General features: G+C 40.5%; 31 protein-coding genes, 1 long non-coding RNA gene and 1 other non-coding gene across 62 annotated transcripts; 10 read left to right on the top strand and 23 right to left on the bottom strand.

The window, feature by feature from the left end:
* Positions 1-25,141: 25,141 nt before the first annotated feature.
* Positions 25,142-26,691, top strand: LOC134881207 (G-protein coupled receptor 151). Its single transcript, XM_063908376.1, is given in 2 exon segments — positions 25,142-25,487; positions 25,490-26,691. Coding segments are annotated over 2 exon segments (1,131 nt in total). The 5' UTR covers positions 25,142-25,285; the 3' UTR covers positions 26,419-26,691.
* A 5,866-nt stretch (positions 26,692-32,557) lies between these two features.
* mavs (mitochondrial antiviral signaling protein) lies at positions 32,558-38,908 on the top strand. The gene is made up of 5 exons (XM_063908441.1): positions 32,558-32,645; positions 34,692-34,814; positions 35,050-35,230; positions 35,585-36,339; positions 36,877-38,908. Exons 2-5 carry the CDS (start codon positions 34,692-34,694, stop codon positions 37,591-37,593), a joined length of 1,776 nt encoding a protein of 591 aa, XP_063764511.1. The 5' UTR covers positions 32,558-32,645; the 3' UTR covers positions 37,594-38,908.
* A 421-nt stretch (positions 38,909-39,329) lies between these two features.
* pank2 (pantothenate kinase 2) lies at positions 39,330-45,915 on the top strand. Its single transcript, XM_063908442.1, is given in 8 exon segments — positions 39,330-39,715; positions 40,140-40,492; positions 41,028-41,281; positions 42,334-42,510; positions 42,914-43,037; positions 43,861-43,879; positions 43,882-43,985; positions 44,081-45,915. Coding segments are annotated over 8 exon segments (1,296 nt in total). The 5' UTR covers positions 39,330-39,501; the 3' UTR covers positions 44,132-45,915.
* A 1,305-nt stretch (positions 45,916-47,220) lies between these two features.
* loxl3b (lysyl oxidase-like 3b) lies at positions 47,221-63,611 on the top strand. Of its 5 annotated transcripts, none has more exons than XM_063909515.1 (17): positions 47,233-47,460; positions 48,308-48,427; positions 49,742-50,092; positions 50,390-50,553; positions 51,584-51,801; positions 54,582-54,647; positions 55,756-55,812; positions 56,457-56,661; positions 56,942-57,122; positions 58,549-58,703; positions 59,389-59,559; positions 61,110-61,269; positions 61,542-61,785; positions 62,031-62,146; positions 62,308-62,444; positions 62,567-62,678; positions 62,880-63,611. In XM_063909515.1, the coding sequence occupies exons 3-17, from the start codon at positions 49,750-49,752 to the stop codon at positions 62,966-62,968; spliced, it is 2,418 nt and encodes an 805-aa protein (XP_063765585.1). In that variant the 5' UTR covers positions 47,233-47,460; positions 48,308-48,427; positions 49,742-49,749; the 3' UTR covers positions 62,969-63,611. The 5 variants fall into 5 exon arrangements, with proteins under 5 accessions (XP_063765586.1, XP_063765583.1, XP_063765587.1 ...); XM_063909514.1 differs by lacking the exon at positions 48,308-48,427 and having other exon boundaries at positions 47,239-47,272; positions 47,379-47,460; XM_063909516.1 differs by lacking the exons at positions 48,308-48,427; positions 59,389-59,559 and adding an exon at positions 60,478-60,633 and having other exon boundaries at positions 47,221-47,460.
* A 930-nt stretch (positions 63,612-64,541) lies between these two features.
* Positions 64,542-66,372, bottom strand: mrps26 (mitochondrial ribosomal protein S26). Its single transcript, XM_063908211.1, has 4 exons — positions 65,987-66,372; positions 65,471-65,617; positions 65,230-65,353; positions 64,542-64,959 (listed from the first exon to the last, which is right to left on the bottom strand). Exons 1-4 carry the CDS (start codon positions 66,205-66,207, stop codon positions 64,828-64,830), a joined length of 624 nt encoding a protein of 207 aa, XP_063764281.1. The 5' UTR covers positions 66,208-66,372; the 3' UTR covers positions 64,542-64,827.
* Positions 66,373-67,591: 1,219 nt separating this feature from the next.
* Positions 67,592-70,773, bottom strand: LOC134880973 (neurofilament light polypeptide-like). Its single transcript, XM_063908044.1, is given in 4 exon segments — positions 67,592-68,680; positions 68,901-69,025; positions 69,623-70,282; positions 70,284-70,773. Coding segments are annotated over 4 exon segments (1,194 nt in total). The 5' UTR covers positions 70,632-70,773; the 3' UTR covers positions 67,592-68,619.
* Positions 70,774-72,930: 2,157 nt separating this feature from the next.
* On the bottom strand, positions 72,931-74,537 carry LOC134881658 (nanos homolog 1-like). Its single transcript, XM_063909167.1, has one exon. The coding sequence runs from the start codon at positions 74,438-74,440 to the stop codon at positions 73,763-73,765; it is 678 nt and encodes a 225-aa protein (XP_063765237.1). The 5' UTR covers positions 74,441-74,537; the 3' UTR covers positions 72,931-73,762.
* An 18,603-nt stretch (positions 74,538-93,140) lies between these two features.
* On the bottom strand, positions 93,141-104,586 carry si:dkey-33c12.4 (uncharacterized protein LOC560112 homolog). Of its 2 annotated transcripts, none has more exons than XM_063909274.1 (18): positions 104,419-104,586; positions 104,142-104,197; positions 103,297-103,372; positions 101,865-102,013; positions 101,592-101,675; positions 101,444-101,500; positions 101,121-101,321; positions 100,542-100,751; positions 99,966-100,020; positions 99,788-99,878; positions 99,567-99,708; positions 99,296-99,400; positions 98,686-98,854; positions 98,322-98,508; positions 97,845-97,919; positions 97,409-97,511; positions 96,555-96,652; positions 93,141-95,795 (listed from the first exon to the last, which is right to left on the bottom strand). In XM_063909274.1, the coding sequence occupies exons 1-18, from the start codon at positions 104,444-104,446 to the stop codon at positions 95,660-95,662; spliced, it is 2,022 nt and encodes a 673-aa protein (XP_063765344.1). In that variant the 5' UTR covers positions 104,447-104,586; the 3' UTR covers positions 93,141-95,659. The 2 variants fall into 2 exon arrangements, with proteins under 2 accessions (XP_063765344.1, XP_063765345.1); XM_063909275.1 differs by having other exon boundaries at positions 98,743-98,854.
* A 975-nt stretch (positions 104,587-105,561) lies between these two features.
* LOC134881554 (cell surface glycoprotein 1-like) lies at positions 105,562-114,645 on the top strand. 2 transcript variants are annotated; one of them, XR_010168062.1, is made up of 7 exons: positions 105,562-105,652; positions 106,575-106,749; positions 106,957-107,077; positions 107,169-109,032; positions 109,226-109,385; positions 109,580-110,717; positions 111,076-111,190. XR_010168062.1 is itself a non-coding variant. In XM_063908988.1 (6 exons), the coding sequence occupies exons 2-6, from the start codon at positions 111,188-111,190 to the stop codon at positions 114,638-114,640; spliced, it is 1,656 nt and encodes a 551-aa protein (XP_063765058.1). In that variant the 5' UTR covers positions 109,978-110,717; positions 111,076-111,187; the 3' UTR covers positions 114,641-114,645. The 2 variants fall into 2 exon arrangements, 1 of the variants encoding a protein (XP_063765058.1); XM_063908988.1 differs by lacking the exons at positions 105,562-105,652; positions 106,575-106,749; positions 106,957-107,077; positions 107,169-109,032; positions 109,226-109,385 and adding exons at positions 111,507-112,548; positions 112,821-112,943; positions 113,458-113,613; positions 114,309-114,645 and having other exon boundaries at positions 109,978-110,717.
* Positions 114,646-115,015: 370 nt separating this feature from the next.
* LOC134881555 (centrosome-associated protein ALMS1-like) lies at positions 115,016-117,525 on the top strand. The gene is made up of 8 exons (XM_063908989.1): positions 115,016-115,230; positions 115,353-115,470; positions 115,638-115,817; positions 115,986-116,227; positions 116,329-116,494; positions 116,685-116,742; positions 116,990-117,089; positions 117,249-117,525. Exons 1-8 carry the CDS (start codon positions 115,033-115,035, stop codon positions 117,291-117,293), a joined length of 1,107 nt encoding a protein of 368 aa, XP_063765059.1. The 5' UTR covers positions 115,016-115,032; the 3' UTR covers positions 117,294-117,525.
* Positions 117,526-117,573: 48 nt separating this feature from the next.
* On the bottom strand, positions 117,574-145,855 carry dctn1b (dynactin 1b). 7 transcript variants are annotated; one of them, XM_063908987.1, is made up of 32 exons: positions 145,711-145,855; positions 138,378-138,629; positions 137,726-137,804; positions 136,099-136,130; positions 134,811-134,831; positions 131,556-131,573; positions 129,575-129,595; positions 128,551-128,721; positions 127,464-127,487; positions 126,423-126,620; positions 125,747-125,951; positions 125,322-125,400; positions 124,929-125,088; positions 124,688-124,792; positions 124,297-124,488; positions 124,089-124,205; positions 123,727-123,879; positions 123,379-123,539; positions 123,124-123,292; positions 122,884-122,952; positions 122,590-122,802; positions 122,204-122,365; positions 121,898-122,029; positions 121,671-121,799; positions 121,438-121,580; positions 121,190-121,356; positions 121,064-121,075; positions 120,445-120,572; positions 120,119-120,305; positions 119,950-120,023; positions 119,699-119,788; positions 117,574-119,531 (listed from the first exon to the last, which is right to left on the bottom strand). In XM_063908987.1, exons 2-32 carry the CDS (start codon positions 138,603-138,605, stop codon positions 119,394-119,396), a joined length of 3,777 nt encoding a protein of 1,258 aa, XP_063765057.1. In that variant the 5' UTR covers positions 138,606-138,629; positions 145,711-145,855; the 3' UTR covers positions 117,574-119,393. The 7 variants fall into 7 exon arrangements, with proteins under 7 accessions (XP_063765057.1, XP_063765050.1, XP_063765051.1 ...); XM_063908980.1 differs by lacking the exon at positions 145,711-145,855 and adding an exon at positions 142,511-142,812; XM_063908981.1 differs by lacking the exons at positions 121,064-121,075; positions 145,711-145,855 and adding an exon at positions 142,511-142,812.
* A 1,104-nt stretch (positions 145,856-146,959) lies between these two features.
* On the bottom strand, positions 146,960-149,377 carry LOC134881575 (probable N-acetyltransferase CML1). Of its 2 annotated transcripts, none has more exons than XM_063909020.1 (2): positions 148,951-149,377; positions 146,960-148,249 (listed from the first exon to the last, which is right to left on the bottom strand). In XM_063909020.1, exon 2 carries the CDS (start codon positions 148,238-148,240, stop codon positions 147,569-147,571), a length of 672 nt encoding a protein of 223 aa, XP_063765090.1. In that variant the 5' UTR covers positions 148,241-148,249; positions 148,951-149,377; the 3' UTR covers positions 146,960-147,568. The 2 variants fall into 2 exon arrangements, with proteins under 2 accessions (XP_063765090.1, XP_063765089.1); XM_063909019.1 differs by having other exon boundaries at positions 149,092-149,364.
* A 654-nt stretch (positions 149,378-150,031) lies between these two features.
* LOC134881574 (probable N-acetyltransferase camello) lies at positions 150,032-155,405 on the bottom strand. Of its 2 annotated transcripts, XM_063909018.1 has the most exons (3): positions 155,161-155,405; positions 152,245-152,377; positions 150,032-151,434 (listed from the first exon to the last, which is right to left on the bottom strand). In XM_063909018.1, exon 3 carries the CDS (start codon positions 151,423-151,425, stop codon positions 150,754-150,756), a length of 672 nt encoding a protein of 223 aa, XP_063765088.1. In that variant the 5' UTR covers positions 151,426-151,434; positions 152,245-152,377; positions 155,161-155,405; the 3' UTR covers positions 150,032-150,753. The 2 variants fall into 2 exon arrangements, with proteins under 2 accessions (XP_063765088.1, XP_063765086.1); XM_063909016.1 differs by lacking the exons at positions 150,032-151,434; positions 152,245-152,377 and adding an exon at positions 153,017-153,912 and having other exon boundaries at positions 155,161-155,380.
* Positions 155,406-156,404: 999 nt separating this feature from the next.
* Positions 156,405-167,778, bottom strand: slc39a8 (solute carrier family 39 member 8). Its single transcript, XM_063909362.1, has 8 exons — positions 167,238-167,778; positions 165,893-166,055; positions 163,200-163,369; positions 162,986-163,108; positions 161,932-162,102; positions 158,175-158,382; positions 157,175-157,359; positions 156,405-156,824 (listed from the first exon to the last, which is right to left on the bottom strand). The coding sequence occupies exons 1-8, from the start codon at positions 167,457-167,459 to the stop codon at positions 156,678-156,680; spliced, it is 1,389 nt and encodes a 462-aa protein (XP_063765432.1). The 5' UTR covers positions 167,460-167,778; the 3' UTR covers positions 156,405-156,677.
* A 649-nt stretch (positions 167,779-168,427) lies between these two features.
* manba (mannosidase, beta A, lysosomal) lies at positions 168,428-176,609 on the bottom strand. The gene is made up of 17 exons (XM_063909361.1): positions 176,327-176,609; positions 175,697-175,791; positions 175,511-175,616; positions 175,227-175,400; positions 174,976-175,099; positions 174,330-174,499; positions 174,106-174,216; positions 173,482-173,633; positions 173,224-173,341; positions 172,621-172,707; positions 172,372-172,539; positions 171,888-172,106; positions 171,171-171,335; positions 170,788-170,932; positions 170,042-170,184; positions 169,542-169,799; positions 168,428-168,980 (listed from the first exon to the last, which is right to left on the bottom strand). The coding sequence occupies exons 1-17, from the start codon at positions 176,522-176,524 to the stop codon at positions 168,756-168,758; spliced, it is 2,658 nt and encodes an 885-aa protein (XP_063765431.1). The 5' UTR covers positions 176,525-176,609; the 3' UTR covers positions 168,428-168,755.
* A 1,328-nt stretch (positions 176,610-177,937) lies between these two features.
* Positions 177,938-185,706, bottom strand: LOC134881804 (ubiquitin-conjugating enzyme E2 D2-like). Of its 2 annotated transcripts, XM_063909364.1 has the most exons (8): positions 185,288-185,706; positions 183,675-183,738; positions 182,964-182,995; positions 182,686-182,763; positions 182,141-182,246; positions 181,542-181,635; positions 179,818-179,867; positions 177,938-178,968 (listed from the first exon to the last, which is right to left on the bottom strand). In XM_063909364.1, exons 1-7 carry the CDS (start codon positions 185,309-185,311, stop codon positions 179,819-179,821), a joined length of 447 nt encoding a protein of 148 aa, XP_063765434.1. In that variant the 5' UTR covers positions 185,312-185,706; the 3' UTR covers positions 177,938-178,968; position 179,818. The 2 variants fall into 2 exon arrangements, with proteins under 2 accessions (XP_063765434.1, XP_063765435.1); XM_063909365.1 differs by lacking the exon at positions 179,818-179,867 and having other exon boundaries at positions 185,288-185,702.
* A 1,135-nt stretch (positions 185,707-186,841) lies between these two features.
* On the bottom strand, positions 186,842-199,131 carry zmp:0000000662 (RING finger protein 145). Of its 4 annotated transcripts, none has more exons than XM_063908681.1 (11): positions 198,929-199,131; positions 193,785-193,953; positions 193,453-193,561; positions 193,123-193,214; positions 192,626-192,867; positions 192,047-192,225; positions 191,616-191,756; positions 190,851-191,033; positions 190,586-190,733; positions 189,748-190,104; positions 186,842-188,940 (listed from the first exon to the last, which is right to left on the bottom strand). In XM_063908681.1, exons 2-11 carry the CDS (start codon positions 193,951-193,953, stop codon positions 188,164-188,166), a joined length of 2,397 nt encoding a protein of 798 aa, XP_063764751.1. In that variant the 5' UTR covers positions 198,929-199,131; the 3' UTR covers positions 186,842-188,163. The 4 variants fall into 4 exon arrangements, with proteins under 4 accessions (XP_063764751.1, XP_063764749.1, XP_063764750.1 ...); XM_063908679.1 differs by having other exon boundaries at positions 193,785-194,061; positions 198,929-199,130; XM_063908680.1 differs by lacking the exon at positions 198,929-199,131 and adding an exon at positions 194,945-198,883.
* LOC134881387 (probable carboxypeptidase X1) lies at positions 198,050-206,798 on the top strand. The gene is made up of 13 exons (XM_063908682.1): positions 198,050-198,381; positions 199,016-199,125; positions 199,648-199,787; positions 199,961-200,045; positions 201,341-201,491; positions 201,913-202,001; positions 202,255-202,378; positions 203,524-203,720; positions 204,288-204,467; positions 204,631-204,925; positions 205,012-205,151; positions 205,233-205,335; positions 205,668-206,798. The coding sequence occupies exons 1-13, from the start codon at positions 198,051-198,053 to the stop codon at positions 205,985-205,987; spliced, it is 2,265 nt and encodes a 754-aa protein (XP_063764752.1). The 5' UTR covers position 198,050; the 3' UTR covers positions 205,988-206,798.
* An 869-nt stretch (positions 206,799-207,667) lies between these two features.
* trnaa-agc (transfer RNA alanine (anticodon AGC)) lies at positions 207,668-207,740 on the bottom strand. Its single transcript has one exon. It is a non-coding gene; the product is annotated as a tRNA-Ala (tRNA).
* Positions 207,741-208,375: 635 nt separating this feature from the next.
* On the bottom strand, positions 208,376-214,518 carry mapre3a (microtubule-associated protein, RP/EB family, member 3a). Of its 2 annotated transcripts, none has more exons than XM_063908117.1 (7): positions 214,300-214,518; positions 212,486-212,613; positions 212,256-212,401; positions 211,758-211,950; positions 210,730-210,872; positions 210,242-210,394; positions 208,376-209,767 (listed from the first exon to the last, which is right to left on the bottom strand). In XM_063908117.1, exons 2-7 carry the CDS (start codon positions 212,604-212,606, stop codon positions 209,699-209,701), a joined length of 825 nt encoding a protein of 274 aa, XP_063764187.1. In that variant the 5' UTR covers positions 212,607-212,613; positions 214,300-214,518; the 3' UTR covers positions 208,376-209,698. The 2 variants fall into 2 exon arrangements, with proteins under 2 accessions (XP_063764187.1, XP_063764188.1); XM_063908118.1 differs by having other exon boundaries at positions 211,794-211,950.
* Positions 214,519-215,203: 685 nt separating this feature from the next.
* Positions 215,204-226,846, bottom strand: dpysl5a (dihydropyrimidinase like 5a). 2 transcript variants are annotated; one of them, XM_063908781.1, is made up of 13 exons: positions 226,720-226,846; positions 223,995-224,265; positions 221,612-221,770; positions 220,876-221,055; positions 220,682-220,750; positions 220,517-220,561; positions 220,245-220,320; positions 219,514-219,670; positions 219,283-219,424; positions 218,789-218,931; positions 218,452-218,659; positions 217,709-217,877; positions 215,204-217,065 (listed from the first exon to the last, which is right to left on the bottom strand). In XM_063908781.1, exons 2-13 carry the CDS (start codon positions 224,253-224,255, stop codon positions 216,980-216,982), a joined length of 1,695 nt encoding a protein of 564 aa, XP_063764851.1. In that variant the 5' UTR covers positions 224,256-224,265; positions 226,720-226,846; the 3' UTR covers positions 215,204-216,979. The 2 variants fall into 2 exon arrangements, with proteins under 2 accessions (XP_063764851.1, XP_063764850.1); XM_063908780.1 differs by lacking the exon at positions 226,720-226,846 and adding an exon at positions 224,423-224,513.
* Positions 226,847-228,462: 1,616 nt separating this feature from the next.
* On the bottom strand, positions 228,463-264,243 carry dnmt3ab (DNA (cytosine-5-)-methyltransferase 3 alpha b). Of its 5 annotated transcripts, none has more exons than XM_063908773.1 (23): positions 264,134-264,243; positions 262,823-263,003; positions 259,359-259,466; positions 255,398-255,743; positions 250,293-250,339; positions 248,800-248,940; positions 241,474-241,803; positions 240,417-240,575; positions 240,091-240,198; positions 239,329-239,485; positions 239,068-239,214; positions 238,162-238,206; positions 237,750-237,829; positions 237,483-237,595; positions 236,482-236,665; positions 236,301-236,385; positions 235,430-235,575; positions 234,736-234,826; positions 234,420-234,568; positions 233,912-234,012; positions 232,578-232,647; positions 231,741-231,859; positions 228,463-231,607 (listed from the first exon to the last, which is right to left on the bottom strand). In XM_063908773.1, exons 2-23 carry the CDS (start codon positions 262,901-262,903, stop codon positions 231,466-231,468), a joined length of 2,949 nt encoding a protein of 982 aa, XP_063764843.1. In that variant the 5' UTR covers positions 262,904-263,003; positions 264,134-264,243; the 3' UTR covers positions 228,463-231,465. The 5 variants fall into 5 exon arrangements, with proteins under 5 accessions (XP_063764843.1, XP_063764845.1, XP_063764844.1 ...); XM_063908775.1 differs by having other exon boundaries at positions 233,927-234,012; XM_063908774.1 differs by having other exon boundaries at positions 264,161-264,188.
* LOC134881442 (uncharacterized) lies at positions 232,772-298,821 on the top strand. Of its 2 annotated transcripts, none has more exons than XR_010168049.1 (4): positions 232,772-232,906; positions 233,485-233,580; positions 233,895-234,057; positions 297,983-298,821. It is a non-coding gene; the product is annotated as an uncharacterized LOC134881442 (long non-coding RNA). The 2 variants fall into 2 exon arrangements; XR_010168050.1 differs by lacking the exon at positions 297,983-298,821 and adding an exon at positions 264,178-264,259.
* On the bottom strand, positions 268,851-300,217 carry dtnbb (dystrobrevin, beta b). The gene is made up of 20 exons (XM_063908778.1): positions 300,012-300,217; positions 297,742-297,788; positions 296,058-296,125; positions 295,737-295,817; positions 295,438-295,651; positions 293,685-293,770; positions 293,184-293,338; positions 292,964-293,069; positions 291,821-291,987; positions 290,570-290,694; positions 283,840-283,914; positions 279,671-279,761; positions 279,150-279,238; positions 278,646-278,759; positions 276,801-276,897; positions 276,552-276,572; positions 275,015-275,174; positions 274,702-274,791; positions 274,563-274,616; positions 268,851-271,883 (listed from the first exon to the last, which is right to left on the bottom strand). Exons 3-20 carry the CDS (start codon positions 296,122-296,124, stop codon positions 271,858-271,860), a joined length of 1,818 nt encoding a protein of 605 aa, XP_063764848.1. The 5' UTR covers position 296,125; positions 297,742-297,788; positions 300,012-300,217; the 3' UTR covers positions 268,851-271,857.
* Positions 300,218-301,080: 863 nt separating this feature from the next.
* asxl2 (ASXL transcriptional regulator 2) lies at positions 301,081-315,450 on the bottom strand. Its single transcript, XM_063908772.1, is given in 13 exon segments — positions 301,081-304,498; positions 304,500-305,147; positions 305,538-306,258; positions 306,745-306,850; positions 306,981-307,077; positions 307,305-307,465; positions 308,545-308,604; positions 308,871-308,991; positions 310,014-310,132; positions 311,883-312,024; positions 312,291-312,399; positions 313,425-313,507; positions 315,303-315,450. Coding segments are annotated over 13 exon segments (3,489 nt in total). The 5' UTR covers positions 315,360-315,450; the 3' UTR covers positions 301,081-303,433.
* Positions 315,451-316,625: 1,175 nt separating this feature from the next.
* Positions 316,626-323,363, bottom strand: LOC134881424 (kinesin-like protein KIF3B). Its single transcript, XM_063908750.1, has 8 exons — positions 321,677-323,363; positions 321,463-321,564; positions 321,176-321,298; positions 320,824-320,942; positions 320,069-320,185; positions 319,113-319,227; positions 318,405-318,583; positions 316,626-317,837 (listed from the first exon to the last, which is right to left on the bottom strand). Exons 1-8 carry the CDS (start codon positions 323,078-323,080, stop codon positions 317,693-317,695), a joined length of 2,304 nt encoding a protein of 767 aa, XP_063764820.1. The 5' UTR covers positions 323,081-323,363; the 3' UTR covers positions 316,626-317,692.
* A 432-nt stretch (positions 323,364-323,795) lies between these two features.
* hadhab (hydroxyacyl-CoA dehydrogenase trifunctional multienzyme complex subunit alpha b) lies at positions 323,796-331,034 on the bottom strand. 2 transcript variants are annotated; one of them, XM_063908751.1, is made up of 20 exons: positions 330,874-331,034; positions 330,110-330,151; positions 329,927-329,997; positions 329,708-329,841; positions 329,315-329,453; positions 329,112-329,231; positions 328,649-328,751; positions 328,406-328,528; positions 328,184-328,302; positions 327,894-327,950; positions 327,691-327,800; positions 327,274-327,408; positions 326,739-326,910; positions 326,545-326,631; positions 326,318-326,458; positions 325,763-325,831; positions 325,423-325,618; positions 325,223-325,337; positions 324,856-325,001; positions 323,796-324,498 (listed from the first exon to the last, which is right to left on the bottom strand). In XM_063908751.1, exons 1-20 carry the CDS (start codon positions 330,938-330,940, stop codon positions 324,353-324,355), a joined length of 2,292 nt encoding a protein of 763 aa, XP_063764821.1. In that variant the 5' UTR covers positions 330,941-331,034; the 3' UTR covers positions 323,796-324,352. The 2 variants fall into 2 exon arrangements, with proteins under 2 accessions (XP_063764821.1, XP_063764822.1); XM_063908752.1 differs by lacking the exon at positions 330,110-330,151 and having other exon boundaries at positions 330,874-331,002.
* A 1,207-nt stretch (positions 331,035-332,241) lies between these two features.
* On the top strand, positions 332,242-351,391 carry rps6ka5 (ribosomal protein S6 kinase, polypeptide 5). The gene is given in 18 exon segments (XM_063908957.1): positions 332,242-332,509; positions 335,281-335,352; positions 335,535-335,753; positions 335,946-336,061; positions 336,155-336,256; positions 336,700-336,783; positions 336,918-337,021; positions 337,107-337,257; positions 337,433-337,487; positions 337,490-337,593; positions 339,004-339,129; positions 340,222-340,355; positions 341,640-341,733; positions 342,524-342,694; positions 343,204-343,395; positions 344,874-345,033; positions 345,706-345,869; positions 346,482-351,391. Coding segments are annotated over 18 exon segments (2,427 nt in total). The 5' UTR covers positions 332,242-332,439; the 3' UTR covers positions 346,791-351,391.
* Positions 351,392-391,992: 40,601 nt separating this feature from the next.
* Positions 391,993-397,997, bottom strand: mbip (MAP3K12 binding inhibitory protein 1). Its single transcript, XM_063908264.1, has 9 exons — positions 397,830-397,997; positions 396,620-396,736; positions 396,225-396,428; positions 395,571-395,667; positions 395,155-395,220; positions 394,617-394,775; positions 393,952-394,049; positions 392,366-392,404; positions 391,993-392,273 (listed from the first exon to the last, which is right to left on the bottom strand). Exons 1-9 carry the CDS (start codon positions 397,950-397,952, stop codon positions 392,166-392,168), a joined length of 1,011 nt encoding a protein of 336 aa, XP_063764334.1. The 5' UTR covers positions 397,953-397,997; the 3' UTR covers positions 391,993-392,165.
* Positions 397,998-413,944: 15,947 nt separating this feature from the next.
* On the bottom strand, positions 413,945-418,041 carry nkx2.1 (NK2 homeobox 1). Of its 2 annotated transcripts, XM_063909257.1 has the most exons (4): positions 417,913-418,041; positions 417,781-417,822; positions 415,778-416,015; positions 413,945-415,112 (listed from the first exon to the last, which is right to left on the bottom strand). In XM_063909257.1, the coding sequence occupies exons 3-4, from the start codon at positions 415,992-415,994 to the stop codon at positions 414,439-414,441; spliced, it is 891 nt and encodes a 296-aa protein (XP_063765327.1). In that variant the 5' UTR covers positions 415,995-416,015; positions 417,781-417,822; positions 417,913-418,041; the 3' UTR covers positions 413,945-414,438. The 2 variants fall into 2 exon arrangements, with proteins under 2 accessions (XP_063765327.1, XP_063765326.1); XM_063909256.1 differs by lacking the exons at positions 417,781-417,822; positions 417,913-418,041 and having other exon boundaries at positions 415,778-416,547.
* A 5,449-nt stretch (positions 418,042-423,490) lies between these two features.
* Positions 423,491-427,479, bottom strand: nkx2.9 (NK2 transcription factor related, locus 9 (Drosophila)). Its single transcript, XM_063909430.1, has 2 exons — positions 424,967-427,479; positions 423,491-424,523 (listed from the first exon to the last, which is right to left on the bottom strand). Exons 1-2 carry the CDS (start codon positions 425,124-425,126, stop codon positions 423,952-423,954), a joined length of 732 nt encoding a protein of 243 aa, XP_063765500.1. The 5' UTR covers positions 425,127-427,479; the 3' UTR covers positions 423,491-423,951.
* An 11,920-nt stretch (positions 427,480-439,399) lies between these two features.
* pax9 (paired box 9) lies at positions 439,400-447,310 on the top strand. Its single transcript, XM_063909653.1, has 4 exons — positions 439,400-439,550; positions 440,147-440,761; positions 442,695-442,834; positions 446,344-447,310. The coding sequence occupies exons 1-4, from the start codon at positions 439,547-439,549 to the stop codon at positions 446,599-446,601; spliced, it is 1,017 nt and encodes a 338-aa protein (XP_063765723.1). The 5' UTR covers positions 439,400-439,546; the 3' UTR covers positions 446,602-447,310.
* Positions 447,311-450,137: 2,827 nt separating this feature from the next.
* On the bottom strand, positions 450,138-529,193 carry slc25a21 (solute carrier family 25 member 21). Of its 3 annotated transcripts, XR_010168108.1 has the most exons (12): positions 528,976-529,193; positions 528,781-528,862; positions 475,475-475,523; positions 464,483-464,566; positions 458,042-458,108; positions 457,204-457,263; positions 455,131-455,238; positions 454,869-455,033; positions 453,096-453,277; positions 451,996-452,048; positions 451,159-451,530; positions 450,138-451,128 (listed from the first exon to the last, which is right to left on the bottom strand). XR_010168108.1 is itself a non-coding variant. In XM_063909636.1 (11 exons), exons 2-11 carry the CDS (start codon positions 528,848-528,850, stop codon positions 451,469-451,471), a joined length of 900 nt encoding a protein of 299 aa, XP_063765706.1. In that variant the 5' UTR covers positions 528,851-528,862; positions 528,976-529,193; the 3' UTR covers positions 450,138-451,468. The 3 variants fall into 3 exon arrangements, 2 of the variants coding, with proteins under 2 accessions (XP_063765706.1, XP_063765707.1); XM_063909636.1 differs by having other exon boundaries at positions 450,138-451,530; XM_063909637.1 differs by lacking the exons at positions 528,781-528,862; positions 528,976-529,193 and adding an exon at positions 525,399-525,537 and having other exon boundaries at positions 450,138-451,530.
* Positions 529,194-530,339: the final 1,146 nt, after the last annotated feature.

The raw sequence follows: 530,339 nt of genomic DNA, 5'->3' as shown, positions 1-530,339 counted from the left end.
TTGACCGACAGGAAGCCAGTGTAAAGACTTCAGAACTGGACACCAATGTCATTGCCTACCCCCTAGCACGAATGTACAACTTAAACACCCAACATGTTTAAAACATCCCATGTCCTGACCACGAGCTGACAAGTTACATTTAAGAAATTAGAGATTATACCTGCTGTATACGTTTTTAGCACTGTCACTGTTAGCAGGCCGGAAGCTGATATTAGCATTAGCTCAAAGCACTGCAGAAAGTGCTTCACAAACATAACGTATGTTATTGTAGATTGTATAATGAGTCTGGTCTTTCTATGACGCAGGGGGTCGAAGGGAAATCGGTGAATCTGCTTTTCCACTGTGTGAGCGCCACAGGTAGGATTTTCCAAACCAAAGCACCAAAGGTTGTGACGTTAAGTTAACCACACCTCAGACATGTTTTTGGCTCATCCTGTTATTGTTTCCACGCGATCGTTTCGTTATGCTACATGATGGGAACAAACAATGTGACAGCAGATTTCTGCATGCTGTAAATCCCCTTACCAGATAACTTGCATTATTGTGATTTGCTTGATTCTTTTGCTTAGTTATTTTCATTGTTTGCTTTATTATATGCTTTACTATTACTATTAACATTATTTTTCATGGACTAAAGCATCATTGTGGTTGTTAGTGTAAATTCAGTAAGCTGTATAAATGACAATCAGAATCAGTCAGTGTACAAAAAGATGAAGTTTTTGACAAGTAACTGTGATATAATATGTTCGAAATGTTTGATTTAAAAGTGAAAAAGCTGTGCAAATGTGTGTTTAACTGGTGCAAACATGTCATTGTAAAATCATAAATCAATAAATATAAACATGTCTGTAGTGAGCTTTCTTCCTTTCTGACCCCTCTGCCCCGGCTGTCATTGTGAAGAAGAATTTGTTCCCAGTTGACTTGCTTTCTTTAGTCTGTCTGAGCCAACTTGACATGCATGCTGCTGTGAAGGGGGGGGGGGGGGGGGATATGCGAGGTTTGGTCTGCCTGCAAGTGACTGATACCAGGACTTGGTAACGTTGTTGCCGTTGTTGGTGCTGTAGCGCAAGAAAATCAATAAATGGAGTGAAGAATTTGTTGCTGAAAGTGAACAACCTTCCCTCTGTGTCATATCTATTGACAAACAATTAAAGGGGTCATTAGTTCAGGTTAGAAGTACTTAATTGGTTAATTTACTCATAGTAATGTCATTCAAGTCGGCCTGTGGATGTCAATGTGCATTACCCACCTCAGCGTTGTGAGGCACTAAATATGTGTTACATTTCTACAAAGCTATTAAAGCTCATATCAAACTCAATGATACTGTTTGCACTGCTGAGTCTTTTGGAACAAATACTGTCCAGATCTTGTGAACTGCTTTTTTCTGTTTCCTGTTTTATTTTGTAAAAAACAATCTCCTTGTGTAATGTCTGGTTTCACTTCCTGTCTTTGTGTTTTTCTGCCTTTTTGTGATTGTTGGCACCATTTTGATTTTATCCACATGTGTGTATTCACAATGCTTGCCCTTATGTTTTACTCACAGTGATTAAGAAGGCTGTTGGACCCGAATGCAGAACAGACATAAACAACTAAAGAAAAGTTTGAAGAAACAGAAAGCTGGGTACATGTAAACTCCAAACTGAGAGAGCAGGCTACAATGCAAAAACTGAGGAAAAGCAACAAAAGCCTAAATAAGGAATATACCGGGATGGCCTGAGGAACAAACACAACAAATCTATGAGGAAACACAAGGAATGATCCAGGTAAGAACAGACAGACTGATGGGTATATATACACTCTACAACTAATCACACAAACAAATAGGGAGGCAAAAACACAAGGCCTGTAGGGTTATGTTGTGAGTGGGGCAGAGATGAGTCCTAAATCCCAGATATAACCTTTCTTGCCGGGAACTGAAACCGTTATCTATGCTCTTCTTTATGATCTATTGTGTGTCTGTGGTGTTTTAAATCTATGGTTCAGACTCTAAAGTCACACAATCAACAAACCAATCGAGGCTGCAGCTGAATGCTAACTTTGGTTTTCTGTGAGGTACAATCAGTCTTTCTGTCAATGGAGTCTGGTTGCTTTGAAAAAAGCATAGATGAACTGTTTGAGGTTGAAAAGGTTGTCCAAAATATAACTAAAAGGTTAAAGAAGGTCCTAAACATGAATAATTTGTAACCTAACTTTAATTGTCCACAACAGTAAAATGCTACTTGATGCAACACTGTTAAGAATCTAAATATGTCATTCTGTGTGATAATGTATCCCCCATGGAGGCCATTTTTCTTTAGATGGATGATTTTTATGCTGATGATAATGCTTCTGTACTTAATTTACGAAAAATTTGAATCGTAGAACTTTAACTTGTATTGCAGTACTTTGTCAAAAATGTACTTTTACTGAAGTAAAGGATCTGTTTATACCCCAATCTCCTTTAGACTTGCATGCTCAAAAACACGAATTCTACTGCCGCCCACATGTGAAATTACTTTATGGAGCAGTTTGTGCACACAGTACGGGGATTTTCTTTCTTTTTAAGGGTATTTTGACAGCAGCACTTGAGATTTTCCACTCAGGTTAAGACCGAGTAAACACTTCTCTGAAGTGGTGTCCAAGAAGAGGGAGGCACTTTACAAACGTTAGTTTCCATGAAGTGTTAAGTGCAGGGAGGGTTTTTTTAGACTGAAAATGAGGGTGACAAAGCAGCCATAGTTGAAAATGGCTCCTTCTCACTCCTGTCTCTATTATTACTTTTCATTGAAAAACCTCAACCAATATGTATCCTTTTGTGTCCTCTCTTTGGCTCATTTTAACTCTGAGAAGTATTTAATATAGGCTGCTCATATAGAGGACATCAGATACAAACACAAAGCATTTATCGTCAGGCATGAAAGAAGAACATATTTTTCACTTGGAAACAGCATAACATTCCTTAGGAAAGTAAGTAAAACTACTGCAGTTAAGAAAGGTACTGTGAGTATTAACAGCTATATTTATCCAGGAGAGACTTCAATATAAATTAATTTCAAGCCACACACATCCGATATATCATTTTAATTCTTCAATGCGTCCATGATGTTAATTTCAGTGGAAGCAGAGATGAGGTTTGAGAGTAAATTAGGTTTGTGGTTGTGCAGGTGTCAAAGCAAAGGTTATGATTTCCCTGAACTGTAAAGATAAAAACAAAAGGACTTCATATAAATCATAATGTTGAAAGAGCCTCTCACTGATAAACGTTCCTATCTGACTTTAAAATAACTCATGTGAGTTGGAAAATGCCACAGAAATATTTAAGCGCTGCCAAGATGAAGTTTTGGACTCGAAAACATGTAACTTTGGCAGAGCGATGACAGGTGTGGTTGGTTGAAATCCAGATATCATGGTTGTTATGTGTCCATACTTGCATCAAATAAATCGTAGTGTTGTGCTGGGTGGAGAAGACAATTAGTACATTTTAAAGAGATTTTTTCTTGGTAATTGTGTCCACTTTAAAAACTCTGACCTCCGTGTGAGCTCTGTGCTGTAGCCATGCAAATCAAAACGCAGTGATTGTGCAGGAATGGCTGACACGCCTTGCATGAATTATGGCCGATCAGGTTTTACCCGCAGCCAAGATAATTGATGGTTACTTGAAAGAAAACAAAAGTAATTCTGTTTTGTCTTCGTCATTTTTTTCCTGATGCATTCTTCTTTCTGCAAAGCAAGTTTACTTGTAGAACCCTTTGCAGCTACAAGACTTCACAAAGCGTTGTAGTGTGTAGTATTTTTATTCTATTTAAAGCTATACATTTAACGACACCGCACATGTAAAAGCCTGATTATGGATAAGAGTTGTAAGTTGCTATAAACCCCCGTGCAGGGTATCAGTTGTATGCTCTATGTTTGAAGCAGATAAAATTCTTTATCCAGTAAGAAGTTACTTTTAAATCAAGAGATGGTGCAAAAAAAAAGGCATTAAACAGAAGATATTCAAATCTTATTTACAGAAAAGAATGAAATGTCCAATGCAGTTTGATTCATAATATTTTGATAGGTGGCAAACTGAAACTTAGTCAGCTTTGATTTAACAGAAGTGGGACTAAAGATTCTTCCAGGTATTTCGAGCATACAAATGAGGAGCTATTTCTCAGTGATTTGGTCTGGGTGTCTCATAATGCAGCAATATTCATCACCATTGAGGCCTTTATGAACCACCAGCAGTTTCTTTAAACACTCCTCTCAGTTTGTGCAGAGCTATATAAGTATCTATATAGCTCTGAGTTTGTGGTCAGAAGTAATATAGAATGTGATGCCCAGACTCCAGCTGAGGCCTACAGCGCCCTCTGTTGGGCATCACTGACAACAACAGTCTCAGAACAAAAGTACTGAAGCTGAAAACATTGGTTGAGACTATTTGAATCATATATAAAGACAAATATGTTTGTGTTCAATATATTTTGGCAAACACAAGAAAAAACATTAAAACATATGTATTCCATATTATATTTCTATGTTTCAAGGTTTCAAGGTTTTATTTGTCATATGCACAGCAGATACAGCGTATATGTTGGCAATGAAAATCTTATGTCGCGTGCTCCTCCAACAACTCAACATACATGGTGCAAATAAGATAAATAAAATAGTGCAAAAAGAGAGAAGAATATTTACAATATTAACAATAAAGATTTGAGGATGTGAAATATATACATATGTGGAATACATTGAAAGTATTTAAATACTTTACACTGTTGAATGAGGAGGTATGGACAGATGCATATATTATGTATAGCAGATGTATATGGCAGATATGTACAATATATAGATATGTGTACTATAAACAGATATGTATGGCAGATGTGTATAATATATATATATATGTATGTGTGTACTATAAACAGATGTGAGTAGACATTCACACAGCTCAGGAGTTCAGTAGTCTTATAGCCTGTGGTATAAAACTGTCTCTGAGTCTGGTGGTCTTGGTCCGGATGCTGCGGTACCGTCTGCCAGACGGCAGCAGACAGAACAGATTGTTGCTGGGGTGATGGGGGTCCTTTAATATCCTACCGGCCTTCTTCCTACACCGCTGGGTGTAGAGGTCCTCCATGGATGGCAGCTCCGTCCTGGTGATGTGCTGAGCAGTTTTCACCACCCTCTGTAGAGTCTTACGGTTGAGGGCGGTGCAACTGCCATACCAGGCGGTGATGCAGCCAGTCAGGATGCTCTCGATGGTGCACCTGTAGAAGTTGCAGAGTATCCTGGAGTCCATGTTGAACTTCCGCAGCCTGCGGAACAGTGTGATTAATTAATCATATTTTCCTTGTTGTTAATTGTTATTATGAATGAAACCACAGCCACTTACTCCTTACTCTTACTCTTGTATATTTCTATCTTTATTTAATTTCTTCGTCTCTGTTTTAACATACCTCATTCCATTCCTGTGCAGCTGCAACTCTGATTTTCTCTTACATATTTAACATCTACAAATCTAATGCTAACAAATATCAAGTGACACAATTAAAGCTACTAACAGGCCTTGTGGAGAGATGGTATCTTTTTCCTGAGTGCCATATTTCCTATTATTATCTAATGAACCGCAGACCAACATGAGGTCAGCTAACATCCCTCGACGTCCTCTAATCACACGAGAGACAAAACCTATTTGAGAGCAATAAAGGCATCTAACAGGCTCTAAATGAGGGGCTGAAATGTTTTGGTTTTTACAAAGTAATCTGTCTAATTAAGAGAATATCCCCGCCAATCATGCAGACGACAGAGAGATTTCTATAGAAAGCTCAGAGCCTCATCAAGGAGAGATTCCTCATCTATTTCCAGAGCCGAGCTGCCAATCATCCCCTCATCAGGCTCTCCGATTCATATCAGAACAGCTGTTACATAACCACATAATCCTCATGTAAGATAGATATACACACACACTTATAAACACAAACTCTGGTAGACAATAAAGGGCCAGCAGCTGCCACACACACACACTTTCTGTGGAGCCAAGAGAAACAGATAGACGAGGCTCTGAGATGCACCACAGTGCAAATGGCCTACTTAGAGTTTAAACTGGGTAATTAGAAACCTAATCAGGGCTCACTTTCTCACCCCTGATGAACGTAATGAAATGCTCCCGTACTCGTATTTGTGACACTCACGCCGACTCCGGTTTACGGGGCCCAAAAAAGCAGCTGTGGCTGCCTGTAAACACACCACACATCACAATATGTCAACAGATAACTTTATTCAGGGAGAAGTGATTAAAACTCAAGACTAAATGATTTATTATCTGCGTCAGGTTGTTTCTTATCAGTATCATCATTGAATACCCATAAAATAATGATATTTTATTATAGAACGTTATGATTATTGGTAAACAATTTAAAATACAGTAAAAGTACATTTCTGTACGCCAGCATTTTTAGATGTTTCCTTCAATACCCATCAGACCTCTCAGGTGCTTATACATTGGCTGTGTGTTGGAATAAGTTCTGATAAAGGTGCTTTTAGTTACAGTGGACCTGTAAGTTTGTGTGTTGGTGTTGGGCAATGGCAGACTATGGATCTCAGAAGGGAGAGGGCGAAGAATAAATAAGGACACCAGCTGCAAACCATGCACCCAGCACGTATAATACAGAGTTTTTAGCCTGTAGGGTTGCCTTAATGGCACTTAGTCGTGTCCTTCTTAAACTTTAAGACGACTCCAAAAGGCCCTTTAAAATGTTTTCTCTCCTGGAAAGGGACCCTAAATTAAAAGCAATAAAAGATATTTGTCTCAGAAAGGTTTCAATGTTTCTCTTGTTGCCTGTTAAAAATCAGTGTTTCCCCCTGCATTCATTTGTGACAGCTTCTGGGGGACGACACACGTACTCATAGGGCACACATATCTCTGAAACATTTGGGATGATGACAGTACACAACTCAACAAAATATATAGTTTAGAGTTGTTCTTTTTACACATCTAGAAATGATACTGATAGGTTCAACTAAACATGTGTATTGTAAAAGACAGTATTTAAGGTCCCCCTTCCTAAATCTAACACAAATCCTCCCTTTATGAAGGTCATAATCACTTTCCCCCTCATGGCTGTGTGATCACAGACCCTCCTGTCTGTCACACCATTGCCCATCAGCAGCTGTTCTTGAGGGGAGTACTGGTGATACTGGTGTCACTGGGCTTTATGTAAATCCAAATATTTAGACTGTGGGGAGGAGATCCGATGTCTGCACGAGCATAATGAGTTTTTATTTGGACATATGAATGCCTCTAAATTAAACAAAACGTTTGGAAAAGCTTTATAATAACACATCTGTGAATTCTGCTCAATGCAGTGAAAGTTATTTCAGGTACATAAATTGTTTCCGTAGCACTGAAAGCGTGGTTTTGATTCATTAAAAAAACAGCACATCTAGGGAAGTAAGTTAAGGAAAGATCAGATTAGTGTTTCACAGATAAGTGCTATTCTTTTTAAACAGCACAGGAGATACATTCAGTAGCAAAAGCCATGCAGCTCCTCAGAGCAGAGCAGCAGTCTGCTCAGCATGATGCATTCAGGTGCAGTTAGACACTTTTTGAAACTTCAACTGCCAAGATGAGGTTGGATGCAATTACGGAAAGCTTGACAAATGTAGCTTTTAATTGCTTTCAAAAGCAGTTTAATCAACAGAGTAGCTACAACGAGAACAAATGTTTAATTTGGTATTCTCAAATATCGCCATATTGCAGCTCCCTGAAATACAATTATTTGATCCTGATTTTGTCCAATTAAACACATGTGGAAAATGACAAATCTTGCAGTTAAATAGAAAAGAGACCTTGTTCTGCCTTTGCAGTGTTTGTTAATGAATATGTGCATGCTGCAAGGGAACTGATTTCTGTAGTAGACTACTATTGTTAATTGAGTCCCCCATTCTATGTTATCCATATTCTATTTATCTTATTTTGGATTTTATTTTACTGAAAGTTCTGTCTTTCTTTACATTTCTCTGTGTGTAAATACATCATAAACTCGAGTCAAAGTGTTTGTAAGTATCCAGTTGACCAATGAATCTGATGAGCATTAAACGGCAGGATTCCTTGCTCCCACCGCCCCTGAACGTAGCGTGTCTCCCGCGGTCTGTACCGGGTCTAGCGGCCCCTGCACGCACCAACACTTGCGGGTAACAGCTGGCAGGAGACCACGGCGTGTTTGTCTTCTGCGGGCTCAATAACACGGTGTAGGTTTACCAGCTCTGGGGATGTGGGCTCTCCCTTTGTAACCCTTAAGCAGCGACTTAGTGGTCTTTGTCCGATTTATATTTTAATTATCTGCTAAACTGCGGCTGAGGGCCATGTGGGAAAGAGCCGCGCGCTGACCCCGGCAGCTGTCAATCATCCACCAACGAGCAGCAAACATTCATACAAACAATACATTTAATTTAGTGAACTTTCCTTTTACAGTTCTTGCAAACATTTGTTGTACACTTTTTATGCATCATCTCCTATTTTGCATTTTAATGTATTTGACTGTGTTCATATGCACACTTGCACACCAATGCAAAATGTGTAAATACCATAGATGTAGTTGTAGGTGCACTGTCAAAACTGTGGCTGGTCTGGTACAAAGACAACCAGCGCACAGTCACTCTTACCAAAACATTCTCCTACCAAAAAAACCCATCATAATTTCACCTTCCACCTGCTCTGTGTGGCACTAACACAGCAAACATCCATCACATGTTACAACAATGAAATTAACTTTAAATAAAACACTTCAGTGATTCCAAAAATGTGCATCACGTTCTCCTTGAAGTAAGTGGGAGTGCAGAGAACAGTCTGAGTTGTAAATGAAACCGGTGGCACACATGTTTATTTAAAAAGCAAACCCTCCTGTTTGGATGAATGCATTTTGAATCTACAGGTAATTTAAGTTACCTGGTTGTGTTTCTCAAACATGCACTGTTGAAACAAGGGTTTTATTTCATTTCAAAACCAGGTGATTCAGTAGATTTTCTAGATGAACACCAGAAGTGTTAAATATCAGCTTTATTAAAAGCAAAAAAGAGTTCTGCATTTAAAGCAATCTTTCTTAAACATCACTTTAACGTTTCAGCTGCTGCAGGTGGTTTGATTTAATATATGAACTGCCAGGTGCAGCTTAATCTACAATACATTATATTAATCACCTGAATATGCAAAGGGACTAAAGCAGGCATGAATGTAAAAAGTACATCATTTCCTTATGAAATAAAGTTCAATAAAGTAGCATCAATTAGTTTAAACTTGAATAAATTACTTTAGTGAATATTCTTATTTGCTTTCCTTTACTGGGAATACTGAGATTACATCAGAATCAGTGTCTAAAGTTGTGATATAATATAAAGGGAAGAAACAGTTCAATCTAAATAGGTTTGTATTTGACGCCATCTGTTGGTCAGAAAATCTGCAGAAAGGAGACTCATGATGGATGGAGACAGATCTTCATGTAATCACATTTCTTCACAAATGCATTTATTTAAATATATTTTAAGAAATTCCAACACATCTATATTATTGATTAAAGAAATGGATCCCTGACCTATCTTTTGTTTTAGAATAACATTTCTGCATTTCCATGTAAGACATCCAACACCAATTCACTGCAGCTACTTAAAATAAATCTGTGCAAATTAGTGGAAACATTAGCCGCTACGGGTCAAATCCAAACATCTGAAATGATGCCTTTTCGGGTTATTTTTGATCAGTGTGATTACAGCCTCCAGACATATTGTGAGGCATTTGGAAAATAATTAAATCTCCAGACTTAAAAGATTGGGTAAATTATGGAAGCGGCTGTTTAGATGATTTCCTTTTTACAATATTTTTGCGGACTGGTTCATTCACTTCTGTGTGCTTCCTTATTTTTAAATGTATTTATAGTATTACATATATTTGGCAGACATACTAGGCAGCTCTTTTAATAAAAAGCAGATATATTTTACACATTACTGATTCCTTATTATTTATTAACAATTTGTTGTGGCCCTCTATACCTCAAAAGTCAAATTCCTTATCCTGGACATGAAAATCTACTTGACAATAAAACTATATATATATATGTCTACTCTTCAGATTTTGCTTCAATATAAAATCCTCAAAACCTCAAATTAAAAATAAATAAACTGCTGAATATGAAATGTGACCACATCTCTATTTCCTTTCCCTCCTTTGCTGTTATTTAAAACATTCCTGCCTCCACAGACGACCAACAATCATCTCAGTAGCAGCTAATAGAGATCAAAATGTGGGGAAACAAAGAGGAGAAGAAACGCAGCTCAGAGGAAGCCCTCTCCTGCTGTCTGCTTGTCTGTGTTGAATATTAAGTGACGGCCGGATGATTTGTCCTTGTGTTTGTCCTCCTCTGATACTTCCTCTCTAGGCGTCACATCCCCCATGAAGAGGCTAATCTGCTCCCAGCGGGGCTCCTCCCGATGAAGAGCTGAGAAAAAACCCTCAGACATACGAGCCATTGTCCCCGAGTCAATACAGACCTGCAGTCTGCAGCCAGCAGCCTCAGACCTCTGTTTAACATGAAGGCTATCTTCCTTTCAATTCGGGCATTTAAAGTCAGATTTTATTTATACTATCCTGACATTTCGGCAGCCTTTTCATTTGTAATATTGTTTACCCTACAACAATATTGTAGGATTTCACTACGTACTTTTTAAAACCATATTTACTTGTAATTTACTGTATGATACATTATTTCTGAAACATGTTTTCCATTTAAAATGTTTATAGAGGAACAATAGACTTATATTTTGTATATCTTTTCAATATGTTTTTCAAATGTACTAAAGTAGGCAGGAAAAATAACTAATTTTAGCCAGATGAGTGAAGGAAGTCATGCAAAATATGGGATTTGTTGCAAAATTTGACCATTTAATGCAATCCATTTAAAGTTAATGCATATTATTATTCTTAAAAGTTACTTTTACTCAGACTGAAACTCTAGGGAGACAGTTGAGAAAGGTCAAAAGTCAACTACAGAATGCTATACGTAATATTTGTCCCAGTTTTTAAAAGAAATGTAACTATCAAACTAAATGCAGTTACAAGAAGGATTATCATCATCGAAAAGGCAGCAACATTTTCTGGACTTAAACGATCTCAGAAGTATTACAAACACTCAAAACTAAATGCAAAATGTTTACGTTGGAAATGTAGTAAATCATAAAATAGTGCAATACAGAAGAAGAGGTAGAAAAGGCACTCTTCATCACGAGATCAAATCTTATTCAGACATTAAATATAACATGCTCTAAACAGAATAGGATCTGCAGCTGTTCTGGATTGTCTGTTTTCCTAATAAATTGTTTATTTGAGCCATATTAACAACAACAACAACAACAGCAGACTTCTCTTGATAACTGAATCGGTGTAAGACTTGATCCACCAACAGGCTTAAGAAGATGTCATTTTGAACACATCTCCATGCACACAGTGAGAGAGACAGCGTGCAGAGAGTGATCAGCCTCCCTGCAGCCTGTAAGGGATTGAACTAATACAGTGGAACAAAAGAGAGGAGCAGATCTAAAGTGGAGCGAGCAGGACGAGTTTAACGGAGTCCGTCTGATTGTTTGATGTCCCCGGGGAACGCAGGAATCATGTAAGCCCCCTGTAATTTACTGTTTGGGGTTGCCTGGGTAGGGGTAATTCCCATGAGGACCTTCACCCAGTGTTTTTATAAAGTCGGGATTTGTAAAGCTGCTCTCGTTGACCCCCCGCAGGTCATAGAGGTTAGAGGAGCAGCGTGACCCTCCTCAGGACTCAGTGTGTGTGTGTGTGCATGAAATAAATGCCTAAAGAAAGAAACAGATTGGTGGAAACAATTCATATAAAGTGAATTATTCATACGTTGTTCATAAGCACTTTTGAGAAAGAATATGAGACATTTTCATGTAAGAAAATGCATTTTCATGAAGATAAAGAACACGGATCACAGCCTTGTTGCTGTTGAAAGGACCCGTGTCTATTGGTTAGATTGCAGCCAACTTCTTAATCGTCCAAGGGGGCATTTTTGTACCATAAAAAACATGAAAGTCTCCTTAAAGAGCCAGAGTTATGTTTGACCGTTGCCCCTGTAGAAGGATGGCATTGCTCACCGTGGTCTCCTAAAGGTTATCTTCTTGTGTACTAAACCGCATTGTCAGTTATGCATCATGCTGTTATGTTGTCTGCCACCTTTTGGTATTTCATCATACAGCAACCTTTGTGAATAGATGATAATAGCCTTTTCTAGTACCCCTTTTCCACTCAAATTAGTCAGTTACTACTGTTCTCCAACAACGTTCTTCTCTTCCTGAACAACTTTCTACTCTTTTGCTGCCATTGGCTCTTGTTGCCAGCCAGGCAAATAGTTGGTTTCTGGATTTAACCTATTTTCGGGGGCCAGCAGCTAGCACCTTAAGAGCAGAAACATGCTCTGAACTCCCCCCGAGAACTGCGTTGGTGGAAAAGTATTTTAGCTTTAGTCTGCACCTTCCAACCCCTATTTGTGATATCGATAACGGCTGATTACACCCATTTAATGGGGTGATATTACTTAAAGAGGATGAATATTTAGACATGATCTGTCACACTCTAGTAACGCTGAATAATTCACAGCAGCATCCACATCTACCAGTGCCTTCATCCCTTTATGCATCCAAATATCGCATAGCTAAACTGCATTGTAAATGATGTGTTAAGAGGAACGCTAACTTCATCAACGATCTAACTTGATTGTCTCCCATAGACATGACCAAGGTCGCAAGATAGCTGCCTTCTTGTATTGTAGTAGTATGTTTAGCAGGCCCCTTCTGGTCTATATCTCGAGACTGATAATCACTGATGAAAGCCACTAAATGGACTGATGCCTCTAGAGCTGCATCTTTGAACGCAGTACACCAGTTACCCATATCTGCACAAACCCTGCATGTTAGTTCCTTCCTGTTGATACCTCTCATCCTAAACCCAGTCATGCTGCCCTGCACATTTCCCATGATGCTTCAGGGCAGGCCCGTCTGTCTCTGTCCCGTCCTCTCGACTTTGAGCGGCGTCCAGACGTGCCCGAGGAGTCACGGCGGTTCTTTGCCGTCACGGTCAACTCGCTGCTGCAGAAAGAGAAGGTCAGGATTACCAGGGTGTGTTTGCTCTGTGAGGCCCTGCGTAACCTTCAACCTGCCCTCCAAACTGACACACTGACCACTGCCACTCGGGTCAAACCCCCTTTATGTCCTCCGTGAGAGTGTTATGATCCCACTCTATTTATCCCTGGAGGAGTAGAGGTGTTTATTTGGAAACATTAGCATCAGCAAACAGCAGAATTTGTTTGAATTAATCCTCATCTGTTGCACTTGTTCACCACAAAAACGTGGAGGTTTATTGTGTGTTTGCAGATTCATGACCCAGTGAAGCTACATATATTAAGTGATCCACATTGGCTTAAGTTGTTTATGATTATCAGATGTTCATACTTCTCGGTCTCCAAATTAGTTTTCTTCCAATCGTCCATTAAGTCAGTTTGATAATAGTTTTGTCCCCCCAAACATTTTGATCAAAAGAAAGATGAGTTAAAACCTTTTTTTGTTCCCTCAAAGTGAAAGAACACACAAATCCTGAAAACTGTCCAACACTTGAACTCATTTTATCCTCAACATTTGGTACCTATGACCTAAATGTATGCAGACAAACCACTCTTTCTACCATATTTATACAGATATGCCACACATAGAAACACAAGCAGTTCTATAAATGCAAAAACTAAACTTCTGAACATCGACCAAAAGAATAAAGCTTTTTGTTTTGCCCATAATAGAAAGAAGTGTTGTGAAATGGAGACAAACGGAAATTACAATTTTCAGAATACCTTTCTTTTTATTAATGTCTCGCTTCGTGTCAATGATACCACGACAAGCAGGAGAGAATGTATTATATAAAAAAGATTTCATTATCAATAGCTGCCATGTTTATTCTTAATCATTGTAGGTTTTATAGCTTCTCCCCTTAAAACTCTGCGGAATTAATATTACGGTTGGTTGGATTGAGGACATTTCTTATCACCTGATTAAACCATAAAACGTGACAGAGTAACATATATTTTGAGGCCTTTTAAAATATTTTGGAGCTCTCAGATTCCATAAAACATGTAAGAATGTGTCTTTGTACATGCAATTTAAACAAATGTAAGGCTAATTATTTATTTCTTCCACCATCTGCATTAATTACAGCAGCCGAGAATACTCCTCCATTAATTAAGTCATTCATTAAAAGCTTGTTCACCATTATTATCTGATTGTTTTTGATTGATTGCAGACAGTTTATAATTCCTGTCGCAGAGTGCACGTTCATTGTCTTTGTATAGCCGCAGCTCATTATTTCTGTGTCTCGTTCATGAAAACACACATTTTCTCAACATTTAATTCACGTTTAATTTCACGAGTGAAATTGTTTTCTTTATGCCAGTGCAATTATGACAATATTAGAAAAATGTGCAAAGTGGTTCTGTGTGGGAGTATATTTTCAAAAGCAATGTGATTTGTTGACAGTGAAAGTAACCTGTAAGCTTACAAGGACATAATTGGCGGTGCAGGAGCTTAATGCAGCGGAAATGAGTACAGAAACGATGCAGCAGACATAAACAGCACTAATCTTCCGAGGAGATGGACTCTAATCTGAATTTCAGCAGTGGCCAGTGTCAAAGCCAAAGGCGTTTGTCCGTGTGCATTCATTGACAGGATCTGTGAGGTTATTTGTAAACACGCCTCGTATAGCTGTGGTAATCTCGCCTCCTCGCCTATACACTGATTGATAATTGATCCTTGTACAAACACTCTTTTGAGACACAGTTGCCTTTGAATGCCAAACGAGTCATTCTGTCTTTTTCCTCACAGCGACTTAATCCGATAAACGAATGGGAATGAGTGTCGTCCTCTGCGGATTTCAACCTTTCACTCTGCCATTTGTCTCATATTGTTTGCTGATGAGGGCCTGAAGAATAGAGGGGGTCACTTCAACAGAGGCCTGCTGCTGCTGTCAGGGACACAAAGTATTACTTAAAAGCAAAGTCTTCTACAGACTTTTATACCATGGAGGAAGTTCTCCGATCCTTTATCCAAAAGTCTAATTCCAAAATGTTAAACACTCTGTTACACGTTAAAGCCCTGACTTCTAAATGGTACTTAGCATTAAGAGGAAACTGCTGATAAAGTGTCAAAAAGTGGTGGAAAAATAATTCCTTTTACCTGAAGTAAACGTGGAAATACTCCATTACAAGTTAAAGGCCTGAATTCCTCAACTTGACTTGGAACCTGCTGACATTTTGTTATATTATGCCAACACTGAATACCCAAAGATAAAAAGGTGGCACACACACACACAGAGACAAAACACAAAGCTGACTGATCTTACTTTTCCATTTTGTCGGAGCATGCTGTAATGAAGGCCACCAGACTGAAGCGTAACCACGTTTTTTGAACATGGCAAACATTTAATTGATATAAGTCAACTTGGTCCTCTGTGTGTCGCACTGTTGCATTTAGCATTCTGTTATCCAACTTAGAAAATTAAATGCGTAGCACTACAAATAAACTCTTGGTCCATTAAGTAGCTGCTTTTGAGCTCTCAATACTCTTGTTTTGTTTGTTGACTTTAATTGAATTGTCTTGCGTATACAGTGAAATGTAGACTCTGCATTCAGCCTTTCTTAGTATAAGTGGAGCATCTTCTATATATATCGCAACCAGAGCGTGGGGGACAAGTTAATTGCTCAAGTGCACCTCGGCAGTGCTCAAAAGGTGAACTTGCACGTCACAAAGTAGCAGTCTTTAATAAAATGTTGGTTATTTTAAGGACTTGAAACAAGGCACTTTGCTTCCTGAGCCAAGTCCCTTCAGATATGTGCCCTAAAAACAACAACTGAGGCAAAATATAGAAAGTAATTAGAGGCAAACAAAGCCTTAAACATCTCCCACACAGTGAGTGTAGCAGAAGAGGAAGAGTAAAACTTGTTATAGCTCGTATTACATGCATATTTACGTGCTGCAGAGGCCTTAATGTTCTCACCCTGCTGCCTGCTGTGATTTCTCCTCCACCTCCGCAGTGAAGAGGACGGGTCAGCTGGTGATCAGCCCTGAGCAACAAAACCCTTTTCTTTTTTCTTTTTTCTGTAATGCGCGACACAGGGAATGACATTTAACTTGTTATTATTTCCCAGAGAAGATTAATGATAAATTGTCCATTATTTTTCCTTAAAAGTGAAAGATAAGACCGCAGTCATTTGCCCTAAAGGCAGAGTGCCACCACTATGCAAAATGACAGCCAATTATCGGAGCCTAGTTTGGGATAATGACTTTACAATGAATCTTTTGATTGAAATGTAACTCGCTTGGCCTTGGGCAAAGTGCAGAAAAAAAAATGAATAGAAAAGTTACAGAAACAATGAGCACTATATAACTGTGTTGCTCTCTTTCTCTAGGTCTCCCACCCTCCCTGTCTCTCTCCACTCCTCTTTAGAAATAGCTATAGGTGAAAGCCAGAGATATGCATGGAAAAATTATTAAGTCGCACAGGGCTTGCAGCAAACATAAATTAGCATATTCAGGGTAAATATGCAGACTATTTACGATAATAAGACCGGATTATTCAATTCAATGAATGTTAAATAGATGAGAAAATGGTATGTGTCTTATCTAGTCAAAGCTTCTATTCATTTTAATCGCTTCCCAATTGAACTCTTCATTTTTATTCTCTCTCAGTTATTGTTCCCATTCCAGGCAGCTATGGCACCTATGGGTCCTGGGAGATTTCCTGCCGGTCACGTGGTTTAAGTGGCGTTCACCTTATTTTCAGCGGAAATGGAGAAAGTCGACGTCACCCGAGGCCAGCATCATGATAAGCTCCTTTTCATTATGCACGGGGGCCGATGCAGAACAAGATTAGCGGGGGCCCTGTGTGCATATAAAGGTGGGAACATACAAGTCATCTAGATTAAATAAAAGAGCAGCACAGACCCATAAACAAAGCACATCTGCTTTCTTATTGTGAGCATTAAAACTTTAACTTTAGTGTGTGTGTGTGTGTGTGTGTGTGTGTGTGTGTGTGTGTGTGTGTGTGTGTGTGTGTGTGTGTGTGTGTGTGTGTGTGTGTGTGTGTGTGTGTGTGTGTGTGTGTGTGTGTGTGTGTGTGTGTGTGTGTGTGTGTGTGTGTGTGGCCTGCGGTAGGCTTTTTGTGTTTTACAAATGTCATAAAAGCATCATTAAAGAAACATTTGAGGTAATTATGAATCCCTATGTGAACAGATTGAATATAATCCCTTTTAAGAGGTCAGAGGGGTTTTAAGGGGGTAATTTCATGCCAAAATGAATGTAATTTGGTTGTTATTTTGCAGTCACTGCACAAACAAGTGATTTAAGTAATGCATAGACAGACTAATGAACATGCATTGTCAGCAAATCACATAATATACATTTATTCAGCTGTCAACGCTTGCTCAGTCCGTCATAGGATTCTACATAAACCTCAAAGAAAACATCCAAATAAGTAACGTTAAAAAGGCTCAATCTTTCCCTAAAACAGCAGGTTTCTGTATTTAAGTGCATATATATATATATAATCTCAAAAAGATAGAAATAGTACATTTGTTTTGGACTATTGTCAGCAGCGGATTATTCCACACTTTGTATAGACACTAGCGTGCCACTGGGAAACAATTTCATTAATCCACAAAAGCAATTTGATTTTGGCCATAATTAAAACGGAGGAAAACAGACCGAAGCAAAAGAACAGTTTGGGACGTTTAGCTGAATGTACAGTTGTAGTTAATGGAAAATAAACGATATATATAATACTTAAGGAAAGACAGCAGAAGATGCAGATTAATTGAATGCAACAAAGCAATAATTCAACTTTAAAAATCATGTTAACGTTGAAACAAAGCTGTCTCCATGAAGTCTCAATGTGCGGATTTCCGTAACAGCTCCATCATCATCAACACCGTTTCACTTTCTTTTGTGACCTTTTTTTTTTTATAAGAAAGGACAGTGACTGTATTTACTTAGTTTGATTTATTACATTGTTTATTGTTATATTAAATTAAAATACAGGAAGTATCTGTTAAAACAAAAAACGGAATTAAGGACTTCAATGAACATATAAACCATTTGTATCCGGATTGTTAAGTATATTTACATTGATTGATACGGGTAAAAGTCTTTGTGCAAAAGTGCAGGTTTCATGTGCAGTCCTGGGTATTGTCAGTGAGTCACACGGTTAACCCCTTGTTGTACCTGCAGCACATATTGGCTTCCATTCAGTTCCTCACGTAATAGTTATATGTGATGTTTAATTTATCCTACTCAGACTGAGCTCCTCAAAAACTACATCTATAGACTGATTCAGATGTTCTCTATCCATCAGGAGCTCACATGTCAAAGTCTCCATCTAGTGGCTAAATATTGTGTTCACAAACTGTCATCTGCTGCCACCTGCTGTTGATGTCAGGGAGTTGTATACAAATGGTGTTTCTTTACGTGTAAATGTTTCACAAAGATAAACAAACTAAAGTGAGAAATACTTTATTTTTTAAGTGCCTTATATGCTGAATTACTATTATTAGATTAAGAATGGAAAATTGGGATTGAAATCGGTGTATTTCCCAGTATCTCTTCTCATGCACTGCTTTGGTGTGTTGGTGCATAACAAACTCAAATAAAGAGGTAAAATACCTCTTAGTTTAAAGTAGAAAAGCTTCTTTATTTTTGCATTTCTGTTCTGCTGCATGTTGTTATTTGTATTTAGATGCAGTGAGCCTGTTGAGACTGCTGTGTGTTTCCTCCCTCTGTCACAGGGTGGCACTCTATCATCAGTAATTCTGCGGCTCACACATTTCACATTATTGTTGACAGGAATCCGACCTAAAAAACATCCTGATGATAAGCAGTGTGACTGACAGTTGTTTTATCATGAGTTGAAGATGCTTTTTATTACTATTCACCCCTGTTGTGGTTTAATGTAATGACCCAAGTCTTACTTTTGGCATATTCAGATGCTGTAACCTGTCTTAATCCTTGTGTAATATGCTCCTGTTGTCTTTGCCAGGACATTTTCAAGGAGACTTTTCATTTCTGAATAAGGGATTCTCCTGGTTTATTATATTTAGAACTAAGTAAATGTGTAAATACAACACGTACATTCCTTGTTTCAAGGTTTCAAGGTTTCAAGGTTTTATTGGTCATATGCACAGCAGATACAACGTATATGTTGGCAATGAAAATCTTATGTCGCGTGCTCCTCCAACAACTCCACATACATGGTGCAAATGAGATAAATAAAATAGTGCAAAAAGAGAGAAGAATATTTACAGTAACAACAATAAAGATTTGAGGATGTGAAATATATACATATGTGGAATACATTGAGAGTATTTAAACACTTTACACTGTTGAATGAGGAGGTATGGGCAGATGCATATATTATGTATAGCAGATGTATATGGCAGATATGTATAATATATAGATATGTGTACTATAAACAGATATGTATGGCAGATTTGTCAGATCCTCAGTATTTCAATGCTGCAGATAGTTGTAAAGATTATAACTTTAGGTTGCATAAAGTATAACCGGCCTCATCGTTAATAAAGTAATTATAGGTTTCACGAGTACACATTTATACTGCAAAGTGACTCCATTAATGTAGTGAAGTACAACATTTCCTATAAACACTCACAATGTACAACTCATAAATATAGCAGAGTAGATGTAGCTACTAACCTTCCCTGGTTTTCGCTATTTTGCATTACTTTGTATTAATACCACTCAATACTGATAATTTGACAGGTCGATTTGATCGGTGTGCATGCCATGATCTGTAATGACATGAGACAGCAGGGAGTCTCAGCCGGTAGCAGCTTTCATCTGCATAAAAAAAAGACGATAATTAAATGATGAATCAATTAAAATCCTGCACTGGAAGTAGTAAACGGTATAAACAGTATCTGCTGATATATTCTTTAAAATTTGTTATGTATTTTTATGTATTCATGATTAAGGCGGGAAAATGGCAGCATCCGCTCCCCCTCCCACACGCACTATTAAAAAAAAGCCCTGACATTAATTATTTGCTGTTTTGCAGGCGGGAGTCTGCCCTTTGAGCTAAAGGGAGTCATTTATCTCGTTGCATGATGCCTGAAATAAACGCACAGTACAATAATGAAGATGTGTGCTGCAGCTCATCTCAAACACAGATTAATATCACTGGAGTCATTTTAAAGGGCAGGAAATGTATTATAAGGGCTCACGAGCAGCTCTGCAAGTCGAGTGGTTTCCATCCACAGGTTGTCTTGGTAACTGTCAGTCTTTAGGCACCTATAGGAGCAACTTGATGTTAGCAGCCATCACTCTCCATCTTGTGCTGCGTTTAAAAGCCGCAGGGGAAGTCTTGATGCCATATCGTGGTCCTATATTCATTCTTTCTTACTTTATTTCATTCAAAAATGTTGGAAAATGCTGTTTTTAGCCTCTAAATAATGGAGGGTTTCTTCCTTCCTTTGTTCTATTGAGTGAATGACCTGGGGTTTTGAACTGACAAAACAATAAAGTCTTTTTATTCATATCAACTAGGGAGACTGACAACTTTCAGTATTTTCTGACATTGTATTGGCCAAAAGATAATTAGATTAGATTAATTAGTCATTAAAACTATCATCTTTAGAGCAGTCACATTTCTACACATCAATGTAAACCCTGCGCTTACGAAAGGAAGAAGTGCTTGTAGTGACTTTCAGTGCAACGTTCTGATTGGACAACCGCCCAGAGATGTCCCGCCCCTTAGCCTGTTATGTAGAAAGTAATGGAGTGCTAGCCAATAGAAGTGTGGGTGTTACATAGTGATGTCACTATGTTACAGAAGTAAACGAAGGAGTAGAATGGAGGCCTTTCCGGCAGGGGGGAGTGTGTGTGAGAGAAACTCCCCCAGAGGGAACTCAGGGATTTTAGCCTTTTCAGACCATTTACATGCGCAATAACCTATAGTATATAACACACTACAAGAAAAGATGACAAGGCCCCTTTAAATATTTCAGAGATACACTAAATGTCCGGGGACTTCTAAACATGTTATTTTCCTCTCAATTGCATGTTGGCTCTTCCATTACTCCCCCTTTTCATATGTTTATTTTATCTCACACAGCAGGAGAAAACGGGGGCGGCAGTGGTTCAGTCCGTAGAGGCTTGGACTTTGGACCTTAGGGTTGCTGGTTCGGGATGTGGACTGGCAGTGGAGAGGAGCCAGTTCACTTCCTGGGCCACCGCCGATGTGCCCTTGAGCAGGGCACCGAATCACCAACTGCTCCCTGTTGCCGGATGGACTGGCTGCCTCTCCGCTCTGGATCCTCCCAATGCATATAACTGTAAAGCAAAAGATGCACGTGTGTGTCCAAAAAGCAGAGTGTAAAACTGAATTTCACATCTTATCTTATCTCTCTTATTTCAAACCATATTTGGATTAGTTAAAGAAACATTTTGTATTGGGACTATTGAGAAGGATTGGTATTTGGTTAGTGTAAGTTGTCTTCTAGCTTGTAAATGTTTTCCTATATATTAGATACCAGAGTGTTGGTGAGATATATTTGAAATACTTTCTGTTTAGTATCCCTATTCTCAAGCTCTTACCCGGGTTTCCCCATTTCACATATCTCCATTGTGTCCTGTGATCTTACTTGTGTTTTTCGACAGTCTGTGAATAAATTGAACAACTTGAAAGCAGTCATGTAAAACAGGGTCGCAACATCAACAACAGATTGCTAATTCCCCACGTCAATTACAATGTGGTTCATGTCTGCGGTTACCTGGGGAGACCTTTTACCTTTTGATCTCCCATCTGAATGACGCTAATGACAAAAAAAAAAGCTGCGTTTGTTTTCTTTGATATTTTGTCAAGCTTTTCTGCATCAAGGGATTTGGGACAGAAACGTATTAAGGCAAGGTTTTTCTAACCCTTTTTAGGACAGACATCCCTGTGGTCCTAAAAGTACTTCATCTTTGTGTCTACTACTGGAATATCTCCAAAGGGGACATTACTGCAGTTCATACAGACTCTTACCCAGCGCTGGGTTTTTGTTCACCTCCTCCTCCTGCTTTTTTATCATTCTCTTTTTTTTGTTTGTTGTCTTGTCTTTCTCCAGCTCTGTAAAGGCCTTTGGGGGATGTGACGGATCCAACTCTCACACAATACTGATTCAGTCTATTCTGGAGTGGTGAAGGCTAAAAAGAACTCATGGGCATTTGCTCCTGTTTTTCAGTTAGTTTGGTTTTTCTCACAAAAGAAAAGCCACACAATTAAAGTCTAAGTACCAGACAGTAAATGCAGTGGCACGTACTATTCAAAAAGACTTTCATTCAGGACGCTGATGAGAAAGTCCTTTGTTCCTTGAGTATACTGCCGCCATTTACCGACTATCTTACTTTTTTTTTTTATGGGTAAACGGTAGAAAATTGAAGCACATTATTGCACCTTATGATGGAAAGTGGAAATCATGATTGACAGAAAGATTGAATCTCCTATACTTCTTCAAGCTATTTATTCCCCTCTGAAATGGATGAGTTTTGAGTGGAAATCAATTTTTGATATTCATTCATACACATAATATAATATATTATACAAGACTGAGAGTCTACAGCCGTGCTGGTGGTTAAATAAGACTGTTTTGCACAGTGTTGCTTGTCAGGCAAACACTTACAATAAGAAGAAGATGAACCTTTATGGATCCAAGTTCTGTTTTTTTACACACACACAGAGCCTAAGAAAATTACAATTGGATTCTGATGTGCTAATTCCATGTTCACCATCTCTAATTAGCATGTTTTACATTTGATAATAAAACGTTCTCCCCTATGTTGCTGAAGTCAATAAACGAGCCCAATGGAGCTGTTAAGTCAGGGAGGAGTGTGTGGGACAGAAACTTCATTTGGAGGCAACTTTTTACATGCACAAAAACCTCTATAGTACACTACAGGAAAGGAGAAACCCAAAAAGCGTAACAGGGCCCCTTTAACTTTGCTTTAATTTTGTTTAACGATGCTGAATCTCATTAGAAGTGCTTTACAAATGTGATATTATGAATTATATATCCAGAAATATGTTGTGAGTGTTTGCATGTTGTTTCTTGTAAATTACAAGATCATTTCTACGTGACAAAAATGCTGATATAGATATCACATGTGTTTATTTCGCACTGATGTGAAATCAGTGGGTGCTGAAAGCTGCTCATATTCTTAGCCCTGCATTCTCCCCAACATATCATTTATCCCTGATTACTGCACGCTGCACAGGCAGAATCCCTGCTTGTGATATTATATCCTCTCTCTAGATATCACCAGAGCCTTTCCCCTCTGCAATCAGACCATTGTGACAATTCACTCATTACATCTGAAGCCCCAGAGTCGCTTTAAAGCCTCCCTCTGTACCCGTCCATTTCTCTCACTACTTCATGACACCTCACATCTTCCTAACCCCATACTGTGATGGTGGCTCCCGTCTCCTAGCAACCAGCCCTCTTAGAGGAGGTGACAGCATTTGAGTGGGCACCCTCACCTCTCCACATACAACCCCCCACCCCCACCCCTCCCCCCACACCTCCCTCCCCGGATGCTCTTCAAGTCAAGTAAACGCACCCTGCTCTGTGGTGCAGTCTGCTTCGTGCACTTATGCATTGGGGTCACTGTATTTAACGGGTAATGAGCCTGACATTCTTTGAACTTCATGCATAAATATTTGAATCACAGTGTGAGTAGCTTTTAGTAAAACCGGTCATAGTATGACCCCGAAATGACTTTTTCATGCAGGGTATCGGCCACGTGACGCAAGTGACGCAACTACCAGTTTTTTTCAACATCTCTGTCAATGTCATTTTTAAAATGATGTATGTCCACCATCAGTTAGTCATTGGGTCATAGGCGACCATTAACTAATTTTCTCAGTGCAGCAATGAGTCCTAATACCTGTAAGCAATTTAGCTAGCTTACTTCTGGTTTACTCATGTGCAAGTCCCTTTTTTAGGTTTAATGTTAGGTGTCTGAAATAAGGTGCTGTAGTTAGTTTATAGCTTATTGCTAGCTTTTAAGGAGATTGAATTGACATCATGGTGTGAATATGTGGAGCTTATTCTGCTGAAAAAAGCAAAGAAGTATCATCACTGAACCATGGGAGATACTAACTTCCTGCTCGTCCTACTAAGAAACATCATCCAGCATGCTAACATATCAAAAAGTAAGCTATCCAACAGTTCATTGGAGAGTAATATTCTGTATTGACAGGCAAGTTTGGTTGTGGAAAGGAACTTTTTGAGGATTTCCTTGTTTGGACTAACACATTTTATCTCAGGTGAGAAAGTAACTATTTAAATTCAGAATAAGTTACCAAAAAATCCAAATAACCTTTGTTTTAATATGTCTTGCACATTTGTCTGAGGTGTATGCAGTTGGTGGTTGCAAAGTGACGTAAATTATATGCATAACAGCTGTTGCTTTTTCTGTAACTAAAGTGGCAAAAATGGGTGTCTGTTAGCAACTGTACTCTTTTTTTGGGTAAAATTCTTAATCAAGTAATAAATAAAACAATAAGTTAAAGGGAGCTATCTAATTTAAGCTAATGGTGATTATAGTACAAGGTTGTGTTGGATTGAGTTCAACAAGTCATTTGTGAGCCATAAAAAAGTTACTTTAAAGCACCTTTAAATGTGTTATTGATGGAGTCTTTTAGAGGGCCACAAACACTTAATGGTATCGGCAGCGCTAAGATGTATGCTTATTATGATGAATGGTTGGCAAGAGACACTTTAATAATAATCTAATAATTGGATTGCCTCTTATTGCCTGGCATAAATGTGCATATTTCATATGGCTGCACATATACCAATTATTCAGCTGGGATTGCAGTAAAAGTCAGAAACTTTAATCTAGATTTTAATTATGAGAGATAACTTGGCATAACCCTCTGAGGGTTTTGAATGTAAATCCCATCAAGCTGCGCTCACATTTGTACTGGCTGCAGCCTGGAGCTGCACACTGGTGAAATATGACGTGAGTGGTTGCTAAATGGCAGCACTTGAAATAGCCTACCTGCCATCCTTCTCTCCCACTTGCTGATACCATCACGACCCCGTCAGAAGCGTTTCAGCACAGCCGTTTTGGACAGCTCCTCCGTTTTCTTTTTTCCTCCAGGACGTACAAATCTGCAGGAGAAAAGTGGAACTCCAAAGACAAAACATTTATTGAAGTTGCATTTTTTATAATTTAGGAGATGGATATTAATCGACCAGCAAATGTGTCCTTTTTTGATTTCGTAGGAGGAGTTCAACTTCTCCAGGGGGAAGAAACCAGGACAGTCATGCCTGTCATCCTCATCGGAATCTGCGTGTCCGGAGCAGTTGGAAATTTGCTCGCTTTGCTGATTTTCATACGTGACTTTAGAAACAAAAGGGGCTCCGAGGTGAAAGTCCTCCTCTCTCTCTGGCCTCTGTGGACTTGGTGATCCTGCTGCTGTGCGCTCCTGTGCGCGCGGTTACCTACTACAAGCAGACCTGGACCCTGGGCAGCTTCATGTGCACCACCACGGACTGGTTCCAGCACTCTTGTGTGGTTGCAAAAACGTTACTCCTTGCAGTCACCACAAGAACCAAACACACATTGGTCCCCAGCCCCAACACCGGGCCCCCCAACAGCCTGACGTGGATCCATGGAGCCGTGGCCGTTATCTGCGTCGTGTCCATGATGTTTCCAATTCCCCAGATGCTTTTCGCCTCTCTGGTGCCGAATGCCCGAGGCGTTATTTGCGTCTCCAAAATGCCAGCATGTGCAGCTGACTTCATGAGTTTGTTCTACAAGATTTATCCAACTGCATGCTATGTGGTGCCGGTCATCTTGACCATTGCCTACTACACCAAAGCTCTGCACACCGCGGTGAACCACGCACCCAGCCCGCAGCACCAAAGCAAAGTTACCCTGGTTTTGTTGTGTCTAAGTGGAACTTTGGGGCTCATGCTGCTGCCAGAGTGGGGCACGTTCACCTGGATCAGGCTAGGGTACAACAAACCTCCCGTGGGTTTGATAATCTTTGCGCAAGTCATGGTTTACGCTTGCAGCGCCTTCTCTCCGGTGATCCTAATGACCATGTACGACGACGTGCGACAAGGATTGATCCAGATCTGGTTCATTGCCACCTGCAGAGGTTCAAAGCAGCTTCCCATAATCAAGTATCCGAAAACGGAGGGAAACGGAGCAGAAGTGGGGGCCAACTCTGTGGAAAACGCGATCGCACAGGAGGGGGATAAGACCATCCCAGATGTGGAGCACTTTTGGACAGGGCGCAGGAATACGCACGTCGAGGAGGAGCAAGATCCGGTTCCATGGGAGAGAGAAGAGAAAATGTTATAGAGAATCAGATGAGAGAAGGAAAAAAAAAAGTTTTTTACTCAGCTTGTCTCTACTGTGTTGACCCATAGTGCATACCCTCGTGGAACAGCTGTTTGTGAGCTTTAATAGATGTCAAATAAAATATTTCAGTGTGTTTCTCTTTGGAGTATCTGTTCTTGCCTGCAGTAAACAACTTTATTAGAGGAGCTTTGTACAAACCAATGTAAATATTCAGGACATTATCTAACATTTTGTTGTGATGTGTACATGGATAATAAAACATTCTCAAATTTCGACTACTCTGTTCTTTTTTGTGTGTGTGTTTTTTAATCAAAGGCTATACAATCACTCAGCCTACCTTAATCACGGATAAAATGCAACTCGACCATCAAATCTCTCCATTTAATTCAAATTGTTATGAGATGACATCCAGAGATCATTTCTCCATATTAAAAATCACTACTAATCCTGTTTCATGTTTTAGGTCAATCATGTCAGTGAAAGCAGCATTTTGGCAGATTTGGTAAGCAGCGGTGTAAACACTGGTAAATATTTATCTTTATTTTTCCTCATTTAGCACGAGGAAGTGGACATTAAAGTGCATTGTGCAGTACTTTTTTCACCGTCACAATTTAGTACTCAGAACTCAAGTACTTAAGGACTAAAAACAACAATTACAGTGTGTCATTTTGTTTAAGTTCAAGCAAACTACTAAAAAGTGATATCTGAAAAGTATCTTTAAATACACTAATCAGTTTGTTTCTGGATTATAAGTATTAATAAGTATTGACACATACTGTACATTAAATATTTATATGGTCTTATGTTTCTTCTAACGGTAAACATTATGCAACTTTAAAATGCCCTTTTCTGCTTATAATGAGCAATTACCATTTTCTATTTGATGCATAGGTAAACACTTAAATGTTAACTTTATGTGTGAACATACATTAAGAAAGTTGCCCATATCTGCTTATCATAATCTTATGATGTGCTCTGCAACTTTTATGTGTTTACATTGTGCTTATAGGTGATAACAACGATTAGAGTCAAAGGTTCCTTTTGCCACATTGCTTATATTCAACTATAAAGGCAGATATATAAGTACAAATAAGGTGATATCAAATTCTCTTAAGAATCAATAAGCATTTATGTGACAACACAAGCTTGTAGTTTGAGTTTCTTGTTCAGAAAATTCCCATTTTACAGTTAAAGCAAGAATCCAGACCTCGTTAGACACTAACTTGTATCCTAATGTGTGTTTGTAGAGGATGGTCAGCTGCCCATCTCCACCCTACATGACCTGCGTTAACAGACTAACCTTTCAGCTTTGGTTAAAGAAAAAAAAAAAGCAAAGAGAAGAACTTGCTTTTAGTTGTCTGTGTGTTTACCAGTAAAGCAGTGGCCGCCCGTGGCTCAGGCTCCGCGGCAGATTTGACATTTTAGTCTGCTGGAGTGAAAAGAAAGGTTACAGGTCGAATAGAGTAAAAAAAAAAGCTCTTCACCATGTTTGTGCTGCGGCACATAATTTATTCATTGACAATAGACCGTGTCTCCAAAAGTCTGCCCTTGGGTCACTTGACTTTTCTTCTTTTTTTGGTATTATTCACTGTTTTTAGAGAGCTTTATATAAAACTACACTGAATACGAGACATCACAGTGCCACAGCAGCACTGAAATACAAAAAGCAGAGAGTTGTTGTGCCATACTTTGTAGGTGGGTTTGAAGAGATAACAAATAGCTAAGTCTTTCTTGTATGTTGACCTTAACATTTCTAAAATTCTGCTTACAATGTCTGTCTTATCTAAAACAGCCGTAGGTGTTCAAATGAACTTACACGTTTTACACTTAAAGATGTGGTCTGCTTTTTTTATGTGTTCCCTGTTCCTTATCCTATTATGTTCATTTCAGTTCATATTGTCGTCATACTGTGCTATAATGTTAAAAAAGTACCTTATTTTTAAACCACTATGTTACAGAAGTAAACAACTGAGGCGTTTCAGGCAGGGGGGTGAGGAGTGCTTGGGAGAGAACATCCCTCTGGAGGGAACTTGGGAATTGTAACCTTTTCAGACAATTTAAATGCACAAAAACCTATACATGTATATAAACCTATATATGAAAGTGGATGTACAAAAAAAAGCATGATTTAGCTGCACGATGACATTGGTGAAGTTTAAATATCTAGAAGGAACACAAGCCCTTTGCTATAAATAATCAATTCTAAGATGAAAGAATGAAATGAATCGTTGTTTACAGTTTTCTGCTTGCTGCCTTAACTGGGTTAGATCCCCAATGGTGGTCTGACCTTTGACTCTGATGGTGTAAGTTCATGTGTGAGCCATGCACGACTTAGATCATAGACATAGACAAGCACTTTACAGACGACCGTCATGCACTCAGAAGAGAATCAGGGTTCGAGGTCAGGGCACTTTATCATAACCCAGAGCGATATAATACAAATATCCTAGTTAAATGTTCTCAGACAGTAAGTGGTAATTTTCACCATCACAGAGGCCATAATGAATCCTGTTATGTAATGCTATGTAAGCAGCAACAATGCATGGTTCACTTGGCTAGAAAAGAAATTGTTTCTCCTGAACTACCTTCAGGAGAAAGAGTCCATAAGGTCCCATTTCTGCTTTACATGTAAGCTTCAGCATGCTCCCTTAGGTGTGCATGTAAAAAAATATATCAATGAAAGCCATCTCAGGCATCATTCATGCAGACAGTGAGCTTCTTCATATGTGGCTCAAAGGTCAGCCGTCTCTGCTGAGAGCTGAACTCATCAACTTTAACCAAGATCTGAACTCATATTTAATGAAAAGGCAGTCAGGTTTGATCAGCATAAGGACAAAAAGAACACGGACGGATTGAGTAGCAGATTTTCTTTCGTGTCACTTTATTTATACTTTAAAAGGAAATATTGTACATTCCTACATTTAAATTAAACATATGTCAAAAGCCTATTCAAAGGGGCCCTATTATGCTTTTTGGAGCTTACACTTTGTTATACATGGTTAAGATGACACTTTGGGTCATTGTGACAGCATTTCTTACTATTTTCTGACCATATCCATAATAAATCGATCCAAATGTTACATTTGACAACTTTTACATAAATACATAAACACAAATAGTGTAATGATATAAAATCTAATAGTTTAACTGTCACAGGGAACACTTTTCTGCAGTCACACTTTTATTTGTAATACTTTAAATACCACTAAAGCCTGAGAAGATCTGTGCAGTTCTGTGCTGCATTACATTCTCTCATGTTAAGAACGCATTTCTGAGCAGAGCACTGTGGTTTTAAAGCTAAAGTATTCTGACAAGAGACCAGTCCTGCTTTTTTATTGAGATGTACATGATGTTATTTCTCCCCACTCGACCGTGATGGATGGTTGATGTTGCCTTCAGGCTCTCGCCGTGGCTTTATCCGAGTCTTTCATCTTGCAAAAGAAGTATTGCCCTGCAAGATATGATGAAAGGTTTGAAGCAGACTCGAGTCAAAACAGGACTCACTTTACGCTTTCTCTGAGCTGCATGGAGAGTTACAGAGCTGAGGTAAAGATGGTTTGTTGTCTGATTTTATTAATCCCTGGATTTTTGAAGCCAGAATTGCATGTGATTCAGCTACATTTTTCTATGTTTTAAATCCCTTACACACACACACACAAAAAACAACCACAATTTGATGTATGGACTTCAGGCAGTGCCTTTTTTTCTCACACTGAGTGGAAAAAGTCCTATGGCATTTAGATGCTTTACACAGTTTAGTTGGTCATAGGCATAATGTCATATTGAAGACGAAACAGTTACTTTTGAAAAACAAAAATAAATAACAAGTGGTTAAACCGGCTGTGGTATAACAGGCATTAACGTACATAGACAGTCATCATATTCTATACATTATTATCTTGTTTAGGTATGCAGCAACCTTTTTTGTGGTTGTTTATTAAATATTTGGCTAAATTATAATTCATAATCTCTGTTTTCTTGTCCTCTATTGAAAACCACATTAACATTTTCAGAATCTGAATTCCAATATTCAAAAGCATACCAACAGTTCAGAAGTTCGATTTCTAAAATGATTTCAATCTTTTACACATGGATTTATTTTTGGGGTGTTTGAAATGGGTTATCTAAGCTCTTATACGGTATATAAGTACTCTTATATATAAATAAAATAGTGATTAAATGTATAAAATACGGGGTCATTTTGTATCTGTTGTATTGGAGTAAAAGTGTTGTCTTTCAGTCTACTTATACGACCTAGAGAAATAAAAAATGGGACTCATTTATTACTTAGTTATAGATGCATCCAAGACAGATTTTCTACATGTTTCAAATGTCTTAGTTGCAGAAAGTACACATTTTCTAATGTAACATGCAGTTGAATAGTAAAGTAGGAAAGAGCACCACCTACATGAAGTGACAAAAAAATGCATGACAGTATGTCACAGGCAAGTCCCACCCACACTGTTTGATTGACAGGTGCAGTGCAAAGCAGCCACAATAATCCAATTAATAATGGCAGTTTGTGACAGTCAGTTTGGCAAAGGTAGCTTTAGTTTAACACAAATAATGCATTAAAATGTTTACTGTTGACAGATATTAAAAGAACATTTCATCATGAAATACCTCTACATTGCAGTGCACTTACATGTATTCAATCCCTGTAATTGACCTGCTATATAATGAACGAACATCCTGCCTGATGTCATTATCCCTCCAATAATCCTCCTGTAATTCAGATTACTGGGATCCTGTTCATGTTAACTTACTCGTGGCATTACCACGATGAGAAACCTTAAGAATAAGAAGGCGATTAAAACTAATTGTGTGTTCCTTGCCGACGTACCAATGATACAATAGCTGGGATTTTTTTAAACAATATATATATTATTTAGTTTTGTGTATAGTCTGCAAATGTTTTCTTTGATACATAGATTAATAAATAGGATTATTCTCATGCAAAAGACAAATCTCCCTTAAATATCATTGAAGGTATATTTATTTCATTGAGGAGAGTAAAAGTGAATATTTTGAAGTGTGTGTGTGTGTGTGTGTGTGTGTGTGTGTGTGTGTGTGTGTGTGTGTGTGTGTGTGTGTGTGTGTGTGTGTGTGTGTGTGTGTGTGTGTGTGTGTGTGTGTGTGTGTGTGTGTGTGTGTGTGTGTGTGTGTGTGTGTGTGGCGCCACCTTCTGATTAAAAATGGATTTACTTGTGTGTTTTTATTTAAAAACATTATTTAAAGTCATGTATCTGTTGTGTTTTTGGTTTTTTTTAATTACTCAGCAGATTGTACTTGCTTCACATATTGTTTTAGTGGAAAAATATAAATAAATGATGTATTTGGAGCCTAAAAGTGTACAGACCTCCTTTGTGTAATACAAATGTGGTTCATAATAATAATAATGATGATAATAATAACAATAATGAGTTTTAAAATCTCTTTAAAGCAATGAAATATGGATGAATAGATTAATGATTAAATGTGGATTAGTTGAAATCTGTGCTGCGTACTAAAATACATTTGTATAAATCAGTATGTATTATTATCAGCTGTGGGGAAAAATAACTACGTGCATTTACTGGAGTACTGTACTAAAGTATACATTTAACCTGTACTTTACTTAAGTATTTAAATGTCACACTACAAAGTATACCCATTTATTTAATCCCTTTATTTAGCATTTGGTTTGTCCTCATCATCAAGTATGGTGCTCCGTTTCATATAGTTTCTATTGTGTATCTTGTTTTATGTCAATGTGGTTACTGTATCAGTTTAATAGCAGCCTGTTGTTGAATACCAGCTTCTTTATAATTTTGTGATACAAAAGTATTGGTCCCATGTTTTCTTTTCCATGCTTAAACAAACAGCACATCTCGCCCCCTCCCCTCTGCTTGTGTGTGTGCGTCCATGTGAAAGGATTAGGATCAAAGATTAAACACAGATGTAAACCAGAAGTCCAGATCCAATCCAATTCTGCTGTCAACCCCGGCACAGCACAGCACAGCACAGTCAAGATTAAGCACGCCCTGCCTTCTTTACCGTTTGACCTCAATCCCATTGGTCCATTGTTTGATCGACGGATCTCTTGTCCAATAGGAATAGAGACAAGGAGCTCGAGGGTAACCTCTGCGCAGATGTGTGTGTGAAGGAGACAGCGCAGCTTTTAGTGTGAGAGCAGGAATAGCTTTTGAGAGTGAGTCACGTACTGCTGAGGCACCGCAACACCAAAGGTGAGCACTTCATAACGATACATTAAACTTAATTAAGTGTTTAATTCCATATAATCTTTTTAAATTGAGTGTTTTGTCAATTAATGTAACTGAGGAAACATCAGTGACATTAGCTTGGTTGTGTCGTAATAATGAGCTGCTAACTTTGAAATGCTAAGGTTAGTTTGCTAGCTTATTCTCACGATATATTTGAATGTGTTACAGGGAGATATATGCCCCTAATCGTCCTGTTTGTTGTTGTTCAGGCTTTTTTTTTGGCATGTAATCTTTTGTCGAGTTAATTGTTTATCCATAAAAAGGTTAAAAGAGTATATCTCAAGACATATTTCAGTAATAAAAAGGCAAGAATCACTCTCTAATCGTTCGTGTCTGTGCTAAGGCTCTTTTACTTATGTATTATCTTCTTAGTCCTTTGTTTCACCACTGAATAGCCCTGATACATTTAGTTTCACGACATATTTCAATATTTTACAGGCAGATCTGTAAAATATTGTCGGTCTTTCTCTTCAATATATCGTAGTTACATACAGGCAGATATCAGTCCCTATCATACGTGTTGTTTGAGTACAGTCTCTTTTAATTATGTCTAATATCTTTGGTCTATTGTCTCAGCCATAAATAGGCTTTAAAATATAGGTCAAAATATATTTGTATACTTTACAGGCAGGTATAAGTTACTGTCTTCCTTGTTTTGTGTTAGCTGCTCTTTTAAATCACTCTCAATCTGCAGACATTTAACACTAAAAAGGCACCACATATGTTCATGGTATTTCAGTTATTAACCAGTCACTATGGCCATTGTTGCAGGTGTGCAGCCTTTAATTTCTCCCAACCTGCTTAGTCATTTGTCCTTACGCCAAAACTTGCCTGGTGGGTTATTGCCTCATGCCAATATGTAGAGCTATGTATTTCTGCTCTCACTTCTTGCCAGTCTTGTTAGCAGGTCCCTACTTGCAAGCTTTATGAGACTAAAATAAAACTCAAAGCAGTAGATTGGACATTTTATGAGATCTGCTATGCATGAAATTTGACCCACTGTCTTGGGAGGGCAAAGTTACTGCCAAGTAAAGGACTGTCATGTCCTGCCAGTATGTTTAGAGGTCATTCATGGCTCAGCTCTGCATAACTCACCCTCGTGTCAAGGTGCTTTTTTTTGTTGCCACACCACCCTCCTTTTCTTGTTAATCTGCAATCTCTCATCACTTTACACTTAGATGCATGCCTGGAAATAATATGCCTAAATATTCCCCTTAAGGCCTGAACACAACCGAAAATATACTGTGTGTGTGTGTGTGTGTGTGTGTGTGTGTTAAACCCTGGCCTCTGAGGGCTAATGATACAGTGAGGAAGACTTTGCTCTTTGGTTCCTCGCTGTGACATTTATTCCAGGCTGCTGCTGCTCTCCCACGTTTACACTAAACTTTTAACGCACTGCTCTATTTCACCTGGCCAGAGAGGACAGATAATCCTGTGAAAACGTTCCCCATGACTTGAACCTGTAAACAGATTATTTCTGCTGACTGTTTATATGCAAACAAAGTGAAGGTTTTAAGGTGTGTTAGACACAGAAAGCTTGATTTGACCCTGAAAAACCATAGGACTCTGTGACATTTAAGAAAACTACGCTGTACATTTGAAGTTCGAATATTAAGACCGAGGGTGATTAATCAGTGACTAGTCATGGCCTGTGCAACTTCATAGTATGGAGACAGCTGCAACCTTGAGAATAGGGACTGCTGTCCTCCCATTGAAAGGAAACACTAAAGGAAGCAGAGTTTTTATTTTTTTATTTTATGTTTCTCGTAAACTTTAAGGGGATTTTTCTTCACTTTCACTTTTGGTTTCATTGAGTAAAAACCCTGGTCCTATGTGTGTAATCATTGGGTACTTTCTAAACTCACATGTTGCTGCCTTGCCAACGGAAGAAGTACCACTTTGCAAAAACACAATGTAAAGAACAGGCGTGAGAATTTGGAGGGGAACAAAAGATGGAAATTCAAGTCTTTACTATCTCTTTGTCTTTTTTTCTATTTTCTAATTTCACAGATGTCGTTTGCCAGTGAAAAGCTGTACAATGGGTATCTGCGGCGGAATATGCCGGCCATTGTGACCAGGGTGAAAGTGAGAGAAATAATGATCCACCTGCCTTGCTTGACTGCTCATGACAGGGTAAGTTTTATTAGGAACACAGGCCTGAGTCTGGAGCTGGTGGGATAAAATCTCCCAAAAATGGTTGTCACTTAATTGGCATTGAAAAGGATGTTTACATTTGTTTATCGTAGGGTGGGATATTGACAGTTAAACAATACAGTTTATTATCATTTCTTTTTGAATAATAAACTTCACTGAAGATTATAAGCAAGTCACCAACAAGAAGCTTTATTTAATATAATCTACATTTTAGGAAAACATCGAGGCAAAAAGAGAGGTTTGTGGGAACTACGACGGCATGGTGCTTCTGCTGGACTGTCTGAAGAGAAGAGAAAACTGGCCCGAGCAGTTCATTGAAGCACTCGAGGCGTGTGAGCAGACTAATTTAGCTGCTGAGATTAGAGCAGAATACGACACTCTGCGAGGCACCAACAGTAAGTCTTTAAGTCAAGTACCTAGAACTGTGTATTAATGTGTAGAATTATGTAATTATCTACGAGAGGTCGAGAGTTCAAGAGATATTACAACAGCCAAGGGGCATCGTTAAGCATGAGATGTATAAGATATAGAGTAAATCTTACCCAGAGAATTTAAGAGGCTTATTTTAGATCTACACAACTTTCTCACAACACAGTAATCTCTGAAGGTCGCTGTTTTGCTTCAACTGTGAAAATGAATGTCTATGAGAGATAATAGAAGTCTGTCATTGAGTGTCCTGAGCTATGATATTGCGTATTAAAAAATGTATTAAAATGGATTTGATGACATCATAATTTGCTTTGACCTAGATTCCAACCCCAGCTCTCCTCCAACAACTGTCGTCAGGGCACACGTGCATCCAGCACCATCTGCCAGTCCTCTGTCCGTCCCACAGAGCGGTGCAAACAGTCAGGCTGCTGCTGCTGCTGCTGCTGCTGCTGTTGTTCCTCCGCCAGCTGAAGCAGCAGCTCCTGTAGAGCCGGCTGCCCAGGCCTCGCCACCTCCTAAAATCCCTGTGCAGTCACAATCCCCCCCGAGCGCAGAAGCCAGAGCTCCTGAGGTTGTTTCCCCTCCACAGCCAACTCGGGGTGAAGTGGAACCCCCTCCATCAACCCCTCCTCCTTCCCCTGAAACACCAAATACTCAGGCCACCACCACGCCTCAGACGGAGAGCAACTCCCACCAGGAGCCGGTGGAAAACTCTGAATCCGACATCCAGGAGGTCTCCGGTGATGATGCCGCATTGCCCGATCAGGTGAGCCCCGGAAACAGCGAGGTATTGATTGACACTGAGGCCCCTCCACAACCCCCCCCTCCTATTGAGGAGCTTGAAACAGCGTCTCCATCCGTCCAAGATTCTGTCGAAGCAACAACAACAACCTCCACGGAGATCAGTCCTCCCCAGAGTCCCTCTCCATCTCAGATGAATTCGGATGTGACCGATGGATCCTCTTTCCTAATGTTGACCCCAGAGAAGCCTCCAGTCCAGGACAGCACCCCCCCTGTGGACATTAAACCTACTCCTGTCCTGCTGCCTGAAATGTCTGGGCCTCCTGCGACACAGGTGAATATCAAAATATGCTAATTAAATACGTAAAGCTTTTTTCGTCAGTATTTGTCATAAATACTTTCCACAGAACGTAAATATTATGCTGGGTAGAGTATGACTTATTTGTTTCCAGAACAAGGTTGATTTCTTTGAGCTTTACTATAAAGGCATCAACCAATCAAGTTGTGTGTTACAGATGTAAAGTCAAAACATGCACTATAGTATGAGTATCTTTATGAGGATTGTAAAACCACAACATACAACATCTCCATGGTCTTTAACAAGGCGGCAAACTTAATTGTTCCTTTTAACATTGAAAAAGGCAGCGCATACTAGATCCTTCTGTCCATACCTTTCACAATAAAAGCCCAAGAAATATACACTGCATACTTGTTGACCAGAGGGGACTTAAGAGCATTTTGCTAAAGGGTATTCAGTTTAAGTTTCTGCTTCTGGTGCAGAAAAGTATTCCTTAAAATAATGTAAAACTGATTTGTGATAAGCAATTTTTTGTCAGCATACCATTTCATTTGACATTATTGTCTCCCGCAGGTTATGGAAAGCAGCCCGCAGACAGAAACTGAAGCTACCTCCTCTCCCCTGCCGGGTGCTGCAGAGATGGACCCCTCTATCTTTGATGACAGCTCTGTGTCTCTGGGAAAACCTGAACCACTCCTCAGCATCTGCCCACAAAAAGGTGTTATCCCTGCTTTCCCTGAACAAAGAGAGCAGGTGCAGCCCTATTCTGGAAACAGTCAGCGTCTGGAAATCAGCAATGCTGCACCAGAAGCTGTGACTTCTCCCAGCCTCCCTACTTGCTCCACCTCTGTGAATACCGCACTGCCATGCCAGGAGAACGGCATCGCTTCTAACCATAGCGAACCGGAGGAAAACCACTACGAGTCTCCCTGTGAGAGTTTGGATATGCAGGAAGTGCGGGAGAATGTTGTGCATATATCTGAGGAGCCTTCTATCCTTGACCTAGACGGCCAAAACTCAATACCACATGCGCAAATCATGAATAGTGACGCAGCCAAAGAGATCCCCCCTGCGCCACAACTATCCCCCAACACTCTGGATACTGGATTGAGTGTAAACACCCCTTCTGGTGAGAACTGCCACCCTTCTGAGCCCACACGTCCTGATACCTCCCCAGAGCCGAAGACGCTGCCAAATTCAGAGAAGAAGTCGAATAATACTAAGTACATTCTGACGGCTGCAGGAGTGGGCGCCTGTGCCCTGCTGATGGCGTGGAGGTTTAAGAATTAAGTGGATTGAATACCTTTTTAAAGGAGGAGAAGATTAGGCTTTAAGGCTTTTTAAAAGAGGATCTTATGGTTATGGTGCCTTATTGTAGTCAGTGAACTGGAAGGGTGCTAGGAAGCTTTGTAATAATTACCTTTAGTAATAATAGCTGACTGGCCAGACCTTTGATCACGGCATTAATAACAAGTATTTTGTTGAGTTGGGCCTTGCTTTATTATATTACTGTGAAATGAAGTCTGCCCCAGTAAACGAAACACAAATCTACCCTTTTTATTCTAGTTGGGGACTTCATGGAAATGGGTTCTCAGGTTATTTATGCATATGCAGCTGAGTTTGTAAAGAAACACTTATGCTGTGTATTAATTATATAAATATTTGTATGTCTGATAAGCACTTTTAAGATAAGACTGTTGGCTGTCATCCTGTGAAGATAAGTGTACCAAGGACCTGAAATTACTGGATCTTGACTGAGGAAGAAAGAGTGCCAGTATCACACTCCGTAAACGATGGCTAGTGCACTATGTATTTATTTGTACATATATAGAGATGATAAAGGTATCCAATTATGTACTTTAGGAAATGCGATTTCAAAAACATTCCAAAGCAATGTACTCTTCAAAACCATGGCATTGCTTCAAAGTGAGATTTCTTTCATAGCTCTGTCCTGTTTCTTTTTCGAGCCAGAGATTAAGGCGACTTGTTGTATTCCAAAACGCACATTCATTTTCAGCTTCACCCAGTCCAATCACACAACTTCCAAATTCTCAAAAGTTTTACGAGAGCCAAAATCAATTCATGGAAGGTATTAACTTTGAGCTATCATGTTGTTGGCTACAAATGTAACTTGGTTTTTAAATGTTCACTTTTGTGGTTATGCTCGTTTCTTTTGATGTTAAAACAGGAACATTTTTTAATTGTTGTTAGTGTTACACGCTATAGTTGTTATCCTTTTAGAAAGTAAAAAAAAAATAAACTGCAAGCTTCATGGCCATCATCTGGTGTAAATGTTTGAGATGGGATTTTATTTTTCTAAAGTTGTTCCTCTATTTTAAAAGAAAGTTTGGGAAGATACCTCTTATGAGGTGAGATTTTATTGTAAATAGCATTGTTAATATAAGAAATGTAAGGGGAAAATAATAAATGTCTATGGTTTTGAACATTTTATTAGGGTATTTGAGCTGCAAAGATGCTTAAATGTATTTCGAAAAACATGTCAATTGTAATCTCGGTTTATGGTTTATCAAAAAATATACATACTGTCTCTGGATACCCACTTGGCAATCATATCAATAAACCTGAAATTATATTACAACATAAATTCTTTGTTGAGTGTGCATGTTGATTTTACTGAAGAAATAGCACAGGTTTATTTTAAGGGACTAAGCTCACATAGAAAAATAATTATTATATATAAATAATACATTACCAACATTTAGAACGCTTGGAATAGCTGGCATTTACACATTTCTGATCATTATTTAGCTAAATAATCATGTCTTTTAAAATAGATCAATAGTTTTCCCTAATCTTTGAATGTATAACAATTGCTGCTGGGATATAGCTATACATAGGGTCGCTTGTTTTAAATGTGTATGCATCCTGTACATTGTGTTTTTTTATGTGAAAAGCCAAAGAAAAAATGTGACAACAGCCTCCTTTTCATGAACTGCTTTCTGACTGACTGACTCGCATTCTGATTGGTTCTGGCGTCCCTCAATCACCTTCTGACCCCGCCCCTCCCTGTCTTGACAGCGAGAATAAAAAGGACATGTACCCGGCCGTTATAACGACACAGCTACTTAGCTAGCTAATTAGCTAGCACCTGGACTTCATTGTCCACATAAATAACTGACGTGTAATCGTTTTATTTATCACAAAGGGGAGTATGTCTGTAGTGATTTAGACCTTTTGATGGCGTCCAATGGCCACCAACGCGACGATGAAAGTATCGACGAAGACGAAACGCCCACGAAGCAGCCGCGGTCCGATAGGGAGATGCCCGGGTGTTTCAGATATGAGCCCGACAATGAGGCAGCCGCGCCCGCAGGAAGAGCGACATCCCACCGGCAGACCTCCAACTCGACGGCGAGGCTTCGGAGCGACTCGGTGAAGAAAACAAGGCCGCGTAGGTGTTACCGTTAGTAGCATGGGCATAGTGTATTTACTGGGAAACGCATCGTATACATAATGGTAATAATCATAATTGAGAATTATAAAAAAAGATGTATATACATAAAACATCTGTTAAATATATCGTAAATGGCTGTTGAATTTAGTGTGATGATTCTAGATCTGAAAGCATATTTATGGTCTTTCTAGTACAATGTAATATCTGAGGTGTAGTGGCAGTGAATAGCCAGGGTCTATTTTGCAACAAGATGGCGTTTGCAGTACACACTGTACTTCTGCCTTTATGGACGAAGCAGCTTGTCTTCATGTCGGTCCAGATAGATACATTAGCTCTATTTATACCCAGTATCAATATGCATTAAAATATTAAAGGTATTATATTATGCAATGTTAAATAAAAATTAACGTGATTTATGCAGCATTTCCCTGGTTTGGGATGGACATTGGAGGCACTCTGGTGAAGCTGGTCTACTTTGAGCCCAAAGACATCACAGCAGAGGAGGAGCAGGAAGAGGTGGAGAACCTGAAGAGCATCAGGCGCTACCTCACCTCCAACATTGCCTATGGTAAAACTGGCATCAGGGACGTGCACCTGGAGTTGCAGGACCTGACGCTGTGCGGCAGGAAAGGCAACCTGCACTTCATCCGTTTCCCCACGCATGACCTGCCGGCCTTCCTGCAGATGGGCCGCAACAAGCACTTCTCCAGCCTCCACACCACCCTCTGCGCCACGGGAGGGGGGGCCTACAAGTTTGAAGCTGATTTCCACACGGTGGGTCCATGCAGGTGTTCTCCACTATTTGCTTATACATGCTGGATTGTGTAGATTGACAGGAAGGAAAGAGGGAGAAAGAATAGTGAAGGCATATTTAACGTATCTATAGCAGGTGATGGGAATGCATGTCATTGTAACAGAACAGACATTGATGAAGAGCACCAAAATACAACATTTAAAGATGTAGCAATTTTGGCATTCATTACAAGGATAAAAACAGCATGCATATTCTCATGACTTTAGCCTTAGGCTACCATTGTTTTTTCCTTATGCACTGAGATAAAACATCAATTCATTAATAAGGACAAATTAATCTGTCATTACATTAAGATAAATGATGGTTTTGCCACTAAAGGTTCCTTTGAGTATTTTTATAAAACTGGTGAGGCTCTTTCAATCGAATTGTAATAAAGGTTCCTGTTTTCTTACCCCACTGCTTTCCCTCCTCCCTCAGTTTCCCTTCCTCTGTGTTCTCCAGACCACATCCCCCTCAGTGATGTTATCTATGTTCTTTTATCCCCTCAAATAAAAGATGGCAGACCTGCAGCTTCACAAGCTGGATGAGCTGGAGTGTTTAATCCGGGGGGTTTTGTACATCGATTCGGTGGTGTCGAGCGGACCCTCGGAGTGTTACTACTTTGAAAACCCCACTGATCCAGAACGCTGCATCCAAAAGCCCTACACTCTGGAGAACCCCTATCCTTTGCTGCTGGTCAACATAGGGTCCGGGGTCAGCATCCTGGCTGTCTACTCTGAGAGCAACTACAAACGTGTTACAGGGACCAGGTAATTATCTGCCATGGAGGGGAGTAAAGAATATTCACAGAGGGAGTACAGGTGCTGCAGGGGTGTACAAATGTAAATGCATACAACAATTAAGTAAAATGCAGCCCAATACCAGATTTGTTTTGTGCAAATAATGTACAAGAGGCATGCCATTCCAACATTTTTACACAAATCTGTAACACCTGAAAGGAAGTGTAAATAATAAATACCTGAGTGCGACTCATTAAAGGTGCAATAGATTACATTCAGACACTAGATGGCGTACTCCTCCTCCCCCTGACTTTGCTTTACATCAAAATACTGTGGTTGCCAGTTCAATGCAAAACCTGAATATTACAGTGTCTGTGTAGATTCCCATTAGGCTAACAAGCAAACCATAGATTTAGCTTACCTGCCTTATGTGGCTGCATCAAGTTGCTTTTTCTTCCTCAAAATGCCTTTAGCTCACTCCAACATTCATGCCTTTTAAAGAAAACTAAACCTATATTTGTAAGTGTACTTCGCCCCGAATGTCAGCAGAAAAACAAAGCTGTGACACTAGGGAAACTTAAACAGCCTGATACCTGGTTACAGTGATGCAGGCATTTACAGATGGAAGTATTCCACTCAAGTGACGTCAGCCCTTTGTGCCCTCGTAGTGCCTTGATGTGAAAAGCAGCAGCATTTTTTTTAGACATCTGCCACCCAACAACTTCCCTTCACTTAACTGTTTGGTTGTGAGTTGAAACAAAATAGTTCTTTGTTAAGCTGGATTTGTGTTTAGTTTAAAGTTAGAATATCTTAGTTATCCCTCCTCCTACTCTCACCACTGGTTTGTTTTCACAAGTGGTTTCTCTGTCTGGTGGCTTTGTATGGTACTCATGATGAATGCTTATTTCTCCCTCAACATAATGGCCCTTTGTGCAGAAATAGTAGATAGTGCATAATATTATTTTTGGCGCCCCTTTGCTCTTAATTTTAGACTCAGATTGAGACCTTACAATCCCTACACAGTCCAGATTGGTGTAATTTCCATTTATAGAATGTAAATGTTAATCTGTGTGGTTTCACAGCCTCGGTGGTGGGACCTTCCTGGGTCTGTGTTGCCTGCTGACTGGCTGCTCATCTTTCGAGGAAGCTCTAGAAATGGCCTCTGAAGGGGAGAGCACCAAAGTGGACAAGCTGGTCCGGGACATCTATGGAGGAGACTATGAGAGGTTTGGACTGCCAGGCTGGGCTGTTGCCTCAAGGTGCGGTTTACAGCAGCTTTTTACTAAAGTCAAAAGCCTTTATTTGGTGGAACAAGCAAAAGCACACTCTCTGCTTTAATAAAACAGGAGACGAGAAAAGTGCTGAATTTAACTATGTTTTCTATCCCAATTAATTCACCCCCAAAAATGGACAGACTGCACAATAAACACAAAGATAAAGATGAATTTGACTCAAAGCATTATTATTAGTTCAAATGTGTTATAGACATCTTGATATCATTATCTTTTGGCCACAACATGATATTGTGACGGTCCTACTCCCAAATATATTTAAAATATATATTGTTTTTGGGATTAGCTGTTTGATGCATAACACTTTTAAAGTTCAAACAGACTTTAGCATTTTTATTTATCTAATATTGCTTGTGTTTTGACTTGATAGTTTTGGTAACATGATGTCCAAAGAGAAGAGGGAGTCGGTGTCCAAAGAGGACCTGGCCAGAGCAACACTGGTCACCATCACCAATAACATCGGCTCCATCACCAGGATGTGTGCTCTCAATGAGGTTAGTAACTACTTCACTGTATATGCTGCAGATTTTATTGGTCTCTATGATTCCAATAGCTGAAAGAGTTCAAGATGTATGTCAAGATACAATGGTCAGGAAAGAGTCATTTTGAAACACTTACTTTTGATGAACATGTCTGTGGAAACATCCGTTCTCCTCCAGTGTCCCTGCTGGTCTTTCCTCTTTGCGTTCAGCCTCTTTACGGTGCTGCCTTGTGACGTCTTGATCAAGCAGCATTGTACAGGGCTATGAAGGCATAGAGGACGTACGCTGCATTATCAACATAATAATAATAATACATTTGATTTGTATTGCACTTTTCATTTCAGCAATCTCGAGTGCTACAGAGCAGGGGGGAAAAAAATAGTTGAAAGGAGAACCTGTAAAAGACATTTAGCAAAAAGCTTTTTTTAAAAGATGTGTTTTTAGGTTTCGTTTAAAAACATCTGTAGTCTGTGGAGCCCTCAGGTGGTCAGGGAACGCCCTGTTCCACAGCCTCCGGGAAGCACAGGAAAGGGCACCATCACCCATGGTGCGGAGCTTAGTTCTGTGGGCTTGGAGGGTACGTGAGGAGGGCGCGTGTTCAACAATAAATAACAAACAAAGACACAAAATGCCAATAATAGATGAGATACGTCTATTTTCTTTTAGGTTTAATTGCGTAATCTGGAGTAAAATAAATCTTTACTGAAATGTAATGTTTAACTTCGTCAACAGAAGAACAAAGCCAGAGTGTGTCATGTGGATAACATTACAGTGTTCATAAAATAAGCTTGCCTATTAACCAAATATTTTATCCCCATTCTCTTCCATAATTAAGAACATAGAGAGAGTGGTGTTTGTGGGAACTTCCTGAGAGTGAACACCCTCTCTATGAAGCTGTTGGCCTATGCCATGGACTACTGGTCCAAAGGACAACTGAAGGCGCTCTTCCTGCAGCATGAGGTAAATGACTCAACCCATGTATTGAACTAAAATGTACTTTTGTGCTTTATTGGCGTAATGATTTCTAAATCAATGTTCTTTTCTGTGTATTTCAGGGTTATTTCGGAGCAGTTGGAGCCCTGTTGGAGCTTCTGCATCCGTCGTAATCAGTCCGAATTATATCCAAAGAGGCACTTGTCAATCTGCTGCAAAGACCATTAGCACTTTAGACCGTTCAGAGTTCACCCACAGTGGGATGTTATGCCAGCCAGCAGCCAGTTACTGGTACATTTTGGTTGTGACAGGCAAAAGGTCCTATTATGTTTGTAAAATGTTGATAGTTTTCTAAAATCCGATTCTGCTGTTGTGTTCAGGGGACAGTAGTTGTATGCAGCAAAGTCATTGTCTTGCTGGACTTTGCATAAACAAGACAGATTTGAGCTGTAACATCTTGGGAAAATCACCACGGTTGCCTGAAATAATTAGGTTAAACACACTCACCATCACATGGTCAAGTCATGTAGACGGCACACACCCCTCCATTGGTTTCTGACCGAGGGGCAATTTTAAATACTTTTGTTTTAAGGTTTTCGTTACCCAATTTTGTATACAATTATATAAACGGTGGTAGAACTGAAAGATAATCACAGAAAAAGCACAATTCAATGTGTATTTCCTTAATATGTTGTTGAGTTGATCGGTTTAAAAAGGTAGAAAGATAGTGACGTTTCCACAACCAAATATGATTTCATTCAAATACTTTTTTAAATGTATAACCCAAATATATTTGCTTTAATATCATACAAGACAAAAGAAGTAGTAGAAATTTTCATATTTCAGTAGCTGGAACTAGGATTATTTTTGTTACTATCACGTACCAGATTTGTCTTCCTAGTTAGCTGAAAAGAAGTGCTGAGAATAATTTACAACCACTTATTTTTAGTCCTTTTTTATGGTTACCAATAGGACTTTAAATGAAGTTGTATATGAAAAGAGGTTATTTTATTGACTGAAAAATCACAATTTCATCAGATTTATTCTCGAATGGAACTGTTACCATTAAAATGTGTCATTTGTATACATTTCCTGAGTTAGATGTCGATACAGATTACAAAGTGTATTAAACTAATTGTTTCACTTTGAGCTGTGTTTCTGCAAAGGAATCTGGACAATCATTCTGGGGTTAGAAAGACTAAACTCTATGGTATATATTTATGTCTCATTCTTACCCAAAACAACTCCCCTGCTGAATTGCCCATGAGCCACTGCATCCCTCTCTTGATAAGGAGAAATCAAAGCAAGTGAAAATATATTGATACATGTGAAAACAGAGGTACACTCAGGGCAATTGTATTCCTGTGTAATCCCTAGAGTTCATTTTAAATGCAGACACGTTAAGCATCCCTCTTTTAGGTCCTGTGTCCCTATCCAATGTTTCTCTTGGTTTAGTACATATGTGCTTAGATATTCATGTTTTGACTGTAATGTATGTTTTAGGAAAGCTTCCCAAAGCTTCTTTTTTTCAAGAGGTATTTAGAGGTTGATCTTGAAATGTTCAAGATTCTGTCTCTGATGTAAGTGTCATTGTCCTATGATTTCATTTAACTTTTCCGTCCCATTTTGATGTCATCAGTTGTTTTATTGGTCTATTCCTGAATAACAGGGACCATTTTGAATCATTATCTACCTAAAGAAGGTTTAGTTTTGTAGGTATGCACTTTGACAGTTTATACAGTAAACCAACAGTTAATTAAGTGCCTTTTAATGTTTTTGTATAGCATACAATATTTTTCGCAGCTGGATTTAACACAATGCGAACTGGTCCGTTGTTCTCTAGGTTTTTATATGTGTTTGCTTGTAGCATTACATTGCAAAGAAAGCGTACTATTTTTGTAACAAGTCATTGCAAATTACTTACTGGATTGTCTCAATTAAATACAAACTTTTCTTATCTTTGTGAGAACTTGCAGTGTTTTTCTTGAAGAATATACATTATTAGCATCAAAATATACTAAAAATTAGAAAACTTTGCTGCTGGTAAATAATATGTATTGAACATAGTGCTGGATAGCAGGCATATACTATCTTTAACCATCAACATGCATTATTGTTTGAATTACATATTGTATTAATAATCTGAATCTGTCGTGTAACTGAAGGTATAACATAAATGTAGTGGAGTAAAAAGAAGTACAGTATTTGTCTTTGAAATCTAGTTGAGTCCAAGTATATAGTAGTAGAACATGTTAATGACTTGAAAGTACCTCAAAATTGTCTTCAAGTACAGTACTTGAGTAAATGTACTAAGTTACTTTCCACCACTGTGTTTACCCGCGACATTAGAGCAGTATCTAGTGCAGACTACAGACGAATTTAAGGCGAAGTTCGCCCCCATTCATTTTAAATGGAGTTGAGCGAATCTTAACTGGGATGTCAAGGGCAGGGAAATGTTAAATGTATGCAAATGAGGGCGACATTAGTTCGCCTGGAAACCCCGTAGGTATTTCTGACTGAACTGACCAAATAAAGTCTCAGCACATTTGCAAAGACGTTAAGTGGTTACGTCCACCTGCTGTAAATATGTTTGTATTACCTTTTGTTCCTTATCTTTTTTTGTCTTTAAGCATTACGAACACAGACGTAAACGAATTGTTTGGCAAAATGTCACGTTAATTATGGGAAAAAGTGCTGTTGGCATACTTTAAATGTTTGATAAAAAGCTAGCTAATTAGCTTGCTAGCTTTCGACCGTTAACGGCTACAAGCGACAAGTGTCGGAGACGGATGTTTCGAGATGTGTTTCTTCCAGTGGGTCTTATTATTTAACTTTGTGTTCATTGGGGCAAACTGAGTTTTGTTTTTTAGGTATATTTTAAGAGATTTCCACAACTTGTTTGTATTAACATCATGTGGCCATAAATTACCATTTCAACTTGAGCACGAAGCCATAAACATGTCCTATTATATCACCATAAACTGCTGGCCAATGTAAGGATATTTAATGGATTTTGCTTTCAATATTTTTCTTTCCAAGACGCTATTTCCAGCTTTTCCCGGTTGTAAATCTGCGCTTTGTCAGGCACGTAGTCTGCGTATGAAATAAGTGAAATGCACGTCTCTTTATGCAAGAGACGACCGCCTGTTACAGAACCATTCATGAAAGAGTTTAGTGTCTTTCCAGGGAATAAATCCAGCCCACTTCGGTCTTGCATCCTCCTCTTCCTCTCCTCCTCCTCCTCCTCCTCCTCCTCCTCCTCCTCCTCAGTGAGGGCTGCACAGCTGGCAATTTACAGACAGTAACTAACGCTGGTATGAGTAATTGGCTGCTTGGTGGACCACTGCCCCGCAAATTGGACTCGTGTTTGATGGAGGAGATGAATTAGCTCAAATTCTGGCATATTTATTCACCTTTTAGGAACCTCGGGATCAGAAGGATTTCAGACCAAGCTCCCCCTCCTTTTCCACTGGAACCGTTATAACCTCCACATACTGGAAACGTAAGTAAGGCAGGTTTTGAGTTGTAGTTTGAAATGAAGAGAACGGTGATTTTCCTGCAAAACTTACATTCTTTGCAAACGCATCTTGTTGTGTTTCTATAGTAGAAAAATAACAAGGTACATTTACTGATATATTGTATTTACAGTATGTGCTAGTTATTAGTGAAAAAAGTCTTCCCTTTTAGGAAGCTGAATATTGAAGAAAAATGTGAGGAATGTTGCAACAGGAAACTAAATGTGTTCCAAAGCCAAATGTTGAAAAATAGTCTGACGTGTTTAGATAGAATTCCTGCTGCCAGATATCTTGTTTGGTGGATAGCTTTTAATGATCATCTATCATTAGGGGTAAATGTGTTTAGTTACAATAGAAAATTAACTACTCACAATGCATGGGTTTTGGCCTGGATGCTCTGTAGCAGCTGCTTCCAGAAAAAAAGTGGTGATATGGGGGCCGTGGTTGGGTTTTTCTGATTCTTTAACAATCAGAAAGGATTGCCCTATTATTATAAAGTGGTACAGTTTAATGTTTGTGTTTACATCACAGTGTTACAGTTTTGGAGGTGGACTTTAACAAAACAGTAAGGTGGGTCAGAAAAAAACCTAAGCATTGCACTTTCTCTTTCTAGGAAATGTTTTTCCTTCTTTATAGTGTCTTTTCCCTGATCTATAATTACGTTTCTTGCATCATCCATCGTATTCCTGTTGTTGTGGCTCATCCTGCCTATGTCCTTTTTCATATACAGTTCCTATGAGGTCAAATACATGCTGTGACAAGGCAGTTAAATCATTTCTTTTTCATCAAGGAAGCCTTTACTCGTAGTTTGACAAAAGTTATATGTTTGTTTAGGTGGGAATGTGTGCTTTCAGTGTCTCGTTAAAAGACTTGTGATGACCGAAGTGTAAGCCGGAGGACTGCTGCTGCTGGTTGATTTGAGCCTTTCACAAAACCTGATCCATGAGCACATTGGTATGGAGAGTCCCTGCTTCAAAGTGTGTGTGTGTGTGTGCGTGCGTGTGTGCGTGCGTGTGTGTGTTGGTTGGACTAATGCATAAGCACAATAAAATCAGATACTGGGTTGCCTAATGTCATGTAGGTCCCTGTAACAAAGGCTGCAAAAGCAATACTGAAATGTTGTAAATGAAAACATGAAATTATTGGTGTTTATGTTCATTATGATGAGTTTGGTGGTGTAGCTTGGAAGACAGGCTGTCAGCATTGCAAACTTAACAACTTTTTTCTGTCTAATTTAACTATATGAGCTTGTGCTGCTACCTTCTTTCATTGGGAAAGGGTTGGCCAAACTCAGCTGTGGTTTCAAAATCACCATACCCTTCGTATATTTTAAGGATTACCAACCCAGCTTTAAAAATACAGAATACCCCCCCCCCCAAAATGTGGCACGACAAACATGGCTTCAGTTCAGACATTGTGGCTCAGCCTTTAAAGGCCCCTGCAGACTAAAACTTAGTGTGAACGCGTGTGTCGCTCCATACTCTGTGAAATTGGTCTCAGACTGCGCAGTCAGTCTCAGACATGTTTTGGAAAGGGCACCTTAAGTTTGTGGTTTCTGTACAAACACACCACACTACTGTATGTGTGTCTCTAAAGGAACAACCCCCCCACTTGCTAAAAGTTAGGAAGAAGTGTAGCTGTCAGGGTATCAATAGCAGTCTTATGTTAGCATTCACAAACATAGCTGTACAGGAAAGTTTGAGAGAGAAGGGTGAACATTTTGTGGGAAAAAAGTGGCTTGTTGTATCAGAAAATATGAATGACTATTAACCAACAGGGAGATGTCCTAAAGGATTGTATTGTCTGCTCAAACTTACACAACGATGCAAAAGCTGCTAAAAGAGGAATGTTTCCAGTCAAAGTGCAGCTGTTTAATATCATAAATATAAACGTTCATTTAACCTTTGTGCTTACGCATTTTTTCTTCCCTGTTATTCTCCCTCATATCTGACTCACAACAACCAGATGGTTTGAATCAAACAGCCGGAGCAACTGTATCATCAATCTGACTTACCATCGACTCAGTGTATTTTTGGCTCCAAAAACACTTTCAGAGTATCATTTAGGGGGCACCAGGGCGGACCAGATTTTGGACTAAAAGGTGTATTTGGGGTTCATTTGAAGTTCAACTAGATTAGAACTTGGGCTGTTTCCAATCTGGTATGATTATAGCACAAAACTGTACTTATAAGTCTTCCAAAATGCAGATCTCTCCAGGTTGAACAGTACGTTTTAAATATGTTGACTTTCCCTTTTCTTCACATGCAGTTGTAACAATGGAGAAGACAAGGCGCAGGGAAAAGTTAGCTTTCTCCCTTCTGTTTGGGTTGTGGTTACCTTGCTGTTTTGCCCAAACCACACCATCAAACACAGCCACGCGAACCCCCACGGGGACCCCCACACCGTCTCCATCCCCGCAGACCGAACGGCTAAGGGTTAGACTGTCTGGATACCCCAGGAAACACAACGAGGGTCGGGTGGAGCTTTTTTACAAGGGAGAGTGGGGAACCATCTGTGATGACGACTTCTCGATAGCCAACGCCAATGTGCTCTGTCGCCAACTGGGCTTTGTGGAAGCCACAGGATGGACCCACAGCGCCAAATATGGCAAAGGCCAAGGTAAGAGTGACCTCAGACACTTCCTGATATCCTGATTCTAACTTGATACACTGTGTGCTCTGTCATATGGGTATTTGGTGTTCAAAATGACAGGTTTAGATATACACAGAGGACATTAAGATGATCCAGTCATAGAATTTTGTGTTAGTAATGTTTTACTGTGAAGAACTTTATGCCATGAGTTCCCAAAGAACCAGAATATCAAGCAACCAAGTGTCACTTTCAGGCCTGGAATGATTACTTTCCGCTGGCCTGGGAGTGTGCTGCAGCCACACTGACAGTCTGCTGCCTGTCCAGGGAGAATCTGGCTGGACAACGTGCTGTGCAACGGGGGTGAGAAGACTATTGACTCCTGCAAGTCTCGAGGCTGGGGCAACAGTGACTGCACTCACGATGAGGACGCTGGAGTGGTGTGCAAAGACGAGAGGATCCCCGGCTTTGTGGAATCAAATGTTATTGATGTAAGTTGTTTTAAATGTTTCGGAATTCTGTTGCAAAACTGTTTCTGTGGTATACTTGGTTGAAATGCATTATTTTGTTATGGTGTGTCTTGTTTATTGTTGTCTTTAAGACAAAAATATACATTTTGTGACCACAAGCCTTATTGATGCGTTAAAATTGATGCTCATCATACAGGCTTATAAATTACTCTCCCACCGCTCATATCCTGTCAAATCTAACAAACATAAACGATATTAAATTGCGACTTGTAGCTGCCACACACATGGTGTTGATTAACTCTGCTCTTTACAATGTGTCTGAGCCTGGTAAACGCACAAAATGTAATTTTTAGCTCTCAATGAAAACATTGATAAAGGAGGAGTTTGCTGGTGTCTTGAAGCAGCATAGTTCCATCATTAAGTTTTAAAACTCCATGAATATGACCGACTTGTCCAAGGTGAACAAGGTTAGCCCGGGGACTTGCCTTCTCAGACTCCTGGAAACAGCTTGAAGGAGTGCATAATGTGTCTCTGTTACATAGAAGGGTCTTATGAAAAAAAGTTTCATAAGAGTTAAGTGGGCGGGCTTTCAGATGCAGAACCGCTCTCACTCTGTTCTGCCAGTTGCAGGCACAGTCAAATGTGGCATCCAGACTTTAATTGGTTACCACAAGCCAGGTTTTTTTTCCAAATAGACCACAGCGGAAGTGACTCATTGCAAAGCTGAAGCTAGAGATAGTCACGTTTACCACTTATGAGCTGTTTGGACCGAGAATTGTTTTGTGCCCACTGTTTAGTCTGTTCCTCTCATTTAAGAGTCCTGTAGAGACCTGCTTCTGTCTGTGTGCATGGATGTGTCAGTATGGACTTTATGATCCAGTAAGGACAATCCTGTTCCTGCAAACTAAGCATCCTTACCTCATTTAGCTATCAAGCATCAGTTTCCTTTTTTAGAGAAACTACCTGATTGGATTTGGAAGCAAATTTGAATCTGGAATTATTTCATTATATAAAAACACCTGATTGGTCTCCACTGATTTTCTCCAAACAGGCTCAGGTGGATAATAACAAGATAGAGGAGGTGCGGCTGCGGCCTGTAGTCGCCACCGCCAGGAAGAAGATGCCCATCGCGGAGGGCGTGGTGGAGGTGAAATATAAAGACGGCTGGGCACAGATCTGTGACCTGGGATGGACGATCAAAAACACCCACGTGGTCTGCGGCATGTTGGGATTCCCGCATGAGAGGAAAGTCAACAAGGCCTTTTACAAGTAAGATAATGGCTCGACTTCAACCAATAATATCTGATTTTGGTTCATGGGGTCAAAGCTGTGACTTTTTATGCAGACAGCAAGTAGGGTTTGACGTTTAGTTGTTAAAAATTGGTTAAAAGATAGATCTATGTTTCCCCATTTAGTGGAAATAGACTGTTGCTCATCTACGTAGTAACTTAAAGGTATAATTTGATATTTTGGAAACACACTTACTTGGTTTCTTGCTAAGTTAAATAAGATTTGTACAACGCTTGTGTCTTTACAGTAAATCTGAAATTAGAGCTAGCAGCTTGTTAGTTTACCATTAAGATAAGAAACACCTATAACCCATCTATCAAGCTGGTTATCATGGTAGGTGCTTCCTACTTTACTCCGTTTCCAGTCTTTATGCAGAGCTAAGCTGGCTTGCTGCTGGTGATGACCTCATATTTAAAAAAAGGATATAAGGGGTTAATATGCATAATGGTCATGTGCATTTAGTCTTGTATGCCACTGCCCAAAACAAGTTCCCATTTTATGCAAATCTAGGAGACAATAAAGAAGTCTAAATCTTCCTCGAGGTTAGAGTCAGGTGTGCATATCCCAACATGTGTAACTACTTCATCTCAAACAAAGAGGCCATCTAATAGTTAATGTCCCTGCGTGCATTTAACTATTAGATCTTTCTTTGTAACCATCGAACCAGCAGAGAGAAATTAGGCCACTTTGCTCTGAGGATGTAACTTTCTCCTTCACTCAGGATGATTGCACCAGCCTGTTTGACATTCCCGTGGTTTTATTCTGTAAAGCAAAGTGGCAACAATTTAACCGAACCACAAGTAGGATCTCAGACGTTGTTCCCTAAAGAGTGGACATTATAGGAACTACTGTTTACTGGAACTTTCTCTACCATCTGCCAGAACTGCAGCTGAACAGCAAAGCACGTGATGATTGTTCTCTTCCTTCTGAGGATGTTTTGCCTCTGGATATACAAAACAAATAAACACTTTCGGGTCTCGGTCAGGTCACATCTTTCATGTTCTTGGTTTGTTTTATCACTTGAACAGGAAGTGAAATAGCCTGCCTGCAGAGATGGAAAGTAAAAGCCAAAGTGTGTTTCAAATCTGCAGGGCTTTGTTTGGCGGTGATAGATAAGACCATTAATAGGCAACAAACTTTATTATAAATAAGGGATTGATCATTTTTGCACCATCATTCGTTTCATTTCATTGATAAACATTATAATATACTAGTTAATATTACCATTCATATACAATTGTAGTTATTCATCTTCTGATTATATTAAAAGCAAATCAAATCTGACAACTTTTTTGATTGTTTCAAAATGTTTGCAGTTTGCAAAATAATTGTAAGTGGTTGCCCTGAATACAGGGTTATGAAGCACTATAGTCTACAATGAATATGGAAACCAATATAAAAAGTCTGAAAGTCTATTCAAATTGTACATAAATTAATAAACATGTTATGTGTAATATTGCACAATTGGGCAGAAACCAAAGATGAATGTTCAGGATACAACACGGTTCACACTGTTTTCTTTTCAAATTATAACTATATGGAATCTAGATTGAACAAACCGGTGATTTCTTGGTGCACTCGCAGACCTCCATTTTTTTTTACCCAGTTTGTTCTTCCAGTATGACTGCACACATTCCTGGCTGCGCTCCAGCTGAAGCAGTTTTATTCAGATGGTTCACAGTAGTCTGAGGGGAAATGTGTGTTTTCTCTCAATCGTGTGTGAAGGCTGAGGCTCAGGGGAATGATCCGGGGTCTGGGAGGGAGGTCACATAATGAACAGGCAACAACGACTGGAAAGAAGCCAATATACATTAACCAACAGTCAGGTTGTCCTGTGTTGTCTGTCCTTATTTAGTCCTTTTAGGTTATATTGTGTTAGTCTAACAGGGGCTGAAGTTAGAAATCCAACTTTTCACAATTGTTTTGAAGTCCAATCGAGGTTTACATTTTACGTCCTTAAGGCATGCTTAAAGTTCAGTTATTTGCTTGGTTTGATCTGGCTTGATCAATAGATATAATTGGGAGTCATCTGCATAAAAATGAAAGTTTATGAAGTAATTTCTCATATTGTTTACAAAGCGTATGTACTGTATGTATTTATAGTGAACAGAATAGGTCTAAGCACGAGACCTACTACTAATAGCTCACTAGCTTTGGCTTGTGTTGAAGATTCATCGATAACAAAAATAAAACTAAGACTGCGCAGGAAGAAAGGACTTAAACTATACCCAATTTCCGACTGCATTTAAAGAAGTATTCTGATTCTGAAACCAGTACCAACTTTAATGAAATGCATCTAATACCAGAGTTACAGTAAGGAGGATTGTCATGAGTTTGAATAGATTTTGATAAAGCGACATCTATGCTGAAAATGCTCAAAGCGGGAGAGCTGTTGATTTGTCTAATGAAATACAATGAGGTAGAGTGCCAGCCAATAACACGTAGATACTGTATTTATTAATGAGGTGTAGCGGCTTGAGACTCAAGACAGCCACCATAGTTCTGAATAGTTGAAATAGCTCTGTAATTGTGATCATACCTCGTTGACCTGACGCCTGTAACACGATATACTGGAGACTTTCGGAATGTGAAAAATGTTATTCACCGCTGACCCTCCAGTGCTTTTTACCTTCAAGAAATGTTTGTGTGCAGCTCAGAGACAGTATGTGTGTGTATATCTGCAGACTGTTGGTATAAGTGTGTGTTTGCATGTAGTCTCACTCCTCCGTGTGATGAATTTGGATGTCTCACTGTTGCAGACGTCTGAAAAAGCGAGCAGCTGAGAAGGTCTCCAGGCCAAAGGTTAATGTTTCAGCCGGTGGAAGGTACACTGTCACCGGAAAACCCACCGTCTGCAAACTGTAGTTTAGACAGTGGGTTTCCTGTAGGTCGTAGACAATAACAAGTTAGCGCCTCTTTGTAGCTCGTTGCCCTCTCTTTTGGATATCATAGCATTCTGATGTGCAGCATGTGAATGGTTTATAGATTCTTGTTATCTTGCTTAAAGTACCGTTTCTAGTTTTCTCATCATTTCTATATCACTTAATAGTCACTTAATATCTACAAACAACACTTCTATTCTAACAACTGTATTGGAAAAAGTTGAATAACACACTAACATAGTTTGTTGTTTATGATATTACCATTTAATATCATGCTTTAAGTATTACACCCCCCTCTAAAATCTAAAAGCAATGCCATGCACCAAACTAAATCAATGTGGTAACTTGAGGTTCACATTGGAACGATAGAAAAACTACAATCATGGTAGCCTATTTCTTACTAACACACGCCATGTTAATGATCACGCTTTACATGTCATACACTACATGGCCAAAGGTATATGGACACCCAAACAGCAAAACCATTTGCTCTACTTGCAGTGACATAAACAGTTGGTGTATTACAGTAGATGGGGGTTGGCACACCTCCAGGAAAAACAGCACAGAAGAAAAGCAAAACATAAAGGGATACATTATTGTGCTCCCTGCTGGTATTCCTGTAAACATCTACCTCTGCATCTACTGTACTTAATTCACTGACCTCATCTGATCTATTCCTTTGAATATTCAGGAGCATGCAGTAAAGTGTCCACATACTTTTGGCCATGCAGTGTATATGAGTCTGTCCTGATGAAAATGTCAAAATAACTGTTTTATTTAAGATTTCTGATTTGATTATTTGTCCAATTTGTATTTATTTACATATTTTAAAAAAAAGGATGTGTCACCTGTGTGACTTTCAAATATAACATTCAATTTAAAAGTATAATGTTAAAGACTGTCTTGTACAAGGAGGCACATCCTTTTGAACAGTGTCACTACAATTAACATAATTGTGCATCGTGTAACCTTCTGTTAGTATGGTTTTTTCCCTTTGTCGCCTCGTGTGTCTCTTCCTAACTGTGCAGTCTAACCCGTGTTTACCTTGCAGGCAGACACCCAAAGCTAAAGCTAACTCTAAGACTAAACAGAGCAGTCCTGGCAAAAGGTAATCTTAGGATCAGTTTGGTTGGTAAAATTAAACTGTCTGAAAAAACCTCAACACTTCCCGAAGCCTCACAAACAAATGTCATTTAAACTCGGGTGGATTTACCCCCAAAAATGTGTAGATACAACACATCCAGTGCGAGCATCTGCCCTGAACTTGTGGTTGGTTTCAGAACCAAATAATAAATGGCTGTATCCAGTGTGACTACAGACTGCATCTTCGGTCATTTTTGTGACAATGATAATAACGTACTGTAACATGAGCTGGCTGTAAAGGACTTTATCATATTTTATAATAAACAAGCATAAATGTTTCTTTTGTTCCTTTGTAGATCAGGAGGTACATTTCATTTTCAGTCATTCATTTATTTGTGGGATCTTTTTTTGTTTTATATCTGTTTTTGTTGGAAGCAGAAATGGAGATGAACCAAAATTGTAATACATTTTGATTGGTGGTAAACAGCTGAGTTAGAAAACTGAAAAAATGACTCTTTTGAGTGTGTCTTTGTAAAGTTTATTGAGATATTGATATTTGTCTTCATAGATCTTTAGTGATAAGTATATGGTACATACTTTACAAATTTGGTGTGGATTTGGGACACCCATTTTTTCAGCCTTCACAGTCCCTGTCCCTGCTTTCTCCAGGTTGTATTTGGAGCGTCAGAAGAATCACTTCCACGTTCACTCGGTGGCGTGTGTAGGAACAGAGATCCACCTGGCAGCCTGTCCTTTGGAATTCAGCAAGCCCAATGCAACATCCTTCTGCCAGGGCGGCATGCCGGCCGTCGTCAGCTGCATGCCGGGGCCGCTGTTCATTCAAAACAACTTGAAAAAGAAGCCTAAAATTTCGGTAAAGTTGTCTCTCACATAACAGAAGCTACATTTTTACAGTGAAAATGTTTGACTTGTTGTCGTAGAGAAGTGGTACCGTTACTAGTTACTTGTCCGAATAAGACATGACAGTGAGTCGGCATGCACAATTCCAGGAATATCTTTAGGCTTTGATTTCATTTAAACTGTTGACCCTTTTCCAATTTTATTTGTCTTGTCTCCACAATATGGGCCAAAATCCGAAAGAAAGTACAGCTAGGTTTTTGCCAGTCTAACTTTTATGTCTGCTTGTTTTCAAGAACAACGTGAGGCTGAAGGGAGGTGCCAAGCTGGGTGAGGGTCGGGTGGAGGTGCTTAAAGGCAACGAGTGGGGCACCGTGTGTGACGATCGCTGGAACCTGCAGTCGGCCAGCGTCGTCTGCAGGGAGCTCGGCTTCGGCAGCGCCAAGGAGGCTCTCACCGGAGCCCGCATGGGACAAGGTAAGGAAAAACACTGTTTGAGTTAAAGACTAATTCTAAACTCTTACTTAAAATGACATTAAAACGGATCTTCTGATGCAGCATTCACTCTAAATAGTATACTCAAACTTCTTGCTGGTATTGTGTCTTTTCACTGATGGTTGGAATTAAAGACTTTATAGCTTCAGACAGAATTCAAGTGAAAAGTAGAGAGGAAGTGGTCGACCTGTGTTTGAGAAGAGGCTGAAAAAACATTGGAAAATTCAACCAAAGTGTGATTTGGCACGCCTTATGAAGAGGCAGCGCTCCATCCTGTACAAAGGTCCATAGGTTTTCCCTGCACTCATAGACACGTTTCCATTTCAGCCAACCTCTCAGCTCCACTAACTGAGGTTTTACTTATCCAGTGATGTGATTTCGGCATCATTAGAAAGGAGAAGTATCATTTAAAGGGATGTGCTGTAACTGTGATGAGATGCCAATTTCCGCAAGCCAAGCCAATTCTGTACTTTGCATTAAATCCCTTGGTCGAGTGTTAAACTGTCTGCAGGTCAGTCATCAGCTGTCCATCTGAAGTCTGTCTTATCTCTCAGGTCATCTCTAACAGTCTGTCTTCAAAATGAGGGCACATTCCTGAACTGATTCCTCATTTTGAGCTTATTTTATTAAGTAAAGGAATGTTGTGCATGAGGAAAGGAAAGAAACAAAGACATGAAAGAGGCTATGGAACCTTTTATGTGGATAACATTTGAATAAAAGTGTTATGATAAGTATTAAAATATGTTTCTTGGTGTGTGTGTTCCTCTTTAGATCATGGAGTTATGTGTCGTTTTTTTTATGTAAACTTCCCGGAGATTCCACCAAAGGAGAAACAAGCGGTCTTTTGAAGGGCGTTTCTCAGGAACGCTGGGGGGGATGTCTTCTTTCGTGTGTGTACATCAGGAGTTCTACCACAGAGGAAGTTAGGGGAAGAGACTCTTTTAACCTTCTCTGTGCTCAGAGACCACCTGGTTGAATTAATCTGGGAAACTTTTCCTAAACGTCACCTCTGAAGGAATTCCTTTCACGGAAATTTAATAATATAATCAGCTCATGGTGCAGCGATGGACAGGGTTTGGAGGGTGAATAAATCAGGGTGTGTCTGACGGAGAACATGCATGCTCAGCAAACATTTCCCAGTTGTTCCCCATTAAAGCTCACTTTATTTTGAAACAGCTATTTCCTATGAATTAATATCATTGATTTTTATAAATAACCATCATCTGATAGCAGTACAATCTTGGTATCCACATATTTGATATCAGAAAGTCAGGTTTTAAAAAGCTTATTTGTATTTTTTACCAAAGGAACTTTTAATGGAGAGAGTGGGTCTAAACCATTGCTTTGCTTCAAACTTCAAACTACCTACATCTTTCACTTTAAAGCTGCTTTCTGTCTTTCTGCACAGGAATGGGTCCGATCTACATGAACGAGGTGAAGTGTGTCGGCCAGGAGAAATCCATCTGGAACTGCCCCTTTAAAAACATCACATCGGAGGACTGCCAGCACGTGGAGGACGCTGCGGTCCGCTGCAACGTGCCCTACATGGGCCTGGAGCACTCGGTCAGAGCTGAACCTCTTTACTACAACATTCGTCTTTACACTGTGCTAGAAATTTGAGGAAAAGTTAGAAAACTGATCGAATGGTTTCTACTGTTACTACACCATGTATTGCATTAGACAGCACAAGAAATGATATAGATTATTTAAACCTGTTTATTGTATTTCCTTGTCTTTGTTTTTTTCTTGCTCTAAAATTCCTTTTGGTTTTCCCTAACGTGAGATTCAGAGCAGAGAAATCTCAACTTTTTCTCACAACCAATGCTTTCTCACTGCTTTCACAAAAAGAACATGACATTTTGTTCAATATGTTCTAAACCAGTTCCATAGTCTGAAACCAGCACAGCTCAGACTTTATTTATGGTTTAGAAATGAATGAACACAAAGTACTTTTTGGGACAGCAGTGATTTCTTTTTAACACAGAGTATTTCTGGTTGTGCAGTTTGTATTAACCAGGTCATACTCTATTCCATGCTTCCTGTAGATACACATTCAGGCTGGATCTAGTGGAATCAAAACTCTTCCCTTTATCTTAATGATAGTTTTCTATTTGAGTTACATGCATTCAAACCATGCTACCTTTAAGTTTTGACAATAACAAAACTTCAAGAGGTAGACTTTTTATCCAGCCTGGCCCTTGTGTATCTATGCTCTGCTTTGTGGTCCCTAACCCTCGGGCCCGCACAGATCCGGCTCTCAGGAGGACGGACCCGTTACGAGGGCCGCGTGGAGGTGCTGAGCTTGGACTCTAATGGGACCCTGAGCTGGGGTCTGATCTGTGGAGAGACCTGGAACACCAAGGAGGCCATGGTGGCCTGCAGGCAGCTGGGCCTGGGCTACGCTAATCAGGGCGTGCAAGTAGGTTACTAACAGCACTAAAGCAAACCTCCTGCAGCAGAGCACAGCTGCCTCTTGCTATATTTGACATATGCAAATATACCAAACTGAATACAGTTAGTGCTTTGCACATGTGTTCAAATATATGAAGTATTTCTGTTCAGTCACATATTCTCTTATATGTGTAGCATACTAAAACCTGTTATTAGAACCGGTAACACATCAAACTGTCATGCTTCAATTTGGTTCACATATTTGAAATATATTTGAACATGTACACGTTTTATATTAAAGGTATAATTCACCCAGAAAATAGTCACTACTCCACAAATTAATCAATTTTCACTAAAACTTGACTATTTAATACGCTTAAAACTTGCATGGATGAATAGCAGCTATACAAAAGAGTGAGACTGCTTGAATGTAAGTGTTTTAAATAGTAAGTAATAGTAAGTACTTTAGAAAATATGTTATACTTTAGGAAGACTTCTCCATTTCTATTTGTTTATTCACTATGGAGACCTGCCATAAAAAATAACGTTTTTTTTCAAGACTTCAATGTAGCACAGGGGGAGTCCTTTATATACAGATGATCATTTTGTGGGTGAACTATCCCTTTAATGTCTGACAGTAGATTATAAGTTTCATATTGGGGTAGAAGCTGCCCTTCCTACATGGAAGAACACGATACTGTTGTGGTCTCAAACCAGACTCACATGAAGTTTCTAATCAAACCCAAAGCTACTCAACCCTCGAGCTGAAGTGGTGACCTCATCTGGAAACCACTCTCCCGCCTAGAAAATCTAACCAAAACTGCTGCTTCAATAAACATTTTCCACCGCTGGGGGAATGTATAGGATGTGAGCTTGAGCCCAGACAGATCAGAGACAGGACAGGAAGTGTGTCTCGTCACTGACTCCCAGTAGGGCCTTTCTGCAGATCCGGATAGTGGGCGGCCGGACCACGTATGAAGGTCGGGTGGAGGTTCAGGTGGGCTCCAAGTGGGGCACAGTGTGCAGCGCAGGCTGGACCACAAAGGAAGCCATGGTGGTGTGCAGGCAGCTAGGGCTCGGATACTCCATGCATGCCATCACTGTAAGTAGGACCAACAAAGAGTGAAGAGATTTGTTCTTCTGTGAGAAGTGGAACAAATGTACTCATTACAGGATGAGATGCTGTGGTGAAAGAAGTAGATCTCACGAAAGTCAATGCAGCAATCCTGCAGTTGGTTAACAATGGTTAAATACAAGCTTTGCATCCAAAATCCTAAGAAAAAGTACAAAAATATTTCCATCAAAATCACTTCAATGTTGCACTTGTTGAAGGTGGGGTTTATTCTTAATACTTCCTTTACTGCTGGGTATAAGGAAGATTTTAATATGTCAATATCTGCAGAACTTTTCCTCCTTTAGTGATCATAAACCCAGCGTTGCACTGTCATCATCCTGCAGCCATAAACCAGTCCTGAACATCTGCTGTTTTCATCATCTTACTGAACTCTCTGAATGGCTCTTTCCTGATCGATGCACTGTGTTTCCCTCTGTTTGCTCGTTTGTGTATCCCCATCTAAGGAGACCTGGTACTGGGACAGCAGCAATGTGACGGAGATGATAATGAGCGGAGTGAAGTGCACAGGAAACGAGATGTCTCTGAGTCAGTGTCAGCATCACAAAACAGTCAGTTGCCAGAAATCAGCGGCAAAGTTCGCAGCGGGAGTCATTTGCTCTGACAGTGAGTGACAAAACCTACAGGCAAAATATATCATATTTAATTATCATACTTGATTCAAGGTTTAAAGATTCAAACTAAAAATGCAACATACTATACTTAAGACACAGAACGAATAGCATTGTGCAAGATACATAATGGTGCAAATAATATGCAGGAATAAGAGAAACAAGATACAACAGAATGTAAAAGTAAATTCTGTACAGTCAGATAAATACTGCATACTGAGTAGATGTACTCTATTATAATATGAGTACTTCTCCTCCTGTGTGCAGCGGCCTCTGATCTGGTCCTGAACGCGCCGCTGGTCCAGCAGACGGTTTACATCGAGGACCGTCCTCTGCACATGCTGTACTGCGCTGCGGAGGAGGACTGCCTCTCAAAGACCGCAGCGCAGGCCGACTGGCCGTACGGACACCGCCGCCTGCTGCGCTTCTCCTCGCAGATACACAACATCGGCCGCGCTGACTTTAAGCCCAAAGCTGGGAGACACTCCTGGGTCTGGCACGCCTGTCATGGGTAAGGTTGTCTTCATTTATAAAGATGTCTTAGAATACACACCCATTATCGCTCTTAACCTTTTTTTATCCAAAAATACCTCCGATTTCATGGGATATTTGATTCTCTAGTTCAAAAGTATAAACACAGAATGGTTTTTGGACGGCATGGAGTAAAATTGTTTTGATGTTATCAAAGGAGATGCTACTTGAACTGATTTTACATTTAAGTTTTTCTAATTTTGAAATTGACTCTTTATTTTACAGCCACTACCACAGCATGGATATTTTCACCCACTATGATCTGCTGAGCGGAAACGGTACCAAAGTGGCCGAGGGACACAAAGCCAGCTTCTGTCTGGAGGACACAGACTGTCAGGAGGGTGAGTCTGAGCAAAACAAATATCATTTTATGTTAACAGCACAATATTTCAAACTATCAAATGTGCCTTAACCTATACAGCATAAGACTCCCTGTGTCCTTAGACGTCTTAGTTCAAGATGAATCTTAGTTTAAGATTAAGTTAATCATTTTGCCCCTCAGGTGTTTCTAAGCGCTACGAGTGCGCCAACTTTGGGAATCAGGGCATCACTGTGGGCTGTTGGGATTTGTACCGTCACGACATCGACTGCCAGTGGATCGACATCACAGACGTTAGACCTGGAAACTACATCCTGCAGGTGATCCTGTTCACAAAGCAAATACCACAATCATGTTTGTGTGTAACGCACTGTTGTGTTTTAATCTGTGTGATTGTCTTTCCTGTTACCAAAATGTTTTTTATGTTACTACACTTCTTCAGATTGTGATTAACCCAAATTACGAAGTGGCTGAGAGCGACTTCACCAACAACTGCATGAAATGTAACTGCAAATATGACGGACATCGAATCTGGCTCCACAACTGCCACATTGGTAAGCAGTCAAAATAAACGACCAAATTAATCAATCCTGGATGTGGCTCTCGTATGTTGATTAATGTTTGTTATTTTATTGATATTTCTGTCGTTGATACAACTTTAATGTACCCAGAACTTGTTCTTGTTTGTCTATGAGTGTGTATGTAGTTTTTATTCAAGGTAACACATATTGTTGTTGTTTTCTTCCTCCCTACAGGTGACGCATTCAGCGAGGAGGCAGAGAGGAGGTTTGAGAAATACCCCGGGCAGCTCAATAACCAAATTCCTTCAATCAATCAAAAATAACGTCACAACCTATGAGATCCAGAGCTGGGGAATAAAAACACACTTCACAGGTTTAAAAACAAAAGACAAACCTTTTATTTCCAGGGTACAAAGTGGATTTCCTCACATATAATTCGGATTCATGGAAGAAGCCAACAGTATTTTTCTGCGCTGAATGTCCTTTTATATTATACTTGAATATTCAAGTTTTTTAATGTGAGCTAATGCTATATGTTTATGATGTGAGAATTATGAATGTTGTGAATGTTCTGAGTTATGAATGAAGCATTTTTATGAAGATATATTTGACTAAATATTATATAAGTTAGCAGAACAAATAAATAAAGTACTATTTAAACTATTTTGCAACTATAATACCAGCGGCCTTGTTCCCATCACAAACACTAACACACCTGCCTCCAGTTACATTATTTTTTGAATGTATTTATTGCTTAAATTGGTGCTCAAGAACATTTAGCATTGTCGTCTGTTTTCCATCTGCTTTAGTCTTAATGTATTATATTATTATTAATAATAGTCATTTAGGGTCAGAATGTGGATGTTCCCGGGCAAAAAGAAAAGAACTACACTTACCCTCAACAATGTCTGAATGTAAGCTGATGCATCACAACTGCTGCACCGAATAAAGAGGAGAGGATAATAATTGTGCTGCATCTCAGACACTTTTTATCCTCGGGCATTCCTTGGGGTTTAGGCCTGCGGTTTGCAACACCTTTTGGCTTTTTTTTTGTACTTTGGTTTGCAATGTCCACACCTCATGACAGTTGAAACACTATCATGGTTCTAAGAACCAGGTTTTTTGAAAAGTAGGTTTTTCCCCCCACAAAATGTTTTTTTAGAAAATACGTTTAATAAATGTTTCTGAACTTGTTTTGATTACATATTTTTAAATAAATCATGGAGTACTTAAAACACCCAAAGAAAAATCTTAGATGTGTGAATAGTCTCCCTAACTGTAGATGAAGCTTTTGAAATAAGGATTATTATCTGCTGTTTCACTAAGTTTATTTGAGTCTGTGTTTGTGTTGCTGCTGCAGGTCGCTTCAGGTTCTCCTCAGATCAACACCTGTCCTGCAGAGAGGATTAGTGTGATTTAGAATTAGCAAGGGGTGTGGTAAGAGGTTAATACCCGACAGTAAACACAACAGACTAAGGTAAACACTGACAGCAGACTGCACACAGCGCCTCCCAAAGGCATGAAGCTGCAAGAGCAGTAGCAGGATGTAATTGAGATGGGAAAAACGTAATTGCATACAAAAATAAATAATCGAAATAAAGCACGATGTGTATTTGAAAAATACTGTTCCTCCATTTATAATTCAGATAAACTGCACATATTTTTTTCTCAGTTATTTTTCATTGTATTATATATATTTGAATATGTATGTTTCTTGTACACGTTTGTTTAATATTTTTAATAATATTTACTTTCAATATCTGCTCTTACTTTTCCATTTCAATTGTTTTAGTATGCACCAATACAGCAAAGCAAATTTATTTTGTAATAATTGATAAATAGAATAGTGCAAATACATAATGTTGATCCGTTTCTGTTGAAAAAAGATAGAGGCTGTTTTCGTGGAAACTCAAGAAAAAATGTATTTAATTTACAGACATTACATATCATGATAAGACAGATATGATCAAAACAACATGTAAAGGTGAAGGTACACGATCAGAAAAAGAAGAATATAACAACAAAAACAAAAGGCAGGAAATCACTTAGATGTTTCTTAGTTTCACATGTACGATGATCTTCTCACACTGAATGCTTTTCCTGTGTTTAGTTAAAGACAACCTGCTTCCAGGGTGTTAGATATTTCTCTGCAATTGTTTATTCCCTCAGATGGTCAAGTCTTTCACTGCAGCACTGTTTGTTTAACAACTTTCCCCTGTTTGTCGATGGCAAAGTTGTAATTCTTTGGATTGTCCAGAGCTTCTTCTATACGCTGATCCAAGTTTTCCATGGTGATGAAGTTCTTTGCATCCTCCTGTAAGAGATGGAAATTGTAAAAAAGGTCATAGTTTGGAAATACTGATGTTTCTTGTGCTGCTGCTTGTTGGGTAGGCACACGTTCACAGTGGCAACGCATCAAATTATCCTGGCCACTGGTCTTATTTTCGGTAGTAATTCAAAATCCAGTAGAGAAATCCCATTGGCTTGTTGGAACCGGGGAAATGCTTATGATGAATACTAATACAGGACATAAACAGCAAAATAAATAACATTTAACCAACAAAGAGGGGCACAGACAACTGACCTGCAACTTCAATATTTCTTTCTCTTTTTCTTTGACAATTTCTTGCTGCTCTTGTTCGCGCTGAAGGATAACCTCCAACTTCTTGCAATCAGCTTCCTCCTTTTCCTGCTGGACCCTCAAAACTCTGGAAAGACACAAAGGATCACAACATTAAATCACACACATGGAAACAAGAACCACAAGTTGCTGATTGCATCTTTAAAGTTGTATTTTATTCTCCATCATGTAAGTTTCTTCTCACCTGAGTTTGAGCATGCGTTGGTTCTCCTGGTGGTTGAAGTCCATGAGGATGCGATGCTCCTCCGCCTCCTGCCTCGCTCTCTCTTCTGCCAGAGAGCCTGTGTCCTCCTCGTACCTTTTCCGAAGCATCTCCTCCTTAAACTCCAGACTGACACACACACAGAGCAACACATATCAATAAAGTGTTTTTATTTCCTTGAAGTATAATACCAGCTTTGGCAGGACAATCATTTGATCAAGTCAAAGACACATTTTGGCAAACTGCAAGCAAATGTGGCCACAAAGATGTAGGTTGAAACAAATGTTATATTTTGGACTTTCTTTAGGGAACAATTTCGGGCTCGTCGGGGATACAAATTTGAGCAGTAAATACGAAATGTGCACAACACCAGTTGACCAGATAACGTCCGGAGAAAGCCATAACCGTTAGTGAGGTAACGGTCAGAAAAATGTCAGTTAATAAAGGCAACTGATTTGAAGCCAATGATATGTCAGCCAATAACCGTTACTAACGTACCGGAGTGCCCTCATGATCATCTGGTACTCTCCATATCGCTCCTTCAGGACCACCATCTCCACCGGATCAACCGGGGAAGGCACTTTGATTCGCCCCACTTTTGACTTAGCAACCGGGTCGGTGCGGGACTTTCTGCCCCGGACAGCCTCCACGAGCACGGCACTCCTCGGTGCAAAGACCCGAGCCGCCTGGACGCTTCTCCCGCCGATAACCTGGAACATGTCGGCGAGGAACGTGTGCGTTCAGGTGCGGTTTGTTAGAGGTAACGTGTAACAGTTAGTTAAAGGAAAGTTAACATTGAGATTGAAATGTTATCGACAGAAGGGGGCGGCCATGTTGGTGTCCTCTGACCGGAGGAAGTAATTAGCAACGCGGCTAACGTGTAGACGTAGCCTAGACTTTACCGCCATCTGTAGGTAGGAGACTTTTACAGAAAAATGATATGTGCTTCTGGAAACTAGTTTGTGTACTCCATAACCCTAGTACGCCGGCGTCTTAACGTAACGCCTAATTGGTAGCTACGTTTGTTATAGTGACAGGTACTTAGCAACGAAGCTTGGTAGCTAGTTAGCACAAAGGTTATGTTAGCTTAACAGCTGTTTTAGCAACCAGTTTCATTTAAAGTCTATATTGTCAAATGTTCTCAATAGCCACATCGTGTTTTTAAGGAATCAACTCTTAAATCCCAGACTCATTCAACACTGCAACATACAATAAACTTATGACATAAAAATAAATACAATAGTGCAAGTGAGACCATGGTGCAAGTAAAATGTGAAGTTTTCTTAAATACATGTGGATATGTATTCAAATGTTTAACTTAATAATAATAATTATAGCAAACTTTTTATGTAAAGCAGCTTTCATACACGAAATGTAGAAGTTGCTTAAATAGTTAAATAAATACCTCTGACGTCTATTTAAATATATAAGTATAAAGAAGCATAACATGGAAAAACTCAAGTAGCTGAAAATTGTTTTTTAAATACAGTGCTTCACTCAATGTAAAGTAAGTATCTAAAAAGAATATTGCTTTTGAGGAGACTCGTGGAAAGCATGACAAAGCTGATTTTTTTATTTGAAGATTCACAACAGCAGAGACCAACTCTTAAAATTAGACACGTACTTCTACTTACTTACTCACAATATGTAATAAAAATAAATGTGAATTTTCTATGTGTGTTTCTTTAGGGTTCAGTGTGATGCCGGGTGTCAGTCTGGTGACTGATGATCCTGCTGAGGCGAGGCCAACACATCACAGCTGCAGTCAGCGTGCCAGCAGCAGGGAATGATGGGAAATGGTGCAGTGCTGCTGTGTGCCGTACATTGTGACATTGAGAGCTGTAAGTAAGCAGAAGTTTAAGCAGGGGTAAATTATCTCTTCTTCTAATGTTATACACTATCTCTGAGGGAAAGCCGTGAAACTCAGATACCTCACCAATCAAGAATAGACCTGGATTGTGTAGATATTTGTTCATTGGTGTGAAACTAAAAACACATATATTGTTGTACAAGAGGGAGACAAAACATTCAATTAGTTCTTCTTCTCAGCTTTTTCGATCCTTGTCATCCTTTATAGTATCAATAAAAACAGGAGATGTGAACTGGTTTGCAGGTCAGTTATATGTTTATTCAGCTTGTTGCCGGCTGTCACAAGTACATAGAGCGTAATGGTGCGGAATTAGTTTTAGTTTCACAGATGTAAAGCACCATTTAGACATAACATTGTCAGACGAACAACAAGGAGCTCCTGCACTTATCTTTCAGTTTCATTGCTTAGCTTTGAATGAACTCACAGAACATAACATCTAATGCAGATAAGCTGTGAGAATATAAGAAAAAAAACGTATCAATTAGTCTTCCACAACATTTACATGTCCAGAACCTATGCAAGAAATTACAGTTTTAATTTAAATTTGAAATTTAAATAACTGGCCAAATAGAAAGACCCAAACATATTCTGGTTTTAAACCAACCAAACTAGTAGTATTAGTGTAAATGCAGAGGACGACTGTGAAAAGAACAAAATGTGTCTTTAATATAGTGAAAAGAAATGTATTTAAGGTTACAGGTTCACTGACTACAGAGAACCAGGTTTGCAGGACAATGTGCATGATGGATTGGTAGAGTTCCCGGTTAATAACGCTGCAGGTTTCTTGCATCAGTTCAAACACAAATAAAGTCCAAGCACCCAGAGATAAAAGGGACCTCCTTCACAAACAATTGGTCAAATGTTTGCACAGCGGAAGAGTGAAATAATAACTCTGCTGCTTGGACCTTAACGCGTAAGACAGAAAGAGGAACTCAGCCAAAACATTACTGCTGCCCGACTTAGCTTTATGTAGCTTATGCAGTGCAGCCACTCTGCATTATTACAGTCTGCCATCTCCGTGATGTGCGATGTCAGAACGTGTGTAGAAGAAGGGGGACTTCTGTTGGACCTCTTGTTTAGCACAAGGGCGCATCTTTCTTGAGAACGATGAGCTTTGGTTTGCGATTTTTTTTGTTTTTGGGAAGAGTAAAGGATGGAAGGAGTATTTTGGGGGGGTCAAAGGTGGTGGAGGGGATAACACAACAACAATGAGGGAGGGAAGAGGGGTGAAGTATTCAGGTGGATGCCAGGCTGGTGACATTTAGTTTAGGGCGGGAAGGGAAGGGTAAGTCAGACGAATCTCCTCCCCTTCAAGAAGTTTCCTGAAAATCAAATACAAACACTTTATTTGTTTGCATATTTACACAATAAAAATCGGGCCTCATGCAGGCAAACTATCTACGTGCAAAAGCTGCCCATTTCTTCTTTTTTGTTTGTGTTCACGATTGTCTCAACAGAAATGTAATAGAAAATATCAACAACGTATAAGAATGTTGCAGTCAAGTAATATTATGAATAAAACAAACAAGGTCTTTAACTCACCTGTATGCAGCTATTTCGATGTCAAGGGCCATCTTCACATTGAGAAGGTCCTGGTAATCTCTCAGGTAGTGAACCATCTCCTGCTTTGCATCAGTGATGTCCTGCTCCAGCTCACTTATCCTCATCTATGAATGCAAAAACACACAGTCATTAATCATCAAATATCAGTCAGTGATGCCAGACACAATGACCTTTTTGCCTGTGTGTGTGTGTGTGTGTGTGTGTGTGTGTGTGTGTGTGTGTGTGTGTGTGTGTGTGTGTGTGTGTGTGTGTGCCTGTGCCTGTGCCTGTGCCTGTACTGAATTAACATTTACAGTTTTTGAAAATCCTTGATCTCTTTTTTCCTTGTGAAGCTATGTTTCCTTTTGTTCAGACAGTAACCTTGCGGATTTTCACCTCTGCTGCAAGTCTGCCTTCAACTCCTGCTGAGCTCTAGAGTACAGGGAAGATGAGGCTGCTGCAGAGAATAATTCACACCTTTGGGCAAAAGGATAGCTCCTTTTGATGTTTCTCTACTTTCTGCACATGAAGTGTTCTCTATCTTTCTGAGTCTATTTATATATTCTATCTTATCTCTGCATATAACCTTGATGCTAAGAGATCTGAAAGCACTTCTGAAGCCTTTCTTTAGCACAAATGTGCAGAATACCTGACCAGGTACCACATATTAGTGCACCTTCCCGTTTGGTGGATATTCATGCAGATTAGGAATCCTGTTTCACCTGGTACTTTGTCACCTCCTTGGTCTGTGTGTCTTCCAGATCCTCCAGCTGTTTATGTAGGGATTCGATGAAGGTACGCAGAGATTCAATCTCAGAGGAGCGGGACTGCAGCAGCCTCCGGTACTCCATGGTCTCCTCCCGGATGGCGTGCACAGCCTCGTTGTTTTTGCTTGCCATCTCCGCCACGCTGGCGAACTTGCTCTTGTACCAGTCCTCGGCCGCCTGCATGTTCTTGTTAGCCAGCCGCTCGTACTGAACCCGGATGTCCCGCAGGGCGGTGGAGAGGTCAGGCCGGGACACCTCCAGATCCACCCTGATGTTAGCCACCTGCAGCTGGGCCTGCAGCTCCTCCTGCTCCTCTGCAAACACTTTCTTCAGGAACACTATCTCATCACACAGGGAGACCACAGTGGCCTCGGCATCACAGTTGGTAAGCACGGCCCTGCTGGCGTCCTCCTTGGCCCTCTGCAGGGCCTCCTCAGCATCCATGCGCCTCCTCGCCTCCTCCTCAAAGCGCTCCTTCATCTGCTCGTACACGTCGCGCAGGTAGTCTTTCTCCGCCTCCATCCGCATCTTCTCCCCGTTCTCTGAGTCTATCGTGGCCCTCAAGCTCCGTGCCTGCCCCTCATAGAGGGTCTGCAGACGGGACGGGTCATTCTGTCCGCCGCCTCAGCGCCTCCAGCTCAGCCAGCAGGGCTCGGTTCTGCTGTTCGAGGTGCCTCACCTTGTCGATGTAGGTGGCAAAGCGGTCATTTAGGTCCCCAAGCTGCTCCCTCTCCTGGGATCGCAGGCCCAGCAGCTCTGAGTTGAGGGAGCTAGCCTGAGCCAGGTCCATCCGTTCAGAAGCGCCTGGCAGGGAAGAAGAGGCCAGCCTCAGGATCCTCTTCCCAGGCGGAGGAGCTCCAGGAGAGGAGTAGAGGGAGGAAGACATGGAGGTTTTGGTGGTATATTGGGAGCCTCTGTAGCTGTCCCACGGGCGGCGGTAGGAGAAGAAGGTATCGTAGCTCATGATGAATTTTTGGTTGTTGGTTTTTTAAGAAAAAGGATATGGATGTTTTTAGTTTCAGAAGGTTTTTTTTATGTCCCCCTTGTTCTGCACACCATCAGTGAGGATGAGCAGGCGTTTTGCTCTGCACCAGCTCAGTGATGCTGCAGATCCTTGCCTTTTTATAGAGCGAGGCTGCCCCCCCCCCCCCCCTCCACTACAGAGAAACATCAGTGCTGTCAGCATCCACCAGGCCAATAGCAGGCTGCTGCAGTGAGGAGAGAACAGGTTGGTTTTCAGAGTCACTCCCAGCCTCAGCAGGCAGAGTTTATGTGGTAGAGCAGAGTTGCTTTCAGTTTGCCCTAAAAATGCCATCCAATTACACACTTGTACACTCTGCATTACTGGAGGCACATTTTAATCGACTTTATTCCCTCAATGCACTCTCAATCGCTTTTCTCAAACAATGAATGCATCCACATCGAAAAGTGAAAAATACTGGGGCGAACCTAATGAAAAGGACTTGAAACAAAGTCTTTTCCTCAACTCTTTTAGAAAGAATCGATTCATAGTGCGTAAAAGGGCATACTATTTAACAGATAGTCACTCAAGTCATAGAAAACAATAAATTAACTACAGGTACTTAAATAGATGGATGTGGTTGATAAGAGCCCATTGCTTCATCTGAATGATGGTTGAATAATCCTACAAACAAAGATATCAAGACCACTTACTATAAATTAAACATTAAACAGATGGTAGGTGCTCTAATTTGTTACTTAACAAATTACCTAATAATATTTTCTGCCTTTTAATCACCTCCCCTCTCCATTATCTTACATTGACTAACCAGTAGGTGGACTTATTGATGCAGCTCTAATGTACTCTAGTAAATAGTTCCTCCTTTGCAAAGCCTCTTACTGATATTGTTCTCAGACTATCTTTAGACATTTCTGTTTGATCTATTTAAAATGCAAATTGATGAGTCTCTGATGTCCTGACTCCGACAGTGAGAGTGGGAAGAATCTCTACCTGCTGATACAGAGGAACTGCTGTCTGACACCTCGAGATGAGTCAGAGGCTGCCTTTAAATCATCCTTAGTAAGAGGTACAGTAAGCTGATTTTGTTAAACACAAATTGATTCAGATTCCTGCTCAAGGACACATTCCTGCTCTCTCCATTCCATTCCATTTTGTGCCAATATTTCTGGCACAAAATGGCCTAGTTTGAAAGGTTAATTTAGACCTCTTTATCTTTTCTAACAACACAGCATTTCCACCCTGGTAAAAGGAAGATGGCTTAAAACATTTGGGCCTATGGTGCTTTCATTTGAGCCTCTGATGATTCATTTTTCAAGTTGGGAAGTTTTTACTTCTGACTTTGGTGTGTCCAAATGCTTATAGTCATCGTATGGAAACTTGAAAGCATTAAAGTAGAATTGCTCTCACCGCTTAAACACCGCCTTGATGGTTCAGATTTGTAGTTTTGAAGTCTCTGGGCAATCGGGTAAATAGTCCAAAACAGGAACTCATTTTTCAGATTATTCCTAAAGCACATGTATGCAGCTCCAACACCTGATTTAGCAATGTTAATGAAAGTGATTTAGATCCACTTCAAAATATAATGGGTTCTTTCCTGATCCCTGCTAGGCCCTTCCATTAGTTTAACAAAAATTGGACCACAGTTTTCCATTACTCCTGCTGACTGACTTACATGAGGCCAAAAACAACCTCTTTGGTTAAAATAATAATGTTGTTGAATAAAACATGATATGCTTGAGTCTTAATAAAATAGTCCTTGCATCCCCTGGAGCATACCAGCTTAAAATAAAAATATATAGGTATTCCAGTAGGTGACACCATTGAGCCAGGTAATATCCTCCATCAGTAATTGTTGCCAAACTGAAATCTTAACACCTGCCTTACTAAAACATGACATACTTATTTATGTATTTTATCTGATTGACAAACGTACTCCTTTATTTACGTATTGTTCCCCCAAAGGCTTTTGTATCGTGAGATTTTTTTAAATCTATTTATATTGTTGCAGTTCTTCAAATAAATGTAAATGTGAATTAAGGTTTCCAACACTAGGTGGAGCTTTTGCACTACATGTCTATTTCAGTGTGACTATTTCATATGTTTTCCGATAAAACACAGTGTGGGAATGCTTATTCAGTCATGTGTGACAATAATCTTGACTCTTAACAACATCCAGTCATGCTGCTGCACCTACATGATGAAAAGCATGACCTGTTGCATACTGAAATCAGCTGAAGTCCCAAATAGTCCAAGAAAATGCAAATTACATGTTTATTCAGAATCATTTACAGTGAATATATTTCCCAATGTTACATAAGGTAAAAATAAGTACATAAAAGATTTCTATGGACAGATAAAGACTTTGGAATGTCAGGCTTTTAATTGCTCAAATTGTTCACCCCCTTTAAAACATTTACAAGAATTGCTGGAATATTTTTCCGCATTAAAAAACATTTAGTTTTTGAACAGTAAACTGAAGCTACTGTCAGTGAACTGCGTAACAGATCTACCTTCCACTTGTTTTTACATTCAGCTGAAATCTGCAAAATACTATCCACATAAAAACACATAATGACATCCAACATATAAACAATGGCATGACCTTTCAATACAAAGTTGTATTCCTTTGGTAGAAAACATTTATCTCAGGAAAGAAAGTGTGCTCGATATAAAGAAGTATATCTTGCAGGTCCATATGGGACTGAACATTCATCTCACATCAGGAGTGCTGCATATTCATCATTTATGTTGGCATCATAAACCCAGAGCAGCCTGCTGACATGCACAGGACTATTTTCTCTGGCACTGTGCTTCTTTAGAAACACAGCAACTTCTGAATACAGCATGAAGGTGGTCATTCACACATCGAACTGTACAGTGCTTTGGTTCATTTTTGATCACAAAGTCCTTAAGAGTGCTGGGAGGGGAGGAAACATATTGCGCCTTAATGCGTCCAAATATAAACTATGTGCCCAGGAGAAACATAATGAAGCATCGACACATAGAAAAACACAATCATTATTGATTCTCCAGACTTGTCTTGTGCATGAAATGGGGGCAAAATAACTGCCATACACACAATTTACAGTGCAAACTCTCATGTATCTCCTCGCTTAGAAGATCTTCAGCTTTTTCCCAAGCGGTCTGCCTCCCTTTACCACTCTCTGGCTCGGCTGGTCTCTGGACAGCGGGCAGTACTTGATGGTGTGCGCATTGTCACCGTTGGCACTGCAGAGGGGGCAAGTGTACGCCCGGAGGATTGGGCACAGCACTCTCCCGTCCGCTGTCTTCAGGATATGGGTGCCGTAAACCTCCTCCGGCGCGCCGTTATTCCGACAGAAGACGCACACTTTCGGCTCCGGCTTGCACCTCTGAGTCTGTTTGCGCCTCCTTTCCATGGAGAGCAGGTCTAAGCCAGCGAAACTCCCTCTGTAGCAAGCAGAATCTCTGTCTCCAAGCGGGGAATCACAAGAAAGCTGCTCGTAGGGTCTGAGCAGCGAGATGCTCTCCTTGAGATCATAGATGGAGATCGGCGGTGAGCCTGGGGCTGCGCAGCAGCACTCCAAGTGTCCATCACCGTCCCTGCCGTGCCCATTTACGCAAGAGCACACCGGGGAATCGTCCTCCAAGCCCAGGGTTGCTTTAAGCGACTCGGTTATGGAGTTGGGTCTGAAAGAAGGGAGTTTATTTTTGGCCACGAGTGTCGACAGCCCGAGATAGTCGTTCCAGAAATTGAAGGTGTTATCATATGGAGAGCGCGCGTCCAGGTAGCCGCTGTCTAAAAAATCCATCGTGTCAGAGCTGCAGAGTTTAACGTCTGCAGAGGTGAATAGGTGTGTTTGTCAGCATGGGTAATCTGTGGAGAGGATCTTCTGTGTTCTCTCTCTGGGTCTAGTATGCAGAGCAGGCAACATGTAGGCACTGATAAAGCCCCCAGAATAAAACAGGGGGGCGGGGTTTGGTTCAAGTTGATTATCTCTCCGGCCCCATAGGAGGGTCCACAGAGCAGGGAGGTACTGAGCTGAGGAAAAACAGTTTCCCTTCCAGGATGTAACTATTACCATGGAAAGATTATCTCTTTGTGTTGCAAGAGAATTATCCCTGTTTGAGTTTCTTCTCAGAGCTTTTTATTAGGTGCTTGATTTTTGGCATTTTTACATTTAAGGAGAATGCTAGAAAGAAATTGAGCAAAATGGGTGATTTCTTATCCTGTTGTGTGTAGTTAACCCATGTGTTGGTGCTGACTTGATAGTGATTGTAAGTGCTTTGGAAAACAGCCGTTTTTTATTTATAGCCAGATGATAAAAGGTTGTTAATTTACATCAGATTTGATACCTTTATTGTTATTTAAAGAGGCCCTTCACTTGTTTTATGTAAAACTCCATACAACAATTTCTTGGATGTTCTCTTACTAAAACTAAACTACATGCCAACGCCACAAATAAATTGTAAGAGAAAATTATTGTCAGAGTTCTGGTTGTTTGGCCACATTTTGAGTATTCTTGTCCTGCTGTTAGTAGTTGTTTTTGAACCCAGTAGTAAAGAGAAATTGCTCCCCCTTATTTCTTTGGACATTACACCTTTAAACTGAATGTTTTCGTACATCCTAAAAATATATATATTTTACGTACATTTTTGTAATAAAATACCTTATGGCGGAAAGATGAAGAAACAAAGAAGAGCGCTCAAGCTCATCAACATAAACAGGAGATCTTTGGTAAACACAAAGTGCAGTGACACCAAAACAAAGACCATGAAGACAAATAAAAATCCTTTTTGTGAATTTGTCCACATTAGCAGATCCCTTCCTGCACTGATGAACCTTTAGAGAGTGTTTCCACGTGAAGCTGCCGTTTCCTCCCTGCACCTGTTCTGCTTCCCCTGAGTCCACGGCTTTGTGCACACAACCAGCCTTCTCTGCTCCATTGTCTCCTACAGCAGGCCGTTTAACTTCATTAATATGCATTAAAACAGAGTGTGCCGTGGGTGTGTGTGAGTGTGTCAGTTAAAGCTCAGTAAGACAGGCACACAAAAACAGAGCTTGACAACTGACCTGACTGCCGGAACAATGACTATGTTACTATTTTTGTCAGACATTCAAGTGAAATATTAAAGGCAGTCAATGTTGAGACAAAAGTCATTTGCATTTCTCTTATTTTAGCTAAGATCCACGTTGGCATCACTGTGGGGGTTTCTATTGACGAAAAAAATCAATATCAGTTGTTCCCAGAATAAAAGTGAGTCTCTAAAATACCCTGTGTTTAAGGGAAATGTATACAATAACTTATAGTTGTATCTTCCTACTCACTGATTCAGTGTTTTTACACCGGTTTTTTGCAACTTTAATGGCGTGTTTATTAAGCATGTTTTCCCAATGTTTGTGTACATTGACAATTCCTATATGCTTAAGAAAGATACCCGTTTTCTGTTGCAATATGGTTGAACATGACATTAAATAATGCTAAAATCTGAAGTTTGCATGACCCTATAGATAAAAAATTAATTGGCTGCTACTTTAAAAGTTTCAAACAAGAGTAGATGGCACAAAGCATGAAGAAAAATCATGTTAGTCAGACAGTTTCCTGTATATGAGAATAAATTATCATCAGAATACACCACCAGGCCTATTTCCAAGGTCACCTTCAGCTCTGCTTGCACAAAGGAAATCATGAGAGAGCATTTAAAAGATGAATGGCTGCCAAATCACAATAGATAAATTGCATTGGGGCCAATATGCGTTGTGGCTCGGCTGCTGCAGGGTGCCTATTTTACTATTAATGCAAAACATGTTTGGCATCAACAAAGAAAGTATTGATAATGAATATGAAATACATGCACTTATACCTTTAAAGAGCTTTGTTCAGACTCCCAGCATTTGATGGAGGGCAGATGGTGATCGTACAGGAAAAGCTGGCTTGAGTCAAGTTTAATTTGAAAGAAAAGATTTAAGACACAATAAATATAACAAATACACAAAAAATAATAGACAGGGAGTCCAGTTTCAGTTTAGTTACAGTGCAGTAATAAATCACCAAACATTTAATAAAGGAAACTAAAGTGCAGAGGAAGAAATCATGCAAAGACACAAAGAAAGAAGACACTTTTTAATTTAGATTTAGAGGCCAGAGTTAAGAACATGCAGGTTATTCACTCAGTTGCCAGTTTATTAGACACAACTAACTAAACAAAGGCAGTCTAATGCAACAGTCCTGCATTCAGTCAAATGTTTATGAGATGTGTTGATACAACTTTACGGTCATTTCTGAGCGTGGGATTTGGATTGCTGTAGATGTTTCTATTATTAAGGTATGGCAACATGTTGGTTACTGATTTATGTGCCTTAGTTTATTTTTCAAGCCAATCCCACATAACCGATCCTGCTGCTGTTAAGCACATCAAATGGGAAGCTGTGAAAAGTCCTTAACAAAATGCACTGTTTGCAGTTTGAGTAATGTTTGCTAGGTATAACAGTGGCCAGATATTGTTTGAAAGTGTGTATCTAATGTTTTTTTAAATGTATTAAACTAAAACATTATGGTAATTAAAGTCACACATTGCATAATGGAACTCTTCTTAAAAGAGTCTCTGAGTTACTTGCCAAACAGCAGCTTTGTTCCCAAAATGTGTGCCCAGACTCTTTGTTTACTTCCCAGTCCTATCTGGCTGCTACAGGGTGTGAGTCACTTCTATGTGTTGTTGTTGCTGTAGTTCAGCTCCAGTTAGTGCAGAGACTAAAGAGTTAAAAATCTTGATGTGTGAATACGTTTGCTGTGTGTGATGATCACACCCCGAGGCCTCCTAGGAAGCTCTGTCTGCTGAGCAGCCGAGGCTCCCCATTCATCACTGTCAAGTTGAATAGAAAATTAACAAATCCCTTAATTAAAAGACCTCTCTAGACTCTGCTGTGTGTGTGCGTGTGTGCGTGTGTGTGTGTGTGTGTGTGTGTGTGTGTGTGTGTGTGTGTGTGTGTGTGTGTGTGTGTGTGTGTGTGTGTGTGTGTGTGTGTGTGTGTGTGTGTGTGTGTGTGTGTGTGAGGCACGTGCCAGCTGTACTGCTACATTTTGCATGCAACAACAGCCTGGCACAGAGAACACACACCACACCCCCCTGCATGAAAACACACACACAAACAGCCCACCTCTCATGCAGACCCCTGCCTTTCCTGTCGCTGCATTAACTGCATAAGAAGCGCTTCATTCTGAATCTCTGTACGTCCCCAGACACAGAGCTGGGTGGGGAGTCAGTTGGGGCTTTGATCCATGACCCCTGCCTCCCCTCTTGGGAATAAGGGCCTGCATCCCTAACGGTCTGTCCATCTGCACACACACACTTACACACCTTCTGCTCCCAGAGTCAACCCAACTCCAGACACGTGTCACCGTCACCAGCAGCAATGAGGTATGCTAAACAAACCAAGGTCAACCCGAAATTAGGGGGTTGCTTCTCGGCCTGTCAAGTGCTTTGTCACGACCAGAAGCCCTTAGCTATTACTTACCCGAAAAAACTACACCCCCTCCTTCCAGCAGCTACGCAATCATGTATTCACACACACAAACACAATGTCCTCTTGACACGATGGAAGTGGTGCAACTGAAAGGGGTGTGAATTAATGTCCATAGATCTAGAGACCATTAATATTAACATGTGAATATCTTGACATTTTAACTCAAACTGATTTCCATGTTATTCTAGTGGATTGATCGATGAGTCGATACAGAGAATATCTGTGACTTTTTGAATCGTTATAATCGTCTCTTTCTTGCTCCCACAATTTAAGGATTTGTTGCTTTTACAAGTTTCATTTAATAACACATATGATACATTTCCGTTTTGGACTGTTGGTCAGAAAAAGCAAGTGATGTCAAAGATGTTCAGTTCTGAAAAATTGTGTTTTATGCATCTAAAACCAAAAAAACACACACTCCTTTGCATTCAGTATTCAAGTAGCTGGATTAGTTTTCAATGTCTAAACAAACATTCAAGAGAACAGTATTTACATATCGATGATCCCTAACTAGAAGAGCTCCCTGTCATCCTCTAAAATACTTTTATGTATTTATTAAAACACTTTCAAAAGCATATTTTCACAAACAGTAGCCCTAAGCCCGAAAATATTTAAGCTTTCTCATTGGTTAAAGAAGATGAACAATATAAACTATTAATAATAATCAATTAACAATAAAGTTGCTGATTATCAAATAACAGACTAATCTGGCTCCAGATAAAGTACTCAATAACACTGATCCCTCTGCTGTAACTGAACTTGTGCGGAGAGCCGGGGAGTAGAAGGGAAGTTGTGGGCCAACGGATCAGAAACCTGTTTAAGTCAACTCAAATCTGCAGAGATTAGAGCGGGAAGTGGTCAAAGGGTTTAGAGTGTATCGGTACAATGGGGCCGAGAGGATTAGAGGTGGATTCGCTGAGCCCCTGCGATGCCCTTCATCTCTGGGGGTCCACAGCCGGAGCACCTTTGTTGGGTTAACTAACGGCACTTCCCATGAACGCAGTGAGCAGACCAATCCCTTTTTAATGATGCAGGGAAAATTCCATCGGCCCTGATTACAACAATGCTTTCGATAGCTGCCATTGTCCCACACACCATGTCCAGCTTTAAAACTGTCCAGCCGGGCGAGTGTTCTGTGATTCGTTTGAAGTTGAGGTGATTTCACCCGGTAAAACAGTGCTGATTTTAGCATCAACTTTATGGTTGGAGCATAATGCTAACACTAGCACTGCCAGGGCTTTAATTGCCACTGTGGCCAACCGTGTCTAAAATATGGAGCTTAATGGATCGTAACATAGCGCTATAAAGTGGTGACTGAGTATAGGAAAGGTTAAAGGTTTGATAGGAGCCCTCAAATTTGTCTTACAGTGTCCTCTCGTGAGATCCCATTGTCTGCAGGCTTCAGTCCAATCGATATTGGTTAAAATGTGAAACATCGCTCAGATAATCTGCAGAGAAATAGTGTTCCCATATCTGGTTAAAATACAAGGCTAATATCAGGACGTTTCCCTGGTTATGTGCAGTATTTTCTCCCTGCCTTAGCTTAGAGTTTTGGGCAGATGCGTCTCCTGTTAGCTCCTGCTTGGCTGTTTCTTATGATCTTTAAGCTTCACATCTGTCACAGTGTCTGCATTCTCTAATCTCACACTCTTGAAACTGAATTATAAGAAACTGAACACTGATAGGCAACAGATACAGCATATTAAGGGTAAGCTGCTTACAAGAGTGGATGGCATTAATGTGTCTACACAGTTATATTGGACATTTGGACGAGCTGTTGGTGTCATGTTTTTGAGATTAAGGATCAGAACAAATTGATAGTTATGTTGATAAATGCAGTCCAGTGGAACAAGCTTTAAATAATGTTGGTTTCATGTTGAAATAATAAGCATTGACATCACTACTACAGGTGAACAGGTGAATATTCAAGTATGGTTGTCAGGGATCAGACTCTATGAACCACCTATTTACACCTTCAAAGCTTAGATATCGACACGTTGTTTTAACTCAAATAACCCTACAACTAAGAGATGAAACTGTATGTTTGATTGTGGGTTGAATTGTCCCTTTATACAGTTGACAGTATGAGTACTGGAAGAAATTCGACCAGAATATTTCCAATTTTTGCCAGTTGTGCTTTCTTGCATCAGAAATCTCACCTGACACCCGAAACATCTTGCTGCCCATCTGTACACCTCGGGCAGTTCAAAAAATCACCAAGAGTGATTTGCCGCTATTAGTTGACCCACTATCCCATCTGCAGAACACACACAGACGAGTGGACCCATGTGCAGCCCGGGACAGGTCTGGCAGTGTAATGGTCGATACCACACAGACCCACAGATGGGTCCCGCTCAGTGGAGCCGGTGGCTGGCGCCTCAGCCTGGGCGCTGGCCAGATGGGCCACCCTGAGAGAGGCTCAGCCTGTCAGACCCAAACAGGAGGATCTTATTACTGTGGGCCAAGCCTGGAGTCTGGTTCCACACACACACACACACACACACACACACACACACACACACACACACACACACACACACACACACACACACACACACACACACACACACACACACACACACACACACACACACACACACACACACACACACACACACACACACACACACACACTCACATCATCTGGGGAATCCACATTATCATGCCTGACTGTTGCAGGCTGGAATCACCATGGTGTGTGTGGGTGTGTGTGTGTGTGTGTGTGTGTGTGTGTGTGTGTGTGTGTGTGTGTGTGTGTGTGTGTGTGTGTGTGTGTGTGTGTGTGTGTGTGTGTGTGTGTGTGTGTGTGTGTGTGTGCACGTGTGTGTGTTTTGTTCACCTGTGTGGTGTTGTTATTGCTGTTTAAGCCAGATAAATCAGGTTCCATGTGGGTTCCCCGTGTACAAATAACAACCAAACTCATCCCAGGGAAATGATACCTTCTAAGGTTTCCCAGGATGTTGGAATGATGGGTGTGAGAGTAGCAACAATCTCTAAAGACCAATTGATTTTATTGTTAAATATTGGGCGTGTGCTCTGCTTACCCCCGGTATGTGTTCAGTGAAGAAACTGCATTGTGCAGCTGTAGACCACGGTTTGTTAATATTTAGTGTTTCGTAAATATGAAAATAATAGTTTATCATTCCTTCCTCCTAGTCAGCACAAAACAGAATGACTTCTTCAGAGTATTTCTCTAAAACTAAATACCTTCTTATAAGTAAGGTTATACAACAACTCAACTGTACCTCATATGTGCACTGGAGTCCCCAGAGTGACCTAAAACATTGCAAAAAGTATCTCTTGAATCTGAATCTTAACATATCATTCAACTTGAACATGATCCTGATTTTACATCCATTTGAATTAAAATCATATTTCCACAATATCAGCAACCTTTTGTTAATCAGATCTTGAAATGATACAGAACACAGGAATCTCACATTGCAGCTGCAGCCTGATCATGTGGTGAGGTTTCCGTGTATGTAGGGGTGCTGAATGTGAGGCAGGTTGTCAGTGAGAACATGGTCAGGTGACAGAGATGTGATGTAGCCCTCTGCTTTGGGTTTATTAATGGCATGCATTAATCTTTACCTTTTACGACTTGAAAAAAGTTAAATCTGCTTTTTTTTAGGAGCCCTTTTCTACTGAGTTCAACTTTTATGTCATCTTTAAAGACTTGCCATTTAATTTATTTGATGATAAAAAAACTGGCTCAACAGAAAATCATCAGGGCAAAAAATGAACAAACAATATGCACACTCACACCCAGCATGCTCTGTGAAATGGTTCCCAGGATAAATGAAGGTTTTAAAAGCAGATTTATTCTTCTCTGGATCAAAGGACTGACAGCAGTGCTGCATTCCTGTTAGAGTGGAGTATCGGTGGGTAACAGGAATGAGGACGTCCATATGGAGTCAGATCTGCTTTCACGTAATAGCTTGAACTCCATACAGGTCATGTGTAGTTATTTTCTGTTCTCTGGGTCATCTGCTGCGGTGCTTTTAAGAATGCAAACACTATCTTTATAGAAGAAGAGCAGAATGTATAATACAATAGGTAACTGGAAATGGTAAAGGGAAGCGAGTTGTGAGTTCTGAATTAAAATATCTCATCAAGTATTGGATGTATTGCTTCATACCCTCATGCCATCCTTATGGCTTTGGGGACCCCATGACTTTTTCTGTAGCTATTCCTGAAATGTCCCCACTGCTATTGGATATGACATTTTGTAAACACATTCATGTTCCTCTCAGGATACATTTTATTCACCTTGGGCTCTTATTTTTTCACAATATTCATTTTAATTAGTCCAATATGTGTTTTTGGATCAAGTACTTGCATGACATTCCCAATCAGCCCCAGTCTGGTTTTTTGTTAGTGCTACCGTTGTCATGCTGACATCTAAACTTAGACTATGAACACGGTAAACATTACAACTTATTAGCATTAGTTAGCATTTAACTGTTAATGTGTGATACAGCCTCACAGAGACCATAGTAACGCTGTTACAAAACTCAACAGTAAAAAAAGAGCCTAGGAGTCACATGATCCATAAAATGCATTTTTTAAAAACTGAACAAGACATTTATTTTTCTTTATGTCTTTTCAGTTTTCATCTTATGAACAATCTTAGGTGTGGCAATTTAATTTGAATATGTCAAATTAAATGACACAGTTGTGAATTAACTTTTAAATACAGCGCAAAAGCTTGACTAGCCAATTTCTGCTAAAATAAACAGCAGTCGTATTCAATGTCTTGTATTTGCAGATGTTAGATCATGAGTTGCATTGTCATTCCTTCCAAGCCTTCATTTTCTCATTGCAAATGACATTACTACATTTAATAATGATAGACTTGTATCTCGGAGCTACCAAAATGTCTTGAGATTTCCATTTCTTTAGTGTCAGCCACGGTAATATAACCCGTCCTTAAAGTGACAGCTCTGAATCAGGATGAATGAGATTCCTAACCCGGGGTCAAGGTCACGGTTTGGGCTCATTCCGGTTCAGACCCTCTTCTCACTGTCAGAGAGCATCTTCATTTGAAATTCACACAACATAAATTCAGGTTTGAGTGGCAGCATGAGCGAGGGGGGGTTGTAATATCCAAAAGGAGCGAAGATGGATGGAGAGGTTTCCTTACCGCACATTGATTTCCACATTAAGGTGATTAAGGTTATTATTTGGCCCGTGGCTACATTAGCATGTGATTATGTGGGTATCCTACTGAGAGAAGCATATTTAATAGGGTGTGAGTCTTCAGTACCAATTTAATTTAGATTCACAACTAGATTCTTCAGTCAAAATGAATCCCTTAATCTCCTTAAATCACATTAATTAATTGTTAACTTGAACAAATAAACACCTTTTACTTAAAATGTTTAAGTATTTCTTGAAATATAACTAATATTAATATAACTATTTATAAAAAGAAATCCTTCCTACCTAAGACTTTGACTTAGTGGGTAAAGGAGTTCAATCAATAGCAATATCTAGCTCCTTTTTAGATAGATTTTTGGGAATTTGCGTAACAAGAAGATAAGAATTGCGGATAAATATTTCGCCCTCAAGACAAAGAAGGATCGCGATGGTCACCGTGGCAGAAGCATGCACACGTTGCTTTGGCATTGGCCTTTCCCTGCAGTTCCTCTCCGTCCGCCTCCTTCCCTCTCTTGACTGTTTCCCTCTTTTCTTTCCATCCCATAGCAAACATTTCTCCCCGACTCTTTTGTTTGCCAAGATCCAGGTTACCATGGCTACCAACAGGCGCTTTATGAGCACCTCATCCCTCATCTAAATATGCCTAGTTATCTATGGTAATGAAATGCACACACCATTATCTGGCTTAATGAAATACACTCTATTGTCTATGATTAGAGTTAAAAAAAAGAAAAAGAAGAAGCTTAATTTCTCAGTAGGCGGCGATAACAACGGCACCACCATTGGAGCTGTTGGCTCTTTCAGATTGTTGTTGTTGTTGTTGTTGTGAGCCTTGCACAATAAAGAAACAATGTCCAGTTGCTGTGAGCAGCAGCTTATATGCTCCACAGTGGCTGTTTGGTGCACTAATTGGTCTGGTGATAAACTCGCTTCCACTTCTGCTTCCTAACTAATGTAGCCCATTAAAAAAAGACAGATCATTACCATAAAATCTTTACATTTTCCCCGTTTTGACAACTTAGTCCACAGAAGAGCTGCACGGAGAAGAGCAAGCACAAGCAGAAATGAAACATTATCTAAACAGTTTCTGGATTTTACATATTTTGTGTGTGTGGAAGAAAAAGCCAAATCAGCTATATAACCAATACAGCAGCTCTACTCATCTGTGGGTTTTTTTTTATCGTTTAAAAATATCAAAAGCATCATAAAACAAACACAGCATCAAAATGTGCTTTTGATCTGACTTGTTACCCCTTGATAAAATCCTGCTGCTGTGAGTTCTTCTTTCAACTGATGCACTACAACAAAGACTATAACAATAAAACCACAACTCAGCACTCCTCAAAGTACTAAGGAGCCTCATAAAGGGAATATACCTTAAAAATGTGCATCTGATATCACTTCCCACTCAGTGAAAAAACTGCTGTTGTTCTTTCAACTAAATACACACATTTACAACAAAAGACCGATCATCACAATACAATCTTTACAGTTCTACCGTTTCGACAGGACTACAACAGCAGAAAAGCTGCATTGAGAAAAGCTAGCACAAGCAGAAATAGCACACCATTAGCTCAACAGTATATCTGAATTTGAAATCTTTTGTGTGAGAGGAATAAAAAGGCGATTCAACTTCCGTACAGCACTACTCATCTGTGTCTTTTAAAATCCTTTTAGAGGATCATAAAACAGAAACGCTGTCAAAATTTGCATCTGATATCACTTGTTCGCCCTCAGTGATAAAAAAGACAATAGCAGTGAGTGTGTACTTTATGTATGAAGTGCGCATCTGTGTGAGTGTGACTTCCAATTCAGGCCGGGGTAATATCTGCAGATTGGGTGGTTAAGTCACTCTGCATTTCATGAGCCCGTCCTGTCACTAACAGTTATCTCCTCACTGCCCTCTGAGGAGTTGTCTAGGTGAAATGATTCTCCGAAGCTCTGAATAATGCATGAAATTACGTAATGCAAATGGAGGCTTTATTTCCCCTGCCTCTCGCAGACGCAGACGCAGGGGCCACTGTATTAGAGCAGCAAAGGGGAAACAGTGGGAGTCCCCGGAGTAAAGGAACTACAGCGGGGAGCGAAAAGGTCGATGATAAAACCCGAGGCTCTCCTCACATGCAGCTTTATCAAGTGTGAGTTGGGAGTTATTGCAGGGACGTTATTCACAGCGCTATCATGGGAGGCTTATTGTTTGGAGGCAGTGAAATATTCATTAAGCAACAGCCTGGCTGCTTTCCACGCTGCCTGCCTGTACAGCCAATCAAATATAAGAATACCGGGAGAGGAGAGCAATGCGGCGTTTTATCAGATCAAGGAATGACACTCGCCTTATATGCACCAAATTAGGCTACACTAAACTGTTGTTAAGTCCCTGCTTCAACAAGTAGATGAGCCTTCCCACCATCTTCCTCCCTCCCTCCCTCCCTCTTTCTCTGTGTATGGGTAGACCTGAATGGCATTAATTGCCCCCTAAGATGACGGGCAGATGAAAGTGAGGTGGTGGTTTGCTGTGGGACATGGGGGCCGCCTACAAAGAGAAACTGGCAGGTCTCACAGACTTCAAAAGCAGATAAAGGGCCTTTTTACACAAAGGATCCTCTTTTATTTTTTTCTGCTTAATCTTCAGATTCAGGGGTTTATTCTTGCCAGCCTCCTCGCCTTTGTCCACTCTGTGTCAGGTTTTAACGCCAGAGGATTAAATTGCTGTTGCGGAAATCATTGTTTGTGTTTTCTTCCAACCCGCTGCCTTCCCTTTGTCCCGTGACATAATCGACCGCTCTCTAACAATATGAGAGGTTCATCTCTGTCCTTTGGTGAGAAATGAACTGCGCATGGATCTGGTCACCTTGTTTGTCCGGGAAAACAGTGGCACAATGTGTTGTTTTGTTTAGGCAGAGTGCTCTTAACTCTTTAAGTAGCTTTTTAAAAAATGAGCACAAGGAGGTCTTACTTGGAGAGAGAAAACTCTGAGCTGCCCTTTTGAGTTTAACAAATGTGAGGTTGTTTTTCTTTACTCTGCAGACAAAGGGGGTCTGACTGGAGAAAAATCAGGGAGGGAACACATTTGTCCAGAGAAACATATCAAGCATATATGGAAACACAAAGAAAAACCTTGGAAAAACAGTTTTCTGTCTCTGTCAGGTCCTCCGTAGTCTGCCCGGTCCTTCACCTACAGCCCAGATTCCTGTCATTCTCCAGTGAAGGTATTGGTCTCCAGCCCGCCATCTGCCCATGAATAGGACCAGTCACATTTCTGATAGCATTTAATGAAAAATCCACCCGGGCTTCTGAGGGGACGGGAGGGGGATGAAGGGTGGATACGAAGGGAGGGTTGTGTGTGTGTGTGTGTGTGTGTGTGTGTGTGTGTGTGTGTGTGTGTGTGTGTGTGTGTGTGTGTGTGTGTGTGTGTGTGTGTGTGTGTGTGTTGGGGGGGGGGGTTTACAGAGGAGGGCTCAACAAAGACTGCCTTTCACTGAAGTGGAAAGCCTAGATTGCTCCCTCTCCCTCCTCACTCCTCCCTCCCTCTCTCATTTTGTCTTTTTTTTTATTCAACATCAAAAATGTGCCAATTGACCGGGCAGAAACCCCCAGAGGTTTTCAATGGGTGTGTGTGCATGCATGTGTGTGTTGTGTGTGTTGGGGGGGGGGGGGGATAGTGTCACACAAAGGGACAGGTGTCTTGTGGTTTAAGGTGGCAGCAGCCGTGAAGAAGACACAAAGGTAAAAGCAAACAATCGGTGAGGCTAAACGTGTTCCTCCTGTCGTGTGTCAGTGGAAGAATCTGGAACTTGTTTTTGCACCAGTATTCTTCAAACTAAATAATCATAATCAAAGTAACATATATATTAAACTATAATGGACAGGACTGGTTTTCAAAAAATCCTATGTACAGAACAAAGAGAACAATTTGTGAATCCTTCTTTTAGGAAAAGGTCTGAAAACACAGAAACGTTTCTCCTTGTCTCGACGTCAATTAGTTGCTGTTTTTGTGTGCTGACCACAAGTCAGAAGTTCTGATGTTAACACAAACAACACCAGTGAATTTAAGACCTTTAACATATCTTAAAAAGTGGCTAAATAACACATTTAAACATGACCGTGACGTGGTTAGTTAATAGTCTAACGTTAGATGTTTACTCCTGGCGAGGGCCTTTATGCTCCCAAAATCATAAAAGTGGTATTTGTTTGTGAAGATTATCTTGCTGAACAAAACGTTAAGTATCATATTTACTTGTTTTTAATGAGGTAACTAAGGCAATGCTTGCCTAAAAAACAAGTCATTCCCTCTACCACTGATTTCCCTAACCATTCTGCAGCACTCTTCCACAAAACAATTGGTTCTAACTCAAGATATATATCTTTACAGATCTATCACAAATTTCTTATTTCATTAAAAAAAGGTTATATCTATTTTCCTATGCCTGCAACACCGCTGACATCCTTCAGCCCGACAGGTGAAACAAACCTCAGACATCAGATAACAGATTCCTCATTTCTCAAAGACGGACCCAAATGTCTTAAGCAAACCTCGCCATCATTACGATCTCTTCCTTTCTGTTTTTATCAAGTAAAGCAAACAACAGTGTAAAGTTTGCTTTTGTTCCCCTTGGAGGAGGTCAACCCGACCACAACTATCTCATTTTCTGCGGCAGCCTTTAAGCACTGGGTTTATCCCTCATTCAAATTACAAACAACCAACCGCTAAGGGCACGTTGTGCTAATAGGACAGCACACATTGATTCTTCTCTTTGCTCATATCTTAAATGTTAATCAATACCCCGAGAGCTTTTGGATGGTCTTTAGAGGAATGTGCCACAGAGAGCTGATCAAGAGCCTTCACAGTTTCCCCAGACGGAGTGTGTGTGTGTGTGTGTGTGTGTGTGTGTGTGTGTGTGTGTGTGTGTGTGTGTGTGTGTGTGTGTGTGTGTGTGTGTGTGTGTGTGTGTGTGTGTGTGTTTTATTTGAATCTGCTGAGTGGATGACTGGCTGGATGGTCCTCTGGGAAACACAGTTTAAGGGGTTTGTCCTAAAAAACTAAATTACAGAAAAGGGTTTCTTTATATAAACATTTTTCAATCCAGAAACAAAGAGCACATTTGTATGTGTTTTTGACATTGCGTACAGTAAATAATTAACTGTTAGAGTTATGTATATGGTTTTGTCTTAAACTGGTTGACCCTTCACACACTTTCCCGCACAATTCCTCCTGTCAGTGCACACACTGGGGTTTGCCTTTTCAAGAGTTGATAAATCCCTGTTTGATTAGCTCGTTAAACAAACATTAATGTTGAATACTGCTAACACATTTACGCCAACAATGCTAACTTTAACAGGTTTAATGTGTTTCATTTAGCCTGTTAGCATGCTAACATTTGCTAATAGCATTAAAGTAGGCTACGTTGATGGGAATATAGTTTTGCAGATTTTCCACCAGAGAATACGACAAATTGAAATGAAAATGACTTCATCTGATGGCAGTAGTTAAAAATAACTAAAGTTAATAATGTCCGGACCAATTCTCATGGCAGTGCCTTCATTCGGTGTTAAGATCCTTGGATGGAAATGTTAATTTTATGAAGCATTTAGAGATAAAGTTATTCTAGATCACAAATAATCATAAATGTGTGAACATATAAGGTCCATCCAAACAAATTAAACGTCTAATCAAAAATAATAGGTGTTGTTAATGAATTATCAGCTAAAGGGGTGGTACATTCTTGTTTTAGTTCTAAGTAAAGACATTTCAACCATCAAAGCTCCTCATGTTTTCAGTAGGAATCCCCAGGTGATGAAGTTATCCATCTCTGCCCAGATACAGATGGTCTGTTTCTGCTTGTTGCGTCTGAAAATCATCCATCTTGTAATCTGTCCATTAATGGCAATCATGAACGGCAGGTGAACAGTAGGCTCCAGTACCCGTGCAGCATGGACAGCTGGATAGTGTAAATGTTTGGAGTGGTGGGGGGTTGGCGCTGGGATGTTTTACTTGTTTGTGCAGCAGAGAGGCTGCTGCACAACTGGTGCCAAATCTTCCTGGACACAATTACCAAACACGCTCGAGATTCGGTTACCAAGAAAGAAATAAGGCGTCTTTGTGGTGCAACTGGGACACTCGTACAGTAGTAGGGGGGGGTAAACAAGAGGTAGATTTGCCCCTGCATGGAAGCCTCTGAGGAGCCATGTGCACGTCTGAATGATGATTAACTGTAATTACCTAAGCAGTACCTGGCCTTCATGCCAGGAGGCAGCCCAAGATTAATGGGGCTCTGCTGAAAACGGAACAAAAGCTCACATTTCCGAGGTAATGAATCGCTCTGGTGCTAAGGCGTCTTCACATGGTGCGCCCAAGCCCCCAGGGAGCTTCATTACAACGAGAGGAATAGATGGATCCTCTGCTGCATTTTCAAACAGAGAGAGCAAGCAGGAGGGCAAAGAGGAAGTCTTAAATCGTCCCAGACATCCTGGTTTGCTACAGAGCCTCTACAACAGATAAACAGCTCTCCAAGTGCTTCTTAAATGTGTGGTAAACACCGCCTTGTCTCCCTCGAACACAAGGTGTTTAAACAATAAAACTTGCCGGTGTGAAGTGGTTCAATAACGGAGATACATTCGACTACATTGATGCTGTAGCAGCTCTGCAAAGGGCTTACTTGTGTTTGTAACACATCTGTTGATAGTCCACATATTTATTTATGTAGTATCACAATATACAATACTTTTATTTTACTCTACAGTTTCATTTTCTATTCCAGTTTTTGCCCCAATATGTCTTAGCTGCACTGTTGGAGGAGATGATGTTCATTTCCCACCCCTACACTGAAGCTTTTGAGCATATAACAGTAAAGCCTTTAAATGTTGATCTTTAGTGCCAAAAACATGGCAATGAATTATATTTCCAGACACCAGAGACTTGACTGAAGCTGACATGCATTGTAGAATGATCTGTATTTTAAAGGAAGCAGGTTTTATTTGTACAGGAAACAGAGGTTGGTTAAACACCTGGAGTGCAATGTTGTTATTACAAGTGTCTCCTGTTATAAATTACAGTCCAAAGATTAACCCGCAGATTGATGGTGACATTATTTAGTTCGATGTTGTGGAGGTTAATCTGATTTTGTTGAGAAATGAGCGACACAAAACGACACTGGACAATGTGTGAAAGAGGCCCGCGTGAGATTTAGCATTAACACCTCTGCAGGAATGAACAGCGGTGATGTATGGAAGTGGGCATCAATTATTGGAAGTCAAACTCCTTGAGGCAACAATGAAAGGATTTACGGGCCCTGACATTTTTCATGCCCTTGAACATGTTACCTCCAGATATGTAGGTCGATAACAAGATGAAATACAACCTGGCTGCAGGCAGGGGTGGAGGGTTCTTCATTTAAGTAAAAGAACCAATAAAGCAATGTAAAAAAACTCCATTACAAGTATCAGCAGCCAAACATAGCACAAGTATTAAAGTAAAATGTGTGTTCAAAGCTTTCTGACTGATATATTATATATGACATTATTAGATGAAAGTTTTCAGCTTTAATCTTTGACATTTGGTGAGGTAGTGGATTATGACTGACATGAAAGCACACGGAAAGTTTAGGTGGAAACATTTTTATATTTAGTGGAGCTTTTAACACCTCTTAGACGTCTGTAAAGAGGTCTGCTTTATGTAAGATATGAGAAGCCAAAACTGTTGAAAATCCTTGGTTTAGTCTTTAAAAATAGGTCTATGTCCTAAAAGTGACTTGTTACCAAAGCTGTCAAATACATTTAGTGTTTGAAAAGGTACAATATTTGCCATCGTAATCAAATGTGTACAGTACTTGAAAGGATGTACCTGGTTACCTTCCCCACTGACTGCATGTTGTAATGATTACACTGCACACAGGCCACAGATTTCTTGCCCCATTAAGTAAACCCTTAAAGGAAACACAGGTCGAGGCATGCCCAGCTCTACATCACCGCTGTGTGTGCAGCGTTGCCCTGCAGAAAACCCAAAGGTCTGTTTTGTTTACAAGCCTCTAATCATGTTAATGACACTTCACTCCCTTACAGGCCATTTCTCAATCGATCACAGAGACAAAGACCAAAATAAAGTGACAGTGCTCAGGATTTGTGCCTGTGCACGTCGCAGGAGATGAAAGAGATGTGCGATTCAACCTTTAAACTGCCATTTATCAGAGGAGACGACAAAGGGAGTCAATGTCATTATCCCCCCTGTCGCCCCGCAGTGTCTGTGTGTGAACATTAACATGCACGTATACGCATAAATAACCTGCACGCCTTAATCATTTATTCAGATGTATGAACAGGAATAAACATTAGGCACTTTTATTGAACATTGATAAATGAAAATGGGTCTCATACGAGTGTTTTTTTATCTTAACGCATTACTATTCTAATCATCACATTACTGCTGACCATAACTTTAACCATCGTGAAGCAGTTAAGGTCTTTCAAACGATGATGATATTTTACGTATCACTCATGAAAACTAAAACCAACGATAAAAAAAGCTCCAATGTTGCTGAAAACTATTAATGAAACATATTAAAGAGTCACACATTTGCACTGGGTGACATGTTATTTTATTAACAGGGTACTGGACTGATAGTTGTGTACCTACAAACTTACAGATCGCAACTTTACTACAGGATAGTGTCCGACTCAGGATGGATGTTTTTATAGAGCAAAATGTAATCTGTGGCTGCATACAAAAAAAAATAGGGGGCAGCATTTTCACTTAACTGTTGGGTCCAAATAATCTAAATGTACCGTCATCCTTTATATCAAAAAAGGGACAACAACTAGAATACCCTAACCCAATCTCAACTTTGAACACGGTTCAAACTGAGACAGTACCACAGTATTATTTTAACATCTGATAAATTGCACTTGCTACGAGCTTGCTTAGCTCAGTTTTAACAAGAAACACATCCACATCAATCCCATAGAGCAATGGGGAGGAATTTAAAAAGCTTTGTTATGACCTTCTGGCCTCCTACTGTAAATACTGTGGAGAAAATGTGTATTCATCCACAGCTGAAATACTCCAAATGTAAATGTAATCTTTGTAATGATAGCAATACTTTACAGGAACCTTCTGGGCTCAGTACCAAATAGAAAATAGAGAAGTCCTTTATTCATTCACACATATGATAGATTGTTGGTTCGCGTCGACAATAACAAACCCTTCCTTTAAGTCTCTACAAGTTGAATCTCATCACAGTGTAATGAATAGATATGAAAAGATTCACATCCAAATATGTAATTACCATAAAACCTTGATGTATTCGTACAGCAGAATGAAAGAGTGAGGATTCATGAATCTCCTGTAAGCCTTTCTCTCTGTGTGTGTTTAACAGCAGATTATCAGAGATGAGTTTGTGTGGAGGGGAGACAAAAGACTTCTCTCCCGCTCATTTCTTAGCAATAGATACTGAACCACCAGGAATGACAATGTGGACAAAAGAATAGACATTAATTTATCTTCCCCTATATGACCCTGATGCAAATGAGGAAAATGAAAGCAAGCAATCAATTCCCTAATTGGGTTTTCGCTATTTTAACTTGTTAAGGGGGCCTCTGTCTAGATTAAAGGGAAGGTCAATTTCTCATAGTGACAATTACTGTATTCATTTCACAGTGCAACAAAGGAATCCAGCTAGCGGGTTGTGGAGATGCTGCATGGAAGCAGAAGCCCCCCCCCCCCCCCCCCACCCACACACACACCATCCATAGTGTGAGTCCACCATCCTAACATCTTGTTGATCTCAGATATCAACACTTCAAAATAAAGAAAAACATGAGGCACTTTTCAAAAATATTGGCCATCTTGATATTTTTATTAGGACAGAATTTCCAGTGCAAACAACACAAAATCTTTAGTTTGTAAATGATTTATAACTTAGGAAAATGCAACACATCTCTGCGTTATGTATAAGGACTTTATGACCCCAACATTTTTGGGGTTTTGGCACTCCTAGTTTACCTTTACTCAACAAGTAGGTCTTGACATTTCTCTGTACTTACTCTTTAATAAATAATCAAATAGAAACACTTAAGTTAAAGTTCAGAGAAAAATAACATTTCCTTTAGATTTGAACAATGAAAACAGAACATCTTATTGTGAACACATTTGTTAACAGCTTTAGGGTTATATCTTTAAATCAGACTTTTGTTGAAATATTGCTGAATCTTGATTATTGCACACATTAAACCAGAGCACAGACAAAACATCAGGCAGGGATGTCTCTAAATAAACCAAAACCTGTTGGTACCACATCTCTCGAAACGAGCTGAATGAGTAAATATGTTTTCAGGCTGAGTAAATGTTCCTGTAAGAGTTTGTTGTAAATAAACCACAAATAAGGAGTGGAACTCGGTCGCTCTAAAATACACACTGGTTTGTTTGAAGTGCCATTCCTCCAAAAAGAGTACAAGCGAACAGCATGCAGGGAGGGTTATAAAGTGAGCTGCAGCGGGGCATTTACTTTGGCTTCCTGAGAGACAAATCAGACGCTTGCTATACAGCGTGAGTCAGCTTCTCCCTCATGTCACATTAATAGTGTATTTACTAGTGGAGATATTAGAATAAAAATGGGATTATGAATCCTTGCGCTATAAGCAATGCACTCCAACTCAAAACCTCTCTGCAGAGGGAGAGGAGGATTTCTTTTTGCTGCAGAGCCATATATCAGAAAGCAAGGAGGAGTGGGAGAGCAACATGTCATGTCTGCTGGTTCTGTTTCCTGCTGCTGGTGGGGGGGGGGGGGGGGGGAGGAATCTGTTGAAAGCTCTACAAACCAGGCAGCCTTTTAACAAGATGCACTTAATCTTCCCGATGTTTGCTTTAGTTAAGTAAGGGATCAGCGTTGTGCAGGGCCTCGGGAGTTGTGGGATGTTGATGAACGCTAACCTCTTATCAGTTTGATCTGCATTAAAACAGGTTTTCTAGTAAGGGCAAAGCTAAGCGGACCAATAACATTAAATATAGACCCATTTTTATGTCCCAGGGCTTTTCTATGGGTTCAACCAGAGTTCATGTTATTAGTATTACAGGCCTTTCATGCTTTCAATCTCACACAGATCAGAGAGGCTTTGTGAGGTATGCCACCATCAGCCAATTAATGCCCAGGAGTACAGCACTAAGGTCAGCTCTGAGCACTTCTCAACTTCTTTTTCTACAACCGTTTTTTTTAGGTTCAGCTCTTTGGGGGCACTTTGTAACTCACACCCCAAACATTGCATAGTCACAAAAATGACCTTGAACTGTTCGAGGCAAATAACAAAAACCTGCCGGGCATTACGGGAGAGAGATCCACACAAATCCCTCCCACATTATCGGAGAGGACACACAGTCAGGGGAGGCATTTTAGGCTTAGGATAACCTCGCAGCAGATAAAATATCAGGGACAATAGTTACTTTTCAAAGCGTTTAACTGGCACTTTACTCAGGCTGACTTGAGACAAGCTTCTCTGTCAAGGACACTGCAAGAGGATCCACAGCTGCTGAAGGGATTAATCTGATGTTTTAGTGGAGGGACGGAGAAAAACTTCCTCTCAACTCAGTGATATCCCACTATGAGTTACATGCCGAGGCCGGAATAATCCTCAGAAATGATCCATATGCAGTTTACATAAGGACTATATTATTCTTGGTATTAAGTAATGTTATTGTATGACAAGACATTTTGATAAGGTTGAGGCTTTAATTCCTTCTGCTTTTCCAATTAAAGACTGCAGCCAAAGTGCTACTAAAAAGGCACCCAAGTGTGTTTGTATCCAAACATCACCATACTTTTCCAACAGACATGGCATAAAAAAACATAAACATTAATGACATAATAACCAGCAAACACATTAAATAAACACACAGAGCAGCTTAAAACTCAAACATGGCGCATTAAATGTGCTGACAGCTTAACTACTCTTCACCCAAAGCCTGTAACACTACAGCAGAACAGGTAGTAGCCTCAAAGCTGAGGGATAAAAGGTAACAGTGCCACCTAGTGGCCACTGGAGAAACAACAGGGCAATCTGTTCATTTTAAAACGAAGCAAAGCAGCAATTTAAAAAGTCTCCTAACACAATGTGTAAACAGATTCATCACAAATAATCCCTGAAGAAAAATCCTATTGCAAAGGAATGCCCAAAGCTAGATGTACATTTAGTTATTACTATGATGCAGTAGTATATTTTAGCTTGGTGTCCTTTGTGTTTGTACAACAATGGTGGGCCTAAACCAAGAGGATCCAGAGGCGACTAAAGTCTACCCAAGTTCGGCACCACCATTGTGTCCAAGGTCAAAGGAATCAATGCATGCTTGTCATGTTGGGATGTCCTACATGTTAAAGTTACCCAGTCTGCTGGTGAATTTGTCCTTGTCGATGTTCTTGTTCTCGGGGAGATGTCTGAAGGTGCAGTCCTGCCTCGTGCAGCCCGAGGTCCTCCAGAAAAAACACTCCTTCTTGTACGGGCTGCAACAACAACAACAGGAAAACCTTTTTAATTCTACTAATGCATGTTAAAGTTCATGGAGGAATGGGGCGGTGCGATGTTTGAAACAAAGATCCTAAAGATCAGAAGGTCTGCTGTGACAGGGTTTCTTTTCACCAATCAAAGTATGATAGAAGAAAATAACAAATACAAATCTGATTTTGAGATTCTGAATAAACCTTTGAATGGCTGTGGTCATATTTAATAAGCTTATCAGAATTAAATCAATTTAAAAATGTAATTTATGGTGCGATTAGACGGACCCTTCTATGAGAAAACTCTGACTCTAGTAAACGGGTTGTTTCTGAAACACTAACCACCAATAAAAACGGTGCGAAGCAGAATCTTTATGACGATTTAATCACTTCAAGGATTAATGACATCATATGTTCTATCTTTATTGAATTATTGGTGACTTTTGGATTGTGCAGCGCTCTGGAATTATTGGAAATGTTTGGACCCCATGAGGTCTGAAACGATCTTATGCAGCCACTGGAATTTAACTATAGAAAGTAGAAGTAGAAATATCAGAGTAGCCATATCTTTATCTGCAGCTGATCACAAAAACAAGCTTCAAACGGAATATTTAGTATTTAAAAAAAAGTAGTAAAACAATTCACGACTAACACATCTCCTAATTTTCCCAATCCTTTTCATAACACTTCATTTAGTATAGAATCTCAAGTTGTATCCAAAGGGTGAAATGATCCACGTGAGGGGGAATAGCAGCTTGCTTTTACCCAGGACGTGCGTAGGGGTCAGCTGATCTGGGAACACCGAGTCCAGTCAATCTATTGGGATATCTCACTGAGAGTGGAGCGCCCTCTACCACCAGGCCCTGGAGAGAGACAGACATTAAACATGGTTAGCCCAACAGACACAGCTTCAGAGAGAATATGAGAAACTAACAACTGGATAGACTTATTTCAGAGTTGATTTGTGTAATGAGAAAACAATGCTGGAGTTAGAAGCACACTGACTTTAAAGCATGAATAACCTGTGCAGACTTAAAGAGCTGCAGTAAGATAACAGAAAATCTAAACTTTTAATTAGTCCCCAACTTCCTGCTCTACTTAGAAGATTGTACAACCTGCTAAGTTTGCATGACAACACCTTAATAGACATAAGAATCAAAAATAATGTACATGTCAATACAAAACACAACCATCAGATGATATGAAGAGATGATTATATCACCATCATCATCCGGATTAAAACTCCTAAATTGGCACCAAAACACACTAGAAGAACTTGAGCATACATGTTGTTCTGAAACACACTATCATGTTATTGCGTGCCATTATTTTATCATGATCGCCGATAAATCCTATATCGCTCCTCCCTGCTAATCCAAGCCCTTCATTTGTTGGCTTGAGATTCAGGTCAATGTTTGATGTGATAAAACACTTCGAAGGGCACTCTGAACTCTGCAGCAATTAGGTCATTCTACTCTCCAAATAAAGATACGCTTTACAACAAGAGATATCACAAAATGAGTCACGACGTAAGCTCATGCTACTCAACAGCAGTACGTGTTCACATGTGACACATCAGCTATACAGCTCAGCAAATGATGACTAAAAAAGATGCATACATTGATGCAGTCGATCGCTCGGTCACAGTCTTCCTTTTTGGCGTAGTTCACAAAGGCACACTGCTGCTCCAGAAGCATCTTGATGCTGTACACCGTCCCCGCTCTGAGGGAGAGACGGGCGAGAGAGTGAGATCAGGAGCTAACACCTTTAGCATAGCTGTGGGGCAGTTAGCAACAAAGCTTCCAGTTAATCAGTTAACATTAAAGACACTCCACATCGATAAATATTTAACAAGCTCAATGGAAACATAATTGAGCCCTCTGCATCAATATTTCAGTGAATGCTTATTGTGATTCATCTGTTTAGAATGTTAAAAGGAATCTAAATAAACGTTCAAATGTGAGCGAACTATTCAGAAATGCAAGCTGCACGTGTCAAATATCCCAAAACATGGCTGAATGAAATCCTAAAGCAGTATGCTGAGGGAGACCTTACCTGCTGAAGAGCTCGTGCAGGGTGGAGTAGGTGACAGCCGGAGCTAAGGATCCCACCCAGACGGACATTAGATCTCTGTATACAAAACACAAGAGAATACACATTTCAAATGTTGCACAATGGGTACAAGTCAGCACAAATATCCTGAAAATCCAATTCTAAAAAACAGCATAACAGCAACTTGTGATAACTTAATAATATAAAAGTGTATTCTAATAATGTAATATAAGAACGTATGTCATTACACAAATACTATGTAAAAAAAGGGCAGCGATTCAAAACATTAGGGCATGATGACTTCAATTGTTTTCTGACTTTTGTTTGGTTTTTCTAAATTCAGAAATTGTTGACAGCAAGGCAAAAATGAACACCATTAACCAAAAAATACTGGACAAATAGACACAGGCATGAACACTAGCAAACTGTCACTTTTCTCATTCAACAAGCATGTTTCAAATGAGTGATAAGCAGTCTTACGATTTCACAGCATTCCTTGAATGAGGCGTAGGGGACTGAGATTTTGATCTGCTGTTGCCAAAAGCATCCGACTCCTTGACCTGTTGCATTCTGGGGCGGGTTGAATGGAGGACGGTCCACTCGCCCTCATCGTCGTCTTCCTCCTGCAGCACAGGAGGCTCTAAGTCCTCCCGACTGGCCCCGAGATCTGAAGAGAGACAACAGTGAGTCAGTCAAATCATTTTGGATTAAGTGATAGTTTTAGAATAGAAATATTGATATATATAAAGAAGTTAAAGTGAAAATGTGCACGCCATATTCAAGTAAACAATAAATATGTGAACATGTCTCTATATTAAGGTACATTCTGTAGTGTATCAAGTACCAGAACAATGTAGTGACAGTTGTTCTCCAGCTGTGAGAAACATTTCCTGACGTTTACCTCCAGGACAGTGTTTACCGTCTTCCCCCCCGAACAGAGCTTCAACAGCTTCCTCTAACGTGGCGTGTGTCTTCAGGGCCTCGGAGCTATGAGCCCAGCTGAATCCCATCTCCTGAAAGATGGAGATTCAAAAGAACAAGCATGCAGACATTAAAGCAATGGATGACTGATACAGGGACCAGGTCTATCTGGCATTTAAAACTCAAACCCAAGCGAGCAGAGAAAAGCATCTCATCTCAAACTGTAGATTCATCTCGTCTTCAATTAACAGGGTTTGTACAGCTTGAGACGTTTCAGAACTTTCCTAAAGCTAATCCGAAGTAAATTGAAGACAAACAATTACCCACGTTGGGTTAGGTGGATTTCCCTTTGTATTATTTCAGGATTTTAAATTGTAACGTCACAAAAAAACAGAAAATCCTCCTTTGTTCTTTTTTAAGGACTCTTTAGATATTGATTCAGGTCATTTAATTTGTAATTAAGGCCTATTTTTTAAAGGTGTTTCCAGGATCTCAGGATACCCTGTAAATTGTAGTATAGAAATGTCTCCTACCATCAGGTGCAGTGTCTGTGCTCGTTTCAGCTCCTGCGTCGCTTCAGCGCTCGAACTTTCCAGATTCAACACCTCCTTATAGATCAGTGAGGCCTCGTAGTATCTCTGGAGGAGGAATCAGCATGAGGAAGAGTTTGGAATCTAAATTAATCCATAACTTGGGAGTTGAACATCAGGGAAGTAACAAACAGGACGAGATACCACACATGAAAAGGAAACATTGAGTAAGTGGAAGCAGGGTGTAATCAGATTTAACTGGTGCAGTATTCACCTTGAGCCCACAGAGAGCTTTCCCTTTCCTAAATAAACCTTTTATCCAGTTTGGCTCCATCGAGAGAGCTAGTTCAGCATCCTGGAGAGCCTTTTCATACTGCTGCATTCTCTCATAACACAGGGACCGATTTCCAAATAACCTGAAACACAGAGTAACCTCATTAATGATTATTAACAATGACTGCTCCTGTGTGGAGAATCAATTTAAGTTCCTCTTACTTAAATTCCTTTGGGTTGTATTTAATGGCGTCTGTAAAGCATTTCACGGCCATGTCGTACTGACCGGAGGCAGCCAAACGATTTCCCATACCTGCAGGAAGAGAACGGACAGCTTTAGTATATTCACACCTTTTTCATTTGTGCAAAAATCAATGACTTTATTTATGATGTAACTTACCAGCAAGCTCTCTGCTGCTTTTTGCTAACTCTTCTGCATAAGGATCCATTGGTTTCTGGAAAAGTTAAGAGTTTTTACACTATGTCAAGTCATGATGACAACCAGTTAAATAAAGGTTAACATATAAACTGACATTTGCATTTAAATTGAAAAGACATTAATGGATGATTTATTCATGCTATATTTTGAATGCAATTTATGGAAAATTGTTCCTGAATGTCAAATGAAAATACATTATATTTAAATACAAATTAAATAAGTGAAGATGAAGCATAAATTAAAACAGAAAGGAAAACGGAATAGAAGATAATATATTCAAATGAAATACAAAGTGAATACAAGCGTAAGAATATTTTAAAATAAGAAACAGAAGAGGAAGAGGAAGCGACATCTTAAAATAAATAAGAGTTTAAGGGAAGATGAAGCTTATTATATAGGTAATAAAGGAACAGATACTCTAAACTGAAACATTTTATAATGTTTTTATAAAACACCGACGTAACATCGCTAAACAAACAACAAAAGGACTACGATGGAGCCCTAAATAATTCATTATACAGTGTTCAGTGTTCCCACCTCTTTATGGGGTTCATATTTCTCCTCCTTCTTTTCATGAACTTCAGGTTGCTCCACAATTTTGGGTTTTTCCTCCTTGGACGGCTGGACTTGTGGTAATTTAGTGTTTGTGTTTTTTCTCTCTCTGGCCGTCCTCTCATTACACAATACCTCGGGCACCGATTTTGACGTAGAAGCGTGGGAATTATTTATATTCAAATCCTGCAAATCCTTCAAAAGATAATGAAACACAAGGTGGTGGTTTGAAGATGATCAAACAGAGAAACTACAATTGTAAAAAGGCCGCACTTTGGCAATAGGGAAGATCAAACTAAATCAGGTAGCTCTATAAACTCATCCACTGCCCAAAGATGTATAGGTCTTGACTGTGTTATGTGGGACTTATTTGCTTCCAGGAAACGTAACACTCCATAAAACATTTACAAACATTTGGATATTTTTACAAAATACAAAATTCATAGTGTTGTCCTTGAGGTTTATTTTCCCCTTCTATTTTGTCCCGTGTCGTGCTAGTGCGGACATTACATTGGCTCCACAATGTGACAGACAATAACACTAAGAAAAGAAATCTCCACAAACCATTTGCTCCTCATCTTCTTTTGTAATCATCTCCGAAAGATTGTCCTCTTGATTATTACAACTGTTCTCTTCATATCCAGCCGCCACAGATCCATTGTGTGTTGCATCAGGTTCAGGAGATACACTTGCTTCTGCATTATTTTCAAAAACAGGATTGTCTTTCGGATTTTCTGAGGAGTCAGACCCCTCTTGTTCTTCCTCCTGGAAAAAATAACATCAAAGATACAAGGAAATCAGGATCTAAAAATGGCTTCATGTCTGGATTATATTTCAAGAGCTATTATGTACCTTGATTGTATTATTAAGAGTAAAACAAGACTTACAGGTAAATTGTCTTTAACTGCACTTTCCTTTTCTAACCGTTTCTTTTGTTTTTTACGCTGAAAAACAAAACGAAAAGTGGTAATGTCAAATAAATAAACAGACAGCAACATTGGAAATATTCAATCTGAATTATTTGCAGGCACTTACCAATTTCTTACGCTTGTTCTTCTCGGTTTTGTCCTTACGCCTTTCCTCTTCTTCTATCAATTCCCTTGCGTGTCTATCTGCCTCCTGGGAAAGACAACAAGTTATGAGTTGTGCCGTTGTTCACAAAACACATTAAGAACATGAAGTCTGAAAATAAAGCCACATGAAGTAAACGTCCACGAGTCAGCCTGAAAGCTAAATCATGTCCCAGACCAGGCACACAATAAAAGGAATCTTTTTTGTATCTCTTCCAAACAAAGTAAAGGGAAATACCTCTTCAGTGAGTTGCTTAATTCGTGGATGTGGTTCTAAAGACCTGTGAGCACTGGTGGGTGTATAAAAATGATCATCATCTTCATCATCGTCACTATATATGATGTCATCGTCCAGCTCTCCCTCAAACGTCCTTAAAAAATCGAAACCTGGGAAATAAACAAATTAATAAAGAACACCACGTGTAAACAGGCAGCGTCAAAATCCAGAACACACAAAAATAACTGTTTCGTTTCCTGAGAGATTTTGAAGCAGTCTGATCTTGACAGAGCATGGCGCCAAAAGTCACGACACACAGTAGCACACGTATGTAGTTGTATGAATTTCAGAACTGGGCCATTAACTCTCCTCGGTCGGACAGAGCTTGAATAATGCCGTCAGTACACCAAACATAGTTTACTAAAAATGGTATGCTCAGCAGAGGTGGTTTTGGCGATCTATAGCTTTATGAAACTGATCATCTGACAACCAGCCGTGTAAAAGTGAAAACAGAGCCCGGGGTTGGGACTTCTCTTTCTTGCTCTTTTTTTAATCACTACACAACTTTGAGTCACTTTTCATGTGAGATATTTCGTAGTGAAAATGTGCATTGTTATCCCGATATATTGCGTTGCGTTGTCTCTATAGCCGCGTCCCCATGTGAACTTCGGACAATACCTGGACGTCTACGCACTGTCCGGTCAGTCCGGACTTACTGGAAATACTCTCGGTCTCCGTGAGATGTTGTCATGCATTTATTCCAGGCAAATTCGAGTTTGCATCAAAGGGCGTGTCTGAAAGTGTGTTTGCGGGTGCATGTACAATAGGTACTTGGTGGGGAGACTAGGCATTATTTCCTCAAAGTATACTGAATCCTCCAGTTAGGGTTTCTCTTCTCCCTCTTAGCTGAGAATGCAATGCACTTGGCATCAAAGGCTACCCATAACCCTTTGCAAACAGATGAACATGCAGTAGAGAAAAGTTAAACATTAAACAGGATACAATCCACAGTCTACTGACAAAAGGAAAGTGATAGCCATCCACACCCTCATATTTGTCTATATATAAACAGGATTTTTCGTTCTGATGGTGACTCATGACACAATTAAGTAATTCAGAGTGGTGTCTATTTGTTTAATTGAGCTGTTGTAGGATTACCTCTTGTGGGGCCTAACCCTAAAGAAGAAAAAGGTGTAAGAAGAAGTATAACCTAATTACTTTCCAGTATATGCAACTGAAGTTACCTAAACCCTTATATTATTTTAGATTATTATTTAAGATCGCTATTTAGCTATTTGTTGTAGGCCTCGCACTGCAATAGAGATCACAAAACTAGACTGATACTGTTTTTTTGCATGGTTTGTAAATCCAATATTACTGGGTTAAGTTTCATTTTCCAGTTCTCTTCTCAGTCATCAGGTGGAAATTATCTGTGGTTGAGAAATGGGCTTACCTAATAAGCCAGAGGCGAAGACATCAAAAATAGAGGTTCCGGAATGGCGTCCATTGATGAAATCTACCATAGATTCCTGAGAGGAGGGAAAAGATCAGACACTTATAATGCATCCAAACTGTAAACGTAATAATGCTTGTATACTGTTCAAAAGTATAAACTACATATTTCTGAAAGTTACATACTGTGTAACCCTCCACCTTTTTGCTTGGTGGGAAGTAGGTTTTTTGCAGTTACCACAACAGCTGGTAGATAATACTGATGTAGTAATAGAGAACTAACACCCTGGGACCTTTGGAACTTTGTTTAAGCTTTAATTACAATTGAATAAATCAAGCTTTTTAAATTAATAATCTTCTCTTGTTAAGTCTGCTCAAATGTGAAGAAAGTATGCTTTTTTCTTTTCATTACTGTAAATTGACTAGGGTTAAGTATTGAAGTGTTTAGTTAGCTTAATCTGACAACAAAACAAAATATATCCGTATTTCTTTACACTAAACAGAGCAAACACTGTTTTAATGAACTGTTAGTAACATGCCCTACTTCTGTGCATATGTGTTGACAGCTTACTGCTATACTACACTGTAATCCTCAATACATTTACCCTAAGCCTGTGTGTTTTGTAACATGTGATAAACTGTACTGTTATCCTCGGCTGCTCTACAGTTTATCTGATTGCTGTGGTAAAAGGCTCTAAACTGTAGCAGCTCAGACTCAAATGACTGCTTGTGAAAGGTAAGGTAACAATGTTGGCATGACACACTTTGGCACAAAAAATATGCCAAACCTGTTATGCCACAATAATAACAACCACAGAAGTTTCCAGGTGCCTGGATCATACTCACATGTGTTTGCATCAGTCTTGAGTTTTCTCGGATTCGAGCTACAGGAGTAGTACCACCTGAAACATAGACAAGTGTAATACTGAAATACCTATAAAACGTGTTTTTAAACATCATCAAACGAACATGAGTTGTCAGGTTGTTACAGTCAATCGCCATAACGTTAGCTAGCTAGCAAGTAAGCTAACGAAGCATTTGACGAAATAGTCAGTTCTCAGAAAATGAAACTCAGCGACGACTATTAAAACACCTCAAATGACTATCAATACTTCAATCATACCTTTAACAATGTCTTTCTTTTTTGGCATGATGAAAGAGTGTGTCTTTTAGGTATGTTCCCGCGACTGTGTTAGATGCTATTCCTTGTTGAATATAAAATGTACAGTTTCCTTTCCGCGTTTGATATGGAGACTTTCATTCCCTGCCTTTTACCTTAGAGGCTGCTACCAGGCTCCGCCGATCAAATGGTGTGCTGTGGTTCAGGCTTGTGATTGGGTGTTTGACCAGTCAATCATGGTAAAGTAGGCGTGCCTTGAATGCAGCGTGCTGATTTGCGAGTCTGCCTGAGGACAACAAATCAAGGACGTTTAAAAACTAAAACAGACTGGTGCATAATATGAAATAATTTACAAATCCTTACATTTGAGCAGAATTGACTAAAGTCAAGTTTTCTTTCTACGTATTATATCTTTTTTTTAGTTTAGTTTTTTAGTATAAGCATTGTTGGATGAGCTGGTAACTTAATGTGTACTGCCAACAACTACGGAGGAGCTGTAATTACAATGGACTTTGAATATTGGAACAATATCAACTACAGAGTCGTATGACTAGCCATTGAAGCTAGGGAAGAATTTACATCTGCGATTTAATTAGCCTACAACCCCTTTCCTATCTTTTTCAAAGCTAGAATTGGGCCATTGACCAGGCCAGCCTATCTAGCTGAAGATCTGTTTTGCATGCAATAAACTGACCCCTTCATGTCAGTGGATGGTCTTTTGTACCTAGTGATGTCTCGCAGGGCACATACAGTGTTGCTGCAATATAAACAAAGAATATAGTTATATATTTCTATCAGCTGTATTTAAATATAATTGGATAATAACATGTGTTTATGGCAATCGCTAGGGTTAAATAATGGCTCACGAAATAAAGCTTGGCTTGTCTACTTTTTTTGGAGAAACGATGTAATATAGAGAAACTAAACAAAACCACCAACAAATATCCAGTGCCATTTTATATCACATTTGCATTTCAACCAATTTTCATTCAGAATAAGTTGCGTTTTTATTTTCTTCAATGCAGGCGAGTAACACATCTGTTTGATTGACGATCTTTCCCGTTCTTCAATTCAAATCAATTCTCGCGCCCTCTGTCCTCCTCCCGCGCGAGTTTCCGGGTTTTCGAGTTGTCCGCCTCCACATTTCCTAGCAACGCTCCTTGGATACAAGCAGGAGTGAGCTCATTCACTTTGGAGGACTGATGACAGCAACAACAACAACATGGAGCCTCGAGATGTAATTTGTCTCAGTTTCAGCTTTGTTCTCCTCCAACTGTTTTATTGTGCAGCATATTGTATCGTGGTTCGGTACGCTTTAGCCTGGTTGAATCTGGCTAGCGTTAACCCAATGCTGGCGGTTGGTAAAAGCTTGCTAGCTGCTAACCGTTTTGCTAGGTTGTTAGTTAGTATATCAGCCAGCTAAGAGACGTCTGAGATACCATGACTCCATTTAAACAAACTTGTCAGACAAAACATTGTGTTTCCATCGCCAATGGTTGTAGCATGGATGCTCATTTGCAAAGGGCTAACGTTAAGAAAGTGTATGCAGATTATAGATACAGTAGTCATGTGTCTCTCCCTAAGCTAACAGCAACCTGTTGTGCTAGCTAACTTTTAGCTAAGCTTCTTAACTATCTGGTATATGAGAGAATATAGGAAAGTAATATAGTTGAAAAAGTAACACATTCCTTCAGCAGCATTTGACAGCCATTTCAGAGATCTGGTAGTGATCGCTCTCTTTAATGACAAACCTGACAGTTTAAAGAGGCCAGACAATGTGCAGCCCAGCAGGCAGTCGAGCTGTTCACAAAACCTCAGGAAGACAAGTGGAATTTCTGTTGTTAACATAGCAGCCTTGGCAAAGAATCGCTAAAACACATGAAGTCTTAACACACTTTTTAGTGGATTTCTAAAATACACCCCAAAAAAAGTGTATTTTAGAAATCCAAATAATTGATATTAAGTAAAATAATATACTTTTAAATCAGAGAAAGATGACTTGTCTTTGTCCTGAGCTTTAAAGGCTGTATTAAATTAAATTGATGTAATTTTCACCAGATAATCTTTTCAATTTACACATAGGTTTACACAGCTTTATTAAATGGCACAAGAGACCAGTAACAGTAAGTTATTTATTTTTGTGTGTCTTTGTTGTACAGAGGGGGACAGAGTCTGTTCAGTTTCCAGCAGATGAAGATACAAGTCGATCTGTTGGACAAACATCCATAAATCAACCGGGAGCTCAAAGTCATGACCGGCAGAGGGAGAGGCAGCCCAGGCTGGACACAGATAGCTGGGAGCCTCAACAGCGATGGATGCGCTCTTTTGAGCCGGGTATGTCTCAGTAATGAAATATTTACTGTCATGATAAATGTTGAATGGGATAAGGTGATGTAGAACAGAATGTGTTTTTTGGAAATCTGTCTTTTCCCCCCTACTGACTACCAGAAAATGTTCGGCACTATTTATATAATAATGAAATCACATTTGGATCTCATGATTATAGGAAAGCTGAAGGAAAAATGTATTTGTATGTATCAGAATTTCAGGACAGCAGCATGTCTCCAGCCCTCTTCCTGTTGCCTGCACACTCTGGAGTGGATCACAACTTCACAGAATGTTCTTTATTCCAACAAAGTGACAGTGAATTTGCCCCTTTACGGTAAAAAACCAACTGGTTCTGTGGTCATAACACTCAAAAACATTGTATTTGAATGTTCAGTTATCTAATTGCATTTGTTTACTCTTTAAAGGCCGTTCCCTGACCTCTCTATGGCATCAGAGAGGTTTTACGTTCCTCCCCAGGATCGCACCACTCAGGCCTCTGAGCGCGGGTCCCTGTCCCAGTTCCCTTTGGCCCAGGCAACCATTCTGTCTGAAGAGGGAGTGAGCAGCTGCTGCTCTCTGTCCCAACACAGTTTATCTCCAGGAGACGAAGGCAGACAAGAGGAAAAAGATCACTCACCAGCGACTGCAACCAATGACAGACAGGGAGTACTATCCAGTGAGGATTCGGATAGCAGAGAGAAAGACTCAGAGACTCAAACTGAACCTCCAGACACACAAGTACGAGAGGCTGCTCAAGATGACATATTCTTTCTGAGTAAGGATGTTCCTGCCCAGCATCTTCTAGAGCTCCTGCAGAAAGATATGGGTATGCAAAGCAGTAGTAGTAGTGCTGTTTCCTCCTCCTGTGAGACCTCTGTGAAGGTGGCTACATCTTTTGCAGAAGACTCTAAAAACGCTCAAGTTTGCAAACCAGGCTTTGAGCAAAGCATGGTTAAAAGAGAAGGTCCTCCAGGGGAAGCTTCTGTTCCCCAGCAGCAGTCAAAACAACCTGATAGAGATTTATTCCCTGACCAATCACAGACATTGTCTTATGAAGAATGCAACATAACCATGGGGCTCCGAAGCACCAAACCTGATGTCAGCAGTGAAGAATTACACAGAGAGTTGCTGTCTGAGGTAGAGAGGCGCAGCAGTCGTGAAAATGAATCTAAAAACCAACAGCGCAAAAGTTCTACACCACCCGTTATATCTCTCACACCATTTCCCTCAGGGACGTCTGAAGTGAAGCCAAGTGCTTTCAAAAGTCACTTTGGTGGCCTGCAGTTGACAGGGCCGTTTTCAGCCGGCTTTGAGCGCGGTCACAGAGAACAAGACCTCTGGCTCTCTGGGAACCACACAGGGATTGATGGGTCCTATCTGGGGTTCATTCCACAATCTCAATCCACTCCAGGGGTGTTTAAAGCTCCATCCAAATCCAGTGTCAAGGCTAAATTAGGGCTAGTCTCTGCCATAGAATCCAACAAAGAGAACTCTTCTCAGTCAAACACCGGTATCTCTCCACAGCCAGCTGTTCCTGCAACTGATCCCCCTGAAACAACAAATCAGAGCCAAGAGGAAGCCACCTCTGCTGAAGTCCAGTCTCTCCCAAGTCTCAACTACATGCAGAAAGTAGATGCCTGGAGGGCCAATCAGAGTTCAGGCAAGGCAGCACTGTTTCAGAGCTTGGCACTGCAAAGATTTTCCAGCCCTTCTCCGAAACAGAAAGCTTACGAAACGGTATCTGAACCCCTGAATCGCAGCCTGAGTCAGCAGGCAGGGAGTTTACAGCCAAGTGCTGCCAATCAGGAGGTCACACAGAGCTCCTCCAAGGCTCCCTCTGGATACTCTTCTCCCAGGAGAGGGGAGGCGGTGGGCAGTGCTCCCAGTGACAAAGATAACTCTGCAACAAGACCTTCTGCATCACCCTTTGGCAGGTCTCAGTCCCACTCCTCTCTTAGCACCGTTATCATGTCGGCGAAGAAAGATCAGCAGAGTAAAAGACCTGCAGATAACGGGAACATTGAGGCTCATCATCAGCCAAGCACCACAGTTCAGCCCCCGCCTCGCATGAGCCTCAGTCAGTTCAGCGACGTGTCTCTTGATCATGATTTGACGCTCTCAAGTTCCCAAGAAAGTTACAACAGTGGAGTTAAATTAGCAACGTCCATCGGAGCGTCTTCTGTTGTCAGTCTGGAGGTCGATAACTACGCTCCGTACTGGACTTCAAAGCAATCAACACCACCACCTATGGCAAGGCAACGAGAGATAGACATCGAAGAACGAATCCCGGTGATTATAAAACAAAATGCTCAGGCAACATAGCACAACATTTAAAAACAAATCTGATTTCCCTAAATGTTTTTAGGGGTCGATTTGTATTTTAGAAGATTTTGCAGTTGATTTTATTCTGAACACAGTTGTACCACAAACACGTATATTTGTATTCCTGATCCTGATGTCTTCTGCATTTTTGCCCCTGCAGTTGTATCTTCGTAACCTGGGTATTGACCAGTCCCCCTCAACTATTCTAACTCCATTTGCACCCAGAGGACCAATCAGAGAGCCAGAGTTCTCTCCCACTGATCTCTGCACTATTAAAGGATCTATTGGAACACCAACCAAGAGCACCTTACCCTCTGAAGGTAACTTACTTTAAAAGAGAGTAATTTAAACCAGAATACATCATGTTTAACACTTAGTCCACTTTAGTGGGACTGGTTAGTTTAAGGGGAGTGTGTAAAAGTGGAATGTAGAAAAACGTCTAACAGGTTTAATTTTATTTTAGTCTTCCGGAACATGTACCAGTTTTTTTCCTCGTTTTTTTTTGTATTTTCAGGTGGCAGTCACAATAAAGGAGAGTTTTCCAGGTGCAGCATTCTGTCAGTGGACTCCAGTATATCCATCCCGTTGAGCCTGGACAGTCTCGGTCCAGGTGCTTCTCTCCCAGAGCGCAGCAGGCAGACGTCCCCTCCATCAGATACAGAAGCTGTGCAGAGTGAACGCAGACTGGCTCCCTCCTCCCTGCCGGATGAAGACTCCTACCCTTCCAGCCAGCAACCCCACATGGACAGTAGCCTAACCAGCAGCCAGAACACCATCACACTCGGAGACAGGTACGACTCCGACCTCTCGTTAGCTACCAAGGCTAACGGTGCGGATTCAGACCCGGAGTCTCCCTTGCAAAACGAGCCGACGTTTGGAGCAAAGCGCAGAAGATTCTATGGTTAGCTCGAAGGCCTTGATGGAAATCCGTAAACTCCTCTCTCAGGCGGAGAACATGGTGTCTTCTGGATCTTCTGTAGATCCCTCTGCCCCCACTGCAGTGCCCCGGGTGCTCTCTGATGATAACCTCTTCCTTTCACTGAGGGAGAAATCCAGCACCCTCCAGGACTCTTCCTCCTCCGCTACCGAGGATCCCAGAGCTCGATTCTACCCCCTGTGGGCCAGATCCGCATCCGACTCCATGCTGACCTCCGACAGACTGAGAGAAAACTCTATTGGTCGAGAGACTTCATCGGGGCAGCCTACTTATCTGTCCACACAGGGCCTTACGTCCACAGGGGCATACAAGAGGCCACAGGATGTTGGTAGAGGTGCAGGGTCGGCCCTTGTCCTCTCCCAATCAGCCCGACGTGCAGAGCCTGAGGGATGCAGTGCTGCCCCCCCCGACAACACCGTCCCACCACAACCAACATCCATCCCACCTTCACCTGCTTTGAGTATACAGCTCACATCTACTGCTACCGAAACGGCGAAGGTCACAGAGGAGGAAAAGCAGGCTCCTGAGGAAGATCCTGTGCAGAGCAGCTCCCCCCCGGCCGCCCTGGAGGACAGCGATCAGGGAGTGATGAGTGACGGCAGCAGCGAGAGCTCGCTGGCGGTCAGAGTGGCCCAGTTACTGCAGAGTGAGTCTCCGGCCACCATGGTGTCCAGTACACCCAGCGTCACTGACAATGAGGAGAGCAAGGCCAGAGGTAAGAGGATTCACGTGTCTTAACATGTCCTTTCATGCTGAAACAAAGAATAAAACATAAAAATAAACTTTATACTCAAACAAACAATGTTGCATGAATAAGCAATCTTCTGCTCAGGCATAAAATACTTCTCTTTTCTTTCTACTCAAAGGCAGTCTCTTAAGTTCATATTGATAGTTTATATATTCTTTTCCCTTTTCGGGGTCCCTGTTTGAAATCATTTTGATAGTTTGTTGTCTGTCATTTAATTTTGTTAAGCCCCCTAAAACTTAGATTTAAGTGCTATATAAATAATATGCATTATGATTATTTCGATTATCATAAGTATTATTATTAATTACATGTCTCCATGTTGCAGAGTGGATAAAGCTGAAATCTCAGGGCAGCAGTGTGAGCCTCTGGTGTTGGATACAGAAGACAGAAGGCGGATTGAAGAGATCAAGAGAGAGCTGCTGTTGAAAAACCCAATAATGGTAAAGCAATGACGGTACTCCTTTCATCAGTCAGAATAATAAACCAGTTATACTGTACATTTGCATAAAGACCTTGGTTAATCACATATTGAAACATTTGTGTTGTCATTTTGATTATCTGCCTTCAATCTCTGGACGGTTCAGGTCACTTGCTGCAGGTAACTGGTGTGAAGCAGGCTTGGTGTTTCAACAGATGCGTGTTTTTGAGACCTGAATTGAACTGTTTTTTTATGTTGCAAGTTAAGAATTCACAGGACAACAGACGAGGATCCTACTTGGTCTTACACTAACACAGACTTTCTGCTTCTTCTTCCAGAGTCAGGGCAGCACAGATACAGATAGCAGTGCAGCGTCTAGTATTCAAGTCTTCAGGGAGCTGGATCCACACCAGAAAGCAGCCACTCTCCCTCCACCAGGGGTTGCTAACATACAGCCGCTGCATTTCCTCCACAAAGATCTCTCTTACTCCAGCCTGCCGCTTCAAGATCTTCTCCGCCCAGATCTAGAGGCTCAGATACGTGCGATCGCTGCAAGAGAAGGAGTAACGCTACCTAGGAAAACCCCTCAGGCCCTCACCTCCTTCACCACCTCCACACAAAGGCGCTCCACCTCTCCCTCTCCCTCTCCCTCCACATCGCCTGCACCTTCCCTCAGCCCAGCACCGGCGCTGCTCCACCTGGCTGAGCTCTCCACAGGAGCTGTCGAATTTCCCAAAGCTAACAGGCAGCTTCCTCCTATGGATGAAGAAGATAAGACAACCAGGGAGCCAGCATCAGCGTTTGAACCGAGCAGTAATCTCACATCTCTGTCTGTACCAGCGAATCAGAAGAGGGAAGACGCTGTGGGAGGCCCGTTTGAAGAACCGCCCCCATCCTCACAGGGTTTAAGTCGAGAGGATGTGAATGCTGAAGAGGAAAACACACCGTCTTTGAGGCAAGATGAAGACTTACCCGTCCAGATCAGCCCTGTTTCTGGTGTAAATCATGAGGATGAACGTGCCACAGGCTCTGCTACATCTGAGTCTCCAGACAGGACAGGTCATGTCTCACATGTCCATCTCACTCTGTCCCCCAAAGCCAGAGATGTCCCCTCCAGTCACACTGATGCTCTTGTGAAGCTGCCACAGAAAGAATTTGTCCTCCTCAGACCCTCCTCTTCTATTCCCAGCAGTCTGGACGAAGGTGTGGGATTGTGCAGTCCACCAGAGTGGTACGACACACAGCGGTTGCCAGAAAGAACCGACACCTCCACCCAGTTCAAAACCTGTGTGCCTCAGGGAAGGAAGACCCCCACATCCACACAGTCCTTCACACCAAGAAGCGTTGTATCAAACAGAACCTTACCCACTGAATCACCAGGTAGGCTTGATATAAAATATATTTATATGAAGTAATCATAAAGCTTATGCTGTGACCTAGGCTAATGCTAATGCTAATTGCTACCTGTTCTTCTTTTGCACTTGGGAAATTTGGTTCTGCATTAGGAGCCTTAACCTGACAGCAATGCTTGCCGCCCTTCCATTTGATGGAAGTTATTTGATGTTCTTTTCTGCTCCCTAGCCAAGTTATTGAATAGCGTTGAGGAACACTAACACTAAAAAGATGATTGTATTCTCCTTCTCCCTTTACAGCCGTGCCTGTGCTGTTGCCGTATAAACCCCGTGGCAGTGAGGAGCTGTTCTACATCCCTCAGACAGAAGCTGACGTCTCCTCCATCGACCCCTCGGACACCACCATGGAAAGCTCCCACACAGGTACATAAATCCCAGATATCATTTTATTTAGCAACTTGGATCCCATACAGACTGGCTGGAGGACACCATATGCTACATGGAAACGGTTAACTTCAAAGATTGCAAATCAGTTTGTATGTATACCAACGGACCAATGGGATGTAGGTATACCAAAGCAAATGCATTAGGAGCTTTTGCAACGGACTTAAACTAATAGTAAAAAACATTCTCATCTGAAGAAGGTGCTCTCGTTTCCCCTGAGCCTGTATGGGGAGCAGCTGCTCCATTGTAACCTACACCAGGCACAGCATTCATTATTCATGTTCAGGGGCTGAGTGAGACAAAGGCAGAGCTGGGGCCCCAGCAGAGAGACAGAGGGGGAGAGGGGGACTGAACACTCCTTATCCTCCGACTTCTTCTGTTCCATTCTGGCTGAAAACAAGGATTTGGGTCCCTTCTCCAGCAGTGGTATCCCTGTGATGCATCAGTGCATCTTAGTTCAACCTTTAACAAAACCTGTTTTAATTCTGACCAGGCTCCGACGACGCTGTGCCCCCCCGCTTCAGCAGTGACGTCCTCGGACACAGAGACGCTGGGGTGGACCAAGGAGTTCCCATCAGGCACTCAGAGGGAATCTACAGCAGGAGGCTGAAAGCAGGCAGCTTCAAGATGCAGGAGCGCAGACACAGAGGTGAGCGCAGACACAGAGGTGAGCGCAGACACATAGGTGAGCGAGCGCAGACACATAGGTGAGCGCAGACACAGAGGTGAGCGCAGACACAGAGGTGAGCGCAGACACATAGGTGAGCGCAGACACATAGGTGAGCGAGCGCAGACACAGAGGTGAGCGCAGACACAGAGGTGAGCGCAGACACATAGGTGAGCGAGCGCAGACACATAGGTGAGCGCAGAAACAGAGGTGAGTGCAGACACACAGGTGAGCGCAGACACAAGCACTGTGTACAGCCTGAAACAAGCGTCTGTCCAGAGTTGACTAAATAAAGCCTGTCAATAACTGTTCATTTGTACATTTGTCACTTTGGTTCGATAAATCAATATTACAGAAACATTACAAATGTTTATTTACTTTAAAAAACGTAGAAATAGAAATTTAGTGAGCAATACTTTTTTATATTTGAGCATGCATCCAGAAAACATTATGGCTCCTTTTTCTTTTTTACAGACCTAAAGATTTTAATGTTTTGAAAAAGGATTAAATTAACAATCATTATAACAATTAGTCAAATTAATGAGTATTATTTTGGTTTCACAGCCATGTTTCGATGGTTTGTGTACGTGAGACAATGATTAATGAAGGTATGGTTTAGAAAAAGTGCCTGTCCCTAATGCAGTCTTCACACCCGTTGTCTCTCTATCACTCATCAGGTGTATCAACTGATGTACCAACAAAATCCAGTGAGACCCAAACCCCGAAGCCGTCTCCTCAGGCAGCAGCTGCCTTCACCAGACTGAGAGACCAGGGGACGAGCCCGCTGCACTTCCCCAGTCCTGATCAGCCAGAGCCAAACCGTGTAAGATTTCAGCCTGATCTTATGGACGTGGTCTCTGACACGGCGAACCATCACCTCACCACCCACCGCTCTGTTCCTCAGAGAGGAGGGGAGAGAGCTCAGGAGGTAAGGGACCCTCACCCTTGTCCCCCCGCTGCCGCGCAGAGCAGCAGGCACTCTGAACCAGCTATGGGAGAGGTTCTGTGACCACTGGAACCCGGAGGAGTCCCAACCGATCAGCGACAGAGAGGCATCGCTGCTGCAGCGCCTGGAACGCCTGTCCCGTCTCATCCACAGCACGAGGGGGAATAACACGTCAGAACTGCAAGGGGAGAAGCAAGGAGGAAGCAGAGAAGATGCTACAGGGAAAGGAGGATCAAAGGATGTGGGAGCAGGTTGTGATGTCAGAGGAGGAAGAAAGGCTGAAGGTGAACCTCCAGTCCCTCGTCAGGCCTGGACCCGGAGTCTGCAGGTGGAGGAGACTTCTCTAACTGCAGAGGAGGACTCCTTCACCTCAAGCTCCTCCCAAAGCCAGCACCTGTGTCCTGCTGACAGAGACGAGTCAGAGACACTGTCTTCCATGTCCCTGCTCAGGCTCCATGTCTACCGTGGACACAGCCCGGCTGGTCAGAGCTTTCGGTGCCCGGCGAGTCCAAAACCTGAAGACGAGCTCCGGCCTCAGGAGACTGTACAGCGCCATCGACAAGCAGAAAGAAGGGAGGGAGCAGAGGAGAGGGGGGAGCAAAGAGCCGCCGCACATCACACTGTCAGAGACTACAGGCACTGATGAGTCCACAGTGAGGGGATATATTATTTCATATATTGCTAATTTAATGACCGATGTTTAAGAATGAATGTTTATACATCAAGAGCTTTTTTTGATTGACACCATTCAATTCATAACTTCCCTGATCTTCAGATTGCTGCTGATACTGCGTCTTCAACCAGCACCTACACCCTGCCGTCTCACCGCGGCCCCTCCAGGACCCTGGCAGCCAAAAAGGCCGTTAAGGTCGTGAGCAGAGGCACCCAGGCAGGTCAGTAAAGAGAGAGGGATTCCTTCACTGATTCTGTCCTTTCCTTACGTTTTGGTGTCTTTTTGTTTCCGACAACTTATGTCCGTATCGTATATCTGGGAAAGTAGGCAGAACATTGAACATTGATGAAGCTTTCAGACACTCAGTACAGAACTCTTTTTCCTCAGGTGACCTAGAGATTGTCAGTAATGGGACTCCACGACACACCAGAGATGTTGGAACCACTTTCCCTTCCCCTGGTGAAGCCCGAACCTCTTCTTCTTCCAGCTTAGATAGAGGAGGAGGAGGGAGGAGGAGTCCAAAACAGAGGAAGAGCAAGAGAAGCCCGCCAAAGAGCTACCCCGAAGGTACGTCAGAATACATGTGAGGGATGTCTGTAAACATGTGTGAAGTGAAGAAATGTGCAGCTAGATGGTCTTTATTGCAACAAAGCTGTGTAATAAATTGTTCTATGCCTGAATAAAACTGAAGCTTGTATTGATTTGGATGGTTTGAATCACCTGTGTCCTCTGCAGGTGTCTCGTGGTTCATCGCTGCTGACGACCTGAGGTCAGAGGAGAGGAAGGAAAACCGGCCAGAGGAGGAGGAGTGGAGGCCGAGCACCTCCTGGTTTGAACCGTACAGCAAAATCCGTCCATGGAGAGAACCGCTCCGACAGAGACAAATCCACGAGGAGGGAAACAGACATCGTGCTGAACCCGATTTAGAGCCCAGAACCAAAACAATATCCTCTGGTCTGGCACGCATCTCTCTCCAGGTTGGTGTATTTGTCTTCAATAAAGGCTTTAGAGTAGCAAACGATATATATCAGCCCTATTTGTGATATAAAAGCATTAACGTTCCTCTTGAACCGTGCAGGAGGCTCTGGTGATGCGGCGTCCAGAGTTCATCTCTCAGTCCAGGCGGAGGGTGAAGTGCCTGGCTCTGCAGGTGGAGGAGAGGAAGCGGCTGGAAGTCTTCATCAGTGAGAGAGACGATTACTTCAGGCGGACCGGAGCACCAGGGAGGCTGCAGAGGCCCGCAGGTACTCCACAAATAACTACTGCTGGGTTCTTTAGCGCTCTGTTCTTGTGCTAATTTTTGGTTTGAAAACTAAATATGTTTATCTATCCAGAAGACATTCAAATGATTGTTCCAAGGAAAAGTACTTACTGTAGTTTGAGTTATTTAAGTCTCTACATGATATTTTAGAAATGATCCTTTCTCTTGTTTAGGCTCCGCTCTGCTCAGGAGAGCTGTTCCCAGGAAGGAGATGATTCAGAGATCCAAACAGTAAGATGTATAATGGAAACTATTCTGTAGGATCCATTATTCTTACAACAAGTAGCATCAATACTTGTTGTCAATACTCAGGACAAGAAGTAAATGACCACAACTATCAGATATTTTTCCAAATATTTAAACATTTCACTAGTGTCATTAGGATGGCTTGTTTGTGTCTTAAATGTTCAAAAATCAAGTTATGAATAAGCGAAAAAAAGCTTCTATAACTTAAAGTCCTATCACCGTGTCTTTTCAGGATTTATGAGTCTCTTCCGGAGGTGCAGAGGAGGAGAGAGGAGGAAAGAAGACGAGTGGAGTATCGATCTTACCGGCTGAACGCTCAGCTCTACAACAAGGTGAAACACAAACACATTTACTTTGATAGCTGGTTTTAGATACAAGTGGCTGGTAGTGCTCTGACCAGCAGCAGTAAATACAGTGAGCTGTTTTAAATGTGACACAAACTTTGTATTTGTTAGTACTGGTTAAATGAATAAGTGTTTTTTGTCTTTCAGAGAATCACTAACCATGTCCTGGGCAGAAGAACGGCGTGGCAGTGATCCAAACCCTTTTTTACTGCAGATAAAATCAGTGATATGAACGTTTGTCACAGTTTGAACATTGAAAACAAAACTACCTAACTTTTATATTTATTCAAGACATCATTTTATAGTTGACATTAGGAAGATTATGTACAAAAGAGTAAGGAAACCCTTTCTCCTGCTATGTCTTTGATGAGAACATATTTTAAAGTGTCTTTTTTTGCAACAAAATAAACCAGGTTATTTGAAACTTCTGTAATTCCTTGTTTGGATTGAAGTGAAAACGGACGAAGGTAAATTGGCTTTAATGTCTTTATTGATCGGTTATCTGTTGTGCAGGAAGCCACACAAGGAAAAGGTAAGACAGGTTAGACAAGCTGCAGATTCACACATAAATAACATGATGAATAGATAAATAAAAGTCTGCATTTCCCTCTTAAACTACAGCTATGTAGAAGCACTCTGCCCAGTCGTTTAAATAGTACAATAAAACTTCAAGTTATGACAAAACAATGTAAACATAAACTCTAACAAATCATTCAAATACAAATCATTAGAATGGATTAATTACCTTTTGTTAAATAAAAATAAGCCATGGCAAACGTGATGAAACAGATTCTTTGGCAGATGTAGTTTTGCGTTGAGTAAATCAAACATCCTAAGGCAGGTGACCGCTCTTTACCACGAGGCTCTGCAGCTTTAAGGCTCGGACAAAGTTTGAAACAGCAACAGGAAGTCAGCAGAACGAAGGATTTTTGTAACTCAGTAACTTTACCAATACAACCAGCGTGTCTTTTATACCAAGCGGGTAAAAGTAGCAGTAGCAACTGACTGGAGTTTACACCACAAGTGTAATAAATACTGAATAATTCAAGCCATAGAATGCTTTTAAATAAACATTTAAATCATTTTCTCTGCATTTTACACATTTAATCCCTTGAGGTGAATGATCTTTTTTTAATTCTGTGCAGTCCACAAGGTTTAAATCCAACCACAGAGGGAAATACAAAATCAACACCTTCTGTAGTTGGCTGTAACTTTAATGCAAACGTAAAATAAAGTTACATCGAAGTTAATTAAATGTGCAGGATTTGTTTTCCTCTGTGGTTTTTCCTGTTCTGTGCAAAAAGTCTCGTTGATCAAACCACAGTAAAATATCCACCACCTCATATGTATTATTTCTTTCTGTGTCATTTCCTTCTTCCCTTTAGACGGTACAGTTATAAAAATGGAGCACATAACAGTGATTAAAAGTTAACGACATGATCCTTCTAATACTGCGCAGCTGTCACGGTGTAGCACAGAGGCATGGCGCGGCATCCGGGGTTTGGCTGAATAACCACGCTGTGCAGGATCCACACCGGGGCCCAACAGGAGTGTCATAAATATTCCACGCTACAAAGAAACTCAGTGAGTCTGGGGCAGCATGCAGCAGCGCAGTGACAATTATCTATATGTAGTCGTGACCCTGTATAAGTTAGAGTGTGCAGGGCTGCAGTCAGAGAGCAGTTTAATACAAGTCACTTTAGAAAACCAATTCAGTCAAATCTGATTCACTTGAGACCAATGACAGAAAGATCTGAACCGACTGAAAAGTACCTGTTTTCATTTTTCCTTTGACTGGTAATATCACTCTTTAAATGTGTACCTAGTATAATAAAAACAGGTTTTCTGAATTTTAAGTGGATTTTGATTGAACCTTTTTCAGGAATTCAAGATCATTTTCTTGGTTAATCGTTCTGTTGAGAAATATTCAACAAACAAAAGTCTTAAGCGCCATCTTCAGATTTCTTTTTTAGTTTGTTTTGACCATCTGTCTAAAACCCAACGACATTCAGCTCACTGTCATATAAGACAAGTCCCTTTTAAAAAGCAGAAACAGGTAAATGACTACATGTTTTGAACTTAAAGAGTGATCTTGAGATCAAACCGGTCTCAGACTACCCCTCACACTGTCACAGATCAGCGTGCAAAGAAGATGCTGCAGGGGGTAATCTCTCCTCTTAAAATACCTCCTATATTTTCCTCTGTTGGCCCTGGAGTGGACCCTGGGCTGCAGCGGAGGATGGGTGGTGTTGAGTGGGTGGGTGCAGCAGGCAGGATGGCAGCATGTGTAGCTCAGGTGCGCAGCAGACTGTGAACCCTCTGCAGCTGAGACTGGGACAGGACGAGGCGGTGCGTCTGCTCCTGTCCGCGGGAACACGGCATCATGACCCGGCCCACCAGCACCGTGTCGCCCTGCCGCTCTTCCTTCGCCTGAAGGGAGGAAACGGTTGTCAAAAACACTGTGGGTATCGATGATACAGCCTTAAAATAAGCACTGTGACAACTAAAAGCATTGGTTAACCCCTCTTTTACGAATCCAAACTCCAGAGAACAGGCAATATAAACAACTAGTGTTGCGGTGCGTCTGCAGCTCTTACTTTAACAAACATAGTTGAGGGGAACGTTGCAAAATCAGACGAGACCCGAGCTCCAGCCTGCTGGTGGACGACGTGCTCCGCTACTTCATCCTGACAGAGAGAGATACATAAGAGAACGAACGTTATGGGCCTGTTAGGTCAGTATTTGAGGTGTGGAGGCAGATACTAATATTAACAGTCATATATTCTCCTGTTGAATGAATGTTTTAAATCATTCCTGTGGATTTTTGATTCTCTATCTGTGTGTTTACCTTCAGTCTGCCCAGAGTGTCGCTCAGGGATTGTAATCTGGCCGTTTGTTCCAGCAGCTGAGCAGCAGGTGTCACTGCAGGACAGAAAAATAAATCTTGGGGAGTGGCACAAAATACCTCTGCACTGCACAGGAGCAGTGTTTTAAAGACACAAACACTCTTTCTGTACCTGGAGATTTCCCGGTGATGTCCACCACCTTCACGTTGGCGCTCATCTGCAGCAGAGTCTCCAGCAGCTGGTCCGTTTTGCGGTACAACGCGCTGGAGAGAACCTCAGGACGACCTCCGTCTCTAGAGGGGAGTTTGGTAACGTGGAGAGGAGGCAGAGCGGCGAGCTGAGCGTGCATCTTCTCAGCCTGCAGGGGGACACATGTAGACACAATAAATCCTGATGTAACAACAGCGAAATGCATCCAGTAAATGTGAATGAGGTCGTAATCAAAATATAGAAATGAAATATAATGTCATGTAAATAAGTATTGAGTGGTTTTGTACCTTCAGTCTGTTGTTCTCGTTCTTCAGGTGTTTGATGCAGAGTCTCTGAGTGGCGATCTGCTGACTCAGCAGCGGCGAGTCGACGACCTGCAGACCTGAAGCCGAGCCGACGCCCGACATCATGTTCGCTGCGGAGCGAGAGAGGGTGCACGTTATTCACACCTGACTGCACCCATAGCTTTATTTTACATTCAGTGAACAACTCCAGCTACTTTTTATATTCTTAGTTGAATGAAAAACAGTTTTGCACTTTTTACACCTCCGGCAAAAAACAGCTGCAACAGTTTTTCATTGAGACCAAAATGCAGAGGATGTACATGCTGCAGGATGCAAATGAATGGAATGAACATCATATTAATAGATATGAGTTACACTTGTATTAACTGTTTACTACCAGTGGCATACCACACATTTTAATGCTCATTCCTCCATCAAAATGTCCCGTATGAAGGAAAACCAGTAGCGACAAAACGGCCTAGATTTATATATTATAAATGTTGTTATTGCAGACGCCCTGAAAAAATCATGCATGCAGCATTTCACATCCATCAAACCATGCACAAATAAAATAAATAGCATGCAGGATGAACAACAGCTGCCAACACAAGCAGGAGGATACCTTTTTGTTCCTCTGCAGAAGGGAAGGGGAGAGATTAGGGAGAGAAAGTCGTACAAAGAGTTCATCGGTTTTTAGGGTGAAAAAGAGGACTTAAAGGACAACATGTTTTTTTTTTCCATCTCTCACCTCCGGCCCCTCCGGTGACGATGGAGGCGATTCCTGACGGCGAGGTTCCCCTTATCCCGTCGGGCCCGATCTTTGATTGGCTGCCGATTCTCTGCTTCAGCTCCGCCTTCTCGGCCTCCAGCTGATCGATGTCGGCCTGCAGAGCGTCCATCGTCTCCTCGAACTCCCTGCAGAGAGGAGGAACATCGCTCAGCTGTGGATCTGTTATAGATCTGTGAGTACTATGAGTGTGAGGTCAGAGGTCTCACTTCTCTTTCTTCTTCAGCAGCGTCTGGGCCTCGTCCAGTCGAGTCTGAATCTTTTCAACGCGCTCGTCTGCGTCTTTGGAAGAACTGTCCAGCTTCTTCTCTAGCAGACTGAGCCGCACGCTCGCCTCGCTCAGCTCCTCGCCCTGAACACACGGGCAGGTTCATGCATTGAAACACAGGATGAAAATAAGGATGTTCCGTAGTGAACGTGTTTTTAATCTCAGTCTGTTTACCTTGATCTTCAGGGACTTCTTCAGCTCTTTGATGACCGTCTCTCTGTCCTCCAGCTTCATGCCCAGACCTTCAGCGTCGGTGATTTCAGCCCGCAGAGCCGCCGCCCGCAGATCCACAGGAGGAGGATTCTGATGGAAAAACAGAGGAACATTAAATCCTGCTCCATTCATGCCGAAATGAGAAACATTTTGCTCAGCAACACACAGAGCTGGTTCCTGACACACACCTTGTTCTGAGGCCTCTCTGAGTCGTATTCTCCCTCCTGCATGGCGGTGGCCATCTTGTTCATGGTGGCTATGACCATGCCGCAGGACTGCCGCAGACAATCGTAGGGGTTGACGCTCTGAGATCCATAGATCTGAAAATAACAGTGTGATAGTCATTACTCGGGATAATACCTTACTTTGAATCAGTTGCAATCTACACTAAAGGTATTCAAGAAACATCATCAACATCATCATCATTTATGGTTTTGTTGTTCAGTTTCTTTTCTTATATTTCCAATTCAGATAAAGTGAGGTTTGGTGTCTACCTGCTCTCCGGCTTTGAAGGCCACGTCCTCCAGTTTGACGGCGACGAGTCCCTCCTGTTCCCCGAGAGGAGACATCATCTGAGCTCCGGCTGCTGCCACCTCCTGCAGCACCGCCACGACCCAGGTCAGGTGCTTCCTGCAGTCTGACAGCGTGTCGCATACCTGAGCGCCAGAGGACAACACCGACAGAGTAACCATAGTTAGTAATATTAGTTTTATAGAAAAAACCTCTGGAATTCAGTTCGGTCATCTTCATCTCTTTCACAATGAATTAAGTTCCTGAATGATACAGCAAAGTAAGCTTCAGTGTAAGCCATAGTGTGCTCCATTAAATGTCCTAGTAGAGTATGTCAAAATCAGATAAGAGGTTTAGTTTCCATGGTTACCTGTTGTCCAAAGCTGAGTGCTGACGGTATTCCCGGAGCGTCGGTCCCCGGCATCCTGCGGCGGATCTTCTTGCAGAACTGCCGGATGTCGCTGCAGGACGTCTCCAGGTCTTTCAGCAGCACGGCCAGGTCCGACTTCTCCTGACCCGTGTGCAGGAACGCCCGCAGACGCCCCACCTCCACCGACATGCAGTCCAAAGCACTCTGGGTAAACTGAAGTGGACCCAAAGGAAGCAAGTTAGACACACGGCCGTTATTTGAATATTATTATAACCTCATCTATGTGTTACTCACTCGGATGTGATCAGCCAGCTGCATGGTGCAGTCCTCGCTCTGATCCGCCAGGTGGATGCTGTACAGGTGCTGAGAGCGGACACGTTTATTAGACATAAGTAGAAATTCTCTTAGTAGTTTGTGTGTGTGTGTGTGTGTGTGTGTGTGTGTGTGTGTGTGTGTGTGTGTGTGTGTGTGTGTGTGTGTGTGTGTGTGTGTGTGTGTGTGTGTGTGTGTGTGTGTGTGTATGTCCTTGTGTACCTGATAGTATTTGATGGCCTTGGTGAGCTGCTCCACATTGACGGTCTCGTCCAGCTGGTCTTTGTGCAGCAGGTCGATCAGGAAGTCCAGAGAGCGCTCGTGGACGCTCATCTCCGGATACAGAGCGCCGATCTTCTTATAGACGTCCACACCGCAATGAGCCAGAGCCCTGACACACACACACACACACACACACAGTATTAGAATTTGGTATTTGTATTGATAGTTACATTCACATAAAGAAGGTATACGTACTGCTCGTATTTGTGCAGCGTGGCCTGCAGCAGACTGAGCGAGTACACCAGACCTCCAGCGAAGCTCAGCTGCTCTCCGGCCGCTCCCTTCAGCCCGGCCCGCTGCGCACAGCTCTCGTTCAGCTCGAACTTCTCCTGCGCCTGCCTGCTGATCAGCTCCGCCTGCACACACACACACACACACACACGTTTCAACATTATACCAAAATACAACAAATGTACATAAAAGGATAAGCATTGATTTGCAGTTTGGGGTTAGTTTGTCTTTTCTGTAAAATAAATCAGGACCCTGCTCCCTTTAACAGCAGCATCCTCATGTATGTTACTGAGCGACCTGTGGCGTGATTACCTTGCAGATGAGTCTGGGAATGAGCAGCAGCACCAGGATGCAGTCGTGATCCCCGCCGTGACGCAGGAAGGACTCGGGCATGAAGGAGGTCAGCAGAGAGACGTGTCTGTTAGCCTGACCCACCTCCATCTTCCTCAGCTCCATCTCAATCGCCTGAACACATCACAACACACATTACACTTTAAAACTCAGGTACAGACATTTGAATCATATACAGATCCTGCATAATGGATACAGAAGCACAGTTAGAGGTAAAAAGTGGAACAAAGAGAGATAAAACTGGATATTTAGGCTGATTTAAAGTTCTCACACCCCTGAAAACGTTTCATTATTCAGACAACACAGCTGTTTTGGTCTCTGACCTTGGCATAGGCCTTCGTCTCTGCAAACTTAATCTTGAAATCAAACATCTCTGCGGCCGGCTGCTGCTGCAGCTCAGCGGAGGCTTCCTGCTGGCTGGTCAGCTCCCTGTTCACCTCCTGCAGCAAACACAACCAACAAAGACGGATATTTACACTGACACACGTTTATTCAAACTTTGTGCCTTGACTTTAAACGTCTCCTCCGTACCTGCAGGTGTGCCGTGAGCTCGCGGTACTTCTTGATGGTCTGCTGGTAGTCGGCCACGGTCTCCTGCGCAGCTTCAACGTGTTTCTCCGACTCTCGGACTTTCGCCGCTCCCAGATCCAACATCTCCCTCAGCTCCAGCTCCGTCTCCCGGGCGTTTTCCTGCAGCTCGTCGTTCATCTCGTTTATAGCTTCCTGACGACAGGAGACAACAAGCCGGGTCAGACTTTAGGAATGAGTAACTACGTTCTGTTCTGTAGATGAATCTGTAGGAACTACTGTCCTGTTACGGACAGGCGCCACACAGTGATTTAGCATTTACCAAATACACCACTGTATCTTTTCTGGTTATAATATATTGGATCACCCTGGACTAAATGAACTGATCTCTCACCAGGTCAGTGACGGTCTCCCTCAACTCCCGGACCTTCTCCTCCAGGTCCAGGTTCCTCTCCGTCAGCATCTCCACCATCTCCTCCGCCCCCAGAGCTGCATCCACCTGAAACAGAGCTCATCATTATCAGAAGGGGGAGACGCTTCACACATTAATAGTAAGTTCCTGGAAAAAACACAGGATAATTATCTAGTCAGTAAAGAGGCAGGTTCTGGCGTCCTGCAGATATGAAAACACCAACCTGTTCTTTGAGCTCGTCGATGGTCTTTTCCGCTGCAGTCCTCTCCTCCTGCAGTTTCTCCTTCTGGCTCCTCAGAGCGTCCAGCTCCACGTTTTTCTTCTCCATTTGCTTCTGCAACTTCAAATGTTCCTGCTTCTCCGACGACGACAGGTCCCGCATCCTGACACACAGCGGGAAATAAAACCATTAACATCTGGATCCAATATAATACTCAAACACTGCAGAACAAAATCCTGAAAAATGTGACGTCTTACAAACACAGAGGAAACAACAAAATGTGGCTTTTAAACCTGCACTTCAACCTGGTTTGAGGTGTGTTTTTAAAAGTGAATAGTAAAGTGTCTCATAAGAGTCATTAACATCATGGTATGTAGGAGGTCTCAGCAAACCCACCTGACCAGAGCCTCCTTCAGTCTGCCGTTCTGCTCCTCCAGCTGCTTCACATGGTAACTGGAGGCAGCTCCATCCGAACCTGGGAGAGAAACCCCAGAAACACACCTGAGCTCTACAGCCTCCAGTCATATACAGTATAACACACCTCCTTTTGTTTCTGCGTGGATTAAAACACACCAAGAACAGAACACATTTACATCCACCCTTCACTTCAAGAAATCCAGAAGACGTGGACGTTCTTTGAGTTTTAAGTGGTTAATTTGTAAGAAAAAAACTTGAATTTTTCTCTGAGACTAAAGAGGGGAATTTACAAGAAAAATATCACAAATTTACAAGAAAAATATAAATATTTATCCGACCTTGAATGGGTAAATTTACAACAAAAAAACAATAATAATATTTCAAGAAATTAATCTGAGCCGTACCTTTCTCCTCGATCTCGTGCTTGAGGATCTCCAGGTCCATGGTGAGCTCGTCCACTTTCTCCTTCATGGAGTCGACCTCCAGCTGCAGAGACTCCGCCCGCTCCTCCGCCATCTCCTTATCTAGTGTCGCCATCTCGATCGCATCCGCCGTGTCAGACATCTCCTCCATGTAGTGCTCCTTCGCCTCCTGGGCCTCTTTAGCCTCCTGCACACAGAAGAGAATGTATAATCAGTATTTTCTTGGGATGTATGCCTTCATTTTCTATACTTATTACCATGGTGAATGCAAGAGATGAAGTGGCTGCTTTTTAATCAGGCTTGTGTTTGCATAATGTGTTCTTATTTGTTGTTGCTTTGTGATGTCTGGTCTTGATGCAGAAATGTCCTTTCCTCAAAGACAATTCTCTTCCATGGGAGACACAATAAAAGTAACCTCTACCTTCAATTCAGTTTCTAAATGTCTTTATCTTTATATATGTTTCATTTATAACTCCCTTGTATCTTTAAATATATTTAGTTCTTAATTTAAAACGATATTTAGTTTGTTTTCTTTCTGATGTTGCTGCTGCTGCATGGGTGTGGTTTTCATTCTGCCTTAAGGAAAAAGTATTGCCATAGCGTGGGTTGATCCCAGTTCCTTCCTCATGCACATTAACCCGCCCCCGTTGCTCCTCACCCTCTTGGCCTCCTTCAGGTGTTTCTGCAGCTCGGCCTGCTGCTCCTGCATCTTGGTCTTCCACTCCTGCAGCTGCTCCAGTTGGATCTTGTGCTTCTCCAGCTCCTTCAGCTTGGCCTTGTCCTCCGTCCGCTTCATCTTCAGCGTCTCCAGCTTCTCATCCAGGTCCTTCACCTGCAGACGCAGCGCCTCCTCCTCCTGGAGACAGACACATACAGAGGAAAAGCAGAGGGGAGGAGGGGGGGATCACAGGATGGAAAGGCAGATGTATGCAGAAAGAGGACAAGGGGAAGAAAAGAACAGATTTGATCAGTAATCACACATTTCAAAAAGTAAAAGCAAAAATATCTTGGCTTATTATAAACCAATGAATGTATCTTCTGAAGTCAGGAATAAGTATGAGATGTTTGTTGCTAATAAATCCTTTACTTCAGGGAGGAATATCTTAAATGGTGTACGTTTACAGTATGTATTGCTTTTCTGGTCTTTGCAACAAATCAAAGCTTTTATACAAGGCGTCAGGATTCACACACACATGCAGAGGCTTCCACACAAGGTGCCACATTGGGGGTTCTTGCCCAAGGTATGTTTACAGCAGGGGCCGGGGATCAAACCAACGACCTCTTGATTGGTAGAGCCCTCCACCTCCTTAACCCCTTAAACAAAATCCCTATCAAAAAAATATAGACTTTTCACCTGTTGCACAAAATGATGGCTTCTGGCAACAGAGCTTTAACTCTATGGTACAACTTTCACATTTGTACGCGTAAGGACGCTATCATTTCCCTTGCCATGCAGTGACTCCACCTGTGGAGGGGATACATTTGGCGACACGACAAACACATGCCTCATCGAACGTTGCCTATCTAAATTTAAACCTCCAATACATAAATCCAGCCTGTGAACAGAGACGGAGGAACATCACACACCAATTTAATACAGGCAGTCACACCTTTGACAGCTTGTTAAAGTGTTAGTGAGAAAAAACAACAACTTTAATATCAAGTGCAAAACAAAAAACATCACGCCACATGACTGCACCTGTGTTTCCATAGGAACGTCTTCCTGAGGGGATAGAATATGAATCACCACCTGAAATGTAACACTAGATTGCAGCAGACTAACTAAATGTGATAACCTGTGACAATTAACTTAACATTTAAACCACATCTTGCTTCTCTCTATCACCTGCGGATCAACCTGTGCGCAGTTTAGGACTAACGGAAAGAGCACAGACAGTCACGCTTAGCAGGATTCAATTAAATAACGTCTAGGTGATGCTTGTCTGACATAAGCCACTATGAACTGCTTCGTCTCATTTCTGAGAAGCAGCAGCCTCACATGTAGACACTTTATCTTCATTCTTCTTGTATATATAGCAATATTTAATCATGTAAATAAGTGAGTGGTGACGGTGGAGTCCCTCAGGGATCAGTCCTGCGCCCACATCTCATATATTTGTGTTTTTGCTTTTCTGCAGTATCTTAATCTCTGCAGATGATTCTAATCTCTCAGTGATTTTAGTCAGATAAACACAGCTGTTGAATGCACTCATAATTTCAATGTATAGTCGACTTAAATCCTAATAGGCTCTGTTCAGATCTACACAGTCTATGGTTCGGATGCAAAAAAATAATAAAATGGTGACTTCTTAAAATGTCTGCACAGCACAACCAACATGGAATCTGATGTTTTCATTTCCAATTATCAATCATACTATATTCTTTCAGTATACTTCATTTCATTGCTATAACAATCTCACTAGAGACTGCTGTGCTGTGGACAGAGTTTGTGTTCACCATCACCTTGTAAATCGTTTTTTAAACAATAAATAAACCCTGTAGTGGACTCTCAAAATGTGCAGGATTTAACCAAAGATGTATAGTGTTTTATTCACTAACTCACACTGGAATAAGTGCTATGTTTATTTGTTCTTTGTCTGCATCCCACCTGATTACAGATGTGTGAATATAAGGCTAAATGTTTCCTCAAAGCTTGCATTAGTCACCTTTTTCCTATGTGTAAAATCTCTCAGTTGCTGGTGGAAGCACCTTGTCATAATTTCATTGCACAAAGCTTTTTCTTCTTACTGTTTATAAATTGCGATGTTTTAAAGCTGATAACTAACCTTGCTGGGGACCGGGGCTGGGGGGTTTCCAGGGGAGTGGAGGGTGGGGATGACTGGAGCAGCCAAAGGGGTTTGGGCCGGTGTGCTCGGCTCGCTGCTGCTCATCTCGCCCGCAGAAGCCGAGGCCGAGCCGGACGCGGCACCCTTCCCTGGTGCAGTTCGGGTGGGCTGCTGCAGAAGTCAAGAGAAGAGCCCACTGGGTTTAAACATCTGTTCGATTATGATTTGGTGGCCATAATGGAGGTTTTATGTGGATAATATCTTGGATTAAATACTCATTTAGGAGATAATTAAACAAAAGCTCATTATTAAACTGAGAATAAATATTAGAAAGCAAACAAAGCAGTTAATATGCTTCAAACTGCTCAGAAACAAAAACAAAAAAAAGGACAAAACTGAACAAAAGCAACAGTAACTAAACCTGCTGTCTGTTTGTGGGACAGGAAACAGTGTGTGGCCTGTGAATACAAATGTGAGGGAAAGGAAATGGACCCCAAAAAAAAAGAAGGAAAGTAAACAGTAATATGAAAATACAAAAATATTGGTGCTGTTGACCGAAATAAAATGTATTGTGAATCATGGGCGGCGACGTATTGTCACTACTGCAACACTCGCACAAACATACACACTGCTGCCTGAAGTGAGACAACGAGCACACATGATATAACTAAACCAAATAAGGCTGGGAAATATGGATTAAAACAAATGAAGCAATATTTTTGACCAAATATGATGATCAATATCGTGTTAAAATTGTAGTATTGGCAGCTTTAATAAAACATTTGCACAATAACAAATCATTTATCATATAATTGTGGATATAATAACTTAATGAGTAAAGATAAGTTACAAAAAAGTGAAAATTAAATCACAGCAATTCGCTTATTAATGATAATACGATATCCAAAATTCTGAACACCATATTTAGTCTCATATTGCGACATCTATATAATAATAACATGTTGCCCAGCCTTTAATTCAAAGTGACAGATAAGCCCTGCAGACTTTGAGGAACCGGGCTCACCTTGGGCCTTCTGGTAGTGGTCTGAAGAGGAAGAGGAGGAAGAGATAAATGTCAAAGGGTCAGCAGAGGAGGATAGAAGGAGAGGAGGGAAGGGAAGGAAAACAGACACGCAGGGTTAGTATTTCAAGGCAGATATTTAACCAGAAATCACACACAGAAACACAAGATGGATGCATGAAACTGAACAAGAAGCAGCACAATGGGTTCATTACTGAGCACCATCCCTACAGATCTCTGCTCTGTTTGTTTTTGCTCTCCATCTCTCTAGTGCCCGCCGGTCTCCAGGGCCTCATCTCTTCCTCCCACGTGACAGACAAACCCTCAACATGCTCGCTCTGACTAGCACGGCCGCCGTGACCTAAATGACTGCTTTGTGTCTCGCACAGATGAGGCTCGATTCTGATGCACTTGCAGGATAATAGCTTGTTATCCTGCAGCACAGCGACGTGCTACACAGTGACATATCCACACTCGTCAGTCCTGCAGACCCGGGTTACATTGTTTTAACGAGTCTTTGGCAGAGGACACAAAAGACGATCCTCAAAAGAAAGTACAGACAATCCCAAAATGTATTCTGAGTATGCAAAGGCATAAACTTATACTGTGACACTATTTTGTTTTATATTTGAAAGAATCAAAAGATATTCATTTTATGTTATTTGCTGGATGTTTAATTTATTTATTAAAGATATCTTTGGGGGCTTTTTGCCTTTAATCGGATAGGACAGTGGAGAGTGAGAGAGAGAGTCGGGGTGGGATCCGGAAAGGACCGCGGGTCGGGAATCGAACCCGGGTCGCCGGCGTACGGTGCAGGTGCCCCAGCCAGTCGCGCCACGGCCGGGGCCTGGATGTTTAATTTTGACTATATTTAGATAGTTTCTAGATCTGTGTCTTTCGAACCAGGACATTATTGTGCAGCACTAAAAGTAGCAACGAGTGCTAATAAAAAAAAAGGGTAATGTAAAAGTTACAATTTTTATTTGCTTATTTTAAAAAAATCAAAGCTAACACTCGTTTTGAAATTTGAACACAGTTCCTGTTTTGATTAATTACAAAAACATACAAAGAAAGAAAATGAGGAGGAATTTATTGACCTATAAAATAAAGCTTTAATAACTTAATAAATTACTTAAAATTAATCATTACAAAATATTACAGAACATTATATTTCCTTCAGCAAACAAATAGCCATAACAGCTCAAAGTGGAAATATAGGTAATTTTATATCATTTTTTGCCACACAGAACTTCGCCTTATGATGATGATAGAATTGATTGTAAAGCCGGTCTGTGCTGACACTTCATTTCTAAATCTATAATCTAAATTCCTTCACTCTTCCTCTCTCCAACACTACTTCTCTGTGCTTCAGCTCGGGCATGGCGTCGGTTTGGCTAGCAGTTATCGTTCTTTATTGGATTAGAGCCGGACCATTCAGCAGAAATTAGCCCAGAGCTAACAGCTGTACCAAATAAGACCTGACAGCCTCTTCAGCCATAGCGGCGTGCTGCAGATACCAAACCGGCCTGAAATCACATCAGAGTGTTTGCTTAATCTGTAACCAACGGTGAAATCATTTCATTCTCCTCTGATGCAAGAAAAGACATTCAACTCATTAAAAAAAAAAGGACACTTTGGAAAGGCTTCTGCAACATGAGACCAAATATAAGACAGGAGCGTGTGTGCACAGAAACACAACTGAAGAAAGCTTCTGCACACAAAATATAAAGGCATGAAATAATCCTGCAAAAATAAGAGCTCACAAAAAGATTTTAAAAAAGAGCAAGCTGCAGGGACTACTTCCACATTGAGAGTATAAAATATGATTCAAGAGGGAATTTTAAAAAAGGGGTATTCCCACCCAAAAAAAAGAAAGGAATAACGGAAACTTCCAAGCAGCAGCTCTGGCCAATAAAACAAAATGCATGGATGACAATAACAACAACATCCCCACAGATGAGGACGATAAGATTGAGTTTTGTACCTTCCGGGTTGCAGGAGTCTGTCTCATCATATTTGCAAGAGAAGAAGACACACACAGTTACCAGGAAACACACACACACACACACACACAGAGGAAGGTGGTAAAACAGCTAGAGATGCTCGATCCACAGACAGATAGACAGACTCTCAGGCCGGGAAGCTGCAGTAGTGCAAATGGCCGCAGAGATTTTTTCCCAGACTCCCCCTCCCTTCCTCCGTCCTCCTGCTCTCGTCCTCCTTTATGTCCCCCGTCTCATAGTCCATGCACCGGAGCCCTCGCCTCCCTTTTGCCTCTCTGCTCTGATTAAGCCTCGGACATCTTTCTGCCGAAAGCCTCAGACCTGCTACTGCTCCAAGGAGACGCCTCGCCTCCCCTAAACTCCTCTCCTCCCTCCTCCCTTTTTTCTCTCTCTGTCTCTCTCTCTCTGCTTATTGTGATTTGTCAGCCAAGCTCCTGTTCCTGCATTACATCACTGTGCAGCCTCCTCCCTCCCTCCCCCCTCTCATCACCACAGACAGACAGGGAGAGGAAGAGGGAGGGAGGGAGGAGTGAGACGATGTATGACGGGGCGGGGGACAGACAGGAGGGGAGGAGGTGAGACGGAGGAAATAAGGGAGAAAAATGAGCAGCAATGCTGATGCAAACCTCTCTTGTCACCTAGCAACAATAGCAGTGCCCGCTTATGGGCTGATTATTCAAATGAGGCGGTAAAAACAATGAGGACATGTGATCTGTGTCACAAAGTAAAGAGGTTTTTTTAATCAGGGGTGCAAATCAGAAGTGTAATCATGCTACAGTGCTATATTGATTTTTTTAGGGAGTGATTTTCTAATACCACAACGTTTTGCCACGATACAGACTTGATTCAGGGGGCTTCACCTGATATGAGAAGATATTATAGCCCCATTTAATATGAAATGTTTTCAATCAGAACACACAAAGTAACTTAAATATGATTTGACAATTGGTATTCCTCTGAAGGACAGGGTGTGCGTGGAATGCCATAGGAATTTCAAAATAAAAGCACACCAATATTTTCTACTTGCATCGATGATGTTGGGTCTTTGTTCATTAAATTGAGATCAATACAGACATGTGTTTCCAGCTACAACATTAAGATGATGGACACATTCATGCATCAACAAATACAATACCATTATATTTATGGTTATGAAATGGAGCCAATCTGCATCATTTAACAGTAAGTATATTTCTTGCTAATAGTACTTTTATTTTGATAGGGTTTTAAATGCAGTAATGTCATAGGTAAGAGAGTAAAGTGACATTGTGATACTGCTTCTTATATTTAGGAACAATGTCTGAGTACTTCCAAGTTGTTCAATACTGGTTACGTCTTCATTAAAGGAGAACACAAGTAGCGTTAATGTTTGTTAAATGACTTAAAAGATCCAGCAGTATCATAACAATGACGATTGAGACTCAAACCTGCATTGGTATTCCGCTTTAGATGTAATACTGATTGTAGTAAAATATGTTTTTAGTGCAAGAAGTTATTTTAAAGGTGTGATTTCCCCATGGTAGTATCTTTCGTAGTATCTTCTCCAGCTCCACTAATCGCTCTGCGCTAACAGAAGGAGGAGCGAGGCGATGTAAGCAGATTACTTCAGAGGGAATACTCTGATTAACCGCGCGCTAATCGGGCTACTCTGATGTCTGAAGCTAAAAGACTTTTCATTGAGTGCATGAGGTGAGTAATTCAAGATGGCTGAGATGTAACTCAATAAAGGTAGTATAATAAAACATCTAGCTGTGATGAGTGTCTTTTGAAGATTATATTGAAGAAATGATTCCTATGAGTAGCAGTTCTTCAGGGTGCTGGAGCAGAAATGAAAGTGTTTTTGTGTATCCATTACAGAGCAGCACAGAGACGTTTGTCCTGTTGAAATATTAATCATCTTTCTCACAGGCTAAGTGCTGCTCTGAGCTGAAGGGATGCAGGGAGACAGCCGCACAGGCAGAGAGGAAGATGGGAGCGGAGGTATCGAGTTGCTGCTTTCCCAGCACACACACACACACACACACACACTGCGGGACAACAGGAGGATAACATTACTGCGCAGGAAGCATTTACACAGCATCACCATCACGCTGGGCCTGACCTGACGAAGCAAAGCGGTGACTTCCTTTGCACGGGACGCGGGGAAACTAGAGAAGGCGTGAAGTTCAGATACTTTGCTGTCAAGCTGAAAAAGTTTATTGCATCCGACCGCAGTGCAAGCACATAAATCATACGGAGTTATCACTTTATCCATCAAAGACATCTTACTTTAAGCATCAAAAAAAGGCATTCAATCCTTTAGTTTCACCTGGAAAGTAAAGAACATTGAAGCCTCCCCGTTGGGACTGATCTGAGCTCCTGAGGTTGAAAGTGAGGAGACCATAAATTGGAGCTGACAGGAAATCAATTCTCTGCAGCAGCTCTGTTCTCTGCAGGCGGGGGGGCATGGTCTGACATTTACCTGCATGTATGACTCAGCGGAGGAGGATTTTTAAAAGAGTATCGGACTGTCAACACGGATCACACGATGGGTTCATGTGTGGCTCAACAGTAAATGTTAAAGTCACATGATGTCTTGTTTCATATATGTTCAGCTGAAGCAAGATATCATAGCTGGACTTCTGAACTCAATGATTGAATACAACATTGTGTGTTGATTTTAAGTGTTGAATCCCACTGCTGCTCTGTGTAGTCACTTCTGTTTCTTCTTAATGGCTTACGTGCATAATAAGAAAGGATATTTACTTCAAAACGTGTCGTCTTTCTTCCAAAATTCATGAAAACCTACCTGGATAGAAAGATCTGAACTGGAGAACTGGGTTTGTTACATTATAAGTCCCTATGCATCAAAAAGGTTTTTGTAAAATACATTTTATATAGACAAAGACAGTTTTGACTGATACAAAAAACTATAAACTACGAATGACGACATTTTGTACATTTCCTTGTAATCATTATTAAACATGTGTCAGCATGGCACCGGCTGCCAAGACTCCAGCATGCTTTACAAATTGCACGGAGAGCAGACGAATGTATGAGCCATTCACACACTGATCTTTACGCTCACATTAACACAGAGCCGTTCGATAACATGGCCACAGACTGCGGTATGGTGAGCTGCAAGGGCTCATGGGTAAAATGAGGGGAGTACGCCCGGTCGTCATGCAGCAGCGAGGCCATTCAAGAGCTACAGTCATAAAATTACACTAAACAGAGGTTAGAGAAACATGCAACACCTTTTTGGGCTTCACTCCTCGCTGCGTGTTCGGAGGAAAGAAGGGAAGGAAGTGAGGAAGTGAGGAAGTGAGGAAGGAAGGAAGGAAGGAAAGAAGGAAGGAAGGAAGGAAGGAAGGAAGGGAGGGTGAAGGTTAGAGGTCAAGAGTGTGTCATGCTGGAAGTGACGGGGTCGTCGGTGCTCTTCGTTTGTGGATGAAAGACCTTCATCTGATACACATTTTTTCCAATCCTCATTTCACTTCCACACAAGATTTTTCATTCAGTTCATTTTCACACAAACTGCACGCTGAAAAATCCTATTCATAATGTGTCAAACACAATTGCTTTGCTATTAAAATAGTCACATATTATATAAGAGTTCAGTGAAAAACACTTAACATTGATTAATCTGCAGATTATTTAATAGGTTAATGGATTCATCTTTTGATCTGTCAAACGTCAAATCAAATACGTTCATCAGAGTTTCTCAATTTTAGGATAATGTCTTTAAATCTCCCAAGTAAATATGAAATAAAATGAGAAAAAATTGCTTTTTGAGATTTTGCGCATTAAACTAATGTGATGACAGCTTTCAATGTTTAGGAATTATCGATGTGACATTTTTTTGGCCCTGATTCATTCAGTTATAACAGAAATGAATGAAAGAAAGTCCCTGATTTATTTTGAGTTTAAAAGATTAAACTAATCTCTCAGGGGCGCTCTTCCTTCACTAAACAAATAAACCAGTATATTTGTTACAAGTAAACACCGCCATCTGCTGGTCGGACATTGAAACTAAAGAAAATGTCAGCTTTGGATTTCAAAATATCTGATTTGGTTTTGTTTGGCTGTTTATTTGGTTAACTCACAATTTCAGGATTTTTTAAAGATTGTTCAAATGTGATTTGCAACCGTGTGTTTCCAATCTCTTTATCAATTAGGAGGAGAGATTATTTGACACACTTTAAGGCTATAAAAGAAAAGCGAAATATCTATAGTATTTAAGAATTTGGTTCATTATAATTACAGTACATGTATCTGGAATATTACTCCTGCTAAGTTGCAGATTTTCAGTGTTACACAGTTACTACAAAATCCACCTGTGAGAAGAGGATGTCAGAAAGGAGTGAATTCTCATTTTTAAAAACAGCAGAGCTTGTGTGTCCAGCCGTGTGTCCAGGTGTGTGTCCAGTTGTGTGTCCAGCCGTGAGTCCAGGTGTGTGTGTCCAGTTGTGTGTGTGTGTGTGTGTGTACAGGTGTGTGCTGCCATATCACCTCCCGACTTCCTGCAGGGGAACTTTGACTCACCAGTTTGGTGGACTTGGGCGTCTCCAGGATCTCTGAGGAGGTTAAAAAAAAGGGGAAGCAAGGAAGTGAGTGACGTGCTTTCATATTATCACGGTGTTAATTATTTTTTTACAAGGTATAAAGTTCCACAAACATCCTGGTATTCACAGATTACAGTTTAAGGCCAACATTATATTTTGGCATTGCACCAGATAGTTTGACAGCGATACTGTTAGACAAGGAAGCAACAAATATTTGGCTAAAATATTGTACTGACAAAAAGTATTTTTTATAAATGACCAACTCACGCTATAAAGTAAGTTATACATTTGAAAAGCTAAGATTTAACTTCTTTTTTTAAAATGTTGAATCATGTAAATGTAATTAAACACATTTGAAAAAAGAGAAGCCTTGAAACGATTACAGGGTTGCATTTCATGGTGACAATATTTAAATGAAAAACGACTGATGTTTCCCAGAATACTGCTTTGTGTCTCCTCTGCCCTCTCTCTCTGCGGCAGGAAGTTACTAAACTAAAAACTCTGCACAATCACCCCCCCTTTAATGATGCAGCAAAGAGGCATTACCATGGAAACAGCAGCTCTGTCCTCGAGAGAGTAACAGAAATATTGGTGACCAGAAGTGGAAAATGAAAGCAATTTATTTTGTGTTGAAATCAAAGAGAGATGTCAATATAACGAGCACTGAGGTCTTTGATGAACTACATTAACCATCAACACCGATTGGATATCCACATGAACATTGGCAACCTTTCCCTTTAAGCAAGGCAGTGTAACCCCTGGTGTTCACCCACTGTAACCCACAGGGGTGTCGAGTTTCTGCTAAAGGCCTGAAATATAAATGTGCTTCAGTAAGGATCTCATTACAGGAGCTGGTTTCATGGTGAGCGTCGAGCAGAGTGTGGCACCAACTCTGCAGAGGCTTGTTCTAAAATGTTAATCTCCTAAGAAATGAAAGTGATTTGTTGCAGAGTTGAAGGCTGAGCTGTTAATGTACTTATTTGTAAAGCTAAAAAAAGTTTGTTTCAGAATGTATTCATTTCAAGGAGGCCTTGTTCAAACCAGTTATAAAGGATCAATCCTGTCAGTTAAAATAGGTGTCAGTGCCCTGCATCAGTCCATACTGCTTTCATAAAGACAAGATACAAAATACAGGATTTTTGCACTGGTTATTTGTGAGAAGTTTGGGCTATTTTACTTCCTAAACAAGTTTTCTTTCAGATTAAAGGTAAACATCTAACATGTAGGTGTTTACTTCACTAACTTTGTCTATTTGTGCCTGTTGATTTCTTCTAAATGAACTGAAAGACAGCATTAGATACTGCCTGTTTTCCATGGTCATTGTAACTAATCAAATCTGTTCCTCTTCACCTGTGTCTGCCCTTGATGTCAAAAGAGGAAATGCGTTTTCCACAGTGCTCTCACATTGCAGAACTTCCCTTGCTTGTTTAGTGTTGTGAGTGTGCCCCTATGTCCCCTAGACACCCTCCATTTCGAAAAGGTCATGAGGGACATGATTACATTTAGTCTGAGCATTTTTTGTGTGTGTTTGTGTCCTGCAGAATACTAATCACTAAAAGTGAATGAGGACAAAAAGGACAAACTTGTTATCATGTGTGTCCGGTCACCTCGTTTGGGAATCCTGCCGGTACTGGGCTCAGGCGTTTCCGGAGACGTTGTGTCGGCTCCATCGTCAAACAGCTGGATCTGAGACAGACAGATGGAGAGAAAGACAGTTTGGCAAAGACTTTTACCTGCATGCTGCGACAAAGGAAAGCAAAGAAGAACAGCTTGGACATGTTTTCGTTTTTGTCTCAAATTAGTTCCTGGCAATCAATATTTAAAACCGTACTCAGATTTTGTGGATGCATCCATATAAAAGTATGCTATTTCACAATATATACATCTTTTAAAAGCAAACACCACAAGAGACTTTGACTCTATTTAAGCAGTGACGAAAAAAAGGGCTTGATCTTCTTTGGCTGTATAACTGTCCCCAGGCCACCATAGATTACCCTATGGTAATGAAATATGCAGGGGAACTTTGCAGTGTTTTTCTGGAAGTAAAACAATCAGGAAACATCCAAACATGTAGCCTGAAGCAGCAGGAAAAGGCTGGCAGTGTGCAGACCACAGAGGAAAACATCAACCCCCACACTGCGTCAAACAAAATCTAAACAAAAATCACAATCTCGCAAAGTAAGAAACTAAACTAAACAAAGACAGAGGCTCGTCACCCTCTGCTTCAGTTTCAATCTCTGGGTTTTAAGCATTCATTACCTGCGATTGTCTCACAAATATCCCTCGATTCTCCTCGCAGGTGAAGTAGCGCTTGCCCTGCACCGTGCCGTCGTTCTTGCCCTTGGCCTCGTCCAGGATGACCCCCACCCATTTTCCAGAGGCGAAGAGGGTGTTGCCGATGTACGCCACCGTGCCGCGCTGCCCCTTCCCGATCACCTCCACCAGGGAACCCACTTTGACGGGCCGCCCGCCCCCGTCCGAGCTCATCCTGCTGCTGCCGCTGCTGGTGGTCTGCGTGAGGAAGAACACACAGATAGTGTTTAAACAGGAATTCATGTCACACCATCACTGGGTAAGGTGATTTTATTTGTACAATTAAAAGGGGGTACTCTTCTGAATATACATATAATTGTAGGTTTACTTTGTCTTCTTCTCCTCCGCCTCTGAAACCAGTTTTATAAAGTCTTTTGTGGCTCTGCAGGATGATTGCATCTTCAATAAAAACTAAAAAGGTCGGGTAGGCGGCACAAAGCACAAAGGAAAACGTTCAACCATTCAGTTTTTCTTTTGTAGTGCATCACAAGTTGTTTAACTTTATGAAAGTGCAAACACAAATGGCTTTAGCAAACTTTCAAGACGGTCTTTCTGACCCTGAACATTTTAAATGGGATAAAAGATGGCCTTCGAAGAATGAACAAGGTAGTTTTATAACTGTTATGCAGACCCACTGAGCTGTGTAGGACTCTAAATGTCAAGGCAAACACTACTTCTGTTTTCTAGCCTTTCTGATAACACCAAGGCAACAATCAGCTGAGGTTTCATACAGCAGTTCGGATACATGGAGAACAAATCACACATAAAAACGTTTGAACACAAAATGCTATATTTTGTGTTCAAATAATCCTGCATAACCCACTTTACAGTGTGATGTCCCAGAAGTGATGGTGACTCAGCAGAAGAGAGGAGCAGATATTATTACCCAGCTCTGACTCTCCTTCAGCTTACCGTACTCTGTCTCTGTACTGCAGAGTCACTGCAAAAAGATCAAACGAAAGGCAGGACAATGACTCGGACCGCAGCAACATACTGGTGTTTAAATCAACAATTATAATCTTTATATTTAGTCTTTGAATCTGTTTCATCCACTGCAGGTTTCTGTGCTCACGTTATCAAAGCTACTTTATTTCTGATCCTACTCAAAGTCTCAAGTGTTGACAAGTTTCTGTTATTTCCTTCCGTTTTTGAGGCTGTTGCCACTATGAAAAATAGTACATTTTAAAACACATTAGCCACTATTCATTTATTTTGAATAAACACGTCAATAAAACAAGCCCTTATTTTGTTTTTTAAATAATAGTGGTGAATTTACAGTTGAAAAATAAAGTTGTCATATTTGAATAATGAGCCGTTTGCTAATAATTCAGCTAATTGATTAAACATTTAAGTAATTAAATGAAAAAATTATTTCAGCCTGTCCAATATGGATATTTCCTCTGTTTAATATCAAACTAAAGTGAATATCTGACTGACAAAACAAGGTATCTCAAGACTTCACATTGGACTTAAATCTGGGCTTCTTGAGATTTTACAGAGCAAACAATAAATACAACCAGCATTGTTCACACATGTTGGGAAACCAGTGAGCGATACCCTGCAGATTCACAGTAGAGACAGAGAGGAAAAGAAACAACAAAAGAAAATTGTAAAGGAGGAAAAATATGTCCAGGTAAAATATCTGGTTAAACGTGCAGGTACTAAAGGTCAGCCGTCCATGTTGCACACAGTGTGAGCATTAGGTCCCAGATAAGTAAAGGTGGAATGTGGAATAAGAGCGCTTTGTTTCAGTGCTTTTTAAACATAAGCTCAAAGAAGTCGTCACTCCTTAAGAAGCATTCTCCCTCGATTTACATTTGTCAAACTAATTGTGAACAATGGATTTACTGACGAAAATACATTCATAAAAATAAAGAGAAATATTCTCAGTGACATGGGGAACATGTGGTCACTTGTTTTTTACATCAACTTGCACAAAATACTTGACTTCCCACTCAGAGATACAATATTAGTTTCTGCTACGGAACATTTCTGTATTCAAAGGTCTCAAAACGACTAGACTTAATATCTTTTGACTTTATTGTGAATTCAGCAATGCTCAATTCCAATCTGTAGAAATCTGTTTTATTGAACATATCGAATGTCATCCCCTCAACTCCCTCGTGTTTATCTAACATATAGGAATATAAAGAAGCACACACATCCATATTCATATCCAGAAATGTTGTCGGAAATGTATTTTTATCGAGAGATTAAATGATATAGTCTTAGCCGTTCATCTCACTCCTTTTTATTTACATATAAAAACAAATGTAATTTAACATTTAGATTATATTCGTTGCTAACATTACTGTGCAGATATGCACTACGTCTCAATGCTATAAATGTTTCCTATTAAAGCCTTTAATGAGCTCTATAAATAAACATGCCTTTCCCAACAGCGGCAGTTAAGCAAAGCCTGAATCCTGCTGAATGCTTATAATTCATGACAAATATGAGAGCTTTACAAGTGTGCAGCAAATCATTGAGTCATTGTGAAGTCCTCACCATGTCACAGTCAAGATCTTTTAATAAAGCTGTAATTTCTATTTCAGTTCTTCACAGAGGAGTCTTGCTCTACGGTACTTCAGGAAGACTTCACCTGCACCTGTGAGCGATCTTCACTCAAACGTCCGTTCAGCTTTCAGTCCATGCCTTCTTTAAAGTCATGCTCTGCTGTCAGTCTGTAATGAAGCCTGCAGGGTTGTTCTGTCATTTCTCTGACCTGTTTGCCATGTGGAGGCACGGCAGACCCGATGACGGCATGCTGAATTATTTAGTGCCACTCTACTCTTAGAACACAAGAGGATTAGAAACAGTGATACAGCCTCATTTACTGCACTGTAACTCATGGTGCTCTGATGAAGACGCTCAGGAAACGTATGGCTTTGTTATCTCAGAAACTAAGCTTCAGAAATGCAAGATAGTTTGAAATGGATTTTGTAATGCAGACTAAATAAGGGCAGGGCGATCCATTGATATGATCATTTATCCTCTTTCAATGGAATGGTAATGCGATCAAATCTTACCTCTAGGTACCGGGATACACAATAACGTCATTTAAATGATAACAAGCACATATTTACTCAAACAATGTGTAAGATTTTGAAGGAATATCCTCAGAAGATTGACTTTTGCTTTCAGTCTTTGATTCATACACTGGGCTCAAATGAAATCAATGTGTTGTCTTAGTCTGTTTACTTTCCATGTGTGTGCATGCCTGCAAACATAGTCGATTCATTCCACTGATATGTTTATTTTTGCCCCAAGTTCGTAATAAAATGAGGAAAACATTCAAATGTGTCATATTAAACAGCTGTATACAAACATTGGCTTTACCATGTGGTTATTTAACATTTGTATCAATTGAACTACTAGAAAAAATGCTAAGTCATGACATTTTCTAATCAACATCTTGGCTATATCCCGAGCCATAGGTAAACTTTGTTTTACTTTATGTAGGATCCCTATTTGGTATAACAGTTATGTCCTAGGATCCACATAAGACAAGATATTAAAACATCACAAACTTGAAGATAACGCGCCAAACGACACAAGGGGGAAGAAAATATCAAATTGTCACTCCTTGTTAACAATATTTCTACAGTTCAACATTACTTAAAATAGCAGCACAAATAAACCCTTTTTTGTCAAATAAATCTATTTGAAGGACTGTATTCTTGAGGAATAAGGAGTTTTCTGTGATATTTAGGAATAAAATACTATGAAAGACCCGCTTAAGCACTGATGTCATCCCTCCCTGTGACAGGAAAGCTGCAGGACGAACAGGAAGTCCTCTGAGGCTCATGTATTGTGTAAGCCTTGTGGTCCTGTTACCTGTCTGTCACACATCAGCTCCTGCTTTACAGACACAAGGCGTCACAGAACCTCAACCAGAGGAGCCGAACAAAGAGGCGACAATTCAGAGGGAGGAATGCAGCGGTGAAATGGATTAGAAACCCTTTCTATTCAAAGTAGAACATCGACTATGAAGCTGATGACAGAGTGAAACAAATCGAACAGATGCAACAGAAACAAGTCATTCATTCACCTTATATAAACACCTTGTACACACTCACCCGGGAGTACGTGTTCCTCCTAGTCTGTGACATGTTTCCCCCAAATAAAGCCTGTCTCGACTAAAGGAGGGTTATTGGGGAGAGCCAGACAGATAGGGGGTCTATGAGAGGGGTGTGGGGGAGCGTCTCTCTTCCTCTTCGTCTCTGCACAGAATCACATCATCCCTCTCCTGATCCTCACAACAAACTCCCCCGTCCCTCCTCTCTCCACAAAAAAAAAAAAGAAGAAGCCTGCAGGAGATTTTTTGGGGGGCTCAAAGTTTCTGGAGGGGAAGACAGGGGATGATCCACCGCTCTGATGATGAATGGACCAGAGGAAAACAGAGATGAAGGGGGGGAAATAACATCCAGGCTGGGTCTGCTGTGAGTGCATCAGCTGAGCGGCAGCACTGCGCAGCACTAGTGTCTGCGCGGGCTCCTGCAGGAGGGAGGCCGCTTCAGGCCCAGACTGAGGTACTGGGTCCTAAAGCCTGCAAATACACCTCTATGAAACTCCTCAGAATAAACCTGACATTCATTATCACCATGCTTCTCCTGGGGTTGTTCTTCAGGACTGCTTTGGGGATGATCAAAGAGCATTTCAAGATAGGGCAACTCATTATTTAGAATGAGTTATTAGGATTAATCTGTCGAAGAACATAGCCATTAGATATATACAGTAGATAGGTACTTTATTGATCCCAAATTGAGAATTTTAGGAATATAAGGATTGAGGAAGCATGTCAAAACTGCGTATTAAGTCCGGAAAAATGCTTAAATATAATAATGACAGGCTTAGATGAAGACTTTAAAGAGTTGTGTACAATTGGAGTTGTTTAGGGTCACAAAAAAAAACTCAGAAAGGCAAATACATCTGTTTAAAGCTTCTCTTTATAGTCTTTAGTCCCATGCATGTCCTCCCTATTTTACATGGCTTGGAGTTGTTAATAAAGAACAAAATCCTATAATATTCACTACAGTTTTGGGGCAAACAGTCAACAGAAAACACTCCTCACACTGCTCAATACCAGCAATGCAGCAAAGAAGTATATATAAAGAACCCAGATGTGTCCCAACCCTGCAGTCTGTCTTAACACTCACTTTCTTACTCTGCACAAATCGTTGGGGAAAAGGAAGGGGGGTTGGAGGAAAAAGTACAAAACCAAAACACAGACAGTAAGCGTTTTCCAACCCGGGGGTGGGGGGTGAACCAGTTCAATTCAATCTGATGCCGTTTCATTGTGGTTGCACACAAAAGGCCCAGGTGAAGCTCTGTTATGCAGCACACTGTAAGCATTATGGCCCCGCCTGATGGATTAACTCTCCTTTATCAGCTTTTATCAGTTAACTGCATGGCTGGGCCTCTTTTAAACTCTCTGTTTCTGTGCTGTCATCTTTCTGCAATGGAAGCAAACTCTGCAGGGGTTTCTGTTCAAAAGGCTTTCAGCTTCCACACTAATAAGAGATGTTTACAATGTAATTCAGTATCAGAAATAAAGAGACACAGTCTTCACAGGGGAAGATATTTCCAAATAAGGCACTCCTCATAAAACTAGTCTACAAAGTCATCATCTAATTATTTCTCTTTTGAGGACAGAATAAACTGATTGAGGCAGTATTTTGTGGGTTCAGAGCCTTAATACAAGTCAAATGTGCATTTAGAGTATGTAAAATGACATGCTCTTAGGCCATTAATACACAGTAGAGGATGTTCAGGGACACAAAACAAACCTCTGCAGTCTCTTTGCACCCTTTTATGTCAATGACGACAGAGGGGGTGTCAGGAATTTGTGGGAGGCAGCGAGGGCGGGAGCCCTTATCTCCCACTGAGGGAATAATACAGAGACAACCAGCAGCCAAAAACCAAAGAATTGCCTCCTCACAACGGCAGAGAAAAGCTTCTGATGCTGTGAGTTTTTCCTCAGCACAGGAAGGTTTGGGGGATTTTTAGGAGGAGCGTAGCACTGAACCTCGGGTCTGCAGGTACAGGAACAAAGGGACGTCACTGAACAAGGTAAATGGGAGCACATCTACACCCTCGAAGCTGGTGTCCAGAAGACTATCTTAAGGAAATATGACTGAAGTTTGTTGAGTTAAACTGTCATATTGATAGTTGAATCGTGGGCTGAAATGCAAACTGCTGTGTCATGAAACTAACTCTTAGAGACGTCACAAAACATAGTTTAGTTCAGTAATGTCTTCATGACTTAAATCCAGAAAATCAACTGCTTTAGTGAATTAAAATAAAATAAATGTAGTAGCAAATCCTCACATATTTGTTGTTGTACCGTTTAAACTATATATTAAATAAAACATTTACTGACAAATGTTGGGCTCCCTCTCCACCACATGCATGCTAATGATATTCATCCTCAACACTCCACAATGCAGACAGGGAAAATAGGTCATCCATTGAAAACAGGAGTAGAGCCTGTTTTTTCCTGCACTTCAATGTGTATCAAAATAGCATTAAAGTGCTGAAATGTTAATGTACTTTCAACGGAAAAAACACAAATCTATCAAGAAAAACGTCAACTGTAAGAGTGAATATGTAATTTGGTGCCATCTAGTGAGTCCAAAGCCAAGAGACCACAGCTAGACATATCCCACTGCCTCACCGACCAAAGTAATGCTATTTTAGTCATTTATTTAAGATAATGATCAAGTATTATATACATTTTAAAATCGAATAACACTAATAATGAATTATATGACTGTTGGGATATTAATAAATCACAGCATGGGTGTGGCTGCAGTCTGACATGACATGATCTCCCGACAGATTAACCAAATTGGTTGACAAATTAGGAGAAAACAATCTATGATTAGTTCATTAAAACGAGACAAAGCCTAAATCATACCAATTAGTGCTTGGATAACATGATCCACGTGTCTCAATAAACCCCAGTCAAAGCTGAATAATTCTGTGAGATAATTAAGACTCTATTATAGTCTTTTAAATGATCAAATAATGTATTTAATCATCTGTGAATGGTTCTTAAATCCTCTCGTTATGGCTGATGTTTGGTGCTGTCAGCTGTCAGTTGGGACACTCCCTGGCCAACTGCTAGCAATAGCAACCGTTAGCTTCGGATGGCATTCTCACACAAAAGCGTATTAAATAGAGTTAAATTTAGCAAGACACACACGTATATATGTATGTAAATGTGTTTTAAATGTATTTCCCATTGACCAGATGACATGTTAGAGCTAAATCTTACCTGTTTGTGTCAAAAGAAATCCGGCTAACCGCTCAGCTTCGTCCCTGAGTGGCTATATCCATCCATGGAAGTCTGACCGGACACATCCGAGCTGAGGTGTCCGAGCTGCTGCCTGGCCGGCCCGCCTCACACACACAGAGGAGCCCGGGGGTAGTTTTATTTTCTTGGACTATAAAGATGTATAAGTAAATTATTGCATTCACTGGTAGGTATATTAAAGATGGAAATGTTTTATAGACACATACTCGATGTCTAGTGGAAATAATTGAGTAAATTGTTATTTATATTGTATTATTATTTTATAATTGTTGTGAAGCACGTTTATTGTGTTGTTAATAAGGGCCTTTCCTCCTTTAAAGCACGTTTCCCTGAGGAGTTTTTCCTTTGGCTGTTATTACATTTTTACTGTATATAAACTGTGGGCATGGCAAGTAAGCCTAAGTGCAGGTTATTATATGAACAATTACAAGGTAAGAAAAAGATCATTCAGGACAGTAGTAAGCATAAAAATAAAATGAACTGTGACAACTTTGTGCAAGTGTGTCTGTGGGGCTTTTGACAAAGAACTACATTTTCCTTAAATCCTGATTGAAGGCAGAGACTTAACATGAAACTAACTAATTAATAAAAAGAAACAACCTGAGCTGGTGGGCATCCCATAAGCAAAACAAACCCCATAGAAGAACCAAAGTATTTCCTTACTCCTTAAATATCTGATTTGTCCATGGCCTGGGGTCATAACAAACTACCCTTGACTCTCACAATGAAAATGCTGTTTGGCTGAACAGGTGCTTCACTTTCTGTTATAAGGGAAAGAAAGGATATTAAGCTGCAGGGCTTTGTTTCAAAGGGAACAACTGGGAAATGGTCCCTGATCACATTCCTGGTACGAAGTTCATATTACACATCGATATAAAATACTAGGTCGGAGAGCAATGCTTTTAGACTGAAGTACATCAAGTATAAACACTGCAATGCTTCCTCAAGCTATATTTTTTGGTTGATATGAAATATGTGAAGTACGCAAACAAATTAAATCGTTAAACCAGACCCCCAATTTACAATTTGTTTCAACCCCCATTTCTCTGAAGCAATTAAGTGTACACTGATTTACAATCAATGGATTTCTATTGGATTTCTTTTTTTTAATAAATAACACAGGGATTTAAGCTAGCACATATTTGTGAGCCTGAAATGGTGTAGGATACGGCATTCTTGATAAAAACAAAAGAAAACCTAACAATACAACTTGTAGAAACATGTTTATCCATCAGTTTATTCTATAAGTATCATGTAGAAAGAAAATCATTTACAACATTAAATAATACCATTACTTTCAAGAAGCTTAAGCAACATGTGTGTATGTGGTTATAACAAGAGAAACATGACTAAGCAGATATCAAAACGAGAGTAAACAGTTCCTTATGTGGATACTGTGACCTGTGATTTACCGACCTAAAGGGGATAGTTTGGATAAGTGCCAGCCTGTTTACCAAGCAATTAAGTTTGAATAGTTTTATTGTTTTATTTATAATATTTACATTGCTTTATCATGCACTGGACAAAGAACTGGAGCAGGGATCTGGAGTCTTTCAACCAGGCTCAATTGACAAAAACTGAAGTTTAACAATAAAACTAATGGTTTTTTAATATAGTCTGTTTTTTAAATATATACAGTAGTCTTCAGTTCCCGATTCAAAAGGGCTATACTGCACTCCTTTAACCCCAACTTCAAACAATCAGGACCATCCCTTTAGGGACAATGCATGCTGGCAAAACAAAAGTATAGAAACTGGTTAAATGGATGGTTTCTTGACCCTAAGATGTTATTGTCTTTGTGTCCAAGCCAAATAACCACTCATTCACTCCCCTCTCTCTGTAAATCCAGTCTGTATTCTATCAGAGTGAAGTTCATAATTTTGGCAGGAAGCTCAGGAACAACAAACTCTCGTATCTTCTTGTAGCCCATGTCCTCATATAGCCTCTGGGCGTCTGTCTGCACCACAGAGGTGTACAATACGACGGCTGCAAAACCTCTATCACGAGTAAATTCAGTGACTGTCCGACACAGAGCCTTAGCAATGCCCATCCTGCGGTGACTGCGGCGTACAGACATGCGTTTCAACTCTAAGCACGCAGGCGCATTCACAGCAGGGAGGCAAGCCACCGTGCCGACCACCACATCATCGACTTCAACCACCCAAAAACACGAGTCCTTCTGCTTCAGGTAGGTCTCACTGATGTTTTTGAGGTCCTTACTGAGGGAGGTGTCGATGTATCTTTTGAACATGTAGACGACCAACTGTCGGGCCCCAGCCAGGACCAGAGTGAGGGCCAGGATGGGGAACAGGAAGGACTTGGAGCTGGTGATGAGGGCGCAGAACAGGCACATGAGTACCAGTTGGGTCGGTGGCTGTTTCAGCATGTGCATGAAGGAGGAAGGCACATGCTCGCTCATCCCCAGGGTGAAGGTGTCCTTCACTGCCTCTGAGTCCTCGTCCCGATACTTCCGAATCTGAAAGCTGGCCATGGCTCAGCCCTGATTTATAAAAACAGGAAATCAAAATATCAGAGGTCAGTAAGTATTTACAAACAACTAGATAAATCAGTCACAGTAATATATTTGCTTTGTTTCTTTTCAGCATCACAGTGTGCTGAAGCCTGCCATATCTATAGACAGCAATGCATAATGCAAATCCTTACAATGATTTCTTGATATAACGAATAAGGATCAATAAGTAATAAACCCCACCTTTACCAGTGCAACATTGAAGTGATGAACATATTCATCAATGACAATATTATATATTATACAATCATTTGAAATATATGGTGATAATGCGCTATGCTGCAGAAGTACTTTTACTTTTGATACTTAAAGTATAATTTGATGCTAATACTTTTACTTAAGAACAATATTGAATACAGGACTTAACTTGTAATTAAGTATTCTAACACTGTAGTATTGATACTTTACTGAAGTAGATAACACGAGTACTTTTTTTCACCCTTGCATCTACTCAAAGTGGAGTTTGTGATCTGACTCATTATCCATTTCACAAACTCAATCTATAAAAACGTGAAATGGTAAACAAAGCAGTGTCAATGACGCTCAAATGTCACGTGAGTCAGTGTATAACAGCTTTAACGAAAAGACAGCTATACTTACTAGCAACGTTAACATGTACGCATTCAGCATTAATGTAAAAACTAATAACAAAATCATAGAACCACACGTACCGTTCAACGTACACTTTAAATCCTCTGATTAGCTAACAGCAGATAGCATCAGGGCTAGCATCACAGAGCTACCACGGATTTAATTGGATTTAATTGAACTTGCTGTCGATGAAATGAAGAGGGTTATTAAACATAGTTTACCGTGTTTTATTTCAATCCTTGTTGAACTCAGGGAGAGTGGATTGTGTCAAGATAACAGAAAAGTGTCCGGAAGTCAATCCCGTCTCATTGCATGTCTCCTACTTCCCCAACTAGAATGTGATCCATTCACTGTATAGCAGCAGAATGGGGAAATCCAAATTCAGTAATCCGAGTATGGGCTTCTCGTTTACTTAAACATCCATTTTGCCATATAATTGTTGGAACTACCATCACCGTCAAACATAAATCCTTCAAATATACAAAGCGTGATTTCACCTGTGGTGATGTACTTTTCCTACCGGGCTGCTTTAAATTGTATAAAGAATGTACATAAATACGAGCTCTGGGGGTGTCACTTGAATGCAGCTTGCGACACTGCTATTGCCCGAATCTTAAATATCTCATATGGCCATGATAACAAACTTCCTCTGGCTCTCACAATAAAAACTCTGTTTGGCTAAACAAGTGCCTCACTCTTTTATGGCTCCAGCATCCCCGATGTGGTGAAAGGAAAGAAAAATGTTAAGCTGCAGGGCTTTGTTTCAAAGGGAAAAACTGGGAAACAGTTTCAAGATCACATTCCTATTCCTGGTATAAAGTACACATTGCACATGTATACAGTATACAATATCATGTCAGAGAGCATTTCTGTTGAACTAAAGTACATGGAGTATAACTACTGCAAAACAAAATGCTCCCTACAGTTATGTTTTTTGTTGAAACGAGAATAATGTGAAGTATGGATTGGTATTCAAATCCTAAAACCAGACCAACTTCTTACTATTTATTTCAACGCTCATTTATCTGAAGCACCTTATTGTTCTCAGATTTACAAACATCTGATTTATATTGCAACTATATCGGAAAACCCTAACATGGTGATTGCAGCAAGTATTTGAACCCCTAATACACAAAACCATTTTTAAAGAATGCTACAAACTGTAGAAGTATGTTTATTGATGAGTTCATTCTAAGTATAAATTAGAAAGGAAATAATTTACAAAATAAAATTACTTTCAAATAGCTTAATCAACACAAAACATCATCATCGTCATCATCATCATCATCATCATCATCATGAACATTCACTCTGCTATTAAAAAGAAAGGATTAATGATCAATCTGTCCTGGTGTGTTTGTAACAAGTCTAACCTTTTACTAAGCGTGTGTGGAGTAAACAGATCCCTGTGTGGAAACTGTTACCCGTCTTTTGTTGAGCTAAAGGGTTAGCTTGGAAAGTGCCAGCCTGGTTATTATGGTCTATTGCTGTTAACGGGGGCTTCAGAAAAAGGTATCAGAGCCACTTAAAGGATCAATATCAGTTTAAAGGAATGTCAGTTTTTTATATTTTTCATAGCCTTGTCATGCTGTCAGACATCTGTTTTTGACAGAGAACAGAAGCAGTGTTACCACAAGACTCCATTTACAGAAACCAAAATTTAACAGTTTTGTTTTTTAGTAAAGTGTGGTGGCTTTGGAGAAAGCATGCAGTGATACAACGTCTTCAGTTCCCGACCAAAAGGGCTATACTGTACTTCCTACAATCAGGACTATCCCTTTAGTGGCAATGCATACGGCAAAATGTAAGTACAGAAACTGGATAAGTGGATGGTCCCTTTCCCCAAAAACGTAACAGTCTTAGGGTTTCAGCTGAATAACTACTCATTCACTCCCCCCTCCATGTAAATCCAGTCTGTATTCTATCAGAGTGAAGTTCATAATTTTGGCAGGAAGCTCAGGAAGAACAAACTGTCGTATCTTCTTGTAGCCCATGTCCTCATACAGTTTCTGAGCGTCTGTAGCCACCACAGAGGTGAACAGACGACGGCCTGCAAAACCTCGTTCACGAGTAAATTCAGCGACTGTCCGACCCAGAGCCTTAGCAATGCCCATCCTGCGGTGACTGCGGCGTACAGACATGCGTTTCAACTCTAAGCACGCAGGCGCATTCTCAGCAGGGACACAAGCCACCGTGCCGACCACCACACCATCGACTTCAGCCACCCAAAAACACGAGTCCTTCTGCTTCAGGTAGGTCTCACTGATGTTTTTGAGGTCACTACTGAGTGAGGTGTCGATGTGTCTGTTGAACACATAGACTACCAACTGTCGGGCCCCAGCCAGGGCCAGGGTGAGGGCCAGGATGGGGAACAGGAAGGACTTGGAGCTGGTGATGAGGGCGCAGAAAATGCACATGAGTACCATTTGGGTGGGTGGCTGTTTCAGCATGTGCATGAAGGTGGAAGGCACGTGCTCGCTCATTCCCAAGGTGAAGGTGTCCTTCACTGCCTCTGAGTCCTCGTCCCGATACTTCCGGATCTTAAAGCTGGCCATGGCTCAGCCCTGGTTTATAACAGGAAATCAAAATGAGAGAGGTGACAAAATATTTTCAAACAACTACATAAATCAGTCGTAGTAATATATTTGCTTTGTTTCTTAAAGCATCACAGTGGCCTGAAGCCTGCCATTTCTATAGACAGCAATGCATAATGCAAATCCTTACAATGATTTCTCAAGTATAATATAAGGACCAATAAGTTATAAACCCCATCTTTAGTGCACCATTGAAGTTATGAACATATTCATCAATAACTATCATACAATACTTGGTGATAATGCGCTATTCTGCAGAAGGAGTACTTTTACTTTTGATACTTAAAAGTATAATTTGATGCTAATACTTTTTTACTGTTACTTAAGAACAATTGTGAATACAGGACTTTTATTTGTAACCAAGTACTTTATCAATGTAGTATAGGTACTTTTACTTAGTGGATAATTTGAGTATTTGTTCCACCTCTGCATCTACCCCAAGTGGAGTGTGGGATCTGAGTTTTTATCCATTTTACAAACTCATTCATTTATCAAAACGAATAATGATCAACACGGATGTCGATGACGCTCAAATGTCACGTGTGAGTCAGTATACAACGGTTTTAACGAAAAGACAGATATAGTTGTTAACCACTTTAACACGTAGGCGTTCCGCATTCATGTACAAAAAATAAGAAAATCAACGTACAGACTTTATATCCTCTGATTAGCTAACAGCAGCTAGCACCAGCGCTAGCATCGCAGAGCTACCACGAATGTTATTGAATTTAATAGAATTTGCGGTCAGTGAAATAAAGGAGGTTATTACACATAGCTTACCGTGTTTTATTTTAATCCTTGTTGAAGTCAGGGAGAGTGGGTTGTGTCAATAGATGACAGAAAAGTTTCTAGAAGGCAATCACGTCTTATGGCATCTGTCTCCTGCTTCGCCAACTAGGATGTGCTGCTTTCACTGTATAGCAGCAGAATGGGAAAATCCACAACCCGTCATACTAGTATGGGCTTGTCGTTTTCTAAAACATCCATTTTTATATTAGAACTACTACCACCGTCAAACTAACATCCTTCAAATATACAAAGCGTAATTACATAAATGGTGAAGTACTTTTCCTACCGAGCTGCTTTAAATTGTATAAAGAATGTAGATAAATACGAGCTCTGGAGTGTCGCGTGAAAGCAGCTTGCAACACTGTTATTGTCCGAATCCTTATATATCCGACATGCCTAATGTATGCCTGTGGAGGTAACAAACTTCCTCTGTCTCTAAACAAAAAAATTGGCTAAACAGGTGTCTCACTCTTTTATGCCTCCAGCATCACAGATGTGGTGATGGAATATAAAAATGTTAAGCTGCAGGGCTTTGTTTCAAAGGGAACAACTTGGAAATAGTTTCCTGATCACATTCCTATTCCTGGTATGAAGTAGACATTGCACATGTATATAGAATACAATATTATGTCAGAGAGCAATGCTGTTGAACTAAAGAACATGAAGTATAACTACTGCAAAACAACAAGCTCCCTACAGTTATGTTGTTTTGTTGACATAAAAAGAATGTGAAGGTAAAGTATTAAAATCCTTAAACCAGACCCACAGCTTGTTTCATTTATTTCAACAGTCATTTATGTGAAGCAGATTAACAAACACCTGATCTGTATTGACACTTAATCTGATAACAAAAACAATAAGGACTATCCCTTTTGGGGCAATCCATACGGCAAAATGTAAGTACAGAAGCTGGATAAATGGATGCTTCCTTTACCGAAAAATGTAACAGTCTCAGAGTTTCAGCTGAATAACCTCTCATTCACTTTTCCCCTCTCTCTGTAAATCCAGCCTGTATTCTATCATAGTGAAGTTCATAATTTTGGCAGGAAGCTCAGGAAGAACAAACTGTCGTATCTTCTTGTAGCCCATGTCCTCATACAGCTTCTTTGCGTCTGTAGCCACCACAGAGGTGAACAGGACGACGGCTGCAAAACCTCGTTCACGAGTAAATTCAGCGACTGTCCGACACAGAACCTTAGCGATGCCCATCCGGCGGTGACTGCGGCGTACAGACATGCGTTTCAACTCTAAGCACGCAAGCGCATTCTCAGCAGGGACGCAAGCCACCGTGCCGACCACCACACCATCGACTTCAGCCACCCAAAAACACGAGTCCTTCTGCTTCAGGTAGGTCTCACTGATGTTTTTGAGGTCACTACTGAGTGAGGTGTCGATGTGTCCGTTGAACACATAGACTACCAACTGTCGGGCCCCAGCCAGGGCCAGGGTGAGGGCCAGGATGGGGAACAGGAAGGACTTGGAGCTGGTGATGAGGGCGCAGAACAGGCATATGAGCACCATTTGGGTGGGTGGCTGTTTCAGCATGTGCATGAAGGAGGAAGGCACGTGCTCACTGATCCCTAGCGTGTAAGTGTCCCTCACTGCCTCGGAGTCCTCGTCCCGGTACTTCCGGATCTGGATAGTGGCCATGGCTCAAACCTGATTTTGAAGTCCAGGTTAAAATGTGAGAGGTTGAAAATATGACAAATGTCAACACTAATCAGTTTGCAATCATATATTCATATCACATACATTAATGTCACTCAATATTTAAATGGTATTGTATAATGTATTAAATCAAGCAATTGGAGTAAGGAGTTAAACAATTTCAATGAGTTTAACAAACTAGTTGGTTAAACTTGGTTGTCTTTTTAAAGAAAGCAAGACAAAACAAGCGAGAAAAGAAAGAAAGTTGTGGATCGAATGTTGTCTTTACTTTGATCAATTGAGATGACTGGTTTTGCAGATCTTTCCCTTTAAGCGTTGTTGTTACAATCGCAATCCTATATTAATCCATCACAAATGCGTTATGCACAAAAACAAATACTGGCACTTGAAATTTGCCCAGCCCACACCTTTTATTGACCATGTTGTTTACTGTAATCCTCACAGGGTCACTCTTGGTCAGAGATAACACTACAGCGTTTGTTGTTTGTTATGTGTTGTGTTCTTCTCCGGTGCAGTAAATACAACGTAATCTGACCCCACCACACAACTGTACCTAAAAGATGGTATTATTCTACAATAGACAAGTAAAAGGACGTTATGCAGATTGGCCCATTTCAAAATAATACACATGATTTGATTATAATTGGTGAAGCTAGTTTTAATTCCTTTGCATACTGCAGGGTAGCTTGTGAATGTTACCCCAGGTGTAACGAAAGTCTTATCTAAATGTATTTATATTTCAAATCATTAATCCAAATTTGCAAAGTAACTAAATGTAGTAAATAAATGTAGTGGAGTAAACGTATTTACATGAATTGTACTGGAGTAAAAGTAGCAAAATATGGAAATACACAAGTACAGTACAAGTCTCTCAAAATGCTACTTGAGTACAGTACTTGAGTAAATCTAAACCACTTTGTTGTGCTTATTTTGCATTTAACAAACTCAATAATCGATCATCGCGGAAGTGAAATGTAAACAAAGCAATGACGCTCACATGTCATGTGTCAGATTATGTATGTATATATATGTAACAACTTTAACATGTAAGCATTCAACATCTTCGGTAAAAAAGTAAAAATATGATCAAAACAAATTACGAAACCTTTCAAAGATTTGTATTCCACTGATTAGCTAATATCAGCTAGCATCATGTAGCTTCACAGAGCTACCAATGATGTTATTTGATTTGATTTACTCCGGATTAAAAAAAAAACTGGGTTATGATACAAGACTCACCGTGTTTTATTTCAATCCGTGTTGAAATCAGGGTCAGTGAATTGAGTGAAGAGAACAGAAAAGTTTCTAAAAATCAATCATTTCATTTGTCTCCTACTTCCCGAGCCATGATGTGCTGCATTCACAGGAAAACAGCAGGATGGGAAGATTAATATCCGTTATTCTAGTATGGGATTCTCGTTCACTAAAAGATCAATTATGCCTTGTACATGTTAAAACTAACATCAGTATTGTATGTACATCTTTAAAATATCTATAGTGGAATTATATGTAGGTTAAATATCTTTTGTGTACAAGCAGCTCATAATTTCCCAATCGATTAGAATAAATACGAGCTCTTGGGTGTCACTTGAAAGCACCACTTCCCATTCCTTTGGATTCGCTTCCTCTTGCAGACCAGCTGATTTTAAAATGTCGTTTCTATAAACAATAAATAAATATAATTATATTTAAAAAAAACATTTATGATGTAACTTACAATAATTTATTGGCACTGTTGCTATGTATGCCTTACTATATTTAAGGATAATACTGTACGTTTATTTAACTAAAGAAATTCTTGCTAAAACATATATGCTAATGATTATTTACATCAGTGTTTCTCAGCCTGTCACAATTTACAGAATGGAGTAGGATATATATTTTTTAATTGTTCTGCCAGTTATTTTACTGTTCTGATCAAATGATAAGCGTTATAATAAGTAGATCAGTAATCGTTAGTTGCAGCTCTACCTAAACCCACACAATATTTAAAAGATAAGTCAGTATTTGTTAAATAAGATGGAGTTGGTTTGATTACAAAAGTGGGTTTCATACATAAGATTGTTAAGTTTAAACATTTTAAAGAATACATTGAGCAGGGGAACATAGATCAAGAGTTTTATTAACTTTGGTATTTGTGGCATCTCATGTTAATCTCATTTTGAAGAGCCACTGGGAGAAAATGTCAAAGCAATATAACCCTGATTTTCGTTTTCATTTACAATTTATTGCATAAAAACGCAACCCTTTATGTTGGGCAACCAGGCTTTAATACTTAAAACCTACTGAATTGTACATGTGATTTAAAAAAAGTACATTTTCACATCGAAATATTAAAAACTAACAGGAAAAAGAACCAATGAAGGTCATAGAGGTCACAAAACTCGGAGGTCAAATAAGCCATGTAAGCCAAAACAACAGCTGTTTTCACAACAACGACAGAACCAACGAGAAAAAATAAACACAAGATATTGCACACCATATGAAGACTGAAAAAATAATTTATTGTCTCCCCAAAAACACACAATTTGACTAGAGTTCATACATAATGATTGTACAGATTTCCCTTTTAATGGGGCTAAACGTTCCACTTACTTGATAGTCAAAAGATATAAAAGCATTATTTTTCCCTTTTTTGGTTTTGTTCGTACAAAACATTTACATTCACTTTCCCGCCCAGCCGAGTGAGCAAAAAGTAGGAGCAGCTCATTATTTATTTCATTTTCATTTCCAACTTTTCTTCCTTTTGCCTCTCTTTAGCCCAGGTTGATGTCCCCGGCGAACATGGTGATAAGCAGGATGATGGTAAAGCCGCTCAGCAGCCCCAAATTCTGGATGATGAAGAAGAGGATCTTGTTGGAAGTCCCCTTCTGTTCCCGTAAAATGTTGTCCATCTCCGGAAACTGAATTGACGAAAAGGAAATCAGATATGAGAAAATACAACGGCCTTATTGATCATATCAATGGATAGAAAGTCCAATATTTCTGCTGATATTTCCACAAAACTACAACACGTCAAAAGTCACTAAAACACTGTACACTAAGAACATATTAACTATAGATACTGAAAATATTTAGTAAGGATGGAAGAGCATTGGGCAGCACATAGAGGGGGGAGAGATTGATCAATAGACAGTTGGTTTTGGCTTTAAATGTGACCTGTTAAATAACTTGTGAACAAAAATGTGTAAATATAAAAATGAGCTCCAGTCTGCAGGTCTGGAGTGACCTCAGGTGTGGTAATCTGACTCACCATGTCGGCCAGAGCAATGTACAGAAACATTCCTCCTGCGATGGCAAAGATTGCGTTGGGGGCAAAGTTGCTCCCGAGCAGGATGCCAAACACCATGCCGATGTAACAGGACACCGCAGACAGCATGTTGAAGAAAATAGCCTGTGGGACAGTCATACCAGCGTTCAGCAGGATAACAAAGTCACCTGCGGACGGAACAAAACAGGGTTATTAAGGACGGTTCTGCACAAAACTAACACTTTTAACTGATAACACTTTTAATTTAGATAAACTCTACATACTTCTTCACCACCATAATGCATCCAGTCTGATAATATCTTCAAGGGACCAGGAAAATGAAGAAGAAGTGTACAATGTCACTCAATGCAACAGTGTTGTTTTTCTAATCTTGCCCAGCGTATTTACATTAAAGAAGAACAGGAATTTCAGAAACCAATTGGCCAGTTTGGTAAAAGACTGGTTACAATAATGAAAGTTGTATTGGATTAGATTTATATTTTTAGTGTATTCAATGTTTGAACTTGAAACACATCATAGAAGAGTTCTGGTGCAATCCTGCATTATGTCAGTAGAGGTCAATAAAGATCAGACATTCACTAATGGGCCTTTTTTGTTTATGTTAAAAGATATAACCTTCTTTTAATCAAAGAAATCCAGTTTTCCTGTCGTTTGTTTGATAACACCCTGTTTCACAGCCTGATTTTTTGTACTCAATACTATACCAGCTTGGCATTGTGTTTAACATATTAAAACCTGGCACTTTTTTAAGGCCATAAAATGGAGATACCGTATATTCTAGACGACCTTTTAGACACATTATCACCAAAATTCAACCTTTGTATGGAAGCCCTGAGACGCATGTCAGAGAAAACCTTGAGACTTGCAAAAAAATTGATTGATGATGTCTTTGGGATCTCCACCAGAATTGGACATTTCAGTTGTCTGTGTTGGAGAAGCTTAGAGTTAGCCTGCTTTATTGTGAATGGGATGACATCCTTACCGAGCTCGTGGGGGAACTCCTCGCACACGATGGCGGTGGACGTACTGAAGCCCGCCAGTATGGACACGGTGAACGAGGCGCCGATAGCCAGACCGTCGATGAAGTTGTGCAGCGCGTCGCTCAGAGTGATCATCCACGCCACCGTTTTGATGCTGGAGATTTGAGTGCCTCGCAGCCAGTGGCACATCACGCCGGACACCTGGACCTCCTGCAAGAGGAATAAATCAGGTTAAAAACACATGACTAACATTTGAATCTAGAGAAGAAGAATGACAGGCAAACAATGTCGATTCAGAGAGACACACGATAAACATTGTTATCTCTAAGGTTAAAATACAGCTCAAATCATCAAGAAATGTAAGGATGAAATGAAGTTTCTGAAGGCTCTTTTATTTCATGTCCCAACGAAACTCACAGATCTTCCACTGTTACTTTAGAAGTGTCTCTTTAATTTGACTCTTTATTTGGTTTACAGTTAAAGTTGTTTGTGTTATTGTGATCAAACTGGTTGGTTGTTTGTTTTTCTGTCACTCTTGCTTTTGCTATTGTTGATTTCCATTAAGCACTTTGTATGAAATGTTCTATATAAATAAAGTGCTTATACACACACATTTTATTCATGTATCATTTAGTAAGATAAAACATGATGATGACATTATTACATGCAGGCTTATATTCAAGAACTTATAAGAACCTGAATATGAAAAGTCAATCGTTTTTTGGACAGTAAATAACCAAAAGATCCTTGATCATAAGTGTGAAAAGTTAATCCCGTTGGCATGCAATGATCTGCACAAAACCCCTAACAAATACAAATAACCCTTTAACGAAGTAAAACTCACATGCTGCCTATTTCACAAACCCATTTATGGCACATTAATGTTGAAATGCAACAAAGACGTATTTCCAGACAGCTGACATCCTTTCAGGGATTCACTCATTCAGCTACAGCTAGGCTGTCCGACCTTGACCTAAATTGATACGTGGGCCTGATCAAACAACACACATCAATGCAATGGCAAAGGATTTTTTCCAGTGAGTTGGCCATTAATGTCTGTACAAAGTTTAATGGGAATCCATCCAATATTTGATGAGGAAGTTCACAGAAAACCCCATGGTGGTGCTGTAGTGGTTCAGAGAGCTGGCTTTATTATACTACAGTAAACGTACTGTAATGTGAAAACCCATTTCCATTCCAAAACCTAATATTATTTATTGTGTTATTTTAATTCTTTCCCTCTGATGACCCTAAGGAATTATCTCCTGAACCCCAGGTTGAATACCAATGAGCTAATGATCGTGATTGTCTGGGGAAAGAGTCACTACAATCCCTTAAAAAGTTGGACTAAAGTGGAGACCAGAAATGTAAATGTGTCCCCTCTTGGATTCACAAAATGTACCGGGTACCGATTAATCAAATTACAGGAAACATATTTATAAAATGTGTAGCATTTGCTAAGGACGTCTTCAATTACAAATATAAAGGCCTAAGTGTTCTTAATGTGAAACCGGAGAATGAGCGGACATAAACAGAGGTTCTGGGTCTTGGTTAAAGTTACTCTGCAGCGACAAGACGGTCCTTTTATCGGCCAGGAGACAGACAAGGAGTCTTTGTGCTCCAGTCAGACAATCCCTGCATTTAGCAAGAGGAGAAGGATCTAAAACCTTCGTCCCTCTGTGCCACCAGCATTTCTGTTTGTTTAGTTTTTGGATCCTTTCAAAGCCTCCATATGACACAAGAGATTCCAGTGTTAAATATTAACAGTAGTCTAATCGCCCCATATCACTGATACCAGCTCAATAAATTACTCTGAGGCCTGGAACTAAAACATCTGAACCTGTAGGAAAAATAGTAGTTATTTGGTGTCTCTGTGTTTTCTCTGTACATCTTTGGAGTCATTTCGAGTCTCTTTGCAGTTGTTTTGTGTCCTCCAGTATTTGCTTTGTGTCTCTTTTTGCCTATTTGAATTCTCTTTGCCGTTTCCTTTGTACTTCTTGAGTAAATGTTCACTCTTTCTTTTAGCTACTTTAGTCTCATTGAATGACCTTTTGTAGCTGAAGGACAGGGACGGCCATTGATAAGATGTAATAATAGATGTAATGCATTTATAGTTCATGATTCACTCCTGTCAAGTGTATCTGTGATAGCAGACAGAAGGGGACAATATTTCTCTATCAATGAATCAAGATAACATTTCAGATACACTCACTGTTTTTACTAGCTTATCTTAAGAGTTAGCTGCTCATTAGATTTAAGATCGTTGAGTTCGGGGGTAAGAGCCGTGAGGATTAATTTGACACGTAAGCAGAAAGAGTTGATTGAAGGCCAAAGAGGCAGGAATTAGGAGTGTAAACTGCGGGGCTCTTTCAGTCAAAACCAGGGGCGGCTGGCCCATAGGGGGCGATAGTGCACCGCCCTCCTTAAGCCAAACGAAAAAAAAAAAGAAAAAAAAAAAAGAGAGAAAAGAGTTTATTTTGCCGGTCTAAGTCTTAATAGTATAGTCCAAACAGCAGCCTGAATATCGCTGCGACAATCAGCAGCCTGGATGTCACTGTCCAACCAGTAGCCCCGCCCCCTTGGGGCGATATCAGTCAGATTGAAAATCGCCCCAGGCGCTCTCATAGACTTACATGTTGAGACTCGTTTTTTCAAAAATCGAACGATACAATGCATTTCTATGGGCTCCGGGGGGGCTTGCCCTAACGTGATTTCGTCATACGCAGTTACGCACTGATGCGTGCTCGGACGTACAGCGCGCGCGTCATGCCTGTTGGGTCTGTTGGTTTTCTATACCTTTACTAAACCTGTAAACTGTATAGTGGTAAATGGAATATGTTCTGGAAAATTTTGATTAATTACAGTTTTGATTATAGTATAATTTGATTTGATTATTGCTATGGCATCCATGATGGCTATAAATTGTAGACTGTGCTAAAAGTGATTTCAAGGGCAAACTATTAGATGACAAACTATCTGTTAATGTGTGTTTTATTGTGGAACCAAATGTATTGTATATTTTATGTCTGGGGTTGCATCTAGTGGTTGAAAACCAAATTAAACAATGAGATGTGACACTGTAAAGCTGGCTATCTGACTTTTATTTATTATTATTTTACCCATTGAATGGGTCATCTTAGCCATCATCACAACTTTTGCCCCCCCTGAGAAATTTGTCAGGAGCCGCCACTGGTCAAAACAGTAACAAAGTATGGAGTTTGGTAGCCTTCATTCTCATCATTGCAGTCGGTATTAAAGCCGAGTTATCCACAGAGGTCTCCCCTTCTCCACAACAAACTGAGCCGCTGATTTAAACAGGTAGAAGACATAAATAAAGCAGTATACCGTTAAAGATCTGTATTTATGGTGGACCGTGAATGGAGCCATGAGCTACAGGCTAACGTTTGCTCAGCTGGTTTCTCTGTGATCCTTACGACTGATGACTAAAATACTTTATCCGATTAAAATATAGAGATATAAACCACCAAGTTGAGAAAGTGTCTGGTAAAATGTGGCTTTAAATTGAATAAAAAGTCAATTTATGAGGGTTTATTACAGAGGACGCTCAAATGGGACGCAACGCCATGACAGGAGACCAGATTGAATGACACATTTCTGAGTTTGAAACTGTTAGAAAATGTGGAACAGTGTAAATAAATCCATAACATAGGTCTTCAAAGGTCCCTTCTTCTTCTTCTTCTCCTACATATTATATGTTTACTTGAACTATGAGATGAGATGTGTTGAGCTATCTGGTACCTGAGAAGTGATCACGTGTGTGTCCGCAGACTCAGGGTTCAGGCTGCTCTTGTCGGTGGTGATGGTGTTGATGTTGGTCAAAACGATGGAGTCCTTTTTCTCCGGTAAATCCCCGTTCTGGAGCGAGTTTTCTTGTGGAGGATTAGCAGGAGTGAAGTGGCTGTGCCCATGCTAACAACAAAAGAGAGAAAGTAAGTCAGCTGAGGAACAGAGGAAAACATTAGGTAAAATGAGGAGATAATTCACATTGAATCCACGATGCAATAATTAAAGACACATTAGCTGCAAATATTTATAGTAAAGATTAAAAATGCCGGATGATTTTCAGGTACATTTGTTGGAATTTTGATTATTGTATGTTGTCCCATTTTTTAAATATTTGTACATTATTTTATGAAAGGAATACCGTTGTGTTAGTTAATGTGTAAACCTTACATGTGCAACAGATGCTTGCTGTATGGTTTTTCTGATAGCCCGTTATTGATTGAAGGACTGTCATAGCACTAAAAATAAAACCTTAGTAATTTTTTGTTTTAAACCCATATGATGTGAAGCAGATGGCCCCAAGCTACATTATATAACCTGGCCCCAATTTTAAAAAGTGAGTACACCTTTGGTTTAAAGGTAATAGAGACTATTTTACAAGGTCTTGCAAGGTCACAACGTTTGACCCTTGTTTTCATGACCCTGCAAAATGATGCATGACTTCCATGTGTAATTTCCTCCCCGTAGTCATTAAGAAGCATCCTAATTAGCTAATAAACAAGATGACTTAATGGTCGTTGTACAACCGGAAAACAGGAAATTACTCTGCAATAAATGACAAATGATTGGTTGACATTATTTTATGGATTATCAGCAACATGAAAATCTGTGTATCAGAAGATTGTTCCAGGACAGCACAAGCGTAAAAAAGAAAGAGATATGTGTTTGGCAATGTGCCCAAAGAGTCCGGGCTGCCCCCATTGCCCTACAAAATGTCACTCAAAGAGAAACACATACCAATCAGGTATTGACACAAAATGACCTAAAAGAGACACAGAAGTGATCTTACCTCGTGCTCTAACCTGAGAGCCATCTTCAGTACCTTCTCCACAAAGAACAGGAGATAAAACCCTCCAAATATTCCAACTGCGTTCGCCACATAGTTGTCCAATTTGGGATCAAAACCCAGCGCCTGTGGATAAACAGGAAAGTGTTAGTGTCACATACAATAGCTTCCCTTCATTTAGCACAAAAACATCATATGCATTCCACCTCTTACATACCTCTGGTATGAGCTGCAGCACAGCATTGGAGAAGAGCGTCCCAATGGCGAGGCCAATGAAGTAGGTCAGCAGTTTGGGGAAATACGGCTTCTTGGTGAAGGGGATCAGGAAGAGGCCGAGCAGAGACGCCAGGTTGATCACAGTGACGGCCAGAAACCCATAACCCCACACTGTCAGGGCACAAATCATAGATCAACAGTTATTTAACAGCTGTTTTGGAGCATTTTCATGATGTCATGTGATGGACAAATAAGAAGGGTGGCAATTTAAAGGAAAACACAATGTTTCAAATAGAAACGACATCCTTAATCATACTATATTGACAGACGTCTCTGTGTGTATATATGTGGGGGTGTGTGTATCTGAGTTCTGATTATCTTGCCAACCCTTGGACCAATGAACTTTATGTCTGGCTTGTTTGTTAAATACAGTCTATAGGTGCCCTGCATGAGATGATTTTTGATCAATGCTGTAGAAAACTGAGAGAAACCTGATCTGCCACATGCAAAAAGCATGGCATGGCTCCTAAATGGTCAGTATGGCTCACCTGTGTGTGTGTCATTGCGTTGCCGCTGATTGCATAAGTATCAGTATTTCTGTGTGTGTACGTGTTAAACATGATGCATGTTTATCCATTATGGTACAGGTGCCAGAAGCAGCCAAAAAGAAGTGCGGCCTGTAGGTCTGATCCTCCACTTTCCTCAAAAGAGTTTGACTAAACACATCCACCCAGGAAGCGGTGGCACGAGCAAGCCCTGACTGAGCATTGCACTAGGCCCATAAATCAAGGCTTTTTTATGCCTTTTATTCAAAACATAAGCAGAGAACCTTAAAAACATCACATTAAGATGCAAGTGTTTCCAAGGATTTCCAGCACACGTAGGAACTCTTTATTTATTTGCAGAGGAGAAATTCTGCTCACAGCGTGCATCAATATCAACACACTGACTGAACAACAGTCACAGATGGTTGTAACTGTCAACAGCACAGAGGAGGAGGAGGAGGAGGAGGAGGAAGAGTTTGACAATCATTGACTCTGAGTCAGTCCAGGACATTGTTTGTGGGTTATAGTTTCAAAGTGAATGACTGTGGTTTTGACTTTATTAAACGTCATGAGAGGAGAGAGAGATAAGAACAAGACGATAAAAAGTGATGACCTGAGAAAAGGCTCAAATCCGGACGTCAGGAACCAGCTCAATGCCTTTTAGTTACAGATATAATTTACTTAAATTAAAAAAAACTCTCTGATTGATGAATTGACAATAAAACAGATTACCAGTCACTAAGCCAGTTATTTCTAACCAAAACAATAAGTGCATGTTGAACATTTCATATGCAGTTATCGAAATATAAATCCATTTTGAAAAAACACACTCACATAATATTGTTAACATCTTTAGCTTGAATGGAAGGAATATTTTGTCTTCGGTGGTAGAAGAGGTATTCTTTGATAAGTAAAAGTGGTGTTTGAGTACTCTGTACCAAGACAAAGTACTGCATTACTCTCTTAATTAACTGTAGTAATTGTATAAGCATTCAAAGGGCGGTGGTGGCGAAGTCCATAGGGGGTTGGCCTGGGAACTGGAAGGTCACCAGTTCAAGTCCCCGAAAGACCTAGTGCCACCGGGGTGTCCCTGAGCAAGACACTGGTTACCTACACTGCTCCCCGGGCGCCGTACATAATGGCAGCCCACTGCTCCTAACACTAGGATGGGTCAAATGCAGAGACCGCATTTCGTTGTCCTAGTACTTGTACTCTGTGCAATGACAATACAGTTGAATCTTAATCTTAATCTTAATCTTAATATACTTTAGGTACCGAAAGTAAAATAACTTGTTACGCAGAATAATAATTATTATATTATAATTATTGATGCATTAAGTTTCAATCACTTAACGCCGCAAGGTGCCTTTTATTGCAATATTGCTGGGTCTGCAATAATAAAGGTTTATCATAATTACCTCCGCCAAGGAAGTTATATTTAACTCATTGCCGGATTTTCATAAAACTTGGTGACAGGATGTAGCATGGGCCAAGGAACAACTCTTAAAATGTAGGAGCGCATACACTGCTAATATTTTTGCTTTGGTTAACACTCTAAGATAGTGCATTTTGCCTTAGTGGAAATTAAAATGAGGCGAGTAAAACAACACCACGCAAGTCTCAAGATGGTACCAAGGCAGGTCACTCTACCCTCCAAGCCAGTGTCACCTTCAGTTTCCAGTCTTTATAAAGAGCACTTTTTTTATCCAGTTTTAGCCCACATGTTTAAACGTACATTTTGTAGATTTGGTGCTTTTTTAACTCTACATTTTAACCAGATAACAGATGTTGAGTCAAGAGACATCTGGATATGAAGTTATTAAAGATACAAGCTAAACTACTGTTAGCCCTTAGCCTACATGTGTCCACAGCTTTACTTCACAGGCCTGATTACTTTTTACAAAATGAGAGCTCTGCAGGTAATTCTGCTCCTGGTAAAAATATCCTGAACTATGATCAATAAAGTAATGGCCATTTGACGCTACACTCTCTTTTGTGATTGACTTTATTAAGAGCCCTCTTGCGGCATAAAGAGACATATCGTACGTTAAACTTCCAAGTCTCTGCATCAAACCCTGATGAACTTTGTGAATTATCTGAGCTGCTGGAGTCTCCACAAATAAACAAACATTGTAATGCAGCAGCTCACCGGAGTAGTCGTGGGGTAGCAGAGTGCTGGGGCCGGTGTAGGGGCAGGAGGGCAGCAGGACCTGGGTCAGCACCGCGGGGCAGATCCTCCCCAGATGTTCAACAGTCAGCTGGCTCACATTGCTGAAGCCAAAGTGAGACAAAATCTGGTCTGCTGAGGGACACTGAGGGACAGAGAGAAGATATCAAACATGATCTATCATCATTTTGAAGTACCTCTTAAAATGCTTCCTGCTTTTATTGTGTCTTACATCAGTCCTTTTATTTCTGATAGCGACAATGATTATTCATGTTAGATGCAAGATGGCAGCTATATTACCCACACAGTTGATGCAGTTTTTGTTTGTTTACATCACATTTACATTATTTATTCATCATTATCTTAAAACTGCACTTGAGTGATGTAATATGCTGTTTTTTCATGATCTGTAGGTGCATTACAGACTAAGCTTCAACCTAATTGTGAAACCAATTTTTCCTTTGGTCCCGGAAAATCCTTCCTGGTTTGTTTTTAATGTTTCTGTGTCGTTTAGCTCGTTTTTTTAAGATGCATTTTTCATATTTTTGTGTTAAACGTGATGATAAATACATAATGAAGATGTGGTCCTTAGCTATCCACTAATGTTTTGGTACGTAGCCTGATATACTAATCTCCTCCTGCACTGTGTTTTTATGTTTTAACTAATGACATAAACATTCATAGTTTTTCTAACAAAATTAAATAATTTGTCAGGACATTAAGATTATAAAATCCGCCTTTTTAAACAATGTGTAATCAATCAAGATATTGAGTAATTACACATCGTTAAAGATCAACAATAATGATGTAATTAATGTCCTCACAGTTTCTAATTGTGTCTAACAGTATGTTAATTGCACAACACAGTAAAGAGATTAATGTTTATCTGATTGGGAGAACTGCAATATAAATAAAGAATAGCACAACATTTATCAATTGGAATATATTATGTATAATAAACTAGAGCTCCTGTATGATGTCTATCCCTAGAAGGCAACGTAGACAGAGTATAAAATACATTTCTATTTGAGTTTGTTTTGTGTCACTACTACTACTTTTCTTATTCCATTTTGCAAACGTGATATTATTACCCGTTATAAACTTTGTATTTTTGGCCCTTTTTATTCTTATGTTGTCATTTTTTAGAAATCGCAGACATACAAACTTTCCCTGTTGTGACCCACACAACAATAACAAAAGTAGTCTACCATGAGTTAGTTGAGTTGGTTATTTACACTATAATAAAACACATTGCAAGCACGTTTAAATCCCCTGCACTCAAGAATGTTCCGTTAGTTTATAAAACTGTAATATAGGTTATGCTCACCTCTTCGCCTGCCAGTGGGTTTCCTTCAGTTATTGCCTCAACTTTGTCTGAGATTAGCAGCAGTAGATTATCCAGATTATCCATTGAAATTGAATGATTTTGTCCATAATACCGTAAAATATTCTCTATAAATACCTTCCCATCCTGCCCAACAACATTTTTACTGAGACACGATGGTATAAAAACCAAAACGCACGCAATAAAATATCTTAAATTAAACATTTCTGTGTTTGTGGTGGTTTTCTATAGTTGAAAACAGCTAATACTTCTGCAGCATTTTACTCAGAAGTAGAAATCAGGATGTCCCAGCAGATGTCTGCAGATCCATGGCACTGAGGCGGAATTTAAAGGGTTCCTCCTTTAAGTGTCCTGCACGCTGATTAAATTATTTTAGGAGAAGCAGTTTCCTCTGATGTGCGCGGAGGGATTTATCAGAGCTCTGGTTCAAAGATCAGTCTGCAGAGCCATGCAGGAAAAACATGGAGGTGACCGACCGCGTGCACTCATAATGCCTTCTTTTGTGGCTCACTTTCTCACTTGGTATGCAACGTGCTCTCACTCTCTCTCTCTCACACACACACACGCGCGCGCGCGCACGCACGCAGAGGGTAACAGCGTTAATTGGGAGGAGACATGCAGAGTATATATGGCTGTGACTCGGTGTACAGCTGTGACTCCGTTAGTTCAATTATGAAACAGCTGGAAGGAGAAAAAAAAGAAAAACATGTGAGACTGTTATTAAAGGCCAGTGTCGCCCCCTGGAGGCAGATGCTGGTTACTGCAGGAGAGAGCTGCAAAATAAAATAAAGCTGGAGTAGAAGACAGGAGGACATTTGGTTAACCATGATTTAGTGATGGATTTTACACATTTAAAATACAGCACATTTTTAGAAACAGTGAGTTGCATTGTATAAGTCAGATCTTTTTATAACCAACATTTCTATTAGTAGCGTTAATGTACTGTTATTATTTTACTTAACTGGACCTCTTTCAACTTTAGCTGTAACACTATAAATTTCCCCGCTCTGAGACTAATAAGGATTTCTGATTCTGATAAGACAACATGGCCTGTTTTGTTTTTACACAAGTACATAACCGGAAATATAATTGCGAAGTATAGTGTGACAAAAGGCAAACAAGGCTCGGCCAAGAAAAGCAATTACAAGAAATAAAATACAACTCAAATGACCTTCAAGTTCTCACCTTTTTATTTTATTGTGCATTTTGTCTCTTTTTATTCTTGCAAATTAATTACACTTAAAATACGAGAGTCTGTAACCATTACTGTATAAATATGTACACATTTATTATTATCACTTGATTTTTTACACAATAAAATCCAACGTTTATAAAATTAACAAAATATAAACATCTCATTTCATAAACCTCATGGCTATTGACAATACCAGTAATCGAATAACCTGAAACTCATTTATTGGACTTCTTGTTCTGTTGTTCTGAGAGAACATAAAACAGTCTCCTCTGTTCACGTCCTCATGTGTGTTTGCTGCTCTCGGTTCAGTAAACGTCCGCTAAAGAAGTGATGGTGAGCGCTTTTGAGAGTTCTGCAGTGCTGGTTGGGCGCCAGGCGTTAAAACTGACCGTCGTGTTTGCAGAGAGCATCAGGAAGCCGTTAGAGGAGAAGCGTCCCGGGATGTTTCCAACATCGAGCCACACGAAGGGAGCTACAGAGGAGGAGTGGAGCGTGATGGTGAAGAGGCTTTTATCCTCCTGCACTGAGGCCTGCAGACACGCACACACACAAACACACACACACGTAAAAAAAGGAGTTTATAATGAATGAACACATTCATGAGTCTGATGTTATCACTAGCATTTGCATTTAAACGACTCTCAAAACCACACATTTTGCCTTTGTGTCTGACAACTGGTCTTTTTTATGTACACAGTATAGCTCTGTTGTGGGTATATTTTTAAGTTGAACATGTTTAATCTTTTGGAAAACTTCATTTTCATTGCTACATATTAAAGAGAAGCTCAAATCACTTTGTGCGACCGGCTTGAAAGGAGTTATAATTATTACTGCAGTAAAGAAAGTGAGACACCACGTCTGTTTTCTTTTCCATAGTCAGAATGAAGATATGGACACACACTCTGTAAATTCACCAAACTATAAATGAATCATTTTTAAAACTATGAGAAAGTAAGTCATTAGAATAGGCGTTTATATATCTTTTCTGGGTCCTCCTAATGAAAAGAATCCTTTGTTATCGTTTCCATGTTTAGTTTAAAATGTTAGGATAAGTGAATAAAATAATAATACAATGCAGCAGGGAGTCTTACTGTGATGTCGGGTCTCTGGAGCCCCTGAGCGTCTTTAGGGGAGCTTAGGAAGTGGTGGTTTGTGGGGCCTTGTTGCCCACTGCTGCCCTCCAGGTGGAAGGCGAGCAGGCAGGTGAGGCGGCTGCAGCGTCCGCATCCCGCCAGCATTGCATCGACTCGCTGCTTAAAAATGGCCGCCGCGCTGCCTCCGGGGATGAGGAGCGGGTCGGACCTCAGCGTGCAGACCGGATCCAGAGACGACCAGGAGTACAGCGACATCTGAGAGAAAAGACTGATGACTGATGACACGTTTCTTCACTGACAGAGATTGAACCCAGTTTGGGAATACATCTTCCTGAATTGCATTGCATCTTTTCTTCATTTTGTCATTTCAGATTTCAAACCCTGACTATTGACCCTTTGTGAGTAGATAAAACAATAAGCTTAGAAGCTGTTTCCTCTCACTGAATACAAGCTCTTGTAAATGCAATGCAAAGACGGCGTTTAAAGAAGAAACGTACCACAGCGCTGAGCTTCAGGTCGTGACTCAGGTCAGAGACGGCGTAGATGAACAGCGTGCCTTCATCCTCGAAGCTCACCGGCAGGACGGCAGAGAAGAAGTTCTGTGCAAAATAATGCAGCATCTTCCACTTCCCACCAAACTCTGCACACAGACAAGGAAATATACGTTACCTTTTTTTAAATTGAGGTAGTGCCAATTACACAAAAATACAACATAATCGTATTAACCTCAAATCAAATGTTTTGATATAACCCCGTCTATTTCAAATTATAAGCACCGCTCATCAACAACTATTTAAATATTTTTTATAAGAAATAGATTTTCATTATAACATAATATTTTACCCAAATTATGAACAAGGTGTCAGCAAAAACGTGTCTGTTTAGTTGTCTTAATATTGTAGACTGGAGTGAAAATAGGCCGAGAATAAAAATACTGGAATAAGCTAAAATAACTTTAAGAAAATCTCGACTGAAAAGATATTGCCTGGTTTAAAAAGAAACAAGACATTAAAACAAAAACTAACAAATGACTGTGAAAAGATATGTACAGTTACATTGAATTTAACAGTGGAAGAGCTATGCCGTTTCACAATAAGTATTGCGCATAAATGTGCAAAATAGTCCAATGTGTAAACAGTATGAAATATTAGAGAGATTATAGAGCGATATAAAAGAAGCACGCTGAAAGCTTCCTGAAATTCTAAACTATTAGAAGTGTGCTGCTTAGCGCAAATGCACTCACCGATGGACGACCACGAAGGCGCCTGCCAGACGTCGTTGAGCTGCCAGTAGAGGGCGCCCATCGTGCCGCCTTTGCCCTCGATGATCTCGCTTCGACTTCGCCGATAGAACTCCGTCTGCGCCTTCACACACTGAGCCTGCATCACCTGGACATGAAACACAATCAAACCTACATGAAACACTTTTTAAATGATCTGTTTATCAGCAGTGGGAACAAAGCACATTTACACGTAAAAGTGATGTACTTACTTTGCTTTACTTAAGTATCATTTGGGATTCAGGAACTCTACTCGTACTGGACTATTTTGAGAAAATAGTATCTCTAGTAAACGATCAAAATAATACTTCTGTTTAACAAAAATGAGGGGGGTCTGTGTGATGTACCTGAGTGATGTAGAGGGTATCTGTAAAGCTTTTGAGGGGGTCGGTGGCGTTCGGCAGGTTGAAGTGTAGAGCCGCCTGCAGCAACATCTGCTGGTTCCCACTGTCATGGTGCTGACGGTGCAGGAAAAAAGAACTGTCGTAGCTCCAGTCTTCTTTTATAGAAACCTTTAAAAACATCGTAAAACAGAGGGAAACTTTAGAATGTACTTTTCCTGCATCAAAACCCGATCGACAATTATTATTATCATAAGTAACAGGTGCAGCAGTCAGAATGTGTCCTAGTATCTTAATTACATACAATATTATCCCATTAGTTCTTTGTTTTAGAGCAATGAGTCTTGGAAATTTGACCAGAGTACTATATTTGGTCTTTTAAAGTAAAGTGATATTGTTTGTCCACAAAAAACAACAATACTTCCCCCAAGTTTTTTTTACGGTACATTGAATTTAATCTCAGAGAATTTCTTTTTTTTTTCTCCCAGATTTATGACTTTATAATATCAGATTCACTTTCATTGAAGTAGATTGGTGATTTTTAACTGGAGTTTCCCCCCGTTCATTTGGTATTTAAATCCTTCAAAGTTTTTAATACAAAATATCCAAATGTCTGAAATTCTCCAGATAATAATTCTTATACCTGAGATTTTAGATTATAATTTACTGATAAAACAACCAAGAAGAAAAACTAAATAATGAGTTTAACGGTTCTCCAGTCACCGGCTGCAGCGTGGAGAAGGAGGGCCAGGACTGGTAGCCGTACTCGGAAGCGAAGCGAGTCCGAGGGAAGTTCCTCCAGTTCCAGCAGTCCTGACTGTAGCTGTAGAAGTGTGTGTCTCCGTAGTGAGTGTCGTACGGGTTCGCCGCCACCCAGCCCTCCTGCTCAGATTCAACGCCGTTTGTGGGACTGGAGACGAGGAACGGGCGACTCTGGTCCTCCTGAAGCAGAAATTGAATAATCACTTATCAGCCTTTTATTTTTACAGTGCTTTTTAAAGGGTTCAAAGGCATTTTTTTCTCATAGTTTAGTATGACGGCAATGAGTCTCAGAATCCTCCAATATGGAAACAATACAATTTACTTAACATAAGACTTGAAATAAAATAGTGCAATAGACAAAATGGTGGAAGTTAGAATATGAAAGAACTACACTTATAAGACATAACACATTTTTGGGATAAATGACATTGGATTTGCCTCTCACCTCCTGAACAATTCCCCTTATGTTATTCACGTACAGCTTCACATAATCCATCAGGTACGTCGGCTTCTCGGACATTGGGATGTCAAACCAATTTGTGGCCAGAGCCGCTTCGTTCTCGTTGTTCCCGCTCCAAAGGATTATAGATGGATGAGACTTTAGTCGCTGAACCTGACGAGTGAAAACACAAGACAAAACATTTAATAACCATTTAGGATGCTTAAGATAACTCTAAATGCTGTTCTTCCTCACCTGGTGGACGACTTCTTCTCTTACTGTCTGTAGGAAGTCTTCGTCAGTGGGATACATCGCGCAGGCGAACATGAAGTCCTGCCAAACCTTAAAATAAAAACACATCTAAATGCTATACCTAAAGAAAATATCCATCAGTTATACATCATGTTCAGGAGTAATACTGGGGCTTCAAATGACTTGTAATTGTACTATAAACAGTGTTATGGAGTTATGTTGTATCTGTTCTTATATTAAGAAAAACACAGAAAAAAGCAAGGCTACAATAAATATAAAAATACTGTTATTTATTTTAATACAACTATTTATTTTACATTAAAAATACATGAAATAAAAGTCCTTTAAAGTTTATTTGATATACTGTTTGAGTGGTAAAACTACATTTCCCATAAGCCCCAGTGATTTCCTGATTTAAAGAGGAAGATGTTCTAGGACTAAATTGGTCAACATTTTTTCTGATGTGGAAAACAAACGCGGTCATACAGTTTAGTTTATGTTGATCAGTTTAAATTGTTATTTTTCATGCAGATAACAGCCTCTTGTTTTAAAATAAATATAAAAAAGGAAAGTGAAAGTGGCTAAATTATTATTACTATTAATTACCATAATTCCCATCTCATCACAGAGGCTGTAGAAGAGGTCCTGCTCGTACACTCCTCCCCCCCACACCCTGAGGGCGTTCATGTTGGCGTCCACCGCCGACTGCAACAAGTTCCTTAAACTGCAAACAGAGAGCAGAGACAAATCTGTACAAAGAACCAGAGGACCAGAACAGTTTCTCGAATACATTATAAGAACGGGTGATCTTGGGTTGAGCATTGTGACAGTATATTCAGTTCACTGAACCCTCACTAAACTCACACATCAGGGGTGACTCGGTCCTGGAAGGAGTGCGCAGGGATCCAGTTGGAGCCTTTCAGGAAAATTGGTTTTCCATTGATGCGGATGTAAAAACTCAAGCCCGGAGACCCGACCACCGGCTCCTGAACGAGTTCAACTGTACGGAAATAAACCTGCAGGTGTTGTTTAGTCAAACAAAGAAACACTAAGCCATCCCCGTGACCCTGCTCAAAAGTGACGGCAATATCTTTGAGAGGAAGTGTGAAAATGTAAAGTTGAAGACGATTTTTAGTTTGTGTCTTGAAAACCTCAAGAAAAAAAACCAAAACAACATCTATAGCCCAAGAACTTGAATCTCAGCACACAGATTTCTTTTACAACCGTGTATGTAGTAACTTTGACGGACATACGCGTTTGTGACTAACTCTAATCCTGATTTTGCTCAGATTGCTGTTCTAGTAATCATGATTAAATCTCCCGTTGCATGTCACATTAAGGAGCTAGAAATCAAATAAGAGTTTAATCTAGCTGATATTTCATATTTGAAATGTGTGATTTTTAACAAAACAAATGATCTAAGCCAGTCGTACACTGTGTCACTTAAATGCCTGAATACTGTAGCACATGAGCTAGGTGAACTCCGACCTTAGTCTCTGTTTTCAGGATCTTGAGTCCGTCCTGAAAGCCTCCCACAGTGAGGAGGTAAGATGGCTGATCACCGTGTCCGTTGGGCCACCACAGCTTCACCTCGCTGCTCTGAGAGGAAACAAGAGGTGTTCAAAAAAAATGTTTTACTTATTAGATCTTACTCTGCATTTCGTTATATATTCATATAGGCTGGACCAGTTGGGAACTATGGTATGGATTACCGTGTTGATGTGCAAGTCAAAGCTTTTCTTGGTCCTTCCTTGGAGAAACTGCATGTGGAAGATCTGCTCTGACTCCAGCTCCGGTACGGAGAGCAAGATTGTACCGTTTGTCGCCTGAAGCGCATCGACATGAAGCTCAACACGGATTATCCACTGAGAGTTGCTCACAACTAAACAGAAAAACAGATTATATATCTCATTTAATTAAATGTGAAAAGACAGAAAACATAGTGATACTGGTAAAAACAAGAAAGAGGTTTTTATCTATTATTGATATGCTCTTGACTGACTGTTTTTAAATACAGTTTCATAATATAATCTAATACATCATTTTAGACTTTTAAAGTTCAAAATGGGCTTTCTAAAATAACTTGCCCACAACAGGGACAAATTTGTTAAAGATTATTTTCAGAGCAAAAAGTGTTTAAGCTGCAGCATAGACGTTTTAAATGTCTAAATTGTCAAATATTAGGTCAAATATAGTGTAAATAGCAGAAACTCTGAAGCAACAGATAAATAATACAATAGTTTTTAAAACAATTAAAATATGAATGCAGCAGCACATCCCTGTTTATGTTTACAGCAGTATTTATATATCTGGGTTTTACCCAACAAGAGGTTGGTGATTGGATTAAAGGAGACGTACTGTAAAGAGGAACAGAGGAGACCAGGACAAGCTGCAGGACGTCAAACGCCTCCAGACGGACTCCCCTCCACAGACCCATGGTGGGGAACGAGGGACCCCAGTCCCAACTGAAGGAGCTCTGCGCCTTCGCAGAAACAGCGGGGATATTTTTAGTATTGTGAAAGATTGAAGTGCTTTGTTATGTATGTTTAGATTCGATGTATGTAGACCACAAAAAAACTGATGTGAAACACTGCAGGACGTAAACGTACTTTTCTGATGTAGTTGACATGACATTCCCCGTGCTGCACGTCTGGAGGACAGTCGGGAGGAACTCTGTAGGCAGAGTGAGCTCTCTTCTGCTCAAGTGCATAAAGAACTGGAGACGAGAAGCTCACCTTCAGCACGTTATCCCCGTCCCTCAGGAAGTCTCTGACTTCGAAGTCCTGCACACCAGAAACACACAGCGTTCACAAAGAACTTCCAAAATGTATTTTTAAATAAAAATTAAAATAATGCATATTAGAAAATGTGCTTATTTTCCTATTGAACTTACGTATCTCTGAAACATGTTGTCTGTCCCCCCGACAGCGACCCCATTGAGCCAAATTGACGCTACCGTGTCAATGCCGTCAAATACAAGCAACACCTTCTGTTTGGATCTGTGGGTGCAGAAAACACACAGCAGTCAGGAACAGGATACAGAAAATGCTTTAAAAATACATATAAATGTTTTACTGACCTCAGCTGGGTAGAAACAGTAAATGTGGTCGTGTAATTCCAGTTGTCAAAGGCAATCCAGCGATAAGACACGTCATTAAACCTGAAATATGGATCCTGAAAGAAAAGTATAAAAACATTTAGCTAGTGGAGAGGACTTTAAATCATTCTTGTTCATGTGTTACATACTGCTGATAGTGCAGCATCTGTTGACATTTTTCATGCCAAGAAAAGAGCAGTGAGTCAGGATTTAGGAAATATAAAGATATTTGAATTCCTGTTGTATATTTAGGGTATTTCCATTTCTCTTTTGATTTGCTTGATTATGACTTTTCTTCTTCATCAGCCCAACATAGTGATACATACTCAAGTAAATGGCCTCACATTTGAATTCTTAGTTCTTTTACTTCCTTAAATGTTACCACTGCATATTTGCGCAGAATAATGGAGTTTTGTACTATAATGTAAATAAATAAACAGAAGTACTTGAATTAAGTATCACAAAATTGTATTTAAAGACAGTATTAATGCACTTAAAGCCACAATTGAAGTAGAATCATCATGAAACCAGCATCAAGTCCCTGGAGCAGGTGCTGCAAAATATAGATTGAAAAAATATTAGTTTTTATTGTAAATCACATAATGAGCCTACCTGGATGTATCCCTGTTTCTGCAGAGCTGAATGAACACATCCGGGTACTTCTGCAGGAAGCGACACAGAACCATTGGAGTTTGAAAGACTCCACTTACCGTTTAAACCTAACGTTTCCGAACAAACCCCGGGTAAAACTCCGAAAAAGAAACACAGCAACACACCAGGGACACAATTACAGTTTCCACACGGAGTCATAGCTTTTTCTTTGTTGTTTTTCTCATGATAAATCACTGAAATACTCTTCTCTATCGGGGCTGTTTTTGTTTTCCTGACAGGCGCTTCCGTGTTTGTCATGTGACCCACCTCGTGGCAGTCAGGTGATATAAGTCTTGGCGCCAAACGGTTTTTTTTCCACATTTAATTTAGAATAAAACAAAACAGGTTTAACTCATACGAAAACATACATAACAAATAGTAAATAAAATATAAATATATATAAAATATATCTATAAAAAATAAACCAGTAAACAGACATACGTGTAAATAATGAAAATGAACAATTAATACATATTAATGTTGTTTTAAAAAATTCATTAAATCATTCATTAAAATAACGGTTCATTTTACACTGATTAGCAACTATTTTGCATTATTTAAATTGTATTTAAAGGGGGGGGGGGGGGGTTTAATAAAGGTGCCTTTATGTAATTAATCAACCAAAATCGTTATTTTTTTCTAAGATGTCTCTTAGTTTCAACTGAAATCATACCAAACCTCTGAACCCATTACATATGTAGGCAAATATTAAGGGATTTATAATATTCCAATCATTTTATTTTAAAGAATAACAGATACGTGGAAATATATATATTTTTAATGACGTTTTCATCTTTTTCTTTTCTCGCTTGCGTTATAACACATCATGTGAAGACCAGACGTCCTCTTTTGCCCGGACATGTCCTCTTTTTATGTCCTGTCCGGAGCGTCCGGGGGGGGTTTTATAAATTCATGAAAACGTCCGGTTTTCACAGTTTTTCATGGGACCATTAAGCGTGTACTTAAATTGAATGGCGCTTTGCACAGAAGTCTACTGTACTGAAGACTTTCCCCCAACAATCGCAAGTGTCCTCTTTTTCGCCACCTCAAATCTGGTCACCCTACTTTATATTGACTTAATTTGATTTATTCTTTGCATAAATAATCTAAATCTGCAAAGTTTTGTTTACATTGATTTAAATGAACACTAATAAAACCAAATATGTAAGGGACATCACAGAAACCATATTTGAGACACAAGGGAAATTCCGTGGCTTTTACAAACCAATACGCAGGTGTATGTTTGTCCTATTTACTTCCACATTATTATTTACATGTGGTTACAGTAACTCAGTAGATTCTTTAATTACATTTTTATCAAAACAATTTAGTTTGTGATTTCTTCTTAAAAAGCAACAACCTCCAACACATCAAAAATAAAAGAAATCACCAGAACAAGGTTTTATTAAGTAAGACAGCTGATGGTAGTTGCCCTTCGTTAAAAAAGGCACAAAAGGTTTTCAATGGATGAGTGAGGCATAAACACTCGATACATACCAAAAACAATGTGATTTTGCTGTGAATTCAAAGACATTAGCATCAAATGAAAAACAAAAACAGGCACAACCTTGATTCGTTTTATGTTTTGAGTAACTTTATTGAAGGGAAAACTAAAAAGAAACAGAGCCACAAGTTGATTATCAACCATTAAGCTTTGCATCAATATTTTAGGGCTACAAGAAGACAGTGTTCGAGTGGGCATAAAACTAACAGCTCATCTACTGGCTTCTAAATAACAGAAAAGAGAAGGCCTTTGAGAGGAACCACAATTTTCCAACTGTTCAGCCTTACAATCCACCCAGATTTGCAGAAACATATCAGATATAATAGCCTACCTTTATTAACATGCATAAAATACAACATTGAAGTTCTTATATTTTGTTTGTCTTAACATTGATATATACTGCTGTGCTTCTCTGTACACACACTTTGAGAGTGGAATAAGATACACTTCTTTCCTCAGGTAGTAGACTCCTATACTAAAGATCAGAAAAACAGACCGACATCAAAACCAGCTTCCCAAATATTTCGTTTTAGATATTTACTACTTCCAAAATAAAATGTAGCAGATTTAATTATTTTCATATCAGTTTGTTACTTTAAAATTTACATGTATGGCAAAAGACAGGCTTCTCTATAAGTGCTCCGAGAAATTTGGCGTACGTTAAAGTAAAGAGAGTCCGCACAGGATCCAGCCAGTCGCATCAGATTCTACTAAGTGTGTGCAGAAGAGTGAATGACTAACATCACCGACTCTTACTGGTGCATGCTCAAGCTGAGTGTTCAGAACCATGATGATTAATATTATTTATTTATTTTAAACTCCGTACAAACTGGGAGTCGAAACTTCACAGAAACTGGCACGTGTCCTAGAGAGAGAAAACACTATCTTCTTATGAGCGCGCAAGTGGAAAAAAGGAGAGGGTAAAATGCTCTGATTAACAAAACAAAAAAAAAGGAGGAAAACAAAAAAGTGAAAAAAGATAAATCAGAATCCCGGATTTTTTTTTTGTTTGAACCAGCAACAACATTTTCCACCAGCTTTACAAACGATGCCTCACATTGCATATTTTTGTGTCCATTCTTTTGCCATTCTGGTGTATCTGCAAAGAGAGAGAAAAGGAATATGAATTTAAGCGAGCCAAAAAAACAAAACAATGAGAAGTAAAAGTAATCACTTCATTTAGGATTTTTTGAAAGCACATGCACTTGAGCACATTGCCTTATAAAAACAGGGGAAGCAAAGTTACCATCCTACATAATGTGTCACTGTGTAAAAATACTGGGACACTAAACAAACTTAACCAAATTAAAGCAAATATTTTTTTGCAACATCAAACTTTTACATGCTTGAGTTAGTGGCTGTGTTTACATGCACAGCAAAGTCTGCTTCTCTGCTACAGCACGGTTTCAAGTTTTAGAAGCCGATCGTAAAAATGCCAAAACACACAGAGGCCTAAAAGAAAGGTTACTTTTATCCATGCTAAACTTTAACAAATAAAACATTGAAAAAATATGTTTTTAGTATTTCTCAACTCCAAGCGTAAAAAGCGCTTCTAACCAAGTTTATCAATCGCTTGCGCTAGCTGTATTAAACATGGTGTGTATGTAGCGTTACAGCTTCATTTAAGAAAAACATAAAGTACTTGTCACTATTTTGAGGTTGTGAATCAATAAAGATTCCAAAAAAAAAAGAGAAAAAGATAGGAATCTCAATATTATCCCGATTCCTAACAACCACTATTGGATGCATTTATCTGGCATGTATTAGCAGTAACCCAAGCAAAAATATGTTGTCAACCATTTACAGCAGGAGGCTGAGTGTGCATTCAGAAAGCTAGATAAACACATAACTGGAGATTAGTGTAATCAGTTATGTCAGTGTGACTATCACAAACAACAGGCCAACCCATAAACATCAGCCAAGATGCAGCACTAGCTCGTGACCTTACCCTAAAGCATGGCATACTTCGCTGTCCACTCCTGAGCTAGTTTATTGTACCTGACGGAGTGAAACTACGTTACATACTAGACTCAGGCGAAGCTCATGACATTTAACTAGGCGTCTGAAAGATCATTAAAAAATATATATACACACACACACACATTCCCCTTTTATTAAGGTACACCTAGCTAAAGCTAATGCAGACTAAGGCAACAGTACTTCTAACGAATCCGTCATTACGTTTTAATGTTCAGTTTTTAGGTAATCTTGTATAGTCTGTTAAGTCTGTTTTACCTGACAAATGTGCAACTACTTTACTAAATATGTCTGGGTTTCATGATTTAAATATTTAAAAGAAAAACAGAAGCTACAAATGTGTCACACACTTAAACTCCATATCTATTTCTACACCCCTAGCTGACCTGGCCCCCCAGGCCTTTCGTCAACGTGATTTAAATTCATAAACTTTTACTTTCTTATTATCTGAACTGGCGTGATGATTTTGTTTCTGAAGGCTTGTTTTCTCTATTGCTGCAGTATAATCCTTGATTCTGATTTGTTTTATTGCTGTCTTGCTAATGTTAAAGACTGGTAAATATTAATATACTTCCCCCCCCCCACTCAGGTTCAGGTTTGTAAGAACTGTCAAACATATTTCTCATTGTACATGGAGGAATTGATAAGGAATACTCTCACACGGCACAAAGTTTGGGTTCTCTTTCTGCTTTTAAATGTGTGAATCAGACACACCTGTGTGCGACTTAACCCATTTAAGCCGGGAAAGCGTTGCCGCATTTCTACCATTAAAACCGGGGGCGCTGTTGCATCAGTCTACCATTGAAGCCGGAAAAGCGGATACCTCATTTTCTGGTACAAGAGCTCTGTGGTATTTTTTTCCATTAATTATCGGTCTCTTAGCCAATGAAATGCATCAGAATATACACGAGGCATTGTTTGGATTTCTTTCGAGCAATCATGGCAGACAGTCTACTGCGGAGGGAATTCTGAAATTAGTGAAGGTAGTGATATTGGCGATCTGCACAGCGCTGATGACATTATTGCTGACGACTTTGAACCCGTCGAACCAATCGACCGGGATTTATCGTTAAGACATATGTTTGAAGGCGACGATGACCATGACCTCGAAGGTTTTGAAAACGAGTGGAGGACGGAGTTTTTTCAACCGCACCCCAGGGGTGACAGTCGATTTAACAGCAGAGGCCACTCCTGAAAAACACAGCTGTAAGCTTCAAATACTTTTTGAATTTTGTTTTTATCGGCTACAGAGGCTGAGAAATCAATTACTTAGTAGGCGTTGACATAAGTGCTGAATTTCCAGAAACACTTCAGGTTTTAGGGGTTCTTCTAAAATCGCCTTTAGGTTTTCCAGGCATTTTTCCCAGGCGTTTTAGGCCTAAATGGGTTAACAGCAACGTGGTGATGATTTTCACAGCTGCAGTTTGCTGTGATGTCAAATAATTACATTTTTTTCTTATCCTCGACAGTACACTGAATGATAGAAACAAGTCTCTACAGGACGCATTACACTTCAACAGAACCACAACCTGCAGCATCCAACACCTAATGATTTACTGCAAGACTGTTGTATAACACTGCATTCCTTTTAGCTAGGGGAACCTTATGAAAGAGGAAATGGGAGTTCATATTAAAGGGGTTTCACATTTAGAGATGTACGTATATAATATATATATATATATATATTTTACTTACTTCGGACTATCTGTTTTGTAGACTCGTGCGATCTCTGGCACTAACGGGTCATCGGGGTTTGGGTCACATAGCAGTGAGCAAATGGAGAGAAGAACTAAAGGAAAAAACAAATGCATACTTTTTACAAATGAAATACCAAAGACATATTAACACCCACCGACACGTATCCTCAGACTCATTTCTGCATAACAGAAACCTGTGTGACTAATGTACTGTCCAGGTGTCTACAATTTAGGTGTTAACACAAGACTTGGCAATCTAACAGGACCATGAATAACAATCATAAAAATCTATTTCAGTTTCAACACCAAGTAAATTACTAGCATTATATGATGTATATGCATTCATTTGTCTTTCGCTTTATGTTTAAATTAAAAAAAAGACACAAGTTGAATTAATATACAAATTTAGGATTTTAGTCTTATGATTGGATCGAACTATACAGACAAACATTTGAAACTTTAAAGTAAAGCTTTGAATGTAAGCCACGTTTGTGATGTGTTGTGTAACTGTCACCAGTATGAGCTGTGGACCTTGTTTATTTTGCTTCTGTTCTCACGTTATTCACTGACATTAAGTACATAAGAGTATTTCCGTACCTTTAGAAATAGTAAGTGCAGGAGACCACTGTGATCTGAGAATATCCAGACAGATACTGCCGTTACTGTTAATATTTGGGTGGTAAATTCTTGTTGTAAATGCAACCTGAAGGGAAAGAGAAACACAAAAACAATGAGCATAAGAAACGAATTGCTCCGTCACACATTTCCCGACACTAGGAACTGCCGCTCAACAGTCATGCCTATCAGCTACTGGAAAGACAGGTATTACTTCATGGGGGTTTGCAACAGGAAGAATGTTTTCATGACAACTGGGCTTGTTTTCATTCCAGAGAAATCATTTCTCTGATGTTTCTTAGGATTTTAACTACGAAAAATACCATGAAAAGTTATTATTACACATAAAATGATAGACCCCAGGTCCTGACATTGAAACTGTTTTATATTTCAAATTGGAGAACCAGCCTTTAATCATGAGGGGTACTGCAGCAGGGTGGTTTAAAACATGACAAATATATATCTTTCAAATCTCATTGTGTAAAAGCAAGAAAAAAGGAAGCCTTGGTTCAAGTGATTCAGTTTACCTTGGGTGGTTTGAAGGGGTAGTCTGTTGGAAAATGAATTGTCAAGAAGAAAACTCCTCCCTGATACGGACTGTCACTCTGAAAGAAACACATTTACATAGCTTTCAGTAAAGAAATAACCTTCCTGTTCACTGCTTCCCATTACAAAGTCAAATTTCAACCTTTATCTCATGGGTACATTTAAAGCAGCCAGACACAAACTCTGTGACAAATTCCAACATCATGCTTCTTTGAAAAGTACAAGAGAGCAACAATTATGTCATAAAGTATGTACTTACAGGTCCCATGATTGTGGCTTGCCAGTGAAACACTGTGGAGAAACAGAAAGTAAATGTTAGGAACCAGGCAAAGGTCACAGGTATGTGATCCGATAGGAACTCTGTTGGTGTTTACAGCCTACGTGTAACACCATTTCCCTTTATAGAACATGTTCATACTCAGAGCTGTTTTGTAGCCATGGTGGCCATCCATTAGTTATAACTCACAAAGCAATGCCCCTATAAATAAAGTGTACAGAGGTCCTCTGTGTTTATTTAGTCAGCTGTTATCAAGTAACTATCATTAAAAAATAATGTTGGGAAAAAGCCAGAATATTCACTGAAAGTTGGGTGTTTAAAAAGGTGTTTAAAAATATCCCTAACATTGAAAACATCACGGTTCAAATAAAGCATGTTTTTTTTTAAACATTCACGACTTTGTACATGGCTGTAAATCATTAACTTTGTACATGGCTGTAAATTAATAGGCCAATTTGATAATCGGCTAATTGTTTAGTTACCTTTCAAAGAAAGCTTAATGAGGTCTAGTTTCACCAAAAGTGAAGATCAGATGTTTTTTCTCTGGCATATGCGGTTGTAAACTGAATCTATTTGAAACTGTTAAGTCAGGGAAAAAACCGGACAGCTGAAGATGTCGTGTTGGTCAGCGGCAAATTGCAAATGTATGTTTTTATTTTCTGGCATTTAAAAAAGACAAAATTTGACACGTACTGTCATCACCCACTGGGCCGGCCGAGCACTGTGCTGGAGGGTCCCGGGCCAGGTCGTTCAGCTCCTGTAACGGGAAGAAGTTTAGAACAAAATTCAATTAAACCACATAGTAATATTAACAGAAAACCATGAGGAGACATCACCTGAAATCAATGTAGCACTTAACACCCATGGTATAATTGTCTAAATGGAGACTGTGGAAAGTAAATTGTAAATGAAAGCTGTGTCTTTTATTATGGGGTTGGATTTAAAAACAAATATCCTCCCAAGTGATAGTCGAACCTTTTTATTTACTTGTTTTTAGTGTCTTTCACTTACAATGTCTGAGGTTGTGATGAAATACAAACATGCGTTTCTTAGTAAGTTCTGAATAATGAATCAATATTTGAATTTTGGCCAGGATAATAGTCACACAGATTGGAGCTGCAACAGCTAGTTCCGAGAACTTATGAATTGACAAAAAACACACATCACCAAACATTTTAACTATCAATTATTAGTTAAATACACATTTCATGGGAGTCAAACATTTGTATTTTCAGCCTCAAATATTGAGATTTCCTACTCTCTTTGGTGTTGAATTGAATATCTTTGTGATTTAGGTAGAATAGGACATTTAAAGACATAGCCTTTGACATGGTTCACCATCTGACAACCCAAACTAGAAATCTGTTTTACTCATTTCTAGAGCAGTTAAAAGTTTGGATCACAACATTAATGTCCATACAGTCCCATGCCTTGTTTGTTTCACAACATTGTCCTGGCTAGTGTTGTTATCTACTGAACAGATGCTCAAAGTTCATTAAGTTCTGCTCAGAGAGCAAGGGGGCCACCTTGTTATCCCAAATTAACAGCAAGACGACACCCTAGAACATTTACTACAGCCTCTAATGTTAATTTTAGGTCCACAGCTCTTTCTCAGCCCCACCCCGGCCTTCTGACACGCAACATTTCACAAGTAAGTTGATGGATTTCTTTGAAAGAAGATCCTGGTAAACAGCAGAGTGGAGAAATAAAGCAGCATTGGGAACATTTCAGTATCTGTACTCCACTCTCATGTTGCCACTTTCCTCCATGTAAATGCCAGAACACACCCTGTGATGTGCACAGACACAAACGAAAACTATTACATACCAAGGAAGTGTATCATGAAAACACCGACAGTGATCCAGTTCGAGATATGAGTCATTGGTTCTAGTGGAGTATTACAACATGTAAGAACTATTAGCTAGAAGTAATGACAACTTCTCCAGTAAAGGCCTGTTAACATAAGCCAAGGACATTCCCATTATGTGTGTAAAGGTATGAAGTGTTGGGCAATTAATGAGGCCTAATTTTTCCCCAAATTCACTTCGACAAACACACGGAACCTGTAACCGAAACTGCTAATGTTAGCTAGCTATCTTAGCTTAAACGTGTCTATCGATGAGACTTGAAGACATGTCCACCAGCAGTTAACACTATGAACTCACTCAAACGTCAACAGACAAAATGAGTGCACACAGAAACTTAAAAACACTTGTTTCACCGCCATGTTCTCAGGGGTACAAGAGCAGCAATGTGGGAGGCTAGCGCGGTGTGCTAATGTCGTTAGCTTATCGAAATGCTCTTACCTTGTGAATCCTTTTCAGAGCCATCTTCTCTCGATGTTTTCTCTTTTAGTTTGAGGGGTTTTCCTATCCAAGGCAACCGTGATGTGCCAGGACTATTCCGCTTTCTGTTAAATAACTGACTCTGGGTCAACTCGACGGCCTTTTCTTTCTTGAGCTAGCGCCTGATAGCTAGCGAGCTAAAACTACGTATGCGCGGAGTTCGTAACAAAGATAGCTGGCGGTGTTCTCCAGCTTATTTTAAACGACACTGTCCTTCGATAAACCCTCACTTTACACCGAAGTTATCTCCTATTACGTATCCTCCAGTTGAGGCTGAACGAGGTGAAGTAACCCCGGTCGACAAAGCTGCTGTGGTCGCTCCTGTTAGCCAACTAGCTGCGGTGTGCTTGTGTCTGGGGCTTTATGAGCAGAAGGCGGTGCGGCTGAGTGACGGGGCGATGTGCTGGCAGATCGCTCACGCTGCGTTCACACTTTGCGTCGACCTGCGCGAACTCGCCCTTTTCGCGTCTTTACGTTTACTTTGTATGTAATCGCACCGCGCGAAAAAGTTCGCTTCGCGTTTGGTTTGAACGCACTACTACAAACTGCTGTGAAACGACATGTACAAGGACCAGCCCTGACATGTCAGAGTTTAATTTACTGATCTATTTATGAAGCACTGGATTTTTTTGGGGAATGGTGATGTTAACATTTAAAACAGCCACTTATTAAAATGTCAAACCTATCTTGTACCATGAACTATGTTCTATTAATTATGTCAAAAAGTTTTCCCATTTAGATTTTTAAACATGTTTTTGTGAATACTGAGAGATCTGCTCTCTTGGTAATTTCTATAATTTATCCCTGCTAAATGCCTTGTAGAACTATTGTAAACTTCTATGTTTTACTGGTGTGATCTGCTATTGAAATGTAATTGTTGTATTACATTTATTCAGCAAAGAGAAGGTTTTTTTTGTTAACTGGACTCATAACTTCACACTGTACATTTTACATTTATATTTAATTTAATATTCCATTCTTTAAACAATTAATGTAAATAATATCCTGATTTATATTGTGTTGACTGAAGATTGGCCCGTCAATAGCGTTTTATTTGTCAGACCGCTTATGTTCACGGTCATCTGTATATGTTCTACTCTCTAATGCCAGTTTATTTCTATTTCTTTTTTGAGATGTTTATATTTTAGAATTGTTTCTTTCTACTCTAATTTCTCATTATGTGCAACGCCTTGTTTTTTTAATGACTTTGCAATGAAAAATGTCTTAATTTGGGATCAATAAAGTGCATCTGATGTAATACGAAAAAGAAGTGTGTACATTATGTATTACTATGTGTGTTTGCGAGGCGTACCAAATAAAGAGCCCACAACAAGAGAAATGTTTTTGTTGTTTGCATTTGATGATGGTTCTAAACGCATGTGAAATAAAACAGTGATGCACTTTATTATCTCGTTATCAACACAATAGAAAAAAAGTTGATCTTGACTCTTTTAGTTTACGGCTACAGAAGAAATATTCAGTTTGGACTTTTAAAAAATCACACAAATTCAGACGCATTGTGCACCTGTCATGAATTTATTAAATCAGTTACTACAGTTAGAAAATGAGAGCAGATGTTAACAGCAGGAATGTAATACTGGGAGACAGAGAAGCAGTACAAAAGGCTGATTTATGAATTAAAGAGACGAATGCTGAAACTTCCATTCATATTGCTTTCACAACACTGCACTACATGAGAACTACAGAAAAAAACCTAATGAATTAAGTCAAATGTAATTTATGAGTAAACGTGTTTACCTGTAACCTGCTGGAATCTGGTAACTATTGATGCAAGATAATCTCTTCATAGTTTCACATAATTTCTAGGAATTATAATTTAATTTCTTTACAGTTTTACAATAAGGATTTCAACCCAAACACAATTCAGTCTCTTTATGGCTACGTTCACACTGCAAGCCGGAGTGATCAATCCTGATTTATTGCTCAAATCGTTTTTCTAAATGTGGCCAACACAGTATCAGACCTGCATATTATTCAAAACCCAATATATGAAAGAGGCCCAAAGGGTAATTACACAATAATGAAAAGATCTGAGTCAAATCAATCACTTTTTCCCCTCTTGGGTAACACTTTATAATAACCAACATTAATATGTTTTTTTTGATAGGTCATTAAATTGAAGTTCTTTTACTCTAAACAAGCATGAATAGATCATTAAGAGTTACTAATCATACGTAATCCCATAATTCAGGTTATTTCATCATTAGTTTGTGCCATAAGAAATAATCAGATTAACGTCTTAATATTCACACTTTCTATCAACAGTTTTATGTTCATATTATAGCATGTTATATGCTATATTACATATTTGTGAATGATTTGTATAAAGATAGATGGCCCAGAGACCAAATATTAACCAAGTTAATTTATATTTTAATAAAATGTATAGATGCTTTACAAATATTAGAAAAGGTATTTATTAATCATTTAGATTAACTAATGACTATTTTAAATAATATTATATTTCATGAACACTTAATGTAGAATATTAATTGTTATAACATGTGCAACAATAACGTGTCCCAATATTAAAATGAAATAAAAGTTCCCATTTTTAATTAGCATTCCGTTGTTGGTAAACAGTAAAATTACTATCAGTATAATATTTATTAATGGTGGCTATTTATTATAATGTTTTATCATTTGGCCTGCAGTCTGAACGTAGCCCATATTAAACACAGTTATTTGCCTAACATTCATTACACTGTTCAGAAAAGACATTTTTTGATTGGTTAACAAAGAGAGAAGGCAAATGTGTTTTAATCCCTCGTTATGGAAGATGGACCCTCTAACATCCTCCCAAGGCACTGATGCAGTCAGTCATTGTCCTCTGAATGTGTGCAGGAGGAGGAACCTTTATGGTTTTCAGGATCCTCAAAGCAGTCTAAGAATTCAGAGTTTTTGTTACAAGATTCAACAGACGTTTGGCCGTTGACCCCACATGCCTCAAGTTTTTCGTTTGATTCAAGGCTGCCTGATTTTGGTGTCCGTTCGCAGCTATTGTGTTTATTAACATCCCCACTTCCAGGACAGAAAGAACTGCTGTCTTTAAGTTCTGCACCATTGGAGGCAGATTGGCGCTCTAATGTCGATGGCAGGGGTGATTCTATGCCACTCTCCTCACCTTCGTTGTGCATGTTAGAAGGAGAGGTTTCATGGGATTCTGCATTTCCCCCTGAACCGCAGGGGCTTACAAATCCAACAAAATCACCACTGGAGCTGAAACGAAGACCGTGAACAGCTTCCGTTTCAGTTTCATCTTGGTTGTCTTCTCTAGCACAATCTCCACCCTCAAAGCTTTTCATCTCCTCTTGCTGCTCTGCAGGATCCGGAGATACAGCATCGCTCTGTGTCTCTGGTAACGAGCCATTGTCCTGGTTCGGTTCTTCCTCTTGTTGTGCAGACTGATCTGGCCCTGTGTTGTTGGGAGTTGCATCCTCCGCAGCGTCTCCTGAAGCTGGGTTTTGCTCTCTGGGGCTGGGTCGTACCGTCTGGTGGCACATGGGGCAGGTCTCCTGTACGTACAGCCACTTGCGCAGGCAGTTGCCGTGGAAGAAGTGTCCGCAGTATGTGATCACAGCAGAGCTCATTTCCTGTGAGGATGAGAGACATAACAGACTTAAACAATACCTATAGACCAGTATTTGGATCATTACACAAACACACACATTATAAATGTTTCTTGAGCTGCTCGCTTGACACTGAACCTGTCACCTTCAATTAAGACACGGTTAAAACATCTTAAACCAGTTTTTAGAAAATAAAAATGGGCTGGAGGCCAAAGATTCGTGTCCGAGCAGCGAGAGGAGCGGTGTGCAGCTAAACTGGAAGAACGGGATGGAGCTGCTTTGAGGATACACACTCATAAAGCACTATATGTACACAGTGTATGCTTCACCGTCAGCCATGTGAATGAAGAGCAGCTGCTGTCAAATATCACAACATATCTCTATACTTCTGTAGAGATTTTGTAAATGCATAAATAAAGATTGTCAGATTGAATACTGGGTTATTTTGCTTTAGTCTTTGTCCTTTTTCTATCTTTTCTGATCTTTATATATTTTTAAACTCCAGTCTTGTCTTTTTGTCAACAATGTAATTGCAAGTCGATACTGATACATCTGTAATGAATGACTCCTGGGCGGATTTGTCATCGTCTCGTCTTAGTCATGGAAAAAAAAGGTTGATGACTAACAAGTCATAGTTTTTACAACAACATAAACAATGATAGGCGATGAGATAAAAAAAATGCACACATGTACCTTCTTTCCTTATGATTATGTGCAGACGCTTTAATTTATAGACACTTTTAATGTCCGAATTAGGATTAAAAATTGGCTGTGAGAGTATGTTGCTGCTGCAAGTCATATTTTCCCCCAGTGGGACAGTAAGTGACTGACCTGGAAGCAGATGGAGCAGACGTCGTTGTGTTCCTGCAGCTGCTGAGCCGTGGCTCTGGGGAGGGAGTTGATCTTCTTCGCCGCTTCCTGTCTGAGCAGGAAACTCCTCCAGCCGGACTGAGCTCGGAGCCAAACGTTGAAGTACGAGTGGATGATGATGACGGATGCGCCCATCCAGCTCCACTCCCCAAACAGCGACTCCCAGGTGCCGTACGCCACAACGCACAGCGCCACCACAAACTCCAGCACGCGGCTGACGGCGTTCACCCAGTAGATCACCTCATCAAGGCTTTCGATCGGGTCGCGGCGAAACAGCTCCACCATGAACAGGGAGTAGATCAGCATGGTGCCTGTGACCTGGAAAAACCGGGAGGATTTTAATCAAGAAAAGCTTAAATAATTAGCCTTTTTGGTGGAAATGATCTAACTTGCAGTGTTTAATAGTAAGACTTAAAAGGAAGGAGGTTATTTGTATCTATTCTAAAAGGTGTCTATTCATATTATATCTCTTAAACACGTGTGGGGGGGGGGAAGATTTGCCAGGAATGCTGTTTTAAGTAACTTTTTTCAGATGTGGTTTAAAAAAATGTGTAAGTTAGGAAAATGTATTCAACCATTTTTCTTCTTAGTCTAATACAAATTGTTTTCCCCTCTGCTTGTTATATAAGAAAAGATAAAAACATTCAAAGTTTAAGCTGGAGGATATTAAAAAGATGTGTTGTACTTTTACCTTTGAAACACGTGAGGATAAAAAAGTTGACCTACTTCCACTCTTCAACTCATGTCCCAAAAAACCATATACCACTTCCTCCTTCTAAATAACACATAGAGGTCACACCTGAAGGGAAGTCAGCATGCAGCTGGACACCAGTATAAGGAGCCAGAAGTCCATGTGGAAGAACTGAGAGATTTTATAAGCCATGTACACGGGGAAAACCAGCAGGAGCAGACACATGCTGAGGCCACGGAAATGTTTCCACACACTCCTGAAAGCACAGAAGAGAAAAACACTCAGAGAACTTTTTTCAATATCAAATATTTACCTCAAAAAACTTAACCTGCATCTGGCCATAATGAATGGTAATGACTGGAGTAGCCGTTACCTGTTGCGGGATGCACCCAGCGCCAGAATAACCGGGTCTGTTATCTCGATCATTGACTGCAGGGTGGAAGTGACCACAATGAAGAGGATGATGCTGAGGAGGAAGGTGCGCTGCAGAGCCTGCATGTCTAGCAGGCCGGTCTGCAGAGCGAGCAGCAGCAGAGTGACGCCCTCCGTCACACCTCTGAACACAACAAGGGTAAATAATGATTGTCATCAAAGAGAGGGAAAACATAGGGGCTTTGACTTATGACATCATTTCAACTGTATACATATACATAGTTTCGAATATCGTTTAAACAAAACAAAAAGTTTAAAATGTGATTTGGGATTTTGAGAATATCTTTTTATTTCTCACAAGTCTACGGCATTTTATAAATAAGACATCTAATCAATAATTCAATTAAAAAAATCAGTTGGTTGTTGCCACCTGTTGTTGACACTGTTTGGGGAGTAAACAAAGGGAGGGAGTTTTCCAGGAAATCCCTGAGCAAAGTTACAAGTCTATTCCTGGAAGTCACCTGCCACGTTTGATGCCACTATGTGAGTTTGGCGCCCCCCATTGGCCAACGACACAATCAGAAAGAGGCACAAGAAGGAAACTAACACACAAATATTGAATGAACCATACAACCATTGCAATGCATGTGAAAGGCGGTTGCTTTGGAGTGATGAATTTCCATAAAATCTGCAGCTCCCATCAGGTTTACTTAGGTTTATTGTGAGTTAATTATACTAGGATATACTATAAACCTGCAGATCTCACCTGTGCATGACGTTCTCGTTCTGAACGGCTGCGTGACCTCCCACGTAGAACTTGCATAGGTTGAGCAGACCGAGAGCGAGATAGGACACCACAAAGGTCAGACCCAGGAGAGAGTACGGTGTGGCACAACATTCAGAGACACTGAGGGGTGCAATAAACCAAAATAAACAGTTATTCAAAACATATGACCTGTCTTATGTCCGGAAAAAACATACACACAAAGGAATAATAATCCACATAAACACATCAGCATTTGGAAGAAGTTCTCATATCTTTCACAAAAGTAAGAGTCACAATATTACAGTGCAAACTACTAAAGGTAATAACTTTATATACTGGTGGGAAAGTAAAGATTTGATGTAGCAGTAGAAGAAATGATGCCCACGTTATTCAAACTGTCCTTGAGTAAATGTGTTCAGTTAAATGTGCACCTTGTGAGCAGGAAGAAGAGTATTCCCTGATTTCCTGCTGGCGTGGATTTGGTGGACATGGTGTCCGAGCACAGCTGGACGACGAAGAGGACAAACCAGAAAACACTGAAGAGCACCGGGACGGCAAACTGGTTCCACAGAGAGATCCCCACAGCCAGGAGTCGGTACAGCTCGATCACCTGAGGGGAGCATTACAAACAGAACAGGATACAGGAGAGACACTGTGTGTTACATTTGACAGCAACCAAATAAATAATATTTTGATTAAAGCAAACAAATGTTGTCATCATGAATAAATGGGTGTTTTAAAAATGTTCACACTTGCATCTTGAAATGAAGTATTACTACTATATGGTTGCATCTTTTTATTATGGTCTTTTAAACTGATTTGAGGTCAGAATTAAGGATGATAAAGAAGAAGATGTTTAAACTTAACCAGGTAATCTCAATATGGGATCTCATTTTCAAAAGATAACCAAGTAAAAAGTACTAAAATGGTTAGATGAATGAACAATGTATGTCTAAAAGTGTAAAATAATCAGAATAACTCCTCAGAGAAACAAGATGCATTAAAAGTACCTCCAGCTGCAGCAGCTCTAAATAGGCAGCTTTCGCGAGGCGGTACGGCACAAAGAGATGTGCAAGGAGGAACACGGTGATCCCCGCTGCGGTCAGGCCCATGGACAGCGTGTTGACGGTGAGCAGCGTGGCGTGATGCAGGGCACAGAGTCTGGCCAGCAGGGGGAGCAGGTGAGCCGAGAACAGCCACACCTTCCTGGTCTTCATCAGGAAGGCACATAGCGTGCTGAGAATAATCTGACCTGCACAGGAAATCACACAAGGAAAGGCATTATGCTTGGACTGTATGAAATGCAAATCGTATCAGAGTAACCTTATCTTTATCTGACATCTGTGCATAAATGCCACAAAATATAGCAAAGCAACATTAACATTTTGAACGAAGCTAAGAAGTCTTTTCATTCATATTGCTTTTCATTAAAACACTCCTTTTGAATTGGGACCTAAATGAGTGTAAATGCTTCATATAAACATGTCAGTTTAGTTTTTGGACTCACTCGTCATTGCAGAGACAAATCTGTTGAAGGCCAGAGAATCGAGGTACACCGCTCCTTCATAACCATACTGCAGCTCGTCACGGACATAATCCCTGTGAAATGGACATTAAAAAACAAGTGTTATAATTGTATTACTACTGTATGCTATTGGTTTTTGCATTAATAGATGTCTACATCTTACACTACATTTTGCTAATGTTTAACTTACATTTTTGAGAAAAAAATACAAAAATCAGGCGAGCAATTAAAGAGTATGTAGATGCACAAATATTTGCGAGGAAAGTATTAAATTAAAATAGAGCAGTTGTAGTAGCATTAGTAGAAGCTCACTTGGAAATCTGATGCCCCATGTAAAGGAGAAGCGCAGCCAAGATGTGGAGGTAAAGCGTCACAATGTGCCTCAAAGGAAGAACCAACACCACCAAGTTAAGGAGATGTCCTGGAAGACAAATGAAATGCTCATGTCATGTTTTCTGTGTTTTCATTGAAACCAAGAGTGAAGATACTAGTGGAAACTCTTTGAAAATATAAAAGATAAACACTAGAAAAGCACAGAGGATTAACGAGGGGAAGTAAAAGAAGTTCATGGTGTCAATTTACACTCTCCTGTTTACCTCCTGTTTACAGTAACATGGTCATTATCTCCTCATGTGCATACTTACCAATGTAGTACATGTTCCAGATGACGTATTTGTATTTGAAGAGCATGTCTTCATTCTTGGCCTTGAGGTGCTCCGTTAACCCTTCAATGTCACATTTATACAGCAGGTCCAGCACCAGGATGCTCGGCACCCTCAGGGCCACGTTGGCCAACTCTTCCAGTCGAGGCATCTTTGTTTAGGGGGGGGGGGGGAGGGGGAGAAGGGGGGAGGGGAGGGGATGAGCGAAAACCTGTTTGTGTCACATGCTGTCAGTGCACCGCTCTGCTCTTCTTGTCATCTGAAAAACATGAATCAAACCTCATATTTTTTAATTGATTTATGAGAAGGAATAATAGGGGTGCAACAAACAAGTATTATTGTTGTCAAATACTCTGCCGTTGATTCATTTTTTGGTCAATAAAATGTCAGGAAAAGGTAAACATGTCCTTCAAAGTTTCTCAAGGTCCAAGGTGAGGTCGTTAAATGTCACTTTTTCTCAGTTCAAAGCAAGAGGCTACTTTTTAATTATATATCAATTATCTAATTAGCTGGGGTTTTGGGATATATTGGTTAACACATTGCAGCTTTAATGTACAATCAGCCATAGCAGTTAAATGAATACAAAACATAAACTACAGCAATATCAGACATTAATAATAACAATAATTATATTGCACAATACAAATAATGAGTAATGTTGTGGACAGATTGAGTCATAAAAAGTATGTATAATCATGTACTACATAAACTGTTTTTGGATGAAAATAAGTGATAATAATATATTTGTATTTGGATCTGTTGGCTTGCACCAAATAGAGCACTCCAAGTCTAGATGTAATACAACAAGTGCTGTGCAACCATAACACCGATGCATGTTCTTGTTCAGTTTTGCAGAAATTACATTTGTATCCACATCTGAAATGATAAATATGTAGCTTCCACTCTTTTTTTCAAGCAATACATATGTAAATTAGTTTGTGAAAAATGTCATAGTTAAAACTTCAGGCATCGACTTCCCTGAGCAAACAGGCCGATCCTTGCTATACTCACTCCTTTAGCGTCACAGATAAGCCTTTAATCAACACTAGAGACGTGCAGTAGCAATGTTATGAATTGCAACTTCATATTTACAAAGCTTTTAAGTAGCTAGTGTGTGTAAAAAATGATTGTATTTCACTTACTTTGCACGGTGGTACTCATCACAGCCGAACAGCCATCTGCTAGCTAGCTCCTGTTGGTTAGCTTTCACAGCGACCAACAGCATGATTTTCTTTCATAGCACTAGCAGCACCTCACGCAAAATATTTAACTAGTTTCAATATCTCCTGCTTCTCAAAGATAGGTAGAAAAAACCGCCATGCAAACATTTAATTTAGATATCTGAATTTAAACGATAAATGGATGAGTAGAGAGCCTTCAAATGCAATGTTATGATTCCGTTCGCTTGCGTGGCCACTTCCTGGTGTGTACACGTCACAGCAAAAGTAACCAATCACGTGCGGGTATTCTTGATTTCAAAATAGAAGTCGTATCTGACTACTACTCGAACTACTACTACGACGACGACGACGACGACGACGATTACTACTACTACTACTACTACTACTACTACTACTACTACTACTACTACTACTACTACTACTACTACTACTACTACTACTACTACTACTACTACTACATTAATACTTCTCCTACTCCTACTTCAGCTACTACTACTTATTACTACTAATGATAATTGTGTTAGTAACTATTTTCTTTATGATTTGATGTATGGCATTGGCCTGCATTACTATGTTACTTAGATCTGCTCCTCTTTTGTTTTTTTATATAAGCTAGGCATCGCATCTGCTGTCAGTATTTTTCTTATTTCCCTGATTCATAGAAGATCTGCTCTTTCAGCCCCACAACCTGTTTACAATATACCAAGCTCTCTAAAATTTAAAGTCTCAAAACCAGCATTTACACTTCATGGCCACGACATCTGGCTATGAAGAACAGATGTTATCATTGTAGTTTCTTAGTAAAAGAGATGATTAATATGCATTTCCCAACTGTGTGTGAATCTTCAAACAAAAGGGATTCAACAGAAATGTATCACTTATCACATTTTAGCTCTTAAACTTTGCTATGAATTAGTGTCTATTCACACCCATTTATGATCATTCTTCACTGCCCCAACCTGTCACACTACCTAAACTGAACAGAGATTTTATTTAATTTCAAATTTTTAAAAACATGAGCATTACCCTTTGAGATCCAGAATCGCTGTAACAACAGGGCAGCATAAAACAGTTTCACATTAAAGAGGATACACAGATTTTAAGCTAAAAAGCAAGAAGTAAATGAAACAAGCAGCAATCAGACACTCAGCAACTTGCATCAAACAATGAAATAGGCAGCGTACATTAAGACAGATGCAATTTGTTGTCAGCCATAATCCTGTTTATAAAGTGATTTTCATTCAAGATGTATCTGTTAAAATTGCATTCACTGTTTTTTTTCCATGATTACAAAGTGTATAGGTGTTAGGAATTACATTTTTAACTTTAAATCCTGGGCTCATCAAACAATGCATCCTGCAGTATGCTTATGACATACAAAGAAACGAAAAAATAGAAATTGTGCAAGTAAAATGTTAGAATAAGTAAACTATATGTAAAATGTAAAGAGCTATAACATAATGTAAAATGATATACTGTAAGCAAGGAATCATAAAATACTCTTTATTGTAAACGACATTTGTAATAACTGAAATTAAACTGGTGTGAATCATTTTCATTGAATTAATGGCACTGGATTATTTCAGAGGTGTGCAGGACAGAAAGTCATCAGAGAGCCTGACAGCTGGAAATACCGCGCAGTCACAGCCTCACTGTATGGACTGCTTGTGTTTGCATGCATACACACCATCTGGAAACACGTCACATGCAGCTCACAGACTAAACTTGTTTCTTCTGATGCTGACCTGCATTCTTTTTGTGATTCACTTGAGTGAATCAAGCATGACAGTACGACTTAAATAAAACACAGATGTGAGGATTTGCTGACGGTCTGAAAATATGTCGTTTGGTGATGTGTTTTTGTCATGTTTAAAATGTACTTGTATCTGCTGCTGTTATAACCATCAGCCTGTTTTTCTCATCTGATAGATACAAAACAGAGTGTTACAGATGCACCAACAACAGCTGAGGATTTATGATGTTTTTCGGACAGATAAGAATCATGTCTCAGTCGCAGTTCTTTATTTGAAATGACACAATAATACTTATTTGGTCACATCAAGTCGGAAACATTTCTTGCATCACAGCAGCTCCATTTGCATCTTTAACAAGACAAATATTTAAGACAAGAAATAAATAGTTAACATAAAATCAACAGCACTGAAAACAATATGTTAAACACTCTTTAATGTACATTTTGTTATTCATGGCCTCATTGTATTTAGTTTAAGGCTTGGCTGCTGGACAAGAGTGCTTCAGTATCGTTGGACCCTGTATATCCTCATTTTTATCTATTTAATGATGACAAATATTGAGCTCTGTTCAGGACAGGATTGGGGTCAGAGACAAAATATTTGGCCAGCCTCAATATATCAAACTGTTCTTAAACGGTTGGGCTACAGTTTTTATTGATGGATCAGTTTTTTTTTAGACAGAGGAAAAACATCCAAATGTTGTCTGGTGTTGAGCTTTTTGGTCTCTTTTTATACAATGCTAGGGATCTTAGGGATTCAGGAAAAAGTGGGGATGTGCAGAAATATGAGGGACTATAGATGGAGGTGAATTTGTCCCTTATGTAAATTGACCTGTAGTCACTTGTTGATGCTTGTAAAGGTGGAGCTTATTTTAACTATCTTACTTACTTTAAAGAATGGATAACTTTTGAATTTATTTATTTGAATGTGCCTCTGAAAGGGTAAAGCAGCTGTAAATGGAAATACTGAAGTACAGTAGAAGTACCTCAGAATTGTACTTCAGTACAGTTCTTGATTAAATCGTATATACCTTTCAAGACAGAAAAATACAAGATGTTTATGTAGTAGTTAAATCACTGTCTCACCATTGTAAACATAACCCGCATTAATCAGTAATCACAGTAATCTTTCCCTTTCCCATTTTTAACTCCCATTTCCCAAGGAATTACTTTTAACTGGAATTTTGGGAGGGAGGAAGAGAAGGAGGATACGGGAAGGTTGGAATGAGGGGGAGGGCTGTTTGAAAGGAGGCTGGCTCTTTGTCATCTTCCACATAAACTGGCAGGGGAATTTTTCCCCACTCACTTTGCAACATGCAGCCCACAGAGAGGAAAATGGAAAAGTCATTGTGCACGTTGGCAGCAGTTATTTTTCTGGGAGGGTTTTTAGAAGCAGTGCTGACAGATTATACAACAACTGAGGTTAATTTATCGTTAAACAACACAAGTACAGCTGCGTCTGTCACTGTGCAGCTGCAGAATCATAGCACAGCCACAACGACTCCAATAGCAGCACAGAAGTTTCACACCACCACTGTCACAAAAACAACGCTGCACAGAAAAAACATCAGCCGGGAAAGTGAAGAGGAAAACAACAAAGAAAAGGAAGATGCTAGCAAGACAGAAGAGAAGAAAACACAACTGGGTATGGACAAATATATTTTTAGTATCACTTTTTGTATAGAAGCCAATTACTTAATTAATGCTGCCTTCAGGGACCCACTGTGTTTCGGACTTACATTTTCTCCACCATCACGGAAGACGAAGGAATACAGTAAATATTCACTTCAACAAAAGCTTTTGTAACAAATGACTGCCAGTCTTTCATAAAAGCCCTACACACATGAATTGATTAGTCATGATAACTTCCTAAACTAGATATCTGTATACTGCTCCTTTAACTTTAATGATGCATCATCAAATCGTCCCTTGACCTAAAAAGATCTCACAAAGCTCTTCTCTGCTGCCAAGTGATTTAGGAGGTTCCTAAAGCCATGAAATGCACTGCAGCTGTAGCTCTGCTGGACTTTCAGCTTTCCTGCCCCAACTTCTCAGATTACATTCAAACCCTCAATGGGTTTCACTTATCTGCAGTTTCCTTTGCAGCAGGGGCCTCCCTCTAAAAATTCCCCAAAACCCAGGATGACATAATTCTCATAACAATTAATTACAACTGCAGTGTGTTTGCTTACTCAGAGAAACCAGAGGAGAATTTTGACACCTCAGAAGCTTCTTAAAGATCTGCAACTCCAGAAGATTTGATCTCCTTTTTGTTGCAGACTGCCCTCCTCTTGGCCTGGAGTCACTGCGGGTCGATGACAGCCAGATCCGGGCTTCTTCCTCCCAGAGGTCGGGTCTGGGTCCTCACAGGGGGAGGCTTAACATCCAGGTGGGTCTGCATGTGGATCACCGAAAGTACAGACAATTGCTTCTTATAGCAGTTTCAAGGCATAGCATAACAGGAAACAGGATGTTGTAAAGCGAGATTAAGAGAGCAGGAGGTTAGAAGTTTCCCTTTCTTATGCTGAAGTGATGAAATAACATTTATATTTTGAATACAAAGATGCACAAATGAACTGGTCAATTATTATTATTCTTCTCTTTAACTTAATATGGTCCTGTTTAACTACTGCTGCACATTTCTTAAACTAACAGTCTATGAAATAAAGCAGATCTCCTGCTCTCTGTCACTTTATTCCTACTGGTTTTATTGCCAAATAAAATATAGATACTAAATCTCCAGTGAGTTTCTTGGGAATGAAATTAAATAATCTGTAAATCACAGAGCCAGCAGTCTGAAAGCAATTATCAGGGTCAACACAAAACTATTCTCCATTATAAAGAGGCAGAACCACAAGGAGTTTAATGCGTTGTGGAGGAAGCTGTTTAAAAACTCACTGTGTGTTTTCAGTCTGGCATCGCGGACGGAGACCAGTATGATGGAGCCTGGTGTGCAGAGTATAAGGACAAGCATCAGTGGCTGGAGGTCGACGCCATCTACCTCACGCTGTTCACCGGAGTTGTCCTGCAGGGAAGAAACTCCATATGGAGGTCAGTTAGTATCAGGATTCAAATCTACTGTCTTCCGAAATGAAATGTAAAAAATGCTGCGAAAGAAACAAAAGAACACTTGTTACAGAACACAAACCACAATGTTGTTTCACTGCATGTGGTTGTGGTTGTGTCTGTGTATATTAACAATAAACATATTGTCTTTGTTACAGTTGGGACTGGGTGCACACCTACAAAGTACAGCTGAGTAATGACTCAGTGACCTGGAAAACCTGCATGAACGGGACTGCGGAGGCGGTAAGAACATGGAGGGATAACTGAAATGGCCTACCGGGCAGGCCCGAGGGACCAAGGGGTCTACAACCACAAAGAAACACAAAAACAAGACTGAAAATAGATACAAAACTATTATAGACATGTTAAAAGACCACAAATAGAAACATGACAATTGAACAGACACAGAACAACTAAGATACATGATAAAGAGTCACAAGAAAAGGCAAAACAACAAAAAAAAAGATGCAAAACAACCAGGAAAAGTTGCAATCCCCACTAAAAAAAGATGAGAAAAGGTGCAAAAATCATCACAAAGACATGCAAGGCAACTAAAAACACGTGTACTGTCTACAAGTAATTTTAAATCAGTTTTTGGATAACAACTTTTATTCTCTGATATAAAGGAATATCTTTATTCTGACCATTGGAGCTTGTTCTGATGGGAAACAGATTTGGAGTTTGTGCCAAAGTGAAATATCTACCATGACAAACTGAACTCAGACCAAGAGTCCAGGAAGAAACTGAAACTTGTGTGTGGCATGATAGAATTTTACTATAAAATAATCATTATACATACCTGTTTTATCTATCTACAATTAATGACACAAAAGGCAATGTGCATTCCAACTACACTTTAATGAAGGCTGCATCATGGAGGTGCATGTAAGGTCGACCTCCTGCAACTTGTTCACGTTTTTTTTTAACGATTGAAACTTTTCAAGAAGCTGAACGTGACTGAAGACATTTTAATAAAACCCAGAGAAACGCGTCATTTAAGTTAAGGTAAAGGTGGTCTCCTGTCATGCGTCGTATCACATTTGCGCATGCGTCTGCTGGCCAGAAGCTGTCATAAATGTACTTTCAAATTCATATTTCAGCCACATGTTTAGCCCTACTATACGCCTTTTGATCTTCATTGTTTTAAACTATAGTTTTAAACATTTGAACATCAGATTTATTGATCTAAAAAGTTATCATTGAAGAAGAACTTGAGCTAACGTTAGCGATTAGCTCGTAGCTAGCTGCTCTGCCCGGTGTCATCAGGGAAAACACTCGAATTAAAATGCTTTATGTAGTTTTTTACCAGCTGTACTCGAAGGGTCTGTTTGTTGTAGAGAATATGAGACTTCTGTGAATAATTCGGCTCACAGTGAAATCATACTGAATGATTAATACTATAGTCATCTTAATCAGGAGAAGTTGACGGCTAGTACAAATTATGCTGTCTTTTGTTATTGTTTTGATTGAGGACCCCCTAGTGGCAGAATGTGATTTATTGTGCGTTTACATTACTGTCTTCGTATGTTTTTGTCAAGATATTTGAAGGGAATCAGAACCCAGAGACGCCGGTTCTCGGTCTGCTTCCTGTTCCCACGGTGGCCCGTTTTATCCGCATCAACCCTCAGACCTGGTACATCAACGGCACCGTCTGCCTGCGGGCGGAGATCCTCGGCTGCCGGGTGGATGGTTGGTACAACTCCGCATACAAACAGTGGAGGAATGTAACTAAGTACTTTACAGACAATTGAGCAGAGACATTGAACTTCACAATCTCATTTATTTGATATACTTTTTGTATTTTTGACAAATAATAACCAGCTTTTGAATCTATAACTTTTAGCCAACCGGCAGTGGACTTTGACAGCAGTGTGTTTAGTATTTATACTTAAGTAAAATTCCACTATTGGCTACGTTAACATTCTTTGAAGTCATCTTTCATCTCTTTGTAAAAACATGTTTCTCTCTGTTTTTTATTTAGTGTCTTTGTAGTCATTTTGTGTCTTTTTGTATTCTTTATTGTCTCTTTACAGTCATTTTCTGTATCTTCCTCTTTATTTTGTGTGTGAGTTAACAATAGGAAGTAAATCTGCTCTTTCTTTCCTCGTAGATCCAGATGACATCTACTCATCGGAGCAGGATTTAGGATCAAATGACCCTCTAGACTTCAGACATCACAACTACAAAGAGATGAGGAAGGTCAGGATGTGAATACAGTCTGCAGGGCCACACATGCACATTGAGTAACTGCGGTTCCTCTAATGATAATGCCAGATGTTTTAGAGTGGGCTGTTTTTTTTTAACTGTTTTTAATAGCAACTTTAAGTACTGATTTTAAGGAATAGTTCCCTGATTATATTTGCAAACGTTCAGTGCATTTACTTGTACCAGAGTATTTTTAAAAATTACTTTAAGTATTTATGCAGTATCTGAATTCTTCACCGTTTTTAAGCTCATGAAGTCTGTGACGGAGGAGTGCCCGAACATCACACGGGTCTACACCATCGGGAAGAGCTACTCTGGCCTCAAACTGTACGTCATGGAGATCTCAGACAACCCTGGGAAACATGAACTAGGTGAGAGCAGTACAGATCTTCTTCAGATGTGGATAAAGTACCAAAATCTTTTACTTGAATGAGTTATTTCACAAATAAGGAATACAAAAGAAACCAGGAATTTATGAAATGATATCTCAAACTACTTAGAATGATATACTCGTACAGCTGAAGCAATAAGTCTATCAACAACCAACAGCACAAAAGGATAAATGCCTGCGAGATCTCAAAAAAGAGGGAGAAAGCAGCACAATGAGTTTGAAACAGAGAAGTCTGAAGTTTCTCGACCAGAGTTCATCATGTTCCTCGGGTAACTCCGAGTTTAGCTGGTCATGACCGGTTCAACATCCTGCAGTGTTTACACAGACTTCTTTGCAGCAGCACACAGGGAGGCAGCAGGGAGGCCTCTCATATATAAACAACTGATAATGGCTTGAAATTAGAGACACATTGTCTTTTTAATGTTTGCCTGGGCCCAAAAAAAAGGTTGCAACATTTTTCAAAACTGCTTATCTTTTGGTTATTTAGAGACTTGCATAGACCCATTTATGTCTATTTAAGTGGTAAGTAGCATTTACACAGTAGATGCCATATACTAGTGGTTGCATCATCTAAAAGCTGGGAATCTTAAGATTTATTTGAGATGGAGCTCAGCAATTATGGTCAAATTAGTCTACTGCTAAATCTGCATTCAACATTGTGTTTTGGTTAGCCACCTATTCATATTTGCTAGTTTGCTTGTAGAAAGTTACAATGAAATGATATAATGACCATACTAGTTCTCTATTACGTCTCATAAATTGCATGAATTGCATTTTCTACTTTAGAAAAAGGGGTTTGAAAGTTACATTCCTGGTGCCAAACACAAGAACCAGAGGGGCAGTTTTTATTTTTGTGCGATTGTATAAAGATGTTGGGTGTTTTGGAGTTTTAGCTAAAGGAATGTTTTCCATCACACCTTTCCAATGAACATATGATTATTGGCAAAGTGCTGTTGCCCGAAACAAAACAATATGAAATGTGTTCCTGATGTGCCTCCGGGTTTGAACTTTAACCAAACTGAATAACATCCAAACTTCTCGTTTAGTGTGAACTGGCCCAGAAAAACTCCTCTACATTTTCTGCTCTGCATGTAAAACGATTCCCTTTCATTTCTCTCTTGGCAGGCGAGCCAGAGTTTCGCTACGTGGCTGGGATGCACGGGAATGAGGCTCTGGGCCGAGAGATCGTCCTCAACCTCATGCAGTATATGTGCAAAGAATACAAGAAGGGCAACCAGCGCATTGTCCGGCTGGTGACCGACACTCGGATCCACCTGCTCCCCTCTATGAACCCTGATGGATACGAGGAAGCTTATAAGAAGGTGGGGGAAGTTTATTCCCATTTAATCTTGGTCAATTTTGAGAGTTTGGGCTAGTTTGCTTCCAAAACATCTATACCTTCCAGACAAGTGAAAAGAAAACATTAACAATTCACATTTAGGTGTTTATGTCACTTGTTTTTTCGGTTATTGTCTATAGATTTCTCCTGAATGGACACAAGTTAGGTTTTTATAATGGCTGATTTGCATATTTAAACATACATTGTCAGAAAAAAAATATTGTCTTAATGTCAACTAGGGAAGGTTCATGGCGATACATATTGGTTGACTTTTTGTGTGTACAAAATGTAAGGCATTTCACAATACATGTTTCATCCCTTATACTCTGAAAGCAATTAGCTAATACAAATGATCGCGTACAGTATTTGATGAGATAATGCCCTGTTTGCACATTTAAACAAAAACGTAAGATCATTTGCAATGCGAAAAATAATTGTCTTAATTCAAATGATCAACTAGGGAAATTTCGTGTTTGGTCCTACACATATACAAAAAATATATAACATGATGTTTTAATTTCTCTGTTTCTGATCAACTGCTCTGCTGCAGGGCTCTGAGCTGGCAGGATGGGCTGAGGGACGATACAGTTTTGAAGGAATCGACTTGAATTCTAACTTTCCGGACCTGAACAACATCATGTGGGACGCCGAGGAGACGGCCACAGATAAATCTAAAGTCTCCAACCACTACATCCCAATCCCAGAGTACTACACCCAGGAAGACGCTATGGTAAGCAAATAAGCCCTTTCACCTTTATTTCTGATACTATGCATTTTTTTAACAGTAATTTACTTTTCTTTTTTTGTACATTTATGTCACATGAACACGTTGATTTTTGAATAGATTTAATTTATTATAATTTGATATAAAATTTGATATATTTAACCCCCAGGTTTCACCAGAGACACGCGCGGTCATCAGCTGGATGCAGGATATTCCCTTTGTGCTCAGTGCGAACCTTCATGGGGGGGAGCTGGTGGTCACGTATCCCTTTGACTGCACTCGGGACTGGGCCCCCCAGGAGGACACCCCCACGGCGGACAATGCCTTCTTCCGCTGGCTGGCCACCGTGTACGCCTCCACTAACCTGGTGATGTCCAACCCCAACCGCCGGCTCTGCCACTACGAGGACTTTCAGGCGCACAACAACATCATCAACGGGGGGGCCTGGCACACCGTCCCCGGGAGTGAGTCTTTCAGTGAAGACATTTTTTTGAACCTTTTTTATTTGGCTGAATTTCTCACATTGTTAACTTGCATGTCTTTCCTGCAGGTATGAATGACTTCAGTTACATGCACACTAACTGCTTCGAGGTGACAGTTGAGTTGTCCTGTGATAAGTTTCCTCACGTCAGCGAGCTTCCTATTGAGTGGGAGAACAACAAAGAGTCTCTGCTGGTGTACATGGAGCAGGTCAGTATTACCAAGAAAAGCAACAAAAAACATCATCTGCCGTAGATTGAACTCCAGCATTTTTATAACTTTCTGTCTCAGATTCACAGAGGCATCAAGGGTGTCGTAAGGGATAAAATGACCAAACAAGGAATAACAGACGCTATAATAAAGGTGGAGGACCACGACCACGACATCCGAACAGGTCACTCAGTTTTATATTTAATATGACATTTGACCTCACAACTGTAAATCACTCTACTGAACATATACACTACCGCTTATTCTAAACTCCTCTGCATATTAAAACGTTGCAACATTCTGCTTTTAATTAAGATATGTTATACATATTTTCTTACAATAATGTGTCATATTCTTCTGTATTGTGTTGTTGTTTTAAAATAAATAAATGTAAGTTACAGCCCTATTTTAAATGCAATAAAAGTGTCTTCTGAACAGACATTAACCATAAACAGCACATTTCCAGGAATATAACATCACATTTTGACAAAATCAATCTTTGTTTTATGTTCTCAGCCGCTGACGGGGACTACTGGCGTCTGCTGAACCCAGGAGAATACAAGGTGGTGGTCTGGGCTGAGGGTTACTTCCCCTCCATGCGTCGATGCCATGTTGGCATGGAGCCACGTGCCACCATCTGTGACTTCACCCTCAACAAAACGCCCCTCCAGAGACTGAAAGAGATCCGGGCCAAGGGGTTGAAGATCCCTCAGGACCTCCAGCTACGTCTCCGGGCCCTGAGGCTCCGCAAGCTGCGCGCCACCACCAAGGTCATCAACCAGCGCAGGGAGGGCCAGCGGAGGCTGCAGGAGGCCAGGAAGGCCCGGGGGGTGTGACGGGGGAAGAGTCAAGAGGCAGAAGGGGCCAAAGAAAAGCCCTGGATATGAGCTAATGAAGTTCAAAAGGAAAAAACTGACCTCTGGAAAAAGAGAGATGCTCCCACTAGAAAGAAAAAAATATTAAGAATATTCTTTCATCAGTAGGGCACTCTTCATACAAGAGAGGCAGTTTAAAGCGCTTTAAAAAATTGAGAATGCAACAATTTAAACAAGGGCAAAAGAAATAACTATATGCTAAATTAGATACATGAAATGAAAACTCAGACCATTCATTATCATAATAATTACAGAGTAAGTAAAGAACATATTGAGGATGCGAAGATGGGCAGGAGAAGATGAGCTCAAGAAATGTAAAAGTGGAAAACAGGCCTCTTAAAAACGATGCATGTTCCTAATAAAGCGGACACTATTGAAAGGTTAGCTCACCCAATAGACAACCTGATTTTCTGCATAGACCCATGTCATTTATGCCGTAAAACATTTGCCCTTGCCGCCACCTATTTGGTTGTACTGAGCCCTTATGGGCTTTAAGAAAACATGGACAAAATCTGAACTTTAATAATAAAAATGTAGACAAAGGTTTTTGTGCATCTTCACGTTCATATTCTTCACTGAATGTTAAAGTTGAATTAACCTTTTCTGTTTTGCACATTTGTTTTATTAGACATTATAGCAGTTGCTGTAGTGTTTGTTGATGACTTGAGTTGAAGATTTAAGTGTCAGCTGGTCTGACATTTATTTTTCAAAATGTGTCTTTTTTTTGTTTGACTGACCATAAAATCTGTAATAAATATTACTTTTTTGTGAATCTGTATTTTACTGTATCTAAATCTGGACCAAAAAGGAAGATAGGTGTTGACATTAGGCTAAGATTAGGGTTCACAAGATACTAAAGTATACAATCATGAGTTTCATAAAGTAAGAAAGATAATGATGGAGCCAAACTTGATCAATAACTCAATAACAAAACATTGTGAAAATATAAACGTAATGTACATAGCCTACTTTAAGACTAAACCCAGTTTGAACTGTTAAAAGACTGAGCTTTAACCCTTTAGAAACATCCATCCATATATCCATGTTGTCCCGCTTTTCAATCAGGGCCTCGGAGGTAACAGCTCCAGCAGAGAGCCCCAAACCTCTCTTTCCCTGGCCACATCAACCAGCTCACCATAGCAACACACTGAAACTGTCCAACCGTTACTGTATTTATCGTGAAGGTAAAACAGGACAGAAAGAGAAACATCAGCTAGAAACTTGTGTTCACCTCTGAATGTTGTGAAGTATGTTAATAGAGTCCGCTACGCTGTGCTGCCATCTGCTGGACTTTATTGGGACCTAGAAACTTCTGGCTGCTGCTGGTATGTTGAACTTTCCTGATAATGTGATATGCTGAATTTTCAGAGACGGTGAGGGTGACGCTCCCACTGGACCACCATAGAAGCTAAATCTCTTTAGGTTTTGATATTTTTTAGTCGCGAAAAGTTGCACTTCCCATCGACCGTACAATTTCTACCAGATAAAAAGTAGTCCATTAACGCCATAAGATGGTTCCCTCATTGCAACTTTTCCACGTTTCCACGCTGATTCAAATTACACAATTTTCTCAACGCAATGAACGTTTAAACAAAGATATCTCAAAAGCAGACACTACATAGTCAAATCAAAAAGTTGTCTTGGAGGATGCGGGCATCGATCCCGCTACCTCTCGCATGCTAAGCGAGCGCTCTACCATTTGAGCTAATCCCCCGCATGACATGAGCGGAAGTAGCTAGCATCAGATTGCTGGGCTGCAGAGGGTCTCAGTGTGTATCTATTACATGGAAAGATGGGATTCAAATCTTTAGTAAACTAATTACATAACGTAAATCATTAGACTACTTCTTCCATGTCTGTTAATAGCATGCCTAAAAAAGAGAGTTGTCAGTCTCATGATCTGTATTTTGTTGCTTTGGTTTTCTTACTTATTTATCTAATTTGTCGTAGGCTTTAGCCCATACAATCCTATACATTTTTCCTAAGTTATATTACACTGTACCATTATTTTATTTTAATATAAATACTATACCATACTTAACCTTTAGTATATCTTATACCTTTTAAAATACTATGTAATAAATCATGCTATAATTACGTTACACTGTCTTAATAAATAATATATGTTTTTATTTTACAGGCAACACTCACTATATTTACTTTATCACAGCATATATTATTATGGTGTACAATTATAAACTGTATACTCGATGAACTGACTCTGTTGGGATGAATGAGGTTTTTTTTAAGTTAAGTTAACTCACCCTTTTGTAGGGTTCATTCAGTGAACATTTAACCCATGTGAGCTTGCAATGCAAATCTATTTGACTCAAAAGCAACCACCACAATTTATTTCACAACTGTTTATTTATTCAAAACTCAAAGATGAGTGTTCTGTAGATGTTTACATGGTCAATGAATGCAAGTTTGAGATCAGACGACAGCCAGTTTGCTAGTAAAAAAAGCAGGGGAAGGATAAGACTACTTCCTTAGTTTAACTGGATGCTTAAGATGACCAGTTACCGGTCACAGATTGTATTAATACTGACTTCAAGCCAAACTACAACTCATAGCATATACCCTGGGCAACCCTTATCAGCAAATAAAAACAAAGTATGATTAGCAGGTAGACATGACATTACATGTCTTGTGAAAGTGTTTCTGTGTTAATTCATTGTCAGGCTCCTTTATATTTAAGATTCAAACATTAGTACTGCTACAATCTATACCCTTGTGGTCAGTCTGCAGGTGGCTTTCCACCTCTAAATGTTAAACTCATAGGCTTCTTCGTGATGGCCTTTAAGATACAACTGCCGTTAATCAGGATCGTGCGACATCGGACAAAATCTTGACACAAATTACAAACACAAAATATCACTCATTCACAGTCAATGTGTAACATTCTCATGCTCAGATATGTTGCTGATCAATAGTGAATAATCACAGAGCACTGATCATACGCCTTGAGTCATTACACAACAGAATTTCCTTCAGCATTTCTACATGCCATTAACGCACCATACCAGAAACTTAAAGCTTGATACTTACTCAAGCACAAACCATAACCTAAATAACACACATGGCCTCAGCTTTCACTTCGTGTACAGTAGGTTATGCACCAATTTTGCTACAGAAAGTTAATCATAATTAAATATAAGTTAAATAAATAAGAAATAGTTATTAAAAAGTCACTTTTGTTACAGTTTTAGTAGCTCTGGGAGTGACCTGACGGCACTTCAGAGCTTTGTTGTTGCTGTGCTCTATGCACACAAAAGTCAAATAAATAACTCCATAACGAGCAAAGACTTGGTTCTCTCAGAAATCACAATGTAGGCAATATTTACAGACTTAAAATTCACTGTTTGCCATAACAACCTCCATGCCAGGCTTGGCTTGATTTTCTGCGTTACTCATGCTGAAATAACTGGGATATGTGGGACATAATTGTTACTGTGGAGGCAGGGAGGAGCAGCAGATGATGATGCACAGTAGTGTGTATAGTGAGTAAACGGCCAGAGGGAGAATGGGGGGAGGTTACGCTATACATATGAAAAAGAAAGGAAAAGACAGACAGGGAGCAGGGATAACGGTGAGTATCTATTGGGAGCGTGCAGAGGAAGTAGAAAACAAATGAGGGAAATAATAACAGAAGGTGGAGGGGGGGTGAAAAGCTCAGTATTCATCCTGGTCCAGGTGACCTTGTTCTTCGAGGTCCTCATCCTCCGGAGGTGCAAAGCCATCCTTAGGAAGATAAAAAAAACAGTTGGGTTTGGTCCAATGTTCTATAGAGGTGATGGTCAATATTCAGTTTTGCAGTCCTGGTTCAGTCCAGTGCTAAAGCTTAAACAAGTCAGATTTTATCCAAACCTGCTGAACCGACTTTTTGAATTATCACACTTGATGTGCATTAAGTAAGCAATATGACAACATGATTAACATTTATGTTATAAACAGTGTCTGACAGGCAGTTTGCAACTTACTGCTGAGCAGAGGTGACTGGGAATATGAATTTGATCAATTTTGAATGAGGTGGGAGAGAGGAAAATTTGCATTGTGCACAATGTTTTCCTAACTAGAAAGTGAATGTGTTTCTGGGGTGATGAGACGAGACATGGCTGAGTTTGTCTCAAATAAGTCCTAACTCTTTGAGGAAAAGGACATGCAGATTGAAATGGTGCAGTGCAGCCTGCATGTGTTGCAGTAAAGGATGCCCACCTCTGTTGCGTAGAGAATGTTGATTATACTGGACAGGACGGAGTTGTTTTCACTCTCGTGTTCCTGGCAGATCAGCTCGATGTCCCGTAGTTTGCTGAAGTAGAAGTCTCGCTCCTTCTCTAATCCGTCCACAGTCAACTTCAACTCCATCAACTGAGAAAGGAAAAAAATATATATGTATTTACACAAGAAGGCCGTACGCAAAAATAATTATTCATCACAACAAAATACGTTTGAATAATAATACTTCACACATCAAAATCAAAATGAATGTCTTTGATTTGAGTCTTTTTATTAACAGTATATATATATATATATTTACAAAACAAACAAATCAGGAGACATTTTGACTTGTTATTAAAGTAAACCAATGATGTAGAGAACAGTTAATATGTCCTACTAAAACATGTCAAAATGTCGTGAACCAGTAGGTTTGAATATACTGTATAAGGAATCCATAGACATGAGAGAGTACTCTTGTAGTCTACCTGTTGATTTAGCTCCATGATCTCAGCATCACTTCCCCCGTTTCTAGACAAAGGTGGATTCTTCCTCATAGCTGGAACGTTGTGTTGGACCCGCTGCGGTGTAGGCATGTTTTTGGGAACTGTTGGAGATGTCCTCTGTGGTCCTTGGGGGCAAGAGAGGTGATTAGAGAGGTTTATCATCTGAATTAAAATAGATTGTATTACAGAAGTAATGTTGGCTTTATAGCAATTGTGGCGATGGATAGAGCACATTATAGAGAGCTGATGTTTTCAGCTTATAGCATAATGTTGTGTTATTGAGATGCCATTTTGTTGTGAAACGTTTTTGTTCTGTTGAAATTCTTTCTCAACAAAACTGATACTGATTGGATTGTCAGATTGAATGTCCTGCTAAGATAATTAATACAGAGAAACCCTGTGTCCTGCCAAACCTCTATAAGTGCTTCAGCAGAGGTGTTAAACTCAAAGTCAAAACATGCCAACACAGTTTAGAAATTAAATGCAGTCACTTTGCCCATTAACAACCACACTGCTCACCAGTGACAATGTCACAAAAGCAGGCTAATTACGTTTTCTGCCACGATTTCAAGCATAAATCTTTCACAGAGACACAGCGAGGCTGGCTGACATTACTCTTGTTAGTAAAATGAGACAAACTTTATAGTTTCTCTGTCCAGCCTTCAGACAGATATGGGGCTGCGACAGTGTTGCATCAGCTGCTTGATGCGGACACCGGAGAGAGTGGTTGCATTTGATATTTCTACAGATGTTCTTGCACATCTGCTGATGTTAATCAATTAGAATTGGGAAGACAAGTTGCAATTGGCAAGTCCGTGGTGATTGCTAACATCCTAGCAGTACCTGTACCATACCTACACGGTGTCATGTGGCTTGTGAATGCTGGGCAGTGAGATGGATCTAAGAAGATAGCAGTCAGTCTGTGAATCGTGCTGCTCACACCACTTGCGCTTCAGAGCCATCCAAAGCTCAGCAAGACCGTGCAGCAAAGCCGAAACTGTTTTGTTTACCTGCGTATCTCTTTGGTTTGTGGATAAAGTGATCACCTGGGTTGGGGGCAGGGGCCACGTCTTGCCCCTGTCTGGCTAGTAAAGGGTCATACTCCTTCCCATCATAGTTGGCGTCGAAGAACTTCTTGAACCACTGCACAAATTCAAAGTTGTCCTGGAACTTCCCTTTTACTAGCTTTTCTACAGGAATTATCTGGAGGATGGAAACAGGATTCAGAAAAGTCACAAACAACTAACTGATTGAATAACACAATCAAAATAAGTGTGGCAGCGGTAGACCGGCAACTCCCTTGTTATGTTGTGTAAAATGACTGTTTTTGTAAATTAATGGTGTCTGGTAGTTTGGTATAGGGCATGATACAGGGTTCTGTTCCCTGTAATGAACTGATTTTGTAAAAGTACCTTCTACAACCGAATTTCGAAGTATCACAAACATCCCTTTTAAATACTATGACAAATACGGTGAAAAACATGATTATATGACAGAAGTAAACTGACTTTGTCCACACTCATCCTTTTGAAAGCTGCCTGAAGAACTTTGAAGTTGTGTATGGATTCATGCTCCAGCTTGGCTTGAAATTTGACCTTCTTCAGAAGGATACAGCCCGGGAACAACATGTCCATGAACTGGCAATATGCCGCTCCTGGAAAACACAAAGATGCAACAATATATTTCAGTTGTCTTCTGATTCATGTTGAGCAGTATTTATTTCGAACGTTGGCCTTACCTGAACAGAGCTGTTCGATCTTCGTATAGGTAAGGTGCAAAGAATCGTTGACCCATGCCAGCATGTCATGTCGGCTGAGGTTGTCAATAGACACAGATGTGGCGTACACATTCACAGCCATCCCCTCCCTGAGACAAACGTAAACAGAGAGGAATAAGACTTTCAGTCTGATTATTTTTGGGCCTTTTATCTAAACCTTAAAGATGTTTGTCTAGTAAGTTAATCATAATATTTCAAACCGATCACTTAATCAGTCTTTGATTGATACACTGTGTGTAAATGGATATACACAGATTGCTCTTATCATGTTTAACTTCCAAGATATCCCACCCTCTACTACACCAAGTGGCTACACTATGTTTGTCACTGCCCCACACACCTTTACCCAACTTTATTGTCTTGAACAACAACTCTATGTTTTTAACTTCCGCATAGATGCCATAACAATGTTTATAATAAGCACAAACAGCAATAAAGTGACAAAGTGTTAACATCATAAACAGTACCCGACAAATAGCTCAGATGTGCAATGCAACAGATCAAAGATAAAAGCACTATTTGAATAAATAATACAATAAGTATGACACTTGCTTTTAAAGTTATTTCTCAATCATTGATTTAATTTAATGTAAGCCACATAAAAAAAGTTGAAACAATTAAATCCTTTGAGTTTTTCCTAAACCAAATTCCCTAAACGTTAGTAGACTTAGTTACTGTTGAGTGATTGACTAATTGTTCCATATCTTGAGTTTCTAAAGACCTACTTTACTGGACTCATTTAAAACCAGTTTCTTGATATAATTGTCCTGGATATCTAATGTAGGATGTTATGCTGTAGTATTAATCAGTATGAACTATTGAGTGGAGGGTTGTTTTGCCTGTAAACACAGAGCCTGACAAGCATCTTTAATTTCAGTTTTAATCTACAGATGTGTGTTGAGAGCATAATCCCCCCCTAGATTAAACAGAAATATCCTGATGTTTGCGAGCAGCTTTACACATCTGGCAGAGGCACACTTCACTCTGCTCACTTTGCTCGCCTGATAATACCTCCGGTGGTGTTGTGTCAGAATGCGCCTGTAACACCTTGACATTCCCTGCAGCAAAAAGCCACATTAACACAATAATAAACTAGCAGGTCACACTCCGCACTGTGCCTCCATATGACACGCAGATTAAATTAGAGTGGCGTATCTCACATTCTAGTGAAACGCGGGGCTGTAGTGTGAGCGGTCTTTAATGGTGATAACAGTGATATTATTGTGACTGCATCTTCAACAGCGTGCAGCAGTTTCCCATGGGGTTTTGCTAGCTTACAATTACATGATTATAAACTACAACAAACAATAAAACGTGTTCGTGGCACAACACAGACGCATAGCTTGCAGTTGGAGTTTTTTTTTTAATGAATATGTATTATTATATCAGAAGAAAGGGAAGTCTATTTTTCTAAAACCGTCCGGGCCTTTTCTAGAAAGCTCCGATGGTGACTGCAGCAAAACGCTTGGTGCAAAACCCGAAAACTAACACTAGCAGCAATGGGGCGGGGGTCTGGCATTTAAAGCCCGAGCTGAGAACAATAAATGCCCCGTTTGCTAGGTGGCTTTCTCTGTTTTTAAATAAAACCCGCAACCCTGGTGCTGGTGTTTTCCAAGCGGCCCCCTCTACAGGCCTCCCGGAATAGCTCAGGACTGTCAGTGCACGGGAAATATCCTCCCTGCATGGGAATAAAAAACACGCTCCCCCAGACAGAAAGAGAAACACACAAAGCGAGAGCCTGCGTAATGTTTGGAATTTTGCTGGTTGATACTCACTGTTTTCTCGGGTGTTTGTGTTGTTATCTCGCTGGCTGTATTCCTTAAGTCAATGCTCGCTGCTGTCGTCGTTGTCAGAGCCTGTGCGCGGTGCAGTGCTTGGTAACGGGCCGCCCTGTCTGGGGCTGCAACAATCCTGTAGCTACTGCGCATGCGCGTGGCTCCATGCTGTTAAAGGTTCATTATAAATAGGACTTTGGCCTGCTACAGCTAAGAGACACATTATGTGTCTGTTGGATTTTAGGCCTGCCGGTGACTGAGGTTTTATTACAGTCAATGGGTTTTAGTGAAGTCACGGTACACAAAAACACCTTATGTTATTGTGTTTATTCATGGTGCTGGATTTAAAACGTGTCAGCAATAAAGGTGATATTCAGATAGTTAGAAGTGCTATTACAGCAATTAATAGTGATTTTCTAAAGTGATTAATCCCGCAATTATTTAGTCAATTCATTATTTGGTCAGAACAAACTAGATCCATCCCTTCAATCATTTATTAAGGCTATTCATATTGAGAATTCTGCAACAAGGCTATTTAAAATGGGTTTAAAAAAATAATAAAGCACTGACACAAAGTGCAAAATAAACACCAAAAAAGGAATCCAAAAACAGCTCAAAACAGGATTTAAAGTAATTTTTGAAGTAAGAATATAAGCTTGGGTAGACTAAAAATGATTTAAGCTGTTGAAAACTGGTTCCCAAACTAGATGTTACTTTTTGTGAAGGGTCAAATAAAGCTGTGAAATTATTGAAGTGACTTAAAAAGAACAATACTTTTACTAAAATGTAATGAAGTATAAGTATAATGTAGCACGAACATACATTTCACGGTACAAGTGCAGTAAGGGAGTAAATGTTACGTTTCAATCAGACACTGGATTCAGTTGGAGATTTCATTGTGGTTTATTTGCACTCAAATCATGTGATATAGAGCTGCAAGGGAAAAACAAGAGATAAAAGGAATTAAATGTGGCGACACATTGTTCAGCACCGGTGTACATTTGGGACAGGGGAAAACAAGACTCACTAGAGATTGTAAAAGTAAAATCTGTACAAAAACAAACAATGATGTAGGACTGTAACTGTAGAGTGAAGATCTTCTTAAAAAAACTGAGGTTAAAAAAGATCAAGATATTGTGTGCATCCCTGCTTTACACTGCAGGTTTGACAAAAAACAACAAAATCACGTACAAAGACAATTATTCACAATGTCTGTAACTAAAAGAAACAACAATAATAGACAACACAAATTCAGTAGTAGTATCAGTGCTTTTCCTTAGTTGCTCAGTGGCCTACAGTGTGATGGCATTTGATACCCTGAAGAAATGGCATTAATTAACTAACATATCTGCTGAAAAAACCCTCTCTGTGAATGCTGAAGAGGATCGCATCATCTTCTTTTAATGCTTCACAGCAGGGCTGGGCAATAGGTAAAATAAAAAATCATGTATCACAATATTTTTGGCCAAATACTTCGATACTGTGACATATTGTTGGGTAAACCATTGATGCTTTCAAATTATGAGAATTTGGATATTTATCATCAGTAATGCCAGTATAAAGTCATATAATATAAAAGAACAGTCTGGTTAATTGAGAAAATTAAACTTTAAATCAGGAAAAGACAGCTTACAATCCAAAATCTAACACCATGTGGAGTCTGATATCACGGTGCAATAAAGAAATGGTGCCCAGCCCTACTTTACAGTGGTGTTATTGTCAGAGGAATATTTTGAACCCTGCCTTTCAGACCAGTAAAAGCGCTCATCATGATCTGTGCATGGCGATGTGTTGTGGGTGGGAGTGTTCTCGGGTGAGAAGAAGGCAGTTTGGGTGAGACTTTTTGCTCTCTGTGGTAAAATGGATACGATCAAAAAAATGCAGCGCAACATTAGTGCTCATTACAGTAGTTCTAACTATGGTACCATGCACACAGTATAGGTTCATTCACATTTGGTGGGGGTGGAACAGAAGTTCTGCTATAAGGCTGTAAACATGATCGGAAATACTTATCGGACAATAATGAACTACTGACCCAAGACCTCGTTCTTATTTAGGAAATCATTCTAACGCGGTAGCATCGACGGAAAATAGCACAACACAATATAAATAATCAATAAACAAACGCATAGAAAAGGTTAGCTTGCATTATGATACTTCAATTGGTCAAATATATTTTTCATAACTGACATACTAATGTCATGCCCTTGTAATAATTTATTACATCTCATTCACCCTGGATCGCAGTAAGAAAGACATTTGTGATATTTGTGACATTAAATCATGTAAAAAGGCATCTAAATAGTACATGATACAAGTGCAAAATCGTATTTTACAGTGAGGTAACACAATCGCATCATAAAAACCATGACTCACCTTGATACTCGTAAAACTATTAGTTAGATATTTCCCCTAATGTAATCCAACAGCCAAAGTTATTCTTTAGGAACTCATTTTTTGTTATTTGCTCTTACATTTGGTTATCAATTGACTCAATTTTTTGGTAACCACTCATAGTTTGATCGATTTTCAAATATTGTTACGGCAAATGTATTACAGTTTAACGTGTCCTATGTAACTGTGCTGAGTTCAACATAAAAACTTCAGAAAGAAAAACAAGTCGTCTTGCTTGGCCTTATGTTTCCCTCAGGTGTCGATCTTCTGCCTCACGTCTGATTGGTTACCAGATGCCGCTGGATCTCCCTCCAGGAGGAGCGAGGATCCTGGCCGAGGACCTCTTAGGAATTTTGTCATCAATCTGGGCACCTGGAGCAGCAGAGAATATGATCATGAGCAGGGTTCAGCACAAAGTATTTCCTGGTATAATTTATTTGCGTCCAAATCATATTTTCTTGTGGTATTGTAAGGGGTTGTCTCCAAACAGCTAATGTATTCTAATTCCGTTTAATTGGATGTTAAGTTCACAGTTTTGGCATGGAATAAGGCCATATGTCGCTTGAATAATGGTCATACTCATACGAAAATAATGTAAATAAATCCCCAGGCACCGACTCTTTGTACATTTCGTGCAAAAAGCTCTTTGATATCATATCTGTCTATTTAAGACATAACTATTATTTTAAAAACAAACTAGGCCACTCTTTAATGTGTGTACATGTGAGGAACATATCAGGAAGTGTACGCTTTCTGTATACCTTTTACGGTGTATTAAAAGTACAATAATTACTCAACCTCTACATTTCTTAAATATGGCGCCCTCTTCAGACCAAGTCATGTATGTTTTAACATTTGGAAAAAGCCACAAGATGCCTCAATCACAAGACACAGTATCTCAACAGGTGGACAAAGGAATAGACAAAAAAGGCATCTGGATCACATTCCTAGTGTCATCATATGGAAGTGAAACGGAGATGTTCGCTGATCTCTGAATATGTCTGCTGGTTCTTACCGGACAGGCTGAAGCTAGACTCTTGGAGGTCCCTCACACCGCCGTGCCGGGTGGAGGGGCGAGTCGGAGTGTCCAAATCTGGAACCCCAAATTCCCTCTTTCCTGAGTTGAGCACCGGGACTACTTCACCAGTGTAGGGCTCTCGTTCCACAGCTTTCACAGCCTGGCTCTGGAAAATCAACATGGTAAGACAGATAAAAGAACACAATCAAGTTAATGCACATTTGTAAGCCAACGAACTCTTGATCCAATATTTTTAAACCAAGTTATAAACATGAGTATAAACAATTTCTTAGAAGAAACTAGTAGAAGTATTAAGAGTAAAACATCTAAAGTAAGTCTTCTGACAGTCAAGACAGCAGATTTGTCGGACTACAGTTGGTCTGTAAGATTTTATTCAAGATTTAACAACGAGGGGTTTGAAAAGGTTTCAGGTTGATGAAAAAAGAACCGTTTTGGAAGAAGGAAAGGAGAGAAAGAAAATAGAGACAGTAAGTAGGTACCAAAGAAGAAAGGGATGGGAAAACAAGGGGAAACCAATAAAACGAAAACGATCAAAGCAAGGAATGACAGAAAGAAAGATGGATGAAGAAAGTACAGAAAGAAGAACATAAGGAAGAAAGAAATGGCAAATAAAGAATTAAACAAGTGGAGGAATAAAGAAAAACAAAGAATCAAAAGAACGAAGTGGAGCAAGAAATGAATGAATGAATAAAGGAAGTAAAGATGGTTGTGTCTGATACCTTTTCCCTCTGCACCATCTTCTTGTAGAGGAGATCAGGAAAGGTCCTCAGGGGGCAGAACTTCCCCGAGCCCTCAGCACATGTAAACATCCCGTTCTCACAGACCACACGACCCCGGCTGATGGTGACCAGTGGCACGCCATGGCAGCGGAGACCCTCATACAGGTTCATATCTCCTCCCTGGAACTGGTTATCCACAGAAATGGTCCTGCAGACAGAGATGGAAAAAGAAGAAGAAGACCCCGTTAATTTAGAAACCCAATCAGCTTCCAGGGATTGGAGTTAAAAGCTGCTGTGAGGCACACTGGTCGATGAATGGATGGATCGAGTTTCATACTTGGATCCCTCAGGGTCCCAGACCACCACATCAGCGTCTGCTCCAGCGATGATCCGCCCCTTCTTCGGGTAGAGGTTGTAGATCTTGGCTGCGTTTGAGCTTGTGACAGCAACAAAGCGATTCTCATCCATTTTACCTCCGATCTGGGAATTAAAGCAAATACACCATTTATGTTTGAAACCTTAAGAATAAAAAACGTATAAAAAGGGACAGTGCAAACTATTAAGCATTGTTGTATAATCACCAGCTAGTCAAGTTACAATTTTTCATCTGAAGTCACTGAGAAAATGTTTCAGACACCCTAAAATCAATTTATAATATTAACAAAATATATAAAAATACTTAAAAAGACATTGTTACTGAAATATAGACTTAACATCTGACAAAAGTAGAACACATGTATTTTCTGCCCATACATACATTCATAGAGGAAACAGATGTCCTATTTTGGCAGTTTTCTAGCAGCCACTCGGCAACAAAAGAGCTCCACATACCACTCCTTTCTCCCAGATGACGCTCATGCGATCCTGAATGCCGGGGAGCCCGTGGGGGATCTTTGTGAAGTCGTCCTTACCCATCGCTCTCTGTTTGGTGGTGAATGGACGGTGGTCCGAGCCCACAACATTCAGAGTGTCGCTGCGGCCAAACAGAGTGAGATCAGATTTAGAAACCAGAAACACTGACATCAGACTACATTGAGTTTAAGGTTTGATTGTTTTCCTTACTTTCCCAGCAGGCCCATTAGGTAGTTGGGAGTGCTGGGGTCCAGGCGGAGAGGAGGCACAGTGACGTGTGCAGCAGCGTGGGCCCAGTCCTGGTGATAGTACTGCATCCCGTTGAGCACAGCGTGGGCTGTGGTTGTTTCCCCGTGGACAACCTTACCTGTGGTTAGACAGTACAATATAAAGAGTCAAATGAATGTGAAAAGAGTGTTGTAAAAAAAGGGAGGTTAAGCATGCAATAGTTAAAGAGATTAAGCAAGCAGACCACTTTTGTTCAGAACATTTTTCATTACTTTTCATAAGATTTTATATGTGTTGGAATGCAGAGCAAAAGGACTGGGATAAGATGGGGGGTGGAGGGGCGAATAGAACATTTCCATAGTGAGGGGGGTTTCTCTGGAGTCAGCTTTTGGTAAAACATTCAATTCATTGTCCTTCACATAGCATCCTTCTTTCTCCCCCCAAAAAACATTGCTGACTATTTGGGTATTGCCAAGATATACAGCCATGCTCATGAAATGCAAGATAGGAAGTACTTGGTCCCAGTTCATTTGGATTTCAGGGGTTGTAAAGAACCAAACTGATTTTCATGTCATACAGTACATCTCTTTGATAGAGCTTCCCTTGTATAATTGAAAAAGTTACAATTTCCAAGGTTTTTCTCTAAATGTATGTATTGTATATACATTTGATATTACTTGCTTTGGAAACATTCCCAACAGAGACAGCCTTACCCTGCATCTTGGCTGTAGCTACTACATCTCCTGCAGACATACTGGACACATTGACCAGATAGATCGGGCAGTGGGCCTGACAGAAAACACACACAGGGAATTAAAAGTTATAACAGAAACACTCATCTTTTATTAATTTTCCTAAAATCTGTTTTTCTGTGCACTCAAGTAAATATCAACAGGACAAGTGCTGCTTTATTTATTTTTAGAAAGTTTTTCTTTTGCAAATGAACAAATGTTCCTTTATTTCTTGCTGAAGAGATCTCACTCACCCTATTTGCGATGGTGATCGCCCTGTGGGTCGCCTCAGCTTCCAGCTGTAAAGAAACAGAAATCGGTGAGGCATCATGTTGAGATAAGATTATTTTATTACATAAATTATATCCAATCTCTCGACAAGACTCTGGATATAATGAAAGTCATGCTGAGTGTGGTACCTCTTCAGGCCTGCTGATTTCAATCCCCTCTGGGCCGCTGATGCCCAGGTCCAAAGCTTCCTTTGCACCCTGTGAGGAGACAAGAGAATACCGTGAATAAAATGTATTACAAATGACCAAAATTAATTAACACAAGCATCTATGATCATTTAATATGTATTCTACAACAGATTAAATGGAGTGATCACCCTCACCTCGGCCACCAGTTCCCCATTCTCAGCGTGGACCCTTGCTATGGCTCCGATGTCCTTACACTGCTGCAGAGCCTGGAAGAGCTCGCTGTCCCTCAGCATGAACATGTCCTTATAGGCCATGAACATCTGGAAGGAATTCACTCCGTGCTCCCTCACCAGCTTCTCCATCTCAGCTCGCACCTGCAGGAAGGGAAAATTTGCTTGAGCATCTCTCTGCTTGAAACCAGTGTCCTTCTACAGAAAAATATCTGGGCCACTCAAATAGTTTCAAACAGTTTTTGCTTATTCAGGTTCTTAACTGAGTGAAATGACCCAGAAGTATCTAAGTGGCAGTCATGATAAGAGCTGGTCCAGTTCTATAAATTCTATGGAAAGCTGCTTCAATGCTTCCTTTCTTATTTCCTTTAGCATAGGGAACACTGGAGCATCCTCAACCAGGGAAAGGAGATAATGAAGTCCCTCAATTCCTTGCGCCAGCAACATTGAAAGCCACACACTACTTGACCATCAATACCAACGGCCTTTAATGTTTAATTTTACACTTCTCACAAGCTGTTTTTAATGAAGTTGCATAAAAAAAAAAAACCTCTGCTGGGAATTGTATGAAGTCGCTTACAGAAGTAGAGCAGAAGTAAGAAACGCTACAAAACACAATTATTGCTTTGAGTGGGTTTTTGCTGTAAAATCATTTTGAAATGAAAAATCATGTGTAGTGGGAGGGGCAGAGTGGGATTACCTTGGGTCCCCACCAAGTCACTCCCATGTGCAGAGCGTAGTCGCAGCAGGCTTTGGGGTCCGCTGAGCTGCGGCAGTTCTCGTAGGCTTCCAGCAAAGACTCATTCTTCTCTGGAAGAATGTGTCCGATCACCATAGTTGTTCCGCCAGCAAGAGCAGCCTAGAAGAAATACAAACAACAGCTCTCAAGTTATTCAAATTGTAGGGGGGTAATTCTGCAATTATTATTGTGTTCTATTGTTTACTATTCATTTTATGTACACAACTTAAACTGTGTGTTTTATCAATTGCTATTAAAGGCTTAAATGCACTGATGTTAACTGAAATAACTGACTTTAAATGAACTGAAATAATCATTAAACGGCGGCAGTAAGCGATGTTAAAGGTGAATATATTGATTTATTAAACCCATAAATACTAGAGGGAGTGTAATCTTGTGATCTCCTAGCTCTCCTGCTCTAAGCATAAAGGTAGAGGCCACAATTGCAATTAATGCATATTTTATGGTTATTTGTCTAATGATTGCTGAGGGGAATATAAATCCTTTAGTAGTCTATAAACTGCCCCTCACAGTATAATCAAAGCTCACTGTATAATATCTTTTTTTTATGACACCAGCACTTGTTGTTTATTATCTTCCAAGGATTAAGATGTTTGAAACCCACACGTACAGTAAATGTGAATAACCCCGACACGTGAAAACAGAGTGTGTTTTGTGTATGAGTGCATGCTTCACCGAGCATCTGTCAGCTGACCCTAGAGAGTGAAGAAGGGAGGGGATGCGAAGAGGAGGGGGGGCTTGTGTCTGAGAGCCATTGTCTCCAAGCACAATGGCGTTAGTGAAAAGGCTTTGCAGCAGTCTTTGCAGCAGCCCCCTGGTATCCATGGAAACGGATACTGATCTGCATTTGTCTCTGGACTTTTTTTTGGGGAGCGAGGCAGGGAGGGGGCGAGGCGGAGAGGAGTGAGGAGAATAGTGTCTGTCACCGGCGTCTACAGGCAGCAGTCGGTCTGTCCTGTTACTAAATCTGAGGCCCAGCCGCCGTCACCTGTCATACTCCCTCATCTCTCACAGTGTTGAGTCATCATGGAGCCCTGAAGGCAGCGCAGGGTATCCCAGGGTTTATCAGATGCCATGATGACATTATTCCTCACTTTCTGGCAGCCTCGCTAACAGCAGAGTGCCAAATCATCCCTGTGTGATGCTGGTGGAACACACACTCTACAACCTTGTGATACTTCCTGATAAAACATATGCAGCTGCCAAGTAGGGCAGGTTTAAAGTATGAACCTGCTGATTATTCCCTTTAAATAATTGATAGTCATTTTATCTGAAAGAGATGTCCATTACAAGGCTGGTTTGCACTTCAGCTTGCAGCTTGGTCTTTTATAAAAGCTTGTTCCCTTTTTTCTGTGCAGCGCATGTTTTAAGCGATAATCCTGCCCTTGTCAACCGTTATCAGGATTGTTCAAAGCAAAAATTGTAACATCTGTGTCTCTAAGGTGCATATAACAGATCTGAGCCCAAGGTGTCTGTCTAGCAAACAATTTGAACTCAAAGATATTCGACTAACAATCATAGGAAAATAAGAGAACATCTTCACATTTGTAAAACTGAAACCAGGAAATCTTTGCAACATTTGCTTTGAAAAAATATTAACAGATGAGTCGATAATGCGAGTGTCTCATTTACTTTCTGCCCATTTACTAATTAATTAATCAACTAATGGCTAGGGGCTCTACCTCAAAGATTATTAGCATGGTTGAAATAAAAATCCAGTGTGTAACTACTTAAAAACTGAACATATTAACAACAATAAAGCCCCATTCTTAAAAAAACAAAACAGTCCACATCCTCTGCCTAGTTTACATTTTAGGATGCTGTTTATCATTCTATCATACCTTTTAAATGCCTCATATTTAATATCATTTTGGTGTTTACATTCCGCTTTAATTTGGTCCTTTTTCTCAGACATGGAAGTAGAGTAGTTGTATCTCAAAAACAACCTCATAATGCAGAACCAAAAAACCAGAAAGCTGTCTGACATATCAAAACCAAACTGAAGAAGCATCTGTGACATCTTAGCTAAAATTAGCAGCATTAAGAAGCTTTTATTCATCTCTATCTAATGGGGAAAGAACACATTTGTGATCATAGGCAATCTAAAAGTTAGGGCTGATATCCAAGAAAAGCAAGCACAGAAAATAGACTTGAAAATCTAGGTCTTATTCTGCAAATCATTGCTCTTATTTCATGCTTTGACTGGAAAACTTGCCTGTCACATTCAGTGTTGCTTTTACTCTGATCTACAATTAGGAGAGGTGCCCTACTTCCAATCTAAACTCTCCTCTCTATTTTCTTTCCATTTTCAGCAGGACGTTACCTTGGTGCCGCTGTAGAAGTCGTCTGCTGTGGTGGCGTTCATGAAGCTCTCCTCCAGGTGGACGCTGGTGTCGATCCCACCGGGGAGGACCAGTTTTCCAGAGGCGTCGATGACTTTGGCACCACCTGGGATCATCATCTCTTTGCCAACCTGCTGGATGATGCCGTTCTCGATGTAGACGTCAGCCTCCTGGGTGCAGTCATCGTTCACCACCTTGCCCCCCTTTATAAGGATCCGCACATTCGCTGCACTGGAAGACATGGCTATAGCTCTGTAAGGAAGAACAGAGGGAGAAAGATACTCATTGAATCCTGTTTTTGTTCGGTATTGAGAGCAACTGCTAAAACTGTGGTAAACTGACTCAAATCTAAACTAGAAAAGGCACAAAGAAGTTGCAAAAACTGCAATTTTTCTACGAGATGGATTACTTTTTGTAGTTCCTCATCTTGAGACAGTGTAGTAAGTCGAGCAGAGAGAAGAAGCAGTGAAGCTGCCCTGAGACTTGTCTGTCTGGCTGTGACTGACATCAGCTACAGGACTGAGGAGGCTGTCACTGCCTGTGACCTGACGTCCCAGTGCACAGTGACGTAGTGGTGAATAGAAAGAAGCTGAGTCCAGTTGTGGATCACAATAAGGCAGACAAGGGTCAATAAGGCCTTTATTTTCAAATAACTAGAGCAGCATAAAGCCACTTACAATGATGTCCACTCACTAAGTGTACAGAAAACAATCATAGTGGCCAAACAACATGAGCTGAGAAAGTTGAGGTGTGTTCCCAACATTTGTGGAAACTGGCTCTTCTATCAAAGCGCCATGAGCTTTCCCCAGCTTGACCAGGTAGGACACCTAACATTTTGAATGATAATCTCAATCCCTCCAAAGACCTGGGTCATGAGGCAAACTTCATTGCGAAAAATTCATGCAAGGTATCACAGTAGTGTCCGAAAATTAGAAGTTAGAAAATCCAAAGGAAAAGCTTAAACACCCAAAATGGCTTGGGATGTCCAGGTCCTAATCTGATTATGTAAACTTCATGTCCAAGCCGATAAATGATAAAAATGTAGGTTACACACAGTGCTGTCCCACCTAATGATTCGTACCCACAAAAGGGGTCGTCAGAGGTTTCTATATTTTGACTTTTCTCTACTCTTTTCTTCCTTCTTGTCACCAACTCAACAGTTTTACCTCTACTGCTTCTAAAATGGTTCTAATACGATAATACAATAAGGGAAATCAGTTTCAGTTAAACTACTAATATTGTAGAATAAAACAAAAACGATTGATCACATGTAAATATGACTTCATACAAGGGGTCACACCAGCTGTAGCTTCCACTTCAAACCTTAAAGTGTATATGTGTTTTTGGAACCTTATTTATTAAGTTGCTTGGTTTACATTTGAACTTTTACAAATTACACCTATTTGTTACGTTATTGAATGTTCCGGTGTTTTTGACAGTATCCAACATTTCTTTCCTGGCAGCATAGAGATTTGCAACAGCCTTTGCACCATCATGTTGCTAAATTAAATGTTCAGTTTAATAAATAAAGATCTACAATTACATCCTAGCCACAACTACAACACCGCTACACTAATACTATATTCTAAACATAACAAAAAATCCCAGGATAAAAAAATGCAAACCTATTTTTCTTAGTAGTTTTGGGGTAATCTGGGTCTTTGATCAATAACAATGGAACAACCTCCAAGATCTACCTCCTCCCTTCCCTTCTCCACCACAGTATTAGTGATGTGTGTGTGCCCATCCTGCGTGCTTGCGTGCGTGCAGGGTGCGTACGTATGAGGGTGCGGCAACTTTACTGCATGGCATGGACTCCTTCACACATCCAGATATGATGCCTGATAATGGGAGGAGAGGAGGATGTCTTAGGATGGGCATTAATCCTACAGGCTGCAGGTCACGAGCCGAAACACTCATTCAAAAATGTCCTGTGTAGCCCAAAAGCGTGGAAGCAGCTACACCCTATAATAAAGTTAGTATGATAAGACAGGGCCTACTGCTCAGTATGCACTATGGAAGTTGACGCCGGTTGTCAATAACAAACAGGTGAGCCCTAAATTTAAGAACTGCAAAATATGGCATACAACGTAAATAGATTGCAGATAATTCATTCAGCCATGGAACTCAGCTATGGTACTACACATGTGTTTTAATGTTAACTGTATGTCTTATACAAATATAGTATAGGGCCTTGGTAATGTTTGCCAAATGTATTTATCAGTATTGTATTTGTCCATTAAAGCTATTTATATAATCCCAGATATTTAAAATGCAATCCCATATGTCAATAAGTAGAAAACATGTATATTCAGCGGATAATAATACATTTACTGTAAAAATGTAATCGCAGCGGAGTGATGACACTTGTGCGACTTGACACAAAGAACCCGGTCTCCATCCGGCATGAGCGGCGGAGGCACAGCGAGCATTAGCGACCTACAAACCGCTTCACCAACTCTCAGTCCGCCTCTGCCTCCACAATGAGGACAGGCCCTCTATCTAAAGTGTCTCCACGCTGTAAACCTGCACACAGGTTCAGAAGTGTAGCCTTCAAGGGTGTGTTTAGGCCAGTGGCAGGCAGGGCAGACACTCAGACGTGCAGCCCGGAGGCATGAAAAAAAGGTCTCCGGTCTCCAGGAGAGGATTCCCCCCCTATCAAAGAGCCACCTGGTCAGAATAAAGCTGAAGGTGTGCACCACATACCTCCTCTCTGGGCTGCTGCTGCTGCTCCACGCGTCTCTCTGCTTACTTTGTTACAGGAACAGGAGGCAACACAATCTGTGGATGGCACCTTCCGAGGAGACACACACCAGATGGATGTCTTCCTGGCCGGTCTGGGACCAGCAGACCACAGCCTCATCCCAGTCAAGCCAGCGAGGATGCAGAAGTAAGACTTCCGGTTGTGGCTTTCAAAATAAAATCTAAGTTTCAGGTCATGTTTATAGCCATACACATTTTCTCTCTGGTGTATTGGTGCATAGACATTAACTGTAAATCTAGAATAAAAATAATAAAATGAAAGTATTTTGTTTCTTTTGTTTTGAATGAAGGCCTACAATGTAACTGTCGCCAAGGGGAACAGAGATTCAATACAATTCATAATGTTCAGATTTAAAGGCTATTTGTCTAACTTACAGACATTTCATTTCATGCTAAACTGCATTAAATCATATGAATAAAGAAATACTAATAATATAAATACTCTCTCTATATATAAATATTCCATATGACAAATATTAAGTTGCTTGCATATATTTTGAAAGAACATGATAGCAATGGACTGGGTTTCTCGCTAACACATTTAAACACTCTTATTTTGTTGGCTAATCATTAGTTTCCGGTACAATTCCAAGTGTCTCCTAATAACTTGACGCAGCCCTCAGCATCCAGGACGTGAGACGGTGCGACGGTCCAATCGGCAGAGGGGAGGGAGGCTCGGTCGCCTAAGCAACCAATTACTGTGGATTTAGGGCGTGTCCACTGTGAGGAGGCTGTACCACTATCAGAGGAGGGGGGGGGGGCATAAATATAAGGGTGAGGCTGCATAATTAATTTGAATTATGTCTTATAATTATTAAGAGCTATAGCTTTACATAATTGAATAGCTTAGTCTATTTTGTCTTTTACGACCTGAGCATGATCCTAAACAATTATGCAATAAAAACAGAACAAAAATATTTATGAAAGATTATTTGCTATTATTATTTAATGTACGTGCAAGACTTTAAACCTAATGTGAATGGTGGCTGAATGAAAGGCTTTATGGTGGCAACATGTTCAGCTCTAATAAGAAAGGAGCTGCAGGGCAACACCCTGATCTTAAGCACAGTTGGTGGTGAGGACCCAGGTGTCAAGACAGCAAACAGCAAATCCCCTGCTGGAGGGCATGATGGCATGGAAACTGGAGCTGAATATCAATATCCACAGCTCCTCTATCAACCCCCTGACAATTGGAGGCTAATTCACAGTAATGAGAACATTAATTTTGGTTGGAAGTGTCTAAATATTAGCCTTATGATTGGGCCACATGTCAATGGAAGCCCACTTAGGCCACCTTTCATTATCAGATGGTTGTCTTTCCTTTATTCAGATTTTATTGTTAATACTAACAAGATATTTTCTCATAATGACAAGATTTTGGACTTAGTTTTTCATAAATATGACAATTATAATGCAACATCATCTCATACTCGAGTAGAACAAAGCCATCTTTAAATTATTTGGTATCCTCTTTTCCGTTGCTTAATAAATAACAATTTATTTAGCAACATTTGAGACAAAACCTAATGACATTGTTTGGCTGTATTTTTTCCCAAAAACCTTAAACTCTGACTTAGCAAAAGAACAATAATGAAAAATGCAAACTATAGAGAAGCATTTGAGATTGAAAGCCATATTTGTGCCTACATTTTATACAATCTAAATAAAAAAGGACAGGAGGCTGCAGAGTTTTGCACAAAAACAATACATTTATTCAAGTGTTCTCCAGCACAAGTACATACGGAGCCTCTATCTTCTCTCTGGACACTAAACTTAATTATGGGGGGGAGGGGTAGGGTGGAGAATGACTGCTACATTTGCTGTACGAACTGGTCTTGAGGAAAAGCATATAGGCCATTAACAGTTATGACAGAAAGAAAGTCACACAGAGCGTCAACAGTATCACCGAATATAGAAGTATTGACCTGCCTTGAACAGTAAAACTCAAATGTTGTTTCTGATTTAAAAAACAAAACAAAAAAACATCAATTCAAAACAACATTTTGAAAACAGACATGGAGAATATTACGCCGTGGAATGTAGGATTAAGAAGAAGCAATGCGTATTAAGCATACATTATTATGCTACAGTAAAAGTTATTACCAGATTTTTTTTTCTCACATGATTTTCCCACAGATAAGCACCAACTACAGCAATCTCTAGTCTAAAACAATATAGGAAACCTTTCATTATTTGTTATCCTTATTTTTTCAAGTACAAAGTTAAAATGCCTTTGTTAATATATTTATATGAGTGAAATAATAGTTATTTTCTGTTACTACAAGTAACTTAAAAACTGTCATTGTCAAGACTCTTCCAACCAAATATATTTTTCTTGTTTGGATAAAATGTTTAGCACCATTAGAAACACAGACAACCCCTATTTTAAGTCTTACAAAAGGAAACAGAAGCAGAAAAACACCACCATGTAGGGCTGTGCAGTGAAGTTGAGCGCGTTCATCTTAAAGCTGTCCTCAGGCCACTATTAAGATCACATGACATTAAATCTGGATTCACTTGACACAAACAAATCAGTACGATAAAGTCGACTTGGAGTCTCCCTACATCTAATGCTCAAAGCAAGTTTTGAATCAAATTTGTCACTTGATTTTTTAAAATTTTAACCTAGATTTCTTCCTAATTTGATGATATATATTAGCAAAGAATTATATTTGTACATCTCATACGTAATTTTAAAAAAAAATGGTAAAAACAAATTGAAACAGCCACCGGAAAACTCTATGTACAAAATGTACAAATATGAGGGGAAGTATTATAGGAGGAAGGGGAAATAACATCTGGTTAAAATATCACAAAGCACAAGAGCTCATATTGAGCCTGCTGTGCATGGACAAAAATGATGGCAATAAGGTCACTTAAGAAATTAATTACATTAAGAAAATTAAATTTCAAATTTAGAATCTTAAATATGATATAGATAAGCAATAACATCTGTTTTTATTACCCTCTATACTCTTTGAGTGCTGACATCTTCATCAAACACTGTGTCAGTTTTTCGTTTTGACAAACTGCAGCCTAAATCCTCCATATTTATCTTAGAGGTTACAATCAAGAGAATTACGTTTGTGAATAAAATCCAAATTTTGGATCAGCAATTAAATTTGTCAACATGACGACTACGATTTATCAGGGAAATAACAAAGGCCCAACTGTCCTTCACAAGGGACAACATATTATACAATGCGCATGACATAGTTCGCTAACTCTGTCTTACATTTTACAATCTTAATAGAAATAGACATTCTTTGAATCCGGGTACTAACATACCGTATCGCTGCTTTAAAACAGGGAACAATATGGATGATGGAGAAAAGGAAAAGGGGGTTGGGGTGACACATGTCAATCCATCTACTGTACACCGAGTCAAATAACATGGGTTTCACATATCAAAATCCATTTTTCACTTCTATTGGCACAGCCCTACTGTATACAAAAAGTATCACACGAGGGTAGATCAGTTCACATCATAAAACAAAATTCACAAGAAACCAAATATCTTTTTAAAATATCAAGAAAAAAGAAAGAATACATATAAAAGTGCTTTATAATGTTGATAAAACAGCACAGAATTGCTATAAAAAGGTAGAAGAACTTTGTGAAGCCGCACCATATTGTTGAGGTTTTTGCACCTGACAGTTTTTCAGTTTAGAGAGGTGGAAGTTAGGGAGAGTTACCCGGCCCGGTCACACTCCCGCCCTCCAACAACCACGCTTACTAACAGTTGTACAGTAATGTCATTGGTCAGGATGAAACTACAAAAAAAATAGTTTCACAGACGTTGATCTTAAGTTATTCTATGACAGAAAACATCATTGCCCATGTGGCTAGCTTCACTCTCTGTTTGTGCAGATCCAGGCAGTGAGCCCAAGTGTGGCAAGGCTGAGAGATTAAATTAGCACCAGTACAAACTGTATAAAAGCTGTAAAATGCAGAGAAGAGCATGAACTCTAATTGCAGTCTACTGTCTGTCACTTGCCTATAAAGTGAATGAAACGACCCACAACAGATTTTTCCAGCAACAGGTTAAAGATCTCCGTATTGTCTAAAGTTGTTTTGCCACATGGGCTATGATGTTTCCCATCTTCATTGAGCACCATGGTATTGTAACCATATAACAGTAGTACCTTTATTACCTTCAGTTGTGAATATAAACTGTAAACAAAGAGGTATATGTGATCTGGTGTTTTGGATTCTTAGAGACACAGCTATCCTGACACTGAAGAAAAATCGCCATTCTCTTCACATCTCTGTGAGGCTCAGTAGCTGGAAGCATGGCCGCACGTACAGTACGCTGACACAGCAGAAACATTTCACATATCTCAAAACCATTTCCTATCTTTCGGGTCTTTCCCATCGCATTGCCGTCTCTTTTAAAAACACATGTTTAGCACTTTTCTGTCTCAGTGTCTTGAGAAGAAAGCATAGTCTCAAGTATAGCTTGCACAAACAAATCAAAAATACTTGATAACACTGCTAAAAGGTAAAATGACATATCAAAATTAAATAGAATAAGAATTACAATTCAAATACGAGAAATAATGTAAAGTCTACGTCATTGTTTCGCTTGCAAATTATACAAGAGTATAATTTGAGGATCAAGGCTCTTATTTCTAGTCACAACATACAGCTGTGGGTCCTAAATGTTTCCGAGCAAGTTTATTTTGCCGCTCAAGCGCAGGCAAAGTAATCTTTGAGTGGTGCAAACAGGTGGCGAATAACCGGGACGCTCCAGGATCGACCAAGCAGCCTCTGCCTCGCCAGACGGCTCATGTTTGACACATCCGTATAGTGGACAGGGAAGCCAAAGATCCTGAGAGGAAACCAGCCAGACACGAAACAACACAGAGACAGAGAAAGGGGAAGACGGAGGGAAATAGAGTTGATATTTTGATCATTAAAGATCTGTAAAAGTTAGTTTAAAGAGCGGCCTTTCTGTTACATACCTCTCCATCTCAGTGCACCAGAGTATGTCTTCCTTCTCATTCATGTAGACGGGGAAGTGCTGGTCCTTGCCCTGCTTGATGGAGTTAGACCTGGTGGTGATGGTCCTCACTTTGCCAAACTGACAAAAGGAAGTAAATATTATCAGAATCAGAAACTGAATAAATAAAGAAAATAAAACAAACTAAATCAAGTATAGCAGAAATCTATATATAAAGTTTTAAAACAAAAATACAAAAACTGGTAACAATATGGAAAAAATATTTACAAGAAACATAAATATAAAATACAAGAAAAATATATAGTATTATTAAGCAATATGAAGCAACACTATTAAAAATATGTCCAATTAATGTTGAATAAAGCAAACAATGAAATAAAATATTCAAAAAATACTATAAAAAACATGTTGAAAAAATGTAAAGACAGAAATACAAAGTAAAATATAGCTTCATAAAAAAATGCAGGAGCCGTTTTTTTTTCCAAGGGTTGGATTTTGTGTTATGTTAAATTCTTAGCACTTACTGATGGATTATCAAGCTGTTAGCTCTTGCTGCCACTAGGAGCCGCCTGTGTGCGAAGTGCTTACTACTTCTTAAAAGTTAAATAAAATGTCAAGCTTTTTTACTTTTATTCTTTTGACGTTTCGTTTCAATAACATTTCTTGTCTGACTGTCACAGTGGTTTTGAATGCATGAAATCACAGAAAAAATATATAAATCTTGATACTATCAGTTACTTTGGACAAAAGCCTCTACCAAATGAATGTAATATAACAAATATGGATGCATGTACTTGTGTTGCAATGTATTTGTTCTGTCGAAGTATTACTCAATTACCTTAGCTGTTCTGCCGTGCTCTAAGCAGTCTTGAAGGTCCACCCTGTCATTGAACATAGCACTCAAAGGCCTGAAAGAGAAAGAACAGGAGCCATAACTTACATCTTTACTTTACTTCAAGTTCACTTTTTATAGATACATTCACAACATTATTCATCTGTAGCCAATCAGATGCCTTTATTTCGTTTCAGCCAATCACGTATGCGTAGTTCAGAGAGTTACGTAGCGCAACATCTGCGCAGTGTAATTAACGTCAACGGCTCAACACCTGCCCGGATGTCAACCTAAACACAGCGTCTTGTAACCATGGATGTAACGGGCTTCAAAGTGTGAGTACAAAGATAACAGGTTTAGCTTGTCGTAAGTGATGACATTTTGTTGAATTATAAATGGATTCTTTAGCTAAATATGTCGTTTAGCTAGCGACGTAAGCTAGCTAGCAAGTATTTGCATGCTACTGTGCTCTCTGCTTAGCTAAATTACACCTTGCGTTAATGAAGCTGTGGTGAGGGAAGTATTCAGAAGGTATTGGCACTAATGAGCAAGATGTAGACTACTTCAAGTCTTTAACTATTATAAGGGATGTCTTGTGATTAAATACTGCTGTTGATGTTTTCAGTCTGTGCTAGTTTTAACTCCATTTAAAGTGTTGGGTAGTTGTAGCCAAGAAGCTCAGGTAAACAGTAATATTAGTAAACCAAAATAATTAAATGAAAAGTAACTTTTTGACAAGTGTAATGGAGTTGAAAGTACAACATGATGTTTAGAGGAATATAATGGATTATAATTCAAATAAAGTACCTCACATTGGTGCTTGTGGTTTAAGTAAATAGTCTTGGTTACATTCCACCCCTGGAATGAAGTGAATGTTAATGAAAATAAGCTGAATGTTTAACATGTTTGACAGGCGCTATCATTCAATCTGAGGAGGCAGGACCGGCTAATGCACAGTCTTTGGCTATAAAGCTGTTTTGGTCAACTACAGCACCCTGACCAGGAGAAGGTACAAGCATTCAACTTGCTAATTCCTGAGAGTCGCACTACAAAGAAATTATAATATTGTTAAGCGCTGTAGAGGTCTGATGTGTAGGTTTATACTTTACCTCACAAAGAAGATTTTATTAAATGCATTTGAAACTAAAACAGTTTTCAACTATAAATATTTTTGTGTGCATTAAAATATGTATTTATTGGAGATAGTCTGACTGGCATAGTCACAACCCTAATTTGGCTGTTTCTTAAAAGCTTGTCACAAAGCAACTCTGTAAACATAGTCCTATATTTAAACTATATATTATCCCATTGTGTACGTCTCAGGCTGCTGCGTCCCTCACCATTCGCACACCAACCTGTTCATGCCAGGAAGGTTACCCCAGAAGTAGCGAGCGCGGTGGGCAGCGGACACTTCCTTGGCATCAATCATCACCGGGTTGCACTGAAATCCAAGTAAAGCAGAGGAGAAAACACATCAGGACCCAAAGTAAGAGGGTTACCATTTCATATTTAGTTTTACTGGCTCGTAGGGATAAAATGTATGTATTTTAAGTGTATTAAAATCAATTTAGGGTCAGGTGAAATTCTCCAAAATGTCTGAACTATCCAGGTCTTTGCATGACAAAATGCAAAATGGAGTGAAAAGATGGCGTCTAGGAGTAGATCAAACATGGCACATTAAAATGACATCAAGAGAGTCAGTGCTTCCTTCTCATGATCTGTGTCTAGAGATAATAAATTAGTGCCACAAGGGGGCATTCATAAGCCATCAATCCTTATGCCATTGGCATCACATCACACTGTATCTCTGGAGGATCAGATAAATCTTCAGCAACAAGTTCAGCTAACCTCTAAAAAGCGAGATATGTCCCTCTTATCGCTGACGCCCATGGCAACCACATTTTCAAAGAGCCAGAAGAAAGGTCGGGTCTCCCCCTCCTTTGGCCGGGCCTCGTGGAGCAGCCTGTAAAACTCAAAGAAGAGGCGGCCGGTGCCCTCTGTGGGACAAAGAGAGGCATTGAACAGTGTTGAAGTACATTAAGGGTAACATACCCATGATATTTTGGTGATTTTTCTATTCAGATAATCAACGTATCGGTTTTTGACATGATAGGATCTAAAACAACATTACAAAGAAATGTATAAAAGTGATCAGTTAACTTGCCAAAAAGACCTTTCCGTGCAGGGTTGACTATAGAGAGGTCATTGCATGGGCTTCCACCAATAACTAGGTCAAAAGGTCCCCACTCATGTATCTGTTTAAAGATAAGAAACAAAGTCAGAAACACAGAGCTATGGACTGAGGCAGTATAGATGAAGGGATGTTGTAAGATAAAGTGATCCAGCACTACACTCCGTTTCAGTTTCAGGTATATTGTGCATAAAACAGAGCTTTTGTTCTATGATTCAATAGCTGCCGATAGTTCTCATTATGATTGGAGTAAAATCGTTTTATATTTAGTAGTTACCACTGACGTCATCATCTGTATCTCATCTGAGTTCACAGTCTCTGTTGCCTTTTCATCCAAATATAGCTTTCTTTGTCTTTTTCTTTCATTCTTTGCTAGACAGCTTCTCTTTTTGATGAATCTGGGTTTCTTTCTTGGTACAGGAATATGCACATTTTTGCAATTCTTGCAGGATTACTTGAATTACTTAACAACACACTCTGCAGTCATAGCTTAGTACGTGGTCCCTGTATTTACTCAGTTGTTCAATAGTTGCTCATTTACTGCATTTAAGACACAGTGGTGATGTGCAATTTTAAGATTAGTTTCATTTTGCCAACCCTTTGTATGAATGTAAAGCATAGAACATGCACACAACTCTAAGCAAAAAAATGTGTTAATGAAACTCACATGTTTGCGTGTGACGTTCCTCACATCGCCGACATACATGATGCGACCCTGATGCCGGACAATACCAACAGTGATGGAGTCCTCGCACACTTCAGAGGCTACATAACGATCCACTTCGATGCCAAGATCTTTCAGCACCAAAAGCCCTGCACATAATGGTGTCAAAGGTCAGACAGTACAGAGTAAAACTGAGGCCAAAACTCATTTACAGTGCACAATGAAAAGCAGAAACTGAAGTGTAGCCCTGAAGCTGAATGGAGCCAAGTTAAAAAAGGATGAGGTAAGCTGAGTCGTACTTAAAATATATAGCCCATCTGTGTTTGTGATTGTGTATATTAAAGTTTACGTGCAATTATTTTTTCCTTATTTATTTAAGCTTTATTGCAGTTAAACATCTCCTTGCAGAGGTACAACATTTTAGATCAGAGCATGAGAATAACAAAAAAAAGACTCATGTCCTCGTAGATCACAAAGGGGCAAATATCTCAGTCTGCAACTTTAATCACCTTCCTCCAACTTCTTTCATCTATTTTTAAAACACTTAAGGAGACCAGCTCCCTTTGACCCAAATCACTCTGCCTAAAATACCTTGCTCCAGATGCAGCATACCCAAAAGGGCTTTTTCCTTTTAGGACGGACATTGCGGACAGATAGCAAGAGAAGGTCTTGAAAAACAACAAAGATAATACAGGGAATTCATTTCACGTTACTGTCCAGAGTATATATCACATATGGAAGTCAGTTGTTTAATTACTGAAATGATTGTGAACATTTTGTGTTTAATAAGGAAGTGGGGCATTTGTTTTGAATTGGTACAAACAGAACATTTTATCCAGACTTTTACAGAAAGGCGAGCCACTTTTTGTCTAACCTGTTGCTATGCCGTCAAATAGCGACAGGACGCGAATAGGCTTCCTCTTCTCCACCATGACTGGGGGGTAATCCCTGGGTGCATCCTGAAATACAACACAGAGGGAGAGAGGGCGGGACAATGAGACGCAAGGAAAATGAGGCTCCTAGTGGGATTTATATCCTGAAGCTCCATTACTCACAAAATCTTGGTCGTGATTATTTGCAAAGAAGTGCTGGAGACGGCTGGGCCAGTCACTGCGCCGCCCCAGCAGACCGAACGCGTTCTTTGGACTACACATGTAGCAGTTCCACGGGTCCTCTTTGATCGCTACTTGTGCCGCTCCCTGACCCACGAGGAGGTCAACACACTCCACACAGAAACACCTGAACACATGTCCAGGGGGTTAGTTAGTACAAGTATCCATTGGTCAGTTCATTGTGGGTCAAAGATCTGGTTTCATTCAGTAACTTGTTATTTGTGATAGATCTTAAATACCGAGCATACTGTAGGAAAATGTGCCTTTTCAGTGATGATGGTGGATATTTTTCATCTGAAGAATTCTTGTATCCGATATGACAGATTGAGTGGAGATGTGGACCTTATAATGGGTGTGTATGAAGCATGGCTGAAGAACTGCTGTGACAGATTATCTTTTCCTTTCATGTGGGACTGGGTCTCTCTCTTCTGTATGGGCCACTTAGGAGGTTTTGTTTGTTGTTCGATCCCAATTTTCATGGAACGTTGTGAAAGGGTATCTATTTTATTTCCTTCTACCAAGTTGTTTTGAAATACTGTCTGCTCCTGTAACTGAAATGATGTTGCTGCCAGTACATTTCCATGCACCTATTTTTATGCATATTTATTTTTAAATTGAGTGGAAAGGCTGTTTTTTTGTTTGACTAGCGCACTCCTAGTTAAGTCATCTCGGATAAGCTGCTTCTTCGACAGTTTGTTAGCTCTATAATTTCCACCATATTTCATCTCAATCCATATATTTTTTAATTTGCATTGCAATAGTGGATGACAGATTGCATAATTATGTGCTTTCTTGCGCTGATTGCCTGCAAATTCAGTTTTCATACAGCATGTTTCTTCTCTGTGCAAAAGATACTGGTATGATTTAGTTTTACACTGTTTAGAAAGACATTGTGGTTTTTGTACCACCACCTCTAATACAGTAAAACTCAGTAGTAATCTTACCGACAGCAGTTGTTGTTTCCGCACATGAGCACCTCTCGTCCTCCGCAGCAGATCGTGCAGTATGATTGGTAGCCATCGTCGTCATATTGGTATGCACATTCTAGGAAGCAGTTCTGTCAAAAGAAGAAAAAAAACAAGAGCAGTCTGACATCTTTTCCGATCCAAAATGTCATGAGGTGCTACTTGAAACAAGGAGCTGTGACTTGTTTTGTGACACAGTAGTTGATGTTGAGGCCCAGACTTTTAATGACCTCTATGTCAGCTTACCTTACAGCTCTGGCACATTCCGCCAGCAAACAGCGGGTGCTCCCGGCTAACGCTCAGACTCCCACATGAGATACAAATTTCTGCAGAAAGGAGTACAGTATGTCAGTATTTTAGAAAGGGGGAGGTCAAAGATGTGTGAACTCTGTGCTGCTGGGACGCTCCAAACTTCACATTTCAATGAAATAATTTGAACAGCTGTGAGGTGAAGATCTAATGAGTTTAGTGAGTGGCTATGTTTGGAGAGGACTCACAAGAGAGCAGCAAATCATGGAAATATTGTTTCTACATCTTGACTCTTTTATTAATGTTGATGCATACATTGGTGCTTTGCTAGGCAACAACACAGGCAAGTTTGAGGCGCGTAGGTGCTAACCCTGACAGGCTGCTTCAAGCCAGAGGACACAACACTTACCCTCTATGCTGCGGCACTTTTGTCTCACTTCTTGAACAAGGCGCTCTGGAAGTACAAAACATGTGACACCTCCATGAGACATACTTATGATTAACACTCAACATAAATGTGTGAGTTCAGCAGTGTCTCCTTTTACTTCCAGAGTTAAGTTGTTCTAGTTATTTATACTCAGAGATCAGAAGAAGAAAAAGACAATATGAGAATAATAATAGTAATGACGAATAACATCAAGCAACCATCCGTGTAGATGCATACAGTACATATAAACAATGAATCCCTTTATGTTTAAGAAAGGCTACAAGTTGTAATTCTTCGACTCTTGACACATGTTTTAAACGTTTTTAAAGAGGAACTGAATTCCAGGCCTCTGAGAAACCTTTGGCAAATGTCTAACAAATGTACAAACTACAAAATACCTCAACATTGATTCCTGTGGTAAAACAAATTCTAGGATGAGCTACATGGTATCGTCACAAGAGAAAATGTTACAAAATAATATTTGTTTTGTTCCAGTTCAGCAGTAAATCCATCAAGGCTACTTGTTGTTCATGCAGGAAACATGTTGCATCATTACCTCCAGCAGTATGATTAAAAAGTGCATTGAATGCTCGTTTTTTACTCTGGTTAAACAATCAGACGTTAATGGAGCTGACACATGAGTATAAAGAGCCTGAGCTGGAGTAGACATTTTTAACGCTTGTTTAGAAATAAACAAAATACAAACATCTATTCAAAGTCTTTAGTACAGCTTGAGCCTCACTCTCTTTCATCTTAAACCTGCCTCTCTAATGAACCTCTCCTCCACACACTATTTCTGAGACCACTTACTCTAATGCTGAGTCCGTCCCATGGGGATGAATACAGAGTTCATGACTCCTATTTTACCCATTAAATGAGGCCCCTTACCTCGTGTCCTCTCATCAATAATCTCCTTGACCTTGAGTTTCTCTGTTGTGCTTTTGCGAGGCTTTTTGGCTGGAGGAGGCGTGTAGGCCGCTGCTTCAGGCTCCACCCACATCTCAGGGTAGACCTCCTTATATGGGTTACGCTCCTCTGGGGGGAAAACATGAAATATGCAATAATATGATTAATTTAAGGAAGTGTTGCTAAATAGGTCCATCAACAGCTTTTATTTGTGAAATATAAAAGGGATTGACTTCCTCTTACCTTCGGGGGGCTCTAAGGCCTTGGGTCCAGTGGGCTGAAATCCTGTCATAGCCCAGTCAATCATCTGCTTGTTCAGCATTTCCACTGATTTTGAGGTTTCTGTCTCATCGCTGTCGGGGCAGGCCATGAAGGCTTTGCCTGCCCGGCTGCTGGCCGCCTGAAAACAAACAATATTAGAAACGGATGTTTATCCACGTAACAGAAACATAGTCAGTAAATGATCCAGTGTGGGATCAACAAAAGACACATTGACTTGATGTCCTAAAAAATGTTTTGATCATTTTCTCTGTATTCATCTAAGCACTTCTCCAGTGGTCAGAAAACGACTCAAAGATATTTGGAAATCAACCTTACAATTTATTGCAGAGTGTTAAATCAGAAGTAGTTCCAGTGCTTAAGTGCCTTGTAAAACTACAACTATTGTTTTACAACGTGTTAATGAGTGCGCTTTCGAGGTTTTGGAAGTAGTACTATTGTATGTACAGGACATGGCTGGCAGTCTAACCCTCATATCAGTGTTTATGCTAAAGCTAAGTGTCCTTTGGCTTGAGCTTAAATTTGGCGCACAAACAGAACTGGTCTCTATCAGCAAGAAATCCATGAAAAAGTGAAAACAACTGCACAGTGACGTATGTACGAAAAATGGATTACACTAGCAACTTTAAATAATACATTTGCTGTTATAAAAAAAGCAATTGTGTAATATTTTAAGCATTGCGCTTCGTATAGAAACAGTCAAACTGAAAATCATATGACACCCACCTGTAGCACCTCATAGATGGCTTTCTTGTACATGGGCTGCTTGTTGTAAGTTGGTTGGTGAAAGGCATTACTGAAGGAACTTAAAGGCATGAGCTTCTCTACACAGACCTGTACAAATACACAGAACATTACCTCACATGTTTGAAGAATGTTGTCATTGAGATAAAAGTCTCTTGGCATTGATGAGAAATGGAGAAAGGACGTCATATTGAAAAAAACAAATAAAGATTATAAAGTGTGTGTTTGTCACTTGAAATTGAAGGCTGTTTTGCTTGATTTCTAGTGAAAATTGACCAGCAATATTAACATTGGCTCTGAAAGCTCACCACTGAGAACTTTCCGTCTCCAAACCACATGACCCATCTGGTTCCCTCGGCCGCTCGGCTCCGCCCCGTCATCCACCAGGATACGATGCGGCCCGGCCACCACGAGAAACCTCGCAGCTTCCCCCAAACCAGCTCGCCGATGCCAAAACCACGGCCGTCCTGCAGCCAAAACAAAAAACCAAATCATCCGCTCTGTTTAAACTTCTAGGCATAGTTGTGTAATATTTTCTAAACACTGTCTGCTTCAGTTTGTTTTACTTTGGGACGGTACACTCGGGTAAGAAATGTTTTACTGCCACAAGGAGCTTTACAATCTGCACAGAGTTCAGCCAGCTCGTTATTAAGACCCTTGATCCGGATATGATCAAATCAAACGTTAAGAACAGAAACTAATGACGTGCAGACAGGCATGCAATAATCGTTGACATAATTCTGGAGAGTTTGTAAACGTAAAAAAAGAATATGACGACCAAGACCCGAAACAATGCAACCTCTTCTGCACCATGGAGACCAAGGTGAAATAAAGAGAAGTGTAATATAAAACAATAATATAACACATCATATTTACTATACAATACATAAAGCTCATTATGCTTTACTCAACTCTACAAATTAGGGCTGAGATGTATGATTTAATTATTGATGCATCTTTTTTCATTAATAGCTTTATTTTTGTCTCCTTTCCAATAGTGCAGAAAAATATGTAACTCTTACAATCACAAATGAGAAAGACGGTATAAAGGTTTTTAGACAATCGATTATCTTGTCGTTACATCTCTTAAATTAATCATCACAGATAATCCTCAAATTTTAATAATTAAAAAACTGCATTTTTATTCAAACCCTTCATTTCCATGTATGAGGGCACGTTCACAGATTGTAAACATTGAAGTTTGTTTCAAACACGTGTGAACAGATCTATAAACAGTTGCATAACGCATGTAGAAGGTCTGGGAGAGTGCAGCCACACAACAAGCGTTGTGCTGTAGATCCTCTGCGCCATTAAAGAACATTTTATTAAAAGTCAACAGGACATATTAATCGATATCAATCCTACCTCATACTCTGGTTCAGTGTCTGCAGGTTTGGCGGACGTCTTGTCTCCCCCCTCGATGGCGATGGGCTCGGGGGTGGTGGCCACAGTGGGGGAGGCGGGGTCAGTGGGCTGCTGCTGCTGCTGAGGCGGTGGCTGATGTTGTTGTTGTGGCAACGCCGGCAGTGATTGCTGTTGATACTGAGGCTGAGTGTGGGACTGAGGCTGCTGCTGCTTTGAAGGCGCTGGGTGCTTGATTATTGAGACTTCATCTTCTTTTTGTGTCTCTGTTTCGCTCTCCTCGTTATCCTTCATGGCGTTCATCACTGACGTCAGTTTGGACTTTTTCTCTGCCTGAAATACAGTAACAGCAATGATGAGGACACATGTTGTTTTACCTGAAATGTTAATTAAACAAGGCATAGCAGTTCAAATCTGCTTTTGCTGTAAAATCAAAACAATGAGGCTGATTCATTATTTTGATCTCGGCCAAGGGAGATATGTTTTTGGCTTGGTTTACTGTTTATTCAAACTTGGTAAAAGTATGTAGCATTCACAATACACGGGATGGATACATGGTGCAATACTGTGAGATCTTGGTGGAGGCCTGCATCGAGTACCATTCTAATTCTCTGGCTGTTCTGTTACAGCCAGCAGCAACCTTCTACACAGTTACTTTAACACACAATCATCTGACCATTATCAATTTAAAAAAGTTTGATTAATGCAGCTTACATGTAGTAATGCATGCCCCATTATCAAACACGTATACCTGTATCATGGCCGTGCAGTATTTGTATTTCACCCAAATAGAGTATAAATAGAGACTGATAGTATAGTGTTGCCATTTAGCTCTCTAAGTGAAGAATCTGGATTGTGGGAGGGTGACGGCCTTTCAAACATGCTTTATCTCCATTCATCATCAGCACGGCGTACAGTAACTCTATAGTGTCCCCGGCTGAGGTCACTGGGTTTTTTGGTACCTGACACTGAACAGTTAGGTCGATCAGAGAGGACGAGACACAGCCGGGCTTAAGCCTCTCACTGTAAATCCCCAACAGCTGCACGTTCTGATGTCTCTCTCCCAAACACACACACGGTAGGACTCACATGCACACACATGCTAACTTTCTTCTTTTCCTCCTCTCACTCTTTTCTTTTCACACACACTGACGGAATACATCTAGAGTCCTTTATGTAAACACGTGTTAGTCATACTATAGGCTACATGTGAGAGCCATGCTGCACAGCTGTGCTTACGTTCCTCAAGTGATTCTCAGGTTCTCAGGTCTCACACACACACACATTGTAAATGTCCAGAGGTGGAGTGGGAGTGGAGAGAGAGCACAATCCTCCGTCCGCTCTCCCAGTGTGACTCGTAAACAATAGCGCCTTTAAGGGGAGGTGGTGCTTAGATGGCCTGGGGAGGGGTTTCGGCGCAGAAGAGTAGAAACATGTGCTCTTCAATCAAGAGGCTCTGCTGTGGTTTATAAATATCTGTACTGTACTGCTGGATGGATAGTTCAAAGCCCTCGGCCATATGTGTTAGGCTTCCTGGCTCCAGCACAGGCACATTGGAGTTAGTGTTCGACAGCCTGCTTGGAAGTGTGGTTCCAGATGGTAAACTGCAAAAACTAACAAATGTCAATTACACTGCTAAATGCGTGATGTGGATGGGGAGAAACAATCTGTAATCATATCGGAAAGTGAGGCAAGCAGTGGCTGGAAGAAATGCGGTGACAGAGAAAAGGGAGTTTTTATGAATTTACTCGAGAGTGAGTTACTTCATCTCTGTGTACAGTATGCAAATAACAACCATTTTCATTTTTAAATAATCTGCCAATTTTTTTCAAATAAATGCAATAATTGTTTGGCTGATAGAATATCTAAGGTGTTTTGTCACAGCAAAACGCAAAGACATTCAGTTTAAGCTGAACAGAAAACACCCTTTTCTGACAGATTATTGGTAATGAAAATAGTTGGCATCATTTTCCATACATTTTTATTTAACTAATCCTTGCAGCTCTATTGACAAAAGTATTGAGACACTTAATCATTGGATTCAGGTGTTACATTCAGTCCCATTGCCAAAGAATGGGTCGTTCGAAAGAGCTCACTGAATTCGAACGTAGTACAGTAATAGGATGCCACCGTTGTCAGTTCATGACATTTCTTTTCTCCCAGATATTCCACAATCAACTGTAAGTGGTCTTATTGCAAAGTGGAAAGGTTTAGGAATCACAGCAACTCAGCCAAGAAGTGGCAGAGCACACAAAGTTACAGAGCGGGGTCGCCGAGTGCTGGGGCGCATAGTGCGTAGGGTGTCCAAAACTCTGCTGAGGGTGCAGGGTTCCAAACCAGCTCTGCATTAACATCAGCACCAGAACTGAGCACCGGGAGCTTTATGGCATGGGTTTTCATGGCCGAGCAGCTGCATACAAGCCTTACATCACCAAACACAATGCCAAGCGTGGGATGTAGGGGTGTAAAGCACGCCGCCACTGGCCTCTGGAGCAGTGGAAACGTGTTCTGTGGAGTGACCAATCACGCTCCTCTATCTGGCAGTCTGATGGACTAGTCTGGGTTTGGCCAATTCCAGGAGAACGTTACCTGCCTGACTGCATTGTGCCAACTGTAAAGTTTGGTGGAGGAAGGATAATGCTAGGGGATGTTTTTTCTGGGTTTGGCCTCGGCCCCTTAGTTCCAGTGAAGGGGATTCTTAATGCTTCATCTTAACAAGTCATTCTGGACAATTCTATGCTTCCAACTTTGTGGAAACAGTTTGGGAAGGCCCTTTTCTGTTCCAGCAGGACTGTGCCAGATTGCACAAAGCAAGGTCCATAAAGACCTGGTTGGATGAGTTTGGTGTTGAAGAACTGGACTGGCTCGCACAGAGCCCTGACCTCAACCCATTGAACACCTTTGGGATTAACTAGAACGGAGATTGCGAGCCAGGCCCTCTCATCCAACATCAGTGTCTGACCTCACAAACGCTCTTCTGGATGAATGGGTAAAAACTCCCACAGACACACGAAGAGTGGAAGCTATTACAGCTGCAAAGGGGGTCCAACTTCATATTGATGCCTGAGAATTTGGAATGGGATTTCATGAAAGCTCCTGTAGGTGTAAGGTGTACGTGTCCCAATACTTTTGTCTATATAGTGTATATACAGGGGGACTTTTAAATGGCAGTAAAGCAGCTAAACTGCTGTTTCAGGGCTAATGTTGGTGCTTTAGGTTCAGACTATCTCCACGGCCCCTTTTCCTCAGAGCCAATGAGAAAGTGACGCTGGAAAAGCCAGTGGGGGGAGGAGAGAAAGTACAGTGGCTATAAGAACCAGATATTTGTCTCTGGACCTCTTCCCAGTTGTAAATGCCCCCCTTTTGGGGGCCTCAGAGTGTGTGTGCAACTCCACCAGCAACACAGGCACTCCGAGTCTAAAGGGGAAAAGAGGAAAGGAGGTAGCAGAGACACAATGCAGTCTTTATCATTTACACACGCCTGCCCGTCCTTGACAGCTCAGAAATACCACCACTTATATCCGCTGTCACGCCACGCTGAAGACAAATACCAAAAATGACAGCAGACATACTGAAGATGTAAACACACGGCAGAGCAAATGTGTTTTAACAACCTCACAGGGAAAACATCTACACTTTCTCGCCCTGGAAAAACGATATGCATTCAATGGAAAACCAAACCTCAGTTGCTGTTTTGACGTAAATTTGTTATGGATAGAGTGAAAGCAGAAGTTCACCAGGGCTCTAGCAGAGTGTAGAGGCATGTTGGGTGCACAATAAGGGATCATCTGAATCTTAGAGTCTGTGCAGCATGATACCCTGAGGGCTCAGGGGTGACAGAGTGCACTGTGAGGCAGAAAAGAGACAACAGATATTAGTCTCTTGGGTGTGTAGATGATACTTAAGCCTCCAATCTTGGCTGTACTTGTTAACAAAAAGGTCACGTTTACAGCGTATCTTCAGTTATTTATAAGACAAGAACTGCCTAATATAAAGCTGTTTACATTACGAGGGAATGCTCTTCCGCACAAAGAGTCAGAAGTGCAGTTGTTCAGAAGAGACACCATCGCGCATAAACCCTGAAAACCCTCATGCTATACATGAAGGAAGACAAAAGGCATCAAACAAATCAGAGAACAAAAGTTGTTAAAGCAGCAGTTCAGGTGAACTCGTATCACAACAAGTAAGCTTTCTGCAAACTGATTAAAGGTAAAAGTTAGATGAAATAAACTGTCACTTAACATTACTTCCTCACACAACGTGACAGCGAGCCTTTGAAGCAACACAAAAGATTTTGACCTTTGAATGCAGTAGTCTCTCATGCGCAACAGGCAGCAGAGACGCAGCAGGACTGTTCTGTGTAATTGTTTGATGGATTTTACAGTGACATACAGTATGTCTTCAGTGCAAAGAAATAATCTTATCTGCTGAGCAGCACTGCAAACAATTATTAAAAACTTCCTTAAGACACGACAGGTGTAGGTAACTAAAGATGCATCAGACAAGGAATGCAAAAGCTGGTCTCAAACCATGAAAAAGTGCTGCTGTTAAAGTGGAAACACTGTCTGAGAAAGTTCACAAGTGGCAGGTTCTGTTCATTCATTAGCCTGATATTAGCACAGATCCCTACAAAGGCTGTGTATTTCATGAGCGGAGTTGGGGGGTCACACCCAAATAGACCATCTGGTTCTCATTGTATTGCGTCCTTTTAAGAGATAATTAGGAATATTACAGAGCCATGAATACATAAACAGAATTCCCCATGAATCCACAAGTGGAGTTGTAAAAAAAGCTCCCTGTGGAGGCTGCTCCGTTTCCTCCAAAGCCCCTTTAAAATGTTTTCAAGTTTTCAAATACCTCCTCTCGTAGTAAATCTATAACCTATATTACACAGAAAGAAGTACACATTGATAGCAAGTACAACAACTTGAGGCCTACACAACAACTTCACTCTTTTCCCAGTAAAATGTTATGTAAGGTATAATCATTGCAAAACTGCAAACAGTCTTTAGGTAAATATATCTACTCTGACATTTATATGCCTTTCTAAGAAACAGGAAATCGTTTCAGCACATTTTCACCCCACGGGAAAAACTTTTTTCACAGAGGCAACTTTTTTCCCAAACACGGCTAAAGCCTGCTCACTCTTCCTTTTTAAAGAGACGGTTTCCCTTTAAGCCATGCAGAGCAGATGGTCCACGGCAACTCGTGGAAATACCTGAAGTCAGCATATTCCCCTCGCTGTAAGCAGGCTAATCAGACATGCACACTATCCCTCCATGTTATCAAACAAACAATGCAGTGCACATACCCATACACACCAGCGCGCAACCTTCATAATCCAATGTGGGGCTTGAGTTTTTTTCACCCCCACTCTCAGGGTAGAAGAGATCGCTTAAAAAAAGAAAGCATGAACATTTCTTTGTCTGGGAATTCAGGGTCAGGTGATTGCTGAAAGGAATTCTGGTTGGCTAGAGAGGACTTGCAAAATCCTGGCAGCGAGCCAAGAGGCTGTCTTGCAAGCAGGGCTGGAAATTTGCTGCAAACCTCATCTTCACCCTCATATCCATAGCACAGAGTTCATTTCCATAGCGGGGGGAGGGGTCAGGAGAAGAATGGGGGAGGGAAATGGAGAGGGAGAGCCGGAGAAGTCCACTGTAACTCAAGGCACATGAAAAAAAAAAAAAGAGAGAGATCCCAAAGAAGTGGAAGACGGCAGTAACCCTTTCAGCCAACATGTCCTCCCTGCTGCAGAAACATGCAACAGCAAAGCTCTGTGTCAAGGGCAAACTGAAACTCTGCATCACATTACTCCTCAGAAAGCAGGAAAGGGCTTTAAAGCCCACATTAATCACTCTTTTGTTTAAATTAAATCAAAGCTTGCTATTCACCAGATGAAATAAAACCGAATACCAAGAATTTATATCTTACAAATCCCCTTAAATCTTAGCCTTGTACAGCTACTTGTTCAAGAAAATCCACCTCTGTTTGGTAAACCTGAACTGCCTGATTGCCTCATATTTTACAACATTTCACATGTGGGACCCCGGCATGTCCTGCTAATTTGGCAATATTTCCTCCCTGGAGACATTTTTATGGCCTGCTCTCCGTTCCCTCTGCAGAGTAGAGCAGGGGGGGAAGAGATGGAAGACCCCATGTTGATACTACGAGACTCCTCATTATGTAAGAGATGAAGTTGTTCTACATCATGTTACTACCAGGAGTCATATTTAACATGAGTAATGTGGTGGACTCCATATTTGTCGGCTTTAACATCAGGCTGGCATGGTCCAAAGGTGAATACCAGCTTGTATACGTTATCTCATTTTCTCACAAGAGATATTCTGAATGCAGAAAAAAAGACCAGTTTGTTGACAATAAGCTCCATTCAGTAGCTTTCCATAAAAACCCCAAGATTACATTTTCGTTTCTCTGAAGACTGAAAGCATTAATTGTGTTCTTGACCTTTTGGAAATTGTCAAAACAATCTCACCAAAAGGTCCATTTAGCAACTGGTCTAAATCATTTAAGAAGATTCTAATGATTCAACCTAAATCTCCGAAAGACATACTAAAATTAGAAAGTTTAATCTGAATGATTTTGCATAAAATGAATAGTCGTCATGAAAAAAAATATCGCAAACAGAACAGTACATATATATATATATATATATAGAGTTTCAGGATGTGTTCTATGGAAAACATAACCTAAAGCAGGACCATACAGAAAATAAACCTAGCTCGCATTCTTTGTCATCCCAACCCAGTTTTGGCTTCAACAGTGAAAGACTTTAAAGCGCTCCATGTCTGTCTTCATTTAGAGCCATGCAATGGTGTTGTGCAACTGCTCCAATATTATCTAGTTGAAAATCGCTGTTGACCTCACCGGCACCGTGGTGAAAAAAGTTTGAGAAATAGATGGAAACAGATATGAATAATGAAAAGGGTTGATGCAAGCCTATTTTCAATGGCGGCGTTGCAGTGTTGATATGTTTCCATGATATTGTCATAGAAACAAATCCCATTTCTGCAAAAACAACGCAATATGGACACAGGTCCTGAATTTACAACAGCATGTATGTGGGGGAACCATTAATCATTTCAAGGCTTTTTCCTGTGCTAATACAATGGACGAGAACAAAGTCAGGAAATGCAGGAGCCCACTGAGCCAAGGCCCTGGAAATCAACTGAAGTAAATGGTACCTTCATGAGATATCAAATGACCCATCAAATACACTTGGCCGTGAATGCACCACAAGCCCTATCTTTAGCCCCAGCAGCTTTCTGAATCGGTAATCTATGGTGGCTGGGACCGAGCTGGGGTACTCACCTCCGTCTTCCACTTCGCCAGCCACTCCTCTCTGGTCCTCTTGTTAATGTAATAAGGGTCACCAGCCTGGAAGGTTATTCTGGGCATGGGCCTCTGACGAAGGCTGATCTCCCAACCAACTCCCCTCTTGCCTCGACCTCCCTGTTTAAGATGTTAAAAAAAAAAAAAGTTAGCTACTTGTTTTTGATTCTTCGTTTTTCTCTGACAAGTAAGCATCCAGATTTGTTACTAATATGTACTTCCATCTGTCACTTGAGCCTTACACTCTACAGTTTACAAGTGAGTTATTTACAGTTGAGGAGATGGGCTTGTCTTATTTTCCAAAAATATGAGGACCCTTATGTTGGTGTGCCATTAGCTTGTGATTGGTCAAGCAGTAGGGAGTGATGCCACAGTGTGTAAACACAACACCTCAAGCCGGCAGCAACAACTGATACAACAAGCTTCCAAGTGTATTTGATATTTCAAATTTATACAGCATCAGGTACCATTCCCTACAAGTTCACTGGCAAAAGAACAACTCATGTTTTTCTGGACCTTGAAGATGGTCAAAAGCTTCTCATCAATAATGAAAAACAGTTTACTCTTTGTGAGAGAGTAGCTGGCGAAACAGTTTAACAAGACATAGAAAGAAGCTCAAAGGAAATGTTTGGTATTTTGGTAAATACGCTTATTTGCTTTCTTACTGTAAGATAAATTGTTGTGTTCACACTTTGTTTTTTGTACAGATAAAACAGGGAACATAAATGGTATGCATTAGTGGGTTTAAGAACGCTGGTAGGGAGTTATTGTTAGGAAGAGGCAGGCAAGCTGTTTCCCCTGTTTTCCGCCGTTATGTTAAGATAAGCTCACAGGCTCCAGCTTCATATGTAACAGAGAGAATGGCATCAATCTTCTTAACTCAAGCTTAAAAAAGCAAATAAGCATATATCCCAAAAGGACAAAACTGTGCTTTAGCAAAGGGATCAAATGTACCGGTAAATCCTTGGACAAAGCCGGGCTCAACGTTTTATAGAGTTTTTGCTAAGCTGCGATAAATGTACAAGATATTCCCTTTGCAAGAAAACAAATTGGTGTATTGCCGAAGATGTCCTGCCCAGCTATAGTCATGAAAAACACGTAAACCTCCCCTCAAAAACAAACAACCTGTCATTCAATCAACCTACAATCCAGGGTTAGTCATAGCCAAAAGAGAATTGCTAGTTGGGTTGGTGTATTCATAGCAAACCAGGTTGTAGGAGTTAGGTGCAAAATGTAGTTGTATTCAATATTTCTGCCACAATAGCTGCCCCTTGTCAAGTCAAAGAAAAGCTGTTGTGCTTCTGTTCGAGCTGCAGCACGGCCATCTATCATGCCGGCATGCAGAGGTTTCACAGTTTGTGACAGGAAGGGTAATTCCCCCCTACCACGGAAGCTACAGCCATAGTGTGACAGACACCTTGAGACTTACATCCGCGAGAGAACGCAAAGACTGAACGGAGCAGGAATCTTACCTCGGTCTTGACTGCATCACGCCTGTCCTCCTCCTTGTGCTCCACATCTAGAGAGAAGACAGCAACACAATGCATGGCCTGAATCATTCAGTAGAGAAGGGAAATTGACCACATCCGTTATCCTCGTATCTATTTTGAAATGAGGTGGTCTTGCATTCATCAGTAACTCTCATAAGAAATGTATCAACCCAATATTGTTAAAGAGGCGCTATAAAGCTTTTTGGGGTTTTCCCTTTCCTGTACTGTGTTATTTTGGTCTTTGTGCATGTATGCTCTGCAAAGGCAAGGTTTCAGCGCTCCCCCACTGCTGGAAACACCTCGATTGGACTCCTTTGTTTATTTCCTTAACATAATGACATCAATATGTAACACACGTGCTTGCACTCCAACACATTGCACGTGATAGAATAAGGGGTGGGATTTTTCTAACAGGTTGACCAATCGCAACAGAGTCGGCCAGCTAACCAATCAGAGCAGACTGGTTTCAGACAGACGGTGAAAAGAGGTGCATTACAGTACAGAGAACCTTAAAGCATAGAGACATGTCACAGTAGAGGCACAAAATACAAATATGAATCTAAAAATGGGCATCATATCTCCTATCTAAGCTAACATCAAATCAAATTAAAGTCAATTTATTAAACTTCTGGGAGAGCCTCTCCTCGAGTGTGCTTTTAGTTTAAAACCGTCTGTGATGACGGGAGCTTGAGCGCTCAGGTGCCATGTGAAACTTTGATGCAAAGCAGAGTGTGTGGAGAGGCTGCTCAGGTTATGATGAGTGTGGACCCGGGCCAGGTTTACTTTGGCACAAGTCACACTTCTGACCTTATATCCCCCCGTCATGAGACACACAGCTGGTAGCTATTAGCAGGACCCCTCCCACCACTGACAAGAGAGGCGTGATGGTAACAACGTACTGCTTCAACGTGACTTTGGGGGAGTTTGTAATCTGCCTGCCAATCTCCAAAGCCTCAACAGGATCAAGAACTGAGTTACTCTCCATAAAGCTTTAACATAACTACGTGTAGTATGGCCATGATCATTTTGTGTTGACCATGTACTCTTACAGCACCTATACTGCACATTTGATATTGTAATATCTATAAAGTAATCCCTACCATTAACATCATCCTATTTTATGAGGAATACTGTCTGGCATTGTATATATTTTAGATACATATTGTCATTTAAACTCTTTATATTTACACTCTTCCAATTTTGTTTTGCAAATGCTGCATTCCTCTGGAAACGTGTTTTATCTGAACTCTTATTGCTGCTGTTGAGTTATGTGTGGTGGTACATCCTACAAAGTGTGCTCATAATATAGTTTCACTCTAAAGGTCAATTAAGTTGGAGTTGGCCTTGGTGTCATGGAAACTTAATCTCTATATTTTATACGCTTCTCTGATCCATTCAGCCATAATACTATCACTATGACAGCTATACACACTGTGCTCCTTATACTTAAAGACTTTTACTTAAATTAAATATTTCATTCAGGACTTGTAATGGAGTGTTTTTACTTTGTGATTAACTAAAGGATATCAATACTTTCAACTCTGATGTAATGTCAGCATAGAAAACCCTAAAACACTATCAGCCCTTTCTTCGAAAGACAAATATTTTCCACAGAAAAGAAAATGCCCAGATATACAGCGGAAGTTGCGAAACCAGAAGCGCGAGGTGCAGCAGTAGCAGCAGCAGCAGCAGGGTAAATATTGTTAAGAATAGCACAGAAAGTATTTGGTGAAGAACGCAGTCTTTGCTAAAACCGCAGTCTAATAAAAAAACACAGTAAAAGGCTCCAGTTGGGGTTTCCCATTAACTTGGCTATGATTTAAGATGTGGAGGTCCATGTTATTCATTCTTTAACTGCATTGTTTTCCTTTGTTCAGCAGAGCAGTGAGGGGTTAGCCAGGGAGCATGGACACCACCCAACTGAAACACTAAGACAGCAAGGACAGGTTTTCACCCATGGCAGCAGCAGAAAAATAGATAAGCGAGCCAAAATCAGCTTCATCACAGAAGCCAAACGGCTCTGGTCTTACTTTCACAACGTTTACTTTTCAATGTAAGCAAGTGTGCCTTAAATTAGCATGATGGCACAGCCTGAGTAAACACGGCTATCTGCTGAGACGCAGCCCAAACACTATCATAACACTTAAGCCCTGAGAGGCCGAGGACAACTTTTGATGGCATGTTTTCTGCACGGCCAACACCGGCCTGTCAGTGAAGTGCCCTACAGACCGGGTCCAGACAATAGTCCGCTCTCTTAGCAGCCTCTTCAAGTTGGTTCCATGTGTAGCTGAGCCCCCTCTCTCCCTGCTCTTTTTTTCCCCAACAACTCCTCATCAGGAATAAGTGACTATATAACAAATCGGTGAGGCGGTGCAGACTGCTAAGGTCATTGGGTTTGTGAGGGGTTCTGGCTAATGTTGCCCACAGAGGATATACCTCACCAGTTTGAGCGGGCTCCAGCTCTCGTATAGCCGGGGCTGAAATCTTTACCTAGCCCTACAGATGTATAACAGAAAGCCTGTTCAGCAGACTATCGATCCAGCACTCTGCCCCCCACTAAGGACTCGCTTCTCTGAGAATAATATACCAGAGCTCCCTCTCTTCAAACCTGATTAGTAATAATTAATATCACCCTGTATGTGTAGTGCTGCTGTTTAGTGCTTTAAAAAGACAAGACGTCATGCAGATGCCACCTTATATGTGGTATGTCCTTACACATTTATCTCTTGGCAGTGCTTGGCATGTTCTGATTAAAACGTTTAATTCCCACGATCCTTTGCACCTACCCCGCCCACTATGCTGTAATCCTATATTGCTCTTTTTACTTTATTAATCCTCCAGAATATTCTGATGTCCTGATGGCCAGAAATCCTGTACATTTTGTTTCAATGGGTCATTGGCTTCATAATTTTACTCAAACTTACAGCACAGGTGTGTGTGTGTGTGTGTGTGTGTGTGTGTGTGTGTGTGTGTGTGTGTGTGTGTGTGTGCGTGTGTGTGTGTGGCAATAAACTATCCGTCCTGCATTTTTATTCATTCGTTGCAACATGACTGATGCTGCTGCCCGCCTGCAGCCTCGAAAGGAGAAAAAAACAACCTGTCACCAACATCTGCTGCAGGTCTGGAGGGACCTGCAGAAATCTGATCTAGTATTTTTTGGGTTTTGTGGCTAAAACTGCTTATGCTGACAACTTTGTTCCTCTTTCTGTTGATTCCATGCAGTCTGGTGTTTGTCGCCTCTGTTGAACATGTGAAAGACACTTCCCGTGTGTCCATTAAACTCCAACTGGCACTTTAGAACAGTCTATGGTAACACACCGGGTGACATTTCAAGAGTTCATTTATGAGTGTCACTGTGTTCAGAGCTGAGGTTGAAATAACGTATTGTAGATGCTGCTGCAGTTTACAGAGTTTCAGTAAAAATGTGGTCAAGATTCAATGCTGTGAAGCTTGTCACTATAGTGATAGTGATTTCTGCGATAGAGATTGTGGTTGTTTTTGTATGCCTGTCAAGGGAGTCTCGGAGTGAGTCTTAGCGAGACTGAGCTAGGAGTGAGACTGCTCAAAGGTTTTTGTCTTGCACTTATTATAATGAGCTTTACATAGATCATATAAAGCAGACTTTTTCTGAAGTGAATCTTTATTGTAGTTTTAAGTAATATGTCAAACATTTGTAATGAATCTTCAAGTATAAGTGTGGAATCTAGACTTGTGTAATGCCCTCTGGGTGCCCACTGTGTCACACTAAATCTGAGCAGTATTGGCCCTAAACACAGATTAGAGTGCAGACCTAGTTTAAAAGAAAATCAGTTTTCTGCCATTTACACAATAATCTAACAGGGTTATCTCTGCTGCAGAGTGAAGTAACAGATCCTCGCTGCAGAACAGGTGAATACCGAGAGCAGACTCAGTTTGTAAAGGCTTCTGGGCTCGAAGCCATCCACCTGGCAGGGCCCCCGACGGGGCGCCGGCCACAACACAGACCTGCCTGCTCCCAACAGAGGCCGGTTGCCAGGAGACGGGTCGCTCCTCCCCTGGCTTTATTTACTGCACTCCTCATCAAGGTCACAGCCGGTGTATCTGCGGCCGGGAGAGGAGCAGCAGAGACACGTGGCTTTAAGAGAGGGAGACTAGAAGCAGCAAGTGGAGGGGCGGCTAAGTGATATTGTTAATCTCCATCTTGGCTCAAATCTGCACGTCAGCACCACTCTCTCTCTCTCTGCACAGTGCCCCCCTGATCGATCTCATCGTTATATGCTAAGCGTTCTGCTGCTGCACTGAGGTGGTGCAGATTCAGTAGGACCAGAACTCTTTTCAAAATGATTCATTATAGGAAACTGTATAGTTTCCATTAGAGGTTGTTATCTTGCAATCACTCATTAGTCATATGGGCCTTTTTTTTAATTATAGCTTAAAGTCATGCTTTCATTCCTGATGTCTTTTTAGCAAGATGGAACATTTAAGGTCTAACAATTGTTTCCCTAATCAATTCATTGTCTTGGTTAATTGGCTTGGAAATACCAGGAAGTAGTGAATAGTTTTACATTTTCAGTTGAAATTCTAGCTTTATTTTATTTTAATGGATGAATCACTAACAGCTGGTAAGCGTAGATGTAGAGACTTTACTTTTTGAAACATTATTTCAAAGATTAATTCATTGATTTAGAATTGATTTAGTTTTTGTTCCATTTTCCTATTTTGTCATGATAAATCTTACTTTGGTCACGCTTCACGCTGCACTATTAGTAAGCCACACAGCGAGACTTCACAAGAAGTTAAATATAGCATGAATGACATTCAATATGATATGTAAAAGATGAAAAAAAGCAGTTTAAATATCAGGATTATGATTTACAGCCTAGTATTTACTAATGCCTTTCCTTGCAGCATAAATGCAACACTTCTTAGCCTCAGTGTCACTAAACCTGGCTGTGTCAGTGCCATGCTCTGTGTTGAGTTACCCCCTCAGTCTGTCATCCATTACAGCTCATTACTCTACATCTTGTTATAGTCACATGCACATGACTTTCCCTGAGAGCAGATCAAAAGATATCCGAGCCGAACAAGCAGAAGCCAAAAAAACTCACATTTCGTTGGGCGCTCCAGTTTCCGCCTCCCTCGTTTCTTGCACGGCGTTGTCGGGCTATCGTCCTTCTCTTTCTCCGAGTCCTGGTCTTCCCGGCCGTGCAGGAATCCGTTCTCTGAGGACGGACTCAGACTCTGAAAGCTGTCCTCCGCCTGGCAAGAGGAAGGGTCTCTGGGGATCCCGTTCTCCACTTCCCTCTTCTCCTGTTTTGGGAAGCAGGCGTCAGACGTCCTGTCTCTGTGCCCGCCCATCTCTCCATTGTGGACCTGTGCCATGGACGGCCTACCCACCCCGCTGTAGCTGTTGCCCATGCCCATACTGCCTTTGAGCAAGCCACAGCTCTCAACCTGCAAGCATAAGAGGGGGGGTTTGAATGTAAACATCCTGGCAATCAGCTTTTAAGGCTGTTATTGCTGTAGCAGTATGTTATGGTTTGATGTTAAGCGTACAGCGGTGTACAACGGTGTACAACGGTGTACAACGGTGTTAATCCTGTCAGCTGTTATGACATACCACTGGATATATTGTAGCTGGTTGTGCAATAAACGAAACCTTTCAGGAATACAACAAATCATCCCGCACGCTTGAGAAAAGGTCATCGCAGTGAGCAACAATAAAACAGCTACACAAAGCACTCTTCAGCTTCTATTACCTAAAGGGTCTATTTGACAGGAAATGTGAGGAGAGTATTTATTGTTTTCATGTTAGACACACTTTATTTCTTGTCTGAAACCTCGTTTGCTCTATCTGGACAGAATCAAACATGTAGCTCGAGTTATTAGCCAGTGAATTATGGCATTTCCTCTGCAGCTCTGTTAAACTAGAGTTGTAAACTTCAAAGCGGTGTCGAAACAGTAAATCTGCAGTGCAGCCAGTTACTCGCAAGTGAGGAAAGGATAACATTAGGGATCATCAGGTACACTACTGCCCTTCCTGTAGTGGTGCATTCAGCATTACAGCAGCATGCAAATATGTCAAGAATGTTGGCTGTTTGACAACAAGGAAAGTGCGTCCAGTTTGAACCGCCCAGTAAAACTATTTCATTCTTTGCAGAGGATTCAAAGAGAGCTGACCTATCTGAAGCTGTGGTTTCAGTTACAGTTTTAGACGTTCAGTTCTCACACATCTCTTTACCCTCAAAGCAGCAGCAACGGTCTAGCAAGGTAGAGAAAAGATATGTTTCAAGTTCAAAGAAATGTAGTAGTGTCTCTGCTCTCGCCTAAAAATAGCCATAAAAACACACTTTCTCAGACATTCCCATTACTGGGTTACTGGGAGCAGAAAGTAGAGCACGTCTTGTGAGATCAGCGTGTCAGCACTGATTAGAGCAGCGCTGAAGCTTTCATCTCCTGTACTTGTAGGTACAGCAGTTTGCATTTAAGGCAGGCGACAGCAGCGCCTCGGGAGGCATCTGTCTTTCAGCACAGGAGATTTAACAAACACAAGATCCTGTGCTTGAAGCTCAGGGATCAAATGTAATCTCGTTCTTGCAGATTTAATAAGTAAACACAATGTAAAACAGTTTTTAGTGTGACCCAAGGGAATATAAAACATCTGCGTAATGATAGCAATGCAAATTACGCAGTACAAAGATGCAGAATAAACTTTACTGTAATGTAAAACAAAGCTGCATCGAGCCAACGTTGGTTTTTAAAGCATTCCTCGCAAGCCGCAAAACTCTAATTGACTTCATCATTGTCGTAACTGAGAACAAATTAACTGTAAATGTTAAACAGTTGCGCTCAAACAAACAGCAGCGCTCCAGTAAATCTGTTTGACAGGATGAATGAAAACAACCTATCCACAGCTCAGGCATTATTAATATTCTCACTCAATTTATAAAATGCTAGTTCAGGCACACAGACACAAACAGACAGTCGAAAACACATGTTCAAACTCAATATGCTCACACACACCACAACTGTGTAAAAAATTACGCTGCAGATTAGTGACCCAGTGAACTAGACGTAGCCCCCTCCAGAGGTCAAAGGTCACACTCAGTAAATCAAGCAGCTCAGACAGGCGGACAGAGGTCAAAGTGAAAAGACTTGCTTCATACTCCACAAACTGCCGCAGCATTACAGCCTACACAGTTAGTGTTGCCATTAAAGGTGCACTTATCAATATTTGCGATGGATCAAATTACTCTTTATAATCATGAAGGCATCACTTGTGTTGACAAGGCCATAAAATGTCAGAAAATAGTTGAAACTAAGCAAACTCCGTTCAGAGGAGCTGAAAGCACACAGTCTGTAGAAAGCACCAAAGGCACCTCAGAAGTTAAACATATGACATTCAACACTTTCTATGAGGAACTATCTGGACCTTGTGCATATTGTGTCTGTGCTCAAAGGCAAAAGATACAAGGCATGCCACCACAAAGAGATATCGACCAGCATTACTGGACTTTTAATAATTAGCCAAAAGAGGAAACGCATCTAACGGACGTCAATTATCTTCAGGATTCATACTGAAAGAAATGCCCTACCCACAGCAGGTTTGCCATTACATCTTTACTCATTCCTATAATAACAAAATACCTTTTGAATTGAGTGTCTGAATCATGTGGTCAACCCCCGCCGCTGTGAAAACACTCGCTTAAATAAGTGTAGTTTTTATTTATCTAGTACCACTTCATCTGCTTTAAATACACACTGGCACAAACCCGCTCAACCCTACCTGCCATACAATATCTGTAACTATTTCTGTAACTATTTCTGTCATCCCTTTTGTGGTTTGGTTGTTGCAAACATGACAACTAATTAGCATGATTTTTAAGAGTTTTATGCAAATGATAACATCTCAGGGAAAAACCCAGATACATGTTGGCCCAAGAGTCATTATGAAATCAGGGCTTTTGACTGAAACACGGATCACAAACAGGTTACAAATAGAGTTTGTGTAGTGAAACATGGTGCAGACTGTGTTGTTTATGCATGAGTGCAAAGTAATACATGTACTGACGGCTGAAACTACACCTTGATTTTAATACAGAGCCTGTTGTTGGTGTTATCTTGTGCAGATATTCTTTACGTAGACATTTTGCAGTAACGTGCAGTGTTGAGACTATTTACTACAAGGAGAACATCACGTCCCTCTTGAGGCTAGGGTATGCTTAAAACAAAGTATTTCATATGATGTGTTATACGTTAAATAGGTCTAATTCAAAAAACCTTGGCTAATCCTTTAAACTCTCCTCAATGGCTCACTTTTGCGATCATTTAAGAGTGCAATTAAGAGTTTGACAGAGCCTGCATAAACGGGCGTGAACGTTGGATTGTCAGTTTTGAGAAGTTAAACGGCAGCTCCAGTAATTCCTGTGTCGGAGAGATGTGTCGAATGCTTCAATTTATTCAGTGATGTATATACAGTATATATCAAAGGATGAATGCAGTGAACTGAATTGGCACATCACTCTGATAATCAGACTAGGGGGAGGAGATTCATCACGGTTTGATGATGAAGTACTTTGTTTGAAGGATACTAAGGGCCCATTTCAGCTTCAACCAAAGTGCATGTGGGATGGTCAAACAGCGCCTTTTCATGTGTACGATTAAGTAAAACTAAATGCATGCCTTCCAGCAAAGATTGTTTGAAATGTGTGCATTTATCCCCATATTTAATCAATTAATCACATCTTCCCCTTCTCCATGACGGCAGGATTTTCACCCCTCGAGCGTGGTTGTTCACAACAGCTGCCTTAAGATGTGAATTTGAGATGTGATCTGAGAAGGGGGGGGATTTGTTGCCTTTCATTTGACATGAATGAAACATAAAAACGTATCGAGCACATCCAGCCATAACCAATTTACAGTGCAGCTTTTCCCTTTAATGTTGCAGCACTCAAGATAGTATCTAATCTTTACTTTAAGCAAAATTCTGTCAATATGTCGGAAATCTGAGCGCTGGGAAACAAGTATGCATGCACGATGGGAGCTGTAAAATGTCAGATCAACACTCACCGGAAACTGCTTGCGTTTTCTTCCAGGCTTGCCAACTTTACAAGAGGCACTACTTTTAGCCGACTTCTCCTCCGTCATCAGGTCCATGTCCAGTATTGTGCTTTCACCCTGTCAGCAAACAATAATGATGATTTAGACTCAATAATTCAGTTTCAGTAATTCATCGTGTCATAATCTCTAGAAATATCTCAATTACAATCAAGGCCTTGATGCACATATATTTCCATGTTATAAAGACTGTTGTCGCACATAAAACAAGCTAAATAGCCATAGATGCAGCTGGAGTGATAATAGATCTGCAGGACAGACGGCACTACACTGAAAACATTTTTTTTGGGGGGGGGGGTGAGTGGACAATGAGACAGATAGAAACTGAATGGCACGTTCCTTTGAACCAGGCTGAAGTGAAGGCTCCGCCGACGCAGTGCTGACCTTCCAGAGACAATCCCCCCCTCTTGACACCGTTACAAAGACGTCGACCGACCCCCCCCCCCACTTCCCCCTGTTGCAATTTCCCTTTGATTAGTAAAACTGTCTCCCCCCGTGAACAAAGCCCCATGTCTGCCACCACCAAGTACCCCTGGGGTTGATGGGAGAAAAGATGATCCTAATGTAGATGCTTTCAGTTTCAATATTGACTCAATAGGACCACCAGCATCAGGTCTGAATGCAGATGAGTTTGCAAGGCCTTTCCTGACAGCAGCGGTGGGGAGGGGGGCTGGGTCCTTTATTAAATTCCTTCAGTGTTGAATGTGAGATTCCCTCTGAGAAATTAGCTCTCTGCACTGTAAGGCACTCTGCCACCAAGTCCCTCCGCTGATTTGTTGTTAAGTAGTTTTATTTTAATCTTTGGCACTGTGGCATCGGAGAACATAACCGTTGACAACAGTGAGATCATTTTGTCTTTGCATATTGGAAGTGTTAAATACAGCAACAAAATTGAGAGACCTAATTACTTTAGAGCAGCAGGGAAGACCAGGAACAGGTGCAACACCTTCAATTGGAAGCAAACTACAGTGACAACAATACGCTGCAGTTCTTCCTGCTTAAGAACATTTTGAAAACCTATCTGGAAAATATTCAAAATGGCATTTAAATACTACATTGCATTATAAGACTTGCATTGCATTTTCACAACATACAAAATCACTGCGCTGTCCAGGATGCAAAAAAGCGTTAGAGATTTAGTCGCTGCTGTAGAGCTTTCAGTCTCATCACACGATCTTTATCAGCACAAAGGATGTCCAGTTGTCATAGAATTGCAGATGTTCAATTTGCACTTTAAGGATTTATCATATACATTTTGATGTAAAGCTTCTGGCAAACTCAATTTGCCCCTGAAGATCATGTGATATGACCAAAACCTACTAAATGGGGCTTGAGAGGAGATTTTTTCCCCCCCAACTGCTGTTTCCAAGGTCGTGAATGAAATTAGGGCCTCCCTGTTTTTAGCAAACATGGATGAAAAGTCCATAAGTTGCTCAGAAAAAGGTTCAGTTGAAGTAATATATCTCTGCTATGAAAATGTGTAACCCATTCCAAATAAACATCAAAATCCCACCTAAATATTATAATATTCTTTCTGTCTTCTATAGACACAATATACATGAAGTCATATAATAGTACTCAGTACATCGAGGGTTCTCACTTGTATGTATATGATATGGGAAACCTTAAATATCACAATAAGTAGCATGAGAGTCACCGTTTTAGGACAAAGCGTCATTAGGTCACACAGCCTGAGTGGACACGGTATGTTTCTTAACAGCGTAAGTGACATTTCTGACCTCTTATCACTTTCTCTCTATGTTTTTTCTTTAAAACATTCCTAAAGAATTGGACTGCTGCCTGCACAGACTCCTATAGACTCTATTTGTTAAATAATTGAAAAGATGGAGGACTCTAATAAACATGCATACATTTAAAAGGTCAGGCCATGGTTCGTCCTGAGAGTGTTTGCCGCTAAAATGGAATGGATCCATCAAACATTAGTGTCCCGGGGTGATAGACTGATTTGCATAAAGAGATAGATGTGCTGAGAGTAACTGATGCTGGGATTAATGGGCACAGGGTTGTTATTGATAAATATCGCCAGAAGATCAACATAGCACATTTGTCAATGTATTTCTAGATCAGCCTTTAAAGTGTATTTTAAATGTAGATGTTGATGCTCTTTAGAGGACGTGGTTTGCAGATGGTGCCGCTTCATTGTGTGATTACCAACAGGGAGCCTGGTGCTTTGGTTTTTTTCCTCACAGGGTGGCAGAATTTGCATAGATAATAGCACGTTTTGAGTGCAGCCTGGTGTGCAGGCTCATTTGGGAACCACTTACATGGATGACACAATTCAGTGTTGCCTGGCTATCTCTGCACGAGCAGCCTACACACACAACACTCGCTGCTCAACCAATTCCCAACCCGGGCTCAGACTCACTGAAAACGTCATTTTCAGACACAGCTTCACCCTAATATGTCCAGGAAAGGAAACAACAGAAAATCCTGAAATTTGATTTGTTGTAGCCTGGAGTGAACCCCACTGCATTGTCCGTATCCCTGCACTATTTCCGTCAGAGTAGCCGGTTATTTAAGGCAATGACTGTTGCCTGGCAACAGGACTAAAGCCAGTACTGTGTAATGGGAACATAGAGGAAAAGGAAAGATCCCCCCCACCCAAGTAAAAAAAAAAAGGCTGTAGAGCCATTCCAGCTCCAGCAAAACCTACAACAGCCAACGCCCACGTCACCAAGCACCATTACAACAGCGAGTGTCACATAATACAGCTGCATCTCGCCTCTCATCTCAGCGCTGCTGCTGCCTCTGGAGCATCGGTGATGCTGCAGTTACACACACAGTGTAATAACGAGTGTCTGCATCATGAAAGGTGACACGGCACTACACATGCTGTTAGATTCCTGTGTAATAATCTGACTTTTTCTTCATTAAACGGGAGGAAATGATCCAGTTAGTCTTTAGATTGCAGGGATCGTTACGATATTGACAGGCTGATTAAATCCATCCATAAAATTGAGAAAGATTTGAAATGGCTTTGACCTAAAGTGACTGTACGAAACACATTCGTTTAACATCAGAGTATTACCCACAAGCTGTCTCCTGACGACAAACACGCACTCATGCATGTAAACATACTTTTCGGGGGGAACTGGCTAAAGGACACACTGTACTACATGACAGCTGGATAAACCCTGGAGTGAATAATCTCCTGTCAAATCTGTCGAGTTTGAGGGCTTTCATAAAAATTGCATTTGCAGTGATGAGACGCAACTGCAATATTAATCAACAGCTTAGTTCAAACCATTCAAAAATCCAAAACACGACTGAATGAACTCTTTGAACCCACCAGCTATAAAAGTGAGAAATCCTGAGTCATTCAGCAACGCTCCAAGCTTCACAAGAGTCTCATAAATACCTGAAGGGAGATTCCTGAGGCGCACGTGTTTTCTTACCATTCTGTTTCCAGGTGAATCAGCGTAGTCAGAGCCTTTGAATGTAGCGTTGTTGGTGTTGGTGACAGTGTTGGACGGCATGGCGAAGTCTTATGGGTGATATCTGATAATGGGGCGATGTAGATGAGGTGAAAATAAACGTAAAGAGAAATGAGAGATGATCCCTCTTCTCTCTGCACTCCTGGAAGATAGAAACAGAGACATCTTGCTTATTAGATGTCCTTAAGTTTAGCATTGTGATGCTTTCACTGACGGGTGGGCAGACTTTCATGCTGCAGTGACACATTTTGTGCACATTTTCTCTAATCAGGTTTGTTAAATGTGTATAAAGAGGCTCTTTTTAAACATCACCTTTCCTCTGTTTGAGTGCATGTGTAGGATCCTCAGACTCCGCTATAGGTTACTGTTTGGCTACTCTCGCCTATAGGGCCTTTTACACCACATGTGAGGGTGTGTGGGTGTGCAATAGTCGACATTAAATGGCTGCTTGTGTGCTCTAACAACGTGTATAACCATGGGAAATAAATCCTGGGTTAATGTCGTGTTTTTGTAAATGAATAATATGTCATTTCACCCTAAGTGTGTGGGTTAAAGTTGCTCTAGCAGTCAGCCATGCGCACACAGCGGAGCCACAGTAACACTGTTGCACTCGTGGAAATGTGCACAAAAAAGTCGTGAGCCCATATAGCTATAGTATTCATATAGGATGGGTTTCATTTCCCATAAGGGTGCAGTCAGGATTAATGACAGCCCGATCGTATTAATTTAAGAGCTCTAATAGACTCTTAAATAATAATGGCAGGCAATCTTTGAGAAAATAATTTATTATTTGGCCACACAGGCGATTAATGTCACCGCATGTCCGCGCACATCGAGCCACAGCCCGGCCATAGCTCACATTACCGCGATCCGCTGGCATGCATCTATCATCCAATTTGTATATGTGTTATAATTGCAAAGTTTTAGACGTCTTTACAGCAGGGGGAGTCTGCAATATGACCCAGGGGGTTGTGGCTCTTTTTACAGGCCATGGCCACTCCGGTAATAATCCCCGTTATTTTTTATAATGAAGCCAATGCTTGCAGGAGCCACGGTCCCCGTTCTGTACTGTACATTCGGGTCAAGTTCAATGTCCAATCAGCACATCTCCAAAAAAATCAAACCCTAAATATCAATTTCCCCGTTTCCATCGAGCGCCTTCCGCTCTCAGGGCTTCACGTTTTTTGTTCACATTTAAGGTCTGCCTTCCTGCGCAGTTAGCAGTGCCAGGCAAAGAGGATTTAAATGCGTGAATCGCTAAGTGTTCGTTACCCGATTTTCCCAAGTCCCAGGCCTGACCCTTTTTGTCTCGCTAGCTCCCGGAGCCTCCTTCCTCTTCTCTCCCCGTCCACCGCCTCCCCAGCCGGCCAGCTCTCCTCCAGATGCACCGCTCTCTGCAGGGGCCTGCTCACCGTGCCGGCGGCCGCAGGGTCCTAAAGACTGCCGGTTCACAACACTGTGCAGAGGTCTGACATAACTCAATAACATAATGCTAATAACTGTATGTATACAGCACTAAAACACACAGTTCCAAAGTGCTTTACATGGATTTAAATACCACACTCTTCTCTCTACTGAGGAGCCATTTACAATGTATTAATACATTTTTTAAATAAATGATTCCTAAACCTTTCCTTTTTGTTATGAAAGTTACTCACATTCGATGCAGTTTATTTTCCATTATGTTTTGAATTAATTAACTTGATGTTTCCTTATGCTCATCTCAGTGTGATGACTCAAGGACCTTTCTGAAACTCACATCTAGATTTGATTTGAATATCTTGTCCTCTGGGGCCCAGTTAGGTGCAGAAACACTGCTGAGGTGCTCTTAAAAATGTATTAGTAACATTTTGTTTAAAGAATGATTACTAAGACAACGTTTTTTTAATCATGAACGTTGGCCACATTCAATGCAGTTTTGTTTCCATTATGTTGTGAATGAGTTCACTTTTTAGAACGTTTCCTTTTGCTCATCTCAGTGTGATGACTCAAGGACCTTTCTGATACTCACATCTAGATTTGTTTTGAATATCTTGCCCTCTGGAGCCCAGGTGGGTACGGAAAACTCTGCTGAGGTGCTCTTAAAAATGTATTAGTTCATTTTTTTAAACTAAAAGGTGGTCTTAGACAAATACGTAATACACGCAAGAGCCCAGTGGGGAGCAGCAATCAGTGCATGCCCTTGGAAAAAGTCAAAATATGAATCATTCGTTTATTTTGTTCATTTTTTGGGCAGCAATGTCAATGACATATGACAGAGATTTAGAAATGTTATGCCTGAAAGTGTGACTTACCATCTGATTTCATGTTGTTTTTATCGTTACTGTTTGATTTAGTGAACGAGTTAAGTATAGAGTTAGAATTAAAGCTATGTTTTTACATCAACAGAATCAAGTTTGTTGCCAGGTACGTTTATACGCATGTTGAGTCAGTGTAAATGTGCTTAATCAGATATGGTGAGAAGTTCAGTTTTTACTTGTGAACATAGATGTAGGCTCTCTTTAGAGCTCTCTCTTTGGGTTATCTTCTTTGTTTTAATGTTAAAACTTTAGTTCCTCACTTAACCATTTCCATGCCTAATTTTCTAAACTTATGTTACACCGGAGAGACATTAAAGTGGTCCAGGAGCCCCTCAAGTGCCACTATGGCTGCTCTGGTGTGACCTCAGGGCAGAAATAAACAGTAGACCTGTGTGCAAAGATAAATGCCCTTTTCTTATATTCACCACTTCCCCTTAGAGAGATCTGATTCATGTTGGTTTTCTTTGCTAAGGTTCCAGTGTAGAAGCCAAGCAGCTCCTGTTTGAAGAATGGGACTATCGGGAGTATTTGTTGGACCCCCATCTTCACACATTAAGAGGGATCTGTACATTTTGACATGATATTGTCCTATTGTGTTAAAAATATCACTATTTTTATATGAAATACAGTGTAACCCAACTAGGTCACCACTTTTTCTGTTTCAAAATAATCTTTGCATGATGCATATGTCCACATGTATTGAATATGCATCGAATATTAGTACAACACGTGAAGTATTTTTGTTTAATGTTGAGATAAATGAACACAGGAACCTACGGAGACTTCCTCATTTTTAATTTGCTGCATTTATGGGCCCCCTGGTGGCTGAGGGGCCCTGAGCGGCGATGTAATTAGCTGATGCCTCATGAAGCCAAACATGTGCGTTTACAGGCGCTCTTCTCATAATACTACTTCACATGTTTACCTCTTGAGATGGATGTCAACTCTGAATCTAAAGTCTCTGCTCACCAAACTCCCACCACAGTACAGGTTTGTAAGAAGTGTGTTTACGCACGCGGAAAAGTCAACCTTTATTTAAACCTCCAGGAGTAGTTTGTAATCTTGTTTTTAAATGGACTTATAGGTTCAATTGTGTAAAAGCTTTAGTGTTTGTTTTAATATGATCGTAAAATGTTTGCAGCACTAAAACTAAAAGTAGTTTTCCAAAAGTAGTGTTTGAATGGCAGACTTCATGCATCAGCCAAACTACAATAATTACTATAAGAGCAACTAATGAAGAAGTCATAAATGGTGGCAGGTTGCCATGAAGGGCTTTAAAACAAGGACAGATAGAACAAGATATACAGTACAGTGTGTGGTTGCATTTGGACACTATACTACACATTCTGTACTGCATTAATAACCTTGACAAGTACAGCACATTGATCCCCTATTCTACAACATGAACATGTGTTTACTCTTTGACTGCTGTGACATCCGAGATGCTGTTCAGGGATTAACTATGATGTCCGATCCTATCCCTGGTCAAATTAACAGTTTTCCCAGCGGCCATGATCAAACACAGGTGTGACTAATAGCAATATTAGTAGCACCTGGACCTATCCCTGTAATTACAAGGAATAATGTCTACTGTGTTTGATAAATCAGATTAATTTAGGAACACTTTCAAGCAAAAAGGATCTGCAGCACAACTTTTTTTAGGTAAAAACTTGCACAAAGAGATGGATTTGTTTCGTTGTCACTAGTTTCTCCAGTATTATCGCTTTATAAAAATAATGTGGTTTTTTTTAGCTGTCACAATAGGTATAACAAAAAACGGTTTGGTAACTTCTATCCTATCCAAGAGTCGCGTCTCCTCCAAAAGTACAATGGCAAGTAGGCATCTGTTTAGGAGCATATACAAGTGAAAGATGCAAACACTGGCATAATAGAGCTTTTTGCATAATTTCACTGTCTTACAACAACATAAGGGCACTGTTTGAATAGAAAAAGAGAAATATTGATACGTTTGAAACCATTTTACACGTTTCCTATGAACAAACATGTTTGAAGAAGCATCACTTGACTACTTCAAGTAGATCATCAAACAGTCCTCAGTGCACTTGGTTATTCATCTCTTTGGCTTTTAAATCAAATCGGATGTTGGAGCATGAAGTTCTTCTCTTGCAGCCCTTTTAGATTTTATCCTCTGAGCATGATCTTCCTCTAGCAGCACATCTTCATTTCATTTCCCAGAGTGCAACTCAGACAAGATATCAAATCTCTTTATCACATTCAGTCCATTAACTGTACAGCAGCCAGCCTCTGCACTCATCCTGCACAAGCCCACTAGTCGGAGACACAGAGAGGTAAATGTTGCAGACGCAGGAGGATTAAAGACTCACAGAGAGCTCCCCGTGAGGCAGATTGAGAGCTCGTTAGGGGCAATGAGGGAGAGAGGAAATGTGTGTGCAGCAGGCGGATGTGGTTCACTGATCTGGAAGTAGTGGCATCTCCACTTTCAGGCAGTGGTTCATCTGAGGACAGCAGCAGCAGCAGCAGCAGCAGCAGCATGACCCTAAAGAGAGGAGTGTGTGTGTGTGTGTGTGTGTGTGTGTGTGTGTGTGTGTGTGTGTGTGTGTGTGTGTGTGTGTGTGTGTGTGTGTGTGTGTGTGTGTGTGTGCGTGCGCGTGCGCGTGCGTGTGCGTGTGCGTGTGCGTGTGCTGCAGGCTGCTGGAAACTCTCTGCCTCCTCCTAGAAACCCACATGCTGGTGGGTCAAAGTGTCTCGACTTCTTCTCACTTGTGTGGTTTTTACTGTTGTTGGTGCCTGAAGCAGCAGAAAAAAAGAGTCCCTTTATGTAGTTTTGTAGTTGAGGCAGGAAAGGCATTGGGTTTTGCCTGACATGTCAAGAGGAAGTTGTGTGTGAAAGCAGCTGATAAAGATGCAGCTTGTGAGAAACAAGAGGGTTCAAGGGTTTTATTTACCTATTCTTAGAAACACACCATTTGAGCTAGAATGTGATCATCAGAAAATGAACTGTAGACAAGCACAATTAAACAATGGACACGTTCATATCTATTCGACATGTCAAACCAGACAATGAATACCAAAAGGGTGACGAGGGAAACGCATACTTCAATACAAAAATGTAGCAATAATCTATAGCCTTATATTCAAAGTTTGCTGACTCTATGAAAAGTGATACAAAAGAGCATTTAATGAATTATTATATTATTGGATAAATGACTGATGCAATAATGTGTCAGCAGCCTTTCATTTAATTTCCAATATATGTTTATTACATTTTATACTTTTGAGTAGTTTGATCAATATCAACAGAATTGTTTGTTGATTTTCTTTAATAGATATATATTTTATAGTATGTCGCACAATATTCCGTTTAGTGTGCGACCGTGACAACGTAACTTGGTGTTTCAAACATCTTTTTAAAAAAGTGCAATATTTCCTGCTAAAAGTAGTAGATCAGAACTACTAAAATAGTATCTCTCATTAAAAGTACCTCCAAATGATACCTTTTATGTTCTTTCTTATTTTCAAAAGGTAATAAATGATCAATAAATCTTTTTTATTGTAACTTTTTAAAAAAACAGTGATATTGCAGTCAGTTCCTCAAATGTGCATTTAAAAAGTTGAACTAGTATAGGAAGTAATTCATATGTTATATGATATAAGGCATTTCAGTAATAATCCTAAAAACACACCACCAATGACACAACAAGTCGAAGCCATATTTTAAATCTTTTTAATATATCTCACATTTGATTTATTTACAAAAGACAGTGGCTTTGTGACATAAAACTATGTTTTTGTAAAATCAACATGAGAAACAGATGTGTAGCAGAAGCGTAACCGTACAGAACACAGACATAGATAAATAACATCGGGGGGGGGGGGCGTTGTTGCTCTTTGCACATTGTCTGCAAACAATAAGAGGATCACAACGGATGGTTTTATTTGTATTGCCTCCTCATTTAATGACAGCCGCGAGTCTATCGGCAGATCTGGAATGTGTCGTCTGTCTTTATTAAATGTTTTCCAGCAGTGGAAAGCAGTAACCGAACATCTCCAGGCAGTCTGTGAGTGAACGATGGGCAACAACAACATACTAACGCAGATATACTTTGATATATACCTGTACTTTGTATGACACACAAACAGTTTGGCACAAATGTAAAGGCTGAGCATGAGTTTCCCCCTCGTAACACATTAAATAAATAAATAAAAATATCTACAGAGTCACAGACATAAAGGCTGATAGATCATCTTATCTGCTGAATGGTTACTTTGTACAGCACTTCACAGAACAGCTACAGGCACAAACTGAAAGATCAAAAATAAACTTTGAATCCAAATGCGTGGCCAGAATGAAGGGGAAGACAGTCACTTTTTAAATCTCTGCATTGAAATATTTCTGGACCCTTTCTGAGTGAATAAGCGTTGTCATCAGAGGTCACAGAATTTAAAATGTAGTACTTTCTACTTCCTTCGTATTTTGGCGACTATTCAAGCGCGAGTGTGCATGTGAATCTCTGTTTGACAAACGCATTACACTGACGATACTCCACTAATACTAAACAATAATAACAGAACTGAATAAAAACATCACATTTAAAATAACAGAGGAGCCTCTTTTTGTTCTTTTTCTTGACACAGTGTAGCAGGTTGTCCAAACCTTTTACTTATAGGATAGGCTTACTGTACAGATTTCAAAATAAAAAAACCGTCATGCTTTCAGTTCCTTTCAGTCCGATTTGACTTTCCTTTGTGAGCATTTTATACCAAAACTTCCCTAGACCTTCATCACATTGAATTCACTAAAAACAAACATTTCAAATCTTTTAAGATGACTATCGTGAAGGACAAAAGAAAGTCATTTAGACCCGTTTAAAATGAAAACCCTCTCCCGTTAACATCTTTGCTTTTCTGTGAAAGACACTAATTCACACACAGACAAACTATCCGACAACATGCTTCACCAAATAGCACTTTAGAAAAACTTCTCTCCACATTCTTTAACCAGCGTTAATGCCTTGCTGTTGTTTTCCTTTTTATATTTAAAGAGTTTCATTCCAAACAAATGTATAAGTTAATTTAGAGACAAATTAACTACCTTTGCACGTTTAACTAAATCCTACAGCAGGGATCACACAAAGCTTTCTTTGTGGAAATACTGTGAATATGTTTTGGACTGAAACCCTCCATTTTTACTCCTCATTGATCGTTAACCTCCTAATGTGTAGCAGTTAAAGTACATTACCGCTATATATCAACTACAGTAGCTCTGCAGTCCCTGAGCACCTACTACCATTGCACATCAACATTTGTAATATTCCTTTGATAACTAAATAAAGCTTTCAAAGCGTTTCCTACTTGCTACGACCCTACATCCTCACATCCTGTATCCTGCCTATTGTAACTAAAACTAAACGCCTAATTCATTGCTAGTTATCCTGAGGTGCTTCCCTACACTTTAAATACTGAGGCTGTCAGCTAGTCAGGTGTGTTCAGTGAGTTTTTTGCAGAGTAAAACAACGAGACTCTGATCATTATTGTGTTTGTAGTAGCCTCTTGGTTTCGTTTGATCGCACAGCCCTTTATTTGCAAGGGTGGCTCACTGAGAGCCCAGTATAGCAGCAGTACAGTAGTGACTCAGTGAGTTTGTTTACATGCACAAAGTATTCTCAAGCTGGTATTGTTCCTTTTGAGTTTTAGAGGGTTATGAAGGTAGATTTTGTTACCTTTTTGAAAGTGCAAAGCTAGCTGTTCCAGACATTAAAAAAGGTTGGCAAAATAGCTGCTCGTAAAAGGTTCATATTTAGCATACAGATTTATTCTGGTAAGAAAGCCGACGAGCCAAACACAGTTGATTCCTGGAGTCTTCACACATTATTTTGCCATCCTCTCAGTGAGGCTCTGAGAAGTCATGATGTTTACATTTCTGCAGAGCCAGGCTTGTGGTTTTTATCCTTACTTCCAGTCCATTTCATGTATGAATGTAGGACAGATATTGATCTTATCCAGCTGTGAGCAAGTAAAATAACAGGTGCATTTCACAAAATGTCCAAATATTAGAAACCGGGGCATATCCAGGATTCTGCTTTTACAATCGTCACCGTTTTTTTTTGTAACAAACTCAAGAATATGGATGTGCAAGAAAACAAACTCAGTGTGAACTCGGAGGCGAGACACTCCTGACACCATCAAACCCCACAGGGAGCTGCCATAGCTTGGTACAGTACCTAAATCCAGACACGAGTGCAACTTCATGCAAAAATTATTTAAAAAAACTAAAAGTAAGATGAACACTAGCGCTAATCATACAAAACCAATGAAAGGGAACATGTTGTCACCTTCATGTCGGGGCGTTTCCTGTGGTCATGTGTTTACAGGATTTTATTTACAGAATGATCTGCTGCTAAGGGACGTTTTGGGGGGGGGGGGGGTGGGAAGCACAGCAAGCCATTCCTTAGCATCATGAGGGAAATCATTAATTCATTACAGCAGTTTTTGTTTACAGGACAACATACACACTCGCTAATTAGACACATCTTGCTACCTGCAAGTTGTGAAGAGACGCTTTTTTTCTTCACATAGTGAAATCCTGTTAGATTACAGCATGCATTACTCTACGTGCTAATGCCAGGGCTTGGTTGTTGTTGTTGTTGTTGTTGTTACTGATACTTCCCACTTGTTGACTGTTTGTCCTTGCAGGGTTGTGGTGATTGTGTTTCCTCAGTGTTTCTGTACTCTCAATGTGCCTGGAAATACACACAGAAGAGCAGATTCAGTGCTGCTGACAAGATTTCTTTTAGTATAAATGACTCTGTGGCGATGTGCCATGATGCCTCGATACTTTGGATGGAGGGCTGCAGCAGACGCTCATTATAAAACAGCCAAACAAGTGTTTTATTGGCTGATAAAGGTGTGATAAAGGTGCAGCCAACTCTTCCACTCTAGCAGATGAAGAAACAACGCACTCATAATGAGCCCCAACTTCTGTTCGTGTAGTTGTAGGAAATAAATGCACTTCAGGCAACTTGTCACTATGAAAGTATTATATACGACTGCCAAGAACAACTGTTATTGCAATAATTGTATTTAATTATCCTGAGATCACGAGCTAATGATCCCCCTTATATCAGGATGGCATTTTCAAATGATGGTGGGTTAATTATATCGTTATATTTAGAAAACAAGCTGTTGTGTCCAAAGAGGCAAACAGCAGGTTGTTATAGTGACGATGGGTTAATTATCTCTTTAACTCAACATAACTATTAATGGATAATTAGCCCTTTTTCACAATCTGTTGTTGTTGTCTCACAGCTTGGTTTCTCAATAATTAACCCATCATAATTAATATTTAGAAATAACAAGATTAGTAACTTGTGATCTCAAAGAAGTTGTAACATCCACAGCTGCTTTTGGCTGCCAAAGTGTGTAGTATTTGTGTAATATATTATGAATGAATTATAACTTCCACTTTATTCTGCCTCGGCTGAAGAAAAAAGTTAGGAAATACAGCATGTTTTTTAATGAAGACAAAAGATTTACAGTTTGTGTTTGAGAGCCATTACATCACTCTACTTCCCCCTTTCACAAAATCTCTTGCAAAATAATGAATCTACCGTGAAATCTGAACCATGCTCGTCTTTGAACAGTTAAAATGATTGCTTAAATGATTATTACTGCTTGGTATCTTCTCAAACAATCTTTTAAAGTGGTATGATGTATACATACAGTGGTATGCAAAAGTTTGGGCACCCCTTAGGAAAACCACTGCATCAGTTTGTCACTTGCTGAGCTTTTGAAGCAGCAACTTCATTTTAACATATGTTATACCTTATGGTAACAGAAACATCTCAGTAGTGAAATAACTTTTATTGGTCAAACAGAAACATGTTTATGTGCATTCAAACACAAATAGGCATGTGCATACATTTGGGCACCCCTAAGAAATAATTCCATTAATATTTAGTATTGCCTCCTTTTGCTGCAATAACGGCCTGTAGACGCCTCCTGTAGCCACAGACAAGTCCCTTAAGCCTGGCAGGTGGTATTTTGGCCCATTCTTCCACACAAAACGTCTCCAGTTCAGTCAGGTTTCTTGGCCTCCGTGCATGGACAGCCTTCTTCAAATAAATCCATACATTTTCAATGATGTTAAGGTCTGGGGACTGGGATGGCCATTCCAGAACATTGTACCTGTGCTTCTGCATGAATTCCTTGGTGGATTTTGATCGGTGCTTAGGATCATTGTCCTGCTGAAAAATCCAACCCCGGCGTAGCTTCAACTTTGTGACTGACTCTAGAACATTCTTGTCAAGAATCTCCTGGTACTGTAAGGAATTCATGTGGCCCTCAACTTTAACAAGTTTTCCAGTACCTGTGCTAGCCACACAGCCCCATAACATGATAGATCCTCCACCAAATTTTACAGTGGGCAACAAGTTCTTTTCATTGAATGCAGTGTGTTTTTTTCGCCATGCATACCTGTTCATGTTATGACCAAATAACTCAATCTTGGTCTCATCTGACCACAGTATTTTGTTCCAAAATGCTTCTGGCTTGTCCAGATGTGCTTTTGCATACCTCATGCGACTCTTCTTGTGATTAACACTCAGGAAAGGCTTTTTGCACATCACCCTTCCAATGAGCTCTTCCTGGTGCAAAGTACGCTGGATTGTGGAACGGTGAACAACTACACCATCAGCAGCCAGATGTTGTTGTTCTCTGGAGGTGGTCTGTGGCTTCTCTGTGACCATTTTCACCATCCTTCGCCTGTGCCTTTCCCCTATTTTTGTCGGCCTACCACATCTTTCCTTCACACGGACTGTTCCTGTGGCCTTCCATTTCACAACTACGTTTCTGACTGTGGAGACAGACAGTTTAAACCTGTCAGATAATTTTTTGTACCCTTCTCCTAATTTATAATGTTGGATTATCTTAGCTTTCAGGTCAGTGGAGAGTTGTTTTGAGGTCCCCATCTTGCCACTCCCTAAGAAAGAACCTAGGCCAGGCACAGCCAGCTATTACCTATGTTAAATAGCCTTTTTCATGATTGGTTCCACCTGTCTTTGTAATTGAAGGTCTAATGAGCTAATCAAAGCAATTTTGTGCAGCAACCTGTCAGCTATAAATCCGTACAGGTGTTGAAATGAATGCTATTTATAAGGGTGCCCAAACTTTTGCACATCCCATTTTTTGCATTTTATTTTATTATAATAAAACTATGTAATGCTACCCTAAGAATTTTGGTCTGGAAAACACTAAAACGTCTACATCTTTGTAGGAAAACAAATGTTGTTGCTGTGATCTTCTATTATAAAGGAAAAGCAAATTGTCATGAAATCTCAGAGGGGTGCCCAAACTTTTGCATACCACTGTATAATGATTGTAGCTCGAAAAAAAGTGAACTATTGGCATGTAGTGAGTCTTACTTCTGTCCCCACCGTTCCTCATGTTCGTCTCGTCTTCCAAGCCCACCTCATCAACTTAAAAAATGAAGCAGATTTGAGTTTCAGTACACGACACATATTCAGATGATAAAACATTATGAAGCAGGTGGAACAGACTCACCTGAGTGGAGCTCTTTCACCAGCGACGACATGGTGTTTGTGATTGAGTCAGCAGCAACTAATAGATCATTACGAAGGTTTCTAGGTACTCCTGGGAAACAGAGACAGAGAAATGGAGTGTCAGAAAACAGTCAAATAAAGTACAAGCAAAACAAAGTTGTAGACTAACTCAGTATATCTTCTTTAAATTCCAACCCTGCCTGGTGGTAGAATTACTGCAATATGTTCACTGATAACTCAACAATGGAAGTTTTTCTAAACGTTTACTCAATATCTTAAATAACTACGACTCTCAGGTGCCGTTGCATACTCACCATGAGCGAAAGCCTCGAGCACGTCCCCCCCCACCCCGGCCAGGCAGTCCTGTGGGGTGTGGGTGGGGGTGGACCCGGCCGAGGTGGAGCGTATGGGCATGGGCATGGAACAGCCCGCCCCATGGCTGGGGGAGGAATGAGGGGAGCCTCCGGACTGCGACTGCAACATACAAACCCATGATAGTTAAAGTTTCATCATAAAAACGATGTGACCTTTAGAACCTGGTCATAGCTGTACCGTTATGCAAAGGTTTGACATTTTGGGATATACGGTTAATTACTTCCTTGCTGAGCGTTAGCTGAAAAGATTGATATGACTCTTTTAAATAAGAAACCACCACTTCTGTTTTTGTACTGATCAAACAACGAAATGTAACTTGAAAACAGGTGAGCTTTAGAAATGAATGAGGCTAGCTCTTTCCCTCTGTTTTCACACGGTATGCTAAGCTATGGTAATTATTGTAGCTTCGCCCTTAGCATACATACTTGAATATGGTCCGTCTCAGCGAGGAATCATGTTACCTGAAGCTACTTTTTATAAAACTTTAATCAAGTGATCCCATAATACATTAAATAATGGCCTATTTTCTTGACAATTTTGGGGAGTAGCACTGAAACATGTTAGTAAGATGGCCACAATCTTGCTTTCTATCAGCAAATGTATACTTTAAAACCAAAGGAATTACAGATACGGACTATTTTCACATGTTGAACCTTGACTGGTGCATAAAGACGAGCTAAACAGGCATTTTTTTCCCGGTTCAGTTAGCCGATAACAATTTAATTAGCTTATTTTTGTGGCATACTAAATGATCTTCCATCTGAAAGAATGGGCTTCTGTTACAGAGAAAAAACCCTATTTATCCCCTCATGAAGCGAGCCAATTCTGGGACATTTCAATGCAAGACGCCGTATTGCGCCGACAGACTGCAGCTTTGGGAAGACATGACCTTTGTGCTTCTAAAGGTCACTTTTAGTAAAACAAACAGAGACACAGATGTGGCCGAAATAACTTAATCCTGATAGGGAGAACAAACAAAAACAATGGCAGGAAAACCTTTAGGAAACCCCATACCGGCCGGCTGTACCCTGTGCGTCTATAGTGCACCTTTACTGCGTATAGGAGTAATGAGAACCATGTGTGGGCCTGTGCTGTGAGGAGAGATATATCTGGCAGAAAGGATCACTGTGCGTCTCTGGTGTAGTGAGACCAGGTCGATGGCTGGCAGCCAGGCAGCAGATGGCCGGCCAGACTGCAGTCACATTAGACGAGAGGTTGTTAGCGCTGATGAAAGGAAAAGATCCCTGACACCTGGGCCAAGAAAAAACGCACTTCTCTCAACTTGTTTGGACCGAGGAGATTTTAAAGATAGTTTCACAGTCTGGGGGAGTAGCCTGGATAAGAGGACTACATCAGTGTAACCCAGTTAGATTGCAGAGTCCTATTATCTTTCCCTGGAGTAGTTGCATTACACTGAGTGCTGAGACTAAAGCCAGGTATTGAGGCTCATAGCAAACTGAATTAAAGGCAACTTACAGCCTGCTTCTGCTCCTCATCCTATCAGCCAGCACAGGTAAGCAGTGAGAGAGAGCAACATAATTAAAGGAACAGAAGAACAAAGAGAAGAATAAAAGGATTTTTTTCTTCCATGCAAATAATCCGACATGGCAACATTTCATTCAACCAACATGCCACCAAGCTTTAGAACACACTCAAGTACATTATATCAGTACTGACAAAAAAAACATCACATCTAATTCTTCTAGAAACAGGTGAGGGTCTTACCTTCAGCAGCCTCATGAGTCCCTCCAGCTGCACCATCAGCTCCCGCCTGCTCTCCTGCAGCGCCGACATGCGCCTCTCCAGCTCGTCCTTCCTGTGTCTGCAGCACAGTTTGCAGATGCATACATTAAAACACAAGGGAAGATAGTAACAGTCATAAAACACAATGCCTGGTAGATCATCTTCTTTTTCATAGTTGGGGGGGAACAGCGTTGGGTTTCATGTCTGTAAATCCCCAGATACCTGTCAGGAGTGTAATGGGGTTACTTTCTAGGATGCGTTGCAGACACTGCGTATATTGTATTGTATGTAGTCAGATGGTATTTGCATCAGTTCCTGTTGCTCCGGTCTAGTATAAAAGTTTTTGTGTAGTATTTTTACCTGTATTAATGACACTGTTACAAATATCTTTTACTGACATCATACGTCAGTGTTTTTTTCACTCAATTGTGTAAAAAGTGACATGCACTTCACACCTGGTCACCCTAAAGCAGGGATCGCCAATTACAAGGAAAGGGCCTGGATTACTTTATACTACTTTATTCTAATATAACTAATGTTTGCTTTTCTTATATATACTAATATGTTAGCTTATTATATCTTTCTTGATCTGCTATGCCACTTTTGCGTCGATGACACTATGTTTTTGTTAGCAGGACTCCAATTTCGCTGCATAAAAGATGGTTTTTATTTTCTGGCTGCACTACTGTACATAAATACTTTGACTGTAACCGATGCACTAGGGGGGAATCGGACACCGAAATGCCTGTTTATAAATCAGAAGTGTTCACTTGAAGCATTGGCAGTTTCAAGTACTATTTCAAGTATTTATTCCATTACTCATCTGCGAGGAGAAAGCAGATGTTCTTCATGAATAGAAAAGGTAAATACTTGTCTCTTCGCTTGAGAATGCAAAACATTACATTTCTTTGTTGGCCCAGAGGTAGTTGTACTTTGTCTTATGAGTGTGTATTTTGGCATATCATCACCCTCTGGTGTCCATAATGAGCAACTGCATGTTGCCAAACCTTCAAAGAGCTCAGGCAATCATCTGTGTGTTGTAGTGAGTCATCTTATCAAAAACTCTCAACCATCTGCAGACTGAAGACACATCTGCTCTGTTCCGCATCCTCAGGCTGAATGCATGCAAAACACAGCCGTCTAGCCAGGCTAAAAAAAACTGTGCACTGTGATAAACATTACTGTGTGATGACAGACAGCTCAGTAACCTGCATCAAAAACAGGCTTCAAAGTGTTTCTACACATGTTTGAATTGAACTGGGAAGTATAATAAGTGGATAAAAAATATCCTCAACTACTTTTACAGAAACATTGCTATGTTTTAAAACACCAACACAATTATATTCCTGAGCATACGTCAATCTTTTACCATCCCAATGAGTGAGAAAAAGTAATTAAAATGCATCTCTAGGTCTGCTTTGTCTGCATACAGCGCCCCAGCTAGTAATTTATGGTATAAAACATTAAGTTAATACAAAATTTAAATCCTTGCCACTGCTGCTCATCATAAAGTTGACTGCTGATGAATTATTTAGGCCCTGCCAGAGAAACAAGGAGTCATTCTGCTCTGTAACGCGTCCTCTCAGGGTGAGTCTCTTCTCACAACCTGACCCAGGGGTCTGCCAGCATGATGAATGCTGATTCAAAAACACCCTCCTGAATTAGCAGCAAATAATTTTCTCCTTGAAGAATGAATCCAACGTGATTTAACACAACAGCCCCAAAGTGTTTTTACAACTTGATTTAGTGAATATATGGCTCTTTGTTCCTGCTGTTGGGCTGAAGATGCTCTCATAAGAGGTGTTTGGTGTGTCAGTGGGTTTATACCTGAGGAGCCGCAGTTCGGTCAGCAGCGTGGGGTTCTGCTGGGCTTTCTCTGGGGTCGGCTGAGACGCCTGCTCGTGCTCCAGACGCAGCCGTTGGATCTCCTGAAGGATCTCCCTGGAGGAGTTGATGAATCAGTTAGCTAAAGAGCAGTACTGGAGAAAATACTTCAGTAGAAGACATGAGGGGAAGTAGAAATACAGCAATGAAAAAATAATCAGTGTACGATGACAGAAACAGCCTGAAACACTTGCCACAACCAGCTGTTTTATAGCTCCCTTTATGGTCGGATCATAATACTTTCCCACTAGGGGGATGAAATCTTCTGTGGAGATCAAATGTTTGAGTGTGTGAATGCAAAATTGTGTGGATGCAGCGTGTGCATGGTCACAACTACTGCAAATTTGCACCAAAAGTTACAAAGAAAAATGAATAACACAAATAAAAAAACCATCCAGCCAACCACTCAGTAACACGCAGATTTGTAAGTGTTTAAATAAACGTTACCTGTTTTTGTTCTCCAACTCTGCGATCAGCTGTCTCTGCTGCTTATTGGCATCGAAGTTGAAACCCAAATCTGTCGGAGGACACTGTTGCTGAAAAACAAAATTAGCATAGAACGGCATTAACAACAGTGAGTATCAACTGTGGAAACACCAACAGCTTCTGTCAGACCACAGCGAGCAGTAATTACTCTCCGCTGGAGACGTATTGTGTTTCTGTATAAACAGGAAACCATTTCATCACCACAGCTTTCCTTTACCCCTCCATAAAACGGGACGAGAAAACCAAATCCAAATAAACCCAAAGTCACCCTATAAGAACATGTTCCGCCATTAAAAAACCCTTGGAAGTCGTATGTAACTTCTCTCCTGAAAACTTTATCTACACAAGCTTCTACTTCGTTATTTTTTTATCAAAGACCACATGGTGTGTATTTGGTCATTTACTTTACTTTAACAGAGACATTTCCACTCATCAGATCACTTTTATAAGAAGAACAAAATCACAAGATGTCAAACACTCACTGTGGAGTTTCCCGCCTCGGCTGCCAGGCGGGCGGCGTAGCGAGCGATGAGGCGGTGCTCCTCATCCAGCCGACTGGGACTCTCCAAGACACTGAGTCAGGACAGAGAAATACATCAGACACACTCATACACAGAAACAGCGACAGAGCTCTTATAGGGGAGAGTTTGTCCAGTCAATATATGAGACTTTATGATGGAGGTGACCTTCATGTTTGTTGATAGACAGTCTGGGATAATCGGTTCTTAAAATGACCTGAGATGGATTACTGAGAATGCAGCATGCCAAGTGCATTTATGTCCGTGCCAATGGCTGCTCTGACCATTTCATCACTATCATCAAATGTCAAATAAGGCGTGAGACGTTAAACGATCATGGGTGTGGCATATGGTGCGGACAGATGATTGGACATATGCTGTCCCTTCACGGCAGGTGATCTGCAACGAAGAGTGCCAGAGAGCTGAAATGGTGCTGGGCTCTATCTCACTCTGAGTGGAGAGTGAGTGTTGATTAAGGCCATTAAACCCAATCTGGCTTCACACCACTGCATCAACAACCTGCAACCGTGACTACCCCAGGCCCTGCAAACCAGCCCTTTTTAATCCACAATTGCAATACAATCTTATCTCTCCTCAGAGCAGATAAAAAGGCTGCCTGTGTGATGAGATCATTTGAGTTCTCGGCTCCTTACTTCGCCTGTTTCAAGGGTTTTATTAGCCCTTTGATGATATCTTAAAATACTCTGCGGATCACTCGACTTGTTCCAAGATAATGTCACCTGACTCAAAAGAAATGTCTTGTAAAATAAGACACTTTCTAAATAATTTACAGTCTCAATCTCAGGTTAGGCGTAGACAAGAGCCTGAGGTTTCTTGTTAAATGGAAGAAATACATTAACGACATCAGGGAGCTGCTCGGGGTTGGCTCAGGAAACACTGTGACCCCATGAGGTCGTTTGGAGCCAGGCTATGTGTCTGGATCTTTGAGCTATCAGTATTGGAGCTGCTCCATCAGGCACCACCTGGCACCGACCATCAGGTGGTGCCAGGTTTGGAACATAGATGCTTGCCTCTAAGCCCTCCTGAGCTGGCATCTCTCCCGGATACTTTTTATTTTTGTCTCGTGTTTGAAGATACCACCAATTTATTTTCGACTCAAACGCTATTTCTCAGACACTACTGCTTCTATTTCTGTCAGACACATGACAGGCTATGCTTTTCAAACGCTGTGTTCTGATTGGCCTGATCGTACTTTGACTGATCATCAAAACTTTAAGAGACCAGAGATTTCAGACGAGATTGGATCAACATCTGGAGACAGAATCCGTCAGCATGGATTAAATCAATGTCCTTGTAACGTATGAACAGCTGTATCCTTTCTTACTCTGATGCCTGATATATTACACTTCTTTCTACTCGTCAATATTCTGCATTGCAAAGTTGGATGGACTTATTGACACTATAAGTAACAAAGCTTGACAGTCGTCTCTAACAGTTTCTGTCTCATTCAACTTTTGTAACTTGTGATATTTCTTTAGTGAGGGGTTCACAGATCTGGTTTTCCACCTCGGTGTCAGCTGTCATTATGACCTTTTAAAACTGCTTTGGAAATCGGCCATGATCTTCATCTCATCTTTTCGTACAATCTATTCCATTGACATTCACTCAGTTATTGTGCTGACTCTTTTATTTTTTATCACCACTGCAATGCTTGGCCTCATGTTACCTCACCATGTGGAAATATTTGTTATCTATAATTCATTTATGCTCCATTTTGTTTTACTAATGTTTAATTGCTATATAGTGCCAACAATACTACACTGTTGTGATTGGTAAATCGCTTAAATATGTCCCGCCCCTTAACCTAACACATACAATGAGTTTGAGCGATAGCCAATAGACGTGCAATTGTGATGTCACTATGTTAGAGGAATAAACAAAGGAGCCCAATGGAGGAGTTTCAGGAGGGAGAAACCCTCTTAACTTTGGGATTTTAGCTTTACAGAACATTTACATGCACACAAAGCTATACAACTCATTACAGGAGAGGGAAAACCGCAAAAATGATTTAATCTAATGTTCACGTAAAGCAAGTCTCCCTCAAAGTACAACATTTTTTCGGAGTTTATAGTAATAACTATGACAGCTCCTGATAGAAAGACAATCTGCTGCGTTTCCACACTGACTCACATTTGGTGAATTCTCACTGACTCTGAATTGAAACTCGTCAAGCTCGAGACAGCATTTTCTTTTTTTCTTTTATCTTCTGTCGCCGTGGTTCTGCATGACTAACAGGTAATAAATTGCGGTTTGCCCTTGGAGGACGAGCTCGTGGTGAGCAATTGTCTGTGAGAGAGAGACGGAGAAGAGGGAGGGATGGTGCCAAGTCAGCAGAGCAGCTGGTATCAGAGAGCAGACTGTGATGGAGGCTGAGAGCACAGCACCCTCCATTCCTCACACACAGAGCCTTCAGTTTTAACTGTGCACCGACACACGATCATTAATGTGTTTTTTCTCTGAGTCTGTGAAAGGGTCAAAAACAAGGACACGACCGCTGCTGCTCCGTTTCAATGTGAGCCTCTTGAACTGACTCACATCCCCAAGCAGCTCTGCATTATTCAGCAGCAGCATGTTTGACTCGCAGGCTCTTGTGCCGGGTAATTATATTAATAGATTAATATTTACAAACCAAATGTGACACAGTGAGAGTCTGCTGGCCTTCGGTTCTCTGCAACTTAAGTGAAGCCCGCTCGCTCGCCACCTTATCCACGCTGACTTTCAACGCAACCTATTTTGGAAGCGTCATGGTGGCTTAATGCGCAAATTCTGCCCTAAATATGGCAGCTTTGTAGTTGTTATGCCGCCCCGAAGGCAACAGCATCCTCCGTGCATGACATCTTCCCAAAGCAGCTCTGACTCACGGACCAAAATGTCAAGACAAAGGTTATCAGGATCCGTCATCACTGCCACAGTTAGAGAAACCTCAGGAGAGCGTTGTCTTGCTCTTGTACGTGCCGCCACACGTGATGCCTTCACTGACCTCCACGGGTTTGGCTGCAAGGTATCGCTTACCGCCTCGAGTGTCCCTATCCTGTCAGCTTCCCTTAAATTCGCCCTAATCTTGATACTGTCAGCCCTGTGAGACGAGACTGAACTGCACAAAATGTTCATCTCTGCAAGAAATGTAATCTCGCATCGATTGTGAGCATCTCATTTCACCAAACACAGAAATCTTCCAGCAAGGTTAGATAATTATATTTGTAATGAAAGAGAGAAGTTAAGGGATATCGGCATGATCTCTAATACTCATTTAAAGTTCAGTCATACTGCTGTGGACATTTTTTTTCATTGCCGCCCTTCCCTGCAGAGGTCCCAGAAGAGCAACAATGAGAAATCAAAAGCCCCAGCCCTCATTGAAGCTCTTTCTGAACTCTTTATCAAAGCCTCTGTCTGGATTTGAATCAAACACCTGATCTTAAACCGGGTTGATGTGCACACTTCTATTCTTTCTGCACACCAGACAGTGACGTGTCCTCCTTGCTAATGTGCTGTGTGAAGTCCTGAGTCCCTAACAGTCCCATCTTGCAAACAGAAATTGCCGTAAAGATGTGAGAGAGGGATACCGTACACAGATGGAACATCCACCCAGCACAGATTTGCAGGACAGATGCATTAAAGCTGCTTCAAAGTGCTCTCCATTGTAATTCATAACCACAATGGTTCATTAGCACTGTGAGTAAATAATAATAGAGCTGGCCTCTAACTGAGAGGATGAAAGGAGAAGACAATTAGGCTGCTTTTACGCCCTCGCCTGCTTTCTGCTTTCATGATCAGGCTCCAGTTCTATCATGATCTATTTGTCAAATCAAGCCTTTAAGTAGGAGTGCTCACTTATTCCTCACAACAGCGTAACAAATCTTTCTCTAAAAATACACTCGCAAGGGCATGCTGCTCGAATGCAAAAACGTGTGTGAGGGAACAAAAAACTTTACACGCTGTTTCCACTGGTGATCCAACACCTATTCTGAGCTCAGAGTGAATTCCGAAGGATTCAAATAGCACAGTTTTGCATGTGTGTAACGCAAAGTGACATTTAGCATCTTTAAGAAGCTCATTCTGTGGAAAAATATCTTCAAGTAAAAAAGACTTGTGCTTTATGCCTTGGTGCTTACCTTTTGGTAGGAGTGGGCGCCCCAGAGGACATGAGCATTGTCTCGTTCATGTTGTTGGCCCCTGGTTTCGGCTGACTAAAAGACAAGATTAGAGGTCTTTAATCTACTCTGCAGAAGCCTCAAGTGCTTGTCACCAGGGAAATGGGGAAGAGGGCATTTGCATTTTATTAGTAATCATGAATCAGCGATTCTGACTGCAATTTATTCCAACTGTACAATAGAGGGCAGACAAGGCAGATCATTATATTACTGAATGTGCTGCACAAAATGTGCAACATCTTGTACTTGAGCTAACTTAAAATCCCAGCGAAATAATTGACTTTTCCACGGAACGGCAATTAAAATCTTTTTAGGGCCATTATCTTCAACCTCATTAACATAAACAAGAGCAACAACAGCAGACAAGGAAACTAATTAAACTGGAAGTCTGTGAAGAACTAGCAAAGGTGACATTGTGGGAGGTAATTTGTGAGAGTAAACAAAGTGATGGGGTCCATCTGGCGGCTCCATCCTGAACCCCTCGGACCACAGAGTCTCATTAACGGTTCAGAAACATCACTCTGCACATCTCAGGTGCTCGCCGCTTCACACTTCACCGCCACAGGAAAAAAAACAAACACTTGATTTCCATTTCTCTGTAGTCGCAGCTCTTCAATCTGCACATCTCTGTGGAGCTGTCTGCCTTGATTCTATTGTGACTGATTTATTTAAAGCACTAATTGTCACATAAAAGGCAAAAAGAACTCAACAGCATTGCATCTCTTTATGCTTATTTGTCCAATCATCATTTATCGCCCAAATCAAACTATTTATATCCACATTCTGCACACTCTTATCAGCAGAAGACAGTGAGAGCTTTTCTGCTCCCGTGCCACTATCTGCCTCAACAGCTCTCCTTATTTTTTTCTGTATATTACTGTGTTCCTAAAAATAAGAGCAGAAAAACAGCATTATTTCTGGATCACTAATTGTGCTGAAGTAATTTGTTAGCTGTTCACAAACCAGAGTACACATTCCCAGCGTTCATGTGCATGCTCAGGGGGTTTAACGTGTTCCTTTTGAAGACATGTTGCAACTATTATTGCCTCATACATTTCCATTTCCTTCAGGACTAGCCTAACAGACTGAAAGGACAACCATGGAAACTCCTAAATAAGTCATTCACACACGATATTATAACCAGTCCTGCTAATTCTTGTTTTTTAAGCTGGTATAACAGGAAAAGGAAAACTGTCACTACTCAAACCTGCACATGCTGCCCTCCGGTCTCCAAACAAACACTCTAAATGTTTCCCTTATCAAAGTCTCGCTACATTACAATAATCCGCCCTGAGGCAGCAGACAGGAGAGCAGACACCCGTTATCACACTTACCTCTGTGAGGAGAGCAAGCACCTGCCCGGCTGGCAAAATACATCCGACTGCTGCTGCTGTTGCCAGATGCCTAATCTGCCCTCCACTGAGCAAGCGAGCATCTCAATGTACTACACTGCTGCTGTCTCCAAGGAAACTCGGCGGTCACATGACTCCATGACGCCACGGATGACTCTCTCTCTTTCTCTCTCTCTCCTCTCTGAAGCTCTGACTCGGTATTTTCACCTCTCTCTAACACATGAATACACACTGGAAATTAGGGAAATGCCAGTCGCTCAAAATACCTCAATTGCAACTTCGAAAAAAAAACTACCCATACCCTTTAGGAGGAAAACAACTGACGTTTAAATCTCATTATAATTGCACTTACATATTTTAGCTCTGCCTCTGACCCACAGCAAGTTACATAAATTACATTTTTATAAATATTCATTCCCCTCCGAGCACACCACTATAACTCCTGTGGAACTGTAGGGCACTAAAAAGTCTTCTTGCGTAAAAGTGTTTCTTTTTCCTACAAGATTTGGATTTGTTCTTGCATGCGTCCTAACTCGTACACATCAGCGTCTGCAGCCCCGTGGATCCCAGACTGAAGGGACTCTGATTAGAGAAGATGCACAGTCTAGTAATTCCTGCCTCAGAGGTCAAGCGGCACTGCGTTGACACAACATTTAGGCAATGAAAAAGATCAAAGTCTGCAATGCGCTAAGCCCCGTGCTACCTGCGTGCGGTGAATGACAATGTGCCATCCCTTTCCTCGCACTTGGCACTTGGCAGGGGTACAGGAGGAGACAAAGCTTCATGCACACACTCTCAAACCTTATTCCTGACAAACGGCGGATGCATGGCTGCCTTCAATCGCTTTCAGCCGGCTAAAAATAAAACGCAAAAACATGAAGCGTCCTCTCCTGCTGGCAAAGGGGCTCGTGTTTCCCCAGTGGCCCCGGCCATAAAAAGCCCAATGGATCACGCTCACAGGGAAGTGAAGAACTGGTACCTCTATTTTAATGGCATTGATGGATAAGGGAAAATAGTTGAAAACAGAGGAAGGTGTTCTTTCATGTGAGGGGGATTTCTGGGGATTATATGGGGACAAAGTTATTGACTGGCTTTTCCAACAAAACAAAATACCGATCGTCTAACAAGCCTAAAAAAATGCCTGAAAGAACATTTATCTGCTGTTTTTCAAATGCTTTTTTCTTTAACTATATACAAACTCAGGTTACTCATAAACGTTGAACATTCACGTTTATTTTTTGTTAATTTAGTTATTTTATTGACGTATCAGGATTTGTTCTTAGAGCTTGCCATCATTATTGAATTATTGAATTGCTTAAAATTAGCCCTGTGGGTTTTCTGCCACTTTCCGCGCTGTATGTTAGCAATCAAAATACTTTATTAATCCCAGGCAGATATTTCGTGACGGTTCCACCATATTAAACTAAATAAATGTCTCCTGGGACACAGCGTCTTCGGCACAGTCGTTATGTTTGTGCATTTTTAAATTCATAAACAATAAATCCAAATTCAAATACATAGAGAGGATGGAATATTTTTATGTGATACCGTAGTGGAAAGTTTTCAACTATTTTGGTGCTTAAAGTCTTTTCGCAGAAGCGGAGGTCTGAAGGTAGAAAGCTGTATGATAGATTTAAAGTCCCCGAGACAGACAGAGCATCCCGAACCTATAACTCCTCTCCAAAACACACCGGCAAGAAACTCGCTGACAGTTTGAGTGGAGGGAAAAACTCACAGCTCAGCTCGCTGTTAGTCTTTGCTCTCAGATGCCAGTAAATATTTCAAAAACGGTTTCAGAATAGATTCTCTTCGACTGGAGACGACGCGTGGGGGTTGGGCGACCGGGAGACTCACGTCCGATCAGTTTTGGGAGTTTTGATCAAGCCTGGTGCTCTACCCCAATTCTGCCATTTCTACTCACTCACAACGGCTTCGTCAGCCTCACACACACACACACACACACACACACACACACACACACACACACACACACACACACACACACACACACACACACACACACACACACACACACACACACACACACACACACACACACACACACACACACACACACACACACACACACACACACACACACACACCTGAGAGACTGCGCTGATGGATGTCTCCTGGTTCACAACATGAAATAACACCTCTTCAGAGTCAACATTCATCAGGATTGGCGACTAGCGGCAGTCTTCTTTCAGAAAAACCAACATCCCATCTCTCTCTCCGTTATGGATCTTCAATACAATTCAAACAGTCAATTCAGAATACATTTGGAGGCTTGGCACTTTTCCTGTGACTAATCATCTGAGGGATTCAGTTTGAGGCAAGATTTCTGTAGCCAGCAGGGGAATCATTATGGGAATGTTAGGCGGACAAATACTGTATTATCCAGCCATCATTTCTCTTAAACGACCATTAACAAGTGTGAAGTATTCCATTGGTGCCAGCTCTTCCTCATGGCTCATGGCTACAGGGAGCAGGAGTGACATTTACAATTAGTATGTTGGATCTGGAGGCATAGTTTTGTGAATTACGCTCATTTGTATTCATGTCTTGCAGTTAGACGTGGATAGAGGAAGCTGCAGGGGTGACATGTTTCTGCAGGACAACTCCAGAAGTTACACTGGATACCTTAAAAAAATAGCCATTGGGATTTGACATATTTTCAATGGTTGGTCAGATTTGGAAACATATTTGCATGGCTTTACGACTCTATATCATCTGGCAACATAAAAGAAAGTTTTCCATCGTCAAACACAGGTACAAAATCTTCCCTGCGTCAGACACAACAACAGAGACATAGAGACTACTCTCAGGGGTCAACAGTCACATCAATTACCCTAAAAGTCAGTGAACCCGCCACCAAACTTAAAAGGCCATCTGTGAGAGCAAGAGAATGCACTTGTCTATTAAACTCTTATAGGGGGAACATAACGACAGGATGTTCCTGAAGTTTTTACCATCATCTTCAATTTAAGAGACGCGACAAGTAGATAAAGCCATCACTATTGAAGGCACAGTGACTGGAATGCATCCTTGTTAACCTGCCACCTAACTCCTCCATCCCTGAGTATCAGAGAGAGTGCAGAAGGGTTGTTTGAGTAAAGTGAAATAAAGGATCAGCAAGTCAGAACTAGACGGAGGTTTATGCAGGTCAGAATCAATGGGCTCCACCATGGCTCTGAAATCACAGTAAGCTAGCTGTGTATTGATAAATCCATGGTGCTGTCCTTGGTGCTGAAGCATCAGCCGGATTTGGATTTACTTCCTCTTGACCTGTCAGTTTGACCTACTGTATATATTGCTACTTATCTCAACCAACCATTGCTGAAAGATGTATTTGACTGAAGTACAATCTAGAGCTAAATCTAAAGGTACACATTCAAAATTCTACTGAAGCTTTTTACTGTAATTTAAGCAAGGACATTTTGTTCCTACGGAAGAATGAGTAGCTCCTGATAAAGTAAAGCCTTTTGTCTTTCATTTAGAGACAACAGAAAGAGTACCTTTTAACTGGTAGAGTAATGAGTGACTCAGAAATATGTATATATTTATGGGTGCCTGCTGTTGTTTATCATTAATATACAATTCCAGGCCTTCGCCGATAATAAAGTTTTGAATTGCTGTTTTAATTAGCTTAGGTTGCAATGTGAGGAGCCCATAGTGAGTGTGGGAAAACATCAATGCACATGCTCAAATACCTTGGTCATGTAAGCTGAAGGCACACAAATACGCCACCTGTTACTCAGCTGTTTGCTCAGTGCTGTATTTAGTATTTTAAGATAAACACTGTCACCATTAGTTCTATTTACATAGACTTATTGACCCACCATTGTCTACCTTAAAGCGCCTGCCATCTGTTTGTGAGATGATGCCCAAAGTACACAGTTATTTTGTAAAGGGACACAAGGCAAAGGGTTGAGAAGAGCAGGATTGATCTTTAACATGAAACTGTATTTAATAAGCCGATCATGTGTGAGTAGTACAGAGGTGTAAAATTAATCAAAAAAAGGAAAACTCAATTGTACCTCCATACAGTACTTGACTAGATGTACTTTGTCACTTTATACCTCTGCAAAGACCCTGGAGTTCATGGAAAAATCAATAAAGGCCTTTGTGCTATAAAATCCAATATAACCAGGAGCTCCACCTGGGCAGAAGTCAATATCTGAGCCTCCATCATCATGACATAATCAACGTTGTAAACAAAGTGAGAAGCCGCAGATTACAGCTCGCTGAGGGCACTAGAGAGACATAATCCAAACTAGTTTCAGCCACACATTTCATTTTAATCAATATTAATCTTGTGTGCTGTAATTTCATGCTACACAGCCTATAGCGCGCAGGGCTAATCCCATCACCTCATCTCCACAGGGAGGGAACAGTTGATTTTCCACGTTTAGATTTGTAGATTTATGCAAAAAATGCTTACGTTTGGGCAGGAAAAACGCTGCCACCGTTGGGCAGAGCCTCGATGAGGGCGCTGATTCAGATACGATGGCTTCTATCTCGCAGTGAAACAGGAAATCATGTTGATGTTGTTTCTACATTGTATATTTTTCTTGGCATTCACTGCGCTCGTTTCTCGCCCGTTGATGAAGCTCACTATCAATTACTCACTGACACTTGCCAGAAGCAAAAGCTTACATAGACAGCTTAGATGTATGGTCGTGACTGGAATATGAAGAAGGATTTTGTTACGAAATCAGCTATGACAAATGTCCAAGTAAGTTAAGAGATTTCCTGTGATCCTATTAATGGCACAAACTGAAAAATAATAAATCACTTTTCAGATTTCTTTGTCTTTTGGAGGCAAAAACAGATTCGGCGTAAGGATGATGGGGAAAATACGAAGTGACCTTAGCGATGTGGACTACTGGGTGTATCTCAGCGGGGGAATCGATTATTGACATCGTACCATTTTTCATCTGAAATGTAAATGAGTGTGCGGGGTTTCAGACAGCTGCAGAATATAATGCATTCCCTGTAATGACTTCCAGGAGCCTCAAAGCCTGCGGTGCGAGATTTATACCATCGTCCCGTTTCATTGTCAGCAGACTGATGAGGACGAGGGTGCTGTTAGCGGCCGAACCTGCGCACTATATCACCATATCCACGTTAGCAAATAATCATGGGCTCGACATCTTAGCGATACGGCAGTATATCAGTCATGGTGTGGCGGCGGGATGGAAATATGGAGGCAGTTACATGGCAAGAGCAGACAATAGATCAGCAGCACACTGGGCCCGGCTGTGCAGTTAATCAACAAATCAGCAGCCATTAATAAAACATCTAGTGGTAACAAATGCTGTGGGAATGACACTCACACAGTGTGGGTGAGCTCCGGGGGTCTCTCAGCCTGCTCGGGGAACACAGGATGAGGCGGCTCTCCGATGGGGACGCAGCCGAGGGATTTGCTGATGGCGTGGCTCAGCTTTTTGGCCGGAGACTTCTGTGAGGAGGGCGGGACAAAACAAAAGTATCTGTCAGCTCGTGGTGTGTTGTCACCATCGTGCGGGGAAAGTACAAACAGGCCGCTTCAGAAGGAATTTGCATAACTAGGTCAAGATTCTGTGCCAAAAGTGTGGATCAGCAGGAGTGTGTGCATATTCAGTAAGTGCGTTATCGGCTGCTTCACAGGACGTCTTGGTGGCTGCCCTGCGGCCCAAAAACTGCAGCACAATGAGTCACATGAACATCTGAGAATGATAGCACGACTTCCATTTGTTGAAAACTGGAATTTATGTCTGGTATGACAATAATGCAGCATAACCATAACATACAATAATAAGGGAAGTTGTTTTTGATATATGATGCTACACTATAGACAGTATTTATCTTTTAATACGAAGTCTTTCCATAATGAATATCAGAGTCTTCAAATCATCTACTGTCATGCAGAAAACGATTCTGGCAAACTTGGTAGGGAGTCATTCATCACTCAACGGTTCAACAGTAAAAAATAACTAAAACACAAACTAATTAATACATTTAGGGCAGGAAGATCAGAGTAGCATGTGCCGTTTAATGAAAATCATGTTTACTTGTAGTCAAATCTGATACAGGGTTAAAGTTGCCTTGCCTTTACTCAGTGCACTTTAGCCTCCTAATACAGGTGGAGGTACAGGTATGTGTCTGCAGCCAGTTATACGGCCAGCTAAAAAGAACTGTTCTAGAGGAAAATGTTTCCAAAAACCTTCACAGTTTTCAGCACAACAATAAATTGTGGTGTAACATGTCCCAGAGATAATGTCAAGATGTGTTTTCATATCACAGACAGTGTTCTGTGTTTCATGCAGTCAGGCATGTTATCCCAGCCTCGAGTCATTCCCTTCTGTGCAAAAACTGAGTTTGATGGGAATTGGATTTAGGGATCCAGCTCCTATGACTTCCCTTGTTTCGATTTATTAAATAATGAAAACGCTTTGGGGGGGATGCGGCAAGGCAGAAAATTCAATCAATATGACTAGTGAAACCTCCATAAAATCTCTGGGATTAAACAGACAGGACGGGAAGTGTAAGATCGTTTTTAAAAGGGAACAACGTGGAGGTGAAAGTGAGAGTGACCGGGGTCTTACCCAGGAAGAGTGCTCCTTCATCTGGTGCTGGTTGCTATGGGGACCGTTTGCATGGCCGCGCCAGAAGCAGCTCTGGCACAGCTGGTAGCCGTGGCACTGCTGGCACCGGTACCGGAAACCCATCATGCTCTCGCTCCGGCAATAGGAACATTCCACCGGATGGAAGACTGGCGGGAAAATAAGCCCCACAAAGAGAAGATTTGCAGTTAGAAAAGAGACATTTTTTCTTTTGCTGTTATTTTGGCGACTGATGGAAGCTTTCTGACATCCTGCTTCACTTTCATATTATCATTTTTCTCACTGGGATTGTCTATGTTGTATTTAATGTTGTTTATTCCGTACAGGGCATCTATAGCACATCTGTCCGTCCTGAGAGAGGGATCTTCCTCCTTTGCTCCCCCTGAGGTTTCTTCCATTTCTACCCCGTCATTGTGGGGTTTCTTTGGGGGGCTTCTCCTTGTACACTGCATGGATCGAAGGACACTGGGTCCTGCATACTGTACACACTGTTAAACCACCAGCGACAGATGTGTGATTTGATTGATTAATTGATTTGATTGATTGATTGATTGATTGATTGATTGATTGATTGATTGATTGATTGATTGATTGATTGATCGATTGATTGATTGAATCTTCAATTTATTTTTAAGGCAGTTTTTTCTAACCTTTTCTTGGCCATAAATAATAAAAGGTTCAGTGTAGAAAGTGTTTATATACTTAGGAGTCCTTTGGAAGCTCTGTCTGTGTCTGTGTATTCAGGATACTGGAGTGAAGCGGGACTATTGATATGTATTTTGATTATTGTTTGAAGGTATCACAGAGAGATAACAATAATTAACAACAAGTTGAGGATGGATCCTTTTTTAACTTCTGTTTTAATCAAAGGGCTGCAACTTATGACTATATTGATAATAGAATCTGTCTATTATTACTTCCACTATATAATCGATTATTGTTGCAAAAATGGGACATTTAGGATACAGCTATGCACTGAGAAATACAGGAAATTGTCATAAATATGTAGAGAGTTATCCTTACTCAGACTGACAGTGTTGGCTTAAAATGTAGAAAAATAAAATAAAGAAGCAGACATTCTGTTGATGGTGTACAATGTGAATATAGTTAGAGTCCAGATCTCACCATTTTCAACATTAGCGAGTCGGTGCATGAGCGGTAGCCATACGAGGCATTGAGGAGGAGGATCTGCCATCAACACATCCAAAAACGTGTTCAGCATAATCTTCTTCTGGATACAAACACACACAAACATGAATGAAACAAGACATGTAAATGATTAGAGATTTGAAAGAACAGAGTGTAACCACAGAGTGGGAATGTGGTTTGAATATGCTCCTCATACCTGCTGAGGGAAGCACGTCCGCACCGAGTGCTCCGTGTAGCCGAAAGACGGACCCTCGAACACGGCTGTGGGGAGCTTCAGGACCTCCCGGAGAAACTGATCAAACTTTGCAAACATCATGACTCCATTTGAATCCGAGATCTGTGAGAAAATATCTGAAAGAAAGCAAATCTCACATTCATTATTGTGAGTAAAACATTACAAAACATGCCATCAGCAATCAGCCTTTTGAGACAGGCTTTTGAGTCTATCAACATTTTTATGAATGTATATGATTGATCCACAGTCTGTATACTCAGCATAGAGTCAAAATATACAGAGTTAAAGCAAATTCATTTTGCATACACGTTCCTACACTGCCCCTGTGTGTTAAATCAGAGCAACTGCACTACATGATTGCAGCCATGACGTCAGATTTCAGAGGGCTGATTTAAAAAATGCAGCTCATTCACAAACAATGTTTTATGACACTGTATGTGAACGGAATATAAATGCACTTACAGCGAAGTTTGTCCACAATCTTCCCACCACACATTGTAGAGAGCATGGCTTTCATTGAGAACACGGTCAGCTTCCCATGGCTTTCACTGCAGAGAGAAAGAAAAGCTTTGTTAAACTGAATATACTGACTAGTTTTTCAGCTACAGTCTTCATTTATCTATAGATTAAGTTTGATTTATTAACCGTAACTCCTCTCTTGTGTTACTGTCTCTTTATATTCAAGCATATAATATTCCCTGCAGATATAGTTGTGTCCCATAGGCTCACTTTAATAAAGATATGTAAGCTTTTCACAGAAATACAACACATTTATGACTTTTTAATCAAAATAGTCTATTATTTTTTTCAATTTTGAACCTAGAACTCTTGGGAGATTGTGAATTGAGATCAAAACATAAAGAAAAGTTGACGTCACGATAAATACATTATACAAATAAGTCGTTTATGTGTAAATTGTAAAGAAATAATAACTAAAACCTTTGATAACAGATTAACGGGGTGTATTCAGCTCATTATCAGGCTGCCTCAACACCCCCTTAAAACCTATTCAACTTGCCCAGAGAGAGCCGCTCTTTCATTTCACTTTCATTCCGCCCCGGCTTCCGAGCAGAGGTAGCCGAGGACATGAAAGCTCTTCTGCCTAATTCAGTTTGGACCTCAGGGACAGATAGCCAAACGGCTTCCTGTGATCACAGACAGTCATTTCCACAAAGTTTGTCAGAGATACGGCAGCACGAATAATAACGGAGCGGGACCAGAGTGACCTTACCGATAAAAGTAAACCAATTGAACGGGTCGATGAATGGACGGGGCCAGCAGCCAATCAGCTTGAGCTCACGGGACAATAATGAGAGAGCTTTACAGTCGATAATACAGGATGCCTTTAGCTCAGAGCAGACTTTAAGAGGAGGGATATACAGTAAGACATCACCAGGAATACTCCAGCTGATAGGGACTGTTTTTTACACAACACATTTTATATCTGCTGTCCAATGTTTGTCAGAACATCTGAAAGATTCCTGAGGCCTAAATTCTTGCTGGATGGATCGTTCATCAAATATAAAGTCCAGGCCACTAAAGCCACATACTGCTACAGTATATGGGGGTTTACCATATTCAATTCAGCATTTTGTCACCAGAATTTAATTCCCTGCAGCGTTGACAGACTCTAGTCAAAAAGCTAATTTACTAGGTCCACAATTTACAAATTCCAAGGTTTCTAGGTCTTAGTTAGTAGCTACTTTGGGAAAACTGAGAATGTTCTGAAGCAGTGATTTTATTCTGAGGAGGGCTGCGGATTATTAGTTCAATTTATAAACGATCAAATTTGATCAGTTTGTTGTCAGACTATTCAGTTTTTCACGTAAAAATTAAATCGAGGCGTGATATCTCAGATGAACAGCCGTCACTGTGGCCAAAAGTGGAGATTACCGTACAGAATTGCATCCTATTCAAATAAACACTATTACATACTACAGATATCAGATCAAATCACGCTTTGCTTTGTTTTACCAGAGGTTCAAGCCTGCCTTAAGGGCCAGAGATTATTGAAAAGAAAAATGAAATAATTTTGGCTAAAAGACTTTTGTTTTGTTTTTGCTTTTTAGAGAAACGTGATAATAGCTGGCAGGTGGACATAGGTTTGTTGGGAACAACTGCTTCTTGGCGCCCTTGTTAACATTCGCCCCCACTTTTGATGTCTCCTGCATCAACGCTACCGAAACAACAGAAGAAGTCCTCCTCTGCCTCGTACCTGTCGTAGGTGGCCACCATGAAGTTGAGCAGCAGCCCGATGGACTGCTCGACGTTGATCTGGTGGGTGGTGGGCAGCCGCTTGTTGAGCTGGTAGTAGATGGAGGACAGGATCGTCTCCAGCCGCGACACGTTGATCTCGGCGTTGTGGTCCAACGTGTTGAGCCCGTTGTCACGAAACGCCTCGATCATGTTCCACACGTCCACCAGATGAACTGAGAGGGGGAAACGGAAACACTGAGAGTGTATTCATGTGGGAACAAATGTTTCTAGAGTGGAAATGAGAGGAGAGTCTCTTACGGTTGCATCTCTTCTGCACAAACCGGAGTTTGCAGGCAGTCCTGTACGTCGACAGTCTGATTACATCGAAGTTTTGAGCTCCTGCAAAACAGCATTAAGAAAAATCTGTTCCAAGCCTGTCCAATTTAAAGAAATACAACTAAAGTGTTTCTTACTCGAGAAACATTTACACACTATCACTGTCTCTGTGTGGGAGGAATCATACTGTACGTGTGAAGCAGCAAACATCTCCTGCGCAACTTGGAGCCAGTGAGAGAATTACGTGATCGGCTGCTGAATGTGAAAAGTGAAAAGAGATTTCTCTCAGTCGACTCCACTCACTCATTTCCATGAAGAGCTGTCTCTTCTCCACCATGGCCTTGCCTCGTTTGCTGCCTTCCTCGATCATCCTGTGGCACGTCAAACAGCAGAGCGTGAAATGCTTACTGTTAATAACACGGCTCTCTTTATTGTCCAGAAACCGTACAAGTGAAGATTATTAATAATAGATATAATTAGGGCAGCTGAAGAAAATATTTAACACAATTCTGTATCATTTTCTGTGAAGACTGAACATAAATGATAACCTAAATCTCATAATCTTCTTTTTAATTAAGACGATATGGTCTTTCTGTGACCAGTACTGAGCGTTTTATGTGCTCAGCTTTTGAACACTGGTGTAACAGCAGGACACAATATTTTTTTTCATCTTTATTATTGACCCTGTACATGAAGGACTGTATTAGTCATCACTGCGGCTAAACACTCCACTGTAAAAAAAAAAAATATGGCTTTGGTTCAGCGTTTATTCTAGAGATGAAATTAACAGATTTCTTTAGGGCTACACAAATATATCCTTACTTTGAAAGACTCTGAAAAGCATTCGTAATATTGAAACTGAACTCTCAATTCGTTTCACTTTATTTACTTTTTGAATTGCTAGAAATATTTGAAGGTTTTTTTATTTATTTTTGTTTTGTTTTTTAAATTTATTTATTTTCTATTTTTTTTTATTTTTATTTTTATTTATTATTTATTTTTGTTTTGTTGTTTTTATTATTTTTAATTTTTAATTTAAAATGTCACTAACTCAAGCTTTCTTGGCTCAGTTACAGTGTTGAGTGGGTGCTCGGTGGCAACTAAAACGATTTACTGCGACAAGATGTGACTTTTAGATAAAGCAAAATATCAACATTTTGGGGAAAAACTCCTTTGCTTTATCGCCAGGAGTGAGAAGAAAAGATACCACTCTCATGTCTGTACGCTAAATATGAAACCACAGGCAGCAGCTGATTAGATTAGTTTAGCTTCAAGTCTTTAAACACGGGAAAGTAGCTAGAAAAACTAAAGCCCACTGAGTATCACATCACATCACAGCCTGAAGAGAAACAAGTAAACTAACATGTGGTTTTACAGAGGAGGTTAAGTGCTTGGTTATTGCAATTCATTTAAAGTGTGTTGACAAATCAGCTGCTCGGATAAATAATATAAAAGAGGTTTATAATGCAGCCGTGTATTACATCACAAGGCAGAATATATACATTTCTCATCTTCAGGAGAAAGAACAGAAACATACTCATCTCTTTTATACCCAAGACTTCTATTGCATCTTTAGAACAATTCAAACTTTTGTTCTGACACCTGATTCAGGGTCGACTCGAGTTTTCAAAGACGATTCCTTGTTCCTGTTTCAACACAGCTCTCATACTTGTTGAAGGCACATTTCTTTGAAACAATACAGGTGTCCTTATTTTATTTATTAAAATATTGATTCTACGTGTCTTCAATACGTGTCATCAGGGTGTTTAATGTTGTAGTCTTTTCTTCAGGTGACGCGTTTCTTGAACAGAGCGAGACTTTGCTCTTTCAGAGTGAAATAACCTTGAGTTCTTATGAAATGACAGCATTTTATTGTAGTATCAAAATAAGAGTGGTGTAAATATGTGGTAAAGTACATTATAAACTTCACAGGACAGATGCACTATTTATTTTACCGCATACAGTCATTTAGGATCTTAATATTTACCTGTGGCTGGCTGAGTGTCAAACAGAGAGAAGCCCTTAATGTCGGCCCTGTGAAGAAAATTGGAAAGCGTTAGTGAGTGAGCCTCTATGACTTGATCTCACCACGAGAGCTGAGCAATTAAACGCTGACAAAATGTAGTTGACTTCTGAATAACTAATTAACACATCCCCTCTCTCCCTCCTTCAAGGACTTAATTAACTCTCCATTTGTGCTTTTGTTTCCCCTCCCTCTCTTCCTGTAGAGATATTGGTGAGCTGGCTGGGGAACACTCCAGCGCCCGTGGTCTGTGCAAATGATGATTCTCCGTGACATCCCGCTCACAGTGACTGCATCCTGTGGGCTAATGACACCGGCCGAAAGCTGCAAAGGAAGCACTTAAAGAAGACCGCGGACACACAGCACATTACGGCCGACCAATGAGGGAGAAGCCTCGGACCTAAAGCCCCCAACATGCCCGGGTGCATGTACACAAGGGGTGTGTTCACTGACCAGGGGGCGTTCACTGACCAGCAGAGCAACAAGGGAAGGTTCTGCGGCCCTGAGGAAATCTCCAGGCAGGCAGGATTCTTCTCTATATTTATATATAGAACTAGAAAATAACTCCAAGTAGACAGGTTCGACTCCGGCCTGCAGAAGTATTTTGGCAATGTCATCCCTTCTGTCCCCCCTTTTCAACACTGCATCTATAAAATAAAGGCCCTCTCTGGCCCGAAAATAATAATCATATTTGTCATTAAGCAAAAATGACGGACGTGCTAGTTGTAGCTTCACACTTGTGAGAAATGTGTTTTCATAAGGACGGGTCAATGTAATATTACGTGGTGTTGACCAAGACATTTGAGGACATCCCCTTGGGCTTTAGTGAGTTCATTTCTCACTATTTTCTGACACTTTAAAGGACAAAACAATTCACTGAAAACAGCCTTTAGTTACACTCATTCCCATCCATCACCATTTCTCCCCAGAGCTCAAGGTGACATCTTTAAGTGTCTTTTTCTTGACAACAATCCAAAAAATATTGACTTGACGATTCAAGAAAGAGAGAAACTGAAATGATAGTTTGTTGTTGTGTATCTGATCAACTATTTGCATCATATGGCTGCAATCTAAGACAATATATAAAGCAATAAAGAGCTATATGCTAAAAGAAGAAGCATTTTCACTGCTCTGAAGCAATATTATGACTATTTTTAGCTCAGTGCAAATCCTGTCAAAAACTCAGAGTGGATTAAAGGTTTTTTAAGGCCGTTAAAAACACTTGGTCAGCCTAATTACAGATTAAATGTCGTCCTGCAACACACACTGTAATTTCAGGTTTAATGTGTCAGAGGAGCCCTGCTGCACTCTGGGGGCAAAGGGAAGAAAACATTAGCTATGCAGTGGGAGACCCAACAGACACATGTCAGCAAAACAACACAATGGTTCATTGTAAATATTCCGCCTGTGAAGTAACTGCAGAAATCCATGAGTAGGCAACTCAGGCCTTACATTGGCAGGAAATGTTTGGGGGGAAAACATGTAAAGCAGTGCATGGCAGCAAACGAAACAGCTTTAATGCAGGAGCTGATCATTCCAGGTTAGATGAGGAAGCAGAGACAAGTTCTTAATAATTCATGGAGAAAATGAATTCACAGAGCAGCAGTGTGATGAAGCTCCGCATTCAGGGGCTTTCTACTCCTCTCAGTGGCACATGATTAATATTTAGCTCATAATCATTTTGATTTCCTCCCTTTTTTTGAACAGTAAAACAGTGTGGTTATGATTATAATCCCGTAAAGGTGCATTTTACTGTAACCGCACCTTCAGCTGCGAGCTAATGACAACATCCTTTGACGCGAGTCAACATAAGGACTGGGCTACTGCAGTACCTCCCTTCCGCTGATATCATCCACTTCTACAAGCCTCATTTCTCACGGTGAGCATCCCTGCAACACTTAAAAATCACTTTCAAAGCGACGGGGGAGCACCACCGCAGCCACATTGGTGATTTAACTGCCTATTTACCTTATTTCCGCAATGGGAACGGTGTGTCGTGATGCCTACAGAAAATGTTGGCATAACAAACAATGGCAATCCTGCATCTTTCTATTTCTCACTGCTGTCTCTACAGATTCATAAGAAGAGCTGGCCTTAAACGGAGGAAAATCACGCAGGTTGCGTTTAGAGCATCATCATCACCATCATCATCATCGGCATCAGATGTGGAGGATAAGGATTCCAGGGTGAATAAGGAGGATATTTCCTCCCAGATCCACAGCCGCACATCTCACCTTTGATGAATCCACGCGTGTGTCCGCCGACGTTACAGCTGTCCGGGCGATGAGACGCGGCTCCGGTGATCCAGCTTCATATTTCACCCTCCTCCTCTGTCTCATCCGGCTTCAATCTTGCGAACTGCGGTTGTAGCCGCACAGAGAAACGAACAGGCGCCCCGCTCCGCTCGGCATCACCAGCAGAGACCCAGCGGCAGAGGACGGCAGAGCAGCGCGCAGGAGGGAACGAGCTGCCATGCGCGGACACTACTACACTTTACGAGTGTGCGCACGCACGCTGGTTAAAGGCGCACGCACTACTACCATTGCTGCGTTGAGTTATGATCCTCAGCATTATAGAGGAGATGAGAGAAGAAACAGATTCAATTAAATCAGAGGAAAACTCCAGTGATTCAATATTTCACGTTCTTGAAGTTGGTGGATTCAAAAGAACATATTTTACATAGTATTTATGATTCAATCTGCTAAACAATGAACCATACATTTCCCATAATGCAACACTAGCACCTGTGTAGTATTATTTAATCCCTCAAGTTTATTTTCTGTATTTTAAGTCCTTATTGTTTCCAAACACAACTCTTGCCATTGTCTTATTTTTTAACATGAATATGTCACATGTTTGTCTAACTGCTCCTAGTACTAGGATGGGTTAAATGCAGAGGACTAATTTCACTGTGTGTGCTCTGCTGTGTGCATGTATGTGACTAATAAAGAGGGCTTCTATCTATCCTTTTGCTTATTCATCAAGGTGAACAGCCCTAAAATATAACCATGCCATTGAAAACATGTCCAAAACTTTCAAATGCTGGTTTAAACAAAACCCTGGACAAATATTGCAAAACTCACCCAGTCCAGGGTCTCAGCCAGAATCTAAAAGTGTTGTAGTTTCAAGATTGTTAGTAGTGCACACAACATCATTTAAAGCTCAGTTTGGATGTTTGTTGACACAGACAAGAACTTCCAGAACCACAGTGCCAACCCTGATAACATCACACACAGAAGACTCTATACAACTGTTTCCATAGAGTACCATGTGTGACGACCAACAGAAAACACAGACAAAATCTTTCTCTTTTCATTATTTATTCATAATAGTCTATAAGTTCTGATAAAATACACTTTGTTTACAAGTGCTGATTACTATATTACGGGGGGGGGCTGCTGCCTGACTCGAGTTTCAGTCCTCATTAACAAAGATTTCAGCTGCCTTTCGGGGTGATTGATTGATTTTGTTAATTATTTTTGCAGTGCAAACCAGTCCCCAAATCTACACGAGTAAATACAAAACCCTAACATCACATTCAACCAAATCAGACCTAAGTATTTATGGGGGATGAAGTCAATGTGTTAACAGAATCAAACACTGATACACCAGTTTTAGTGAAACGACTACTCTAAATATGTGGAAACCTCGTCTGATTCTAGCCCTACACTTTAGTAAAAACAATCTGACCCCCAATTGAATAACAGATACATTAAACATTGGACTTCGATTGATCCACTGACCTAAAAATGGTGCTTTTAAAAACATTATCTTTTAGTTTTCATGATAAAATGACACAAACGTAGACAGCTAAAAGGGTACACACACATAGGACAACATTTCTATGGAAAAATATAGACCGATAACGGATGAATTGAAAAAAGCCGGGCCATACAGAGTGCTGATACTTGGGCAATTTGAATTATAGAAGTCAAGTTATTCTCTGCATGGTGGTCTGCCCAGTCACAGACAAAAGTATAGGAAAAACTGACAGCCAATATATTATCATTATAGTAAATACCCTGTTGATTCAAAAACAATTAGCAAATAGATTCTTGTTAATATAAAATATATGAATTAAAATATATTACTTTGATTACTATATTACTTTCTTTAAAAGGTGACTTTGGCATATTACCTTTAGAAATAATTGCTATAAAAACAGGCCTACTTTGCACCTCCAGGACATCTCTAAACAAAGTTGATGAGTCTTATATTGCAATTAGCATGAACACCTGAAAACATGCAGAGGTAACACCGGCCTCTTTCCAGTTGAATATGTAGTTAAGTAAGTGCCTACATCATTGTAATACAGCTTCATCCTTCTACATCACGCACATTGTCATTATTGTACATTATATATCATGATACAATATTGTTTAGTGCTTACAATATTTACAAACCACATTAATATTGAGGGTAATTCTCTGGAAAAAGGCCATTTGAAGTGTTTCATCCGCCTGTTTATCGGTGTCATAATGTACCTTGTAAAACTAAAGCATGCTATGCTGAATCATTTTATGAAAAAGCATTTAGCGTTTTAGAATAACGTTCTGTTTTCTTTCAACAGTTAAAATGTATGCAATTAACAGGATATACTGAAGCAACGTGTGCTGCACAATAAAATCACTTCTACATGTAGGCATATACCGTAAATATGCAAATATTTACAGTGGAAACACATATTTACCCTCGTTTTCTCCCCTTTGCCTTGAGTGTTTCTTTACTGATTGCCACTGGTGATGTGTCTTTAGAGACATACAAGCCCCCGCTCACAGGAGACCATATCTACAAACTGGCTTTTTTGGGGAGAAAATGAAGAAGGTGCACACAGTAGGAAGGGACTTTAGACCTTTACCCTGGAATGGAAAAGATCTGATTTTAGCAGAAGGAACATATAGACATTTGTATATTAAACGACTCCCTAGGTGTGAACGTAAGTGCTGTACACGGTTTCTATAAATCCAAGTGCTTCGTCTTGAAAACATGACTTGATGTGCAATCCTTACAAGTTGATTTATGGCATTAATCAAAATTCTGTTTCTATTCTATTTCTAAAACAATACAGGTTCTTTCTAGTCTTTATATCCGAGTGTGTTCAGTAATAAATGAACAGTTTTTATATAAAATAGTTACTGTGACTTGCACTTCCCTGCCATGCGTGCATAAATGCCAGGAGGTTCTCTACAACCGATGATTATCATTAGCACCCTTTTTTTTGCCTTTCAATCACAACTGATTAGGCCCGATAATAAAAAGTGTCAGTATTAAACAGTCATCATGTTCTACAAAAATAGCAACATTCATTTTCCCTCGTTGTTTTTCAAAACTACACATATATATAATATATATATATTTAAAAAAATATATCACACTACTCCTATCCGAGTGCAAACATGGCCAGATTTTATAACGGTCGCACGTCTGACTCATTTGATTGAAAACTGATTGACATTTCTACCAAAAAACGGCACGGAAACAACTTTCCAGATGTTGGTAAAAACGAAAGACCATCCAGTGTAAATCCTCGCCTTTCCAACAGCGACCTCATGCTGGTTGTTTTTTACTGGAGTGTTGCTTCACCCCAGCAGTGATTGTATATTGATTCTGAATGAGCTGCTTCAATAAGGATCAAGCCTTGTACTTATTATTAATTTCATCGTACGACTAAACATGACACACACAGTTTGGAGGGCCCGATGCAGTCATCATGGCAAAAAGCTCCACATCCTTTGCACATGATCATGGCCTTCAGTCTGCAGTAGCACTTAGACTGCACGTCCTCCATGTTGGAGCCCTCGATGAATGACTGCTCCGGGGAGGGCTCCCCCTGGTGGCCGGGGTCTAACGGGTGACCGGCAGGTATGGTGGTGACGGTCACGGAGAAAGACATGACGCCGCCGCCGTCAGCCTCTGAAGAGACCGAGGAGGAGCCGATGCCAGTGTGAGGTACAGACATGCTGATAGTGCCGCCGTAGCACGGCGCTTCCTGATTATCGAGCGTACGCTGGGTTTGAAACTGCCGCTGGTGACTGGGGTCCACTTGGGAGAGATATGGCTCAGAGTTTCCTTGGTTACTATTGCAGAGTTCAAGGTGCCTTCGGTGTGATTGAGAAAAGGGGCTGGTGTCTTTGGCGGCGGCAACGTGCTCTGATCCAGGCTCAGTCTTTACATCGGAGCAGGGCTGAACACTTGCTGCTTCATTACACTTGGTTATTGAGAGTCTGTGCTGCTCTGTTTTAACTCCAGTAGCCGGAAAGAAACACTTCCTGGCTGGTTCTTGTTCTTTATCCGCCTCCTCTCCTTCTGTGCTCTCCCGTTTTAAACCGAACACAGACGTGTTAGGGATGAGAGACTGCTGCAGTCTCCTGCTCTCTGCTCCTCGGCCGTATGTGGACACATTCAGCAGGTAATGTCCCATCATGGCAGGCCTTGGCATCTTCCTACGACCCAGAAACCCTACAGAAATCCTGGATTGGTCCTGACGTTCCTCTGCGTGCACCAGCGGATGGACTCTGTACTGAGGATGCTGAGGCCCTATACCAACACAAGGCTGGCTGGGCTGAGCCTTCCTCTGCATCAGAGCCTGCAGGATCTGCTCCTGAGTCTCCTTATCAGGAAGCTCCCCAAGTCTTGTGTATTCTGAGAAAGTTCCTGCTCGTCCCACTGTGCTGAACTGCTGGGACATCTGTTTATCAGCCCTGTGCTCAGCAGAGTACAGCGGCCTTCCCTTTACTACCGGAGGGTATGTTCGACGTCGTCACCTCAGACTTGGAGAGCGGTTTTGGGAGGATCTGCTCCAGAGGAACGTCTTTGCCCTGCAGGAGCTGAGTGACCAGCGGGTTGTTTGCAGGGATACAGGAGCTGGTCTTGTTTGAAGATGCAGCAGGTGACGGGGTTTCCTGTGATGGTGTAGTGAGATGCATCTGAATACTAACGGGTCCTGCACTGACAGAACTGGCAGCATTGAGTTTGACTTTTTCATCAGGTTTGCTGAGAGAGGGTGGGGGAGACCAGTTTGGGCTTAGCAGGGTGAAAGAGTCCAGTGGGCGAGAGGGAGGTGTACTGGTCTGACTGAGGGCTGGTATGCTGGTTGGAGCCTGAGGCGACGTTGGGGAGGGGCTGGGCGATGGCTGTGTTTGCTCACAACTGCCTCCCCCCGGCCCCGGGCCTGGCACCGCCCCCCTGGATGCAGACGATACCGCGGCAGCTGCTGCTCGCTGCACCCGGGCGAGCCGAGCTTTGGCTTTGATGTCTGCCAGAGTGCGGGCACCGGTACGGCCGGGGCTGCTGAGCGGGGTCGGGAGTGGGGTCCTGGGTGAGACCTGGCTAGGTGACAAAGGAACCGGGAGAATCCGTAACACTGAGATCTAGAAAAAAAAGAGGAAGAAAAGGAGATGTTAAGAGAATTATGCAAAATCTTATCTTATTATAAAGATTATGCAAAATCTACTGAGCAAAGTTAACCTACTCTAATGTGTCTATATCCTTTCTTACAGCCCAAAAAGAAGTAACATTTTGAGCATTAGGAGAAATTAGGAGGCTTTAGAAACATTTCTAAGGACATTTTGATGATTTTTGACACTTTTTGCTGTGACTCTCTTTCTTCTAAGAATCTAAGCTGACTACGGCTGTCACCCACTGCAGAGAAGCAAGCTACAAAACTGTCAGAGCCATCTTTCAAGCCTACAAGTGGTAGGGTTTTTAGTTTTACTCAAAAAGACACAGATGAAGGAAGGCAACACCAACAGTTTTCCTACCTTGAGCGGAGGAACCCTCTGACTCGAGGTCGGTGTAGCAGGGCTGGAGGTGGATGAAGCTGGAGGAGACACAGAGGAGACTGAAGACACTGAGGATACGGAGGACATGCGGGGTCTTTTCTCCGGTGTCAATTCCTCCACAATCTCACTGAGAGATTTCCTTTTCTGCGGCTCGGAGGGGCCCCTGGGCTCAGGGATGACCTCTTGGCTCTCTTCAGCAGGCTTAACCGCTGACGCCGGCTGATCCTCCTTCAACTCTGAACCTTTCAGTGGATGGTTCTTATCCACAGGCGACTGCGGGAGCTCAGTTTTAACCTCCTTCACTTCCTCTTTATGCTTATTTTCAGGCATAGAACCTCCCGCAGCCTGGACAGCCTGCGTCTCAACCTCGGGTGTTTTCACAGCAGGTGCTGGTGCAGACTGTGCTGCTGCTGCGTTTAACCTACAGTCCTCAGCGTACTGAGAGCGCCGTGTCTTCATGGGCTCTGTAGTGGAGGTTTTCTCTCTCTGAGCAGGCTGCAGCTTTAGAGGCTCTTTAGTTGGCTTCAGGTCTTTGACAAAAGCAGCAACAGTCTGGCTGCTGTCCTTGGTGCCCTTGGGATCTTCCGTCGCTCGAGTGGCAGGTTCTGTTTTCTGATGGCCGGGGGACTTGGGCCTGGCAGACTCCTGATTCACATCAGCCTGTGTCAGCTCTTTGGATTCCTCGAGGCTGAGCCCAGAGCTAAACACAGAGAGAGTTTTAGAAGCAAAGAAAAAGTTAAATATCCTGACATCAAATGTTTTCTTTGCTAAAAGGGATTCAGTCATTTTATAAAACACTGAGATTTTGTGTTTATTTAAATAAATCAAACCTATTGTACACCTGCACAGGAGCCTTAGTATGACGTTTTAAATGAAAAAATGGAGATGATAACATAGTAGTTTTAGGATGCTGAAAGAAATCAAACTCCTGTAACGTGAGATGGGTATGGGGTACGATCGTACAACACACCACAAATTAATAACAATGCATATCTGCAATTAAATATAGAACTGTGTTAATGAAGTGAGGAAGAAATCCCTGAGATAAGTTAGACCATTCTGTGGTTTGTAGGTCCTATGGGTAGAGGGACTTTAATTGAAAGGAGCTGTCTTTTGGTGTTTGGGAAATCTAAAGCTAAATCCGATGAGTGAATGCATGAATGACTGATCATAGAGGAAAACTCACTTTTCACCATAATAGGTTTCAAAGAAGGCTTCCTTCCAGTGCTCAACTCTCTTTTCTTTCTCGATTTCTTGCCGCATTCGTAGCTGCAACTCAGGAGTGAATTCCCCTGTAGAGAAAAAGAAGTTACAAAAAGTTAAATTATACTAGCTGTGTAGTGGCAATGAACCTTGGTGATGTAACAGTTCTTTGAATATGAAGTGAATGCAGTTATTATCAGTGGGAACAGTTGCACTAACCCTCGGCCAGCCGCTCCTTCCACGACTGAGCTGCTGATGTGAAGAACTCGTTGTTCAAGGCAGAGCTGGTGACCTTCAGTAAGCCGTCAAAGCAGGCCTGGGGAGAAGAGGGTCAATGTTATGACTAACATCATCACAGTCTCCATCAATGCATCAGTACGGCTTATTCTTACCATATGGGAAACGGTTAAACATCAGTGTAGCTATGTAGAAGTTACTAGTGCAACGATTGACAGGAAAGTTGGTAAATGACATGCAACACTCTCTTTATTAAGTGCTGTATAATGCAACAAAAAGCATAAAAAGTAGGTATAGTAGAGCCACCTGTCGGTCCACCTCAGGCAGGAGTTTGAGCAGCTTCTGCTGGCAGTCTGCAGGCAGGACGGAGAAGGTGTGCTTGTTGATGATCGCCCGCAAGTTGGTGTTAACCAAGATGGAGTCTGGTGTTTCTACATCGATGTTACACTTGGTGCGTTTCAACTGCCCTGTGATACAAAACAGGAAGCAGATGTCAGATGACAGAATCAGCAGTGTAGAAATATGCCGATCTTGCAACTGAGATCTTAAGTAACTCACTCTCACATGCAGTCAAATCATTTGTTCTTATTTATAACATTTTTTTTTAATGTCGGAAACTTTTGCATTCTTGAAATAATACAGATAAATATATCTATGTCCGAGCCAGCAGGCAGAAATACATTTCACAGGTTATTTTTTAAACAATTCTATTGGATGAGGTTAGTGTCTAGCAATGCTGCCCAATTCCCCTAACTGGTTAATGGCACAACACCCAACATATATATTGTTCCTACTAAAGAAATGAACTCTTAAAAGGTTAATCAACATTTTTAAATCAGAGCCAATGAATTGTCTCTGAACGCCTCTCAACATGTTGACAGCTGAGTGGTCCACTAACAGCAAACAACAGGAACAGAGCTAACAGAGCTAACAGTGCAAACAATGCTAACAGTGCTAACATTGCTAACAGTGCTAACAGTGCTAACAGTGCTAACAGTGCTAACAGTGCTAACAGTGCTAACAAAGCTAACAGTGCTAACCCAGGTTAGGGGAAATGGATGGTGGTCGTAAGTCATGTTAACAGCTGTCATTTTTTGTTGTACGAACGCAGTGCAAAGCAGCGGGCATTATGTACCCCATGGGGCACTCACACTGGGCTTAATAATGTTCTTAAACAGCTGGGTATGTAGTTTTTAGTAAATGCTATTCCTACTAGGGTTAGCAGTTCATTTGTTGGAGACTATTTTAAACTGTGGATGGATCATTTCTGCACCAGTGAGTACACAGCACCAGGAAATTGAACCAGTGACTAACAATAGACCACAGTATGTTTTCTTCACTGTAATGAAATAAGAAGAACTCATTTCAACGGTGTGGCTTTATATCATTCGGACAGCAATGGAGGACTATGGAAAAGAGAAATGTGCTATGCTGTGGCAGTACTTGATATTAGCAGAGGACTGTTGGATTGGGATTTGTTATTGCTAGCCCTTTCCTTTGAGTTTCTCAAACCACTCTGTTGAATATAAGTAGAAGTGTGACTTACCTGCACTAAGGCGGCCCGACCTCTGAGAAACTTTCCTGGGGACAACCGGGTGGCCTAAGTCTGTGTTGACAGAGGGAAAAGAGTGGAAGGAAAAGCTTTGAATAACTGCACGGCAGTGATCTAACTCTCACACTTAAGTTGCCAATACAATGAGTCACCTTTAGATGATGTTGTTTGTTGTGTGATTATGTAAATCTATCAGGACAATACCTAAGATCTGCATCAGTTACAGTCCTTTATCATAATAACTTGCAATGAAATATCCAAAGTGACTACGACTAGTGTCATTTTAAATTGCATTTGACAGTATAATAGCTGCCACCTACCAGTATTTGTAGTAATGTTGTCAGCCATATCTTTGATGGTTTTCAGAAGCAGTCTGGGACTGGAGGTGGTTGGCATCCCCACCTGTCTGCGCTGGTTTCTCTGCTGCTGCTGCTTCAAGGCCTGAAAACAAGTAAAATAAGGAATGAATATATAGCTAGCAGTAAGAGAAACAGTGAGTGTGAGTAACCCTCTGCTTTCCTTCAACTACTCCCCCGGGGCCACTTGCCTGGTTAAATAACTGCTAAATAACAGCGAGGCAATGAAATAGGTTGCATAACACCAGCATAAATCAAATCTGTTGTAAATCTGTCGAGGAGTCTGATCAACTCACAAACACAATGTCAACGGATTAAAGAAGCAGACAGTCTGCTGAGTGCCTGTGCTTCGATGCAGCTGATGGAAACGAAGAGAAAATCACAGAATACAAATACACAATAAGTATCTCCAGCACTTATATTCCAGCAAAACGGCCTCATCTATTGTTTCCACGCCCAATAAATGAACACAAATTGGTCAAACAGGGCTGCAAAGTATACACTAGCACAGATGGAGTGAATTACAATCAAGTGAAATCTAATTAAACTGAACACAAAAGGCACAAAGCAGCCAATAGAAGGATTTAGAAGAGGGTGGATTATGAGCACATTAATACTGTAAAACCAGCTATGGGCATTTTTCCAGCAGCGTCATTGTTTTTAAATAATTAGCACAAGATGTTTTACAGGCGGGGAATGGAAAGATAGTCGGCGCCTGCTGACACGCTAACATGGGTTGTTTACACGTAAAATGAAAACATGTCAGCGAAAAAAAAAGTTTATATAAATGTAGGATATCTGCAGAGATGTGTGAGTCAGAGGTGTGGAATTCAAATCAGTACTGTTTTTAGATTTAAGAGTAGTAGTCTCCTTTAAGTTATCTACACTTGGTATATAAATGCAATAAAAAAGATAGTACTTTACTAAACAACAATGTGTGTTAAAGCATGAGGTAGAACGGATTTTCATGGGTGTTTGTAAGCATGAGGGTGTGGCAGGAACTTGCTCAGAATATGACACATGCTTGAACAAATGGTGAATATAGTTAGAAGCTGTTTTTAACATAATAAACAATTAAAAAACAAATAATACCGAATCCAGTAGTACCTGTTTGAGAGCTTTCTTGCTGTGTTTCTGCGAGGGAGAGATGAGTTTACTGGTGGGGACAGAAGGCGACGAGCATCGAGGCTGCGGAGAGGACGGCTGTGACTGCAGCTTGGAGGGAACTGCAAACACAGAAAAACGAAACAGATGTTACAAAAGACACTTCCTGAGGGTGGTGTTCAGACTGTCACATCATGCTTTGTTTTGATGAAACTGAAACCAATACAGTGCACAAAGAATTAGATTGCATTACCTTGCCAAGATATCACATTACAAAAAATGGGCCGAACATCTGATTGTTCCCAACCACTTATCCGTGCTATATTTCCATTAACACGCCTTTTCTCCATAATGTACCAGTTTTACTTGTTTATTATTCAATGCTATCTAGTTTGCATTTGACTTTGAGTCAAAAATGATACAATATCTGAGTCCTCCCACTGAGATATAAACCAAGGTTATATGCCTGGCAGTTTCTAAGTTGTGCATAATGAGGAAGTGGTCAGGGTCGAACTGAGAAAATACAGTTTCCTGCTTTAACAGTCACTTAAAATATTCAAGTGGCAGAGAGAAATATTGAAAGTCAATGAGAGCACAGCCTGAGGAAAACAAAATAATTGCTACTTGAAGAAGGGCTGTCACCAAAGTTGCCATTCAATCCAGTGCAATCGGGTGTGCAATTCACAAAACAGCAATGATTTGACCCCACAGAGTAAAGGTGGCTGTGATGTGACTGTAGTGTCGACAGCCTGCAGCTCCTCTGCTACAATTAACAGAAGACATTATTGAGACAACGTGTTTGTTAAAAAAGATGAAACCCACCTCTTGCTATCATCATGTCTGATGCTCAGGGTATTCCAAGAACTATCTGAAGGCGACGATGCAATTTGTGTTCACCTCTTCTAATGCTACTTCAGCTGGGTTCCTGTGTTTCCGCAATGACTTCTAACCAGAGCTGTGAAGGGGCGTTTACTCTCATAGTCATAACTGATAACCAACCAACGAAAATCAGCTTATGAGCAGAGCTTCATTCCTTTCTTATTGTGGTTTTTGTTCTAGTGAGGATGTCAGAATGATTGTTCAACCGCAGAGACAAAGAAGCTTTATCTATTCAATACTCTGTCAGAGCTTGCAAATAAAGCTCATTAAATGTTCTTGATATGGGGTATTTTATGTTGGTTAGCTTGCGAAATTAGTCTACCATCAGGATCATTTAGCTCTGACTTTCCTAAATAAAATAAAATCATTATTACTAGGGCTGAACGATTTTGGAAAATAATCGAATTGCGATTTTTTCCTCAATATTGCAATTGCGATTTAATATGCGATTATTTTTTCAAGGTCCTCTTCTCATGTATTTTTCAACAAACACAAGCAATAAATCAATCGTGATTACAATCGTGAGCCTCGTGAGGTAGCAACAGTAGCGAGGCACGTTCTGCACAATACCTGACGTTGCGCAGCATCTTCCTTTTTAAAGCCAAAATAATTCCACACAACTGACGTGCCGCCCCTCTTTGGTACCAAACTTCCAGCCGTGCACTCTTCTGACAAGCCTGAGGCCATTGTGCAACAGGTTCAAGCGCAGCGTTGACTTATTTCCCTGCCTGCTCGGCTCCGCTCGGCACACTCGCAAGTCACGTGACCAGTCAAATCGCAGCCTTTGCGGTTGGAAAATCTCGTTTTGTCATATCGAGATATTATCGCAAATGCAATTAATCGTTCAGCCCTAATTATTATTCTTTCTGTTCACATCTGAATTAAATACAGTCAAGCTTATACATGAAGTTTTTGTAGATGATGGCTTGTAAACTCTTAAATGAGTGACCTAAGGGTTTTAGTGTTGTCCAAAACGGTTAACAATGGCTGTACCTCTGCGCATCCACCTGCCTCTCCGGCCCTCTCCAGCGATGACACTCCCGTTGTTTTCTGTGCTTTGGGAGTCAGAGAGATTGTCACTGCTGTCCTCAGAGCCGTCCTCAGAAAGCTCCTTCATCACGTCTGAAATGTCCTTCTACATTAGAAAATAGAAAACAGAGTGCTATCTTTATGTTGTACATTCAGAAAAAGAAGAGCCAGGGAGAACCTAACCATAACCCATACTGCAACAAATCAAACAAAGCACTCATATTTTAGTATAAGAAAGTTCAAACATAATTATCTTTGGTTATCATATTATGATTGATGTTTTCTTACCCTTCTGGAGTAGACAATTAGGCCCAGTCACAACTTTTAGCCTTTCACAGCACAATAGTGAAATCTGTGTGGTGTGACACTAACCTTTAGAGTGTAGACCCCCATTCTGCCCGGAACTTTGTAGAAGATCCCCTCATCCCCACGAGAGTTTGTGTGCAGCATTGCGTTCAGACATGCCAACGGCGAGGTTCCACTGTATCATGAGAGAAAAAGCGCAAACTACAAATTTGTTCCCCAATAAATCACACAGCTGGAAGAAAGGTGTAAGAAGGGTGAAGGCTGCTCCGATATCTGGAGAGAAACTGCTATCGTGCTCCAGAAGGACACGTAGGAGTTCAGGTCAGATTGTTACGACCTGATTGATAATCTCGGGTTAAACTGGTCTGGTATTATGTCTTTTGCACAAAATTTACTGACCTTTTATAGCAAGGTTGATTAATAAGAAGTGCATAATAGTGCCTCAGCCGTTGTACAAAATATGTATCTAGAGGAACATTATGAAGCAGTAATGCAACTATCATTTGTGTTGTTCTGCATAGAGTATATAACTTAATAAAGTACATAAGCAAAATGTTAGGTAATAAAATGCATTCAGAGGAAAAAAATGCAACATCTGTTGTGTATTTAGAAAATTACACTAGTTATGCTTACCGATATTGCCAGCCACATAATTTATCTCATTAAATGTACACCCCCGCTAAAGTCTTTACAGATTTGAAAGTTCAACGCAGTTACATGAAATTATACAGAGTAAAATATCCAGTGTCTATTTTTTTTAATTGAGTAATTTAGCATTCTGAAAAATATAAATATATGTTATGCAACAGGTGGCTATAGCTGCTTATAGCAAGTCTATGTTTAATACAAGGAGGAGTCTAACACTGTCCTTTAGCAACTGAACCTAGGACATGTTATTGTTAATAACATGCAAAAGGTTATACAAACCAAAGTGGCATTGCATTAGTTTGTTAAGATAAGGGGTGGGGGTCTAGCTTTTTCTTACCTTCTGGATGAAAACAGTGACAATAAAACAAAAAGAAATGAAAAAAACTATTAATTGAGTAGAATAATGGTTACCATGTGAACAAGAAAAAGAAAACAATGTGCCATGAGGAGTTGATAATAACAGAGGGAGAAAGCTGTGTGATGTCTCAAGAAAATGTCTCCTTTATGAAAGGCATTGCTGCAGTAAAACTGCAAAGCCTGGAGAATGTTTACCTTATTTCCTTAAGCCTTTCTCTCTGGATCACCTGCAGGATCTCTTTGTGGCTCATGGGCGTATTAGGGTATTTCTCCAAAACCTACGATAATAAAACATTATGGGTAAAAAGAAAGCACAGATGAGTTTTTGAGTGAGAGTGGTTGTTATAAAACTTGAAGCGGAAGATTTCACATACTGAAGCTTTCCAAAAGGTTTACACAAAGCATCTGAGTAATACACAAAGCATCTGAGTAATACACAGAATAATCAACAACACAAACATTGTGGCTTTTTGCTTTTAAGATGTTCTGCTATGACGTTGTTTCACCTTCTGGATCAAATGTGTATTTAAGTACAGAGTTACATTTTGCACACATGGTTAGGGCAACGTGATCAAAGGAAACACTGCCATATGTTATGGCATGAACAGCAAAAGCATCGATACCACTTGAAGAAAATGTAAATAACTGCAATGCATGACAATAGAAGTATTTCACAATACAGTAGCAGTACAGACACTCCCTCATAAGAAATCCGAACACAATGATGCTTTATTTGGCTCCCACCTTGTAAATTCTTGTATCAACTGTTCGTATAAACAAATAAGCATTCCAGCAATAGTACTTAATGGGTGTTTAGAAATGACTTGATTACAGCAACGATCTATACAGTTATAGCCACGTTATGTAACTAAATATTGTAAACAACTCAAAGTAAAACTAAAAGTGGATGTCCAAACAAGCAATAACATTACTTTTTAACGATGACATAGTTGGCAGTGGTGTAATTTAACCTAGTACATTTACTCAAGTAACGTTGACATATTTTTTTATTTACAATTTATTTATGCAACTTTTTACTACACTACATTTCATTGGCAATTATATAACATTTTACTCCAAAACATTTATCTGACAATTACTTTTCTCAACAAGAAAGCAAAATATGCTTGTATGTGATGCAGTACTTGGCTTCTAAGAAAACTCAGTGCTGTTCAAACTCTGATTCAAAACATTGATCAACAACAACCTCAAATATTCAATCTTTATTAGTCAAATACAAAAAGTAATTGAGTACCCTATAATCACGTAACACTTTTAAAAAGATGCCATTCTGCATACTGGGTACTTTAAGAACATTAAGCTGGTAATACTACTGTGCTTATACTTATGTAACATTTGGAATAAGACATTTTAGTTGTCAGGCAGTTTTGTTACATATTGTATTGCATGGTGTTATTGCTTTTGCTTAAGTAAAGGATTTGAGTACTTTCCCCACCACTGCTTGTTAGGAGTTGTGATATATTGTCGTTGATAGCATGCGAAGCTAGACAGATAGCTTCAATGCTAGCAACATTCATCATGTATTCTGACACATCCCCAAACCGTGACATGCAATATACTAACTCGCTGGTACATCATATAGTTATGATCAGGTCAGGGTAATGGCTTTAGCTCGGATATGTTACGTTATATGGTGTTTTATTTGAGGCTCGTACCTCACAAACTTGTTGACGAACTTAGCAGGAGCTAGCATGCTAACCTGGCTAGCGCAGCTCTGACGTGATTAGTTAACGGTTACTTTCAATCCACTTTTAATCCTGACAAACATGTCACCCTTGTTTAGTGGAGGCAACACAGAGAAAGGGTTTACACACATGCTTAGGTGCACACAGCTGACAGTCACCTCGGTGCATTCTGTGCTCATTTACGGTGACAGCTAACTAGCTCTAGTGACAGCGCTGCTCCAAATGTCTGTCCGTCAACACAGGGCCTCGCGCGGTGCACGCAACATCCCCACTATAGCGGGTCATGAACTCATAAACACAGTTGTACAAGTGGGAGCGTTCAAGGGAAACAACCACAACAAACGGAAGGTGAAAACGCGTGGAATACCGTTTTAGCGGCTTCCGCCCACGTCCTCCCCTTCTTTTTCTTCTGTCTCTCCCTCATCGCTGACGTCCTGTTGCAGCAGAGTAGTGTTGACTGTCTGTTCCAGTTGAAATGTTGCTGTAGTTACCGCGTAAGATCCACTCCGTCTGCCATGTTGGACTTACTGTATAAAAAGAGGGTCACGTGACTCCGAGGGTAACGTCATCTTACTGTATGAAGCTGTCACTGCAAAGACTCCAAGACTTCCCAATTAATGTTTATAAAGCTGTCACTGCAAATACTTCAAGAGTTCCCAACATAATGTTTATAACGATTTCATTGCAAAGTTTTCAAGATTCCCCATACCGTATATTTGACTGACAGTCTTGTATATTTTGCACTGTCCTTATGTATATATTTTGCTTTAGTACTGTTTTGATTTTATATTCCTAGATTTTTTTAATGTATGCTTATGTCTGTTTATTTTGTACTCCTTTTCATCTTTACATTGAGTGCAATGCCTTGTTAACATGCTGCTGTCACAGAAATATTTCCAAAATTGGAATCAATAAAGTAGATCTTATCTTTATAAATGTCAATGCAAAGAATTCAAGACTTCCCACTTAATAAGAGGTGGAAGAAGTACTCAGAATGTGTACTACGTGGTGCTAGAAGTAGGCCTACTCAGATGTTTTACTTGAGTAAAAGTAACAATACATTATTGTCAAAATACTTCATAACAAGTAAAGAGCCTGCATAACTAAGTTAAAGTATTATCAGCAAAACGTGAGTGAAGTATAAAAAGTAAAATCATTGTGCAGAACAGTTACCTTTATGTTTTTATATCATTCTATTTTTATGTGCGACATTTCTGGATAATATTGTTGCAACAAGTAGCATTTTACTGTTGTAAACAAACAAAGTTCTGATGGACTTTTGTACAATAGTTAAATAATTGGACTCTTTTGTGACTTCAAGAGTTAGTCTAATTTTTAGAGATGCATTTTGTTAAAAGTAGGTACATTTTAGGTAACTGTAGTGGAGTAAAATACATTATTTTCCTTTTAAATGTAGTGTAGTAGAAGTATAAATAAGTACCTCCAAATTGTAGTTAAGTACAGTACTTGAGTAAAGGAACTAAGGTTCTTTCCACCACTGCACCTATTGTTTATAAAGCTGCCATTGCAAAGACTTCAGAATTCCCCACATGTTGTTTATAAAAATGTAGTTGCAATGTCTTTAAGATTGTCCCACATTGTCATTGTAAAGCTGTCACAAGCAATTGTGAAACTGCAGGTCTTGGGAAGAAAATACAAAAGGCAGTTTAAGATCATTTGAGTGTTTACTTTCATGTGTAAGCAAATGGACTTGGCATGGTTTCACATCTATGAAAAAATAAGGCAGCTAATCAAGAGAGCATTGCAGGCTTTCTTCACATTTTTGGCTCACAATTACAGTAGCTATAAATCGAAGCAACAAGTCATCAAGCATACAGGCTAAACCAGGGTGTGTCCTCATCACCCTCCACTGTTTTGGCAAAGAACAGGTACATTTCCAAAATAACCTATAATGTAAATGTTTACCCAATAAAAAAAAAAGAGCTGTAAAGATCCTCCAAACAATTTACAGTATGTCTGCTTTCAGGACATTACACTGTGTCTGTGCTATTCATCGATACTGGAGTAAGTCAAGAGAAACTAGGCTACATGTTCTTTAGACAACTGTTGGCAAACAAGATACATGTCTTCACAGTTAAAGGGATGGTAATTTTTTTAAGTAAGGTTTTATAAGGTACGTATCCACAGTCGGTGTATTCCCTACTGACTTTAGTTAGTTTAGATTCACCAAAGTCACACAAAAACAAACAAGTGGTCAAGGCAGCAGTAGATCAAGAACTCCCCTGTGGTGGGAGGTGAAATTACTGTTTATGTAAAGACAGCTGGCGGCTTGGAGAGAGGGTAAAAAGGGATTTAATTACCTGTCTGAAACCGCTGTTTTGTAGCAAGTAAAATAATGAAAATATTTTGAATATTACGGACACTAACTGCTGTTGAGTTTGCCAGGTAGGCCTTTTTTATGCGGCTGAACTATATTATGCTGCCCCTGTCTATATTAGTGCATTGCCTAACTTGAAACGTCTGTTTCTCCAAACTGGGGACAAGCAGTCATCATCTACTGTAATAAAATACACTAACCATGGATGAGTACCTCATAAAACCCCACTAAGAAAATCCAAACTTCCACTTCACATTGAAAAAATGCTTATAAAGTGATTATTTCTCAAATCGAGGTGGGGGGGGGGGGTCAACTTTAAATCAAGGCATAAGATTTCCCCCCATGTCTCCTAGATGTTAATCTGGAGTCCTTTGTGCCACGTTGAACTAAGGCCAGCCATTTGTGCAGGTGTGTTGACATCAGGGGCTTGCTCCTTCCTGTGGAAGATAGGCAGCGGAGGACGGTCTTCTTTGTCGGTGAGAGGGAGAGCAGCTCTGAGATCCAGATGCCACTGCGATGGATGATGCGGATGATGGGATGGATGCTGCCTGTGGAGCTTGATACCTGTAGATCATTCAAAATAAAAAATATGAATGTATTATTTAAAAATGAAATCAAGGCCAGGTAATAGGAACAAAATAGAATATCTCCATACACATTTAACCAAAGACTTCCATATCGATACTGTTTTGTAATGTTTGCTATTGATGCTTTTAGATCTCATATTCACAAGAAGAATCCTCAGAAATGTGGATCTACTGACTCCGGAAGCAAATCATAGAACAGAAGAGTCTGGTAAATTTGTAAAGTGACATCACTGGACTCTTTTTAAAATGAGAATTGTAAATGACATTTCAATTGTTTATTGAATTGCTAAGCCCTAGATGCAATCACTTTTATTTTGTACTGTCCCACATGGGAAAAAAACCAAAGTATGTATTCAAATGTATTTATTGAATTGAATGGGATTCATCAAGAGTATCCTATGTAGTAAATAAGTATTGTTATTAAATCAAGTGATGAGACTTGTTGCAAGACCATACCAATTGATTTTCATTTAAACAAATCAATGGTTATAACTGTATTTATGAAACTAGGATTGACCCATAGATCATGTATTCCTTCTCTCACCAGGATTGTGATTTCCTGACCCGGGACGCTGCAGGGCTCCTCTCTCTCATGGGAACAGTGACCAGAAAATCCCCCAACAGCCTGGGGGAAAAGGCTCTCTCCAGGTGAGCGCCATTAAGGTCCAAGGAGAACATGGTCGGTGGAGACATGTCTAACTCCAACAGCATTATGTTCTCAGCCTGTCAGGACAGAAACAAGAACAGCTGTAGTTACTATACAGTATGTAAATGCATGTATTTAGCAAGGAGCTTCCCTTAGCTTAAAGCAACAGTGTGTGGACTTCAGTATGGCTAAATTGTTATACCTTTGGAAATAATGCTGTTGAAATGCATTTGATACTGTTGTCTCATAATTAGATATTATAGAGAAGTGCAGGAGTGAGTCTTTCAACCTTAAAAAAGGGGATTAGCATTTCTGAAGTTCTGGTTCCCTTGAGTGGGTGTCTGTTTGTTTATGAAAGATTCCTTTAGAGATTTTAAAATGTTTCTTCAACGACATAACACGTGTCAGTCACACAGTATTTCTTTATTTTGTGACATTAAATTGATGGCTCACGGTCAGAAGAGGAAACTGTTAAAGCTGTGAATAGTTTCCATGGCTACTCCAACCACATTCACATCCTCCATCTCCAAGTCTTAGAGAGGCTGATTAAGAGACTTCACATCTCTTCTCTGCTCTCCTTTTTTCACCAACTGTCCGAGCACTGACCTGGTATCTGTATGGGGTCCCAGTTGCTGTGGAAACAGCCATCTGTGCATATTGGCTGATTGGCCTCTTGTATCCCACCGCCGAGGGTGGCCTTCGCTTGACCTGAGTGGGGGCACTGGGGTAAAGACATGGTGAAAGAAGGCTTTAGATGCAGTTTAGTACACATGGTGGTTACTGCACAAGCTTCTGTGGTCAGATGTTACCCTTCCTTTATCTGCCGTTCAGCTTTCACCATGACTCAGTAAAGAAAACATCTGGTTTTATAAATATAAAAATATCTGTTTCTTGGAGACTGCATAAATGATCAATAGCAAGTGAGGTCAGATTACATTACAGCCCTTCTGTTTACATTTTACAAACCTCTGACTCTAGTGACTCCTGGTGGTTGTATGAAAATAGACACCAGGGCTGACATGCAAAAAATGTAGGCCATTAGGATATTTGAAATAAATGGAAACAAAATGCATTTATCATCTTATTGTTCTGATTTACAAGATGATCATCTAGAAGAAATGTTTTATGGAAATGAATATTGTGTTTAGTGTTTTTTGAAAAACCAGAAACCTCAAAATCCCAGGAAAGGCTTCTTTTTACTTGGGAACTTGATTTCATACAAGCAAACTTGTTGAATTGAGTTACCTTTTATTTTAATTTCAGACATAAGGACATACGCGTGTCTTAAACTAATATCCGTTATAGGGATTAGTGTGCCAGCTTTAGTGAAGGCACCTCTGGACTTTGCAGTTGTTCAGATGTAAAGCCCATTCTCAAATGCCTGACATTGTGGTGTTTCTCTAAGATCTGTTAAATTGATATGGCATGCTTCACAGATTTCCCACATGTTCTAGAAACGTAACATATGTAGATTTAAAAAAAGCATAGTAACAGCAGGGTTAAAGATTTTTGTTCACAGTACCATTGAGAGTAGCTCAGCGATGTGACATGAAATCACTGACCTCTCTGAGGGAATGACGGACTGCAGTCTCCACTGATCCTCCTCGCTGTCAAAGTGCAGCCTGTTCATGATCTTGTTCTTCTCCTCTGGAGGTATAAAGTTCTCAATCAAGAGATATCTGTAAAGTGAAACACAAGTGTGTGTTCAGCTGAGATAAGGGAAAGACTCGCATTAAAACAATAGAATCAAAGGAACTAGTTCACCTACTTTACGGGCACGAAACACATTACTATAATAAACATAATAAACATTTTCCTACATATATATGAAAAACACTTAATAAATAATACAGTACACATACATAAAATAATGCAGTAATGCAGTAATGCATTGCCGGCAGATACTTTCGATAAAGTCATCCCTGTGCCCATTAACAAAACTGCTTACCGAGCAACAAAAAGCATTTCTTCCACGCCTACATGTAGTTACAGTTTTGTTCCCTTCCTTATTTCCTGATTCAGCAGAAAATACATTTTATGTTGACCAAAATGCTTTGATATGCCATTAATCATTGTCTGGTTTAATCAATATTAATCAAAATCCAATTTGATGTCTTTACATTTTAGATGTTGTCAGGTGAGAGGATGAAAACAGCATTTCCTGACATTTTTTGCATGAAAATTAACAACGAATTGTTGGAAAGAATTGTAATAATAATAATAATAATATTCAACACTTATTTGTTGCAGCTCTAATGATGTGAGAAAAACAGAAGGAAAATAATGCAACAGACAAAATGTATTTGTGTGTCCTCACTTGTACTTGAGTTCTCTGGTGAGTTCAGTCTGTGTCTGTTCGAGCTCCTGTCGGATTATTACGTGCTCATCGATGACGTCTCTCGTCTCCGCCTTCACCAACTGTAGCTTTGCATACAACTGTACAAAGAAGAGCAAATATAATGCTATAATATTACCGGTGTCACAAAAGCTTTCCTCAACAAGTTATTTATACAAAATAAAAATGTACTTCAGACATACAGGAGACGAGATGTATTTATTTCTTAAGACAAAGAAACAAGATTCTGTGGCGGTACTTCTGCTGATGAAATGATGTTTTATTGCTTTTGTGATAACCGCATTAGGATGCGTCAGCGGGTGAGTCATCTTACCCTCTTCAGCTTTTTTGTCTTGTGTTCTACCTCCTGCTGAAGGGAGGAGAACGTCTCCCTCATTTCTAAGGTCTCCTCTTCCTGCAACATCATCTGCTGCTGGATCTCTCTCTCTCGTCTTATCTGGGAAATCACACAGAAACATTCGCCTATTTTGAACACACATTCCGTGTAGGTTCAGACAGCCGCACAATTATACTTAAATAACCATGAACTGTAATACAAAGGTATGTTTTAAAACAAAGAAAACATCAAAAGTCTCTATATTTTTATTGTGTTTTTCATACCTGTTCAGCAATTTCTTGCCTCTTCAGCTCCAGCATCTTTTGCTGTTCATTAGTGTGATCAATGATGGTCTTTCCTCCCACTAACAGTTTGCTCTCCATAGCCTGTGAACCCAGACATACAATGAATTATTCATGTACATTTCTTTTGTTCCCCCAGTGTCTCCTTTATCACACACCTTACTGTACTGTACTGTATAATGATCTCCACATGTACCTTATATTTCTCGATGATCTTCTCCAAAGCATCAGGATCCCACTGCATGTCCACCAAACTTTTCCTGTTGTCTTTCAGGTGTTTCAGCCTCTCGCCGCTCCCCTGACAGAACTGTGCCTTGGGGTTGTCACCTCCATCTTTTAAACGACGCCTCACCACTGGTTCCTCCACAAAAGCCTTCCACACATCTGCATCCCTCTCACTGAGCATCTCCTCCTCCATACCCGCCAGACTTTGACTCAGCCTCTTGCTATTCCTTTTCCTCCTCCTCTCCTTCGCCAGCATCCCTCGCTCCTCCAGCTGGGCCTTCAGGCGTGCTATCTCCCCCTGAAACTCCCTCAGCAGGGCGTCTTTGGGATCCTCATTAATCCGAGGTTTGTTCTTTATGTCCTTGGCTCTGTTGGCGTACCTCAGCGTGGCCAGGGATTCCTCAAAGTCCTTGTGCGATGGCCCCAACGTGGCTAGCATCACAGTCTTTGCGTTGCCACCCAGTGAGTCCTGGAGGAGGCGGGTGAGTTTGGAGTCTCTGTAAGGGATGTGTGTGCTCTTCCCGTTCACTAGAGCTGAAATGACATTCCCCAGAGCTGACAGGGACAGGTTGATTTTGGCTGCCTCCTTTAGTCGCTTCCCTTTCGCACCTGTCTTGCTTTGGCGCTCGCTGCCAGCCAGGTCAACCATATTCAGCTTCCCCACACGGATGTGGTCCTCTCCATCTGGCCCCACTTCACTGCACTCCACAGTGATGACAAAAATGGCATGAGAGCGAGAGCTGCGTTCATTCATGTTGGTGAACCCCACTGACCTGGACTGGTTTCCTATGTTCATCACATGTTCAATTTCAGTGGCGTTTTTAGTCACCACTGAAGAGAGACCCCTCACATAAACCCCAGAGTCAGGGTTTTCCTTCAGCTCCAGCTTCTTGTTGTTGTCTTTGCAAAGCAGATCTCTGATTTCCTCCTGGTAGATCTCCATGTAGGAGGACCTCACCAGGTATTTCTGATTCTGAGTCCTGGATATCTGTGTGAAAATGTGCTGAAATGAACTTGGTATAATCCCCCTCATCTCGGGTTCGTTTGAAACCCCTTGCATGGTGTGTGTTTTACCTGTCCCGGTCTGTCCATACGCAAATGTAGTCCCGTTGAAGCCCTGGAGCACAGACTCCACCAGAGGTCTCACAGCATCATCATAAATGTCCATTTGTTTAGAGTCCCAGCCATACACTGAATCAAACGTGAACACTTTCATGGGCTCATCAGGTGGTGCCTTCGGGTTCCGGATGGTGATCTGCCCCAGTCTGTCATCAATCTGCAGGATGTTTTCACAGCCCTGGGTCTCCTCTTTCCTGCTGAAGGGCCGGCAGCGGACCACCACCCTAACCGCCTCGCAGTGTTTGATTTTAGACATGCTGGTCAGAAGTAAAAAGTATCCTCACCACGTTTTAAACATGCATTTTCTGGGGCGGGGTCCTCTCCCAATGTTTCTTCTTCATGCAGACCTGTACAGCAGCTTTGATTTCATGTCAGACGCACCTCATGGAATCCATCATGAGCGTCTCCTCCGCGCAGAGCATCCTCCCGACAAGAGCCGATGTCACTAGAAATTTAGAGGATGCAGCTACTAGGAAAAAACACCCATCCGCCCCGACCCAGCCCACACAGCCGCCCCGCGGTACACACCCTGCTCTGCGGACAATAGACAGCAGACATGTGACCTGCGCGACCAATCGGATTGGAGCAAATCTTCTCATGGTACGCAGCTGCCGTCTCGTTCTGTAATCTTGATTTATTACCTTCATAACTAGGTTTCAAGGTTTCAAGGTTTTATTGATCATATGCACAGCAATGAAAATCTTATGTCCCATGCTCCTCCAACTCCACATACATGGTGCAAATAAGATAAATAAAATAGTGCAAAAAGAGAGAAGAATATTTACAACAACAACAATAAAGATTTGAGGATGTGAAATATATACATATGTGGAACACAATGAAAGTATTTAAATACACTGTACGGTAATTTAAATACTTTACACTGTTGAATGAGGAGGTATGGACAGATACATCATTTAAATATTACGTATAACTAGTACCTGAACGCATCTCAGAGAAAACAAAGCAGATTTGATTCCATAACAATGTTTTTATTCGGACTCCACATTTACAGCATTGTTCAGACCAGGACAGAAAGTCTTAAATGTACAAAAGAAGTCAATATCTGAACCATACTGGTAGACAGACATTCATTAATAATGAATATTAAACTGCCACATTTGGAAAATATTTTAATTATTTTTCACCCAGTCTCTTTACAATCGCAATGTGTTAATAAGCCTCCTTAATCTATACATTATCATCAAGTAAATCAATATTTTTGAAGTACAAAAAAAACATCCAATGTTGCTGACATAACACACTCAGTTACCACTTTATTAGGTGCACCAGCTAAAAAAAAACAACACAGCCCTGTGATAAGTTGTACCATTTTATAATGTTAAGTGTCTGTTGAGGCTCAGGACTGCTGCATTAACTGCATTGATTTTACCTAAGTGTGCCAAATAAATTGACAACGTGAATGCATTTCAGTATGATTGTCCCCCACTCGTGGTATAAATGTTAGGCACATTCTAGCGGCATACTGGAGGACTATTAACAGCTACTGGCACATACGGTGAGTCGGTCACTTAAAGAACTTCTTGCTCGGATCGCTTGCGTGATCGAGGAGGAGCTGGCACGGTGTGAAATGATTCCCATAGACAGATTCAAAATGCCTCATCTTCTGCACCAGCTTGTCAGCACCAAAGTTGTCCACGAAACGGAAAGGTCCTGAAAGACGTAAGATATTAAGTTAGAGACATTATCAAGTGTTAAATAATTAATATATTGTTTTTAATTTCTGTGAACAGCATTGGGGTCTTTCAGAAAGCCAGGTGACAATGTTTAGTCTTCCTGCTTAGCCTCAACTCAGGGCTAGACTGAGTTACTGAACTAAAAATAGAAGTAGATTAAACATTTAAATTGTTTTTTACGGTAACATTTTATCCTTAAATGCAACTCCTGGGCTTTTCAATGTACACCTAACATAGAACAAAGAGGACACTCCCTATGCTCTTTTTATTGACAGAGGATACAGCCTCGGCGCACGAGCGGCTCAGATGACCGAGACTTTGTTTGAACTCTGACCTCCAAGGCAAGGAGGGAATCCCAGCCCAAACACGGCCCCGATGTCTCCTTCCAGAGGGCCGTTCAGAATGCCCTCCTGCAAACACATCACTGCCTCGTTGACGAACCGGGAAACCAGCCTGTACTGCACATCAGAGTCGGATGAACTGTAAAAACAAAGTAAATGTTGAAACATATTAAAATCAGTCAACTGTGATGTCATATCATGGCTTCGTAGCTTTTGTTTCGTCTAAATTTAACAAGTCAGTTACAAATGAAACAGCTTGTCCAAATCCAAAATATACACATTAAAACTGACATGCAAAAAAAAGACAAGGTTCATATTTTGTCTTAAATCACTGCAATTAATTGTCCAGTTTCAACTTACACAGCAGGATTTGGTCTCAGCTTGAACTGCTCAAGAATACTATCAATTTCTGGGTTCACATCTTTGGTCTTGAGTCCTGGCTGGTAGACGTAGCAACCCTTTCCCGATTTGCGGCCTTGAGAGAGCAAGAATGAATACATTTAAATAAACTTTAGCAAACTTTTTCGTGGGGCACAATCCTTTAATGTAACCATCTGTACCCTTGAATCCTTTTTCCACCATGGTCTTCAGAACCTCCACATTTCCACCACCAAAGCGGGAGCCGAAAGCTTTGCCCAGGTCCTCGGCCACATGGGCAGCAACGTCAATACCGACTTCATCAGCCAGCGTGGCGGCACCCACCGGGAACCCAAAGCTTGTGGTGAGAGCATCCAACTTCTTGGGGTCAACTCCCTCCTGTGAGAGCAAATGGATCATTTAATCACACGTTTAACAGCCAACCCTGAATAATGAATGGCCGTCATCTTAGATCTTAAATCCTTTTAGTCACACTACATAGTAAAAACTATGTTCACAGCTGTATGTGAGAACAGTACTGACCTGAAGCACTCGTACTGCTTCAGCCAACATGGGAGCCAGACACCTTGTTGTGTAGAAACCAGGTCCATCCTGCAAAGACATGTGTTCACATTTTTATTAGAGGCCCAAAACATTTCTCAGTTATTAGCAAGCGGTATCAGGGTAGTCATTCATTCATGCTACTTCTGCGAGTAATATTTCAGTTTTTCAAATTCAGGATCATAACACTTTGGTGCATAATTGTGAATTTCAAAAGCTCAGTTAATCAAAAGGAACACATATAAAACTATTATACAATTAAACAACATAAAAAGGAATGTTTATAAGCAATATAAATATATAAAAGAAGTCTTCATCTTCATTCATTCTTCAGATATAAATACAAATGTTTCTCCTTCGAATAAAAAGTTATGTTTAATTTCAGTTTAAAGTGGCAACACAACAACTTGTTGGTCTGTTTTCGTCATTCATAATTTTAAATAATACTCCTAATAGATGTATAGTAATAACAATGAAGTTTATTATAAATTGTTTAGTAAAAATGCAGGGAAAGAGGAATGTGTCGCTACGCCTCACCCCAACAACGATGATGACTTTGCCCTGCTTCAGGCCGACGGCCACAGCAGATGCTGTCGTGTCCTTTGACGTCTGATCAGTGGTAATAATCTCCAGGAGCTGCATCTTGTCTACTGGAGAAAAGTAGTGCATCCCAATCACCTGAGGATACACAGAAAAATATTCAGCAACCAGAGTTTCTTTAATTAAGAAGCATATTTATAACTACAAAGCTCTCAGGTCCAAACCTTGTCTGGTCTCTTGCTGACAGCAGCGATATCCTTGATGGGCAGAGCAGATGTGTTGGTGGCGAAAATGCAGTGAGGGGAAGTCACCTGCACACAAAATCGTCACAAGAATACGGCAAGTGTTAATACCCATGACTGATATTAATAACTTTTTGTAACAAAGCTCTATTGAGTCTCATTTCAGTCCCACTTACAGCCTCCACCTCCTTCAGGACGGCATGCTTGATGTTGATGTCTTCAAACACGGCTTCAATAACCATGTCGGCCTTTTCAAAGCCGCTGTAATCCAGCTGCCCGGTCAGGTTGGACAGTATGGAGTCCCTCTCAAACGACGTGATGGCCCTCTTTCTGGTCTTGTCGTTGAGCCTTGTTTTAAAAAAAAAACAGAACCATGTTTTAGATTCCAAAAATGTTCTGCCTAAAAAACAAACTATTTTCAATATGTTTCAAAGCTAATGTATAAAGATTGTTCTGGTATTAGACTGTAACTACTTTTATACATTTATGCTGCCTACAGTGCTTAACAGAGCAAGAACAGCCCAGACAAAAAATGAAAACAAATGGACAACAAATAGGATTTTGCAAGATTACAAATTACAGCAATATATATTTACAATAATGTCCAGAACAACTATTTAGTTTAGTTTTCACATAGACAGCCATAGTCAAGATGCAAGTAAACGTTCTCAATGAAACAACTAATATGATATGAAGTGTAGGGTAACCCACCCTTTGTAAACCTGCTGTTGCCCCCTGGCCAGTCCAGACACAGTGGTGTCCTTCAGCACCGTGTGCACTCCTTTATCCACTGTCACCTGTGCGATACCTGCTCCCATCAGACCTGCCCCCAAGATGGCCAGATTTCTAGAAGTGAAAACAAAAACGGAAAAGTTATCTCCAGCCTAAAAAAGCATGTGAAAATTAGAACATATGCAGACTCTCATACTTCATTTAAGCCTGAGCAAAGTCTTCTGTTTGTGATTAGTGTAATTGTGACAACAGCATTCTCAGACCTGGCTTTTTCATTAGTATCGACCAAGTATTTAACGAACACCATACATGCTAATCAGAAATGATAAATGCAGGCTAAACATGTGGGAATTGTCCCCCACATAAGCCCAGTATGTAAAAGGTATGTAAACGTACTTCACTTCTTTTTCAGGAGTTCCAAAGCGGTTCTTCTTGCACGCAACTTGACCGTGGTAGAGACCGATCAGAGCTGCCGATTCTGAGGTCTGTGCCAGCTGACCAAAATTCTGTGAAAAGAAACATGACAATTGGTTATTATGACACACAATGTTCAACTGTAAATACTGAATTCACTGATGATGCAGGCCATCAAGCCTCACCTGAGCCTCAGCTAAGTATCCAGCATCGGGGCCTTGCTCTACTCCTGTCTTTGCACACTATGAATGAGAAGTTTAAATGTTGTCATGTTAAAAACAAGACCAACTTTATAAAATATTATACAATGATTAACAAAGCAGAGAAGGCAAAGCAGCCTGGTAGTCTTCAGGATTTTACAAAAGGATTATTTTGATAGATATACAGTTGCACACTAGTTGGACGAAACTTCTTCATTTTTTAGCAATACCATCCGTATTTATAAAGAAAATAGTTGTACAAAGTTTTTACTTACTTCAATTATTTTCAGGGGTGCAGGATAAAGTCCCTTGCTCTGCTTCATAACTTTCCCGTGAACGGTTTTGTAAATCTGGTTCCGCACAAACTCAAAGCTCATAACGTAGTCTTGAACTTCTATAGAGAAAGAACATCAACTCTTAAAGTAATACTGTTTAGCAAATCAAACTACAGTGACTAAAACGAGTAAAATGCTCAATGAATTCACAGCACAACTTACTCTCCATAGTGCCTTTCTTTTTGCTCAGAGCAATCTTCTTGTTGACGATCCCTTTGGCACATTCAATAGCAACTTCCTCAAGGTAGTCTATCGTTCTCTCCTCAGGACTCTTCAGCCCAGGTCCTACAATAGGAGCACAAATATCAAAACGAATCAGTTCAACAATTTATTCCTCCTAAAGATCCATTTGTGTAAAGTGAAATACTCAAGCATTGTTACATACAAAAACTAAAGACAGCTCACCTAGCGGGTCCACGAGCTGGTGGACGAGACCCATCTTCTTTGCTTTATCTGCTTTGATATTTCTCCCCGTCAGCATCATGTCAAAGGCATTGGGTAGTCCAATCTGAAGGAAGTAAAAGAAAGCACATGTGAATTATCATCAATATTGAGTGTGATGCTCTGTGATCAAACAGAGATCAGGAGGACAGGAAATACGTGACAAGGTGGGATGGAGGAATAATCTGCTTCCTGGTTTACGGGATCTTGAAGCTGCACGTAAACATTTTAAACCAATTATGAGCATTAACCAGTTTGTTTTGCTTTACAGACCAGCCATTTCAGGGTTTGTCCTGACAACAACAATCTATAACAATTATAGGACACCTTTCCCAACCATGGTTTGCATCATCCCGCATACTGTATAGTTTGTGTACGTAAATAAAGCAAACAGGACAGTAAGGTAAATAATACTTCCAGCTCTTACCATTTTGGGGAGTCTCTGAGTGCCGCCTGCTCCAGGTAGAAGACCCAGCATCACTTCAGGGGTACCCAGAACGGTTTTCTTGCTCTTTGTTGCAATTCTGTACTGGCAGGCGATGGCAAACTGAAAAGCAAAAAGAGCCCATTGTGGTCAAATATTTAACATAAAGTCAAACATAGTTTTTTTCTGAAATAGTTTCTGTTTACCTCCAAGCCTCCCCCTAGGCAAGAGCCATTGATGGCAGCAACGATGGGTTTTGGCGATTTTTCAATCATGTTGAACATCTTCTGCCCTTCCTGAGAAAGAGTTGTGACCTCCTCTGCACTTTTGCAGGCCGAAATCATACTGTAACAGATGTTAAGTACATTACAAAACAAATCCAAAGCATTGACATTAGGATAATTCCTTGTAATATAATTTGAAGACATCCTAATTCAGGCTATGCATAATATACATTGTTGTGTTTTAGCAAATATAGTTTTTTCTAAGAATGGTTGTACGTAAATATTGAGTTTATTGGTTACGTTTTCCATGTAAGGAGTCACAATAACATGATTAAAAGGTTATATGGCAGTGGATCAAAAGAGATTCTTTCTTACTTAATGTCAGCTCCTGCAATGAAGCACCCCGGCTTTGAGGAGATGAGCACAGCACTTTTAACATCATTGTTGGCCCACACTTCTTTCATCACTTCTCCCATCTCCTTTTGCATTTGGATAGACAGTGTGTTGACCTGCAGGAAGAGATATGAGCATTAGCGCCACATTACACCTGCATCATTCGGAAAACTGTCATATTCATTTTTAATGAGCGCAGACCTTGGAGTTTGGGTCATTAATCCGTACAACAGCCACATCGTCCTTGACTTCATAGTTCACATGGGTCCGGGCTAAAAATAAAGAAGGGAGATATTGTACAGTGAGGAAATAATACTGTGACTGAACAGGACATGGTGACCTTATTTTCCCATATAGTATACAAATGTGAGTTTCTGTAATTACTGAGCATTGCAGGAGCTACTGAGAAGGTGCGAGATGTACCGCCTGTAAAAAGGGAAATGACAAAAAGCAATATATTATTAGTCATGTGTCAACACGTAATACGTCATCCAACCTGCTCTACATTGCCTATCTGCTTCACCCTTAGTCCATATCAAAACCTAAAAACGGTATCTTAACAAACTGCCTTCGTACAACATTATTATGAACAGTTTATGAGACGTTCATGTGATATTTGGCCATGACCTCAGACAGTCTCAGTCGTACTGTGTAACCTAGTGCATAAATGACCCTTCACCTACATTCTCCGCCTACCGGGCATTCAGACAGCCAACAGTAGCCGACACAATGCCGAATCAATGGCACAAGTTTGTATATCAAAGTCTACACTTTCCTGAGGGACAATTTTATTTAAAATAACAAGCAGTCTGATTTAAAAAGTACATCTTTAACAGGAGACATAACCTATTCCGTAGCAAACCCGCTGACATAGCTCGCGCAGATGGCGAGTTTTAACTCAAGTTTGCTAGCTAAAACAAACACAGTTCGACTTCCAAATATACTTGAGTTGAACTTCATTGAAGTATATGTTTGCGGTCATAAAAACAGTGTTGTATGAAGCACCACGACTCACATTCTCCAGAGCTAACAGCTAATCCAACAGGCTAATTACGCACACAAGGCACTTAGCAAACCAAGTAGTTTTAGTGTCATTCTCCGCATTGGTTCTCTTGAATGAGTAAATGTGAAATACATTTAGTTCCTACCTGTGAAGAGAGCGTATCTCCTTGATGGGAATTTAGCAAGAACACCAAGGGCTCGAACACCAGCCATCTTGGGGAGCGGAGGTCAGTGAGCAGTGGAGTGAAGTGAGGCTAGCTAGCTCCCTGTCAAAGTACTGAGGAAATCAAGCCTGGCTAGTTTGTGCAACTTCCTGAAAACCGTCAAACTGATCAGAAGCTGATTGGTTCTCACTGAAAATGTCCACGTACTATTGGCTGACTCTGAGAAGCTCGCTTTTGATTGGATGTTAAAAAACTACAAAACGCCTCTTCACTCTGACCAAGTTCTCATCGCTGACAACTAAAGATTGTTAGTTTTAAATCAACATTGTCATTAAAATCATTATTTTTAAAAATATATTTAAGAAACGTATGTCATATGCAGGCATTAAGTATTTGGACCTAAAGCATTGTAAAAACGGGTATACTACATGAGAGCAATGGCAACATAGGGCCACAAGGCGGAGGTAGAAATCCGTTTTAAAGAATACAAACTTCGCTCAAGAATCAAAAACTGTACTTTTCCCGTATCTAACAATCACCTTGACTAGCGTTGAGTGTAAAACAACTTTTAGTTTGTAATAGACATGTTTCTTACAACTATAGATAACAATTCTGCACGTTTCTGCAAATACAGAGTTCGATTAAACATATTTGTTGAAATATATAAAACCATTTACAGATCTAGCCTAATTTGTTAACAGGTCATTAAAGAACATCAACAATTACTATCTTTACCATCTGCATAATTTACACTATACTGCCATAATACTTATAACCCAGTGATATCATACGCGTTATTCTTCAAAGAGGTCTTTAATTTGAAGTAAAAGTTATTTATTATTCATAACAAAAAAACAATTATACTGAAGCAATGAAAATGAAAACGCATATTAAATATCCAATATACTATACATGAAAACACGTGCACATCATCAACATGACTGCTAATGCAAATCATTCTAAATGATGTGTAATGAGATCTTTAACTCACTTTAAGTCTATTGTTATTAATAAAAAGTATTTTTCATTGAAATTTTGATTGCAGGATTTTTGAGTGTTCTGTTTGCACTAAAGGTCTTATTATTATTCCACAAATGTCTACTCCCAACTTGGAAGTACGTTTGAATGAGCAATTATTAACTGATCGCACTTCAAATTCTTCACTTCTGACTTCTGACCTGTGCGTGAACGAGGGACAAGTGAAGGCAGCACCAGCGTTTGAGGAAGGCGGGATGAATTGTTGCTTACACGAAAGAGCCAATCAGAGGTCAGATTTTCACATAGCAACCCCAATCAGCGCAGAGGGACTGTCTGGTTGCGAAGGTAGTGGTAGTTGTGGTGTGCTGCTGGAAGAAGCAAGTGTTTTCTATGGGCTTGCTTGCTGCTAGGTTTAATAGCAATATTTTGCCCATAAATCTCTTAAGTTTGGCGCCTAACTCACAGACGTGTTACTCTCTTGCTTAATAATTATGATTCCGCATGTTAATATTGTAAACTAGCTTGCGAGGTGAACTGAAAAGCATCTTAGAATATAATTGGAACATTACGATGCCATCCCCGATGGAGGGATCTTCCAGAGAAGGTGACCTCTTTACTGTGAAACATGAGCTGAAAAATGGTAAGTTTAACTTCAAAGCCGTCAGTTTTATTAGCTGTTTATCTTTGGTAGACACGTGTCCGGGGGAAATGTTAGCTGGCTAGCTGTGAAGAGCTGTCACTGTCAGTGGGCATTTGCACTGAGCGCTACCGTTAAGTCCAAACATGGCAGAGGAAGGCTAACGTTAGCTGCACTTATTACTGAGGCTGCTGCTGTCTCACGCAAACTAACGTTACCTAACCATTTCAAAAGCTACTAAATAACCCTGCCAAGGTAATAACATTAGCCATTAGCTAGTAATTAAGGTTGTTCTATGCTAAATAAGACCACTGACAGATATTTTCAGCAAGTCTGTTAACGCCTTAACCCAAAGTCAATAACCAGATTTATTTGAGTTGGTTTGTAGTTATTGCCAGTTCTGTTTGCCAACGAGCAGCAGACAGATCTGCAGTGCTGCCAAGTGTCAGGAGAACATGTTAGCTTGGTTTCATTCTGCAATTATACATGTGCAGTGGTGTAAAGTAACTCAGTAGATTTACTCAAGAACTGTAGTTATGTAACATTTTTGAGGGACTTGAGTGTTTCTGCTTTGTACTTCCACCCAACTACAACTCATAGGTAAATAGTGTGCTTTACTCCACTACATTATGTGATACCTTCACTTACTATTTGGATGTATAAGCTTCACCTTTAACCAGCAAACACAGTACTCCATCAATAATTATAATCAATAAATACAAAACATATATCATTCTGAAATGGGTCAATCTGCATCTGAGTACTTACTCTACTTTTGGGGCTTTCTACAATGCTTTTGTACTTAAGTAAGGTTTTGTTCGAGGAGTTTTACTTCTTTCTACTAAGTACAAGATCTAATTGCTTCTATAACCTCTGATAACCAGATTACATTGAGTTGGTTTTGTATTTATTGCCAGGTCTGTTAGCTAACTTCTCTTGATCCAACGAAGAGCAGACACAGCTGCAGTGCTGCCAAGTGTCAGGAGTAAATGTGTCTGTTTCATTCTGCTCATTATACTAATTGTACATCAAGAGTCACATTACACACTGTATGTTCATTCAAGTTGTAAATGGAGTCTGGTGCATTTCTTTGCCTCTTGGCTAGCTAGCCTTGTTAACTGCTTAACATCACCATCGAGCTGAAACTGTCACAGTAGTGCTGAATCCTACTGGCTTTTGTTGCAATATTTATACTGAATGAAAGTAGGGTTGTGTGGAGATTGACATACAGCATCTCAAAGAACGTCAACAATATAATACAGTTAAAGCTGATATATTTATGAATATGATAGTTTTGAATAGCGTGTCATCATGTCTTCTTTGTCAATGCAGAGGGCTTCTGAATAAAGGACACTGCTTTAGCTCCAACTGGTTTATAATGACACAGTGGGGCTGTTCAGGCTGCAACATGACTATGCTGCACCCCCATTCACTGCCCTGCCCTAAATATGCCGTCAGTCTAGTTTTTTGGAGGGAAATTTCACACATTTAGCAGCTGTATTACCTCTGCATTGGACCCTTTCTGCAGTGTCTGACCTCGTTTTGACAATACAGTAAAAGAAAAGGATAAACATACCTACTATGTCCATTCAATTAGTCAGAAAATGAATTGGCAATGATCCGATTTAGTCGTTTTTCAAGCAGAAATAGTAAAACAATTCCAATATTCTGTAATTCCAGCCTCTCCAATGAGAAGTTTTCCTACTTTCCTTGTCATACAGTAACTGTAAACTCAATATTTTTAGATCTTTAGAATTTTGGTCGAACAAACCAAGACATATGAAGACATCAGGTTTGGATTTGTGAAGTTGTGATGGACATTTTGAGATTTATTTGACGTTTCATGGAGTAAACAATCGGCAAATAATCAAAACAAATATCAGCAAATTGTTAATCATTGTCCTATAATTGGTAGCTGCATCCCCAGACAGAATATGACATTAACCAAAGCAACCTAGATCAAATTTAGTTGAAAATTAGATGGCCGGCTTTTAAGTTAGAGCACTTGAAACCACCAAGAAACACTTTTGAAGGAAAGCTTTTTATTCAGAGCGTTTCCGTCCTGCAGACTGCAGACATTCTGCTCGTCTTGTAGTAAGGAAATCATCTGGTTCAACACCTCTGTCAGTCTATTAATAATCACCGAAATGAAATTTGTCCTTGGCAAGGATGTTACGCAACCTGAACCCCTAACCTCGATTTGAAGGACAGCTTTGTGGTTGTGAGACGATACAGTATGTGTCTAATAATTGCAACATTACTTCTTGTAACTGGAGAAGCAGCGAAAAAGATGAAATCAGCTGCTGAAATTGCTCAGTAGCCTATTTTCAGAGTATGAGACAGAAGGAATGTTTTCACTACAATGGACAGCATGTCTGAGAGCGTGCTATGCTCAGTCAGCTGTGCTGGGAGGCCATTATTTAATGGTAAATGGCTTGTAGCTCATGCTTTGAGTTGACTTAATGCCAGATAAATCACGTTGGTGGGAGGTTTATAGTGCAACTACAAACAGCATTGAATATAAGTATTAATGTCTCAGCTGAATGGATACATATTCTCCATATTAGTTTTTCTTTGCTAGATACTCTTTGCACACATAACATATTCACAGACACCAGACCCCTAAGGGACTCTACTCTAAAGATCTCTAACAACAAAATGTAACATGACATTTGTTATTGAATAATTCTGCAGTACTTCAAGCCTCTTTTGTTTTGTAACATGAAATGAATGTTTTGTCTTGTTCTTATTCTTTATCTCTGCTCTGACTTCAGCCAACCTGACGGGCCATGTGGAGAGAGTGGGCATTGAAAACTTTGAGCTGTTAAAGGTGCTGGGCACAGGAGGTGAGTGAAACGTTAAACGGGGTGTTAACCACAACATGACGTTTAGATGAAAGTGTGACTGCCATGTGTTGCATCCCATATTGTGTGTTTCTGGAATGATCAGCATGTCATAGCAGTCATTCCTGCCTTTGTTTCTCTGCACTGACCTTTGCTCTCTGTCTTTTGTTTATTTTAACCACCAGCATATGGCAAGGTGTTCCTGGTGAGGAAAGTGAGTGGCCATGATGCAGGGAAGCTGTATGCCATGAAAGTTTTGAAGAAAGCCACAATTGTACAAAAGGCAAAGACCGCCGAACACACACGCACGGAGCGGCAGGTGCTCGAACACATCCGCCAGTCTCCGTTCCTCGTCACACTCCATTATGCCTTCCAGACGGACACCAAGCTGCACCTCATTCTCGGTTAGGATCTTTTTTTAATAGGAAACTGCTTTCTATGTTATCTTTATGCAAGCAAAATGGAAGATTAATGATTGTCTTTAACCCAGTAAATGATTCTTTTTTGAATGCATTATTTAGTACAAGGAGACATCTCCAAAGTGTTTTCCCCACTGTAAACAACATGACATGCATTATATCATATCTTTTTGATAGATTATGTAAACGGTGGAGAGCTATTCACACATTTGGTGCAAAGGGTGCGATTTAATGAAAAAGAAGTTGCCCTGTACAGTGGAGAGATTGTGTCGGCACTTGAACATCTACACGAGGTAATCCAGATTCAACACAACCAAGGCCTCTTTAATGTTCAGGACTAACTTTTTCTCTGTTGCACTTACCCTTCTGTCCCTTTCTTGCTCCAGCTTGGCATCGTCTACCGGGACCTAAAACTTGAGAATATTCTGCTTGATTCAAGTGGACATATAGTTCTCACAGATTTTGGCCTCAGTAAAGAATTTGATCAGGTACAGTATGTCTCAACCGTACATTTAAATACCCATTAATCCATAAACTGATGACCCAAAGAGACCAGAGGAAGCTGATTGTCCCCCAAACTGCTACAAAATATTGAACATAATGAAATATATAAATATTTTCCCTAACTTTTACTTCATTTGCTCATGGTTCCCTGTTGAAATGTATAAGAAATCCAGTAAAAGCTAGGTTTTTAATTCAGTGTTTCTCACCAAAAGATATTAATTATATCCTTGAGATCCGATGTGATGAATCCTTGTCCTTCCTCATTTTCTTATATTTAAAATACTTAAAATGTAAAATCAGGTTTTTCAGGGTCTGAACTGTTGTCACACAGTCCACTCCACTTTCAGGCACGAATTAAAAAAAGATTCTTTGTTGTTTTGGTTTAGATTTTAGAACGTGTCTGTTTTTTGTGCATTTGTTAACACAGATGGAAAGAGCGTTTTCTGTCTGCGGCACCATTGAATATATGGCTCCAGAAATAGTGGAAGGAGGAGAGTCTGGACATGACAAGGTAAGTTGTTAGTTTGAGGCAAAAGAAGCAGCCTCAATTCTCCTCTCTGTATTCCTGGATGTGTGCCCTGCAGTGAGATTTTTCTTTTAGCGTGCTAAGCCGAAGTAACGGCTGGTTGCTTTCATTCATTCCAGGCGGTTGACTGGTGGAGCCTCGGCGTTTTGATGTACGAGCTGCTGACTGGCGGATCCCCCTTCACCGTGGATGGAGATGAGAACTCGCACACAGACATCGCCAAGTACGGATTCTCCCTGATCATCAGCCACAGCTTTCATCTAGCCTTTAATTATAATCACTGACCATGTTTGTCTCACACATGCCAGGAGGATTTCAAAAAAGGATCCTCCTTTCCCCAAAGATATGGGACCACTGGCCAAAGACCTCATCCAGCGACTCCTCATCAAAGATCCCAAAAAGAGATTGGGCTCAGGCCCTAATGGAGCGGAGAATGTGAAAAAACACCCATTTTACCAGGTGGGTCTCATTGCCTTTCTTGGATATTTCACAATATTTAGAAAAACCTGGGCTGGTAATCCACACACTGGGGCTGCTTAAAGTGAGGAGCATTTATAAAAACTGTGTTTGTTTAAGCTACGCTAATAAGGATAGCCATCAACCAACATGCATTTTTTTTCCAAACTCGCTTTAGAAAATTAACTGGGAGGACTTGGCAGCTAAGAAGGTGCCCGTCCCGTTCAAGCCAGTAATCGGGACGAGCTGGACGTCAGCAACTTTGCCGAAGAGTTCACGGAGATGGACCCCACCTACTCTCCTGCAGCTCTGCCTCAGAACTGCGATCGCATCTTCCAGGTGGGAGAGTGTTACAGGATGTTAGACAACCAGACTATGTTTTGTTGTGACTCATTGTTTGGTTGTGGTTAGCACACATAAACACTCCTCTGCTCCTACAGGTCACTGCACAGGACAACATTTGTATTTGCATTCGCTCTGTGCTCATGTTTTTCTGGGCTTTGGTGTCAGGCAGTGTGAAATGTTGACACCAATGAAAAATTGCATTATACATTATCCTCTTTTGTCTGTGACTATATTTGACATACTCCAGTGCAATTGAAGTAATCAAGTGAAGTTTTGAATGTCCTCAAAAGGTTGCTGTAAGTCAACATGAGACTGTCTGTGTGCACTGGTATTCAAATTGACTAAAGAGGCTTTTATTGAGGTAATTGCTGCCATATGCAGCTCTTATTGAAGTAACAGATGTGAATGACTATTTTTGATGTAGCTTTGAACCATAATATGGCCCACAACTCTGTGCCAGCTGATGGCTGTCTGATGTATTGCATGAAATTTCAACTCTGATTGCCTTCTGGATCCTTGAGCTGTGTAGATCAATAGATCCATTAACGGGCTTCTCTCGTGGAATAAAAGGTTACACTTTGAGAGCTTCACCACGTCTGTCTCGGTTACGCCTTCAGTCTTTGATTGCCAACTTCATCTTGGCTTTTTTCGCACTCAGCTGCCATTCACATAGTCTGAAATTTTGTGGTCTTTATAATTTGCAAGCCTAGCAATCTCTGAGATAACGACAGCAATCCCAATTTTAAACTGTGCACTTGCTCCCCCACGGTGCCTCACAAAACAAAATTAAAATTGCATTAAGAGCGCCAAGATGTAATTTCACAGCAGAGCAATCAAATATTCAAGCCTGGCAATTTAGGGCATCTCATTCATTCACCACCCATCCTTCCGTCCATCTATGGCTGTCACTACATACCACACAGCTGTGTGTGTGTCGGGGGAAAAGGGAGAGAGACATTAATGCCAGCTCAAAGCTTTGGGCTCCCCACAGCTGGAATCAGGCAGGCAGCGCCTCCACAATGACAGCTCTGACAATAGGAACAGCTGGACAGCCGCTGTCACTCACTGTGGCGCTGACAGGCTGCTTTGACTGAGGAAGACTTGAGGAGAGATGCACAACTATTTTAAGTTTTACAATAAATATGCAAATAAAAAAGTAGGGTTTGATTTTCCTTCAAACCTTCCACATACCCATTTACCAAAGTGATTGGAAATGTATTTCATCTTTATTCTACCTTTTCATTAGTGCTCTTATCAAGTGTGTATGAATGTCTGAAATACATAAGCTAAAGTATAATCAGGGTTTTTCTGAGGTTGCAGAATTGGATGTTACTTTCCTCTGTCCTTATAGTCCATCCCTCACTTCACAATGTAAACACGGTGAGTTTATATGTTCCTGTGCAGGGCTACTCCTTCATGGCCCCCTCCATCCTGTTTAAGAGGAATGTGGTGATGGACGACCCTGTCCAGCTGTTTGGGGGCTCCGAGAGGCCCGGCTCTGCCGCGGTGGCCCGCAGCGCCATGATGAAGGTAAGACTAATGGACCTGGATCCTCCAGCACAAACACACTTGAGCTAATGGCTGCTGTCACAGACACATGAGATTTTTTCCCCCTTCCTCTCCATTTCACTTGAACTTTGTTTTCTACTGTACTTGTGTTCCTCACACACGTTTAGATTCAGTTGTCAGGCATGATCCTGTTTGTTTAACTATGTTTATCAGCGAGTGCACCGGTGTATCTGTCCAGCGTAATGTTTCCTGACAAGGCAGCTGTGCGTTGTGTTCTTGTGGGCTCATTAGGTTTCAAGCGCTTTCATCAACATTCTGAGTAACTGCTGCAAGCGATGCTGTTTTCTACATTTATCCTCAGATTTTAAACGCTGGTGATGGACAATTAATCATTCTAATGATTTTCAGTGTAGCCCCAAAAGGCGCATTGTTTAATTAATCTACAAAATGCTAGACATATCAAATAGAATTTTCATGACTTGCATGCAAGCTTGGTAATAGCCTACTCCTTTTTCGGTGCTTACTCACTTCAGAAAGGGAAGTATAAGCCGAGCTGTCGGGCAACATTAAGCTTCCAACTCCACAAAGCCGCAGCCCACTCTGCTGGACAGGATTTTCTGCCATTTTCTGCCACAGGAGTCAACAGTTTCCTATCTTGTCTTATAGTGATCTCTAATATCATTTCACAGATCTGGAAAATCTGCTTTTGCCTCCAGTTCCAGTTGTCCTTTTTTTATGACTTTGACAACATTGCACAACAAGAGTCATTTTCTTGGTTCCTCTTTGTTTTTCATACGAAGAGATCACTCTGTAGTGCATTATTCTGTTCAGAAAGCGAAACCAAGTCTCGATCATTTTATAATCCCGTAGATTATCAATATTTGTGTCAGGCTGTTGTCAGTGGTTATTGAATTAGGTTGCATATTTAATATAAGTGCTGTATATACGACTCCTTAGACTTTCATTTGAGAAGACCAGAGCAAGACAAAATAAGAACTGTAAAGAAGAAGTTCAAAGGACATGATCTGTCTTATATAAACTGAAAGAACCCCCAAGATTTTAAATATATATTGGATAATATGGAATGATCTACTTTTTCCTGTCCACCGTCAGGACTCTCCTTTCTACATGAGCTATGAGATGGACCTGAAGGACAGCGCTTTAGGAGAGGGAAGCTTCTCCATCTGCAGGCTGTGCACACACAAGAAGACCGGACAGAAATACGCGGTCAAGATTGTCAGCAAGAGGTACAAACTCACATCCTGCTCTCAGATGTGTTTTTCAGCCCAGATGCTTTTGGCTGTGTGATGTTTATGGTCAGGTTCCCTTTTCTCTCACTGTCAGAGTTTATTTCTCAGCCAAATCCTACAAAAAACATGAAATAGGTATGTTATCTTCAAACCCATGAATAAAACAAGTCAGATTTTGACTCAATTACACATTTTATTTGCCCTATCACTCTGTTATGGGTTGCCAGATGTGGTTTAATTAAATGTAAATACATCTGTGCTCTCAAACCTGCTTGTTTTTCTGTTACAAAACTAGCTTTGATCGTGTGTGTGGACTGAAGTCCTACATTACACTCCTCCACTGAGAGTGTGGCACCAAATATTATGGCTATAATAAGAAAACACAAACATATATTATGCTCCTGAAGACCAGTTTATATTTAAATCGCACTCTTCTATTTGCCCCACATTATTTCCTAACCGTCTGTTGGGGAAATATTTTCTTAGGCCCATAACTTTGACCCAGTTTATCAGTTTGCCCTCGCTGAGCACAGGCCTGCAGCCTTGGGGGGCTCTCAGAGTTTTGTCTCAGTCCTGCCTGTTGGCGTCGGCTGATAGAGGTCATAGTGCTTTGCCTGTTTTATCTTGTTATGCAGTATGTTGGTTATTCTCTCAGAACCAAAGCCAAATGCATGGGGCTTTTGAGATATCTTCAGAATCGCTCGTGGCTACAGTTCTCTGGCCGTAACTTCATAATAAACCTTCAGTGTTTGCCATCAAGATCCAGCTCTCCCGGGTTCTCATTGTGTTTCAACTCCAGAAGTTTCCATTACAGCTCGGGTCACAGTAAATAAAATCAGCCAAACTGCAAGTACAAATACATGGGAGAGATTCAGAAAATAAACCTTGTTTGCTCCCAATAAACAGAAAATGAAAAGGAGCAATCCTTGTTCAATTTTTGGATAAAACTGAGCAGAAGAAAAAGGACACCCCCACACAACCTACTTCAAATAATGATATTTTATAAATGCCATACAAAAAGTAGAAAGTGAATGGTTGATATCCTGTCCCCTTTTTCTGAATCCTACTTTTGGTACATTATACTTACAGGCACAATTAATATAATAATTATTAAACCTGCCTAGTAGAGGCTAATGGAGATTTAAAAAAATTCATAAAAGGATGCAGAACTCTGCCACGTTCTCACTCTACTGTGTGTGTGTTAGTGTGTGTGTGTGTGTGTGTGTGTATTCATGTTGTATTCTGTGACCGTTCTCTGGCTTCCTGCTTGTGTTTCTGCAGGATGGAGGCGCAGACTCAGCGGGAAATAGCAGCCCTGAAGCTCTGCGATGGCCACCCCAACATTGTCAAGCTACATGAAATTTACCACGACCAGGTAATCGCAGCTGATACGCTTGCTGCCATAAACCCTGTTTTGCATGGCTCTCTGTGGAGCCTGTGGGGACGGCGGCCTTAATAAGTCCTGGAACTGGAACGAGGCAGATTAATAGGGAGGTCTATCTTTATCTCTCCTTTGTATTGTCCCATAAACATTTCTCCGTGTGCTCGATATTTCACACCGAACGTATTTATAAACTGCAGCTGTACAATCATCCATTCACACCGCTGAATAGAAACAACCTAGATTTACTTGTGTTGCTAATCGAGCCTCACACTCCAGCCAAACTAAGTGTGTTGCAAATGTAGCTCACCCCGGTTATTGGGAAGGTGGACCGTGTGGCTGACTGTGTACAGGTTCATTAGCCCCGCTCCTTCAAACCCAGGAGTACCACTTTAGTCCTGATGAGCTCAGTGGGGTTATTACTGTACCTCGGAGGCCTGTGACCCAGATCAAAGCAGCGCCGCCTCGCCTCGCCTCGACCCAGTCCTGCCTTTGTTCCCCAGACTGAGCGCTAATGAGAAACTCTGCCCCAAAGCCCAGACACATTATTCCCTTCCCACTTTGTTTGGCCCCTTTCACTTTCACTCAATACTATCGTTTGATTTTACCATCATGACATCAAGGATGGGCTTTATTTATTATGCAACAGAAAGTTCTCCTCCACCATTTCAGCATCTGTAGTTTAAGCTGTGAAAGAAAGAATATTGGGATGGTTTGTACTGTTTCAGAGCCTCTCAAAGAATAAAGGTTGCAAATGTTTTCTATTTCTGTGTTTTTGCTGCAGCTCCACACGTTCCTCGTTCTGGAGCTGCTGGGTGGGGGGGAGCTGCTGGAGAGGATCCGCAGGAAGCAACACTTCAGCGAGACGGAGGCGAGCCGCATCATGAGGAAACTGGTGTCTGCCGTCAGTCACATGCACGACGTAGGAGTGGTGCACAGGGACCTCAAACCGGAGGTATTGGATCAGGGTTGGATATCAACTTTTTCCATCGACTTTGTCCGGTTGATTCTTATTTCTATCTGCTTCTCAGCATTTTGTAATTTCACGTTTGTGTGCAACTAACTTTTGTTAAAGTTTGTCTTGCTTTTTCCACAAAGTAATGCATAGGATTATTATTGCCCCTTTGTTTACCCTCCACCGTGGCCTGTGGGTTTATCACTGACTGCTAATATCCAACCTAAAGTAATGTTCTGTCTGAGCACAGCCTGTGTTTTCGTGATGACTCCAGACACCCTGGATCATAAGCTTTAAAACAGAATAACTGTGTTTTTCTGAACTTGGTTTGATCTCTCATATTGTCATTCTGGCTCTGCAATCTTTCACAAAACAAGAGTAAAATTGTTTGACCCTAACATGTGCCTGGTCAGACAAGTCTTGGTGTCCAATTTAGTCAGCTCTCGAGTGGACCAGTTTTGCAGAGCAGAGAGAAATGATTGCTGTCCGTGTCTCCAATTGCTCCGTAGAACCTGCTCTTCACAGACGAGAGTGAGAACTCTGAGATAAAAATCATAGACTTTGGCTTCGCTCGCCTCAAACCGCCAGACAATCAGCTCCTGAAGACGCCCTGCTTCACCTTGCACTACGCCGCGCCAGAGATCCTCAAGTACGACGGCTACGACGAGTCCTGTGACCTGTGGAGTCTGGGGGTCATTTTGGTGAGTGGGGGGGACATCAGAGCCAAACTAAATATGAATGATTATTTGACTCCTCATTCTCCTGAGATCGTCTCAGCCCTGCAAGTATAAGAATTTAAGTTATTTGTCTAGTGAAACAAAATACTATGCAATTGTTGGATACAGTTTTTAAAAGGTGACTGGGGCTGTTTCTTTAGCCTGGGGCGTCATTTTGGGATCCTTTTTTTATTGAAGTGACCTAATGAATACTCACTTCATTTCTTTAAATGAATTAAAGTAAATATTCATTAGGGGCAGCAGTTATTGTCACTGATGATGGTTTGATGGAAAAAAGTATCCAGATCTTAAAACATTGACGTGGAGGGATTTGGATTTCACTTTTTAAATCCTAGAGTGGATGAATGTTGTAGAATTTATAATATACATGATAAAAAAGAAAGAGGAATGTGATATAATGAGGTCAAAAGCTGCTGACGATACCTGCGTGACACTTTGATGTCATTGAAGCCTCTTTGCCAGGAGTTTAATGAAATAACAGATCATTGATGAACTCTAGTAGTACATGCCGCCTTTAATTTATCACGTTCTACAACTCTCGGTGCATGTTCTGTTTAATCTCATTTGCCTGATATTCATCTCCCGCTCGTGTTCAGCGCTACAACCTCAAGCATCCTGTGGCGAGCTGACACACTTTAGCGCTCACCACGAAAAGAAAAAGAGAGCAATTGGCACCGGCTCTCAGGCCGCACTAATGCTAGACGCGTTTCCCTGGTAGCGAAAATGTCATCCTAATTCAACCTATTTCTGTGTAGAGGAGCAAAATTAAAAGGAGGGTAGAGAACAGAAACAGAGAGAAGGGGGGTGGAGAGAGAGATTTCTGTAGTTGACCACTCATCCGTTCTGAATCCAGGCTCTCTGTACAAGTGTTGTTTCATACAGACGCCCCCTGGGGGGGAATGGGAGTAGTGTGTGTCTGAAGATTTGATGAAATGTCTCCTGACAAGCTGTGTGCACAATTGCCTGGAAGAAAAATGAGCAGAGACAGAAATGAGGGGAGGGGGAGAGGGGTAGAGAGAGGGAGAGATCCTCTACTGCCAGAAGGGCTGTTCCATGTATTGTCCCCCTAATGAGAAATCTGAGGGAATTTAAGCAGGCCAAGGTGAGAGGACCCTTTAATTCAGCCGAGCACACCACTGTTCTGTTCAGTGCTGGGTAAACAACATGCAGCGTGACAGTGGAATAATGCGGGCAGTCGTGATCGGTCAAGAGCTCTTCTTTCTTTTCACCATAGAAGGGGTGAAGACTGAAAATACAGAACAAATACAAATTAAAACACAGGTTCACAATGCATATATAGAAAGGTCCTACTTTAAAACAATCCCATTTCCCCCGATATTTATCCCCTTCTGCTTTTGAGTCATACGCAGAAGATGCATATTGTTAGGCCTGTAAACCGCCCTCTGGTGTCTGACGGCAGACTGTGTTTCCTCTGTCCGCAGTACACCATGCTGTCCGGCCAGGTGCCTTTCCAGTGTCAGGAGAAGAGCCTGACCCACACCAGTGCTGAGGAGATCATGAAGAAAATCAAACAGGGAGACTTCTCTTTCGAAGGCGAGGCCTGGAGGAATGTGTCCCAGCAGGCCAAGGACCTGATCCAAGGTGAGAGGAACACCGGGTTCTTAAATCCAATGTGTCAACATATGCCATAAGTTTATTTTCATAACAGGACAGCTCCGATGTCATGTCACCTTGAGACTGGGGATGAGAGCACAATGGAAATTATACTACAATGCAAAACATTGCAATTTTTAAAGATGTACATAAATGAATATAGGGTTTAGCTGCTGAAAGGTATGAGTTAAAGATGTAATGTATGTCAGCAGGATGAAATACTTTCAATTAAAAATATTACGACACCACAAACGCACCTCTGAGGCTCTCCCATATTTACACAAATCAACAAAGTTCAGATGTTATGTCACCTGTTAGAAAAAGTCAGATTAATGTTTAACACAGGCCTCTTTTACTCAAAGTGTAGATGTGAACAAATCCTTTTCGAGCATTACAAACATTACAAACTCAGACTTGTTATTCATAGAGTTGGTTGCTATTTTAAAAATCTGTCAGGCAGTTTTGGAACGAGAACATGTTCCAGAATATTGGTGCTTGTGAATGGTGTTGGCAGCACCACCCTTTTGTTAATGTCCGGATCACAGATTGAACTTGTAACCCTCAAAGAAGCTCAGAGCGAGTGAGCCTCCTGAGAAGGACTTCACCTCCTCACCGGAGTATGTAGAGCAGCATGTAATCATCTGTGTCTCGCTCCTGCAGAGCTGCTGACGGTCGACCCAAACAAGAGGATTAAGATGTGCGGCCTGCGCTACAACGCCTGGCTGCAGGACGACAGCCAGCTGTCCTCCAACCCACTCATGACCCCCGACATCCTCGGCTCCTCCACTGCCTCGGTCCACACCTACGTCAAAGCTACCTTCAATGTAAGAAATGGCCAGCAGTGTGTGCTTGTTTTAGATCGGGAACTCTGGGCTTCCTGTTGAAACGTTTGGGTCTTTTGTTTTCAACCTGCAGCTCATGAACTGAACCGTTACCACTTCAGTCACCTGTTGAACAGAAGATAGAGAGATGCTTTATCTAACGTGTATTATGAGGTTAATCATCAAAAGTAAAACATTTTTTACAATCCACTGGGAAATTTTAAATACATGGTTAAAGGGAAAATTAATTAATTGAAAATCAGAATTCCTTAATTTGTCCCACAGAGGGGAAACTATTTAAACCACATGATTTGTTTTAGGATTGAATCGTTGAAAAAGCCCTTTAATTGGTAAAGCACTTGATAAAGCAACATTTTAGCAAACAAATGATGGAAAATGTTGTGAACTACCAAATCTGATATCCTCTATTGGTATCAGCACTGATGCTTACTATTGAATTCAATGCTAAAGGATTAGCATTCAATACCAGCAGATAACCTGAGTTGAAGTGCTGGGGGAGGAAGAACAGAATGAGCGCATCCCTGGTAAAATGAATAATTCAGATACAAATCTCAATGACTCAATCTCATTCCCGCTGTTTTTATTTTGTCCCAGGCGTTTAACAAATGCAAGCGGGAGGGTTTCCGCCTGCAGACGGTGGACAAAGCGCCACTAGCCAAGAGGAGGAAGATGAAGAAGACTAGTACCAGCACGGAGACCCGCAGCAGTTCCAGTGAGAGCACCCACTCCTCGTCCTCCTCCTCCCAGTCTCAGGAGAAGACTTTTCCAGAGGGCGACAGCACCAAGCCGCAGCCCTGCAGCAGCACCCCTCTCACCACGCCCGCCAACACACCCGTGGCCCTGGGGACGGACTCTGAGCACCAACATGAGCATCCAGCCTTCCACTTCTCAGAGGGACAGTGAGACAGCCACAGGAAAAGTTGAGATTCAGACAGTTTCATGACCTGCAGGATGGCTTGGAGCAGCTCCTTTATCTTTCTCTCCGTCCCTGGCAGCCCTCTGCCTCCAATTGCATGGACGTCCGCACGTCTCCACAACCGAGCATGCAGCAGGAGCAGCAACCCTCACCTCAGTCTCAATCAATCATCACTAGCAATAGCCTCTTTTCTCTCACGTTGACACGCAGACTGTCGATCAGGGACTGGACCAGGAAGAAGTCGCCACCAGGGTCCAAAATGGAAAACGCTGCCCTACTGCCCCAGGTCCAGACAGACAATGCAGCTCGCTCTCTGTCCGCTCCATTAGCCCATCTCTGTCCTTGCCTCCTGAGGTTTTAAAGGGAAAGTCGTCGTGTTTACACCATGGATGCTTCGTGTTTATGATTTGTCTAAAGGGAGAGAAGAAACGTTCACTTCTCTGTTGCGGGAAGTCTCTGCAACATGGAGCAGAGTATTTATATGTGAATTTTACAGACTGAGATTTATTTATGAGATATATTGTTAACTTATTCATGGTCAGACCTGATCTGAAAAGAAATAAGGGATACAGTGAGCCCTTTAACGTGTATGTGTGTATGTTTTATCAGCTCAAAAGACTGTTTTTATGTTGTCAGATGGTTGTTCATTTATGTATGTAGTCGTCATAGACATCAATGCTTCGAGTAGGTTACTGAGACCACAGCTAAGTAAACAGTTCAGGACGATTGTGGGAAAGAATAGACGGCTATTAGAAAGTTATGTGAGTTCTTTGGACTGCAGTTGTGTTCAGTAGATTGAAAAAAAGTAATTTCCTTGTTCATAAGGACTCAAGAAGCAAACCATTTTTAATAGGAACAACCAAATGTGGATGTAGTTTGTTCAGCCAAATGTGTTTTATTGTTATATGAGGGAGTAGGGCTGCCGGAGGGGAGGTGACCCGACCCGACATGAAGAGCTATATTTAGACTGAGTTTTGCCTCCGATGTGGGAGTGTGACTACTTCGAGACTGTTCCACATGGCTTGATCCTCAAGTCAGTATTTAGCCCCGCGCTGGATTTGCCTTGCGTGGTGGAAGACTTAATTATAACTACAACCAATTGGATTGAGCAGGACATCCCAACCGGAAAGTTCTGATGAGCTTAGTGCGAGGTGAACGAGTTGAGGCGTTTGTGGTTTTTCTGAGATGCCAAATGTGCAGCATCAAGTGGCTTCCTTTTCAGATAGAAGATCACATTATTGGAAAATGAAAAGGTTTATGTGCCAAAAAACTGCATTTACAGCAGGTGATTGAGAGGATTGTGGGGTAAGGGCGGTGGTACGTTCAGACTTTTTTTATGCAATCTAGTGCAAACGTTGCCCCTAATGTGGTAAAACATTTTCCCTTTATGAAAACCTCAAGTCCCTGAGGACAGATCTGAAAAAATGAAAGATGCTCCTTATTTTTAATGCCACCCCTGGCTCTGTTTACCATGTTGTGCTGCATGACTGAAATAGTGATCGTTGCACTATGTGACAGCTCTCACTTTGAGGCAGATCTCTGGTTAGTATTGAATCCCCAGTGCATGATGTCAACTGAAACATCGACCTCTTCCTTCTCTTTGTTTGATGGGCTTTTTCGGGCGGATTCTCACTTGATTTAATGTGAGTTTGTTTACTTGCACATTTGAAAATGCCCACATTTATGGGGACTTTGGAGTTTTACTGTTTTACTGAATAGCCTGAATATTGTCCCGATGTTACAGCTCTGGTCTAAACCAGGAGAGCAGGGCGAGTAAACGCTGAAATACTGTATTCTGTTTATGTACTGGGGTCTCTGTGTTCAGTATGTGAAGCTGCCTCCAAACAGTTTCTCCTGCTCAATGAGGACGCACAGTTGGACTACTGTGTGCACATTTACACACTCCCTCATCTTCTTCCATTTTAATGCACTCTGAATCCGAACCAAAGCATTAACTTCAAGGTAGTTGCTCTAAGCTGCATGAGAAATCTCCTTCCATGCATATATGCAAAGAAATGCTTCTTATATTTACATCACAGTTTCTGTTTGTCCCGCTGTTGACATCCATCCCTGAAACTTAAACAGCGTCCTGCGTGTTTCATCAGAGGTTCTGTATAGGATCTAAGAAGACCATATCCAGCACATCATCATGCTTTAAAACTATGCATCTTTTCCTCTGTTCTGTTGCTTTGCCATTTCAAAATAACCTCGCCAAACAAACTTTAAAGATGCGCATCTAATGTACTTTAACCCTCATGGCATCAGCCACAATGGAAATAGCAAAGTAGAATATGTTGCCTGTACAAAAAGCTGGCATCCTTGAAGCTGAAGACTACAAAGCTCTTGTCTAACTTAGCTCGCATGAGTTCCCTGTTGCTGCCTCATTAAGCCTCTTTTCTTTTGTTTGGGTGTATTAATAGCTCAAGTGGAGGAAGAGGAAAAGTGTCCTATATTGAGCTCCCCTCTGGGAGCCAGGCTCTATTAGCTGATGCGCTGCAGTGCTGTTTGTTCCAAAGAAAACACCGTGCTCCACACACTGCCGCTGTGGGACCCAGCTCTCTCTTTTTTGTAGGGAAAATAACCGTGTATTACAGGAAAGGCTTGGTTTAGTACCAACGTCTCCCGGGGCCAGATTTTTAAAGCTAGGTTTCCCCTCTTTGATGAACATCTTGTTCAGCGGGCCTCTGTGAAGCAGAGCCGAGGGAGGGAGGCCGGTTTTGACTTGACGCCCTGTTGTCTTTGATGCACTTTTGTTTATTGGTTCCCTGGAAATTGACTGAAAGCGTCTTTTTTTGAGTACAGTGCTTCCTCTTTTTTAACTTTTCTGTGAGTTAAATCCTGATAGACTAAATCTTTGTAGCGTTTTGCAACATGAATTAGAGGGATGGTACTTTGAAGTGTTTTGTATAAAGCAGTGACTGCTGCATTTTAGAGTCGAAGGATTGGACTGTTCCCGTGTACTTCTGTCAGTGGAGTTAAGTCGTGCTTAACAGACCAATGAGGGTACCAAAGCTCAAAGTGTCATCTTGCATTGAGAACACAGCTTTGTGCTTTTTGGTGCATGTTTTGTCTGTAGAAGTGGTCGTTTAGAGACAGATGCTTTGACAATTGTGGCTCTTTCTGTGTCAGATTTAATTTTGGGATCTGTCCGTGGTGCTGAAGTGACCAAACCTCTGGTGGAGCTGCAGAAATGACCTGTATTAATATGATCATTCAAAGCAGTGATTCCCAACCTGGAGACCCTACACATTAAATGGAAATGAACATTTATTAAGTAAGACTCTTCTTATAGGGAGGATCCACTGACTGTTCACATGTACGTCTCTTAACATGTCTTAGAGAGTATTATATTTGGAAAACACATTGTTTAAAGCCAAAAATCTGGAGGTGTAGAGTTACCATGAAGTGAATTTTCCATACTAAACACAATATTCTGTTTGTGTTAAATAACATCTAAGTTTAAATTACAGTTTTTAAAAGATTATAATGAAAATATCAACACTTTGGGGCGTGGGTGATCCACATTACTTCTGCAAATGAAAACTATTTATTTTTAATTAGGAGCATCACAACATTGAAACCTCCCAACCATGATTATATAAAACAAAGGTTATAGCACTTATACTTTAAAGGACTGGATGTGTTGGGTGAACTGACCCTTTAATGACCCATATCGGGCGAAATGTGTTTTGCTGTCCCCTTTACAGAGATGTGAAAACACAGTCGGCTCCAGAGTTAGCTCGAAGACGTTTCAGCAGCAGCATCTGGACGTGTGGTTTGGGATTCATTTAGTTGACTCAGTGCAGTGTTGCTCTCACGTCGTCTGAGATTATTGAAAAGAATTCAGTTTTGTTTTAATGAGGGAAACAAATTGCAAAAGATGTCAATCAGAGCCTGCCAACCTGCCACTTTAGGCATCATCCTCCTCTTCATCATCACCATCATCAGCATGTGCTCCTGCTCGATTCCTGTCCGTATCTCTCACGTGTTATCTCTTCCTGTCATATCGTTACTGAAGCGTGTCAAAAAGTACTGTAGCAGTGATTCCCTTTGGTCGATATTAAACTGTTTCCAAACACGCAATCAAGCTTTAAAGGCAACACTTTGCACTTGTATGTTATTTTTTATCATGCAATTTATTATTATTATTATTGTTGTTGTTTTAAAAAAAAGAGAGAAAATATCCTCTTTGATTCTGTGCAGGTCAAAAAGTTGAACTTATTCATCCGTCTGTTTCTGTTCCTACATCTCTGAGATGAAATGAACCTCAACACCGAATAGTACTTTTACTGCAGTGAATACACACCGTGTGCATATCTGCTTTTTTAGGGCACTGTGAACATCATCATCCAGGTCTCTGGGCACACCATCGAAAGGAGGAGAAAAAAAAAACTTGATTTGCTTCAATAAATGCTTTACTTAGTGGCTGAATACATATGTACATTTAATAACCTGAAACCAACATGAAAGGTCTTTTAATGGACTCGTGGCTTCATTGTATTTTAAAGTGTATTACTGAAGATATTTTCTGATACCAGGACTTGTGTGTACTAGATGTAAGGACAATAAATGTGCGACTTCCTGTTCATTTATTGATCTCGACTAATAATTTAGGATTCATTCTCTTTTATATGAAGGCAGGTCAGGATCATGGGAGCTTTATTTCGTCCTCTAGATGGCAGTGTTTAATAGAGTGCCAGTGGAGAACAGTTTCCTGTGCAGCATGAACTCCAGTAAGAGTATAAGATTGTGTTTAGCTTCAAAACTAAAATGTGATTTTTTTAATGTTGTCTAGCAGGACTAGAGAGTTGTGTCTTATGTCAATTTAGTGCATATTTATAACCAAACTAAGATTTGTGTCTCTAAAAAGTGAACTGTAAGTACTGTAAATGTCCAGTGTTATTCATTTCGTGCTCTGATTCAAACATGCAGTGAACCTGAAAAACAAAAAGGTTCCAGTATAATAAGATTTTAGGATGCAACCATGAGAAGGATCTGAAGGGACTCTGGTTATATGGGAAATAAAGCGATGATTGACAATGGGTTAAGTAATGATAGATGAGCATCAACTGTGTTTTCTGTGAAGAAATGTTTAGTGTAAAAGTTAAGGGCTTTCAGGTTCTGTGTTTTCAGATGGTTTGCAGATGTTACATATTGCAGTAAAAAATATTATAAATATTAAATATATTTTGCCAATATTGATTGATGATATTGATTATTAAGTTTTATGATGTATAACATTGTCAAATAAATCGTCAAATTGTCTGACCTATAAGATCTGTAAAAAGTTTTCAAACATAACTGCAATAGTCACATTTAATATTTTCATTTATAAAAAAAGAAAATGTGCAAGATATTTAGAAATGGACACGTGAGAAATTAAACCAGTGAAATAATGACAAGATTATTAAAGTTCTTGCTAATTACTTTTCTGTCAATACACTTATCAATATGTCTTAATTGCTTCTCTTCCTCCAAAGTTTTAAAGGCTGCCTTCGCTGTGATGTAATACCGTACTCTGACAGCAGAGGGCGCTCTCTGGCACTCAATCAGCTGCTCCTGAGAAAGGGATCTGCTCTTTGAAAAAAGTTACAAGTCAGAGGTGGGAGAAGTACTCATATTTTATACTTAAGTAAAAGTAGAAGTATCAAAGCGTAGGAATACTCTGTTACAAGTAAAAGTCCTGCGTTCAAAAGGTTACTCAAGTACAAACGTATTGGAATCAAAATGTACTTAAAGTACCAAAAGTAAAAGTACTCATTATGCAGATGGGTCCTTTTCAGAATAATATATATCATATGTTCTTATTATAATTATTGATCATTCATGTGTTATCAAAGTTGGTTGTAATGACTTTGTATACTGCAGGGTAACTGGAATTGAATTTACTCCTGGTGTAAGTAGAGTCTTATTTAGGGGTTGATTATATTTCACATCATTAATCCAAATCTGTAAGTAACTAAAGGTACTTAGTAAATGTAGTCGAGTAAAAGTACACTATTTACCTCTGAACTGTAGTGGAGTAGACGTACAAAGGAGACAAAATTGAAACACTCAAGGAAAGTAGAAGTACCTTAAAATGATACTTAAGAAACTTTGTGTGAATCTTAGTTTACACCACTGTCAGAACGTCTAACTCGTTTGGGGCTTTTTTAAAACGTTTTTTTACGTGAAAAATATCTGAATATACTCCTAAAAGTGTGGGGTTACATGTCCCCAGAGTGTCTAAATAAATGCATTGAAAAGGTCTAAGGTTGTATGTGTGCAGAAAAATATCTTGATGTCCTACATTTGTGTTGTATCCCAATATATTATTTAAAAACACACAAAATAACCCTTTAATAAAGGATCCATTACATTGTTCAATTGTCTTTTGAAGTCAATTAGATTGTATTTAATGCTATAAAGGCAAACATAATATATATATTTTTACTTTTCATGTTCAGTTTGAAGGTTTCTAAGTGATGCGTGTCCCTTCTCCGTGTTTCTTTTCTTTTTTATACCATCATAATGTCACTTAATTCGGCAGGACACAACCAGCTTGATACCGTATAGGCTACTACTTCTGCACAGTATTTAAAAAGCAAAGCAGATTTTTCTTTATGCATGGCTTTCAGTCCACTTATTGTGGTTTCACCCCGCTTGCGACTATATTCAACAATACAGACGGTGCACTCACAGAGCACTTTTCCCCCGGCTAATTTTGCAATGTGGATGTCAATATGGACGTTCAGCAAGAGAAAGTCATTACACAGCTGGTCCTCTGCATGTGTGTGTGTGTGTGTGTGTGTGTGTGTGTGTGTGTGTGTGTGTGTGTGTGTGTGTGTGTGTGTGTGTGTGTGTGTGTGTGTGTGTGTGTGTGTTTTTGCACATGATATCTATTTTCTTTGAAATCACTCTGCACTGAAATACTACCCATTACTAAACAATGTGGGGTATAATGTGGTCAAGTATTCAGATGCACTCTAAAATCCATCATTGAGATTTTTGGAGGAAGACCATAGCCTAAAAGCAAGACAAAAATACACCCAGAAAGACAAACATTTGTTTATTCGTTACACCAGATTTAAAATGAAGCCCAAGTATAAGATGTAGTCCCTGGATAGCATTTCTCTTTTGTGCCTAAACACGTAGTAAACTTACTTTTTACTTAGAAGGACGGGCTAATTGCTGATATGGTTTTGAAATGCAGAGAATAAGACATTTTGCAATAAAGTTGAGACAATACCAACCTTTGTTGTGCTGTGGAGCATAATTCTGCCTTTTATGCAAAACCCTTTTTTGTCAGCCTTCAAAGCCCTCTGTAAACAACCTGTTTGTGTGTGTTCTTGATCATGGCAACATGTATGGTTGTCCACTGTCTTTACAAAAATCTCTCCTCCCTCAAATTACTGTTTGCTCATTTTATTACCAGGTGATTTCTGTAGAAAATGGCCTTATGGCTTGTGAAAAGTGTATTTTACTTGCACTATATTTATTTGACTTGCACAATACATGTTCCAAAACATCAATTTATGATGGTTCATTTCAGGTCCATTACAAGTGTTTAAAAACAAGTCGTATTAGAAGAATAAACTGTAACAGAAAGGACAAATAAAGGAAGAAGCTGCTGGTGTGCGTGTGTGTGTGTGTGTGCGCGCGTCTGTGTGCGTGTGTGTGATGACGTCATGGTTTACGTTCACACGGGGGGCGGGGTTACGGTCTCACCTGGGCCGGGCCTGTCACTGCGTAAACGGTGAAAAAATGCTAAGAAATGCAGAAATTTAGACCGAAATCATTGTGTGATGTTTAATAAGCATAACTTTATCTCGGCACAGGTTTCAAAGGAAGTTGCATCGACTATAATTAATCACTGAATTAGTGCACCACCAGCTGAGTGACCCAAATAAACACTGATTTAACCACGGGTGCTCGCAGCTAACATGCTAACATGCTCTCATAGGATCCTTCTGAGGAACTTTTCCTTCCTACTGTTTATGAAAATAATTTCACAGCAGGGACTTATTATGTGAAACACCTTCTGCAATGGAGGAGGCACTGGGACTAAAGAGGCTGAGTGGATTGGATAGATCAAGCTTTGGGAATAAACGAGGATAAACCTGGATCAGCTGGAGGAGGCCTTCACAAGACAGGTGAGTACAGTAACACACACACTGATGTATCTAATTCAAAAACGATGCAGCTTTTCTATCATGTGTGTGTTTGTAAACTGCATCTACTGTGGATGTTATGTTTGACATGTTTATGCCTGGCTCTACTGTTTTTTGTGTATGAAGTGACACGTTTTTGTATTTATTTGGCTTTCTAATGCTTGTTGCACTCACTTTAGTGTCTTTCTGGTTAACTCCTTGTACATTTATACAGAGAAAGGTTGTTGTTTATCCGTAATTGATGATCACTTGTATGCACAGGATGCAAATGTCTATCTAAGGAAGTGGATTTATTGTTGGTTTGGACATAAGGGCTCCTGTTGTTGTTCTGCTAGTTGTGGTAGTTGTAGTAGATGTGATGTACTTTTCATGCAGCATATCTGTGTACTTATTTTCAAAAGTTCTTTCATAAAACATTCCTTTTTTGTAGGCCTCGCTTTGTGCATCATTATGTTCAAACAGGAAAACTGTGGGCAAAAGTTACATAGGTAGTTTTGCTGTTTTCAGTCATGGGGAAAAAGGGTCATTTTGGGACTAAGCTTAGCAATCAGAACAACAAACATTATCATCAACGTTATCATCAAGTAAACAAAGTACTGATGTAAGATAACCTACAAAACAATAATATAGGCTGCAAGGGAAGTGCTTAATGCCGTTTAGACGTCAAAGAACCTAAACATGATAAAATACCAGGAATTCCAAAACTAGAAAACAAGTTGTCCCCCAAGACCAGGAGGAAGTTTTCTTAAAGGAGGAGCTGAGAGATGAATATGTAATGGGACAGGACATGATGGAGGAGTTTGAGCCCTGTGTGTGTGTGTGTGTGTGTGTGTGTGTGTGTGTGTGTGTGTGTGTGTGTGTGTGTGTGTGTGTGTGTGTGTGTGTGTGTGTGTGTGTGTGTGTGTGTGTGTGTGTGTGCGTGGTGTGCTACTTTATCTATACTTGACAGGACTTGACACCCCATCAGACCTGTGCAGACGTTTCGAACCATCTCATGGTGATATTTGGCTCGCGGGTTAAGATTAGAGCTGGGGATAAAGTTTATTATAAGCCAGCAGGAAGTGAGAGCCAAGGCAATGTGCAAAGTGTGTGTGTGTGTGTGTGTGTGTGTGTGTGTGAGTGTGTGTGTGTGTGTGTGTGTGTGTTTCAGAGGGTGGGCTTTGGGACTGTAGAGGGGTGAAGTGCCTCCGATCCTTGGGAGTGGAACGCATTTCCTTTTGTTGCCCTCCAATTTTTGACTGGTTTGCCCCAGCACATGAGCATGATGGGGCTGTTTCTATTATCCAGCTTCCCAGACCCCCCCACCACCACCTCCATCCAGCCTTCCCAGTTCCCAAAGCGATTGGCATTCCTGGGGGCCACCAGTGAAGCAGCTTTAGAGGGAAGGCCGGCTCGCTCCTGGGTGGCCCCTTGTGCACGGGCTCCGAGGGGAGGAGACAATGTCTTATTAATTGACTGGGCGTCTTGGGCAGAGTGCAGGAATTTGCAGGAGGGGGAGACAGAGAAAATGGGGATGAGGGATGGAGGGGGCGGGACGAGCAGGGAAGATTCACAACCACCATCGCAGATTCATTGACCTCAGATTTATTCTGTTTGATTTACATTGCTGCTGTGAGGGCGAGGGTTCAGCAGATGTAGCTGTGTGACTGTATCTGAAAACCAGTCATTTCTATCATTTTTGAGTTAATCTGCTTTGTTGTAAGGTTCATTTGTGGCTATCAAGTTCCTTATACTCATTTTAAATTAAGTTTGTTTTTTATTTTTGAGTAATATTTCTCGTTTGAATTACCTCTATGCTTTTTCCACCACTACTTACGGGCTAATTATATTCAGTATGTGGGAAAAGGTTATCCTTTGTTTGACATCCATGAACTTTTCAAGCATATCTAACTGGTTTTGAAGTAGTTTTATTATCCAAGCATGGCAGAAATGTCTCATCTCTTAATGTAACCGTAAAAAAACTAAAATAGAAGGGATTTTAAATCTTCGACACGCACGATCTTCAGGTTAAAAAACGGCAAACATCACGGTGGGCATCTGTCCCTCCTCAGCCGACTTCTGGTTTTGTGAAAGTTTGATGGAGTGGGACAAGGAGGGAGGGAGGGGTTGAGGTGGGGGCGGTGTACTATCTCCCCATGTGGTCCCCCCCCCCCAGGTGTCCTCACCCTAATCCTGTTACATGTGTCCCCCATTAGCACTAATGGAACAGCCATTGTCCCCCTGTTGTCTGCTGCTGTGCCCTCGGCCCAGTCACCTTGAGTCAGTAAACTCAGCCCTGTCATGTTTGGACTGCTTCCCACACACAGGAGTCTCCATGACGACGGGAGACACCATGCCACACACACACACACACACACACACACACACACACACACACACACACACACACACACACACACACACACACACACGCACACGCAGGACTCTCATAATATCAACATTTATATTAATGTATCACTAGTGTCAGACGGCTGGGAGTTTCTCTCATTTTTAAGTTTGGACATCTTATTCTGCTTTTTGTTCTATATTGTCTCCTCTCTCTTGTATCTTTCTGTGTTTCTTGCTAATCATTAGAAAAGCCATAGCATATTGAATATAGTTCAGCGAATCACAAATCTGTTTTATATCTGTTCACCCAAGTTACAAAATAAAACAAACACACTTTCCATCCTTGATGGTTCGCCTTGCAGATACATTTTTATATTTGGCTACTTTTTCTTTTCATGTAGTAGTGGGTGTAAGGGCTATTTCCCCCCAGCATTGACATATTACATCTGATAAACAAGGTCCATATTACTGGAGTGATTGTTTTCCTTGAGGAAAAATAAACGGTAATTTTTAAATGCAAGTAAATGGCTTTAGAGATGCAATCGTAGATATTTTTCGTGAACTGATCCTTAAGAGCTGGAAGTTTCCAGTGAAGGCCATACTTTTCACATATATTAAATTAACAAATGCTCTTATAGACCATGAGCAAGTACTTCTGAGATATTCACATTGTATCCATCTTTTGAGAATCCTCTCCTCAAACTGAAAATGAAGCTTGTTTTGAGCTTTGTGGAAATGTATTATGCCAATAATTCAATGTTAAATTGAGGAATCTGAGGAATTCAGCATCCATATGTACTTTTTTGTGCAGCAGCAACATGTAGACTCTCATTGCTTGTGCTGATAGTTCACTGCTAAGGTTAATAATTCTTTATTCTCTGTAATGTTGTACTTATACGTTTATGAGTGGCTAAAAGAAGTACAGTAGAATGTCCTCATCTTTGCACGCTTTCAAATCTTTTGCCTGTTTTTCTTCTTTTAACCTATACATGCACTTCATACACGAATAGAAGGATGTGGAAAATAACTATATATGGGAGTATTTGTGTGTGTGAGAGGAAGAGGGAAAGAGCAGAAGCTGCTTTAGAGCTGGAGTAGCAGGGGAGTGTGTATTGGTCCATCTTGTTTGGTGTATTTTCAGGTGACCCGGCCCCCTGCGCTGCATCCATCACACAGAGACTGATTGAGCTGACCTTCAGGCGGGCCCTGCCGACCCCCGGGCTTCCTGTTCTTTGTCAGCCTCTCACAAAGCCGCGGGTATCACACAGACAGGGGAGGTCTGAGAACCGAGCGAGGGAGTCCACCCAGGCCGAGGAGGGGGACTGCGGGGTGGGCCGAGGTGGAGCTGAGGACCCCCTTTTCAATCTCACTCGGTCTTTCCAAATGAGAGAAAAGGCAGAGTGGTGTCCTCTGTCACCCTGCCACACAGGGACCTTTTAAAAAGCAGCCTCAGTGGGTTCTCAAGTGAGGTGTCTTCTCAAGAGAGACAAAAAAGAGAGGAAAAGAATGAGTGGGCCAAGAATTTAATTGTGGTCCTGTGTGAGCGATGGCAGAGGGAGGATGGCCACTCTAACGTTTGAAAAGGGCCGAGCCGGTTTACTTGTGCGCCTCTGTGGCCCCGTGAAATCTGAGGTGGGTTCACAGCACTGATCTCACTCAGGTAACTCTCACAGTGACAGTGGTGAAGTCAGATGAAGTCGCAGAGTATTATCGAAAAAGGTATCAGTACAAATTGTGGTTCTCCTGAAAAAAATGACCCAATGACTAATATTTTATTATGTTACAATATTAGACTGAACCTTTTAGTGTCCTTTCATGTACTTCAGTTCAGTATGAGTACTAAAAAATACAGTTTCCATCCAACCAGAAGAGTAAGCTGCAAAAAATGTCACAGAATATACACGTATGTGGGTTACAGTATAGGCAGGTTGTAGTATATATGATATAGGATTGTATAAATGGGAATATATACTTAATTAGTTAATTATAAAGCAATAGGATTATTTTATATTATAGCTGGTCATGGTGGAGCCAGTTGAACTACTTAGCAGCAGTGTAAGAAATTAGAGAAGAAAGTAAAGAGATGCTAAAATGAAATTTGTGGAAAAAAATGGTTTGCTTTTTTTGGGTAAAATATGAAGTAAAGTTGCCTCTTTCAGCCTGTGAATAATTACAGTATTAAACGTCTTTGTTTTGCTTACACTCTGATGTTTAGGCTTCACGTTACAGAATTTTAACTTGAAGGCTGTTTCAGATTAATCTGCCGAGCAGGGTGAAGGTTTCTCTGTAATAGATGGTCTCAAATTTGAAGACGGTAACTAGTTTTGAGGCCGCTCATTCTTCAGGATGCACCTTGCTGCTTTACAGCCAATAGAAAACTATAAGCTTTCAGCTGACACACTGAAGTTGGACTTTTCTGTGACGAAAGAGTTGCCTTGTGTAAAGCCTTAAACTTTCCAAGCATTTGTTTTGATTTTATGAATTCAGGTCGACTTTTTTTCGTATTTATTCAAAGTCTTAAAATATTGGACTGGAGGGGATTGTTAAGAGGGGAGACCTACAGTAGACGTCTGAAACATGCAATGAATTCCAACTACTGCTTTTTTTTTTTACAAGTCACAGGCCCAACAAGTTTTTAAAAAAGGTCAATATTGATACCACAAACTTCCAATTTCTAACTCGCAAAGCAACTAGTAGCTATAGCAAATAGATATGGTGGATTACAAAGTGCAATACTTATTTATCTGAAATGTAGTGAGTGTAAGTAGCATATCATGGAAATACTCAAGTGAAGTATGAATAACTTAAGTAAATGTACTTAATAACATTCCTCTACTGCTGATTGAGAGCTCAGCACATAACCAAGAGCGAAACTGAAGTACAAATAACATCCGCGTTGAATTATCTTTCACAATGCTGCCTTTGTCTGGTTCCTCTCTGATTTGTGTGTGTGTGTGTCTGTGTGTGTGTGTGTGCGTGTGTTTTAGTGCGTGTGTTTGAGTTTTCCACGGAGAAACATGCAGTTTGTCTGAAGTGCTCACTGGTTACCATGACAATATTTCTTTGCTGAGATTTTGGAACAATCCCCTACCTGATTTGCGGAAGAAAGAAGAGATATTAATAAGATTTGTCGTTTGGTAACAACATACATGTGCTCTGTGTGGAGGTTTAACGCATTGTGGTAATCGATGCTGGTTTCATACAGCTGCATTCATCACATGGCCAGAGCAAATGCATCTATCCTTGTTCAACACAATGCGTGCGCAGTGCTTGTGGCATTGGGCTTTTATGAATAGAAATCTACAATCTTGCATTGATCTACCGACCAATGAACCTGACAGAGCGATGAATATGCACCGTATGACCTCTTGCATTAATATCTCCAAAAGTAAAGATGCTAAACACTTGACAAATACGGGCAGAAGAGCCGAAACCTCATTATTGATTGATACGCCAATAATCTTTTGGTCAATTCAGTGTCAGAAATCAATGTAAAACGTCCGACCTAGTTTCTCAAAGTTCAAGGTAATGTCTTTAAAAACCAAGTTTAGGTAATGTGCAAAAAAAACGGGGGTTCCACATACTGACCATAAAAAACAGAAGTTATTTAAATGGTATGTTTATGTGGCCAGTGGTAGATAATTATGACTTTAAAAAAAAGGAATAATATTCATAATCCATTTGATTTGTATAGTGCTTTTAACCCTGGTGTGCCGTGAGACAGATCCCGGTGTGCGCTGCGATATTAGGGTATTTTGCCCGGATACGATTATAGGTGTGCCTTGAGATTTTGGTTTGGTCTTTGGTGTGCCTTGGCCAAAAAAAGTATGAAAACCACTGCTCTATGGTATAAATAAACACCATAAATCTGAGTTGCACTGTGGTGTATTAAATCTGTTCATACAGTAGTTAATCAGTTCATATACAGTTAGTCACTCTGAGGTCATAGAGAGTGCAGAGAGTGATGTTGCACAACAGGGTGTTGTATAACAAACCTCTGGAATATGTCAGAAGGCCTCCATGGATGAGTAAGAAAAAGACAAACGTATATCTCACCTTATTTGGGTACACATTCTTATAGAACCTCGCATTTGGTCACACCCCCACATTTCTCCTATAAATTGTATGCACAAAGAGATTTCGGGCGGACTTCCACAATTGGCTCTGGGAACCTCGTATTGTCCGTGTTGGTGTATGATACTTTGCTGTTGTAATAAAACTTATTATATACAAGCTGGTGTCTCCGGAGACTTCTTCATCATCTTCACAAACATCACTACAAGATATACTTCAGCACCTTTGAAGCCAACTTAATTCTGATGTATTACCGTAGGTTTTACTCTGCTTTTTGGAAATGTATGGACAATAGAGCTCACAACATTAAACCTGATTTCTAAGTTAGATAAGGCTACAGTGTTGAATGATTTTACAAACTTGACCCCAGAAGAGCACATGCTATACATTTGAGTAAAACTTGTCAGGGTTGGGGAAACAGGACCCAAGTGCAGTAAATCAAGGGGAAGCAGGTAAGGGTCAAAAACAAAAAGCGAGCTTTATTCAAAAGCTGTTGACGAAAACACGAAGCTAGGGGAACACAGGACATGAAAAACACTTAGCTTCAGACATGAAGGGCGACGGGAACAGGCAGGTATCATGGACAAGATCAGGGAAGAAATGTCGACGACCGAACCACAGACAAAAGGGAAACAGGGGTCTAAATACACAAGGGTAATCACAAGACGAGAGACAGCTGGAAGGGGGAGGAGAAACACAGGGGCAACAGGTGAACACAATGACACAATCAGGCACGGGAGGGAAACGCAGACAGGAAGTGAAGCTTAAAGAGTGACACAGAGGGGAAAACATTTCAAAATAAAACACAACACAAGGACATGACAGACACGAAACAAGGATCAGGACAAAACTGAAGGAGTGATCATAAGATCATAAATCTGTCCTTAACAGAAGTATACAAGCACACATATTATTTGTCCAGCACTAACATAGAACAAACCTTTAACCAGACATAGGAACATTTGGAAGTGGCTCGAATTTGACCCAAGGGCAACAGGAAGGTTAAGAGGTTCTCAAAAACACTATAACAATATTAATTAGGACTTGGAATCACTGGGGTCCCCACGGTACGATACTATCGTGATACTTAAGCCATGATACGATATGTTTTGCGATACGATATATAGCGCGTTTCTGTATCGATTATTTCCCCCATGCCTAATAACCAGTAACATAAAGACAAAGAAACGAGCAGTAAAACAGAATAAATAACATGTTGTTGTTATTTATGTCAGCTCAGTATCAGCAGTCCCCACATCTGTACACAAAGCCGCCTCTCATCCACTTTAACTAAACTGAGTACTCTGCAGCAGATACTGTACGTAGGTGTTCAGCAGTATCCAGATTGTATGTAAATAATGTTCCATTTCTGAACGTATCTTCTAAAATATCGATACTTGGCGTTTGTACTATGCTGTATCGAGTATTTCTCCCACCCCTATTACTATCTTCAGTAGACTGGACTACTGTAATGGTGTCTTTACAGGTCTCACTAAGAAATCCATTAGAAAGCTGCAGCTGATTCAGAACGCTGCTGTCGAGTCCTCACTAACACTAAGAGAGTGGATCACATCACTCCTGTTCTGTAGTCTTTACACTGAGAGAGTGGATCACATCACTCCTGTTCTGAAGTCTTTACACTGAGAGAGTGGATCACATCACTCCAGTTCTGAAGTCTTTACACTGAGAGAGTGGATCACATCACTCCTGTTCTGAAGTCTTTACACTGAGAGAGTGGATCACATCACTCCTGTTCTGAAGTCTTTACACTGAGAGAGTGGATCACATCACTCCTGTTCTGAAGTCTTTACACTGAGAGAGTGGATCACATCACTCCTGTTCTGAAGTCTTTACACTGAGAGAGTGGATCACATCACTCCAGTTCTGAAGTGAACACTGGCTTCCTGTCTGTCAGAGAATTGATTTCAAAGTTCTGCTGCTGGTTTATAAAGCATTGAATGGTTTAGGCCCAAAATACATTTCTGATATCCTGCTACATTATGAACCATCCAGAACTCTCAGGTCTTCTGGAACGGGTCAGCTTTCTGTCCCCAGAATTAGAACTAAACAAGGAGAAGCAGCGTTCGGTTATTATGTTCCAAATATCTGGAACAAACTCCCAGAACGCTGCAGGTCTGCTGCAACTCTCATTACTTTTAAATCCAGGCTGAAGACATTTCTTTGTGCCGCTGCTTTTAATTGAACTGTTCTGATCTAACATTGCACTGTGACTTTTAATGATTTATATTATACCTGTTGTGTTCATTTCATTATCTTTGCTCTTAAATGACTGTTTTTTAAAGCCTTTTTATAACGTGTTTGTACTGCTCTATTTTTTTTAATGCTCTGAATGTCTTTCATGTTTGTAAAGCACTTTGAACTGCCTTGTGTTGAAAAGTGCTATGTAAATAAACTTGCCTTGCCTTACTTACTATAAATCAGTTCTGAGAGAGCGAGTTTTAATGTGGTAATTTGAACCTGGAGTCTGGGATGTGTTTGGGGAGGGAGTTTCAGAGGGAAGGGGCAGGGATGGGAAACACTCTGTACTGTAATAAAAGCATCAATGATGATACTACATACATTTAAAGGCAGATTGAGGTATCTTGGACACATCTCTGTGTCGCACGGCTGTTTCTCGTCCCTAGGCCTCAGTTCAGACTACGATCTGCTGTCACCCAGCGCAGACTGCAGGCCCAAGGCTCCACTTGTATTTCTATTTCATTTGCAATGCTAATGCACAGGAGACAGCTGTCATCTTACAGCGGCCATGATCAAGGGGGGTGTGAGGGTTGTAGGAGAAAAAAAAAGATAAATAAAACTGCTGGGTAAATAGGTCAGCCTATTATCTTCCGGCCTCGCATGGGTGCGGGTCCTTGAGAACATGAATTTTAATGACAGTCCTTTTCACCGGGGGGGAAGAAGAAAGGGAATGGAATATAGAAAGATGTCTACATAAACAAATAAGAGCATAACTTTAAAAAGTGGAATGAAGGAAAGTTTTCAGCTGCCTTGTTGAAAGTATTGAGTATCTTTATCAAGCAAAGGAGCTTCATGAAGAGGAGGGTGCTTCTTCTTTAGTGTGTGTGTGTGTGTGTGTGTGTGTGTGTGTGTGTGTGTGTGTGTGTGTGTGTGTGTGTGTGTGTGTGTGTGTGTGTGTGTGTGTGTGTGTGTGTGTGTGTGTGTGTGTGTGTGTGTGTGTGTGTGTGTGTGTGTGTGTGTGTGTGCGTGTGAGTGCGTGTGAGTGTGAGTGTGAGTGCTCTTCATTTAGGAGGTACATGTCTCTCTTCTTGAAAATCACATATATCTCATTACTCATCTCTTGTTCCCTATTACCTAAAAAGCACATCAGGCAAGCATTTTTAATAACGACAATATTCAAATATATATATATATTTATTTCTGTGTGTTTGATTCCTCTTCAGTGAGCCTTTCCTTTTAAAAACAGGGTTCCCGCTTGAGTACATGTGTTGTGTTGGAGCACTCAAGTCCATTTCACATCATGCATCAAAATATGGCCAAAGACTAACAGTGTGGTGCAATGTAGATACAGATAAACAATGGCTTATAAATGTCCCCCCACAATGTGTTGGAGCACCTGCCAATTGAAGTGCGAGTGTTAAATAGTGATGTCACTATGTTTCAGAAGTAAACAAAGGAGTCCAATGGAAGTGTTTCAGGCGGGGGGGGGGGACTCCCTCTCGAGGAACTTTGGGATTTTAGTCTTTGCAGACCCTTTACATGCACAAAAACCTACATAACGCACTATAGTATAGACCTCTTTACATCAATTCTGTTAGACAAATAAATTGTCCGGACTAAAATATCAGCCGATAAGGGTGCAGAGGTTCCAGTACATATCCAATAAGTAACAAAAAAGTGCAGTGAAGAACAAAATCTGTAACAGAGGATGATGCACATTTGGTTTATAGACTTCTTGTTTGATCTCTGATATGAAATACATGAAAAAGCTCCACCAAGTTAAAATGTTTCATACCAGTAAATTAATCTGGCTGTTTACTTTTACATTTTGAAAGCAGGACTTTTAGTTTGTAGACAACAATGCTAATTCTGAAATAGTGGATAGGCAGCTCAAAGGATTTGAAGGCTGGATTTATTGGTGGTAGCAGGACAGAAGCGACTACACTAGACGCTTGATATCCAGACAGTACTTTGTAATTTGTAAACCTCATGATGACAATGGAGGTCAGTGAAGACACAAGCAGCCATTACTCTCCCTCCACTGCCTTCACTTTCACCGCTAATAATGTTTGCCTAAGCTGGATTGAGGGAAATGAGGTGGAAAACTCAGAGTGTGTGTGTGTGTGTGTGTGTTAGGGAGGTGGGGTGGATCTATTTCAGTGCGGTGGGTGGGTTTGGTGTGAGGGGGGAATCAATTGATTCATGTTGTTAAGGAGCAGCGACAATGTTTCATCTTAAGATGTCATCTCTCTCTATCTCGCTTCTCATCTCACACACACACACACACACACACACACACACACACACACACACACACACACACACACACACACACACACACACACACACACACACACACACACACACACACACAGCCTGTTGATGTCAGAGGCAGCAGCAGCAGTAATCCCTGTGCTAGGCCGCCCAGATCATTATAGACTCTGATCTGCAGTCCCTGAAAGAGGGAATTAGCTGGGAACACAATCCCAGCGACCTCTGTGACACGGGGACAAAGCCTCAGCTGCCGGGGGTCCACATCCCTAAACCAGCCCATATGGCTCAGACAAAACTGTTACAATGGCCGCCACAATGGGAACACGGTGGGAGGGTCTGCGGGCCGGCCTCTGTGTGTGAGTGTCCCCGCCAGATCTGACAGTTTGTACACTAATATGTTGATCTTTGGTTCTGGATTGTCAAACGGGCGGCATGGGGTGTATGTCTTCTCCTCCGACTGGTACACATTTCGTATGTTATTGGCTTCCACTGTTGACACATGATGTACAACTATTTCTTCTTATTTTGGCATTGACGTGCATTAAAGTTTGGTTCCCAGTTCGGCGCACATGTCTTGTTTCTCCTCTGCTGTTTCCCAGTATCAATGGTTAACATTAGGAGGATTTGAGGGTGTGTGTGTGTGTGTGTGTGTGATCCTCCTATACAGCCTGTTTCCTATATGTAAGTCTTTCCTCTGCCCTCTCCCTATGAGCTGATGGGTTTCCTAAGAGCCCCCCTGGTGTGTTCATGCTGAGCAGCTCTTTGTGTTTTGGGCGATTGGAAGAGACCCCCTGCTTTTAGAATACACACAAGAGCACTCTCACTGTCTGCGCTCTCTGTCTCACACACACACACACACACACACACACACACACACACACACACACACACACACACACACACACACACACACACACACACTCACACTCACACTCAGTTTCTTTCTCAGTCGGGCTGGACACCTGTTCTCTTTGAATGTTTTGTGCACGCCCTGCAAACACATAAATCTTCTTTTCTTTTCTTATAGACGTATATATCTTATCTTCTATACTTTTTAACCACATTCTTAGATAATATCACATGTAACTTTTTCATCCAGTGGAAAAAAAGCTGTATATTAGATGCAGTATAAAGAAGAAAAGAGCAGAATTACAAAAAGTACAAAAAACTATTAATTAAAAGATATCCACAAAAATCGAAGTATGAACGATGTAAATGGCATAATGTTCAATCCCTTCATCTCCCATGTTTGTTCTTGGTGAGTTTTGTATAGATATTGAATAATAAGTGTCGTTCAGCTACATGTATTAAACTTAAGGTTAGTGTATATGGTTAAGCAACTATGACCATGATATTACACATAGGGTCCAATTAAAATAACAATAATAATAATAATAATAATAATAATAATAATAATAGTAGCAATAACAAATATTTCTTAAATAAATAAAAATAATGATTTTTAAAATAGTTTTATAAAAGTACTATTTTTTGCTATGTATTCTTCATCTGTATCTTTGTACGCACCAAATTCCTCTATAGGTTCCTTAAGATTAACCAAGCAGCAAGTATCAAATAGCTTCCAAGTTGTTTTGTGTAAAGTTAAATGCTTCACCACTTTTGTTTGTTTTTGTAAACATGTAGTTTTCTGAACACCAGTCCATGGTTACACGTCCAACACAAGGTTCATCCGAACATGCCACAATGTTGTGCAAATTCAAAGGAACTACTTTGGGCCCATTGCTAGCTTTATGTTTTTAATGTACACAAAAGGCTCTATTCCCCACCGGTAGTTTACCTCTCTTATGATGAACGTTGCTCCTCTTCAGAGACGACCTTGCTTATTCCTCGTCATCATATTGTCGCTAATACCTTGGGATAATTGGTTTTCAGATAATAAATATACACTCTTTATGCTTTGGTTGGTTCATGGGGTTTTTTCTGTAGTATATAACAAAGTAGTGAACAGGAAAAACTCATTTATAATTGCTTCAGGTTTTTCCGTCCATTGTGTTGCATGGTTTGACCCCGGTGTGCATGCAGGTCTAGTTTTGTTTGTCATTTTCAAGAATAGAAGTACATTTACATCGCTTACATGCACAACAAACAATCAGAAACCACAGACCTCATGTACACACCGATAAGCAGAGAAATAGTGAAAATGTGTGTAATCTGAATTTAAACTGTTGTTTATTCGCATGTGACTGGGATTGTGTGTGCATGCAAATAAATAATTCTATATACAATATTTACGAGTTGGCTTACTGCTTTATTTGTATTGCTGAGATATGAAACCTGTTTAATTCCTTCTATTTGTTATTGTGTTCTTAAGCTTTATTATTATTAGTATTTATATATATTTTGTATTATTGTTATTTAAAAAAATGTTGTGACCAGTGGTCAATTAAAACAATAAAAATAAATGTTTGAATATAATAATAATAATAATAATATAATAATAATAATAATAACAATAATATAATAATAATAACGATAATAATAATAATATAATAATAATAACAATAACAATAATAATATAATAATATAACAACAATAATAATAATATAACAACAATAATAATAATATAATAATAATAATAATAATAATATAATAATAATAATAATAATAATAATAATAATAATAATAATAATAATAATAATAATAATAATAATAATAATAATAATAATAATAATATGTCATATACCTTGTTGACGAGAGTTAAAACTATTCCAGGGCAGAAAGCAGTCAAATCAATGAAAAATGCTTCTTTTTTTTTACGATTTGAAGTGATTTTTAAAAGATCCCTGATACAATGTGGAGGTATTTAAGTAATAAAGGGCTCTTAATACTTGATAGAGTTGTAGTAACTCTCAAAAGGATGAGCCATGATCTCTTGGATGTTTTAGACGCACTCTGATCCGTTCTCGCGTCCCACAAAGGCAACAGCGATGAGAAATCCTCACTTATTTTTGATCTATTAGTAATATAAGTGTTGCTTGAACGGATATTTGTTACTTCAAACTACCTCAGAGTCGGTCCAATAAAAAGGAAGGTCATTAATAATAACAATGCATCATGCTGTATACTGATTTCTTTTAACAATGCAATTCACTGAAAGTGGCGAGTCCTCAGTGCTGCTAAATGGTTATAAGGCTCCTGTTGCCACCTATCACGCTGAGATATTCCTCTAATGCTCCTTACTGATGTGAAGTGGGTTTTACAGCGGGCCAGTTTTTCCTCATATGGAGACCTTCATGATATATTTAAAACATTAAGAACGATTACAAAGAGTTTTATTGAGCTGCTGTTCAACATGCGATGATGAGCCTCCACATGACGATAGCTTCCCGCAGCGTGTCCCTTTTTCTTCACCGGTGTTAACGTTTGGCATGATCCTCGTCGAGTCAATAGTGATGCAGCAGAGGTGCATTTTCTCCGGGGGCCATATTCTCTCTTTCTCTTTTCTCTGTGCTCTCTTCTCCACTCTTCACCCTCTCCAATTAGGGCAGCTCCAGCTGTGCACCAGTCAGGATCAGAGGCTCCTTCTATTAGCCAAATCCATTTGTGTAGCGATTGAATCACTCCCCAATCTTCTCTTTCGCCCCCCCCCCCCAACACACACACACACACATACAACCCCAAATACACAAACGCTTTCACGACTGCACACACACACACACACACACACACACACACACACACACACACACACACACACACACACACACACACACACACACACACACACACACACACTCACACACACCCCATCAGCTTTTCTCGCAGCTCCACAATCCCATAATAGAAATGTAATATCAAGATATATCCCTCCAAACCAACAGTGGGGCCTTGATATTTTCATGGTGATTTCTTCAAAGAAAACAATCGAATTTTCTGGGTCTATTATATCGAAATTATTTCCTAAAAGCTTTTTTGAAATATCATCTGTAACTAATAATAGAGAAAAGGCAATTACCTTAATTATCCAAGTTTATTTTCAGCATTTTGTTTTTCATTTTATGACATTTTTGAGTTTTTTTAAACTGACCCGCTTTGCACAGACATGCTGTTAATACTCTAATCAATGAACTGCTAGTGTACCAATTAACATGGGGAACCATTATTTCATTAGTACATATTGAAACAGTTCTTACCAGAAAGCTACAGAAGAAATCTTTATGGACCAATAAAATAAAATACAAATATTTGTGTGAATAAAAATGTGAGAATTGGAAATAAGTTGTAATATTTTAAGGATATTTTAATGTACAAGGGGTTTTATAACTGCAATATACTAGACCCCCAGCAAATCTACAAAGTCAAAGAAATCCTGATTATTCTTTGTTCTTGCAGAAGATGTACTTAAAAATTGCATCCCACATCTATTTCATATTCCCTCATTACATGGATGCATTTAAGAGACAGGGGATTCTCCCAAAGTTTGAATCCCTGTTGAATTCCTCCCTGTCTTTGAAATATTTCCCCATTTATTCCAGAAGGTGGCACAATTGTGTAGGAGCTGGTCCCGGGCCTTTATAACCATTGCTTCAATACAAAAAGCCAGCAAGGTGTTGTTGCCTTACACAGTCATACCATAGCAAAAAAAACCCAAAACTACCATTATCCTCATCTTTGTTTACAGTATGTTAAGAGAAATCTTGACCCACTGCGCTGCACATATACATCGCTGGGTGAATAGAAAGCCTAGAAAGAAGATGATGTGCTCGGCTCCACAGTCATATAATTCAAACTCACCAAGGTCAAGTCTTCTGTAAATCCTCTCCTCACTCAAGTGTACCTTCCTGTCTTACACTCTCCTTCTTTTGAGTTTTTCTCCCCACATTCGGTTTCTGTCTCACACATGTTTGATTTTCTTTCATTCTCTCCGTCCTTCTTGGCACCCTTGAGTGGCAGCGCCTGGTCCGGCGAGCTTTTCAGAGAGTGCTGAATGTTGGAGAGGATTCCTCAGCAACTGTCTTGACAGTCAATCAATGGCATCTTTAATAAAAATGATGAATAAGAAACGATCTCATTGTTTGTGGGATTTTTAGATGCACTACATTTGCAGGTTTTGCTTTAAGTATCAAGGACGATTCACAAACAAACTGAACATAGAAACTTGCATTGCTTGGAAAAGAAGTACACATTTTACTATTTGAGTTGAGGAGGTGTTATATAAGCTAAGTAGGGATTCAAATTCATTTGTTGAATCAAACGTGGATGAAAAATAAAGTTTTGTCTTACAGTTCAGCAATTGTACGGCGTTGAAGGAATGTGCATTGGGTTGCATAAAATGAGGTTTTTTAAGAGGCTAAACGTGGCTCATAGTTCTGCAAATCCCCAAATAAAAGTCAGTACTGCAGTTAAAGTTGTAGGTGTTTAATAAAGAAAATAAAACACATACATAAACCAATAAACCTGACCAAGGGCGCAATGCCGGGAACAAATTACGAATAGACGTGGTGTAACCAAATTCTGACAATTTTTTTTTTTAAATCAACGTTTCGCTTTATAACCATAGACTTACTTGGTAGACCTTTTTAGAGTAAGACCACAAATCAAATATGGTAAAGAAACACATAACAGAGGCATGAATCTTGATCCTTTTTCACATGCAATGCTAAAACTGTGTCACTTAATGGATCATAATCAGTTAATTATTTCAGTGGGTTATTACGGAGCTATTCTCATACGGTCAAGCATGGCGCTGTTTAAGACGCATGTAAAAATATCTTCGTGTGGATTTATGACCCAAAAATCAGCAGGAACAGAAAACTGACAAATTAAGAGCCCGTTTTTATTCTTATTGCTCACTTTATCAAGCTGTTTCACTCAGGGTCCACTTATGCATGTGCAGTCTAATGCAACCCAATGCAACCGGTCTGCCATAAAGCCTCATCTATAATGCTTTTGTGGACACTGTCATAGCTGTTTTAACCAAATTACATGTTTTAGGTATATTTCTGCCCCCTATATGTTCTATATGTAAATGAAATTGCAATACATATAACAGAGCATAACATTTGTTGGATATATTACATTCCTTCTTGTATTTCCAACTAATCTGCTGTGTGTGACGTACAGGAAATACTCTAAATTAATCAATGAATTGCTCGTGTACCAATTACCATAAAAGAAAACAATTATTTAATTAGCACCAAGCGAAACAGTTCTTACCAAAAAGCTACAGATGAATTTTTAAATATATTATGGAGCAGGGAAATTAATAAACTCTCATTCAAATGAATAAAAGTAGAGTATTTGGTATAACTTTGTTAGGTTTTGAAGGAGATTGTGACAAAGGGATTAACATCACATTGTCCTAGAACAACACCATAAGCGTTTTATACTGGGTATTATTTCTGTCTTGAATGGAGCCTCCCAGTGAAAACATTCCACACTTGTTAGGTGTGACAATGAACATCTTCGATCTATATTTAACATACTCTTGAATGTACACAACAAAAACAGTATGATGAAAAACTGAACATAATGAGCTTCATGGAGAGATGACTGTGGTCTGCATTAGAGTGTACAGTCTACTTAATGAAGTGGCCAATGAGTGTAGCTCACACCTTTTTGTCCTTCCCGTACCTGCAAGGTGTTTTTGGATCTATAACATTGTTATTTTTATATGAGGAAAAACCTGCTTTTGTCTTTTTAAAAGAGGCCAAGCTCAGCAACTCTGGAGTGCCTTTCTCTATGTGTCTGGCTTCCAACTGATGTGGTGGTATATAAACGTTGGTGGTGTCCTTGTGGAATAATTTTCCTCTTTTGAAAACACACTAGAAAAGGAAACATTTGGAGGTTGAGGCATTAAATGTATTCATGCGGGAGCACAGTGATGTGTTTTCCTGCCGCTCCGTCGGCCACTTCACCCCCAGAAGTTCAAGCTTGAGCAATGCCTCCGCTGCTCTTGATGACATGAGTTTAAGAAAAATAGCTACGGCTAAAAGGCTTGGCAAGGTGTTCTGCATGGGCATCTGAGTGTGTTTGTTTGAGGGGGTACACTTGACCTCCTCCCTCTCGAGGGGAGATGGAGGAGACAGTGGAGGGCTCCTCCAGGCTGTCACTCAGGCTGTTTCCTCTTGTGGCGCTGCTGCTGCACAGCCAACACATTCACATGTTAAATATTTGATTTTACACATTTTTTTAAAGATTTAAAGATTTCTTCTGCGTACTTGTGGTTTTTCTTCTTAGTGCTTTACTTATATAATGCTTTTTTGTTTTTTTTAATGTGTGAATCTGTACTCACACCAGTTTTATACTCTCACTCTGTTGCTACTTTAAGCTCCTGAATTTCCCAACAGGGATTAATAAAGGTGTAGCTTATCTTATCTTGTCTCCTTTTATCTTATCTTAAAGTAGTAAAAACACAGAAAAGAAAGGGAACAGATCATATTTATATTTTCAGTGTAACCAATTTGATTTATCCATTCTATAGTTTTATCCATAAAGAGTTTCAATTCTTTGCAGAAGTCTTCGTGATATGCCTTTGGCTTACGTAAAGCAAAGAGAGGAAAGACATTTAAAAACAGGACCATAACAAATGAAAAAAAAGCCCTTTTTGTTTTTTTCTTGAACGGAAATACTGTGGTTGCTGTCCGTGTAAGTGGTATTATTGAAGGTCTTTATTGCCACAGAGACGTCGGAGGCGTCTAATGACCATGACCTTTAACCTTTTTGTATTCATTCAAAACTGTTGACAGTGTATTTGAATTATACGACATCTGCATAAATGGCACAAAAGATAACCTGTGGATTGTCCTTAAATACAGCAAAATACTCGTTATTTCTCTTGTTTTGGTCTGGAGAATACATAAAAGTTCATTTTTGATAGCGTCAGATCTTAGTATTGTATACTTCTGTCTTTATTCAGTGTGAATTTTAACCTGTAAAGCCACAAAGCAGCGTTAAAGTAAAGTCAATTTGATAAATCAAGCTTTTCTCATATTTTGCAAAAAGCTAAAGAAATGTGAGAGAAATCAAAGGTCACACCCTGTCTGCATATTCCCTCTGTAACAATCGTCTAACTAAGAAAAACTCCCTCCCACCATCTCAAAACTTTAAATCACGGTCCTAACTTGGTTTTGTTTTCAGCGCCGCTCATCACTCTCAAGATGATAGTGCTGATTGTGATTTGTATTTTCAAAGCTGGGGCGGGAAGGCGTGTGTTCAGGGGGTGTAGGTGTTTGCAGCAGAAAAAGACAATACAATTAAATGATTAATGCACAGCGGGGCCACTGACAATTAAAACTATTATGGAAATTAAAATGGCATTATGTCACAGTGGAAAGCTGATGATACCCGTGCCGTCTTTTTAAAAGCAATTTTCATAATTCCAATAATTGAAATTACGGCATATTCATTCATTTACTGGGTGAGGAGGGCTAAGAGCGGCTACTAATGAAATGCAATCATTAGCATCCAAACAAAGTAATTGGGTAGTCTTTTATCCTTGGAGATAGGTGATAAGGCACAATCACCCCCATCACCCCCCTCCATCAAAATGCAAAAGCAAGTAATTAAAGCACAGACAAAGATGAGCCCAGCGCTGCGCTGCGCTGTACACCTCTGACAACAGCCCTGATTGCCTTGATTAGAGACCTTACTGTACCCTCTGATTTTGTTTATGGATACTCTGACATTCTTGGGGGATAGAAGGGGTTGGGGGTAGATGGGCGTTAAATTATGAATTTGTTTTGGTGGGAAAGAAAATCTGTAAGGATGGGAAATTCTTTGACATACAATGCACTCCACGGCGCCACCTGAGGGTCCCCCTGTTTCTGACTCATGCAGCAGCTAAACCCACATTTAGCTCAGTTAGGTATTAGCTCCTTGTACATACTCAGGTTAATGGAAAATAGTGCTGCTGTGTGTGTGACAATTACCAACCTGCTGCAGAGGACAGAGCAGCAAGAAAAGGGGAGGATGGGTGGAGAGGTGAGCCGCAGAAGAAGAGAGAGATTGAAGTGAGAGGAAGATGGGCGCATGAAGAGTCTTGAGAAAAAGAGCTCCTTCTCACTCTAGTGGGGACACCATTCTCTCTCCCTCTTTCTTAGCTAGCTCCTTGGGGCGTTTGGGGCTACTTCCTGGTATGTCAAACCCCCCGACACCTCCGCCTCCACAAGAAACGCCATCCTTGGAGAGCGTCATTAGGCCCTCCTGGAGGGGAGTCAAGAATATAATGCGTGAGGGGCCACCTTCTAAGAAAGAGCCCGGTGGAACCTTTATATACTCATGGCGTCGCCTTATTAACACTCTCCTCTGCTCTGCACCCGCTGCAGACTTCAATCTCACCTCTTCCTCTGCTGCTCATCTCCAGCGTTAGGTAGCTTGTGTTTCCCCCACCTCCTGAGGGCCTTGGAAGGAGCCCATTTCTTGCTGGTAGGGCACAGAGTTTGTCACAGCCACCTCCTCCCATGCCCTCGCCTTGTTCCTCCACCTCCTCTGATGGACTGATGAGAGGACAAAAGGACCTTGAGGGGGAAGGAACTCCTCTCCTCGCAGCCTTGGCCCCTAAAGCCCACCATTCCTTTTTGCAGCCTGTGAGAGTAGGGCTTTTCATCTCAAAAGATCAACACATTTCTCTCCTGTAGGCACCTACACCTTTTCTCTCTCCCATTTTCTCCCTCTCCCCTTTCTATACACCCCTCTCTTCCTTAGTCCTTCGCAAATGGGAAAACTGTCCTTGGTTGGATTCTGTTTTTCAAAGGATTCAATTCTCCTTTGTACACACTTGATCTGACCCTGTGACAGGCATTAAGTGTCTTCTGCCTGATACAGAGGGCTCGTGCTCTGTGTGCTGATGGACACAGCCCATTATCACAGACACACACACACACACACACACACACACACACACACACACACACACACACACACACACACACACACACACACACACACACACACACACACTATCACACACGTTCAAAATGCACACTCATTCGCATGTCAATGCATGCAGCGACACACACAAGAGCCTCATGGACTCAAATGTATGTGCAGGCAAGCAATCACACACGTATACAAAACCTCTACCTGTGAGCTGAATAGCAGCGAAGGCTGTTTGCGATTGAGGTACGGGATTAAAAGATGTGTGCTGTTGAGCCCAAACTAATGAAGCGGGGAGAGAGGGGAAGAGGTCTCAGCATAGAAATGTTCGATACTGAAGATACCTGAATCGAGAAGAGAGGAGAGAGATTCAAGATTAGACATTAGGACAGCTCAGAGATCTTTGGGTCATTTCAGGGCAGCAGATAGAGGTAGATTTGCAGAGCATGTGTCAGAGCTGCAAGATCAATCAATTGGTTGTCAATTATTGAATATTTTACCAATTATTTTTGATCATTCATATGTGTAAAGTAAAAAAAAGATAAATGATGTGATTCCAGATTTATGAATATGCTCTGGTTTCTTTACTGTCTTTGTCCATAATGGTTTTCTCTCAGTTTTAAACTGCTGACACACCGTGAGTAAGAGACTGTGTCATAAAGTGAAATATCATGAATGATATACTCTCATTCATTTGTGAATCCTCAACATCAATACCTGTTTGTAGAAGGATTAGTTTGATTGTGACCTAGAAAGACTGTTAAGATATATGGGAATAACAATAATAAATAAACAACAAACCCTACCATGCCATATACTATTTAGAGCCAGAAATTAAGAGAACAATTGTAAAAAAGGGAGCGTTAAGTATGATATTCACTCTCTTTCAGCTCTGTTGTTAACCCACTGTTGGAAATACTTGGCCTTTAAGCTGCTAGCAAACCAGAAACACCTTACTGTCGGTTGCAAAGTGATAAAGAAACAATGTCTCTTGGGTCACACAGGTACACACAGTGCATCAAATAAACGGTTAGCATTAAATGTCCTGTGTTATTATTTAACTCTATGTGCTAAAGCAGGAGATCATTCTCCACATTGAGAGCAATAACTGTATAAAGTAGGCCAAGCTTGAACCTACAAGGAGCTGCTGCAACTAGATCCTGGCACATGGAGTATAGTAAAAGGAGATGAGACTTACACCTGCTTCTCATAAACAAAGGACGGTTATTGTCTATCTATTTTCATTCATGTAAATAGATATGCAATCAGTCAATGTTCTGCAAACATAAGCTGTACAATAGGCAGTCTTGGTATGCATCTCATTTCTTTATATTCAAAGGGGTCAATTGCAGCCTCATTGTTAAAGCAGTGAGGGTTCTTCTTTTGCTTAAAGCTGCTGTACAAAACAAGTACTTCTATATTGATATATGTTTGTTGTCTTGAATCAAATTCAACCTGCCAAACAACTGCTAGAAGTGTCCGTTTCAGGATCACAATTAACCACCAGAGAGCTATGAGGCCCCTGTCTGCTCTGATTTCAGATCTCCATCACTCATTCCTGTCATTATTCTCTGCTCCACCTGTCTTTCTCAATGCTCTTTAATTTTCTGTGATTTCTCCCTTGTTGGCGTGTCTCACAGCTGATACAAAAACCCCAGCGAGTCTTGAAAAGGCACAAAAATGAGAAAAGAGGCTGAGGAAAAGAGAAAGGGAAAGACGGAAGAATGCGTTTGATTAGCGCAAGTTTGCTGTTCACGGCAGACTGTCTGAGAGCCGCGGAGCCATTGTGTTTCTCGTGCGAATGTTACCGTGAACAGAGAGGCTAAAAAAAGACAGACATGGGAAACATGCACACTGACATTTCCTTAATCAAATAAGGCAATCAGGGGGCCAACCAACAGCATACCATTTGCAATCCCTTTTAATTCATAATCAAAAGCTGAGCAAATGAGGGAGAAATTGAGAAAGACGATGGGGGGAGAGCGAGAGAGAAAGAAATGAGGGAGAAGGAAAGAGAGGGGGGGAGACATACAGGTCATTACATCTCTTTTTACTGGCCCGATGAGAGCAATGTAGAATTAATCAGAGGCCATTAGGCTGTATTTACTTACCGCTGCAGGGGCTCGGGTCTCTCTCTCCCTCTTTCTCTGGATACAAACCCTGATATGATCCTACTCTGCCCCGACCCTGGAATAGAAGATGGAGCAGGGCTAAGAATAAGGGCATAACGAGAATGATCCCGCATACAAGTGTGTGTGCGTGTGAGCGTGCACGTGAGCAGTACTCCTGCATCAGGTGGGTGTTGTGTGCACCCGAGGGCCCGAGTGCTGCACACCGAGGAGAGGAGCTGCAGAGATGCTCTTAAATCAGAGAGTGTAATCCCCTGGGGGGTCAGCCCGAGGCCTCTGATGTTGACTCACACATCTCTCTCTGCATCCCTCTCCTAATGCACCACCGCCATTACTCACTCAGGACCCGCCGCTGCCAAAATCCCTTTAATAATGGGCCCGCCAAAAAGTGTCTTGGCACCAAGTTAGGGAAAAAAGGTAAAGAAATGTAGATCAAATCTTTCTAAAAGTGCATGTTTAACAGGAGGTACTCAATCTCTTTTAATGATTAATAAATTTGTTAAATATGCTTTATAAATAAGTAATGAGCCAGTTTAAATCGCAGGTTTTCAAAAAATCCCTGCAGGTGTTGGGAAAAAAGCCAGATCTTTTCTTTGGTCAAAGTAGCAAAAAACTGCAGAAATATTCAAGTAAAGGTTTGAATTATACAAGAACAAAATATACCTTGACTTACCCAAATAAACGTAACCGTACTTCAGATATTATATATAAATACGACACTTATCTTCATTCTTTCTTTGTTTTAATCATTTGGATTTCAAGTTTTTATTGATATATTTATATTTGCATACTACTTTGTACTACAGTTTGAGACTATATATTAATAAAGTTCTGTCTCGTATCATCCTATTTTACTAACTTATTACCAGAAGGATTGAATATTCGAAAGAAAAAATGCCATTTCATTGTAGAAACTTTCATATACTATGATATTGGATTATAATTATTGGTGCATTAATGTGTATGCATGACTTTAATGTTGTGGCTAGTACAGTTGGAGCTAATTTCAACTCTTTTATCTACTCCTGGGTAGATTCTTGGTAGCAGCTTTTTTGATAATTTGTATTAAAAAACCAGCACTCGAACACAATACTGCCAAATAAATGATTTGCCTGACGTAGAATATATATGTATCAGAACTCAGGTAAAGTACAAGTAGTTTGAAATGCAGTACTTTTAATTTCACTGTCTCTGTATTGCCCAATAACAATTGCATGCTCTGCTGACGAGCATGGTTCAAACACACACCACTGTATTTTTCTAATTCAAGATCCCAAAGATTTCACACTCAACATGTTAAGAAAATATAAAGATGTTTTAATCCTGAAGGTTTTCTAACCGAAGTAATAAAGGCCAAACTGTAAGTTGAGGTTCAACCTGTATATCCAAACCCCATTTATTAACACGTCCACAACTCTCATGAAGGATCATTTTAAAGCTTTTTAACATCTTACCCATTAATATTATTCCAGTGTGTTAACCAGAACAACTACAGCCTTTTTATTCAGGTTTTGACACAGAGCTTGTGTTTTCTCACAAATGACCGTCAAGTAAATGTTACTCTGTCTAAACAAGACATCCTGTCAGCCAATCAGCTGTATGTTTGGGTGAACCAAGCGTGTGATATTGACACCAGAAATCACAATATCTTCAAACCGTAACCAAGTTTTAATCATCTAAACAACAACCAAACTTTAAACATAAAGGAGGCAGCTTGTTGTCAGTACGATCACTTAATATTCTCGATACTTGATAGATTATTATCTCAGCTAATTATTTACATGACTTAAAAGTTGGGATGAACTGGGCAATTTGAATATTGGAACATTTGCATCAAAATTAAAACATTTGGGCTTAAGAGCAAAACCAAGAAAATACCTAAAATTGAAGACAGATTCAAAAGATTTAAAAGAAGTCAGAATAAATCTTATTTCCATCACCACACTCTGAATGAGCCAGAGGATCCACACTCTGAATGAGCCGAAGGATCCACACTCTGAATGAGCCAAAGGATCCACACTCTGAATGAGCCAGAGGATCCAGACTCTGAATGAGCCAGAGGATCCAGACTCTGAATGAGCCGGAGGATCCACACTCTGAATGAGCCAGAGGATCCATACTCTGAATGAGCCGGAGGATCCAGACTCTGAATGAGCCGAAGGATCCAGACTCTGAATGAGCCAAAGGATCCAGACTCTGAATGAGCCAAAGGATCCAGACTCTGAATGAGCCAGAGGATCCACACTCTGAATGAGCCGGAGGATCCACACTCTGAATGAGCCAGAGGATCCACACTCTGAATGAGCCAGAGGATCCACACTCTGAATGAGCCGAAGGATCCACATTCTGAATGAGCCAGAGGATCCACACTCTGAATGAGCCAGAGGATCCAGACTCTGAATGAGCCAAAGGATCCACACTCGGAATGAGCCAAAGGATCCAGACTCTGAATGAGCCAAAGGATCCAGACTCTGAATGAGCAAAAGGATCCAGACTCTGAATGAGCCAGAGGATCCACACTCTGAATGAGCCAGAGGATCCACACTCTGAATGAGCCAGAGGATCCACACTCTGAATGAGCAAAAGGATCCAGACTCTGAATGAGCCAGAGGATCCACACTCTGAATGAGCCAGAGGATCCACACTCTGAATGAGCCAGAGGATCCACACTCTGAGTGAGCCAAAGGATCCAGACTCTGAATGAGCCAGAGGATCCACACTCTGAATGAGCCAGAGGATCCACACTCTGGGGTAAATCCAAGCACCAATGAACAAACTTAAACAACATGTTTATTATTAATATTCTTTATTAAAGTTAATAAATGCTTTAAAAAATGTTGTATTATCATATTAAAAAACCTGTAAACCTTGATTAATAAGCTATTAGTAAGTAAAAGTGTGTGTTCATCAATATCTGTATCTAATACTAAATGATAACGGCTCACATGTCTTTAGCTTTATAAACATGTATTACTTCTTGAATGTTATAGTAGGTCACACCTATAACTGCAGACCTGATGGCTTATTACTGATAAACATCTAACTCTCTTATAATAGTTCATATGTAATCTAATATTTAATGTGCAGATATTTAGCGGAGTAACTCAATATGAAAAGACATATTTTGAACTGTAGACTTGATGGTTAAAAGTATAAGTAGTATAACAATGTTTTTTATAAATAATACCAAGAGTTTGTGGTTAAGAAGCTTTACATTTTAATAATGCAACTGTTTAAATGGGTGATTTTAAGGGGGGTGTTTTAATGAAGTGAAAAGACAACAACAACAAAACTGAGAAAAACAAACAGAGGGATTTGTCACAACCTGACAACCAGTGAGCTGTCCCCTGGTGTCCGTTAATGCCTCATTCATGATCTATAAAGCCTTAATAAGTGACCTATTAACCTTTATTTACAACTGATAAAGCTGTCGTAAAGTGTGCCTTATTAGAAAGCGATACAGTTAGTCTTTCTGCAGAAGTGTTATTGTGAAATCCGGCATTGAAAAAAAGTTATTTTGCCACGTGACGTCTTGAAATAGCAGCTTCAGGGTCGGCCTTCAGTGACCATAGAGGTGAGCTCTCAGGTGAGACGGCACTTCAAAGCCCCGGTGCTGGCCGACCACGCCATTACAGCACAACCCTCTTTAAACAACTGATAGTGGAACAAAGGACGCCGTGGCATACTTTCTGTGAGCGATATGAGCAAACAGTTGATGATGTTTACTTTAGATTACGGGGACTCACCACCAAAGGATTCTGCCTCGGAAAGAGAAAGAGCCAGCAGAAAAGAGAAATAATGGAAAGAACAAAAGGAAGGCAATTCAACGCTTTAGTCATTTAGTCCACATTGTTGTTTGTCTGTTTGTTGGGTGTGCCGGACGAGTGGAGGAATGCTGTGTTTAGAAGTGAATAATTCGCTCAGGCCTTAAATGACACATGCACAACTCTGCCTTTACACAAAGGCACAGGAAAGAAAAAAACCATTTCATGAATAAAAGATAATTTGAAATGTTCCTAAACAGTATCACTCATCAGGGAATTCAATAAGTTGATTTGGAAATGAATAATGCTCCGTCATTTGTTGAGTGGATCGTCTTGATTGTGTTTAGTGATTTTTAGTGTTTGATATCAAGGAAAAAGTATTGGGCTTCAAGTGAGAAACACTGAGAGCTTAAAAAGGCAGGTGACAATGTATGCTGATTTATAAAGGCATAAAAAACGTCTTTTACTTTAGTGTCATTACCACTTCCCTTTAATCCCCAATCACAGCCACTAGAAAAGGAGACAAGGACAAAATCTACAGGAAGGAAGGAAGGAACTGTAGCTGTCAGGTGAATGTAGTGAGAGTAAAAAGTAAAATATTTCCCCCTAAAGGCTAGGTAGTATAAATATAATATATTACATTTGATATTGCAAACTTTCAAGTTGTTTAGTTTCTTATTTCCACTCCATGCAGAACACCATTAGTGTTCATTTGGTCCTGGGTATATCCAATGGTCCAATATTAACTCACTGTTTAGCTCTTTATTTGTTCTTTGACAAAACCTGAGTGAAATATCTGGCTGTTCAGGTGCTAAATGCTCCGCTATGTTCACCAGCAACAAGATAAGTTGAGAATATTGTAGTAGTATTAACATACTAGAGGTGAGGAAACTGCATATGTGAGGGATAATTATCCGAGATCAACACAATAAGTGAGCTCTTTCTCATTAAACAAAGCTCATGTTCCAGAGTCAACATACAATGTTGGTTACAGAAGATTAAAGTTTTGTATCCAATTTGGGGTATTTCTGTATTTTAATTGATATTTTCCCTTGCTTTGAGCATCTTAACAAATGTGTACCTACCCTGCTGCATAGGGGTGGGCAATCTTTATGATGAGGTAATGTGCCATGCCAGAAGTATAAAACCAAAAGGAGAAACAACAGATATTGTCAGAGGCTTAATCATATTTCTACACAGTGTACAATCAAAGCTCTCCTACCTCTAACCCTATATGTTCAGCCACAGTATGTATATCTAATGGGTGGGGCTGTAAACTGGAGCCCTCACACCTTAAATCACTAAAGTTTACCTTACAACTCTCCTCCTACTCCCCCCCAACAAACACAGAGCCAGACGTCTGTCTCTGCCAAGCAGATACGACTGCAGCCGCACTGTGAAAAGGCACCCCAACAACGGCAGCTGATTCCTCCCTGAACGTGTAATTTTCTCATTTAGCTCACAAGCGTTCGGCCCGACACCAATTAGCACGGGGCCCTGACCTCAGATGTCTGCACCAGGAGACATGGCGGCGAACGGCGCACCTCAATCAGCCGCTTACACCCTCTTTTCTATTTTGCAGCCATCAAATCATCACCATATACATAATTCATACACCTCAGATTTGGAGGTTTATTATAACCCCTCTCTAACTCTGAGAGTATGATTATATCTTCAACTTTATAAAAATAGGAGGATGGGCTGTGTCTGTTCCATCTCCATATCATCTCTCAAGAACCCCTTGTTTTACATAGTCTCACTCACTGTTGTTACGGTGTGCAAAATGAAGACAAAGACTGGCTTTATGCACGTCATTTCCACATCCCTCCTTTAATACCTTATAATCGAGTTGTAAAGCATAGTAATAGTAGTCATTTGAATCTCAAACAAGTGGTATTAGATGTTTTGTACCTGCATATGTGCTGTGCAGAAATGCAGAAAACACCTATTCCTATTTTATCTGGCCATGTTATGCAATACCAAATCTAACCATAGGGGGGTGGGGTCATACCAAAGTGCTGGTGCTGTCATGCCCTCTGAATATGAGGGAGCCATGAATTGTCTGTGAGGAGGGTGCAATGGGCTTTCTGGCTATCAAAATGTAATGGTAAGATAATATAAAACTTTGATGACTGGGGAAATTGGAGGCAGTGATTTCTTATTCAGGTATATGATGGGGATAAGTGTTAGGAAAGAATAATGATAGAGTGCTGAATTTACTTCACACAGATGGTTCTGTTATTGTGAAACTCCATGTAGAACTGTGTTATAAATCTGTAGCGTGTCCTTAGTATGCACCATGAGCTACGTGAGATGAACTTTGGTTGTTTGTCATTAACCTCCTGTGCTCATCTTGTTGTAGAAATTCACATTTAGTGGACTGCCACTATATCTGATTAGTTTCCTGATGCAATTATTTGATTTAATTTGATGATGTTTGCACTTGTGTCTGCAGGCTCGTGGTGCATATGTGTGAGCCCGAGTGTTTACACATGTATATGTATGCATGCAAATGTGTGTCTGTATGTAAGTCCATTTGCACATGTGTAAGTGTGCAGCATGCACATGTCTCTCCTCCTTGACGTTGTCTATGCACCCCACCAGGCAGCTCTTGGCCTCCTCCTTTCATTGCTAAGAAACCATCCATTCTGTGTGAGTAATCAGAGCTGTGCCTCCAGGAGCCCAGCCAAGCCTCTCATCCTTGGGCTGCTCAAGAGCTGCTTTAATTAACCATCATACCACAGATGGGATCAATTTTTCCCCCCCACCCCTCTTTCTCGCTCTTTCTCTTGCCTCTCTCTCTCCCTTCTATCTCTGCTGCTTCTTTCCTGCACCCTTCTCTCCCATACACAAGTCCCATAATTGCACTGGAACAGTGCCAGCCGCCAGTCGGGCCCCAGACTGAGGCCTCTCCTCTCCCTCTGTTCTCCCCCTCAGCCCCTGGCCTCACCTGCTCAATACCTTATTAGTGTCAGGATCTGTAGAGAGCCATTGCGGATTAACTAAAGAGATGTGAGATTGATTTCTGCCCCTGCAGATAAAATTGAAGTTTTCTTCGTGTGTGTGTGTAGTGTGTGTGTGTGTGTGTGTGTGTGTGTGTGTGTGTGTGTGTGTGTGTGTGTGTGTGTGTGTGTGTGTGTGTGTGTGTGTGTGTGTGTGTGTGTGTGTGTGTGTGTGTGTGTGTGTGTGTGTGTGTGTGTGTGTGTGTGTCAAAGAGGGACAGAGTGGGGAGTGGGAGAGAAAGAGAGATTTCAGAAAGACAGAACATACTGTACGCATGTGCACATGCATGTTGCGTGTGTTTGTGCGTTACTACTCTCTAGTATGTATGAGGGTTTTTGAAATGAGGGTTTGCTAATTTGCTATCGGAAGACCCACTTGAGCCTCTGCCTCTCACAACAAATTAATCCCCCCTCTTGCTTTACCTTCATTGGTTATCATGTGGCGCTATGAAGGCAGACCAAACTATATCTCTCTGTGTTGCACTGTATTCTGGAGAGAGCACACACACGCACACATGCACGCACGCACACACACACACGCGCGCAGACACACAGGAAAAAACATGTGTGCACAACCACCAATCTGAAAGTCCAATCTCACAGTCTAATCTGCCACAGTAATAGTCAAAAGAAATGCCCTGTTCTGGGAAATATGTCCACGAAAATAGCGCCCTATTGATTATTCATGGCTCGGGCATGGCTATATGTGTGTCAACGAGGTCTCAGAGGCAGCCAGTTAGGCGAGAGATTAACATCTATTTCAAATATAGGTGAGTTTGTTGTGGAGGAGAGGTGGTGGGGGTGGGTAGGGGTGAGTGTGTGTGGTGAGTTGCAGGGGGTTGGTGCTGCAGCGAGGTGGAGGGTTGTCTCCTCAGGATTGTGCTGTAATCACAGGCCTCCGTCTGCATGGCACATCTCAAGAGTGGTGTCAGCTGGGCTCTCCTCTGTTTGCTAATAGCAGGGGGTCAGGCCTCTCTCACAAAGAGGTGCGTTTGATCCCCAGGTACGGGACATGGAGGGAAAGAGGTGACGCTACTGAATACTAACAGGGAGAACTACACAGTTGCTTATCTCTCATATGATGTGTGATTGTGTGTTTGTGTGTGCCTATAAAACTCAAATGCCATTAAGGTATCAGACATTTAGCTTAACAGGTTTGAAGACAGAAAAATAGATTTGTCTAAAAAAACAGGTGAGACTGTGAATGCTATTCTAACACTAAGAACTCTAATAAATATAATACTGTCATCACTTTTAATAGTACTGCTACCAACACTTACACTAGCAATCATGCAGCAGATAAAGATTTACCAACGGCCTTGAGAAACTTTTCGAACAAATCCGTCCTGTTCTTGTTGTTTTGTGACGGCAGGTGCATTGCCTTTGTGTGTTACAGCTGCTGATTTGTAGTGTGGTGTTTGTGCGTTTGTATAACAGCCATTGTGGTGGCGGTTGTGTAGCAGTTCATGGGTCCCAGGGCCCAGCTGCCAGAGTGAGGCAGAAGAGTCAGACATCATTGTGGTGTGATTTCCTCCTCTCCTTGCAGATGGAGTGTTTTTGTCAGAGCGAGGGCTACTGTGATTGCCTCTTCGCCACCGGTGTCAGCCTGGGATAATACTGCAGCCGTCCCCCCAGGAACAAAACAGGATCAGCGCAATCCATTTTCTTTTTCTCTGCCAAAATGGAATAATTTCAAAGAGACAATCCCTGGTAGTCTCCAAAGCCCAGGAAAAATCAAAAGACAACCATTATGGCAAAAATCGTGCAAGAGGTGTTCCACCTTTCCCCTCGGCCCTGCCAAATACCATGCCTGACTCTAACTAACAAGCACAGCCACAGATAGACAATGAAAGTGGATTGAAAAGCAAAGCTAGCAATCTCACAAAACAGAGCACTAAAGCGTTACATGAAAGATGCATGCTCACAGACTGCAGATGAAGGAAGCGTAGCCGGCAGTATGGCCCCCTCGTCTTGGGCGCCACACTCGGATCTTAACATTCAAAATATGGTGGTATCTATGAGTCCATACATCGGTTCTATGGCAACCTGCCCTTTACAATCCTAATGACACTTCAGCAAAGTGTGGTGGCTGAGAGAGGGCGGGAGCCGGGAGGCTTTTCTTCAGAAAGAACTGAGAGCATCTTATTGGGAAAAGGGGCTAAGAGTGTTGTTGTGATGCCTGACTCCATATCCTCGGGTCATAGATATTGAAGAACTGCACCTCCCAATCCATCCGCTCTTCATGATGCCATAACACGGAGTCCTATAGTCAGCCACCTGCGGATGAATATCCATGCAGAGACAGCATTATATAGCTTGATATGTGATAAAGATAGGAACGGACATAAAGGCTCTTCCTTCTTCACACGTATCAAAGAGAATGAAAAGCGACTAATCTGCACTTACCTGTAGCTTTCTTTTCTCTACCTTTTAAGAGACATAACTCTTCACATATTTCTCAAGAACCTGGCATGATGTTGAGGCACTACTATGCACAGGTGCTTGAAGGGCAATATCGGAGTAGTTGTCTATTATTGTACAGTGTGAATGAATGAAGAGTGATTGAGTGCAGTACTCCATGCCACCTCTAAAGCAGAAGTATTGCAATGTGAGGGCCAGAGAGAGAGGGGGCGGGTGGGGTGGGGGGGTGAAAGAGCTCTAGAGGCCTAAATGAGGTGAAGGGAAGTGTCCAGTAGGGGGGCTGCTGCTGTGGGAAGTGGGGGAGGAGGGCTTGCTCTACACAGCGCCTGGGCCAATGCATGAGGGTTTGGGGCTAAGTGTCTCATCAGCATCCAGCTCAGGTGCTGCCAGGGCCCACGCACTAACTATGCCCTGACTTGATTGTAATTGCCTGAATTCAACTCCCGCTGCTCCCTCCTGGCAATATCACAGGCACATTTAACTCCAGAGAGTCTGGGGACCGTACAGCAGGGCCACAGAGAGCAGCTGACTGCCTCTTGTTGAAGCCTGTGGGCTGCAGGGGGATCCTCTCTTGTGCTGTCTGCTTTGTGGGGGAGGGTCACAGGTGCATGCACCCCCCTCCTCTGGGTGTTTTGTGAACATGAAGCAAGTGCAACTGCATCAGGCGTACTCCCACAGTGAAGGCATGACAGAGGTATTCGCTGTTTTAACGTCGACTTATGTGGAATTAAAATTAGCCCCCCTAGCTGTCCTGAGACCACTTGTTCCTAAACGCTCCACAGTACTCTGTGTTTTCTGCAAATACAACCAAATCCCCGGCAAAGGTTATTCATGGAAAGAGTTTCTTCTTTTTTGATTTTGGTGGTGTAAATATGGTTTTTCAGAGCTATGAAAATCATAAATGACTTAGCATTACCTTTAAAATCTCCACACAATCTCCCCTAAAAACAAAGCAAACCCTCTTGTTCCTGTCACCCTGTGTTTATCATGTCCAATTCAAAGCCACACATGATTGTTTCATATTGCCATCTACAGTACTTTTTAGTTTACCCATAGTTGTAAAAATCATTACCATGCTGTAGTTATGCTAATGTTTTAGGGGTGGAAAATTGCTCAAATCTGGTTTCAAAAGGAGAACAAAAACCCTCTCCATATAATTGAGTGAAAAACATAAGACTACCATTAACAACTTTACAGTAAGTACATTTGGGTTTTCTACTAACAATGCATATGAATTTGGCTCTAAAAGTTTAGTTATAGAACATTCAAGCGGCCTACATCCGAGTCCTTTTGTTCGTGACATTTGTAACTGACAGGGGCATGAATGAAGTACTTCCCTCTCATGCCGACAAAAGCCCTTATTCAAAAACAAGATACAAAATTACAAGCACAAATATATTTTTCCAGTTGTAATACGTAATCTATGTTTCCTAATCGGGCCAGCTTTGGAAACTGCAGCGGGGTTAACTTTAGAAAGTTAGCCTGTGGCGCTCCTCATCCTGTGATAATAGGCCTGTCTGTAATAAAGAACAGGCTTGTTGCCAACAGGTGGTCTCTTTAAAAGTCCAGAGCCACAGCACTCAGGATGGGGAAAAAACTGCCATGGCAAAATGTGTCAGAATCTAATGTTCTGCAGAGTGAAAAGCCTGTTTTCTGTCCTTTGTTCCCGGCTAGAGATTTAGCCTTGTTCCTCATTGTTCGGGGCACAAACGAGCAACAGTCTTTTTTGACACGGAGCCACAGATGAATAAAGACTGGAGCTGACTAGTCACAGGAAAGAGCTTTCTTTTTGGAGGGCTTGGAGCCCATTAGGAGTTTGTGAGATATGAATGGATATGAATCCTCTCCATCGACCCCACCAAAAAAAAAACAACTGCACCCATAGAAGAGGAGGAACACCTCTGTGTCTTTTTACCGAGGTTCCCAAGACATTATAAGAAATCAGGGCAGAGGGAGGACTGATTGACAGGCAGGACTTACATAGAGTCAATGAGGAAGTGGCTCTTTGTTCATTTGAAAGGGTACACTATGCCCACCCAACCTTAGAGCACCAACCACTGACACTAATGTTGACATATTGACTTTATTTTCTTCACATAAGCCGTAGGAAATTGGCCAGGGATTACGAACTGCATTATAGTAATCTAAACTTTACATTTCAGTTTACATTCACAGTAGGGGGCTGCATGCATAATGTGCTCATGTAATAAAACAGACAGGATAAAGATAATGAGATATTTAGTGAGCCACTTCATGCAGGCGCTAGGCAGTGTGCTTGGCTCAATGGGCAGATGATGGGTGGATCCCGGCAAACGCAGCCCACAAAATACAACCTTTTGTCCAACTCCATAATCCATTTGTTACACTCAGAGCAATTTGTCCTCATTAACCCTCATAAGGGGACTGTGTCTGAGACAAAAGCTCCCAGGCAACAATGAGCAACACCCCCCCCCCCCCCCCCCCTTCAACGTCCATCCACAGCGCTGCAGCTCAAGTGCTCCCCTTCCCAGCACATTGTGGCCCCTTGTTGCCCAGAAGGTTCCAGTCTATGGAGCAAGAGACAGACGGAGCGAGGTACACCTGAAAGAGGGGCTGGAAAAAAAAATCTCCGTTTCCGTGTTAAGAATGAAATATCTTCCGAAGAAACACAATGCGACGTCTCCTATTGTAGTCAGGTCACTCCATCAATCAAGGCTGAAATAAATCTTGACGTGACGTACAAAGAGCAAGTGCAGAGAAAAGGAAAGGGAGTTACAGTAAATTACAAAGACGTGAGAAAGTTGCTTTTTCTCTGGTCCTGTTTGTCACACCTGTTGCAGAATTCAATTTAAAAACGTCATTTTAACAATAATGTGCTTACTACTGATATATTTAAAGCATTTTTGATACAAAATTGAATTCAATTAAGATGATTCCTACTTTTTTAATCTTTTAAACTCAAATGGACAGCTGGGGGTACATTTATCCAAGTATTGTGCAATGTTGAGTTGCTTATACGTTCTTTAAATGTAGTAGTTTGCATTTATTATATTACAAAATGAAGGGGAAAAGTATAACGCATGAACCAATGAAAGATATACAGCATTAATAGATAACTAAAGAATAGCTAATCTGCAATCCCTGTTCCTAAGGGCCTCTTTGAATACACAAAACATAATAATAAAATATTACCATGAGTCTAAAATGATCCCTGTCATGATCCATTTGAATTATGTTGGTACTATTTTACATACAAAATCCAATGCATTTTTAAAGGCTAGACCAGAGATTGTATCTTTTAAACTTGTTACAAAAATGTGTGTCGCCTCTTTCATTTCATTTAGGTCTAGGAGTTGGTAGCTGTTCCATTTAAGAGACATGGTTTAAATAATATAGCAAAATGGTGTCACAATTTAGCCAAAAGTTTAACAAATCATTTCACAACACCCACAGATGCCTCCAATGACCCAGGTGTGCAACCACTGGACTGAAACTGAATTAGCTGAAGTAGATGCTTCCCTATTTACAATCCCCCTTTATCATCACTCATAGGGGACATTTAATACAGTAAGGTACATCTACACTTTAACTTCAAACTATTAACACAACTTTTCTTTTTTAAAAGAACACAAAGTGTGAGTTCTTACTTGTTGTTTTGTAACTTTAAGGCTAACAATTGTAATCCATGTATTTTCTGCAGTTAACAAGCTACTGAATTTTGTCAATTGGTAAATAAAGAATCAAATTATTTAGCTGAGTTTATTTTTCTTGCTCACAGTATCTATTACTAGTGTTTGTATATTTAAAAATGTATAGGTACAGGTAAACATGTCAATAGATCTGCACTTGTGGAAGTTTGTGTGTAAGAACTTGATGACTCCACGTAAGAAGATCCAGGTTTACTCATCAAAAGTCAAAACAGGAAACTCATAATTGTAGCTTCAGCTCGCTCGGTTAAAGCTCTACGTGAAAGCGTTTTATAAGCATGTCACAGTGTCAAACGCAGCGGCATCTCATTTAATGCTGGTTTGTTGGGTCTCCAATATGTTTTCCAAACAGAGATGCCGTAATCAGGTCATTTGGTGTAATGACAACCATTAGGGGTGATCATTGTCACACAGCAGTCAGGCAGATAAATCAGGTGCTCTCTGATTCATCTCAAACACACACACACACACACACACACACACACGAACGCACACACACCCCCTGCCAGCATTAGAGATTAATGCTGAAAATGTTTAACGAAAAAATGTATTTAATATCATATTTGTTTGCTGTGGTTTTGAGGAGTAGATCAGAACAGAACTTGTGTTATCTATAAGAGCTGAAGTAAATCAAACCATGTCAGAAAAATGTTAATTAATCCTATGAAAAGGAATTCCTGTAAAGAATTTGCTGCGTACAGCTTTTCAAATGATACCATTTCATTGATTGTAAGTCAGACCTATCAACAGGCTTTCAAATGGTATATTATGTGAAATAAAACCGATTGACATGCTGTAGACATTTTTCATTCCAATACAAGACCGGGTTGACACTGAGCACTGCATGTAAGCTGTGGGAAATTAGAAGTTGAGTTAATAGCAGTAGTACTTGTAAAGTTAATAGTGTATGTTGCTCTTAATGTCTTTCATTTTTGTAAAGCACTTTGAATTGCCTTGTGTTGAAAGGTGCTATATAAATGATAAATAAACATACCTTGCCTATGGTATAACAACTCAAAAGTATAAAAAGTTGTAAACAAATGTCAGTTTAGTTGAATAAAGTATAATACAATACGCTTTTTATGACCCTTTGGTGAAACTCCTACACTTTTCCTTCAACATACTATAGAAAGACTTTTGTGGAGTTTATTTTAGAAACTATGGATTACATATTCACATTCCTATTGCTCATCACAGTTAATAGTTTACATGTCAAACTCGTGATTAAGCTGTCTTTGGATCTTTCTGCTGTAACAAATGAAGATTTCCCCTCTGAGGGACGAATAAAGGTATTCTGATGATCAAATTATGACTCCAAACATTCATGAAGGGAAAATCTCTTTAATTACAGACAAGTATGTGTGTCAGTTAACTACAAAAGAATGTATAGACATACAGTCACATAAAGCTCATAAGAAATGTTTTTGATCACGTATTGAGAGTATGGTGACAAACACAAAGAAGACATATAGAAGACAGTGTGATAGGAGCGTTGGTGTTACAGTGGACACTCTGTTCCATATCCAGGCCCAAATTCATTTACCCTCTTCAGGAGTGCTGCTTTCACGGCACTGATCTTCTCATCCAGCTCTGTCAGACTGCAGGCCTGAAGGACAAATTAAGAACAAGATGATCAGAATATCAGAAATGGCCGACTTCTACTTAAAGAGTGCAGTGAGAGGAAGCATAACGACTGACCTGAGCAGGGGACGTCTTCGGTCGCTTGTGTAGGTGACTCTAAAAAAGGAAAAAGTACACATTACAATTTCAATTAGTACGAATTCTAAACCAGCTTGAGCTTTTAGAAGCATACCAAGGTCCTTGTCTGTCTGTCTACTTACTTTGCCTCAAGGACTGTTAAAAAACAAAGGATAGGCTTGAATTTCTCTAATATGCATTTAAGAAAATACAGGTGCGGAGAACCTTAGTTACTTATTTACAGACAGTTAAGGGAAGCAATATGGGCTTATCTGATAAATGTCCTCCGTCATGTAACTGTGACTTCCCCTATTTAACACTGCTCTCAAAAAGTGTGTTTTGACGCCACATCTTTGGTGTAAACCTTACGAGATTGCTCATCTTTAAGTTGCGGCATAATTTGTTAAGGATCCTCCTCTACTGTTCGGTGTTAAAATGTTGTCCCTGTGGGCCAACTGTGTGCAGCTCTTCAGCAAACACCAAACTACAGCATTTTTAGAAATTGCCACCAAAAAAAAGTGGTACTCCGAATATAAAAGACCCCATCAGTTTATTCAAAGACACTCAACATCCTTTGCTCGGCTCACACAAACATGCAGTGAGTCAAAAGCAGACGGAGAGCAGCAGCATGCTGTGCTCAGAGATACCATCTGAAGAGACGTGCAGCATCTTAAGCACACGCACTCTCAGAACTGAACTTGTGCTGGACGGACTCCTTCGAGATGGGAAATGAGAGTCTGTGACTCGTGTTGAATATGGAGTCCAATTAATTACTTTCTGCCATATTTGAGATCTCTCTGGGTTTCACAGGCCTTGATAAGCAAGCTTTAACCAAACCGGGATGCGTTTCTCCCCTTGTTGTGGTTCATTTGCGTGATAAGGTAAGTGCAGGTCTCACACTCTGCTGCACACTGAACAACTACTCTTTGGTCAGCTTCTAACGGAGAAAGTTCATTTCTGATGTGAAGCCCATTCAAACCAATTACAAGAAACGTACCACTTATGTATTATTCATTTGTTAAAAACATGTTCTTCTTTTCCTGCTTCTGTACTGTTGGACTAGCAGCCTCTAAGCACATTTGATAACATTTACAATGATGGTTTTAATGTTTATCACACCACAATTAGACAGCTAGCACACCCTACAGTCCTTAAACTGAGATAGGCCTCAGAAAACAGTGGTCAGCAACCCAATTTCAGTAAAGTGAACCATGTCAAATAAGCTAGCAAGCAAACTACTGAACAACTATACAAGTAACATTTAACAACCAAATACTTAATCCACACACCCTTAGGAACAGAGTAGGAAAGCACATCACATTAGACGAGGAACTGAACTGTATGACCAATCATCGACAGGCATTCCCATCACATGTTTGGCTACCAACATAATCACAGTTCAAATGTCTGTGGCAAAGGAAAGGTAAACCTATGACTGTAAGGGACTGAAGCATATGAAGTAAATGAGCAAATGGAGTTAATAAGAAGATTTAGGATAGCACACTGTTAGAATAAAAGACGTGTGTATAAACACTGGCTTACTATTAAGTGCCTTTGATGTCCCTATTATAAAGCCAAAGACTCACCGTGGTTTGAAAGTACTCCGGGGAGAGTCCCTCCAGCTCCAGGATCCGATCCTCCAGCTTCTTCAGCCTCTGGTACACACTCAGAGGAACAGGACCCGCTGAGGAATAGAAAACACTTGTTGAAAAAGTCTGAAAACTGGTTGTTTAACATGATAGGTATAGATTGTGAGTTTAAAAGAGAAGTCGTGATAAAGATGTGAATGTTACACTGTTTACATCAGTTAAAAACAAATCAACTTGTTCATAGTCGAGAATTCACTATGCTTTTTGGTTGTTTACAATGAGTACGGATGGAATGAACTACTACTAATGTTATTGTTCTGTTCCTTTATCTTTTGAGTATGTAGCATAATGGATTGCGCTACAGCTGCATTTGGTTGTAAACCATGTGTTGTAAAAATAACGACCTCTGAATCTTTATTTTTCAACTTTTTTTGGTATTAAATAAAAGTGAGCTATTTCAGATTAATTCTACTTTGCATACAGACCATAATAGTTACATTTCCTGTACACTTTCATTTTAAATTACCATCATTTCTGAAAAAGGCTAATATTTGAGTTCAGTTGAACGGTATCTTTGTGCAAAATTGTTTAGAAGTGTCTGTAATCACGTGTAAGCCTTTCAGACATGTGAAACAGAACATACAGTGAGACACATCTCTGACCTATGGGGAGTCTCAGGTGAGTCTCGATGTTGTGAAGTCGTTCTTCTATGGCTGCGTTTCCACAGTCTCTCGTCATCGCCCCCCTCTGTGGATCCCCTGCCTCTCCCTGGCCTCCCCCACCGCGAGTCAGGGGCCCGTAAGTGTTCACCACCCGGGTAACTAGCCAGCCAAGAAGATAACACAAACAAAAGCTTCAATATTAAACCAGGGACTAGCGAACAGGTCGGAGGTCTTGAACAAAGCATGCAGATCTATGGAGGGGTCATACTAAACCCTTGATATTTGTTATGTAGTTCAGATTAATTCACAGTAGTTTATCTTTAAATGGTTCAGCACTTCCTATTTAATGCGATCATAACACATTTTCTGTATTCATTAAACCAAACACAATTTCTCTTCATCTGTCAAGTCATTTTTCTTCATTATTTTTTTAAGATTATGGACCTATCACTTACTTAAAAAGAGAAGTGCAATTGAAAATAATAAAGCTGTTATGAAACGTCACATTGACATTTGTAGGAAACATTTATCTCCTTACCTTTCACGTGGCTTTTAAACCCTGGATAAGGAGTGAAAACTGCATCTGTTCTGGCACAGCTGTTTTCTAAGGAGACATTTTGATTAAAAATATATAATTAGAACGTAATGTCAAAATGTAATTAAAGTTCTTAGAAACATTTTATAGACGGCTTAAATGCCAATTATTGCCATTACTGTGTCTTGATTTCTATAACTTGGGTCTCACAGGCTTTGAATTTAGAAAGCCCTGTGTCTCGTGTTTTTCTCGGCTAAGCTGGTTTTGTTTTGAGGCCGAGTGTGTTAGCTACTTCAGCCCCACTCTTGGAGCAGTTCAGCCTGACCTCTCGCCTGTGGAAATCAGCTCTCTCCCAAACATTGGCAATCTGTGTGCAGGCTCCCTCTCCACCCTGCCCCCAACCTCTTTCCCATTCTCACCCTGATTGCAGTCGATCACGTTGCAAAACTCGCGTACATTGTTTTCATTGATCTCCATCTGCTTGCGTTCCATAAATGCAGATATTCTCCGCTCAATCTAGGGTTTCAATGGAGACAGAGAACACAGATAATGAGATACAGTGGATTGATGAGCTATTGATAGGTGTCAAGAAAGCAATGAGTCGGGGGGGCAAACAGTCATTTGCATTACACGGAATGAGAAAATGTAGTAGAAAATTATTTCAGGTAACCAAAAAAGTTGAATTGCTTGCCATCATCCCATGATGGAATATGAATACTGTTTGCTTGGCTACCAAAATAAATGCACAACAGAATGGGGGCCTCTTGTCCTTCATCCACATGCAATCTCAGAGTAATGAGCATCCACTTCATAATCCATCAAGGACCTGGCCCTCTCTCAAAGCCCTCCAGCAATGTGGTCTGTTCTACCCAACCACCGCACTAAAGGACCCCTCATTCTCTGCTGAACTCGGCTTATCAGATCTCAATCAAACATTTGCTTCCCTGCGGCACGTCATGTTCACATCCTTGGGAGCAATTATTTATCATTATTCATTTGGTTGACATAGAGTAAAGAGGTCTCTAAAACTGTCACTTCCAGAACAGCTGACAGATCTGCTGACGGAGACCAACCTCTGACTTCTTGGCTCTGATCTGAACCATGACGTCATCCTCCTTGCTGTCTTCATCCTCAAGGCTCTGAGGATAATACTCAGACAGAGCCGTCATCTGCTCTCTGAGTGACGACGAGGTGACAGCATCGTCTGTTGTGACGTCTTTTGTAGAAGATGCATCGCCATGAGCATCCACTAGCGTCTGTAAGCTTTCTGAAACAGCCTATATAAAAATGGGCAAAAAGAATATAGCATCAAAGCAAAAATAATAGTTTTTAAATGAAATAATTATTTCTACCAAGCATAAACGGGTATAATACAGTTTTAAAATAACCTATACAAATTATAACGTATAGGCTTCACTTTAAAAGCATTTCATCAAACCCTTTTAGTGTTGATGTGTTGCCACTTTACCTGTAATTTAGTGATATGCTCCTGCAAACAGCTGACCACATGAGCATCTGGAGATGATGGGAGATCCACAGCATCGATGTTGACTTCTATTCTCAGAGCAGCATCACTTAATTTGAGCTTGATTTAAAAATGTAGAAAGAAACACAAAATGAGGCTACACTGAAAAACACATTAGACTAAAGCAGATTGAGTGCTTAAAATACTTCTACTCATCAGCCAATGTGCATTAGTGTTTCCTGCCATGATCTGCTTTTATATTATTTTTAATTGAATGTTAAGTATTGTTAGTCAGATAAAGCAAGCATTTTAAAAACATAATGACTCAGGGAATTGTGATCTGAGATTTAATAATGACATATATCTATAGGGGAGACTCCACTTTGATAATGCCAAGTAGTTAAGATAAATTGTATATGCATGCTGAAGGTAGAGGAGGTGCAAGGATATTTATTATTTATACATGTTGAATTGTTGAATTGTGTTCTTATTCTTGCTTTTCCAAGAGAATGGACGGGAATAGGAATCACATATGTGCGAAATACTTCCAACCACGTGATCAATAATTATATAGTTCACATGTTAAATACAGGTCTCAGGAAGAGCTGGAAAGAGAGAGGTGTTCGGGGTTAATGACAACAGAGTGAAGTGACATTAGGAGAGATTTGCTTAAATTGGTGAGGCGAGGGGGCTGGTATCTCCAATGTAAGATTAGATTCAAATAAACAATGTCATGTGTAATGCTTAATTTCCCATTAGTTTCTTAACGTTATGTATTTTATTTTCCTATGGATTGCTTCTGAATTTGTTCATATATTTCTGCATATTTAAGTTTGCATTTATTACATTTAAATGCATATAAAACACTTGGAATTAGCCCCATTTTTAAAGGAGCTACATCGATACCTTTGCCTTATAGCTGTAAAATAAAATGCAGGATTTAGCAGGTTGCTTAAAGTGGTGTGGTGGAATAGCTGAAATAGCCACGTCTGAAAGCAACGAGCTAGTTAATTGAAATGAAGTAAATACAAAAAAACAAGGGAAGGTTGCGTTGTGGCTACTTTCTTTATCACGGTTTGATGTTGAGTAAAATGAATGAAGTGTGTCCTGCTGCACCGGGATGCTAAAAACATTAGCATGTAGCTAACGTAAAAGTCGGACGGAGAAGAAACGTATCTACGGGCTGAATGAGGCTCAAACAATGTCAACCAACCTCTCTCCCGAAGTCTGAAAAGAGTTTCAGTATTGCACACATGCAGTCCCTGTAGCTGCCGGACATTCTGCTGGAATCATGAGGAGGAGCGTGATTTCCACTCAGCTTCATTGTGTCCGCCATTGCAGTAAAACAGCTGCAGAATACAGCCCGCTGATTGGCTAGGATCAGATCACGTGTGCAGCTCTCGGACCCACCAGACACTACCGTTGTGTTTGTGCAGAATATTAAATAGTTTAATGTATATAGTATTTATAATGTAAATTCATTATATTATACGGACCTCATGTGGTTATATTCGATGTGGGTTGTATGCCTTTAAACGTCTTATATTTATGTAGGCTTCTATATTTGGCTTCATCTGTTGCTGTGGTATTTGCAGTTTTTTATTAAAGTTTACATTAAATTTAACCAAATATGTTATAATTATTTGTTTCATCCTATCTCAATCATGCAAGCCACATATCCCTCAGTATAAACATTGAAATTGAAAAGACAGATTGTGGAAGTACTTGTAATTATTGATCAACATTTATATATAATATTTTATAAATAGATCATATGATTTTGTAAAATCTTGAGAATTAACAAATCCTTATCTGACCAGCATTAAAGGTAAGCTTACCTTTAATTAATTCCGTGTTTATCACTTTTTAAAATAGTTTTTTCTTTGTTTTAATGTGTTTTACAGTATTTTTATATTTAGATCTATATTGCAACGAAATGTGTTAATATAAAATATATTCTCTGATATATTCCATGTTCTTTATTTGCTTTTATTATATTTAAATAAATATAAAACACTTTGAAACTGTCCCGTCTTTATAATGACCTATGCCTTGCTTTGCCTTTTACTTAAAAATAAATGCAGGATGTTGCCGGTTATGTTAATATTATAAAGAGAGGCTAAAGCAGAAAAAAATGTCCCTTTTTTCTCCTTATCAGTTAAAAAGGCTAACTGGCTCACACTACAGACCACAATAACCTTTCATTAATTGTTTATACATTAGATTAATGCTCAAATAGGAGAATATCTTCTAGGTGCATTTACTCGAAGGAGCATAATTATACCTGTATCTACACTAAATGCATAATAATCCTAGGATACAACTTAAATAACTAAAGTGTATTAAATGGTACAAGATTTCACTCTAAATTATATCAGCAGTCAAATGGGAAACAATCAGGCACGGTTACCTTCAGACTGCACTCATTTGCAGCCACATTTAACCATGTTCCCCATCATCACCATCACTTACTTTTCAAACAGGAGGAAGAATGGTCACTCAATTATAAGAACATTGTCCCTGAATCGCGACGGACTGTGCAGCAGGGCATTGGGATGGGAACCCGGCCACAATGGCGTATTTTTCTGAGTTGAGTGACTGTGGGAAAATCTCCCTCCTCTATTCAGACATTTTTCCCTTCTTTTCATATAATGGGGAGAGAGACTGATGAAGGCAAGACAGAAAAAGAACAATTACAGCCAACGAGAAAGCACAACCACTCAGAACTCAATAATGCAGTCTAGAAGGGTTAATCATTTTAGGAAGGGGGCTAAAGACAAGCCTTTTTGTTTAATTCATCTCTGGGGTGATATTTTTTTCCCCCCTGAAACAGGAAGGGAACTGTAACACTTGACATGGTTTGACATGCTGAGCCATTGCTGAATGTTCCCACACAGCAAGGAGCTCAAGAAATGTAAAAACTGCTCACTTAATTTGCAGACCCTGCAGAGCTGTGATGACTTTCCCTTTCTTTAAATTGGCAGGGATTGTGATTTCAGGTGCTAGGAGATTTAAAATACGCTAAAAACGAACTTTAAGGTTGACATTTCCAACCTTGAATGTACATTTGTTTGTGGTTCTATTTTCAAATGAACTTCATGTTGTTTGAAAATAAAAAAGATGGAAATGTATCATATACTCAAGTCAAAGTAAAACATTACAAAAATATAAATCTATAAGTGGAAGTAAACAAATGAAGGTACAGAAGTAATAGCAAAGAAACATACTAAAAGTCAAAGTGACCACCTTGTCAGAAGGCCTTTATAAACACACTATAGGCAAAACACTATTTTAGTAAGTTTGGAAGTGCATAGGTAACATATATTTTATTAACTTAACAACACTGTTTTAGGTGCCATTTTAATTATTCAACCCAACAAAAGTCCTTAAAAAAAAAGCACCACACGAGAATTAAGGGGCATTCAAAGACCACAAATGTCTGCAAAACTTTGTCACAGTTACACATAAAACCTTAATTGTTAATACACTGCCTACACATTTTTAATAGGAGTGTGAGACAGAGATGCCTTTGTGGTTTCTCATAGTTGGAAACTATTTTGACTCAGGAGAATGCAGTCTTGGCGTGGAGCTGTATAGGAAACAAGGTGCATGTGGAGGAGGGATGCAGTGAAGGGGGATTGTGGCTGCCTCTTGCCATGGTCACATTAGCCACCTGCAGGAAAGTAAAAAGGTTGTCTTTTGAGCCTGTCTGCTCCACAGTGGCAGATGATGTTGACAGAGCATGAGACAGAGTAAAGGCCAGACGATAGGGTCAGGGGAGAGAGGGAGCACAATGCAGAGAGGCAAGTGGATTTCAGTGGGAAGGTTTTTGTCTCTTTTAACCAAGGGAGGAATAATTAAATGTATTCCTCTCCTGTAGCCTTGAGACTGGGCTCAAAACAGCCACTAAGGATGTAGAAATACCGCTTTTAATAAATATTAACCAATTACTTACCTACATCTTTTATTATGAAAAGAGTTTACCTTGAAACAGGAAATATGATTATTTCAAATAGGATCAAATATGCTGAAATGCCTGGTTAATACATTACTCTCAAGTATGCTGTCATGCTAGATGATGGTTTAATCTTAACGCTAATATCAGCATGCCAATATGCTTACAATAACAATGCACACATGCTAGTTAAATATTACATTATAAATAACTTTAGCTAATTAGCACAAAACACAGTACAACTGAGGCTTAGGGGAATGTTATGACCAGTAGCCTATTGATAGGTATTTGGTCAGAAGTATTTCTGAAAAGTTTAGGGATCATAAAGCAATACAGATCAAGTCAAAAGTAATTCTATCCTAAATGATGCAAGTGAAACTGTTAATAAAGGTTTCAGATTGCATCCTGTGGGATTCATGAATTTCTATTTAACATTTCATGGAATATGTTTACTAGTTTCACTTGTTAGCATGCTGAAATTTGCTAATTGGCATTTAACACAAAGCAGGCTCAAGTGGAGGCTGGCATGAATATAAATAGATTGGTTACTAAACTAAAGTAGCCTATTGCAAGGTAAACTTTCCCCTTGATGGTTAAGGGAAATGGTTATGGATTAGAACATTTATCAGAATCTTAACAACAATAATATCACCCAGCTGGTGGCACTACATGAAAAACTAGGGAATTAACAGTGAGTGGGATCCATCTTCTTGTGACAGTGAATTGCCATGATTATATATTTAATTGTTGTGATTTTTTGTCTGGATCATAGAGTTAGAACAGCTCGGCAACATTTCCAAAAACATGTAGCAAGTGTAAAGTCTAAAGGCAGACAGAACAATGTTTTACTGCTTACACAGGCACACCTTCACATAACTCTCAGTGAGTTAACGTGATGGGAAAAACACCACACTCCTGTTAAATGCAGTCAAAGTTAGCCACAGGGGTAGGCAGGCAGCTTATTGCTTTAAGCCACTTATGACTGTGGAGAGCATTAATGATATGGACAAAGCGCTAAGGATCCTCATAAAGTTATTAACTGGCTTTTACTGCAGCACACTGCTGTTCGTGACACATTTCCAATCAGCAAGAGGAAGATGCACAGCCACCATTAGTTCAGCCCTTAAATGTACTACCGCTTAATCAGCAGGTTCACTTGCATGTATGGAGCAATTCAAGAGGTCTATGTTAGGATTGTTTTCCATTAACTTTAACTTATACTGTTTCTTCACATTACACACCAGGTAAAAACAACATGACACAAATGTAAAACTGGTAGGATAACCCAGCATCAGTGATTAAGTGGTGATATAATCAAAGAGGCAAATTGATAGCTTTTATGAAGTTTACATATTACCTGATGAGGCCATATCATACGTTTTAGCTCAACAACTCAAAGTCCTGCATTCAAAATATTGCTAAAAAGTACAAATGCAATATACTAATTCATATTAATACATATGCATGCTCATTACAGGTTGGATTAGTGCTTATTGTGCAGCAGGTTAATGTGGCTGGTAGAGGTGGAGCTGCTATATATGCAGTTTACTAGTTGCCTTGGATTTTGATCATTTTGAACCACTAACATTTTTAGAATTTCACCAAAAAAAGTAAATGTTATACTTAGTTACGACTCCTCAGGTCGAAGTTACTGTCCCGAGCTTGGACAGGAACCAGCAGAGTCTAAATGGCCGGCGTGAAGTGCGGTGAGTCAGAGTGCTTCAGTCACTCAGCGGTCTTTCCCTGAGAGGCTGTATGTTGATAGTTCTCTTGTTATTACATCCTCAGTCAGCTCTGTGGAGACGCATCTGAAACATGGCCGTCTGCCAGAGCCAGACATACCGATGAAAACATGAGATAACTGAAAGAAAACAAATCAGAAATGAATGTAACGCAGAAGCATTAAAGGTAAATGGCTGTAAATGCATATTTGGCAAGGTAGTATAAAAGTATAAAAGTTTTAGCAGGTACTTAAAGTAAAAAAAGTACTCTTTATGCTGCAGAAAAGGCCCTGTCTGAGTATTATATTACACTTTTTGTGTACTTGTACTTATTATTTATTATGCATGCAGTATGTTTGCTCAGTCCGAATAAATGCATCATAATATTTGATCATATCTTTTGGGCTTAAAAGTATTTTACCGTCTCAATAATGCATCACATAAACATATAGTTCAATATGTTTTACACCATATAACGTAAATATAGGTACTATAGATATATATACATAGAGTACTTATTATACTTAAAAGTATAATTTCTTTTATGAAGACAGATCTTTAGTCACATTACATTCTCATTAAATATCTATTTATATCCAGTTGTAGAAGTAGAAGTTATTTTTTGTAACAACAATTTCGATTCAATACTTAAGACGACCTAATATCTGCCATTAAATACAATATTGCAATGCATTATACATGTTTAAAACACTAATATATATAATATCAAGTAAATATCATGAAAATATAAAAGTACATTTCAGTTTAAATATCAAAATAGCATTTAATATAAGCAAATTAACATTACAGGTCAATATTAAGTGTATGTGTAGCTCAATCCTTATTAATGTTAAGTTGATGATTTTAAAACATATGTCACTTTTCAATCAGACAACATGTCTCACTTCAGTCTGTAAATCTGTCCCCCGGTTGCCCTACAAATACATCTCCCTGTATCACCCCCCTCCTTCCTCCTTATTTCGTGACACCGTCCCTGCCCCCCATCCAGCCAGCTGCACCTGTCACCTGGGGGCCTCTTCCTACATTCAGGATCAATTTACATAACCTCATTTAGCAGTTCACAAATCAGAGCCATTAAGAGCTACTAACAGGAACCAAGGGTTCTAATTTAGCTTTCCTTTCACAGTGGGAAAATTGTTCGGTTCAGGCCTACAAATAAAGATTCAGGTCTTGGCTTTGATTGTTGATTGTGATGGTAAATGTACAGATGATTAGAACAGATTTTCCCTCCCAGTATTGATTTCCTGCCAAAACACAGCAGGCACTGGTCCTGCACTGGGAAACCACTGAGCGCAAATGAGGTTAGCAGATTTTTGATTTGTACATATGTTAAGGTATTTTTTTTAAAATCATAAAACTGCAGTGGCAAGCTGCTGCAAAATATAAAATAAAGATCTAAGGCAATCTAATCATCGTTCGCCACTTACTATTATAAGTTGAAACATTAATACAATCCAGATAATCAATGTAATATTTCATTATTCATTCAAGATATAAATCAATTTACAAAAGTTAACACTGTGTGATCTTTGATCTGCATCCTTAACTGACAGCCATGCAATCATTTAAAAGATTTTCTCAAGTCTTAAAAGCCTTTATTTACATTTGTGTGGCAATGTGACAGTAGCAAATCCAATTCAGAGAGCTGTGAATAGCTGGAGTCAAGAGCTGAGAAATTATTTTCAATCTGCATTCAATTTGGTAAAGATGGGGCTCATAGAATAAAGAGGCTGATTCAAATTTCCATTTGTTCACCACTAAACTTGGTGGTACGGCATTGTGAACGTGTGCTTTTAGGGGGCATTTTTGGGGGAGCAATGTTTAATTAATCCACAAATCAGTGCTCTTCTCGCTGCCGTTCCAGACGCATATGTTTGCACTTCAGGCTGTAGGAGAAGGAGGACGCTCTGCATGAGATGCATCCAGCCGCCTACAGATTTTGTCTGTTTCAAAATGATTGCATAACATCAGTGATAAGCAGGTGGATAAGAGCTGCGATAACAGTAGGCCAATAGAGAAGGCAGGCTTCAAGGATATGCACTGAAAGACCCAGACACATGAATTGACTGCATAAAAGCTTTGGGGGTCACACAAAAATAAAAATGTTTTCGAGCTGTGATTCAGTAGAGTGGCCCTGTCCAGATCTGGTCCAGCTCGTTTTTAGTCGTTTCACTCGAGGATAATTTATTACAAGTGTTCAGAGCAGTTCTATGTGGGGGTTGGGATTTAGCAGAATGGTGCTTGAAAATGCTATAGCAACCAACAAGAGGTTGTGGGCCTTTGGTAAAAGCAACTCTGATTGTGTAAAAAGGAGATAAGATAGCATACTGATCATGATGGTAAAACATGATTTTAACACAACACTCAGTTAAACAACAGAGTGCTGGTTTTTAGAAGCAAGTGGGCAGTCTAAAACAAATGAGCATGAATATAAGTGCTACATAAATGGCATTGTAATGATAAAAATGGACAACATGGAGTTTTTAAGCTGGTTAAATTGACTAAAACATTAATATTTTTGAGATAAACACAAATGCCTTAAACTCATTTCACTCGCAAACCACGAGTGAGATTAAATACTTAAAAAAGGGACTTGGACCCCAGCCAGTGTCTTGTCCATCAGTCCCTAAAAAAGGCCAAGGGGGGGGGGGGGGGGGGAGACAACTGTTGTTGCTGTGTAGCCTAGACGAATTACTTTTAATGAACATGTAATTAATGGAAATAGACTCAACGGTTTCAAAGCAAACAACGATTCTAATTGATTTGCATTTCCCTTTTTTTTGGGCAGCTCCGATTCTCTTTGTCCGGCCTCTCTATTGATTACCCTCTATGTGTATCGCTCCGCATGTGTTTTCGTTCATTAACAGATAACGGGTTCCTGACTACTCCCATCCCCGGGTTTAATGTTGCTTAATGTCTACTTTGTTCCCCGTGTCATGTCGGAGGGCAGCGAGAATAATGAGAGAGTGGGTGGGCCGTGATTGGCCTGCAGTAAGGCAATAGTGTTTAGGACGCCGGCTGCAAGGGGATCAGTGAAGAGGTTAGAAAAGCAGAACCTTTTGGGCTGACTGAGACACAGCATGTGGCCTCCGAGTCCGATTCACTCCCACTTACTGCTGCTGTTTTCTGTTAAACTGTCATTTTACTATCAACACCTGACACCCCTTTATTGAGCTGCCTGTCAGCCTCCCTGAGATGCCTGTTATGGGCTTTTTAATGCTAAGTGTTTAACATAATGCAGCACACACATATATATATATATATATATATATATATATATATATATCTATATATATATATATATATATATAGATATAGCATGATCGTATGAGGGATTTGGATACAAACCCTGATTCTGCCGTTCATTTAGCCTGTAAATTGACCATGTAAGAAATCACATAGACTATATCCTCGTGAGTAATTCAGCAACCGGAATAACATACAGTAACAATTGGCCCTAAAAAGAGAACTACGGCGTTGTGAGCAGAATTGCATGTTAGCTAATTGTTAATTTAAGCGGCTCGCAGTGGCTAATTATGTCGGCACAGCCAAGCCATTTGCATGATGGACCAGCCACCTGCCTGAAGGCGCTGCCAGGGCAAACTATGTAATTACTGAACAGCAGTGGGGCAATTTTTGACTGTCGCCCCTTTTGTGTCACATGAATTCCTCGTAATGACATATTTCATTACGGGGCAAATATCACCCCTCCTCCCGGTTGCTGAACAAAACATGGAAGTCTCAACAGGTCCTAATATACAGGACCAATTTACACCCACCTCCACCCTGTGTTTTTATGAACCTGTAGTTATGTGCGCCTTTACTGTGAGTTAAATGTGCATTTTCTCAGCTCAGCTCATAGGCTATGTGATGCTCGGGTTAAAATGGGCCTGGCCTTTTCTTAAAGTGATTGCTGCCTGAACTCATTAAGCTGTCAAATGTCTAGCCTTTGGGATCTTGATTGCTTATTGTGTAGCAACATTCAAGGAATTTTTTTTAGTCTGCACAGAGCCATACCCCTCTTTTCACTCACACTGAAGAATGGACAGACTGGGGAACCATTTAGTGGTTGGCCCAAGTTTCCCCACTTTACTGGGAGCATTACTAGAGTCTTTATGGTTTACTAAAAATAATTCATTACTAATTACTATTAGTTCATTTTGAATTGTAGCCTTTTATGCTTATGGACCAAAGCAAATAAATACCAATATATATGACCAAATATTTATATTAATGTTGGCTTTTCAGGATTTACTTTAACCCAGCAATATATATGGTATTTGTTTATGTAATATTCTCTTAACTATAATTTATCATACATTTGATTACCTTTCACAAAGTGGGGACAATATTCTTCCCAAGGGTTAACAAACACACAAGAAATCCAATAAAAAACGAGCCTTAACCTTATTTAAAAAACCAAAAGATAAAATCAAATAAAAACAAAAGATCAGAATGAGAGATAACTAAGCATATACATATTTGCCATTGGAAGCTTCAAAACAACAAGTGGTCCCAAATTGATGGCAAACAAATTAATAAAGGTATATTAAAAATGTTCCTAAAGCAATGACTAAAGTAAAATATAACAGAGATTCATCATTTTATTATTTAAGAGGAATTTAGCCTTGATCTGCATTTAAATATAAGTGAAAATAGGAAAATAAGGCAGGACCCGAGTAACTCCCTTGTGGAACACCGTATAAAGTTTGTTGTATCACAAAAAACTGATAATGAATATTTTATACAGTGTTTAAGCAAAAGCTAAATAAGGAAATACTACACACTTTAAGCTTGGCAATGAGAATAGTGTGGTCAGTGAGACTATAAACTTAAAGCCAATTAATATCACCAATAAGTAATGTTCAAGCCAATAGTGATGTGTGCTATATGCTGCGTTTGAAGTTGTTAAAATATTTTTGTTTCTGTCGCCTACGTAACTGGTATAGTATGAAGCCTACACAGAGGAGTAACTGGTGAACAGCTGGGGGAATAGGAATTAAGAAAGCCTGTATGCTTTCCCCGGTGTTTTTTGATGTATATCTAAATAAGAGTCAAATGCATAATCAAAGGCTCACCCATCGAGAAAAGAAAATGATTTACCATGTTGGAAAAGACTGCAAATTCTATTCATCATGCAGAACGATGCACTTGGATCATTTCTATTAATGTTTAAAAAGAGATATTGTTATATTTGGCTCATTGGGTAAACTTTAACCACTACATTGAGTAGTTTAATCAGTGGGAATAGATATATGAAACATGGTGGTCATTTTATGTGTAAAATCTTCAATGTATAGTTTATTCTCACTACAGCTGGAATACACACAGTGGTGTATACATTAACATTTGTATTATTACCCTGAAATAAAATGAAGTAGGAGTACAGAATATGGAAAAACTTTGAACATAGAGGCCGTACGTAAATGCACTTGCAATTTCCCACCATCTCCCTTTATGTTGCCTAACTTCCAAAGTTAAGCTTTTCTGGACGTTACATTAAAGGAGTTATATAATGTGTATATCTTAAGTGCCCTCATGTTGATGTCATGCAGATTAATTTAAATTCACTTTAGGTTTTGCCATTTGAAAGGGATAGCCTTGGACTATTCAGACCTTCATTAAATGGAGGAGTTATTGCTACAGGCCTCCAGATCGAGCAGCGGTACCCAGGTCGGTGTGGAGGGTTTGGTGTTAACGGGGTTATTGATGGCTCGTTGGTTTCTAAAGGACTCCTGCTGCTACTGTACACAAACATGTCAACTCAGCTTCAGTCTGGTCCCCTTTAATTGGCATGTTTAACGGGGGCACGCACACACACATTTAGCCACACACGAGGACACACATTTAGAGCACACAAGCACACAGGATTACGTATAAGGACCTTCTATGTAGTTCCTCATTCACTTTAAAACAGCCACACCTTTTGATGTCACCTGTAGTTATTCCTCCTTGCAGGCCATGCATGCTCATATTTGACTTGTTGGTAAATGGGGTGTTTTTGACTGTGCTTGAAAGAATATTTTTGAAAAAAATATGTTTCAAGAATTTGGAAGAACATTTGGTATTTGGACTAGATCCCCTTTTTTACTTGTGAAATATTCTTTACTTTTAAACAAGATTAAAAATATATCTGATTACTAAGTTATCTGGAGCACTTTGCTGAAGAAAGTTATTTCCTCCATTCATTCAATTTTAAGGTCCCTTAATGTGTCATTAATCCACATGAAACTATAGTCTGGTCTCATCAACAACTCACCGAAAGGGTTTGAGTATCACTGCCCACAGTGTTGGGCCTCATAGACTGGATATGATGAGCAGATATGACCTTTCCATTGAGATCAGAATTATGAACTTAACCAGCTCTCTCAGTCTCTATGATAAGTTCTACACCAACATTTCTTTTTGCCTGCTAAATTATTTTGATGAATGGGTTTCAAACATGAAAGTGAGGAAGGTGATAAGCCTGTGTTGGTGAGCAGAGTAATTTGGCAATTTTGTTATATTTTTTACTCAAAAATGATTTTACGACTACTTATCTTGAATGTAGCCCTAATTCATCATACATTTGGTATTTCAGAGACTAAAGGACTTCTACAACAGGTTGAGATAAAGATGGTACAAACAGAACTGTGCTCAAATATGACCTCCAGTAAATTTGACAAAAAAATAATTTACAGCTCAAAAAGGTGTTTAATTGCAAACTGGTGTTTGGAACAGTTCCTGACTCTGTAACAAAACTAAATCTAAATGTTTATCAGGAAACAGTCTCTGACTCTGTAACAAAACTAAATCTAAATGTTTATCAGGAGACAGTCTCTGACTCTGGGCCACTTCATCAAACATGAGGCCCCACAGGGATTGGTTCGTGGACCATTTATTTTAGGTATATCCTACCAGGCTATTGTTGTTGGTCGACATTTACTGTTGTATTTAATTCTAAATTTTATGTCATGAAAATGAGCTTTGAAGACTTTCAAGAAGTGTAATTTATAAGCACCACATCTCTTTTAACGACTGTAAAGAAATACAAATAAATGTTACAGTTTTTGATAATGTGTCCCTGTGAGAAGTATTCACTTATCTTGTGATGCATTCTAAGAACATACCAATATATACAAAAAGTAGAACATTTTTTTTGTGTTTACTCATCTTTAATTTGGTTGTGGTCACATTTGAGTGTAAGCTAGCAGCTACACTAGCTTACTCTCTACTGCAGCCTCACAGTCTCTCTCTACTGCAGCCTCACACACTTTTTATAGCCCCATGTTGATTTGATTTAATTTCCTCTTGTGACTCACCCTGTACATATGTTTAAAGTCCCTCAGAATATTTAAAGCTTCAGTCATGTGATGTATTTTATTTCTAGCTTCTGTTTGGCTCCTTAAAAGAAGGGGGGGAGGAGTTTTTCTTCATTCAAGTTTATGGGTTTACTATCAAAGCATCAGGAGGAGAATCCCGGAGTTATGAAGACTTAATGTATATAACATTTCCTACATTACTGTGAAAATTATAAATAGGAAAAGAAGATTAACCATGGCCAAGATAGAGTTTATAGCTAATTGTTCCTTCAGGGTTAAATATCACAGTATGCATTTATATTAGATTTCGGTTTCTTTTTATATTGTCATTAAATTATTCTGATGTTGTTTTTGTTGCTCCTCCTGAAGAGGATCAGTTATATTCAACATTTAAAAACTATTAAATGTACTTTTATACAAATCTGTTTTAGATCTTTATAAGTTTAAATAATGTCTCAACTACTCTTAGAATTTGGTTTATTGTGCATGTTTGTTTGTTTATTATTTTTATTTTGAACTTTGTTGTGAAATGCTCATTGCAGGTCCGAGTACTACACAATATAAAGTGTAAGTTTTTGGGGAGATTATTCTATATTTCAACATCATTTTGAATTTTAAACCCAAATCCTTATCATGTCAAAACTATAAAGAAATCTATTTACAAGTTTTTTTGGGATGCTAAGTCCATTGTTACGTGTTGAATTGAGAAATCTTGTGATTTGTACCGTTTGTTTCGCCCGAGCAGTATTATTGAAATGAAGTTAAATTGCAGCCAGTCCCAGAGACATTTTCTTCAAAAGAAACAAAGCTTTAAAAAAAAAAATCAAATGAACACCGAAGATGTATAAAATGCGCTTTGTTCATCAGAGGGAGGAGAGGGAAAGGACTCCACTCAGCGAGCTCTGAATGCTGCATTTCATGCCTGCAACAATTATGCTGAAAGGTCAAGTATTACAGCATCTTGTGCTCCGCTTTGCATGCAAAGTATTTCAGCTCACAAATGACCCTCGTTTGCCTTTTTTTAACAATGGCTTGAAGAACCAGATAAACGTAGGACAATTAAAGATTTCTGCTGCTAGCTGACAATAACATTTACCAAAGGGGGTGATTGCAGTTGCTGAGTAATTGTCCTATTTGTGTTGCACATCATAGCCTGCTGCTATGAAATGTTTAGCAACTTAAGAAAGAGGAACGAGTGGTGTGGTTTTTAAAAAATGGTGTTATTTTATATTCTCTTAACAAGGTTATTATTAGACTGGCTTAAAAATAACTCTGAAGATTTATAAACATTTGTTAGACTTTCCTTGGGTAAAAACTAGTCAAATGATTATTCAACCAACATAATATATATAGACATTCTGATTAACATTTGTGCTGATTTTTTAAAATGTACACCTATTTCAGCACCGTGGACAGCACCAGGTCCACCTATTGTGTCTTTAACAGAGAAACAGGACCTAATCACACTGCACTGTTAACGCCACACACGTCTGTGTGATATTTTCATCACATATTCATCAATAGGAATGTCAGGAAATCCCATATGCACCTTCAATTCAGATGAATCAACGAATGAAACAAGGTTTTTCTGTGTATTTGCCTGATATTCTTGTACTTGTATTATGGTCATATCCCCATATAATAAAGTTTTACATAATTGACAAGTTGTGCAAATGCGTAATATTGCAAAAATATTCATCTTCAGGTAGTTCTATAATTATAAGGATGCAGTCCTTCTGGATTTTGGGTAGAAGAATTGATTCCCCAAAATGTAATGACAATTTAACAGTAGTCAAAAGTTCTGTAAAAAACCTGCAGTTTTTAATATTCGTTAGTAAAAACACCATTTTGAAAATGTACAAAACGAGCTAATCGTGGTAAGTGGATTTATGAGTGATACTTTTATAGTGTAAAGTTAAATTAAAAAATGGTATTTCTTTGTTAAAAACAACATTATTTGTTTTGCTTACACTTTGAGATGCCAATGGAAAGATGTAAATCAACTCTTGTGGAAATTACTTAAGCATGAATGTAATAGCTACGCACACATGTTCCTACAATTATTCCTTAACATGCCACTGATACACGAACCAGGATTTTTGGATGCCACACATCACCCAGAAGTAATACTGAAGCTAAACAGGCGAATAAAATTCAACAGCTAGTCACTAACTCAAATATGATTACCTAGAGATTAAGGACTAATTGCTCGGGGTTCACGGAGACCAGCCACCATAAAGCCAGGAGGACTTGGGGAGTTTCTCAGTGGGTTTCTACAAAAGAGAGCGATGAGAGCACACACGCTTCCAACAAGTCATTCTCAACAGCTACAAGCTGCACACAAAGACCACACACCGCGCCAAAGACATGGTAATGTAATCCCAAACTTCTCACTTTTCTCCCGAACAAAACCAGCTCTGCAAAATACCTAAGAGAAGATAGTTTCTGATGCTGGTGAGGTTTCACTTAGAAGTCCCCAAAAGAGCTTTTTGGGTGGCTGCCCGGTGGATTGAAAATCTGCTGCTGCCTTAAAGGGATACACGCACATTAGAGAAGTTCGGTTTCCTAATGATAATATTTGAGCACAAAATTGTTTTAGTTTTAAAGTTAAATAAAGTGTGTCATCTGAATTACTCACTGCAATAAAAAAAAACACTTCACATGCTTATAATATGAGCCAAAACTCGCTGCTATCGGTCAAAAAACCCAACCTCTGACGGTCTTTAAAGATTTCTTCAAAAGAGAAACACGAGGGATAACACCAGGTTGTATTAACGCCAAAATGTAAGGATAACCAGATATAGCAGTAGGTCATATATCGTTTGGGGGGGGGAAAATGGATTAAAATGGCAGCACAGAGACAGGAGTCATGAACAATCTAGGTCTGAGGGCAGCTGGATCTGAGCGATCATCGACGGTAGATTATGGGCTGCACTTTATGTTTTCCATTTAAAGAGAAACAGGATTCTTTTGGGGTGGTTTTGGCAAAATTAAGTCTAACAGATAGACAATCGTCAGCCTAATAAGGGATGGTTCTGTTATTATTTTGAGCCTGAACTAAGACTTCAAAACTAGATGTTTTGATGAAATCTGAAACAAGTCAAATGAAGGGTCAGAAAGGCCACATCGCCTCCAATAGCTCACGCCTTCAGACAATTCGACCGTGTACAAAAATCATAATTCATCTCAAAACAAGAGATAAACACCCAGATATATTTGTACTAAATTAAATAAATAAGTTTCTTGACAAATCATCATGAAATTAAATGATACTATTTTGTAAATAAAGCCGATACTTTTAGGACCGAAAATAAAATATCAATAAATATAAAATAATTCTGGTCAGATTGATTATTTTTCCGACCAGAAATAACATGTGATATTATAGCTCTACGACCTGCAACAACACTGGAAATAAAAAACATGTATTTTCAGCCGTAAACGTTGATCACCTGTCGTTAGCTCCGTATCTTAGCAACGCCAGTGTTTACAGTTAATACCTATAGCGCTATTAGCTGGCGGGAGAATAGCCCCTAATGATTATTATAGCTTTTATTTAAGAGCCTACAATTTAGGAGAAATAAATTACTGGTTGTGTGTGGCCGTTTAAAAGAAAGAAAGAAGAAGCATTGGAAGTATTAAAAAGACCTGAAATAGGTTAAAGTCTAATCTTTAAAAGAAATGTTTGTGCTAGTTTGTTATTGACACCGCGGCCACAAACAGCCTTTCTCCGTTTCCTTTCAATTCCCATGATTGATTATTGATAAACCAGCTGATAGCCCCGAAGAATACCGCGCTGTTTGGTCAGGGATTTCATCGATAAGCTTTTTCTTTGAGCAGCGTTTGTGTTTGATGTTGGAAAGACCTCACCTTTCTGACTCACAGTCAAACACACAGAAAGAGAAAAGAAAAAGCTCATAAAGTCTCCGCTCTGCCTGTGTGAGCTGCAGTCTGCAACGATAAGCGGTGTGTGATTTGTCAGAAAATTAAAAGGAAAAATAGCCTCCAATTTAATTGGCATGTCAAAGCCTGTGTTGATTTAGTCATTCATGCCAAACCTGAAACTATTTGGCAACATGGGTCTCTTACTCTTTAACATTTTCTCAATAAAAGAATCAATAATGATTAGTTAAAAACCCCCCAAAAATCAACCCTAATAAAAGCCGAGCAAATAATAACTCTAATACTAGGCCTCGTAATAATAATAACGCACTGGTTTCACTTTTGCTCTTCTGTGTCTTCAGTAATATTTCGGACACCGTATTTGTTGACATATTTCACAAAAAAACCTTAACTGTCTTGTTTCCATAATTTATTAATAGGACTGTTTTGTAGTAAGTCAAATATCTATATAAGTTACAAAGAAATAAAACGTACAAATACCAATGAAACGACAACAAACCGGCAATAGCGTCAAAAACTTTGTACAACAAATACCTAAAATTCAAACCTTTTACAGAAATATACAAGCTAGATCTACGGCTTACATTAAATTCTATTATAAATCAGAGTCTTGTGTGTTTGTGGGGGGTTAGCAGCAGTGTCACTGTTCAGGTTCACTTCACCCCCCAAATACTGCGGCCTATATCACTTCTTTTGTCTCAATATAATTTACATAAATAAATCCCAAGACTTCCGCAGTTTCTGGTCAGAAATGTTTTTCCCCTTCTTTCTTCCATTATAAGTCACATTCTTCCAAAGGGGAGAAAATTCAAGACTTTGTTCTTGTTCAGGCCCGCACATTTACAGTGAAACTCGCCGTGTCTTAAAAGGAAAGAAATGTACTTTTTCTTTAAGGTTTTAAATGAGAGTCTGCGCCTCTTGTCACCACGTCCTGCCATACAACAGGGCCGAGCACTGCAGGGCCGAGCCGTACTCTGCACCGGGGGAGTTGAGGTGGGAGAGGCCGGCCACCTGGCTCTGCAGGGACGGCGGGCTGGAGGAGTGCGGTGCCAGGTCCGGTGAGTGACCTGTGCTGCCCACCTGCTGGCTCTGGTGCTGCCCCAGACCGGATGAGTTGTTGGACATGATCATGACATTATTGCCCCCTTGCTGGTGCAGGGTCTGTGCGGAGGATGTGGGTGTGTGGCCGCTGCCCTGGCACGGCTTCCCGTCCTTCACCAGCACCGGCACGGCCACCCTGCGCGGGGACTGCTGCTGCTGGCAGGAGCCGCCATCCTGCTGCATCTGCTGCTGGGACACTTTGTCCTTAGCCTGCCTCTTCATCTTGTACCGGTGGTTCTGAAACCAGATTTTCACCTGGGTCGGTGTGAGGTGGATCATACTTGCCAGGTGTTCCCTCTCCGGCGCTGACAGGTACTTCTGCTGCTTGAAGCGCCGCTCCAGCTCGTAAACTTGCGCCTGGGAGAACAAGACGCGTCTCTTTCTCCTCGGGGTGCTGGACAGGGAGCCCATGCCTTTACCCACATCAGCCAGCGAGCTGAGGCTGCCCATGCTGCCCATGTTCATGCCCGACGAGGAGCCCATGAAGCGAGAAACTGAGGAGAAAAAACCAAAAAATTAATACAATGAAATGACGGATTTGACGCGCAACAAGTGTGCACAAATAATTCTGTCTTTATGTGGAAAGCATCATGGAAATTTCTCTTTGAGATCCAGATTCGATCGCTTTTTATGGATATTATAATGTGGCATCCATGAGATAACAACCCAGAAATTATTTCAATGGAGTAAAACATATTTTGAAATGATTCCTAGTGTCAGGTGCCCTTATCCATTGAACAAACTAATGCGTGTCAAAGTCCATTTAAATGGTTATCTTAACTATACCATTCAAGCCAGAGGGCACAAATTGCAGCAATAGCTCACAACTGACAGCCGGTCATTATTTGATTAATGTGATAAATATATTACATTAAATACAATATCTTAAATAAAGAGCCTCAACGATATTATCAGCATGATTTATCCTTATTATAATGTGTTTTCCAGATGTTGCAAGCCGAAGATTGAAATGCTTGATTTTGCTTCTCCCTTGTAATGTAATTAAAACATAATAGGTGAAATATAAACTAAAGTATTAGAGTGGCCATTTTAACACACAGGTGACACAAGCACTAAAACACAGCAAGCAGGCACATAAATCTGCTTTTCAGCATTATCCACCATCAATACAAGTAAAAAGCAGGTGCAGGATACTCACTGGTGGAAAAGCGAGGGTCAGGGTTGGCTCCATACCAGCCGGTGGCCGTGGTGCTGCCCCTCATGCCATCCTGGTACGAAGGCAGGTCGCCCATGTTGCCCAGGTTGCCGTTACAGTAGCCCCCCATGGCCGAGTGTGACAGCTGGGAAACACCTGCCGCAGTCATGTGGTAAGCCGCAGACACAGTCCCATTATGGCCCATGTGGTGCTGCTGCATCGCCGCCTGAGAGACCTGCGGCTGCCGGTAAGAAGTGAGAGGTGCCCCCAAGTTGTTATTCTCCATACTTACTTTCTTATAGCTCTCCTCAAGGGGACTCAAGATATCGGAAACAGAAAAAGGAGTCGTATGCTTAGGGCTCATCGACATTGTTCTGGGGCTGGAGAGGGAGAAATTAGAAGGCAAGGCAATCTCTCCTTCTCTCTTTTTTTTTTTTGGCCAAAGCCCCTCTGGTTCCTGTTGTCTCAACGTCGATCCTGGTAGATGAACACGTAGGAGAGCGCCTCAAGTCCGCCTTAATTGGATTGAGTGGGAGCTCGGTGCTGGCTTTGGTTTGTTTTAGCTGGGTGCCAGGTTTAAGGCTACCATCAGAGGCGGGGCATCGGCAACAATACAAAACAGCTCTTGCCTCCTTTCGCCGAGCGTAATTTCACTTACAAGACATGTGCTCTCCTCCCACTGACAATAACATAAGCGCTGTACATGATCAGAAATGTTCGCTGTCCTGGTTTGCTGCAGCTGCTGCGTTTGGGGTTTGCGAGCTGCTGCTGCTGAGGCTGATAAACACAGCGCTGCACCTTGGGACTGCACTGACCACAATACACTTTATTAACTGTAGTGATGTTTACGAGGGCCTCTTGATGAAAGGAGGCCTATATGGACTTGAGAGTTGGAGAACCACTCCTCAGTTGAACTACTGACTTTTAATGGCCATGAGAGGCCTCCAGTGATTGCAGGATTGTTTGTGTTATGCCTTATCGTACTCAGACATGCAAAAGTGCACTTGCGGGGAGGGAAATTGACTGATACTGATAAGTAAATAAATACACATCCGCGTGTTAAGTGGCTGAGTAAATGATTAACCCCCCTCGTTTTTTCTCCTTTTGATATCATTGGACGCACGCAGCATGTTACCTTAATTCAGATGCACACACTCGTATAAAAGATGTGGTAAAAAAAAAAACCACAACAACAAAAAAACAAAATAGAGAGTGGAGTAGGAGAGAGTAGAGGCTCTCATGTGAAGTTAACGGCGTTCAAGTACTCTCCTGCAGCACGACGCAGGTAGCCCTCAGTAGCATCTTGCCTTAATGCTCAAGGAGCCATAACAGTTTAACTCAATCAAAACTCATTTATAAATGTTACACAGGAACTGTAAAAGATTTTGGCTCCATCTGATCCGCTTTGAGGTCAAGAAATGGTAGACTATTCTGTGCGTCCTAGAGCCAAAAGACGCTTTTACGCAAAGCTTTCAAAGGAGATATTCTGCCATTTTTCACCTCTAAAAAGGAATACAAACATTGCTTAAACCAACAACGAGGTAATAACACTATCAATTTCATATTAATTTAATAATAATATAATAATAATTTTATTGTATTCTATTATTGTAATATTTGTATTTCAATACAAATGGTACATTTTCATAGTTTTTCTACTTAATATATATATATATTTATATATATATATAAATATATATATATAAATATATATATATTTATATATATATATATATATATATAAATATATATATATATATATATATTTATATATATATATATATATATATATATATATTTATATTTATATGTTCCTTGTTTTAATGAGAAGTAGCACATTATTGTTACATATTTTTGTCCATGTTTAAATGTAAAGCAAGGTCCTTAACAGGTTATTATTTGGGTACCAGGTTATCATTTTTGTAGCTTTTCAGGTTCAAAACATACCATATTACAAAATAAGCTGTGCAGAAAAAAAAAAATGTGGAGAATAACTTTTAACTTACACAATCAGTGGAAGCCAGGATGAAACCGGAGCTGAAACTCTACTGTTAAAAAAAAAGGACAGATAAAAAAGCATTTATTTTAAAATGTATAATGAGATTTCGGTTTTGTAAAGGTCTTGCCGGCAGTCTAACCTCAGTGCTGCAGCAGCAGATGCCACCAGCATCTCAGAGGTCTGCGCCTCTTCTTATGGAGGAATTAAAGAAACACAGCGTCTTCTGGTGGCAGAGTAGAAATTAATCAAGTGTAATATTCTGATCCAGTTAAATTGTATCGTGACTCTTACCCTCTACTTGTTTCATGGTTTTAAATCAAACTGGATTAAAAAATGTTTTAAAAACAGACCCCCCCTCCCCCCTTTTTACTCAGATTTATTCTGATGCACCTCCAGCAACAAGCTTAAGGGTCTCTGCACAGCAGGCTGAGCAGCAGGGACCTGCAGATCCTCACAGTTTGTCACACGGATCACCAGCAGCATATGTGTATTATGCAGGCTTCACGGCTGCTGCTGGCTGCATATTTCACGGCTGCTGTTGCAGAATAATCTGTGTATTACATGCAGCCTTGCAGAGGTGCACTGGTCCAATTTAAATTGCCGTGCACAACATCACAACAATCCATATCGTCCCATTGCCTGACAATTATCTTTAATTAAGCAATATTACCATATAGTCCAAAGCTAAATATTACAGTTAAAATAAAGTGTTTGGATGATAGCCGAGGTGCCGGCACATAATTCGCAGGCCATATAATCACAGGCAATTAAAATTACAGCATGTTTCTGCATCCAAGGTAAATCTTGCTTATGCCTGGCTTAGCTAATTACGGAATTTCGCAAGACATTCTTAATCATCTAAATCAGTACCTTTCCCCTGTTCTGGCACACGGCTATTATGGCCAATTAGTGGTAATTAGTCCAAATGTTCGGGCTAATTCCTCAGAATAATGAGGACACTTTGAAGTGGCGGGTATGAGGCTACCGAGCTTTGTTATCGAGGCTTCACGTTGTTGTTCATGAACTGATTGGCGCATGATGTAATCCCGAGAAGAGCTTCACACGGGGAAACATAAGTTTGTGCAATTAAAACAAAAAAGAAGAAAGTTACTGTTATTATCTTTCTCATAAATGTTCTGTAATTAGTAATGTTAACATAACAATATCAGAGCGAAAGCTTCACACTGTATTCACAACTGTACCATACCATGCACCTAGACGGAAAACAAATATATTCATCAAATGCACAAACTTCACATTATATTCTCTAATGAGCCACCAATTTAACTGAAAATGTGCATGAAAAATATCCACACAGGTTCCTCCTTGCAGATAAAGGACGTATTAAGTAGATTAAATGATGTAACATTTAGGCTATTTTGCATTCAAACCATAAAGACTGAAATTTGAGGTCCAGAACGTGAAATACAATGTCCACAATTCCAAGCCTGCATGCTCCCCTAAAACAGACCTCATTAAATCTAGCTTAAACAGCTTAAATGTGACAATGGCCCTGACAGAGTTGAAGGAGTGTTCCCATAAAAACTTTTTTCCTCTATTGTGTCATCTCTTATACAACTCTTGTTTTGAAGGAAATGAGCTGCAGGAGAAAAATAGACTCTGAGAAGAAGGTGACAAAATTAAGAAGCTTCAACATCACACATGAGCCTAATCTATTTCTTTACTTGAAGGTGAACTGCATGGTCAGATTCATTTCTAAAAACAGACCTCAAATCTCAGTGTTCTGATGTAAAAGGTTATGTTACATACATTTCAAAAAGTATTCAGCTGTTTCTTTTACCCTCCATCCCAAGGGATTGTATATGACAAAGGGAAAAATAACTTGACTCATTAGAGGGCAAATACTAGAGAGCAAATATTGACGCACTACGTCACTCCTACGTCACTACGGCGGCCATTTTTCTGCAGCCAATCAGCAGCAGCAGGGTAGTAGGACTTCAAAGAGAGTAAATCACGGTGGTGTGTTTTCTCTTTCTGTTTAGTGCAGCACGGCCCCTAGTGGATCAACAGCTGCCTCCATCCAAAGAGCTACATCACCCCGTTTGATCTCATTTACAGAAGGAAGGGAGAAATGATACAGGGTGTTAGTGCGCCATCTAGTGGAGAGCTGAATCATCAACATCGCTATCAAGTACATGTGAGGTGAGAACTACAATCAACGCTATTACTTTACAACATATACTATATTTTTAATTACAGACAAGAGAGGTATCCTCACCGACACTGTACTAAATCTGCTGCAAATATTCCCACCACCCCTTTTCAGAATCAGAAATACTTTATTTATCCCAAACTGGGAATTTTATTTTCGTTGCAGCAGCCAAATACAAAAAGAATCAAAAGAAATAACAAATAATTACAACCAAAAACTCAAACTAAAAATGAGAAATATACAAATGTAGAAATAAGGCAATGAAAGGGAATATTAAATCAGTATAATGTAAATGTACAATGTTAAGTGTGAAGGTGTTTGCCTTGTCATTTTATCTTTAATTGCCATTGCCTTGTTTCTATATTTACTACTATTCTTATTTTATGTAGCTCTTGTTTTGCTGTTGTTAAAAACACACATTATTTGTCACAACTGATGCCATTTTCATTTGCATCAGTTTTGTATATTTGAAAGTGTTTTTCTCTCATGCCCCCAGCCTGTGTTTTTGTGATAGGGGTGACCAAGGCAGCCCCTGAAGTCAACATGTTAGATGTATGGTTGTGCAAGACACTTAACCCAAAGTTGCAATGGTGTGTGTGTGTGTGTGTGTGTGTGTGTGTGTGTGTGTGTGTGTGTGTGTGTGTGTGTGTGTGTGTGTGAGTGTGAGTGTGAGTGTGTGAGAGAGAGAGAGAGAGAGAGAGAGAGAGAGAGAGAGAGAGAGAGAGAGAGAGAGAGAGAGAGAGAGAGAGAGAGAGAGTGTTAGCTTCCTCGAGCAGGTGGCACCCTACCTATGCTTGAATGGGTGTTAATGGGTGAACCCTGTATGTAAAAGCTCTTTGAGTCCTTCAGACTGGATAAGCACTATGCATCCAATCCATTTACTATATTATATTCATGAACTTTCTTAACTTTATGGTAAAAATGTTTTATATGTATTAAAATGTGACGTAAGGAGTTTCCAGGTTCAGTCTCAGATGTTAATAACAGTATGTTGATTGAATAGCTGAAGCAAAACAAAATGGTCAGTTTTCTTTCAAGAGTCGATTAGGTTTAGTTTCTTTCTGATATTGCTTATTGTAGGTTCCTATGTAGGTATAAACTGTCAGACCTGCAATTAGAAAATGCTGCTCTAAACATTTTGGGAAATTCCTCACTGTGTGAACACATTCATATAGTAACAGACCTTTTAACTGCCACTGACTTAATATAAATCAAAAAGTACACATAAAAAATACCAGAAAAAGTGGAAACAACGATAATCTGAGTTCCCTTTCTTCTTCATCCACAATCTGTCACATCTCGATCAAAATAGCACCAAGATTATATATTGGTCTATCATCAACTACATCATCTAAACTTTCACATTTCTCCACATAAACTGCTGTATTTTGACTCTGAGTCTATAAAGTATACCATGTCCTCCCCTGACCCGCTGCAGTTCACCTGCAGAACCTCAGAGCTCAGAGGCTGTAAATCACTACATAAATACTGCAGCGCTCACTCATAGGCTGACACCAGTTAATGAAATGCTAATTTAGTAGTTGTGAAGTACATCAGACAACCGACAAACTAAGAAGCTACATGAGGTCTACTAAACACCAAATAACTGAAAAATCACATCTTTTTGTTTAACTTAAATCCAAACTTCTGTTTTCTTAAAGAGCCTTTAAACAAGCGGCTTGAATAACAAATATTTCCAGAATGACAATCACTCAATGTGTTGGTAACTAACTATTAGATTGTGTTTACTTCATAGCTTATATTGAAACATTTTAGACTATCCTACAGTTTGCAAATGGACAAAGACAAACAACAACATTTGGAAAAACGTTAGAAATGCATATTCAAGCTAAAAGCCCCAAAAGTATCTGTGCATTAAATGTTATTTGCAACATCCTAACAAACCTCCTCCTGTGGCCTGGTTTATGTGGACCTTATAACTTTCCTAAAGGGGCCCTGGGGTATAAGGCCAGTGAGTAAAACTAAAGGATGGGTAGGCTAATACAAACCCATCCTTTTCAGACAATTCCTCTGACCAACTTAAAAAACCAATGGCAACCTCTAAAAGCCTGTCTTTGTCACCCTTAAACCCCAAGATGCTCTAAAACACCATTGTGCAGTTAAACCTCATAAATTTGTCGCAGGGACTGATTAAACATCACGGGAATTGAAACACTAAAGATTTTGTCTCGGTGCCTTTTGGGTGAGGGACAATGGTCCATTCAGGGGGAGACACGCAGACAAAAAGAGTGTTTAAGGGGAGATGCAGCGAGCTGAGGGGTTCGGCCAGTCCCCTCCATATGTGATACAAGGTGGCCCCAGCGAGGGGGACAAAGGGCCAGGTGACAGGGACGATGGGCTGCAGGGTCACAGGACGAGCAAACAACATTACAGGGGGCGTGAAAGCAGAAGACCCCCCTCGTCACTGATGAAATACTGACATGATTTTAAACACCGAGGCATATTTTTCACGGTCATGGCATTTAGATGAGAGCGAGGGGGGAGTTTTAAGTTTCAGAAGATGATATCAAACACTATCTGAAGCTTTTCTAAGTCTTAATGCTCACTGGTCATTCCACAGTTGAGGAGTGTTAGTATGGTGTTTACATTCACTGTACTCTGCTAAACTTGTTGCTAATAGTCACACAACCGTCACTTTTGTCTTGTAATTTTACCTTTAATTTCTCTTGCAAAGTTTCTATTTCTACTTATATTCTTAACATAGTTTATATAGCTTTATCTGTACTCATTTCTCTCTTTGCTGCTGCAAAACACACATTTAACTGCACAAATGAATGGCAATGAAATATTTACATTTGTAAAATCTGCTCTGAAAAGTCTCTGTCTCGAAAAATACTATTTTGTTCTTGCAGGTTTCTTGCTCTTCGTGCATATTGCAACTCCTCAAATGCACGTGTTCACTCATCTAGAAAAATATCCAGTATTAAAGCTTGAAAAAAGTCAGTTATCCTCTTTTAATTTAGAGCACCTACCATATCCTTATCAAACTCACAGCATAAACTAAGATCTCCACATTAAGCCCGACTGTAGCAGCCGTATCCATCCTACTTGCCTCACAATAACAAAGGTTAATTGTATAAAAGTGAAAAGCAGCCCAGACGACAACAGGGTGCTGTGCTGAAAGAGGCTGTAATGTTTACTGGGTATTCTTATGCTTAACCAAAGCCAGTCCTTTTTAAGAGTGATGTTTGCTCAGCTTTTCGGTGCATAATTAGTATTTTAACATTATAAAAGGCCTCCGGGCCCCTGTCATGACCTGCTACATATTTTACATTCTGCAAATTAAATATGTTTTAGACTACAGCTTATAGTTGTGAAAAACATTGAACAGAATTAGGGCCTGTGTTTAATTCATTTTGGAAAAGTAAAGAATAATTTCAAAGGCACATGAGAATCCTTAACTTAAAAAATATATTTTTAGTTCAAACAGAAATCAACCACTTGCACAAACACATGCTTTTTGCAACTGGTTGATTTCTGAAATGGATGCAGATTAAACACTTTCTGGGGGATGAATTGAAAAAGAAAGCACATTACACAGTCAATTATTATCTTACAAAATATGAGAAACTTTTTATTAATAATTTCGTTCACAAAAAGAAACATATTACACTTAAAACCTTTAAAGAAAGACTCCTTAAAGACAACAAATAACATTATTCTTCCTTTAAACATTCAGGCTAATAGTGGCCTAAAGCCTACTGTCCCTTATTTGTCTTCAACAGTTATTTATACAAATATTATGTGTCAGCTCCACATAAAAATAATAATACATTATCTCTCCGGATAATTAAAACATATGCAGGCTACACCAGTAAGCCCAAGTATGTAGCATTTAGAAAAGTAAAATATCAAAATAAAATGTGCAAAATATCCTTCGTTCTATATAAAAAATCTAAATGTTTAAGTTGCTCGAAAATATGCAAAACATTCAGAAAACATTTGATGCAATTCTAAATCAGTTTTTGCATGGAGATGAGGCCTTCACTTGAAGGAATTAAAATGGACCGAGTCGCTCCAAAAGTCTCTCCAGGCGAACCTGGAGGCCGCCGCGGCGGGAAAGTGCTGCTGGTACCGCGGAGGAAGAGCGACGGGAGACGGGTGCTGAAGACTCGGGTAGGCTAAGGAGAACGGAACCGCTGAGGAATGAGGTAAACATCCAGCTTTCTCCGTGTCGAGTAAGCAGGTGTGAAAAGGTTTCCCATCCCGGACCAGGATCGGAACGACGACCCTGCGCAGCATCGGAGGCTGCTGGATGTCCAGTTCCTGAAACAGAATTCCCTCAGCCCGGCCTCTCTTCATCTTGTAGCGGTGGTTTTGGAACCAGATCTTCACCTGGGTCGGGGTCAGGCTGAGGAGCCGGGCGAGCTGCTCCCTCTCCGGGCCGGACAGGTAGCGCTGCTGCCGGAAGCGCCTCTCCAGCTCCAGGGTCTGCGCCTTGGAGAACAGGACCCGGCGCTTCTTGCTCTTTTTGCTCCGGTCCGGCTCCGAGTCAAGAGAAGAGTCATCCGGCTTGGTGGAGTCTGGGGAGGCCTCGAGACTACCCTCATCAGAAGCTGTGCAATAAATAGTGCAGGTTAGTACGAATTCATAAAGAAATAAAGGGAAATGTCACTTTTTTAAAGCCTTTATTGATCTTTGTATCTGAGTATGTATATATATCTCTATCCATCTTTATTTATGCATATTTATCTATGGATCTATCTATAACATTTCAATGAAACTATTTATGCATCAATGAATCAATGCATCTATCTATGTATACATCTATATCATCCATTCTTTATAAATGGAAAATAAAGCAATACGAATTAAAATTCAATGAATATATCTAGCTATTTAAAGCAATACATACAAATGTTACTTACTATTTCAAAATAAAGCTAAAATATGTTAAATATATATATATTAACATTATGGTGGAAACATGAATGATATTACAATAAATGGCATTCAACAGATTCAGCATCCTTAGTATGGTTTGAAAACATCTACTTACACATGCAGGGGCTCCGGTCGCAGTCCATCCAGGAGCTGTAGGGCGAGCTGGAGGAGCAGGAGGAGTAGAGCGGGGAGGACCGCGGCGTTGCCTCCGCATCCTGCTCCGGCAGGTCCAGGATGCTCCTGACGGAAAAACTGAACTTGATCGGTGCAGCCATGGCGTGTAAATCGTAGGTGCAATCCGGGGTTTGTTTTGCGCAAACAAGTAAGCAAGTTTATCCAAGGAGGAGGAAAAAAAACGCAGCGGATCCTCTCCACTCTACGCACTGTCCAAACACCGGCTCGGAAACCAATGTGTGCACTGGGCTCAGTGTTTACACAAACAGCACTCCATAAGCTGCAAACACAAGACTGCCCGTTTATAAAGCCTCCTCCCACCGCTGAGTACCTGAATGGCTGGAGTGCTGTCACCCAATGACGGTAGGTGCGGAATAAGAAGAGGAAGAAAAAACCTTCAACAATGAGCGAAGGAAACACTCGTCATCATTACAGATTCGTCCCGTATCGTCAAACTGGGAAACAGATAATGGTAATTGTTGGAGCTGAATCACGTCTTGGGTGGCAAGTGACAACAGAGCCCGTCCCATCATCACACTCTCTCCTCCTCCCCCTGTCCTCAACCAAACAACGTGTCCAATATTTGCATACAAAGTGAGCAATTAGCGTGATGCCCGCAAGTTGGTTTAACTAATACGTCCATTAGAGTCGTATTAATTACAGCGTGAGAAGTTTGGACGTTTATGGATGGTGGAGGAAACCTCCTTTGACATGTTTAGGTGAAGCTCAACAGGAAATTCTTTCCTTTGAGTTTTCTAGATGATTTATGATGATATATATTATAATTATACACATTTTCAAAAATGGTAAAACCTTATTTTAGCCTTTATAAATAGCTTTGGAACATACTTTAATGCTGTTATAAGCAAAGATAAGTATCACTTCGTTTTTTGTTAACAGCTTTAAACCCATCAACCCAATCAGCTAGTTCAGGAAAGCATATTTTAAGATATCATAAAACAATGCAACACGTGTCTCAATAGAAGAAGTTATAATGGCATTTCTGTATAGTGTGTTACGAAGATGAATTTAACATGCATGTTCATGTAGAATAAGGGCTTTAAGGTTAAGTGTTACAATAACATTATACTTGTATTACAGAGGAACATCTATTATAAAATAGAGAATGTATTATGTTTACTTAAACACCCAAACAGACCCTGAATCAGATGACAAATTGGAGCAGTGACCGATGACTGCTGACAAGATTTTGGTAATCGAGACAAACAATTAACAATTCATCAAGCTTAACAGGCAGAACACGATGGCTTCTAATATATAATATATTTATTGATTTGTATCTCTTTAATTTGATTTTAAAATGCTTACAATATAGATATGATCATTCTCCTCCCACTCTGACGCCTACAGGCTGATATTATGTCTCTTTTTTTCGCTCCGCACTTATAAAACGCATTAAATGCAAAGCGTGAATCCAGCCTTATGTGAGGGGCATCCCCCCCCCCAGACCCCATGTATTTGATATTGATATCCACCCTCATCCACTTCAGCGAGGTGCATGAGGCCGGGGAGGAGAGAGCTGGTGGTGGACATCCCTCCCCAGGCGTCCTGGGTGGTCGGACGAGAGTGAACACAAATACATGCCAACCAGAGGAGGGGAACAAAAGGGGAAAATGTAGCCCCGCGTCCGAGACCCGTTGGAAGCATTTGTTCCAGTCAAGATTTTGCATTTGTTCAGTCCCGCAATAATGCCTGATTGACGCCCCGGCACAATGTCCTTTAACTTTGCAGGATAAATCCGAGCTTGTTCCGTGTTGTCATGGTTTTGAATGGAGCTGAATGGGATCTGGGACACTATCTACTGCTCTGCGTCTACTACCGCCAAGTCTATAGTCCGGAGCAATATTACATGTGTGATTCAAGACGTATTAAATTCCTTTTAGATGATCAGAGTTCAACAAAGTCGGTGACCTGTATTAGCAGGCCAAAAATGCTCTGAAATCAACATTTATCTCGGGTTTTTACGCACATTACCCACACGTGTTTCCCTGCAAAACAAACTATATTAAGGAACTTTTATAAAGAAGTTTCCTTTGAACAAAAACATAGAGGAATCACTGCCCTTCTAGCATCCTGTCTGTGTACACAACAGCCTCACAGCGGTTGACAAACAACAGTGGATTACAGTACCACAAGTTTGCTGGAGTGGATAGTTTACAGAGTGCACTCGATTGGAGAGCAAAAACACGCAAAGGCAAAGACAAGTCATGTCCAAAGAGCGGGAATTTCTCTGTCCACAATGACACTTAATCTATTTAACACCCGCAGGCTTCACTAGGAGAGGGTCCTCTGCAGCTCCCAAGAGCTCTCCACTGCCAAATATTTACTCTGTTGTTCAGCTCTCTTTCCCAATCCCTTTCTTAGCCAAATGGAGATTTTTTTTTCTCACATGGTTTTGGATTAAGCAGCTGAAGTGACAGTTCTAACATTTCAGACCTCAATGAATATTTTCAACCCTGTAATTCACTCTAAACCACATGTGATTAAGTCCCTTGTTTACATTGTATATATATATATATATATATATATATATATATATATATATATACATATATATATAACTTATATATATACATATATATATATATATAACTTATATAGATATATAGATAGATAGATAGAGTTATATAGATATAGTTATATATAATATATATATATATATATATATATATATATATATATTATTTTTATGACTCCATCACTCAATGTATTTTGTATTTTGCTTATTATTTCAGATGGACGTTTGGTTTTCAGTCTGCAGGATAATGTTTGTTTTTGAATGTTGTTTTCACATCAATCTGCCAAATAGGGAACATTTTCTTTGTGCTTATATAGAGTTTAAAATGTGTATGTATGATATTACAAATAAACAGAAAGACAATCCTTGTCCAATTAGAAACTTGCAAAATGTGATAAGGAGACGTCAAAGACAAGAATAACGAATTTGAAATGTGTAAAAGACCTTAGGTAAAATAAAACTATTTATAGCATGTTTTTTTATTTGTTAAATATTTTACTGGAGGTGATTATGAATTGAATTGTTTTAAGTGACATCACTCAGTGTACCTAAGGCTTAACACAGCTCAATCTGCAGCTACTACACCATTGTGCCCTCCAAGCTCATCATTAAGCTCAGGGACCTTGGGCTCAACAGCGCCCTCTGTGACTGGATCATGAGCTTCCTGACGGGCAGATCCCAGGCAGTGCGGATGGGGAACATCACATCCTCCACCTTGACCCTCAACACCGGAGCCCCTCAGGGTTGTGTGCTCAGCCCTCTCCTCTACTCCCTGTTCACGCACGACTGCGTGGCCACACACAGCTCCAACACCATCATCAAGTTTGCTGACGACACGACCGTCATCGGCCTGATCACAGACGGCGACGAGACGGCGTACAGAGAGGAGGTCAGAGCCCTGACATCTTGGTGCCAGGACAACAACCTCCATCTCAACGTCAGCAAAACAAAGGAGCTGATTGTGGACTACAGGAAGAGGCAGAGAGAGGCACACACACCCATCACCATCGACGGGACTCCTGTGGAGAGAGTCAGCAGCTTCAGGTTCCTCGGGGTAAACATCAGTGAGGACCTGACATGGACACATCACACCAGGGTCATATCCAAGACGGCTCGACAGCGGCTCTTCTTCCTCCGCAGGCTGCGGAAGTTCAACATGGACTCCAGGATACTCTGCAACTTCTACAGGTGCACCATCGAGAGTATCCTGACTGGCTGCATCACCGCCTGGTATGGCAGTTGCACCGCCCTCAACCGTAAGACTCTACAGAGGGTGGTGAAAACTGCTCAGCACATCACCAGGACGGAGCTGCCATCCATGGAGGACCTCTACACCCAGCGGTGTAGGAAGAAGGCCGGTAGGATATTAAAGGACCCCCATCACCCCAGCAACAATCTGTTCTGTCTGCTGCCGTCTGGCAGACGGTACCGCAGCATCCGGACCAAGACCACCAGACTCAGAGACAGTTTTATACCACAGGCTATAAGACTACTGAACTCCTGAGCTGTGTGAATGTCTACTCACATCTGTTTATAGTACACACATACATATATATTATACACATCTGCCATACATATCTGTTTATAGTACACATATCTATATATTGTACATATCTGCCATATACATCTGCTATACATAATATATGCATCTGTCCATACCTCCTCATTCAACAGTGTAAAGTATTTAAATACTTTCAATGTATTACACATATGTATATATTTCACATCCTCAAATCTTTATTGTTAATATTGTAAATATTCTTCTCTCTTTTTGCACTACTTTATTTATCTTTTGCACCATGCATGTTGAGTTGTTGGAGGAGCACGCGACATAAGATTTTCATTGCCAACATATACGCTGTATCTGCTGTGCATATGACAAATAAAACCTTGAAACCTTGAAACCTGAAACCTAAAAACAATTATTCCTCATTTATTTAAACGCCTTTAAACCGACTTTGAGGTTGAAAAAAGAGTGAGAATTCCCCTTAAGTAACCAATTGAATAGTCTAACCATGATATAAAAGTGTGAATATATTCTTGTATTCTGTCTTTGCTTTACTGATTTTATTTTGAAACACAGGACTGAACATGATTTCCTTAACGTGTTGAGTAAATGCATCTTTACATACTTAAAACTGATCCAGATTTTATAGTGAAGCACTATTGTGACAGAAAGTGCTGTGTAAATAAATCTTTACATAACTAATGTCACTGCTTATTTTAGTCACTCAATTAATCAAACCTGCATGGCCACAACTGTCCTACTTTACTCCGTTAGTGATAAACACTGTATTGTGTCTCAAATTGTGAGCGTGCAGTTTACAAGTCAGCCAAACACAAAGCTACAGCGAGGATGTTTATCTGATCTCAGACTGACTGATTACCCATCACCTAACAGCCACAATGCCCCCTCTGTTCCTCCTCAGAGAAGCACGATGCTCCAGCAGCTGCACCTGCCGCTGGTGTCCTCTCCCCTCTCCGTCCTGTAAATACCATTAGCATTCTGGAGAGGGGCTGCAGGGGGATAATGACCTGGCAGCCACAGCACTCTTTCTGCAGGGAACGGGGGTCTTGTGAGGCTGCTTGATCATCTAGCAGCTGTGTGTGTGCTGACGAGTGAGAGTGTGTCGAAAAAAGTCAGGTTTGTTTGTACGGTGCTTTAAGGAACAGCTCTTAGTGTGTACCGATCGGATTTCTACAGAAAGGGGGAAAGTGGGCCATGAATAGGAAGGTTTTGAAATTAAGAGCAAAGGCACTTAAAACAACAAGTCAAACATTAATATCAAAGAAGGTTTGACTTTCAATTGTTAAGATTTAGTTAATAATTGTATTTTATGTTGCATCGATAAGTTTGCCTTCACTTTTGAATATTGTTTTTTTTGTATATGAATCTTACATTTTAGCATCATTTTGGTAGAAGATTCAAATAAACCCAGAAGGTTTTCTGCACCGTGTATTCTATTTCATCTGTTGGGCTTGTGGGTTTTTTTGTGCAATTGTGCAAAACAAAAACAAACTACTACAATCTTATTTTAAGGACTTTGAAGTTAAACATTTACATTTTTTAAATAATGGTAGATTTGGGTGTGCTAGTAATTCACTGAAGAAAGACAAATTAAGAGAAATAAACTGAACTGAAAGCCACGATGTCCGCTTTATGTTTTCTGCTTGCAACGCTTGGACTTAAGATAATATTTATCTTGATGACCAAATCATATAGTCTGCAGCACCGGTCATTGCTCCAGTTGGAAACATTGGAGTGTAATGAAACATTAACTTTTCCTTTTGGACTCAACGGGATAAAAAACAAATGAAAAAGTATTTAAAAGTAATGAAATAATTCCTACTTTTGAGCAGAGTTGTTTCCACAGCTGCCCTCTTCACAGCCCTTCAGATATGAATCCCAGTAAGTTTAGGAAATGAGTTGGATGTGGTTATCATTTTGGAGGAAATGCATACAGTACATGTTCCTTGAGATATTCTTTCGAGAATGCATTATAAATCCACATATCTATAGAAGTGTCACTGTGCAGACTTCTATCAACCATCTATAAAATCAAGTAGAACATTTGAGTTCACTTACACCATGCATCAAGGCAGTGGATCAGTGGACGTGATCATGGCGCTGATAACCTATGCACCATCCTGAAACAAAAAGTACAAATGTATTTCCCTCTCACTCCTTCAACACCAGCTTCACACTCTGGACTGTGATTGCCAGAGCTGACCTGTAGGACATGTGTGATACTTGGTTGCCCTCTACAGGACACACATTCAAACTGTCTCCTGTGAGCCTCCTAACTTATCTACCAACACTCACTGTGGGTGGAGTTCACTTCATCTGTGTTGGAAAATAAGTTCCTCAGAAGTATATGTTTGGTATTCACTGCAGTTCAAATGAAAGCTTGTACCTGTTGTTTCCCATGCTCTGCAGTCTGTAACAGAGAGAAGAGCAGTGAGCTTAGAGGGAGAAATCTGAAAGGATAAAGGGTCATTTATTTCTGTAGTGCTGCAGTTAGATCTATGCTTTATTGAAGGGCACTGTACATGTTTAGAGGAAGCTGTTACTGTCTATCCAATCCGTCAGATACAAATGCAGAGGGGCTGAAGGATCTAATTACTTTACAGATTAAGATTTTATAAAGAAAACTTTCAATATTTAGATTATGACTGACATTAAAATACCAAATACACAAGTACTACCACTAAGGAGCTAATCCTTTCAGGTATGACTTGATCCTTTGATTCCTAAGTGTCCACCAGATGGCGCCACTGTATTTTTAAATAAACATGATGTCTGTGTTGACGCTCATCTGCAGCATCAGTGACCCTCTGCAGACTGTCTGACCAAACATAAATAAGTTTGATTGCGTGTGTACCTTATTGACTGCAGGAAACAACAGGAAATGCCTGATTTCAGGAGCTATGCTGCTTAATGAGCACAGCGCTCCCCCTTCTTATTATCATTCTGCACCCACCTCCCTTTATCTGATCCTCCTGTCAACATATGCAGTTTCAGGTTCCGAACGTGTTATTAAATAAAGCAATAAAAAGCAACAGCCTGCCTCACCTCTTCTCTATGTTGGGAGTGTCACGGCATACCGCTTTAAGGAGGCCTCAGTGCTGATTCAATCCTGTGAACCTCACTCTTCTTTAACAGACACGCACACAAACGAAATAAGAAAAACATTGATGAACAATTATTCAATTGCTATCATTTCCAACTTTTACTCGTTGAATTTTCCTTCTAGCTGAATGTCAAACAATTCAATGACAAAAACAAATCAGAGGAGTTGTATTTTAACACAGATCTCACTGACATTTAACATCTGACTGTGTGTTTGTTTATGAGGATATTGAACACTCAGTGCACTCAGTAATCTAATAACACTGTAACAATCTGACGCTCAGTGTGCCCAAAACTGACGACTTGCAGGAGTGTTTCTGCGCCTATGCGGGGATCTTAATGTATGAGGAAATTTAAAATAAATGCAATCCAGGTATGACTCAACCATTCCTCGAGTTTAGCGCATAACGTCGCGGTGTGGTCTGCATCAACACCCCATTTGCACTTTTCTGCACAAAGGAAACGCCGCGTAAAAGCCCACTAAAGGTGCAGCTCTCCTTTTTTTTCCCAGTGTCCTTGGCCCGGGACAAAGAGCGCTCCAAATTAGGGCGGAATGAAATATCTAATACTAATGAATGCCAGGTGCCAGACGAACAGATGTCAAAGTGATGTATGCTTAAAAGTGTCGTAAATATTGTTTCTTTTTTGTGCCACTCCGCTGAAACCCGGGCCTGGCCTCTGAAACACGAATACAACCGTCGTTAACCTGCGTTCGTCCTCATTAAGGCCGCACTAAAGTGCTAACCTGCAGAAAGACTTTAATGGTGTCAGTGCAGTTTTGGCTGCAAAGGTTAGAGTCATCAGTGCGGGTTATTTTAAAGGCGCTCCAGTGAAGGCTCCATATATAGAGCTGCGGCCTTATCGCGAATGAAAGCTTCGTAGTCTTATCTTCTTTGTATGGAGGCGACACCACCGCTCTCTGCGCCTTAATTCCCGGGCTTAGGGGTGCTTTAGGTGACAAACTGCAGGGCCTAAAAAGCAGCATACACACTCTCTCTCTCTAACTCTCCGCACTTGTGTATCTTATTGCAGATGTCAGTCAGTTTGGGGACAGTTAGTGTAAAATGACAGACCTCCAAACCCCTCAAACAAGAAATCACTGTGCGTCCCAATAATAACCTATTTAGTGGTGACTTGGATTTCCCGCAGGATCATACTGGGAACATTAAACCGGGAACCTTCTCTTTTTTTCGGCTTTCCATATTTCTCTGGAGAATCCGAGCAGCACCGTCGGTCTGCACACGCGTGTTCCTCAGATAAATCTGTCCGGCACTATTTTATTTAAAACGTATTTATTTATTTATTTTCGCACCACAAAGTAGAATCCGTTGACGGATTACAGTCAAAGCGTCTCAATCCATTTACTTGTGTCTGGTGTTTTGAAAGTTCTGGTGTTTTGAAAGTTCTGGTGTTTTGAAAGTTCAGGCCCACTGACAGAGTCACGCATGATGTCAGGTTGCAATAAATTTAACGCGGATGGATCTGATTATGACCAAAAAAAACGAATAACTGCATGGAAAATAGAGCCTGCACAGCTGTGGTCTTAATGAGATTACTGATAATGTTAGAAATTGCAGTTGATAATTTTGGGACGTGACTCATAGCTAATAAATAAAAACAGATTACCAAAGTGTCAACAACTGAAATTACCGATATTGTTTTTCTATTTTCCACTCGAGTAGTTATAGTCGTTTTCTATCATCGAAGAAACTATTTTTCTATAAAGTTAAAGCTGAAAAACACGTCGAAATCATGACTGAATAGTGATTTGGAGCGGACTTTTTTACTTTTAAATTGAATTATATCGTTTGCTACTATTTTAACTTTTTTTGTATAATTATCTGTGGGTTATTTTTGCTGTAAATGCGCCGTGCGGGATTACAGGAGTTTAACAGAATGATTGGAGATGTAAATGGACTTGTTGTCGAGTGTGTCCGTGTATTTCCTTACGTCTTTGGTTTCCCTTACACTTCCTGCATACCTATTGTCCAAGAGATTGAAGAGCGAAAATACATGTTTTGTGTATTTTTAACTATTTTAAAATAATCTACTTTAAACTAATAATACAATATATAAAAGGCTTAATAATCAAACATGTGTGCCATGCCTTATTTGGATCGCAGGTGTATTAAACCGTTTAGTAAAACATTAAAATGGAGGAAGAGGAATCCACTTCATCATCATTCTCCAGAGCTAATTGGATTTGACAGGTGGTGAATATAAATGCACTGTATAAAAATGAATCCCTAAATTATCTTTACAGTTTAGAGCTTTGAGTCTGACCATATTCTTTAAAGCATGAACTCTATTTCTGGTTTTACAACAAGATGAGAAAGAGGTTATTTTGTCGTCGTGAGTTCGTTGCAGTTTTCGACCGACTTTATTTAAGTGCTCTCACTGTCATGAAGCAAATAAAGGTGGGTTATAAGATGCCATTCGAGAGATTGATTTTAAGAATTTTAATTATAGCCTACATAAAGACACCCTTGAGGAATATAAACACATTTTCGTAAGATAGGCACGATTTTAGCTTGATTTAGGAATTTTCCAAAACACTGTATTACTTTATTTACCACAGACTGTATTCTATCACCAGCCACTCGAAAGAGATATGAGGATCCTCTTTATACTACGGTTCTTTTACACAGTTTCTGATCGAAATCTGGCTGGCTTATTTGCACCTTTGGCAATCTCTCTGATTCCTAAAAACCTGGGCAGGTATTTTTTCAAAACTCAATGTAGCTGTATTTTATCTGTCTCGTTGTGGTGACAACAAAAGTTGCCTCAGGTCCTCACTTGCTGGAAAATAATTATAATAATAATGGTCAGAGTCATTTAAAAACTAAATGTGGTTTGCTCGCACACGAAGAAGATAGCAGAGGTGGGTGTATGTGTCTCATCACATTTCATATCTGTACAGTGTGTAGATGTAAACAAAGCATGCTCAGCATTTGTTTCTTTCCTCTTGTCACATCTCCAAGATTGCAGCTGTTATATAATTTATAATTGAGGATATTTAGAGTGATTTATATTCCTGGTTATTTGGAAATGTGTCATACAGTTTTCTGTGAAACGCACGAACAGTATTGTTTTTTTTCTTACAGTTTAACCCTTGAGAGTGGATGCAAAATGTTGGAAATGATTAGAGTTATGAGGAAAATTTAGGAGAAACATACTTGCAGTTTTACTGCTCTGAGTTTTTAATGATGTACATATCTTTCATATTTACCTGATAAATACTGTCAACCAGAAATATTGATGCATTTGGTCTCCTCTGCACTTCATCCTGCTGCTGGGCATCTCCTCCAACTCTTTATCATCGGGGACGAAGTGCACCTTATTCATAGAAGTAAAATAAATTACAGAAATAAGCAGCACAAATATATTTTGGCAAACACACTTCTTCCATCATCTTGAGTCAATAAGGACCTTCTCTGCCCGTGAAATCAATTATGAGCAAAGCAAACACTTTCACATGAAGGAAAGCTATATTTCATACACACACAGGTAGAGGATCAACAGAACAGTACAACAGCTGTTTGCTGAGCAGATTAGACATTCAATAGCAAAACACATCTGTAAAAAAAGATGATGATTTAGGTGGTGATTTATCATAATTAGTATTATCCTACTTCAAATCATAAGCTATAGGTGGATCCATAATATGTTGACACTTCATTCTGAATACACCTTATACTGTTTAGTCAAGAACATTACGTTGCAATGAACTGCTTTTTTTACTGCAAGGCTGGTAAGTTTAGATGCTTATCTCAAGTACATACTTACCATTATGACATTATTGTACTTAACTTGAGGATTTGCAATTATTTCATAGGCAAATGTTGAACTTTTACTCCACAACATGTATTTAACACTTATTAGTGACATATAAAACACGTAATATTCTTAATGATGTGATGCAGTCCTGCACTATAATATATGAATAAAACACAGTATTTTAAAAAGTATATACAATTGTCTCCATGCGTTTGTTAGTTATAATATCAGGATAATATATTATTTTGTAATAATACAATACTTTGAAAAGTGCTGTACTGCATAGTACTTTTACTTTACTTTCACTCCATGTAGCTGATGATACTTCTGTACTTCTAACCAAGTCACATTTTGAATTGAGGACTTTTTTACTTGCTCGAGTACTTTAAGAATACTTCTTCTTTTACTTAAGGTTACCTCAGCGACATGATTGGGTACTTTTTTTTTTTCTAATTTCGTTCTCTTAGTTCTCCATTGATGCTTATCTAAAATATCTCGCATCTCCAAGAGCTGAAATACATCAGATTGGACGACATGCTCCCGTACTTCAAGTTTTATTTATTTGAACCCATTTGTAAAATGTGATGCTACTTTTTTTGGAAGTAAAAAACATATTTTTAGAAGGAAAAACCTGATGTAAAAACGAGGCTGCTATCAGTTTTTTCATCAAACATAGAATGTGTCAGAATAGTATTTAGAAAAGGCCCTCAAGCAATACATTAGATATATTGAAGGCACAGGGACTACGTGAGGTATAATCTGCACATGTTTGCACATGAACCCTTAAAGAACCGGACATCCAGAAAATATTCTGGACTCGCAGAAACGCACTTTTTTAAAACCCAAGTTGTTTTCATTTTATGTAGCCAGGGAGAATATAAAGTAGGATTACTTTTAAAACTTCTGCTGCAAATCTGATTATTATTATGTTCACGTGAAAGGCCCACAGCTGAATATTTGAGAGAGGATAAATCTGCTGCCAAATCCACAGAAACAGTCTGAGATGCAGGAATAAATCTATATGTCTCCTGCAGAGACGAAGCTCTGAGTCCATCGTTACACAATTTGTCTGACAAGTGATGCGTTGCCTTCAACAACTCAATTCGACATGGACGAGTTTAGTCTTGTGAGCTGCAGAGGCATGTGACAGCCATGTCGAGTCTGGATATCGTTATTAACAATCTGTGCTTCAATTCCAAAGCATAATAATAATAATAATACTAATAATCGCTTTGTAATGACTCTTCGGTGCAATTATCACATACTTTGTCTGAATTTTGTACAATTATTTCAACAACCTGCAGTTATTCATTTTAAGCAGTGATTTAATGTTAATATGTTCCAGTTGTTATGTGATAACAGCTGGTTTTGTGGCTGCAGCATAATGCATGCTCAGATGGGCTATCATCTATTATATCACAGGGGGTGAAAGGAGGAAGTTCAGGTGTCCGTTTAGCCAAAGATGGAGCAGTTTGCGCAGACCTTTGCTCCGTCACCACTGACCTTTTGTTATTTCAGCCACCAGAGGAACCTCAATGGAAACAAGTTGAGCACGTTTCCCCACGGTAAACATTATCCTTGACGCATTAGTGGCCTTTGTGCGGAGCAGGGTAGGCAGGTGGGGGCAAAAGCGATGTTATAAAAATAAATAAACAAACATAAAAATAGAAAAAGTTAAGACCTTCAACCACTAGGCCATCTGAAAGCAAACAACGCTTTACCTAAGCAAAGGTATTTTTCGAAAAACGGTAAAATACGGTTCCTTACAAAGCCCGTCTACTGACTTGTATTAGTGTTAGGCCCACGCTGCTATATGTGCAATTTCAGAGATTTATGCCATCCTGAGAAGGTGGGAAACTAAACCGAAAAATGTAGGTGTAGTACCTCCAATATCCAGCCCACAGAGCTCAAACAAATACTGAGAAATACTTAGTGTGTATTTTTGGCCCCTCGCAGGCTTTTCTGTGTTTAATGTCCGCGGAGGTTTTCAACAATATTCCTAATTGCACGGCTGTACAGGAGCTCCGTTTGATGTTTACATGCACGTTGATCCCTCTCGGTAGATGAAGGTCAGTCATGCACCATGGCCTTTTTAAAATATGTCACGAGAAAACCCAAAGCATGTGTCACGTTGGGAGAGGGTGAAGGCGCAAAGTTATGGCGTGTGTTTGTTTCTCGTGTCGGGAAGCAACAAATCTTTCTTATGGCCTGCAAGTGGTTTATGTACGGAGAGAGCAGTAAGCAGAGGAAGCAAAACTAGAAATAATCCCTCTGAGGAGATACTAGTCTCAGGGCGTTTAGCCTCAAAGATAATTATGGAGAGATTAACACATAAGATTATTTTTGAGCTCTATTTAGCTTCAGGTTTGCAGTTCATAATTGGCAAAAACTCAACAACTGGCCTGTGCGGCGCGAGGCCTTAATACAGATCAAATTAAAAAAGAAAAGGAAATGATTGAGTTAAAATAGCAATTTATGGTTATGTTCGTTTCACACGCGTAAAAAATAATATCACTCCATGTTTAGGCCAAATTTAAAATAGTGATCCAAGAGATAAATATGTCGTCTGTGATTTATTTTCAAACAACATGACAAGACAAATTATCTCCAAAGTTTAAAAGTGTTGGTCTTAGTTTAAGTGCTATCCACGTGAAGGATTAGTTTATGGCGTGTTTTAAAAAGTGTAGGACTGTTTGGTGCGTAAACGTGAGTAAAAAGCAGGGCGACAAATGATCAGAATAGTGAGGTAATCCTCGAGTGTCTTGAGATTCAATTAACAGACATACAAAATAATCATTAATTTCAGCCAAGTTCCTCAATGAGTCAATTTTTAAGATTGATATGAAGGTGGGTGAAGTGGCGCGTAAAAGCCCCCAAACTCAGGTTTTCTACCTTTTGATTTTCATAATAGCACACGAACCTTTTTGGTTGTGTGAAAGGTTTCATCTGTGGTGTAAAAACAAAACAAAATGACTCAATAAAGTATAAGTTAAAGGGTTTAATTGTAGAAGAAGCTTGTGCGTTTTTATGAAAATGTAAAAACAATACGTTTGGTGTTATGGTTCTTTGTGATGGTTTCCAAATGGAGATTTTACGCATATTTTATTTAGTGCCACATCCAAGGATCTGATCCAAAATCTTGATATATATTCATACTCACCATATCTGTGTCAATAACAAAAGCATTCATGGTGCTATATCCCAGCTTTGCTTTCTGGTGGGAGCGAGCAGGACGAGGAGGAGGACTGGGGGGGATCTCTGTGGACTTGTCATGTCAAACTTTTGCACCAATAGCAGCGCAGCTCTGAGCGATCCCGAAAGGCTAATGGGAAGCTGGGCCAATCAACGGCGGAGAAGCTCTGGAAGTCCAGCCTCCTCATTTCAACAGATTGAAATGTAAGCCTGTCTCCAGCGCCGTCAGGAAACAGATCGAGCATTTTGTCCCTCTTGTTCCTTATCGCGCAAGAAGATTTTCTTGGACGCGGTTTTGGACAGTGGACACGCTGGACGCGGAGCAGGATCCACGCAGGAGGAACAACCCGGACACCGTGTTCTTCCTTTGCGGCTTTAACACGATGGGTGAGTTCATGTGGGATCGTTTTTTTTCTGGTCAGGGATGCAGCGAAAGGTCCAACGGCAAGGTGGGACAGATAAAGCGAGATACCCGTGTGTATGTGATGTTTTTGATGGGTCAGATAAGTCTTTACTCCAGAGGAAGACACCAGCAGACTGAAAGATGACATGTGTCAGAGACATGCGAGTTCTACCATCTGCGTAAAGTTTAGCGACAACTATCTGCCAGTTATGGGTTGGTACTTTTACTCAAAAAAACAAAAAGGTCAAAGTAAACTATTTAGTATTTTAGAATAAGAACCTTTTTCGTGAAAGCAAAGAGATGTGCTTTGCCTATACTTTAGTGGGCTATTAATACACGTTTAAGCGTTTGGGTTACTATTATGAATGCAAACATAATGTGCAATAAGTATAAACAAAACTAAGTTTCATATTTTTAACAGCTTTTCCCAATTTGATTATGCACAATTACGTGTTTGGAAATACATATCAGGGATTTTAAATGTTCAGTTTAACCCAGGTTAAAGACTCTGTGGTGGGCTTCAGTTACCTAATCGCTTTCTCATTGTTCTGCTCGTTTGTGTGTTTGTTTTTGACACCAGAGCCTGCCTTCGGTGAGGTGAACCAACTCGGCGGTGTTTTCGTAAACGGCAGGCCGCTTCCCAACGCGATCCGGCTCCGGATAGTGGAGCTGGCCCAGCTCGGGATACGGCCCTGTGACATCAGCCGGCAACTGCGGGTGTCCCACGGCTGCGTAAGCAAGATCCTGGCCCGCTACAACGAAACCGGCTCCATCCTCCCGGGGGCCATCGGAGGCAGCAAGCCGCGGGTCACCACGCCCACCGTGGTCAAACACATACGGACATACAAGCAGAGGGACCCCGGGATTTTTGCCTGGGAGATCCGGGACAGGCTACTCGCCGACGGGGTTTGCGACAAGTTCAATCTGCCGTCAGTGAGCTCCATCAGCCGGATCCTCCGCAACAAGATCGGTAATCTGTCCCAGCAGAGCCAGTACGAGTCGGGCAAGCAAGGGCCTCACCCCCCTCCACAGCCAACGATACCCTACAACCACTTATACTCATACCCGACTTCAAAAGTGCCCACTCCCCCCGGCATGCCCACCCTACCCGGACACATGGCCATGCACAGGATATGGCCTTCCTCGCACTCTGTCACAGATATACTGGGGATACGGTCTATTACAGAGCAACAAAGTAAGCATGGCTGCACGGAGGGCGGTTGCATTTGTTTATTGCACTACATTTAAACAGCTTTTTGAATGGGGTTTTGCTCGCAAGTGTGTAAATGTTTGAGAGGAATTATTTTTTTTACTTTGAGTTATTGTAATTGTTTTTATAGTCCTCCAAAATTAACCACTTGGACTTTATGACCTCCATAGAGGGATAGAGCTTAAATGCCATTTGACCTGCCGGCTGATATTGATTTGAAAGCGAGGCAGGTTAGTCCAGAAACAGATGGTTTGGCTTGCAGTTATAATTAAGAGGCGGATGTGGAATATTAGAGGGACAGCGGAGGGAAAGGCAGTGGGATGAAGTGCATCAAAATGAGGTGTGTTGAATGTTTGCCATGACTCGGAGCCAGACATTTTGTGTAGGCTGCGTGTCCTGCAGGTTTGACGGTGATTCGGGCCCTAAACAACCAACTACATTTACATTAATAAGCGTTTTCTGTTGCATGTTTGTCGTGTATGTGTGTGACATGCAGGTAGGCCCGGATAGTTTTGGCTTGCACTAAACAAGACCACAACTGTTTTGGAAAGTGAAACAGGATCCGGCATAAATCAGTGTTAAGGGCCGACTCGGTGTTGTGAAAGGGATTTTCGGAGAGCTTGTTTTCCAGTGGCAGGAAGCGAAGTGCTGTCAGTCCTTAGCGAGCCGTCGTGCTGCCAGGATTCATGGCTACTAGGCACAGAAACAAGCCCGGCTACTCCCCACTTTCGCCGCCATGCAAAAAGCTCACTTGGGCAATCTAAACAACACAAATGTGAGGCAGATATCCACGAAAAATCTCAAGTGGGAGGAATGTGTTTTTGAAAGGCTGCCTTTTTAAACAATTTGTGCATTTTTTAAAACGTATGACCAGATGTTTGTGGCAAGTTTTAAGTGCAAAGTTTTAATGCAGGTTTGGTGAGATGGGAGCTCATTTTTACCAGTGATTTCACCACTCATAACTACATCAAATTAATATATTTGGAATTTATGGGAAATAGCAAATAGGCCTAGATATTAAACAATCCAAACAAAGTGTGCAGAAATAAGTATCTTAAACTATTATTTATTTAACTTCAGATGATTTTTCATTTTACGCGCATACGGACACACGATTAAAACCACAAACTGCGTTCAGTTAATTGCTGAAATGTTGGGATTCAGTTACAAACATCAAAAATAATATTTACTCGTGTGCAATATTTTTAAAAGGGTCTTAATCGAGTTATACCTTTGGTGGGCTTGCCTTTCTCAGTGTAAACGTTGGGAGCTATATAATATCCATTACGCACAAAGGAGGGAGACGGTGAAAGTAAATCTAATTTGTCCCCGACAGGAAGACGCTTTGGTGGGCTGAAATGTCCCTGACCCACCAGAGAGGCGTCTCACCGCCCTGCCCATCTTCAGCTGGCCCTCAATCTGATTTTAAGGGGGAACTAAAACATTTAGTTCCACTCTGTCAATTTACTTTAAGGCCTGTTAAAAATACGCAAATTATAATTCTACCTTTTTTTCAAAGGTCTTGGTCTTAATGGTGAACAGAGAAAGTCGAGGCTGGGTTACGATTATTGAGTCAAACCATTTTAAACATCTATATTTAAATTATATATACATTTGCCAAGAGTTCGAAAGTGTCAATATGAGATTATGCAAATGTTGTTTGGGACACTGGAACTGATACTTTTGTTTACCTGAAAGAGTTTATAAAAAAACGTACACGCATACGAAAGCCCATAGGATATCTGATCCACTTGTGCTTAAAATAACAAATGATCCTCTTTTAGTGCAAAATGTCACGGGGTTTATGTTCTTATGCAGCTTGGCTAACCTGGCCTGATGGATGCGCCCTGTGCAGATCTTTTTCCTGATCTTACAATCTCCTCTTCATCTCTTCTCCTTTTCTCTTTTGCCCCCCCAGTTAGTGACAGTCCATCCTTTTCCAGCACCAAACTAGAAGAATGGAGCGCTATTAACAGGACACATTTCCCACCAGCAAACTCTCCACTAGTCAATGGCATGGATAAACCGCATTTAGAACCTCAAGCAAAATACACACAGGTAAAACAAATAAATACATTTTTTTGTAACCTAATCTGCAACAATAGAGTCTAGCTAAACTTCTGGCAGGATGATTAAACTCCTGAGTATTCTCTAATATTTTAATTATTATTTATACAATTATGTGGCTTGGAGTTTCCACAGCTTTAATGCTCTCCTTCTGTTGGCTAGCTGGTAATGGTGCCTTTTATAATATCTTATTATTTTTCACTTCCTGTAGGGCCTGCTGCATGGTCAATGATTTTATGAATCATCTGAGTGTAAATCATTTAATATTTAGTCCGTTAAAGAGATTTGGATAGCCTTGTGATTCCTCTTGATTCTTGTTTTCCAGCTCGACATGTTAGAGTTTTTAAAATTAATTGTAGCGTGCTTAACACTCAGAATCTAGATGGACTCGTAAAAAAAAAAAAAGACTCAGCATGTAATGTATAGCCTTTTTGGGTTTTCTGGTAAATTATTAAAACATAGGCCTACAGGATTTTAATGGGTTGGTTTCAGTGTTAGAATCCATGAAGGATTTGGGCCAAGACTGTAAAGAAGGAACACTGACCACTGCAACATTTGTCTTATTCCTATTGCGAAATATTTTAGCTAATATTTTCGACCAAAAAACGGCATATTAATTATTCTTGTGCACAACGTTAATAAAGTCGATACATAAACGTACGCCAGCTAAATCAAAGTTAAGACAGGGCTGGGATAATGCAGCGACTTTTTACACGAAACACATATTCCCGTTTAATGATGATATATACATTTTTAAATACAGTTTTCCAAATGTTAAAGACCATACGCATAAGTAGGCCTATACATTTGTGTATGATATGATGGTTCCTTGATCTAACAAATACATTTTAGTAGCCTGATTGGTGAATGCTCATTTGCCCCAAAGTGTTTTCTCCTAATTTGGAAAAATAATTATATTTTTTAGTAGTTTGGGTAAACACATTTTATGGGATTTTGAATTTTTTTTTTTAATGTATAGGTACTATCTCTTTTTGACAGGGGCGTGCATTTCTCGTTACGACAAAAAAAACATCAATTTCATGGCGCATAATTTACTTTTGCACTTTTATGACAGGGGGGTAGTTTTCATGCTCGTTATGCAGAAACAGCGCCGAAGCTGTGAGATCAGCAGCAGCAGAAGCAGCAGCACGAAGTCACTGTCTGAGCGGTTAGAAAACCAAATGTACAAAAACAGAAGTGAGCCATTAAGTGCAGAAAATAACAACTCTATAAATTACAGTTTATTGCATGAAAAACAGTGTATGGTGAAGCAGAGTAGTGTTCCACCATTAGACAGGAGGAGTTACCGTGCGTGTGTGCAGGCAGCTTCTCACATCTGAGATATGTGTTTGTGTTTGTGAGGGGAACAGTCAAACAAAAAAAGATGTGTCATGCAAGGAGCGAGCTGTATAGCTTTATTCTTTTTCTGTTACTTTTTTCACGTTTTACTTCCCACTACAGGCCTAATTTTTAAACTCTCGAAGGTTGACAGTTAGTGCTATAAGTTAATTCAAATTGGACCCTGAACGCATCACGGGTCGGCCTAAATCACGCACTCTGACTCCTGTATGAGGCCAGAGGGCTGTGTAACATGTGGCCTGAAGGCGCGGTTTCCAGGGCAGATTCACCCATGGGACGCTCGGGGTGTTCTCTGGAAGAAGACGATCATTAAAATAGATTTAAAGTTTAGTCTCGAGCTCAGGGCGCGCGGCGACTCGGACGTGATTCCGTTCATGATTCGTTTGAAACCTTCAGTAAAAGTTGTTTTTTTGACAACAAACATGCCTACGTAATATCATAGTATTTTTGTTGGAGCAGGAAAACAATGCTCTTTATTAGTTTCGATGATTCCTTTTATTATAAACCATGGCAGCCGAGCGTGACAAAGTTAATCCGTTTGAGGTAATTATTTGGATGAATGGCGTCACTGCTTTCATTCAATCTTTATTCTGGTTTTACGTTATTAATACTAATTCAAAAAGGCATCTAAACACTAACACGTGGACTATTATAATTACATTTTCTGACTAACATAAGAAAGATTACCCTCACCTACTTTTCAAAGGTTTTAAACGCAGCATAAGTTGTTTCGTTAGGTAGCATGAAACACATTTTATGGATGTTTAAATACTAAATGAAAACACAGTTCCAAGATATGTGTATGCACAGTATAGTGTTAAGGATGTAGAAGTATATTACATTACAACAGGTACACCGAAACAAACAATGCAATCTAATACAAGAGTCATAAACACACCCTTTGTAAACGTTTTAATTTTGTTGACTTTGTGTCAGCATGTGTTGATTAAACTCTGTGGTCATTTCTGAGGAGAAGTGTTCTTGTAGTGGATTGCATTATACTGGAAGGTGTTTCCTGTTATGTTGTTAGGAGTATACATGATGTATGCGTGCTGTAGTGTGTGAGATGTATAATGCTTTTAAATAGTGAAAGACGAAGAAGAGTTATTTAACATTTTCCAAGTAACTTAAAAGAAAGGAAAAAAATCCAACACAGGTCAAAGCCTGTGCGGCTATTTCTGAAATAAACTTCAGTTTTGGTGAGCCAAGTGAAGACACACAAACGCAAACAGATCCCCACACTTACACAACACAGTCACCCACAGGCGCGCATTCACAAAACTAGCTTTCTCTCTATGGTTAAGCTTTATAAATCACAACTAATGTCAGCTTGAAGCATAATTACTCATACATTTTATGCAAAAACCCAGGAACTCTTGTAGTCAATAAAAATAAGTCAACAAACACAGAAATGATCACAATTTTAGAAATAATTCTCAGTAGTCGCAGACCACCCAGGAACAGAAATTCGGCCTCCCTGTTGAAATGCTTTGGTGAATTCCTCAAGTTAGGTCCTGTCGCTGTGCCAGAAAAGCAAGGCCCATTCATTCTCCGAATCCTATGCTCGCCTCGTTCTCTATCATATTTCCCTTCTTCCTGCCCTTTCACTCTCAATCTCTCATGACATCTGTTTCGTGGCGCCCCCAACCACCCTGTCTCCCATCGTCTGACGTGCTATATCAACGCCGGCAGAGTAAACGTCCACTTCTGGGCAGAAAACAAGTCCCATAGACAGAGGAGCAATCATGCATGTATGGTTTTTATCCCTGTTTAATGTGTTCCAGGGGCAGGAGAGCGCATCATTGATCATTCATACTATCATCAAAATTGGGAAAATGGGTTTTTTATGTGGTGGCTGTGAAGTTTGAATTAAAGGTTTCTGCCGTTTATAATTCGATCACTATTCCTTTCACTTTCCTCTGCAACTTTCCTCAGCTTTTTTCAATTATAACTCAGCTGCTTGTGTGTCTTCTTCAATTGGAGGTCGCTAAATAATGTATCTAAGAATAGTTGCTTCTCAATCTTCGGTCAAATGATTTCCTTTTATAAAAAAACAATAAAAAGGAAATCACAAAACATGATGTTTCCATCAACTGACCTTTCAGACATTTAACACACATTTTTCTCTCTTTTGTTCCCAGACGCTGAATGGCTTGCCCACAGTGAACAGCTATGTCACAGTACCCAGCATCCCTCCCTACCACCCTCCCACCACCCAAGTGTCACCCTACATGGGGTACAGCGCCACCACGTCGGCCTATGTGACCGGTCCCACATGGCAGCAGGGCAGTGGCAGTGCGCTATCTCCCCACAACTGTGACATCGCCGCCTTCCCGGCCTTCATGGGCATGACGGCCCACCGTGACGCCATACATCAAGTCACCGCCTCGGCACTGTGAAGTGACGGGAGAGAAAGGGGAAGGGAGTGAGACACGGCGAGGACAGGAGACACAGAGTCTGTCCCATGTGGTTTCATGCGATCCCTATGCCTCCTTTCAATGAAGGACTCGGCCCCAGGACCCATTTTTGTGCCCCTTTCTCGTCCCTGCGACACACAGTCACGCCAAAGACACACGAGGAATAAACAGTCATTTTTTAACAAACTTGTTTTCTGAGAGAAGAGACAGGTGTACTGAAGGACTGATGTAAGACCGCTACTCCATCCATCAACACAATTCCTCTCAGATTCTTTACTGCACACTTCTGCAAATGTCTTTGGGCAAAATGGGGTAATGTATAACTTCATGAGTAAGCAATCAAAGAAGAGGGGGAAACTTTGCATTTGTGTTTCAGGGGGCTTAATAATTGCTATTGTTTTTTTTATATGTCTGTATGCTTTTCTGTGTTATGTTTTGATAAAAGTCTTATGGAGCATTGTTTTCCAACTTCTCTAAAAATGTAGCCTATGTGAGAGCTCCAGAGAGAAGTCTTATTTATTAGATTAAGGTACGTTGAATGAAGTGCAATTAGCCTTACAGACAGCATGGGGATCTCCACACACATTTAGACAAAATTGGCATTGGTCTTATGTTGGAGTGTGGAGCATTAACAATTGACAAATGTTGCACAATGAAATTGAATGTATCTTATTAAATTGTTTGGCTGGTATTGGTCTCCATGGAGTTTGCCTCTACAGTTTTTATTCTAAGAGCAGATATGAAATATAAATACCCTCCCAGTCAGTCAGTGTAGCTTACTCTAGGTAAATTCAGAATATTGTCGCGTGCCAGCCTGTTTTACATGAGCAGGAAACTGCTTTTCATAAAAAATATATGTGCACGCTCATACAAAGCCTGTGATTCTATTACCTACCGTCACGGCTCACTAGGAGAGTTCATCAGAAATGCTTTGGGCACACACAGGCTTTGTCACCACATAAAGACATAGCTTTAGTCATTAAAATAAACTCACCTCGTAACTTAATATGGCCCTTTCTATTTTCAGAATCACTTATGCCTTGATATTCCGCACATGGTTTAAAGAAAGCATCTCAATATGAAATACGAAATATATTATAGTACAGAAATGTGGAGAGGTCAAATTGTCTAATCTTGCTGTTTGTTCAAATTATTATTTAGAAATCAGGAAATATCTCATGAGGGATTTTTGCTATTTTGAAAGGCCTTTTTTAACTAAAGCCAAGCCTTATTGTCAAACATATTTTGAAGTTCTATTTCAGAAAGATTTAGGCGCCTTAAAAAAACAATAAATTAGAACATCACTGATGCATTAAACTTGAGCCGAAGAATCCCAGACTCGAGGGGTGAGACGCTGAATTCAGAGCACGAATGCGGTCTCTTAGGTCACAAGACATGTGACCCAAACACGAACCTACAGCCTTAACAAAAAGGGACCAACCAGGTCTCCCCAGGGCCCGACCCAACATGTTAATTACAAAAGAAAGCACACAGCCTGGTTTAAAAATGACATGTCTGCAAAATGATGCAAAAATACTTTCGATGGGGGCCAGTGTAATAAATTATAAGTCTGTCTAGCAAGCCCTGTCTCGCAGTGGAAACTAAAACCAAATGGGCTTCAAGTTTTACAATAATAACTTGATGATGTTGCTCACCTGCTCCTTTACATAGCTCTACCTGCTGCGGGGGTGGGGGCCTTGCATGTGACAGTGTCAACAATCCTCCCTTTGCAGGAGCTGATTTGACTTGGAAAGCACTGTTCCCCGCATCCAGTGGTCACGGACCGTTGCTCAGGGATCGTAGTGTTTCTTTGACCGTATGTGAACCACATCACAGGGACATGATGATCACACACTCACTGTACAAGCCACCTTCACCATGCACCATCCATCATGCACAGTAAATGATGGTTAACTCGGAGTGGCATGAAAAAGTTGTTACACGCTCTTTTTTTCCCCTGAGCCTACATACAACAAGGCCAAACAACTTTTCCTTTCAACTAAACTACATGAATTGAGCACAGGCTTGTTAGCCTCCTCTGAGTCATGCAACGAAATTAAAATGCGGTGGTTTTAATTGACACCAGTGTTTAAAAAATAGGAACAGTGTGTTTTCTAGACGGGAGGAAAAGCTTCCCGAAGGTCTAATAATCATTGCTCTTGTAGTCTAATGTTGGTCAGCTTTAATGGAGGCTAGGGTCTAAAAGGCGGGGTTTTAAAAATAGATGCAGACACGTGTTTATAATTAATGATGTTGAGGCTGACTTCAGTGTCATATGGTTATCTTTAATTCTCCACATGCAATCAGAAACAAGACAGCCATTTGCAGAGTAACACAGAGCAGAGAGCAGGGTGAGGTGTGTTTCTTCTCCATGGACATTTCTAAAAGAAGCTGACAACAGCCAGAATGTTTTCTTAATGCCTTAAAACAGCAACGTTGAGCACACAGGTGAGTAAAACCTCTCAAAAAGTAAAGACTGGGCTGGGAAAATCACAACATGTCTGGTGCAGTGTCTTTGGTATGTACACACTAAGTCCCATGTCTAATCACTCTGACATGAATCATTGCTTTTCACATGTTATCCTGGACATTTCAATGTATATTAATCATTAACCACACCGGGAAAGACAGGTATGGCCATGTTTAAATTGCAGGCTTGTCACAGTGGAGCCACTCAATTGAAATGTAACTGCCGGAGACGAGGAACACACATGGAAAGGGAGAAAAGAAAATGAGGAGAACGGGGACTTTGCTGCAGGAGATTTATGATCGGCTCGGTGTCTGCAGGGAGTTCAGGTGAAGGGTGGCTCTGTTGCTAAGCTACCTAGCAATACACACAGCACATGTTGCAAGCTGTCAAGTCAGAACCAAACATACACATTTAGCCCTCCGTTACAGAAAGGACACCTTAAGCGCTTACAATTCCTTCAGTCTGCAAGCCGCAGTTGTTAGTCTATCACCACGGGCCCCTGGGCAGAAAACCGGGAGCCGATCCATATTGGCAACATTAATGATGACTGTCGAATGCCAACGTGGCTCAGTGTAAGCCGCTACCAGATGAGGTTAAGATGAGCCACCAGCCTACCCCGAAGGCTGTGCAACAGGTGTGTGTGTTTTTGTGTGTGCATATTTGTGTAAGAGATAGACTGGCAAAGTGAGAGAATGTGTGCGGTAACCCCCCACACCCCCCCCCCCATTCCTGCAGTCACATTTGCATTTCTTGAGCTTGTTGTTTTAGCTCGCACTAAAGCTCAGGCAGCGACTCCCCGGCTGGTCGGTTAATACAACTTCAGCAGCTGACAGCTTCTCAAACAACCGAGTGTTGTGATGAAGGGGGAGACGAGGATGAGGAGGGCGGAGAAGTGGTAAAGTGAGGTAAAATGATACGCTTATGTCAATGCCAAGCTGGAACGCTCCCAGTGAGAGACAAACACGGAACAACATACAACTGACAGCCCGCAAAAAGGTGCTAAACACACACAGAGACACAAACACAAAGACAGTGAGGAACCAGGTGAGACGTTTTTCAGAAATGTATTTTCTCTTTATTTTTAACCAAATCATTGAGTCACTTTTTCACAAATGTCAGGAAATCAGGAAAAAAGTTAACATGATTTCTTACCAATTATAGTTTTCAAACTAATCTAATTTAAGAAAGGAAAATAAAATGATCAATCATGCAACAACATGTTCATTAAAACAGTTCTACAATAGGCCTCTATGATATATATATGTATAAGATAGTTTCACTACATGAGTTATCAGGCACTATTGCTGCCGTTTGGTTTGTTAGAGATATACAGTAAGGCTCAGTAATATAGGCGCGATCACAGTATATATTTGGAATCACGTATACATTGTTGTATATGGAGATACAAAAGTGTGTATAGGAACCTCTTGAAGTGAGACTCGTGTGAACTCAGTAACTCGGTATGTCTTTGTTTCTTCATATTCATACAACACGTACTGTGCATCTATAAAATGAAGATCTATACCATATCTTGTAAATCCTATTGGAAAACTGCCTTCACTTAATTCTTCATGTTTTATTTAATTTGAAATTAAAAATTAGGCTCCCTGTTTTTTATATAAGCAACTTAACTTTGTTTTGTGATTAAATAAACAACTACACCATAAAGTTTAATTTTCAAAGATTCACGAGGACTGTGTAGGTGAGCTTTGCTCTGAATCGACTGACAGACGTAAAGCACAAACATAATGTTGTGAAATATTAATAACCGTTTTATATTTGCATTGTATTTCAAGTATTGTATTATTGTAGGACCCCTTTAGTTACAGTAGGAAATTGATTAAGAAAATATGTTTTCAGGTCCTTTAAAACCAACTGTTAAAAACCTATTTCACATTAGAAACGTAGCTGATAGAAACACAGCTGATAGAAACGTAGCTGATAGAAACACAGCTGATAGAAACGTAGCTGATAGAAACACAGCTGATAGAAACACAGCTGATAGAAACACAGCTGATAGAAACGTAGCTGATAGAAACCTAGCTGATAGAAATGCATCTGATAGAAACACAGCTGATAGAAACGTAGCTGATAGAAATGCATCTGATAGAAACACAGCTGATAGAAATGCAGCTGTTTTTATTCCTGAGAATGTAACTTGGATGAAGATGACCTTTTTCCTCAGAAAGCCTCATTTTAAGATGTATTGTAATGCTGATTTGGTATTATTCTGAGCAAAACTGTGTATTCAAGGTAGATAAAAACAAACTAAAAAAACTAACTGGTCTGACGTTACTAGAGTCATTTAAGAATATTGGCAATGAGGTACACTCCATACGGCACTCTCTTTGGTTTTCTTTCCGTGTTATTTTTGTTTTGTTACCAGTTCTTCTGTAGCCATCCAGACACATATTCATAGACCAGCAGCATCACTGCTCCACCTGTAACCCGACAGAAGAGAGAGCCACAGTGAATCAACACGCATTTCCCTGCTATTGATCAACAACCAACAGGAACTGAGCTTTAGTGTGGCCTTTCTCGGAAACACAAAAGTATATTTCGGATACAAAATAAATAGATGGGTACATTTAAAAACGAGTTGGGTAGGCAGTGGTTCTAACTCGCAAAAACCTACGCAAAACAAAGATTTAGCATTTTTGTGATTGAGTACACGGTTAAATATAGATGAAATAAAGACACCAGAGAGGGAAGTAGTGCACTCAGTCATGGAACGTATATTTGAACACCAGCAGCGGTTCTGTCTAGATTAATAAACAGAGATTTTTAGACAAAATTATTCAAACTAAAACTTTAAAATCTAGTTGAACTCTTTTCGTCTGCTGGAAAAGAAAATGTGTGATTATAAAGGCATATTAATGTCAGTATAAAAAGCTTTTTATTGTTACCTGGTCCAAGCCTCATTATCTTGGGCACCAACCCCTTGTAAAGTGCCAGGTACCTATAAGAGGAAGAGGACGTTAATAATGTGCAAATACAAAATACCACAGTTTAAACGTCCAAACATGTAAATCCAGTAAAGAGAACACTTCTCTAGCCATGTCTAACTTCCCTGTGTGTGTAGGCTGAGAGTGGGGTTGAGCTCTTTCCTGCCTGTCTGCTTGTCTCTCTCCCCGTCAGGTACACATTTGGGGTCTAACGGCCAGCGGTGGCGAGTACCTGCCCCTTAATGCATTCAAGGTGATCAGTGGCTGCTTGCCTCCGCCTCGTGCTCCCTGTCCCGCTCCCTGCCCCCGCCACTGATGGCGTTAATAAGGCTCGACCCACTTCCTCCCTGGCCCTCTGTCTGATTAGATTGACCCGTGGAGCGCCGCGCGGCTCGTTAGGGTCTGCTTAACGACGTCTCCCATAGGGACCACTAATTAGCTGGGACTGTGTTGTGTTAGAGTAGGGGACTGGATGTGGCGGAGGGGGCACCCTCGACGCACCCCTGCGACGACATCGTTTCAGTGCCGTTCCTGCAGCAGCCCCCGAGGCTCCTGCCTCCACTAACTACAAACATCTCGCTGGCCCTTGTCTAGTGGAGCTGCATGGGGGAAAGTGGGGATCCTGGGGCAATCGCTAACATAACATACATCTTTTTCTTGAAGCTTCCATTTAGAGCTGCCATTCTCTGAGGCTCAAAAATATGTTAACGTTTACTGTACTTCTGACAGACTGCAGAGATGTATGATCACACACGTGGGGAATAGGGCCTGCAATGTAACGTCACCGTTTGGTTTCCTCGGATCACAGCTTTGCATCAAGCCGTTCATGCACTTCCACTATAGCTGGTTCAGGAAACACACGGCAGCAACCGTGCTAACTTGTAGCTGCAGCTGCTACATTTGTCTTTTCTGACAGCCGCTTTGGCAGATTACCAACTATTCATTGCTAACAAGGCAAACCGAGTGCCTCATTAATTCTTGGATGCATCTGTGACAGAGTTTCTATTTTTTTGGATTCTTAATATACTGATGATCCATTACTTATCCCTGCATGCACTTACCCCTCCTCCCGGTACACCAGAGCCATGGACTGGAAGCAGGTGCGGTACTTGATTTCTCCGGGCACGGGCTGGGGACCTTGGATGCGACTCTTGGCTACGTCGAAGGGAATATTCACGCAGGAAGAGATGGTTCCAGACACCAGGCCGATAGCAAACTTCCTCATGAACTCCAGAGTAGGGTCCTGGCAAAGAAGAGGAGATACAGGATTAAAATGAAGTATTAAGGATCAACAAGCACACTTTTAGAGAGCATTTCACAAAGCATTAATAGTAAATAAAACTTAGAGCATAAAAGAAAAGCAGTAACACGGAGTTGACAAAGTGAATAGTGAGACATTATGTATGTGTGAGCGAAAGTGGGGCAGAGAATGAGGGGGCTTGCGCATATGATTGCAAAGCTGGCATGAAAGCCCTGATCATTTTATGGTAGCGGGGGGCAGATTAGTGCTTCCTGGCTGTGGTGCGGAGTTCTGATTGGCTGAACAGAAGCACATGTTTTTTGGGGGAGCCAAGACCGAGGATTTATAAACAGGGTGCATGCAGGCAGACTGGGGAGGCATATGGGGACAATTTAGGTAATTGGGCTGTGACTCGGCACAGGGGTATTACTGTACCAAAGAAGCCCAGACTCAGAGAGCTCTGACAGCTAATTGGCCGGGATATTTTTACAAATGACAGCAGCCTCTCTGGTCCAGGCCTTTCTCAAGCGGCTGGACACCCTGAGAGCTGAGGTAAATCAACAGCTAATCCCACTTCTTCTTTTTTTTCAAGTGGGATGTGGGGAAGGGGGTAACATACTCTCAGCCTAAGTACACCCATCAACCCACTTCCTAACAGCCTAAAGCAAACATCTCCTCACACATTCATTTGTGAATGATGGCAGTGTGCTATCTGCCTCCTCTGTACTGTTAAAATAGAAGTGGAGAGATGCCTGAACTTGGTCAGTTTAATTTGAATATGGACATGTTTGAGTTGCAAGGCCATCACTCATTTTGCGGACAAAAGGGGTTTGGAGAAATGCCACCATCAGCTCAGCCTGTAAGCTGACGGAGGCCGCAGTATTTATCCTTTTCTGCATCAACAATAGACGCTGTTAGCCTCTCACAAACAACATCACTCCATCACGTACATACCGGTGGATCATTCCCAAAAGAGACGGCCACAATCTCAGAAGAGAGCTATTTGGGTCATCCAGCCACATAATTATCATTCAGATGATGACCACTTGCTTCTCTGTATAACATGCGTCACTGGAAAAATGTTGAATATAGCAGCGCTTGGGCGCCAACTGTAACTTTCTCTTGAAAGTAGTACCGTTGTCTGCTTCCAATTAGTTCATTGGAGTTAATCTAATGCTCCGGTTTGTACATGTGGAACTGGCGTATGGTAACGTTTCCATTAAACAAAATTAACTTTTGTTTGGGACATCAGGCGCTGCCGGATGTGTAATCTGAGACTTTGAGGATGTTATGACGAGCAAACAGACGAGGTATTAGCGAGGCTGATCTTACAAGCTCCTCTCTGATTTCGGCTTCCTCCTCTCCATGGCAGTCAGGCTAACTAATCATTCTGTCAAACAGTTGCATTCCCCCACAGGCGAGGTGGCTGGGACACGTGCATATCATATAGCCTGAAGTTAGGAAGAATTAAGTGTGGTCAGGGCTACACACAGTTTGGTACGTCTGTCACTTGGCTTTGGTTGCAATTGTTCCCCCCCCCAAAAAAACAGCACTGAAGGCCGGGATGTGATCACAGATTTTGGTTGAATATTACCGGGTTGGTAGGAATAGCATCCTTGACATTGAAGTAGAAGCCAAAGTAGATCATGTTGAAAACCCCATGGCGTCCCAGCGTCGATGTGAGTCCTTTATTCAGACCCCTCAGTCCGAATCCGTCCGCATTAATTATGCGTCTTGCTTGAGCGAAGGAAGACGGTTGCTGTATTGGAGAGAGTGAATTAAAAAGAAGGACATTTCACAGGCTGACCAAAAACCCCATCAGTAGAAACATATCACAGGGTTTTATTTGTATCAACCTCTTTGAAGGCGTCCCTGTTGGCCTGGAGACTGACTTTCACCACTTCAAATGGATTGACGACAACTGCTTCAGTCAAGCCTGCGCCGAGCCCTGCTACAGAGAGCGCCTGGAGGGGAGACGCACATGATTTAGTATGTACAGATAATACTTGGGTTGAGACAGAGCAGAATTGACAAATTGATGTAGACAAAGAGGAGGATTGTCAACGTGTCCGAGCTACAAGAGCTGAATCAGAGCTTCGTTTTAAGAAACTTGTTCCCCGAGTCTCTTTGTCTCATTTAAAATGGACTTTTGTGTCTGTCACGCCCTGCCATTGTTGCCATTTGACAAATGAAGACACACCAGACACCTGTGTACTTCATAATTTGACAAAATGTGAGATGACAGACAGGAGGTAGAGGAAGGTGAATGAAAGGGGTTGTGTGAAAAGTAACAGGCTGTTAAAGATTCATCCTTAGAAAGTCGGAGAACTCAATTGAAGCGGGTCAAAAAAACATGTTATAATCACTTATTTTCCTGTAATCACAGCACTTTAATATATGCCACCCAAAGAGGCAACAAGAATACTGGCCATTTATAAATGTATAACCCTGACTTGTAATTATGTAATCATGGATGTTGCAACATGGCATCTATTTGCATGGGGCAGTATGAGTGTGTGTGTGCATGCTCACGGAGAAGCGTAATGGGAACATGTCAAGAACGTGTCTTTAGCTCATTACTCTTCCTGCCTCTTTATCCTGCTGTCAGGGCCCCGGGACCCATCCTCTCAGACATGCCTCGCAATGTTTACACAGCCAGCCAGCCACTTTTTAATTCCTTATTTGTATTATTACTGTGCGTGTCCTCATTAATCAGAGTGAAGGCATTCAGCTGTGCCCCGCTGAATAGTGGAGAGAGAGGGAGCCATTCAGGACCAATGTGTAATTCCCTCGCACTAATGATCTGATGTGATTACAGTACTTGATACGCAGGGGCCTCTGGGGGAAATGGAGGCACTTGAGGCAGAGGACGATGAAGAGATAGAAGGAGGAGGTGGAGAGCGTGATGGATGGGACAGGTAAATATTTCTCCACCAATGGTTTTAAAAACAAGACGAGTTCTAGGTAAGCGATCCTTCACACTGACACTTGGCTGCCACCTGAATAGGCTGTGTGTGGTGGCCGCACCCCGTAGGTGCGGATCCGTCTACCGTAGTACTATGACTCTATGTAACAGAAACCAGATTGGTGCAGATGGATGTAACCACTTGTAGATCCGTGGCCTAAATTGTAACCATTCTCTAGAATTAAAAACCGGCAAGCAAACATAGACTTGAGTCTGTTTAATTGGAGTTATGTTTGCAATTACTTTAGCTTCACTCCAGCACACTGGATTTCAAATCAAACAATGAATAGACAATAAACCAATTTCAGCTTTAAAACGGGTTTCGGTTGCTCACATCACTATTCATTTTTAAATATAAATGACATTTGTTCAAACACAAATCACTTGGATTGATTCTAACAGCAAAAATCCTCATAATCCTGCTCAACATAAGATACAGTATATGGTTTACACCATATGGATGGACAGGAAGTTATTTAAGGTGGTTTATGGACTGTTGGTTGTTATTTTTGTATACCTTTGTTACTGGTTAATTCAATGTGTTGGTTCCATCAACACTGCTTTCATTTGGGCTTAACAAAAGTGTTTTCCAGGCCGTCTTCACTTAATCCCCACTCGAGATGTTTACATATTGTCCTGTCTAATGTGAGATGATCTTCTGTTTGGTCAGTACAGCTGCCATTATTCAAATGTTATATAGAAGAAACAATATACACGGTTAAGGGTCAACAGGTGAATAGCCTGAATAGAATAGAGTACTCAAGCATTTGATCATGAAACAGTATCAATCTGCTATGACGGAAACATTCACATCAACATTAAGTTGGCGATATTATTCTTGGCATTAGTTTTTGTTTGACCAGTCTCTGAAACGTTGATTTCTGAGACAGGGTGTAACGTACTTCCAGCTCCTGTGTGTGTTTATTTTTCAGGTGAGAGTGTGTTCAGGTGTGTAAAGACTCACCAAACCAGGAGACAAAGAGGTCCAGCTCAGCGCCTTCTTGTATTGCTCAAAAGTGAAAAACTGCAGAGGGAATATCAGAGCATATGATTGCCAGAAAGTCACAGTGCATGTTGTAAATGTACAGCTCTACAAACATACACACCCACATATGCCCACTATCAGAAGCAGCTACCTTAAAAGACACTCGGGAGGAAAGGGCAACTTGGGTGAGCCTTGGATCAACCAAACGAGCACATAAAAGCAGTAAACCTTAGACTACATTCTCAGTGGGAAGAAACACGTCTGAAAAGGAAACACATAGGCTGATTTGTTTATCTGATCAAAGGGCAAAGCGCCAGCAGAGGTGTTTTAATCGGAGCCTAATTTGCTTTAACCCGGCGCTCCAGACATTTCTCACCCTCAGCCAGCTTTGTTCGCTGTGTGAGCGATTACCCCATCTTCTCAGTGTGAGTGCTTATTTTTAAAGTTCACACATCCCCGTGTCCAGTATCTCATTACAGAGCAACTCCATTGCAGGCATCAGGCCCCTCTCCCCCCCTACCTCACCCCAATTATATGTTGTAAGCCTTCTACAAACAAATATCAAAAGATGGAGGCTCAAGGGGAAGTGCTGTAAATGCTTGTAAGTCAATATTTAGTAGGAATAGTATAAAAAGGAGTGGCTGAAGAAGAAGACATGTCGTTGTGTTTAATCAGTGTGTGTGTGTACTATGATAGAGCAACTGTGATCGGACTGTTATTACTCAGCAGTTCACACTACAACAGCAGCTGGAGCGTTGCACAACATCATGAGAAGTTGTGTGGTTTTCTATGAATAAACATGTGTGTTTTATCTCACCTTGACTGCTCTCTTTGGTGTCTCAGCAACAATCGGAGGAAGGATCCCTTTGTAGAAACCGGAGATCCTGGAATGAGAGCAAAGAAATCGTGAAGTGTTATCATTACATTTTATTATCGGATGATTGATGCCGTTTCAATTTCCACCTGACATATCCTTTGAAGCAGGATTTGGTTTCAACTAATATCTGTAGTCAGTTAAACTCAATAAGTGTCTATCTATTATCTATGCAGAGAGCTGTTTATTGGGCATCCTGTGCGCATGATGTGTTAAATCCTACCTTCTTTAAGGCTCAAATCTATGACCAATCTGAAATGGACTGCAGGACCTATACCTTGCTCAGAACATGGAAACAGAAAGTATATTGCTGCTGCTTTGCAAGTACCAAGATATATTTTAAAACCGCAAAGTTGGCATAGAAGTTCCCCAGGAAATGATTTAAGAGTTTAGTTCAGACCTTGATATACTCCATGTTTCAGAAGAGAGTAGCCGTATAATTTTAGTCAATTTGATAGTTTGCCTATCCTCAATCATCTGTCCTCCCATGATTTAAAGCGTACTTGGCGGCAGGAAAAATAATAAAATCATACACTGAGTTATGCATATATAGATGTATGCCTACAGTTTAGACTGTATTTTGAAAGCAATCCATTTTATGGAGTATATTTACAGAGCAAATGGCCGGTCTGGTTGGTTGTTGATTTTATTTATTTTTTAATTCCCTATTTTAAAACACAGAAATGTGATGGATATGTCTTAAATATACAAACATGTCCTAATGGAGTTAAACTATACAATGTATCTACAATAAATGAATCTAAAACTGAATATTTAAACCTATCTTTTGGTGGGTTATTAATTGGAAGAGTTAGTTTCCCATCCTTAACCTGAAAGACCGTAGTATGTTTTCTGTTTTGCAAAGAAGGCACAAAGCATGTTTCGTATACATTCAGAAGAGCATGCATGTGCATTTCCCCTGCTCTTCAATTGAGTAAAAACATGGGTTCAATAGTTCATATTTTATAGTTTGTGAAGTTACAGGGCGAGGCAGATGATGTCAGACTAGTTGTCAATCAAATTATATTACAAAGAGAAATTACACAATGGATCCATTTAAAATATTATCAGTAAACGGTTTTTGCTAAAAGCTTTTCCTAAACCCCACCCACCGACGACATTAGTGGGCAACACTAAAAGCTGTCTGTGGCTGATTAGTCATTAGCTGTTGTAGTGATCCACACTGACTACTTCTGTCATTCCTAAATGTTGGTTTAAGAAAGGATTGCTTCGAAGGGAAACAGGTACAACTGGTCTGAATCTCTTAACAAGATTCAACACTATTTCTTTCTTACATCATGAAACTTATAAAAAGGTTCAAGGAAATGTTTGGTGGGATTCAATAATCACCTTTGTGCAATTCTATAACAGACAGACAGACAGACAGACCAGTCGGAATGTGTAATGGATATACAATACACAATATGGGTATACCTGACGAATTGAACATAGATCATAAAACATAATGTGACTGTCAGTTGCATTTTTAAGCATGTTTAACAGTGAGTTCAACCTATAGAAGTTGTCCATTTATTTCTTACTGTGCTGCCAGTGCAAGGACTCTAACTACCATCTACAAAACTTTTGCTCTGTCAGAAATAAATAGTCTGAAGTCATTAGAGGTCAGACGTAAAGACCGAAAGCAGGTTTGTGTGCCAAAGCCATAGCTAGTTATTATGTGCCATAGAGCTCAATTGTTGTTCAAAAACTTGGTTATATGAACCTTAACTAACTATGAACTTGGACAGTGTAGTTTATTTGAATGTTAAATTCCTAAAAATAGAGTGGCAAATGTGTGTGTAATCTGCAGCTAAAAGGATTGCACAACAAAAGACACTATTTACTCCTGTTTAAATATTGATGGCTAAAAATCATTGAGGAATTAATTTAGCTTTGTTCTACAGTATTATAGACTTTCTGAATAGCTGATAAAAGATGCCTGATTTAACTAGGAATGGGACAGAGTATGAAGGAAGTCGTAAAGTATAGAGAGCTTGGCAAACACATTGCTGTTTTTATTCCACAACAGGTATTGTCATTAACAAAAATAAACAATTTTACCAGCCATATATTTTTAGTCAATAATAAAAAAGAATGGAAAAAAATACACATGTAACTTTCCTCTTCGCTGCTTGCCAGATACAGGGATAGAGAGCGAAAGTAAAAGAGTTCATATTGATAGTGAACACAGCTCTGTGGACAAAGAGGACAACATGGCGTGAACGACTGTATCTTGTGAACAAGCGCCACCAGCTCTGTTGTGCCAACACGGATGATCTTGGTCGATTGGGTCCAAGTGTAAATATTTGTGCTGGAGGCTCAAATTTCCACTGAATTTTACCAGGGAAGAAGAACGGGTCTTTACACAGTGCACAGAATCCACAGCAGCAGGGCGGCTTTCCAGAAACAGCAGTGAACCACTTCAGATGATCAAAACACTTGTGATCGGGTGACAGGGCCCGCCTCTTTCATCAACACCTGAAGTTACACAAGCGCTGCCGGCTCTGGATAATAAAGCCATCATAATAATACTGGAGCAGGGGATTATAGGACAGGGAAAAATTGCGCCTCGAGGCCAAAATTGAATCCCTTGTATTATTTCAGTAAACAAGTTATTTCAGTCGGACGGAAGACCCTTCCCTCTGCTCTCTTTGTCCATGCAAATGGTGGCCACAGATTTCCCGGGTGTGGTCAAAACGGGGAGCCGGCAGGTGATGAAGGGAGTGAAATTTGTTACAGAACAAATATGGCCTTTAGTGAGTGCCCATGATTTGAATCTCATTTGATTTCCAATGTAAAATACACACTAAGTCCCTTTTTGGCTTTCCTAAACAAATGGCCTCCTGACACAGAGCGAGGGAAGGGGGGGGGGGGGGTAGATGGCTATGTGTGTTTGTACGCACTTGTCTTTCATTTTCATAAACCTTTCCTTTTTCTAAACAGCCTCCATCCATCTGAGGAGGCGCGTACGCTGACAGGAGTACACAGACACAACTGATTAAATTAACTGGCTCAAAAATCTTGACTTCCGAGCAGTTTAAACGTTCAAACAGACAGAGCGACATCCTTTCCCTCAGTAGACTTCTTCATGTTCACATTATTGTCGTTGGGAAATATGAGCTGCCCCGGGAACGTTTTAACATGTCAACAACCGGCATGCTTCATCTGCAAATATTTTCACTTTCCCAGCGTCTAATGTAACCTTGACGTTGTCACATTAAGGGGACTATGTAGAACGATCAGCAGGACCCAAGACTCACAGCGTGAAAGCACAAAGGACACATGTCTCTATTCAATGCATCATAGAAGCCATCTTCATTTACTTTGGTGTATAATGAATATAATGAGGCAAAAACCTACATTAATCCACATCTCATATGAGTTCAGGAAAGTAACACATATATTTAATTAAGTTTGCTATATGGAAAAGATATAACCAAAATAGTGTATGCCCATATGCTGTAGGGACAGTAATATCATCTTTAATATTGTAGTTTATTCCCATAAAACAATGTTCTGATCAGAAAAATTTAAGAGAAAGAAATACATCTAAAATAAGGGCCGATTTAGAAAAATGCGACATCAAATATAACAATATAATATGTGGGCATCTTTGACAAATTTGAAGACATAATGGCAAAGCCTGTTGTGCTGGTTAATGACAATGTATATCATTCCCTTCAAATATGCCAGTCTAGCATGACTAAGAAGCAACTCAACATCACGGTATTTGTGTCTTTGCTGGCACGGAGACAAATATTACTTAACTGGAAATCAAATATCCCACCCACTGCAGCACAATGGCTGAAAGATGTAATGCTATTTTTACATTTGGAGGAGATTAAATTTGCAATGAGAGGCTCAGACAAATTTCGGTCAGTCTGGGAACCTCTTTTGTCATACTTTAGTAATCTTCGAGAACTCGAGTAATGGAATCTTGTGGCTTGGGCCCACACTATAACATACTTGGCCTGACATGCAGAGCTCCGAAGTCATGCTTTCTCTCATGGTGATCCTATTCATTTGTTTGTATTTGAATTTTATTTAGGAGTAGTTATCTATAGATACCTGTTACTCATTGTTATACTCACCTGTTACCCTGTTGTCATTATTACTGTTGTTTGGGTCCAGTCGGGGTGGGTGGGAGTGGGGTGTTTGGTTTTGTGTGTTTAAAAAAGACAAAAAGAGTGAAAAATCTTATGTAACCTTGCTGACACGTCATTGTCACTACTCTTGATTTTTCAATAAAAAGATTTGAAAAATAAATAAATATATATATATATATATATACAGTGTATATATATATATATATACACTGTATATATATATATATATACAGTGTATATGTATATATATATATAGTATATATATATATATATATAGTATATATATACACTGTATATATGCCGGTCTACGGGCCATGTGTGGCAACTGGCCAACAGCAGTGTTTTTTGTTTTAGTACTCATTTTACTTTCTGTTTCCAAACCACAGATACAAGCTTCATAGATTTCATATACATTTGCGTAACGCAGTTCACCATTTTGCCCAGCCCTATTGGATATTGCACAATGGAACCGTCAGTTTCACTGGAGCTAATCTGTACTTAAATCTTCCATTCATTAAGAAATGTTTTGCATGGGTGGTCCAAAGCCCACCGCTGCACCCTGCACTGTTGTTTTCAGGAACACGGCATTCCCCCACTGTACGCTGGCCAACGTGCCCTGCTGTAATGCAAGGACCTTTCAAATATTCCTGTGGCCGTGCTTTGGGTCCCGACCCAGTCTCTGGATACCACACTGGTGAAGAATGCTGGAGAATAGAGTCTTTTTGTTTCCCTCCAGACGGAAACACTTAACACATGCTTATGCTGCTGCACCCACATGCAAAAAAAGAAGCGTGGCCTGTAAGACGATACACCAACCAATTGTCGGAGAGCATAGTTCACACTGTCACACACCTATGAGCACAGCTACAGGATTTCATGCTATATTTTACAGATTTAATAACAACTTCATTTATATTTTGAGTTTTCAACTGAAATAATCTACACTATAAAAATAGTTTCTGGACTACAACTATCAAAAAATCCTGCTTCAATAAAAAAAAGTGAAATCCTCAGTTATTGTGTCAAACATGGTGTCACACATTTATGTGTCATTCCTCAGCTTGATTACAGAGCTCGAGCAGAGGGCTCAGGTTTCCTCCCTCATCACCTCAGAGAGAGAGTGAGGCCTGGAATTAGCGCCGTCGTGCCACGAGCTGACGGGAAGTGTTTATTTTTAATAATAATTCTACAAGAGTGGGGTTTAATACTATTTATATAAACTATAACTAAGTGGTTTTGCCTGGAGGCAATCCACAATGGGCTACTGGGGAGTGATTACCGCTTCAGCAAAAATATACTTTCCGTGATAATTGTTCGACAAGAAAGTGGATCTTCTGTCTGTGGAGAGTCTCTGGCACTTGAGTGAGCCTTCAGTCAAATAACTCTCAAATTTGATGCTGTTTTATCCAACAACTATTTTATTTTGTTAGAGTATGTACTGGAAATGACTCCCAGGTGACACGCCCAAAAAGCATGCTGACACAAAGGCATTACATTTTACACTGTGAGAGAGTGTGCGCGTGTGCGCGTGCGCGTGCGTGCGTGTGTGTGTGTGTGGTAAGAGGGCACAGCTCCTGTAGCAGTATAGCTGTGTCTGTTGAACTACAGCCAATGAAGGTTTTCCAACCGTCACTAGGCGGCCTCTCACCGTGCACTCACACACACCTCGCAGCAGATCAACTTTATATCCGCTGTAAAGCTGTCGACTCGCCGTAAACAGAACGAGTGCCAAACACTTTCTCCTTCACCTGCATTGTCTCACAGTCCTGTCACAGGAGCAGGAGGGAGGGGGTATGGTGGGATAACTGTCTTTAGTTAGCGGGGAAAATGTTTTAAGCCAACAACAGCTGCGCTCTTCGCTGAGACAAAAGGAGTGACAAGATGCGTTCACCGCTGCAGGCTGTTGATGTCGGCTGTTGACAGACAAAACGGCTCTTCTAAAACTAAACCTGTAACACTTTCAGTTATGGAGCCAGTACAATATCTTGCCAAGTTCCCTGTACTGGCATTTGAATAAAAGCATGGATCATAATATCTCACCACACGTGTATTTCTTGCCTAGACCTTCTCCTCAGCAGATTATTTTGATGACATAAAGGATTATTCTACTTTATGTAAAAGCTACATCATCAGCAAGTACAGGTTAAACAGTTGTATTAGTCCATTCATAAAAGGCTAATGCACATTTCTACTTGATTGTTTGTAGGTTTTGGACAACATCAGACAGCTGTAGCTTGACCACTTGTGTAGTCAGAAACAGTCGTTTTCAATAACTTACCCCTCGTTGCGGAAGATGGTCCGGAAGCAATCAGTCAAATTCTTGTAGCTGTTGGGGTCGCTGCTTCCCCTTTGGATCTGGAACCTGCAATGAGAAAGTTCTCATTAAAGCGTCCACACTTTAAACATTACAGCAGCTAGTAACATTTTTGTCAGTCTGAAAATGAGTGTTATTTACATTGTGACACCTGTGTGTGAAATACTCTCAGAACAAATCGGATCTCATCATAAATGAGCTCATTTCCCTCCTTATTTTCCCCTCCTCTGCCTTTCATCCCTGCTCTGCTAAGATGAGAGGCTCCTGCCACCAGGTCCCCCCAGTGCAGGGGAGAACTCAAACATTTATTTAACCCAACCGATCCAATTAGCCACCCAACTCCCCACGACCAGGCCCTTTGCAGCAAGCTTTTCAGCGACTTACATGCTAGTAAGCCAATTGTAACAGCTCTTCAGTTACGTGTAAATGTTTTATATGATGGAGCCAGTCGAAGGACTTTTTGTTGTATAGCAAACACGCTGGTACCCTTCTAATAAAGGCTGGTGAGATGTGTGTAAATCTTTTACACAAGAGACCAGTTGGGGGTGAAAGAATGAGTTTAAATGCTGCTTGTTAGAGATAAAGAGTTTCAGGTATTGAGACGATAAGAGATCTCATTATATACTGCCACATGGCTCAGACAACAAAATATGTTAAACTCTAATGAGATCACACAGACCCGATTATTAAAAAGTCAAAAATGAATAGTGGTAAAAATCACAAACTAAAGAATAGTTCAAAAGATGATAGACAATTACTTGATACTGTTGAATCATTTCCCTGAGAAAGTAAAGGGATCGGAGGCTGGAAACAGAAGCAGGAGTGAGGAGAGAACCAGGTTACGGGACAAGAGAAAGATTCCCTCCTCATATGGCTTCAACTGCCAGGTCATTAGGTCAGCAGTAAGTCGTCCATGAGGGTGCCTGATGGGGCCATAAAGGGCCCCCAGGTTCCAGTGGAGTGGGAGTTTAGAGGGGTGAGCGGCCTTTCATATCGCTAACAGATTAACATCTTAGAGGGGTGTCCCTCAATTCCTATTTGGTGGATTCCCAAATAGCTTGTAACCCGTTCCTGAAAACCAGTTAAAACAGCATAATAAATAGATGTCTGACACCATATTAAAGAGAAGAAGAAAAAGAAGGACCTGAGGTATGAGGGGATGGTGGTATAAGGGGTACAGAGGGGGGGGCAAAGACCTGGAAGATTTAAGACTACTGGGTCTTGTAAACATATTCAAATCGGGCTTAATGAAAGGCATATGACGCTGGGGTCAAGGATGGAAGGGACCCTGTCCACAGCCTTTTCCTGTCTCTTGTGCTCTGCCTGCCTCGACCTGGACTGGCCCTGAGAGAGTGGAGTTGGCAGGGCCGTGGTCCAGTTCCAACCCCCTGACTCCCCTTGTGACCCTGGGGTCACCTCATTTCCTCATGGCCCTCTGCTACCCTGCCATAAAAGCCAGGGACCAAACGGCAAGGCCAGGGGAGAGGGAGATAATAGGGAGGACCAGAAGAACTTGTGGCAGCAGGGGTACTGACAGGCTCCTGGCTAGGAAGCTGCTTTCCACAGCAACCAACAGTGGAAAAACAAGACTCATAGGTTCAGTCAGTCCTGGTTGAATCTCCTGATTTAGAGGATTTGTGCAGACAAAAAAGCTCTAGTTTCTGTTAACAAGGCCTCAGTGAGTAAGAAGATATACTGGTTGGCTGAAGAAGAGCACAAAGTAGCCTCCATGGTTCTGGCAGAGTCACTCGGCCTTGGAGTCAGCCATGCGGATCGTAAACTCAGCAGACAGAGGACGCAAAGAAAACCCCGGGGCTTCTGTAAAACACATCGCTGGGAGCATCTCCTTCAATCATCAGCGAAAGCTAGTGGCGATACAGTATACTCAAGAGGTGATGAGATCTGTGAGTTCATCAAGAGTTTCCTTCCCTTTCCTACTCTTCTTGTGTTTGTGCTTTACAGGCCCAGAGCTGCACAGGTGAGGGTGAAGGCGAGGGCAGGCTGGCGCTTCTGTGAACTAGACAAGCACTCTGGGGGAAATAATCCAAAAGACCTCGCCCACCTGACCTCGACTGCCTATAAAAGTACAAATTCTAGGCCTCCACAAAGAAGTCAAAAAGGTAAATGAGGGCGGAGTAGGACGCCAGAGCCCCATTCTTTGTATTTTATGGACAGGAGCACGGCGTTTGAGGGTTTTACAAAGCCGTGTCCGCTCCCAGACCCCAGTCGTAATGGGCTCGAACCGGGCACCAACAAGACGGGCTGTCACCCCACAGAGGACGAGATGTTGAGGTGAGGCTCATTAATGCTGGTGTTAAAAAAAAAACGTCTATGGGAAAGAGGTAGGTGGGATGATCAAAAGGCAGAGCCTTGATGGATTTACTTTAAAAAAGAAAAGGGGCAGGCTACGCTTTTTAGGAGATCTCTTAAAAATATGCCCTATTAAATAAAGGGTATACCTCAGTGGCACTTTTTGATGACAAAAAATGTAAAGGCTGTTCGGACAGGTCGACATTAGTTAACACTCCCTTCAAACGTTATGACCTAAACTACAACAGGTAGTTATCTTCAATTATATCAATGCTATCATTATACAGTAACATCTCAAATTGTGCCATTGTCTTTTGGGATTGATTGCTACAGTGAGTTTTGTTCTGCTCATGTTTTCCCTTAAGGAATGCCAAGTGCTTTGTCAAAAAAAGACAAAAAATATGATTGAAGAAAAAAGAAGAAGTGCATAGGGGAAAGATAAAAGTTCAGCAATTTCTCATGTGAGATCTGTAGTGCAGGAAACAATCCAAAGGGGAAATCTATTTTTTACAGCCAGACAAACACATTTTAATGAGCGGGATCATAAAGATGGTGGAAGTCCATTGCATTGTTACATGAGGGGAAGGGCATTTTTTCAACCTAAATGGACCAACATGGAAAATGCTGCTAATCGTGACTTTAGTCATCCAATCTTTTTTTCTGGGTAAAAGAGCGTCACATAGAATAGAGAATGGTTCAGAAGGTTGCTTGTTATGATTACTTGATGTCTTAGCACTGAGCATGACTTTAGGCTTACTGATAGTGACAGATTGAATCAATGATAAAACCGTTATGGGAAACGTTTCGGAGCGTAGCGAGAGGAGGCTAATAAAGACAGAACTTTGTAGAGGAGGATAGGAAAATAAAGTTCAGGGAAGAGGGATACAAGATGGGAGCAGAGGGGAAGTGATAAACTTTCGTTGCTTGTGACACGGCAGGCTGCCAGAGCTTGATGTGGACCAAGTCAGCTTGGGTTTCACCAGCACCACAAACCTACCAGACCTGGGATAGCCCGGGTGATGGCGTACGCTTGGCTATGGATTAAGGAAAAGAAGGTTCTTCTGGCTGTGAAGAGTGCTACAACATCCCAACAGTTTTTGGTCTCTCTCTCCCTCTGATACAACTGAATTCTCTGATTCTCTATGGTTATGTTGAAAACAGTTTGCCTGGGCCAGATGTCTGCTCATATACTGTGACCTCTGTGACCCGAGATCAGGCTGTGTTAGCCTGAAAGAGCAGGAAAAGAGCTGCATAAAACAGCACGAGGACGGGCCGACAGACCGAGTCTCAGATGTTTTGAGCATTATAAACTTATGGTTGACAGACAGATAGCCCTATATGTTAAAGAGGACTGTAGCAAAAATAGAAAGCTGCTAATGTGGTGGAGCAGATAGGTGGAAAAAGTTAGCGGTCTTACTGACATTTCCAGTAAGTGGTTGTATAACAGAAAGGATTTCTTGGGTGTTTAAATGGGGGTCTCTTAACCTCTGCCAAATGCTATTAACTGAAATTATGGTGCTAATGTTCGAGCAATCATTTTAATTATAGCATGCATATACAACATATATCATAACAGTTCAACACAGTGCCGCTAGTATTATTCATAGAGCTTTTCTTTAACTGGAGCAGAGCTAGATTGATTCACAAGTTCAATGTAGGAGAAAGATGGAAAACAGAGGAAAAAAACAGAAGCCATGACGGATGATGGCAGGCCAGACAAGCCGGGTCAGGACTACCCGGGGACAGACTGGGCCACGACAGTAACAGCCACTTTGATGTGAGGAGAGGCTGCAGGGTTTTGGAGAATCCTCTGACAGCAGGTTACCACTGGCTATAACACAGTGCGCTCCAGACAGAAGACAACCGTCCCACATGCTACCAGAGAGAAACCCGAGAGTCACTAATAGTCCGCCGCACTATCTTGCCATGTAGTCTGTCTCAACAGGCCGAGACATAGTGCTCTGCTGTGGGCGCCACCAAGCATCCAAACAATGTTAAACTCAAATGAGAATGAGGTGATTTCAACAGCCTGATATATTCTATGTTCATATTATTAACTTGAGGTGTTAAGGTGTTTGGTGACAATTCTTTAGACTGAAGCCATTATAGATTATTATAACTTCTGCTCTAAACATACTTGCATTGGATAGCTTTGTTCAATCCGTAAAGGTATATTCAATTTGCCCCTACCTAATAATAATAATAATAATAATTAAAATATATATGTTTTGCAAAAGCAGTCCGATAAGCGGAATGTGCGAGAAACCATCTACTACTACTGTTATCTTTCTCCCCGTCTTCTTCCTCCATTTACCTTCTGTTTCATCAATTATCTGACATAAACATCTTTCTCGGACAAATACTACTACTCTGTCCTCAACTGGCATTACTGAGAAGGAACTGAAGGCTCGTTCAGACACTTTTAGTGGATGGAAACCAGACCCTGCACCTTAGATCAAGAAGTTAAGTGCAGCATGAGTGACAGGAAGTATTATGGATCCCGTCAGTGATGCAGATTAGGAAGATTTGATAAGTAGCAACCATACAAACATTTATAAACAAGCTTGAGATGTATAACTATTGGACCTAGGACTTGGAGGCCGAGATTGGGTGATTATGGAAGACGTGTAAGGCCTGCTGTAATGTTCTTGCCCTGTTCTTTGCAATTCTGTGCATGCCAGCAAACCCCTGCAATTACATAAGTAATTGAGGCTGGCCCACAGACCTGGCACATGCCTCTCAACATTTTAAATGGCATGATCTGCAGCCGTGACGGATGTGTACAAGTCCGAGTTGAGGATTGGCTTTGGTATCCTGGAGCCAATCACTTTCTTTTCGACTTTTAGAATTTATAGAGTAATGGAAACTCCCACAGGGACGATAGCAACCTTTGTGAATATGTATAAATTGAGGATTGGGTGCGGGGATGCTGACCCCTTAAGTGTCTGTTAAACACTTTAAGATCACCACAATTGCTTTGCTGTTCCTCAGGCAATAACAGCAAAGGAAGACAACATGATTTAACAGTTAAACAGGAGAAAAGGCAAAGGCGTGCCAGTGAGCACCAAGTTGTTTTGAAATGCCAAGCGATGGTCATCTACTGTTCAAGAGTGCCACAGCAACAGCAATTTTGGTCTAGTTTGGACGTGCTTTTATGAGTGACTCAAAAGTGGAAAAGCTGCTTGCAAGAAGTTAATGAGGGGGTGATATAGAAGGGACATACAGACATGCATGTGTGAGTTTTGAGAGTCAAAAATAAAAGAGAGATGGGGCAGCAGGGGGGCAGCCCTGTGGTTGCAGCACAGTCAGGGTCTAGTGAAATCAAAGCACACAATGCCTTCAGTCTGTAATTAGTGTGCTGGAATGTGAAGCCCTTCACTGATAATGATTACAGGTGCTCCGGTACGACACACACCGACATGCACATCTGCTCTATATGTGCACATCTATCTATAGCTGAAATCTCACATTTAGTCATCCGTTTGTGACCACTCGTTACATCATCTGCAGCAACATCTGTCACAACATTAAAACTAATGGGTCGCGTTTTAAAAGTTTATTCATAATGCTACCAATATATAGTTTACATTAAAATATGAATAGAAATGACAATACAGTCATTGCATCATACAGTAAGGGGCCACCAGAGCGCCCCGATTGTTAGTTCCAGATTTCACATAAGTCAAGAAATACAAATTGCCAAATATTGAGCTCCTAATTATCTCAATTTTCTCATGACAACAATAATTCTTACTCTCTGTATGTACACGATGACTAGGGTATGGTTCAGGTTCATGAAAGATTGTCATTATGGCAACTAAAGCATGTGGTTACAGTTAACAAAATGCAAGATTAAACTGTGAGACTGTGACAGAATATAGATTATAGATGTGCGGAGGATACGATGCTTCCTGATTTGCAGCCTGAATCACAATGTGAAAAATCCATCAATATGAATTTAAGTAGGCTTAGTGGACTCTTGGGCAGGTCGACAAATCTGTGTATCCATCAGTAACATCTTGCTCATCATCTTCATCCTCATCCTCATCATCATCATATCAAGTTCTAATTATGTGTGCAAATCATTTGGATGAGCAACATACTTTTTATAGAAGAGTGATAGAAAAGTATGACTGGAATGCCACGGCATGCCTCTCATTCTGCCAAATATGCTGCTCTGCTGCACTCATGACACGCTCTATACCTTTTGCACCGGACTCGCCCATGCTCCTGCACTGGAGCGAGGCTCAGGCTGAGCTGGGTTCATCCTGCACACACGCTGCTTGTGTTTTTGGCTTTACACAGTGAGTAAAGTCCTGCCCTGCAGCCTCACAGCACCGGAGGGATTAGGACCCGGCTTGACGACCGCTGACCCGCCTGCTCCTTTACAAGGCAAGATCAGCTATCAGGCTGCTGCTGCTTTGTGCCCTGCTGTTTGAGGGTTGTGTCAGGGATTCCTCCATAAGTGCACTGGGGTTCACCAAGCAGTTGGGGGCAAACAGAGGTGGGAGTTTGGAGGGAGGCCTTTGGGCCATCCTCAGTGCTGTCACACGTTCCCCAAAAAGACTGGACGTCATCTGTCAAAGCCCTCATCAAAGATCACTTTCAAGCCCCCCCAAGTGAAACACACTTTCATGCGTGCTGTGACCAAATAGAGGTAGTGTTGCCATGGATACTGCCGTGAGCAAGGGCCAGTACCAGGTTTTTCTAATCACGCTTGTACCAGGCTCCTGGCAGGCTTAGTGGTTTGCAGAGACTCTGACAGCATGTCATACAATACAGTTCACAGGATTGCATAATTCAATACAAGTCCTAAAAAACACACGTACAGCAGGGATTTAAAACCAAACATTACACAACCACTGAAAGTCCAACTTCTGAAGGAAACAATCCACTCAACATGATATTGATGACTTTGTTATATAATATGTTTTTTAATAGCCATTATCTGATTCAACATCAGCGAAACTGAGGTGGTTGCTGAAAAGCTAAAAGACAGTATTTAACAGCAGAAACATTTCATTTTCAGTGGGAGGAGTTTAAAAAAGCATCTGGGAAAAGTGGATATCTGACAAGAGGAAAGACGAGGAGCAAGTGAAAAGGAGGAATCTGAATGGGGAAGCGTGAAAGAAAAGGGAAGTGTGTGTGCAGAGAAGGAGTGGCTCAGTCTAGAGTTGATGACAAAATCCATTCCGGGGAAAACATGAGCTCATGTGCACTGCGAAGAAGCTGCAGGGAGTTCATGATGATAGAAGTCGCTCAAAAATAGGAGGAAGGCGTGGTTTCACTCACTGAGCGGAAGTCAAAGGGAAGCTGCTCTAAGATGAGCGCGAGTGTGTCTGCGCGTGCATGTGTGTAAGGGTGGAGCTCCATGTAACAGGATCTCGACATGAAGGGAAATGCAGGCTCAGTGCAGCTCTCTAATGAGAGGGAGAACCTGATCAGAGTCAGATGGGGTGCCCCGAGCGCACGGCCCCCTGCAGAAAGTGCCGCCCGACACCCTTTGTTACCTCCAAGTGAGCTGAGACCAGCCCATGAACCATGTAACTAGGTGGTTTCCAGGTTAATGAAAAGCTGTAACTCCGGTCCCACTGTCTCCCTCTGCTAAACCAACGACTGCCTGCCTGCCTGCCTGCCTGCCTGCCTGCCTGCTGCCTGCCTGCCTGCCTGCCCTTCCTCCCTCCCTCCCCGCACCGCATCGCACCCTCCATCCTCAGCCCCACATTCCTGCCCCGACTCATGGAGGAGGGAGGGGAGAGTCAGGGTCAGGGGCAATTAACGGTTTACTTTGTGTGAAGTATGCTACATTTACATTTTGGCCTGATTATCATCAGCAGTGACTCAGAAGAAAAATGTTTCAATTTGTGGATTAACTTTAATTTCCAGGATTGTGGGTATTAACGACAGAACGTGACACGGAACAGTTGCTTTAAAGTTACATCTGCTGTTAAATCTGTTGTCCTAAACTTTAAATAGTACATAAAAACTAATGATGGCACACAACTCCACATACCATGTTTATACCCCAACTACTTTGGCTATTGTGCCTTCACCCTACCCAAGGTGCTTGTACTGGCACTCACTTTGGTCTGTTTGTTTGCATTCACAATGAAACGCTGAAGAACAAATTGAATATATATAATACAAAACTCTCCTCTTTGTTTTTTATCATTGTAAATGGAATATCTTTGGGTTTGGGATTTTTAATTTAGGCATTTTTTACCATTTCCTGATAATTTAACTATCAGACAATTATTCTATAAAGAAAATAATCATAAGTTGTAGTCTTACTAGTGGTAGGGTATTCCAAATAAAAAATAAATAATCAATTCACACTACAACTCATCCTACTAATAGTGATTTATCCAGTGAAAAAGTCTTAAGCGAGACATTACACCATTAGACTTGTTTAAAATGGCCAATTTAAATTTGTTCTTGTTCCACTCTTTTGACACGATGAAAGAAGTAGACAGTCACGCTGAAGGAAGGTGGGCTCTGCAGGAGTCCCTCAGATGTAAGATAGATGTACTTGTTAGCAAAGGTGAATAACAAGGGTCACGGCTCCACTGGTCAGTGAGCACGCAACGGGGGGTCAAAGTGCAACAACAAAGGCTAAAAATGATTCATCTGACAAGACTTTTACGTCTCATATCCAACACTAGGTCCAGTGTGGTCTATTCAAATACTTGTGATCGTTACCCAAAAGCAATTTGCCCATCAGTCTTTAGTCCAAGTTTTGTTCTATTAATGATGTTGGAAGTTCAATTCTGTGGAACCCAGCTATTAGATACCTGCCAATGCCGTCAGTTTGGAGAGTGAATCGGTATTTGTTAAAAAGGAAAAGCTGCCAAATGCTCCTGACATCGTGTTGATTCATAACTTGGCTTCTGGTGGAATGCCTCACCACAAACTGCTGCAACAAATCCTTAATCTGCAACTCACTGCCCCCTCCGCTTCGTCCTCCCTCCACTTCAGAGAAAGATAAAGCCTCATTTGGAAAATAGGTAAACATGAGCTGCAGGCAGGTACACATTTAGTGAAGTTTACCTTGCAAAAAAAAGGAAAGAGAAGGGAAAAAAGAAAGGGGGAAAAAATCCCTTTGATTCTGAGTTGGTGGAAAAAACTAAATTTACTCCAGTTGCCGTTCAATTTGGACCGGTGGACATTAAAGCAGGAGCCGGTGCCTAATAAGAGCCATGCCTGAGTGAGAGAGAGCCAGTGGAGGTGTGTCTGCGTCTGACTCCCGGCTCCAAGGTTCCTGCTAATAGATTTCAGCTCCCTCAGTGTCCCAATTAGCTGGTATGTATGCTTGGTTTATGAATTCATGTGTGGACGTTAAGCGTGTGAACATGCATGTTCAGTGTAAGCATGCATATCTGCACTCGTGTGGTTTGTCTCTGTGTACGTCTGCGATTCAGCAACTTCCTTTTGTTTAGACACTCTTGACATCATCTAAAGCTCCCCAATTAAAAAGAAGAAAGACAATTCTGTTTGTTCATTTTGCGAAAAAAAAGAAGAAAGAAAGAAAACCCAGAGCCAAGAGCAAAAGGATTTAATTTACACAGACCCATTCTGAGCAACAGAAAACCCATCAACATAAACACATGGCGACACAAACAGAAAACAAAAAGATAAACCTGTCCAGTTTAAGAGCAGCTTTTACCGCTTTTTAAGGAAGAGCATTACAAAGAAAACAGAAAGTGAACTTTTAACCCTGACCCCGTGTGAGGACGGACAGGCAGAGCTCCAGCCTTACCTGTAATAAACCCCCATAGCTGCTACACGTGACCATAAATCACACTGTGTGCCTTCAAAGTATCAAATATCGACTAATACAACACCGCTAGGCCCGGGCTTTTATCCCTGCGTTTCCTTCTCTGTGTTCTGGGGGTGGCACTGCCTTCAAAGTGCAACCATCTCACTTTTTTAAAAGGCAGGCCAAGCAATTTATTTACCAAGAAACTGCTGCCGTAAATGACAGAAAAAGCAGCACAATTTACTGACAAGTAGTGAATGGTGCTGGGAGGGGGGCTAAGAACGAAGCCAGAGGTCTTGGCTGGGCCTGTGAACGACTATAAAGCTTTAGTAGAAGCCCACGACCTGTTTATGGCCGGCTGAGACACTGTGGTGTGAGGCTCCTGATCACTCAGCAGTTCCACACTGCTGCCACTCTTGCATAACGCACAAACAGGAGAGGGAAGCTGAAAACAACCTATTAGACTCAGCCAGTGCAGCAAGCGGCATCTGATTTATCCTGGAAGCCATCTGCTTTCACAGAAACATCAGGCCGTACTAAAAAAATTGCTATTTTTAAAGGAAGTAATTAGGTGTGTATGTGTAAATGTGAGTGATTTGCAAACATCCAACGTTAACGTTTTGTGGGGAACGAACGGGTAAATGATGCATTTCATTTTCCACAAAATGTCTCTTGGCATTGGTGTCCAATTGTTGGGAGAATGAGAGTACAGCTGGCCAGCTCGGAGGGAAAAAAATAAGGTGGTATGCTTGGAACTTCACTATGTAGACCCAAATATCCAGCCAGAGAATTCAAGGCAGATGTGGACTAAAAATGGCTCTCTAGTAAGTAGATTATACGTTCAGTAAAATTACACGAAATATGAGTTGTTCAGTTTGAAGGAGGCTTACCTTGTCTTCACTACATCGAGGGGATGCATCAAGCAGATCTCCACCAGACCTGCAAGGTAGAAATCAGGATAAGTCACATTACTAACTGTGGACATTTAAGTTGAATGCTTGTTTTTCTCAGTTTTCAGGACAATTTGAGGGGATGTTTATGTCCATCATGACCACATGATACAGTATATTAGAAATACCAGAGCTACTAAATGACAGATTGTATTTAGTTATACAATTGAGTGAAAAGATTCCTATGATTGACTGCAGTTCTCGGCCTGAATCTACCAATCATATCACCCGTGCAAACCCAGTGAGATCAGCGCAGTGCCAGCAGCTGGAGTATCGATGCATCGGGCTGATCAGTGTGAACGACTCTGAGGTTTCACACACATGCCAACTATGAGCATCTGTGTTGAAAAGCCACTGCTTTGGCACGAAGGCTTTCTGACTCAATCAAGTTTTTTTTTAACTCACTATTCTCACTGCATCCCTTTCCTGGTGCCGTGCAGATTCCGCCGTGTGTGTACACAGCTGCTGTACAATAAGGACCCTTTCTAATTTGCTCAATTAAACATATTGTCTATAAAAAGAGTGTGTGTCTTCTGGGGTTTTTCCAGGGAAGTAATTATCAAGTAAAATACCACAGGCAAAAATGACTTTGTCTACAGTTGCATCTTAATGTACATATGGGAAGAACTTCTGAACCAAGCTACCGGCAGGCAAGAGTCAAACTAAATCCCCTCGTTCAGGGATCAGTAGACTCCACTGTGGTTGTTAATGATACTGCACTGAAAAGGTAAATGCAGGACGGCTTTGGACACATCAGTCTCTGGCCTTGCTATTAGCAGGCCTGCAGTGAACATGAGGGGCATCAAATCTTTCAGCAGGTAATCAGATTACACAAGGAAACCAAACCTGCTCGATCGGCCTGTGCAAACACAAAGATGTGGGAAGTGACCAAACGTGCTCCAACAGGTGATGTGGAGGTGGAAGAGTAACGTGGTGGGTAAACTCAGGGGGAAAGAAGAGCTGCAGCAATCTCAAACAAACAGATCGCTAAGTGAGGAGCAAAAGCAAAGAGACGACAAAAAAAAAAGCATCCAAAGTTCTCCAGATATCCAAAATGATACTGCAAACTTTAGAGAAGACAAACTAAGTCATTGTGTCACATGTCCTATACTTAGACTCCCTGTAAAAATCCTTGCCAGAGCAAAGATAAGTTGGAATGGATATTTTACTTGAAAACAGTGATTTTAGAATTGATTGTAAAGGTTTGATCTCATTTTGATCAAGAAATTTAGATAAATTCATTACTAGGTCTTCTTGCTTCTATGCGTCTTAAAAACGGATGGTTGGTAACAAGCGACTAAAAATGGCACCATGCCATATTCCTGCATTTCGTTTCAACAAGCTATAAATGCAATTATTCTCACTAGTAATCAAAAGGGGTTCACTGCTAATGGTAACTTGTACCTGCAGGTGACCAGAGCAGCTGTGCACATCTGGATACTTCACATTAAAATGATTCACACTAGATCTCGGGCCTCGTCGTAAACCTCGGATTACAGGAACTCTAAAGGATACAGGTTAGCAAATGCTTCATTAACTTAGAAAGGTAACAGTAGTTAACACTCTTTACTAATTAACAGGCAAGCCCCACTGCGCCAGTCAGATACAGTGATCAGTTCAGCGTGTTGGTCACTTCTCAGGCCGTCTAAGTGCACCGTGAACCAGTGTTAGATGAGAGGTTAGCGTCAGTTAGCAATAAATGTGGCATCTCCAAGATGGCAGTTGCAGGAGGATTACGTGATGACAAGCATGAATGCAAAACTAGGCTTTGTTTAGTTAAGCATCTGTCTAACGGCCCTGCAGACAAGACATGGGAACAGGTGATAGCAGAAGAGCTGACAAGCTATGTGTTTGTAGAAAAAATAAAAGAAGAGAAAGTGTTCGACCATAATCGGGGATTGACCCTTCACCCTATTTCAGTTGGTTTGCCTCTAACAACAGTGTCCTTTGCTGCAGGAGAAGATACTGACTTACAGAAATGTTCTAAGGAATGATAATGGTATTTAGTGAACTTCGTTATCGATAACTAATAGTACCAGATGTAATCTAGCATCAAATCAATAATATTTTGTAGTATTCCTTTTGCAGTATTCACTTAGTGGTTTCCTTCATGTCCCAGAAGCCCATTGACAAGTGAACAACACGCTGACTGATCACTGTATCTGACTGTTAATATAGGGCGGCGGTGTCCTTGAGCAAGGCACCGTTCCCTACACTGCTCCCCGGGCGCTGTGCATAATGGCCGTCCACTGTTCCTTACACTGGATTGGTCAAATGCAGAGACCTTGAAAATGTCCCCTCTGTGGGACGATTAAAGGTATACTGATTGACAACCTCCAGTCACAAAGGACCTCTGTGAAGTATGTAAAGGTGAGGAGTACAAGTGTGTACGGGTTTTTTGTCACATCAGGAATAGAACAGATGTTTGTGTGCTGTGTCATTCAAACAAAAACAAAAGAGGGCGTTGCAGTTATAACTGTTGACAGATCCACAGAAATGCAACCTGTTGCTTCAATACTTTGTGGCTATTACTGGTGAAGCATTAATCACTGATCATTTAGGGAGTTGTTTCCCCCGTGTTCTGCACAACATTTTTGATGATTTAGTACCAAAAGTCTAAAGACACCAACAATGAAAGTCCTCGACACCACAAGAAGCAGCTTCTCGCTCCACTGTGCCGCGTGCATCATGCTCCTCCAATCCAGCTGTCAGCACATACTACTGTTTAATCATAGAGTGCAGCAGCAGTGAACCCACACACTCTCGGGAGCACTTCACACCCCTGTACTGCCTCTGATGCACGCTCTGTGAGCATGGTGAGGGCAAACCAAGGAGAGGATGCTACTGAGTAACACCCCTTCTCTAGCTTCAGCTCTCCTGCAGGCACCTTATCTGTGGGGAGGGCCGTAATAGAGTGGTGCAGGAATGAGTCCTTAATCCGGAGAAAAGTTAGCATTATAGCATTTCAGGCGACTACATAGGACAACTAAACTAAATTGCCATATTCGAGTCTGCCTTTGGCTCCGTCGTGGTTACGTGAAGTCATGTGATGTAGTTCATTTAGAGTATAAAATGTGCTTCTTAATTCTGGAAATTGCATTCACGCTTCAATTATCACAAGTGGTGTAAATAGAGATTATCCTGCTGAACCAAACGTGTTAGTATCATAAACAGTTGTTCAAGATCCAGTTGCTTTTTGTAAAAAGAGAGCCACCGTGAAGCTAACTTATGGGTCAGCCTACAGAAATACGTCATCAGTAAACCCCTCTATTTTACAGTGGCCTGCCATCTGGTTGGTGCTGGCTCTGCATCAGTGTGTGACATGCTGGGAGATTCCATTATTTGAAGTTTCTTTTGTTTCTGAACCACAATGGTAGTGACAGGCCTTGTCGTCCGGCGGCCTCACAGACGCAAATAAACACTCGGTTTGGTTTGCTAATGGCATAGGAGTGTCTGGAGCACAGCGATTGAGATGCGCGCGCGCGCACGCGCACACACACACACACACACACACACACACACACACACACAGAGGAAACAAAAGAGCTGCATGGATAAAGTTGGATCGTATACTGTGACAACTTATAGTTTTGATTCAACGCCTGGTTTCAATATTGCACAGAGCTGACGTCATTAGCAGCTTTTGAACGGCAGAAACAATGGGGCTGGGTGTTAAGAAATGCTGCATCACCCCTAATCCAGATGCAGTAGTCTCACTGGTAGCACAAGTACAGTCACCACCGTAGTGGCAAGACATTCCAGGTCATAAGATAACTTTCCAAGGAGAGAAGATCATATATCATGCAGATGAGATGATTATCTCAGTTGTTTTTGGCTCGGGAATGCACACAGTCCTGTGCAAAAGTGAGAAAGAAAAACAATAGTGCGGCAGGGAGCGATTGCTCAACGGGTGCAGGTGTCATCCATCATGCCGAGACATACACTGAATGACTGTAATTCCCAGAAGCCACAGGGAGAAGGTCACTGCCACAGGAAGCACAGCTCCCCCAGTTAAATGGACTAATACATGAGAGACATAGTGGCCGCTCATTTCACACGCTAACTTGACCTGGTTAAGGCTACAGTCTGTAACAGTGGCTCACATGCTACTTTCCTAAATATGCTAATAATAGTTTCTTAATTACAATAAGGTAATGGAGAAATGTTATAAAAACATGACATATCTACGTCTGAAACAAGTGACAAGTGATTGCTTCTACTCACACTTCTTTACTCACTTTTACAGCAATTTTTGTAAAGGCCATTGAGACATTATAGAAGTGTGTAACATCTCGTACATTTGAATCCACAGGGGCCCTACCATAACATTTCTTTCACCTTTAATACTTCAATGCCTTTGCTGGGACTCTAAGACATTATGAAACCTGGTCATGCGAGCAGCTACTGATGCACCATGAAATTAGCATTGAGTAAAAGCACATTTTCACAGTTCTACTTGTTGCTATAGTTAAGAATAGCAACAGTAAGAAAGCCTAAGTAAGTTCACATGAAAAAAATGTTTTAAATAATGCATTACAGAAATGAACACACTGCAAATTGTTTATAAAGCCTCCTACTAAACGATACATTTCTTGGTTCATTGAGAGCAAAAGCAGAAAATCACAGCTTGTCCTGCCGTTTCGAGGTGAGCGATGAGGCATTCGAGTGTCATGATGACGGAGCATCACCTCACAGGCCCGCTCTGGTTTTGACAAGAGCTCCTGACTGATTCTGCAGGTGATATGTCATGCCTCCATGTCCTCCATTAATACTTTTCACAACATATCAGATCTGGAATGCAAAACAAACCCTGCAAGCTGCTGCTCCTTCACAATTTGTCATCTGCGGAAACAAAGCCAACACGATATCCATCAGCCACTGGGCCGGGCACTGCGATACAGAAACTCTGATTAATCTCAAGATCTGTTAACGCTCAGGTAAAAATAGAGGGGGGAAAATTAAGCATGGCGGTTGATAACCTGATTAAAAATTCCATTTGGAAACTACAGACAACCAACAAGACAAAACCATAATAAAGAAATCCTTGTTTCATTTGATTGCATAGCACATATCTTTGCCCACAGACTTTGTGTTTTACAATGCCAGACGGCTACCCCGCAGCATTACACACATTTGTATTGATTTTAGCAACGTTTGTCTTCCATAGCAAACAATTAGAGCCTGCCAGCTTAAATATTTAAGGGATATTTACTGTGTTTGTTTATTACAATATAATGACAATTTACAATAAATCTACAATGTACTTGTAAGATAACACTTAGGTTGGCCAAAAGGAAAAATCAGGGAAGTGGATGAAATAAATGTGAGATAAAAATAACATACCCAAATAACACGAGGCCTAACTGCTTAAGGGAGGCCAATAAACTATAGTTAGTACCGAGTGAGACGCACTCAGCACTGAAATATGGCCATGGAGCCAAACCTGTTTTTAAAGCAAACAGGCACTGTATCACTTCTAAACTGGACATGTTAAAACTGAAATGGGATATAAACCATTTTGTGCAATAGTGGCACAAATAATCAGTCATGAGAACATATAATCACCTCATGGGGAGGGGGGTAGCATAACAAACACCTGGAATTCCTATATATGAAAAAACAATTTAGAGTAAAGAATTCCATTAATGCAGAAACAAACAGCCGTTACCAAGTGATTTATTCTTCATTTTTTGGGCAACCAGTGCCTTTAATATACTGCAGTTCAGATACGGGGAGACAGAGGGGAAGACGCGCGGCAAAGCGACTCAGGCCGGATTCGAACCTGGGTCCACCGCATGGGGATCAAACCCCAGTATATGGTCGCCTGATCTACCCACTGAGCTATACGATAGCCTTATTCTCCATTTCTAACTATGCCCTTCCATCTTAAACCAAACACTACTGAGAATCAACTGATTATTTACAGATTTATTTCAAGAGAAATAGAGAGTCTATGGAGCATGGCTGTATCCCGGTTCACATCCCCATTTCTGCTCAAAGGCTGCTCATAAAAACAAGCGAGGTCATCTCCAAACACAGCGGGACTGAGGGAGGGGCATCTGCTGGTGCTTTATATGTTATTTTCGGTTTTATGATGATGAATCAAATAAGATTGATTTTGCATTCATTAAGCTTCAAGAAATAATATAGACTTGCTTCTTTTAGCAAATATAAAGCGCAATATTTGCTCTCCTTTGGTTTCCATAATCCAGATTATTTAATTTTCCAGGGATTTCATGTTTTGGCCACTGAGGGGCCACTAAAATAAATGTGGACATTTTGTTTGTGGTGCTTACAAACTTCTGTGAAAGGTATTTATATACAATAAAGAAGCCTAGCTATACCTGCGGAACATTTAGTTGGGACTATTTTTCTACAGAGGGAACTTTGTGTACTTTTCAGGTCTCATAAAACACATGATTGTAGATGAGCACAATCGCAAAACCCTGACTGTAATCCCTCTCCATGCCTAGGAAAAATACACCCTAACAATGAGGAAATGCAGCACATCCTGCAGCGCGTCCTGTTCCCAGGGCAGTGGTCGTCAATGCATGACTAGAGATGAAAGAACGGGAGAATAAAGAGAAGATTCCTCGTTTACTTCACCTGATACTTTTACCTCTTTTGCATATCAGATGGCCAACACCCTCAAACATAAGTCTTATCCCCTATCTACTTATTTAAACTATCGAATAACCAACAGAAGCTCTTTATCATACAAGATATACACAAATACATCCCGTCCGTGAGTTCTGTGTTGATTTATCAGTTGAGCCTGCCGTCTTCAGGTATGATTGATTATTGGAAGTCATGCGTCATGGTGCATTTTCCCCACTGGCTACGCACAGACAGCTTGGGTATGTCCCTGTCTGTCAAACTTGAGGTGAACTCTGTGATATTGATGGATGGGTAAAGGTGTGTTTGTGCCTGTATGAGGTGTGTGTGCCGAATGGGTCAGGACATGGGCTGAAGATAAGTTGGTGACAGGTTGACAGACGTTCTATGCCGACTGTGTTCAATTAGCTACTGTTACTGTTTTCTTGACATCTGTAGTCACTTTTCTTTCGGCAGAGGACAATATGATGCAAATCCAAGCGCCAGCAGCACGGAAGTGATTGGCACGAGAAGAAAAGAGGACAAAATGGATGCAAAACCTGGTGTAACTGATGTTTGAGAGGAAGTGCTTCGTGTCATGTCTGTCCGATTCATTCACAAGGATTGCTTTTTAAACAAATTGTTTCCAACTCCTGCAGGACACCTGTCACCATCTCAATGAGATGTTAAATCATGTAACAAAGGATATAGTTCTGCAAACAAAAGCACAAAATGGGGCCAAAACCCTTCAGGGCATTTTAATAATAGGACCTGCGTTGTTTACTATTATCAGTGGTTTAAAAACTGCGGGAGAGCAGACTTAAAGGGGGACAGGAACATTTCTTGTGTAGAAAATAAACTAGAAACATAATTATATTTTCTTCAAAAAGAAGACTGCCATCTCCCACAGGGTAGCAACACCCTCACAAAACAGAAAACAATGGCAATGTTTTGCTTTTATCTATTTGCCCGGATTGGGGGATTGTGGGTCTTAATGTGGCATTTTCTCTAAAATAATATTGGGAGACAAAAATCAGACGGGTAAAGAAAGTTTTTTGCAACATCAAGTAACACTTCTGAAATCCCCATCCCTTTGTATCACTATTGAACGACTTCAAGAGTACTATTGATTTTCCTGTGGGTTTAGATACCCAACCAAATATACACAATAGGATGGTTTCCAACTGCAAACAAAAACATAAAATGAATGACTGGCACAAAATATTTTCACCTGAGAAAACTGCGGTGCTAAATTGTTTCTCTGCCCTCACCACAGCGCCTTGTGCATTTTCCCTCAGACTCACCCGTCGATACATCCCTCTTGGCTGCTTTGATAAGCAGGCTGTAATTACACGCATTTCACAAAGAGTTAATGGCCCTGTTTCAACATTATTAAATTGTTAATCAAATGGGACAAAGATGTATTTTTAAAACTGGAACTAAAAACAAATAGATCGGGTGGTGCAGCCAAAAGATTCTACTTTAAATCCATTTCCATAGAGTCCTCAACAAACAGAGATTACAGGTAACCAACACAAATCAAAATAGCTCATCTCACCAACATCTACTTCCCCATCATCTGTGTTGCATCAGAGGGGTATAATGGGCTGACAGTAATTAGGAGACGGAGATGTCTATTTTTCCCTACCACAGTTAAATTAACAGTAATTTCACCCGATGAAAACAATAGCGCTGGCTGCTGTGGAAAAATACATCTAATCGAGACAACTCAATCCTTGTTTTTCTATCCGTGCAGCCAGGCCTGTTAATGCACAGTATAATGGTCATTACAAATCATTTCGTGGTCTAACCACAAGGGTTTAGTTTGCACGTTTGATATTTACAGCGGTTATGTGGAGATAGAATTTTGCAGCAAATCCGAAAAAACATCAATACTAAAGATTTCGCTAAAATATATTGAGATTATTTGTGTTGTTTTGGACATCAGTGCCAATAAAGATCAGTCTACCTTGGTTCCGGAGGTGAATGTCCCTTTATCTTTTTTTCTGTGGACAAAGTTAAGTGACTAACTAAGTTCATGTTCTACGATGGCTTGTACGGGCAAGAAATTCTGCAGATTAAATCAACAAAGATCTGATCCTGTGATAACAAGGCTCAAGCCTGTGTACATGCATTTCTGGGTAGAAGTTAACTACAGCTGCCAAGTGCATTCTACCGTTGAAAAAAAAGATATGATAATCTGCAGCTTAAAACACATTTATCTTATATATTTTTAAACATTTGTGATAAAGTATTGTAGTATTTCGAGAAGTTCGCCAAACAAGAAATGATGGTCAAACATGTTTTGGTCAAAGTTGAAACAATTAAAGCGTTCTGTAGAGCTTGCTGAGGTTCCAGTTTTCTGTGTGAAGTAAAATTGAAGAACTTTTTCCCATTATTATATGGTTTAGATGTCAAGCTCAAACCTAAGCTTCAACACTTGATTAATGGCTGATGTGTAGAGAGATGTTCTAAATACATCCACTTCTATACATCTAACGGTGTTTAATATTCAGTTAGTGATGGTTCCACACTTGTTTGTCCAACAGGGCTTTGAGGTTACATCAAACTGAAAACTGGTGCTGTTTGGCTTCATTTGAGCTGCTCAGAGGTTAACCTGATGGTTCTACTACCTCTTCTGCTGGGTGCTACAAAACAAACTAACAAGTTCCTATTTTCTAAGACCCTTTTTAAGCTTCCACAGAGCGCAACACATAGGGCATTATGGTGAGTCTTTATATGCTGCTGAGTGATGTGAAGCAGAATAGTAAATGGTTGGTAAGTCAACTTGCCACTGTAGACACCCCCATCATTAACTCCACCACCACGTCACCACATCACTACGACATGACCACGGCTGCTGACACACCCACCCAGTCCATAAGCTCTCCATCTTCAGCCAATTCACCTTGTGTAAACAAAGATTACACCTCCTCTCATCCCCAAACCCCAGAGGGGAGCGCTGTGTCGTTACTGTCACCTAGTGGACGGAGGCGAGACGGGATTGATTAACACAAAGAGGTGAGACGGAGGGACTATGAAAAGCATATGTGGGAGAACCACACGAAAGATGGCTCTCTACCAGAGAGGGAAGAAAAGCAGCCGCACGAGCAAAATTAATTTGATAAAACAAGAAAAAAGGCATGCTAATTATTTATCAGTAGAGTGGGTCATTTCAGAATCAGTAATCCCTTCATCACAATAACTTCAGAGATGTTAGCCTACGAGATTCATGGCTGTTCCAAAATCCTTTTATACAGGGTCGGAGCTGACCTCTCAGCCAAAACAAGCACAACTTTTCTCCGAAAGCTCACCTGAGTCCATAAAAGCTGATAATAGAGCCAATAAGTAGGAAGGAACAGCAATAGGATTTTTAGTGAGGCAGTAAATACTTTAATTAGTTGTTAACACCCTGTGTCTGTATGGATAGGTTACTGCTGTCTGGATCAGGCAGGATGGACATTCAGGCAGACGGCCAGCAACTCATCTTATAAAGAAGGAAGAGCCTCACCTCTACTGTGAACAGGCTGCTGAGCACCTGCATGTCATAACAGCAAGCTGCTAGGAGACCTTTAACTGTACAAAAGCTAAGTTGTAACTTTGCAGCTCAGAAGCTTCGCATGTAGCTGGAGGTTGAAAACGCAGACAGGATGCTGATCTGCTGTGGGCCTCTTGCCCCGCCTGGAACAAAACCCTTGTTGGCTGACATTTGGGGATGCATCATGGTAGGGATCTTCTCCAAACATACAATCTTTGCGGGTAAAGGAAAAGGCTGCAAGGTAGATAAATGCAAATGATGCACATGGATTTGAAAACCAGCGGACATTCCTGGAAAGTGATACAATCTTACAGTCCACAAACTATCCATGGCAGGAATGATACAGTAGAGGAGAGAGTGAATAATCTGACAGGGTGGTCCGTCCTCACTGGGTTTGCTGACGGGTGCGAGGGTGGAAAAGCAGAAGAGCTGCGAGCCTGCAGCAGTGGCAGTGGCAGGACTTGCGGCAGTAGCAAAAAGGGGAAGTACCCGCGTTGTTCACTCTCGCCTTAATCCAGGAGAGTTAAAGCAGGAAGCCATTACCAAAGTGTAAATGCACTCAGCCATCACTGCTTAAACAGTCCAAATGTGGTCCAGCACTCGTAGAAAGTAGGGTGTGGACTGCAGAGGGAGGTCAGCCCCATTCTAACACAACAGGGCTCTCTTGTACCCTTCAAATAAAAGACTCTGGGACAAGTTAAGACCCTACACCAGCTTCACACATATTGTTAGCAAGCCCGCCATGTCTCTCTGCAAACATTGCATAACGCCGCTCCAGATGCACGCTGGTGGTTTGAGCCTGATGAGAGACAGTGATTATGTTACATACGCCGGCGGTCTGATGCAATAATTATGCAATCAGCAGCACAGCTTTGTGTTATGTCTATGCTTTATCAACATTATTTGAATTGGGGGTAATTAATTGTCGCAGGCGGGCTTAATGGCTCGCTGTGTGACAGGGCATCTCTGACGGCTTTTGTTTTGGCAGATGGCCCTGTGCCACGTTGCTCACGAGCACCATGAAAACCATGCTCAGGCTTAATCACAATACCGGCTTTTCCCTCTGCCGATCTGTGCTTTCCAAGTCATACACAAACACACCACAGATCTACAGATAGAGGAGCAGATGCTGAGAGGGAATCAGGTTCTGCATGTACTGTGTACATAAAGTGCAGGAAAAAAGGTCAAAGTAGGGAAATCCAGCATAAACCAGAGCAACGTGGCTCTATTCCTGCAATCTTAGACAGTTAAGTCACGATTTGTATACATGATCACATGCCATTCAGGCTGGAAATGAGTCAGGGCTCTCTCGCTGTTGTCATTAAAGAGAAATACCTCGGAGCTGCTCCATTGGCACTGAATGACAGACAGACGCTCTGCACCGACTCAGTGTCCGAGGTGATGCGGAGAAAGGTCAAGCAAACATTCTTTGAGTCTATAAGCCTCCGATTCATTGCCAATGGAGCAGATCCACGTTTTGTCTCGTGATGGTATCAGATGATAGCCTCGGTTCTCTGGTTTCTGGCTTTGTGAGATTGTTGCTGAAGGTATTTGGAAGGAACCAAAGATCACAGAAAACAGAGTTACTTCGTTACACTAAGAAGAAACGATATTTGTCAGAAACTTACAACAGTTTAGGCACCAAATAAGAGGAAACCTTTTGGGGGGGAAATCCGAAGCCTCACCGAGTTCATTGCACATGTGTGGATGTGAAATTGTTAATGAGATTCAGCGACACGCAAAAGAAACAGCTCCATCATCCTGTAATTGAGGGGTCAAGATCTCCTCGTTGGACAAACTCCAACTGAACCGTGCACGGATGTGGTGGTCGCTTTTATCCTGCTTTCTGTCAGAAAAGCAGAAATAACTCCCAACTGTCAGCAGAGAATTATGAATGAGAGCCACTTTATGGAAGAAAAATAAAGCTGGAATTGAGAAAGTCACACACTAAAAATCAAAAGGGAGGTGTGCAAAACCCACAGTGTTTATCATCTTAGGTAAAACAAAATGAATGAGAGGATCAAACTACAACAACTAATACTGAGGTTCTGAGCCGTTTCATTTATTCCAAAAGGAGTAAATATTGGAGGAAAAAAAGATTGAACTGAAACATGCTGTTGTAATCTTGTTTCATGGTTTTCAGGGACCATTTCTATTTCAGCCTGAAATGGAAACACAGCATTTTCATCTGGATATGTAAAGGCTCATAAAACTAACAGATGACACCTTGGCTCTGACTCACACTGTGTGGGGGCTCTTGTGCAGGAGCCAGTCGGGTCTTGGGACAGATCCTAACATGTCCTAAAAGGATCTCTCAGTTTGCTTACGTTTAGCCATCGCTGAGGCCAGTTTGGCGACAGCAGTTGCGTGGCCTGTGTACATTTGGAACACGAGCGAGGCGCTGTGGTGTGAGAGTAGAAAATGCTTTTTGGGCGCTGGCTTTGCTATGACAGATGCTGGCGATGAACTCTTGACACCGGCTCAACCGGTTTATGTTCAACATGTGTGTCTCCGTTACTGTCTCTGGTTTCCAGGAGGCTGGCTCACTGTGGCCGTAGGTATGTGTGAGTTTGTGCGTGTGTGTGTGCGTGTGTGTGTGAGGCTGGGGGAGAGATGAGAGGAGCAGCAGGATCTGTAGCTATCTGGGAGGTTGAGCGTAATGACACACCGGGGACAGATTAGGTTCCTGTCCATCAGGAAGACTCTGATTTACAGCCACGCTGACCAGCCAGCCTGCCCTCCACCCAAAGCAAACACACACGGAAAACACCACCGCCTCTGTGTGGCGGCAGCTGGTGGGCTCGCACACATGTTGCATTTGGCTACTTCGTAAGTTGGTCAGTTTTTGACTTTAACGTCAGTGCATTTCAGGAGCAAAAAAAAAAAACACACTCGAAAGTCAATTCGGATATACATTTCTTCAAGTGTGTGCATATGGGTATAAGAAAGTATAATTCTATGCATGCTCTTTAATGCCTACGTCCCAGAACAGAGAAAGAAGGGAGATGGACAGATCCATTAAACAAGGTGTCAACCCTAAACACAACAATGATTAATCATTCGCTGCAAATTATAAGCACCTGTATGAATGAGCGACACAGCAAAGCCCACTCCCACTGTCTGACTGCATGCTTTCACTCTCTCAGACAGCCCCCCCCCACCATCCCGCTGGCCCCTTCTCTCCTTGCTGACCCTCTGCCCCCCTCACTCCAACCAAGAGGAAGTCTGCCTGAAGAGAAATAACTCACCTCATACACAAAAGGCCATTTTGACTTAAACACTCTGTGAAATGATAGATTCTGATGTTTGAAGCAGAGCCGAACGGAGCTTCATGCAAAGCAACGATGAGACACCTGGGATGCGGCATGGTTTTATATCATAAGGTGTGGAAATGAATAAAGGCAGATCAATATTTGTTTAGGTTATAGTGTGAAAGAACTCTTTGAATTTGCACAATTCGATTTTAGTTTTTAAACCGAATAAAAGTAGTAAAAATACAGGCCTTGATTTATTCATCCAACATGCTGAATTCACTTTCGCAGACTGTGGCCCTCTGTGCGAAACTACCTGAATACATTATGCTAACAAGCTAGCCGTGCTGATAGGCACACAGGCTGATGTGAGGAAATGTGAGTTTGATTAATGTGGGCAAAATTGAGCTGTGCAGACCGCTCCCCAGCCCCAGTTAAAGGAGTCGCCTGCCATCAATCTCAAAGGGGCTGCAGAGAGGGCTCTCCATCCGCCACTGCTGCCCAACCCTTCACAGCAGACCTTCCCTCTCCTGCCTGCCACAGAACCAGAGTGGCCCCTGCCTGGACATGAATAAATATAGCTGGCACTCATACCCTGAAATGAAAAGCATACTCCTATTAGCTTACACAATGAGGGAGATGTGCTATGTGATCATGTATGATCAAATAAAGCTGAGCGGGCTTGTCTCTGTCTGTGATCCTCCACTCTCTGAAATTAGCCAGACCACAGCAGACTCTCCTGAGAGCCAGTCCCAGGAGACAGAGCATCTCACGGAGCCAAGCTGGTCCAAAAGCAGCAACCCAGGCAATCTGTGGCCCTTAAGGGAGCGTGGCCCACCACCGCGCATGAAGGAAGCATAGAGGTAGAGGAGGATAAGGGAGGGGGAGAGAGAGCAGGAGGAAGGGGGAAGCTGAGCTACTAACAGAGCCCCCAGGTACCTGCCTGTACAGTCGCCTCTCTCCAAATGTTTACTTTGGACCAGACTGGCAGCCAACTGGTTGCAATTGACCCTCTACCATGACGAATTAGAGAGAACATGAGACTTCTCCTTCGGGTTAAAAGATGGAGGAAGACACACAGACACAAACTCTAAAGCGCACACGGATACAAATTCATATCGACAGATTTAAAGCAAATGCAAAAATCCCTTTAATAGTTCAAAATGTATGTTTTCTTTGAACAATTCATCAGATACATTTTTTTTTTTTTTAAATCAGGTTGAATATTTTTTTAACTAAGCTGGATAGAGGCCAGAATTCAAAGCAGACCCACACAAGTCCACCACCTGCCACAGGTGTTACAGCTCAGACCTGCTGACTCAGACACTGTCAGCACCAAAGAGCTCTGGGATCCCACATGCTAACGGGCTGGTCCTTCAGACAGCAAGGAGAGGTTAGCACGTGATGGAGGAGGGATGCAGAGAGGACGCCAGCTGGCCCCACAGACTAAATAAAACCTCTTAATCCTCATAAACTGCTCCATACGAGTATTACGTCCCTAACTCTGCACAGGACTTCCAAAGGAATGGAATTCATTTTGCGGCTAAAACATAACCAGGATTCCTCCTGTCGCTGCCCGGCTTCTATAATAGATTCCGTGTTCTGCTGAGGCCTGCTCCGATGTAAACCCTTAATTTCCCCCCACAAATATCGATGACAGAGCGCGCTTATGATGAAAAATGCCCCGGGAAAATGTAAATGAGGGGGCTGGCTGAGATGAAATGATTGCTGCCTATGAGTGAGCGTGTGTGTTCGGACAGGAGAAGCATGCTGCCTGATATGTGCTCAAGCTCTTTAGGGATTCATTGCACCAAAAGAAAGAAAAAAAATAGCAAAGCCGACATGCCACCCACTTGCTAAACATGTTCTTACAGGCTAGTTGATATGATTCATCAATAAAAATCACATTTAAAATAAACACGGCGATATAATCACTTCCCTTGTCAGCTGGCCTATTCATGCTCAGCATGCGAGCCGTCTGCGTACACCTGAGCAGTGGAAGCATGCGCCGCTCGGCAGGAAACCAGCCAGGAGGGGCCAGGCTGGCATTTCACTCCAGGCCAGTCATTTGTCACAATTGTCACAGAATGCACAAACACAAATTACTGAATTATAACTGCGGATGTGTGTGTCCTGCCTTGGCTAAATCAAGACAGCGCTGGGAGCTGTCATAACAGGGGCTGCTTTCTGGGCCACCATGAGGGGAGGGGAGGTGGGCGGGACTTATGACTCCAGTGTTAGCCATTAGTTAGCACAATGTAAAGTAGGGAGAAATAAAGTTGCGGAAGCAAGGCCGAATTAAAATACTGCTGACCAAATCTCTCAGTGACATCAGGGGGTGATGACGTAACGAATAAAAACTGCTAAAATATCGGAAAGCTTTGAAATAACAACACAAGCACATTGCTAATATTTTTGACCGAATACCTCAATATCAATATTGTAGGGTTGACCGTAGAGGCGTTCATCAAATATTAACATAAAGAACTTATGAAAATCATCAGTAAAGTGGATTTGATGATTAAGCGGGTGAAGGCAAACGGCTAGAAACTAGAACAGTCTGGAGTTCATTACTTTTCTGAAATGTGGTCTTATAACGAAGAAAAGGAAATAAAAAATGATAGTCCAAATTCCTATTATTTTATGTGATAAAACCTCCAAACTGGTTTACTACAAAATGAGACCCAGTGGCAAGCAAGGTAAAAATGCAATGGCTACCTATCTGCTTATTCAGCATTACAACCTACTAAAACTGCAAAGCTAAAGTCTGAATGATGATGAAATTCTACAATGTGGTAAAGAACAATAAACATTTAGGTTCAGCACAGGACAAAATGTATCAGCCATCTGTATCATTCCAGCACACACAGATTCCCTGGTGTTCCTTTAAGGGCTGCTGCTGAGCGTCTGCCTCGCTCGGCTGTACAGAGTGTGTTCGAGGTGAACCACACAGGTACGGCAGCCAGACACAGGAAATGTATTAACATGGACCACCGTTTACTCTCCTAACCACACTGTGTCCCACAGGGACATGGATAAAAAGCTCAAGCCACAAACATACACACACAAACTTATACTCACACACAAGCACACACACACCTATCCAAACAAATCCAAACCTATACATTCAGATATACTAGACAGTTACAGACAAACAATAATCTTAATATATACAGGAAAAAATGAGACATAAGAGACACAAATGCAGCTACAGAGACACAAATCTGAATTTTACACACAGTCACACACAGCGATACTATCACAGAGGCAGATCAGTTCCTCCACCTCTCATGTCAACACCTGTCCACACAGAAATCCACACACTATCCATTAACACCTACATAAAACACCTACAGGCACCCGTCTGCTATTAGAGGTCAGAGCCCAGCTCCTCAATTTCATGGCCCGTGCATGAGGGCGGCAGAGGTGAATGTAATGACAAGGAAGGCGAGCTGCAGCGCTGCGCACACACTATCACTCACTAATACACACTAAAAGACATGTGTGGAGAACATACATGAAACTGTCTCATGCACACACCTATACATCTCAATTAAAGCACAGAGTTTTTACATAGGACTGGAAATATTGACCAACATGGCTCTGAACCACACCAGAGAGACGAAGACATGTGTCAAATTTAAATAAAAGGAAAAAATAACTACGTTTATTTGATGCCAATGAGTGATGAAGCCTCAACAAGCACTTCTTACTCTTCAGATCTCGGATTTCAATTTCCCCCTCTTTTTACCAACCTCGCTCTCAGAGGCATTGAGCTGTTCTCTTCACTATATGACTATGAGCTCGCCTCTTTTCCTCCCCCTCTCTCCCTCTCTCAGGAACTACGTCTCTTCCATGGCTGGGAGCTTGTAATTTGTTACAGGCGGCTGGGCAGGCAGAGAGGTCTCCCTCTTATCTGGACATGGGATCACCAGGAAAATCATATCAGAGAAAAGGCGTGTTTAAATGCAGTCGTAATTGCAGCAATCATTTCTTGCCGTCTCTACCACCCCCACCTCCCGCTTTAAAAAAAGGCCCCTCCCTCTGTTCCCTTAGCTTTCTACAGTCTCCCCATCAGTCCTCCATCACCCCCACCATTCCCAATTCCCCAACGTTTTTTCCCCTGGCTTTTCAGAACAGCCTCCCTCTTCCCCAGTGTTTCCTCCTTTAGTATCCAGTTAATCCTGGCTCGTGGTGTGGGCTTGGGGGCTGACAGTTGCATGACAAGGAATGTTTCCCTTTGTAAGAGCCTACTTCCTCCTCGCGCAGTTTTAGCCTAATTGAAATGTTTCCTATTGAGCTCAATCAAGAGGGCAATTACCTAATTATTCGCTTATGCCTAACTCGACCCTGAAGAGAGAGAGACGGAGAGCTAGAGAGAGGGGAGCGGGATGGAAAGAGGGGAGAGACGAGGTGGAGGAGGAGAGAAGCAGAAATATTGAGATAAAGATGTGAGGGGAAAAAGGGAAACAGGAACTAAAATAACACTGCATGAGCACACTGCAAGAAACATACATTTGAACCAAATGCGTAACTTCAACAGACACACATTTCCCCCCCAAAACATATTGATTTAAAGTGATATTATTATGTCTCACTTCAAGACAGCCTTTGGAAAATCATACGATTGCATTTTAAAACAAGTAGGACTAGTCTTTAGGATCCTTCTTTACTCACTTTATTAAACATTCAATTTGATGCATATTTTTTGCAGTGCACAGAGGAAAAAGGTGGTTCTCTGAAAAAGCGTCTGGTTTTATGGGCTCATAAGGAAAAGTATTATCAAAGAGAGGAGCGAGGGGGACGGGGGAGACGAGAGGGAGACATTAAAGGAGCTGGAATGTTTTTGTCCCAGCTCAGCCGCCCTCCAACACATTTAATAATGAGACAGGTAATAAAACACACACACACACACACACACACACACACACACACACACACACACACACACACACACACACACACACACACACACACACACACACACACACACACACACACACACACACACACACACACACACACACACACACACACACACACACACACACACACACACACACACACACACACACTTTCTTCCAGGCTTTCCTGACATTAAAATAGATTGCCTATGTCATGTTCTCAACCATAATAAACAACATTTTATAGCTCATTTGAAAATGGAGTATGTTAAAAAGCAATCAGTACGTCGTTAAAAGTATCCATCTTGTGCAAAGTAAAGCTTCACTTTTGAATAATTTACTTCAGCTCTGTGAATAATGTCCCTCAGCGGCACGATGGATGGCATAAATATGACTACCTGTGTGAGAGAGGCTGTGTATGCGCCCTTTTGAATTCTGTCCTCCTCCTCTCATCTCTAAGCCCGCCTCTATCCGCAGCTTCAACAAGTGTTGGCTGGGTGACTCTTAAATCAATCATTTAAATATATGGATAAATCAGCGAGCCGTCTAGGTTTAAGCACACATGCCGTAGCTTAATTCACCCGAGCAAACGAGCACAGCGGCCATATTTCAGCCAACATGTGCACCACTGTTGTCTAAACAAGCGCTGCGAGGCAGGCCGCAGAGGAGGGTCCTGGCTGGAGGTCATGGAAAGCAGTTATAATGCGCGTGCACACAAACACATACACATACACACCCACAAATATAGACACACACACAGGCCGTGAAGGGAGTGAAGGCCCTGGCTTGAGGTCATGGAAATCAGTTATAATGCCGCCTTTCACCAGGGAAAATGAGAGGAGCAGGGGATCAGACAGGAGCTGCTTTCCTGTGACACACACACACACACACACACACACACACACACACACACACACACACACACACACACACACACACACACACACACACACACACACACACACACACACACACACACACACACACACACACACACACACACACACACACACACACACACACACACACACACACACACACACACACACACACACACACACACACACACACACACACAGTCCTGCTGACCTCCACGGTCCGCAGAGAGAAGAGAAATGGAAGCCCACTCTCACACAGGCTGGGTGGGCTACTCAGCTGGACTTAGCAGGGCAGTGCATCTGGGAATTCTGCTTAAACGCTTTACAAATGCACGCAATTTCACTATTTTCAAAATTTCATAGAGGCATGTTATTGGCTGATCGACTTCCTTATATATGCTAAAATGAAAAACCCAAAAGAAAACCTTTTTTAAAAATCGTTCAACGGGAAGTTAAAGCACAAAGCAGTGCGAGCTGGGGAAAGGAAGAAGAAGAAGAAAAATAAAAAGAGCGGATCTGTGGCTCGTCCAGGTGGTCTTTACCCCCGGAGCCTACATGGGCACTACACCGACTTGAAGGGCAAAACCTGAAACCCATGCAAATGTGATCACCAGAGCCGGCCTTGATTGGGACGGCCGCATATGATTAAATATAATTGCAAAGAACCTTTTCCAAATGCTTCAGTGGTTTTGAAAAAGTAGGAAGGAAGGATTTAAAACCAATTCCCGGCTTTTGCAGAGAACTGAGAGGAAAAAGGAGGTGTGTGTGCTTGTGAGAAAAAGCTAATATGGTAAGATAGACTTAGAGATAAAAATGCGATTTACTTCTTCTAAACTCAGGGCTGGTTTTTACATGCACACTGAGTGGGAGGCTTTGCTGGCAGATAAAGTATGCTGGGGTTCAGGGGCAGAGCCGTCACACTCAGATGATTGATGGCTCAGTCTGAATGCTTAAGTCAACAGAGCATGAGCACGTCTCAGCAGCCCAGCCTAGGCCCTCCACTCAGCACCTATTTAAGGGTCAGGTGCTTCAGAACACACTCACTGTGCAACGGCTGCCATTATCTTATCAAAGCCCACACTGAGAGGGAAAGACACACGGGGAATCACCAGTCCTGAAAACTATGACACACGAAGATTAGTGCAAAGTAGCCTTACTGTCTTAAACTCTACTGCATAAACATGTCTATGCGAGTATGTTTAAGTGTTAAAAAGTAAGAGTTTATCAAAAATGCATGCATGCAATAAACATATGACTGGATTATAATTCAACACTTTGTTCAGTGTAGAGAAGAGAGTGCATTTAAAGCAATACAAAAAGTCTTACTAAAAGAAGTCAACAGTAAAGAGTTTCAATCACACAACTAACAGCAAAAGTAAAAACTGGTAAAAAACTTATTCCAACATTTGAGAAGATAAAACCACTTCATGTTTGGCAGTTTATATTTGATTAAACAACTTCCATGAATAGGTCATTGTTGTTAATAATTTTTCTGTTGATAGCAAAAGATCCTCTGACAAAGATTGAACAGTTAAATTACACACTTTTGACTTTGCTATCTCCCTGGTTTGAACCTCTTTTGCAATGACTAACAATAAGAGTGCGCGTGTTGACTAGAGAACGAGCGTTTGGGGAAGAGCAGAGCTCCTGTGCAGTGTGTACCTAACCCTACATTGTGTGACGAAGGATTTTGAAGGTTCTGGGTCACATGTTCCAGGGGGCAGGTGTCCACCCTGCTGATCTGTGGGCTGTTCCACTTCAACACCTTGTCACCAAACCCCCGAAGCCAGGAAAATCTGAGTTGTCTTTTATGACAACATTTACCTCACCAGACAGCCTTTACAACCAAATGCATTAATGAAAGGAACAGGAGCAGTCAGACCAACGGATGATTATTTCTATTGCATTAAATAGTTTAACTGTTTTTGTCTGATTTCTTTACAACCTGTCTGAATGTCTAAGCACTGTCTGAAGCGTTTAGAGATGAAGCAATGACTATAAACATAAAGTTATTGTGTGAATTGTGAAACCTATAAATGCTAGACCGGAGTTAGAACATTAAACTTTACTTCAATATTTGAGACTGTTTGGTCATTAAACCTGTGTTTCCCATCTGCATCCTTATCTCTGTCACTCCCAGGCCACCCTGACAGAAGCATAATGTGAATAGATATAAACAGTAACAGTTAGAATATTTTGGAGATGATGGACAACAACAAAAGAGTTCTGGAAAGTCACCCAGAAATGCCTTAGAAGTTGCATTATGATCTTTACCCCGAGCTTTCCACATGTCTAACCTACAAAAATCAAACACAGATGCACTACAAATACCCCCGAACATCTGAGTCTTCAGTGGGGTTCTCTACAGATTGGCGACATCGCCGAGGCAGCACAGAGTGTGTTTAAACAAAGTAAAATTCAATTGTGGAGATGTAGAGTTTGAAATTTGGTCCATGTGCTGTGCAAACATATGTTTAAAATGCAGTAGATATGTACATATACAATGGAGTAACCCCCCGAAGAGAAAAGAAACGGCAAAAGAAGCAGAAGTAGAAGCAGGAAGTTAAGAGGAGACAAAAAGGTCCTGCGGTCTGAGTCATTTTCATCAGTGTGTTTTCTTTCACTCCAAATGAATGGCAGATGCTACAAGGTGGGCTACTAACAGAGTCAAAGAAGCTACAAAAGTGCGCACACGCACACGCACACGCACACACACGCACACACACACACACACACACACACACACACACACACAAGATGTATCTCTGTGATAGTGTTGCTGCAATCTCCGTTTGATTAGGAGCAGGCCTGAGTCAGTTGGGGGAGATAAGCGTGGAGGGGCGAAGGTGGAGGAAACTGAGACAGTTTTGAGATGCTGTAGGTCTTGGCTGGAGTGAAGCCTAATAAATCCCTGGATTTCAGGGTCCGTCATGGTTCCACCCAGCCCTCTATTTGTGTATGTGTGTGTCTCGAGGCCTATTTGCAGATGTCTCCACAATAGGCGTACAACTCTGACAGGACCTACACACCCTTACATATGCGAGTGTACTGTATGTGCCCAAAAGTATCTTAGGCGTGTGTGTGTGTGTGTGTGTGTGTGTGTGTATGTGTGTATGTGTGTGTGCACGCCTGTCTTCCTGTGGGGCCTGCAGCTGTGACAGGACCTACATCACAACACAAACATCAGGAAAATAGCTCACAATCACTGGATCACACAGGATCAGATTCAGTGATTCAGCGGGGCCTGGGGAGCACTAACGAAACAATCACATGCAGACAAAACACACAGACACACAGACACACACACCAGGAACAGCCTTTAACCTTCACTCTGCAGGGGGATTCTCATCTCTGATTTCCCCAATTTCCCCCCGTTGATTCCCTCCCTGTTGGAGCCAGATGAGGACGAGGATGGCACAACAAAGACTGGAGTTTTTGATCTTCCGTCTGGTCATCAGTGTCCACATAGTCATGCCGACCGAGCCCCCCAGTCTTCTCACTCACCCACCCACCCTCTGCCACCCCTCACCCCCATGGGTTGGGTGCCTCCCAGCTGCAGACCGACTCGTCCTGATTGCGCCTGATTTGGGTTAAGTGATTATTACCCTGCTGCGGTTTGGGTAGGGACTCTCCCACAGGCTGGAAACAAGGAAGGAGGGAGACCTCTCCCTCTTAAACACACACACTATCCGTTTAGGTGTGTATCAGAAACAGAGAAACTGCCTGAAGGAAAAAGACGACTGTAAACACATATGACAAGAAGACAGACATCAGAGAAACCTGTGTGTGTGTGTGTGTGTGTGTGTGTGTGTGTGTGTGTGTGTGTGTGTGTGTGTGTGTGTGTGTGTGTGTGTGTGTGTGTGTGTGTGTGTGTGTGTGAGAGACAGAGAGAGAGTGTATCCAAATTAAACATTCAGTTTATCAACATTTCAAAAACATTTGCACAGGAAAACCCAAATGATTGTGCATTCCATCCAACACTAAGACAAATATTAAGAGTTTGGCTAATTGAGTTAGTAGCGCTAACACTCGGGGTTAGCTCCTGTCAAACAAACAACGAAAAACCAGTTTACATACACTTCACAGAGAAGGTAAATCTCTCTACGCCCTGGCCTATATCCTCACTTAAAGACACACTCAAGACAGCATATTGCAGAGTGACAGAGATTTTACGGTGAGCGCGGAGGGAGGGGGAAACGCGAAAATGTTCCAAACACATAGATACGGCTCCGAGTTAAACTGTCTCTCACTCTGTAATTCTCAGAGCTTTTTACTGCAGACTGGGGGTGAACAAAGTGCACGTTCTGTTATCCTGCCGTCCGTCTCCTCTTACATCCACACATCAGATTTAGGGCTGAGGTTTCAGGGACTCTGCTACACAGACTCGGGGCCTTCTCTGCATTAGAAACACCCTGAACATTTGGCATTCCTTTCTGATTTGCAATTTTGGGAGAGACACTGCCGTTTGCACGGCCAACTTTGGTCTCAGCTTTTGCTAAAATGTTATTTTCGGCCTGATATTTGATTAAAGTTGCTCAGACTTTGATTTTTGGATAGTATTAGAACCATAGCAAATCAGGGGTTTGGTTTATGGCACCCTCACAAATGCTGACCTGTCACTTCAGAAGCCAAAAAACTAATGTTAAAGAACTGAATTGGTTTAAAAGGGAATATCATGAATACCTGTAAATGAAATGTGTTTGATCATTTCCATTATTTTCCCACACTTAAAATAAAACCATGGCTCAAAGCAGAAGGCAGCAGTTATTATTCAACATTTTTTAGACATAAAGAAGCTATTCCATTTGTCCGTGGTTATTTTAGGATGTTAATGCAGAATCCCAAAACAATTCCCTATCTCATTCAGCAAATAAAAAGCAGAATTTTTGGTTCATATCTCGTCCGATCAGATGTTCCTTTCATTATGAATTCATGGCGTCCTGAGTTCACATGCAGATAATGAGTGAACAGCTGCAGTCCAGCCTTGGCTCCCTGAACGAGTGTTTTTCAGGCCGAACAGCTCTGAGCTAAGATACTGGGCATATGAAAAGAGAAACAGCAACGAGTTCAAAATGAATCCACACACAACCTCAGAACGGCGGGGAGCCAAAAAACACACCATAATCTAAAACATACCAATTTAATCATGGTGGGAAAGATTCAACAAGGCATGCACACCTGCTCAACGGAGCATTCCCACATGGAGGGATATTTCACAAGTCCAACAATGAATTTTAATCATGTGGCTGCAGTGGACCTAATGCTAAGTAACTGTCAAAGCCAAAAATAGATTCATGTATGGAAATATGTAGAAAGTACCAAAATGATGTTGAACATGCTGAGTGGCATAACAGATGGTGTTATTTCAACAGATAAGTAACTGAAGACAGAGCGTTAGGCGTTATGCTACTGTTACACTCCTGCCACCAATCTATACAGTAAAAAATAACAACAACAACAACAACACATGTTTAGCAATACTCTTTTTTTGGTACATCTACAGCTTGAAAAACAACTTCACAAAAAGGCTTGCCATGCCAACAACAAAAACGTGTTGCTTCTTTTAAAAATACACATCCAGAATCTGTATATGAATGATATATACAGGATATGCTTTTGTATTTATACTATATGTATTTGCATGTAGACTTATAAATTGACTTCCTAAATAACAAACATTAGGGATTAAAGAGTTATAGAGTTATGCCAATAATAATTAATAAGTAAGTAATTATGTATACCAACAGCTATCATACTGCTCTTGTTTTTTTGCAAAGCTATTTAAAAAAACCATTTATAATATATAAGTGGTTTATTGGATTCTAAAATATTTCCTAGTTGGTTCTACTTATTGTATGCCGCCAGGTGCTATACATAAAAAACAAGTGTAATAAATTCAACAAGTAACAGTTTTAAATCTGGTTTGTACACTGGGCCGAGACTAAGATAACTATCCACATCAAACTCATCCTCCTTCCCCACTAGAGCAGCTTACACTTAAACGTCCAAACAAACCTTTCTATTATAACACCGGTCATAATAGAGCGCCAATTCAGAAAATCATCCGTCACTTTTATCCATTTATACTTTGCTTCGCGTCACGTAGCGGCACAGAGATACAGCACGCCTGAAAGGTGAGCAGTAATGGGACAGCATACCTCAGATAGCACTAATGAGTGTGATGGGAATGCATGAGCTGAATTGCAGCCTTGTGGAGCATGGGCTCGGGTCCTGAGGCCCAATTACACACACCAAAAACATGGTGTGAAGTTTTTGAGAAGCAAATTGGTCTGCTTTTAATTATGTAGAAAGGCAGTTGGACATTAAGGCTGGAATGCAGGGTGTGAATAGATTCTTCAGCAGCAACTAATCTCAGATGTTTACCATGCATGAGCTGTTTTAAAAGTTGAAATGGTGCACCAAAGTGTAAAACATAACACTGAACATTATTGTTTTTTTGGGAGATTAAGATGAGATTAAATGAATTACATTTGACACTGATCCAGTGGTGCACGAGTTGAAATATACAGACTATAAAGCCACTGCTCTGTAGCATGCTCTCTCTGATGATACAGCTTTCATTTCATCAGACAGCAGGACATAAAGAAGTATAGGACAAAAATATATTTATGTAGACGTTGGGATCATCTCTATGGAAACAAGTTAGTGTGTGTTTTTCCTGACACACCCCACCTCTCCAAATGTATCTACAGAGACCTGTGACAGCATGACATTAGGCTGAAGTTATACCGGTGCAGGGTGAACATACAGTAGTGTATTCTCAAGCAAAGCAAACTACGAGAGCGGGCCACTGGGGAAATCGCACAACACTGCACACTGTTGTCAAAACAAGGGCAGAGGAGAGAGAAAACATCAACTGAGAAGGGGGGAACCCAGACCACCAGGGTTATCCCTCCCTTCGTATTTACTTAAACTTTCATGGTTTGGCTCGGGTCCTACAGGGCCATCTTTCACCCCGCGCTTTCCCCTCCTTCACACCCAAAAACAGCATGCAGCGCAAAAGCTTTCCTGAAGCAGCCGTCTGACACACACACACACACACACACACACACACACACACACACACACACACACACACACACACACACACACACACACACACACACACACACACACACACACACACACACACACACACACACACACACACACACACACACACACACACACACACACACACACACACACACACACACACACACACACACACACACACACACACACACACACACACACACACACACACACACACAAAACATTAAATCGGTATATTTTTAAATATTATTGAATGCTGTGACTACCCACAAATTCAAATCCCTTTACATCTGCTGTATTGGAAAAAGACGAAGAAATAGATGATTTTGACAAGGTCGTATTTACAAAAACTACCTGTATGTTCCACTAGAGTAGACTTTCCAGCCAAGAAAAGCAAGCATGAATAATCAAGTGACAAAGTGCCAGGCTGCCGTATTAATTAAGCGCCAATAAGGGAGTAACCAGAGTGTGAAACATGAGCTTGCTGTTCTGTTTGCTGTCTCATGACAACTGTCAACATTGGAATCTTTGAACCATGAGGTGGGAGTTCCCCTAACTTCAAAAAAGCAGTCATTGACGCAAACTGTAATGTTTTTGGCGGGCAGGAAAACGGACAGTCTCCCTGACCTAGTTGGGTGAGTACAGCTGGGGGAGGAATTCTGTGTTCCCCCTCCCAGGGGACCTGAAACCAGGACGTTTGTTTGTTGATGTACAGTCCCCTGAGATTCCCCTACTCATCCCAGCATCAGAATGACTAGAATCAATGAGGAAAACATCTAACGTGGTTGCGATGCTCTCGCCCATGTCCGAAAGTCGGACCTTCTTGTCTGAGTGTGTGTCCGCTTGTGCACATCTTTCCTCTCCCACACACGCCTCCATATGATACAGACTTCCCACAAAGGTCTTGTGCTTTGACAGGGGTGAGGTTTTTTTTTTCTGTCTGTGGAAAATGGAGGCGAGTTTTATGACCCGTGTTCCCTGTCCTCCTGTAAAAATCACACCAGCAGTTTTCCAGCATTGCAGCATCATCGGTTGCGCAGCCAATGAAAACAATGGAGCGTGTGGAGAAGAAACAAGGCAAACAAAGAGAAGAGAAGGCCTCTTGGAAGGAAATACCTGTAGGTCTATTTTATACATATACCTCATCTTTCCCCTCTCCATCAGGCTGTGAGGTAGACCCCCAACCTACCCACACTCATGTAGAAATCTGCAGGACTCTGGAGAAGTTCTCATGAGTTTCAGTGGCAATCCAACCTGGCAATCTTCCAAAGCTCTCTGCAGGCACTTTGTTTTGAGGAGGGGGTCTTTTGGGTCAGACCCAACAAAGATGCATCACTGCATGGGCCAACCACGTGTGGGTGGATAACTGGGCACAGTTTTGTAATTCCATATTACGAAGGGAACGCTGCCAGGCTACTCTGCGTTCGCCCTAATTGTGATTGTCAAACTCTCTATTGAATTATGGGAAGGGGGGGGCAAGTCTCTCCTAAGCCTTGAAGATGAGAGCGCAGGAAATGCCAAAGTGGCTGTCCTGTGAGGTCCTGTCTGTAGAGGTCTGATGAAGACATGCATTGTGTGTATGATTCATATGCCACATTGTGTTAGCATACAACAAGGGCTGAGCCGAGGCAGAGTGGCTTGGACCGTTAGATGAGAGGGATAAGGCATTTGTATTCTCCTGTACTTGTAATACATGCTAACAAGGGTGATTTGCACAGCTAAATCAAAACCAAGTGATGGTGACATTGAAGTCCAATGCATCTCGGGATGATGAAGCTCTGCGGTGTGTTTGGCTTCCAGGCCCACTGCAATCCATTTGCTTCTCAGGACACTCAGTCACTCGAGGTAACATGAAGAGTTGGTTAACCTGTGAGAGCGTGCCTGAACTTTAATGCACTGCAGATGTAGCCATCTTAGAAGTCACACATTTTATTGAAAGCCATGCAGCTTCTCTGTCGTTTAAAGGAAATCTTTACAGAATGAAAATGTATCCGAGGGGATTAATGGATGCATACACTTTGATCAAGAGACACACGCTTTGTGTTACAACAACAGGACTGTGGGGTGATTTGAGAGTGCTTAAGAGAGAACAGGCTGTGAGCCGCTAAGGCATCACTAATGCAGGATAGGTGCAAGATGGATGCATGATAAGGGACTTCTGTTAAGGCTTCCAATGGACATGCCTGCCAGGCAGCCGCATTACTCATGTAGTTGGAGGGGCTATTATAAAATTGGCTACGCATTACAGGGACCAAATGCAGGCTCCTGGCAGTCCCGCACACTGCCTGCGGTGAGGTTATCTAACACAGTCAGTGGGATTTATCTGCTGTTATGATCGGACCCACAGCAGTCTGCATAAACACAGTGTATCTGCCCCTCCTGGATCCCAGATCACTTCCAGTCCGCGGAAAAGGTTTAAGATAAAAGATGTGTGGACAAATCCCAATGAGGATGATTCAAACTTAATATGAGAAAGTCAAATCTAGACCTGACAAGCACCTCTAATTTTTTCATCAAACCCTCCCCCTTCCAGTCTCCTCCTCATTCCCTTCCTTTGCTCAGACCCCCCCTCTCCTTTCCTCCCTCGCTCGCTGGCTCCATTGCTCCAGGAGATCCTATCGTTTCTCCCGCAGACTAGATTTCTTGGGTGACTTCAAAGCTTGTTCGCTAAGTGTTTAGAAGAATGCAATGGAAACAGGAAAATAATGTTCTGATTTCTGTAAACTTTATAACATCTGCTTTTGCTTAGTGCTGGTGCAGTGTGAAGTGGGGGCTCCATACTGTGTTCAGTTTGGGACATTTTTTCCCACAGTTTAAACAGCATCTCGCACACTGTGCACCGAGGGAGATAAAACGTCTAAAGCTGACAGAACATATTCATAATGGTACAACATTGGAAATGAATATAGATTTGGTAAAGCAGGAGTAGTTTGGTTTGGTCCTATTTTCAGCCACATCACAGAACATTAGAAAAGCAGGTGAGGATGAATCCCACAAGAAAGGGAAAGGTTTAACCCTCTAAGACCTAATTTCCATTACTGTTTGTTTAACCTTCATCTTCTGAGAATTCAGAGGATGCAAGAGTATATTTCTACGGAGAGGGAAAGGAACCAGGCGAGTCTTTGCTTGTGTCCCAAAAGGCCTGTGAGTAATGTTGCTGGCACCGTGCAAGCATACACACAGACTAACGCTACCTCCTTGTGTATACACAAGATGACAAGCCGTTTTTAGGGCCAGGCCAGATAACTCCATCACAATCTCCCCATGCTAACAGGGCAGCATGACAAGAGCGCCATGTATACACACACAGCATCCGACTGGCAGCCTCAGGGCTCCTGTCTCCTTTCCCCTAACTCAATCATGCTCCGGTTTCACTCTCGCCCATCCGAGGCTAACTCGCTTCCTCTCTCGATCCCCTCACACTACCCCCCATCCTTAAAATCCTCAACCCACATCCCACCCATACAGTATCAGTTCCTAGTCCAATATCTATGAATGTTGAGAAAAAAGCAAGGCTTATAGAAAACATTTTAAAAGATATTTTGTCACCCAAATGACTGAAATTAAAAACACGAAAGGAAAAGTCTATGTAACTTATACAAGATGTTTTACTTGTTAAGTTGAAAATACAGGGTAGGGACCATTTTCTGCAGAATAAAGGCCAAGCAGCACACAAGCTGCAGAGACAGCCCAGTGACACACAGTGCATTTCTCCATTAAGTTAAAAAAAAAGTATTCTTCCTAAATCAGTCAGACACTGCTATAGGAAAATAAACTTTGGCAATACACCTTGCACTTCTCCATTTCAATGTTTGGTGGTATATTTTCCCGTATTGCTGTGCAAGTGCCAACATTTTAAAACCATGAAGTCACATTGAGCTATTTCCAGTGCAGCTACAAAAGGAGATTGCCAAGTCTGCGAGGAAACAGTCAAGCCATTTAAAACATTGAATGTCAGTTCCTTGGAATCTAAGAGCAGGAGCATCTTTGGCCTCATTTTCACTCTGATTTACTGGATAACTATTTAACAGGGAAGAATCCATCGCTGAGAGGAAGAGATAACCATATCCTCACTGACAGCAGCCACAATAAACCACAACGCCTAGGAGCCGAAAGAGATACAGACACGTCTTTAAAATCAGGCCAAAAAATCCCAGACTCCCTGACCTGAATGTCTTGGTCTCCATTCACACAGAAGTCTTCCTCTCAGCACTTTCATCACTTTTTATGGTCTCTTCATAATGACAGTGAATGGCTATCTTAAAACTATAAATACTTGAAAGATAGATGGATGCAAGTTTAGGCAAGCTGTCTAAATACATTGACAAAAGACAATTTCAGAAGTGAAGATTTCCTGAAAATGAGTAGGCCTAGTTCAGCAGTGAACATAATGTCCACGTTTAGTACTGTTTGTGTCACATTGTTTCATAATCATAATCAGAAATGATGTCTCACAGACAAGTCAAATGACATACATTTAACCAATTCAAAATGGGACTAAAGCTCTCTGAAAGATTAATTTTCAGACTGATTTTAATAGTAAACTTATTTCTTCCTAAATGAACCTTTGGTGTTAATGATAAATCGACTGCATTGGTTTAATGCTTTTGAATTCAAGTCAGCATTTACCACACACACATTCAATCAGAGTCAAAGGCTGACATATAATGTGCCACCAGCTTAGAGGAACTAACATTCACACCCTGTTGGCCTGTACGTCACCCAAGGACACTTCGAGTTCAGTGCATGTTCTGTGGATCGAAGCACCCACCTTTCAATAACACCATCCTCTGCTTCCTTAGCCACAGCCGCCCTGTTAATGCGTTGGTCTCGCAAGGCCCTCTGTGTTGACCACCTCTTGATGACAGACATAGATAGGTTGCATCTTTACTCCTCGTAACAGTAAGTGTCTTCAGGAGTACGTTTTTGCCTTCATGACACACATACAGTCAATTTGAATAATCTGTTGGGTTCACAACAGACCACTGGAGGAACTCTATGGAGGTTAACTCAAGCTGAACTAGGCCACAAATGGAGGAGGGAAACCTTGTCAGACCTGTTTGGCTGTGTGAGGCTGAACATGTGCGGGGGTCCACCCTGTTCGACCCTGCTCTGTTCTCTGTTAGCCGAGACTTCACACATTCACTTGGAGAAACTGTGACAATGCCATGTTGTTTGCAGCATTGTTGTACAACACGTGTTGACGGGTTAATGACTTGCAGATGCAGGGTCGGGTTTGTTTCTACTAGATGAGGAACTAACAAGGTGAGGGTGTTAAACACAGGACATGTTCTGAGGGTCAAGTATGTTGTGTTGTCAGACATGTTGCAAGAAGCCAGGCGCTGAGTACAAGGTTCAATGTGGGATACGAACATGTGAGCTCTGGCTCTGGTGCAGGAATAAACTTTCACCTGTAAGTATTCTGTTCATATAGCATGTGCTTGCTGCGGTCAATGCAAGCACAAATGAATAGCTTGCAAACCTAACAGATATAACCATTACTCAATGTAATTCTTCACTTGTCTTGTTTGGTTACATTTTATCTGTTAAAAAAACAGCAAAGGAGAAAAACTAAAACGCGAGGCAAAAACTAAAATGGAGTGACACTGAGTGGAAGCAACACACTATTGCTGACCCAGGGAGTCTACACACAGGCAGATGTTGACTTAAGTTAGCCACGTACTGATGCAGGTATACTAAAGGTGATTTTGAAAGGCTCTGTGCAGGATTTATTATTTAAAGTTTAAATAAAGATGACATAACATGAAGCCTGAGAAAACTATTGTAAAATGCCCTCTGTGGTTTGGGGAAACAATAATTGTCACCATGGGCTTAGAGACTACAACCGGTTGCAGTAAGTCTGGGTTACAAACTGCATGGGGCTCTGGAGAGAAAAACATCAAACAGGGACGAGGAAGTGCAGCATTTAAGTAAGTTATGGTGGCTTCACCATCAAACTCATAATTTCAAAGCTCTCTTGTATATTCAACTTGGCGATTAATAAAGAATACACTACCAAACCAATATGGACTCACATCAGCCAAATACAATATTTCTATGTGGTTGAACTCGCATTTATATGATAGTATTTAATCATCAATCAACAGCCACCTTGTTGATCATACAACTGGTTTGATCACATGCCCATCTTCTCTACCACTCATAATGCGTGATAAAGACTGTCAACTTTATGAAAGCAAAATATTCAATCGCTGGAATTACCCTTTTGAAAATGTGTTTCATCTATGTGTGTGAACATTTGGCTTTCAAATCTAGCTCTTCAGGAAAACATCTTACATTTGCATGATTCAATGGAAAAAGCCATGGGCATTAACTGTATTGAAAAAGATCACATTTTACATGTCATTGGATAAGACAAAACCCTGGTAATGTTAACCCGTAACCGCAGAATGGAGTTTGGAAGGGAAATCTGTGAGTGAATAGGCGTGTTTTCAGGAGTGAAGCACACGCAGTGACACTTTCTCTAATGGCCACCTTTTGCATTTGACCATGTCTGTCAGGCTGCAGGGGAGGAGTTTAAGAGCTGTTAATCCTCTCTGGTCAGGACCTGCTGGGTAAACATTCATTTCATGGCCAGTTGGACACAGGTTATGTCTTTTCCAATTGGCCTGGGGGAAAAAAGTGAAATCTTCTTCATCCAATGGCCTGCTCCCCCTGTCACCCATAGTTCTTCTGCCCATCCTCTCCCTCAATGTCCAGCCATTGGTTTCCTACACTAGACGCCCACTACCCTGATGAATGGACCCAAGCTCCATTCAATTACGGCCAAAGTGCGAAGACGCAGGAACAATGGAAACTGGCCTCAGCCGTGCAGTGCAGACCCTCAGCATTCTTCGCAACAATTTAGTCTAATTAGCATCAACTCCTGCTCCATCCATCATACTCCTCAAGAAACATAAACAAACTGTCGGCTCTAGCGTAACAAACAGATCGCCCAGCTACTTAGCACAAATTATTCTTACATGAAACGCAGCTTCTCAGGCAACCTTCCTCCCCCCTTCAGGCCATCTGGGGGAATGGAGAGCTATTAAAATTGAAGACATATGTTTCAGTCAAGTTCAACTCTCCAGAGTGCCACGGTGGACACAGTGACAGTTTCCTCTGCTGGTTTCGCTCTGAGGGGGTGTGGTGATCAGGATCAGTGTGTGTAAGGCTGTGTATGTATAAATGTGTGTTTGTATAAGATGTATATGTATTTTAAAGGATGACTCAATGTTTATGTTGAGTGATAGATGATACTTTGAATTTATTTTCTGAACCAAAATGGTGAAGAGTTGGACTGTACTATAACGTGCATGTCCATTACCAGGAGCTTACAATAATGATTCAAAACCACACACAAATTGATTAAGTGTTCATGTTTTTAACAGAATAATATTCATAACTAGAAAAGATGCCGCCAGGTGGTGTAAGGCTCCAGTCTGACTTTATTCCACCACCATCCCACAACAGTGCTGAAAAGCTATTAAATGTTGAAGTAATAAACATTGATATTATTTTGCAACATAACACCAGGATTTATTTTATGTAAGAAACTTTGTAATAAAAAAGGGGCTGTGATGGTAGCACATTCAGTTTCCAAAACGGTCCAAGCTGAAGTGGCAGGCCCTACCAGCCTGTTCAAGGTACTGAAGATTCTCTGTCAATAACACTTTAAAATAGGTTTTACAAAACTGAGCAATTACCACAACCACAATACAATATATTCAAATTTCATTTGGGTGACTAAATGCATTTAGACCCATTTGTTGTTATGCACATAGCAAAAAACACAGGGAAAAACTGTCAAAATATCACCAAAAAAAATTGGCTGCTCCGCTTGGCAGAGATGGAAAAGTGTGTGTATCAATAAAACATTTCATACATTTGGATGGAAACTTAACTAATATCTACTTTCATGTCACATTCAACGCATTTCGTCTTTTTGTTTTTGATATTACCAAGTGATGCCTGGAAACATGTCATGTCATGGAGAGGAGAGGATTTTTCAAAATCAGTTTCCATTTAAATGCCAACAACATGTTCAGGATTTTCCTGCCTTAAGTAGAAACAATCATCATGAAGGAGCTTATTGAGAAGTTTAATTGCCTGGCATTTGTAGTAGGCACTAGGAACAGACTAAACGGGAAAGTAAAACAATCAACACTTAATCAAAAAAAGCCTAAAATGTGATCAAATACTGTTTGGTTTTTGCTGCTTTTTAACAGGCTGTCTGACCCAACCACTCAGGAACCGACTGCGGTAACCAAAATTAAAACATTCTCTCTGCTCTAAAAATCCCCATTCAAGACTGTGGCTGCATTAAAATACAATTGAGCACATTCTTCTGACACTTATCTTGGTGCTTATAATCAGTTATGAGGCCTCTATGATAAACAGCTGAAAATAAATCAGCTAATGAATTCAGAACAGAAATATCTTGTATGATGACAGCAGGGCATTAAAGAACCCACAGCACTGCTGATTGGTGTAAACTGGAAGTTATACTGCACATTTTTTTAAAGTGACCGTGTGCTGGATTGGATCTCCACCAACTCTCCAATCCAGAAAAAACGTTCCCACTTTACACGGACTATGCTTAATTTGTCAATTTTCCATTTGCTTTTTGATGTTCTGCAGTGTGTGAAATGCTTCACTAATTATCTAGGAAGTTTGGCGGGCAAGGCTTGTTGTTATAAGAGAGCTGATGGCAAGCCTCACTCATCCCAGCAAAGGAGGAACTGTGCAAACTCACAATGACAAATAAACCAGACACCCTCCCCGGCCTCTCTGTGAGCAGCTACAAATGTTCAACAAAATAACAAAATTCAGCTAAAATAAATTTCAACACCAGAGTTCATTTTTCTTTCCTCATTAAACACACCACAGTAGAGGTGGGGGGGTGGGGGGGGGGGGCTATAGGAGCTGAGAGGGGCTTTGACAGGCTGACTGCAGAGGAACCAAGGTGAGCGCGCAGGGTTATTCTAATCAAGCTAATTCCCTCCAAACCTCAAAATGATATCATCCAGTGTTTGCTCATTAGAGATTCTTGTCCGGACGCCAAGACCAATTCTCACTGAATCTGATTGCTGCTTCTTCTCTTTTCTTTTACAGGACACGTTTAAAGGTCTACACTACATGAACTTCCTGAAGGGTGGGAACTGAATCAGAATGACTAATAAATGGACAACATTTGTCATATAGTCAGCTCACTGCACCGAAGATGAAATGGCATTTGATTCACATACGGAGTCCATTTCCACTCTCGCTTTCCCACAAAGCTCAGTTTTTCATGTAGGGGTTTAAATGCAGAGCTTTCTGCCCCGTTTCTCTCCTGATCGGCATCACTTACAAGCCGTTAAGCTTCTGAACTGCTCCCTGGTCTGAACTGTCAGTGCTGTGACCCATCTCACAGAGGGATCCTCAGATCGAATGCGTGCATGGATAAGAAAGAGGGTCAGATAGTGCCAGAGCTCTGTTCCCGTCCTCTTTTGACACCCCAAATCTTTCTGCTCTCTAACCCTGTTTTCTGAACTGGATTTGTCATCATAAAAAATAGACTACGATAAAATAGTCTTTCCAAAAAAGCGAAAAGCCCCTGAGTTTTGAATGACAATTCCTCTCTAAGTGTTACATGGCATGTGCAAACCTGGGAACACAAATTCAGCACGGAAAGAAATACACATCACCTGTGATATAAATTATATTCACCAGACTAGGAGTTCTTGTGCCATGCATGAAAAAGAGACTCTGCTACAGTTATTCTTGGATTCATGTGTCTGTTTGAAGACGTTAACATCAAGGTTTCACTATAGCGCAGCTGGCAGCCTGTGGGTTCCTGCAAAGCTTCTTGGGGATTTTTGGAATTGAGGAAAAACAGCTTAAAGTACCCTTCACAATTTCCCGAAGTGACCTGTTCAAATATCTTGTTGTACCCAACCAGCAGTTCTTAACCTACATATATTCAGTTGGACTTTATGTAACACTAAAAAACATTTCTTGTGTTATGAGGAATAAAAATGGGAAGTGAAATATCAGTTTGTATTGTTATTTCATAATTAACGTTGGATGTTTAACAGATTTTTTGATTGTAAAGACATGGGTTTTTTTTTTTATATACGGGTCTGTTGGTAATGTGACGTCATCATCACAATGAATACAATTCTTCAACTTGTTGTTAAACTCACACTTTTTAAAAACTTTTTCTCCTAAATGTCAACTGAACTTAACTCAGAATATCTTTCTGGGACTGGCACTAAGTATTTCCTTGGGGAAAAACTAAAAAAAGACTCAAATAGTTTGAATGTATCACGACAGGGGGAGGCCTTAGAAGTTAACTCTGTTTAAAAATACAATATTCAGAATACAGTAGGTGAGTTGCCAAAATAAAAATCTAGCCAAAAGAACCCATTCTGCTTTCTACATTCACCTCCTCATTAGGTTGCATTTGTTTGGTACACTGCCATCTTATTACATGAGCAATACGCTGGCAGTGTGTGGATTGAGCATGTTTATAGGTCCACACAAACATTTTGAATCCGTCTTGATGAGAGTGCAAAAAAACATTTGAGGCTTCCTCCAAAGGCCCTCCTCCCTAATCCATTATAATACAGTGTGATGAAGCCGACTGAAAGATTTCATGCACACCAAGCATGCCAAGCGTCTCCAGTAAATCACTCCCCCTGCTGACGGGGGTGGAAGATCTGCTGCATTTCAGGTGCTGCTCATCTGGCAGAAGTTTCAGAGGCCTGCCTCCGGAGAAAGAAAACAAACGCTGATCCGCTTCCACATGAGCGGCTCCCCGCGAGCCAGCCAGCGGCCTCCAGGAGGCTGTCCAGCCGCTCAGGCCCCTCGGACCAGGATGTTTGGGTTACAAAATGACTTTCCTACTCCCTCAGCCCCTTTCTCTAATTGCCTTAAGGGTAATTACCTTGTCTCCTTTCCACTTAAGAAAACCCAAGAGCTGTAGTGTTATTGTAGTAGAGTAGAGAGTAAAGTTTGCTAAAATTAGCATGAGTAATATTTGAATAATCATCATTAGAGTTAAAATAATAAATGTATTAAATCAGAAAGTGTGGGTGATGTAAATATCAATGAACTAATAAAATAAAGTGCACTGACATCTTGTGGTCTAATAACTGATGAACTCACATTCTGTTGTTTATCCAGCAGCTTACAGAATGACTGAGCAAGTACAATTAAAGAATCCATACAGAAAATGTTTTACTAACAAAACATTTCCTCAACTAATCACAAAAAAAACAACATCTGCAGAAACAGAAAGACCTGTGCATGATCACTCAAGACGTTTCCTTCATGGAAAAAAAATAGCATCAATTTAGGGTAAATTCTGAATATGATGGGGGGCTGTAATAGCAGAGGCCTGAGTGTCATTCCGCCTTCCCCCGGCTGGGGACTGATGGATTGGTGCAGAGAGCAGATTCTCCCCTGGGTGTGATAGATCAGCCTGCAACGGTCCATGTACCATTATGAAACACACCCGAGAGTCCCGCAATTCAGGACAGACCAGAACACCAAAGAAGCTCTCAAAATATTTCTTCTTGTGCGGTATAGGCAAAGACGCAGGAAACTTTTTGACTGATAATTCCCCTCTAACCGTTACATACAGAACCTGAAAAACACAAATTCAGGCCGAATAAAAATCACCTGCTCTGATACATGTGCACCACACTAGAGCGATTACTGTGCCATGCCTTGAGAAGCCACTCTGCTACAGTTATTATTGGATTCATGTTCTCCGTTTGAAGACCTTACGATCAATGCTTCACTATGGAAACAGCTGGCAGTCTGTGTGTTCCTGCAAAGCTTCTTGGGGATTCTACGAATGGAGAAAGCATCTGTCAGAGCCTCTTATTACAGAGCCGCCCAGCTGAGCGCTCGCCCTGTCAACCCGCTGATAACTTAACCCTCCTGCGTCCCGATTCTCCGCCTGTACCTGCTTCAAATGCCGGACATGCTGCGCCGTCGCCCTGTGTGGTCTCCGTTCTACTAAACGCATCTCAGTGTGGACTCTTGTTTTAAAACTCACACAGGCCATAGAAAATACAGAGCGTGTCATATATGAGTCATGATTTGGATGTCGATGTGGGATGAAACAATCTCAAGAATCAGTGTGCTGAATCAAAGTTTGGATGCCTTTCAGAACAAATACGCGTTTCGTCCTGGTAGAATTAACATTTCCAATGATACCTGCAGCAAACTTAACACAGATGTGAGCGGATTATATCATTTTTTGAGAGCTGTATGTCTCGGTTAAGTGAAATAATTTGTGCATACATGAGAAAGGGTAAGCAAAGTTATACATCTTTTTATTACCTTGAAATCCATGAACTTCACTAAGCTTTGCTACTAAAAGTGCCGCTGGAATACAGCACAAACTCTTAATTCAATGCATCACTGACACAGATTATAAAGCACCATTATTGCCCTCTAGTCACTCCGTCTGAGTCATCATAAGCATAAAGTACTTGGATCAGATCGTCCTCTCAGGGCAAAACACTTTTATCCTCATTAAATAGCTGTGCAGAAAATTACTGCCAAGCCAGATACATTTAGAACACATTGCATCATTCTCAGGATTGCCGCTTTACAAAGAGATGAACATTCACACACTAACACTTTTTTCTGCAACCTGTCAGCTTCTCTCTAATCTCAGTCTCATTTGTAACTGTGACTAAACCCGCTGCCTTACCTCTCACTGTTCTTCACAGGCTCTTTCCAGACGGTGACATTTGTGTCTGCTTTGATTTCACTGCAGAACTCTTTGATTCGAAAACGATAATGAAATGGTAAACAAATTCCTAACCTGACCTTTCATTCAGTTTCGTTTCTGATTATAACAGTTTTCCTCATCATCTGCCAGGATCCTTTCCTTAAAGTATGTCATCCTCCAACTACTCAAGATCAGAAATAATACAAAGTGTCTATAAATTTGAACTTCCCTAATTAAAGCCTTGCCCCGGGACATGCTCTCCCATGGCCACCGGGCACGAGATATTTCCTCTCAAATGACACAAATTGGCCCGTGAGTCCAACAAATTACATTATGATTACTGCACTGCCCAAATGATGTTCATCTTGATAGAGTTAAACCGAAGTGGGCAGGCCTGTCTCTGAACTACAGATCTAGAGAAGGGGAGAAAAAAATTACAGTTCGGCCGGGACTTACTGTAAGAACCTGTGTTGTAAATTTCCAGACACACACACACACACACACACACACACACACACACACACACACACACACACACACACACACACACACACACACACACACACACACACACACACACACACACACACACACACACACACACACACACACACACACACACACACACACACACACACACACACACACACACACACACACACACACACACTTTGTTTTTTTGACAGTACTTATTATGTTTATTTATATTTCCACTCTTACAGCAGGAGCACAGAGGCTTTGTAATTACTGTATCTGAATCGTGTATCATGTTCTGTTGAAATAACATGAGGTTTGCCTTGGCCTTGACTTTTTTTCTGAAGATTTCCTAAAACAAAACAAAAACCTATTAAACAAAAGATCAAAAACCGGTGAGCCTGAAAAATCTGCATTAGGGAGGCATGCAGCGGTTGCTTCCACCGCAGTGCAGCAGGCCCACATGTCTGACCCGCATAGACTGTGGCTCTGAGCTACAGGGCAGGAGGTTAAATGCCCAATTCGAGACTTTTCAACACACATGTCAGTGTTCATGAGGAACAAGGTGGTAGAGGATAAACAGAGAGCACGTTGGGGCTCTTGAGTGGCTATATTGAGATTTTTAACAATCAGATTTATTCCCGTTTTCTGTAATTCATATTTATTGTTTTTTTAAATGACTGAGCACACAAACGTCACATCATAGATTTAATAAAATGGCCGCATGAGATAATCATTCTGATGGGATGACAGACAGTAGCTCTCTACAGGAAGACCTTGTTCCTGCTGCCACTTAATTAGAAGCTTCAAGAGAGCTGGGGTCAAAAATATACACTGAAAACATAATCCAGACGCACGAAGAACACACACACGCTATTTATAATATCTATTTCCTTGGATGCATTCCAACACACGCAATTATATCCAATTTCCCGGCATAAAATGTGTCATCCGGATACACGCAAAACAAACAAACAAACAAACAAACACATGCACTTTGTGGCATTACAACATAGCCAGAGCACGCACATGCACACAAAGCCATTTTATTTTGCACGAATACATAACCTAAACCCATGTAAAAATACCCAGGCACAAAGTCCATTCTAACAGCGGGGAACTTTGCTCACATGGTCCCTCTGCTGCGCCGTTACTTATTAGTGGAAGTGCTCAATAAGCAGAGCTTGAATTCCCTCACAGTTTTGTTATTGTTGACATGTAACCATGTATGGAGTCTACTTTACAAAAGTCTTCTTCCCTTTTGAACATGCTTTTCCTTCAATTAATAAACCCCTCTACACACTCATAATGACTTGTAATGCTGACTGGTATAGTTTCATGTGGCGATAGGTATAGAAGACCTTTGTGATCATCTTGTTTGCAGAATTAAAGACGTGATGAAATACTCTCTAAAAATCAGCTCTTCTGTGCTTCCTGCAGTGAGCACGGTGTCCTGGTTTTAATAATTGGTAACTCTAAATAGAAGGCAATGATCCAGAGAAAGCCTCCCATGGAGAGCAATCATAATTATCTGACTAAATCCGCTCTTACAATAACAGTATAATTATTATTATTATTCTAGGAACTTGCACGTATGATAAATGTCCTGTGTGTGCTGCCATGCGTGACCATGATATTCACTATAGGCTGCTATGAAAACAAAGTAGTTCCTTAGGCCTGACTGGCTAAAAGAAACTGTAAATTGCCGATTATATTAAAGCACTAAACCAAAGGAAAATTCTTACCGACTGTGACCTGTTACAATAAATGTATTGGAGTGCCCATCATTCTTAAAAAATTTACTTGAGCATATTGGTCATTTTCTTTAACAAGGGAGGTTATCCATCAGTGTGATTGAAACAGCAATAGGGCCAAAGACTGTTGACATTATGTAACGCTGAATCACTCGTCTTAAATAGCATTCTTTTTTTTTAAGCATCACATTTTACCCCAAATTTAGTTATTTTTCCACAATATTCTTCTTTAAATCTTTTTTATGTACATTCATGTGACATATGTAATGGGCACCTAGTGTTTAAAGCTACCGTTTGCTTGGTGGAAAAATATTTTGGGCCCAATTATTATCAATTAAAATCAACGATTTATTGAGCATTTCTAAGCCTTTAGCTTTTTAATGACATCTGCTATAATTATGGATGCAGTCTCGTTATGATATAATGCCATCATGTTATTAATGATGCAGAAGTGCATCACCTCAAACCCAATATAACCCAGAGGACTCCCTGAGTAACAACAGCTGATTCAGAAGTCTATGCCGTGCGCGAGGCCTCTCTTGGCTCGCAGCGTGCGCATGACCGTGCAGCTCGAGTAAAAACAATCCAGTAATTGCGCGTTTCGTCTTGGCTGGACTCAGGGGCCGTTTCTGCAACACAAAAAAGGAGTCCCCCCCCTCCTCAAAAAGAACCGGGCTCTCTGGTCCCCCGACCCCTCCACTGAACCCATTTAGTAAATCCTGTCATTAAGATAATGTCGCACACGATACTGGGGCTCATACATCACAAGCTCCCTGAACTGGGACAACTTTTTTCTGTCCAGACTTTCAGTACGTCAGTGTATCTATTAATAGCACTGAGTATACCTGAATCCAAACAGGTCTTCCTCTGAGAAACATCCTTACTGGATTATTAACTGGCTCTTTATTGAGTTGGACAAACAAACTTACAGAGTTAAATTCAACAGTTTATCAGGTATGGTATACTTTGACACCTAAGAGGATATTTTGGCAATGCCTCATGTGTATTTTTGGATTCAGTTGTCTCTGTTAGTTCCAACATTTGACAAAGACAGATCTCAGTGCGAGGCAGATGTATTTTCACAGGAAATTGATGGCTCTTGTCAAATAAAGGTGATTTACACATGCAGCCTAAAGCCTGTAAGAAGCTCACCTGTAGCCACAGCTGAAAGATTCTCAGGCATGGTTTTGATTCTGCAGCTGGTATTACATCAGATAAAATGTGGATGTATGGATACTATGCAGTCTTGATGTCTCAATTAAGAGTTTTGTTTTTTTCTATTACAAAAAATATTTTTTAGCTCCTTATTTTTTATCGGAACTTCACAGGGCTTTAACAGACACTGCTGATTCTTCAGACAGCCATCAGAGACTTCTTGTTTGGATGACTGAGAATCTTCGTGGGCATGTTGCTATCAAATGCAGCGATTAGCTATGCTGATTGTAGTGCAGGGAGTCAGCCAAATGGCACACGAGCAGACTTTTAAAACGAAAACACAAGGAACATCTGTCCCTGAAGAAAAAAATAACAGTAATGATCCCATGAGTTTGGTCATAATGTGTGGAAGAGGTACTCAGATCCTTTACTCAAGTAAAAGTATACACAATAAATGAAGAAATACTCTGCCGTTGTTATAATATAATAATAAGTGCATTAATGCTGATGCACATTTGACCTTTTTTACATACTGCTCTGTAGTTTCATCTATAATAAGTGCTTTCTTATTTTTGCTTTATTTTGTTTTATTAATCTAAATGCAAAGTTGAGTAACTAAGTTTAATATTTTTGATGAATGGGGTAAAAGAAATTAAAAATTCCCTTCTGAAATGTAATAAAGAAGTATAGCAAAAAATAAAAATACCTTATATTGTGAATCAGTTTCAACACTACCACTCTTTTCGCACATTTGCTTTAACATATGGCATTTTTACCTCATGGATGTTATAGTTCATGGATTAATCAAATTAATAAATATCAATTTGAGCCTCTACTAAGTAGATCTACTATCCAAATATAGGAATTCATTTGAACTATAATAAATAATTCAGTCCTACTAGTTTAATTGTTTCCCTTTTTTTAACCAATGCAGAAAGCATCCATTAGTGTATGATTTCAGTGCCTGCTAACCTCTTTGGTCTTTACATACATTTTTTGGATGCCGGAGACCAGCAGTGCATTAATTAGCCTACCATTAGACCTAATGCCTGTTTGCATTCAACTCATTTCTGATGACATTGTCATCATTCACATTTGCAGACGACGGTAATTATTGGCGGAGATAATAAATCTTTAGTGTTTGTTTTAGGAATGCTGGTGTATTGTAATTTCTCCAAATTAAATGAGGGGTTACTTTCATTAGAATGTACACCATTGCCTGCAGCATGCAATTTATTCTTAAAGACACATCTGAAGAAATGTGCTCAAATTAATGACTGAGATCACATCTATTAAGAAATTATTAGAAGCAAAACTTCAGATATTTTATGCCGTTTCCTCTCATGTTTACAGGCTTGTCAAAAATGCTGCCTTAATGCCAAATCCCGGCCTTGTTCTGAAACTGACACGTATAAGAGAAGCATTGAGAACAAAAGACAGATGTGTCCGGTTAAGTAGCCATCCTTCAGCACCATCATGGCTCATTTTAAACAAGCCATCCACGACCCTAATGCATGGACATCTGTCTGTCAAAGATGGGACAAAAAAAATGTAAATGGCTGCAATTTTATGCGAGCCAAAGCACACATTAAATATGAAGGACGTGAGCCTCGGCATGTCCTCCCCAGACGGAGAAAAAAAAGAAAAGATGAGAGGCAGAGGGAGCTGATTTAGAGGAACAGGCCAAGAAGCAACCCATCCAGAATCAGCATTACTTCAAACATGAGGTCATCTAAACATCTGTCTACAACATGTCCAGCGGGAGATCAATCAAAGCCCCGCTGAAACATGTACAATTGTTTCTGGAAATAAATATTAGGCCTAATTCGGCTGTGATTGTTGCAGCCACTTGGGATTGCTCACTGCAGTCACTGTCAGCCGTACAAATACACACACATGCACACACTATTTATTTGATTCCCCCTCTCGTCTCTTCTTGCTCTCCTTCATTTAGGCTAAGTGGCTTTATTTGTTCTTTCCCGACTGATTTCAGGTCCACTGTTTAAAAGCAGTTGAATGAGGAGAGCTGCAGTGTGAGTGAGGCTCTGACAGCGGGGGGTGGGGTGGGGGCTGCAGTAATCACACGCCGCGTCTGTCTCAAGTCGTCACAGTCCATTTGCTAGAGACGGATCGATTTACTCATGGATTTAAAAAAAAGAAGCATATACCAAGGAAATAACAAAGGACTGAGAGAAAACATTACGCAGCGAGCATGTAACTAGATAGATTTGCATTTTCGACGTTTAAAATTGGGTGCACTGTGAATTAATCAAGATGACATTGTTATTTCAATTATGTTTTATGCCCCTATCTTTTACATTGCTTTTTACAGATAAGAAAATACATTTCATTGAGTTTTTTTTTATATTTGCAAGCCGCCGATTTTATAGAGTACACATACATCACTTCTGTATACCTTTAAAGTTAGACTGAAACCTAACCACTAAAAAGTTGCAACGTCCCTTTACGAAGAAGGCCGATGCAGTGTGCAGCTACCACCCCCCTGTGGACTAAAGGAGAATGGATGTGAATGTATAGAAAAAAGAATGTTACCTATTACTGCAAACCCATTTGGTATTGAAACACACTGTTAAAAGTCTAACACACATACCGTCTGCAACAAATAATATTACCTGAATTAAACATGAATCTGCAGAGTCCTCTAAATTAAACTGTTCAGGCTATGACAAGTCAAGAAACATAAATTAAAAACAGCTTCCTGAAGCCTAAATGAGGGAATATTTATTTTTCAGCAGCCAATACTTTTAACCTAAATTATATTTAGTTTAATACCTTATCTCAGATATTTTGCCTGTGATATATTTCAATGAAGCAGTGTCTAATTGTGATCTCTCAGGAATTTATGAAACTTTCAACCTTTAAACTTCTAAAATTGTCTAATTGTAATACATTTACACAGCTCAAAGCATTTAACATTTCCAATATTTATTAGGCCTATATAAGAAAACTATTGGAAATATAAACGCACATTTGTGCAGCAGAGCTTCATCCTCCTCATCCAGCCTACTAAACACCTTGTGAGCCACTCGTACCAACCACCATAATCATAGCATGTTTTTCAGTTTCTATTTGTAAGATCTAAAATATACTCACAGAAAATACATAATAATCTTCATACTGTATTCCACAAGGCATTCAACATAGGTAAAAAATAACCAGCTCTGTGGTGCCAGCTTGCACATTAATAAGTGCACTAAATGCAACTTTCTCCCATTAATAACTCTTTGATTTATTGGCTTTGTGACTCGTTCCCACATCAATGAACATAGGGCTGTCTCCCTCCTCGTGAACGATGAATCAGGAGAATATAAAATCACTGGATGGGAGGTAGTGTGAAAGACTGAGGTCATTCTGCTCAGGGTTAAAGCCTGTCCCATCACTCCTGTTGAGGACAGAAGAGAGGCCCTATGCCTCTGGCTGGGGGGGACAGGACAGCAGGTTGTCAGACCCAGGGGGCTCATGAGGGGTAAACAGGGAGGGCCATACAACAATGCCAGAGTACATAGGACACCTACTTTCTCATAAAAGCCTCCAGAGAAACTAGTTGGCAGCCTGAAAAGAAGTGTTCATTACTAGCTTAAAAAATATGTTTCAACCGCCTCACATAGATCCAGCTTTCATCAGCTGATCCGGGTTCTGAGAACTAATGATGGTAAACCAGCCATCTTTGCAGAGCTCCAAAACATGAAAGCAAAAGACATTAAAGAATGAATAGAAAAGACTGTGATATTACTGCTGGGAGCCATGATAGTTCCTTATTTAAAATCAACCGTAAGCAAAGTAAGAGTAAATTAGGTAAATATCAAACACCTGAAGCACACTGCAAAAGCTGTTAAGAGAGGCTTTTAAAATTGTGACTCGTATACTGCAAGCAATAAAAGGATTATGCGTAAGGTTTTTTTCTTCAAGAGTGAACCACTCATTGAAGTGATACAGGACCTTTAGCAACCTCTATCCGTAGCAGCAGGAACTGCAACTATGACATGACCTCTAAAACATCCTTTACTCAGCAACAGCAGACTGCAACATCTGTCACATTTCCACCACAGACAGAGCAGCGATTCCTCAACTATTGCACACATACTGGTAGGCAGGTACAACCCAAGTCAAAGTCCTTCAGTTAAAAAAATATTGTTATTACATTTTTGAAGCTAACAGTTATTTATGACATACAGAACAGGATGATGAAAATAAATGTTTTAAATTATTCAACTGTATCTTGATGTGAAGTCTGACAGCGTAAACTAATGAAACTGTAAGATTGCTGATTAAAGCAGAATTTGTGCAATTTTATTAAATGGCTACAGTTTCCAGAAATCAGTCCAGAGGAAAAAGACAAGCCTGGCAATGACAGTTCAGAGTCACACTTGTAGCGAAATGGAAAGATGTTGGCAGTTAAGCTACAACAATCTTCCAGTGACCATCTCAGGGACAGAGACACAGCAAAGGCTGTATGTAGCCTGTACCGGTGAGGTGGCTCTCTAACCGTTACATTATTGGTATCTGCAGTGGGAAGTGATGCTTGTGAAAAGTGTTGACCCCTGTGTAAGGTCAATTAAGAAACAGAGGAAATGTTTTGGGCTTCACAACAGAAAAGTGTTGGCAGATGGAGGGAAGAGAAGAATGTTGGCCACGAAAAGCATTGGGAAAGAGAATTCTTCAACATCTGCTGAGTCACTTTTACTCATTACAGCCATGTTCTGAAATTCTACTCTTTGAAATGTAGAATGTAACACTGACAATACTCCAACAATGAAGAAGCCCATGTGGACATGCAAACTGAATCTCTCTAAAGTCAACACTTACATTGTATTATTGGGATTTCTGAATCTGAAAAACATACATCCCAAAGTTAAAGTTCACTAAAGAGTTTGGACACTGGGGAAAACTATTTGGGAAACGCCCATCAGTGTGGATGTACTCAGTGAGTGAGCACAGCAACAACACTGGGGAATAAAAACATGAGGAAATAGTTTTGTGCTCTTTATTGTTTCCAGCTGTCGGCTTGCTCGGCTGGAGAAAAGAAGTTGACACGATAAAGAGATAGTCTGTCCTGATCATTCCTTCACAGTCCAACTTGTTTTTATAATTCTATCTTGTCGCTTGCGCTTAACCAAGAAAGTTAAAGGAGCATATTATATCTCCATTCATTGAATATGTAATCTAATGCTTCATGCTTGGCTGCAAAACTGGCACACCACTCCACAAACACAAAGCCGCTGCATGAATGGATGAGGGAGGAGTAGAGCATGCCGAGTCAGCAAGTTTGAGATATTTAACAATTTAATGAATGAAATAACAACTTAAGGAAATATTAAAGTCAATTAGATATGCAATGCACAAAAGCAGTAAAAGGCTTCAATAAATAACACTTAAAAACCTTTGTTGTAGATTGTCAACGTTTATGCAATGCCAAGCTTTTACTGGGCAGCCACATCATTTGAATGCATCACATTCACATCACAAATTCACACGCGGCCCTGGACTGCTGTACACTATCACTGCACATGAAACAGCTACCTGATCTGCAAAACCTCACTTGCTGGTGACAGCGCACACCTTGCTCAAAGATTTAAAAAATGTAAAATAATTACCAACCTTCACTTTGGTTTTGCCTTCACATAACATGCATGAAGAGATACACACAGATTTTGTGAAACAATGCAACTGATAATTAACACGAGACCAACAAGGTGGCACAGACAGAATGATGCAACGTAGGATTTGATATGCAAAACTGCCTGCATATTACAACTCATTCACAAAGGTAGTGTTTCAGAATAATGGCTTAGGTGTGTACTGTTTGACAGGTTATTACAACAATCTCATAATTAGTGTAATTTTCACTGCTAGGCTGGAGCGATAAATCAAGCGTTAGGTAATTTAACATGGCAAATATATTGGGTCACATGAAGGTCATGGTCTTCACCGAGGCAAAAATCTGGCATCGTATACATAACTTGATTTAGCAAGTTATATTTTAAGAAAAGCATTCATTTTTAGAACGCTACTCCTACCGGTATACAAGAGTGTTTTAGCTTAAGTCAGCTTAAAACTAATGTTGGAGATAAACAGACATGTTGTCATATTGTCTGAGATAACTTTGTTCCCACAATGTCTATTAATGCGCTTTTTGTATATGTGCACTTTATACATTCCCTTGACAACATATATGAATTACAGATGTGCTATATTTTATGAAAACATGCATTGTACACAGTCCCCGTTTTTAATAAACCAATATATCATTTGTTTGCTCATCTCAGACACCCAATCACGTGATTTCCAAGTTTTTCGTTTTGAAAGCCAGCCTTCTCACTAAATTCTACTAAACTTGGGGTGAAGAGTTTTGGAATATTTCCTCCTCCCCCGCATCTGTTATCATGTGTATATATTATCAGGATATCCACCAGCTGTCTGCCGCTACGTGCTTAAAATGAACCTCTGCTTCCACAAACCCGAGCTGGCAACGTGTCTGCAGTGTTACGCAATCACTACTGATACGTGAACGGATGAGGATTGTGAAGGTTAAAAGAGTGAAAGCAAATAAGCGAGAGGGTTGACTTCTGCTCACTTCCTGGTTACACTCTGTACACCAACCCTGTATGTTAGACCGGGATGTGTTTTGTAGTTGTAAAAAGGTGATGTATCTGTTTCAAAAGGGAAGCCTCGGATCGCCAATGTTTACAATAAATAGGTTTAAAGCTAGCTACATTCATGCCTGATATATCAAAACAACTGAGAAGCACAAAACCCAGGAGGTAGCGCAATCAACCATAAACACACAACATTCAGAAGGGCAAGTCTTTAAGCGTCAAATAAACCAGGCAATTTTGTGCTAGTGCATTAGCTTCAAATAAACCAAACCTTTGAGTAGTACAAAATTACAGCCGTTGCTTTATCATTAAAAAAAAAAGACTCAAATTAGTGTAAATCTGTAAACCAGCACTGGTGTAACTGCTGTCTCATAAATCTAATTACACCGTTAGCATAGCAATGGCAGATACACAGCCGTTTATAAACAGTTAGGGAATATTTGGAAAAGAAACCCCTGGATATCCAATAGGTTTCAAATTAAATAGGTTAAAAGCTTTATTCACGCCTGATACATCAAAACAACTAAGAAGCACAAGACGTAGGATGTAGTGCATGTGTAATCAACGATGAAGACACACAATTCAGAGGGGCAAGTATTTTAGCTTCAAATAAACCAGGCAATTATAAATGCTAGTGCATTAGCGTCAAGTTAGCCAAAACTTTAAAGTGCTGGAGCATTAGCTTAACATAAACCAAAGCATTTCGGGTAGTACAGCATTACAGCCGTTGCGTCTTCATTAAAACACTTCACAAGTGCCATATTCTGCTAAATACAAGACTCAAATTGTGGAAATCACTATCCAACGCAGGTGTAAATGCCATTAGCCTAATTACACCGTTAGCATAGCAATTTCAGTTACACAGCCGTTTTAAAAACGTTAGGGAAAAATATTCATAATACAAACTCACCAGTTCGAAGAGAACATTTTGGTGTCTTGTGAAGAGAAAACACACGATGTCACAAAGGAGTAAAATCACAAAACACTTAATCCATCCAAAAACAACGGGATTAATGTTTGTTGACAAACAATCAGAAAGTTGGCGCGGGAATTCTTCCTCGTTTATTAACAGGTGCTTTCGCCCGTCACCTGTATGCTCACCGACGCCCCCAGTGGCCGGAAGCCGAATTACAGCCAATGTATTGTTTATATTTTTCGACCACTAGTGGCAACTGTTGCTTTGACTGCAGAGCAAAACATAAAACCTTGTAAAAGCTCATAAGGGCTTTTCAAGTAGCCTATTGCAAAAATTAACAAACATAAACATAGAATATAAGAAAATCCAATAAAATATGAAAATGACGTCATCTTATGAAAATGGCTTGATTGAATAAAAAATTGGTCAGTAAAATTATGGAGTAGCATAACACTATCATTTAAAATAAATGAAAAGGTACATAAACTTGATTCTAAAAGAAAAACCTCTAACGTTTTACAAATGGTAGTTTCATGCAGAAAAAGTGAAAACTGAAAAGAATATACAATGTTAAGAGACACCAATATAAAAAGTAACTATAGCTGTTAGATTAATTAGTGGAGTAAAAGTACAATATTTGCCTCTTATAGTGGAGCAGAAGTATGAATTGGATAGCGGAAAATGGAAATACTTAAGAAAAGTATCTCAATATTCTACTAATTCTCGGGAAATATAGGCCTGCCATGTAGGGCATACAGGGTCAAATGTTTTTGTACAGTGCAATTTGTTCTCTTTGCATGAGGCAATAATATTTTGTATATTGTAATTTAACCTGTCAAACAATGTTGTGCAGTAAAATTCTGATATTGCCTCTGAAATAAAGATAAATTAAAATGGAAACACGATTATAGGAGCTAAAGGTTCCGTTAATGTGTCCTTTAGTACAATATAATAACAAAAAATGATAACAGTAACATTGCACAATATATTAAAATACCTTTGCATCTTACAATCTATTTATCAAAAAAGAATTATCACTGCAATAAACAGTATTTCATTTTATTTTACTCCACAATACTTAATTTCACATTCTGTTCTTGTATATCTTATTCTATTTATATGTTTATAGACTCCTGCATTTACTTGGTCACTGACAACATTCTCTGCATTATTTATTTTATTTCATTTATGTATTTTCCTGACATGTATATAGTTCAGTTCATCTGCACTACTTGCACATTGGTCTGCAATATATTCTGCACTATATTATTCTAATATATTCTACTCTGTTTCTTATTGCACTATTTTTATTTTTTATTTGTTCTATTGTTTTATGTCCTATATAATTATGCTGCAATGTTGGAGGAGCTTGGGATTTAAGATTATCATTGTCATTTCTCAGTGGCGGGCCGTGCATTTCACACCTAGGCCTTCAGTGATGTCCTACACAGTCCTACCTGAATTATTCCACCTCTTAATACCATCATTATGACGCCATGGCTCTACAAACTATACATTTAGACAGAAACGCAGTATAACCGGGCGTTGCATCACCTTAACATAGTCAAGTACAACAGAGTTATATTAATATTTCTGAAGCATTTATAATGAATACATCAGCATATTTACAGTTAACTTAATTAATCAGATTATCTGACAAACCGCTCCTTGACACCTGTGTCCGTCACATAACGCAGGACAAGTGCCAGCTGTGCTACATTACCCACATCTGACGTCTCGTCCACCATAACAGCGACAAAGGGTGCTTTTTTAATCTTCATTTTGATCTCTTCTCCCATCACTTCAGCAATAGCATAAATCAGGTCGTTTTGTATTTTGCCTGAAGTCCCAGTAAACATGTTGTTTGTGTACAGGTGGTAATGCAAATCTGTGTTGTTCTCAGCACGAAAAGAAAGAAGCTCCACGTAGTTTCCTCTGTTTCTGGACTCGGCGCTTTCATCGTGTCCCCTAAATGAAAGTTCCTGTTTACCCAAAAACAGGACACAATCAATCAGTCTTTCAATATTTCCCTATTTTTGTTCACCCTTTCGTTGTGGAGCTCCGTTTCCCTGGGCACTTGTTCGTTGAGCTGTAGATCCACTCGGGTGTCCCCAAAGCTTTACAAAAGCACCAGTGCTTCCAAGTGCCCAGCTGTGCTTTGGTGTCTCGCTGCTGCCTTGGTTAGACAACTCAAGTTTGCAAATTTAGTGTGGCTCCAAACACCAAATCGATCAGTTGCAAATACCAGGCATTCCCGGCAGTACAATTTGCAGTGCCTCTCGGAGGCTGTGAGCCAGGGGTACCGCTCGTAGTTTCCCTGCTGTGCTAGGCTCGCTAGCGTTGGAGTTGGTCGTTCCCTTTTCAAGATGTGTAGCTTTACTTGAAAAGTTCGTTTTGAAAATGGCGTTGTAATTATATCTTCTACCAAATTGATCTCTTGTCCTCCTTCAGCCATTGTGGGTTGAAAAAAATAGCTTGTAGAAATCTACACAAATTAGCTCGCTCAAGTTCTAATTCTGTTTGCTAGCTTTGCCCATAGACTGTATGGCTCTGCCTACTGCCTAGCTCTGCCTCTCAATAGTGCGTATCCAATCAGAAGATGTGCACGTGCTAACGTTAGCATACGCCTGCTAGCTGGCCCGTTGTCGCCACCTCGAAATCTGATTGGTTAACGCCACAGTTTTGTTTGCGTTCACTTTAAGCTTACAGCCGCCCGCACTGTTGATTCTGAAGGCCTAAGGGCAGATTTCTTTGACCCTAGCAACACATTATGGCTGAAATATGATTGGATAAAAGCTCTAACATAAAGGCCAGCCCTCCAAATCTCGTTCTGAGGCTGGAAGCAGCGCAGCCAAGACGAACGCTATAAAATGAAGAGAATAGACTATGGGGAATAATTTAATACGTATTTGTGGAAAAAATATATCAAAATTTAATTTATATTCTGATGATGTTTAGGCCAGCAGAGAAGGCCTTGCTGGCCCTGACGGCCCACCACTGTCATTTCTACACTGTAGCTACCGTGCATGACATTAAAGCCCTTGAATCCTTGAACCGTACGCATGCGCAGACTGATTTCCCTTCCCTGTGGCTACACTGTACTTTTGCAGCCTGTGAACTATCTTGCTGACTTATATCATCTTTGATCCAAGTGACTCAGAATTCATTCGGTTGATGATTAACTACGCATGTGCGATTAAACCCAGAAGTGTTCTGTACCTCTAGTCTCGTGGGAAGGTGAACGTGGCGCTACCGCATACATTTGATTACTCGTTAACACTGATGCTATGCTACATACATTTAGCAGCGTGCAAATTCCCTAAACTATTACATAATCAATCGTTGTGAGTAGCAGAAATAAAACATGCTGACTTACCAGCGGATCCTCCCGCTATAATCTGATGAGACGCTTCCCGGAGTATGCTCTGCGGCTTTTTGGTTGTCATTGTTAATGTTTCCTACCAAAACAAACGTGTTAACCCGTTATCCAGCCAGTTATCTCTCCTTGTATCGTATCGTGAGTTAGTACACCATGTTATATCGCTGTAACAGCATACTCCATGCAACCTACCCGTGTTTCCTGCTGTTATGAGGCGGCTGTGTGTGTGTGTTTCTGGACTCTCTGAAGTTTGTGCTCTTGCAGCCCACGCTGGAGAAAGCGCAGCAGTGATATGTCTCCGAGTCTCTCAGGCTAGGCTAGGCTAATATGGAATCAATTACCAAGCAGGAAAAAAAAAAAACCTGCTGCATCACATTCACCCTCCAATCGCCTCACAGCCAACAAGTGGTTTTGAAAAGTTACAAATAAACAAAGATTCAACTCCGACTGACCCCTTTCTGGTGATCAGTGTCGTGCAAATATCGTAGTGCAGAAAAGTATTTATTACTTTACGTTTCCATTTAGCTTTGATAGTGTCAACCTTTGTCCACTGTTTAATATGCACATTATGTAATACTATTTCATTTGTTATATTTAATTGTATCCAATTTTAGGGGGTCTAAGGTCAGACGCTGTTGTATGATGTATGTGTTATTTAATTTCTAATATTGGGCTATATAAATAACATTTAAATGATTGATACACAAATCAGAATGGTTTATTGCCAATTCGTTTTACACATACATGGAATTTGCTGCTTGCATAAAAACACAAAGACAAATTAAAATGTGAAATAAGAGCAAATATAGAAGTATAAATAAAATGTTTACAAGAAAACAATAAATACGAAAAAAGGTCATGTAGAATAACTTACACTTTTAAAATGATCAATTACTGTTTAAACTAAATGTGCAGTATATCATAATTAAAAAGTGTGCAGGTTATAAAAGGTTTACAGTTTATCAGTACACAAAGGGGAGTTAACTCTTCCTGTTTCAGCAGGTTCCAGCAAGCAACACATAACATGCTTCCTTTTAAACATGAAACTCCACCCAAAATCTTTCACGCTGAGAATATTAGCCTACAGAGCACCATGTGAACTGTGTGTCTCATACAGTATAAGGCGTTATTTCATCATGGAAGGATATTTTTGATGAATCTGTTTATTCTTTAGTTTATAAAATCTCATAAAAATACATTCAAGGGCCCAAGGTTGACATGGTGAAATTGGTGATTACAAACGAGTGACGAGTAGATAGTAAACTATATATTTCTTCTAAGAAATTTGAGCAGGAAAAATCTTTATATCTGCAAAATGACCTAAATAATCATTGTTAATGTCACTTTGGTTAATAAAATAATCGTACAGGAGTGTATTCAGCTTTTGACCCAGAAGTTGTACTTTGTCTGGAGGGACCTTTTGTGAAAACAGTGTAACCTGGATGAGTAATGCAAAGCCATAACTAGTATCAACATGTCATATATTGATAGACAATGGAGATATGACAGCACATGTGTTAAACAAAATGAGTAATTACAAGTATGCGACTTTTCCT

The sequence above is a fragment of the Eleginops maclovinus genome, chromosome 19 (genome assembly GCF_036324505.1).
Source record: "Eleginops maclovinus isolate JMC-PN-2008 ecotype Puerto Natales chromosome 19, JC_Emac_rtc_rv5, whole genome shotgun sequence".
Lineage (NCBI taxonomy): Eukaryota > Metazoa > Chordata > Actinopteri > Perciformes > Eleginopidae > Eleginops > Eleginops maclovinus.
Note: the sequence above shows the minus strand (reverse complement) of the source record. Positions and strands in the feature narration are given on the sequence as shown.

Excerpts from the sequence above, each read along its gene's own strand:
- nkx2.1 (XM_063909256.1), bottom strand. The coding sequence starts at position 416,144 with ATGTCGATGAGCCCTAAGCATACGACTCCTTTTTCTGTTTCCGATATC. Across the intron at positions 415,113-415,777 it reads TGACCCTCGCTTTTCCACCA|TTTCTCGCTTCATGGGCTCC; the intron begins GTGAGTATCCTG and ends TTTTCTCCTCAG.
- slc39a8 (XM_063909362.1), bottom strand. The coding sequence starts at position 167,459 with ATGTTTAATTTAAGATATTTTATTGCGTGCGTTTTGGTTTTTATACCA. Across the intron at positions 163,370-165,892 it reads GCTACCCCACGACTACTCCG|TGTGGGGTTATGGGTTTCTG; the intron begins GTGAGCTGCTGC and ends GTGCCCTGACAG. Across the intron at positions 158,383-161,931 it reads CACACGTGATCACTTCTCAG|GAGGTCCAGGTGTCCGGCGT; the intron begins GTACCAGATAGC and ends TTCCTCTTGCAG.
- loxl3b (XM_063909513.1), top strand. The coding sequence starts at position 49,750 with ATGGAGAAGACAAGGCGCAGGGAAAAGTTAGCTTTCTCCCTTCTGTTT. Across the intron at positions 50,554-51,583 it reads TGGAATCAAATGTTATTGAT|GCTCAGGTGGATAATAACAA; the intron begins GTAAGTTGTTTT and ends TTCTCCAAACAG. Across the intron at positions 56,662-56,941 it reads AAAAGAAGCCTAAAATTTCG|AACAACGTGAGGCTGAAGGG; the intron begins GTAAAGTTGTCT and ends CTTGTTTTCAAG.
- dnmt3ab (XM_063908773.1), bottom strand. The coding sequence starts at position 262,903 with ATGCCGTCCAACACTGTCACCAACACCAACAACGCTACATTCAAAGGC. Across the intron at positions 239,486-240,090 it reads CCATCTATGAGGTGCTACAG|GCGGCCAGCAGCCGGGCAGG; the intron begins GTGGGTGTCATA and ends GTTTGTTTTCAG. Across the intron at positions 239,215-239,328 it reads GGCCTTAGAGCCCCCCGAAG|AGGAGCGTAACCCATATAAG; the intron begins GTAAGAGGAAGT and ends TTTTCCCCCCAG.
- nkx2.9 (XM_063909430.1), bottom strand. The coding sequence starts at position 425,126 with ATGGCTGCACCGATCAAGTTCAGTTTTTCCGTCAGGAGCATCCTGGAC. Across the intron at positions 424,524-424,966 it reads CGACCGGAGCCCCTGCATGT|CTTCTGATGAGGGTAGTCTC; the intron begins GTAAGTAGATGT and ends TTTATTGCACAG.
- pax9 (XM_063909653.1), top strand. Across the intron at positions 440,762-442,694 it reads GTCTATTACAGAGCAACAAA|TTAGTGACAGTCCATCCTTT; the intron begins GTAAGCATGGCT and ends TTGCCCCCCCAG. Across the intron at positions 442,835-446,343 it reads CTCAAGCAAAATACACACAG|ACGCTGAATGGCTTGCCCAC; the intron begins GTAAAACAAATA and ends TTTTGTTCCCAG.
- mavs (XM_063908441.1), top strand. The coding sequence starts at position 34,692 with ATGTCGTTTGCCAGTGAAAAGCTGTACAATGGGTATCTGCGGCGGAAT. Across the intron at positions 34,815-35,049 it reads GCTTGACTGCTCATGACAGG|GAAAACATCGAGGCAAAAAG; the intron begins GTAAGTTTTATT and ends TCTACATTTTAG. Across the intron at positions 35,231-35,584 it reads CACTCTGCGAGGCACCAACA|ATTCCAACCCCAGCTCTCCT; the intron begins GTAAGTCTTTAA and ends GCTTTGACCTAG.
- dctn1b (XM_063908980.1), bottom strand. The coding sequence starts at position 142,543 with ATGTCACAGACTAGGAGGAACACGTACTCCCGG. Across the intron at positions 134,832-136,098 it reads CGCCCAAGTCCACCAAACTG|CGAGGAGTGAAGCCCAAAAA; the intron begins GTGAGTCAAAGT and ends CCGAACACGCAG. Across the intron at positions 119,532-119,698 it reads CCTCAACTATGTTTGTTAAA|GCGAAGGAAGAGCGGCAGGG; the intron begins GTAAGAGCTGCA and ends TCCTCCCTTCAG.
- slc25a21 (XM_063909636.1), bottom strand. The coding sequence starts at position 528,850 with ATGACAACCAAAAAGCCGCAGAGCATACTCCGGGAAGCGTCTCATCAG. Across the intron at positions 458,109-464,482 it reads ACCATCTTCCGCAACGAGGG|GATCTCCGGTTTCTACAAAG; the intron begins GTAAGTTATTGA and ends CTCTCATTCCAG. Across the intron at positions 455,034-455,130 it reads ACAGGGACGCCTTCAAAGAG|CAACCGTCTTCCTTCGCTCA; the intron begins GTTGATACAAAT and ends TCTCCAATACAG.
- LOC134881575 (XM_063909020.1), bottom strand. The coding sequence starts at position 148,240 with ATGGCCAGCTTTCAGATTCGGAAGTATCGGGACGAGGACTCAGAGGCA.
- dpysl5a (XM_063908780.1), bottom strand. Across the intron at positions 220,562-220,681 it reads AAATCAGCAGGCCTGAAGAG|CTGGAAGCTGAGGCGACCCA; the intron begins GTACCACACTCA and ends GTTTCTTTACAG. Across the intron at positions 217,066-217,708 it reads GTCTAGCTTCAGCCTGTCCG|GTGCCCAGATTGATGACAAA; the intron begins GTAAGAACCAGC and ends CTGCTGCTCCAG.
- zmp:0000000662 (XM_063908681.1), bottom strand. The coding sequence starts at position 193,953 with ATGCCTCGACTGGAAGAGTTGGCCAACGTGGCCCTGAGGGTGCCGAGC. Across the intron at positions 191,757-192,046 it reads CTCTTCTTCCTGCTCACAAG|TGTCTCTGAATGTTGTGCCA; the intron begins GTGCACATTTAA and ends TGCACCCCTCAG. Across the intron at positions 191,034-191,615 it reads AACGAGAACGTCATGCACAG|AGGTGTGACGGAGGGCGTCA; the intron begins GTGAGATCTGCA and ends TGTTGTGTTCAG.
- mrps26 (XM_063908211.1), bottom strand. The coding sequence starts at position 66,207 with ATGTTCCAGGTTATCGGCGGGAGAAGCGTCCAGGCGGCTCGGGTCTTT. Across the intron at positions 65,354-65,470 it reads CAACGCATGCTCAAACTCAG|AGTTTTGAGGGTCCAGCAGG; the intron begins GTGAGAAGAAAC and ends GTGTCTTTCCAG. Across the intron at positions 64,960-65,229 it reads AAGAAATATTGAAGTTGCAG|GAGGATGCAAAGAACTTCAT; the intron begins GTCAGTTGTCTG and ends CATCTCTTACAG.
- LOC134881424 (XM_063908750.1), bottom strand. The coding sequence starts at position 323,080 with ATGTCTAAAATCAAACACTGCGAGGCGGTTAGGGTGGTGGTCCGCTGC. Across the intron at positions 321,299-321,462 it reads GGCAAGAAATTGCTGAACAG|ATAAGACGAGAGAGAGAGAT; the intron begins GTATGAAAAACA and ends GTGATTTCCCAG. Across the intron at positions 320,943-321,175 it reads AGACAAAAAAGCTGAAGAGG|TTGTATGCAAAGCTACAGTT; the intron begins GTAAGATGACTC and ends TTCTTTGTACAG.
- dtnbb (XM_063908778.1), bottom strand. The coding sequence starts at position 296,124 with ATGATCGAGGAAGGCAGCAAACGAGGCAAGGCCATGGTGGAGAAGAGA. Across the intron at positions 279,762-283,839 it reads GCGCCCACTCCTACCAAAAG|TGTCTTGGAGAGTCCCAGTC; the intron begins GTAAGCACCAAG and ends GTCCTGACTCAG. Across the intron at positions 275,175-276,551 it reads ATGAGGAGCAGAAGCAGGCT|TCGCAGTCCGGAGGCTCCCC; the intron begins GTAAGTTGCCTT and ends TGTATGTTGCAG.
- mbip (XM_063908264.1), bottom strand. The coding sequence starts at position 397,952 with ATGGCGGACACAATGAAGCTGAGTGGAAATCACGCTCCTCCTCATGAT. Across the intron at positions 396,737-397,829 it reads TTTCAGACTTCGGGAGAGAG|CTCAAATTAAGTGATGCTGC; the intron begins GTTGGTTGACAT and ends TTTTAAATCAAG. Across the intron at positions 394,050-394,616 it reads TCACCTGAGACTCCCCATAG|CGGGTCCTGTTCCTCTGAGT; the intron begins GTCAGAGATGTG and ends TCTATTCCTCAG.
- LOC134881658 (XM_063909167.1), bottom strand. The coding sequence starts at position 74,440 with ATGGATTTTTTAGACAGCGGCTACCTGGACGCGCGCTCTCCATATGAT.
- si:dkey-33c12.4 (XM_063909274.1), bottom strand. The coding sequence starts at position 104,446 with ATGCCAAAAAAGAAAGACATTGTTAAAG. Across the intron at positions 104,198-104,418 it reads AAAGAAAGACATTGTTAAAG|GTGGTACTACTCCTGTAGCT; the intron begins GTATGATTGAAG and ends TCTATGTTTCAG. Across the intron at positions 103,373-104,141 it reads CAAGACTGATGCAAACACAT|GAATCTATGGTAGATTTCAT; the intron begins GTGAGTATGATC and ends CCCTCCTCTCAG.
- LOC134881555 (XM_063908989.1), top strand. The coding sequence starts at position 115,033 with ATGTCTACCGTGGACACAGCCCGGCTGGTCAGAGCTTTCGGTGCCCGG. Across the intron at positions 116,228-116,328 it reads TGGCACGCATCTCTCTCCAG|GAGGCTCTGGTGATGCGGCG; the intron begins GTTGGTGTATTT and ends TGAACCGTGCAG. Across the intron at positions 116,495-116,684 it reads GAGGCTGCAGAGGCCCGCAG|GCTCCGCTCTGCTCAGGAGA; the intron begins GTACTCCACAAA and ends TCTCTTGTTTAG.
- manba (XM_063909361.1), bottom strand. The coding sequence starts at position 176,524 with ATGACTCCGTGTGGAAACTGTAATTGTGTCCCTGGTGTGTTGCTGTGT. Across the intron at positions 174,217-174,329 it reads TTGACTTGCACATCAACACG|AGCAGCGAGGTGAAGCTGTG; the intron begins GTAATCCATACC and ends GTTTCCTCTCAG. Across the intron at positions 169,800-170,041 it reads ACCTGAAGCTCAGCGCTGTG|ATGTCGCTGTACTCCTGGTC; the intron begins GTACGTTTCTTC and ends CTTTTCTCTCAG.
- LOC134881574 (XM_063909016.1), bottom strand. The coding sequence starts at position 153,903 with ATGGCCACTATCCAGATCCGGAAGTACCGGGACGAGGACTCCGAGGCA.
- LOC134881554 (XM_063908988.1), top strand. Across the intron at positions 112,944-113,457 it reads CATGGAAAGCTCCCACACAG|GCTCCGACGACGCTGTGCCC; the intron begins GTACATAAATCC and ends AATTCTGACCAG. Across the intron at positions 113,614-114,308 it reads GCAGGAGCGCAGACACAGAG|GTGTATCAACTGATGTACCA; the intron begins GTGAGCGCAGAC and ends ATCACTCATCAG.
- LOC134881804 (XM_063909364.1), bottom strand. The coding sequence starts at position 185,311 with ATGGCTCTGAAAAGGATTCACAAG. Across the intron at positions 182,764-182,963 it reads AAGCCACAATCATGGGACCT|AGTGACAGTCCGTATCAGGG; the intron begins GTAAGTACATAC and ends TGTTTCTTTCAG. Across the intron at positions 182,247-182,685 it reads ACCCCTTCAAACCACCCAAG|GTTGCATTTACAACAAGAAT; the intron begins GTAAACTGAATC and ends CTTTCCCTTCAG.
- hadhab (XM_063908751.1), bottom strand. The coding sequence starts at position 330,940 with ATGGCTGGTGTTCGAGCCCTTGGTGTTCTTGCTAAATTCCCATCAAGG. Across the intron at positions 326,632-326,738 it reads TCCTGAAGGAGGTGGAGGCT|GTGACTTCCCCTCACTGCAT; the intron begins GTAAGTGGGACT and ends TTTTGTGTGCAG. Across the intron at positions 325,619-325,762 it reads AAGCAGTACGAGTGCTTCAG|GAGGGAGTTGACCCCAAGAA; the intron begins GTCAGTACTGTT and ends TTGCTCTCACAG.
- mapre3a (XM_063908117.1), bottom strand. The coding sequence starts at position 212,606 with ATGGCTGTGAATGTGTACGCCACATCTGTGTCTATTGACAACCTCAGC. Across the intron at positions 211,951-212,255 it reads AAAGGATGAGTGTGGACAAA|ATAATTCCTGTAGAAAAGCT; the intron begins GTCAGTTTACTT and ends TCCATCCTCCAG. Across the intron at positions 210,873-211,757 it reads CAAACCAAAGAGATACGCAG|GACCACAGAGGACATCTCCA; the intron begins GTAAACAAAACA and ends CTTGCCCCCAAG.
- LOC134881387 (XM_063908682.1), top strand. The coding sequence starts at position 198,051 with ATGCAGCCCACAGAGAGGAAAATGGAAAAGTCATTGTGCACGTTGGCA. Across the intron at positions 202,002-202,254 it reads ACTACAAAGAGATGAGGAAG|CTCATGAAGTCTGTGACGGA; the intron begins GTCAGGATGTGA and ends ACCGTTTTTAAG. Across the intron at positions 204,926-205,011 it reads CTGGCACACCGTCCCCGGGA|GTATGAATGACTTCAGTTAC; the intron begins GTGAGTCTTTCA and ends TCTTTCCTGCAG.